At 38.9% G+C, this 539,221-nt stretch overlaps 79 protein-coding genes and 6 long non-coding RNA genes across 108 annotated transcripts; 42 read left to right on the forward strand and 43 right to left on the reverse strand.

Moving 5' to 3' along the window:
* Positions 1–4,049: 4,049 nt before the first annotated feature.
* On the reverse strand, positions 4,050–46,256 carry 5-HT2B (5-hydroxytryptamine receptor 2B). The gene is made up of 7 exons (XM_068297048.1): positions 45,999–46,256; positions 31,331–32,242; positions 11,172–11,404; positions 10,863–11,091; positions 9,530–9,668; positions 9,098–9,454; positions 4,050–6,106 (listed from the first exon to the last, which is right to left on the reverse strand). The coding sequence occupies exons 2-7, from the start codon at positions 31,788–31,790 to the stop codon at positions 4,714–4,716; spliced, it is 2,811 nt and encodes a 936-aa protein (XP_068153149.1). The 5' UTR covers positions 31,791–32,242; positions 45,999–46,256; the 3' UTR covers positions 4,050–4,713.
* A 4,706-nt stretch (positions 46,257–50,962) lies between these two features.
* Cenp-C (Centromeric protein-C) lies at positions 50,963–55,946 on the reverse strand. Its single transcript, XM_068295995.1, has 8 exons — positions 55,806–55,946; positions 55,255–55,747; positions 53,809–55,200; positions 52,495–53,752; positions 51,786–52,424; positions 51,581–51,723; positions 51,393–51,501; positions 50,963–51,326 (listed from the first exon to the last, which is right to left on the reverse strand). Coding segments are annotated over exons 1-8 (4,101 nt in total). The 5' UTR covers positions 55,808–55,946; the 3' UTR covers positions 50,963–51,261.
* A 243-nt stretch (positions 55,947–56,189) lies between these two features.
* Positions 56,190–59,516, forward strand: asl (asterless). The gene is made up of 3 exons (XM_068295996.1): positions 56,190–56,438; positions 56,494–58,362; positions 58,421–59,516. Exons 1-3 carry the CDS (start codon positions 56,316–56,318, stop codon positions 59,426–59,428), a joined length of 3,000 nt encoding a protein of 999 aa, XP_068152097.1. The 5' UTR covers positions 56,190–56,315; the 3' UTR covers positions 59,429–59,516.
* A 277-nt stretch (positions 59,517–59,793) lies between these two features.
* Positions 59,794–61,415, forward strand: LOC137581895 (CCA tRNA nucleotidyltransferase 1, mitochondrial). The gene is made up of 2 exons (XM_068296287.1): positions 59,794–60,924; positions 60,980–61,415. The coding sequence occupies exons 1-2, from the start codon at positions 59,824–59,826 to the stop codon at positions 61,310–61,312; spliced, it is 1,434 nt and encodes a 477-aa protein (XP_068152388.1). The 5' UTR covers positions 59,794–59,823; the 3' UTR covers positions 61,313–61,415.
* LOC137581896 (probable RNA methyltransferase CG1239) lies at positions 61,328–62,608 on the reverse strand. Its single transcript, XM_068296288.1, has 2 exons — positions 61,637–62,608; positions 61,328–61,576 (listed from the first exon to the last, which is right to left on the reverse strand). The coding sequence occupies exons 1-2, from the start codon at positions 62,384–62,386 to the stop codon at positions 61,394–61,396; spliced, it is 933 nt and encodes a 310-aa protein (XP_068152389.1). The 5' UTR covers positions 62,387–62,608; the 3' UTR covers positions 61,328–61,393.
* A 14,214-nt stretch (positions 62,609–76,822) lies between these two features.
* Positions 76,823–80,228, forward strand: cas (castor). 2 transcript variants are annotated; one of them, XM_068297445.1, is made up of 5 exons: positions 76,823–77,226; positions 77,590–77,915; positions 78,287–78,980; positions 79,051–79,439; positions 79,500–80,228. In XM_068297445.1, exons 1-5 carry the CDS (start codon positions 76,971–76,973, stop codon positions 79,896–79,898), a joined length of 2,064 nt encoding a protein of 687 aa, XP_068153546.1. In that variant the 5' UTR covers positions 76,823–76,970; the 3' UTR covers positions 79,899–80,228. The 2 variants fall into 2 exon arrangements, with proteins under 2 accessions (XP_068153546.1, XP_068153545.1); XM_068297444.1 differs by having other exon boundaries at positions 76,823–77,915.
* A 436-nt stretch (positions 80,229–80,664) lies between these two features.
* Positions 80,665–107,996, reverse strand: plx (PTB_TBC1D1_like and TBC domain-containing protein plx). Of its 8 annotated transcripts, none has more exons than XM_068297020.1 (10): positions 107,880–107,996; positions 106,010–106,321; positions 97,907–98,419; positions 85,827–86,602; positions 85,586–85,732; positions 84,392–85,279; positions 84,179–84,321; positions 83,514–84,106; positions 82,877–83,446; positions 80,665–82,808 (listed from the first exon to the last, which is right to left on the reverse strand). In XM_068297020.1, the coding sequence occupies exons 2-10, from the start codon at positions 106,127–106,129 to the stop codon at positions 81,735–81,737; spliced, it is 4,824 nt and encodes a 1,607-aa protein (XP_068153121.1). In that variant the 5' UTR covers positions 106,130–106,321; positions 107,880–107,996; the 3' UTR covers positions 80,665–81,734. The 8 variants fall into 8 exon arrangements, with proteins under 8 accessions (XP_068153121.1, XP_068153120.1, XP_068153122.1 ...); XM_068297019.1 differs by lacking the exon at positions 107,880–107,996 and adding an exon at positions 106,988–107,104; XM_068297021.1 differs by lacking the exons at positions 85,586–85,732; positions 107,880–107,996 and adding an exon at positions 106,988–107,104.
* LOC137582727 (serine/threonine-protein phosphatase 2A activator) lies at positions 101,341–102,957 on the forward strand. Its single transcript, XM_068297379.1, has one exon. It carries the CDS (start codon positions 101,688–101,690, stop codon positions 102,846–102,848), a length of 1,161 nt encoding a protein of 386 aa, XP_068153480.1. The 5' UTR covers positions 101,341–101,687; the 3' UTR covers positions 102,849–102,957.
* Positions 107,997–108,494: 498 nt separating the features above from the next.
* Positions 108,495–113,498, forward strand: Rab23 (RAS oncogene family member Rab23). Its single transcript, XM_068297055.1, has 4 exons — positions 108,495–108,807; positions 111,212–111,617; positions 111,824–112,246; positions 112,328–113,498. The coding sequence occupies exons 2-4, from the start codon at positions 111,504–111,506 to the stop codon at positions 112,607–112,609; spliced, it is 819 nt and encodes a 272-aa protein (XP_068153156.1). The 5' UTR covers positions 108,495–108,807; positions 111,212–111,503; the 3' UTR covers positions 112,610–113,498.
* Positions 113,499–113,897: 399 nt separating this feature from the next.
* Positions 113,898–123,079, reverse strand: Atg17 (autophagy-related 17). Of its 2 annotated transcripts, none has more exons than XM_068296050.1 (5): positions 122,280–123,079; positions 116,491–119,645; positions 116,083–116,431; positions 115,920–116,019; positions 113,898–115,676 (listed from the first exon to the last, which is right to left on the reverse strand). In XM_068296050.1, the coding sequence occupies exons 2-5, from the start codon at positions 119,424–119,426 to the stop codon at positions 114,865–114,867; spliced, it is 4,197 nt and encodes a 1,398-aa protein (XP_068152151.1). In that variant the 5' UTR covers positions 119,427–119,645; positions 122,280–123,079; the 3' UTR covers positions 113,898–114,864. The 2 variants fall into 2 exon arrangements, with proteins under 2 accessions (XP_068152151.1, XP_068152152.1); XM_068296051.1 differs by lacking the exon at positions 122,280–123,079 and adding an exon at positions 120,349–120,379.
* Positions 123,080–123,202: 123 nt separating this feature from the next.
* On the forward strand, positions 123,203–123,899 carry LOC137582203 (coiled-coil domain-containing protein 12). Its single transcript, XM_068296661.1, has 2 exons — positions 123,203–123,414; positions 123,488–123,899. The coding sequence occupies exons 1-2, from the start codon at positions 123,224–123,226 to the stop codon at positions 123,834–123,836; spliced, it is 540 nt and encodes a 179-aa protein (XP_068152762.1). The 5' UTR covers positions 123,203–123,223; the 3' UTR covers positions 123,837–123,899.
* On the reverse strand, positions 123,534–125,559 carry Sas-6 (Spindle assembly abnormal 6). The gene is made up of 4 exons (XM_068296659.1): positions 125,333–125,559; positions 124,424–125,275; positions 124,031–124,364; positions 123,534–123,971 (listed from the first exon to the last, which is right to left on the reverse strand). The coding sequence occupies exons 1-4, from the start codon at positions 125,501–125,503 to the stop codon at positions 123,919–123,921; spliced, it is 1,410 nt and encodes a 469-aa protein (XP_068152760.1). The 5' UTR covers positions 125,504–125,559; the 3' UTR covers positions 123,534–123,918.
* Positions 125,560–125,625: 66 nt separating this feature from the next.
* LOC137582126 (uncharacterized) lies at positions 125,626–127,669 on the forward strand. The gene is made up of 4 exons (XM_068296570.1): positions 125,626–125,709; positions 125,784–126,823; positions 126,881–127,123; positions 127,185–127,669. Exons 1-4 carry the CDS (start codon positions 125,704–125,706, stop codon positions 127,240–127,242), a joined length of 1,347 nt encoding a protein of 448 aa, XP_068152671.1. The 5' UTR covers positions 125,626–125,703; the 3' UTR covers positions 127,243–127,669.
* Positions 127,670–127,805: 136 nt separating this feature from the next.
* Positions 127,806–130,128, forward strand: Acph-1 (Acid phosphatase 1). Its single transcript, XM_068296353.1, has 5 exons — positions 127,806–127,949; positions 128,050–128,233; positions 128,344–129,132; positions 129,198–129,456; positions 129,526–130,128. Exons 2-5 carry the CDS (start codon positions 128,087–128,089, stop codon positions 129,633–129,635), a joined length of 1,305 nt encoding a protein of 434 aa, XP_068152454.1. The 5' UTR covers positions 127,806–127,949; positions 128,050–128,086; the 3' UTR covers positions 129,636–130,128.
* Positions 130,129–130,523: 395 nt separating this feature from the next.
* LOC137582664 (protein artichoke) lies at positions 130,524–138,559 on the reverse strand. The gene is made up of 7 exons (XM_068297284.1): positions 138,406–138,559; positions 135,088–135,229; positions 134,752–134,911; positions 134,329–134,692; positions 133,978–134,267; positions 133,768–133,914; positions 130,524–133,706 (listed from the first exon to the last, which is right to left on the reverse strand). The coding sequence occupies exons 2-7, from the start codon at positions 135,222–135,224 to the stop codon at positions 130,611–130,613; spliced, it is 4,194 nt and encodes a 1,397-aa protein (XP_068153385.1). The 5' UTR covers positions 135,225–135,229; positions 138,406–138,559; the 3' UTR covers positions 130,524–130,610.
* Positions 138,560–151,544: 12,985 nt separating this feature from the next.
* Positions 151,545–170,566, forward strand: TkR99D (Tachykinin-like receptor at 99D). 3 transcript variants are annotated; one of them, XM_068296947.1, is made up of 10 exons: positions 151,545–151,659; positions 159,437–159,818; positions 162,608–162,801; positions 165,753–165,927; positions 166,847–167,053; positions 168,093–168,243; positions 168,327–168,523; positions 169,919–170,058; positions 170,133–170,198; positions 170,255–170,564. In XM_068296947.1, the coding sequence occupies exons 2-10, from the start codon at positions 159,568–159,570 to the stop codon at positions 170,455–170,457; spliced, it is 1,584 nt and encodes a 527-aa protein (XP_068153048.1). In that variant the 5' UTR covers positions 151,545–151,659; positions 159,437–159,567; the 3' UTR covers positions 170,458–170,564. The 3 variants fall into 3 exon arrangements, with proteins under 3 accessions (XP_068153048.1, XP_068153050.1, XP_068153047.1); XM_068296949.1 differs by lacking the exon at positions 151,545–151,659 and adding an exon at positions 151,811–151,952 and having other exon boundaries at positions 170,261–170,566; XM_068296946.1 differs by lacking the exon at positions 151,545–151,659 and adding an exon at positions 151,811–151,952.
* A 3,867-nt stretch (positions 170,567–174,433) lies between these two features.
* On the reverse strand, positions 174,434–186,956 carry Vps13B (vacuolar protein sorting 13B). 2 transcript variants are annotated; one of them, XM_068298184.1, is made up of 12 exons: positions 185,450–186,949; positions 184,005–185,388; positions 183,125–183,951; positions 182,856–183,066; positions 180,144–182,791; positions 179,852–180,082; positions 178,758–179,788; positions 178,328–178,687; positions 177,505–178,269; positions 176,947–177,431; positions 174,949–176,882; positions 174,434–174,883 (listed from the first exon to the last, which is right to left on the reverse strand). In XM_068298184.1, exons 1-12 carry the CDS (start codon positions 186,740–186,742, stop codon positions 174,668–174,670), a joined length of 11,385 nt encoding a protein of 3,794 aa, XP_068154285.1. In that variant the 5' UTR covers positions 186,743–186,949; the 3' UTR covers positions 174,434–174,667. The 2 variants fall into 2 exon arrangements, with proteins under 2 accessions (XP_068154285.1, XP_068154286.1); XM_068298185.1 differs by lacking the exons at positions 174,434–174,883; positions 174,949–176,882; positions 176,947–177,431; ... (5 more) ...; positions 182,856–183,066; positions 183,125–183,951 and having other exon boundaries at positions 184,900–185,039; positions 185,098–185,388; positions 185,450–186,956.
* A 445-nt stretch (positions 186,957–187,401) lies between these two features.
* Positions 187,402–189,150, forward strand: eIF2Balpha (eukaryotic translation initiation factor 2B subunit alpha). The gene is made up of 6 exons (XM_068296404.1): positions 187,402–187,509; positions 187,566–187,667; positions 187,727–188,093; positions 188,150–188,420; positions 188,485–188,653; positions 188,849–189,150. The coding sequence occupies exons 1-5, from the start codon at positions 187,476–187,478 to the stop codon at positions 188,629–188,631; spliced, it is 921 nt and encodes a 306-aa protein (XP_068152505.1). The 5' UTR covers positions 187,402–187,475; the 3' UTR covers positions 188,632–188,653; positions 188,849–189,150.
* On the reverse strand, positions 188,663–189,298 carry LOC137581988 (uncharacterized). Its single transcript, XM_068296409.1, has 2 exons — positions 189,152–189,298; positions 188,663–189,083 (listed from the first exon to the last, which is right to left on the reverse strand). The coding sequence occupies exons 1-2, from the start codon at positions 189,296–189,298 to the stop codon at positions 188,865–188,867; spliced, it is 366 nt and encodes a 121-aa protein (XP_068152510.1). The 3' UTR covers positions 188,663–188,864.
* Positions 189,299–189,313: 15 nt separating this feature from the next.
* LOC137581987 (uncharacterized) lies at positions 189,314–190,015 on the reverse strand. Its single transcript, XM_068296406.1, has 2 exons — positions 189,639–190,015; positions 189,314–189,582 (listed from the first exon to the last, which is right to left on the reverse strand). The coding sequence occupies exons 1-2, from the start codon at positions 189,892–189,894 to the stop codon at positions 189,314–189,316; spliced, it is 525 nt and encodes a 174-aa protein (XP_068152507.1). The 5' UTR covers positions 189,895–190,015.
* A 154-nt stretch (positions 190,016–190,169) lies between these two features.
* Cog7 (conserved oligomeric Golgi complex subunit 7) lies at positions 190,170–192,886 on the forward strand. Its single transcript, XM_068296402.1, has 3 exons — positions 190,170–190,187; positions 190,374–190,853; positions 190,917–192,886. Exons 2-3 carry the CDS (start codon positions 190,398–190,400, stop codon positions 192,669–192,671), a joined length of 2,211 nt encoding a protein of 736 aa, XP_068152503.1. The 5' UTR covers positions 190,170–190,187; positions 190,374–190,397; the 3' UTR covers positions 192,672–192,886.
* Positions 192,887–193,054: 168 nt separating this feature from the next.
* Positions 193,055–195,067, forward strand: alpha-Man-Ic (alpha-Mannosidase class I c). Its single transcript, XM_068296403.1, has 2 exons — positions 193,055–193,087; positions 193,170–195,067. The coding sequence occupies exon 2, from the start codon at positions 193,208–193,210 to the stop codon at positions 194,684–194,686; it is 1,479 nt and encodes a 492-aa protein (XP_068152504.1). The 5' UTR covers positions 193,055–193,087; positions 193,170–193,207; the 3' UTR covers positions 194,687–195,067.
* On the reverse strand, positions 194,883–197,431 carry LOC137581986 (uncharacterized). Its single transcript, XM_068296405.1, has 3 exons — positions 196,999–197,431; positions 195,687–195,981; positions 194,883–195,616 (listed from the first exon to the last, which is right to left on the reverse strand). The coding sequence occupies exons 2-3, from the start codon at positions 195,811–195,813 to the stop codon at positions 195,183–195,185; spliced, it is 561 nt and encodes a 186-aa protein (XP_068152506.1). The 5' UTR covers positions 195,814–195,981; positions 196,999–197,431; the 3' UTR covers positions 194,883–195,182.
* Positions 197,432–198,320: 889 nt separating this feature from the next.
* On the forward strand, positions 198,321–199,296 carry LOC137582289 (serine protease 3-like). The gene is made up of 2 exons (XM_068296768.1): positions 198,321–198,601; positions 198,673–199,296. Exons 1-2 carry the CDS (start codon positions 198,330–198,332, stop codon positions 199,226–199,228), a joined length of 828 nt encoding a protein of 275 aa, XP_068152869.1. The 5' UTR covers positions 198,321–198,329; the 3' UTR covers positions 199,229–199,296.
* A 665-nt stretch (positions 199,297–199,961) lies between these two features.
* Positions 199,962–200,881, forward strand: LOC137582049 (serine protease 3-like). The gene is made up of 2 exons (XM_068296480.1): positions 199,962–200,226; positions 200,291–200,881. Exons 1-2 carry the CDS (start codon positions 199,967–199,969, stop codon positions 200,844–200,846), a joined length of 816 nt encoding a protein of 271 aa, XP_068152581.1. The 5' UTR covers positions 199,962–199,966; the 3' UTR covers positions 200,847–200,881.
* A 482-nt stretch (positions 200,882–201,363) lies between these two features.
* On the reverse strand, positions 201,364–202,245 carry Jon99Ciii (Jonah 99Ciii). The gene has a single exon (XM_068295962.1). It carries the CDS (start codon positions 202,222–202,224, stop codon positions 201,427–201,429), a length of 798 nt encoding a protein of 265 aa, XP_068152063.1. The 5' UTR covers positions 202,225–202,245; the 3' UTR covers positions 201,364–201,426.
* Positions 202,246–203,382: 1,137 nt separating this feature from the next.
* LOC137583202 (serine protease 1) lies at positions 203,383–204,264 on the forward strand. Its single transcript, XM_068298133.1, has one exon. It carries the CDS (start codon positions 203,396–203,398, stop codon positions 204,191–204,193), a length of 798 nt encoding a protein of 265 aa, XP_068154234.1. The 5' UTR covers positions 203,383–203,395; the 3' UTR covers positions 204,194–204,264.
* A 3,031-nt stretch (positions 204,265–207,295) lies between these two features.
* trp (transient receptor potential) lies at positions 207,296–212,572 on the forward strand. The gene is made up of 14 exons (XM_068298132.1): positions 207,296–207,631; positions 207,690–207,930; positions 207,989–208,131; positions 208,396–208,597; positions 208,686–208,862; positions 208,931–209,165; positions 209,230–209,528; positions 209,587–209,954; positions 210,015–210,372; positions 210,503–210,722; positions 210,800–210,962; positions 211,019–211,179; positions 211,237–211,406; positions 211,470–212,572. The coding sequence occupies exons 1-14, from the start codon at positions 207,483–207,485 to the stop codon at positions 212,466–212,468; spliced, it is 3,885 nt and encodes a 1,294-aa protein (XP_068154233.1). The 5' UTR covers positions 207,296–207,482; the 3' UTR covers positions 212,469–212,572.
* Positions 212,573–212,788: 216 nt separating this feature from the next.
* On the forward strand, positions 212,789–215,327 carry Capa (Capability). Of its 2 annotated transcripts, XM_068297377.1 has the most exons (4): positions 212,789–213,008; positions 213,891–213,908; positions 214,468–214,629; positions 214,714–215,327. In XM_068297377.1, exons 1-4 carry the CDS (start codon positions 212,930–212,932, stop codon positions 214,935–214,937), a joined length of 483 nt encoding a protein of 160 aa, XP_068153478.1. In that variant the 5' UTR covers positions 212,789–212,929; the 3' UTR covers positions 214,938–215,327. The 2 variants fall into 2 exon arrangements, with proteins under 2 accessions (XP_068153478.1, XP_068153479.1); XM_068297378.1 differs by lacking the exon at positions 213,891–213,908.
* Positions 215,328–215,591: 264 nt separating this feature from the next.
* Positions 215,592–220,418, reverse strand: LOC137582036 (uncharacterized). The gene is made up of 9 exons (XM_068296467.1): positions 220,280–220,418; positions 218,993–219,177; positions 218,723–218,931; positions 218,103–218,663; positions 217,878–218,035; positions 217,618–217,819; positions 216,457–217,550; positions 215,978–216,176; positions 215,592–215,913 (listed from the first exon to the last, which is right to left on the reverse strand). The coding sequence occupies exons 1-9, from the start codon at positions 220,416–220,418 to the stop codon at positions 215,592–215,594; spliced, it is 3,069 nt and encodes a 1,022-aa protein (XP_068152568.1).
* Positions 220,419–222,845: 2,427 nt separating this feature from the next.
* LOC137582037 (odorant receptor 98a-like) lies at positions 222,846–224,176 on the forward strand. Its single transcript, XM_068296468.1, has 4 exons — positions 222,846–223,371; positions 223,423–223,609; positions 223,671–224,028; positions 224,102–224,176. The coding sequence occupies exons 1-4, from the start codon at positions 222,846–222,848 to the stop codon at positions 224,174–224,176; spliced, it is 1,146 nt and encodes a 381-aa protein (XP_068152569.1).
* An 823-nt stretch (positions 224,177–224,999) lies between these two features.
* Positions 225,000–225,517, reverse strand: LOC137582039 (larval cuticle protein 65Ab1-like). Its single transcript, XM_068296470.1, has 3 exons — positions 225,503–225,517; positions 225,295–225,422; positions 225,000–225,231 (listed from the first exon to the last, which is right to left on the reverse strand). Exons 1-3 carry the CDS (start codon positions 225,515–225,517, stop codon positions 225,000–225,002), a joined length of 375 nt encoding a protein of 124 aa, XP_068152571.1.
* Positions 225,518–226,168: 651 nt separating this feature from the next.
* LOC137582952 (larval cuticle protein 65Ab1-like) lies at positions 226,169–226,866 on the reverse strand. Its single transcript, XM_068297746.1, has 3 exons — positions 226,828–226,866; positions 226,537–226,664; positions 226,169–226,476 (listed from the first exon to the last, which is right to left on the reverse strand). The coding sequence occupies exons 1-3, from the start codon at positions 226,843–226,845 to the stop codon at positions 226,251–226,253; spliced, it is 372 nt and encodes a 123-aa protein (XP_068153847.1). The 5' UTR covers positions 226,846–226,866; the 3' UTR covers positions 226,169–226,250.
* A 426-nt stretch (positions 226,867–227,292) lies between these two features.
* Positions 227,293–228,138, reverse strand: LOC137582917 (larval cuticle protein 65Ab1-like). Its single transcript, XM_068297697.1, has 3 exons — positions 228,112–228,138; positions 227,779–227,906; positions 227,293–227,715 (listed from the first exon to the last, which is right to left on the reverse strand). The coding sequence occupies exons 1-3, from the start codon at positions 228,127–228,129 to the stop codon at positions 227,490–227,492; spliced, it is 372 nt and encodes a 123-aa protein (XP_068153798.1). The 5' UTR covers positions 228,130–228,138; the 3' UTR covers positions 227,293–227,489.
* Positions 228,139–230,024: 1,886 nt separating this feature from the next.
* Positions 230,025–232,052, reverse strand: Gba1a (Glucocerebrosidase 1a). The gene is given in 5 exon segments (XM_068296681.1): positions 230,025–230,378; positions 230,444–230,614; positions 230,617–230,785; positions 230,847–231,862; positions 231,932–232,052. Coding segments are annotated over 5 exon segments (1,680 nt in total). The 5' UTR covers positions 231,990–232,052; the 3' UTR covers positions 230,025–230,112.
* Positions 232,053–232,242: 190 nt separating this feature from the next.
* On the forward strand, positions 232,243–232,807 carry LOC137582221 (uncharacterized). Its single transcript, XR_011033263.1, has 2 exons — positions 232,243–232,422; positions 232,491–232,807. It is a non-coding gene; the product is annotated as an uncharacterized lncRNA (long non-coding RNA).
* Positions 232,808–233,819: 1,012 nt separating this feature from the next.
* Positions 233,820–236,707, forward strand: prt (portabella). The gene is made up of 6 exons (XM_068296760.1): positions 233,820–234,268; positions 234,336–234,911; positions 235,194–235,804; positions 235,863–236,082; positions 236,146–236,270; positions 236,329–236,707. The coding sequence occupies exons 1-6, from the start codon at positions 234,088–234,090 to the stop codon at positions 236,419–236,421; spliced, it is 1,806 nt and encodes a 601-aa protein (XP_068152861.1). The 5' UTR covers positions 233,820–234,087; the 3' UTR covers positions 236,422–236,707.
* A 70-nt stretch (positions 236,708–236,777) lies between these two features.
* On the forward strand, positions 236,778–237,852 carry LOC137582282 (ciliary microtubule associated protein 1B). Its single transcript, XM_068296761.1, has 4 exons — positions 236,778–236,908; positions 236,965–237,183; positions 237,242–237,428; positions 237,503–237,852. The coding sequence occupies exons 1-4, from the start codon at positions 236,890–236,892 to the stop codon at positions 237,765–237,767; spliced, it is 690 nt and encodes a 229-aa protein (XP_068152862.1). The 5' UTR covers positions 236,778–236,889; the 3' UTR covers positions 237,768–237,852.
* A 150-nt stretch (positions 237,853–238,002) lies between these two features.
* On the forward strand, positions 238,003–239,041 carry LOC137582283 (ciliary microtubule associated protein 1B-like). Its single transcript, XM_068296762.1, has 4 exons — positions 238,003–238,141; positions 238,206–238,424; positions 238,484–238,670; positions 238,734–239,041. Exons 1-4 carry the CDS (start codon positions 238,126–238,128, stop codon positions 238,996–238,998), a joined length of 687 nt encoding a protein of 228 aa, XP_068152863.1. The 5' UTR covers positions 238,003–238,125; the 3' UTR covers positions 238,999–239,041.
* A 946-nt stretch (positions 239,042–239,987) lies between these two features.
* On the forward strand, positions 239,988–246,030 carry LOC137583128 ((E3-independent) E2 ubiquitin-conjugating enzyme UBE2O). Its single transcript, XM_068298025.1, is given in 10 exon segments — positions 239,988–240,835; positions 241,029–241,291; positions 241,351–241,555; positions 241,612–241,864; positions 241,922–242,442; positions 242,444–242,730; positions 242,795–243,758; positions 243,819–244,806; positions 244,874–245,092; positions 245,152–246,030. Coding segments are annotated over 10 exon segments (4,353 nt in total). The 5' UTR covers positions 239,988–240,397; the 3' UTR covers positions 245,367–246,030.
* LOC137583129 (spaetzle-processing enzyme-like) lies at positions 245,698–247,491 on the reverse strand. Its single transcript, XM_068298026.1, has 4 exons — positions 247,357–247,491; positions 246,888–247,265; positions 246,509–246,818; positions 245,698–246,445 (listed from the first exon to the last, which is right to left on the reverse strand). Exons 1-4 carry the CDS (start codon positions 247,418–247,420, stop codon positions 246,019–246,021), a joined length of 1,179 nt encoding a protein of 392 aa, XP_068154127.1. The 5' UTR covers positions 247,421–247,491; the 3' UTR covers positions 245,698–246,018.
* Positions 247,492–247,957: 466 nt separating this feature from the next.
* eIF3d1 (eukaryotic translation initiation factor 3 subunit d1) lies at positions 247,958–250,208 on the reverse strand. The gene is made up of 4 exons (XM_068297391.1): positions 249,891–250,208; positions 249,124–249,753; positions 248,774–249,066; positions 247,958–248,706 (listed from the first exon to the last, which is right to left on the reverse strand). Exons 1-4 carry the CDS (start codon positions 250,087–250,089, stop codon positions 248,143–248,145), a joined length of 1,686 nt encoding a protein of 561 aa, XP_068153492.1. The 5' UTR covers positions 250,090–250,208; the 3' UTR covers positions 247,958–248,142.
* An 85-nt stretch (positions 250,209–250,293) lies between these two features.
* Positions 250,294–251,686, reverse strand: LOC137583097 (meiosis-specific nuclear structural protein 1). Its single transcript, XM_068297999.1, is given in 2 exon segments — positions 250,294–251,040; positions 251,042–251,686. Coding segments are annotated over 2 exon segments (1,281 nt in total). The 5' UTR covers positions 251,618–251,686; the 3' UTR covers positions 250,294–250,335.
* A 128-nt stretch (positions 251,687–251,814) lies between these two features.
* On the reverse strand, positions 251,815–255,154 carry DppIII (dipeptidyl peptidase 3). Of its 2 annotated transcripts, none has more exons than XM_068297996.1 (4): positions 255,012–255,154; positions 254,043–254,349; positions 253,091–253,982; positions 251,815–253,028 (listed from the first exon to the last, which is right to left on the reverse strand). In XM_068297996.1, the coding sequence occupies exons 2-4, from the start codon at positions 254,316–254,318 to the stop codon at positions 252,025–252,027; spliced, it is 2,172 nt and encodes a 723-aa protein (XP_068154097.1). In that variant the 5' UTR covers positions 254,319–254,349; positions 255,012–255,154; the 3' UTR covers positions 251,815–252,024. The 2 variants fall into 2 exon arrangements, with proteins under 2 accessions (XP_068154097.1, XP_068154096.1); XM_068297995.1 differs by lacking the exon at positions 255,012–255,154 and adding an exon at positions 254,412–254,615.
* PNKP (Polynucleotide kinase 3'-phosphatase) lies at positions 255,150–258,350 on the forward strand. Its single transcript, XM_068297997.1, has 2 exons — positions 255,150–255,247; positions 256,374–258,350. Exon 2 carries the CDS (start codon positions 256,603–256,605, stop codon positions 258,169–258,171), a length of 1,569 nt encoding a protein of 522 aa, XP_068154098.1. The 5' UTR covers positions 255,150–255,247; positions 256,374–256,602; the 3' UTR covers positions 258,172–258,350.
* Positions 255,185–256,197, reverse strand: COX7AL (Cytochrome c oxidase subunit 7A-like; the record flags this gene model as incomplete). Its single annotated transcript, XM_068298002.1, has 1 exon — positions 255,185–256,197. A coding segment is annotated over one exon (213 nt), but the record flags the coding sequence as incomplete, so codon positions are not given.
* Arl2 (ADP ribosylation factor-like 2) lies at positions 258,137–258,999 on the reverse strand. Its single transcript, XM_068298000.1, has 3 exons — positions 258,798–258,999; positions 258,386–258,740; positions 258,137–258,310 (listed from the first exon to the last, which is right to left on the reverse strand). Exons 1-3 carry the CDS (start codon positions 258,860–258,862, stop codon positions 258,176–258,178), a joined length of 555 nt encoding a protein of 184 aa, XP_068154101.1. The 5' UTR covers positions 258,863–258,999; the 3' UTR covers positions 258,137–258,175.
* A 34-nt stretch (positions 259,000–259,033) lies between these two features.
* On the forward strand, positions 259,034–259,938 carry COX7A (Cytochrome c oxidase subunit 7A). Its single transcript, XM_068298001.1, has 3 exons — positions 259,034–259,187; positions 259,347–259,724; positions 259,784–259,938. Exons 1-2 carry the CDS (start codon positions 259,170–259,172, stop codon positions 259,599–259,601), a joined length of 273 nt encoding a protein of 90 aa, XP_068154102.1. The 5' UTR covers positions 259,034–259,169; the 3' UTR covers positions 259,602–259,724; positions 259,784–259,938.
* Positions 259,939–260,798: 860 nt separating this feature from the next.
* On the forward strand, positions 260,799–261,627 carry LOC137583086 (uncharacterized). Its single transcript, XR_011033354.1, has 3 exons — positions 260,799–260,917; positions 261,020–261,154; positions 261,216–261,627. It is a non-coding gene; the product is annotated as an uncharacterized lncRNA (long non-coding RNA).
* A 5,326-nt stretch (positions 261,628–266,953) lies between these two features.
* Poxm (Pox meso) lies at positions 266,954–282,539 on the forward strand. The gene is made up of 2 exons (XM_068297234.1): positions 266,954–267,742; positions 281,415–282,539. Exons 1-2 carry the CDS (start codon positions 267,733–267,735, stop codon positions 282,488–282,490), a joined length of 1,086 nt encoding a protein of 361 aa, XP_068153335.1. The 5' UTR covers positions 266,954–267,732; the 3' UTR covers positions 282,491–282,539.
* LOC137582792 (uncharacterized) lies at positions 276,716–277,735 on the reverse strand. Its single transcript, XR_011033316.1, has 3 exons — positions 277,614–277,735; positions 277,487–277,559; positions 276,716–277,425 (listed from the first exon to the last, which is right to left on the reverse strand). It is a non-coding gene; the product is annotated as an uncharacterized lncRNA (long non-coding RNA).
* Positions 278,421–279,940, reverse strand: Or85a (Odorant receptor 85a). Its single transcript, XM_068297273.1, has 3 exons — positions 279,121–279,940; positions 278,709–279,066; positions 278,421–278,650 (listed from the first exon to the last, which is right to left on the reverse strand). Exons 1-3 carry the CDS (start codon positions 279,891–279,893, stop codon positions 278,582–278,584), a joined length of 1,200 nt encoding a protein of 399 aa, XP_068153374.1. The 5' UTR covers positions 279,894–279,940; the 3' UTR covers positions 278,421–278,581.
* A 646-nt stretch (positions 282,540–283,185) lies between the features above and the next one.
* On the reverse strand, positions 283,186–284,641 carry Ctr1B (Copper transporter 1B). The gene is made up of 2 exons (XM_068297181.1): positions 284,453–284,641; positions 283,186–283,771 (listed from the first exon to the last, which is right to left on the reverse strand). Exons 1-2 carry the CDS (start codon positions 284,516–284,518, stop codon positions 283,310–283,312), a joined length of 528 nt encoding a protein of 175 aa, XP_068153282.1. The 5' UTR covers positions 284,519–284,641; the 3' UTR covers positions 283,186–283,309.
* A 1,193-nt stretch (positions 284,642–285,834) lies between these two features.
* On the forward strand, positions 285,835–287,568 carry Coq2 (ubiquinone biosynthesis protein COQ2, mitochondrial). The gene is made up of 2 exons (XM_068297193.1): positions 285,835–286,959; positions 287,030–287,568. Exons 1-2 carry the CDS (start codon positions 285,955–285,957, stop codon positions 287,225–287,227), a joined length of 1,203 nt encoding a protein of 400 aa, XP_068153294.1. The 5' UTR covers positions 285,835–285,954; the 3' UTR covers positions 287,228–287,568.
* A 14-nt stretch (positions 287,569–287,582) lies between these two features.
* On the reverse strand, positions 287,583–289,269 carry LOC137582596 (eukaryotic initiation factor 4A-III). Its single transcript, XM_068297194.1, has 4 exons — positions 289,000–289,269; positions 288,564–288,930; positions 288,315–288,506; positions 287,583–288,247 (listed from the first exon to the last, which is right to left on the reverse strand). Exons 1-4 carry the CDS (start codon positions 289,130–289,132, stop codon positions 287,740–287,742), a joined length of 1,200 nt encoding a protein of 399 aa, XP_068153295.1. The 5' UTR covers positions 289,133–289,269; the 3' UTR covers positions 287,583–287,739.
* Positions 289,270–290,973: 1,704 nt separating this feature from the next.
* On the forward strand, positions 290,974–292,556 carry LOC137582041 (uncharacterized protein CG45076). The gene is made up of 3 exons (XM_068296471.1): positions 290,974–291,031; positions 291,426–291,557; positions 291,646–292,556. Exons 2-3 carry the CDS (start codon positions 291,512–291,514, stop codon positions 292,554–292,556), a joined length of 957 nt encoding a protein of 318 aa, XP_068152572.1. The 5' UTR covers positions 290,974–291,031; positions 291,426–291,511.
* A 417-nt stretch (positions 292,557–292,973) lies between these two features.
* Positions 292,974–304,376, reverse strand: mtg (mind the gap). Its single transcript, XM_068297452.1, has 8 exons — positions 304,309–304,376; positions 302,994–303,205; positions 295,386–295,508; positions 294,757–294,890; positions 294,351–294,686; positions 293,840–294,280; positions 293,618–293,773; positions 292,974–293,554 (listed from the first exon to the last, which is right to left on the reverse strand). Exons 2-8 carry the CDS (start codon positions 303,034–303,036, stop codon positions 293,153–293,155), a joined length of 1,635 nt encoding a protein of 544 aa, XP_068153553.1. The 5' UTR covers positions 303,037–303,205; positions 304,309–304,376; the 3' UTR covers positions 292,974–293,152.
* Positions 304,377–304,730: 354 nt separating this feature from the next.
* On the reverse strand, positions 304,731–306,375 carry LOC137582089 (tether containing UBX domain for GLUT4). The gene has a single exon (XM_068296524.1). It carries the CDS (start codon positions 306,275–306,277, stop codon positions 304,835–304,837), a length of 1,443 nt encoding a protein of 480 aa, XP_068152625.1. The 5' UTR covers positions 306,278–306,375; the 3' UTR covers positions 304,731–304,834.
* A 73-nt stretch (positions 306,376–306,448) lies between these two features.
* Positions 306,449–309,171, forward strand: Mccc1 (Methylcrotonoyl-CoA carboxylase 1). The gene is given in 7 exon segments (XM_068296167.1): positions 306,449–306,572; positions 306,691–307,045; positions 307,047–307,466; positions 307,522–308,028; positions 308,097–308,388; positions 308,452–308,645; positions 308,713–309,171. Coding segments are annotated over 7 exon segments (2,106 nt in total). The 5' UTR covers positions 306,449–306,537; the 3' UTR covers positions 309,016–309,171.
* Positions 309,172–309,277: 106 nt separating this feature from the next.
* On the reverse strand, positions 309,278–323,890 carry faf (ubiquitin carboxyl-terminal hydrolase-like faf). Of its 7 annotated transcripts, none has more exons than XM_068296162.1 (20): positions 323,676–323,888; positions 322,433–322,620; positions 321,851–322,289; positions 320,689–320,837; positions 319,391–320,613; positions 318,714–319,313; positions 317,345–318,649; positions 315,917–317,282; positions 315,452–315,854; positions 315,063–315,378; positions 314,845–314,998; positions 314,637–314,787; positions 314,263–314,571; positions 314,082–314,193; positions 313,903–314,012; positions 313,487–313,838; positions 313,165–313,424; positions 312,506–313,097; positions 312,069–312,440; positions 309,278–310,891 (listed from the first exon to the last, which is right to left on the reverse strand). In XM_068296162.1, the coding sequence occupies exons 3-20, from the start codon at positions 322,132–322,134 to the stop codon at positions 310,661–310,663; spliced, it is 8,289 nt and encodes a 2,762-aa protein (XP_068152263.1). In that variant the 5' UTR covers positions 322,135–322,289; positions 322,433–322,620; positions 323,676–323,888; the 3' UTR covers positions 309,278–310,660. The 7 variants fall into 7 exon arrangements, with proteins under 7 accessions (XP_068152263.1, XP_068152264.1, XP_068152261.1 ...); XM_068296164.1 differs by adding an exon at positions 311,601–311,754 and having other exon boundaries at positions 310,620–310,891; positions 321,851–322,620; positions 323,676–323,889; XM_068296165.1 differs by adding an exon at positions 311,542–311,754 and having other exon boundaries at positions 310,757–310,891; positions 321,851–322,620; positions 323,676–323,890.
* LOC137581823 (uncharacterized) lies at positions 322,991–323,833 on the forward strand. Its single transcript, XR_011033241.1, has 2 exons — positions 322,991–323,322; positions 323,379–323,833. It is a non-coding gene; the product is annotated as an uncharacterized lncRNA (long non-coding RNA).
* Positions 323,891–324,192: 302 nt separating the features above from the next.
* LOC137581822 (JNK1/MAPK8-associated membrane protein) lies at positions 324,193–326,443 on the forward strand. 3 transcript variants are annotated; one of them, XM_068296170.1, is made up of 6 exons: positions 324,193–324,403; positions 324,465–324,598; positions 324,660–324,872; positions 324,938–325,110; positions 325,177–325,311; positions 325,367–326,443. In XM_068296170.1, the coding sequence occupies exons 1-6, from the start codon at positions 324,299–324,301 to the stop codon at positions 325,516–325,518; spliced, it is 912 nt and encodes a 303-aa protein (XP_068152271.1). In that variant the 5' UTR covers positions 324,193–324,298; the 3' UTR covers positions 325,519–326,443. The 3 variants fall into 3 exon arrangements, with proteins under 3 accessions (XP_068152271.1, XP_068152272.1, XP_068152273.1); XM_068296171.1 differs by having other exon boundaries at positions 324,345–324,380; XM_068296172.1 differs by lacking the exon at positions 324,193–324,403 and having other exon boundaries at positions 324,492–324,604.
* sip3 (septin interacting protein 3) lies at positions 326,120–328,967 on the reverse strand. The gene is made up of 6 exons (XM_068296169.1): positions 328,520–328,967; positions 328,406–328,462; positions 328,151–328,339; positions 327,273–328,092; positions 327,002–327,207; positions 326,120–326,937 (listed from the first exon to the last, which is right to left on the reverse strand). The coding sequence occupies exons 1-6, from the start codon at positions 328,643–328,645 to the stop codon at positions 326,440–326,442; spliced, it is 1,896 nt and encodes a 631-aa protein (XP_068152270.1). The 5' UTR covers positions 328,646–328,967; the 3' UTR covers positions 326,120–326,439.
* A 618-nt stretch (positions 328,968–329,585) lies between these two features.
* Positions 329,586–339,094, forward strand: Ets96B. The gene is made up of 7 exons (XM_068296940.1): positions 329,586–329,715; positions 334,396–334,900; positions 334,968–335,150; positions 336,129–336,258; positions 336,384–336,430; positions 337,666–338,452; positions 338,515–339,094. The coding sequence occupies exons 1-7, from the start codon at positions 329,698–329,700 to the stop codon at positions 338,900–338,902; spliced, it is 2,058 nt and encodes a 685-aa protein (XP_068153041.1). The 5' UTR covers positions 329,586–329,697; the 3' UTR covers positions 338,903–339,094.
* On the reverse strand, positions 329,837–331,905 carry LOC137582921 (uncharacterized). Its single transcript, XM_068297705.1, has 2 exons — positions 331,235–331,905; positions 329,837–331,167 (listed from the first exon to the last, which is right to left on the reverse strand). The coding sequence occupies exons 1-2, from the start codon at positions 331,278–331,280 to the stop codon at positions 329,837–329,839; spliced, it is 1,377 nt and encodes a 458-aa protein (XP_068153806.1). The 5' UTR covers positions 331,281–331,905.
* Ude (Uracil-DNA degrading factor) lies at positions 339,093–341,073 on the reverse strand. Its single transcript, XM_068296941.1, has 3 exons — positions 340,845–341,073; positions 340,611–340,791; positions 339,093–339,979 (listed from the first exon to the last, which is right to left on the reverse strand). The coding sequence occupies exons 1-3, from the start codon at positions 340,984–340,986 to the stop codon at positions 339,337–339,339; spliced, it is 966 nt and encodes a 321-aa protein (XP_068153042.1). The 5' UTR covers positions 340,987–341,073; the 3' UTR covers positions 339,093–339,336.
* A 277-nt stretch (positions 341,074–341,350) lies between these two features.
* On the reverse strand, positions 341,351–346,780 carry polybromo (protein). The gene is given in 4 exon segments (XM_068296419.1): positions 341,351–341,989; positions 341,991–343,844; positions 343,899–345,508; positions 345,573–346,780. Coding segments are annotated over 4 exon segments (5,004 nt in total). The 5' UTR covers positions 346,558–346,780; the 3' UTR covers positions 341,351–341,434.
* Positions 346,781–348,767: 1,987 nt separating this feature from the next.
* lili (LMBR1-like protein) lies at positions 348,768–357,724 on the reverse strand. Its single transcript, XM_068296555.1, has 8 exons — positions 357,235–357,724; positions 351,638–351,762; positions 351,403–351,542; positions 351,119–351,349; positions 350,939–351,007; positions 349,482–349,990; positions 349,190–349,421; positions 348,768–349,124 (listed from the first exon to the last, which is right to left on the reverse strand). Exons 1-8 carry the CDS (start codon positions 357,304–357,306, stop codon positions 348,916–348,918), a joined length of 1,587 nt encoding a protein of 528 aa, XP_068152656.1. The 5' UTR covers positions 357,307–357,724; the 3' UTR covers positions 348,768–348,915.
* Positions 350,013–350,920, forward strand: LOC137582114 (tetratricopeptide repeat protein 12). Its single transcript, XM_068296557.1, has 3 exons — positions 350,013–350,428; positions 350,492–350,614; positions 350,680–350,920. Exons 1-3 carry the CDS (start codon positions 350,100–350,102, stop codon positions 350,894–350,896), a joined length of 669 nt encoding a protein of 222 aa, XP_068152658.1. The 5' UTR covers positions 350,013–350,099; the 3' UTR covers positions 350,897–350,920.
* On the forward strand, positions 357,075–358,485 carry LOC137582115 (complex III assembly factor LYRM7). 2 transcript variants are annotated; one of them, XM_068296558.1, is made up of 5 exons: positions 357,075–357,171; positions 357,767–357,851; positions 357,915–358,058; positions 358,119–358,200; positions 358,268–358,485. In XM_068296558.1, the coding sequence occupies exons 2-5, from the start codon at positions 357,831–357,833 to the stop codon at positions 358,429–358,431; spliced, it is 411 nt and encodes a 136-aa protein (XP_068152659.1). In that variant the 5' UTR covers positions 357,075–357,171; positions 357,767–357,830; the 3' UTR covers positions 358,432–358,485. The 2 variants fall into 2 exon arrangements, with proteins under 2 accessions (XP_068152659.1, XP_068152660.1); XM_068296559.1 differs by lacking the exon at positions 357,075–357,171 and having other exon boundaries at positions 357,442–357,851.
* Positions 358,486–358,606: 121 nt separating this feature from the next.
* On the reverse strand, positions 358,607–360,381 carry LOC137582113 (peptidyl-prolyl cis-trans isomerase sig-7). The gene is made up of 2 exons (XM_068296556.1): positions 358,804–360,381; positions 358,607–358,746 (listed from the first exon to the last, which is right to left on the reverse strand). The coding sequence occupies exon 1, from the start codon at positions 360,310–360,312 to the stop codon at positions 358,879–358,881; it is 1,434 nt and encodes a 477-aa protein (XP_068152657.1). The 5' UTR covers positions 360,313–360,381; the 3' UTR covers positions 358,607–358,746; positions 358,804–358,878.
* A 557-nt stretch (positions 360,382–360,938) lies between these two features.
* Positions 360,939–369,694, forward strand: Saf-B (Scaffold attachment factor B). Its single transcript, XM_068297498.1, has 9 exons — positions 360,939–361,249; positions 361,326–361,799; positions 361,865–361,892; positions 362,431–362,548; positions 362,641–362,693; positions 363,548–364,604; positions 365,010–365,159; positions 365,219–365,686; positions 365,757–369,694. Exons 1-9 carry the CDS (start codon positions 361,133–361,135, stop codon positions 366,154–366,156), a joined length of 2,865 nt encoding a protein of 954 aa, XP_068153599.1. The 5' UTR covers positions 360,939–361,132; the 3' UTR covers positions 366,157–369,694.
* On the reverse strand, positions 365,763–369,589 carry niki (nimA-like kinase). Its single transcript, XM_068297502.1, has 9 exons — positions 368,727–369,589; positions 368,532–368,670; positions 368,195–368,478; positions 367,958–368,134; positions 367,379–367,891; positions 367,154–367,322; positions 366,917–367,102; positions 366,619–366,854; positions 365,763–366,553 (listed from the first exon to the last, which is right to left on the reverse strand). Exons 1-9 carry the CDS (start codon positions 369,410–369,412, stop codon positions 366,412–366,414), a joined length of 2,532 nt encoding a protein of 843 aa, XP_068153603.1. The 5' UTR covers positions 369,413–369,589; the 3' UTR covers positions 365,763–366,411.
* RabX4 (RAS oncogene family member RabX4) lies at positions 369,610–371,163 on the reverse strand. Its single transcript, XM_068297501.1, has 4 exons — positions 370,813–371,163; positions 370,441–370,733; positions 370,230–370,343; positions 369,610–370,163 (listed from the first exon to the last, which is right to left on the reverse strand). Exons 1-4 carry the CDS (start codon positions 370,934–370,936, stop codon positions 370,053–370,055), a joined length of 642 nt encoding a protein of 213 aa, XP_068153602.1. The 5' UTR covers positions 370,937–371,163; the 3' UTR covers positions 369,610–370,052.
* A 141-nt stretch (positions 371,164–371,304) lies between these two features.
* Positions 371,305–373,837, reverse strand: Kaz (Katazuke). Its single transcript, XM_068297499.1, has 2 exons — positions 373,315–373,837; positions 371,305–373,057 (listed from the first exon to the last, which is right to left on the reverse strand). The coding sequence occupies exons 1-2, from the start codon at positions 373,420–373,422 to the stop codon at positions 371,981–371,983; spliced, it is 1,185 nt and encodes a 394-aa protein (XP_068153600.1). The 5' UTR covers positions 373,423–373,837; the 3' UTR covers positions 371,305–371,980.
* Positions 373,838–374,058: 221 nt separating this feature from the next.
* On the forward strand, positions 374,059–375,309 carry RpS3 (ribosomal protein S3). The gene is made up of 2 exons (XM_068297500.1): positions 374,059–374,203; positions 374,462–375,309. The coding sequence occupies exons 1-2, from the start codon at positions 374,174–374,176 to the stop codon at positions 375,164–375,166; spliced, it is 735 nt and encodes a 244-aa protein (XP_068153601.1). The 5' UTR covers positions 374,059–374,173; the 3' UTR covers positions 375,167–375,309.
* Positions 375,310–377,821: 2,512 nt separating this feature from the next.
* Positions 377,822–379,607, reverse strand: LOC137581868 (zinc carboxypeptidase). The gene has a single exon (XM_068296250.1). It carries the CDS (start codon positions 379,567–379,569, stop codon positions 378,205–378,207), a length of 1,365 nt encoding a protein of 454 aa, XP_068152351.1. The 5' UTR covers positions 379,570–379,607; the 3' UTR covers positions 377,822–378,204.
* Positions 379,608–391,876: 12,269 nt separating this feature from the next.
* On the forward strand, positions 391,877–392,534 carry LOC137582997 (uncharacterized). Its single transcript, XR_011033342.1, has 2 exons — positions 391,877–391,987; positions 392,045–392,534. It is a non-coding gene; the product is annotated as an uncharacterized lncRNA (long non-coding RNA).
* A 3,578-nt stretch (positions 392,535–396,112) lies between these two features.
* On the reverse strand, positions 396,113–403,959 carry LOC137582400 (ankyrin repeat and sterile alpha motif domain-containing protein 1B). The gene is given in 11 exon segments (XM_068296927.1): positions 396,113–396,766; positions 396,824–396,955; positions 397,014–397,172; positions 397,230–397,410; positions 397,478–397,798; positions 397,833–398,083; positions 398,150–399,191; positions 399,254–399,494; positions 399,555–400,325; positions 400,388–401,318; positions 403,651–403,959. Coding segments are annotated over 10 exon segments (4,140 nt in total). The 5' UTR covers positions 401,286–401,318; positions 403,651–403,959; the 3' UTR covers positions 396,113–396,622.
* Positions 403,960–407,606: 3,647 nt separating this feature from the next.
* LOC137583087 (uncharacterized) lies at positions 407,607–408,230 on the reverse strand. The gene is made up of 3 exons (XR_011033355.1): positions 408,121–408,230; positions 407,962–408,061; positions 407,607–407,896 (listed from the first exon to the last, which is right to left on the reverse strand). It is a non-coding gene; the product is annotated as an uncharacterized lncRNA (long non-coding RNA).
* Positions 408,231–422,183: 13,953 nt separating this feature from the next.
* Positions 422,184–423,073, forward strand: LOC137582996 (tabinhibitin 1-like). The gene is made up of 3 exons (XM_068297836.1): positions 422,184–422,229; positions 422,292–422,683; positions 422,744–423,073. Exons 2-3 carry the CDS (start codon positions 422,334–422,336, stop codon positions 423,018–423,020), a joined length of 627 nt encoding a protein of 208 aa, XP_068153937.1. The 5' UTR covers positions 422,184–422,229; positions 422,292–422,333; the 3' UTR covers positions 423,021–423,073.
* Positions 423,074–423,196: 123 nt separating this feature from the next.
* Positions 423,197–425,450, forward strand: Ir94d (Ionotropic receptor 94d). The gene is made up of 3 exons (XM_068296472.1): positions 423,197–423,646; positions 424,136–425,361; positions 425,444–425,450. The coding sequence occupies exons 1-3, from the start codon at positions 423,197–423,199 to the stop codon at positions 425,448–425,450; spliced, it is 1,683 nt and encodes a 560-aa protein (XP_068152573.1).
* Positions 425,451–425,875: 425 nt separating this feature from the next.
* Positions 425,876–427,748, forward strand: Ir94e (Ionotropic receptor 94e). The gene is made up of 2 exons (XM_068296476.1): positions 425,876–426,331; positions 426,393–427,748. The coding sequence occupies exons 1-2, from the start codon at positions 425,876–425,878 to the stop codon at positions 427,746–427,748; spliced, it is 1,812 nt and encodes a 603-aa protein (XP_068152577.1).
* Positions 427,749–430,041: 2,293 nt separating this feature from the next.
* On the reverse strand, positions 430,042–432,769 carry LOC137582916 (transcriptional regulator ovo). Its single transcript, XM_068297696.1, has 2 exons — positions 432,182–432,769; positions 430,042–432,066 (listed from the first exon to the last, which is right to left on the reverse strand). Exons 1-2 carry the CDS (start codon positions 432,686–432,688, stop codon positions 430,042–430,044), a joined length of 2,532 nt encoding a protein of 843 aa, XP_068153797.1. The 5' UTR covers positions 432,689–432,769.
* Positions 432,770–510,720: 77,951 nt separating this feature from the next.
* Positions 510,721–513,003, forward strand: Ir94f (Ionotropic receptor 94f). The gene is made up of 3 exons (XM_068296383.1): positions 510,721–510,873; positions 511,486–512,238; positions 512,455–513,003. Exons 1-3 carry the CDS (start codon positions 510,721–510,723, stop codon positions 513,001–513,003), a joined length of 1,455 nt encoding a protein of 484 aa, XP_068152484.1.
* The last annotated feature ends 26,218 nt before the right edge of the window (positions 513,004–539,221 follow it).

Consider the following 539,221-nt stretch of genomic DNA (forward strand, 5'->3'; position numbering starts at 1 on the left):
TTTTTGGGGCCATTTTGTGGCCTGTTGAAAAAAGGACCTAAAAATTTGCTTTGCTGTGGGCATTAGTGTGCATTAATTTTTCAAGTACTTTAACTGATAAATAACATTACTGGGCGAATAATTTTTCATCAAGGCCATTTCATCCATTGCCATTCAGGATTCATGAGTCGCCCACAGCATTGCATTGACAGTCTGAGCCTTAAGAATTGCGCAACGTGGGCAGATGTTGTGGGTGTAATCAATTCAATTGCATTTTCATTTCTCAAGAGATATTCATTTTTATAGAGAAATCTATTTTTGGATAACATTGCTAACCTTATGTATGTATGTGATGTTGAGTTTTTGTCAAATTGTCTTGCTATTCTCTATTGATTCGTTTTCATTGATTAAGTTTGAATGTTTCCAAAACTCTTAAGAGTTTGTTTGTTTTTCGGGTAGGCTAATTGGTCCGCTTTTCCCTATAATTTTCTGTTGAGCTGCTGGTGTCAAGTCAATTCTGAAGAAGAACCGCTTTATTGTGCGGGGGCACAGAACGGGGACTAAAGTAAGCGAGTTGTCGTGTCGATTTTGGTATACCATGCACCAAGTAAAAATAACTGCAAGACCAAATGGACATATATGACATTCAAAGGCCGTCTCTGCCTCATGGCCCACTTAGTTTATATGCATAACTTGGCTATTTTTAATCCAATTGGAAATAAGTTTCTAAGGCAAATGCAAATTAAAGAGTAGAGTACAAGATTTAGTTGAAAACTATCCACCTAATTAAAACTACATCCATACACTAACCTGAGATTGAAATCCGTATCCTCGTTGTTCAGTTGCCTAAATGACTGTTCCACTTACAAAGACAACTCATTTACCAAGGACAGATTCTACCCATATCCCTCAGCCTTTCATTTGACCGGTTATAGGAAAAAGCTTTCTTCTATTACATTAATTTGTGCGACTTTGAGTTACCCTTCTCATGCTCTGATTGCAGGGTATAAAATCCCAATTCGACTGAATGTTCAATTGAGTAAAACATCAAATGGAAATAAAATGCGTTGGCTGTAACCGATGCTATCATCACATTCAGCTGTTGACCTGTTGAATAGCCATTAAAGTATATTGGTCAAAAAACAGATATGATTCAATGGATTTTTGTTCTTTGATTTAATGCACATTTAATACAAATCATAAACATTCTGAAAACATTTAAAAACAAATCAAATGTATATCAACACTTGGGATTTTGTGTTATCATTAAGCAATTATTACTAATATGTTATACATATTTCAATTAACTAGATTTAAGTGTCTTTGACTTAGGATTACGACTAGCATAGTACACACACACATATTTTTATATGTGGGCGGGGGGCGGTTAGAGAGGGGGGATATGCCGTTTTGATACCTACAAGTATACAAATATTTTGAGTTAAATGTGATTTGACAACTATTTGAAAATTTTAAGTTTAATTTTTGTTTTTATCTTTTGATTGGGCAATTTACTAAATTCATTTTGTAAAAATGTTCCATCAAATGTTGAATTGTATGGAAACCTGGTTTTAGTTTTTTTTTGTTTACCCTATTTAATTAGATTGATTGGTTGGTTTGCTTAATTGGTGGTATACATAGATACATACATACACTTACAATTCTATATATATATAGAATTTATAATTAATATAAACCAAAAATTAAACCATCTGTCAGCCATTTAACTAATCACATACTTGGTTTTGTTGTTTAATCTAATCTAATCAGAATTGGGCTAGACAATTATTCATCTCTAAATACACAATAAAATTAAATGCCCCATGGGTATTATTGTTGTTTTTGTTTTGTTTTCTACATTTCATACACGGATTCTCTATAATTGATTTCTATATACATCGAACATACTTACACATATTGATAGCACCTAAGCATACACAGATTTTAACTAGTTAGTATTATCTATTATTTATAAATATTATCTATGTATATACAATATATTCATATTATTTATTAGCTATCGATAAAAGCGTTTTGTCACCCTGCTCCCCTTCTTGACTTAGTTTTAGCACATGTGTCTAATATATGTACTTGTTTTTAAGACAATGTAGCCTAAGTCAAGTAAAATGTTAGTTGTGATTTCTTTTGCTTTGTTTTTATCTCAACTACACACAAACACATACACATACATATATTTAGCTTTACGAGTTGATTTTAAATTCGTATATTTATGAAATAGTTTATTGTGCCAGACAATATTTATGAGTATTTTCATAGTCAACAATATATTAGCAAACGTTTTTCGTTGGCCAAAAACATTATTTTTACAAATTCGAAAACCAATAACCATGAGAAGTCACACAACTTGGAGGGGGAATACATTGCAGATAGGGACAGTGCAACAGACAGTGCGGGGACAAAATGAAGACAAGTTGGTAACTTTCTAATAAGACACAATAATGCCTGCAAAAGTTCTCAATAACTGTCAAAGTTGATATAAATAAAATTCCCTGCAGACATTCGACTTGTACATACATATATAAATACGACTTATTGAGTTTTAAGACTGGCATTGAGAGGACTTCCAGTTAACTTATCCTCTTCATTTCATTTTCTCATTGTCATATTTAAATCGGCTCTTTAAGGATATATGAGAGACAGAGAGAGAGAGCAATAAAAATCATTCTATTTACTTTTACTTTTTGTGTAGTGTATACGAAATGCAAAGGTTTTGTTTAAAAAATTTACTTGTAAAGAGCATATGTCTATATAGAATACAGCGGAAGAGAAAGTGGAAGGGGAAGGGGAAGCTTGCTTTTGTTGTTTGCCCTGCAGAAGACTATTAAAGTTCAATGAAGTTTCTTGTGAGTGTGACACTTTTCGAGTCACCAAACCGAACTGCCTACTACGACCTGTTTCTGCCTCTGACCCCGGCTCTGATGTAGCCGTCTCTGTCCTCCCCAATGTTGGCGCTTCAATGAAGTGGAAAAAATATTTCCGCTGGCGATAAAATAGCTATAAATTTTCAAGTGCCAACGGCAGTGTTGGGTCCAATATGGAGACGGAGGAGACGAGCACTTTGGCTGCTTGCTGAAAATTTGTCAAAAAATGTGTGTTTTGTCTTCCTTTTGAGGCTCGGTTAGCGTTCCAAATTGCTCAACATTTTCTCTGTGTGAGGTGTCATCGAGCGAGGCTTTTGAGTGGGTGACACTAATGGCGTCATTACCTATCTATCTGTCTGTCTCTCAGTCTGTCCCATTCTGGTGCTCATCGTTGTTCAGGTCTTGCATTACTTTGTGGAAACTCTCAGCCAAATGGCTTTCATTATGGTTGTTGTTGTCAGTATTGTTCTAGTTCATTCTGTTGTTGTTGTTGTTCTTTGATGTGCTCTAAGCAGCTGCTTTTTTAGTCCCATTTCCCATTCCCCATTGCCACAAAGTATCCTCGGCCTCCGCCTTGAAGTTAAGGTTGATGGTTCAACTTCTTACGTGACCAGCTGAAATTTTTCATTTGCCCCACAAAAATAAAACCAAATGAATGAACTTTTCAAATAAAAATAGCAATCTGCCTGTCGACCACAACAACAACACCAACAACAACAGCAACAACAAAAGTCAAAAATCTCTGGGATTTGTGTACGTGGCATTCGGTTTAATGATTTTTTTTACCCACCATGAAAATGTTGTTATTTTTGCGGTTACAAAATTTGACATAAATTTAATGTATAATTGCAAATTGCTAAACGAATATTCTCACTTATTGATTGCAATTTGTTTAATCAGATTTGGTTTAGCCAATGACAAAATATTTATTATTTGTATTGAGCATAAATATTTAATCAATGCACATAACCAGAATTGAAAATAAGAGACTTTCTCTAGAACGACAAATCAAATTAATACATAATTGGAAAACGAAAATTTATATAAAATTTTGATGGGATTGAGGCCATAGATAAACGAGCTGATATTCAATTCTATATAGACTCTGGATCGAAAACCTTATAAAAGAGTTTGATTGAGAAATTTCTTTGTGGATAATGCAAAACGGAGTCGTTATTCTCTTATTTTAGCATAAAATATTTAACTAATCATCTGGCACTTAGATAATATTCTAGAATCTAGTTAATCTAATCTTATATCCTTAATTTTCCTTCCTAGTAAGTTTACTAGTTATATACTTCCATTTAAAGATTAAAACATTCTTCTACAGTTGACGCACAAACTCGTGCGTGTTGTGGCCTATGTTGTCTTGGAATGCCATGAAAAGTGCCGGGGATTTTGTGGATGAAGGGAGATTAAGCTATTCCAGCACTTGACCAGAGCCACCAGAGTGTACTCAATGGCATGCAAATTGAATTTTGAAATTAATTAGAGACACATAAGCACTTAAGCCTCTGGGCCAAACACATTTATAGAACCCCAGAAAGCTTCACAGATATGTGTGGGCATGATTGGGACGAGTATCAACAGATTGCGCATACGACACGTTGTGCGGTGGACCGCAGGTCAAGGGGTTTTCCGATTTCGATTTGTCTCATTTTATGTTGCCCACTGCTCCGCCTCTTTTGAGAACACCACGATGACCTGTTGTTGCTGGTGATGTTGTTGTTGTTGTTGCGATTCTTGTACCAGCAACCATTTCCGTTCCGGGTTGCGTTCTGGCATCCTGAAAATCTACACTGGCACATTTTTGAGGCTTTGGCTTGAGTTTGCCCGGTTTGACGGGTGTTTGCTATCTGCTTGGCCGCCAGGCGCTTGTGGTGGAGTAACGGCAGAGAAGAACCTTCTTGAATGCCTGCCTAAAGACCTTATTGAAAATGGTGTAGAATATGGGATTGACCATTGAGCTGGCATAGCCCAACCAGGTTACCACATCGAATACCCAGTGGCTAATGCGTTCCTCGCATTCACCACAGACAGTGGGCAACAGGTTGAGCACAAAAAACGGAGACCATAGTATGACGAATGTGAAGAAAACCACACCAAGGACTTTGGTGGCCTTTTGCTCAAGTCGTATGATGCGTCCATGACGTGATGAATTCCTTGAAATCACACTGGAATTTCTCGAGTGATGGGAACGTACTGTCTGCTGCCGCTGTAACATGCAAGGTGATGACGAGGCGCCTCTGTTCTTGTTCCCGTTGCCATCCCCACCAACGCCGCTTCCGCTTCCACCCTGGTAGTTCATGTTCTGATGGCTTCTTAGCGTGGCCGAGCGACGTAGTGGGGTAGACGATGTAGAAGTGGTTGCCGTCTTTGTGGGCGTAAGAAGTAACGAGGTGCGAACACCACCAAAGCTACTTCCTCGCCGTCGATGTCGGCTCGCGTCCCAGGTGACCACTGAGGCAGTCTTGGATATGCTGAGCTTACGTCTTCCAGGACAAGGTGTTCCTGGAGCAGCTAGAAAGCCACTGCTATCGCTTTGCACTGTTAGCGAACTACCACTAACGCCTTGATGATGAGCAGAATGCGGACTGAGAGTTGAACCGCCCAGAGGTGGGTTGCCACCAGCACCACCAGACCCAGTGCCTCCTGAACCACATGCACTTACACTAGACGTCAGAGCCTTTTTATTACCACTGCTGCACAGGAGCAGCTCCATTTCACTTGGTGAACTGCTGACAACCGTTGTTGTTGTTGTTGTCACCTTAAAGGCTGTCGATATTATCTTAACCTCTGCCGTCTTTACGCAATTCTGCAGCGGTCGATCTCCAAAATACGGACATGTACACACCGATGGCAATTGCAAATAGTCAGATTGCGGATGCGTTTGACCTCCACTAACCTGACACTGCTTGGACTGTTGTTGCTCCAGCTCCGTGTCCGAGTGACAACCTTTGCCAATCGATGTTGATTTCGATAGCTGCTCATTATGGGTAGTTGTGGGCTCCTCGTCATCTTCTTCATCATTGTCCAGGCTCTCTGGAAGTGTTGTGTGGCGTGTGTAGAGAGCATTTTTGGGCAAACTATTGTGACGCTTGTGCCGTCTCAGGGAGGATGTGGGTGTATCTTGTTCTTCGTCAGCCTCATCATTGCCCGCTCGTTTTTCACGTCCTGATACGGCTGACGAGGCACGTCTACGCTTCTTGTAGGCTCGCAAGCGTTGCGACAACTGCGAGAGGGTCCTAAAGGGGAAAAGAATACAAAAATGACTTTACATTTTCAAATATCAATCATTAATCCATCCAAAATGAAATGAAATGCTTTACTCGTTGCCCTATACATATGTATGCACATATATACCTACTGAATAAACCATTCAACTACAATAATCAAAAGAATATAACAATTTTAATAGCAGCTTTTTTATTATGTATAGATCTGTTTTTAATTTGCCGCTAGCTAAAATTGCTGTAGTTTATAAATAATTCATTTTATTCGTTTTTAAATCTCAATATTCTTGGCTCGCATTTATGCCTCATACCACTTTTCGAGTTGGCATGCATTTTTTAATTAAAATTGCTCAACGAATTGGTAAAACAGAATGCCAAATACAACACCCAAAAGTATGCCGACCAAACAAACTTACCCATGCACACACACACACACACATGCAGACACACACACACACAAACACAAACTCACAGCCACAAGCAGGAGCACCAGAAGCAGAAACAACAACAACAACAATAACATCCTCCTCAGGACCACACGCTTTGTGGTCACCTGTTTCTTGTTGTTTTTGCTGTTGGTTTTTTTTTTTTTTTTTGTTTTTTGCATAGAAGTAGGCAACATTTTTTTTGTTTTGGTTTTGGCTTACACTAAATGCGCTTTGTGGTTGCCCGCTGTGTGTTTTACCGTTGTGTTTCACAACAAAACGTGCCTGTCTATGTGTGTATTTTGGTTTTTTGTTCATTTTTCTTAAGGTTGTTTCTTTTTAGTTGTTGTTGTTGCTGCCCGTCAGTTCTTCAGCTCATTTCGCATTCATTTTAATAAAGCGCATAAATTTTCACATTGGCTTTGCGGTTTTTTTTTTTTGTTCTTGCCACCATTTAGCTTTGCATGCAAATTCACACCGACTTCATTTGCCCAAGACGCTGGCATTGTCGGTTGGGTTATGGATGAAAATGTCGGTTGTGGGTGTCTTAAAGTATCTGCTAATGAAGACGTTGGGCCAACCAACTGCCGAGTGTGAAAGCATTGAGCGCGGGGAGGGGAAATTGAAATGAGGAAGGTCTTAGCTCATTATGCAGTCTCCGCGTTTTTGATTTGTTTGCAAGGGACGTGCGCATAAATTGTGATGCGTTGAGACATGACTAAGAAGACGAGGCTGTCAGCCGGCTTCCTTTACTCCGTTGCCTTCCTTCGATATCATCATTGTGCAGTAAAAAGACAAAGACCCACTACTGACACTGAGTTCGTTATTGTGTTTCAGTCACAAAGGAATTAAACATCTGCCAAACTCATCTAGTCGGCATTGCCGTAAGGAAACTTGAGGGCACAGCTTTTTCTGATTGTAATGGAACCAACATACATACATACATACACACAAGCGTCTATGTGTATGTGTATATAGATTGTATTTGGAGGGTTTTATGTCAACGCCAAGAGCCAACATCATTTGTTAAATTCCTTTGGCCTGTCAAAAATGCATGAGACGACAAATTGTCAAACAATTAAAAGTCGCTCTAGCATCCGAGTCAGCTTGGCCTCGTTTCCGTCTGCGTCTCGAATCGGGCTTAAATGGAGAGCCAATTTTGGCAAGTCGCGTACAAAAAGCTAAAGCCGAAATCCATTTTATTGATTGCGCAAATTCGTTCAACTGTCGAACAAACGGCCAAATATGATGACACAATGGGCAGCCGAAAAATGGCATCAACAAAAAAAAACCCGAAAAGAGCATAGTCAGAATATGGCCATATATGTATGTACATATATAAACGAAATGGGGCCAATGGTGAAAGCTTTAAGCCAACCAAATCACATATATCTATGTATATATAGTCCTTAGAGAGAGGATTTAATAAAGCAAACTAAGTTATCGAAAAGTTATAGATTTTATTCAATTGAATATTTGCACGAGAAGTTTAAGAAAATTGAATTTTACTTTATGTAGATTTCTTGTTGTTATTTTAATTTATCAAATTTCCAACTCACTTACTCTTTTACTAATTTCTCAAACTCATTGCCTTGTTCCATTATTATATTAAAAAACAAAATCAAGGCAAAAATTCCATGCTTTTTATAATTTCAATTTTTTGCCTTTTAATTGAATTTCTCTTAGCAGCTCTTATCCCAAAACATAAGCCAGTCAACTAAAATTAGAAAATTAATGAAAAACACATTTACCCAAAAGGCCGTGGTAGTGGCAGCGGCAAAGACAGCGGCAGCAGCAGCTCAGTTTGCGTCGCAGTCGCTGTTTTGCTGCTGCTGCTGCTGGTACTACTGGCGCCAAAATCACTTGAGCAGCTCAAATGCCATTTAAAATGCGAACAAAAAGAAAAAAAAAAAAAAAAAAAATAAAGAAAATGAAGAAAAGGGAAACGTAAACGTTAAAAAAATTAATTATTACGAAAAATTTCACAACAAGTCAAAGAACGGAAGGACAATAAAAGGCAATGCCGCAAAAAAAGGAGCATTAGGAAATGTATATATATATACATATATATCTAAGAAAAGAAAAACAGAAAAATAAACGAGGCACAAAGCAAAGAATAAGAGACGATTGCAAGGTAAGTCCCTTTCCTTTTGGCTTTTGGTGTGGTCAGGACATGGCAACAAAAAGGTTTCCAAGTCTGTATGGCAGAAGAAAGGATCTCGCTGACAAAAAAAAAAACAAAAACCGTTTGCTGGTCCTCAGCTGTTTGTCCTTTTGTCAGGTGAAGAAATCGTTCATGTTGGTTAACATTTTAGCAAGCTTTATTCGGAATTGCTTTACCAGGATACCTGGTAACGGTATCTGAGCATTGTCCTGAATTTGTTGTTCAGCTTTAAGTTAACTTGGTCAAACTGGCTATATGTATGTTACCCAATCTTTCAATTAAATCTTGACCATTTATCTAATAGATGAATTTAATCAGGCAACCCTCTTAAGCATGCCCATCAGGTTGTCGACGAACTTGAACCGACTTTCGAAATTTTTAATGGGATTTTAAGATTTAGCATAGTTAACTTACCCATCGCTCTGTTCGCCGCCCAGGCGACTGCTGGCCAGTGAATTTCGTGTGCTCTCGCGCTCTATTCCCAGCGTTGTGGTCGATAGTCCCAGAGTTGTCTGCCCCTGTCTACTTTTGGGCGAGATCTGCTGATGATAGACACCTCCTGGTAAATGCTGCTGCTGCTGCTGCTGATGGCAAGCATAGCGTTGTGGACTGCAGGGGAATTGCAAATGATTCGATATGGAAAATTCGGATTTAGTGGGCGAGCCAGTGGTGGATGAGGAAGCCACCGACTCTAGACCTCGTGATAGCTTTAGCATTTCAGCACCAAATTGATGTAGGGCCGTCATAGTAGTGGGCGTGGGCTCCTTAATGCTGCAGAAGGGAAACATGAAAATTGTATTAGCAAAATATTCTGTGATCTGTGCTTTTTTGTTGTTGGCTAGTCACCTTGAGTCAGGCAGCCAGAGTTCGTGATTGTCCAAGGTGCTTAGATCCGTATCCGTTGAATTCGCCGAGTGGGCATGCAGCACTGATGAGGCGTGACTTTGGCCTGGTTTCAGTAGCCGGCGCCAGGTGCAGCGTCGCTCTGTGTGAACGGAAGAGTTAAAGGAGGCAAGTTGCCATTAAATTGCAGTCTGTGTAAGGTTTAGTTTCGGCAAAGCTCAAATGTGCTAATAAATTCGCACGAACAGACAAAAGGATACACAGCGAATCCTGCATCAATGCGACGTGCCGGAGCGTTGCCATTAAATGCCATAGTTCTACGGCAAGAGATTTAGCTTAAAATAACTGCATACAAGTATAAAACAATCACACATTGCCACACACACACACATCCATCTGCAGTCCACTAACACTAACACAGCTGCCACTACTACAAACACTCAAGCGAAAAACGGATGCCGCAATGCGCCGTGGAATGTTAGAGTGTCCTGATTCTCGTGTCGAGAGATTGGCTCTCAAATGCTCTGCAATGCGAGAGATTTGTCTGCAGTCGGAAAAAATCCATTTAAAATTCTTACTATTTTTTATCAAAACATTTGGGCCGAAACTTTAAGAAATCTAATATTCAAACTCCTAAAACATTTTAAATGAAGTACTCTACTTGGGTGTCTATCAAATAGGGTAATGCTTGGTCCTTGCTGATTCCAAGCGTATTTGCATATGGAAATCGCCAAATTTTCATTCACGAAATGCTCTAACAGTTTCACCAAAAAAAATGTTGAAAAGCTCTTTAAAGGACTTTTCGCATGGAATTACAAGCCATTTACGTTGATAGCTCTCAATGTAGGGCAACACAGAAATTAGCTATCTATACATATACACACACACATATGCACTGGGGACTAGCAGTAGTGCATCAGGATCAAGGAATCTATTCTACCCCTGTCCATGTGAGTGTTTTTTCTCCTGTTCAATGTCGATGGCAATGTCGGTTGTATGTGCATTGCTGCGGCTTAGGCAAGTTTTGAAACCAAACATTCTACTATGGAGGATTGTTTGCATAGTTCCCTGCCCTACTTCCTGCCTGCTGCCTCCTGTCTCCTGCCTCCTGGTTTTCGTGTGTTTTTTGGGTGTCATTTAAAGTTTTGATCATAAAAAGCAAAAAGTGCAGTCCCAAAAAAAAGAAGAGACAAATCTAATTTTTCGTTTTGGTTTTTTGCCTAGACAAACCGAAAATCATATTACACTCTGACAGCTGTGTTGGCCCTGGGAGTGCCAAAAAGTCCATCACCGACGCCCACTTGGGTATTATTAAAATGGGAAAAGTTGCACTTACCCAAGGCAGGACCTTGTCCGAGCCATCCGCTGGCCCATCCCGGTGTCCCGGCTGCCGTCTGTTGGCCACCGCCCAAATTTTGACGCTGCCTGGCCAGCAATCGTACGGTGAGACAATAGGTGAGCAGCATCACGCCCAGCGGAATGTAAAAGCACACAATGGAGCCGACCAGCTTGTAAACCGGATCGGGTATCTGGCATGTTCCATTCACAAGCACCGAGGCATGATTCTGGCAAGAAACAAGATAATAGAAAGTTAGTAGTTAGAGTTGTGGCAAGTGGCAAGTTTTTTGAACTGAACTGAACTTACCTTGGAATACATTAGACTCAGTGGCAGGCTCATGGCAATGCTGAGCAGCCAGACAAATACAATCTTTAGGGTAACCCTTCGTCTTGTTTTATTTCGTCCAAACCTCATTGGATAACGCAGCGACAAATATCGGTCCACAGAGATGGTACATAAATGCATTATGCTTGCCGTACAGAACAATACATCCAGACATATCCAGGTCAAACAATGCTCCGAGCCCAAAGGAAAATAGCCTGGCAAGCCGAATGAAAAACAGTGACCAGAAGGCCACAATGAATATTAGTCGAGTTAATAAATATTCAACGCCTGACTTATGTCCACATTTGGAAAATGCAATATAGGTATATGATATTGTAGTACCTGGACAACAATGCAGTCGCCCTGGGTGAGCAAAACGTTAGACACAGCGGGATACAAGAGGCGTTTGGCACAGAGGCCCGCCCCATAACCAACTGTCGCTTGGCCATTTTATTTGATTTTCCTTGTATATTTCTTATTTCGTGCGCTGCTCATATTTCGTTCACCCACCTACACCTCATCCCCAAAGATACTTATGCAACATACATACTTTTCCCAAGCAGCATTCGCATATGAGATGCTGGCTATAGTTTTGCGCAGCTGTTGGATGCCATAACTCAGCTATGTGGGTCCTAACGGCTGGCAGTCATCCTCATAAAAAGTATTGTGGATGTTGCCATGCCTGAAGCATCGGAGGAGAGGAGGAAGTTGTGTCTAGGGAAGTGACTGATACGTACTTTCTTATTGTGTCGACCAGTGAATGGGTGAGTGGGATTGTGTGCTGGCGCGTGTAAGCGGGATTTGGGACTGAAATCTCAACAAGAGCATGAATATCGTATTGCCGTTGGGTAACAGAGTTTACTTAGCACCCACCCACACATACACACACACATATGGAAACCAGGAAACGAAAATGGATTTACTTTCCTGTGATTCTTTAAATGCAAAACTTATTGTTGATTAAACATAGTTAATAATTAAATAATTTATATTGTTTATTTAGAATTATTACCCAAAAGTAATAAACTCTTATATTTCATTATATATAGATTCGTATTTATATATGTACATTGTCTGTTCACCGGTGAGAACTCTTTGTATTCATTACCAAAATATCCATTACCATATTTTATATTAAATCTGGCCTAAAAGCTTTTCAAATTTACTGTGTCAGAAAAAAAAAAAAACAAAAATGAGGCAACAAACTGTTGCACAGACACTCATAAAGCACTGTTTATGGCCCGAGAACATTTGTCAAGCATTCAGGCTCAATTCCATTTAAGTAGGTATAGAGGTCTAAGTAAAGTCTAACCTCCCATCGATCCCATAAAGCTCTCAAATTGCAATAATGTCCACCCACCCCATATCCTCCAGCCTCCATTCAGTAGCTCCTCCTGCTTTCCCCTATGCCTTATAATCAAACTTTCTTTCCTCTGTCCATCAATATTGTCCATTGGCTCACACAGAATGTTACAAATGACACGGTCATTGCGCTCAGCTAAAAGTAGGCCAGTCCCAGACGATTTGTGCCCAGGCTAAAGTGTCAATAAGATCAATTTTAGGCCCCTTTGCAAGGGGCAAATGTATGGGTAAATGGGATGGCAGTGATGGAAATTTGTTTAAGAAAAATGGCAGAAGGGAACAAGTTAAATTAAATTAAACCTGCGAAAGAATAAAGAAAGAAAATGTAAGGCAAATGTAAAGCAAGTTTTTTTGTTTAAAAGCAATGTTGGGGGAAGGAACAGGAAAGTCGCGGCGGATGCGAATGTGGAACCTAAGTTTCGTGTTTTTTTTTTTTTTCGTGTGCTGCCTCTTTCGTTGTTTTTTTGGTTTTCCTTTCTGGATTTCCCTTCATTTAATGGGAAAGTTCTTCTTCGGCCATGCACAGACACACATAAAGCGAAGGACAAGCTGAGGTTCTGAGGTCTGCCATAGGGCAATGCTTTTATTTGTAATTTTTTTTTTGTATTTTGGTTCTTTTTTTTCGCCTTGCTTTGTTTTGTTCGCTCACAAAACATTTCAACTTACAAATGCGAAACAAATTTCCAACAAAAGCAGAAAAGTTTCCTTGCCTCTTGTCTTCAGTTTTAGGGCAAATAAATTTTTAGCTGATTTCTTTTGTGAGGAGATTTTGTTTTGCATACTTCGAGGGGCACGGAAAGGAACTGATTGTGAGAGTTCAAGAGCAAGAGCTGGGGGAAAAGGCATAGGAAGTTAGCCGAGTCGAGCTGAGACTCGTCATAAAACTAAACTTAAACACAAATAAGTAGCGGGCAGGGGAAAGGGAACGAAAATGACTTGGTAAAAGCGTTGAAACTTATTTAATTTGTTGTAAGTTTTAGTGTGTCGCAAAAAAAAAAGCTTAGAAGGAAATGCCAAACTGGTGGAATTCTAAAGAAGAGTTCGGAGGCGAAACAAGTGGCGAAGGGGAGCAGCCTTTGCTTCTACTAATGATTCGCTTATTTGCCAAATGAAGTGAGAGCGCGAGATAGAGACAAACAGGAAGTGAGAGATGAGGAATCGACCAAAATTCGTTTGTACACATACATATACGTTTATATATGGTTGGGTATATATTGACACGCCCCCCTCCTTATGATAACATAAGCTTTTGTATGCCATCGGAGCAATACAAGCAACAACAATAAACAAATATTTATATATTTTTTCTCTGCGTTGGTAAACTAAAGCAAACAAACAAGCGGCCAGTCAGCAGCGTAACAACGAACAAAAAGGCAATATCGGGTAAAAGTGTATGATTTATGAATGAAAGGACTTTCCACTATACCCAACCATCGATTTTAGTGAAAGTGCAAAGCCTTTTTGTTGTGTGTTGTTGTACTATGGGGAGAGGGAGCCCTTTTGTTGCCTCTGGCCTGGCATCGATTTCAATGCTAGTTTCGTTTTTGGTATCCAGCATCCACATTCAGCAGATTCACATCAATTAAATCTAAGCTAATTTTGTTTGCTTGGACCATTGGCGAAAAGGGTTTGTGTGTTTGCCTTCCTGATCGGCTAAGTGGCTTTGCTTTACTCAATGAATATTAGTTTATGTAAGTTTGCCAAAAGATGGATAATTTTGCCTACAATTTCAAATCATAAATTGAAATCAAAATATATAAGCGAAATCATCAAAAATCTCTTTTATTGTAATACATGTTTACGATAACTTTTCCGGATTCCAAATTGATTCCTTGTCGTAACTCTTCTTCCCAAAATTTGCTAAAGTTTCTTGGAAAAACATTGCAAATAATCCTGAAAATAAAACACATCAATATAAAGCACAAACCAATCAAAAAAGTGAAATATCAAATGTCTGTCAGCAAATAAAACTCACACATAAACATCTACACAAGCACACAAAATCTAAATGATTTGTGTCAATAAAAAAAAGGGCGAGCGATAATAAAATGCAAATATAAAGGTGAAAAAAAAGGCGCAAAAGGAAAAAAAACACGAGAATTTTTACGCCAACTTGAAAATTGCTGTGATTATAAAATAAGCCAACCCAATTTGTTGCTGTTTGCCACAAACCAGCAACAATAACAATTTCAATAACAAATCAAAGAAATGTGTAAAAAGCAGATGAAGAAGAAGAGGAAAAAAATAAAAGAATTATGGCGCATTTGGTGGTGGGAACGTGGCAAATTCTATTTCCTTTTCGTATTGCGTTTGGCATGTGACAGTGACAGCCACTTACAAGAGCCGAGAACAGCAACAGCAGCCACAGCCATACCAGCAGCAACACGTAGAGGTGCTCCTGTTCTGTTACCCGCTTGCCATTCCTCCCTCATTCCCACTTCACACATTTTCATTTTCGTCCCCTTTTGTAGGGCTCTTGCCATAGCTTTTGCCTTTCAATGCCCCGTGTGGTGCATTGATGTTTAATAGACAGTTGACAGTTATACCAACGATAGAAAGACATGGCGAGGGGGGTAGAGAGAAATGGTGTGGAGCTCTATTTGTGCCTGAAGACAACAGTTGGGTGTTGTGTAAGGTGTGGTACAAAAACACAATTCCAATTATCTCTCAGATTTAGCCGCCTAATAATCAATCATTTAAAGTATTGCCTGCTTTTGAGCGCATGCTTTAAACTTCTCGCATAATTGGCTTGGCTGCTGTCTTCACGTGTGTGTGTGTGTCAGTGTCGTCTGTATGTGTGTGTGTGTGTTTGTGTGTGCTTGTGTGTGTGAGGGTGCGTATGAGCTTATAAGCCACCCGCGGCGCTTGTTGACACGTTGTCACCTCTGCTGTCATCCAAATTTATGAGGGGCGCCGAAATTGGCAGAGCTGCTCTGTTGTTAGCCATCTAACGGAATGCTTTTGACGGATCCAACTCGTAACAGTTTTTGACTTTTGGCCCGTTTGCATGCAAATATCGTTTTCATTTTCATTTTATTTCCTTTTTTTTTTTACCCGTGACACGTTGACACATTTGCATGAATTCGCATATGTTTATGCATATGTATACATTTAGTTGTATATATTTACATGTGTGTATTTTTGTTGGTACATACAAATGTAAGCGTATGTATATACAAGTTGTTCTTGTTGTACCTCTGACCCTTGTGAGATGTATGTTTTTGAGGTTGCTCAGCTTGTTTTTATACCCCATGAAAGGATGTTAATTTGAGAGTTTTTTTGTTGGGACATTTAGTGGAGCTAATATACTTTGTACCCTACCAGATGATTGTTAACTTAGCCAATTAACTGGGCAGAGCTAACATTAAGAAAACTAATGAGTTATCATTTTGTGGGAGTATTCAATTCAGAATAGGCCATATCTGGCTTCGCCTATGATATTCTTTTAGCTTTTTTTTTTTCTAAACTTACAGGATATTATTAAAGCTTACAAGTTACCAGTATACCACGCACTAATCGGGTGATTTGGTATGTTAAAGTTGTCATACAATAGAAGGTTTATCATTATCAACAGCCGAGTCGGTGTAGCCATGTCCATGTATGAACACCTAGATCTCGGAGATCACAAGAGATCTTGCCACCAAATTTGGTATTTAGACCAAGGTTCTTTGAAATTGAAACAAAAATTGTTCACTTGCTGCTTCATTTTTGCTTCACTCAATAAATGAAAGATATAGTTTACTGCCCTAGATATATGTATAAACCCTATTCCCATTGACTGTCTTTTATGGGGTATCATCTCGTCTGCAGTTTAAAATCATCAATTTTGAGTTTTGAAAAAAAAACGATGATGCAAAATGTCCATCAGAATGTTTTTGCAGCTGTTGTAAATGTTGTTGTTAGCTGTGCTTGTTGCTGGTTACTGTTGGTTGTTCGGGGCATTGGTTCTGATGTTGCTATTTGTGGGGTCAAATATTTACATTGACAGCATGCAAAAAGTGCCAACATGGGGCAATGGAGGGTGAGGCATTCGATGGAACTTAAAAATTGCATCATGGACTTTAATAATTAAATGGATCTAAAGCATCAATTGATATAAAAAATGCTTTAAATATGTGAGAAATTGATAAACACCCTAAGGTAAGTATATTAATAATAATCAATATTGAGTAATTTGATTTCATTTTCTTTTATCCACTGCATTTCTGCATTAGCAGTGAAATTCAATTTCGACTGTAGTCCTTAGAAAGGCAATGCAATTTCCGTTGCAATTTTTTTTTAACAATTCGAGTGTCATGTCATTGGCTATGGACCAGACATTTCTGTCCTAGTTTAAGTCCATCCTATAAGTCCATAGCTTTGGGCTATAAACTTTCAAGACTTCCTTTGCCAAAGCAGAAGAGAGACGGGGTGGCACTTGAAACTGGGATAAAGTCGGCAATGGAAGCTATTAACATGCATATGATAGACACTTCCGCATAACTTGATGGGGAGTAAAAAACAAGGAAGTGGAACCCAAAACGGAACATGCGGTGACTACGTGCATAAGCCAAAAGACTACAATCAACTAACGTACTAACACACCCCAACACATACACACACACACACTCTTACACCCTATACACATGCTGGTGAAGGCATAGAAAAAAGAAAAGTATACTGGGAAAACTTGGATAGCTTGTTGTTGGCCGAATTGTTGGTGTTGGTGTTAACATGGTTTATCCTTTTGACGGGTTCATCATCATCATCATTATCATCAGGAACATTATCGACATCATCAGTTAACGGACATCTGGCAGATTGAGTAAATAACCGTAGGGTAAAAATCTGCCTGCCATGCATAAAGTAAACTATTTAATGGTCTTTCGATTTGGATCGTTGTGCCATAAACGCATTTGCCTCAATTGCCCACAGCTCGGGGCTCAAGCGGAAATCGAAAACTGTTCTTGGGAGAATGGCCAGTAGTTGTGGTGGTTGACATTGTGTGGATTGAATGATGGTGATGGTGGGTTCTATCGAGGCCAAGAATTGTTAGTGGTGTTGCCTTTTTGCCTCGACAGCCTGTCTGTGTGTCTGCCTTCTTGTGTCGACTTTGAACTCATTTGCTTTGCGCAATTTGCCTTGACAGGTGGCATCTTCATTTTATTTTTGTCCTCCTTTCTTGTTGCCATCGCCTCCTTTGACTTTTGATTTCGTTTCAAGTTCTTGGCATTCATGCAGGTGAGGCAAGCTAAGCAAGCTGGCAATAATGCAAATGACTTTTGCTTTCGTGTGACCCACAAGGATGTGCTTACTAGAGCAGTCGAGGAGGTGCTTTCACGTTTGCCTTTTCCTTTGTTGGATTCCCAAATACCTTTTTTTTGTTGCTTTTCCATCATTTACCCTATACCCAATAAAAATAAAAAGGTATATTGAAATCTGCAAAATTTGTGCATGGAAGAGGCAGAAGACATGGAAGAGTCGAAATTGGTCAGATCTTCTCTATTTACTTAGTACTGAATCCCATCCAAATATCTATGTATATATAATATGAAGATAAGCCTTTGTAAACAATAGGGTATTTTAAGCTTTGGTTATTATACCCTTGCAGAGGGTATTATAAAATTGGTCAGATGTTTGTAACGCACAGAAGGAGACGTTTCCGACCCCATAAAGTATATATATTCTTGATCAGCATGAGAAGCTAAGTCGATATAGCCATGTCCGTCTGTCCGTCTGTCCGTCTGACCGTCTGTCCGTCTGTCCGTCGGTGCGTACGCGTTTTACTCAGCCATCTTAAGAGCTATCGGGATGAAATTTTTTTTGGGAACTTTTTTTTACCCGGGTGAGATAAAGTATGAAAATCTTTGGGATCTGACTACTATATCATATAACTCTGGAACAAAAATTTTTGCAAAAATTGGAGTATCCCCATGAAATTTACCAATATAATAGAATTTGATATAAAATCTCATATCCCAAAATTTGACCCTGATCGGATAAATAGAACACAAGTTACAGTCTATATAAATCGGTTCAATCGCTGCCGGCAGCTCTGCTTGCTGCCTACTACGTCATCATCAAATCAACAGAGCACATGCATACACACACAGACGCAACGCTACATAAACTGTATGTGTATGCGTGCGTTGCTTTGCTTAGGGAATGAGGGAAGAAGAAGAACAAATTGTACATAGTATGAAGAGTAAAATTGTTTTGTTTGTATATTAATGAATTGAGTTGCAGAAAACAAATTTTGAACATGTGAAATTATTATTGTCAAGGACTGCAAGGGTATATAAACTTCGGCATAGCCGAATTTAACTTCTTTGATATTTTTTTATTACGTTGGTGTCGCTGACACTTTTATTTTTAGAAGTAAGCATGGAAAAGTTTTCTTATTTTTTTCTTTTATATGTTTATTACTTTGGGACAGCTTTGTTTGATGTTTGCCAGGGCCAAGATACAAAGCGTCGTATGCTTAATATGTACATACATATATGCTAAAGGGAAGGCTTAACTGATGGTCTTGGCTTTGGACAAAGGCAGAAACAATGACAAAGAAAGGAATTTAAAGAGACAGAAAGAGAAGGTAAAACCAATGCATATTCTATTTGGAAATACTGGGCAAAAGATTTATTAGACTCATTTGCATGCGAAAAAGGTTTTCATGTGCGTGAATATGACTTCAAATTGATATCTGATTTACTTATGTATTCAGGTAAGGATTTCGTTTTGAATGGGATGAAATACACAAGAGTCTTATCAGTCAGAAATATCGTCCATTCATGGCAATGGAAAATGTTCAAATCTTAAATTCAATTAAAAAAAGTTGAGTTCACATGTGAAATGCAATCAATGGATATGGAAATTCAGCTTTCAAGTCGTCTAACATTATATATTGCTTTCAATTTCATAATCAAATATTTTTCTCTTTTGGAATTTTGTATCCCATATCAAAATTCGTCGACTGCTTATCTTTAGCCATATGCTACATAATATTTGGCATAACTTTAATTTTCGCTTACCCAGCGGAAGCTCATCTTTGTCTCAGCTTTGTTCCCTTGCCCATTGACAGCTGTCAGCTTAGAGCTACAACTTTCATACTATATATGCAGTATCCCATTTGTCTCTTCTTGGAATCTACTACACACTACACCCCAGCATATCTGTATATCCCAAGGCAAACATTAAATATTTGTTCTCGGTCATATGTATGTATGTACAAAAAATCACTCGCTACTTTTAGAGAGTCCAGACAGACAGTGGAGGCAAAATAAGAGAGAAGAACGAACATACATAAAAGCAAAATTCAATTAAATTTCGAACAAGTTTTGTATCAACACATTTCTATTTTAATGGATTCCATGGCATATTAAATATGTATGTAATTTTCACTGCCAATATCAATGCATTGGCAATCACTGGACAGATAGAATAAGGCACCTTACAGTAGAAACAGATTCTGGCTAAATTCCCAAAGGTAGGCCTACTGAAATTTTCATTTTCACACTTCAGAAATTTTGAAGTCCGCATAAAGAGAATAAGGGAAACGGATAAAAAGCCAGACATCTATTTGAATATTAATGCTCTTTAAGAACTTTGTCATAAGAAGTTTAAAGTTAAATTGAAAACATAATAAAATATTCATGTTTGTACGATGAACATGAACTAAATTTTGCAGTTGTTTGTGACTTACTCTGTTTATGTAATCTTTTCATTAACACAAATGTAATTGTTGTGGCTTTTAAGGACTGTCTCGTAAAAGCATATCATCTTTCGCCCCTAGGCAATCTATCCACTTATACACAAGTTCGCATTTCATTTCCATGTCTCTTTTAATATTTACACAGTTTCATTTTCTCTACTTTATTTCTTTTTATTGCTATTACTGTATTTGTGTACTGTTAACGCTTCGCTTAACATAAACACCTAGCTAGGCATGTCTCCCCCACTTATTCCCTATTCCCTTACATCATCATTCGTCGTCCCCATCGTTCATTCTTTTTTTTTTTTTTTGATTTAGCTAGAGGCATCTTTTTCTCCAGCAATTGACATTCCCCTTATGAGACACATAAAGCGGCGAATGCTTCGATTTTGCTTTCTATCACCGCTCGTTCACTTTCATTCACCATTCAGGAATCATCATTAACTTGAGCACTCTATTTTCATTTTCACGTATACTTCGTTTCTATTCTAGGATTCATTAAACTCCCTAACTCTGTGGAAGCTTACACAAATTGCTTTGTTTCCGTTGCTTCATTACATGATGCTTTAACGATTCATTATGCTCATTGTTTGTCTATTACGAGAGCTTTTCTTCTAGTCCTTACTTTTTCTTTTTGTTGTTCTTGGTGTTGGTGTTGGTTTTATTGTTGTTGGCTCTGTCAGACTGGCGTGTGTACGCTTTAAATGTCGGCAAAAGTTTTTTTTTTTTTTCAAATAGATTACAAAGCACTTGTAATACCTTTTTGGCTCTTGTTATCGTTGTTTGTGCATTGCAAAGTTATTGCAACTTTGTTGAACTAGCCCTTCTCAAAAACTTTATTGATGAGCATTCAGGATTTCAGTTACACTTAAAGTTGCAGTTGAAAATATTCCTTTCTCACAAAGTTTCGAGGAAAACTTCGAGGGCGAACTTAGAATTCAAACTGATTGAAAATGCAATGAAAAAAATTGTTGCATCTTTTAGGCGCAAGCGAATGATGTTGCGGAAATAGGATGGAAATTTATATTAAAAATAAAGAAACAAATTCTAGAAAAGTGTGCTTGTTGTTTAAGTTGCAGAAATTTTTAATGTTGCTGAGATAGTTACTTTGTCTAATAGCATGCTGTCAGCTTAAAATTGGCTGCGAGCAAAAATGTAAATAATAAATCAACTTAATTTAAACGTCAATTACGCAACTATTTTTTATGTGTAACTTTGACACAACAATTTAAAACTGTTTAAGTTGATTTTAGTTCTCCCCACTTGTGGTTGCCCAACTGAGTTGTTGTCCAATCAAATTATGATGAAACTTTTTAAAAACAAACCCATCCGTTCAATAAAAACAGAAATGCTCTTTTTTTTGTGTCTTTACCCCAATCCTATATCACTTTCAAGGTCATTAGCCATGCAATCAATACATATAACCCAAATCGAGTTTACTAGAAGAAGACACGACCTGTCAACAGAGAGTTCCCAACAGTTGCCAGCAGCAGTTGCGACCAGTTCATTTAGCATATTTCCTAACCAATTTGTAGAGGGGACAACAACAACAGCAACAATAACAATAGCAAAAACAACAACAATGCACAAAGATATTACAAACTTTTCTTTATGGACATAAAAGGTTTCGCTCGTTTGCCCAAAAAAACAGGATATTTTGTTCTTCATCCTAACGTCCTTTTTTTTTTGCGGGGGGTGGGGCTGTGGGTGGGTAAGGCCATAATAAAATAAAATTACAAGATGTCGACGCTGGCGAGTTGAGCATGTGAGACATGTATGTATGGTCTACCGCCGCCTATGCGCCTCCATCCCCATCTCCATCTCCGTATCCAGTTCCGCCTGGCATATTTCATCTTTATGGTTTTGTTTTTCTTTGGCCGCACACATATTTTTAAGACATTTATGTGAAGGCCACAAGACATTGATAAGTACACATACATACACATTCTATTCTCTGGAGTCATATGCAGATGCTATGGACTTGACGACCATCAGGCCAAGTGACTGTATTATAAATTTCACAAAATGCAATTTCAAATTATTATAGGACTACATACTTTAGTTACTTTATTTCATTGTGAACTTTCAGCAACTATTGACAATAATATTAAAATATTTATTAAGTTGAAAACCTTTTTCGGAAAAAGGGAATTTTATGTGCCTCTCCATAAAAACTTTTGCCAACTATTGACAACTTTTACTTTGACTTTATTGCAAGAAAACCGATGACCAAGAAAGACCCCGCTTCACATAATATAAAAATCAAATTTTCTCTATTGCTACATAGATGCTGGCAACTTTTTGAATGTTTTTTGTTTTTGGTTTTTTGTTGCATGTTATTGTCTGTTTATTTTGCATGTTTTCTGTTAGCCAAAAAGGAACTGAAATACCATTTGAAAAGCCGAAAGTCAAAACCACAAAATGCTTGTGACTTGTTGTTTTCGTTGTTTTTGTTGTTGTTGTTGTGTGAAAGCTTTTCCCTCTGAGTGCAAGTGGTAAGTGCAATGTGTGTGTAGAATTTAATATACTCTCGGTTGTCGCTTTCATGGAAACAAAAAACTTTTCGCATAATTTTCACAATCAAGGCACACACAGGACTAAATTCACATAGAAACAAACATACATACATAAGGGGAAAAAAGTCGTGCAAAAGGTGGAGCGTCGGCGAAGCGGGGGTGGGGCCAAATCTTAATATCCTTCCACTTCAACCACTTTCAGCAACTTTTACCAACTGTTTGTGTCAGGCTCTCCCAACCAGCCATTGTATTTGTGTTCTCGTTCTGCCACCAGAAAATTGCACAAGAAGGATATGTGTATTAGTCATTTAATGCCTGCCCAAATCTTTGAGCAGTCCAAAGCGTTGGCGGCGTTTGCGTCTTTTTTGGATTCACGTTAAAAATAGTCTAGCAGGAACTTTTGCACAAGGACACAAAAACTTTGCCCTTCAATGGCAATTATATTTAGATTTATGCATAATTTAAATTGCCCTGCCATTACAAGTTTCTCCCTCATACTGAGTATCTGTAGCTAGGCAAGGTACATAAGTTAAATCAGTCAGCATTTGCTTAACTCGATATTTGTTGATATAGATTTACCATCATTCTAATATAAGTTAGCATGAGGCCTTTTAACTCATTTACAGGGTATTTCCAAGCCGAAACACGACCTATCTTCTTATTTTATTGTGGGCGAAATGATTTAATTTTGTGATTATAAATTCAAAGCCAATAATCTAAAATTGCAATTCTATGTAATTGTAAGAAGAAAACACTTTTTTTTATGATTAGATCAGTTTGTTATATTCTTTTTAATGTGGGTATGACGAAGTATTCGACTAAAGTAGATACCACTTACTTGATAAAAACAAAATTGCTGACATGTGTCAATTTCGATGTTTGTATTTTCATCCAGTGCAAAATTTTTGTTTGCTTGGAAAACTTTCACCCCCCTCGACTGAATACTCAAACGCATTTTGCTGACATGGGCAGTTAGATAAACAAATGTAAATGAAAATTACAATTTATGCATAGGATGCCCTGTTTTCATAAACCAAACACAATCTTCCATTTTATTTTCCTCATGTCTATGGCAGTTTTGTATCTGTTATCGACATACTTAAACACATACATACACACATATATGAGATTTCCTTTTTAGTGTCTGTTGTAATATGAACAGTCAATAGTCAAAACAAAGCTTAAATTAATTCAAATTAAACTTGTGCTAATTGAGTTTTATGATAGTCCTTTAAAATTGTAGTTCAATTCTGATGCAATCAATAGCAAAGATTTAAAAGTTGGTCCTTCATTTAAATTAAACTTATTTTAAATATGATTTAATCTGAGATTTAAACAAAAGGCAACTTAAAAGTTTGACTTTCGTTTAAATTCAATTTTAATAATTCTAAAAATGAATTGATACATATTTAGTTGCCCTTACAGAAAAGGCAACCAACCAGACAAGTCTTACAATTTTTTTTTTTTTATAACAAATATTTTTAATGTGTAAAATTTAAGCTTTATATAAATAGAAAAGAAATAATAATTATATTTATATATGTATGTATGTATCATTGATATTTTAAGTCTCTTTGACTTATTCCATAAAATATTTAAACTAAATTCTTTAAATGATATTAGGCATTCAAACTCTGAGAGACCATCTACTTGCCCAGGGAATGTAAAGAAGGCATCGTGGCATGGCCATGGCTTTGTGTGTACTAAGTGACAGGATATTAAATGATAACGGCCAAGAAAACAGCGCTAAAGAAAATCTATGGACTGCTTTAGAGTTACCTTGACGTAGTCAGGTAAAATGTAAAGCAATTTTGTGTGGGTGAATTGGTGGAGTGGGTACTAGAGAAGGGATTGGGTGGGCTACTTTGGCAATTTAACGCCACTAATCGAGTGACTTGATAGGAATAATTCCAATTTGGCTATGTCGCGGCATCGTCGCAAAACCGTTAAATATTTATAAGCAAGTCTTTGAAATTATAGAAAACAGCTGAAGGCCTAAACGTGCTTGGCATTTTATTTGAGCATAATGTTATATAATTTTCGGTCGCTATGCTGTCTATAATTATTTATAATTCACGTGCCGTGTAGTCGAGTAGAGGCAGAAGGAGCACCAGAACCAGGACCAGCACCAGCACCAGATGCTTAGCCAAATACTGGATACTCATATCTACATAGGTACTTATATACATATATAACGCATACGCCGCGTTGTCAGTCAAGGGGCAAGCACGTGCAAGGTCGCCGCGTTTGTTGACTGAGTAAAAGGACGAAGAATTAGACCAAGTATAGGAAGAGGCAGACAAGCAGAACAAGAAGCGGAGATGGAGAAGGAGCTTGTCACGCAAATGCGTCGCTTGTTGTCGCCTGACCCTCAGCTCGTCAGTGACAAAACAAGAGATACAAATACGATATGATGTTTCATTTGAATTTGTCCTACGTGGGCGTTACCCGAAAATGAAATATGACTTGACAATTCCGCAATGCTGTCGCTCAACAGTTGCTCTTCCTTTTGCCCCAGCTGTTTTATGACCTTGTTGTTGTTTGCCGTGCCGCTTCAAATGCTAAACTAGTTGACCAACTTTTAGGATCGTTAATCAAGTTAAAACCAAAGAGTGAAACTGAATCCAAGCTTGGACTCGCTGTCAGTGCCAAAGCTTGATAAATGGAGTGTGGCAATGCGGTAGTAGAAATAGTAGTAGTAAGCCTTCTTGTATTGAATCAAGCCTAGATCTCGAAATGCAGATTTGATGGCCATTTAAATAAGAAGAAAAAACAACTATTTGAATAAAAATAAAAAGTTATTTCGGCCATTTAATATCGTCGTTTTCAATATGCATACACTAACTGACATGAGTTGATTGATTGTCTTAAATGTCCTTGACATTTAGTTAAAGCCTTTAATTTGCATTTTCTTTAATGTTTCAATTTAATTCAATGGTTTTGCATCCGACTGAATGAAGCAAATTTTGTTTAACTATACTCCAGCCAAATGCAAACCCAGTTGACAATTCAATGAGCATGCTGATAAAAGGAGATCCGCATTCGTTTTTCTTTTGCTTCTTCTTCTTTTTTCTCTGTATTTTCTTTCTTCCTTCCTATCCTTCATGCGCTTAAGGCTGCACGTGAACGTGGCGTATATAAAAAAAAAAAATGAAAAAAAACTGTAGCACGCTTTCTAGATACGCTGCAGTGGGTCTTCCTTGCTATGACTTGTGGCAATTTTCGCACACTTTGCAATGTCAACGAAGGGGTTTGTGGAATAAAGGATGGGGGAGGGGGTGGCACATAAATTACATGCCACTTACTTTGCGCTTCGCCCAATGCCGGCAAAATGAACTTGCGGCCACTTAAGCTGAAAGATTGCTGCGACATAGCTGGGTTAAGTGGGATGGTGGCTCATAAGAGATGACAAGTGGCAGCTAGCAACAATTGTAATGCAAAGTGCTTACTTAACTGAGCCAAATTAAATATTAAATTGACAACATCCCACTAATAGCGGCAACTATAAAATATGCATTCTTCAATCCATTAGCAGGCAAGTAGACAAATACTAAAAATACAAAAACAAAAGGAAAAAAACAAACGGCTTGTCCTTCAGGGACTAAGCCAGAAGGGAGGGAAAGTGGCAGGTGGTAAGAATTGCATGCAAACAATCAATGGATAAATAATTACACAGTCATTGCTTAGCCACCGATAAAAGTTCACATGCAATGTCTGAATAACATTGGCTTGGGCTCAAAGTAATTCCATGTATTCCCATTCTGAATGTGGAAAATTTTCTAGCATTGCTTGGCCAATTCCAAATGATTATTTGATAAGAACTTTAGCCATTCGTTCATTTGGCACATAATGTATTAATTTTCTTTTTAAAAGCCGTTTTGTCAGTTTGTCGAGACAAACAGTAAGTGGTACCCTTTACCTCGCAACCATATCTATCTTGCCCAGTCTCAATTGTTTTGGCATTGACTGTCAAGGTAAGTCCAAGTGAGAGTCTCGGTCTTGGACTTGGTTTTGAGTTAGCTGTGTTCTTTGTCCTCGCTCTCAGACTCGTGCATTTCTGCATACGATATCAGGTGAAGGTGCAAGTGGCGTGTTCTACTACTACTACTACTACTGTAACTACTTTGTGGTTGGCCCTCTGTTCCACTGCAGTGTTTATTTTCTGGCAAATGTCAGTTTGTTTCTATGTATATTCATATTTATATCTGTGTATACGTTACACCTCTTCTTTCCCATTACTCTTGTCTTCCAAAGCTTAGTTCCACTTAGCCTTGAAGCTATTTGCAATTTATAAAATTGATCGTTTTAAGTCAAATATTATTAGACTAATGGCTTTCTCCATTTTGTAATTTTTTTGTGTTGGTTTTTTGTTATACCAATGAAAAGCACACTTGTATGTATTGAGTACTTATCGATTAAAAGGCTTGAATTGGTTCTGACAATTGGCAAACAGATATGTTTTAATATGAGATAAATTTATATCTAACCAAATCGATTTAGTATTTTATAGCATATATTGCTTTGCTTTAGATTAGATCCCAAATAACGCCCACAACACTTAATTTAGTTCACATGAGCACATTTCATTTCTAAATACTTCATTATATGAATGTAGTAAAGGAATGGAATGCAAATTGGAATCTCTTTTCAACCCTTACAGTGAACTCTGTGAAGCACTTTCCCCTTGCCTTATATATGTATATAGCGTAACAAAACGACTTCCGCTTGATTTACAACTACATTTGTAAGTAGTAGACACAAAACACTTAACAGCTAAAAAGGACTTTGCATAAGTAATCAGGCAGACACACGCGCTAACTGGAACGTCGCGTCTTAACTCTGAACATATGCATAATACTATGTATATGTATATTTGTATGTTTGTATGTATATGTATAGATAGGCAACTTTAAGATGGCGCGAAAGGAATAATCGTAACTAGAAGAAAACCGGAAGAGAGAAGCTAAAACTAAAGCGTTGTCAGCGGTATTCAGCCAAGCGAAAGCTGGTTGGCCTGGCCCTGGCTTTTCACACATAACTGCACACACGCATTCCCAGACATCATGAAAGGATACACACATACACACACAAGTAACGCATATATATTTCTAGAGAGGGAATGCGAACGAATGAGAGACAACTTGATTGATGTGCGGGTGCAAAACAAGAGCACATGCTCCTTTTGACTGACCACAGAGGCATAGAGAAACCAACAAAAAATTCCCACACTGATTGGCAAAAAGGGTTTGGCCACAACCACGGTCACGCTCCAGTTCTACCTACGTCATATAATGGTATTTTAAAAAACAACAAGAACCATTGCCACATGGTTACAGGGCAACATGGTGGCAACTTCATTACGTTACTTCTGTGCGACTTGTGAGCTTTGTTGCCTACTGACCAAAAATTAATTGGCTGCTCTGTGTTAGCCGACAGCTGCCATTTTCTGGCTGCCATTTACTATGCGCAGACATGTCAATTTTCTCAGTCCAAACGAAAGCAGCCACCATCTGCCAGCCTCCTACTGATTGCGAGTGCCTCAGTGTGGCACAGGTAGCTTAAAGATTTATGATAAAGCCAACTAGGTCCTGAATGAGCGCAAAGCCCGCCGAAATAAGAAAGAGCAGATGAGGATGAAAACTTTATCAAACTTTTGCTTTGACTTTGACTTTGGTATTGGCTCATTGCGGCTCGTTTATCTATGAAATGAATGAATCTGATTGCCAAAGGCCCCAAAAACGCAAAAGCCGAATGTTACGAATGTTCCGAATAATGCCTTCAACTTGATTTCGCAGATTTGTACCTTAAAGAGAAATGAGTGGAAACCAAGAGACAGCAATGTAATAGAAACGAAAGAAATTCTGTTACTTAACTATCAAAATCAACTTAGATAGTATAAAAAAAAATTGGCTAATTTGTAAACACATTTCAACGACTTGGCATCGAGTATTTGAGGGCGAATTCAAAGTTCAAAGTGGGGAAAATTGGTCTGACATCGCTTTTGTTTAAAGCTGCTCCACCATCCACCAATTCCCCTAGCGGATGAATTACGTTGTCTCCCCACTCAGCTCCTAGCCCTGCCTAGGTAACTGTGTGCGTGTCGGAGCTTATGCTCTAGCTTAAGCGCTTAAAATGCTTTTTGACAACGGCAACAACAACAACAATAACAACAATAACAATAACAACAACATAAACAACAACCAAACCAGAGCTTGAGAAGCAACCAGAATGATAAATTTGTTTTGCTCCCACTTTTCATTGCTGTTTTTGTTGTTGTTGAATATTTCTTCTGTTGTTTTATTTTTTAGCTAAGCCACGAGCTGCCTAGCTGCCTAGCTGCCTAGATGCTATTTCTATCTTAAGTACAGTTATCTGTCCATTTTTGTCCCTAGTATCAGTCTCATTCCATCTTTGTATAAGTATGTGGTGGTGTCTGTGTAAAATTTCATAGTCTACTTTTTGGGGCACCAGAAAACAGTAAAAATCGCAGCCTCGCCAATTTGCGCTCAATTAATTTTGATGTATTTTTGCTTTTGCATACTTTTTCCTTTTTTTTTTGGTTGAGGTTGATGTTTTATTTTCTTTCCTTTCCTTTCTCTGTCTCTCTCTCTGTTTGCGGCTGTCTTTGTGTTTATCATCATCCGTCGTCCTCCGGTTAATTTATTAAGCCGCAAAACATTTTGCATATCGTTTTACATTAACTTAAAAAATTCAACGCACCAGAGGACCCAAAAACGTTTCAATGTAATTCAATTTGCTGCTATTTTGCCTTCATTGCTGGTGGCATTATTCCCCATTGGGGTGAAGGTCAGAGCCAGGGGGACGAGTCAGAGACGCTGGCAGTGGCAATTGTGGGGCGTGTCAGTACAGATGTCTGGCCACCGTCACGTCGCGTATTTTGATGCCTTTGAATTAATTGCGTTTACAGTTATTAATTAACTGGCATTTTATGCAGATTTTTCAATCGAATTAATTATGCAATAATTATGTAATCATAATTTACGCATTTCCATTTATGTACATTTACATACTGCACCAGCGCATTGCACGCCGGAAATATACCAGGACCCTGGAGTTTTAATTGAATTCTTCTCATGGTCAGTAAGTAACTTGTATGTATGTTAACATAATGTTAATGTCACTTGATATTAATTAGATAAATACGTACTCGTCTGATTGTAAATTGTTAAGCAAGATGAGTACCAGTATTTTTCAAGTATTTAAACAAACTTATTTCTTTTGAAAATCGATTTCAATATTTTCCAATGGAAACTATTTATCTGAAGAGATGTACAAAAGTTGAATAAGAGAGAAGTTTAATAGTTTACGTTTCTTTTCTATAACTTTTCTCCTTCACCCACATATTCTTTAGTTTATTTCGGAAAAGATCTCTTGACAGCATTCAAATCCTGCCAACGTTTTTATTTGGCTTTTGCTAGAGCCAAAACTTGAGTGGATCTGCAGACTGGAATATTTTTCACACTTGATATAGCAAGCAGCCATTTGTTTGCACTGCACCTCACCTTACCGTTGCTTCCACTGCCATTTTAAGTGCCAAGTGTATGAGTCTGTTTGTGCCTGTCTGCCTGAATGTGTGCCAGGTGTGTAGTATACATATGATGTTTGTTTGAATGTGGGTGTGCGTCTGTGCTCCTTGTTTGTGTGTGTAATGGCTCCCCAAAGCGCACAAACAAACGAAATTGTCATCATCGTTGTGCAAGTGCAACAGCTGGTGTAGAGAAAGGAAAGTCACAAAAAGCTGCTACTACTCCTGCTGCTGCTGCTGCTGCTCATCCGCAGTAGAAGATGCCTCAAAGCTATATTTTGCCTCGTTCGTTTGCAGCACCTAATGCAATTTTTATGCTGCACTGCCTCGACTGATGGCAAAGCTGCTAAAAACGCTTCCGTTTTTGCCTTGCTATTGTTTTTTGCTTCTCAAAGCCAACGACGCGCTTATTAAATTGTCTTCCCGGCTCTGTATATAACAGTCATTCTCTATCTCTAGCCCTATCTCCATCTCTCTCTCTCTCTCTCTCTCTGGCTTTCCTTTAGTTTTCCATCCCTGTCACTAACCGGGTATAAGTTTGATCAAAATATGCGGTGTGCAGAGTATCCTCTTATTTCTTTTTCTTCTCTGTATTACCAGGGCAACAACTTCATTATATTCATCGTGCCAGAACAGAGACACACATACACACACACACAAACACAGATACTAAGCTTCGGTCATGGTTCACCTTAAGCATGCCTTTGTGTGGCTTGTCCTTATTGATTGCAGGCAAACTGCACATTTGTGCATTACGATGGTCACATAGGATAAGGCTTTTGTTCGCATTATTTTATCATATTTCAGGCAGGAGTCAGTTTAATCAACATATCTACCGATAATTCTATATTGCATAGAAATAGTACTTTTTGATTAGCTTTAACTTTAATTATGTTAAATTGAATCGAAATTGTAGTTGGTGTATCAGACTTGCAACAATACTCAGGAGCAAGCTCTTTTGTGATTATCTCCATTGAATTTCTATTCATTCTTTGCCATTATAAAGCTTCTCAAATATTTTATCACTCACCTTTAACCAGCGTAAGAATGCCTAGAGGCATGACAAGAACGGCCACCATGAGATCCGTGATGGCCAGCGACATTAGAAAGTAGTTTGTTACATTTTGTAAGCGACGCTCCCAGGCAATCGCCAGGCAGACAAGAATATTACCAGCTGCCGTGCCCAAGACCAGGACAAGAGCCAATAGCGCCCAATAGTTGTTGGCGTCGAAGGGAGGCTCCTCCGTCGTTAAGGCTGGCAATGTGCTGACAATGCTGATGTTGACATCGGTTGCATTCCACTTGCTTAGCTGATAATCACTGAAATTGCCAAATGGCTGCCTCTTCTCCTCCTTCGCCTCCTGCCACACCAGTAGATTCTGCAGCTGCTCCACGCTCGTTTCCAGACTGCTCCAATCTAAATCACTGTCACTTTCGCCGCCTCCGCTGTCGTTGTAGGAACCAAACGATGTATAGACATCCTCTTCCATGTTCCCAGCTAAACGCAGACAATTATTTCTTTTGTGTTCGTTCTCTACTCGGTTTGCTCTGTTTGCACTTGTTGTAATGATTTTCGATGTGAAAGCCTCATGCTAATTAGCCTGCGCATATGCAACAAAAACTCAACAGCAGCAAAAAAAAAAAAAAAAATAAAGTAAAAAAATATTCCCAGAAAACAAGTTGCACGCGCCAATTCAAATTGCGAATGTAAAATTGCCGGAAACTTTAGCTGCGGAAATAAGCGAGGGACGGAGGGGGAAAAGAATATAGGAAAATTCCAAAAGTAGGCAAACAGACGACAAACTAGAAGTGCTAGTGATTCACGTATTGGATCGTTTATATTTCTGATGGTGTTGCTTGCTCAGGGTATTCCGGGAACGATGGCAACCAACCGGATATTGGTGGCAAACATTTTATGGCACAAAATCGCCGGAAGTTGGTGCTGCAAAAGAGAAAGAGAAACGAAATGAAATGAGAATGTGAATATGAAGGAAAACTATTTCATAATTTGGAAAATTTTCTATATAAAAAAGCCATAAATGCTGTCAACGATATAAACTAGTTGATTAGTTAGTTAGTGAGTAATCAGTGAAAACAACTGTGTAAACTACCAGCATAAACTATCTGAAACTATCTAGATTTAGCATTTTATACTTACATTTCAAAAGTGTATCAAATGTGTTGTTTAAGGTGAAATGAAAACTGCTTATGGTGCTGTCTTTTTTTTTTTTTGGGATACTTGTTGGTAAACTCGTTGGCACGTTTAGTAAGTCGAGATATAGATAACCTGCATATGGGTGTAATAAAATGATTGTTCTTGCTTGTCTTGATGACATGTGTCACGTAAAGAGTCCACTACCACATTTCAACTCTAGCGTATTAAACTAATCCAGGCATTGAGTGCAAAAATTGTCAGTAAAGTAGTCGTAAGTAGATCTGTTTATTTACTGCGGTCTGATGGCATTTATTTTAATCATGTTGCCTTGACAATCAGAACGCTTAATTCAGACAGTCTGTGTTCAGCTAAAAGTCATAATAAAGCCATATTTATAAATTATAATTAATGGGAGGCAATAAATTAGCCACATTCCTAACCATCACTCTGCGTTTACGTTCTGGTCGATTTACGTTGCGCTGGTGAAATAAATTGAGGACATAATTGTATTTGATTTTCCAGAGACTAACCGGAGAAGAATATACATATACTATAGAAAAGCTACATACATACACACATTTGTATATGAAACGGGTTTGAATAATCGAAAACCAAATCAAAATTGATATTGATAAGCAACAATAACAGAAAATCAAATCAATTTCCCTTTTGGCGTATGTCACAAACATGGATAATTAATTGAGACATATTTCACGCCGAAGCATAGACAAAAATCAATATACAAGAGAGTCGATTTCAGGTAGGGTCAGAATAAGATTGCTTGAATATTAACCAAAAACCAGCAATAGAATGAAATAAAATGAAATGAAATTTATTCGCACAAACAAAAGCAAAGTCCACTAAAACAATGTACAAACCGCAAAGGCATAGTTAAGTTTGGGTCGGGATAGCGACCCACTGTCATGGGAAGTACACACAGGCAAGTGCCCTTATTTTGTTTGCTTGGTGGGCTACTTTTGAGGCTGACCAGTTTAGGTTTGGGTCGATTGGTCAGTATATACATGGCCATGGATAAGCCGCAACAACAATACGAGGAAAACAATGTACAAAACATTGAGCAGGGAAAAGCAGAGTCAAAGCCAGAGTAAACCGAGCAGTAGCAGTTAGGAAAAGGACCTCAACTCGACAACACCTTGTTGACTTTACGAGTGGCTGGTCGACCCGATCCGTTCATGTCCCCCTACACCCGTCCATGTGGCCTACTCCTGCAGACCTCCTGCCTGAACAGCTGTCTGCACATTCTGTCAAATGTTCAAGTGTCAATGTTGTTGTTAATTAATTTTCCTGACTGACTGATGCATGCCAATAGATAAGAGGACTCTACAATACTCCAGGCTTGACCCTTGTCCAACCGGCTGCCTTGATAAACTGTTTGTTCGACATTGTTTTTGCTATTCCTATTGCTGCCGCTGCTGCTGCTGCTGCTGCAGTCGGCTAATGACAGTCAAACAGCTACTTCACTAGGACTTGGTTGTGTTTGTGTGTGTTTAAGTATTTGTAAGTGCTTAAATTTCCACAATTGCAACAGTTCTAGTTTTGTGGTCACTTTAACACAACATTCATTCATATGGGCTGGTCAACTGAAGGCTCAACGTCAAATACTTCAAACGCAAGGACTTTGAATTGCCATCCAAACATCAATGAGAGGCTCTTGCAAAAACTTACAAACTTATATTTACATACATAATAGATTTGTAATCATAAAAGCTTTAAAATACTTGTAGAAATTAATCAAACCAATTGACACATTGATTTCACAAGTAGTTTATTGAATTGATTATGTTTGTAAATATAATTAAACAATATTTCTTTGAGCTGCACTAAGCAATTATTTGTGAATGAGACTTGAAAGGTTTTTCTATTTATGCAACAGTTTTCAACAATAATTATACAAAATGGAGTAAATGGTATTAAGGTATAGAATAAAAGGTATCAATTGGTCGTATCCCATATCAAATCCATAAATAAATGGCATGTCAGCATAGCAGAATATCGAGTTCTGAGGGAACCCATAATTATTCTTTTTTTTGCGTTTCCTGACCGGACCGGACCGAACCATCACCAATGGAGGCCATTTGGACATGAATTGCACAAATGCCACAAATAACTTTGGCTTGGGGTTGTTACAACAAAAAGAAAGAGAACCTATAGAGTATATATATATATATAAATATATGTGTATATGAATATATATGTATATATATAGTCAGGCTGTATCAAATAAAAAGCAGCGCACCATTAGTCATATTAATCCCAGCAGAGTCATTAAGTCGTAAACCTGCTAAAGGTAGAAAAAGTGAAAGCCAAAGGCAGGCTTCGTGGCAAGTTGAATGAAAGTGAGGTTTTTCTTTATTTTTTTCTTTATTTTATTTTGTTTGCTGTTTGTCTGCCACTTCATTGATATACATAAAGCGAATATGTAGGTCAATTTCGGTTCTTTGCCGCCTGTCCTGAGAGTCAATACACGTTAATAAATAAAGCCTCTTTCAGATGTCTCAGGTTAAATATTTCATTTCGATAATGTGTTTTTAAGAATGGCCCAGAGAGGCAGAGCAAAAGAATGTTGGAATCATGTGTGAAGTGCTTAAGACAAATTAAAGAGTGAAATTTAAGCAAACGTAACTAATTTCAACACAACAGTTTCTATGCCATGCCATCTCAACATCACTACAGGTATCTATTTCACATTGTCTGCTGTATTTTCCATGAAAACCAAGTTTAAACCTTCAATCCGATCAGCATTTTATCTCAATTCCCAGTAGAGGATGGTTCATTCGCTTTGCCATTGCCCAGAGGATAAGTGCAACTAATCGCAAGCTCATTGCTCATCCTCTGCTTTACTCTTCGGCACATCTTTTATCTGCAGGGTAATCTGCCAGTCACACGCAAACACACGTCCACCCACCCACACACAAAACAGAAATCCCACACATCCACACCTTTTTATATACACTCACACACACTCTCACACAAACATGCATAGAACACTTAGAGTACATTACGCATACGCCACGTAAGGCCGATCTGAGCCTGGCCCTGGCCCTGGTCGTGGCTAATGTTCGGATGACTGACTGCCACTGCCTACAGGGCAAAAAACACAATGAGAGTTACAAGTACAACAAATGCTGTATAAATATTTGTTTAAAAATATCTCTCTCGCATGTCAACGGCAAGCGGCAACTGGGGAATTCTAGAGAAATTTGGAGAAAGGGAAAAACTGTGAGTAATGGAAAATCAGGTGCTTTACCTTTCTTACATTCTGCTTCCTGTCGTTTTTCTTTCTCATTCCCTCTCCACTTCTTGTTTTCTTTTCGTGTATTTGTCTCGACAGGTTTGGCATACACTTTGATTTAATTTTGCTTTCGTATTATTTATTTATTTATATTTTTATGGAGGCGATCAAAGAAAGAGTCTTAAACATTTTGAGGCCATTGAAATTTGAAAAACACGACTTTGGCTTAGGAGAGTGAACAAACAAAGACGGTGACATTGCAACCTATTTAGTTTTGAATTCAAATTCAAAAAATGCTGGTAAAAATGTATCATAAAATTATCTAGTGAATTATTAACGAAGCATAAATTCTACGCACCAGTTGGCCTAGCTTCTTGGGCCATACTCAAGCCACCAGCCTCATATCCTCAAACCATTCATATATATACTTATATCTTTTCGTTTGCATGTAGTTATATACTATAGTTAGATCTACTTTTGCGCGCTGATGTAATGCCTAATATGTATGTATGATGTCTCTAACTAGACTTTTCCGGTTTGTCAAAAGTTATTTACTAACTAACCGCGCCCAAGCCAAAAAAAAAAAAAAACAAAGTAACCAGCGATTAATCACAGTTACATTTATAGTAACATTTACCATTACTGTTGCGTTTTTACGCAGTTAAAGCATTTAGGTATAAACCACCATTGAGTAACTACCTGCCAACTGTTTAGCCAAACGGAAGAAGGAAAAAGGTGACAAGAGAAATGTTTCAGAAGGGGGAGCAACTTGCCACATTTGACAAATATTTACATGCTTTGGATGAAAGGCATTTTGGGTATTATAACTTTGTACTAAAGTTTGCACTATGCATTAGTTGCCAACGAAGGCGGAGGCCGAGAGTTGAGAAACTCTATAAGAGTTCACCTGAGACTTGCATAAGCAACGTAAAACTAACTTCAATATCGGAAGAATATGCAATGTTATTTTAACACTATACTGTCACTTACAGTTTGAGAAGTTTGCCAAACTTGTTATCTGACTAGAATATCCTTATTTAGTAAGAATTCTTTACCATTTCAAATAATTTCATGTCAGATTAGTTGTTCAACAGTCTTGTCGAGGTTAATGAAACTTCATTGTCTACCATTTTCATTCATCGAACGAATATTTTTGCAGTCCTCCATTTATCACACGTTGCTCTTTGGCCACTTGGTTGGGCCCCTGTGACTGTTGCTTTTTCCAGGTCCACCTCAAACCTAATCAGGCATCCACCATAGTTGTCACAGTAAGTTGGCACTTAAATTGTTAGCTAAATTTACACATGCACTCAGGCATTGAGTCAACAACGGGAGGAGAGACATCAAACAATGCTCTCGAAATTGCTCAAAGGATTCCCTCTTTCCCTTTTCGTTCTGCTTCTGGTTCTGGTTCTGGTGTGGGGCGTGACTGACTGGCTTGACTGATTGTGGGCGGCAACTCTAACACTTATCGTTCATTATTATCTATTGCCGACGTTTCCGTTTCCTCTCGCTCTCTTTCATGGTGGCTTCTCTTATTTGACGTTGCCTCAACAAGGCCACACACACACACACCCACACACATACACATTCATAGTTAATTGATTTCTTTTCTGTTTCTATTTTCTACTCAAGCCGTGACCAAAAAAGCGTACGACAAAACCCGTGGCCAGGACAATGTTACGTTAGTTGGGTTTTCCTCTCTCGATGCTTGTTATAATTTACACTATGCTACATTGTGAAGGCTAAAGGAGTGAAGAGCGGGTGAATGTAACCGACATCGACATTGCGAGCCGCGACCCTTGAGCTTAACTTGGCTTACAGCATGGGCTATAAATTAAATTCTTATGCGAGAGGGCAGGCAATTAAGACAAGCCAATGCAGAAGAGAATGTGCTACATAGACAAAGAATCTATGTGAATGAATGAGAAGAAATAAGAGAGAGAGAGGGGTTTGGAGTGACGGGTGGACGCCTTTGGGAGGGTCCAAGAATGTGTGTATGTGTGCTCTTGTTTGTAAGCTATAGAGTAAGAGTAATGAGTCGTGTGTTTCATTGGCAATTTCATTAGACTGTCAAGCCAGACCCGCCTCCAGGGCCTCCAATATCACAAACAGTCACTGATGCAATTAGGCAGCTAGCTAAACTAATTATCCAAAGTCATCCAGCTGATCGAAACAAGCTTTTATTCCCTACTTTCAACTACTTTCCGGTTCTCTTAATGACCCTCTAGAAATGTGCGATTTAAAGTGACATTGTTTACACAAGTTGGGCAAAAGGATAGAAATACTCGTAGGTCTTATTGTCAGTAACAGCTTCTGGGCCATCTCCTTCACTACATGACACTGTTAAATATATATGTATGTATGTATATGTGTTAGCTAAGCTCATTTAATGGCAGCCTAATTGTGGAGCAATTACACGGGAAACTGACAATGGCAAAACAATTAAACCGACTAAGGACTTGTTTGGGCAATGGGGCGTGGCCCAGACATAGACACAGACGGACATGCCGAGTTGGGCAAAAGTCAAATCAGAGGCAAGCAACATAAGCAAATCATATAAATTATGGCGAATGGCAAAAATCGTTGACTGCTTTTATCATGAAAGGCAAACAAGATGATGAAGATAAATCAGAAGGAGGCAAAGAAAAAAGATACAAACATACATGTATACTTATATATGTATACACATATGTACATATGTATGTATGTATGACATACATTTGTGCATATATGGGAGAAAACCCAAATCAAATTGAGATTTATGAGCGCAACGATGTGTGTCTAGGTCAGTCCCAGTTGTTATCTTTCCTGTTGTTGCTGTCCCTCTGCAGACAGCTGGCTTCAATGTTTCATGTTGTCTTCGCCCTGCAATCTTTTGTATTATTTCTTTGCCTACTTTTTCGGGCTTCACACCTGCTCGTTGCCCACAGCAAAGGATGGAAAAGTTTGACTGGCTGTTTTTCTTTTTTTTTCGCATCGTGAAAGCCAAAATAATTTCAGCACATATAATTTATTATATTGATTTGGTCAACAACAATAGCTTTGCGAGTTTCATTGTGTGAAACAACCAACAGATACTCTTTCTTTACAAAGAGTAAAATTTATTAACAAAATGCTAATAAAATTGTATTACTTCCTTTTTTTTTGTCTTCTGCGCAAATAACAAGGGAATAATCGCTTCAAATGTTGACCGCACTTCCTAGGAATTTTTCCATAGTTTCTGACATGAAAGGGGATACATAAATGTCGCAGTAAATTCTGGTGACACATTTAGCTATTTGCGTGCATCAATTATATACACAACTTGCTTTACGACCGCCCCCCCCCGGATCTCCCATTTTGGGACCCACTCTAGTCTGCCTGATTCTCGAATTCGATTTATGCCATAAATTGGCAGCTGCCGTTTTCAGGGGTTATGGGGGTGGGGTAGGGCAATAAAAATAAGCGGCCATAAAATTCAATTATGGCCACAACAACTGCAAACAAACACCAATGCCACACACCAGAGACCTTTCACCAGTCTCCCTTCTCCTTTCTGGCAATCATTGCAATCAATTGTGCTTGCATCCATGAGTTTTGAAGCAGCGCGATGAAGCATCGTTCCCACATTGGATGCAGTCAAATGGTTTGTCTCGTTTCCTAGCTTGCCCATGCAACCGCACATGCCCCCACATAAACCCACACACACACCCACACCACACACACACATACACATATTATACGCTTTACACAAACAACATACGGAGCGACAATTCGGTTATTTTAAACAGAGGGTGGCTCTCGTCCTCCAATTTTTGGGCCCCATCAGGATGCTTTGTAACATTTTTTGGTTACTTTCTAACTACAACAACAATGTGCACAGTTTGTCATACGTAGTCCACACACATACAACCACACGCTTTGATTATATCTATGCATGTATCTGAAGAGCACTTTTCCCGTAAACATTCAAACTTGCAGAATTCGAAATTTACGAGATTCATTGATGTGCAAAAAAAAAATATTACATAAAAAAAATGTCGGCTTAATGCCCAATAGCAAATTTATGAGTTGCATTTATTTTAAATATATGCATTAGGAAAATGCAAAGTAAGTGAAAACAAAATGCACATAAATAGTTGGTAAATTCAAAATATATTCGCCAAACCAGTCAAACAGACAGAAATTTTCACCTGTTGCTAACAACAATCAGCCAAAGTTTTTTAAACTGGACTAGAACTACATTTATTCTTACATAACTATGTATTCAATTTATTAATTCGCTACAAAAGTATATTGAGTATGAATTGATTTAATCTATAATAATTTTACCTTAAAATATGAAAATGCTAACATTTTAAAATGGCAACAATTTACAATTTAATTCAAGCAATTTGCTTCTTGGTAGTAAGAAATAATTAGGCACTAACCATTCACAGACAAACAACAATTTGAAATTGAAACAATACTTTTTGTAGCAAAATAATAAATGCCCAAGTTCATGGAGACAAAGGTTTCAATTTGCACACTTCATGTTATAATAATAAAAACGAAATCAAATATTCATTGCATAGTTTTGGGCAAATGAAATTGTACAACCACATATTTGAGTACATACATGCATACATAGATGTGTATGTGCTTAGCAGGGCTTTTAATTAACTTTGCAGCTCCTAAGCTAGCTCACACTTACATATGTATATATGTACATACAAGTACATACATACGTACATTTGATACAGATGGATAATACAACTAATAATACCTCTCATGTTCATGCAATTTTCCCACTGGGCGCTTCAGTTTACTTTGTGTGTGTGTGTTTGTGTTTATGTAGAGCAGTAGCAGAAGGGCAGAGAGAGGTGTTAGGATCAAAATGGTCATAAAAATAACGTCAGAAATCTACGCAATCGAGCTGGGTGATAAAAATACAAATGATAATAACTACGAGCCAACAATAAAACCAACGCCAATGACAAACACGAACAACAATAACCACAAACAACAGCCACAGCACAAAACAAAAAACTATATCAATAGTTAGTAAAAAACCAATATTCTACAAATCGGTGATTTTTTGACCTTTTTTTTTTAAATTTATATGTTTTATTTATCATTGGAATGTGATCTTTTAAAATGCACTAAAACCTTCTTTTGCCAAAATTGGCCAATATAATACGTTAAGGGTTTTAAATTACAGAAATATCCTTTTCTTTAGACTGTATTTTAGTTGTGTCTCAATTGAATTAAAATGTAAAATTTTGTTAAAAGGAATGTAACACATGGACATTTAAAATCAATTTCAACCAACTGCCATATATGTATGTATATGCCATATATTTTTTTATTAAGAAAATAATGGCACTTATTTTAAAAATCGATAAACAACCAAAAAGTGTAGGGGTTTTTAAGATTTTATAAGAAGTACCTATTAAATATTGATTGTTTATAAAGTGCTTTGAATCAAACTCACTCAAATAAATATTAGACAGGCATAGGAACGATTAGTAAATCTCTGCAACGATTCCAGCAAGTAACAAACAAATTATCTAGTAATATTTTAGACTTCATAGTGCTGGATTAGCCATCTAGCAGGATTGGCAAATGTTACAGGACCCGCGCTTTGAGAGGCGCTCAGAGTGTGTTTAGCATACATATGATTACTTAAAAGTTAATTAAATGTTTATTCATTTTTGAACATGTAAAAAGTTCTGGGTCAAAACATTTTTATAGCCTCTTAACTTTGCCAATCTATAAATTAGCCAAATTTGAACGATTTTCAAAAGTAATATCACATTTAAATACTTTTAAATTGAAATTTAAACCACACTAATTATTAGGTTAAGTTAGTCGAATCAAAACCTTTTGTTGAAAGTTAATAAAAAAAAAACAGAGAAAACTGCCTTTCCGAATTCATGTTCCAACTTTCACATTGGAAAGTGATTTTCTATTTGCATTATGACCCCGAATATTAATATTTTTGGTATTTTGATTGCTATAGGCACCGCGCTTTCTTAATCCGGCACTGGCATGTACTTGTTAATTTGAATTGAGGGTTTACTTTTAGTTATAACCGATTATAAACTACTTTAGCCCTTTCTCACTCTCTCTCTTTCTGTCTATTCATTTAATTTGACGGTTTGTGCAATTACTTTAATGACTTTTTTTATTGGTCCTGCGCGTGTGTGTGTGTGTGTGTGTGTGAGTGTATGAGTGTGTGTGGGAATTGGGACGATCTATTGGGATATACTTATGCATTGTCTAATGGCAGCATTTTATGGCTTTTTAATGAGCCCAAAATGTGCGGGGGCCATAAATCAAAACGGAAGATGGGGGAACAACTTAACACTTTGTCCTTATGCACACACGAGCACAGTCAGTATGCATATGTGTGTATTTGTGGTGTGGTGTGTGTGTGTGGTGTATATAGACATGTGAAGAATATCGCATTAGAGTTGAGCTTATCAGCAACTCACCATCAGCATAGTATAGCTGGCATGGCTCCCTCATCCTGAATGTCATTAAATCCTATCAATTTTCCTGGCACAGTAACAAATTTAAATATTTATGCTCTGGCTTAAGCGGCCAACAATAACAAAAAAAACACCAACAACAACAGCAACATCAACAACAATAGGCAGCTTAAGAAAAGGTTCAAAAATTGCCAATAAAAATACGAAAAAAAAATGGAAAAAAATGGAAAATGGGAATATGGCTTAGGGAGCATATTATTGAACCCATGAGCGGCCAAGCACTTAATTGAGGCTATCAATATACATACATATCGTTGTCCTGATGCCAAAAAAGTTTGAATTTGAACAGGGTATTCAAAGTCAGTAACGTTCAAACTCAACTCGTTGCTCTCTTTTTATGTAGTTAGTAAATGGTATAAGTTTATAAGCATCTGTAAGTTCTTAGTTTATGCCTTAGTTTTTGCTGCTATTCTGCCCTGTGTTTGCAGTTTCTTGCACTTAACTATTTTTGTTTCATCAGCTGACTAATTAATTTTAGTTTTCAACTGTTAACAACTTTTCAAGTCAAACTAGTAAAGTTTTTACTTCATTATGCACTTTTAGGTTTCGCATAGTTAATTATGAAGAATTTTTATGCAAAATGCTTAGAAATATGAAAGCTATTCAAGAACACAGCTATTTAACAAGTGAGAAGTATTAAAGGTATCATAATTTCACTTTAGTTATATTTTTAAATTTTAAATAATTGGCCAGAGATTCAATCTTATATTTAAAGGCAATTTGTCCTGTAGAGCTGTGATAAACTTGCTTTAATCAATTTCAAAAATGTACATCATTTTAGTTTCACTTATTTGGTATTCGTAGAGTTGGCATCATGAGTAAAGTAGAGTTCCTCTTGTAGCATTCTTCCTTTGGGTAAGGCATCTTCTTTCTTACGTTATACATTCATAAATTTTACAGTGTCTGCGGCATGTCAGTGGGAGACACTTTTCGAATGGTTGCCATCCAGCCGAAAACAAGAAAAATCTGTCAACGGCACTTTTCACTTTCCATGGCCTGTCGCCTGCACTCCTCCACCGCTGACGAACATCTCTTCAGTATGCTCTGCTGTTTTATGCCACTAAATATGCCAAAGCGCGCGTAAATTGATTTAAACACGGCGACAACGACGAGACATCAAGGATGCTTCTGTTAGGTAGTGTGTATAGCAATGGATATGGGTTTAGGTACATGACGGGAGGGCAGGAGAGCAGGGAAACGATATACATATGTATGTATATATGTGTATGTATGCTCATGCACTTATGTTGGCAGGATATGGCGGAGCTATTACTTTAAGATTTTTTTTTTTTTTTGGTATGTATGTGTGTCTTTAGTTGATGGTGAATGCCGCAAGGCTCATAGCTAATTATTCCGCTTATTTACTGGTCCCATTGCTCTTGTTGTTGTCGTCGTTGTTGTTGTTGTTGTTGTTGTTGTCGTCGTTTAGCATTAAAGTTTAAATATTTGCGCATGACATAGCAAGCAATTCCTCGAAGGAGGCAAAAGCATTTCGATTCTTGGTATTTTCTCCTAAAATATTAAATAGGAATTAACCGATTTGAACGCACTGAGACGAATGCGCCTAAAAGTATGTAAAATTAATTTTTTCTATTTACAACTGATTACAAAATTGTGAACCTACGATACATAAATTTTGTTTCATGTATGTAGCAAAAATATTATGTTTTCTGTTTAAATAAATAGCTCATAATAAATTCGTTTCACTAATATTTAACACATATTTCAAACTTAATCCTTTATAAGCTACTAAAATTATATGCAAATTTAATTCTAGTACATTGGTTTTTCCCTCACCTGCATTACTATCTTTATTAAAGGCCACGAAACAATGAACGTCAAACAAAATTATAATCAGCTTCAGCTCTGCGGATCATGCCAAGGCCATAAATCCTAGGAAAAATAATAATAATGCTATAATGGCTAAAACAAAAAAACAAAAACACATATTTTTCCCTTAACTAGTTAGATTCACTTAGCTATTATTATTATGAATTTTCACCTATATTTCAATATGGGAATGAAAGGATTGGGTCCTTTACGCCACGACCATATCGAATAAAACTTATTATGATTCGGAAGCACCGCTAAGTATGCTTCAGTTAGTCATCATCTTGGACGTTTGATTATTATTATTAACACGTGACGTGAAATGGGGCTAATTCAAGCGAAAATTTAATTAAAAATTGTTCCCTTAATAACGAGCGAAAGGTGAGAGGAAAAAAAATGGGTAAGAAAGGGGAAAGTGCGTGCCAAAGAAGTATGAGAAGTAGTTAAAGGCAAATTGTAGGCGTGGCAAATGCAAGAGCCAAGTAAACGTGACATGAACCGCTGATGGGTTTGGGCATTGCTTTAGTATGAACTCGGACATTGTCCTCCTCCGTATGACTTTGCCCGTTTTGGTTACGCCTGCAAATTGTTCGATGGTCGTTTATTTCTTTTTGCCTATTTTTCTTCCTTTCTGCTCTGTTCTGTTCTGTTCTGTGTGGTTCCTCTTGTTGCTGTAGCTACCAAGGAATTTCCACGTTTTATGACCGTTTCTGTTTTTTTGCTTCTTTTTTTCCCTTTTTTAATTGTGAGACGAGCGCGAGAAGCGTTGTGTAATGGATAAGGAACATGCCGCTTGGCCATGTTGTCTCTTGACAATGGCCATAGAATGAAGATTCATGGGAATCTGAGTTGTCGTGAGAAGGATGTTTCGATGACCGCGAGATGATGAAAAATTGAACAATGATTCTGCAATTTTATTGATGACCTTTACTGAACCATTAATTGTTTAATTTATTGAGCCACAAATGAGTTTTATGAAGTTTATGCCATATCATTTTGTTTATGGTCGGTCCTCGGCCAGAACGAACGTGATAATTGATTTTATATACATTTGTTAATGGCAAAAAGAAAGATTAACTCGCAATAAAGAGGAGTTTAAATACAAAATCGGTTTTACAAATGAAATCCTTTCGTTTCTTGACGCTTTCAAGAGTTTAATCAAGTGTAATAGTTTTTGGAGGGCTTCAATTCTGTCTTTTCATTTTAAAATAACAATAGAGATTGGTTTCCAAAAAGTACAATGAAAATTCCAAAAATATTAAAACAAACTCTTAACTCAATTACAAATACCATTGAAATACAAATTGAAAGCAAGGCCAAAGAAAAACAAAGGAAAACAAATGGAAGAGTGAGAAAAGTCGAAATGCATTTAGTAAGTTGCTAGTGCAAGGTTTTAGAGCTCCTGGCTCTACGGCTTTCTCTCCTGCTCCTCCTAGTGCTGTTTACCTTCATCCACACTCGAATCTCAAATCCTCAACGACTTCGGCACATGAAATAAATTGCTTTGGTTTGTCGCTGCTGCAGAATGAATTTCCTGCATTTTCCACCATTTTCTGTGCTTACTTTTATTATGCCATTATTATTGTTATTTGGGCATTTTACTCGAATTTAGTTTTTACTATTGTACTTATTGTTATTGTTGGGCTTGTTGTTGACATGGCACGGCATTGTGGCGCAGCTTAAGGATGCCGAGTCTAGTTATAAGACCTTGTCTGGCTTTTGCCTCGAATTTATAGCAATTACTTTGAGAAAATACCAAATTTCACACGCAATTGACGTCGGAAAAGCGTTGCAAGCGGATTACTTTATGCTCTAACGAGTTAAGAGCCATGAAGAAGGATGAATGAAATATGAAAAATAATTGCAAGCAAAAACCATTTCAAATCCTTTGGCAGTGAATCAGATTCAAACAATAGTGGAATACATATGGGTGTATGGTTGTTACCTGTTCTGTATGAGTGTTGCGTATACGCCACGTTGTCAGATTTAATTCAATTATTTTTAATGTATGATTACTTTTTGCCAAATTCATAGATTTTTATCACTTTATTTTGTACATGTTTATTGCACTCGAAACGTTCAACTCTCCGAAATTGGTTGAAAAACAATTTGTGTGTTTTTCAAAAAACGTAACCGTCACTTGTTGTTCGCGCTAAAGCCGCCGCTGCCGCTACTTTTGGGCCAGGCCAACAACGTTACCGCTGACTAGAACCGTTAACGTTTGACGCCGAACAGGAACTGAGAAAGTGAATGTGCGAAAGCGTTGGCCAAACTGTTGCGACAAAAGCGCCAACCAGACAAGACAAACACGAAACCAACAGCCAACAGCCGACAATCGACGACGACGATGGCAATAGAAATACAAATGCGGCTTCCAGTTGCAACCATTTCCAGTGCCATAGGCCAGATGGGCCACCCATCTTTTGTTGATGTTGTTGTTGTTGTTTGACTGATAACAATGTCCAGCTGTTGCAAAGGAAAACAGGCAACAGCTGATGATGCCAAACATAAAGTTGGAAAAGCTAAAAGATAAGTTATAACCAATCAACTTTGACTGTTATGAATAACTGATTGAAATGCCAATAGAATAAAACCAAAGAACATAATTATAATATAGATTACGATGTGACTATATGTAGTTTTCAACAAATAGTATATAAAATTTAGTAGAATATTTATTTAAAAGCCATAAATTTATTTGTTCTCAAACATTTAACATCACCTTCAAGGCAGTTGTTACCATTTCTACTACTATTTGTTACCAAAATCATCTACTACTCTTTGATTGATTCAGATTGCGCATGCGCCAACCCAATCTCACTGCCCCCACCTACAATCCCAACTGGAAAGGTCACCCAGCCAGCCTTCCGGCCAGAAAACGAACTGTTGCTCATATTCGATTATCCTGGCCCTCAGACTGTCCATAGGCCAGTTGCTGGGGCCATCAAGCAAACACTTTACATGCAGTTTTTACACGCTTCACGTTTAAATCTCACATATGAAAACACTTTAGGGCTTGCACCTGGACCTTCACCTGGTTAAGGTGCCGTCAATATCAAAAGCAATTTCTGCACGCCAGCGTCGACTGCTCCCCAAAAAGTGCTTTTGGTTTTTTGCTGAGTGGTTCTTGGATAACGTCCTGTTTGTTTGTTGTGTGTTTCATCTGACTTGCGGCCGATGAGTTGGGGTAAAAAGTGGATTGCATTTGCCGCCGGCACAACAACAGACGTTGTTGGCCAAATTGATGTAGCATGTTTATATATCGAATACCTCATCGAGTGGACGGCTTAACTATCTATTATTTTACATACCTCTGCCTCTATATATAGTTATTTTGACCGTAAGGAAATGAGAGAGAGAGGGTGAAAACGGAAATTCTGCCATGCATAAAGCGCTCGAAAGCATCGATGCACTTCCGTTATGAAATCAAATTACAAATATTTCTCTTTTTTTCTATCCACATAAACGACAAACTCACCACGGCACGTGCCAATTGCACAGACAGAATATCCAATACATATTATATGTACGTAGGTACTCTAATATTTGATTTCAATTTTGAATATTCAATATTTTTTATTTATCTTTTCATTTCCGTTTGGATTAGATTTACATGAATTCGCTCTGACTATTTTAGACCACTAGAAATAAATATAAATGACAAAATTTAAGTCCAAAAAAATAGAACGAGCAAGCGTTTCAATAACTAAAATAGAAATATCAAATATACATAATAGCCAAATTTCTTCGATTTGACATTGACCTAGGTAAAACCATAATGTCATAAAAAAATATGTACACCAGATTACCATATGGGATATAGTACTTTATATTATCATTAGACAGTGCCAGACGGGACATCATTCAACCTTAAGATATATTAAGCCATCGTCATCAACCCTAAACAATCTGTAGTCATGGCTTGGCAGCTTTTTAGAGGGAGAACAAGACTTTAACTTTTGAAAGCCATTCAAATTTTAGCAGTTTAATTATGCCAAAGGACCCAACTCACACACACGTACACTCACACAAACATATACATAGGTACATATATATATTGAAATTTGTCTGGATAGTTGTGCGAATGTTTGTATACGCATTTACCGCACTGACCACAAATGAGAAACCGTCCTTGGTCAACCGAAAAGCCGTTCAGTTGCCCACACGCACTCACACTCACACAGGCACACGCACACACTTACAAATCAAACCCTTTTCAATGCAAAAACGAGAACTAATTTGAATAATTTATTTTCGCCGAGAGAAAAACCAGCAACAAAAACAACACCAAGATTCATTCATTAAAACGAATGGCAAAGCAAAAATTTTGAACAGAAGGGAAAGGAGATGTTGGTAAGTAACACAGTGATACCTGAAGTTGACTCTAAAACCAGATATTTCTCTCCTCATCTTTCTCTTAGTTTGTTGTTTTAATTAACATGAGTCCTGGGACCCAAAACATTAGAGAAAAAGTTTCCTTTTGGGATGGCCTTACGGTTGCAATTTTAATGCAAAACTAATTTTCGGGATGCGGTCCAGATGTGAGTTTTAATCAACCGCAAATGCAATGAGCCTTGCGGCTGTTGTTAATTAGCAATTTTGAAGTAGACAGTAGAATGACTAAAAGGGGGAAGGATATAATTATATGCATTTGTTTTATTGCATCCGATTATGAGGTCAATGCATTTTGTTAAATGAAATATATTTTCATACTCTTGTTAAGAGTTATCCCAATTTATGTGTTTTTCTAGTTATTGCACAAGAATTGGATTTTTTCATGTTATAATTTTTAGGGCAACTTGTTGACGGATTTCCGCAACTTTAAAGGTTAAAAAACTGATTTAAACGGGTAAACGAAATTCGACACAATTGATGGCATTAGTTATTTTTATTCAATTAAAAAAAAAAGGAAGCATAAACAGAAATGTCACTGGACATTTGAACTTTCCATATCAGAGGTCAATCCACTCTAAATGCTTTTTATTTTGTATAATTCTATTAATAATTATTAATTGATTATAATCAATGTAATCGATATGTACATACATATGTACATGGGCAATGCAGTAGCTTTATTGTGATAAAGAATATGAAAAACTAATCGATTATTAGCAAAGGCAATTTAAACAAATGAAATGTTAAAGCTACCGCAATTGGAACAATAGACTTTGGTCAGCCTTAACTATATGCATAACATAAAATTATGTGTATACATTATAATAATATGCACAGATCTGCCACAACCGTGAAAAAGGGTAAAAACGCATTAAACTTTGATATGGGTCTATTTGTGTATTTGCCTGGCACATGAGACACTCTCTAAACTGAACTTGGGCCCAAAACAAATTCTGGGACTCTTGTGTCTGCGCAATGCAAATGTAAAGTGCTTGGGCAATGTCTGAGGTATTCTTAACCAGCTCCAAAATGGATTTGTCGACACCCAACACTGAGAACTTTTTAAATATGCATGAGCACCTTTTCGGTACTTTTGCTGGCATACACGGAGCATACTTGATAACAGAAATCTCATTTAAAGGCCACACACACAACAGAGAGAGTTATGGTGGGAGAAAAGAAGTAGGAGAAATGGAATATAGAGCAAAAAAGGAAGAAAGAGATATGCAGTGGGTATGCATTATTTTTAATTAAAGTTTTTTTTTTTTTTGTAATATTTAATTAGATTTATTTCAGCACTTGTACAGCTTACCAAAGTCTTGCCACATTGTTGCAGGACACCATTTTTGCACCGCATCCTGGAAGCGCTTGTGCAAATGTGTGCACAAAATTAAGATGTTTACCTTTGTAATGAGCTGGCAAGTTGGCTGTTTGATGTCTCTGCCGAGTGGAAGTATCAACATCGTTATCATCAGCAACGCCATCAATCATGTCTTAGCCAAGCAGATACGCCCATTCCAATTGGCATACTCAAAGCATAGGCAAACCAATACCTGTCTTAGCTGGTTAATAGTCTTCTTTTATATTCTGAACCAATGTTCAATTGTTTTTATTCGAACGATTGTTGTCGCCATCAAGCAAATTGAAATTCAGCTACAGGTGTAGCACTTTCTGGGCCAACGCTGCGTGGGTCCGTATAACTAACAAAACTCCGGCTCACCCTCCGTTCTTGCCACCCTTTTGTAGCTGTCCTGGTGATTGGCATGCATGAGCTGCATTTGACAGTGGGCGTAGTGTCCTGCTGCTATCAACCCGATTCTTTCACTAGCAACAACGACGCAGTTACATTACTTTCATCGTATTCCATACAGAATACCCTTTAAGAGTGTGGCAATGTGATCAAAAGGCTTGACGCATTTGTAATGAATGTCAGTTGGTGTTTTGTTAATTTTAAATGCTTTTCCTGCCACAGAGACATGGCGATGGATTCCGTTTGCCGACTGACGCACACCTGCCGCTTTCAAGTACTGAAAATGTCTGTTGATTTAATTTTCTTTTTGTATTTATTTATGTTTGGGTGCTTGTGAGTGAGTGTGTGTGTACGTTATACTTTTAAAAAATTGTTACACACAAAGCAAACGTGCAAAATGTGTTAAAAAGTTGCATGCGGAGTGAGGGCGGGTCCAGCTTTATATCATCAATGTTGCTGCTGATGTTTCGTTTGTTTGCCATTTTCTTTTTGAAGTCTCCAGTGACACACAGACACGACACACACATACAAACCCACCCACACACACACACACAATAACACATACAGCCCACACAAAGGCAAAAAACTTGTAAATGTGTAAGAAAATGGAAATTAAATGAACTTGAAATTGTAAGCAGCTCATAGGTTCGGATTAGACTTGGTGTCTTTGTTATAAAGTAATCGTTTCATCTTTTGTGATGTTTTATTTCAAAATGTAACTAAATTGTAGTTTCTTCTTTGCAAAATTTATCAAATACATAAAGTAAATTTTCGATTTCAACTGTAATTATAAGATAACAAATAATTCGGTTATTATTTTCTTACATGGATACATTTGTTACTTTAATACGACATAATAAAACAAAAATATCAATAAACATTGGAATTTCATAAGTATACTTATACCTATAGTTTTACTTTTAATTAACACTACACAAAAAAAAAAAAAAAATAAACATTACACATTTACAACAAACTCTGTTTACGACTAGAGTTATGTGTGTATGATTCGAAACTTTGGACAGACTCTGGTCTGGTACTTATCTTCAATATGAATTTGCAATTAAATTCGAATAAACATAAGTACGCCAATGGTATCTAGCATATTTGTTAAGGAATAGTATGTGCCTAAAAGTAAAAGGAATATATGTATTATTGCAGATATTTGAAAACATCACAAGGCAAATTATTTACCATTTTCAATTTCAATCATTTCACCGTGTCGTAAAACAACTGCCTCTGATTCTCTGCCATCACTAAATGTGGTCTCGACGGTGAACTGCCCATACTGCACAATAAATTTCTAAATTGATAGAAAATTAAACACATAATTTTAGTATAAGAACATACGACTGCGAAAAAAATATGTATGTATCTCATACCATTGTTGTTGTTTTAGAACGTTTCTTGTCGCGCTTCTGATGCGGTTTAAATCGCATATACCCTAAGCTAGTCTTTTCAGCGGTGTTATAAAACGCATAGTCAATACCTTCCAAATTTTTAAAGACCAAATCTTTTACTGTTGCTGCAAGAGAAAGAAAAGGATGTTGATAATGCAGCTTGTACGAATTATACGGAATTACTTACAGGCATGATTTTCGAGACTATTTAATTGACTAGTAGTGTCTAAAGCTTCTGAACCATGTAGCCATGATGTAAATGGGTTGGCCGATCGATCGACACTTGATCCATTTGGTAAATCGAGCTCTGGATCTGATTGTGTCGCAACTTCGACATTTTTGGACGTGCTTTGATGAACTTTAGGAGCTGTAGTTGGGGGAAGCAATGTAGTTGAAACGGGCGCTGTTTCAAATCCTACATCCTGTTGTTTTGGTGTAGATTTCTTCCCCTTTTTTCTTTTGTTTGGAGCACTTGACGGGACTGGTTCAGGATGGTTATCCTCCTGGTCAGAAAACGGAGCTACGCCTAAGCTGATAATGCTTGGAGAATGTGTCGGTGCATTCGATGATTGCCCACTATTCGTTTGGACTATAGCGGGAGGCTCCACACTACAAGGTGTGCTAGAGCACAATGGTGGTCTGGTTATCATGCAATCGTTTTCTGTCTGTTTACTACGATTTTTCGGTTTAGTGGTTTTTGTGGTTCTGGCTTTTGTAGCTGGCATTTTAGATGGTTGAAGAGAACACCGAACAAAAGTGAGATCTTTGATGGTATGACAAAAATTATTTCGCAACGGCACCTGACCTCGCTTTGATCTGCGAATGGCTGTAAAAGTAAGAGACAAAATTTGTAAACTTTATAAAACGGCTCCTGAAATGATCGCATTTGTACTTACATGTATCATGTTGCTCGGCTGAATTCTGCATAAAGTTTGTCATCATTGTTCCGTTCAAAGGTATATTAATCTTAAGCTTATCCAATTGTCTGTCAAGCTTTGTTTTATTTTTTTTGGCTCGTGGCGCCGGCGCCGTCGGTTTTTTGAATATCTCCGCATCGTTTTTCGATGTCGCCTTTGCCTGCTGTTCCCGTTGACTTTTAGAACGCTGTAGTGCTTCACGTGCAGCTTTGCTTGTGCTGGGCTGATCGTCATTAAGCAGCAGATCATTCTCAGAGGCTAAATTCGGTTGTGGTGGAGGAGTCTCCATTCGTAGAGGTTCCATATGTTCCATTTGCACATCCCCCGTGGCTTTGTCTGCGATAGACACATCCTGATCTTTCGACACCAGTTCCTTATGCAATGTCGAAGAATTTGACAATTTTTTTTTAGGAGCCGACCCATTTGTTTTCTCCTTATTTGTAGTTTTCTGTATTTTCGTTTTGCTCATGCGTTTTGGTCTTTGTTTTTCATTATTAGGGGATTTCGGTTCCGATAGCGATCGATTCGGAGACTGTGGCATCAGGTCATCTAGATTTTTGACACGAATAGAATTTGAACTATTGTGTGTTGTTTGCGACTCATTTTCCTTCTCGCTAATGTTAGGTAAATCTTCTATTTCGGGATCCTTGCTTCGTGATGAATTAGACAGATGGGAAGTGTGCGTCTCCTTATTTTCTCTTTGTTGGTTTAAATTATGTTTATTAGGGCTGCTCGAGTGCGGTGCAGATTTCTCTTTTGGAGAGTAAGCATCGTTTTGCTTATGTTGACTTGTCATCTGCTCTAATTCTTCATCGTCGTCATCATTATCATTGGAGTCATCTGGTGGAGGAGCAACTGCTTCACTAGTATCAGCAGGTTCATCTCTGTCAGCTTGATTGGTTCCGTTTTGAAGTATTGGTAATATTTTCTGATCTCCGACCGTCTTGTTTGTGGACATCTCTCGCCTTTTATGGGATAAGCGATTTGCGTTCTCAGCTTTTTGGAAAGATTGCGAACCTACAACAGTAGTAATAATATCCTCATCTTCGCCGCTTTCAAGCTCTGACATAGCGTTTCTACAGGTTACACTCGTTCTTATTTGCTTTTCTGGGGACGAAAGGCAGTCCTCAGTCTCTGATTCGCCTTTGGTGTAAAGGCTCCGCTTGGTGTTACTGCGTGACTTGATACGTGCTTGCATGGTTTTCTCGAGAGCTATATAGTTTTCCAGCTCTTTGGTCTGAAATGAATTATTTTAAATTAGATTGGATTATAATGCGATATAATTAAGCTTACTATAGGTGGCTTTTGACGTCGTGAGCGTGAACGGGACGAAATACGACTCGGTTTCTGCTTAAGAGCTGTTGGTGGTGGACCCATTGATGTGGAAGTATTAACCGGCATTTCCTCATCCTGCGTTTTGTTGCTGAGCAAATGTTCAGATCTACTTTCGTCCAGATCCCTACGCATCATCTCAATACGTATACCTTCTTCCAGAGCCGCTTGCTGCTCCAAACTGTGCTTTCGGTGACCATTCAAGGGATAAATAAGGCCCAATGAATTTCGTTTTCGCAGATCTAAAATCTCATAGTTACTCATCCGGACCAATTCGCCTGCAAATTTTTCTCCATTGATGGGCGTACAAGGTGCCTTATTTAGGACTGATGCAAGTGTTGCCTTTTGATGCCGTCGATCAGAATTGGTTCGATGTAGATTCAATAGCTGCATGGAATTTTCCTGATTTTCGGTCGGTTTGCGGTAATTGGCCCTAAGCATGTGCTTTTGTCTGGTCGTATTGCCACCAGGTGGGGCTAAATTAAGAGGTGCTGTCCTGTCGCTCCCTTCATCACTGTCATCATCAGTCAAAATATCGATAATGTCCTCCACTTTCCGTTCGCCGGTAGTTTGAATACTACGACTGATCACGTTAATTGGCTCTACCTCGTTAATTGTCTCCAACTGAGCCGCACAGTTGGCAATCTCCTTTTTAACATCGGGCACGTTTTGTTGACTTGATGTTTGAACGCTGCAACTGGCTGCGTCAACCGCGTCGTTCTTAGTCAAATGATTGTCAATCTCTTCCTCTGCTCTAGGGCTTTGAGTATGGATAGGAATAACTACTAGGGGTATGCTAGTATGTCGGGATAGATTCTGTATGATTTCGCCAAGTTGCTGGGACTGGCTGCCAGTCATAGACAGTTCTTGTGGTTGTGTTTCCGGCACAACTACCTCCACCTCCGGTTGTGACAATGGGGCAGGATGACGACGACGGGGTGCTGGAACTGGAGGCGTATCAGGCACCACCATATCAGAATTAACGCGTCGCAGTCGCACCATTGGCGTTTTTATTGATGTCTGCTTTGCACTTCTCAAAGTTGGCGCATTAAGGTTAGTACTTGACCGGCTGAGTCTCGCCTGATCAGGGTTGCTCTCCTTTTCAATGGTATAAGTTCGTCGCTTAGCTGCACTCTGCGGTGAACATGGACAACAAGATCCCTGTGTACGATTCGGGTTGAAGGATTTTGTAAACGTGGCTTCCACTTCCTGGCGAAATTGAGCAAGACTTGTAAACATATTATTTGGCTCACTTTCTGCCTCAGGGGCCCGCACACTATTGGGATCTGCCTCGTGATGCTGGGATGGTGACTGCTTTTTGTTTTCACATGGCGTACTGCTCAGAGTTGGAATCTAATTAGAAAAATCAATTAATTAATGCTTGAAATAGTTTAAACATTTACTTACAAAGGCCGGCGAACTGGGGATAGGCACATCTAACGCAGCATTGTCAAACTCTTTAAGGAGCTGACGACGCCCACAGCTTTGGGAGCGCCTCCTGATAGCAACCCGACGCAAACGATCCGAACCAGGCACCTTGCTGGCACTACGGCGGGATGGAGAGATGCTGACGGCTTTGGGTGGCTGTAAGGGTAGTTCAGTATCACAAGGTACAGCTGCTTGTGCACCCGAAACTGGCGCAGACTCCTGCAGCTGCGTTTTGTTTGGTTTTTGTGCACCTAGTGCTTCACTTGGCTTCGACTCCTCAGGTTTTTTTATCAGAGGCACATCGAAACTCAAATCAATTGAGAAATCTCCAAAGAGACGCACATTGTCTTGCTTTGGTACCTCATCCGCCTTGCGCATTAAATATTCGGCCAGCCTATCCGCATCCGTAATAGGTTCAGCCAATATCGCTTCCAGCTCTGGTGAAGCATTCATCTTTTTCTTATTTTTGGGCCTTGGGGTGTAAATTCCAGATAACTGAAGCTCAAATTAGATTTATTATTTATACTCACATCTTATCTACACCACAAACATGTAACCCAAACGCGATTAATATTTGTTTTTCATAGGGCTTCGCCTTTTAATTCTTCAAACAATCTTATTTAAAATGTCGGCTCCCGACGCTATTAAAAAAATGTTGCCAGATGGTCTCGAATTGGCGCCACTTAACAGAGGTTCAAGCCGATTTAACAGAGTGAATCTAGTTACGGTTCCGGTTCAATTTGAGTGACTAACTTAGCGGCACAAATGAAAATAAATTAAATACCTGGCGCTATAAGTCAGAAACTGATTTTTCAATAGTCTTTATTGATGGTTTCTTTTCTGACTAGTAGTCAAATATGCGCACGTTTTGAAGAATTGTTTGCTACGAACTAGTTCTCAGGATTAAGTGCACAGGTCTTCCTTCTTCCGTTATCGACGCTCAAATGTCGAGGAACGGCAGCGCCTGCGCTTTTAATTTTGTTTTGTTTTAATTTATAGTTTTGTTAACCTGTTCTTGGGCGCGTTGGCCGCGTCGTACTATGAATATGAATACTCCGGGCGTTAGCCTGTTTCAGGGCGGTGAGACATTAAAGATTAATTCGACATTGGACCGTTTAGAAGAAGAAGAGGCGCTTCAGGACCAGAAGCGTCGCGAAGAAGAGGTAAGTAAACTGATGGAATGTCATCCGGTCTCTTACCCCGAATTAAAAATTTTAGTTAGGAAATCTGCTGGAAAATGCCTTCGATGACTTAGACGATGATGATAGTACGGTCGACTCGACAACCAATTTTCATTCGGACTTGTTGCCGGAGCAACCCCTGCCAACATTGCCATCACATCATGTGGAACACCAAATCAAAAACTATGACAGCGCCCAGCATAATATTCGTCCGGCGAGTGAAATGGAAATACACAAGTTGAAAATGATGCTGGAGTCCAAAACTCATGAGTTAAATAACGTCAATAAAGTAGCTTCTGAAGCTCACAAAAAAATTGATGAATACCAGAAGCGTTTGACCATTGCCCAGGCAGAGCTGGACAGAGCTCTGCGGGAGAAGCAGAACACGCATGAGCTATTGGTGGAAGCCAAGGAACGCTGTTCTAACCAAGACAACAATCTTGAAAAATTGCGTGGCGATAAGAAATCGTTAGAGTTGGAAAACACACGTCTAGTGGGCCAATTGGAGACAGCCCAAAGCATGCTGGGTGATGTGCAGCGTAAGTACGACATGGTAGAGCGAGATCTGCATAAACGTGAAGAGCGTCATGCTGACATACGCATTAAGCAAATGGAGGAACAACAGCGTGCCAAACTGGAACTGCTGCAACAACAGCTTTGCAGTGTTACTGATCAGTTGGATAAAACAAAACAGGATTTAGAGCAAATGCAGACGCGCTACCAAGCACTACAGGCCAACCACGAGACAATGGTCTTGGAGAAGGCGGCGAGGATCAATGAACTGAACGGGGCACTCGATGTGGCTCAACGGCGATGTAATCAACTATCCAGCAAGCCCAACTTTGAGGCAGAGTCTATCCGTCAGAAGCAATGTATAGCAGAACTGCATTCTCAGGTGGCTACCATGGAAAAGACAATTGCTACTCTAAATGAACGTGTCAATGGCACTACGGCGGAATTAGATCTGATGGATACTCTGTTGCAGCAGCACCATACCGAAGACATTACAACTGGCCGACTAAGTCAGGGTCAGGATTCTAGGCTGGTGGGCAGTACTCCGCTCAATCCCATTGATCGCATCGGCCATATAAAACAGGAGCTCTATAGGGCACTTGGAAATCTGAAAAACAAGCGTGAGGAAGTGCGAAGACTAGAGAAACAGGTTGAAGAACGCAACCAGGAGTTGCGACAGCAACGGGAGCAGGAGAATCATTCCCTCGTTCAGCTAGCCACACTGAAAGAGGAAAAGGCGCGTCTAGAGAATCGCCTTAAGTTGATGCATGAGGAATTATCGGAGGCACATAACAAATCATTAAATAAATCACGCCTGCAAAGCGAACTAGAGACTCTGACCAACGAGCGTGATGCCCTTAAGCAACAAGCGCGACAAATAGATGAACAACTAAAGAATGTAGAAGTCGATTTGGAGGAACTAAAGCAGGAACATGATAGCCTTAAACGAAACTATGAGCAACTTAATCAAGAAAATCGACAATTGCGAACCCGAACCTCTGACAACACGCGCATGGAGTTAGAGCGTCATAAGATTCTGCTTAAAAACGCTCAAGGCGAGGTGGAACGGTTAAAAAAACTTTATGCCGAAATTTCCAATGACAAGGAATCGCTTAACTACCAACTACGTAAACTTCAGGAATCTGACAATCTTAAGGAATTGCAGGATTTGCGTCAACAGTTGGCCAGCCTTCAACGCGGTATGCAGTTAGCTGAAGTCAAATCAGAGGAACTTTCTAAGATATTGGACACCGAGAGACTCTGCCATGAGCGTGAATTGCAGACGCTGCGAGAGAAATTGGATCGGGAGAAACGTGAGGAGGCGAAAGCAGCCGCCAAAGAAAGTTCCGACAAATGTAGCCGATGCATCGAGCATTTGGCGGAGATTACAAAGGTAAGCAAACAAAATAATCCACTAAAGTACCTTGATAGCCAATTTGCTTGTTCTACAGGTTGAAATTCAAATGTTAAAACTACAAAACGTCAACACCATGCAAGCCAAGGAACTAAAAGATCTGTCATTAGAGCTGGAGCAGTCCAAGGCATTGCAAAACGAACTGGAAGAAAAGATTGAGCTGTCCATAAAACAGGAGCGTATGATTAATGAACTTAAGATCAAAGCCAGACAGTTTGAGGAGTATATTAATCAACAGGCCGCTGAAATATCAGAAAAGAAGCAATCCAGTCCCAAAACACAAACTTCGGTGTCCTCACCTGGATTGGAATTTGAACCCATTTCCCCAGACCTAACTCAGGAACGCATCAAACGCATTGAGCAGCGTGTGCGGGATGAGATGGCCAAGCTATTTGCCAACGAGCTGAAACGATTTACAACCAGACTGCATCAAACAGAGGAGAAATCTCTTTGCCTGCAGCGGGAGTACAATTTACTCTGCGGCGAGCTACAGCAGCGACAAACGGAAGTGGAGCTGCTTAAGCAAACCATTCTCGCCGAACGTGAAAATATTGAGGAATTGCTAGAGGCCAAAGAGAGCAAACAGAAGGCAATGCTGCAAAAGTGTCGAACTGAGCTGCAAGCCAAGAATCAACGGATTGCCGAGCTTTTACGGGAATTGGACGAACAGCATGCAAGCATCGGTTCGGAGCGTCAGTCCATGAAAACAGTGATGGCCCAATGGGAGGCTCAAAAGCAATCTGTTGATCAGGTGGAACAGCACTGGCGTGAGCAGTTAAAGTTATTGCAAAGTACACATGAGGAGGCGATGAGGGCCGCCCAGCAACGATATCAAAGTGCAAAACGAACGGCGCACAATTATAAGCTTTATGCCGAGGACAAAGAGGCACACATGAAGCGCGAGTATGAGCGCATTAAGCACGAATACGAATTATCTTTGGCCAAGATTGAGCTCACAATGAGTCAACGACTAGAAAGGAAGATTCGCGAGCCTCCTCAGCGGGACAAAGAGAATCAGCCTAGTAATAACAATAAGAATAGGTAGTCTATTTGTACGTTGTCATTAGTTAATTGTTTATATCCTACTGCCAAATTTATTTTTATCATAAATATATACGAAAACATTCCTCATATCAACTCAGAATATTAATTTAGTTCGATAGATAATTTTTGTATACCTTGCATTCTAAAATATTCATCTAATGGTGACCATCACTAGTTACACTGCCTCTAACTAATGACTGACTTAACTTTTCTTTAATTACGTGGGCACTGCTCAATGAATGTTGGTAGACAGAATTCAAATTTCTTACTGGCGCAAACTAAAAAACGATAAACAGCTGTTGGCAAAACTCGAGAACTAGTTCATTTGCTGGAACCTACAGTTTTAGGATTTGTTTGACAACAGCTGTTTGTGTGTCGGGATTGAAAATTATTCAAATGAATGGCATACGCAACGCCATATCCAAGCTGCTTACAACAACACGTGTTCCTGTATCTTTTGTAGTCCAACGATCCATTGCCAGACGGATGACGACTACATCATCATCTGCATCAACCAATATTGACCAGGTTGTAGCCCAACTGGGAAAGCCGCCCAAGATGAGGGAAGACCCGGCATTTAAAAAAATCGACAGTCCGGAGTTTCATAGCATTTTCACACCCGAATTGGAGCAGCTGGTGACGCTTTTTAAAAAGTATAACTTTGAGCTTAGGATTGCCGGTGGGGCTGTTCGTGACATTCTCATGAATATCAAACCGAAGGACATTGACTTGGCAACTACGGCTACGCCGGACCAAATGAAAGAAATCTTTACCAAGGAGGATGTGCGTATGATCAATGCCAAGGGAGAGAAGCATGGAACCATCACTCCTCGCATCAACAACAAAGAGAACTTTGAGGTGACAACATTGCGGATCGATGTGCGCACCGATGGACGACATGCGGATGTTGTATTCACGACAGACTGGCAGCTGGATGCCAATCGTCGGGATTTAACCATCAATTCCATGTTCCTTGGTTTCGATGGTACTGTCTATGATTACTTCTATGGCTATGAAGATCTGCAGGAACGTCGTGTACGCTTCGTAGGCGATGCAAATATCAGAATCAAAGAGGACTATTTACGGATTTTACGTTATTTTAGATTTTACGGAAGAATCGCTAATAATGCAAATAGTCATGATTCCGACACTTTGGTAGCTGTTAAAGATAATTCCGCAGGCCTAAGCAGAATTAGTGGAGAGCGAATTTGGTCAGAGCTACAAAAGATTGTTGTGGGCAACTATGGGCGTGAGCTATTACTAGAAATGAACCGGTGTCAACTTCTGGAATATTGTGGACTTCCTTCCAATCCCGAATTGCAGGAGTTTGAGCGGCTTTGCGGCGACTTGAAACACTTTGAACCTCCCAATCATCCAATTTTATACATGACAGGGTTATTACACAACGTCGAGGATGCCATGAAACTGCATGAACGCTTGAAACTGTCTGCATATGAACGAGATTTGGCTCTGTTTATCACTCAGCAACGGGAGCGAGTAAATATTTCTATTAGTTTCATAAATCTAACATAATTATTTGTTTTCTTCTCAGGTGGATAAAGAATATAGCTGTTTGCGGGATTATCAGAAGCTTTGCCTTCAGCCTTACGCTAAGCGGGACTATGTTGAACAGTTGCTCAAATACTCTAACAAATTGGAACTTTACAGACAACTGAAGTCATGGGCAACACCAAGTTTTCCGATAAATGGTAATACACTTAAGGGATCAGGCCTTGTGGGCCAGAAGCTTGGACTTGCGCTAAACCAATTACGCCTGCTATGGGCAGACAGTGATTTTAAGTTAACATCCGAGCAGTTAATGGCAAAGCTGCCAGAGATCATAGACCAACTACAGACGCCGCCAAAAAAGCAACGGATTAAATAATATTCTCACTCAACACCATGATCATTGTTGTATGCATTTCATAGGGTAAAGATTTGTTTTGTAAATACACGAATGTATATTTCAAGAATCATTATCAACCAAACGTTTTGTAAAAATCTGTATCGGTCGCTTAAAGCCGCTTTCACAGTGGTCAGGCACGCCCATTAGTTCCATAGTTGCAAATCCGACCTCAGGGCTGAGAAGATATTCCGTAAACTTGTTGGGCTTCAATTCAATGGCATTGTAATTTTCGCGAATTTTTTCCTAAACAAACAAATACTTTAGTTCAATTTTTGAAGTTGAAGTTATTCCATTTTTACTTACCGATAGCTTTTTTCGCCTTTTATAAGTGTCGAAGGACTGTGGTTCTAGTATTAGCTTGCCTCCAGTGCGCAATTGAAGAAACATGCGGCGAAAAGCCTGCTTTAAGCCTGCATCACAGAAATTGAGATGTATCCACTTGGTCACTGAGAGACAAAGAATCACATCAAATTGTGGGCGCTCTATTTCTAATAAAACATCATCCTCAAGTACATAGTTGCCCTGCAGAAATCTCAGATTGTACGGAAATCTAGATCCAGGAGGATTCTGACGTTTCAGGGATCCAATGGCCATTTGGGCATCGTTAACAAGGCTCCGATCAATGTCCAGGCCAACAAGACTCTTTACATTGAATCTCTTGGCAATCTCTATGGATAAATGACCAGAATTGCAGCCAATATCTAGCAATTGCTTGTCTTGGAAGAGTTCTGGTTGGGTAGCTAGCACATCCAAGCGGATGTCATGGAAATCCTTATCTAATATACGCTTTCCATAATAGTGTTTGTAATTGCCATACATGAAGTTTTGATCTTTGTTTTGCCTGGGCTTCTGTTTTTGAATCTGCAGTCTCTTCTTGGGGCTCTGTGGAGGCGGGTGTGTTGAGTTGGAAACGGAGGACGCGGTTGTCAAGGGGTCTAAGTTATTGGGCACATCATGTTTCAGTCTTTTTGTAACATCCCCTTCATCTTCATCGGTTGCCTTGCGTTTCTCCGTAAACTTGACCGGCAAGTTATTATTGTTTTCTACTTCCATGTTCCGACACAAGTCTAAACGTTTAGAAAATTTAATGCTTTGTCGAAGGCAAACCTCCTGATTTTTTGGTGGCTGACACAGACACTGTATTCACTACGGAATGACACAATTATTTATTAATATTTGTTAATTACTTTATATTATTTTAAAAAAAACAAACTATTAGATTTTAACTTTTTTCCGCTTTCACGTTTCGAAATGTCAGCTGTTGTTCTACTACTGAGAGTGAGTCGATTAATACTAAAAAAAAGCGGTACTTATCGACAACTTTACTCATTTACACTGCAGAGGTCGCCACTGTTTTCGCGTTTATCGATTCTTGCACTTTAAATTTCGCAGAGGGCGCCACTGTCAGGCACACATATATCGATAGTTATCGACAATATGGCATTAAATTGCGCTACAGAGGGCGCCACTGAGTTGCGCTACAGAGGGCGCCACAGAGTCACACTACACAGGGCGCCACTGAAGTGCGCTGCAGAGGGCGCCACTGAAGTGCGCTGCAGAGGGCGCCACTGAAGTGCGCTGCAGAGGGCGCCACTATTTTCAAAATTCTTGGCTGGCATTAAATATGCAAATTATCAATATATCACCATCCCTCAATGGTGCATGAAATGCAAAGCAAATCAATCGATTCAAGCATTAATTATATGTATATCAACCTCCTGGCAAAAATGCCTGCTGCAACTGTTTCTATATGCTAGTTGCTGGTTGGAAATGGTTTTATTTTGCAAAATTTGCATAACAAAGCTAGGCTAATGAAAGCAAAATATGTGTATAGGGATTGGTAAATTTAAGTCCATGCCATTGTTTGTAATATCCGTTAAATGCCCTCGTCTATTTTTCAACGAAATGTGAGACTTTAGAGGTTGGAGTAGCGCGTGCCGCCTATTGACCCCTTTCGGGTGTGTGGAAGGGCAACGGGAAAGGCAGCAAATTATACCAATTCTGCGTGCACGGACCAGTGGTCAGTTGAAGTGGATGACAAGGGTTGCAGCTTCATATTTGATAAGGTGACCGGCGCGTGTCACATTTGGAATGGAATTTCATAACTTGAAATCTGCAGGCTGCTACATTTAAATAGCTGCTATGACTAGTTAAATATTATAAATAGATATTTTTTACTGTCTTTATTTTTATAATTTATGCCTTAAATCTTGAAATTTTATTTATGATTTTTAAAATGCCTATTTTTCCCATAAACCTTTTGAGACACAATAACCCAAAGTACTCATTAACCGGCAGGAGATAAATTTCATCAAAATAATTCTAAAAAACCCCTTGAAATAGAAAAGGCCTTTCACAAGACATTTCCCAGAGAAAAACTGGCTGGAATATGCAAGAAATTTAATTTAAATAAAATTTCGGTTCCGTTGGCAGAGCGAAAGGGTTGTGTCTGTGCACCATATGACCATCATCATAATAAACCAGTTTCTACATACTTTCCCAACAAAAGGATGCAACATCTATTAAAACTTCAAATGACTTGTCGTTTTTTTTTTTGTTTTTGTTTTTGCTATGCTGCAGCTTCCGCACGTCCGCAACGTCCACATCCTTTGATGGATGGGTCACGCACACACACATGAAAAAAAAAACATCCGAAAGAAGCATCAAGCGGCATAGGAAATTCAAAACCCGTTTACCTTACCATGCATTGCATTGAGGTATTGAGGTAACCAAAGCTGCAGAGCGTCCAACATTTAATCTGCTGCACATGCGCAGTACTCGGCATAAAAATTAGATGGGATTTGTTTGGTCAAATCCAAACGTAAAATTTAAACACCCTAAGGGGCGGCAAAAGCATAGTTGACAACGGTCCACGGTCCAGCCGAACTTTGGTAATTCAATTCTGTCGGTTTCGGGGGTAGCAAAAGGGTTTAACAATTGCCCAATGCCCGCACGCACATTGTAACTTTATAATTTTGGGTCAGCATGTTGGTCCTCTTCTCCCAATTTCCATTCAACAATTTTTTACGTTTTATATATGCAAATGTAGCATCAAATTATTTTATTGTAAACTGTGGATAAGTGAAAACTCTGTCCAGATTTTTCTGAATAGAAATTTTAAATTAAGGTTTCTGATACATTGCTTTGGGGTGGAATTTACCTAGTCATAACTAAGTAGAAACAAATACTGAGTGTTTCAGTTTTTTAGGATCTGAACAATATTTGTAAGACATATGTTGGCATTTTCATTTTCAGTAAGTCATTATTTTATCAAATACCTTTTAAGCAAACGAATTTTCTTTGAGATGTTTTAAATACATATATCATCAGTGTCCTAGGTCCTGACTGTTGGACCTCATTTGGGTCATAAATTCAGCTTAATGCGACATTGACCCACAAAACCGGGCTACAGTCGAGACCTTAAACCTTCTTAAAGTAAAAGTCTTCACGGGTGAATGGATTTACCAGTTCAAGCTGATATAACAAAGAACAAGAATACCCATCGATGACGAACTCTTAACCTACCCCGCGCCATTTGGGTCAATGAAAAATCGTTTCCAATTTTGAGGCAAAAATCATTAAATTCGTCACAAAAAAATATCTAAAAAAGAAGACGAAAAAAGGGGAAATAAAAGAAAAATTTCATAGGCAAGGGTTGGCAGAAGGAGACCTTTGGCAAGGAATCTTTCTTTGTTTGCATTTCACCTCCGAGAGTAATTTACTGTGAACCCGATGCGTCTAAGGATGAGGATGAGGATGCCGATGGCTATCTCCTTCGTCTTGGGGGTTGCAGACCGTCTACATCAGCAAAAATGACATCATAAGACGTGACACATTTGAACTCAGCATCAGGACCTAAAAGGACCTCTTGCATTATATGTATGTGTTTCTTTTTTTGCACCCTTTGATACCTGGGCAAAGATTTCGGTTATTTGATCGCTCGTAAATTTCCTTTTCGCTTGATTTTGTTCTTCTTCTTCTTGATGATCAGAATCGCAATCCTTCGCCGATTTTTTTTTTTCGCACTGTGGGAATTTTTTGCTTGTAATATTTGCGGAAGGAAGCGAGGTTTTGATCGATGACTGTATAGGGTTTCAATAATAGGGTTAAAGCGGCGGGGTAATTCTTCGATTTATTGAACTAGGCAAAAAAAGGTAAAAGAAACTGAAAATGGGAAAACTTTGTGAAATTTGAGACAGTAATTTTCCAAAAGCTTAACTACTTAATTATACACCATAAGCTGTTGCTTTCCCTGCATTTTCACACAGTGTGTCATTTGGGCGATTTTCCCGAGGAAAACCAGTTTATTTTTAATCGCATCGTGGTCAACCCTTTTGACCACAGCAATTGCATATACAGTTTTCCTTTGATTCTCAAAATTTTGTTGTTGTTTGTTTTGTGACGCGTGTCCAGAAAAGTTAACCCCTTTCGGAAACAAATGACCGCTTGACCATTACCCATGGACGTGGGATGGGCCCGAATCCAGTTTCAGAATTGTTGTTTCTTTGTTTTGGCCTATACCTGTCAGCAGATCCTTAGGGGCTATATGGCACGCGTGTGTGATTAGGAGTAGTTAAGAAGTCGACTGTGGTCAGTTATGGCAAGTTGATTTAACATCTTAATGGACAATTCATACAGAGAGGACAACACACATGCATACATATAGATACACACACACACTTACTCACTGAAACCAGCAGTTGGTATATCCTGCTGGATGGACGTTTATCAACCCTTTTTTTTCTGTGTTTGTTTTTGTGCCATTCAGCTTTATGTTTTTGTTAGAAATTTTGTGATTTGAAAATTTTATAAATGCTACATTTTGGCAAAGGTTTCATCTCTCTCTCTCTCCCTCAGTCTCTGTATCTTTTTGCTGTCTCTGTCTTTGACACGGCCATTATTGGGAAAGGGGTAGACTTTTACAATACAATGGATATAAAGGATGCTGTGCGTTCAATTGTTGAGGACACTGAAAAGCGTTACGTGTTCGAAAATTCGCCACTGCCACTGACCTTCCATTTGCCCGCTTAAAATTTCATTTGGCATAGGCCAAAGAGAAAGAGTGAGCACAAAAAAAAAAATGAGAAAGAGTATCCCTAAAGAGAATTGTGTTCTCTTAAATATGGTATGGCGAAAACTATCCAAGCCAAAAATTTTGGCATTTTCAAGGACATATTTCAGTTCTGTCATAAAACGATCAATCATCGATCTATTGTCAATATGTTTCAAGACATAAAACTTCATCGCCTGACTTTAGAAATTAATGATCTTTGTCAAGAAAAAGGACACGAATGTTGAATTATTTTTCGCAGTGTTTTGTTCTTTCATAGAGTTACTACTACTTTTACATATAAATTGTTTAACCATTTAAATCTCAACATCTGGATTCTGGTTGACGCTTTTCGTTTCTGAGAAATTTTCCCAAACATTTCAACCATACTTTAATTTGATTCCCTAAATTCAAAATTCATTTCTCACACTGATTGCAATCAACTTTCTGATGCCAGAATCTAATATTATTCACAAAGCGTAAATAACAAACTGCAAATGCCGCTGCATAAATTTATTTTTACATAAATGGAAAACATTTCCACTGCCTTGCAAATTTTCCGCGGCAAATGTAACCCAAATGATGCACATCAGATACGCAGTTTTTGCTCAACCATAATTTGCATAATTTTGGCATTTTCAATTAAGCAGCAGTCCTGGCACTGCCACATACAGGATATCTGCCAATGAGTAGGGGTTGAGGATTCAGTCGGATGCACAGGACCTGGATTTTTGACTTGTGCCAATGTTATGCAAATTCTTGATGAAGATGAAGCAACAACACGACTTTGCCTTGAAATGCCTTTGATTTCGTTTTGATGTTTTGTTGTTTGGCATTAACCGTGTTAAATGTTAATTTTCCTCAAGTGGCAAACATATTCCAAGGGTCCAAGATGTTGCAAGGAAATCTTGTGTTTGGGCAACTTAATTGAATCCAATGAAATATTCATGAAGTGCACATTTATTATTGATGTTGTGTGAAGTTGATTGGAAATGTGCAAATACTCGGTCTGGGATTGGATAGGAGATGGAATTTAATCACAAAATATATTTAGCTTTATGTTAAGAAAACTTTAAATCTTAATTTTGATTTAGTGGCAGATCCTTAGAAGGTCGAATCATGATCATCTCGAACATGCCTTTGCCTTAGATAAGAACATGTTGCTAAGTCTGGATTCATAGGAGCCTCTAAACTGAACTTCTGGAGTCTATGACTAATAGTTACTAGATGGTAATAGACAAAAATTACTTACTACATTTTCTTTGTTTATAGGGACAAGGTTTCTTATTACAGAAATTTGTTTAAAATGGCAAAAGGACTACCAAAAGAAAATGGAAATACATTCTATTTAACTAGCTAAACAAACTGATTTTAGAGACAAATTTTGACAACATTTAATAACTTTAAAAAAGTATTTATATAATTTCTTGCTTATTTTAAGATTTTTCTTCCATTAGCTATTACTTTCAATCTTTTTTTTTTCATAAACTTTCTTTGAATTTTCAAGATTTTAACTCCCAATTATCGAAATACGAAATCTGGCCAAACAACAAATTTAGCTCAATGCAATCTTGGATCTGAAAATCTTTTGATGAATTTGAATGCAAAAGAAAATTGTTGAAAATTTGCAACCCTTTTTCAGTGTCCTGGTCTTTGAATTTTATTAATTTCCCATGCCTGTGTGTTGCTGTTGTTGTTTATGCAATTTGCTGTATCGAATGTCATGAAAATAGCAACAGTCCCTTCCAAAGGATTACGTCATGAATTTTTGATGCAGCTCAGGCAAATGAATGCAGTTTTCCGTTTTCGCTAGTTTTTCCTTTTTCGCAAGCTATGTACGTACTTGAATGAAAAGAACCCTTTTGCTCAGACAGGCAGAAAACCGTAAAACACTTTTTTTTCCTTTGCATGAGGAGAAGAAAATGGAAAAATTTGCAAGGGTAACTACGGGGCATAACCCTTTGCTGGTTGCCCCAAGACGGTGAGCAACTTTCACATAAATCTTGCCAACGCATTTTCTTCTGCAGCTGACATCATTAGGACGGCATTTGTCATTTCGATTTCCTTTTTCCGAAAAGGATTGCCGTGAAAATGTATACTTTTTTTGATGGTTTTTCTTGCAAAGAAATTTGAAACTTTCAATGAGGAAATCATTGCCATCCCTTTGGACTTTGGACTAAAAAATGATCGATTGTTATAGTTTGGCAAAGAAAGTGCCAAAGAAAGTTGCAGTGAAAGGTTTGCAATTAATCAGACAAAAAAAACTGAGAAAGTCCTGGATCAGATTACAAGGTGAGAACATTCATTTTTATGACAAAAATCTAGCGAATTCATTTCTCTATTTGAAAGCCACCCCTAACTGACAGGCAAATGACCAATGCAACTTGACCTATTGGCCAGCTAACTGTCAACAGAGACGCCATGTCCTTGCATATATAATCCTATTTATTGCATTATTAGCAAAACGTAAACCAAGTCGAATATAAACAGCTCAATAAGGTTTCTTTTCTTATTTCATGCGAGAAATGGTGAGAAATTTCCCAGGCAAATGGCAAATGAAATGAAATGAAACTTTAACTTGAGGGCAAAACTAACCCCCAAAGAAATGCATTCAAGGGCCAGCTGATCTGTCGCTTCGATCATCATCATCATCATCATCAATATCATTTAACCTAATGGACCCTGACCTAGCCCGACAGAGCTAAGCTGTGGCAAAAGTACCTTTATGCCTGACTAGAGCCAAAAATTTTTCAATTTTTCTTCTTTGCTATTTTTCTTTAATTTCCGCAAAAGGTAAATTGCAAACAGGGAAACCTCCGGACTTTAAGGGGTTGGTTTTTGGTTTTTTTGTCTTGGGCAATTTTTATGCTCGACTGTCTAAACAAATATAAATTAAAGTTGAAATTGCAAAGATTTAAACGGACTTTAGCCTAGGTCTAAGTATATTCCCCTTGAAACTCAATTTACATGGATATGAAAAAACTTGGTAAATACTCTTTTACAGGTCACGCCCCGTTTTGGCACTCAATTTACATAAATTTTGCAAGTCATTTGACCTAGGACATTTGCATACACCCAAGGGCTGAAGGACGAGTGCCAGTGTGCATTGATTGAGATTTAAATGAGTTGCGATGACAGCTGAAGGTCAAAACATTATGTCAGAGTGGGTAAAGCCCATCATCATCATTATTCATATACTTTTAGTCTCTAACTAACAACCTTGTTAACTAACATTTGAGAAAATGAAATCCATTTCCTCCAATTACCACTCAATTGTTTTGCCTTTCCCTTGGAGTAAGTAACCCAATCAAGCTGCAGAAGTGCTTTGATCATGATATCCTGTCCTTGGGTATCGTGTTGGCGTTGCTCGGCTCATTGCGCAACTGCCAAAACCGAAATACAAAATACTGCGTAAAACATTTTCCAAAACATAAAAAAGAAAAAAACTAAAAGAAATCACAAATTTTTGTATTGAAAATTCCTAAAAAAAAAAAAACAAGAAAAGGAAAGGAAAGGAAACCAATTCAGGATCCACCCTCAATCCAAATGTTGTACACATAACAAGATGTTCTCTCGCATTTGTCTAAGCATGCTGCGTAATCCTTTTTGTAAGGACACGTCTCAATGTGTTTGTGTTTGTGTGTATCTGTCTATGTGAGCTTGTGTATGTGTGGGTTTTGAAAGGATTGTGTTGTAGGGAAGAAAAACGTTGCCTGAAATTAAGGACAAATGCCGACATCGGCATATCTCCGGCCGGTGCGCAATTTTCAGGCAGCCAGGCAGGCAGCTGAAGATGATCGCCCATCTAAAAAAGGATGCCCAGAAGGATGCCAAATGTTTGTTGTGACGATGTAATAAGATTATAATTTCATATTTTTTTCTTTCGGTTTTCTTACAGAAGAGTTCACAGAACTTTAACAGCTGACCCTTGGCACGGAAGAAAAAAGGAAAACAGATTGACACGGGGTTGCGAATTGAAAATCAAAGTTAGAAGAAAGTCCTTGCAAATGCAACCCTTTTCCACTGACAATTACGAAAATTGCAAAACATTTTCAGTTACTTTTTCCTCTACCTACCTAAGAATTTTTACTTTTTTTCTATTAACATCAATTTCATCATAACCAAAGGATAAATATTTGCAGAATATACGAAAAAAGTATCCTGTAACATTGCAAAGAATCATTAATTTTAATATTGTCATTAGTTTTTTTCAGTTGTCTAACCCTAAAAAACGGAAACTTTATAAAATGTCTTGGAAAATCCTTAAAAAACTCGTGAGAAAATCCTTAAATTGGTAACTTGAGACAACGTTAATGATTTGTTCGTCCAATTTCTCTTTAACAACTTTAAGAAATTCATAAAGATCATCAATCAAATTGGGCAGCTGCTGAAAAGGCAAATATTTATGATAAATTATTGGCCAAGATTCTCTCTTATTGTTATGAGGAAAAGCGTGAAAATTGCCAAGATGAAATGTTCAAAAAAACTCCGACGGAGAAATAAGTGTTAAAGTTCATTAAATCGAATCGAAATTCAGCTGCCTTAAAAAATATATAACTACTGATCGCTTAGCAACCCCTAAGACCCTGATGATTCCTCTCGTCAATAAATTATGCATATTTTTGCCATTAACGAACAAGAAACTGATGCTCGAAAACGCATTTAACAAATATTTGCATAATTTTGGCACAGGCGACTTTCCAATGAGGTGTTCGACAGGCAGGCAGAGGCAGAGGCAGAGGAGTCAGTGTTATGCAAATGGACCTGCCACACCGGAGAGGGTGATCGGAACGAAGAAGGAGGAGGGTTCGACTGCGCACGCGCGCCATGTGGAAATTTATGCAAATCACGAAAGGAAATCCATCGAACAAATCGATTTGGCGAAGGGCGGAAGTTGAGGTCGATTGATTTTGAATGTGGGACCGAGAAAGGATGGAGAAGAGGGAGAAAGGGATAGAGTTGGTTTGTCACTTGGTTGGCGAATTGGGATTGAAGTGGATTTACCAATTGTTGCCATAATTGAGTGACATGGATAACACAGAACCAGGCCTAAGTCCAGAGACCTAGCACAGCACATTCAGGATGATGAACCATGTTCCATGTCCCAGGCTATTGATTACAAAAAAGGTTCCTCCACGGTAAAATGGCAACTGGTAACTGGCAAACGAAAATGAAAATCTGCATGAAAATGCAGACAAAAGCCCATCCAGATCCATAGTATAAAGACGATTCGGAGTCGAGGCTTGTTTTATTTCTGTTTCTATTTCCATTCAAATTTATATTTCCATTTATTCTTCTATGCTTTTGCATTGTGAATTTGCATATGAGAATTTTCTACATTCAGTTATAAATAAAAGTAATTCGAAATGGAAAACTTTTGTACATATATTTTGGTCATTGTTGAGAGTTGTTTTTTGATTCCCTCTCTCTCTCTCTCCCTCTCTCAAAGGATAACAACCGCTTTGCCCATAAAGCGACAATTATTATTTCAGGACTATGTATAGTAGTGGGAAATGTTGTGCAAAGGCAGTCAGGAATTAGCATTACACTAGAAAATCCTTTGGCTAGCAAATTGGATGACATCTCTCAATTAGCCTAGTGACACTGACAATGCTGGGGACGACTTTATGGGAATTTAAGTGGTCTTCAAATTAAAGTTAGTAATTGGAGAGAAAACTATAAACTATAAACTGTATACAGTGAAGCCATCAACGTGAGAAAATCTTTGAGAATGCCTCCTGAACTTATCTCCATCTTCCTAATTACGTCAATTGCCTATGGCACATCTATTCTATTCTGTCCTTCCTCACAATTTCCTCACAATTTATGCTAAAAAGTAAACAAAAAACGTTTGAATATTCAATCCGAAGGTGCGCTTCAGTGGGCATGGCACACCCTGAGCAAGAAAATGTATAGACAATTTTCCTTTTTTCTTCCTTTTTGTGAGATCTTTTTTTTTGGGATGCGTTTAGCCGCAGATTTATTGCCTCAACTAAATCCCAACTTCTACCCTCGAACCCTGAATGCAGATATTCCATTTCGTGTACAATATCGATGATATTTCAATATATTCATAGAGGATTTCTACCACTTTGTTTGTCCAACCTTACTGAACCCTGACGAATGGCCAGGATATCAATGACCACACCAAATGCTAATAGGATCTTTTTCCAATCGTAAATGTCCCTTTATAATTCAGACACGCTTAAATCTTTTGACAACAATGTAGACACAAGCGTGAAGTCGCAGATTATCTTCAAGGAGTGGCTTAGGCCCAAGGAGTGTGTCAGGTAGCAGCGCCTTGACCAATGGTCAGCGCGTGTGTTCCACACATAAACTGGTCAAGCAGTCAAACAGGTTATTCAGCCCCTTTCTCTAAATGGTGGTTATAAGTGACCCTTTGGGCGAACGCGTGGTCAAGGTAATAAGACCCAAATGAATTGGTCAGTTAACCTAAGCCAAAAGGTTTGCTTAATTGGAAGTAAGTGTTATCACTTTCCCACTGACAATTTCTAACGGTTATTTGGTTTTTTTTTTTAAGAAAATTATAAAAAAAATAAATCTTAAGAAAAATGTTTCCCATCTAAATCCTTGTACTCCAGGTCAGAGGCCGCACAATAAACCGAAAGCTGCAATTTTATTCGCTTTTGCGCATCCTTTTCGGAAGCATCCCAAAACAAAAGGGTTGAAGGGTCGCACAAGAAGAGGGTCTTGCCTAAAACCGGACCGGACTCACGGCCACGAATCAAAAATGAAAGTCACACAACGGCAAACCGGTTTGGACATCGGCATTAATTTTCAGAAAGGCCGCGAAGAAAATTTCAGCAGCCAAAAAAAAAGGATGAAACCCTTTGCAGGATATGCGCGCCATATGGCGGTCCATTGCGGGATCTGGTCAATATGAAAATACAAAAGCGGCAGCATCGTCCTTTCGGCTTCGGCCTGGGTATTGGGTGTCTCCTAACGGCTGCTGCTTATCCAGTTTGAGCTTCACCTCCTGGGGTGGCAGTCAGGCATGAAGAGAGTTGGACGAACGGGACAATGGCGACCAAGTCGGGGTTCAAAGGGTTCCCTTGCGGTCATGCATTCAAATTATCTTCCTATTTTGTCTTCAACATGTTTAACATGGGGTTTGTCCTGCCTGAGAAGCTCCTTGACAGGAGGTCAGCCATTTTGTTGAACCCAAACGTGTTTTCCCATTAACGGACATTTCTCAAGAAATTCGCAGGCAGTTATTTTGAGAAGGAAATCAAAGCAAGGGTTCATCATATGTATCTTTGACCATTAAATTCGTCGTTTATTTGCCTCCTCCTTGAACGTAAAGAAGAAAGGGTCAAGCCCATAAACGGTCGCGTGGCCAACTGACCTAATGACTGACCATTATTCAACACTTTGGCATCAATAACCCTTTTTTAATTCACCTAGAACTGGTTCTTGACCAACACAAACACATTTAATGACTTAAGCGCGTGTCCAAGCTCAATGTCCAACCGGTCAGTCGAAGAAACAAAAAGTATCCCTAAGAAGACACAAGAAATTGCCACTTCACACATTTTCATTACCATACAAAATAACTTTGCCTGCTCTCAAATTAAGCAGCATCCCTAAGATCTGTTGACAAAATATTTGAGGATGAAGATTCTATTAGCATTTGGTGTGGTCATTATTCCAATTCCTAGATTTATTCAAAAGACCAACCCAAGGCATTCGTCAGGGGTCAGTAAAGTTGGACAAACAAAGTGGCAGAAATCCTCTATGAATATATTGAAATATCATCGATATTGTACACGAAATGGAATATCTGCATTCAGGGTTCGAGGGTAGAAGTTGGGATTTAGTTGAGGCAATAAATCTGCGGCTAAACGCATCCCAAAACAAAAGATCTCACAAAAAGGAAGAAAAAATGAAAATTGTCTATACTTTTTTATGCTCAGGGTGTGCCATGCCCACTGAAGCGCCCCTTCGGATTGAATATTCAAACGTTTTTTGTTTACTTTTTAGCATAAATTGTGAGGAAATTGTGGAAATTGTGAGGAGGGACAGAATAGAAAAGATGTGCCATAGGAAATTGACGTAATTAGGAAGATGGAGATAAGTTCAGGAGGCATTCTCAAAGATTTTCTCACGTTGATGGCTTCACTGTATACAGTTTAGAGTTTAGAGTTTTCTCTCCAATTACTAACTTTAATTTGAAGACCACTTAAATTCCCATAAAGTCGTCCCCAGCATTGTCAGTGTCACTAGGCTAATTGAGAGATGTCATCCAATTTGCTAGCCAAAGGATTTCCTAGTGTAATGCTAATTCCTGACTGCCTTTGCACAACATTTCCCACTACTATACATAGTCCTGAAATAATAATTGTCGCTTTATGGGCAAAGCGGTTGTTATCCTTTGAGAGAGGGAGAGAGAGAAGGCCTCTCGGGGAGAAGAAATCTAAAAACAACTCTCAACAATGACCAAAATATATGTACAAAAGTTTTCCATTTCGAATTACTTTTATTTATAACTGAATGTGGAAAATTCTCATATGCAAATTCACAATGCAAAAGCATAGAAGAATAAATGGAAATATAAATTTGAATGGAAATAGAAACAGAAATAAAACAAGCCTCGACTCAGAATCGTCTTTATACTATGGATCTGGATGGGCTTTTGTCTGCATTTTCATGCAGATTTTCATTTTCGTTTGCCAGTTACCAGTTGCCATTTTACCGTGGAGGAACCTTTTTTGTAATCAATAGCCTGGGACATGGAACATGGTTCATCATCCTGAATGTGCTGTGCTAGGTCTCTGGACTTAGGCCTGGTTCTGTGTTATCCATGTCACTCAATTATGGCAACAATTGGTAAATCCACTTCAATCCCAATTCGCCAACCAAGTGACAAACCAACTCTATCCCTTTCTCCCTCTCCTCCATCCTTTCTCGGTCCCACATTCAAAATCAATCGACCTCAACTTCCGCCCTTCGCCAAATCGATTTGTTCGATGGATTTCCTTTCGTGATTTGCATAAATTTCCACATGGCGCGCGTGCGCAGTCGAACCCTCCTCCTTCTTCGTTCCGATCACCCTCTCCGGTGTGGCAGGTCCATTTGCATAACACTGGCTGCCTCTGATCCAGATCCTGCCTGCTCGCCCTCTCTCGCCTCGGGTCGTTGCTGCGCCTGTGCCAAAATTATGCAAATTTCTACGACTTGCCAATATTTTACAACAATAATTTATGCAAATTACATTGCAAAGGATTTTCTGAGTTTGCGTAACGGATGTTACATGACGTTCCATGGGTTTCATTTTATTGTTGGCGAAGGGTTTGCTGCTGCTGAAAATTTCTGCGAATGTTTTTTTTATATGCAAATTTTTTTCTAGCTGAGCTCAAGAAAATTTTTGCCATTTTTAATTGAGTTTTTTTGCGCGATTGTAATGTAGATTTTTTTTGTTCGATTGTGATTTTAATTTTAAAAACTTTTGCAATAGGAAGGATATATATATATGTATGTACATATATTTTTTTTGCATTTGAATGGATTTTATTCGATTATCTTAAAGACGAGCAGCTGCTCCAGATTTAGTTTTGGGCTCTTTTTCTGTTCTGGGCGCGCAAAAACTAAAGTTTTTAAAAGAAATTTGCATAAGGATTCGTTCAATGAATCAAGGATGCGGGTTCTACATTTTGTAAGGTTTGATTATATTTATGGAAATGCGAATGAATGAACAAATTCTCAAATTGTTTTCTGTCCGTTAGACATTATGAGAAAATCTTTCGAATAGTTTTGTATAAAGGACATAAAAGGACTGTAACTAAGTAAGACATTTTAAATATCATTTAATCATTTAAAGTTGTACTTTATTAGCATAGTCAATGTTTAGTCTTTTTAGATTGTCTACTCCTTTTGCAACGAAATTCCTTTACTCATCATCGTATCCTTCTCTCTCTCTCTTTCTCACTGCCTCACTTTGCTGGAGAGGGGAAATTCCAGGACAATCATTCCCTCTTCCAATGACATTTTTTACTTAAAAAACTCGAATTTCTATATAAATTTACATGAATGCTGGCATTTTATTGGTCGAGAAAAACTAGCAAAAAAAAAAAAAAAGGAAGCTGAAAATAAGTTACGCAAGGGCCATATAGAGTTTTTCCGAACACACATTTTTCCCAAATGGAAGGGTCGCTAAAAAACTAAGGGTTGGAGTTCAACTCACCACCGACCAAATGTGAGGACCTTGGGCTATTTTTTAAGAGAGAGAGTGAGAGAGTGGAAAACGAAAAAACGGAGAGCAAGAGTTCTTGGCAGATCGGTTTTTTAAGAGACGAAAGAGAGGGTTGCTGCTCGGATTGGGTTATTGGAGAAACCTTTTTGCGTAATTTTTGCTATATTAGCCAGAGGCAGCGGAAGAGTTGGAACAGTTTGAACTGCGCAGCCGAACTTTGAGGATCGCTGAGCTATTCGAAACTAAGCGATCGTGCGATCGAATAAAATTGTCGTGTTGAGACGTGAAGTGGAAATAAAGAAAATTCTATAAAGAAAACGAACTGAATTTGTGCTGTGCCCTCCTCGAAAATAATAAGAAAATATCAAAGTGCCAATATGTCGAATCAAATGGAATTTATCATGCAGCTTTATATGATGAATTTGTTGCAGCAGCAGCAGCAACAACAGCAGCAGCAATTGCAACAACAGCTACCAGGATATACAACATATACACAGACACAGAAAGAGGATATCACCAGTAGCACATGCCTGCAACAGCAGCAACAACAACTCAAAACAAGAACGCAAAAACGCATTAACTCGCAAAACACGAACTGTAGTAGTAGCCGTAGTTGTAGTCCCAATCCCAATAGTAATTTGATTTCGTTACAACATCAACAACAACACCAACAACCACACATATTTACAACACAAACAACAACACCCACAACTCCTAACACCAACAACAACAACAACAACACAAACACCATGAATTTCGCTAACCAATTGCCACAAATGTTGCTAAGCACATTGCCCTTAACACAATACATGTTGCAGCAGCAGCAACAACAGCAGCAACAGCAACAACATTTGTTGACAACCTCAAATCTCCTACTAACACCTAACACACCCAGTTCCCGCTCCATACAACAACAACAATTGGGACAATTATCCAATTTGCAAACACTAAACACAGAGCAAGTTACAACAAATAATTTTCTACAATCCTCCACAGTGACATCAACGCCAAACGAGCAAGCAGCGCAACATGTTGCCAACGACATCTTGGCAACATCAACAACAACAGTAGCCTCAGCAGTTTCGGCCGTCACACTTAAATATGAGAAGAATGAAGATCAAGTGGATGAAGAAGTAGTAAATAATGATGATGAAGAGAATGGGGAAGATGATGATGATGATGATGAAGACGATGACAAACCTTTGTCCAGTTACAATAGTTGCAGCTCATCGGGCAATGGCAGCTCTGATGCAAAGTTGATGCAGTTGTCGGGTGTACAACCCCTGGAGAGCACTATCGATAGCATTGATTCTCCAAGCATGGTAAGTTCACTTTCAACTTTGAAGTCATAAATTGTATTGAATAATTATCTTATTTAATAAGTTTAATTTCGAGCAATCCCACGCTTTTTGGGGACATCTATGTGTGTAATTTGAGCCCTTCCACTTACATAGGAGTATTTGTCATAATTCGTGATTAAAAAACAATTTTGTTTTTGTTCTTTTTTTGCAAAAGTAAACACAAGTAAAAAAGAAAGAGAACAAAATCTCAATTCCAATGAAAACAAACAGCTGTGTCGGCATTGCGTGGGTTTGTTTCCCCACCAACAGCTGCCGTTGGGCACCAAGCAGTCTGCCAACATATAGTTTAATATAGTTCTCTGATCTCTTTATTTGTCTCCCTGCTCCAGCAGTACACTCCCATCAAGCAGCCGGCCGACTCTTCATACAGCATCACGCCCGTTGAGATGGAACATACACCAAATACCCCAATTGCCCAGACCCAGTCGAACTCTATGCTGACCCCACCATCCAGTGATCAGAGCAAAGGGGTGGTCCAAAGTTTGTCCACAGCCAGCAGTTTGGATGCCTTTCTGCAGAACGAGGAGAATTTAAAGAACCTGCGCAAGGTCTCATCGTATTTGGAGTGCGAGAACGTTTTGTGTAGACAGGAGAACTTACGTGAGCATTTCCATTGCCACGATGAGCCCTGCCAGGGTAAGATCCTTAGCAAAAAAGACGATATCATTCGGCATTTGAAGTGGCACAAGAAACGTAAAGAGAGTCTTAAGCTGGGATTCGCACGATTCTCCTCGTCTGACGACTGCGCCCCATCCTATGGAGCCGGCTGTGCATACAACTGGAAGCAGACGCACTACCATTGCATCTACGAACACTGCCCCAAGGTCTATGTGAGCACCAGTGATGTCCAGATGCATGCTAATTTCCATCGTAAGGACTCGGAGATAGTCAATGAGGGTTTCCGACGCTTTCGCGCCCACGAAAACTGCCGCATTGAGGATTGTCCCTTCTATGGCAAGAAGATATCGCATTATCATTGCTGTCGCGAGGGCTGCAATCACACATTCAAAAACAAGGCCGATATGGGTAAGATATACTCTTTTTTCATTAAATTAAATTACTTATTGCTTACTCCATATGCTTCTCCATCCCGCAGACAAACACAAGACCTATCATCTTAAAGACCATCAGCTGAAAATGGATGGCTTTAAGAAAATACTAAAGACCGAAGCCTGTCCATTCGAAGACTGCAAATTCTCCACTGTGTGCAATCATATTCACTGCGTACGTGAGAACTGCAACTTTATCCTGCACTCCAGCAGCCAGATGATCAGCCATAAGCGTAAGCATGATCGTCAGGATGGGGAGCAGGCATACCAACAGTACAAATCCAAGTCGGACGTGGAAGAAACATCACTGGATGCCACCCCGACACCGCAGCTGCCTCAACCTCCTCCACCTACCAGCAACAATTCAACGCCTCTGTCCTCCCTTTCCGCCGAGCATTTCCTGGCCCGCAAGCGTGGCAGGCCACCCAAGAAAATTGTAAGTATATAAATCCATATTAATAGGTTGGAATTGTAATTATCTTTTTGTTCTCTACAGCAACTGCCTGCCGATGCTCAACAGCCAGAAGCAAAGCGTTTGAAAGTCGAAGATGATGTTAGTAATCCTGCCTTGCCAGTTGCAAATCCACTGCCACCCTCGAATGGAGTATTCCCCAATCTGCTGCCCAACTTCAATGCTGCTGCTGCCGCCGCTGCTGCAACCGGGGCAGATGCAACGGCTCCAAATTTCCAACTAACCCACCTGATGGCACTCTTTCAGCTGCAGAATCCGCTCTTCTATCAGAATCTGTATCCTGGTATGCCACAGAATGGGTCCATGTTGGGAAATCTGGCGGCCTTTAGTGCTGCGGCTGCTGCGGCGGCGGGAGCAGGAGCGATGACAGGTGGACAGCAGCCCAAACCCGAGTTTAGTATTAAGCCCGAGTTCAAGGAGTAGAAATCGGAACGTAGTCCTGCCGTTTTAACTAGATGATAAGGGTAGCTTGCATTCTTATAGTCGACCCACTGACGTTGGACGTTTTTCATGGACATTGGCCAGGCACGCGCTCTAAGCAGGTTTCCGGGTCCGGGTTTTTGATTAGGTAGTTGCGGCAGGACCAAATACGTTTCCTTCCGACTTGACTCAAAATCCATTTAAAAGCAAACTCAGTGACATTTTTTCCTTAAAACTTTTCAAGTTTTTTGTTTATAAAAATTGCCATTGAATTTGCTTTTGGCAATATTTTCTAATTATTAGTTATATATATATTTCTTTTTTTCATTTGAGTGCCCCATTGATTTCAAAAATTTCCAGCTATTCATAATAAACAAGAAAAATAATTGAATTTTAGTTAAACTAAAAACTGTGATGTTTTCCTTTAAAAAAATAAAAACCGCTTATATCGATTGCCTGTAACAAATTAGGATTCGCTTAGAATTAAATTTAAGGACTTAGGAGACTTTTGTTAAATTTTCTTGTGATATAAGCATAAATAAAACTAATTATATAAGACAACATTCCAATAAATACATTTAAATGCAATAATTATAAATTTAAAATAAATTAAGCCTTTTCCCATAATAAACCAAGTTAAGAAAGAAACAACCCAGCAATAAAAAATAAATCGCTCTCTTAGTAAATGATAATTATCTTTAAAAACTTTTTTTCTTTTCATTTAAAGTCAAAGAATGTTTTCTCTTTACTTTATGGAAACAACAATTGCGACACTGAATTTTAAATAATTATTATTGATTTTATTATGGTTTTCTTATAATTTTTCGTATGAATTTAATATTATTTTTTCTAAACACAAATCAGCTACATAAACTCTGGGCGCTCCCTAGACATACATATAAAGATAGTGAGACATATTAAAGAAGAGACAGCCCAGCTAAGCAAAAACTTACTTAACACAGAAGCATTTCTTTTGGGTTTTCTTTTCGCGTATTTTTGTTTCATATAATATATATGTAGGTATGTGTTTTAAACATAAACAATCAAATGTAATCCAAGTCCCGGTAATATAAGAAATTGAACTTTAAAATTATTATATGTATTTCAACTATTATTGGATCTACGAGAGAACAATATACATTTAAGCAAATGAATGACATTGGAATTGGTTTTATACATTTTTGTTTTGTCTCGCTCTCACAATTGTATGTAGAAATGTACAAATATGTTTAAAATTAAGCTGTAATTTAAAAACTAATCCACTAAAACTAAGAGAAACTTTAAAAATCAAAAGTCAAATAAATCCTAAATTCATTACAAATTAATTTAACATTAAACAATCGAAAACTAAGAACAAACTACTCGTACTCATTAAAGCGTCAGATTTTTCTTGTTGTATTATCATTTAAGGGGGATCTGCCTAGGGTTATAAGCATTTGATTTTGATACATATATATGGATATATATATATATATGTATGTATATATAGGGTAGCCAAATTTAAAAAACATTGCAATAGCATTTATCCATTTCACTTGGCTATATAAATATAATAGATATATCTTATTTAGGATCAGTTTATAACGATTGGGGTAACTTTTCAGAGCGATATATGGCAACATTTTGTGCGCGCATTGACACAATTTGTAAACAAAATGTTTTAAAGGTTTCTTTTGTTTTTGTTTGTTATAAGTTGTTGATGTTGTAAGTGTAAGTATCTAAGCCGCAACAGAGGAGTTGTGCATTTGAGGCGTTAAGCGTCGAGCGATAACTCTATGCATGCTCAGAGGATTGCCCGGAATAGAACCCACGCAGAAATTTGCTGATAAATCAGAACCGTTAGCTGCGACCGGTAGCTGCAGTCGCTACAGGCGGTGGCGGTGCCAATTCCACAGGAACTGGTGCAACAACCACACTTGACTCTGTGCTATTCTGGGAGACAGCTCCCAGGGAAATGGCTCGCATCTGATGCACGGGACGTATCGATAAGGACTTTAGCTGTGTTGTGCCCTTGAAACTGACATTGACATCGCCTCCCACCATACTAAGCGGGTGCATGGCTTGCTCATCCTGGCCATGGGGGATTGTTGCTGTTGTCATTGTGGGCGGCACTAGCTCGAGAGGTGCTGCGGATGGAGCCGTTGTGATGGCCATACAACTGCTGCCATAGGTTTGGCGCACAGCCAACGGTGACAGAGCTGGTGGTGTTGTCTTATAGCCCATGCGACTGAATATACTACCGCCACTGCTATTGCTAGCTGTGCTGGGCGGGCTGAGGGGTGTGCCCACACCTGAGTCCACTTCCAGCGGGCTCTTGATATTAGCCACATATTTGTCGACATGTTCGGGCAGCTTCAATTCGTCGAGTTTGGTTTGCATTACGGTGCGAGCACTGGCATTGTCTAGCAATCGATTGGGCCGCGATGGAGCTGGCGGAGTAGGTGAGAGCGATGGCCCCGTTGACTCAGGCATATGGGCTGTTGTTGTTGTTGCAGATGCATGGCCATTGAGGTTATTGATACGTTGTTGCTGCTGCTGGCGCAGCTGTTCAAAAAAAGGTGTCTTCTCCTTCTTCGTTTTTTGTGGCGAACCATGTTCGTCTCTTTCGGTCAGCTCTTCGAGCACCTTGAGTGGAAACCCCAAGTGACTGTTGACTGAAATTGATTTGCCAATCTTGCGTTCGGTAAAGATGGGTTTTCGACGTTGCCTTTCTAGGTCATCCAACTGCTGTAGCATACGTCTCACTTCACTAGGCAATTCCAGATCCGGATTATGTTCTACCAGTTGTCCAATGTAGCGGCCAAGAGTTTGAATTGTCAGCTCCAGCGATTGGACTTGCGATTGCAACGATGAGATTTGTGTTTGCTGAGATGAGCGTGTGGTCTCCAACTGAGCAATCGATGATTGAGCAAACTACAAAAATAATATACGTTTAAATGAAGCATAGAAGAAATTACAAGGAGAATAAAAAGGAAACCCACCTGCAACTGCTGTTCCAAATGTTGATTTTGGGTCTTTTCTCTATTTAGCATTTCCAGGTGATGATTGGTGGTGGTAATCTCCTCCTGTAGGACATTATATTCCACATTGTATTCAGCCAACTGCTTGCCAATGTCCATTGTAAAGACTAGCTTCATGATTTGCTCCATGTAGCCAGCCTCCATTTTGGGGACCACCGTTTTCAGGTAATCCATAATCTCCTCAAAGTTATCCTTTGCCAACAACTGTTGCTTGTGCACGGACAGCAAAGCAATTGCAAACTTAAAGATCACATCGGAGGACTCAAGGAAAAGCAAATCAAAAACACGGGCCACAAAACCCAACGGGAATTGAGAGCTGAAGACAGTAAGAATCCAAGGAGCTGCATACAAAGTGGGCGACACATCGTTTTGATCCAGCCATACATATAGATCCGGCAAATGATCCTTAACCAGACGGGAGAGCTGATACAACTGCAGTTGGAACTTTTTCATATCTGGCAGATATTTAGTCCGCATGTTGCGACGGAACATCAGATGTTTAAGCAATTGAAACGCATTGGCTTCATCACACTGAAAACAAAGAAAAAAAAAAACAACTAAGTAAGGATATGGAAAATTAGGAATGACATCAACTTACATGCAATAGCAGCACACCACAGATGAATCCCAGCCCCTGACAGTAGCCTAACTCTGGATCAAGTATGGAGTAGGCCTTCAACAGATTGAATAGCGATAACTGACCCAGGCCCAATGGATCTTTATAGAACTGATGATTGGGAAATGTCCTGCCCAGATCTATAAATATGGCATGCTGATGTTCTGTGAGATGCTTTAGCAGCGTGTGATACGGCGTATTGAAGTTGGGGAAACGTTTTGTGTCCACGGGAGCCGTGTTCATGGAATGCTGCTCAGCCAGGAACGTCCAAACATCGCCGCGCTTAGACCGTGGAACACCTGTGCGAATGGCATGACCCAAGACTTTGGGATCTTTCTTATTGCCAATTTGCATGGAGTTGCGTTCAATGATTTGCTCCCATCGTTCGATTAGCTGTTTGTCGCATGGAACAATCTCCTCGTAGTCCAGTTTAATGCGTTTCAATTCATTCTCATTCTGACGAGCCTGTAGCATGGCATTTTCCGTTTCCATGCGATTCAGCATGATCGTCTGACGAATCGCTGTTCGCCATAGTTCTCTCAACTCGGCCGCATCACGTTTCCCTCTTTTGGCGGCTGCAGTTAAGTAAAGAGAGATAAATGTTAAGTGTTGAGAATTCTCTAAAAGAGTGAGCGGAGAATAATTACGTTTACGCATTGGTGATAGAAACTCAGTGGGTGCCTCGCCGTCTAATCCTTTGGATGGTGTCACCACACTGTTAAGTATGGCCTGACGCCAGGATCCTTGATGCGTCTCGGCCTCCTTTGGACTATTGCCCACTTTTATGAAGCTGCATAAAGAGGAAGAATTGCAAATTAGAAGATGCTTGATGGAGCAGAAACTGCCAATTCATCACTTACATATCCATCATGGGACTCTTTAGCTGCTCGGCTGTGGGCTTGTTATTCGGACTGGCTCCCACCGTATTTGACCGTGAACGGAAACCCTCTGGCGGCGATGAAGTACCTAAAGGTTCCGCCGACCCCTCACGTATTTCACGCAGATTATGCGGCGGCACAGCAATGTCATCTTTGGATGGCTTTCGCTTCAGAAGATTATCAAACGAATTGGTGAGCGAACGTTTTGCCTTCATAAAAATGGTGCTACCGCCCAGATACTGGTTGAGGAACTCCGAACGATTCTCGGCCGTGTCGTGGACATGACGCTGCTGACGGGACTCACAATGGGCACGCAACAGCATCATGAGGAATTGATTCTGCTCGGCCACTGGAGAGTTGGTCTTCTCGGATCCACAAAACTTGGCCCACACAATGTCCTGCTCCTCGTCCGAGAGCGTCTCAATGCGACGCAAGATCATGGCCTGAGTTTTCTTCTCCGACAAACCCTCGACATCGTTGCAAAGCTTGTGATACCACAGCATTGGGCAATGCTCGCAGCTAAAGATCTGTGTTTCCTGCTTCTTCTTTTGCTCGGCGCACGTATCGAAAGCCTGGGCAATGGCTGCCACAATGTCGTCACACACATTCTCCGATTGGCACTTGAAAACGTAGCCAATGTAACCCTCATTGTTAAGCTCACGACAAATGATGCCAAAATGATCCAATGATTTCTGGCCATGCACACAGCTAGCCACATCCTTAAAGTCCTTGTATAGCAGCACTTGCTTGCGATCCGGCGAGATCAGGCGGAGATCGGAGCGACCCACCAAAAAGACCATAGTGCGATTCTGTTCTGCATAAGGCGGAATGCATCCCTGCGAGGCAGAACGATCCCTTTGCTTGGGTATACTGCAATTACGGAAATAGAATAAGTCTCTACTTTTCTTTTGGGTCAGCAGGGTCAGTGTAAGGGCATGCAAAATATATTCGTGGAGGTGCTTGCAAAAAAGGAAAGGCAAATAAAAAAGAAGCCAACCAAACAAAAAAGGCGAAACAAATCAATCAATCAATTAGTTCAGTGCGCTGCATATCGAATTCAAATCGAACATTAGGATGGAAACAAAATAATGGGATCTAAAGCTGTGAAAGCCAATATTGGGAAACGAAAAAAACCAACTACACATGCGTCAGGATTTGGGCTAGGACGCCACTTACTTATCGAGCGCATAATTGGGATGCAGCTGACTAGGGTTAGTCGATGATGATGCCGCAGCTACGCCCTGTTCCCTTGGGGGCGTTGGCTGTTTGTTTACAATGACATTCGGCACTTCCTGTTGGCTATCCTCAGAACCGGCGCCGCCGCTTTAAGAGGTGGCAAGATGAAGAACATTTTGAGCAAAACTCACAACATCAGTCAGGGCGGGGGAAATAGAATTGAGGGACATTTGCTACTTACAGTTCCTTGTGGCCCAACTCAATTTGGCTTTGCCCGCGTAGCAGAGTTCGTTTCTCTGGCGATTTATTCTCCTTGTTCTCCTCAAGAGGACGTGGAGAGGCTCCGTCTTCGGCGCCTGTCAGCTGCAGTTCAACCTGTGGCTTTGCTTGAGATTCTTCCAGTGGTGGTTGTTGCGTTTGCTGCTCCTGTTCCTCATCCTCCTCTTTAAGCTCGTGACTCTTAAATATGCTTCCATTCTTGGCCTCAATGCCCACACCTCCCTCGCTGCTCAGAGACATTTTGCGGTTCTGCAAAAGTCTCAGCCTTTGAGCATCATATGCTTTGAATTTGGGCAAAGCATCATCGATGAAGGTGTTGGGTACGCGTTTCTGGGACACGCGAATCTTGCCCACATACATGACCTCAAAGAAGTGCGTGTGATTTGGCGAAATATCGGCCAGCAGCGACAGATTACTCTGAGCCGAATTGGATGTGGGAATGTTTACCGTCCCCGAAGAGTTGCTCAAGCCATGTGTATAGGATTTGGATGCCTTCATCTTAGAGCTAACTGGATTTGGACTAGGATCGTGCTGGGCATTGCGCATGGCCTCGCTCATCTTTAGATTTGTGGCTGGTGTGGCATGAATTCCATTAAGTCCGCCATTGGAGGCATTATGGCCACCACCACCAGGTCCTCCAGCACCACCAGCGCCACCAATTAGGGTCTGTGGTATGCTACCCACAGAACCGCCGAGCGTGTGCGCAGGATCACGCATCTGATGCATTAGCTCGGCCATCTGCAATATTTCCAGGGGGAAAAACACATTAGTAATCAAATTTATCATCATGGGGTGAGAGAGAAAGTTTCCAGCATGCAGAGTATGAGTAAAAGTTAGTGTCATTCAACTGTTTACGGTCTGATGGACCTTAGTTACGAGATGGCCCCCCGCCCCATTTGCATTTTCTGTCCTGACCCTGAGTTTTAATACCTTTGTCTTCGGTTTATGACAATTTTTACGACTCTGTCACTTAAGGGATGGCCAGAAGGATGCTTGAAGTGAAGTCAAGTTTTTGTTACGAATTTCCGTTCATAATTCAGGCAACAATTCCATCGTGGCGACAAAAAGTCTTATTCCGTTGCCGGACATTTCACATGGAACAATTGGCAATGAAAAGTTGTCTCCTTTCTTTTTTTGTTGTTATGAGATTCATAAATAATTCCAAGAACTGTCTGAGTTCCTAGAATTTGCAGCAATAAGTTTCTAATCTAATCTATTACTTAAATAATGGCCTTTAGTGCATGATCACTGTGTCTCTTGTTCATGAGCAGACATCGTGTCTGGTTTTATCTATTAATTCTCTGAAAATTGCATAGAATGGCAATGCATCATACACATCATCAGCTGTTTGGGCACGATGATGATGAAGATGATTCTCTCTGTCTTTCTCTCTGAATAATGGAGAGGGAGAGGCTATTCGTTTTGTCGGCTGCCCTGTGTGCTCCAATTCGTAGCATTGAAATGATGCCAAAAATGATTTCAACAATTGCCAACAAGTTAAAAGTCCAATGTCATCGTTCTCCCCTTGATCTCCCCCTTATTCATAGCTCTTACAGATGCGTTGAATGTACAACAAGAACATTCTAATTACCATTTATCAGCAGTTTAAGGCGAAAATAACTAAGCAATAGATATCTGTATATATCTATATATGTATGTATATGCCGGCCATACTCAGCATGAGGGGGAAACTTTTCTTCCTAAATTGATTTAAATGTTTCGAAAATTGTATGTATTGAGATGCTGCTACATCTCGATCAGCCGTTGGCCGAGTGATCGTCGTGACGTCATCTGCAGACAACATCCCAACCAATGACAAATAAATATATAAATTATTATACATATATCTCTGTAGTATATACACTCATGATGAATATAATAGGTACACCCTTTAAAATTTAATTTAAATTAGCACAACTTTTTTTCTTTTACCTTAATCACCAAAATTTAAATGCACATTTGTTTATTGAACATTTGTGTATTCTTTACCTTAATTTGGAAATGAAAAGTTATTTTATTCAAAAGTTACAACAAAAATATGAAATTTCAGAATTTCGTGCTTGATGAAAATAATAGGTACACTTTAATTCACTAAGTCATATTTAATTTTTTTTGTTTTCAAATCACTGAAAATCTATTTTTGTTTATCTGATTAATATGGAATGTATCCACCTTAATTTTACCGTTACTTTTCCCATCCGATTGGGGATACTCTTAATCAAAGCTTGGCAGGACTCTATCGAAATCTTCTTCGACGCACTCCCACAATTGTCGGTTGTTGCCACTTTTTTCTGTTCGAGACTGATCCTATAGCTCACCCCACAAGTTATCGATGAGATTCAGATCACGAGACTAACTGGGTCAAGAGAAAACCACTCCTAACCTAGGAAATTCGGACACTTTCGAGTCCTTGAGAGCCATTGGATCCAAAATGGACAATGATATTAATGTTTTTCCAATTAGGATTTGACTACAAATGGCTAATCTATCAGTTCGTATCGCAAGAAGGGTTCCTTTGATGCGAACCAAAGATTTGATCATGTAGCAAAGATTTCTTAACGACTACTTCACATGGGCAGCATCTGAAGTTCAAAAAAACCGGCCTAATATCCTTCTTAGCAACGAAACTAAAATTTATCTTTTCGGAAATGACTGTTCCTAACATTTAAGGCGCCCTATAACCAAAAACTTTGATCACCGCTACAGTGGTGCATGGTGTTAAAAATATTATAGTGTGGGGTTGTTTGTCTTGGTCAGAACACTATCCAATATTCCTAATATCTGACATAATGGGAGCAGCTGACTATAGGGATGTCCTGGAAAATATTATGCTAGCATATTTAGAGGAAAAAAAGTCCCTGTGGTGGGTTTATCAACAGGATAACGACGTAAAACACACCTCCAAAATTTTAAAAACTTGGTTAGAGGTCAATATAGTGGCCGCTCTTACCTAGCCCACTTAGTCTCCGGATCTGAATCTCATCGATAACTTGTGGGGTGAGCTATAGGATCAGTCTCGAACAGAAAAAAGTGGCAACAACCGACAATTGTGGGAGTGCGTCGAAGAAGACTTCGATAGAGTCCTGCCAAGCTTTGATTAAGAGTATTCCCAGTCGGATGAGAAAAGTAACGGTAAAATTAAGGTGGATACATTCCATATTCATCAGATAATGAAACAAAAATAGATTTTCAGTGATTTCAAAACCAAAAAAAAAAAAAAAATAAAACTTAGTCAATTAAAGTGTACCTATTATTTTCATCAAGCACGAAATTGTGAAATTTCATATTTTTTGTTGTAACTTTTGAATAAAATAATTTTTCTTTTCCAAATTATGGTAAACAATACACAAATGTTCAATAAACAAATGTGCATTTAAATTTTGGTGATTAAGGTAAAAGAAAAAAAGTTGTGCTAATTTAAAGTCAAAAAAAATTAATTTTAAGGGGTGTACCTATTATATTCATCATGAGTGTATCTATTAATCTATGATAGGGGGCACGCTCGACAACGCGTGTTTACCATTGTGTATATCTTAGGCATTAATATTTTGGAACAGATACAGAAATAATACCGACACCAAAACAGAAACAGCAACAGAAACAGAAACAAGCAACATACATAAATAATATGGAAATGCTCACAGGAATTCAATTCGGCGTCACGTTCACGTTCGCCTCGCACATTTTTTTTTTATAACTTTTTGCCTTTTCCCTCATTTACGTGCTTGCCACTTTTTATAGCTGTTGTTTTTTGTTGCATTACTGCAATTTGGTTGTTTTTTTCTCTCTCATCGATATCGAAATGCAAAGTCAAGTGTTTTTAAAAACACCACAAACATACACACAAAACTGGGAAAAATCCCTATGACTAAAAAATATAATAAACAACAAGTTGTCAATAGTCGTGCCGATGTTTGTATACCCTTTTATATTCAGTTGACTCATTTCAGTTAACTTATTAAATCACCAAACTTTCAACTGGATATGAAACTCTATTCACGACTGATCGTCCCTAGTAAATATTGCCATTCAAAATCATCTCTTGACTATGGAATCTTCTGGTCCAAACTAATATACCTAGTCTTCTGGTTAGAGTATAGAAATGAAAAATAAAAAACAAAGTGTTTCGAGAAATTTTCACGCATTAATACCAGAAAACAAACAAAAACAAAACAAATACAAAAAAATACCCTTCATGTTGCCCTTTTTCTGCTGTCGTCAGATTGTCTGTTTCGGGTCCTTGATTTCCACAAACAGAACTGTAATATTTATTATATTGTTTATGGTGGAAAAAAACTACAGAAAATTGAATTCGAATAATGGCTACAACAACAAGTCGAATATTCTATACTCTTCGTTGTTCGGATTGGTTCTTAATTTTTTAGAAACTTCAACCCTTTCTCTTATATGATTACTTTTAATTTAGAACAATTTTGAATAGACATAAAAATTTCCGTTTCATATTTATGAGAATTTCTACTACCCAAAAGGGATGGTTTTTTCTCCATTTAATTTATGGTCATTTCAGCAATCTATGACTTCTCCATGACTGTCTCATTTCTTGCCACAGTTATTTCATAATCTCTTATCAGAGCGGGGCCAAAAAAAGTTGCCCTTGTACATATTGCAAATATCTGTCGCATTTAACTTGTTCAACATATAACATACAAACATACATATGTATGTATATATAGTATATACATAAGTGAACTACAATTTTGATGTTTTGTGTCAGCAGTTTTTCTGTTTTTATAGCATTCAGTGCTGTCATATTGCAACTCGCTGGCCGCTATATTACTTTTTATGCAACTCGAAATGTGTCTGGTGTATTCTGAATACGAAAAACAAAAAAATATCGTCACTTGCATTTTAAAAAGCAACAGTAGGAACACTCCCCAGTTTGTTGATCTCCCCCCAAACTGCTCCAAAGATTAAACTTGGCCCCCACACCGTCTTACTCCTACCTCAACAAGATTCTAAGCGCATATATGACTGTGAGAAAATGTATCCATTGGATTTGTTTACAATATTCGCTTAAGGTCAAGATTTCACTGCATGCGCAATTTAGTTAGCCAAAATTGTACGATTTCGTTTCGGTCAATTTATTATAAATTAAACAAATTTGTTTATAGTTAATAATGTGTTTATGCATAGCCAAGCAAATTGCAATGTTTATAATTATGACAATGAGATTTACTAGTACATCAATTGCATGCAAAATGATTAGGAAATAAAATTAAATGGATTTCTTTTGTATCGGAAAATGTTGTACTTTTTTATGGACAAGCAAAAGTTGTGCAATTAACTTTAATGTGATGTTTTAGCATGCAGCTTAAACTGTAATTTTGTCTGTTTTTTTTCTTTTGTTAAACTTTTATTATGGGTTCTTCCCCTGCTACTTTCTAGCAATTTCTATCCTCTTAAATAGCAGTTGTTAATAATATTTCATTAGCTGAGCAATTTGTGACCGGTTTTCCAGTTGTATTCATGGGGATTAAATATGGAATTTACTTATAGCCAAACTAACTAGTAACTAACTATAGGAGTCAATCGATGGCAAAAAGTAAGCCCAACAGAAAGAATATATGCTGGCCAGAAAATTGTGCAATAAAATGTGGTTGAAAGATTTTAAACGAATTTCCACATGCTAAATAAATGTTTCAACTTTTTTGTTTGTCTTCCTTGTTAAAGCTGCCATTGAATGTTACCACTTGAACACTTTTTGCCCCAAACGGCAGTTCCTCAACTCACTTCAGGTTCTCGAGAAAACTTTCCAGGTTCACCAACAACAAAAAATGGGAAAAGGGCAAACAAAAAAATGTTTTCCAAAAATTTTACGCTCTTTTAAACACCATGGCCATGGTCAAGTGCAGCAGCAACAATGACTGGCCAACTTTTTCTGCCGCCTTTTGCCTATTGGCCAAAAGCAAATTCCTGTCCAATAATAAAATGAAGCGTCAGCTTCTGGCACGTGCAAGAAAAATTTCATTTAAGTCAACGGGCAAAGTAGAATAAATGGAGGATGAGCAAGAGGCAAAAGGCAATTTAAAAAAAATAGAAGTCACTTTATATGTTAATACAATGTAAATAGGATTCATGTTGTTGTTTTTTTTTTTGTTTTGCTGTCTTTTTCATCTATTTGCATGGGAATTGAACTACGGGAGAGATTGCAAAACGAATCTAAATATATATTATTTATTAAAAAACAATGTGGGGCCACTTCAAGGGTAAAACAATTAACAACGAAATGGATGTGGAAATGGAAACCAAGGTTAGAGACGAAATGCAAGAGATGGAGAAAGAGCAAAATATGAACCGGAATATCTAACGTTCTAGTAAAAAGAGAGAAAAAAATTGTTAACTTGGCCTAAACGTTGGCAATTAAGTGTGCAAAACAAAAAGAAAAGAACAAAAGCAATGCATGCATAACACACAAAGTTACATAAGTTGCTATACACATTAGAGACATCACTGAGTAAATAAATAACAACAATAGACACAAATTACACAAGCTGCAGGCAGTCAGTCAGTCAGCCAGGCATCAACAAAATTGAAATCAATTTAATATTCGACTTCCGACTATGTGGGAAATCGGTAACTCTTTCTATCTATCTATATACACATGTGGTACATACGGCACGACTCTTATTGAGTACGGATGCATCGCTGACCGATGCCGTCAGTATGGTGTCCCGATGAAATGGCACAGTAAACATTCTCAAAGAGAGACTCTTACACTATTGCTTTGTTTATTGATTTGTTTCAGTTATGTTTTCTTTCTTTCTTGTTTTTGTTTCTTCGTTATACGGTTACGAAACTTACTTTTGCAAATGCCTTTAAATGCCGTTGCAAAAATTGTTAACTTGTTTATATTGTATCACACGTTTCGATTATGCAGCAGAAAGACTGAGACAGAGCACAATCTAAGTACTTTAGTTTTAAATAATAAAAACTATCACAACTTTTCCATTTTGAGTTTAGTTGTTTTTCACAAGTCATTTACAACTGGGCATAAGGGAAATTTAAGAAAAAAAAACTTTTATTTTCACATTGATTTATTTGGTAGGCACTGTTAAATATTCGTTTTTTTTTTTTTGTTGCCAGATGAATCTCATTTGAAATGACCGCTAAGACTAAGTCATTACAAACAAAAAACAAAACATTTTAGCCAGCATTGCTTGCGATCGGCAAAAGTATTTTCGAATTTCGAATCAGCTGTTGGCAAATAGTGACAAGGTTAAAGTTCTTTTGTTGTTGTTGTTGTTGTGCCACAATGAAGAGAAAACAACTTTACAGGCAATACATTTACATCTTTATATAGATATGTACATACATGCACTAGTATATATGTACATATACCTTTGTAGGTACATTTCCATCTCAATTTTGTTGCCAGTGCTAATTGATGCTTTTATTTACTTTTACGTGGCCAATTGCCGCTTAATTTGCAGTTAAAATTTCAAGCATCTGGCAAGTGTGTACTTTGCATTAAGAGTTTAAAGACTTTTCAACAATTAACTATGATGAGAAAACAGAATAGTTCAATGAAATAGAAATTCAACTCAATTGATTTGTTTGTGCTATGCTTAAGACCTTTTCATTGGTTAAAGAATTGTCAAGCAAGGCAAAAATAAACGTATATGTATTTAAAGATATATACCTATGTATATAGTATATAAGAGAAATATGTATGTATGTACAAATATACAAATACTAAGTAAATATATAAATTGCCATTTGTGAAGCTGTATTTGTTTTTTTTCTTGTGCTTTTGTCTGCGACACGTTTTAGTAACTGATTTATTTTGATTTCACATAGATATTCGTTTTTATTTTTATTTATTTATATTCACTCTGTTTTGTTTAGCACTTTTTATTATGGTTTTTTGTTATTTTGCAAATACACAATAAACAAGTTTGTTTTTGTTTTCGTTTTCTGTGCTTTCGCTAAGTTGGCTAATTTGTTGCTGCCACAGTTGTTGGCACTTACGCACCCGGCATTTCTTTTATATATTTTACATTTATTTTTTTATTGCCATATGCAATAGAGACCATATACATATATCGGTTTGTATATGTATATTTTCTTCAACTTTCTGGTTAGCTCTCACTGACTTTGAAGCGAAACGCGCACGCGATTCAATTGCCGTCAGACAACTGACGACGGATCCCAACGCCGCCAACCGTCAAGTGAGTAAATCGCTGAGCGTTGCGACAATACCAGCAACAATCACAACAACTACACCAGCAACAATAATAAACAACAACTATTAAAGCGACCTGCGCATGCGAATTTCATGAAGACATTAGAAGGAAGAACTCTTAACAAATTGCTCATTAATTTGGGGTGCAAAAATTCTCAACGAGAGAACCAGACAGAGTGAGAGAGAGAGCGAGCAAGCAATAGAGATGGCAAAACGATTGGGCAACACGGCGTATACACAACATAGATCATAAATTACAAATCGAATGGGATTGTAAACCATGGTAAAGTCAACATATGTCCCAAAAATATTCTGATAAATTGGTCATGGCTAAAGTGCAAGTTATAGGCAGGCCCTTCTATACATATAGATTCTATATCACAATGTCATTCTCTATATATAAACGTGAAATCGAAGCGCCATGCGCAACTAATTTCAGCAATTTTCTATAATTTCATTTAATTTGAAAACAAAACTAAATAAAACTCTGTTAAAAGGTTTCTATTTTTGTGGAATTTAAGAAAGAAAATTGGGAGTTAAAAAGCTTGTTAAAGGCTCACTTTCTTCGACCTATTTTTTAACGATAAACTCATTAGTAGATAATTGAATTTTTGTATAGTTTGCACTTCAATGCTTAGATCACCAAAAAGGTCCAATTTGAAAATCAACCAAATGTTGAAGGTAGCCAAGGTAAAGGCATAGACATACATAAAACGTAGAAAGTTTCGCACAAAAGCGATAGCAAGGACAAAGTTCAATCTAATCATCCTGGCATAAAATGCTTTTTCCTGCCTAAATGTGCGACAAATTCAATTTGTTGGCCCTGCAGTCAGTCGGGGCTTTTAGGTTGAAAGGATGTACGAAACGGATACGTTAGAATGTTTGTTAGATGCAGGTAGATGGCAGGCATGCTAGTGCTGGCAACAAACAAAACTGAAAGCCAATTATCAGACAGCAAACTGGGTATAGTAAGTAAAATGTCGATAAATTAAGAGCGAGTGAGAGAGAGATAGAAATACGGAAAGAGAGAGAGAATTTCTATATTCGATATCAATTTCAAAAGTAACTTTGTGCCAATGTTGCTGAATTAAAAAAAAAAAAACTAGGAGACGACATGCCCAAGCAATGGCAACAAAATCTCATGAAGGACATCGAGTGCAAAGTTGCTGGCACAACACGTTCAGAAAGTAGATGCAGGGAGGACAAAATGCTGGATACATGTTAAAATTCTTTCAGTGTATTTAGGTGTGGGTGTTGCATTTTATGGTATTTCCGTTTTGGCTAGAAAAAACGCTCTCAAACGTGTACGAGAAAATGTCCAAAGGATGCAAAATGTGCCAACATTTTGAGATGTGGCATGCACTCGATTAATTTTTGTTGTTCAACAACATTATGTCGTTTGTTGCCACACACTGAAAATGGCATTTGCTTTTCATTGACAAGGAGCAAAATAAACCTAAAGTTTAAATTGCTTTCACGACCAGGCAAATGACAGCTTAGGTCATGCGTCATTTAACTAGCAAAAGGACCTGCAGCAGATGTACCACTTGCCGGCTTGTGATGGACCAAGGCAAGGAGCATTGCTTTAAACATTTATGAGCTTATGATGTTGTTAAAGGTCCCAGGGCCCAGGCTCCTGGTCCCAGCTGCTGTCCAACCGCCACAAAGTATACCATGATTATCTCATACCTTACAATTAGCATTACATTTTGCTTTCCCTTTTTTTCGTATTTCTTTTTTTTTCATGCGGTTAAATGGTTGGATTTTCTAATGGTTTCCCTTTTTGCGCTGGCCGAGACACACCACAGCTGAGAGGAGAGTGAGGCAGTGTGTTTCGACTCCCTCTTTTTCGGAAGGACATTTATCTCCACGCCTAATGGCATCAATTAGTGTTAAAATTGGTGGACTGTGTATCCAACTGGACAGCTGTCCAGCCAGGCAATTATGTTGATTTGAATTGCCACTTTTGTCGTAATCGCTTCATTTAATTTTTAATCTACACATTCCATTTGATTGACATGAAACAGAATGAGTTTAAAGTGACCAAAAATGTTTATGATATAAACTGGCTTAAAATGAAGAGTTTGTTGTTTTGAAAATTACTCATACGACAGGCTGTCCACGAAATATTTTGGTATAAATTAGATTTTTAGCACGAATACGTTAACTTTAATGGTGGGTAACAAATTTTAAGTTAACGCTTTATATTTTTAGTCGCGAAATCCCAACAGTGACCCAGATTGGCAAAGCCAAGTCGACAAGTCAATATATAAAAAAAACTGTGTTAAAAACTTCAGAATAAAGGTAATACACACGCACACCCATACCGTCGCACACATATACATATATGTATACACTCACGCACACCCAGGCGACCCTATCACCATCAAGAGGACTCAACATCAATGCCAAAAGGCTGACTAAAGAGGGGGTATCTTATGGCGGGAGGAGAGTGAAATGGCAATTTGCCGTTGCTTAAAATGTTTTTGACATGCAATGAACATGGCAACCAGACCAACACACACACACACACACTCACATACGCAAAAGGTTTCGCAATTACGTTCAAATTAAGTGGAAAACGCTGAATGGAAAAGTGCATATAAAAGACAAAAATACAAAGAATAAACTCAAAAACTAATACAAAAATAAAGCCAAACAATTTGTCGTAAATGAAGCGCAACAAAAGCAAACACAAACCCAAAAAGATTACAACAACAAAAATGGATTTACTCTCTATTGTTTTTAACTTTTTTGGTGCTCACCCTTTTATGCATTATGCAATGTAGAAACTGAAAAATCTGCTAAAATGAACATTAATTTTTCATGTGGTTCCAACCCACACCCACTCCCTCATACACACTCACACACACACACTCACACACACAACTGTTTTCGCATAAAAAGGGGTCATGATCCGATGAGAATAGCTTGCAATATGTACATACATATGTATAAAGCTAGCTACAAAAACAAAAGTCAATTCTTGCATGCAGCCTGCCCATTCCTGGGGCGGAAGGTCAGTGGTTGGAGCAGCTCCAATTTAGTTGATTTTTGGTTCTTCTCGGTGTTTTTGCTGGTTTAATTAGAAATGCAAACGGAAGTCGTTTTATAGCATGCTGGGCAGCTCAAACAGTTCTCCTGGTGGAGCTCAGTTCGTTAGAGGCGAAACCCGACACGCCCGTTGTGCGAGTTCTGATAAGGAAACGCAAACAGAAAACAAAAACTAAATAGACCAGAGCCTTCAGAAGTTTCAATACCCTAGCAAATCGATGTTTACTCTGATCGTATGCGATAGCTTTAAGGCTGGAGTATACTTAGTTAGACACTATTAATTCCTTACTCTAGCACCATAAATTGGAGATCCTTGGAGAAACATATCCTTTGATATAGGAATCAAGAATAAGTAAAAATGCAGATGAAGGATTTTTTATTGCAAATTGGCGAAAATTTTACTTTAAAGGGTATAACGAATTGGGGCCAGGGCATGGAAAATATTTTATGTGTAGTAAACTTGATTTTAAGGGCGCTGGATTTAATGTTAATTAAGTTTGGTATGCATGCATTTTGATATTAATTTTTATTATAGACATTTGCTTATTATTCATTCAACAATGCCCAAAAATACTTTTAAGCTTTTGAAGTGTTTTAGTTTTCAATTTGAAGCCAGAACAATTGTTGAAACTTTGCTTAACATTTGCATATGAATGGAATTGAAAAAGACTGCACAATTTCCACATTGAAAAAGGGAAATTCAAGCGGACAGACAAAACCGACACAGTGTCTACTAAAGTTTTATGACAACTTTTTTCATCCATCCATCATCAGGTTTAGCTTACCTCCTCAATGGTCTCACACTCAAAGAGATAGATGTGAAGCAATGGATCCTTTGGATCTTTTAACAAATAAACCAATCCGGTGATGGGTCCTTGAAATTCCATAAAGTTCTGTGGCTGTTCCGCAGTGGTATTGCTATCAGGATTTGCGGCCGCTGCTGCTGCTGCGGCTGCCGCCGCCTGCTGCTGTTGATAAGCAGCCGCAGCACTGGACGAAAGTGAGCCGTACGATGTGGATGTGGTCAGTGTGTGACGCAGTCCGTTTGTGGTTAAAGTGCTGCTGCTGCTGCTGCCACTGCCAGTTGCCAGAGTGGAGGATGCGGATGTTGAGGCTGAATTGCCTGTTGCCTGACCAGAATTTGATTTTAACTGAAGAAAGCCATTGCCAATGCTCTTGGCTTGCGGTTTGTGGATAATGCGGCACATGCCAACGATATGCTTCAGTGGATGGCTAAATTGCAGCTCAAAGTCCGAATTATACGATTCCAATTTGCCATGCTCAATGCCAACCGATAGCTGCAATAGAAAACAAGTAGACACAAACAAAATTAGAAAATTGGAATAAATTGTAGGTTTGTTGAATTTTTCTCCTTAAACATTTTGTAAAATGAAGAAAACAAGAATCTTTATTTTTTAGTTATTAAACAATCTGAATTCTTCTCTATCTCTTTCTTTCTTTTGTTTAATCACAAACAAAAAAGAGCAATAAAAAGATAATGAATGCATCTGCATGCCATTTAATAATTTGCCTGAGTTTCCACTAAGCGAAGCAGATTAACAATATTAAATTCTTCTTAATCAGTTTACATGCATGGGAGCACAAGTACAAACGGTTCCCGCTTAGAACGGGACAGCACTAGGCACCGGAGCGACAATAGCAACATGACAGCCAGGGCAACATGGCGGCTGCTCCATTTCCGGCAATGTTCTCCTGTTCTCGTTGCTTTCTATTTCCATTCTTGCTTTTTGTTCTTGGCCCCTTTTTTCCCTGCCTATCCCCACCCCCCTTATGGATGTATGCTAACAACTGACGATAGCCAGGTCGGGCAGCCAGGGAGTGGTGTTGTCAAATAGGGGAATTCAGTTGAATGTGGCCGGAATTGAAGGAAGAAATGGGGGCAGGAGCGGTTTTTACTATTGGGTGTGCCGTTGTTGTGGCGGAAAACAGGTCGTTGGATTTTAGTTTTAGTGTATACGAGTTTGTTGGGGCTTGTTATCGCTTTAGTTCTATTTTTTGGTGCCACTGCTCGGGGAAAAAGGAAAATAAAATTTATGTTTTTCTTCCAATTTAGTTTCTGGGTGTGGTGTTTAGATCTTCATAGCCCCGGCTAACAATGTTAATAGGTAGGGTTAAGTAGACTATTGATTTATTTCTCTACTACGACTGATTAACACCGAATTATGTATATATAGAAGCAAAAACAAGTATATATAAAAACCTACAATCTCACTAATTGAAGTTCCATGCAACTCAAGAACTTCTCAAAAGTCGCCCTCTTACAGAGTAAAAAAAAGTTAAAAAGTTTTTAGCACAAATTAAATTAAAATCAAACTAAAGTGCTAGTGGGTGCTAAGCTAGTGGGCGTGTCTATTCGATGGGCGTTAGCTTGAAAACTAAATAGCAAGAAAAACAGAAAACTTTCATGAAAAGCAAAACCAAAAAATAAAAACCCATTGCTAGAAAAAGTATTGCACTTTTTCAGAGTGGTAACTGTTAAATACTCTAATTTCGGAATAATCAATAAAACAAATGGAATTGCAAGTAATTGTCTGCAACTTTTAAATTGAATCCTAATGAATCTGGTGGGAAAGTTCTCTTGACTTTCACTTGGTAAAAATGAATTCAAACTTATTGATTTCACCAAGAATCTCGACTATAAGGTTATCAAATGATGTTGAGATAAGACGCCAAAGTAAAGGGTATCAAAAATGTTGTTGAAAAAGGGACATGGCGAGTGCAAGGCTAGAAGGAGAGCAAGATGGCCTAATGAGGCTGCCAGGCAACCAACAATCATTATGGCGCCCAAGTTTCAGTTCACCTTTTGACATTTCAAAATAAATTAAATTAAAAAACAGAAAACGTTTCGGCACGTGAGCCTGGCTATCCGCATATGTCAATTTAGTTTTAATTAATTTTCCATTGACACTTGACAAAGGATCTGCTACCCATGGTGATGGTTTTTGCTCTTTTGTCCTATTGGGAAAACGTTGGCGGAGCCATTGTTGATGGGCCAGGTGAGTGACAAATGGCAAACAAAAAAGGCATCAATTGATTTAATTTTCATTCCGTCTGTCTTATTCAATGTCAACTTGGTTAACTTGTTTATTGTATCCTTCTTTTTATTCTGTTTGCATATGGTAAACCTAATGAATTCTATCCATACTAACTAACAATAAAAAAGCAAACACATTAAAAAGTGGCTTTGCTGCACTTTCCTAGCATTTTATGTACCCAACGCAAAGTTGCTAATACAAAAAGATGTGCGGCACAATGCACAATGCGTATACGTAATTTCCTTGAAAAGAATTGCCTACTTGACCTGTTTGCCCTGCAAGCAAAGCTTAGATGGGTATATTAACTTTAATCAAGCGTCTATAACAAATAGTAAATTAAATTTCCTATTTAAAATCAGCTAAAAACTAACAAAAACAAAAAAAAAAAGTCACGATTTCATGACTTTTTGCTGGATATTTATAAAAAGTTATTGGCCAATTTCCCCAGAGTTAGCGCCACTTGAGAACAGCTGGGTCCAAAAAAAAAAAGATTATTTATTATGGTTGATATAGAATCACAGTCAAGCCGTCACACAGTAAAGTCGTAATGGGCAGCCTCGCGTGTTATTACACAGTGATTTATACATTTTAACCGTTTTTTTGTTGTTGTTCCTCTTCTTATTTCATTTCAGTTTCATGTGCCAGCTGCCGTTTGTTGTAGTTGTTGTTGCTCAATAAATTGTCTACAATTGCTCATTACATTATTGTTTTTGTTGCTGTTGCCGCTGCTATTGCTGGCGCATTGTAACCATATAATTTGCATTAACTGCCTTTTGCCTTTACTGCTACTGACGTCTTAATAACAACTTGCTGCTGTTGGGTTCAAAAAATATAAGCCAAGGGGTCAAAAACTGAATCTTACTTACTGCAGGTTCTGTAAATTGCACTTACTAGTGGTAATTATCTATAGTTAGTATAGATTTCTAAAGTTGAGGCAGGTTTTTTGTTCTGTTTTATAAACCATTGACTAATCTATCATGTTTAATAGACATATAATATAAAAGACTATATAAAATATAAATCGTATGCAATTAAACTTAATTTAAACAATTTGCTGGGCTATCGATTTCTATGACCCGTAAGCAAAGCGTATTTAAGGGTTAATAGCTAATCCAATCTTAACAGATCTTATTAACAATAACAATGCTTAGTCAGAAGTCTAGTCAAACTAGCTTCGTTTCCCCTTTCGTTAGATTTAATTTCAATTCCAAACTGACAAAAATAGACTGTGGACACAATAAAACTTAAATAAATACCGAATTTTTGAATATGAAGAAAATTTCTCAAACAGATATCAAAAGGGACTTTCAGAAAAGTCCACGCTCGAGTAAGGTGGCCAATTTTTTTCGCAAAAGCTAATTTTGGAGCAGTGACTCGGGTTCGGAAGCTGCCGGATATAGAGGTATGGAAGAACTCGGTGGGCTATTACAAATTGATTGCATACATCAACAATACGAGCTCGGTGATCCAGGGAATAAGGCAGAGCGATGATTATCCAGTGAGCGAGACCATGTCACGTCTGGTTACCATATTTGATAAGCTTGAAAATCTTTTAACTGCCAATCCACCAATAAATATGGCGAGTTCAATAAAAGATCAAAGTTTAATGGATAAGGATCGACGGGGAAATCCGGCTTACCGCAATTGGTCACGTCACATGCTCCGCGATATATTTCCAATGCTTGAGCAGGCGGTGTCCATCAAGAACTGCATTCACGTCAATGAACTGGGCCAGTATCTGTGTGAATCATTTGGCAACTCAACAAGAATGACCTATGGAACTGGACATGAATTGAGCTTCCTATTTTTTCTATGTGCGCTTTTTGAAGCTGAGATTCTTGACCAGGATGACTTGGCAGCTTCTGCTCTCTTACTCTTTGATCGATACTTGAAGTTTGTGAGGCGCCTGCAAGTGCTGTATAACTTGTATGCGGCGGGTCGGCATGGAGCGTACTCCCTGGATGACTTTCAGTTTGTCCCCTTTTTGTGGGGCTGTGCCCAATTGAGCTACAATGCACCATTCGTTCCCAATCGCATGCTCGATGCTGATGTGGTCAGTGAGTACAAGAAGGACTACATGCTAATGGGATGTGTGGGCCACATATCAGACACCAAAGAGGGCACTTTTGCAATGCATTCCTCGCAGTTGTGGTGCATTGCTTCATTGTCATCATGGAATGAGCTGTATGGCGGCCTTCTGGACATGTACGACAAAGTGGTGCTCAGGCAGTTTGACCTGATGCAATCGGCTCGATTTGGGCAATTGGTTTCCTTTGATAAAGCCAAGCCAGGCGCAGTACTAATCCAAGCCCAGCTTGGTGTTATGTCGCCGCTGCAACAAAAGCTACTTGAGGGCGAAGACGAAGTGGAAGAAGAAGAGAATTGGGAGAACGCAGACCCCACCAAAAAAAATGGTATGAGGAAAAACAAGAAAAAACGCCTGGTTGAGAGCTCTTCACAAAAAAGCCACAGTGCCGTATCCAGTGGGATCAGGACCAGCTCTCTTAGTGATATTTGCGTATATCTACGCAAGATAACCGACGTGGAATCATGTCCAATTGAGACATCCCACAAAGTACCGATTGAGGCTCATTCTGATGAGCAGAGAGTACCAGAAACAATATTTAAATTTCACACTCGTTTGGTAGAACCCTCAGATGATTCTGATTAAAATATACACCACTTACAGTCGAGACAATCAAAACCCATAAGTTCAAATTGTTTGATTCACAATTTCCAAATTAGTTTTCACAATTAAAGCGCACAGAGCATTCAGTCTTGTATGTGTCTTTATCTGTCTTTCTCTCTTTAGGGATGGAAATGCAGGCCAAGTAGGAATGTCAAACATAAATCCAAAAATCACCAGACCACAAAACGGAGACCCGTCAAATGCAAAATCATCAGCCAAATGGAATTAAGTGGGTTTCCACAACCTCGTCATTCAGCATCCCAACAACCACCTACATATGTACATCAAGCAACTAAGCATTCAGCTTCGCCAAGAGAGAGAGTGAGAAAGAGAGAAGAGGCAAATGTAACGCATACGCCGGGTAAGCCAAAGCAACACTTGAGAGCAAACTCTCGCGATGATGAAGTGTGAAACCATTTATGCCACTGGGACACGACTGAAGGGAGCCGCAATTCAAGTGACTCGACCAGAAGCGGATTACCAACGGGACTTGAGTGACTTACAAACGGACGGATGGGCGGACGGAGTTGCGCAAAGAGGTGAGGAACGAGAGCGCAAACTAAAGCAAAAATGAAAATACAAAGCGTTCTATTGATTTTTTTGCTGTTTTTATTTCCTTTTCCCTTCTCGTCATTCAAAGCAACTTCCTGACTGCCACTGTGACGTCAATGGGAGCCACAGTACACGCCAACGTCATAGGCGCTGATTGTTGGGAGGCATTTAGTGGGCGTGCCTATCTCTCTGGCGTAACCTCTGAAAGGTCTAATTTGAATTTAAAATTGGATTTAGTTCATACAACTTGCGGATCCTTAATCACTCTCCCTTGTATTACTTGGGCAAAACTAATAAATTTCACCCCCACTTTCCGAAGGGGAAAGCTCATCAATCTTGTTTGACTAATTGCTAACCAATATATGGGTGGATATATGTACATATAAGTAAAATATATTTTTATCCACTTGCACTCAACTTTGTTTGCCATGTCCATTGAAGTGTCACCAATGTTGACATAAAAGTTGGATGATGCCCCAACTGTAGCGCAATTGTTGTTAATGTTTCCCCGAGCAGGGGAGCAAGGAAAGGGAAAAGGCAGCTTGTTATAATTTTCATGCGCTATTTAACATAATAAAGCAATAAGCTGCCACAGAAGAATAAAGAGCTTGGGCAAATATTTCTTTCTGTTTTTTTTTTTTTTTTTATGCCTGTCACACATACATTTTCTCTCTCTTCTTTTCTCCATTGTCATCTCTGCCGCACTCTGACTATATGTACATATGTACTTATCATTTATGTTTCCCTGTCACTTTGGGTGCGTGTTTGTTTTGCCTCAATTTACATGCAACAGCGAGTGGCAAGGGAAAGACAAAACTAACAAACCAACTACCTACTGTATAATATTAAAAAAAAAAAGTCTACAGGCTTATATAAATATTTAAATAGGCAAATATGAAGCAAACTACGATCTGGTTTGGTCTGAACAAGTGTCGGAACTGCATAATGAGCGAAGAAGCCGACAAACGGAGAGGCGGGGAGAGAGTGAACTTAACACAAAAATTGCATGCGCTTATTGCATATAGTTATGTCTGATCTGAGAAAGTAACTAACAGTATAACAACTGAAAGAATGTAAATATGCCCTATAATCTTTGGACTATTTCTCCAACTAGAGTATCAAACTAATAAATATATGCTTAGTCCTAGGTCTTAAGCTAAATTGATTGCCAAGATGGTTGGTCACAGCTTTAAAGTTTTTTTTTTTTTTTTTGCGGACTTTCAACTCTTATTTCAATGAGCATCAACAACAATTGCCAATGACAGGGCAAGCAGCGCATGTAATTCCCACAAGATGCTCGAGCTTGGCCACTGGCACGTAAAAGGATTCATTTTAATGCCAGAGAAGCCACCTGAGCAAATCTGCTGGCAAAAACACAAAATGAACAACCAAACAAATGGTTAAGGGACCAAATAACCAAACAACCAACCAAAAGGATCCCGGCGAAGACTTTAGGATAACCTTCGCAACGCTGGAAAGTTCAACAGCGGAACACAAAAAAAAAAAATCAAACCCCAGAGCATTGTTAGCTCATACAAAGTTAAAATGGACGGACCCACACATATACACCCACACGTACACCCACACACATATGCTGATGGGCGACTAATTGCGGACTTTGCTAAAATTAATTTCAAGCTTCAAATAATATTAGCCCAGGGACCGCAGACGATGGATTGCGCGGGGCTGAAAGGGAAAGGGAACTTGCCGCCGCACGTGCCCATTGGCAAAGCGTCGTATGCGTTATGTGTATATACCTTGCGTAGGTGTCTCAGTCAATGGTCGTCTGTGTGTGTGTGTGTGTGTGATGGTTTCTGTGCCAATTAGTTTTAGGGGCCACCGTTAACTGTGATTTTCTTCCGTCATCAAGAAATACTTTATTTTCGGAACACATTTATCTGACTATCACATATCCCACACCTGCTAACAGTTTGCTAATCAGTATAATTATTCTTTATGGAGCGCAAAATTATTAATAAAAATTTCATTCCCACTTGATTTGTTTTGCCATTGTGTACGTGTGTGTGTGTGTGGGGTGGGTGTACATGGGTGTGACAGAAAGAGTGTTTCTGAATGAAGTTTCACTTGCCGAAAATAATTGATTTATTGAGCCGTAATAATTGCAAATTGCTTTTAATTGTTTGTGCCAAAGGCTGTCATGATATGTATATACAATGTATATTATACATATATAGATAGACAGATAGATAGTTACATACATACATTGTATTATCTACCTCAAATTGGATTAACAAGGAATCCTCTTCTGGTTGCCAATTGATTGCAAGCCATTGACCGACATGGAGAGGTAGCACATGGATAGATAACATTTAATGGCAGCAATAGGAATGGGTAATAGAATTTTTGGATTTTCACTTAATTTAATTATTGTAATTAATTGCAGAGATAGTGAATTAAATTTATATGATCCTTTTTAATAACAGGCTTCAAACAAATGCGTCTTCTGATTACTAGCAGGTATTTAATTTCCTCTATTGATTTTATTCAATTAGTACATTTCAAATTCCATATTAGTCCTAGATTTATATTTTCAATTTAATTATAAAGCAGCTTTCTTATAGTAAATTTACCTTTGTGTAGCTCTCCGTTGATCGTATGTCATTGATGGTCCATGGTAACATAGATGCCGAGTAACGAGGATCGACAGACGCACTGCCGCGATATGTTAGCGAAACCAAACGAGTTTTCATTTTGCTTTGCTTTGTTTTTTTTTTTCTTTTGGATTTTATTTTTTTAGTTATTTTATTCAAACGATGTTTGACAATTGTTACAAATTCAGTTATTGCACATTGGAAATTGTTCCGGTTCGTTTTTTTATTTATGTATATCAGCCGCTTGTTAATTGCTTTTTAATCGGTTTTTGCAGTTATTCAATGTTTTATCTGCAGGAAAACAAAATTGAAATCAATATTTAATGAACGTGCGAGGAGGGCAATCGTCGGCGTCTGTTTTTGTTTTTGGGAGTTTGTGATATGGTGTAAGGGTCCTATCAATGAGTCACCAGCGGGTGGAAGGGATTCTCTGGGTTCTCTGTGCTCTTGGCCAATGACCACCTGACTGCGCCTCTTTTGGGGCTTGCTTGTGATATGTGCTCATAGACGGTTAGTTATTTAAAGTGCTCATCACACGAGCACCTGCAAATAAGTTTGAAGCGAAACTTACTATCAATATTGATTTTTTCGTCTTTATTTTACTTTATTCATTCGCATTCGCAAAGGCAAGAAACGAGCTTTTTTTCTTTTCTTTTTGCATGCGCGCCTGCTTGGCAATAGGAATGTTGGGAGGCAGGGCAAAAGGACGAGAGGACGAACCACCCCATCAACAACTAATACTAATACCGCCACAGCACATCACACACCACACCATAGCATGGCAGACACCACCTGAGAGGCGGAGAGAGTGTGAGAGAGACTCACCCCAAAAAAACAAAAAAGAAAAAGGCAATGCTGGAATTTACTTTTGCATAAACATTTTACTTTTCTATGGTTTCCACTGTGAGCTCTCGGAAATAGTTTATGCCTACAATGACTGACTACCAACGCACATACATTACTGCCCTCACACACACACTTAAACACACACACTCACATCTCGCGTGAGATTTGCAATGGCGACAAATGGAAAATACTTTTTCCGTAACCGAAAACAAATATGTTTAAACCTCCACAAAGCACTGAATCGAAATTCTTATGGGGGGCTCGCTCACCCGACATCCCAATACGAGTTCAAAGCGCAGTTTGGTCACACTCTGTAGCGAAGGTCCTTAAGCATAAAACTGCAAACCTTTGGAGCTGTTATGCGCATTTTCTAAAGCGCATGGTGGCCAAGTAGGCGGGAATATCGTTCTTAAATAATGACTTAAATGTATGAATAAAATATATTTTAACAAGTATAAGAATGCAACGAAATCTAAGCCAAGAGTTTCTTTAAAATATTTATGAATGTATATACGCATATCCTTTGTGTTTATTAATGTGTATTTTATGGTTCTAGTCAATCATGCCCACTGTGCTAACCAAATAAGGGGGGATGATTTTGGACAGACTTATTAGCGCCAATTTTAAAAAACATAAACGAAATCAAGTTATAAGTGCTGCAAAACTTTTTTATAATGCCAATTTAGAATAACAATTGGAAAAAGTATTTCTCATTCTAGTTTTGACCGTTACGAGGACCCAGTTCCGAGGACCGTGTTCAAGGTCAATGGTGAACAGTAGGGGATGATCTTGATAAGACAATTTTTTTTGTAGGTCTTTAAAATTGTAAGTGAAAATATACATTATATATGTATTTACATACACACATTAGGGTATGCATCTAACCAAATGAAGCTACATACATACATATGTAGTTACATTTACATACATACATATATGCATTAATTTACACAACTAGTTGTCAAGTTTAGTTTTTAAAGTAAACACTAAAACGCCGCACTACCAATATTTGAAATTGCAATTAACACACGCGATTTATGAATGATTGGATGACTTATTGCGCTGAAATTGCACATTTTAAAGATTTGTTGACCGATTCGTTTTTCAGCGTAAATAAACAAATTGAATTTCAATTAAACAAATGCGCGTCGTTTGCTCGAACAGCTGTTATTTGTGTGGGATAGTTTCCAGTGCTGCAAAGCCGGCTGCATTGGTAGTGTTGGCAAACAGTTTTCCATTTCGAACCAATGATGCCAACATCGAACCAGCGGGCCCACAGGGATAAATGCGGCCGCGCCGAAGTTTAAATTCCCTTGCTTTCACTGTATAAACTTTTTGCAAGGGTTTAAATACGCGAAATATTTCAGTTAACGCTCACTATTTAAAAAGCAAAGATTTAAAACATTAAAAACTAATAAATTACCAATAAATCTAAATAAACATAAAAAGTTAAATGGAAATGGGAGAATTTAAAAGCTATCTGAGTTAGTTTCAAACCTAATCCTATTGGCGAGCGTCTACTGTACCAGTTTCTCCAGGTGTATGCGGCTTGATTGTCTCTGGTTGACTTCAGTTTGAACAGAAACGCGGTAAGCAACAGGTGCTGCGATCGGTGTATCTTGTCGTTTGTTTTTTGTGTCTTTGGTTTTGTAGGTATTTTTTGCGCTATACGTTATTTATTTCTCCTATTCTCTCGCTCGCTCGAACGTTCGCTCACTCTTTAGCGCCCTAGCCATCAAAGAGTAGAAGAGACTTTCACTACGGGGTCAGATTTGAAGCCAAAGCTCCAAGCCCCGTCTCCGTCTCAAGATTTAATTAATGCGCTTCGCACGCGTTGTCTTTGCCTGCAAACGGAGTGTCGCAGTCGCATAGAGCCAAGCCAAGTTTGTTTTTTACAACCTGCGCGACTCTTCTCGGGGTTTTGGAACTTTGTGAGTTTTAAGTTTCGCGTTGATTTTCGCATACATACGTTTTTGTTGTTTTGTTTTAACATTTCAACTTCCATTCGTTGCTAGTTTCTCACCAAAAAAAAAAAAAAAAAGAGCCACAAAGCTATAAAAAAGCACCTATGAAAACTAAAAAAAAGACTGACTTTTGTCGTCAATGAAACCGCGCGACTCTTGATTGTACCGTTAGTGTGACTATTTAAACATAATTTTAATAATGAGGAATTTGCGCTCATAATTGATTTAAGTAGCGCAGCAACATTTGCATAATTTTCCACACACACATACACAAATCTTTATATGTGTGTAGTGGCAAGTGGAGCTGGAAAATTCGCTGCACTTCAGTTGCAACAAGTGAGTGTCTCTTTGTGTGTGTGATAGTGTGCTAGTGTGTGTATCTGTGTGTTGTTGTTCTGTACTTAAATGGACAAGTTAGAATCCACATTCCACACAACAATGGCCAAATGGCCATGGCTAAGAAGGAAATGGCCGAGAAAAACGGCAACTTATCTATTAGTTTGTGAGCAAATTTCAAAATAATTGCAGACATTCTAACAACAATTCTATCTCGCAGACATAAAGATTTTTTTGCTCAATTCAACAAACTAAACTAGTGGAAAAAGAATAGCAATTGATGGGCATTATTTGTAATTTCTTCTGACTCACACACTGACACACACATAGCCAGAGATACATACATACATTCACATAGATACAGTAGCTCTGTGTGTATGCAGGTGAAACAGATATTCGCTGCTGCGCATGCGTGCAGTTTGTTCTTTTATCTATGTATCTATAAACATCCCACACAAAAAACATTTAGATTTGTGCCAAGCTCGGTTGGCCTACACATATGCTTATTGATCTAAATCTTGGAGTATATCACCGCTGGCCTTAATTAGCATAACAATAGACCAACAGAAAAACCGAAGGCATAAATAGTAATAACCCCAAGCTGGAGCAAAAGAAGAATGTGGCACCCAAAGCGAAAGAGTCACAATATAATTAGAACGAGCGAAAGGCATCAAAGTGCCACACATTGGGTTAAAGAACAACCAAAAGAAGAAGGAGAAAAAGACAAATGCCAAAGGTGATTCCCAGGTGTGATAAAAGGTGAAATGGAAATGCAAAATACCAAATGTGGTGTGACCACTACCGATTGCCAATCGCCAATTGCCAAATGAGAAATGCAATTCAAGAAAATTCTGCATAATGTTATTAATGATTGGAAAAACTCTCTGGACAATGAATAATGTTTCATTCATTCAAAGTTGGCATTCTCTATAAACCGTTAACTGTTTTTTTTTCTTGACCTTGATACCATGCAAAATCGAAAAACTGAGATTCGTTGAGTAACTTTTAAAATATTGGAAAATAAACTTATACAATTCATCATCATTGTCAAGAGTATAAGAAACTGATTACTAATCAAATATAACCACAATTTTATGACTTTAGTCAGTTGATTTATATCTAAAAATAACACAACTCTCCATAGAATATATACAGAATACATGGAAAGAATACAATTTGTTGCATTCTATAAAATCTAGAGATTAATTTAAATTGCAAATTTCTAAAATACAGGGTAAAGAAATTATATTTTGAGCATTTCTTTTGTTAGTCTTTTCTATGTTTACGATTTTCAGTTATTAATTATAATTTTTAAGGTGAAAAAAATTCATATTTGACCACTAATTTGATTAAAAAATTTGTATAAATTTAGCCATCAAATCGAGTGTTTGTTTGAGGTAACAAGAAGTTATTTAATTTGCATATCTATTGTTTATTTCCATTTCTATTATTATGGCGATTTATTGAATAAAATTCAATTCTATTCTTAGCAAAGCAATCCCACGTATTTCTCCCCGTCTTGTCCGTCCGCCCACAAAGATGCCAAGGCAAATAGTGTATATAGTAAGTGCCACTTGAAATTTTACATTTCAAAAGAATTCATAAGCACGCGCTAATGCTAATACCATGCCACGGAATCACCTATCTATGTTCCCTTCCCTGCCGTTCTCCCACCTCTTTTAGTCTTGGCACATTTACCTGTATGGAACGTACCTGTGATGGGGCACCTGTTGTAAAAAACGTAACCGGCTGCTCATGCGTGTTCACATTGCGTCTTATTAGAAGTCGCAGTCCGTTGACCAAACAGGAAAGCCAAAGAAAAAAGACCAAAAACACAAAAAAAGAAGCAACAAAACTTACGAATGAAGACAACACACACACAACGTAAATGACGGCTTTGAAAACCGGTTAATGTGAAAATGAAAGAAAAACTCTTTTTTGTATTTTTTCCTTATGGATAATGTTGTTTTTTCGATGTGTTCGAAAGGTAGTAAAGTCGTCGTCGCCTGATGATAATGTTCGTTTTTCTTTTCAGAGAGTTCCACTCTTCGAATTTGGTGAAATCAATGCGTAGAAAGTGAATCCATCCATTGACATTACGCAAAAAGTTTTTTTTTTGGAGGAAAAGTGAAAAGCGCTGTGGAAAATACCAATTGACAAATCCAAAAAGAGAAAAAACTAAAAACTTCAGATTGATTGTGATTGCCGTTGCGTGCAGGAGCGGAGCAGAGATTGTTGGCTTTAATTGCCAGCTGGATTTTGGAGAGACCAACATCGGGCCACCTGCTGCCGGCTAAATAGCAGAGATCAGTGCGAGCGGCCAACGTATGCGGCTAATCCAAACAGCAACGGGCGGTACTGCTGCGACTGTTCTATTGGGAGAGTCGCAGTACAACTATACCAACATGCGTGAAGATGACATCGAGTTGGCCATTAAGGTGGTAAGTTAGCAGCAGCTGCCTTCATTAGAATGATGAATGTGAGTGGCATGGAGTTCAAATGGGTATTGGAATAGAAATAATGATGATAGATGTAGCACCCAGTGGTAAATAATCACGAAGCCGTTTTGATTTAGACCACACAGTTCTAGACATGAAAGAAGATTTAAATTATTAATTGTTAATATCTTTTCTTCGCTGATCATTAGGTCATCGTGGGCAATGGAGGTGTTGGCAAATCTTCAATGATTCAACGGTACTGTAAGGGCATTTTCACCAAGGATTACAAAAAGACCATTGGCGTTGATTTCCTAGAGCGGCAGATTGAAATCGATGGTGAAGATGTTCGCATTATGCTTTGGGACACAGCTGGGCAGGAGGAATTCGATTGTATAACAAAAGCATACTATAGGGGAGCACAAGCATCCGTGTTGGTCTTCTCCACCACAGATCGTGCCTCATTCGAGGCCATCAAAGACTGGAAGCGAAAGGTAGAGAACGAATGCAATGAAATACCCACAGTGATTGTGCAAAACAAGATAGATCTCATTGAGCAGGCTGTGGTCACTGCCGATGAGGTGGAGACTCTGGCTAAGATGTTAAATTGTCGTCTAATACGAACCTCTGTTAAGGTAAGTCCCCCCGCCATCACCCACCAAAGAAAGATGAAAATAGTCGATGACTTGTCTTTTTTTTGTTTTCGTCATCTACAGGAAGACATCAATGTGGCTTCCGTGTTTAGATATTTGGCCACCAAATGTCATCAGCTGATGACACAGAGCTATGACCAAGCATCTGGTGGCACGGGTAACCAACAGCAATCGTCCACGCATCCGCCCTACAGTAGCACGCCCACAATTAGTGCATTTAGTCCAACATTCACCAAGTCGAGCAGCGGCACAATTGTTTTGCGTCCGGCCAAAAAGGGGAGCGGCAGCGGTTCAAGTGCGGCGCGAAAGCGCAAAATTGTACTCAAAAAGTGCGGTATATTGTGATGAGGTGATCGACGGGAGCAGCGAACGGGATGTTGGCAATTAATAACTGGAGCATATTTAACGCTTAATTATTTTAAGAGCCTAATGAAGTCGTAGCCATGACGTAGCCAGGCAGCCAGCCAGCCAAGCGTTGGATGCAACCACAGTCACTAGTCGTGCACAGACTCTGCATGATGTGGCCCAGACAAGCTGCTGCAACTACAGAGAGCATAAGCAAACCTAAACATTTAGAAATTTCCGCAATAGCCGGACATCTAGATACTCTTGGATATTCTAAAGAAATACCATTTCTCAAATATCACAATACCCCCATTCGTCAAAGGGTATTCATCGAAATATACACAAAACAACGGAGAAGAACTATTAATATGCATTAATTAAATGCACATACTGAAAATTTTAGCCTAATTAGCAGATAGATAAAGCAACATTGTATGTATTTATGCCCACTTTTGATTAACGGAGACTGATGCAGCATTGCTTCTCATATCGTATTTGTATGTACATATATACTCGTATCGTACCCACTCATCTATCTATCTATCTATGTATATGTATACACCTAGTCTATAAGCATTGCCCTCTTGCCTAACACTCAAAAAAAAAAAAAAAAAAAAGAAAAGATAATAATAACCGACCAATTCTAAAGGCTTTTTGGCACGCTAACCACTCCCATATATCATGTGAAATCCTTTCACCAATTAGCCTTGGCAAAATGTGCAATTAATTTATTCGACTTATATAATTATTAACTAATTGCTAGGCATGTCAATGCGCTATTATGTAGACCACTTAATAAAATTTTGATCGTATCCAAAATGTTTTGGCGAAAGGCAAAATATAAAAAATTTCAGTCCTGTAAGACAATAAAAATATTGAATTAATGCTACTATATTACAGAATACATCACGAATTGTGTTATTTGCTAAACATTCAAGACGAACTACCATAAATGTAAGGTTCATTCAATCATTTGTGAGAACGGATTGAATGAAATTCTATATATGTATGTATGTACATATATGAGAACATTTCCATATTCATAGGCAGATAAGTTTTTGGCCTTATTTTAGCATAACCAAACGAAGAAAATTAATTAAAGAATACCTTTTTAAATTTTGACAGTTTTTATTTAGTTTTGTTTACCACTTCTTTTTCTTTTTTGTAAGCTTGACATTTGATTTTTGTTTTTATTTGTTTTTTTTTTTATATATTTTTTTTTTATTGTTTTTCTCATTTCCTTGTTTAAATTTAAATTTTTTAAAGTAAAATTTGTTTCTATTTACAGTTATGCGTTCATTAAATTGTTCTCTCTTCGCAGCGAACACAGTAAATCATTTTATTTGTATATATCATTAGTTTTTGTTGTTAGTGATAAAGGCAAAATTATTCGTCGTTTTTTATATTCCATTTCTTTTTTTATATACATTAAAGTAAACAAAAAAAAAAACAAAATAAACAAGAATATGAAAAGGGGGAAAGAGAATGTCTGTCTGTCTGTGTGTCGTGAGTGGTGGTTATGTTTGTAGGCGTGGCTCTACGCCCAATCAAATTAAGTGTATGCCCAATTTTTTGTTAAATTCCTATAAAAAATAGAATTTTGTATACATATGCTAATCTAAATTTACTTGCTACAAAGAAAAGTGACTTGAAAATAAGACAACTTTCTTGGCACTTAACACAATGAAAATGTTGAAAATTGGAAAAGTAAATTGACCAAAATAAGAATTAATTAAAAAATATATATGTTGTAGATACATTTTGATTATAAAGTAACCTTTTTAAAGTACATCATTTTTATTTGAAATAAAAATTTTGAAATTTTTCTGTAGTGTGTATGTGTGTTCGTGTATGCGAATTGGTGGGTGAGTGTGTGCGAGAGGGTAGTTGTGGGACATTATAAATTTTTAACTCATTTTCAGGAGTTTTTGTTAGCTTTCTGTTTCATGGATAATATTATATATTTTGTCGAGTTTAACTACATTAGAATTTGTATTGTAGTTTTTGGATTTAAATATTGTTTTCTTTTTTGTTACGGCTGCAGTTTGTAAATTTTAAATTATTTAAGTATTTAACTTGTTTGTGTTGTAGTTGTTGGTTGTCTCTTCTGTAGTTTATGCCCTATCAGATCATTGTTTGATTGGACTCTAATAAAATAAAAGATTTGTTAGCCTAGGGATACACCCTCCGCATATAAGTAGGTATATTGTATATATATATATATGTATGTATATATAACTTCCAATTGTCGTACACTATTCGGAAATGGTAAAATCAGCTTCATCTTTACCTTCCAGAGAGCGATACTCATCGGAATCCTCGCTAATGGTTGCCGTACCAATCGACATTGGTAGCATTGGTGCTGTGCTTATCATAGGTTCCGTATCCAGACTGACTATTGATATGGTGCTAGCAGTCGTTGTTATTGCAGTTGCTGATGTTGTTGCGGTTGCTGTGGGGGGCACATAAATGGTAATAGGTTCATCTCCATCATTTGCTGCACTTAATGTAGCTGCACTTGTATTTGTATTTGCAGTTAGAGTTGTGTCTAAATCAGCCACAGGCTCCACTTGAGCGGCTGCCTCCTCATGTGGTTGTTGTGGATCTTGATGTTGTAGTGTTAAGGGTTGTGTTATTATATCAGCAGAGGCCAACAGTAGATCCAATTTCAGTTTGCTCGATGCCGTTGGCTGCTCTGTTATCACAGACTGTGCTTGAGTTCCTGGTGGTGATGGTGCCACCGCTGTTGTTATTGTTGATGTGGTTGATGCCATTGTTGTTGCCATTTCTGCTGCTGCACCTGCTGTGGATGTTGTTGCAGTCACTGTTGTACCGCCAGCAGCAATCAGTTCATTCTCCTCACTGACACTTATATAACGACAGCTTTCACTTAGCAACGATGCCGATTCATCATCCTCCTCATTGACACTGGTTATGCTCACTGTGCGCTCTTTGATACTCTGATACACACTGCCCCCGACACTGGCAGGTGCATCGGTGACATCTCTAGGCCATGATGTCAAAGTTGTCAGTTGCAGAGGTTTAATGGCAACGGTTGAGCTTATAGCTAAAATGAATAAAGCACAAATTAGGTATTACATATAGAAGCAGGGATTGTAAACGAATTATATTAATCAAATGACTTAAAATATCTTTAGGTGTATATACAGGAATAAGAAAACGTTGAAGATTTTACATTTGACAGCACGAAAGCTATGTGTTTTAACAAGGTTTTACAAATCTATTCAGTTCATTTACTTATAGTAGTAAATAGGTGATGACTGGAGCGCAGAATATCGTTATTACTCACATTCTAAACGCTCGCGACGCTGAGGATTTCGAGATGGTAATGGCGCAAGTTTGATGCGATAAAATTTCGAGCCTTTGCTGACGCGATAGCGATTTTCATTCTACATCAAAAAGAAATGGATACGTGTTAGGTAAAAACAAATAATAACTTATAGAATTAATACCTTTCGAGCCTGACAATATTCCTTGTCAATCACTCGTCCAATGGCATAGTAAGGTAAAGGAATTTGATTTAGCTCTGCCACTGCCAGTGATGGGGGCGATTCTGCACCAGTTGGACCGGTTGCAATTTGCTGGGTAGGGGGAGCGACTAGCTGAAGGGCGGGCAAACTATCAGCATGGACAAAGTACAAGGTAAGTGAGTCTTGGACGACCATGAACTGGCCATGACGTATGCTCCAGACAACAAAGACATAATCACCCTTGCCACAGCCCTCCAGTGCAATATATCGATGACCGGAGCTGGACTTAGATCGGGCCATAGCTGTATTCGAAGGCGGATCATAAATCGAACTAAAACGAATAAATTTTTTATTAGTAACAACCAAAGTTAAATTTTATTCAGTGCATACTTGCGTAGAGCAGCCACACTTTGCTCCATTGCTATGCGTTTGGTTTTTTCCTGGCAGAGCTCCTCCTCCAACCGGCTCTTGTCTCGATCCAGATATTCAATTTTCTCCTTGAGCCAACTGTTGCCCCCATCCTCATTTGTGATCATCTCCAGACGGGTTTTTAGCTGATAGGTCTCCTGCATAACAACTTTATTTTGTTCTCGGAGCTGATCGAGCTGACGCTCCCTGTCTGCCAACATATCTTTCAGTATACCCACATTGAGCATCACAGATTCGGAGTTAATTGAAGGAAGACGAGACTGCCAGAGCGAACGCTCGGTCTCGATGGCCTCCGTAATGGCACGTTCACGCTGTGCAATCAGGTCCTGTCGCTGCTGTGCCAACAACTGCTCCACATCGACACCGGCACTGGTCACACTGGCACTGCTTGTAGGCCGTTCCAATTTCTCTAAGCTGCAATCAGATGGTGAACGTTCCATTGACGTCATCAATTTGAAGCGGCAACGCAACGATTCCAACTCAGTTTTGTGCTCATGAATGAGTTGTTCCCTTGCCTGGGCCACTGCAGCTAGTTTATCACGTTCGGCCAGGTCCAATTTGCGCCGCAGATCCTCCAGTTGCTCTTGAGCCGCGCGTTCTCGCTCCTCGCTCTGCATGCGTAGGAGATTCAATTTGTCGTGCAGCAGCAGCAGTTCCGACTGGAGTTCATCCTGATAACTGGCGGCATCCTGACGAAAAGTATTCAAATTGTCGCGAGCCTGAGCCACACCCGCAAGCGCCAATTTGGACATCTTTTCAAAGTCACTTCGGATTTGGGCAGCGCTATTTGCATTATCCTCTGTCAATGTGGTGGCACTGAGCATGAGCAATTGATCGGTCGCCGTGCTACGGGCCATTTGCTCCAATATTCCACTGGTGGAGGTACCCACACATTTGGATGTCGTGGTCAGTTTTTCGAATTCAGTTTCTGTGTCCGTTTCACAGTCGGAGGCAGATGCCTGTGCCATGGCTTGCAGTTCGGCCAGACGAGGAGTAGCCAAGAGAGGCTCTATCTCGTTTGCGGTTTCAATTGTGGGGTCTTCATCCGATTCCACCTGTTTAATTTCACCGGAACGATTGACAAAGAATTGTATCACAGATTTCATATCCGGCAACTGCAGCTGAGCAGCCAACTCGGGCAGTTGCACGGAGAGCAGTTCGATATCAGATCTGCTCAACGGCGGGAGACGCGTATCAAAACTTAGGGGATGCTCATTAGCAAAGGCCGGCGGCATGTCGCCCAAACCGGGAAAGAGGATATTTAGAAAGTGCCCATCAAAGCTGGCATTGAACTCCTTACGCCGATTCAGCTCCTCGCTATGGATGCGATTAAAGTCCACGGAGAGACGAGATGCCCACTGACGGAATTCATCAGAGAAGATTTTTCGACGAACCACCTCTGCCACGGCGGCTACATAGGTACTGGGTGCCCGATGAATTTGTTCAATGATGCCAATATGACGCTCTGCCCGCCTCAAACAGCGGTGATAGAAAAGTAGACGATTGTCAAACTCGCTCATTCCGTTCTCTATCCATACTATGCGTCGCAGACGCGTATGCAGATTCCGGCCCAGTTCATCCTTGGAGTTGGCTATGCAACGGCAATACTCGCGAATTTTCAAATGATTTTCCAGCATCACCTGCAACTGAGAGCGATGCGACAAACAGAGATCGGGCAATACGGAATTGTCGCGCAAATTTTGGGCACGGGCCTCGTTCTGCTGCAGGGCAATGGCTTGCTCCTTCTGGTCCTGCACCATTTTCGCAATCTTAAACTTGAACTCTTCGAGGCGGCAGAGGCGCTCACCCAAGCCCTTTATCTCCTTGACTTCGCTTTGCTTGGCCAATTTGATGATTTGCTGCACTTCCTCCTTTAACTTTTCATAGATTTCGGCACTGAATGTGTTTAGGCCTTGAATGCATTCATCGGACATGACTTGCAGTGCATTGTGATTGCCCTTCGAGTTAATCCACTGCAGCAGATTTAGACTGTGGCGACGAGCTATTGATGAGCTGGTGGTAGAGGTTTGCGATGTGCGTTCCTGTTGTTCGGCTTGCTGTTCAGACGACACTCCTGCCACTTCTGCCGCCTGGTCAACATCGTCGTCACCCATTTTAAGCTTTTTATTAGGTGAATCCGCTTGAGAAGATTCGCTTAGAGTCACAGCCTGTTCTTGCCCCTGCTGTTGCTGCTGCTGTTGTTGTTGTTGTTGTTGTTGGGCAAAGACATCATCATTATATAGCAGCTCATCAAAACCATGAAAATCCGCCTCAGCCAGATTCATTAATCCTGGCAGTATGGTAATCCTGGCCAGCTGTTTGAGATCATCTGGGAAATTTCGTAACAACTCCTGATAGCTTTCCCTCTTTTCCAAATGTCGTTCAAAGGATTGACGAAAGTTGCGGAAACGCTCACTAAATTCATTTGTCAAGTCCTCCATGTTGGCCACCACAGCTGACCATCCCTGCTGTTGCAGATGTTGCTCATGAACCAGACGCTCGCACAGAGTTTCCTCCTTACGGGCCAGCTCTCTCATATGCTGCGCTAGATGGGCCCTCTGACGCACTGTCTCCAGCACCGCTGGCAGTCTGTGGCTCTCTTCCACTTGGCGACGGAGTTCGGTGTCCGCATCATTGTTGGCTACTGTCGGCGCCAAACGTTCATCCCCAGTAAGAAACATATAAATGGGATTCGTGTCGGTGCCGGCCGAGTAGCACGAGACCTGGGTGGAGTGAGTTAGCATCTCGCCTCCGCTAACAAGCAGTACAATATTGGCCGCGGATATCCCATGATGACGCTGTATGGTCTCTTTCAAATTCTCCACCGACGAGAGGGCGACAGTCATGTCGAAGCTAAGCATTCGACCGACGTCCACATGGAATACGTACAGCATCATGGAGCCGTTTCACACCTTGATGCAGTATAACTCCCTAATGATACCCTCCAGCTGCTGCTGCACCTCCTCCGCTGGGCCTTCTCCACCACTCCTCTTCACCTCAGGGTCGTGTCCTTTCTTTTGTTTTGGCAGTGCTTCAAATAAAATATACGTATATATGTTGCTTCATCTGTGTTTATAGATGTGTGTGTGTCCGCTTCTTTGTTTGTTGCGGTTATGCTAAAAACAGAGAGAAGGAGAGAGAACAGGTCAGTTAACAGTCTCTGTTAAAAGTTTATTATAGAGAAGTGCTACAACAGCAGTATTAAATTTACTTATTTATAAATATATCAATAATATCATCTTATGCAACATAACAAATTAGTTGTAAATTTAATTGCTTTCTTATCAGATTTCGAAACCTCTGATCAATTATTGCTAGCAATGAAATGGAGTTGGCACTGTGCCATCACTGTTGCTGTTAATAATTTTTGGATTCTGTTATGTTAAATTCTTTAAACAGCTGTTAGACATTGTGGCGCTAATCTATCCCTTTCTCTCTCTTACTTTAGAAAGAGAAGCCCGGAAGGGGGGCCAGTTCAAATGTTAATGACTAACTGGGCCATTTTCAAGTCGCAATAAACAAAATAGCGGTTGCGATTTCGAAGCTTTTTTATAGAATTTGTTTACAATTTGTCTGGGGCAAAAACGAATTTGTTTTTGTGCTAGTGTAAAAGTGTTTTGATAAGCCGCCGACGCCGCCAACGCCAACGACGGCAATTAAAAATAGTAAACGCCGCTGACTTAATGTAAATCGCACTTTACACACGCTCACAAATACACATAAATACATGTTATGTACAATAACACATACACACGCACATATATAAAAAAATATACATACATACATATGTATAAATAAATGTATGTATTATCAACGCACCTCGATTTTTAAACACGTCTAGACTGGCGGGCGGAGCAAAAGCAACTGTGTAAGACAAAAAGAACTCTGCACGTGTAAGATCGAGCTCTTGTGGATGTGCGTGTATGTGTGTGCGAGAGAGAAATAGAGATTAAAAGAGAGAGAGAGAGAGAGGGAAGAAAAGAGGAGGCTAGAGCACATGTGTTTGTTTTTGCATTTACCTGACTTTATGTCCTTTTTTACCTAACAAATAATATTTTAAAAACAAAACTCGAGGAAATTTTCCAAAGATATTTCAACGAAAGCTGATGAAATACCTGGAAAGGTTTGCCTAATGACTGACCGTTTAGGGGATCTCGTTAAAACTCCGTTTTACAACTTTTGGTGAAATACTCGATGCAAAGCGCGAATGACAGCGATCAAACAATTAATCATCATAGAAATGCATGCGTTTCACCTAACGTTGAACACGTCAACAACTCAACAGATAAGAACTTCGTAATGCGATTAAATTTAATATTAAACTAAAGTCTATGTAATTAAACGCATTTCGTGGACATAAATAAAATTGACAGACAGTGATAACTGCTGACGATATTACAGTCGTTTAAATAACAATATCTACACAAAAAAAAAAAACAAAAGCCTATTCCTACCAGCTAATATCTGTAGCTGTGCCTTGATTTCATTGATAGAATGTAGCCCTGAACCTTGCTTTAGATCCCGATCCCAAACTCGAATCCCCAACACAGACCGCCAACTGATTACATCGAATGTTAACGACAGCAGCCGCCGAGCAATGTTTATCAGCATTGTGGGGTGCCCCCTACCGTGCAGCACGCAGCGCCCAGAACACCATGCAATGAAAATGTGAAAGTGGAGAGGTTTGGGGGAGAAGGATGAGGGGAGGGCGTTAATTAGAAATGTCACTTCTTGTGTGAGTTTGTCGTTTTTTTTTTCTCCTCTTGCTGTCGCTTTTTGGTTCGTTTTTATTAATGTTAGGCCATAAAGTGTGAATCAAATGAAGCAAAACGCCATAAAAACTTCAGCTGCAGTTGTTTGTTTTCGTTTTGTTCAAGTTAATGTTAATGCTTAATGGCAGTAAATAAGTTAACTAACCAAAATATAAACACAAACTTAAGGCGAGGCCAACTCAAACAGACTTCAAGGCACAAATAGTAAAATTGCAATAACAAAAGCAAAAGACAAATGAGCGATAAGGAAATTGCCCATGACGTCATTATTTTATCTTAAAAACACAAAAACAAAAGCACAACAAATGATTATACACAAGCAACAGCTGATGCAGTGACCAAAAACAATTACATATTACAACTTGAAAGCTTCAAAATTTCTAGAAACAATCAAGTGAAAGATCTTTTGCCAAAAATAGAAGACGAGAATTACCGACCCTTGTGATAAGGATTGGGGACATATTAGATACAGCAATAGAGTTACATATATACATACATACATATACTGATCGTACGATAACATCTGGTTTTTTAAACTTTATCAATAACCCTTGCATAAATATTGGTATTTAATAATTTATGTATCTCAAGCCCTTGCAATAAACTTCTTCCATACCAATAATAAGGCATAGGAATATAATTTCTTTATATATGCAAATTGTTGCAATGAATTGTAATTTAACTCGAGCAGGCGTATCAAAAAAGACAATAGCAACAACAAACATAACGACAAGACAACAGAGTAAAAAGAAAATGGCAGCAGGTGTAACTGTAAATGTAACTGCACCATGCACCACTAAGGAGCGGTGATATGGGGTAGCAAATGTGAAAGGATGGTGGTGGTATCCGCCGTATTTAAAAATTTGTGCAGCAAAAAGGGCGTCATCGTTTTTTATTTTTCACATATTTAAATCGTATTAGTGTGTGAGAATAAAACTATAACTAACGGTTAATTAAGTAGACAGCGTACACACTTACCTTGTAATCTTTAATCAATTTTCACAATGGAGCCTCCACGTATATGTGTATATGTAGAGTGTGTTGTTATGTGTGTCCGTGTGTGTTTTGGTTTTAATCAATTGAAAACGCGCACGAACACAATCGCTGCAAATTATTTACATCAGCTGGGCTTTGTGTGTGTGTGTGTGTGTCTGTAGGGCTGTGTGAGAGTGAGCCTGTGTTTGTGTGTGTGTATAGCAGCAGCGACGTCAACAACAAAAGCTGGCCCCCAAACTTTTGCCTTTTTGCTTGTTTTGAATGGGTTTTTTCTGGCTGCTCCAACTTCTTCAAAATATAATAAATATTATTTATGTTTTATTGCATGTTTTTAGGACGCAGATTCCGTTTCTGTTGGTATTTGCCTTCCTATTCCTTATGCTTCTGTTAATTTAAAGCTATTTTCGTTGCGTATCAAATAAGTGTATGTAAAACTAAAAATCATTTGCCCAGCCAGCGTTTAGTTCATTTAATATGTTATTCATGCAAAAACAATTTTTCGCCTTCTTCTTTGCGCCTCCGTCTCGCCTCTCGCTTGCCCCTTCGTAATCTATTTCTTTGTCTATCACAATTGCGTTGTTGTTGCTGCATTTGGCAGGCATTTAAATCGCGTCAATTTTTTTCGCCATTCGCACGACGGGCATTTACCCGTTTTTGTTTGTTATTATTACATTAAATTCACTCACGCATATTGTTTAACTTCTTAAATTTCTAATTAAATTATACCATATAAAAAATTAAATAACGCACTTCTGCTCTGTTTGTGTGTGTTGTTGTCAGTGGCTGAGCCAGTGTTGTGAAAATATTTGGTAGTTTAGCAACACTGAAACACAATCAGGGCTGCATGCGATTAAAACTCTGTTCTAGTAACTAGAGACTGTCAGTGTGACCGTTTTTGTAGAATTCGGCATTTTTCTCTATACCAAATGTGGGCACACTCGAGTGCACATTTTGTTTACATTTTGGAAAATTTACAATTACTAATGGAGAGTAACAATAATAATTTGGGCAAACTTACAGAAGAGTCCTTAAAGCGCAAAGAACGATTGCAAAAACTCCGCGAACAAGCCCAAAACAAAACAACCGATGGAACGACGCCGGCTGAACAACTTCCGAAGTAAGCGCGTGGACTTAACTCATCAAATAATAGTTGTTGCTTACGAGTATTCAAATATTTTCTTTTATTCCAGACCCATATTTCGCAGCTATAGGCCACAAAATGAAAGTACTGAGGGAGAAGTGTTACCGCAGGAACCTACGGGGAATATCGAAACTGCCGTTGAATCTCAGTTAAATTTATTGCAACAGCCGATGATAATTGATGAAATTGACATTACCAATTTGGCACCCCGTAAACCAGATTGGGATCTTAAACGAGATGCTAGCAAGAAATTGGAACGTCTAGAAAGGCGCACACAGAAGGCCATTGCCGAGCTAATACGCGAGAGACTGAAAATGAACCAGATTGAGGACATTAGCCAGGCAGTAAATGTGGCTACGGCTCATGCCAGTGAAAAAGTGCACGAGGATTATGACTAGCGCCGAACAATATAAATAAAGCATAATTAAATAGTACAACAATAAATAAGCCTATAAACGAAACGAACAGCTACAACGACGCCTATTTGCGATTCTCCTTCCCCGACGACAGACGGTGCTTTAAATTGAGGATTTCTGTAAATGGAATAGTATAAGGAATAATTTTTTTACTGCTTGTAAACTATTCGCCTTACGATTTGAGTATTTCTGTTCTAGGCCCTGAGCAAAATGTCTCATGGACTCCAACTGTTGGGGAATCTCTTCTCTAAGCTGTTTAATGGTAATTCTTCCCTGTCTGACCTCCTCTTCGCGTAAGGCCAGCAGTTTCTCTTTCTCCGTGATGGCCTTCTCTTGCTGTAATGCAACTTCTGTTCGCCAAGCAATGGTTTTCTTTTGATTGAGAAGCTCTTGATTCTGTTTAACAATAATTTGATTAGCTTTTGCTATCTCCATAGAAGCCATTTCCAAAGCTTGACGTTTGGTGTGCAGGATTTTTTTCTCGGCTTCCAGTTCGGCAGACATGTTGGCCTGATATTGAGAATTAATTAAGTGGTGATTGCTAGGACATTTTAAAAGTTTTTTATTACCTTTTCCTTGTTACCCTTTTGTATTTGCTCCTGGAGTTCTGCAGTGTGCTGTTTAAGATCCTCGATTTTGTACTCCAGTTTTCGCTCCAGCTTTTTTTTAGTGTTTACATCCGATTGCAATTTATCATTTTGTTCTTTAAGTGTGCAAATCCGGGATTTGCAGCAATTTAGTTCCTCAGTCAATGTTTGAGTGCGCTTCTCGGTCTCTTCTTGCAGTGATTTTAAATCAATCTTATCCTGTTGGGCTCTGTCAAGTTGGGCTTGCAGGTTTGAAATACTTCGACGATTGCGCTCCTGGTCATGACTACGTTGCTCGTTTACTTTTGCAAGCTTGTCTTGCATTTGCTGCAGCTCCAACGCATGTTTTTCGCCCAGGATGCGTGTATTCTCGCCCAGAGCTTCACGTAGTTGGCTATTATCTGCCCCCAATTGCTCCAAATGAACGCGTTGGGACGATAATTCCATCTGCATTTGCTGTGCATTTTGTTCCAGCAAAAAATATTTTTTATACGACGCATCCAGCATTAAATTTATATAGAAGAGTACCGTGTTCAGCGATGCCGAACGGCAGGGAAGGCATAAGTGAATGAGATTTTTGAATGATCTGACTTCCACGAATTGTAAATAAAAATTCTCGACCTGGCCATCATTGCAAGACGCTGCATCTCTCGGGTTGAGATGTAATTCCAATTTGCCAGCCTGACAGTCCTTCAGCATTCGCACAACATTATCCATAAAACCTCCAAAAGTCACATTCAATGACTGATCTTGTTTGAGTTGCTGAAAAGATCCTGTATCCACTGTCGTTATATACATGCGCCGCTGATCGCATTTCTCGGCCAATCTCAATTGCTAAAGGAATAAAAACTTGTCAGTGGAGCGCTTGGCTAGTACACTTACTGTACCTACCATTACTTCCTTGAAATCCATTCGTTCGGCGTACAGTAAACAAGCTTTCTTTGAGCTCATCATTTCCCCAGGGAAGTTGACCATAATCTCCGCACTTGGCATTATGTTTATCACGTTCTTCTTGTAGTCCATATTGACGAAATAGCTATCTTCATTGTTGGGCGGCCACATTTCATTCAAACAATTTAAATTAAAATTACAATTTGTCAGTGGCTTGGTCTGTTAAGTTAACATAATTGTCAGTAACAAATCTATTTTCCTGTAGATACTTATCTACATATCTAGAAGAAAATATTAGAGCTGGACAAGTTATCGATGTATTGCCAGCTCTAGAAAAAGTCGAAGAAAAATTAAAATAATAATAAAAATACATGTCTGTGAGTATACGCCCTGTAGCCAGTATAAATATCCATCAATTTATTTGTAATATCAATGAATGCTTTGCTCGCAGACCGCCAAAGTCTTTGTGGGCAGCCTGCCCCCTGGCTGCAAACCAGACGAGCTAAGACGCCTTTTTTCAAACTATGGAGCAGTCGTGGAGTGCGATGTTATGAATCGATGTGGGTTTGTTCATTTGGAGAACACAGAGATGGCTGATTCGGCCATAGCTGCTCTTAATGGAATTGAATTTAAGGGGCAAAACATTGTCGTCGAACCGGGCCGACCAAAAGAACGAGGTAGAAAAGTAGTTGGAGTGGCATCGGGGCCGGGAGCCGGCAATCGTGGAGGACGACGACCAATGCAACAGGGTCATGGTCATGCGGGGGAAACAAATAAAGGTCCTCTGGAATCAAGATCTACTCATCGTGGAGGTGGTGGTGGTGGTCAAAGCAGTTTTGGTAGAGCTTCTGGTGGCAGAGGAGGAGGATCCGGCGATTCGAGGGAATCCATTTCAAACGGCAACAATTTCGGGCCCATACGGAACGAACGAAACTATAGTCAACAGAGAAATGCACCCTACAGAAAAGGGTCAACACAGCAACAGAGTCACCACACTGAAGGTTCCTCCCAGGGATTTAAAAACAGATTTAGTGCAGGAGGCAGCGGCGGAAGTGGAGGATCAAATAGATTTGGAGGCACTAGTGGAGGTAATGGAGGTTTGAATAATAGTCCCGGTAATCGATTTGGCGGTCACAATCAACAATACCAGCAATGGGACAACAATTCGGGATCACAGAGCAATGCTCTTCAAGGGGGACGGAGGAATTTTAAGCACAGCCCATCCAGTGGATTTAGTGGCAATAATCAACACAATGACTCCCAAAGTGGGCATTCAGCTTCCGGTGGAGGCAGCAATGGCAATCAACGAGGTGGCGGTCTAGGTCCATCCAATAATGTAAGACAAGATCGTCGTGGATTTGCATTACCCGCTGATCATCATCATCATCATCAGCAACAACAACAGTCGGTTTCCTTCGGTGGGAACCAGTCAGGCCGTTTTGGCAATGGCCTAGGACCAATGCGATCAGACAATCCAGCAGTCATGAATAGGTAAGTGTTGACAAGTCCCGTATCGCTTTGCTTCTGACTGTCCATGTTGCTGTTTAGCGGCAATCACCAAGGCGGAAGGCCTGGATTTAGCCCAAATCGTGGAAATTTCAGTGGCCGTGGTGGGTTTAATGCTCGCCCCTCCAACAATGAACGTAGCATGTCGCAAAATCAAGGACCTGGCGGCGGTTTTAATAAGCGTGGTAGCCATAGTCAGAATCAGAATGCTTTGACCGCATATCAAGCGGAGTTTCCTCCTTTGGGCCCCAGCCATGGTCCGGGGGGTAGTGGACAGCGAAATCGGTTTGTTTATTTTTATAATCTCAATGTTTGCTTAATTCAATTCAAATACTTTCTTTTTCAGTTTCAGTGGACCTAGACAAGGATCAGGACCAAACATGGGTGGGAATCGTAGATTTTAAAAATGCAAAAATGGGATTACTTAAATAGCCGAAAATTGTTTTCCAATTATTTTAAGTTCGGCATTATACATAATTTGTCAAGTTTTTAGTTGAGTATAGTTAACCTGTTCTCCCAAAAATATTACATTTAACCCATAATCTTACTTATATTTTTGTCGTCATATCAATTTATTGAGTCCCATACATTTATTGTTAATTGTAGCTAAGTTTGTTTTCAATATTTAATGCAATACTTGATGAGATAATTTGATTAATGTGCAACTTTTTTTTTCTATTAGAAATAATTTAAACAATTTGGAATTCTTTTCCCTTAGAAAGGACACCCGTTGCATATCTATGCCATCCTGTTCTCACTTAATAAAATTACATTTAATAAAAATATTGCCAAGAAGCTAACGAACAAAATTAAACGAAATAGTAAAAACAACCAGTTTTAATTGTATAGATCTATATTTTTTAAGCCAATTTGAAAAAATGTTCTGTGTGGCGGGTATTGTCAAGTCGAATTAATCTACCCATGTAGATAGCTTTCTACATGTAAAATGGAGTGACCAATTCAGCAAAGTTTTTCTTATTGTTGTTGTCAATTTGGAATTGTATAAATATAAACAAAAGCTATGTTGCTGGCTCTTGTTTAAACTTAGTTTGGCACAGTTGTACATATAAAAAAACAAACTCACAATAAAACCACCAGTCTTACGCTTGAGGTAGGCTCTTTAACGCCCCAACAGCCGATAGTTTTGCCTCCAATTTTTTATATTTTAAATAACTAACTAAACTCCACATGCTCTCCATTTCCCCAATTAGTCGTTGTCGGAGTGTTGTGACGGTGGTGGCTATCAAAATGTGGAATCAACTCGCTTTAATCTTGGTTCTCTTGATTTGTGTTCTTTTGCTGGGCATAGGAAATGCCCTTCATGCCAAACCATATGGTGATACGGAAGTTTATAGAGAAGAAACTCTGCCAGGGGATTTGAAGTTTGTGCATGTGGTAGGTAGCTGTTGTTGTTGTTATTAATCAAAAACAAAAGAAAAAAGCTTTGCCACCTATACAAACAAACGAAAAATATTACAACATTGATATGGATAAATGTTTTGCAGATATTTCGCCACGGCGACAGAACGCCTGTTGATCCATATCCTACAGATCCCTACAATGATTTAAAGTTCTGGACCACTGGTTGGGGTCAATTGACCAATAAGGGTAAATTGCAACACTACGAGCTTGGCAAATGGCTACGAAATCGTTATGGATCACTGTTAAGTGACAAATATTCTGCGGATGAGATCTATGTACAGTCGACTGATGTGGATCGTACACTGATGAGTGCCCAATCTAACTTAGCAGGATTATACGAACCTAAAGGTTCGGATGTATGGAACCCAAATATACCTTGGCAACCTATTCCGGTGCACACTGTCCCGGAGAATAAAGATTTTATACTGGCGGCAAAGGCCTCTTGCCCTACCTATGACTATGAGATGGCTGCCCTGGAGGCTTCTGTTGAATTCCAGGCTCTATATAGTCGCTTCCACGATCTGTTCACGTATTTGAGTGAAAACAGCGGTCGACAAGTTAAAACCTTCACAGATGCTTCGTACTTAAACAATACTCTATTCATCGAGAGTCTGAATAACCTGAAACTTCCAGTGTGGACGGAAAAGGTGTATGGCGCGAAAGAGTTTACTTATGCCTCGAACCTCGCATTTGCCGTCATGACTTACACACGCAAATTGGCCAGATTGAAAGTTGGTCCTTTGTTAAAGGATATTTTTGAGCGATTCGAACATAAAGTCTCGGGTAATTTAACACCCGACCGTTCAGCTTGGATATACAGCGCTCATGACACAACCATTGCTAATACCTTAAATGCACTTAAGCTATTTGAGGTGATTATATAAAGAATTACTCAATGATATGATTCAATATTAATGATTTTTATTTATCGAAACAGCTGCACAGTCCTCCATATGCTGCCTGCATTATGATGGAGCTTCGATTAGACAATAACAATACACCTTTAATCTCGATCTTCTACAAGAACACGACAGCAGATCCTTTGCCTTTGGACATTCCTGGGTGTGGGGTGTCTTGTCCGTTGAACAAGCTTCGTAGCTTGTATCAAGATATCTTGCCAGGAGATTGGCATAGTGAGTGCAAGCGCACTACCATGATGATGACCTACGAGGAAGCTAATCTGAGTGCGGCCACGGGTAGGTTTCTTTCAATTAGTAATTACTAGAAAGCATTCTTAATACTAATTACTTTCAATTTAATGCCAGGTATTCTAATCTTGATTGTCGCTTGTCTTCTTTGTGCCAGTTATGGACTGATGATCTATTATCGTCGTCGCAATTACAAGTTATATACCTCATATGCCCAAATGGCTTAGCCGATTGTTGTGCTTCTTTTTTTCAAAGAATTTTCTTAAATCTCCGATTTTATAGCCCCTGCATGTATATAATATCTCATTTTGTCTGATTCAAAACTCTAGCCGTTGTGATTCCAATTTTATTGTTGTTTGGAATTGAAAATTATATACTATTCTTTATTATCCCTTTACAAAGGATGCTACCTTAATAATCGATTGATCATATATTGTTGAGAAGCATTGAAATGACATCGTTTTTTCTTTTTTAAGAATCTTTTTTCTTTGCATTTGTTAAAGAAGTTGATCTGCAAAATGCATTTGTTAAGTTTAATTTTTGAAGATTAATGGAAAACAAAGACTGTGAATGGCGATCCTGAAGTTACATACATATATATATATATATATACATGGAATACATATACAATATACACACATATACATTTTTTATGAAGTCATCTTGTTGTATAAGAATTTATTGTATTAAACGAGCTCAAACTAAGCTAACAAAAAATAATTCGTTTAACTAATGACTGGTATACACAGATGTGTACAATGAAAATGCGGGTAAGTCCAATTTGCTGACTATGACTGGACTATGTTTATGTATTTAACCTATTTCAATTCTATTTTAGTTGTATTTTGATACCCAGTAAATTAAGTTAGACAATTTAGATAATCAAGCTTTTTCTCAACGTGTTTTTTTTTTTTTTGTAATTGTATATTTAAATTTGTATATTAGACTAATATTTGTTTATTGCATTCTGCACTTAATTATGTTACGATAGACATATAGTTAGAGTTATAGTTACAGTTAGTATGTATTAAGTCTATGTACAACGAAAGCTGATAATGACGATTATGTAGAACCTGTTTGAAAACTCTTCCGCTGTTTCGCGGCTGACTGACTGACTAACTAACTGAGAGTAAGGACTGGGGTGTGGGATAGATGATAAAGATTCGACTAACCAAGATGCCTAAACATATATGTATCTTCTTCTATCTATAGGCCTTGTCGTCCGAGTAAATGATATAGGGTTGATGCTGATGCTGCTGGTGTTGTGTTATACTCTCTGCCCCATCGCCAACTCCTGTCCCTGCGCCGCTGAAGTACGACATGCGGGACATGGTCGAGTAGGCGGCCGCAGCAGCGGCTGCTGCCTGTTGCTGGTGTTGTTGTTGCTGCCGCTGCTGGGCCAGACTTTGGGTGGACTGATGTATGGAAGCTGCTTTGTGCGGCAATGTGGCATAGCTGGGCTGATAGGGAGGCACAGCATACAGAGCAGCTCCAGCACCTGGATTCTTATAGTTATATGCTGCATTATGGGCACCCAGTTGCATTCCCGAAGGAATGCCAATCATGGCTGCATTTTGCTGATACTCCACATTGCTCATCCGCAGTCTAATAATGCAAATAATAATAATGAGAATAGCTATAAAAGCAACCACTCCACCAACAATGCCAATGATGAGGGTATCATCATTGCTGATAATAGGCGACTGGGCTTTCATTAGCGGTGCCTTGGTCTTAATTTTCAATGTGGGCGGATGAGTGGGCTCTAGGCTCCAGATGATCATTGGTTCTTCGGTGGTGGTTGAACTGCTGCGTGTGACCAGCTGGCTGGAGGCCGAAGACTTGTGGAATAGCGGCGATGTGGGACGGGAAGTTGATGAGGTCATGCGCCGAGGATCACAGGTCAGTTCATCGTCACCCACCTCGATGAGTTTGCGATTGGCCAAATAAAGCGGCGTTTGACACCTCAACTCCGACATGCCGGAGCTGGGTAGCCAACGGCGCAGGGCTCTGGCATTGCAGTCGCATACAATTGGATTGCTGGCCAGACCCTGCAACTGTAGACTGGCTCGACGATCTTCCAGGGCATTAAGGAATTGGGGCACCAGCACCGTGATCTTAGAACCCTCCACGTTGAGCTTAAGCTGCGAGGATCTGGGCACCGGAAACAGAAGCGCTGGTGGCAGTGCACTGAGTGATGTATTCTGTAGTTTTATGGTCAATTCGTTGCTTTTCAGTCCAGCCAAAGTGCCTGACGATATCGATTTCAATCGATCGCCTCTTATGCCAAGGCTGCTCAATCGTGGATGCTTGAGAGGTTGAATTTGCTCACTGCCGATGCTGGAGTCCTTCACCTCAATGTCCAGCATTTCCAATCCAGGCAGCAATTCGAGTATACCTTGCAGGTCAAGATAACCCAGCAATGGCAAATCGTAGGCTTCCAGAGTGCCCAAATTCGGTAGTTGCTTAAAGGCATTCTTTTCAATCCTAGTACACTGCTTCAGGTGATTGAGGCGAAGAGATCGCAGCATCTCTAGTTGAGCGAAATTCGACTGGGAAATGATCTCAAAGCTATTGTTAGATACATCTAGATTTTGAAGTACCTGCAATTGCGGCCAAGCTCGCGACAGCTCGTCCAGAGTTTGTAAGTTATTGCTAGATAAATCCAAAGTTTCCAACAGGGTCACGCGTTGGAATATCTCTGGTTTAATGCTATTCAATTTGTTGTGTGATAGATTCAGATACTGCAGGAAAGGTGTCTCTAAAAGATCCAATTGCTCGATTCCCGTACCAGCTAGGTTTAATTCCCTAACGGTCTTTGGTTCATTAAGGACATTGTGGACAGCTTGATTGGACAGTGGATTAAAGGATAGATCTATACTTTTGATATTAACCATAATGCTGTCATCTTTGGGCAATTCCCTAATCCGATTGTGACTCAAATCCACAGAGGAGACAAAGAAATACTGACGCTGCAAGGCATTCAATGGAGCATATTCGAAGCGGTTATGAGCCAAATTAATATTTTCCAGCATTTGAAGTTTGGCACGCTCAAAGACGCCATCGGACAATTCGGTCAGACGATTATCCTCGAGATTGAGGTTCTCCAAACGCACAAGACCTTCGAAAGTGCGCTCTCCGATGCGGTCCAAACTGTTGTGGGATAAGTCCAAAACCTGCAACTGTGTGGAGTTATGGAAGGCCATCTCACTGACCATATCCAGTTGATTCTGAGCTAGGAGCAGTACCCGCAAACGTGGCAAACGGGCAAAGTCTAGCTCTTCAATTGTCTTGAGTTGATTATCGGATAGATCCACAAATTCGAGATATTGCAGCGAGGTGATCAGTTCCGCCGGGAAGAAGGAGAACTTGTTGTGGGCAGCATGAATTTCACGTAATCGTGGATGTATGCGGAACGACGAGGGGAACAAATAACTCAATTGGTTATGTGAAATATCGAGCTCCTCTATTCCTGTACCCGTATTAAAGAATTCACCCTTGAACGCCGTCAATTCATTGCCATGCAAATCCAATTTCTTCAAATGCATCACATTCACAAAGGCCCCGGAACGTATTGATCCAATGCGATTATTGGATAAATCGATGGAACTAATATTCCATAGGTTCACAAAGCTGCCATCCTGCAACTCTTGAAGCTGATTGTCATTCAAATATATATGCTTGAGGTCCTGCAGATTAGCCAGAAGATCGCCACTTAGCTGCCGAATATTACAATGACTAAGATCAATGATCTGAAGACGGGACAATGGTTTAAGAAGGGCTCCAGTCAGTGTGGTCAAGTGATTCCCACTTAGATTTAAACTCTGTAAGTTCTCTAGTTCCTCCAGAATATTACTAGGGACCTCTGTCAAGCTGTTTCCACTCAGATCGAGGCTTCGAAGCTCCGGCAGTGTCAATGGTGTTCCGCCCAAGCCCGTTAGACGATTCTGTGACAATTTCAATGCCATCAATGTGCTTTCCAAGCCCACAAAAGTATCGGCATTGACCACGGCAAGAGAGTTTCCTGATAAATCCAATGTATGCAGACTGCTAAACATTTGAAAGCTTCCCGGAGGCAATTCACGGATAACATTTCGTGACAATGACAAGGTCGTGATATCTCCTGCCTGAAGAGAGCCCAAGATTTCAGCTGACAGTGCTGCGACACGATTATAATCCATTTGAAGATTGGTTAGTTGGGTCAGGCGACCCAAGGCACTGCCTGGCACCAGCAGAATATTGTTATCCCGAATGATGAACGTTTGCAGGCTCTCCAGTCCTTCAAGGGCATCATCCTCAATCTGTAATCATAAACAAATAGTAAATCATTATCCAGAGACATTGTCTGTATTATCATCTTACCGTTCTCAGTGAGTTAAGACTTAAGTCCAAGAACTTTAGAGATCTTAGATCACGAAAAGCTCCAGAAGGTATACTGGTTATGCTATTTCGGCTCAGGTCCAAGCTTTCCAGAGTCCTCACAACTTGCAAGTGGGTGTAATCCAATTGCTTAAATAAAGGGAAAATGATTTACTTTGTAATTTTCAGGATTACGGCTTCTATCAACAATACCTGCAACATATTGGATGAAAGATTCAAGGACTTTAATCCCGAAATAGCTGCCAGGGCCACTGTGGGAAATTGATTAATGAAATTCTCGGACAGATCTAGTTTCTGTAGTGTGGGCAGATTCTCAAACACATCACTATTCAGATTCGTTATGCGATTCCCAGCCAATTTGATTTCACGAATTTTCTGCAGTCCCTTGAAGGCTTGGCTATCAATATTACGTAGGAAATTGTAACGCAAATCAATAATCTCCAATTGAGGCTGTGAGCTAAAGGACTCCTGCATAAGGGTACCTATACCAAATGGTTGGCAGTTACATTACACATTCAAAAATTGATCACGTTTCACACTTACCAATTTGATTCTGACGCAGGGATAGATGTCTCAGTGAACTTGGTCCATTCAGTGAATTGGAGGGAACAGCGGTTAGGCTATTACGATCTATATAGAATTCTTTCAAGTCAACACAACCCTTTAGCAGACCCTCCTCAATGAGTTTAATCTTATTGCCGGAGAGGTCTAAGAGACGCAAGTTCTTCAGAGAATGCAGCTCAGCGGTGGAGAATATGGGATTCAGATTATCGCCAAACAAATTGTTGGCCAAACGCAGTTCATTCAAAACATCCTTGAGACTATCGAAAGCCTTTTCGGGTATGCGTCTTATAAGATTGTTGGATAGATCAAGTTCTTCAATGGGTAGCTTAAGTTGGCCGAAGGTCTGTAATAGGATGTTAATTGCTGAATTCTTGGGCTTCATTGCGTGTGGAGTTTTCTCACCTGAGCTGGCAAAACTTGTTGGCCACTATAACGTTGCGTATACGCCACAATGGGAGCTCCATATGGTAACTGGGGGGCATCGCCATGAAAGACAACACGATCACAATCCATGGCCACTGCACCAAGTTGGCCAGTTGCAGCAAAAGGCACCACATTGCACCTGTAATTGTCGTCAGTCGCCAACAAACAAAGCCAAACGAATCAGAAATCAGCAACACAAATTGCAATGCAATTAGCGGATATTAAAATAATACATGGCCACAAGCGGAAATTCGCTGTCTCCGTTGCCGCTGTGGCCACGATGCTCAGGTCTAGAGGGGTGGGGTCTTTACTCACCTGCATGGCAGACGTAAGGCTGGACTGAGCTCCGGACATGGACGCCAGGCCAGACAGTGCTGGGTCAAGTGGGAAAGACAGCAAAATAACAACAGCAAAAGCCGCCCCTCGTTTGGCAGCTGTTTCCACGTTTTCATTTTCACTGCAATTGAAGATTGTATTTTACTTTTCATTTGTAATTTTTGCATTTTTCCTTGTTTTCCCGCCACCGAAACACTGATTGAATGAGTGACTGTCGAAATGAATGAGTGAAACTTGTTTCACCAAAAACTTGTGTCTCAATTTCGATGCGAATCAAAGTCAAAGGCAGCTGCCACGCTCATACTTGGCCCGAGTATCTGTATTGTATTTGGTCATTTCCTCTTTTATCGTATGTATATACACATGTATCTAATCTTCGGTTAGAACATTTAATTTGCATAGCATACGAGACTTTTTGGTCGAGACCACATATTTCTGTCTTCGAAGCTGTGGAGCCAACAAGTTAAAGAAACAGAATCTAGGTATTTACTTAGCCATCTGTTGGCTATTGTTGTTGTTGTAGCTTTCGATATGCTGTGAGAGAGAAGGTCTCATCGGCAAAAGAATGAATACTATAATCAACAAAGCTAACAAACTTTTGGGATACATACACATACCAACAAATATGCTAGATATTTATCTAACAAAAAGACAAAAAGTTCACAATGTTTTCATTTTGAGAATTATGACTTGTTCAATTGGAATTCCGAACTCGTATTCACACTCCACGACAATCCAAGCATTTGAAATGAAATATCGAGTTCCGATCTTACAATTTAGACTTCTCTTTTATTTCCAGTACTTACAATTAAATTGTTAATTGAAAATAACTTTACTCGTATAATAAACATTTTTATTGAATAAAACACAACTCATTAGATTAGTAGACATATCCAAGAGAAAGGCATTTTAGACGGGTTTAGTAAATATGAGAGACATGAGTGTTATTCTTCTTCAACTAAGTTGTATTTTGGTTTCTACAGCCAAGTTTCTACAGTTTCAAGTATGAGGCGCTTCCGACTCCACAGACTATATAGACCATATTCTTGATCAGCGTGAGAAAGCGAGGCTATATAGCCATGACCATAACTTTTAGCTGCCATAGCCACCAGCGATCTCAAAGTTTATTTTGTTGAGGAATATATCCCTAGAAAATCATATTTAGTTAGGCTAAATCAGAAATTTCTCATAATAATAATGTAACACCTTCAAAGAAAGGAATAATCGATTTATAAGAGGTCTCTCACATCAAGGGTATATGTTATTCGGTATAGCCAAAGTTAACTTCTTTCTTGTTAAATTTAAAGTTTCAAAATAAACCAAAGCAATTATTTTCATTTGAAAGTATTTTGATTGTGTTATATAAATTAAACAACAAATTTGTTGTACTTTCAATACGTTTTGAGATGGCGAAGCAATTAACAGAAAAACAAATTGAAAATCAAATCATTTGAAATAAAAAGTTACTTAGTTTATTATTAAAACGAAATAATGCAAACTGTTTGAAGATCAAAATTCTAATGCCAAGATTAATTTACATCAATTGCGGTTATAAAAATAATATAGATAGATAGAAAAACATGTTTCTAGGTAGTTTTTCAGATATTTTTGAAAATCCTGTTAACCTTATTGTTTCCCTTACTATGAACTTGTTTAATTCAAATACAAGTAATAGATATCTATATGTAATATTCAGAATTATCAAGCTAAAAGCAATTGAAGTGACATTTAAAGGAATGTTTTATAATTAAGTTAAGTTATAATTAATTAATCTTTGTCTTATCTCTTTAAAAACTTATTTATTCTTTTAAGGTGCAAGAAGAATTGTTGGGTCTATTTTGAAGTTCTCAAAAACATTTCAAGAAGTTTAGATGTAATTTTTATTAGTTATTCAATTTCCATCAATTGAAATTCTTAGTGGGTCAAATGGTCATTACACAAATTTGTAGATCAATTAACTTTTCTAGGTCACATGCAAACATATCTAATTTCTGAAACCAATTTGCAAATGAATGATTCATTGAAATGATTATGAGGAATTAATCCCCCACTTGTGTCCCACTTATTGTTAGAGAACATCGGCCAACTCTTTGATATTGCCAATTCACGCCTGTATTCTTGACTTCTTCCCCACCTGTGCTCCCTGCGCTCAGGTACCAGCTTGGTACCGTTGCCTCAATTGTTGTTATTCGTGCTCACCCAGACACCAAAAAGCTTTGGGGTTTCTGAATTTTTTTATGTAGGTACCTAACCAGGTAGGTCTATCTATCTTTCTTTCTTTCTGTTTTTTTTTTGCGTTAGGTGTGCTATTTGCTCTACGGTCCATAGGCGAAAGCAAATAGTAAAACGTTATTTGGTCAATTTTCGAAACTCCGACTGCGCCCCATAATGTTTGCACAGAGATCTCTTGCGCATACCTACTTACATACATATATAGGAGTAGATATGGTGGATATGTAAATTTATATTGGCCATAAAACGTCGACCAAAAAAAAAAAAAATTGCATTTCAACATCTCTTTTAACAACAGAAACAAAAACCAAAGAAAAATGGGCTTTGATTCGCCTCTTTTACTCATTAAAATGCATATGCGATATGCGATTCGATTAACGAAAACAACTTCAAGGTCTCCTGTATATATATATATATCTTGCCCCATGTGGATGAATGGGGGAGGGGGGTCCAAAGGGGTTCGGCTGGCATTGGGTGTCCACTTCTTGTTTCCCACACACACACACACACTTGTACGATCATTATTTTTGATGGGAAATATGTTAATTCAAGCTGATATTTCTTTCTTTCTTGTAACCTGTTTCTTTAGATTTTGTTTTCTTGATTTATATTTATGGTTTGTGTAACGTTTTGGCTTACAATATGATGGGTATTTTTTGAGGGTTTTATTTGTTTCTGAAATTGCACTTGGGAATTTCTTTTGTTTATACACACACACACACTAACTCACACAAATTTTCATAAACATTTTCGGTGTATTAGATTAGTTTTTGTTGGTAACTAGCATAAAGAAAGCATAGAATCTGATTTTCCCAAGAGAAATGCTTTTGAGAGGGGAATAACAGAAGAAGTTATTACACACACACACACACACAATGAGAAAAAAATGCAGACAAACAAGTAAACTTTGTTTATGGGGCGGTTGGTGCACAGAGGGGGCGGGGTGCCTATAATTAAGCAGAGCTACCACAAGACAACAACAACAGCTACTACACCAACAAAAAACAATAACAACAACAACAAGTACAAGTTGCCTGCGCATGCGCAGCGACGACGTTCACTAACGTTTTTTTCTTGCTGTTGCCTTCTTTAGGTGCTTATTTCTTCTGCTTGGTCTTTTTTGCAGTTCTGTCAGAGCCGATATGATCTCCGATCCGGTCCGGTTTCGGTTTGGACGGGATACGCGTTTTTCTGTCTTCGGTTCCGGTCTCTCTTCTAGGTCTGCTCTACTTGAGCTTCGCGGCGCAACTGAAGCTGGCTGGAGCTCGGCTGGGCATCGAGCCAACTTTTTGCAGGTGAAACTGGTTTTCTGGGTACTAAAAGTTGACGAGGTACTAAAAATTCCAAGACCAAGCCGCTAAGCCACCAAGCCGCCGCAAGATGCAGATGCTCTCTCTCTCTCCAAGACGGCAGTCAGTTCGTGAATGAGTTTACATTGTTTGGTAAAAGTTTTTCAGTCTTTTTTTTCTCTCTTTGTGCTATTCTTTGTGGATGTGCCGCAGAAAGTTGAATTGTACTGCCCCCGGTTTGGCCCTTGTCTCGTCGTCATCATCAGCTTCTACCTGTTTTTCGTTTCTTTTGATCGCTTTGAGCCGATTGTAAATGTGAGCAAGTGCGCCAATTCAAGCTAATGGGGTTAAGTCTTCAATATAAAACGCTTTAAACAAATTGACAAACAAGAGTTTACTTTCCTTCTTTGCAAATTGTTTGGCGTGGCCAACTAATTAACCAGTGAGAGAAAAAGACAAGTTAATGGTAGTAACAATTGTTAAAGCTGATGATGATGATGATGATGAAGCTGAGGCTGAGGCTGAAGTTGACTCTCTACGTAGTTGATACTGGAGGTTGTTCACACCAGACTTACCACAAGTATGTGCATAACTATGTGGTTATAATTTTTATGTTTAGGCATGCATGTTAACAGCTTGAATATACCCATACACTTGTACTAAGTACACACATTCATATTGTGGGCAGCACAAAATTTCTTTTTAGCATTCAACGCAAATATAAACAAAAAACAACAAGCGAAAAAGTAAGAAATACTTTCCATTTTCATGCGAGTTGAGCCACAAATGGTCCACAAATTGCACAAAATAAGATGAGTTGCTATTATACATACTAAAATAAATCGCACATAATATAGAAAAATATGAAAATGAAAATACAACCACAACAAACATTGACGTGCCGCATGCCATGTCTAACCATATAAATCAAATCGTTCAGCTGATAAATTATGTCTAAAGCTCAACACTTGACTGGCTTTGGATATAGACAGACATTCGCACACCCATTACAAGAAAAAAGAGAGCAACCAAAGACAAAGATTGTGTGCAATTTTTGAGAAGAAGACAACTACAGCCCACATATGAATTCCTCTGTATGTGTATCTCATCCTCAGCCACTTCAACAAAGGGGAAATGTATCTTTCTCGACAATGTTACAACAGGGTTTTACATTCATTCAGTCTCAGGCTCATTTGTTGATTCAATTTGCATAAATGCCAAAATGCTTTATGCCCAGACTAGAAATCATAAAAGACTCTTTTTGCCTTTCGCCCAAATCAAATGTGTTTGGGAGTAAAGTATGTTGATTGTTGTAGGTTGATGGGTTGGTGGGTTGTTGGAGTGATGAACCACTTACATCTTGCATACTACTTAATACATACAAATGTATGTACATCTTTCACTTGCATAAGATTTTGTCGCAATGGTGAGACTTTTCATTTCCTTCAACATACATTGCATAGATATCCAAGAAGATCTTTAACCTATTTAAACATTGTTAATAGGTTGAGCTATAAGTAATTCAGTTTTAAACAAGTTACTCAAAGTGCTGCCTTAGGTTTCCTATCACGGTAATCCACAATCCTTTCCTTTCTCAATAACTGAAGAGGCTACCTGACTGAAGATTAAGGTACAAATTATGCTTCATTTCGATTAACCATGATTGGAAATGGTATGAAACCAAATTGGTCACAGAAATGGCATCTATTAGCCACGACCCTCTCTTAAGTATCAACCTAAAAGTGAGTCTTAGAGAAGGTTACTTTAATTGTGGCTGTAATATTCTTTTTACTACCCATTGCCAGTCAAAAATAGAATGAATGTTAAACAGTCTAGAATGTTTCAAATGCTTCTTGAATTATAATAAATTCTTTGTGTACCTACTGAATGTGCAGAAGCTTAAATAATAATTATATTGGCATTAAAGACGACATGATGCATATACTTATATATATGTATGTATATTCTTTCACTTTATGGATAATAAACAATTTCGAAATTAGCATAATTTTATGGGCGACACAAAATGTAGAGAATATCACGAAACAACCTTAAAATAAATGTATGTGAATAAGATGGGAATGAGCCCTGCAAAAGGTTAAGACAATTTCTTTGCCACTCTTGCTTACCCACTCTTTGGCTTAATTCACTTTCCATTTATGTGATCTCAGCATTATAATGATTTTTTTCGGGTTTTTTTTTTGTCATGCCGTTGCGTTCTTTATTATAGGATGCGTTAAATGTAGACAAGATGATAGCTTGTCAACATTTTGCCTACACTTTTCAGTTCCAATAAAGATTAATGTCTTTGTACACAGGCCATAAATTATTGTTTAGATCTGACACAAATGCAGAGTCCACTTCCTTGGCACCTTAGTCCATTGGGGAGTAATACATACCTATACATACACACATGTAAAGTGTGTGTGTGTGAGGGAGAGTGTGTGTTTGTGTGTGGTTTATTGGCTAAGGGCAAACCTAATCAATTATACAAAACAAAACGGAACCGAATGGTATGTCAACATAATAGACTAAAGTACCGGCTCATTGTCCTTGATCCTTCTACTGCTGGCAAACGTTGAAGTAGCCTCATAGTCCTGGGCCCCTTTTTTTATGGTTATACGGCTCGTTCATCACCAAACGGCATGTTACGGTCTTTCAGTTAGTCAACCGCTAGGGATTATGTCCATTTTACTTGCGGGATTTCTATTTTGATAAATTATTTAAACATAAAACTTGTAGCGAGTCTCTTCCTTTCTATCCCCCACTTAATGCCTCTATGATGTACATATATATATAGACTGACACATATTTAACGGACAGAACTTCAGCAGAAATTCTGTGAGGATATTCAATCAAATTAGGCGGCAAGTGACAGTAAACATAAACATTAAACCATAACGATGTTGAGTTTGGTTTATTGATTGAGTTTCACATCGGCTTAAAGAGCATCAGAAGAAGAAATACAATTTGATTTGAGTATATTTACATAACTTCAATCGAATATCCTATATGTATTCATATTACATTTCTTTGTATTCATTAATACGAGTATATGCCATGCCATTGAGATACTTGTGTGTCAACATCCATAACTTGTATTCTACACAATAAAATAATAAATGAAATGTTTATTTTTATCGCACCTTTATGCATCATAAATTTATTTTGGGATAAATTCCATTCACATACGATTTTATTTAAATTTAATTTAATTTTTCACCTAAAATGAATGGAGATGGAAACTCAGAAGTGGGAGAAGACTATTTTTTGCATCACCGGAGGCAATCAAATTTACGCTTGAAAAAAATAACAGAAACAAAAATAGGAAAGTTTCTGCTTGTTCGTTTTTTTTTGTGTATCTTTGTTGCTTACCCATATCAAGTATACGCAACATGTGCAGTTGAAGGTTCGCATAGACATGCAGCACATATACGTATATACATACATAGATTACCTGGTTGTGGCAAAAAAAAGGAGTAGGAGTCGAAGATTTTATGCAATCAAGTGTGTTAATTGCACCATAATTGGGCAGATGCAGGCGAGCATGATTAATGCACTTGCAGTTGCCATATTGACATATGCACTTCTTTGACGCCTATCAGGAACACAAACATACCCTCAGAGGTGGAGGAAAAAGAGGAGGAGTATGATATAGTAGCATAGACTGTGTTGCCATTGATGATATGTTTCCATTTGATTAGTCATACATAAACCGTAGTAAAATTTTCAAATAGAAATAGGCAACATATGAAATTAGATATAGGTACATATTATAATTGGTTTTCCCTTTCCATATCAAGTTGATTTCACAGTAAAAGGGCCGAAACGAAAACCGCATTGCAATCAATTAAAAATGGCTTCATTTAAGGCTTTAATTTACTTGCCTATAGCAATCAAGAGAAGTAGCTCAAAATATGCAATTGAGAAACAAATTCGATTCAAGACAAACAAAATTAGCTCCTTTGATATTTTTTGATTAAAATCCCAACAACTTTTAACCATAATTGTCACTTTAATCCAAGAAATTATTTAACAAATCGTTTTGCTAATTCTAGGAATAGAAAATGGAAAATTTTCTCATAATTCTCAGAAAACAAATCAATAATAAAATGCATTTTCAAATGAAATTGTGGTCTCACAACGTTTTGGCACTTGAATGTTTTGTTATGAATTAATTTGGTTTTGATGTGTGATAATCTGATATACTTATTTACCATCTCCTTTTTTAACGTCATCATGCCAATGATGTGTGCACCTGCAAAAGGCAATTTGAATTGTTGAACAAAATCAAATAAATTAAAAATCCCAAAAACCAAAATACACAAAGCTAACGAAAACACACAAAAACAAAAATTGGAATGAGTTAACCAAGTCAAAAGGGTTCAGATCCAGAGAGAGACATAGAGAGGGAGAGGGAGCCAGATTCAGGTTCAGGCAACCGTTGCCAACGTTAGGTCTGGCTGATTACAGGTGAGGATAGATGGAGGCGAGGGTGAAGCGAATGCGTTGAGTAATCTGTGTTTCGTAACAGTTAATTAAAACTTTTTTTTTTTTTTTTTTGTATTTAGCGGCTAAACAACAACATCTAAGCGTACAACCGCAAACAAAGACGAAATTAGTGCCGAATAGGCGTGGTTCCTTTCTTCCTTTCAACAGTTTCGGTTTTTTGCTGCTTGAGTGGCTTTTGATTTGATTTTGTTGCGAGTACTTGAATTTAAAACTTTTCTGCACAAGACTTTTATTGAACTTAAATGCAATTAATTTTGTTAAATATCAAAGTATTGGTATTAGCATGAATGACGTCATGCTGGGGCATAAAATGTTGGCTGAAGGTCATCAAAAGGTTGTTTCGTTGTCTGTCAAACTAAAGAAAGAACATACACACACATCCATAGGCACACACACCCATGTCAAAAATGTTGTTATTAGTTCAGATTTCAGTTGAATTTGGTTTCCCTATATTGTTATTGAATATTCCAGTCGCCAGTCAACCGTCTTTTGTGGCAAATAATTGAAATATTATATCGTATAACTTAGAAAATGGTCTACCTGTAAAAGTCCTTGGTGTGCGTGTGTGTGTGCGTGTATTTAGGTCTCGATAACATCAATGCTTAAAGACACCAAAGAGCAAAAAATGTAAAACTCTGTTATATATATATTTTTTTTGTTGCTTTCTTCCCCATTTGCATATTTAATACCAAAAGAATATTTTTCATACTTATTTTTTTCAGTTCTTATGCATATTTAAAATCAGGTTAGATATACATATACATCTGTGCGTTTGTGTGTGTGTGTGTGAAGGCAAACAAAACTTTATCAAAGCTGACACATTTTTGCTTCAGAAGATTTTGGCATCAACTTCTACTGTGCCCTGTGCCCCTTCAACGAGGTGTGAAATTGAAATTTGTCACGACCTTGTTGCATATCAATAAGTATTCTAATCAATAAAAGTTTGGGAGGACTAAAAATTGCATTGACTTTTCAGCTTTTCGGTTGTTGTTTCATTGGCAACAGCTGTGACTAACATACGGCTGAACAACAGGGCGTATGTGTAATGTTTGATATCTCTTGCCGCGTGGAATAGATGCAAAATGATAAAGATGTCGACTTATGTACATTTTGTGATGCGAAACAATGGGTGTAGCACTTATTTTATTCCTTTTCAGCTTTCGCTATTATTTATAGCTTGATAGCTTTTCAATTGTTTGCTCTACAACTTGTGGCAATATTGGAATTGGAATTGATATAAATTAAAATCTATTGATTAATGGGCCAGACAAACAGCTGCCTACAATGAACGCATTCAAAAGGAAACAATACATACCTGGGCATAAGTAATTACACTGCCAAAAACGGAAAAAACGGAAAAACACAATGACTTGAAATCATTTAAAGTCTATCAAAGATTTATGTTTTGCACCTGGCAGAGAATTACAATAAATTTGTTTTTAGTGTATATTTAGTCCTATGCATATTCATAATGTTGTGACTTTATTGTCTGCGTGGGTTCTTGTGTGTGTGTGTGTGTGAAATATGCAAATGAATGTGATTTAGCATAACATAAATTATTGAACATTATGCGGCTTACAAACGCATAATTGAATTAATAATGATACAGGTTTGGAATTATCAAATTAGTTGGTCGTAATTCAAACAACGGAAGTTAGTTAGTTAATATGTATGCAGATTTTAAATAAACGGATGTTTAATACCGTAAATTACAGACAGTCTTTTATTAAATTACAACTAATTTCACTTACGAAACCGAAAAACGACAAATTGTTGACGCCTTCTTAAATTCTGTGTAATTTGAAATCCTTGAAAAATTAACATGCAAATGAACTGAAAAATGCGTAGGCAGCGCTTAGTTGAAATATGTATTCTTAGCCAATTTCATGAATATGTAACAAGAGTTTTTCAATAAAAAGCTGTTGATGTTAGTCCACCCATCGTCCCCGCTCTCCACCAACTCCACAAAAAAAACAAAAAAAAACAGTATCTTTTCAGCGATTTAAAGTGAACTGAAGAGACAAAAAAATCTTCAATGCTTTCGTTGTCTGCCTTCACTTTAAACGGCCCCCTGACTCTCACACACTCACACGCACACACACACTTATACACAGACAGAGCCGCAGCTGGGCACCTGTCGTCGGCGTGTCGCACGAATACCAGCGAAATTAACTTGTGAGTGACTTTTTACACAACTCAGGAAGCCAAACGATGCGCTGACGCTGGTAAGTAGGCAATACTTTTTGCAAAAATTTCTGCACAGGGAAAAAATCTCAGGAAAACTCTTCATTTTTTGAATTTTCAACACTATTCCAATTAGGTTGAGCTTTAGATGACTATACAGATTCTAAGATTAATCTAAGCTTGCTAAAACTTTGCCATGAAAGTAAATGAAAACTTTATGATATTTGTTTCAATTTATTGTTTGGTTTTCTTGCAGTGTTTAATCTACTTCTGTCTTTCATAAAGAAAACACTTCTTTCAAGAGTACTCTGTAAGTATACCCATATATATACGTACATATATGTATGTATGTGTATGTTTGTATGTATGTATGCCACTTATGTAACTTTTGGTTAAGGTAGTAAACTTGTCTACGCCGCTGCGTGACATGTGCAAATCTCTACTTACATGCTTACCCACATTCATTTTTTGACGTTGTAGTTGATCAAACAAACACAATTTACTCAAACGCAAGCAAGTGAGCAAAATCATTATATTTGTGTGTTTCTCCTTGTTTTTTTTTTTCTTGCTTTCTTGGGTTCCTTAACAATTTCCTGAACTCCACAGACCCCACGGAGAAACTGTGAAACAGTTAAAGTTCATAAACTTAACCCATGATAAACGAGTTTGCCTGTTGTGGTTGCTTCTGCGTCCGTTCAACTGCCGAGTCATTTGCTCGACCCACATTAATAAGCATAAATTCTGTCTGGGATGCCCGTCCTCCACGCATTTGAGTTTTAGTGTATGCTCAGTTGGCCGCGAACGAATTACATTAGCAGTGGCAGTGCCGCGGCATATTTGAAGCATATTAATTTAATATGGCGGCATCGTTGTCATTGTGCCCCAAGGGGCGCAACTGTACGCTGGGAAAGCTCATTTGCCTGTGATTGTGTGAACATTTACACAATGAGCGCCGCACCTCATTTGTCCTCCTCCATCTAAGGGATCAAGCATCTAGCTGAAGCTACTCTATACTCTGATAAGGTTTGCTTACCTCCCCCAATTATAGTATTTATAAATTCTTCAGCCTTACCTTAGACTCTGCAGAGGAATGAAAAGACAATGCAAAGGAGAAGAAGTGCTTCTATAGAGAAGGGTTTGACATGAGCTCAAAAAAAAATGGCATTAAGATGGCGGTCCCGTCTACATTATATTTCTTGACCTGAGACAGCATAAATTGCCCTCTTTTTTTGTCTTTTCTATTGTATCAAGGTCATGAGGGTAATGCAACATAAATTTCTAGCTTAAATATATAAATTTTTAATCACTTGTAAAGTTATTCTCATAATTATTATTTGCATTATTAACTAACATTTTCCACTGATGAAGCTAAAAAGTTTTTGAAAAAGTCTTCCATAAACAATTTAACTAATTATCCCTCAGAGTATTTACACTTCGGATTGACAGCTTAAAAGTAAGCTTCTCTTGCGTTTGTGTGTGCGTGTGTGTGTGTGTGTTTGTCTCTTTTTTCTTATATTTTTGACGCGGCTTTAAATGTTCCTCTTTTCTGTCTCAATTACATTACATTATTCTGCCTTGGATTGCCATATTGTCTGGATAAAGCGACTTAGTCTAGAGGTTTATGTCAAGTGTTTGCCTGGTCTTTTTTGTGTTGGTCTCGTTGGTTACCTTTACCATATACACACACTCACACACACACACACCATACCAAAAACTTCATAGGGAAAGCATGCAATGATTTTGTGTTTGCTTTTCAGTTTTTCATAACCCATTTTCGTGGATGCTTCAGACCCAGCTCAAATGGCCCAACCCCAGCTCCTTTAGATTTTCATTGTTGTGAATTGTAGCGTAATTTGTTTAATATTATCCTTTAAATTTCTAAAAAAAAAAAAAAGAAAATGCACCCTTCTAAAGAAATCTGTTTTTTTTCTCATTTCTTTTTTGCCTGCCAAGAAAATTGCTTAGCTGCTCGTTATTAGAAAAAAGAATGTAGGGGAAGAAAGAAAAAAAAAGATTCCTGGCCCATTCCCATTTGCTTGCTGCCAGATTGAAGGGGATTGAGTTGAATCCCCCAGATTCATGCTCAACTTAATTTGATGTGAAGGGAATGGGACGCGCACGATGCCGTGCGGATGGGTTGGCTTCAGTTCAGAAGGATGCTTCATCATCAAGAGTAAACAAATAAGCATAAACTCTTAATTTGTCTGGCGTTCGGCCAAAAAACTTTGCCTCAATAATTTTCTAATGTTGAAATCTAAGATTTACGATAAATATATAATTTTTTTTTAATAAATAAACCAAAAAAAGGGATCACAGCAAACGCAAAAAGGAAAAATCTTTGGCTTTGGCTTGTTTGGTTGCTTCCTGTCATTAAAGATGTCCTATTTAGATTCGCATTGAATGTAAAGTATAATAAATCTGTCAGCAAGTTAAAAAAATAAAAAACTTTAAATGACATTTTAAAATCTTAAGGAAATGTGTAACTAACGAAGGGAACTTTGCTTCTGCTATTTGCTCAACTACCCTTAAGGCTTCTTAGCCATGGCCAAGGATAAAGTTTTTATTGCCGGGCAATTGAAGTTTGCATCTTACATGCCGCAAGCTCTAGAATAATGATGATGATGGTAAAGCCCTTGTTCCCCGAAGTGTTGTCACCATTGTGGTAACAAGTCAAGCTTACCAACATACACACACACACACACATACATACATGTGTAACTATGTATGAATATTGTTGCCTGCAATGATTTTTCATTGGTGTTGCTAGGAAGAGCATAGCATCTGACTTATACCCTTAGCAAGTGAGTTGGGCCAACATGACTTATCATCCTGATATCTAAATTTTAAGTGTGGCTTGCCGAATTTAACTCAACAAGCATAAAGTTAACAACTACTTGAAAATGAAAAAATGTTCAATTAAATTAAAAAGTTTTTCGAGTCTCTAAAATCCCTTTTTTTTTTTTTTGATTTGTAATTAAACTAATTTATCAAATCACATTTTCCGAGACCCCAACGATGTTGAAAATGGGTTTCCTTTCTTGTTTCCGGCATTTGAAGTGGCACTTTTGGTATTAAATTGTGGCTTGGAGAACTTAACTTAACTCAAGTCTGTGTCTAGCTCAGCTTTTGGTTTATATTTGTAAAGCATTCTGCTTACATTCCCAAATCAAATCAAAGTTGTGGTTGTGAACAAATTCTACACATGTTTTACATGTACAAGCTCTTGGGAAAACTGCTCTTTTTCCTCTCTTGTCTTTTCTTTTATTTCAAATTCAAAAACTTTGCACTTTCAATTTGGTAAAATGCATGCAAATAACGACTGACAGACACAATCAGAATTTGTTTTACCTACGAAGAACACACACACACACAAGTAAATTTTGCCCATGGTATACACTTAGGAAAAAAATCAAATACAATGCAATGTTTCGATTAGTCAAGGCTCATAAAGGATGTTCTTGAAAGTAAGCAAATTACTTTCAGTGTAGTCTCAGATGTGTTTTTTTGGGGCAGTAGCCAATACCAATTGATACGCTGAGGCTGGCACATGAGTCTGTTAGCTTGATTAGATTGTTTAGCCGGCGGGACTGTTGATAAATGGCGGCAGTTTTAAAATATATGCGCCTCTTTTGTGTGTGTGTGTGTCTGCCGTTTAGATGATTTAAGAGTTCAAAGTTCAAACCGAATCCATCGGGGAGAGTCCTGCATTTGCAGCAACAAGTTGCTCCAATCAGCTCTGGCGACAGTAAGAAAAGTCACGTAGACACATAATTAACGTTAGTGTCGGGGATTCAGAAAGGTTTATGTTTATGCTTGTGCACACTTTTGAAAAATTAACTGCTCCATAAGGTTCTCTGTACCTTCATATTTCATCGACACATGCGGGAAAAAAGTTTCAACTCCGACTCTAGCTATTTTTGATTTGCTCCTTCTTCCACGCGTTTTTTATGGTCCTTCGTTTTTCTAGGGGGTTTTTTCTTGCTTTGTTTTGTTTTGTTTCACTCTGCTTTGGGGTTCGTTCTTTTACGAGCAGCTGTCTAATGTTTCAGCGAAAAGTAAGAGAAACTTTATGCTTTATGGAAATTTAACTTAACTTGGCCTAATGAGGCCCCAAAAAGAAAGAAAAAACACAATACGTAAACAAACACGCAGCCGTCGCATATTTTAATAAAGTTCTTTAGTCGACTTAGAGAAACTTATGTTTGCATTTTATTAGTCATAAATTGAAGCTGAACTTGGCTCTGCCAGCAAGGTGTTCGATGTGTCACCTGAGACCGATGATATTTTATGGCTTGACCTTAGCCACAGGCTTATGTAAGAGGAAATTTTTCACTCTTTTGTTTTTCGAAAACTATGAGAGAATTTTATAGAATTGAAAATACAAAAACCCAACCAAAATTCGGTTAGCTGAGATTAAAGTATGGCTGGTAGCACACACAAGCACACACACACACACGAACATATATAGACACAAAGGTAAACACACGATAGCTTTGAACAAAGCGAACGCAAATCCAATTTGCATGCCGCGTCAACCCTAAAAGTATGCAATGGATTTTAATGGCCAAGCTCCAGTAGAAACAAAATTCAAAATAAAACAAAACACTCATGCATAAAGTGCTGCGTATGTGTGTGTGTGTGTATGTATGTGGTGGTTTATATCGCATAACCCAATTAATAACTATGAAACTCTAGTCTGGTTGTTAAAAACAGTATAAATTATTAAAAATGATAATTTAAATGCTTGAAAAAGTAAGTTTTTAAGATTTCACCATGATTTCTTTGTATCTCTTGTTTTTCTTTTATCTAGGCTTTTGACATTTGACAGTGACATGTCAATCATTTTACTTGTCCATTGACTGTAATTTTAACTGTATGCACGCTAACCTAATTGGGAGTGTTTTTCCTGCCTGTTTTATGATAACAAAATATGTGGCTAGTATATAGATATATCAGGTGTTTCTATGCGACCAACCAGCTAAATGACATGTCTCTCTTAAAACGAAGGACGCGCAACAGGATATCCTGTTGGAAATGAAATTTTTTTGCAGCAGCAACAACAAGGCTGGCAGGAACGTTGGTCATCAATCAAATGTGATCAAAAATGTCCTGTCAGTCGTCTGACGAGCTGTTTAGTGTTTCATCGGTATATATGTATGTATCTGTATATTCATTATGTTCTCCCGCTGAGAATTTTCAGCATTAAGTTGACAAGCAAATTATGTTTTAAGCAATAGGAGGGAAAACACTGATAACGACAGGGATAGGTCGTGGTCGTGGTTCTGGTGGTGGGTGCTGGCGAGGATTAACGTTGATTAAATGTGGGTCATCAACAGCAATGACAATGACACTGACCCATGGCTGGCGAATAGTTAATAATGACCAGCTGGTGTCCAAGTGAATGGAATTTGCTCTGCCCTTTGTAATGATAATGAATGGATCTGCTATAGGATTTAGGCATACATATATACATAGTTAAGAAAATGATTGATTTAACACTAAATGCAGTAGAGAGATGACAAGTGCTTTGAGTTGCTTAATTCTGTATTATGAATGGACTGCAAAATGGAACAACAAATTGAATTAAATTATTTCGTTATGTTCTTTTGAAGACATTCCTTTTTGTCGTATTATAATTCTGCCATAGACAAGCCGCTGCTGGTTCTAAGTGAGTGAAGACATTTGGTTCATGCACAACCGAAATTGGCTTAAGAAAATTTTCAATTCAATTTTCACATTGCGGCAACCTGAGGCACGTGCCACCTATTATATTCATATTAGATTGTTTACGAATAACCAAATGAAAACATAGAGCAGAAAACTCAAAACACAAAAAAAGAGAGTAGACTAAAACCAAAAGCGCAGGCGTCAAATAAAAGTAGTAAACAGAATGTTAGCACGGCAACACTGGCCAAAGGAAGAACGGTTTGAATTTCATTTAACTTTTTTTGAAATTACTCGATTTTGTTTTTGAATAAGTTAAAGAATTTTCAAATGTTTAAATGTTGATGAAGTTTTTCATTTCTTATAAATTGCCAACTATTTGTATATAATTTATTAGATACCCTATAAACCATAACTTGGCTAACGTTTACCCTATAGTACCTACATTTCTCCATGACCTTCGTTTTGGCTGTTTCGGGGCCGGCGGCCAGCCTCAACAACGGTCTGTGCCAGTGCCAGAGCCAGTTCAACGGCAAACTCGCGCGCGAACAGTTCGAAAAATAAGTTAGCCTCGCATCGCTTCGGTTCGTGGCAAAGAAGTTTAAAGAATTGCTAAAATAAATATTCTGAATAATAATATGCCGGCGGCAAATAAATAAAAATTTGCAAAGTAATTGAATTTAAAAAAAAAAGGGAAAAAAAAACAAAACAAAATAGATATTGAATTGAATTTTCATTTAATATAAACACTGAAACCATAAACTACAAATTTTAAATGTGGCAATTTAAATTTAGCTTGTGTGTTTTGAGTAAAACTAATAAACAGCATAAACAAAAACACAAAAACAAACAGTGAAAAGTGTGAAAATTTATATATTGCTTATACATATATAGATAATACCAACAAAAAAAATATTAGAAAACAAATTTACATATATAAATTGTAGAAAAATTACTATTTAGGTAAGCTGTGTGTGTGTGTCTGTTCGTTTGAAAATATGATAAACTATCTGAAAAACTAATCAGTTTTTCCATGCCATTTGCTTTATTCAATTGCAAAAATTTACTTTGCTCTTCAAATAAAAAAAACAGACAGTGGAGTTTTTAAAATTAACTGCCAACGTGTATCTTTAAGTTGGTAACTAATATTAGCTTAAGCCATCTATTCCCTGCCTCCCAACACAGTTTGGAGCAAAGTTTCACTTTTTCGTTCGTCAAACTAATAGAAAATAATTCATTTAATGCTTTCCACTTGTGTCAATTGACACAACTTTCGTCCGTTTTTCATTAGACTTGAAAAGTTTGGCGCAGAATGCAAATTATTTGCAGAGTTTAATCAAGCATTTTGGGCACAAAAACTCACTTCCCCAGTCTCAACTAGTTGTTATGGTTGTGCTTTCACTCAATTTAATCGTTTCATTAGAGAGTTAAAAGGATCCTGAAGGGATAACCAACAATCAGCATGCCTAAATGCACATCATATAAATCTGATTCCTGGAATCAGCTCAGAATAAATCGAGCAGAACATGTTTAAGAATAGTCCTGAAGCTGACGTCCTTGATTTCTGCTACCAAAACAAGTCAAACGTAGAAGCAATTCAAATGTTAATGTTAAAAAACTGAAATCCTGTATAGGTAAAATTAATAATTTACGAATTTCAGAAGTTTTTTCATTTTATTTTAGTTCTGATTTTCTCGGCTCCTAAATAACTTAATGGAATAATTTTTTTCTGTAATTTGTTGGTTATTGTATTCAGATAATGGACCGTAAGAATGGTCTTTATAGTTTAGTCCGAGAGAAGTCCTATTCTCCATCTCTTTCTTTTAATTTTTGAGTTTTTTTTTTCAGAATATTAGGCTTTGTTTTTTAAAGAAATATAAAGACAATATTGAAAGGGTTCAACTAAGGTCCAATATTTATCAAATATACTTAATTATAATAAAGAAATATATTGAATTTTTAGTTTTCTAATTGAAGAGAAGAGTAAGAGAATTTTTAGGTAGACAATTTTTAAAGCCTTTTTATGATTTTGGATACAAGTTCGATCGCTTAATGAATGCTGGAAGATTTTTTAATATTGAATATGAATGCTTATCACTTTTTATAGATCTCAAAACATAATTGTAAGGTAAAAGCTTCGTTTGTTCAATAATTTATTCATTACTTTTCCCTGGCCAAGTGAACAAATATTTTGTGATATATTTTCTGCAGCTACGACATTATTTCAGTCCTCCTTTTTTTTTATGTTAATGTCAGATGACTGCCAAGATTTTTTTTTTTTTTTTGCCATCATTTACATAATGAGATTGCTTGCGATGTGGTTAAAGTTTTAATTTAGTAATTATACAACCTGTCAGGGCATTTAAACATTCTGTTTCTTCCTGAAATTGTTTGGTCTTGAATGTTTATGGGTGGGAAAATTGTAAATTACAATTTGCTTCTATTTGATTTAGCAAAAAAATTATAATGATGTGTTTATAATTTGGGTTTGCCTTTTTTTATGGTTCTCGGATCTCATAAATCAATCAAGAGCTTGTGGCAAAACGTTTTGTTAGTCGCTAAATATTTAATGTCAACTATGATTTGGAAAACCGGAGAGTAAGCAAGCCTTTTTGCGGTTTTGAGGGCATGTCAGTGGTTGGCATGAATAAATGACAGCATTTTGGTTTAATTTGTGTAACTTACCACACACACACACACACACCCAAATATTGTACAAACACACGCACACGCGGAAGATAATGGTCAGCTGGGCAAACCAAAATCCTTTCAACTCGAATTGCTTTTAGTCAGTGGGAACGATAGATGATGAATACATGTAAGAAGGCTCTCTTCCTTGTCACATTAGTAAGTATTAGGGAACCAACAAAAATGGGAGAAAAGTGTTGTCGATGGCCATTAGTTCAAGTTCAATTTGATGTCGTTGTTGTTGTTGTTGTTGTTGGGCCTCGAAAGAGATTCAAGCAGGCGTAAACTAAGTTTTCGATGGGGAATCTTTAAACGAATGCGAGTATAAGTAAATGCCGTGTCCATGTCCTGTCATCATATCCTGTTTGGTTTGGTGCCCTGTCATGCATCAAAACATTTAATTAAATTGGAAACGAACGAGCGACATTCGCTCGAACCGGAGGAGCAAAAGGAATCCGTCAAAGGAAAAGTCCCTCTTGGATACACGTTCTCTCATTGTGGTATGGATTCCGGGGGAGAGCCAACTGGACAACAAGCTGACAGTACTATCTTTGCTCCGTATGAATTTAAATGAAGGTTGTCCTAAACAACTCAGTGAATCATCATGTGCATATTTTAGGGATTTCCAAGCACTCAATTTTTGCAGCTCCATTCAACCTTGCACTGTCCTTCTCCCACATTTTTTTCCCCCTGAACTCCCTGAACGGGATGGTGCAGCATCTGATGTTAACTATAAAGATGCAGCCGGGGGTAAGGTGCCAACCTTATTGGATGCCCAGCATCTCGTTCTCTCTCTTTCGCTTTGTTACTCAATTTACACATAATTGCAATAAATTGAATGAGCCAGCGGGACAGGCCCAGCCAGGGACAGGCGTACAAATTTATTATTGTCCAACAATTTCAACGTTTCAACGCTCCCGCAAACCTTTAAGGAGGGTAAAGTGCCATAGACTAAAGTATGTATGTCTCTATGTTTGGGGGCAAATGCAAGCAAGCGATTCCTCTATCGGATTCTCGGACTCTCGGACTCTCTCTCTCTTTTGTATGGTAGTCAATTTCGATGCCCACTGAATTTTGTATGCGCAATGTGGCACAAGACATAAATATCTTCTTTGATAAACTCGAACCGATAAGATAAGACGTTCTCCCCTCGAAGTGTATGTATGTGTGTGTCTATATTTATGTCTCTCTGTATTACAATACCAGCAATTTGTGTACAACAGGTCGTATGAGTGCTGCAACTACAAGTATTTAGGTAGCTCACATAAAGTGTAAGGGCTTTTAGCAGAGTTTTTTATCGCTTTAAATGGCACATAATACTTAGCCATGGTCAATACACAAATAGACGAAAAAACTTCCTTACCATTCTCTTTATACTTGTATCAATATATATATTTCATTTCACTGTGATTTTAAATCTATAATCTTCTTTCTCACAACTAATGGGAACACGTAAAGCTTTGAACCTCACGTACTTTATAGATTATAATGTAGATGTAGCCATGATGGGGATAAAAACTGTAATGTCCAGATATGTATATACATATATATTAAGTTTATGCCATGTTGGCAATAGTAAAAAGCATATTTTAGTTAAAGTTTAACAGAGAAAAATATAACAAAAAGTGATTTTGCAAGCAAGAGCGATTCGCTTGATAGTGCTTAAACAATTAAACAATTAAATCCGTAAACATATAAACAATGAAAATATGTAGCTATATTTACCAAACACATTGCCATCCCGACCGACTTGTCATGCCTTCTTTGCAATTCTTGAGATCTATGAGGGAGAACAGAGAAAAGTAAAAGAGAATTTATGTGTGTATTGTAATGGGGCGAGTGTGTGCGTGTGTGTGTGTGTGCGTTTGCTCTTATCACCCTGTTTATATGTATATTTAGGCAAATTGTTTAAATTTTGGTTAAGTGTGAAAGAAAAGCACATACTCACTCGTTTATAATTTTAGATATTTCCCCCCATTTTTTACTCAAGCTCATTAAACAATCATTTTGATGAATTTTACACATACATACGTACATGTATATCGAATGTATACCTTTATATTTATTTATATATGTATTTGTTCGCCTCATTTCTATAAAACCAAGCAACAAAAACCAAACCAACACAACACAAAAAAAAAGAAGCATGTGGCCAATTTGCAGCCTCATTTTATTTAAATGTGTGTGCGGGCATGTGCATAAGCTTGTGTGAGTGTGTGTGGGTTGTGACTGCGTGTGTGTGTGTGAGCAAATTAAAAATTCTATATGTGTGTTCAGAGTTTAGATGCTCGGTAATTACAATACAAGTTCATTTCCATTGGTCATGTTCCTTGGCAAGAAATAAATACTTACACATACACATACATGTAAAAAAAACCCATGTATTAAAGTAAATGAAAAAAAAATAAAAGTTAAACATTTTATTCTACTTACTTTCGCTATCACAGACCAAGACTTCTTGGGTCTTCATCGCATTTTTGTATTAAATTGTTTTAGAACTTTTTTCCTCACTTTCTCCCCCCTTTTTTGTTATATTGCTCTCTGTTTGTGGCATGATGAGAGAGGGAGGAGGGGGGGGGGGCATCAGGAAGTGAAACATTGTATGCGTGTGTATATGTGGGTGTGGGTTGGCTAAAAGTAGACCAGCATGCCACTGGACCTGGGTAACACTCCTATGTGCTCCCACTTCTTATTGACATACATATGTTGTGGCACACATAGACCCAAGTTGTTTCTACAATGGGGCAACTGCCACATACACACACACAAAAAGAAATTTACTTTTACTTAGTTTTTTTTTTTTTTTTTTGCCTTTTTACCTATGCACTGTGTGCACACCCTGTACTTGACTTGTCAAATACAACAAAAGTAAGACAAAAATACATATACAATATATAACAAGGGAGAGAGCGAAAGAGAGAGATGTACCTACTCACTTAATATATAATTTATAAACTTAACATCTTAAAGGCACTGGGATATTTACATTTTATAAATTAAAAGCATTTTGATTTGACTTAACTTGACTTTGCTTAGAATATCGAAAATTATAATCGACTTTGATTTAATAAACATTTCAATGACATTTAATGCCATCATTTCACATCGACAAAGATGGATCAAAATGTAAACTGACTGACTTTATGGCAACTTGGCAACTTTTGTATGGAAACATTTTCCTAAGGGCATAACTACACACTTTTTTTTTTTTTTGGATTTTCTATTTTTTTTTTTTTATTTTGGGCTATGTTTAGCCGCGTGTGAATTGCAAGATAAAGTTTTTCTTTTGCTTTAACACGAAAATAATAAAAGAAACAAATGGAAAAAAAAGCATTGGCAACAACAAAGACAAATAGACAAAGGCAAACGCCCAGGCTAGGCCGAGGCCCAGACCCAGGCCAAGTCAGGCCAAGACAAGCCAGGCCGAGGCATGCCACGCCGAGAGGCAGACAAATTCATTTAAAGTTTACAGCTTTTCACCACGACAATGAAAATTTGTTGGCTAGTAGATACATACATACAGACAGCTGGGCGTATACGTAATCTGCCCCCCCATAGAATGCCAATAGCCAGTGACTTTATCATAGCCAAAAAGCCAACAGGACCAATGGAACGTGACAGTTTGGCGATTTTTCAAGTTCAACAGAAATGAAATCTAATTTTTTGCGATTATTGCAGAAAACGCAATTTGAACAGCCATCAGTCAAGCGAACCAAGAAAAAATGAAATGGCCAAAGTGAAAAATCAAATGGAGTGAGTAAAAACTCTACTAACTTAGGTGGGGGCAGGATGGGATGGGTTCGAAATGGCACATTTTGCTATTTTGGCAAATATTTGCGAGCACACTGTTGGTATATATATTCGTCACTTTGTCGGGGGAGGGACTGAGTCACTGACTCACTCAATGGCTGGCTGGCTGGCAGTGTGTCTGGGGCCTGGTGCCTGGTGCGGTCGAGCTGCCAATTATAGCCAACATTCCGTTTGAAGTTTGTTTACTTTTCATTAAGACTGCATCGCTGTCGTTCGTCTTTCCAATTGCAACCAACGCCCACCACCCACCGGTCCCGCCCATTGACTTTGCCTGTTAATAATTTTTGCTGTTGTTGTTGTTGTTGTTACTTTTGGCATATGTTTTGTGTGCTCAGTTATTTGTAATCGAAGCGAGAGCATAGACAACTTACCGATAATTGATTTTTGCTTGAATTTTCCCATTGTTTGTTTAAAGAATGCAACACGCCCTCTCTCTTAGTCTCTGTCTCCCCCTCCCTCCCCCTCTCTCTCTTTCTCTCTGAGTTTTTAATAAATGCAAAAAAAAAATAATTTGTTTACTTCACTTTACATACCGTAAAGAGGGGTGGGTGGGGTTGCTCTTGAAATATTTATTTGTGACATTACAAAAAGTATGACCCATAAAATTGACAATAATCATAAAGTCCTGCCGTCCATTTTGCTCAACTTTAAGTGGCTCAACTGTCAGACACAATTGTCTCAATCTGTCAATGGCAGAAGAAACTTCAAGTACGAACAGGTCAGCCATCATTTCGTTGACATCCTCCCATCCTTATCCCCACCCGGTCACCACTTGACTTGGTTCTCTCATTTCATCATCAAGCTAAAAGTTTAACAGTTATTTTCAAGAAGAACGAACGAACAAAAAAAAAATAAAACAATTTTCTATCAGTTTGGTCGTTTAACGCGAGTCACGAAACTCTTAAAGCCACAGGTAAATCTAGCTCAGGGGACAGATAAAATGTAACTGCTCAGAGAATTGGATTTTGAGAAATGAATTACTTTTTGTGTTCCCTTGCTCCATTTTGTTTTTAGCCCACGATATCTTAAGTGGTTTTTGTCCTATTCAGCCATTGACAAGCTTAATTGGAAAAGCTAAAGATTAGATTGAAGGTGCCAAAAAAGAGAAAAAAAAGGAAAGTGATTTCATATATTCAAAATATGTCATTCCTCATTCCTCATTATAGTAAATACGATTCTTGTGAAAATAAGTCGTTTAATTAGTGAAAAATAATACCTAGCTTAAAATAGATTCTCTTGTGCATTGTGTTCTCCCTTTCTATGCAAAACATGACAACTTTTACTTACTCTACTATTGAGTATTCTTTTGCTAATAGCTTTTTAGCAACTGTTTCTAATTCGTTTTGATCAGCTTTCAACTTTTAATTATGTAAAACGCCTTTGAACTTTCTTCTCTAAGAAAATTTACGTAAATAAATTTTAAAGTTTCTGTCTCTGTTTCTAATGGGCATTTTCAGGCTTCATTAACAAGCAGGCAAACAATTTCGTTTCAAAAGGATCTCTAAGTGGGTGAATGAGTATCTATGTGTCTAAAAAAAGATGCCCATTGTGGTAAATAAGAGGAGAACAAAAAAAAATAAAACAACATTTTAAAAGATTGTGATGAAACCGCAAACAAACTTTTTTTCTTTGTTCGATAAAACATGAGACAAGCCACAAATGAGCCTAGGCCCGGCCCATTTGTAGAAGAATGTCACACAAAGAAATACAAATAAATCAAAATCAATATGGGGGAGGGGGAAAATACACACACACACACACACACCCATTCACTCGCACACTCACACAATTATGTTGTTGATTTTTGTGGGATGCAAGGAATTCAAAAAGTTTTTTATTCAAAAAGAGCATCAAACGCTTAGTTTGAAAGTAAAAAAATGTTTTTCTAAACATTTGAACAAGGAAATTAAATGAAACCCCGCTTACTTTCTCCCTTGGCATTTTTCCAGTACAAAAATACATATATATAGAAGGCAAATGGAAACCAAATAGGAGAAAAAGGACACGCAACATTAGCCAAAATAAACAAAGTTTATTTTTTGGAGAGGAAGCAGGAGAAGCAATCGGATACACTTGGAGTATGCTAGATTTTGGCCTAAAACCAACGACAATAGCAACCGTCTTGGCCATGGATAACAGCAACAACAACAATAGTGGAGAATCCTCCATTGATGAGGATTTACTGAATGATGGGAATCAATGGAACAATTGGACTACATATACGCCCTCGATTCTCATGTACAACGCCATGAGCAGTGTCATCTCGATGACCAATCAGACACCCATCTTTGATCTCAACCAGTCAATGAGTGGCTACAACTCAACTAAACTGTAAGTAGATCAATCTAACTGCAATAGAATTATTCCTCGAGTCTAATTATGGGGCAAAAAATATTCAATTAACGCAACTACCAACATTTAATCCAATCAGTGGACTTGGTCTAATACACAAACATAAACACAAGTATACGCTACACTTGAAGAAAAAACTGAAGGCAAGGCATACATACATATGTCCTTTTCACTTAAGTTTCTTTAACTAAGCAAAACATTGGGATTTGTGTAAATTAATAAATGTTTTAAGAGAAAGAGTTATATCTCAGTTTGGCTAAAGCTCTCATGCATGGGATGGACATTCGTCAGAAAGCCACCAGGACTCCCTATTTGATGGGATTCTGATTTAAGTTGATTAAGTTACCATGCCTTGCCTTGGTTTCGCTGGGCTGTGCTGGGCTGGTCTTGCCATTATTTTGTGTCTTTACTTGTGGCATGGAGCTAGCCATGCATATCTAATGACGCAACATTGCCGCATTCAGTCATTCAATCATTCAGCCATAGTCATTTCATTTCATTCATTCAAACATTTCCGTTTACTCCGCCCAGTCATGGGCTATATGTTTTTCTCTTTTCTTTTCCTTTATATTTTTTTTATTTCCGTTTCAAATACATTACATTGACGAGGCATGCGGCTGAACAAATAGGAAAACACACCAATACAAAGACACCCACATACACATACATAAAAGCAAAAGCAAATTTCGCATTTGTATTTACGTGAGTGTGTGTATGCGTCCTTAATGCCGTCTGCCGTCAACTTTACTGCAGTAAAAAATTTCCCTACCAACACACACACACACACACACAGAGAAATCTATATGTAGATAGATAATTATTATGACATTGCTGCGTTTGTCGTAGCAAAAGATATTCCCCGAAGCAAGTCCTGCCCTTCCTTTTTATTTGCCAGTCCCGAAACTGCCAATGCCTCGCTTCTTCATTCATTCATTCATTCACCGAATGACAGCCTCGAGTGGCAAGTATCTTTTGCTGCTGCTGCCTCATTGTTTGTGTTTTTTTTAGAGCTGTTTATTTGTTTGTATTTACCACTGCGGCAGATTTATGCAAAGAAGTATCAAATATAGTACAAACAAGCAGGGGTTAGACTATGTCATACTCTGTAACGAATACCAAGATAAATTACGATTTTCGATCCAAAAGAAACATAATTCAAGGCTGAAAACATTTTGAAAACTTCAAAGTAGTCCTTTTGCTATTCTAAGGAGAAGCAAATATTTCTATCTGCCTGGATTTTGAGCTCCTTGAAACATTTGTATCTAACAAAACGTTAAGGCTGTCTGGAGGATAATGTCAGTTTATTATCTAGGCCTTAATGATGAACTGTTTTGGTTTATTAAGGCCTAGATGATAAACTAAAACTGTTAAACATTTTCAAATAGTCCTTGAAAATATAAAATATTTATATGCAAATATTTTGCTTTTATTTGCTTTTATGTTTTCTTTGTCAAAATGAAAGTGCAAGAGAAGCCTTTATTGAAATTATTGAATATGTAAATTGTTTACAATTTTAATTCTTTTGTTTATTTTGTTTCATAGATAAAATGCAAAGCGGCTTAGAAATAACCCATATACCCACCTATCCTGTGGGTATATGAAATTTAAACCACAAAAATAACAGCAACAACAAGTTGCGACAAAAAAACGTCTATATTCTTTTTCTTTTGCCTGTAGCTGCAAGAAATGCCATTTCTCTTCTGTCTCTCTTTCTCCCTCTTCTGTGTCGCACTCTCTCTCTCTCTCTTTCTATAATTCGTTACGCCCTCTTGACTTAGGCTTGGCATCATTTGAAACTAGCCACCCACAAGACAAATCAATAATCCTCTTTGGCACTAGGCCCCATAAACAAAAGAGCGAACTTATGCAAATCCTGTCAGCCTTAAACTTGTTGGTGGTATGAGGCCATAAAGTAAAACATTATGTGGGCATATTTTTAATTGCTCGGCAGAGAGAAGAGTGGGCAAACCTTAATGACCAACAGCTGAAGGGAGTATGTATGTATGTATGTACATATATGTCACCCAGACCCTATCCATCATCATTGTAGACCATGCATATGTCATGTCGGTGTGTACATACATATGAATGTAGTATATGGCGTACATATTAAATTACTCAGCTGCTGGGCCCAGTATCCAGTATCCGGAGACCCCTAACGAGCTGTGCATAACGTGTGACCAATAAAGTCGGCATATGCATAGACATACAACAAACTTGCAAACTAAACGCCAGAGAGATGGCGCCATACAAAAATCCTTTATGTGGGGATGCCTATTTAAACACTTCAAGCCTAAGTCAACAATTGCCGAGAGAGAGAGAGAAACGAGAATATTAAAAAAAGATGACGACGGTGACAGCAAAACCGGCAATGTGTGAATGGGTCGCCGGAGTCAGACTTCAGACTGAGACCCAAACTCAAAAGCAGGCAGCAGGCAGCAAGCAGCAAAGTTTTATGTGACAGACGGCGCAGAAAAATACACGGATTTGTCAACGCACGCACAATTACACAAGCTTAATGGCGACAACATCCTGTCGACTCTCACACACACACACCATCATTGACAAGCTCATATACTACATACCCACGCACAAGTAGGCAAAGACATAGAAGCAGACACATCATCATCATCATCCTTCGGCGGGGGCGCCAAAAACATGAAAATGAAACATAACCCATTCACACACACGCACACCAAACACACACAAAAACACTTAATACCGTTGTCACTAATTTTCTTCTTTCATTATTTGCCGCCATCTTTCAGCACAAGCTCGGATGATGTCGATGAGGATGCGGCTGCCACAGCGACATTTGCATTTGTAGTGCCATGGTGGCGTCAAGTATTATGGAGCATACTTTTCGGCGGCATGGTCATTGTGGCAACGGGCGGCAATCTAATTGTAGTTTGGATCGTCCTCACTACAAAACGTATGCGAACGGTGACCAACTATTTCATAGGTGAGCAAGTGCAAACACATCAAGCATACGCCACGTTTGCCAATTAAACTATGCACATGCAAACATTAGTATGTGGACTACACAACAATTTGCTTGAAATTTACTAAAATCACAGACAAGAATAAACCCGAATAGGAATGCATTAATAGGTACATAATTTGTACAAATTGGCTCAGTTCACACGGTGGTCTTGGTCTCGGCCTCGGCCTCGGCTTCTGTCTCATTATCCATGCCTGACACGTGTCGACACAATCAGCTTGCCATATTAATTAAAACGTTTGCTTAATTAACACAAAATGGAATTGTAATCACATTCAATAATAAACACTTTGCGGAATGACTTTTAAGTCATTTACCTCAAATTGTTCCCAAAACTTCATTTTTATAACCCTCACTCCGAATAAATAGAACATTTTTAAAGTTTGAGATTTGTTTTTAACAAAATTACCAGCATAGGAAATTTTACATGCTAATTAGAGTTTAAATTGTTAATTTATCCTTCTATTAAATTCATAATATGGTGAAAGAGTATTAAAACTTTTTCAGTTCATCATAAATACCTTGCAAAAGTGCAGCAAATATTCGCTTCAATTAATTCGAAACTGTTTGGATGATTGCAAACCGTGGCATAGTGTACTTTGTTTAATTAATTTTTATTTGCATACACATAACTTTTGGAAAGTTGCTTAATTGCACTTTTGCTTGGACACGGTTCATCCGAATTGCAGTGGAATCATAGGGAAAAAAAAGGTTGACCATGTCAAAGAAGTTGGCCAGGCAAAAAGTCATCTGTTCATTTTTTTTACACAAGCTTAATTAATTGAATTCGATTTAAATCACGTTTAAGACAAAAGAAACGCTAGTTTTATTTTCATTCTTTAGTTTAGCAAATAATTTAAATGATTTAAAATTTGACCTTGCACAACGAGACCCAACGGCAGAGTGGGTGGTGGAGGAAAAGTTCCTTTAGTATTCTGGCTACGTAATGAATATAATGATATTACCGACATTAACTTTGTTTTTATTTTGCTCTGAATGTCAGAAATCTGTTCATTTAGTTACTATCTTATGTGTCTATATGCAGGGCAAGTATATAAATGTACATATATAAGTATTACATTATATCTGTCTGGTATTCAGCGATGACATTGCCGAAGCCATTAAAAACAAAGCGCATAAAAATGCACTAAGAACAACAGAAACATAATGCCCAATTCCGCCATCCCCCATCCTTTAGCCCATATTGCCCTCCAGCTGTAAGTTAACAATGGATGGAACGAAGGCGGACAAAATTGTTGCACCACCAGCATGGATACACCATTCCCCATCTAGCAAAACCTTTTCACTGCCAAGCAGACTCGCCTTTTGTGTGGAATGTTCTCCTTCATGGAATCGGATGTTGTTTCTGAAATGATTATTATTATGCAAACTAAATGCCCGTTAAGCTTCTGAAATGCCTTGGCTTTGGTAAAGGATCAGGAATTTGCATTTCTAAATACACATTGGCAATCATTATTAGTTACAAGTTTTGACGTTTTAATAATTTCGTAGCATGAAAATTTCAAATTCAGAAAGCAGACACACAGCAAGTGGAGACGAATGACAGGGGAGGGCAGTGGGTTGGGGTTGGCGTCTTACTTGGCGATAATCCTTGTCTCGAGTTCATTACCAATGGGAGTTTGTATCTTTTGTTTGAGTTAGGTGGCCATTTATGGCCCTACCCTAACTGGTAAAATAATTGTTAACCAAAGGGTATGACTGAATACTCAAGGAGTAAGGACATTACAGAAAACAACTAAAAAAATTTAAATATTTCTATCTAAAATGTTGTCATTACTTTTTCAAAATGTTTTCAATTTAAATATTTTTAAATTTTTTTGATTAGAGCATTAATATTTCGTTTCGATTTGGTAGTCTGAAGGATTTTTCTCTTTTTGTTATTAATTAAAATGAAGCTGAATCGATTTTCGTGCTACGTGGCCTTCTGACAGGACCAGGCCTCTAGGGTAGAACAGCCAGCGGCCAGGACCTTTTGCCAGGACAGGCTTGACGACACGTCGCGACGTGTTGTAGGCGTCATCGAAAAGAAAAAATAAAGGAAAATAGAACTACATTGGGACATGGGCCTAATGTTCATAGTAGAACATTATTTTTATTGTTGTTGCTTTTGTCGCCTTATCTATATGTATGTATGTATGTGCGTGTGTGTGCACAAAGAGAAGATAATGAAAAGTAAACAAAAGACAAGAAAATGTTCGTTTTCTTGTTGTCTGCTGATTCATTGGCATGTAAATCGTTGCGTTACATGCAAAATGAAATAAAATACATACCAACAATCAGGGGCGTAGATAGGACATTCCTACAAGAAACTTCTAAATCTTCAAAAGGAGCTAATTAATCCAGACCATAATTAGATCCCATTTCAAGTTCAATAGTCAAACAATTTAAGTTTCATTAACAATTCTTTGACGATAACTGCTAAGGATTAGCCACATGCTTAAAGAGATTCTCTGTTCATATTGGCATCCTTAATCCCTGAAGCTACGCCTCAGATTACCATGTCGGCAGAAATAGTATATCAAATGATGGCGAGGACCTTCTGTGAGCACTAACTTGGAGTGTCTCAAGAGTGGCGGCTGCCAAAATGGCTGGGGCACTCAATAAGCACAGAAAGCAACTGCACTTTGTACCCAACTAATTATAAATGTATAACGCATAAATAAACAAAAGCCAAACTCGAGTCAAGGCAGTTCTTCGGCTGGCCAAAAAAAACACAAGAAAAAGAAAAGGTTTTCTTTTCTCATTTCTTTTTAGTTCACCTTTTTTTACGCAATTAGAAAAGTTTTTGTTTATTTGCCTCTTTGGCTGTTTGCCTTGTCGCATAATTTTGTTTTGAGACTAATTTTGCCACTCGAACTGATAAAGCAGCTTTGGTTCTTGTTTGTTCCCAGTGAATCTCTCCATTGCGGATGCCATGGTCTCCAGTCTGAATGTAACCTTCAATTCCTATTATATGCTGGATAACGATTGGCCATTTGGTGAATTCTACTGCAAGCTATCACAGTTCATAGCCATGCTAAGCATTTGTGCTTCGGTTTTTACATTAATGGCCATTGCCATTGACAGGTGAGTACCCTTAGCTGACTTGTGTTGAGGCATCTTATCAATCATGTGAGAGCCTCTCAAGTGACTACATTTAATATGACTCCTGGGTTGTCCATGGAAGCATATCATATCAACATTAACCCTTCCAAATATATAAAAGCCAAGTTAACCCATTTCTTATGGGGATTTGGTAATCGATTACCTGTCGCAAAACTCAACACATAAATTTATCAAATTTTGACAGGAACCTTCAAAAATTCCTGGCCTGTTGCACCCAAAGGATATGTGTTTTTTTCAAAATTAAATGCCCATATGAAGTATATAAAAATTGCCTTTATGCTGTGTTGAGTTTTCAATAGAACTAAATGTTTATACCAATTTTATTGACCAAGACAGTCCAAGGGAGGGAGAGACAAGAAATCGTTGTGCTTAAGTCCTCTCCTTGGCCAGAAGGTCTTATTATTCAGCTAGTGGTTAATAGCCTTTCTTACAATCCTATTTTTTCTCGTTAAACGCTAGACAGGTCAATTTTGGTCCGACTATTAATAATTATTATGCCTTGACCTTAATAACTAATGCAATAAGAAGATTCTGCTCAACGGAATTTGTTTAATTTACTGAAAAATTAACAATGTCACATCCAGTCAGATCTGCTAATTGGTTCCTTCTTTAAACTTTTTGAAGCCATTAACTGGCTTTTAAGATCCAACCGAAACGTTGAGCATTAAATTAATCTGTACACTTTTCTTTTTGTAAACGCAAAAAAGAGACTGCATGCCTGGCAAAAGTTCATGAGCATTTTTGGGATTTTCCATGCGAATTACTGTAATCGGCTTATGGTACTCGATGGATCGTTTTCCCCCCTTTTGCGGGCAAAGGAGGCCCAATAGACCCAACCCACAGTTTCATACGCACTTTGATAATTCCATTTTTCCTGCAGATACGTGGCCATCATGAGACCGTTGCAGCCACGGATGAGCAAGCGTTGCAATTTGGCAATTGCAGCGATTATTTGGCTTGCCTCGACGGTCATCTCGTGCCCCCTGATGTTGGTCTACAAGACGGAAACTCTAACAAATCACACACGAATCGTTTGCTATCCCGAATGGCCCGATGGACCCATGAATCACTCGATGCTAGAGTACATGTAAGTAAATTCCCTCTTGTTGCTGGAGTTAACGGACAGAACAGACTGAAAAGGATTCTTAGCTCATATCCTGGAATCACTAAAAGAAATCGACGAAGAGCAAACAAAGAAAACCCAACGCATTTTGCTGCATGTGAAATGAAGATGCAATAAATCAGGAAATCATGGAGTAAGATTCCCCCAACGCACTAGGACAATCACTGCCGGAGCTCTGGACAAGAATATCAGATTATCTCCAAGGGATGTGGACTGGGTTTGGGATGGGAGCATAAAGAATGCAAGTCATAAAAGCGGAACTCAGAGAAACCAAAACAAAAATGTTGACATAAAATACAAACGACATTAACTGAAACAAGGCGGGTGTATCAAGGAGAATCGGAGGGGCGTATAGACGCACTATGGGGCAAAAGTGTAATCAAAAAATTTACAATAGAGATAAATACATATAAAATAGAGACTAAGACACTGGAACCCATTAACAAGGGGCATCAATGACAATGGTAATCAACTCCATATTTAAACGTTTTAAATTAAATTTGGGTAAAAAGGATAATAACAAAGATTCTCCTTTGCCATCTAATCTAGGACTATTTCAACTAAAAATACATAAATTCTTTGTGTATACTTTACGTATTTTTGATTGAGTTGTGTAGCCCACAGTGGGTTGGTTGGGGTTGATGGGTTGTTGGTGGGTAGGTTTTCAGTCTTTCAATGTAACCATAAAAAAACGTGTTTCTGTTTACAGCCATTTTGTATGGCAATTTGCAAGAAGCTTTGTATCCCATGTACATTTGTATGTATGTATGTGTGTATGTCCCCTATGTTATGCATTGTGTTTCACATGCAAGGCCATTAAATTTAGATTCACTCACCAAATTGCTGCTTGGCCAATAAAAATGAATTGCTAAAAAAAACAAACGAACAATGTACGATTGAGTAACGATAAGGGCTTTAAAGACCCTTTTGTCTGTCTATTTAGCTTGTTAACACACTATCTTTGATCTCTGTTGATGTCGATTCACTATTTTCTATTTTCCAGCTATAACATACTCATCATGATACTTACCTACATATTGCCCATTGTCTCCATGACTGTGACATATTCCCGTGTGGGCTTCGAACTATGGGGCTCGAAGACCATAGGGGAGTATATGCCCCGACAAGTGGAGAATGTGCGAAGCAAGAGGCGGGTAAGTGTAAACAACTAAAATCTAAGCAGCAAAATCTATTAAAATCTTGTCTGAACTATTATTTATTATTTCTCTTTTCTTAGGTGGTCAAAATGATGATAGTCGTTGTTTCGATATTTGCCATTTGTTGGCTACCCTTTCATATGTATTTCATAGTGACTTCCTGCTATCCGGATGTAACGTCTGAGCCATTTATTCAGGAACTCTATTTGGCCATCTATTGGCTTGCCATGAGCAATTCAATGTACAATCCCATTATATACTGTTGGATGAATTCGCGGTAAGTCCAATTCATTTATTTGAAAGAAGCATGCCGCACACATACACAACACTTGTGTATATGTATATCCTGCTCTTATGCCTTTGACTTTTCAGGGTACACAACAAATTATGTAATTTGCGGTTGAATTAGCAACCAACCAAGAGAAGGAGCCTTCTGTGTTAAGTGCTCTAAGTGCAGTACAAGTTCTTGTAGTTGTGGTAGTGTTCTTTGAGATGGCACTGTGTCCCGCTGACAAATTAGTCAGTTGGTTGCTTAGTTGGTTGGTTGAGGAGCTGGCTTCACTTGTTGGCCTTTGCCCGGAAATGAAGTACTCCTCATCATCATCAACATCAACTTACAGCATTTGCCATTCACAATTAACATTAATGCTGCTGCTGACTAGATATCAGGATCGCCTATATATACACACACACACGCACATACATACTCCTTACTCCTTAGGTGTTTATAGCCCTCATACGAGTCAGTGTGCCGTGTGTGTGTGTGTGAGTAAATTGACTGTTGATGCTAGCGCGTCCGTGTGGCACATCCGTTAAACGGAAAAACGTAACTGATTGCAATTAATTTCGCTCAGTCAGCGTGCCAATGACTGCGAAATGTAGATGTGTCATGACTCTAGAAGTGTGTGACTTGTTGTGTGTGTTGTTGTTGTTGTTATTGTGATGAGCTACGTGCATACAAGTTCCACTTCCACACATCAGAAACAACAACAACAAACAGGCACTCTTAAAGCTGGCAGTCGACAACAGCTCCACATCAATTGACGATGGCAGCAACGGCGCCCCTTATGCAAATGATGACGACGACTTTGTCGACAGGTTGGAGGTGTTTTTTTTCCAACCATTTTCTTTTTTCTTGTTCCCTTTCGTTTTCCCGCATTATTATTATTGTGTTGCACAGTGAGAACTGTCGACAGTTTGTGGGTCGATCTACGAGAGAGTGAAAAATGAAAAGCAACAACAGCAAAATAGCCAAGCATAAATCAAGCAGCCAGCATTTGACATACTTTTGGGTGGAAACTTCTTCTGCTCCTTCGGGCTTACACAATTCATTCATATGTCATGGATTATTGAAGCGATGGCTCAGGTGGCTGGCTGGAGTAGGGTTGGGGATATTATGAATAAATTCAAGGAAAATTTGTTGATAAAAAATGCATAAAATAAATTAGCTTTAGCCAAAGAAAAATGACATTGCCTGTGAGGAACTATGTATATTAAATTGGACGCTCGCAGCTTGGAGCTTTTCTAGGAGTTTCAGTGAGATTTTCTACCATTCCATTTTGTGTGCATTTCTAAGTATTATTATTCTACCTTCCGCTAAAGGGATGCACTTCAGCAACTGTCGTTCAATACGATGTTTATCCTTTTATCCTGGCGATTTTATTGATTGCAGGTTTCGTTATGGTTTTAAAATGGTCTTCCGCTGGTGTCCGTTTGTACGGTTGGGGGCAGAGTCACTTAGCCGACGGGAGAATCTGACATCACGTTATTCTTGCTCGGGTTCTCCGGATCACAATCGCATCAAGCGAAATGGTAAGATATAATTATCCCCACACACAAACACTTGTCAGGAGTCTGATGCATTAATGAAGTTCCTTTGCTATTAGATACACAGAAATCAATACTCTATGCCTGTCCCAGTTCACCCAAATCGCATCGAATTTCACATTGTGGTAAGTGTTTGGTTCACTGCTTCGTTTATGCTGCACACACAGAAAACATTGTAAAGTTTCAGGAGCTCTGCGCAGTGCCACATTAAGAACGGGCCATGAGATATTGCATCGCAGAAGATCTTCGCAGTATCAACAGGAAATGCAACAACGTTGGCCGGCTCAAAATCACAGTCAAATTCAGGGAAATCAATCCACTATGGATGCGGAGACAACCACTGCGACCAGCACCACCAGCACCACAGGCCAACTATTCTCCTGACAGCAACCCTCATTGTTGTCATCATCATCGTCGTCAGGACCGCCAAATCCGCCTCCATCTCTAGTGGAGAGCGTGGAAATGCAAACACAAATTGTCTGCTCCTCGCCCTACAACAACAACTATCGACGTACCAATATCGGAGGGTTGTCCGGCTCGGCAAATGCTAATGATGTAACAACCAATGATAGGACCTGGCTATAAGCGAACTAAACGTCTCGAATTTATATATTTTTCTCACAGCCATTTTTGTGTACAACAACAATAGATAGGAAGATGATTAGCACAAAGAAGCAGCAAAATTAGTTATGTGTGACCATGTACATATATGTGTAGTTGTTAGTTCAATAACCCTATGCATCTCAGACAACGTGACGTATGAGTAACCATCACCACCATTGTGATGAAATTTGTTTTGTTTGTTAATCAATTGCTTTTCCAGCACCAAATCAGAACTGTTCTCGCGATCAAGTATTACAATATTTGTTAATGAATATGAATCCATATCATTACATAGATTTAGCAAATATCAGTTCACTCTGCAGTGTCAGTTCAATGGAGATTCATACAGTTAGATATATACTAGATATAACCATATGCTGCATTCATATTTACCCCTTACAATTATAAGCAAAAGAAGACTTTTAACTTTACTATATACAAATAAAACTAAAATGAATTGTAGATGTAAATATTTCGTGACTTGTTTCCCTGGAGAGACTTTCCACTCGCCTCACTTGGCCCCCCGCCTCATTACAATCCGTTCGCAACTACCTTTCGTCAGCTTAAGAAAAGAAATCACAAATTATATAAATGTATTAATGTTTATGAAACATAAGTGTAAATATGAAAACACATATGCTTATACACAATATAAAATATATAACTACTTAAATAAATGTCTGAATACAAGAATTTTTGCGAATAAAGCACATTACTCAAATGAAAAAAAGCAGAGAAAAACTTAATGCCAATTCGGAATGCCCAACCTTTATTCTCATAAACCGTGCCATCGCATTGACAGATTGATGAAATGACAACCCATTAAAGGGGGCCAAAACGGGGCTCCGTTTAAAATGTGGCGCCAAGACTGGCGTCATTGGCATTGACTCCCCTGGTAACTAACACGCCCAGTCAAGTATTTTGTGGTGTAGAAATTTTAACCCATATGTATGTAAATATATGTACCTATAGATGAATATATGAAAAAAAGATGATAAACAACTTTTTCAAGCCGAAGTCTTGCATACGCTTTTTTGCTGGAGGTAAGATTCGTTTTCAGTAAACTTTATTTGTAGGCAAGTAGTCAGAATTAAAGTAAGTAATTAAACAGACAGATTAAGACAATCAATATATGTATTTAAAATTTAAACTAATGACTTACCCGATGTATCCACTATGAATTGAAAATTCTCACTTCGTCACCGGAAATGAAAAGAATTCCGACAACTGAGCGGGGATGAGCCGCCCCAACAACTAATGAGCGATCCCTTAGTGACAGCTTCTTTTATAGCCTCAGCAACAGCAAGAGCGGGAGAAAGTGCACCCTCTCTCACTCTCACCCTCGCCCTTTTACTCTCCCTCTATCTTTCTATCTCTTACGCTTAGCACAAGCTAAAAAAGTGCAACAGAAAGTGCAAGAATTACTCTCGTTCTCTCACACCTCACTTCAGCTTAGAAGTTATGAAACCTCTCCCTCTCTTCATCTATCTCTCATTCTTTCACTCAAATGTATGTGGAAGTTGAAAAAAAACAGTATCGAAAGCGCCAAAAACTACTTGCTATAGAAATTTAAAAAAAAAACAGAAATTTTTATAAATTAAATTCTTAGAATTGTCGCAAAAACATTCAGATTTCAGATTGAACAATTTTCCGCCATATTTTCCGCGAATGAGTGTATACGTAAAATTGTATGTAAATATGTTTAATTCGGTTGCCTAAGGGCAACCTCCTTTCGCCTAGTCAGCGCCAAAACATGTCTACATACATATGTGAAAGATCTGCCATCTCCTCGTCGCCTTTCTCATTCATACACCTAAACGTACTGTGTTCAGTTGTGTGTATCAATTTTTTATAAGTAACCGTTTTTGAGAAAATTGCATTTGCTTTTATTTGCTTTATGTGTGAGTTTTTGTGTGTGTGTGTGTGTGTAGGTTGTTGTTGTTGATGTGTGCTAAAGAACTTGAGCGCCCTTCTAAGCGAAATCCGGAGTAGGCGTGGATTTAAATCGCCCGAGGCCTGCTTTGGTAATATGTATACACATACGAATATTTGCATAGATGTACATATACTGCCTCTCACCATGCCCATGCCCAAGCTCATTCTCATACCCAATCCCATTTGGTTTTTGCCTTTGCTTTGCTTCACTCACCGTTGGCAGTCGCATGAGTTTCTACTTTAGCCGCACATAAGTATATATGTTATGCATAAACATCCTTGGTAAATGAAAGCAAAATACGCGCACTTTTGTTCTCAGACTCTAGAAATGCCCTGCACAGAGTTGTACTCGACTAATGCATTAGCAGTTTGGCCTTGTGGTAATTGCTTTTAAGTTTACCTTTTATGTGATTTCAATTTACCAACCATTTGACCATATCGAAGTCATTTGTAATGCAGCTCATTAGAGTTGAAACAACACTTAATCAATGGATCGAACTCATTGAGTGCATACAGAGTGCATATTAAAGTAAAATTAAGTATTCATCTAATTGCAGTTGCATTAGTCTTGCTTGTAAAGGAAAATCAAGCAATAAGCAAGAGCCAATAACTTGCTTAAATAGTATGAATTTTTAAATGTAGCAAGCAAAATGACTAATAAGTCTGCTTACTCGATTTGCTTTGAACGTAATGAAATTTGAGTTCTTTTTAAATTCAATGCACACCCCACTTAAGGTAATTTAATTTTAAATCTGATATTATATTATCCAACTACACCCTCCAAAGAGCTTTATTTATATAGGTACGTATGTCCACATTCATTAAAAATTCGTATATGCTCTATCATTTACTTCTTGAAGCAGCTCAACAAATGCCATTTGTTATGAAGACTTTTAGGGAAAACATAGAAAACAGGAAAAACAGTCTGTTCCTGGTCACGAAGAATTCGTTGCCTACATTTAAGCGCTGTACAAATACATACACATTTACATCTACATTTGTAAACGCGTATACTCCTGTGTGTGCGTATTGTGACAAAAGCGGAAACGAAAGACAAAAAAAGGTAAAACTTTAGGGCTAGCAACGCAACAGTCGAGTCGTAAAATGCACATCTTTTATAAACATTAAACAATAGACAATAGGCTATATTAGCCACGAAAGTCATACATGTTGTGTGTGTATTTGGGTGTGTGTGTGTGAGTCTTTGTGGGTTGTGGTCTCCCCGAGACATGTCAAAGACATTAAGAGAAGGCCAACGTTGAGATTTAATGAGCATCATATACACATATGTATAGCTGAATATGGCGGGTGCGGCTGCGATGGGCGTATATGGGTTTTGGGGACAGCATACCAAAAACCATAATTGAATCTTTTGGTTTTTGCACTGGATATTGCATGGAAACGAAACAAATTATATTCAAACGCAGGGTTAAAAATTTGAGAAACAATTTACTGCTGCGGCTGCTAGTTAATTTCACGAGTTTTGTCCTGGTTACGTGGTTGCGGTCTCGCCACCCCATCTACTGCACTTGACCTCTTTGTCCCATTCGTTTCCAGGACGAGGGCTTGGTACTGCTTGCAGTTGGCTATCTGCTTGCTGCCTTGCGCATAGTTTTAAGTTTTATTGTTGGCTTGCGGCTGGTCTTAACTAAAATCAATTTCATTAAATTGAATTTCTGCGGCATTGGCATGCATGTGCCATGTCCGTGTCCAGGTACCTATGTATACCTGTGTCTCTTCGTCCTTGTGCTGTCTTCGCTTTTGCCATGGCTTAAAAGTAAATGCCAAGAGGGCAGCCCAATTGGATTTTGGGTTTCGTATCTTTATCTTTTAAGTTCCTTTTTTATTTTCTGTCTTTTCTTTATTGCAAAATGGGTAACAAAAATTGGCTTCCGTCTTTTGTTATTTTTGGTTTTTGGCATAAATATGTGTATATACAGGATTTACAAAAAAAAAAAAAAAAACGAAATACTTGTGATTAACAATAAGGACACGGAGACACCGTTGGAATGGATATGTTATTATCTAGCACCTAGACGGCTGCACTCCAGTTATGTCAAGACTGCATGCGGCTTATTAGCTTCAGATAATGGATCAGATGTTCTCCAATATTAGGTTTGATATAGAAGATGCACTGCGTCTGTCGTTGAATGCGTTCATCGGGAACTTCATTGTGCAATTGAAGAAGATCGCTGAGAGAATCGTGGGTCATGCTATAAACGGTTGATGAATTAAGGAACTTCATAATGCGCTCATTGGTGTAATTGAGTTGCTGCAAAGGAAAGATTTCAATAGGTTTATTATAAATGAGATTGTAATTGGTATTTAGTGGCTTACCCCTTCCAGATCATCAGTCGGCTCTGGTTTAAGACTCAGATATAATTTGGTAGGATCTTCTCGGTCTGCCACCAATTCCACTTTAAGCACCGACGAGGCAAAAGCCAGGTCATCGTTGTTTGGTTCCATAATTGCCAAAATCGACGACGTAAGGAAGATAAGAGCCGGACGCAGTTGACCATTGACCAAAAGCGTGATCTCATAGAAAAACAATATCTGATCGTGACTGAGCTCTTTGGGTAAATAACGCCAAACGCGGTAGGATCCGGCATGCAAAGCCACATTTCTGGTTATGCTGGGCTCAACCTGCTGTGGCATTGCATTGAAGCCGACCGTGTGTAGGACACCCTGACCAGTCAAAGCTAGCATTTCGGCAGCACCACTGATGGGCTTGGTGAATGCTCCAACAATGCCTTTGGTAAGACCAGCAATGACACCAACAGAGCTGCGAGCTTCCAATGTGTGATGCGCCAGTCCACCGACAGCACCAAGAAGACTAATACCAAGTCCTGTCAAGCCTTGAGTAAGGCCATCAGCAAATCCCTGTGGGCGTGCCCGTCGTCTCGCCTCTGTAAGTTCAATGTGCTCCGCATCCAGAGTGAGGCGATCAAGATTTCTAGCAACAGAACCAGCTAATTTGGTCACTGAATTGACAGTGCCAGCTGTTACATTGCGAAGCAGTGAGGCAGAGCCTTGAGTCACGCCCACCAAGAAACCCCACGGGCCACGAAAGAGCCCTTGAACGGGCATGGAAATGAAATCACGTAGTCCCGTGCTAAAAGAACGTGCCAGGCCACTGGGACTTCCAAGAATCTCGAGGGAGCCAACGACCCAGCCAGCCCCAAAGATGGCTCCACTTAAATAATGAAGGCCCAACGATTGTCCAAAACGTAAGGGCACTGTTAGAATCTGCTGGCGCTCATAGCGGGAAAAAGAGAGCGGCGAATGATCCAAGGCAATGTAAAGTCTTGACGAAGTATGGACGGATAGAAGTAAGCTAAGCGGCTCCACAGTGAAGCTGTTTAGGAGCAGCGGTTCAGCTATACATAAGCCCTGGCCAATTACCTCCTCGGGCAGTAGAGTCTGTCCCTGGTCTAGCACAATTCGTTCAACCTGTAAGCAAGGAGTGTAAACACAATTGGAGGGTTCACATTCGACCAGGGTTTCCAGAAGTTGATTTAGATAAGCATCTTCTATATAAACGCGAAACGGTTGAAACTTGCAACGCACAGCCTGAAGTTGAAATTCGTCTTGATAGAAGACAAAGGAAAGCAAAGATACGGCTTTACTCTGATCCTGTTGTTGCTGGTAAACGGAATCTAAGTAAAACACTTGCGGCAATCCAGAGAAGCGCCTATACAATTGGTCAGCACAAAGCAATACAGGGAAATCGTATTTTCCACTAGAAAATAATTGATTATCCACTTGCAAGTTGGGCAATTGTAATCTTAGAACTCGCTGATCATCGTCATCATCAAAGGCTAACATAGTATCATCGGCATAGACATTGCATACCTCTGTCTTTAGGTAATCTTTATCACGCGAGTCTGTCTGCAGGCTAAAGACAAATCGCTTGACAAACACTCGAATCTTCATCTGGCGTTTTGTCTCGCACTCTTGGCTAAAATGAGCACATATTACATCCGATGCATCCGACTCGACCACTGGAGTATCGACGGTTGCATTTCGACTCGATTCCACTAGATCGTTGACCTCATTTTGTTTCTCTGGCATCTTCAGACGTGATCGTAAATCTTTTACCGAGAACTCCAATTGCTGGGCAATGTAGTAAATGTTGACGCGTATTACGCGATGCTTATCACAGACAACTACCTTCACATCACCATGATTTGGCACATGTAGCAACTTTGTCCAAGACTTATCTGTCCTAATTGGTTTGGACCAGCCAATCTTTTTCTTATCACACGATGGAGCTAAAAGGAAGGGGACAACTAAGTCACATCTTTCATGGCTAAAGAGTGGAGTGCAAACACTTACCATAAAACACAGCCAATGATAGATTACACATGGTGAACTCCACATCCGGAAAGTTGGCATACATTTGCGGCGGGGTATAATAGCATTTACTTTGGGGCGCTACCAATTGATTCCATTCGAAATGCTTGCCCACATTCTCGGAAGTTGTACAAGTGACATTGCTATTCCCAGAGGCACTAGTCTGGGCCACAATGAACTTTATATTGGTATTATTTGTAAGTATTATGGCTGGCGCTGTGTCCCGATAAACATTCAAATAGTAAACATTGTCCTTTTCAATCAATGTGATCATCAGTGGAATTGATTCGGAACCAGACTGTAAACTGAAGCAACGACGGGTAATGGGCATAGCCAATGAAATTGGTATGGATACATCCCAACTACCGCTCACAGAGAAGCACACGAAATAGACAAATGCCGTTTCGCTGGTATGTTTCACTTTTCGGGCATTCAAATCGTAAAATACGTCCATGTTGTTGCCAATACTAGAAATAAATTTTTTGAAAAAAAGCCCATTTGAAAATGTTTTGTAATTTTCTCTTTTTTATAGCTCCTTACCAATTCTGGTTTTTGTCCACAGAAATCAGAGTTCGATTTCGCACAGCCGAATCTAAAGAATTAATCTCTTCTCTGGAAGAGCTTTCCTTGTGATCCATTGTCAGGGGTAACGCGTGCAGTTTTATGTCTGTAAAATTGGTGCACACAAATTTAGAACGCAGCTTGAAGATTCGTTGGCCATCCTCCAGCTTGTACTCAAGCAGCATACGGAAAATCTCCTCGTTGCGTACTATAACAATATCTACGTAAGCATTGGGACGTAGAACCACATAACGTCCGGAATTGCTGTTGGTGGTGCCGACTGATTGGACCAGCTCTTCTAGACAAATGGCTGTCGACTGAGTCCAACTTGTGCTGTATGGTACATCGATGGTAAAGAGTTCGCTTAATGTGGGCACCATTTCCAGACTATTGGCCCTAAGATGATGACGCGTCCTTTTCTTTGGCACATGAATACTAACATCCAAGCCAGTGGCATTGATAAACGATCCCCAAGGCCGTATATCCAATCCTAAAGTGCAAGAGAATTCTCTTGTGGCTTGTGTACGATATTGAATGTCGAATTCATTTAAGAATTCCATATGGCGGTTTATACGTAGCTCTTCATGATCATTTAATGGCCACTTTGGTTTCAATGGCTTGCCTAACTTTTGAACAGATTCCTCAATTGTCCAATTAGCAGGATCAAAAGAGAAGAATTTATGCCAGTCCATGTTCTTTAGCATGAATGTGTATTCAGCTTCGGATGTGGAACTTAATGGAGCTCTGAAATAATACAAAAATTAATTGAGGAACCAATATAGAAGACGATTATGATACTTACGAAAATTGAAAGTTAACAAGATGCTCAGTGGTATGAGTGGTGGCTGTGCTTAGAGCTTGTCGTGCACCTTTACCGTCGAGTTCGAACACTTCTTGGGTGCTACATTCAACAGCCTTTAAATGGCAGTTAAGCATATTGCAAATCTCAAAGATTGGCCATATTGTGATAAGAATTCTCTGTGGTTGAAATTCATCCGACACTGAATCGAGAGCGATATCTTCTCTTAAAACCCGCACCCACACGCTGATGAATTGCTGTGAGGATTGTGTGGGCACTTTCACCAGCCAGGGTAAATTATTGTTAGGCTTTAGAGGAATATCGCCAGTGCGTCCCTTTCCACGGCCTGGGCCAAAGCGTATTCTTAAAAACGAGAAGCAGAACATGTATTAATCAAGTGTAGGGGACAACATACGCATTAATAACAACTCACCTCATGTTGACATCCGCAGAGCGTACCACCGACTGGTAGAAAGATGCGCGCCCTTTAGCTTCAAGCAAATGCTCCAAGGGACTGTTGTCATTGTATTGTTTGCCCTCTTGCCTAAACTCGGCTAGAAGTTCATATGGCAACATGCTAAGCAGCTCAATTTGACCCTTAACCAATATATACACCTGAGTGGCTGACAATTTTCCCACTTTGATGGTAATACAACCCTCACCGACTCGCAAATGCTGTACATTGTGGTCATCATCGAGCTTTAGTGCTATATGCACTGAGTCACTTGTCTCCATCTGCTCGGTCAAGGGATTCCTTATAAAGAACGTCAACTCCTGATTAAGGTAGTCGCTACGGAAATGATACAGTTGCAGTTCTTGCGGAGCAACCGCAATGCGTTCGCTTGTCCCTGTCTGGCCAAATGTGAAATAGGTCTGCATCCTATTGACTATCACACACTTGGGCATCAATGTATGCATTTTATCACGCTGCTGTAGCAACTCCTCCCAATGCTGTTTTGAGCTGAGTAGTGTATGAATTACACATGGGCCGCAATTTATTCGGAGTTTATCAATCAAAAAGTTGGCCTGCACTATGCGTTCCCGATTATTGAATCTTGCATAGCTCTGGAACTTCATCGGTTCCACAATATCAATCATATTGAGGAAGCCGTAATCCAGACACTTTATTCGGCTGCGGAAGTTTGTTTCCATGGTAAATTCATTGCGGCTGAAGATGGTGGAATGGAATTGCAAATCTTCAAAATGCACTGTGAGAAAAGTTTGCCCAATCTCAGTCGTCTGCTTAAGATTATAATTCTTAAGAAGCGGTGGCAGCTCATTGTGCGCATCGGGCTGGTTAAGAAAATTAAGCTGAATATCTTGACAACAAAGGAGGAATTGCAGCTTGGGCACCGCTTCCTCACGAAAAGTGGTGTCAATACGCAAACAACCAACAAGAACTCTTGGATGCAAAATGAAGTCGTTGCCATTATCGCTTCCAAAGTCCATGCGACTGCTATCGATCTAGATGTTGAAAATAATTTGAGTTTCAGGAATGAAATTGGGATTATTACTATTTTTATTTACCGAAAATGGGATGTCTTCATCTTCCTCTCCCTCGAAGCAGGTGCCATCTACGGAAATCAGGGATTGCATTATGACCACTCGCCAAATATTGGCACAGATTTGATGTTCCGGCGGCGGATCTAACTGCTTCGTGGTTGTTTCCGATAACTCAAAGTCACAGTAGTGCAGAAAAGTCTCGTGCGTTTCACTGAAATATTCCATGCGACAGCTGATGTGAACGGGATTGCTGGTCTGTGTGGAGAGACTCTTGTTATACAGTGATAATGCAAAACGAAGGATTAGACAAACTCACTGGCATGGGCACTGGATAGATATGTATTTTGGTCATTTGCCTTGGTTGAGGATAACGCCAACAAATGATGCCATAATTCTTCTTTATAATCTGAACTTGGTATGGCATTGGCAGAACAGACTCGCTATTCAGATGGACAAACTGAAAAGCTCCAGCACGAAGATCATCCTGATAAAATTCGGCATTGTTTTTCCGATCATGGCGGGCTCGATGCACTGAATCCTGAGATGGTGTAAAACGCAATAAAGATTCGGGTGCCAACTCCATGGGTTCCCCAAGTACTGGACGATGTCGAAGAAATTGCTGCCATTCCGTATGAATAAACTCCATGATATGTTGAAGTCCGCCTTGAGCCTTTCGCAACTGTAGAATGTTTAGAATGCTGGCATCCATGTGCAGTAAGTTAAGCTTAAGTGTGGCGTTGATAAGAAGTTGGTCGCACCATGATTCACTCAACAGATCTGCCGACAAACGCATCAACAAGGGATGCAACATGATCTTGTCACCCGATTTGATATAAAACGCCCCCAAAGTTGATCGTATGGTGGCTTTCTGGGGACGATCGTTGAACTTGATGCGTGAACTAAAGTCCAAGCAAACAACGCTACATTTGTAAGTAAGAGCTTCGTCGTAAAACTTTACCGTAATCCCATCAAACGATAAATGCAACCGATCGGCGTTATAGCATTGCAATTTTAGTTGGCTCAGCTTTGATGTTTGGGATACAACAGGACGCTCGCTACGCACCGCAAAGCAGGGACTCTCGTGAAGAACGGTATAGATTTTGATGAGATCGCAGGCCAATTGCTTAATTTTGCTCTCACAGAAACGGAAGATGATTGGTTTACCCAGCTCAACATCTATTTCCGTCTGATGGGATCGGTCTATGTGGGTTTTTATCGTTAATAGAGGTGGTGGAATTTTCGAGCTGTTTAGCATGCCGGGTAGAGTCTCGAAAATGGCATCACTGAACTGAGCTCTTGCTGTGTCGCTCTCATTTAGGACTTCAACATTGCCGACACTAATATTAAAGTCGAAAATGGATGCCTGAGTGATGACTGATCTTAGACTTTGTGTAGATATAAAGCTTGGCTGGGATACAGTCAACAGAAGAAGCGGATTCATTACAGGATTTTCAACATCATCTAATTCCAAGATATCGTAGATCTTCAGCACAAAAGTACCAGCTACGAATGACACACTTTTGGGATAGGTAAAGCTAGAACTATGTTTGTGACGATAGAATTTGGGATCCACTTCAATCAATTTCTGATGTGAGGATGCAATGGAGACTTTTCCGGGAGCCATTTGAATACCAGAATCACTAAAACATGAACCAATTACGGTTTCTTTGCTGCCATTTCGTTTACTATTCATCGGTACTCTTGACAGTTCCTGGTGAACCTGGTGGTTCTTGGTTCCTGGCTGGTATTGTAATAAACTGAAGTCCGATAGTCGTATTGAAAGTGAGTTAGCTTCACTGTCCTTCCCTCTGGTTGTATTTGGTCCTGGACTTCTGGCCAAACAGTTTTCCCTAATGCAAATCTGTTCGAAAATACTCTGTAGCCTCTGGATACGCACAATAATGCAGGACATAAGGTTGATCTGGTGAGTGGTAAGCGTAGCTACAAAGTCCGTAACACAATTGTATTCTATATTTTGGCCGCAGACCAAAAAACGGTCGTAGCTAACAGCAGGAGCATAGATCATAATGAAATCGAAATCCTTGAATATGCTCGTATGTTGCAACTCTTTGGATTGTTGCTGATTATTCCACTCAAAGGCTGGGTTACTATGCTCACTGGCACGCTTTTCTTCCTGATAATATTTTTGTGTCTGCAGCCAATTGCCACTCGAAAGAGAAATATTTTTCACACTTAGCTCATATTGACGATCCTCGACCAAAGCCCCTGGGGTGTTCAACATGTTCAATTCGGCGGCCTTATGGTAAATATCCTGGCGTATAAGTTGACGTACTAACGGGTTTTCCAATGGACTGGGCGTTAGTTTCACGCTTTCAACACGCAACATTAGAACACTGCAACACTTTTTGCCAGTCTCCAGTGGTATATACACATAGATGCCCTTGCAATTTAAATGCACCATTGGCAAATCTTGAACTGTTGTGATGCTTCTGTCCAGATCTTGGTGGGTATTAACAGTTTGATCATTACTAGTACTCCTTATGATATCAAACACCTCACACAGCGGAATGATAAACTCGGTTATCTGATCCAAATCTAACACCATTTCAATAGGTTGAACATCGATAAGAATCTCAGATATAGTATGCTCTTTGTTATAGTGATTTCTTGCACCGATCTTGGCGTATAGATCTTGAAGGTTAACCGTTGTGATCACCGTACTGATCAATGGTAAATTGCTGTTATCACCCAACATTTTGATATGAAAGCCATCTTTCTTCTCCCATTCGCCGAGCATCTTGTCCTCGTAGTAGTCAAGTCCCAAATTCTCCACTTTCGAAGTGATTTTTGTGAAATCCGAATGCTTGTCAACGTTAAGCAGGAGATCCTCAAAAATTATGACAATCTTTCGTTTTTTGTGTACAGCAATGGATTCCATTTCCAAGCTTATTCGTGGAATTGTCCACTGGCAAAATAAGATTAGCGTCATTTGTTTTTTGGCAACTGCAAAATAAATCAGACTATCGGTAAAAAAAGTTTTTGTTATGAGATTCAATTTGAAACTTGCCATTTTGCTTGTCCGGTGGCTCATAGTTGGGATCTAAGGTCAGAAATTCCTTAATAATGGGATAATTTTGAGCGCTACCCGTATAGACTTCCAGCTTTGGTTTACGCGTCATAGGGGCTTCATTATGAGCTACTGGACTGTTGCCCTCATGGACACGCAAAGTTCTATGGATCTCATTTAAGATCTGATAATGCTCGTGCAGGAGTTTAATCTGCGACAAAAGAATTGATTAGTATTGGAATTATTCATAACCTCTAAGTGATACTTACTTTTTGGGCATTTACATTAATGGCAGACATATCGACATGAACATTGATAGAACACGACCCACGATTTTTTGATTCACTTTCCCGTGCATCCGCTGATTTTTTCTGCCAATCCACCTTCTTTTTAACTTCTTTGTCCAAAGGTGTTTGGTTGAAATTATCTGATTCTACGCTGAATTCATCATTGTTTGAAGGTGTCTGATCCTGAGTCAACGATTGTTCTGAGTCAACAGTTTTCTGATCTTCCAGCTTCTGGGATAGGGCCACTGTGATAGTAGTTTTTACTGGTGCTACAACAAATTCAGTGACATCTCCTTGACGGTAGCACACATTTAAATCGATCAGCTCAATCACCCAGTTGCTGTTCTCTTTGCCAGACATTTGAATCGTTGTCATAATGTTGCCACGCGAAATAATATCGCAATTGCTGGATTTGATCTTGACACGTGGCAATTGTATCGATGTGTATTCAACAGCACCGGTGGCTAAAGACTTGCGCAACATCACCTCACATATATCTATTTTAGCCTGGGCAATCTCGACAAGTACCACCATCGATCTAAGCTGGTTAATCAACTCAGCCACATCAAAACCTCCCGTAGTAGATACACATTCTTCATTCAATTGGCTAATCACTGGTTCCGCTTGTGTATGCTTCTCGTCCCGTTCGGAACTAAGGTGAATTGTTTCCTGTGGGACGGAAATCTTGCGACTAAGATTCCGACTAGTACGCCTTTGCTGGTAGTCGCTAAAGGGCAAAGCACTGGGCGATGCCATGGAAAATGTGGATATCCCAGATTGGCTAAGTGTTTCCTGCTCCGGTTCCAAATCTGAAGAATGCAATATGATTATTTAAGGAATTGTAAAAATATTAAGATCCTACCATTTTCTATTGATTTGTTCTGCTCACTGTGCTCGAGAAAATTCAGGAATTGTAACAGATACATGTCCATCGTGACACGAATTGGTTCTATCCATAAACAGACAACAGTGACTGGCGTATTATGATCAGACTTCTGTTCCAACAGTGGATATTGCAATTGCATTTCCAGAAACCTTTTTTGTAAGCCCTTGTTTGTGGATATAACCACATTGCGTATATTCATCATGGTGTGATAGGCATCTGTGTTAAGACTACGCAACGATGTTAACATAGCTAAATGGGAGTGGTATTTTCGATAGTTTAGACGAAACTTTGTGGCTAACGTTTGCAGCTTGATCACATCGGAGGATGCACTAGCCTGGGCCACGAGATGAGCCAACCCACAAAGATTCACAGAGTTGTATTCGAGCATAAGGGGTATCATACGTGACACCAAAATCAATTCGCGCTTGGAAAACTCTATGCTGACAATCTCAGCTTGTATCTCAGCAGTGTCCAATGCAGCATCATTGGGCCGCCAAAGGTGTGGTAAGAGAAGTCGATTTAACGAGATTTGCATGCGTGGGATGTTGAGTAACTTAGCCTTGCCCATTTCCGGCGTAGTGTTCAGCGCCATCAATTGAAGATTTTTCACATTGAATTTATAGCTACTATAGCAGCTATCGATGACTTCGCGTGGCTTGTCCTTTAATTGGGTGATGAGTTGAACTAGCCGTTTAGGATTGGCCGGTCCGCAGAATGTGCCCTCTACCAAGGGAAGTTTCAGCTGCAAATATGGAAGCAACGACTGCTTAACCGTAGTAGACAAATAATGGTGTCCAGTTGCGGACGGGGACGAGCTCTCCACGTGCTGGTGGTGATGCTGCTGACGGGGATAAAACTGAATAATCATGTTACGCAGCTCAATTTTGTAGGTACACGTGGGCACGATTCCGATCAGGTATTCGAAGTCTGCAAAGGTCAATGTGGCACTCGGGTCAGCTGACATACGATCGCGTTCCAACCTCTGCTCTTCTGGGCTAATTATTTTGGAGTCTGAGTGATATCCCGGATAATCGTAAGGACGCAATAAATCGCTAATTACATTTTTAACCTGTAGAAACGACTGCGAGAAATGGAATGTGATTCCAGCGGACAGCAGGCGGTATTGGACCCTTAAACCTATATCCTTCACTTGGTGCTCGCTGGGCTGAGTCTTGTTGGGTGCCAATGGGGCGCGATACTCCACAATGTCGAAAGCAAGAACAGGACTACGGAAGAGCATGTACTCGTCGGTGTGTCGAGCAATGTAGTCATCATAGTTATGGCTGCACCAAACACGGTCCGCCAACAGGTAATGCTTATCGAAAAGGCTCTTGTCCGTAAAGGAACGATCGCTAACGAACTACAAAATAATCCACATTACAATAAGGCATTACAAACCACCCCAACCACCATTACTTTACCTCCTGTGTGTTAATCAATTTGCGATCAACTATATCTTCGCTACGATATGCTCCCAAAGGTTCCATGGAAATGCTTGACAGTCCAGCCCTTACGTTGGTCCAATCGTTTTCCTTCAACTGAGAGCGCTCATAGTAAATGCCACCCAAACTAATCCTCAAGATGGGAGTGTAGCGTATCCTCTTCATCCCACCCATCGCCTGGTCGGTAAAGTATTCAGAGTTTTTAAGCTGAAAGTTAAGCTGTTCTGCATAGATGCCCAGGTCGAAGACATGACCCATTATCTCATCAGCCGATGGCGCTGGCGCTTGACTTTCGAAGCTGGGCAGCAGATTCCATGCCCACCAGAGCATGCTCTGACTCTCTCCCCTGGCATTTCGATCCTGCGGATCATTCGGATCATTGGCTGTTTCGTCTGGGTCATCCGAATTGAGTAAATCGTCGTGCATCTCGTTTGGTTTTAATTCCACCAGCATTTTAATTAGCTTCATGACCATGGGAAATTGTAGTGATGATACATTGATGTCTAAGGCCTTGGTAAAAACGCCAATTCTAGTGGTGCTGGATGTGCTCGCCGTGTGGGCATTATATTTTCGGAGAACCCGACATTCGAGGGTGCAGCGATAGAGAACCGGCTCCTGGCACACCTCAATCTTGCCAGCTGTATTCCGCTTGTCTAAGCAAATGGTTAGATCCGAAATCTCCAACAATTTGCGAATAAACACAGACACTGGATGGACATCTACCATGGCTGACTGCCATTTGTCATTAGCCGAACTGAAAGTTAGGCATTGCACATTCATAGACACCACAATGTCATCTTCCACATACTTTAAGATGATATTATGACATTGCAGAGTGATGTTATTAATAATCTTATTAACAACGCTGGACCCGCCAACGCCTGCACCAGTTGGGCTTGTTGCGGGCTCGGGTGTTTCTGTGGATCGCCTTGCTCTCCGGAGTTGCTCCCGTTGGAAATTCTGGCGACGTTGTCGGCTTGCGTCATCCGGCAATTTGGCAACAAATTCAATGGTATTTATCACAATCTTCACCGGCTCGGACATCAGTTTTGTCCATGGCACTTGGATGCTCAGCTCGTGGATGTGTCCGGACACCAGCTCAACCGGCAAATTCAACTCCTCCTCGAGCACATCTAGGCGCAAATCCAAGTTATGGAAAGTCACCTCGCCCTCCCACAGCGACACCTGAGCATCTTCGTCACGAAAGTTCTTTACATATTTCGCCACGTAATTAAGCAAGATCGGGGTGATATAGGATTCTAATTTAAACATGGTGTCGTGACTTTTTTGTGGCTGTTGCTTCTGGTCCTGTCAGGGTTGGGTTAAGTGCAGCTCCGCATTTACTTGGATGTCGCCGTGTCTAATTTAATGCACATGCTGATAATTTTGTTTCGTTTGTGTCAAGCCGGAAAAAAAAACAACAAAATACTATTGCCAACAAATTTGTTTGTTTATGTTTCGACAAACGGGCCAGTGTTGAATAAGATAGTTGATATTTTAGCACCGTTCACACCAGTACCTATTTTAGCACCGTTCACACCAGTATTGCTTTCTCAAATGATCTGAATGCAGTGCGTATTTTGTATTTTAGCGCTGCAACACCGCCTAAGGTGAGTGAAAGAGAGAGATGGATTAAGAAAGTGAGAGAGTTTCCGTGACAGAGCGAATGGTGTAAAGAGTGAGGGAGTTAGAGAGAGAGAGAGCATCAGTTCTTGGGGATGCATTCTGGCAGTTGGTTGTGTGTCTCCATGGTTGCTGTCGCGATATATGGATTTAGTACCTGCTCGTACAGGTAAGTATTATATTATTTCTAGTATTATTATAACATAATCGATTAAAATGCGTTTTCAACTTTAAAGATTTGTGCAAAATAAGATAGACATTTAAATGTTTTTCCTTCTTTCTATTGTTGGGTGTGAATACGCCCTTAGAATACAACCATGTCCTAGTCAACACTGGCAAACGTGTGCTGCAGCAGCAACAGTTTTACCGATTTCTATTCGAAATGCCACAAATTACAAAAAATAGCGACGAATTTGGTAAGCATGAATGACAAAAACTATGTGCTAAACATTTAACCAACTAACCATTCTAGATGTGGCCAAGTACTTCCTGCATCTGTTAGATGAAGATAAGGATTTATCGTCAGGAATTGCAGCCATCAAAACACTGCTATGGATACTAGAGAAGAAACAGTGTACGTACAAAAGTTTTAAATTCACTGCCCATGCTTTCTTTAAACGAATTCTCTTCCAGTTGGTACCATACACATTCTAGACACCACAATGCGGGAAGCGGTAGCCGCAATGCGTCAAACAGATCTATCCATTGCAGCCATTGTGTCAGCCGGTGAGCTCTTCTGTCGCTTTATAACTCTTAGTTTGGATGACAAGCACATGGAAGAGTGTCGGCAAATAATGCTTAATCGTGGAAAAATCTTTCTTACAAAACTGCTCAACTCTCGCCAAGTGATTGCTCAGCAAGCGCAGAGATTTATAAGTGATGGCTGCCGTATATTAACTCATTCACGGTCTCGTGTGGTTCTCAAGGCTCTGATAGCAGCTTCAAAGAACAAGAAATCCTTCCATGTCTATGTAACGCAAGGCGGAACAGGAAACTCTGGGTGAGGAAATGCATGAATAGAAAGACAAATAGGCACTAATTCCCATATATTTGTAGAGAGGAAATGGTTGAAGACTTGCAATCAGCTGGCATTGATTGCACATTAATTTTGGACTCGGCGACAGGCTATGTCATGGAATCGGTGGACTTTGTCATGGTGGGTGCTGAGGCGGTGGTAGAGAGCGGAGGCATAATAAATCGCATTGGTAGTTACACCATGGGCTTGTGTGCACGTGAAATGAAGAAACCATTCTATGTGCTAGCGGAGAGTTTTAAATTTTCTAGACTGTATCCACTCAATCAACGGGATTTGCCAAATGAGTACAAGGTGAGACATCTCTATAAAATAATACTATAATATATAGGAGTTAAGTGTTAAATTTTTATTTTAGTACTCTCGAAAACACTTAAATGATGTGGCTAAAGTGCATCCACTAGTCGATTATACACCGCCTGCCTATATAACACTTCTTTTTACTGATCTTGGCATACTGACTCCGTCGGCAGTTAGCGATGAATTGATCAAATTGTACATGTAAAGCAACATAATTCAATAAAACGGTAAACAGACGCTTTTAAATTGATTTCATTATTGCATTACACCAAAATATATGTATAAATTAAATAAATTGAGAGAATCCATTCAAATCTTCCCAAGCACGCACACTTACACTCATGCATACACATATTGAAATTTGAAAAAATTTAAGCTTAAAATTTATGCATATTTATACGTAATTATCTGTATCTCTATAGATATATGGATATTCAATTACTGTTGTATTTCATCATCGATTTCCCAGTCAGAGCCCCAATGGTCATAGATGTCAAGACTATAATGAGATGTCTCGCTGCCATCATCAATGGTGAACTCGCTGTTATATTCCTCCAGATCGTCAGTGTACAAGTCGCTCTCGCTATCTTCTCCCTCTCCATCATTGCCGATTTCTGCTTCAAACGCGTAATCAGCTTCATCCAATTCGCTGGCAGTCTTTTAATAAGAAAACTATTATTGAATAACCTGTTGCTTACAGAAAAAAGATATTGTACTCTACTTACTACCTGACCCGACTCTATATTAATTTCTATCTGCAGCCTTATGTCCATTACTAAAAATGCCGTTGTGACCAGTACTGGTATGGTCAAACGGCTCTTCCAAGCCAAATCCGTGAGAAATAAGAAGACATTGCCGAAAGTGGAATCCATTGTGGTTTTTCTTTCTTAGTGTGTTTCCTCCTCGCTATTCTCCTGCTGCTCCTCCAATGCGTCGTGTTTGACAATGTTAACCAACTCCCCCACTGTCAGCGCCTGGTGCGGCAGTAAGTGCCGCTGGAGTCGTCCACTTTCGATGGGCGTATCGAGTTCCAGCTGCTCTTCAATAAGTGCCGAACCGTTGGACGAGGCCAACAATAAACGCATGCAGTCCTGACGTTTCTCCTGCAGAGAATCTAACAGCTTGCTGCCTTTTTGAACTTTGGCCAACTTACGCTCTGTTGCAGTGCAAGAGAATTAATGAAGTGATCTCTGTCAGCTGTCTTTAGCTTACCGAGTAATTGCAAATAATTTGCCGAGTCTGGCAATGGCTCGTGTGGGGGGCGAGTTTTAGGACTTGTTTTACCAACCGTTTCTACGTCTTGGTCCTCCTCCTCATCCTCCTCCAACACCACCTGCTGTTTGTTGTTGTTGTCTTTGTGAGATGCGAAATTATCCTCGAAACTCTGATCCTCGCTAGTAATTTGTTGTTGTTGTAATTCAATGCTATTGTTTTTCATTTGCCAAGGATCGGCATTGCAAACTGACATGTTTTTTTTAAATAAAATAACTATATAAACTGATGAAATCTACTGAAAATTCACTGATACATTTGTTTTTGTTGCTAAATTGTTTTTTTTTTTTTTTTTATTATTTAGTTGCAAACAACAGTTTTCCTCTCTTTTGTTATCGATAAAATCTTTATCAGCTAAACAGTGTCTGCTAAAAAAAAATGCCAAAATATACAACAACATATATTTGAATTCATTTTTAAAAACCTTGACAGAATGCAAAGATTCCATTTTTAAATCATGCATTTTATTTTTGAGTACAAAAATTAATAGTTGAGTGAAAGATTTAATTAATAATATGTATTTATATAGAAATTCTCATCTTTCTTTTTAACTAAGAACGGCAGCACTGATGTGGCTTAAATGACTTCAAGGAAATTAGGCTAAACTGCCAACACTGCTGCAAAGTGTGGCAAAACTACATCAAATCACAATAAAAATATCAAAATATTCCACAGCCTTCTTAAAGTTGATTTAAAATAATGGATATATCGGCATTGTCGGAGCCGAATTTTAGTCCTGCTGAGTGGATAAACACCAACTACAAGAAGTACGTGGAGGAGAATGTCAAACAAGGTGGAGAAAAAACCGCCTCGGCTTTTATTCAAAGTTACGTGGCCAAGTTGCAGTTATATGTCCAGCAGGTGAATTATGCTGTAGAAGAGTCCAGCCAACAGGTGGTGTCCAGTATGCCACGCATTGCGAAAGAAGCAGCTACTCTTCAGAGGGATGTGCAGGAACTGCAGGAGAAAATGCTGGCCATGCGCCAGGAAGTTGCCGCCGTGCAGGACGAGACCGGTGAATGTATGGCCACGTTGGAACGTCTCAACACACTGCAGTCAAAGTTACAGGCGGCTAAAGAGTCTTTGCAAGAGTCGGATGGGTGGGGCAATCTCTTGGCCGAGTTGGAAGATGGATTCGAGAGGAATGATTTGAAGGTATGTACATGGTGGGAAATATCAATTGGTAAAATTCAATAATATGAAATTTTTTATTTTTAGGGTATTTGTGAGAAGCTAACAGCACTGCAAAAGTCCCTACAAGCACAGGAACAACTTGCCGGTCATGCTGAACGGCTCACCCAGGTGGAGGACTTTAAAAATCGCTTGGAGGCATTAGCATCTCCGAATGTGGTGCAATGCTTTGCCGAATCCAATCTAGAACAGGCCCAGCACTATGCGGACATCTTTGATAGCATTCAACGACTACCACAGCTGCAGCAATACTATCGGGCTGTGCAGAAAAATGTTCTGCAACAGCAGTGGAAACAGACACTGGAGCAGCATCAACAGCAACACTTCCTTAGCCTATACTATGATCAGCTCCTGGAGCACTGTCAGCGTCAAGTGAAATGGTGCTCCCAATTGTTTAGTGGGGATCAGACCCAGCCGTTTTTGGTTTTGGCTGAGCTATTGCCTGCCCTGCAGCCAGCCAGGGACGTCCATATTCTGCAGTTGCTAAAGACATCGAATGAACGCTTGGAATTGCTATCATCGTTTGCACAGGCTAATCACAGCTTTGTTCTTCATTTAAATTCGTCGTTGGAACAGTCGCACATTATATTGCCCGAACATTTAAAACGGCAATTGGGCGAGGCGATCTTCGAATATTTCCACAAGTTTGTCCAACAATATCCTCGATTAGAGGAAACTCAATTATCAACGCAAGTGGATCGTTTGCTGTCAAATCAAGCAACGCCTAGTGATGCAGTGCGTCATTTGGTTGATAGCACACGGAAGTTATACGAGTGGCTTTATGAGGCATGCTCCCGTTGTTCGGTTATAACCAGTGACCTGGCTTTGTGTAAACTGATTACACTATTGAACGGCATCTTTAAGAGGCAGTTGGAAAACTTTGGACGTACCCAACGGCAATTGAGCCTCAGTCTCGGTTCACCCAAAAGCGAAAATTGGTCCCTTCTACAATATACAATGTCGCAGTTGCAGTGCCTGGCGGATTTTCAGATGCAATTAAATCAATTCGAACAGAATTTGCATACTCGTTTAGATGCTTTAGCTGGCAAATTGGGAAAATCCACGGATGGGCAGATCATAACCATATATCAGACATTGGATCAATCCACAAGCAAACAGTTGATCAACAGCATTAACGACTATCAGCAAAAGAAAACAGAAGCTAGCGAAACTTTGGGCATATTTCCACAAATATATGCCACTCTAAAAACTCATTTGACAGAAACGCACGAGATTACCCTCAACGTCTTGTTGCAGCCAATTGAGGTGCATCTGTCTCAGATAAGTCCTCCTCCGGTGGACGGTAATAACATGGTTTCATCTGGTATTGATATGCCTTCTTTTAGTTTTGCCCCCCAAGAGAGTATCACACAAATTGGGCAATATCTACTCACTTTGCCACAGCATCTGGAGCCGCTTCTTCTCTCTCCATCTGCCCTGCTGAAGCAGGCTTTGGAATTGTGCAATATTAAATACACTCAAGCCATTCCTTGTGCCGATGTCCTACTCTCCCTCGTCGTAGAACAATGCTGTCTTTTGTATCAGGCTCAAATACTGCAAATCAAATCATTGCCAAGTTCGGCGGCCACACAACTTAGTGTGGACATTGAATATCTATCGAGTGTACTTGAGGAATTGGGTCTTTCCATAAATCAGCAATTATCCCAGATTCTAACTCTATTAAAAGCGGCACCAGATCAGTATTTAGCTTTGAGCTCTGGCTGTGAGCCTCGTCTGGTGACTGCAATACGGCAGATGCGTAATATAATATCCACACAATAATTATAAGTTGATCCACAATTATTTATTAGAACTTTTCAAAGCTGTAAAAAGGAGTGAACCAAATATTTAAGTTCAATTTCTAATATTTCTAGCCATTATATTTATTTTTTGTAATACTTATATATATATATGTATAAAGTTAATGTGTCTAACCATGTAATCAATTGACTTCATAAAGTGTATAAAAATCAATAATACATACATATAGCGGGAAATTCGAATAGTTTAGAATATTTGTTTAGTTAAAGTAAGTAGAGAAAATTGCAATTTGTAGCATTCGATCAATATGTAAACAGCTGTCTAGTTTTTTTTTTTTTTTAACTAAGCTGCTGTGGCCTATTGGTAGTAATCGTTGTCAAGAGCAGTCGACAGTTAACGAGATCAGAATCGAGTCAGTAACAAACAGTATGAAGATTGTACGGCGATATCACTTTAATTGGACCAACGCCAGCTTTGCCTTTAATAATGGATTAAACATATTTTTACTTGTTGTAACAGGATTTATTTGCTTTTTACTAGTTCTAAGAAGCTGGAGGATGGTAGAAAAGCAAATTGAAGAGGAAACGGAGGTGGTTACCAGCATGATTTTACCCATTGCTGACCAGAGCGATATAGATAGACCGATTGATCTTCGAAGACGCGAAAAGATCAAGGAGATGATGCTTCATGCCTGGAAGAACTATGAAAAGTTTGCTTGGGGATCAAATGAACTCCGACCCATCTCACGCCGTGTACATTCGGGTGGCGTTTTTGGAGCAAACAAACTGGGAGCCACAATTGTCGAGAGCTTGGACACACTTTACATTATGGGTTTGGAGGACCAGTATAAGCGTGGCCGTGATTGGGTTAATACTCATCTATCATTGGATAATATTAATAAGACCCTTCCAGTGAATGATCTAAGTTCATGCTTCTTGGGATCCATGCTCACTCTTTATAGCTTTACAGGCGATGTTATGTACTTGAAAAAGGCTGTGCATATAGCTGATAAATTGCTACCGGCTTTTGAAACCCCCACTGGAATACCCCAACCGAAAATTAACGTTGTGACAGGCACTCTTCATGAAGGTCCTTTTGGCAATACGTATCTCTCAGACTTTGGAGCCCTTTACTTGGAATTTTACTATTTAAGCGATCTCACAGGGAATCCGATATACAGAGAGCGAGTCGAGACAATTCGTGATGTCCTTAGGAAAATGGATAAGCCAAAGGGACTCTATCCTGTTACATTTAATCCCAAGACTGGAAAATGGGGCAGAATTTTACATAGTTCAATGGGAAAGTTTGGTGGCCGATTCTTCGATTATCTAATTAAAGCATGGATGCAATCCGATTACACTGACAAGGAGTCTAGTGAAATGTATAAGGATGCTGTCAATGCCATTATATCAAATATGTTGGCTTTTACACCCAATGGGAAATCCTATATTTCGGATTGGAAATTTGGAAACTTGACTAACCAAATGGAACAGTTTGCTTGCTTCTCGGGCGGACTCCTAGTCTTAGGTGCGTCCCAGGGACTACACGTCCATTCGGCGAAATACGCCGAAGTGGGAGAGTCCATTGTTGAATTATGCAGACAAAGTTTCAAGCAATCGCCCACTCATCTGGGACCCGAACTCATTGGATTCACCAAAGAATCACAGAACAATATAAATCTTCGACAGAAACTATACTATACTCTGCGCCCTGAAGTCGTCGAATCTTATCTTATTTTTTGGCGTCTAACACATCAGCAAAAATATCGCGATTGGGGTTGGGAAATCGTGGAAGCATTGGAGAAATACTGTCGAACTCCCAATGGCTACGCGGGACTACAAAACGTTTTCAACGATAAGCCAGAGCACGATGATGTTCAAAGAAGTATTTTCTTGAGCCAAACCCTCAAGTATTTATATCTATTGTTCTCAGATGACTTTGTTTTGGCCATAGGTGACTGGGTCTTCAACAGCGGTGGCCATCCCTTACCCATGAAAGGGGGAAGTGATTATTATCGAGCACAAGTTGAAGTGTAGTCAAAAGATAATACAATATAATCAATTAAACTTTTTCCACAACTAATTCTGGATCAAAAGATCAACAATGATCAGACCTATTCTATTTAAATATTAACTTACCCTCGTGTCTCTTAAGTTGCCAACCTCATTAGGTTTCATAAGGAATAGGTATCCACAGAATTTCAGGCCATAACGCCAAGTTAAAGTTGTTAAGTTAAATTGTTTTTGATTTTAACACATCTAAACATGTTTTGGTTTTATTTGCTCAAGAAAAATAATTTGTCTACACATATAAAATTCTTACACATCGATAAATACTATAAATATATGCATGTATATATGTTTCAAAATATAATTCACATCTATGTAAAAGTAGCAAAATAAAGAACACTAAATTAAGTAACATACAGAACACTCACACACATTGAGCACACACTGATAAGCCCAGGAAATACATATGTATGTATATCTGGCAACTTTGCTGATTTGGCCCAATTAAAAATTCATTTTCCATTTAGAGCTGATTATTGGCTAGATGATTATCGAGGACCACCTGTATAATTCTCAGGCAGTCGCGTTGTCTATCCACTGTGTTGTCAATTAGTTCTTCGATAAAACGATTGGCCGCAATGTTCGTGTTCGGAGGAATATCCTGTGTACAGGATATATACTTGTTGAAGATCTCCGTGTTGATTGAGGTGGCCAAAAATTTCTCGCCCTCATCACGTTTAAGCAGCTTGTCCAGTGTCTGAGCGAGGGTAAGTAAATGCTCCTTGGTCTTTTGATATGCCTGCAGTTCCTGCAAACTAGCGAAATCCGCTTTGTTCAGTTGCACGGTTCTGTCGCCACTACCGCTGCCATTGCCCCCAAAGTCCTTAATTGCCTTATTTGTTAGTAGCTGGCGTATTTGATATTTGCGCTCGGACACAAAGTTTCCCAACAAATAACCTAGTATACATATAAACAAATGCAACTCATTAGTGCGATAGATGTCTAAAAGTCCACCGCTTCCACCCACCTGTGATGAGCATGAAGAAGGCAATTGTCAGGACGAGAGAAGCACAAGTTCGTTTCGAAACGTATTCACGATATTCCCGTGCACTATTAGCCCTCACGGCCGTTTCATAGCTTAGAACCTGATGCATTTTCTAATGTCCTCTATGGAGCCTTAGTTAGTGTATATATAGATTTCCTTAGGTTTGATAGAGTATTCTTTTAGCATAGACTTGCTGTTGTTGTTGTTGCTGATGTTATGAATGTGGAACATTTTGTTACCTCAATTGTACTTCCTTCTCATGCCTTTGTACTTGCGACTGCAGTGAAACAGAGAGAACAGAATTAATTGGCATTTTAATGGGTTTTAATAGTAACAGAACAATAAAACAATGAGTCCATAGGTTATTCGATTGGACAATGGCAAGTTCATTAACTAACCACTCATTGAGCCACAATGGGTCGATAATTCAATTTGAATTTTTCACGCTTGATTTACACATTTAAGCAAGTTCCTGACAGCTTTCAGGACCTCCGACCTTAGTTTGCCGACTAACCTTCACTTCACTCGATAAATATTTGATGAAAATTCCAGCCAAAGTGCAAATATTTTTCATCGAAAAAAAAATTGGCAAAAATAAAAAGCAGACGAGCTGCCAACAAAACGCTTTTCCCCGAAATTCCAAAATTTCGTTTTAGCTTTGTGACCATGAAGCTGTGCATTTTTGGCTGGTCAAAGACGAAAGGGAGGGAGTGGGTAAAGGATTTGGGCAAAAGCAATTTAAATTTAAACGTAACGGCTCTTTGGTAACCTTTTGCGGTAGTAATTATGAAGAAAATACAAAAATAGATTGAGTTTGGGATATCGAGTTTTAAACCCTTCTTTGGCATTACTTCTCAGTATTGATTTAGCAGTGGAAAATTTTCATTTTTAATTAACTCTTAAAATGGTTGCAAAATTTTAAATAGAAATTTAATTCCGTAAGCCAAAATCTTTCGCCTTTTTCCCTCTGGCTCTCTCTCTCTCTTCATCCTACACATTTCTTTCATTTGTTTTCTTATTTTGAAAAACCAACAACATACTCTGGGGAGCATGACTTCATCATCTACATTTCCACACCCCCACAACCACCCATCGACCCGCACATACATAGAATCAACCAACCAAACACCCACACAAACACACTCACTTCAAATGATAGTCAATGAACCTTAGCCAGCTGCACCCTCGCTTTGTAACTTTGGGCAACAGGCTGCACACAAACACAAACAAGGATCAACACGGTTATCCTGCTTCAGTTCCCTTTGCCATTTCATACACTACAACTTTCACTCACCCAACTGTCCAGTAATAATATCCTGCTGCACTTTTTGATACTTTTATTTTGTACTTTATCGGCAATCTATATTGAACTATGGTGCATCTGTTAAAAACAAAAAACAAAAATTGATAACAACTACATGGATTTAAGCCGGGCGATGTGTTGACATATGCAAATCGTTTGATGTTTGTTTATTTATTTTTCAAATGAAATGTTAAGCCGACACTTCGGTGCGACTTCCTTGCCGCCAAGTTGTGCACTGAGCGTCAGGCACGGCTTGAGGGGTCCTTAAATACCACACAACAGAGTGTCGCTTCGGGTCGGGTTTCTCTCTGAGTGTGTGGTGAGTTTTTCTCATGGCAGAGAGTACTGAAAGCTAGCTGTGATAGGTGCTCCGAGGTAGAGGTGGAGGCAATTCGATTTGGATGTTGGTCGGAGGATGAATTGGAAAGGGTTTTGCTGATGATTGCGGTCAAGTTAACTAAATCCGACTGTGGGTGTCCAAATTCGTTGCATTTACCCCCGAAAATAACATCTTCATTACGAAGATGCATTTGAAATTGCTTTTTGAGGTTTATTTTCTTTAGAACTCGTATTGAATTGCATCCTGGTGACGGAAAGTTCAATATGCAGTTGCATTTCCTCCTCCACTTGATAGCGAACAGCAGCTAATCGTATTTTACGCCACTAGCCGGCCATTCGAAAACTTCAAGGATATCATATACTACTCGCTGGCATTGTCTGCCCCCTTTGTCTGTGGGTTGGTGGTGGCTCCGTGAGTGAGTGTTGGCTGTTGTATCAGCTTACAAATGCTTTGATGTCGTAATTGTCTTACTGGGCTTGTGCTATTAAAGAGTACTTAAATATTTCGATTGCATTATTTTTATCACAATTCCGTTTCAAACTCAACTTCCTTCGTTTACAGCCAATAATTTAGTCGTTGTCTCATCCGCATTTGGCTAAGGTAATTGAATTGAACTGCAATTTTCCTTGAACAACTTCAAGATGGAAAACCACTCGAACGGAAATTATTGCAAATCAATAACTCATTGCTGAAACTCTGTAAATATATTAAATGATTTCCATCGTTAATGAAAAAATTGGTCGAAAGATTTTCTACCCTGGAAAGCTTATCAATATTTTTTGATAATCACCGACTAAAAGCCAACCTGAAACCGGCTAATCAATATAAATGAATTATATACCTTGAAATATGTTTGACATTTTAATTGATTCGTTTATGATAATCGCGATAAGACAACTGGCTATTCATTTGCATGGAATGGGCATTAGAAAAGCTATAAAAGACCACCCAGCAAAAAGTGTCAGCCAGTCAGTCGGGCAAAATGAGAACCTCTATAACATTAATATTGGCCATAACTGCGGCATGTGCGGCCGCATCAAAAGTGACACACAAGGCAGTGCACCCAAAGGATTTAACACTTCAGCAGAACAGGAATAGCATTGAGGGTCGCATCACAAATGGTAATCATGCGAGCGAAGGTCAGATACCCTATATAGTGGGCATCAGCTTGAACAGCAATGGCAATTGGTGGTGGTGTGGTGGTTCCATTATTGGCCACACTTGGGTCTTGACTGCTGCCCATTGCACAGTGGAGTAAGTCTTACAATTAGATTACTACTGAACCGAGTTAAAGATTTGATCTAAATACTTTTCATATACTTTAGGGCTGATGAGGCTTCACTGTACTACGGTGCAATCAACTACGAACAGCCGGCTTTCAGACATGGTGTAACTAAAAATGATTTCATTGTTCATCCCGAATATCGTGGTCTAACCCATGATATTTCTCTGATCAAAACACCTCACGTGGACTTCTATAGCTTGGTCAACAAGGTCGAGCTACCAAGTCTCAATGATCGCTACAATAGCTTTGAAAACTCTTGGGCTCTGGCCGCTGGATGGGGAGAAATCTATGATGGTAGCAATGTGGTAGAGGACCTGAGTGTTGTGGAATTGCAGGTTGTTCCCCTTTCGGATTGCCAGGCGTATTTTGGAACCGAAACTGCTGATGAGAATGTTATCTGTGTAAGCACTCCCGATGGCAAGTCCACTTGCCATGGCGACTCCGGAGGTCCATTAGTTACAAACGAAGGCAGTCTATTGATTGGTATAACATCATTTGGCTCCGACTATGGATGTCAAACAGGTGCTCCAGCTGGTTTTACGCGTGTTACCAGCTACCTGAAATGGATTAAGGATGAAACCGGAATATATTATTGAGCAATCAAACAAATTTATTAAATAAATTTTGAAAAGCAATAAAGGTATTTTGAAATCATGGTCATTAACGATTTAAGCAAATGAAAAATGTTGTTTTCAGTTTCCATTTAAGCATACTCAAAAGTATAGCACACTTTTTGGCTGATTTCCATTTCCGACCTTCATTGTTATACCTCGTATTGGTGGGGTAAAAGATTACACTTGAACCTATATATATGGAATTCTCGTGTCTATTTAATTGCCTATTTACACAAATACTTTAAAGTGAACTACTACTATAAGTATTTATTAGTTCATTATTATTATTATTGATGAAATATTTGTGTACACAATATTTTATTTCTCAAGTGTACTTTAATTGATAATGGATGATGAATTACAGTCGGTTGCCACGGACAGTGACGACCTTGACCTGATCCACAAGCAATTGGACTCGATTTCAAATTGGGATTCATTAGATACTATTTCTCTGTATCGAATCAATGGAATAAATGCTTAAAGATTTTTAGGTGTGAAATGGGAATTTTTATTATCGACATGTATATTAGATAATGGGAAGTGGCATTAAGGGATTAATGTATCAATATAAAGAGTAGTATATAAATTGGTGAATGAAAGCCTTAAATCTTTTCTGAATAACATGATTGACAGTAAGTTTCGGCTTGATAAGATACTTTCCTAGTCGAAAGTACGTATATAAGACATCGGCTTCTTGGACCCCCCATCAGTTTGCAAAACATGAAAGTTCTCGTAGTGTTGACCGTATTGGCAGTAGCTTGTGCCGCCCTAGAGGTGCCACGGAAGGCCGTATATCTAAAGGACTTGAAGCAAGAGCAGCGCAGCATTGAGGGTCGCATCACAAATGGTAACCATGCAACCGAAGGTCAAGTACCTTATATAGTGGGCATCAGCTTGAATAGCAATGGCAATTGGTGGTGGTGCGGTGGGTCCATTATTGGCCACACTTGGGTCTTAACTGCTGCCCACTGCACAGTAGAGTAGGTATTAGATTTTGCTAGACGCAAGTAAGATATTTAATTATGTTATGTTCCATATTTTTAGGGCTGATGAGGCTTCACTGTACTACGGTGCAATCAACTACGAACAGCCGGCTTTCAGACATGGTGTGACTAAAAATGATTTCATAATACATCCTGAATACCGTGGCCTCACTCATGATATCGCTCTGATCAAAACACCTCACGTGGACTTCTATAGCTTGGTCAACAAGGTCGAACTGCCAAGTCTCAATGATCGTTACAACAGCTATGAGAATTCTTGGGCTCTGGCCGCTGGATGGGGTGCCATCTATGATGGTAGCAACGTGGTAGAAGATTTGAGCATTGTCGAACTGCAGGTGATATCGGTTGGTGATTGCCAGGCGTATTATGGAACCCAAACTGCTGATCAGGATGTCATCTGTGTGAGCACTCCCGATGGCAAGTCCACTTGCCAAGGTGACTCTGGCGGGCCATTGGTCTCAAACGATGGCAGTAAACTCATTGGTGTGACATCGTTCGTCTCGAGCTTTGGCTGTCAATCGGGAGGACCTGCTGGCTTCACCCGTGTTACGAGCTATCTGGAATGGATCAAGGACGAAACTGACATTTACTACTAAGATTTGTTCTTATGAAATAAATCGAATACCTGAAATCTTGTGAATTATTTAAAACTTTCCTCAATCCATCCACTTGAGAAACTCGGTAATTGCTCTTGGCATATAAAGTACCACTCTGTGGCCAATGAATGATTTAGTCTTCGATTTCTCTAACTTGCCCCCTGCCTATGATAATAAGTACTATCTATCTATATTCTCGCTGATAGTTTTCTTTGGACACTATCAATAATTTTGGAGGCATGCGCTGTCTTTTATAAGATAAGATTTGCACTTCAAGTGGATTGAACTTTTCCAGACAATAAACAAAAAGGCTCGTTGATAATTATAGGTATCTTATCTGCCAATAACCTTATCTACCACAGGTTTGTTATGTCTGAACTTCTGATATTTTGCTAATTCTGGCAAGATCCAATTCTAAATCTTTTACCTGGCATCCAATTAAATAAAATAGATATGGCAATTTCGATCGCAAAATGAGATTTCGTAAGGGTAAACCGCCAAAACAAATACCAAAATATTTTTCAAATTATGTACTTTTATTCAAAACTTCCCAATACAACTGAGACGCCATGAATCACACTTAGTAGGAGATGCCAGTGTGGTCGCGGATCCAGTCCAAGTAGCCGGTAACACGGGAGAAGACAGCTGGGTAGCCAGCCTGGCAACCAGCAGCAGCACCGAAAGAGGTAACACCAACCAAACGGCTGCCGTCGTGTGTGACCAATGGGCCGCCGGAGTCACCACCGCAGGTCGACTTGCCGCCATCGGTGTTGATGCAAATCATGTTGTCGTGGAGAGACCAGGTGCGGGAGCAATCCTCGTGGCTCATGATCTGGACATCAACGCTTTGGAGCCAATCGGGCAATGGGCTACCGTCATAGGTGCCACCCCATCCAGAGGCAACAGCCCACCATCCAGCGTAGCTCTGGTAGCGGTCGTTCATGCTGGGAAGCTCAACCCTGTTGACCAGGGACCAGAAGTCGACATGAGGAGTGCGGATCAGGGCAATGTCGTTGTGCAGGTTGCCGCTGTTGTAGTGTTCGTGTTGGATGAAGTCGTTGCGGCTGACCCAGTGGGTGAACTGGGGCTGGGTACGGTAGCTGGCGCCATAGGAGATGGTCACAGACTCGCCACTGTTGGTGCAGTGAGCAGCAGTGAGGACCCAGGTGTTGCCAATGATGGAACCACCGCACCACCAACCGCCACCGTTGCCGCTGAAGCCCAGACCAACGATGTAGGGCACTTTGCCCTCATAGGCTGGGTAGCCGTTGGTAATACGGCCCTCGATGTCCTTGACGGGCACCGGCTTCTGCTTCTGCAGGGTGGGGACAGCGGTGACTGCGGCCACAGCCAAGACCAGGAATAAGAACGATTTCATCTTGAGCAACTTGAACAACTACTCATGGTTTTTCCAAAACTTTCCCACCTTTTTATACTGATCAGCGAGAGCTTATCAACCGGATGACAAAGGGTTCCTTAAAGTACCGCAGTTGTCTTATCATATCAACGTTTAGTTATCTCTTTATATTGAATAGTTTTGCATAGAACTCTATCTATCTAGACGATGAATATCTGATACGTTTAAAGTGCCCTTTTGTCCTATCTACTTATATTTATGTAGATGTTCTTACTATATAGACTGATTGTTGAGTATCTCAAGTGTTGAGAGTAGATAAGGATACAGAGTGGCAAACTTTTCAAGAAATTGTGAATTGGATTGACTTGCAACTAATATTTTATCAAGGAACGGATTTTCAAAAGGAATATAAAATTAATTTTCTGTCAATGAGTTACTCCTTATCTATTTAGCATAAACGAAGGTGGTTAGATAAGTAAGTGAAAATTAATTTAAAATTGTCTTGGTTTAGGTGCGCATATTATTATTATTACTTAGTCTCGGAATATCTTGTAAACTATCAAAATAAGTATTTTTTACAAGCAATAGCATTTATAACCATTGGTTTAGACGATAACTAGATAAAGATTCCAGGCTAGTAAGATAAGAAACCGGATCCAGGTGCCTTTATGAACTTTCTCCTTTTGCATACAATGAGTCCTAATGAATTCGAAAATAAAAAGTGTTGGCTTTGGCTTTATTCGTCACCTAAGCCCATTTAATTTACGGGAGGGGGAAATTTTTAAGTGGAAAATTTTAGCTTTGGTAACTTTTGATCTAAAGTTTTTACTCTTAAAAGGCTATAGCCGAAAATTAATAAACAAATACAACTAAACAAACCGAGATACGCACATTACTTACTTGATAAAGGAAGGTATGTTAATAAAAACAACAACAACAATATCTATTGTTAAATATATGCACAATAATTCCTTTGATTGATAAGTAGAAAGTCTGAATGAATTTGATTGAGTGTGTGTGAGGCATATCTCAAGAAATCCTACGGGGGGGCACTTTGAGCCAGCAATTTTTTAATTTGATGAGATGATAACCCCAGAAACTCTTCAAATCTCAGAGATAAGGGTTCGCTGTTTTGTATAAAAAGGTGGGAGAGTTTTGGAAAAACCATGAGTAGTTGTTCAAGTTGCTCAAGATGAAATCGTTCCTATTCCTGGTCTTGGCTGTGGCCGCAGTCACCGCTGTCCCCACCCTGCAGAAGCAGAAGCCGGTGCCCGTCAAGGACATCGAGGGCCGTATTACCAACGGCTACCCAGCCTATGAGGGCAAAGTACCCTACATCGTTGGTCTGGGCTTCAGCGGCAACGGTGGCGGTTGGTGGTGCGGTGGTTCCATCATTGGCAACACCTGGGTCCTCACTGCTGCTCACTGCACCAACAGTGGCGAGTCTGTGACCATCTCCTATGGCGCCAGCTACCGTACCCAGCCCCAGTTCACCCACTGGGTCAGCCGCAACGACTTCATCCAACACGAACACTACAACAGCGGCAACCTGCACAACGACATTGCCCTGATCCGCACTCCTCATGTCGACTTCTGGTCCCTGGTCAACAGGGTTGAGCTTCCCAGCATGAACGACCGCTACCAGAGCTACGCTGGATGGTGGGCTGTTGCCTCTGGATGGGGTGGCACCTATGACGGTAGCCCATTGCCCGATTGGCTCCAAAGCGTTGATGTCCAGATCATGAGCCACGAGGATTGCTCCCGCACCTGGTCTCTCCACGACAACATGATTTGCATCAACACCGATGGCGGCAAGTCGACCTGCGGTGGTGACTCCGGCGGCCCATTGGTCACACACGACGGCAGCCGTTTGGTTGGTGTTACCTCTTTCGGTGCTGCTGCTGGTTGCCAGGCTGGCTACCCAGCTGTCTTCTCCCGTGTTACCGGCTACTTGGACTGGATCCGCGACCACACTGGCATCTCCTACTAAGTGTGTTGACTACCGTCCCAGTTATATTGGGAAGTTTTGAATAAAATATTGCGAGTATAACTTAATAAGAATGAGTTTCCTTTAAATATCAGATCTCTATAGTGGGTGAGAAGGGTAACCAAACGAATTTCATTCATATGCGTATACATATATAGGTAGATCAATATTTGCATACGAAAAGCAAACAAAATGGAACGTTTAAAGCTACTGCAAATGTTACTCAATAAGCCATAAGCCAATATCCATAGCAAAGCGTAAAAGTGAAATGAAAAATTATTTCCATTCCTTGGCCTAGCCTGGCCGCAACCACAGCAACTTGTCAGCTCTAGGCACTTGCTGCAAATTGTTTTCAGGCAAAGTTTCAGTCATGGCTCGTTTACGCTCATCCAACGAACAGGACCGGAACATCAGTGAGGGAGGAGCGTGGGAAACCTTCTAGTTGAGACCTGTGAATGTGTCAATTCGGGCCTGCTCGTGGGCCACTTGAAGGACAGACGCGAATGTGAGAAGCTTTTGCTTAAATGTGTAACAGAAAGTTGCATTATTCTGACAATTTTAATAGTCACATGCCAGTTTTCCATTTGTTATATGTACTAGTTTCTTTTGTTGTACATTATGTATGTGTGAGTGGGTGTAACGTTGTGTGTGTGTGTGTGTGTAATGTATTTGCCCTTGTACTTGAACGCTTTGTACGACAGGCAGAGGCCATTATTTTCCTTAAAGTACACAAGTTCATTGCTAACTCTTGTCTTGGTTTGGTATAGGAGGTACAAGACTTGGGTGAGGATGAGGTTGCATTCGCCTTGACTTTGTTAGTTTGAGTTGATGAAGTGAAACAATGAGTTTTATGCATATTATTTGCCTTTGCGGCTGGTTGGTTGGTTGGCAATGAAAACCTTGTTTGCCCACAGGCAAAGCTATTACACTGATATGATAAACTCAGTGAAAGTGCAACTTGCTGTGATAAGTAGCGAAAACATAAAAAAGGAGAATATATGTATCCTTTAACCATATGTCTTCCCCCATGTCAGGGAGCTTCAAGCACAAGTGCTACTGTGGCATGATGGATGGATGGACGGATGGATGGGTAAACGTGGGTTTGGAGGCCAATGTTTCGTTAAGTGCAGTAGCCTTCTCATACGAAGCAATGCATGCGGGCAATGCACTACGAGTGAACAACTTGGTCTTAATTCTGTAAAATACATTTCTAACTTAAGGTAGGTCAGTACAGAACTATTTTAAGCAATTAAAAATAAATAATACCATTATACTAAACTGCTAATGTGGAGCCCACTAATTAATTCGCACATTAGCGCACGCTAAGGCAGCTTTAATTTTAAAAATTCCTTGGCATTTCGCACGATTCGAAAGAAATGTCAGCGAGGTGCATTGCACTCGGTGTCGACTCGGCGCAACTTAAACACGTACGCGTACGAGGGGTTGACCCCCAACCCGCCAACTTGCGGCATATTTCATTCCGCATTGCAAACAAACATTCGAAAAGTGCGCTACGTTTTTTCTCTTCTGTTTTTCAAATCCTTTCCCACTGCCAGGACTCAAGTGCGTTGACATACAAACACGCACGCGGCCCAACGCACAGAAGTAGGCAACAAAAGAAAAATGAGAAAAAATGCAGTCAAGGGTCGTCGTTGCTGCCAAACAAGTTGCACTTTCAATTGGAGTGGGAGTGGGAGTGTGTGTGGAAGTGGGTGGGTTATATTTTTGGCATGGCTAACTTTCTGATTGATTTTCCGGAGATGGAAAACAGAAAAAGCTTCACCCATTGATATCCATCCACTGGTGAAACTAATTCAATTATTCACTTTAACTCTCTGCTCGAACTGGGATAAAAATACATTTAACTATAACAAATTTAACCATAACAATGAAACTGTGGTGAGTTCTTATGGTGGGAAATGATTTAAAGAGAAAACGCGGCTCTCTTAAACGTGAAAAGCTTTGTGTGAAAGCTGCTCACAAGAAATTCCTGCTACTTCAATTCAAAGTTAAAGTCGAAGCTTAGACTAAAAAAATTGAAAGTTTTGGACTAAAACTGGTGATATGCTTCTCAATATTTATCTGGTTTCGTTTAATCTAAACAAATAGTGGCAGAGAGCTTTAGCTTTCGTCCGACACACATTTATATTCTTAAGAAACCTTATAAATTATTTACACTCGGCATTCTTAGGAGGTTAAAAAAATTGTCTGTGGTCATGGACACGAGACTAAATTTAGTAATCTCCCAAAACATAGATTTTAAAACAAATATAGACAATTTAATTCCTGCACAACAAACCTGGCTAAGCTGTAGTGGCGGCCTATAATAACAAGTGCACACCGTGCGTATACGTTATTATTAGATAATCTATCTTTTATGACTGTTGTTGTGAAGGAAATCCTTTCTCTATCCTGAAAAGATTCAATTCAAATGTATAAATGGACTAAGACTGATTCTTTGTTGATAATTATAATGATTTACTCCTATCATCAACTTGGAGGCCTCTTTTTCTTGTCATTTAATTACCAATTAGTATTAACTACATGAGATTTTAAATCTGAATGTCTCTTTTTCTTTATTCACATATTTGTTCACGGTATGTGTCCGAAGGGCAAAAGTAACGAGTAGTGCAGGCTCTGTCCTGGCGTTGTATAAACCACTTCAGTGTCCTGTGTATTCAAAACCAAATTAGAAATCTTCACTGAGCTGACAAACTATTCGATTATTCAACATTATATCCGTTTATTTTGAATTACCTTAATTTCTATCATTCATAGAAATCAATGTGATTTGTCCAAGTCTATGGTAAGCGGGACGCCGTTTCTAGGGCTTCGTAAATCGAATATATCTATGTACATATACATATATATACCCACTGTGTGTGTAGGTTTGAGACTTTCATTTTTATCACGTGCAGAACTGGACTATGCTCACCGCCCGATGTCAATTGGCGATTAGGCTAGACGACGGGCCCATTGACTTGTTTTTTGCATACCTATGGCACACACGCACATACACACACTCACACACTTATTGACCGAATTTTCTTTATGGTCAAACGTTAATGTAATTAGTGGCATATACCAAGTGTTTGCTGGCCATGGCTGCACAGTTTACACCAGCTAATTGGAGACTTAACATCGTCTGAGCTGAAAACATTAAGGGAAAAAGGATACAGTGCGCGAAAGGATTTAATCGTGAGCCTTGTGCAAGGATATGTGTAAACGAAATGTTTGTGGGAAAAGTTAAATATTTAATTTGCTACTGAGTGATTGAATACGGCCCCTAAAAATGACTACGAACGTCGAAACAGATGCCGAGAAGGCAGCAGGATCACGCCTGGATTATGATCTGATGATGGCAGAGGAGTACATCCTGAGCGATGTGGAGAAAAATTTCATTTTATCTTGCGAGCGTGGTGATCTACAAGGTGTTAAGAAGTAAGAGCATATGCTTTAATCAAAAGCCTCGATTAATCGATTTATTGATGATTCCAAGGATTCTTGAGGAATACGGAACTGAGTCGGATAAATTCAATATCAATTGCACTGACCCCATGAATCGTTCGGCCCTCATTTCGGCCATCGAGAATGAGAATTTCGATTTAATGGTCCTACTCCTGGAGAATAATATTGAAGTTGGCGATGCCCTATTGCATGCCATATCCGAGGAGTATGTAGAGGCTGTAGAGGAATTGTTGCAATGGGAGGAGAGTCATCACAAGGAGGGACAGCCCTATGTGAGTGCCGTTATTGAGCTGTTTTCTTTTTCATTTGATTTAGTAATGATTCCAATAGAGCTGGGAGGCAGTTGACCGCTCCAAGTCAACCTTCACCATGGACATTACCCCGCTAATTCTGGCTGCACATCGCAACAATTACGAGATATTAAAAATACTGTTGGATCGTGGTGCAACGTTGCCCATGCCGCACGATGTCAAGTGAGTCCTGAACTGCTGAGCCACCAAATGTGGCAACCGGCACGTTTATGTGCCGCACCCCCCCATGCTACCCCTTTGTGTTTGTCTCTGTTGTTCTAAATTTACCAAATTGTTGGTAAACAGGGTGTCCTTTTGTTTGGACTAATTATAGTTTTAAACCAAGTGATGTAAGAGTAAGTGAGATTAACAGATGACAAATCTGTTGCAAAAATGTGGCCTGTAATAATTGTCAATTGTAAATCGTGTAATCGATTCTTTCTTTAGGTGCGGTTGCGATGAGTGTGTTACCTCCCAGACCAGCGACTCCCTGCGTCATTCCCAATCCAGAATCAATGCCTATCGAGCTCTTGCGGCCAGCTCCCTAATTGCACTTAGTTCCCGCGACCCTGTATTGACTGCCTTTCAATTGTCCTGGGAACTAAAACGACTGCAGGCCATGGAATCGGAATTTCGTGCAGAATACACGGTACAGTAGACAGTACGATAAAAACGAGTGTGTATAGCATATGTAAGCGATGTTGGTTGGGTATTTGTGTTTGTATTTGTTCTAACAGGAAATGCGTCAAATGGTGCAGGACTTTGTTACGGCGCTGCTGGACCATGCCCGCACTTCAATGGAACTGGAGGTGATGCTGAACTTCAACCACGAACCCTCGCATGAGATTTGGTGTCCAGGTCAACGACAGACACTGGAACGTTTGAAACTAGCCATCAGATACAAACAGAAGACCGTAGGTGTTTCGAAGTTAACCAATTGGATTCTTTAACTCTCCCTCCTGTCTTCGTCCTTTCTTTCCAGTTTGTGGCCCATCCGAATGTTCAGCAACTGCTGGCTGCCATTTGGTATGAGGGATTACCTGGATTTCGACGCAAACAGTCCTCACAGCAATTAATGGATGTTATCAAACTGGGTTGCAGTTTCCCCATCTACAGTTTAAAGTACATTTTAGCCCCGGACTCGGATGGGGCTAAATTTATGCGCAAGCCATTTGTTAAATTCATCACACATTCTTGCTCCTACATGTTCTTCTTGAGTGAGTTTTTAGCCAATGGACAAAAGGATTGGGTCACTATAAAATGTTCTCGTTTTCTCTGCAGTGCTTTTGGGTGCTGCCTCTTTGAGGGTGGTGCAAATTACCTTTGAACTTTTGGCATTTCCCTGGATGTTGACCATGCTGGAGGATTGGCGGAAACACGAACGAGGATCACTACCCGGACCCATTGAACTTGCCATTATAATGTACATATTCGCATTGATATTTGAGGAACTCAAATCTTTATACTCCGATGGTCTATTTGAGTATATAATGGATTTATGGAATATTGTGGATTATATATCGAATATGTTCTATGTGACTTGGATACTTTGTCGAGCTACTGCCTGGGTTATAGTTCATGTAAGTGTTGAGTGTTCTGACTTTAACTGAAGATGACTCAAAATCTTTCATATTTCAGCGAGATTTGTGGTTCCGTGGCATAGATCCGTATTTTCCGCGTGAGCATTGGCATCCATTCGATCCCATGTTACTCTCGGAAGGAGCTTTCGCCGCTGGCATGGTCTTCTCGTACCTAAAATTGGTCCACATCTTCTCAATCAATCCGCATTTGGGTCCATTGCAAGTCTCATTGGGTCGCATGATCATTGACATTATAAAGTTCTTCTTTATTTACACACTGGTGTTATTTGCATTCGGCTGTGGACTCAATCAATTGCTGTGGTACTATGCCGAGCTGGAGAAGAATAAGTGCTACCACTTGCACCCAGATGTTGCAGACTTTGATGATCAAGAGAAAGCCTGTACCATCTGGCGAAGATTCTCCAAGTAAGTTTCAGGCAAATGTCCTGGTAAATGAATCGTACAATTTGAGTTGTCTATTTGCAGCCTATTTGAGACCTCACAGTCATTGTTCTGGGCCTCTTTTGGTCTGGTGGACTTGGTATCTTTCGATTTGGCTGGCATCAAGAGTTTTACACGTTTCTGGGCCCTGCTAATGTTCGGTTCTTACTCGGTTATCAACATTATTGTGTTGCTCAACATGCTTATTGCCATGATGTCGAACTCGTATCAAATCATTTCGGAGCGTGCCGATACGGAATGGAAATTTGCCCGTTCTCAACTCTGGATGAGCTACTTCGAGGATGGTGGCACCATACCGCCACCGTTCAATCTCTGCCCCAATATGAAAATGTTGCGCAAAACTCTGGGTCGCAAACGGCCCTCACGCACCAAGAGCTTTATGGTAGGGAAATCCAGATAAATAATTGAGGAAATCAGTTTCAATCAAACTCCTGCAGTTTGATGTTTGCGTCAATGCTAATTCAAAAATATTTCTCTCTTCCTTCGTTTCGCCCTTGTGTCCCTACGCTTAGCGTAAGTCAATGGACAGAGCACAAGTGCTGCATGACAAGGTGATGAAGCTGTTGGTACGACGCTATGTCACTGCCGAACAGAGGAGGCGTGACGATTATGGCATTACTGAGGATGACATCATCGAGGTGCGACAAGATATTAGCTCCCTGCGATTCGAACTGCTGGAGATATTTACCAATAACAGTTGGGATGTCCCAGACATTGAGAAGAAGACACATGGTAAGTGCTAGCAACATGTTGCTAAGTCAGCCAACTCCATCCCCCGAGTTGCTCACCCTTTGGATTTTTGAATACAGCTGCTGCCCGTACCACCAAAGGCAAGGTAATGGAACGTCGTATACTGAAAGACTTCCAAATTGGTTTTGTGGAGAATTTGAAACAGGAAATGAATGAGGGCGATGGTCGGGATATATTCTCATCTCTGGCCAAGGTTATAGGCCGAAAGAAGACCCAAAAAGGGTAAGTCTACAAATCTATCTAAGGCAAGGCAAATAAATGAATCTTCTACCCTTTAGAGACAAGGATTGGAATGCCATTGCCAGAAAGAATACCTTCACAGCTGATCCCATCGGATCGAAACGTTCATCCATGCAGCGTCATAGCCAGCGCAGCTTGAGGCGTAAGATCATAGAACAGGCCAATGAAGGTCTATTGATGAATCAAAATCAATTGATTGGTGAGTATTAATCACATTTCGTATAGGAATACTTAAATGATTGGTATGTTTATTCAGAATTCAATCCCAATTTGGGCGATGTGACGCGAGCTACCAGAGTGGCTTATGTCAAGTTTATGCGAAAGAAGATGGCAGCCGATGAAGTATCCATGGGGGATGATGAAGAGAGGCCACCGGGTGAAGAAAATGATAAAAAGCCAGATGACAAGAGGTTGGATGCTAGTGGGGTAAGTCAACAATACAACTTTCTTTTCCCCATAAATATTCTCACTCAATGATATTCATTTTAGTCGAAGAAATCTGTGTCCAGTGCTGGAGCTGCTGGTGGTGGTGCTTCTTTTATAGCCGCTGCTGCCTTACGGGCGTCTGTTAAAAATGTAGATGAAACGAAGAAACCAGGAGATGGCGGAAAAGATAATGCAAAGCCTGGTGCAGATAAAAAGCCGGATGATAATAAAAAGCCAACTGATGCAAAGAAACCCAACGAAGACAAAGAGAAAGATAAGAAATCCACCAGTGACAGCAAGTCTGAGGTAAAACCGACAGCATCAGGTGCTGCTCCTCCGGTTGGAGGCAAGTCAAATGATCAAAAACCAGCGCCAGCTGCTGGGGCACCCAAACCAACACCACCAACAACTGCCAAAGAGCAACAAAAACCGGGCGATACCAACGGTAAACCAAATGCTCCAGCTCCACCAGTCAAACCGCCGGCAGATGCTAAACCCACAGCACCCAAGCCAGGAGAAGTAAGCAAGCCGGAAGCAGCTACCAAGAAGGAGGAGTCAGCTAAAGCGGAGTCAGCCAAACCATCCACAGCAACAGCAACCGGAGGAGCTGCCAAGAGCGCAGCACCATCGGCTCCAGCAGATGCTAAACCAGATACAAAGACAACAACAACCACAGCAGGAGCCGGAGCAACAAAAGACGCCACAAAGGCAGCCAATGAGACCAGCAGTCAGACTGCCAGTCAAGCAGCAAAGCCCGATGATAAGAAAGACCAAAAGGATCAAAAGGCTGACCAAAAGTCTGATGACAAGAAGGGAACCAATGGGAAACCAGGTGATGCCAAGACAGGGGAAACAAAGCCAGATGCCACCAAACAGCCAGACAGTGCCCAGAAACCGACCGATGACAAGGACAAGAAACCCGGTGACGACAAAGACAAGAAACCTGGTGCAGCTCCAGCACCGCTCAAACCTGCCATCAAGGTGGGTCAAAGCAGTGCTGCAGCTGGCGGCGAACGTGGAAAATCGACTGTGACAGGTCGCATGATCTCCGGTTGGCTATAGAGAAGTCCAATTCATAAAGAACTCTACTTTCATTTTCCAATCTACAATAAATGTATGCCAGTATATGTGTGAGCAACAATAAAACAAACGACTTTCAAGCGTAACAGTAAAAGCGAAATGTTGCGGCAACAATGTTGCTACGGCCACCTGTTGCCAACAACATTTTCAATTCATTTTTTTCACAGTTCCCCCATTTTTGCTTGGGCTATGTTGTTTGCCTGCTTTGAATACGTCTTCTCGCCCCCGCTTGGCCAAGTCCTTGCCTTGTCGGCATATAAAAGGACGTGAACTACGGCCAGTAGCAGGCATAATATCGTTGAATGTGGAAAAGTAATCATCTGTCGCCAGTGAACGAAAGTGAATGAAACAAAGGAACTAATTTTTGTGCCAACCAAAAAAAAAATATTAAAAATACACAAATTTGCCTTTAAGGCTGACAGAATAGAAAAAAATTCACAAAAATGAAGGCGGTTCTTAGTCTGGATAATGTTGCCTATGCAATCCTTGTGTTTGTTTTGCTGGCAAAGTTCAGTGAGGCAGGTGAGTTGGTCCAAAATAAAAGACATCTATTGTGGAAAAACTCTTTTCCAAATGAGGGAGAATCGTTTTTTTCTCCAACAAAATGAGCAAATGAATATATAGAAGCTAAATATACATACATTAGACATATGTTTTACCATAGAATTACCTAGTATAAAATATTTAAAGGGTAAATATTTGAGATCTATTTGTAGATTATTTTATAAATTTTCTCACAAAAGATTGATTATAGACCTTCTATATGATACATAAACAGTCACTAAATATTGATTTTCAGTTAACAAATTTAACAGCATTTTAAGAATTCGAAAAGATTTACAACAAAAAACTGTTTAATTTACGTTCTTAATTTAAGTATGGAGAACTTGGAGCGATTTAGATATTCTTGTTCCACTGTGCGCTTTAAGAACACTTCGAATTTGCAAGAGTCAAATGGCTAACTTCAATTTGTTTTCATCTTTGAGGATAAGCCAAAAGACAAATCAAATAAATTGTCAACATTCGCATTATATTTCAAATATTCCAACTTTGCTTCGGGGTCCTGGACAAACAATCATCCGCATTCTGGTGGGATTATGTCAATTATGTTGGAAAACTACAGGGCAAATGTTAAATTTATCCACACATTTCCATTCCATTTCGCATTCCCACTCCCACTCACTGCTCGCCCACAATCTTGTGTTTACTTGGTCCAGATGAAGGCGTTTCGGAACCAACAGGTGTACCAGAATATGCAAATTGCTGATAGCACATCAATATGCAGCTACAAGATTCCTATGATGTTTTCTTTTGCCTCCCCCAAAAAAAAAAGAAAAATGAATACAAAATATGTGATTTTATCTGAGAACAAAAATTCATTCTATTTTTATTAATATTTTGCAGGCCGTTTGAAAGTAAAAGGTGACTTTAGAATCGGCATGCGTATTTTATTTAAATTTTGAAACTGACTTTGTATATATTTTCTGTACAATCTTTGCATAATATTTAAAAAGCCTTAGGTAATGGTAGAAATATCCAATTCTCTTTTAATTTTTCACTTTTTTTTTTCACAACAATAATAAACATTATTAAAGCGTTGCGGTCGACAATTGTTTCAAGATTTTCCACATCATAATTTATTCTACTTTTCAGCATGGAACTTTTGTTCATTTTGACCCTCTACGCCCTTGCATATTTGAATATTTGGTAATATAGCCTGACTTGGCAAATGGGGGAAAGAAAAAACAATGCGTTAATTGGGTAGAACGCTCGAAGCATTTGCATGAGTTTTCCATTTCCCATTTTCATACTTAAAAAAAAGTCTCCAAGTCACTTTACAATTCATTATTTACCTCTCACCCACACACCAGACATTCCCACAAATTTTGTTTCTTTGCTAAAATTGTTGAAAGTGCTTAAACATTTTTGGATTGCATTAATCACACTTGACTAAAATTTCCATTGCCACATACAAATTTAGAATTGGACCATGACAAGAATCGTCGCGGAGCCAACATGGGACTTTATGCTTTCCCGCGCGTTGGTCGCAGTGATCCCAGTCTGGCCAGCGATGTTCATGATGCCGGCGAAGCGTCGGCATTTGAGAGCACTTATGGCGATAGCTCCCAGGAGGATTACGAGGGTAAGTGAGCGTTGACAGCAGTTGCCGTTTAACGGGAATGAGTGACTAATTTGTGTTTGCGGTTTGTGTATTTGGCCATACTAGAGTATCAAAAACGGGCGTCATTGGTGCCTTTCCCCCGTGTGGGTCGTCAGGATCCTGAATTGCGTAAATTGGCTCGTTTAGTGGCCCGGCAACAGGCGTACGATAAGCGTACAGGACCAAACGCCTCGTCAGGATTATGGTTTGGCCCACGCCTGGGCAAACGTAGCGTCGATGCCAAGGATTATCCAGTTGCTGCTGACAAGGGACAAAAGGAATTCAATTAGATACACCAAAGGATAAATGAATATGAATCCGCATGATAATGACACGAGCAACTATTTCAATTTTCGGGCCTCTTTTTTTTGGAAAATTATTTAATAGGATCAGCTTCTAATGGAACATTTTAATGGGTATATAACAAATATGTTTGTCAGTTAGTTAAATGTAATAGAATAAACAAAAAAAAGTCAACAACAAAAAAGAAATGACCTAGAACAACAATGAAACGCAAATTGGGCTGGTGAGGATTTTCATTGGACTATGATGAGATTAGAGCAAAAACTTATCTGCTTCACTGAAAGTCTTTAAATAAACAAGAAACTCTTATAGAATTCATGTAAATAAATATAAATATTATGGAAAATAAAATCAAAAATTATGTTCAAAAGCAAGAATGGAGCATTAAGATCAGTGGTGGCTCCAGGCCCTAGAGTTAAGGGTTATAAATTGGAATAATCTTAATCATAGCATACTTAAGGGAGTCTATTTCTCCCGCTTCTGATGCACCATGAGCAGTTAAATTCAAGCTTCTAAATTTAGCCAAAGTTTTATTCTAGAGAAGTTGAAAAAAGATTTTTATAAAACTAGTTTTAATGAAATTTCAAAATGTCGAAACTGCATTCATCTTGCTTGCATCCTTAAAACCATTTGCATCCCAGCTAGTCCTTATCTTGCTGATGCTTAAACTTGCGTAATTCGGTTTGTATGGCCTCGATGAGTGGAGCTGCAGAATCCTGGCGTCTGCCCGATGTATTCGCTGCTCCCCTTGAGATCTCCAAAATTGTTTCGGGCCGATGAAACGGACCTGCGCTCAGGGGCCGATTCAGTGATGGTGAATGGGACTCAGAGCGATGCGTGCTGCCACCACCCCAGGCACTGTAGGTGGGAGAAGGCGGCTGTGTTGATTGTGCGGATTTTGAAGTCTTTTCCGGCTGAGCTGTGGCCGGACGTTCAGTTGTCCCACTGATTTTTGATTGGTAACTACGATGAGAGTGGACAAAAGGTTAGTACTGCTGTTTATGTATGTTAGATCTGTAATGCGTACCTTGGTAAACCTGCAGAAGATCCGCGATGTTCACGCTTTGTGGCTCGTCTATTATTTGTGAAGTCACGTGTGGGCAGCGGCATGGGTAGATCATCTTGGCTGGCATACATTTGCATGGCACCTTCCAGCAGTCCTTCATAGTGGTTGCGTATGGCCGAGGGATCGTGCATTGGACTGGGGCTATAGCTCAGCAGGGCCTCTGCGGAAGATTAGTTGAGGAAATTGATTTGTTGTTTTGCTTTGGTTAAGAAGTTGAGTTTTCTGTTAGAGGATTGCAACTCTACGATGTTATTGTAGACTAGATATTTAAATACGGTTCAGGTATCGAGGGTAGGTATGTATACATTGTGCATGCAATAATAATAACAACAATTTACAACGACTACAGTTGCCTTAGTAACGTGTCTTTGCCCCAAATTGCACGTCATTATCGTCTTCATCATCATTATTATCATTTTTTTTATCTCCACCCGCCTCACCCTCATTGCCGGCGCTGCCCAAACGTTTCTTGTGCCGCTCCCAGACTACAGGACCCACCACACCAGGATCCGGATTGTCACTGTGCGAGGCGGAGCGTACATTTCGTATGGAAGGCGGAGCCTTGGGACTGGGAAAACTGGCTATTGTGGCTATGGTGCTATCCTTGCTGCCCAGCATTTTCTGTGACTTCAGAGATCTGGTTGAGTTGTGCAGTTGTGCAGCCGTCTTGGATGATACAGCATTCACATTATCATAGTAGGTGACAAAGACGGGATCTAGGACTCGATTCAATGGTTCAGGCAAGGCGCTCTTTGGAAACGCCCTTACCGATGACATCGAGAGGAAGGAGCCCACGCTAGCCGTATCGGATGACTTTTCAGATGGTTGTGCATTTCGAATGACCTCCTTGTTAATGGCCTGTGGTGAACCAATGTTGTCAGTGAAATTCTTGTCTCTAAACTCAGCCTGCTTCTGCTGCTGATGGATCAGTTTGTTTCGATGATAATTGTTGTGCGGATTGTAGGCCTCATTCCGCTGAAAGTTCTCGTAACTTCGACGAAGTGCAGCTGGAGAGCCAGCACTGCCTTCCTCTGCTGACGAATGATCACCGACACGCATGGATGACCCTTGAACTGGGCTGGTCTCAAGTGAACCCACTCGATTCTCATTCAAGTAACGACGCTTTGACTTATGCCTGGACTTGTCACTTTTTTTCTCAGACACCACTGATGTATAGATTGTGTCCTCATGGCCTTCGGCGCGATCATACTGATGTTGGTGATGCCGGCGCTTGTGACTATCAAATAATCGGGCTGCCTTTTCATCCAGAATACGTTGCACATCTGCACTTGGCGGATTAATGGGGCAATACACCGAAGAGTCGGAAGTGTTGTCAGTCGAAGAAATAGAATCTCGACGTGAGCGTGAATCGGGGGGTGGAGCTGGGAAACTAATGCGAGCTTCTCGTTCATATGAAAAGTTCTGAACACCAACATCACGCGAACGACCCGTACTCTGACCACCATCCAGTCCTCCGCTAGTGCTAGGACGTACAGACTGACCCTCCGACAATAAATCATTGCGTGAAGAATGCCTAGCAAAATGATCCGAATCCAAAATAATTATTCATTTCTTTCAATAAATAGTTTATATTTGCTCACCTATTGACTTCGCTTAGTTCCTTCTGGCGTGCACGTGTGCGTCCTAGTAAAAGAACCGCCACCAAGAGCAGCATTAAGAGCAGAATGGCCAACGAACTAATGACCACCAGGGCAACATTGTTTTTCACCGAGTTAAAGAATCCCGCTTGACTGCTGCGAGGAACCGGGGCCAAGGCTGTGGCTGTGGGTTCTCTAATATAAGCTGCAAGTGGAAGAATTCGTAGAATTTCACCAGGAAATTGATAGAAAAATCTACTTACGCTCCGATTTCATATAGATTGGTTTGCCTAAAGTACTGACTGCTTCTGCCTCGGTAACCAACTCCATGTCCTTGGCGGCTGTTGTGGCCATCACTGGACGTCCATTGACCAGAACCGTATAGATCAATTCTGTCTGGTTGGCCATGGGTCGCTCATTCCTGCATGACGACAACAAGGAAGACAGTAAAAACTAAAATGCTGAAAGGACTTTCAAGTAAAACCTACAATTTAAGGTTAACATATGCGTCAGTGGCCATTCCATCATCACCATTGGTGTTCCACTTTTGAATATCAGCCTCGCTGATTTGCGTGAGGTTATGTATGACAACCCTAACACGCTCGTCCCGGTAGACGGGCTGCGGTTCAGGATGGGGCTGGGGTTGTGCCTCTGCCTGACTTAACAATGCGTCGCGCATTTCCTGCAACTTTTCGGACTTGCCGTTCTGTTGTATGAGCTCCCAGGGGATTAATGTAACATATGCACTATAGTCAATAGACTCTGTGCTTGCGTTTGGTATTGATATTGAGGTGCTTCCCACACCTATCATGGTCTCGTCGGGCTCCTCATCGGAGTCGTTGCTCCATTCGGTTTTGCCACCTGCCGCCCTAGCTGTTTTTATGTAGGGCCCATCATAGCCATCAACTTCTATGTCCAATACCTCGACATCATCGGCAGGCGATGTCGTGGTACTGCTCGATGGTGGTTGACGACGTTCGCGTGGTACGGTCACCGATACTCCTTCAATTTGCTGTGCCCCATTTATGCCCAGGTGTCGAGTTTGTTGTCTTAAGAGGGAAAAATAGTTGCATTTTTTGTTACTTTCCATTTCATCAGATGGCCATACCTGGTAAAGGCCAAACGATATAAACGTGCCAGTTTCTCCTCAAGCATGGGATTATCTTTGGGTGTATAGAAGCCTGACATGACAGTCAATAGCCAATATCGTCTGTCTGTGGCTGAGTAGTTCAAAGGTGGCATTCCAGATGTTCCCAAATCCCAATTGCCACCGCCATCGTCAGGCTTGCAGTCCAAGCAAATGGGTATATCGATTTCCTAAAGCAATATCTCCCAATAAAAGCAACCGAAATCTCTAATTGCTTCAACGTCAACTTACATTATTGCCCTCCACATAGACAGTGGCCACCACAGTTTCGGTCTTAACAATTACATCCTTTCCCTTACTTATGCCCGTGTGGACTTTCTTCAGAAAATCGGGTGGGCCGTCTCCCGAGCCAGTCCAAAAGAAATCTTCCAAATGGATCTCATCCTTGATTTCCTGATAGTCATCATCAGACTCATCTGAAATTGCAATTGTTGGAATTGTTTCTTTGGGGGCGTGACTTAAAACTTATTAATAGAGTTTCTTGAACTTTTACAACGTTTCCATAGTAATTAACTTGGTCTGGGAAGGTGAAGTAAACTTTATAGACAGCAATTGGAATGGGGCCTAAAGACAAAACACTAAGAATTATATATGCACCAGTCTTGAATGGGATAATACAATCCACTTGTAATCCAATTAGCTAAATAGTGTTTAAGTTATGATTAAGTTGCCCAAGAAATCTCCCAAATTTAGCTACATTCCCATTTTTGTTTTTGTTAGCCATCTTAATGTCGTTGCCCCGAAATATAAATAACAATTTACCTTATACTACAATTTATCGACAAATCATGAAATGCGGTTGCCAACCTACCTACCTATCCACAGTCACAGTCACCTCCACGGACTCCCCTCCTCCAAAACGAGGGAGCTTTTCCCAATATATGTATAAAGTGACTTGGTATGACTTGTGTTTATTTTGCCTGCTCGTTTTATTATATGATTATGTGCTCTTATTTTGACTATTGAGATTCCCCTAAATTCAAACATTTTGTTTGATCAATTGCTGTAATGGCAACCAGATATGGTTTAATAAATGATAAAACATATATATTTGGTCCTTTAAAATTGCCAGCCATTATGGTTTTGGCCTCAATGATAATGATGATGAGTCCCAAACTCCAACATACTCAATTCATAGACAACTGTAATTCGTTTTTATCGATTAGCACATAGTGCACACACACACACACACACACACACACACACAAGTTGTAGGTAGGTAACTCCTCATCCTCCACAAAAAACAAAATATGACCCTTAGTATGAGTAAAGTTGGTCTCCATTCAGAAATTGACCATTTGTTTGCGTGTTGGCAATACAATTAACTGGTTTTTTCTGTTCGTCTATGTTTAGTTAATTTTGCCAGGCTTAAACCTCAGCTAATTTCAAATTGTTTCCTTGCAATTAATTTCTATTGATTTTCCCAAATTCCACGCACTTGCCCACTCATTATTACAGCACAGATTCTGACCATTGTGGTTTGGTTTTTTTTATATAAGAAGCGTGAAATTCGGTGACGCATAACGTCAAAGGTCAAACTCATCATCACTAGAGATTTTTTGGCCTGGGTGGCTAGTTCTGCTTTCTGGATCACAAATTGTTCATTCCCAGTACTCCGTACTCGGATGTTTATGGAGAATGTGAAATCATTTGTCATCTCACAACAATTTCATCGACTGGCTGGATGCTCAACTTACCGTGACTTAATTGTATCAACGGCTGACCTATCTGCTCTGCTGACCCCCAACACTTGTCCACTTTGTGTTGTAAAGTAGTCAAAAATAATATACAAATTGCTAGACCTTTTCCTTTCATATCGCCAATTGGATTGTTTATTTATGTGTTAACATTGAGTTCACTTGATAATGCGTTTGTGTGGATCTGTCGAGCATTATATTGTCACCCGAAAACGTTTGATTCCGAAACTTAGTTAGAAAAATGATAGCAATTGGCTTCAACTTGACACTCTGAAAGTTGCCCGGTAACTGAATTCTAATCCCAACTTGTATTTTGTCAATTGCAGGGGATGGTTGGCTTAACTCGCTCTCTCTCTCTGTTTTGGCCTGGTTAGTGGCTGGTCAGTTACCTGGGGCAACGGCAACAGGCCAAATACAAATACTAAAAGAAAAGCGCGCCAAACAAAACCCACATCTGATAAACAATGCAACGTTTCTTTCACTCCACCTTCTCCCTCCCACCCTTTCACCCTCCAACCACAATTTTTGTTTCATTGTGTTTGCCGTAAACAAAATGCCGCTAACTTTGGTTTTGTTTTAATTTTTTGTAGTTAGTTTTATTGTTTATACTAGGTTTTGCATATGTTTAGTTGGCTTTATAGACCAGAACATGGTAAATCTAGTTGCAAACCGGCAACAAGTTCTAACGTCTTTTTTCGAAACAGTGTAAAGCTTTTGACCAAGTTTAAAGCTGTTCAATCTATGCACACTCACAAAAGCTCGTGGCTATCAAACCATTTTATATTAACATAAATAATTTGTTCCGCATTTTAATCGCTTTGGAGTGAATAAACTGGCCAAAAAAAAACCCCCGAAATATTTGTGGCTGGGAAAGATCCCACTTTTAGAATGACGCAGTTTCTTATAAATTAAGTCAACTCTTTGCCAGATGGGCTAACACTCTTCAGGCACAAACTGTCTCAGGTCTTACCAACTGAATTTCCATAATTATATGCTAATATATATACCCTTCTGGCCAAGAGTAAAAAATTGTCTTTAAAGCCTATACTTATTAATGTGATTATGTAGAATCTGCCATTCATTTATGCTGACCATCATTATACATAATTTTTCAATCTCTTATTAATGACGCAAATACATCAGTTGTTGGTTTTTGAGTAATTTGAAGGAATCATTAAATAGTTATTACTTCATAATTGATGATTAATTAGTGAATCACAATTGGCTTTAATTTATGGGGAAATAAATATTGTTCATCAACACCAATAAGTCTGAAGTAAAGTCTGCCTGTGGGCCAATTTAATTATGGTATTATCTAGATACTAGTCGAGTCACCTAAAGAACTGGCTAATACTGACAATTGGCCGAAACAAAACAATCTTTTAAAAATCAAAACAAAGACATGCTATATACATATACATATATTGTATATTCATCTGAACCGGTTCGAGGTTTTTGTATCTGGATTGCAGGCGGTTTGAATTAAAAACTTTATTTGACCTGCCTCAAATTTAATATTTAATATTTTTCGCGATTTCGATATTTGTGTCAGTTATTAAAGTCTAAACTATGATAATTTTTATGAATTATTCAAATATGTATTATTGCAGAAACTTCAAACACTTTAGCATCAAAGTTATCATATTATAGACATCAGACTCATAAGCTTCAAAATGTTTGCAACTTTTAGACAATTCTCATTCTCTTGGTATGCAAATGTCATAATTAGCGTGACTAAAAATTAATCAACTGCAACAAAATTTGCATAAATTTCAACTGCATTTTCTTTGCTTTTGTAATTTGTTGTGTTCAAATGAGTGACCTTCAAAAAGTGTTCATAACTTGAGTATTAGTTTCATTTTTGCAAACGCGTTTATTCAATGAGTTTATCATAAAGAAAGATAGATATGGAAACTTGTCTATCCAGAATGGTCAAAAGATGATCAAAAATATAGTTAACTTGATCGATTTTAGACACATTTGCCTATGGCCGACAAAGATCTGCCGAAAGCAGACCCAGAGACGACTTTCCCAATATATTATCCGATATCAAAAATACTTCAGATAAAGTAAATTATTTTAATGTATGACTTCAAGTCTTCATTTTCCATCGTTTCAAATTGTGACTTCTGTTTCATTTGATATACAAATGAAATTCTCCTTTTGACAGAGCGTAAAAATCGCTTATAGAATCAAAAATTCCACTTAATTGTGGGAAAACTCCTACAGTAAGGACAAGTGTTGCTAATTGATTAGCAAGTGGCGTAAACATTAGGACCAGCAAACGCTATAAATTCTAGTGGATGCCAATAATTTTCCACAGTTGCATAAGGACATTGAAAGAAGTTTGGCATTAGAAAACTAAAGGAAAACCATTGAAAAAAAAAATGATATTCGAGTTATTGAGGAAACCTGGACCACAAGATATGAAGTCAACTGCAGATGCCTTCGCTTATTTCCAGTATGGAATGATTGGAGTGGGTTTCTTGCAGCCATCGAAAGGCCGAAGATTGTACATGATGTTCCGAGGACTTGTGATTATGTGGTCTGTTATATATTTGCCCTTGGCCATGATTATGGGCTGTGTCGACGAGATACAACATATTAGTCCTGACGAGTTTTTAAAATTGCTGGCAATTGTCATTAATATTTTTGGTTGTTCCTTAAAGATTCTGGCCTTCTATATATATCTACCGAATTACCACAAGGTCAAGAAACTGATGAACCGCATGGATGAATTTTGCGTGACGAATGAAGGAGATCGTCTCAGGATTCGCTATTGGGTTGCACGCTGCAATGTCATCTTCATAATATACTTGACTCTCTACAACAGTTATTGTGCATTGGCCTTCTTGAATTCGGCATTACATAAGATGCCACCATATCGAGAAAATAATCCATTTATCGATTGGCGTGCGAGTAGAACAGATTTTTGTATAATCTTTGTGTTTCAAATGATCTTAGTAACATTTATAACTGTGCAACATCTGCTTGTCGATGTCTTTAATGTGATTTATTGTCTGATGCTTAGGGTTCATATTGAAATTCTCCGAGAAAGAGTTGGAAAATCGGGCACAGATCCCGAAGAGACGGAACGGGAATGTTACGAAGAGTTAGTTAAATGCATAGCCCAACATGAACTAATTTTAAAGTATGTATTAAGTGAACCTCGAACTGAATTTGAAATTTCACACTTAGTCTCTTTTCTCTAGGTATTCCGACTTAATGCGATCACTATTTTCACTTACTACTTTCATACAATTTATACTGATTGGCACTCTCTTGGGTTGTACTCTAGTCAATCTCGTCTGCTTCTCTGACTTCTGGAATGGACTATCGTGCGTGATATATATAATAGGATTGATGTCTCTAACATTTCCATTCTGTTACATCTGCGACCTTATAAAAATAGACTGCGAGGGACTGGCACTGGCTATATTTCATTCCAATTGGATAGGATCAAGTCTTCTCTATAAATCGACCATCATCCAATTCATTCAGAGGGCTCAGAAACCGATTGCTTTTAAAGCTGGATCAATATTTCCCATTTGCATGCAAACCAATATTGAAGTGAGTATTATAGAAAGTATAAGAATTGATTTTTGTATCTAAAATATGACTTTCCTTTTTCTTTTACCCTAAGGTGGCTAAATTGGCTTTTTCTGTGGTGACTTTTGTTAAGAAGCTAAATATTGCAGACAAATTTTTTATGAAATAGAAAAACGCTATGAAAAAATATGCGTTGGAAATAAATGTTAAACTGCACCAAGTAATTAGAATTGGCACTTCCTTAAAATATTTGCACAAGGAATAAAAGTTATACACATACATATATTTGGACTTTATGAAAATGTTGATTTTCCGAAACAACAATTTTCTGCTGTTAGATCAGGAATGAGCTCTAGAATCTTACAATTAGAGCGAATAGAAATCCTTCTCAACTAATTTCCCTTGGTCTGTGCAGTTCTACTAAGCGGCTAATTAAAGCTAGAAGACGATAGGAGATTTAAGTAAATGGTTTCATTTACAACTTTAAATACATACTAATGAAACGAGGCATCAGGATCAGCCTCCTGGTTGAAGTAACGTAATTGAATTTTCGGAAAAACTAATCCTATTGGCGTAACAACCATGAAAGTCTCGAAGTCAGTGAAAAGAAACTGACGGCCAATGCATTTGAATGGGCCAATAAAATGTATGGATGCCTAAATTGGGAGTGTCAGTTGTCGAGTTTTGCCTTGATCTGTGCAATTCATAGATCGATTTACTCACCAACTTTAATGACACCATAGAGCGAGCCTTTATATTTATGGCCAATATACATATGTATATGCTGGAGAAAAACAGGATTAAAACTTAAAGTACTTTTACTTTTGTATATATGTATGTATATATATATCGGTCAAGCTCAAATTATTTATTCTGCCAATGAAATAATTTAGAATTCTAATTGATGATAAAATGTCATTATTATAAGGTTTATTATTAACAACTTTATGTTTTTTTGACAAAAAACAAACCATCATATGTCTGTTGCCCATTCAACCGTTGAACGTGGCAGACTTAAGAACAGCATTAGACAGTTTACGATTCTTAATCTCATAGTGGGATTTGTAACCATTCTTATCAGCAGTGTACATGGTAATAGTCTCGGTGTCAGTCTTTTCATCATAGGACGAGTAGGTACCCATGCGAACATGTTCCTCTTTGTCAGTGCCAGGGTTTAGAATGAGACCGATTTCCTCACGTTTGCTGCCATTTGGCTCCTCCAAGCTGCAATTTAATTGGTGTTATCAGTAATCAGAGGCAATTCCCTTGGGACACAATGTCACCTACTTAAAACGGTAGCCATCAGGAGTGGCCACTTGCTTGAAAAACTCCAATGCTAGTTGCGGGTAATTGTAATCCAAAAATCCCGCCGAGCTATGGGCAACCATACCAGCCACAAGGGCAGTGAAAAGTAACTAAAAAAAAAACATATGAATTACACTTAAATTCGAAAGGTTTGCAAAAAAACAGATTGCAAAATCATAGATTCACTAACCAACTTTAAAGACATCATATTAATGCACACTGAATAACCGAATGATACTGAGGAATCTAGAATACATGTGAAACTATATAAAGGCTTGATGGGAGACATAAAAAATGAAGCTGCGATTAAGGAAACTGGATTGACTTGCAAAACAAAGCCTTAAGATTATCAAATTATTGGCTATGGACAAACCGGTATGATTCACACCCTTCTGATCTTCCACTTCCTTTGTAAAAAGAAGAGTAAATAAATTATAAATTCTTATTTTTAAGTTTCACAAACCATTGAAGAAATTGATCCATTTAAATTACTCCAAAAAACATTTCAATTGAGTTTTCTTAATGTCCAAAATGAGTAAATCTTCGGAAGACATACAAAAAGAATATAATGACGTGATCATTAGATTTATTTCCCCAACGCCATGGGTTTATAAACGTGTTTAGTTTGCCATAAAAAACACGCTAATTTCTCTTCGTCTTAGTTAGGTAGACACCACACCAGATATTTTGAAAGGTCAAACAGCATTACGCAATGGAAACTAGTCTGTCCAGAATCGTCGGATGATGATAATGAAAAGTCTAAAGTTGATCTTGACCAAACTTCAATGAACTTGTTGCCAAGATGTCATAATGATAACCAGTTTAGAGATTGAGAACATAATAAATAGTTTGACGATTTCACTTTTTGTTTGTTTGTTTATTTACACAATGAAGAGTCTTCATTTGTTTAATTATAACTAATTGATTTGATTTTATTGTTAACCAGAAGCAGACTTGAGAGCACCAGGACTCAATTTACGATTCTTAATCTCGTAGCGGGATTTGTAGCCATTCTTATCAGCAGTGTACATGGTAATAGTCTCGGTATCAGTCTTCTCATCGTATGATGAATAGGTACCCATGCGAACGTGCTCCTCCTGCTCAGTGCCAGGGTTTATAATGACTCCAATTTCCTCACGTTTGCTGCCATTTGGCTCCTCCAAGCTGCAAGTTAGTTCGAGAGTTTTAGCTGATCCCCATACGGAATCTCCTCTATTCACCTACCTAAAACGGTAGCCATCTGGCGTGGCCTCCTGTTTGTAGAATTCTGTTGCCAGCTTTGGGTAAATGTAATCCAATAATCCTGCAGAGCTGTAGGTAGCCATGCAAGCCACCAGGGCAGTGAAAAGTAGCTGGAAAAAAAAAAAAAACAGAATTAATTTACACTTGTAATCAAAGTACATTGATCAAGCAGCTGCATTCTCCGTGGGCAATTAAAATATTAAGTTTCGCAAAATCAACATCAGAGACATTGCCTTGATCTGTGCAACTCATTGATCCGATAGATTCTCTCACCAGTTTGGCTGTTAACATGTTGATACGCTCTGAAGTAACGAAGTGATACTAAAGCATCTGAAGCGTTTGGCTACCTATATATAAAAGCTAAAATATCTGCATAGATTGTAAGCAATGTCTAGAAACGATCATTTGTATTGATGAGCGGGTAAGTCATAATTTTCAACATACTAAGTAGCCGCTAGAGTCAAGAAACCGGTCAGAATCGGAATCAGCTCTTCGGGCTAACTCGTGGCCAGTCTCCGGAGATTTTGTATTTTGGTAACTAACTAACCGCATAAGTTATTATATAACCATATTCTATAGCATGACTAAAAAAAAAATGTTCACTTTGAAGATATTTTTGCATATATTAAAACTATGCACAAAATATCAATGTGTTTTGTTTTTACCTTTGTAATGAGGCATCTGAAGTTAAGCGAACTTTTATTGAAGTAATAAGTAACGAAATAAAAGGCGGAAGTATGAGAGTCATTCAAGAATCCAATGACGTGATCATTAGATTTATTTTTCACAATTCAATGGGCGTGTTCAATTCTCATTGACATTTTTTGTGCTATGATGATTGCAAATGATTATGAAAAGGTTTACAGTCAAGATACAAATTTTAGACACAATTTCCTTTATTTACAAAAATAAAATAAACTATTATCAGTCTAAATTTAACCCGAAGCGGACTTGAGAGCACCAGGACTCAATTTACGGTTCTTAATCTCGTAGCGGGATTTGTAACCATCCTTATCGGCGGTGTACATGGTGATAGTCTCGGTGTCAGTCTTCTCATCATAGGACGAGTAGGTACCCATGCGAACGTGCTCCTCTTTGTCAGTGCCAGGGTTTAGAATGAGACCGATTTCCTCACGTTTGCTGCCATTTGGCTCCTCCAAGCTAGAAATTAATTGGAGTTATCAGTTATCAGAGGCAATTCCCTTGGGACACAATGGCACCTACTTAAAACGGTAGCCATCGGGAGTGGGCTCCTGTTTGTAGAACTCTGTGGCTAGCTTGGGGTAAACGTAATCCAATAATCCCGCAGAGCTGTAGGCAGCCATGCAAGCCACGAGGGCGGTGAAAAGTAACTGAAACAACGAACAATTTATTTACACATAAAATCGATGCGTTACGATCGGGCAGCTGCATTGTCGACCGGCAATTAGAATGTTAATTTGATTGCAAAACACTTAGACATGCCATTAAAATAGCTGGCTATTTGCAAAGTCAACATCATCCGAGGCACACTGCCTTGATCCTATGATGATGCATTTCACCGATCGATTCACTCACCAGTTTTGCCGACACCATATTGATGCACACCGAATTACCGAATGATACTAAAGTATCGGAGCTCTAAGCGTTCTATTTAAAGGCGCAAGAAACAATATGCATAATAGAAATATGCGTATATAGACGACTCAAAAAAAAAACTAGATTGATGCGCAAGTACTGCATATTTTCTATCTAAAAGTGGCTAAAATCAAACCGGTCGCATTGGCATTGCCTTTGTATGTTGGTAAACAGCTAAACTTGGGATGCCAATAGTTATATAACCATAAACATTTATGGAATTTCTTTATTGTATAGGTATTCACATACATTTGACTTATGCACAAATTTTTAATACAATCAAAGTCAAAAGACACGGTTAATAAGATGATTATTAGATTGATATCGACAACTCTAAGTTTGTATGATAAAGTGATCAAGCAATTCACTGACGAATGTTAAAAAGTTCTTTGTTTATTTATTATTAACATGCAAAAGTTAATAACTAGCCCACTAAACTCTTCAAAACTATGGGACTTTTTGCGAAACCTTCTTGCTGGAAAATCTCATAGTGGGCTCTGTAACCGTTTTTATCGGCAGTGTAATCGACATTGGACCGAAGACTAAATTTCGGATCATAGAGTATATAGCTGCCTTGGCGAATAAGTTCTTCATCGTCAGTGCCAGCATTTAAAATTTTAACACTTTCACCTCGTATGCTTAAGTTTGGCAAATTGTAGCTGCAATGTTATTCGAAATATAAGGGAGGGGGAATCCAATTTCAATTGCACTTTTATCTACTTTAAAAAGTATCCATCTTCCAAAGGTACTTGATAATAGTTAAGTGATTCGAGCACCGGATAGTAGTGACGGTTGATTGGACCAGCTGCGCCGTAGTCCGCCATGTAAGCCAAGAGGCTAGTGAAAAGTAACTAAAAACATTGATTTGACATATGAAATCCATTAATGGAAGGATCGGTTGTCACACTTACCAATTTTGTGGATAACATGGTGATGAAGAACCGATTGATACTAAAGTAAATATGGAATATATTTTCTCAAAGCGTTTGCCCCAGAAACCGGAATCTCCATAAACCAGTCAGATTAAGATTCTTTTTATTGATTTGGCGCCACGCCTCAAGTTGTTATCAAATAGACGTTATTGTAACTCTCTAAACTTAGTTTAGGTAGAATGCTTAAGTCGTGAGAATAGTTTAGTCAAAGTAATAAGTCAGTTTGCCCCAAATTATTCTTTTTTAATAAAGTGTTATCAAATGTTTTTACTCCAAATATAAAAAGTTTACTTAGATGCAGTAAGAGAACTGGTATTCCTTCTATCAACTTAAGTAAACTACTAGCCACAATCAGGAACGAGTAGTTATAAAACCACATATCAAAAATGAATGCTCCCAACTCTTAACTCATAACTTAGCATCTATTATTATATAAATTAGTTTCTATAATTAAATTCATATGATAGTTTCCATATTTGTGAAGCGGTTGTCCTTGAATTTTAGTTAAAATTTTGCCAAAATGTTATTTGTTTAACAATTTTCAACTAAAACTGGTTAAGTTTATTATATGTTTTTATTCAAAAAGTGTTTAGCGTTGCATTATGCCTAACTAAATAAAATCTGAGGTGTTTTTAAGCTTTATGCAAATCGTTCCATGTCGAGTAATGTAAAATGAATTAATTTCAATTTAGAATTTAATTGTTTTTAAATGTATCGAATAAGATCACTGACTTGGCCTAGGAAGTTTAAATTTATATTAAAATTTAAATTTAGTAAAAATTCTCTAAGAAAAAGATAACATCTATAAAACAATAAAAAAGTTATGATAAAGCTATTAAATATGCATTACTAACATTGCTGATGATGATTAAATTGTCAATGGCATTTTAACTACCCAGTTTATAGATCAACTAAGATCAGTTTAAAATATTTACTGCTGATCGTTTTATTTCTCTATTTCTGTAAATAAAAAAGATATATGATTTCATCAGTTTTTGATCATTATATTTTAGCTATATAACAATGTGTGAATAGACTTGGCTGGCACATTGACAACAAGACTGCCTCGCACACTATCCTCCACGGTGATATCCAAATCGGCTCGTCCACTATTGAAAAGGATGGCAGCAATTTTCTTATCGGGTCGCTCAAATGCCACAGAATCCAAATTGACATTACTTGGTGTGGCCTCAATGCGAACAGATCCTTCCGGCACAAGCTTAGAAAAGTGTCCTATGGCATAGAACATGGGTTGCTTGTAGAACTCTTCGTAGTCTGAAAGTTTTTGTAGAATTGGTATAAGAGAGTGTTGTGTAAATCAATAATTTCGTTTTACATACTCGTTGTGTTGGCTATGACAGGAGCATCTACTGTATTGTCCACATAATTCGGGCCACCCTGCTCATCCAGAATAATATTCCAGTCAATCCAGCCATGGAATCCATGCTTTAGATTCTGCAAATAGTCACGGGCATACTTTTCGGCACGTTCCCAACTACCTAGTAGGGGGCTGCCTTTTGCCAAGGCTTATCGCCTATGCATGATTCAGATACGATTAGCAACTTATCAGCAAAATAATCGTTGGTGGCATCGATAAAACTGTTGCCAAATATTTCATCCCAATACCAATGCACTGATAATCCATCAAAATAATCAAGTGAATTGGGTCGTGTATAGTTCATCTGGGGGAAAGAGCGCATTATGAAATATGAACTTTGTATTTAGATTTATGTGTTTTGTTACCATTTTAAACCAATGAGGGAATGTATAACGTTGATCGTCGTTGCTGAATATTACAAGATCCTTGAAGGCAGAATTGCGAATGGTAGGTCCTAGATAATCATTGACCCATATAGCCTGGGTCTGCGGTGTCCATCCCATGCTCATAAATTTGACAAAGAACATGAAAACTATTCCATTTAGCGGTTCATTACCTGTGGAAATGGCCCATATGGGTAGACCATTATCCACCATCAGCTGCAACCATTTAAGATGATAGTCGGCCCAAGTTTGATAATATTCCCGCTTTAGGCGTCCGAATCCAGTCCATTTGTTGTTTGTCTTCATCCATGGCGGAGCACTCCAGGCGGCGCCTTTGATCTTCAGGTTATTGGCTCCCGACACCTCAATCAAACGTTTCATTTGGGCCACCCGAATCACATCGCGTTCATCCAGCTGATCCATGCCAGTTAATTCAGTGTTGCCATCCTCCTCTGCATAGGACCAAGCACTCAAATCAAAATCACATCCTCCTATCGGAGTACGCATCAAATTGAAACCCAATCCCTCTTCTGCATAGAAAGACTTGTAGAGATGATCGTCTATATCCTGATTATTAAAGTTCTCTAATATATAGGAAACTGCTCCGGTAAAACTGCCACCAAATCCGGTAATCGTCTGATATGTTGTAGTCCGATTTAATTTTAGAGCCACATATCGAGTAATTGCACTTTCTCTTGACTCCAGTGTAAAGGCGCTGGCCAGAGTATTCTCCCATAGCTTTGTCAAAAATTCCTCATTCTTCGTCTCAGCAACAGGTTCTTCATAATCATCGACAATGTGCTTTGACTCTGTTCCAAAATTTCCGCTGGAAGTGGCAAAGCGAAGTCCTTGCTTCGAACTGGATATGAGGGCGAATTCTGTGTCACTCGTTAAGATGGGATTGTCCAAATAGTCGCAATAGTCCGACGTACACACACACACCTTGCCATATTCGGCCTCTTTTATTTTACAGGGAAATGTTTCCGCTTGTCCATTGCCTTCATGAAAAGTGAAATAAAGAACCTTTTATGAGTGGTTTTTCCAACTAAAAAGAATATCAAACTTACCAATTGCTGTAATCAGCAAAATTCCAGCAAATAGCCAAAAATATTTGCCAGTGAACATTATTAAATATTAGTCCACCTGTGCGTTTGGCTTGCTACCAACAAACTGAAACCACTTAGCCATTCGGAGGTTTAATGTCAACACTTGGCCAATTCTCAAGTGCTGACTAGGAAGTGGGTAACTGATTAAACGTACATAGATATGACTAACGTGGGTCTTAGACTGGACTACAAGTTGTGACAAAAATTGTAAATAAACTGAAATTTCTATAGATAGAATAAGCATTAGAAAAATCTCCATCATGTTGGCCATGACTTAGCTTTGATTTCCACTTGGTGTTGAGACAGAAAACTATTCTCATTCCACACGAACAGTTCATCCGGCAAACAACTCTCTCAGATGTTCCAAAATTTTTATTTTTAAAGTTTCAAAAAAGTTATTTTCTCCTCAAAAAAAAAAAAAAAACCCAAAAAAATGGCACCAAAAAAAGATGGTAAGAAATATCGAATTAAAAAACATTCTCCTTTAACTGTGTTTATGTTTTGTTTCTGTTATTGCCAGGACCTGGACCTGGAGCTTATATGCTGCCAAGTACTATTGGATACGCGAAAACAGATTACAGGAAGACCCGCAGCCCGCGTTATTCATTCGGCCTAAGGAGTCAGAGTACAAATGAGGAAGATGGACCTGGACCAGCAGCATATAAACTTGGAAGCGTTACGCGTTATGGCAAAGCAACCAACTTAAAGTTTTCCATGCTGCATCGTGGTGAACTCGAATAGTCCAAATGAATAACCAATTCATGGTTTATTCTAGTAATATAAATTGATTTATAATCTGATTCGGCTAACAAAAATAAAACACATTTCGAGCTGCAATCGATTAGCTTTTGATTCGTTAATCTAATCGCTTAACAATCCTCATTAGGTTTATCAGATTACACATAAGCTAATCTGGTGGACAGAGAATTCCCAGGGCTTATTACAGTGACCAGGTGTGCAAAACAAGTAACCTTATCATCTTATGGTCCCACACCCGTAACTGTTATCTCTAATGAATGTAAAATCAGGTTTTACGATTGTCTGATAAAACAAAGTAGCAAGCGCCTACTAAAACTCTCATTGTAATAGAAAATCAATTTTGTTCATAAATGATTAACGCAATCAGTCACAAATTTGTCGGAAACTAAATTTAAAACGTAACGAAAAAATCGAAAAAAAATACGAAAAAAAAACGTTCGTTCAATCGAATGGAAAATGTGACTAAAGGCTAAAAAATCTATAGCATGCTTATCAGGGCTCTCTCACATGTACACTCGCACCATGCCTGGTGTTCCTTGTGATGATTTTGATGTTCGTTATGTTGCTCGGTCTGAACTTTAAGCTGGCTCTTTAATCTCCCAAAAGATATTATGACCTACATGCTGCAGAAGAAAGTCAAATAAAAAAAGCTTTAAAGTCATATAACAACAACGAACCAAACACAACAAGCCCAATAAAAAAAGGATGAATGAATTTGGTAGCCTTTATGATGTCTATGAGTTGATGCCCTTACAAAGTTGCGGCCCCCCGTATGAAGATTTACTTTGAGCTTAAGCAGAGCTTCATTCACATCGTAACGTATTTTTTTAAGAAATTCTTTGAAATGTATAGAGTATTTTCATAAGAAGGAGTCAACTTGATTGCCTTTGGGCATATGCCCAGCCAGAATGTCAAAGTTTCCCCGTTGAACACAAATTGAATCTCAGATAAGTTGCTTGCTGGCTGGTTGCCTGGCTCTTTCGTTCGGCGTCCAATAGGCGTTCGTACTCGGGGGTCGAATCGGTTCGCAATAAACTGTCAATAAAATACAACGGCAACTTGTCGCAGCCTTTCAATATTGGCACATACGTCGTTGTAGCAGCACCACCACCTGTTGCTCCTCAGTCACATAGAGCTCGGTTTTTAGAGTTTTCGTCTTCCTCTGTGAGTGTGAGTGTGTGTGTGAGTGTGTTGGTGGACATATGTGTCGCTTTTGCTTTTATATTATAGCATAATTTGTGGCGCGAAAAAATAGCGAATCAAACAAAAGACTAGTCAAACAAGCCATATGGCAAACTAAACTTATCGTGCGGGAGTGTCTACACAGGCTTTTAATTAGTTTATTGTCTGCGTGTGCCATGTCAGGGAAATCAGCACTTAATCGTGGGCATACTGAAGGCCTGAAGACTGAAGCAGCTGCTCAACTGAATAGTTCTGGTTGCTCCACATCTCCCGCCCATACAACCGGAAATCGGTGTTTAATTGCACTGATTGTCTATTTGGCCCTCCTCCTGGATAATGTTCTTCTGACCGTAATCGGTAATCGGACACAATTCAAGTATTCAATTAAGCGGGAGATTAACCTCTTATTACCTATTTCGAACAGTGCCCATATTGCCCGACTATTTGGCTAATCTGGATATGGAGCAACAGCAACGGCAGGACCAGCCTCATCGTCTCTCGCCCATGTTAATCAGTTTAGACACTAATGGAGCCTCTAAGCCACCGTTAATATATCGGCATGGAGAGCACTATGTGGCCAAACATCCCATTCCTGGTAAATCGATGGTTAATTTCACTCCATTGCAACTCCCTTCAAACGAAGCGACCACAACCACGCCCACGAACACGGCTATGCCCATGCCTGTGCCTATGCCCACAGTATTGATGGGCAGCATTGAGAATCAGTCGGGCGGCAGTAATGTGTCCAAAGGCCTGGCAAAGTCTGTTGATAACCGCAATGACAACAGCAACAGCAACAACAACAACAACGGCAACGGCAATATAAACAGCAATAACACATTGGCCTTGACGCAAGAGAATGGCTCCATTGGACTGCTGCTGGCCATGAAGGCACTGGTACAATTAATTTTCAATCCCATCGTTGGCAATGCGTCCAACAAGTTTGGTTACCGCCTACCCATTGTGGTCGGTACCTTTTTCCTGTTGGTCTCATCGCTGGGTAAGTAGTAAATAAAAATGGGGCATCTATTTATGAAACGATCCAAAATATAAAAGGTTAAATTCAATGCAAAACTGCATTGAACATTCAGAATGAAAAGGACGTAAAATAAATGGTGATTCCCACAAAAGAGAGAAGTCCTCATTGAAATATGCTTAATTTTAAATTCAAAATGACATAAAACACTCGGAAATTTAAAAAGGAGATCAAGAAGGAATAATGAATGAAGTTTTTCATATTATTACTACTTGATTATTTATTTAACTATTTGTTTGTTTACAGTCTTCACAGTTGGCGAATCGTATTGGTCATTGCTATTAGCTCGAGCCGTTCAGGGCGTGGGATCTGCCTGCGTTAATATTTGTGGCATGAGTTTGGTGGCCCAACACTATCCGGAAGACGATCGACGCTCTAAGGTGATGGGGATTATTTTGGGCAGCATCGCTTTGGGTGTATTGCTCGGTTATCCTTTCGGGGGCATCCTTTACGATTTAGCTGGCAAACCTGCTCCCTTCATTATACTCTCTGCATTCATCTTTTTGAATTTGGGCCTACAATTGTTCACAATGGATTTGACCGTGCAGCCTGAAGTGGAATTGGAGTTGGAACAAAAGGCACCCAAATGGCGTCCGTTGCTAGAATGTAAAATGATTTTGGCCATTGTTGTGGCGATTTGGTTCTCCACCTCGACAATGGCCATATTGGAACCGTGTCTGCCAATTTGGTTAATTCAATATCTCAAGCCGAACAAGTGGCAGCTGGGAACAGTTTTTATTCCAGATTCTTTGGGCTATTTTGTGGGTACAAATTTCTTTGGTACCATTGCCTATCGCTTCGGCCAGGTGAAAGTATCCTGCATTAGTCTGATTCTGGTGGGCATTGCATCTATATTGGTGGGTAATCTCTTCTCTCTCGGTTAAATGAAAATAAACAGCAAATTTGTCCTTTTAGATACCCAGTGCCACAACATTGGCACAGCTGCTGTTGCCCCATTTTGCCTTGGGATTGGGCATTGGAATAATTGATGCTGCTTTAGTTCCACTCCTGGCTAGCTTTGTAGATGCCACTCTAAGCAAGGAGGAAGCCTCAAATGACTCTTCAAAAACCATATCCAGCTATGGTACTGTCTATGCCATCCAACAGACTTCCGTTAGTCTGGCTTATTGCCTAGGTAAGTTCAAGTAAAATTTTCTCCTTTGACTCATTTTAACTGCTCTGCTGTTCTTTTTGTCAGCTCCTTTGATTGGCGGTGAACTGGCTCAGAATTTTGGTTTTGCTTGGTTAATGCGTATAGTGGGCATCTTTAACTTGGCCTATGGGCCAATGTTGGTCTATCTTTATCACAAATACGACCCCAAGGTAAGTCAATTCTAATTTCTCAGATGGCTCACTTAACTAATGATGATTTGCCCAACAGACGCAACGTGACCACAACCAAGATATATTGCTTCAAACCAGTGGGCGTGGGTCACGATATAATCAATTTTATAATTCAATGGATATGGAATAAATAATTACTATGTTTTCTGTAAGAAATCCTAAAGCAATATCTTTAAAAATTATAGAGAAAGGATATTATTATCATTTACCCGAAACTTCAACGTCCTCCTGATACATATATGTATATCCCGTCCGTTTGTTAAATATTCTTTTTAAACAATTTAATCAATTGCTAGCATCTTTGGGACTTTTAGGAAATAGGTATCACTCTAATACTGTAATCTTTTCAATCTGTGTAAATTACCAAATATGCATTTAATTCCATTCTTCTTAATAAAAATTTACGATAAATTCGATCCGATGAATTTTAAGATTTGATGAAGTATGCCTTGATTTTGGTTTTGTCGTTAACCTGCTATATCTCAGTGTATGTTATATTCATTCCGATACTGGACTCCGTTCGGAAAACAACTCGAAAGAGTTTCTAAATTCTCCGTTTTCATATTTAGTCTAATATTGCAATAAATCAAAACCCATAATGGCTGTACGTCCTTTTGGTAAGAATAATAGTCTAGTTATCACAAATGTAGTTACGATGATGTGTCCTTGTTAGGGCCTGGTCCTGGCGCATATATGCTGCCACCTACCGTGGGTTATGACCATCATGATTCACGCAAAAACCGATTACCCCAATACTCGTTTGGCGTGCGAACAAATATGAATGGCCAAAATTCTGGTCCTGGACCCGGTGCATATTTGGTCGACAAATTGACTCGTCATGGCAAGGCTGGTGGCTTGGAGTTCTCCATTGCAGGAAGAACAAACACAATAGGTAAGTGGGTCAGATTACCTATTGAAAGCTTCTGCGTACAATATATGACGCCTTTCAGATAAAAGAGTCGGCCCCGGACCGGGCGCCCATGATGTACACCTTAAGCCCTTCTTCTCTGGAACAAATGCCCCAGCCTATTCAATGGGTCTAAAGACCGAATATGCCTTTAAGAAGCAAGGACCTGGCCCAAATGCGTACAAATATGAGGTCAATACTGTTAAACCTGCTGCCCCTGCTTACAGCATGTGAGTATCAGCCAATATCGGCTCCCAAAGGAACAATACATTCTTGATACTAATTTGCATCATCATTTAAATAGGGGCTTGCAAACAAAAATTAATCGCAAACATGATTCTCCTGGACCAGCAGCTTATGCTGCTGGAGATCTCAATATAAAATTGCCAAGTGCTCCACAATATAGCATGTCTCAAAGATATGGATTGCGTTCAAAGACTGTGGGACCCGGTCCCAATTACTACGACCTTATGTATTATCGACCGGGTAAAACTGGACAATCGTATTCATTTGGTATACGCCATTCACAGTACGCTCCACCTATGATTGTTAAATGTGATAATATGTAGTTTTTGTTGAGCAGATTGCAATATTAGAAAAAATATGTACCAAATTTTCAGTTAAAATAAAAATTGGCATAAATGGTTACATCTACTTGGCTTGCAAACGATTTTGCTTAAAGGAAAGGCCGGCAAAAGGATCTATGATTAGCTTTATGTACCCAACCGTTAGAATTTAGATTCTCGGCTGTTTTAAGCGAGGCCTTTTCTCGAAGCAGGTCATGATTTCAAATTTTAATTAAAATGGAAAATGGGGGTTCCATGTTTTTATTGAATCTTCCTAATTTGTTCGGCAACAACTCGAAAGAGTTTCAAAATTAGCCGTTTAAATATTTCTTCTAATATTGCAATAAAATAAAACCCACCAATGGCTGGGGCAGTGGGTAAGCAAAGCATTTGGTAGATAAAAGATGTGTTTGCTATAAATTTTCTTGGTCACTTATGTAGGTCCCGGTCCGGGTGCGTATATGCTACCCCCAGTCCTGGGTTATGATCGGCATGATAGTAGAAAGCAGAGAATGCCTCAATATTCTTTTGGGGTTCGCACGAATACCACAGGTAGATTTGTTGGTCCTGGACCCGGTGCCTATATGATCGATAGAATGACTCGCTATGGAAAGGGAGGAGGCTTGGAGTACTCAATGGCACCAAGGACACCTACCACAGGTGATTAATTATTGTCTTAGAGAGTAAGAGGGGCAAGTCTATTGTTATATGTTGTTTAGATAAAAGATTCGGACCCGGACCGGCAGCCCATGATGTTCACCTAAAACCCTTTTTAACTGGCACCAATGCTCCATCCTATTCGATGGGTCTTCGCTGTAACTACGACATAAAAAAACAAGGACCCGGACCGAATGCCTATAGATTTGAGATAAATCCTGTAAAACCAGCGTCACCCGCATACAGCATGTGGGTCCATTTATGCAATAACATCTAATTTGAAAATTTTTTAAACTAAACTGTTATTCGTAGGGGTCTGCAAACAAAGCGTAACCGCTTACATGACTCTCCTGGGCCAGCAGCCTACGTTCCTGGCGATCTGAATGTACATTTGCAGCGTGCTCCTCAATATACCATGACGCCAAGGAACGGAATAACATCCAAGACCTTGGGACCAGGACCCAACTATTATGATCTAATGTATTATAGGCCGGGCAAAAAGGGAAATTCGTATTCTTTTGGAATACGGCATTCCCCATTTGCTCCTCCTATGATTGTTAAATGTGATAATGGGTAGAAGTTTTAAAACAAATTGCAATATTAGAAAAAAATGTCTAAATAAATATAACAATAATTTTGTCAATCTAAAACACAAATATACTCATAGACTTTGACCTAAAGAAAGAAAAAAACACACTATATATTTTATTCAAAAAATCTTATTTCATATTTCTTCCATTCCAATACATATGTATGTAATCATGAAATACAAAAGACCAACTGAATAAATAGATTGTCTAAAGGTAATGTAGAATCTTAGCAACGTTAGAAGCTTTATTTATTTTGTTTTGCTAACTTACCAAATGTTTCGTACCTTTTAAAAAAAAAACAATTTACCAAAACAAGATTAGTTTCAGTTTCAGAGGTACAAGGTCGGTACGTTCTCACAGCTCCGTAAGAGTTTTTAAAGTTTTAGAAAGAACATAATGTACTTTGAATTTGAATTTTAAAAATGAAATATTTTTGAGAATTTTATTTTTTTAAAGTAAGCTAGAGCCTATAACTCACTATACCCTTTTTCTCATATATACAATTACTGTTAATCCATACATATGCGTATTTTCCAAGAGATCGATTTACGAACATTTCGAAATTCTGTTTAAATCTTGTGCTAGTCGAAGTTTGGTTGATGATTTTGTTTTTTACCAAGGCTAATAAATAAGAGGTAAGTTTTCTATATTCTAAATTTTGTGAAAAGTGAAGACCATTTCCAAAAGCGAATTCTGTTGGAAAAAAGCCATGTGTATTTTGGCAACTATAGGTTTCACAGTCATAATGATTGTATGCCTGGGACTCTTGATTTATATAGCTGTTTTACCTAATCTCTAGAAATGATTAATAATTGGACAATCTTTCATGCGCCATCACAAGCAAATGTCTTAAATTAGTTAAATAAACCGTTATTCGGATCAAAAGTACCAGTGTTAACATAAGAAGCTTCAAAAAATGCTAGTTGGGTATAATTTCGACGATTGTTGTAAATGTTGTCTGGGTGGTTGTTTTGTATTTTTCTCAGTGTTGTTTTTGTTTTCAAGAGTAGGCGTTCGTATTTTAGATTTTCCTTAGATTTGTAATTTTGGCTGTTTTATTTATATTTCTCGTTTTGTTTCAAGTAGTTGTCAAAATTAATAGAATTAAATTCAAAGAAATTCGCGTTGTATTTACAAATTATATGCGGCATTAAGTAGTCCACATCGAAGGCCCTCAATATTCCCTTCAATCTTTTGCTATCAATCTTTCCTTTTAACTCCACCAACTGGTTGTGGAATCAATTCTATAGAACTTCAGGAATTTGCCACGCCAATTTTTTTTTATTAGTTGTGCTACATACCGCTCATACTTAATAATAATTAACAAACGTTCATCGAAGTTGACACCAATTTCTTCCCCCATGTTTGAAGTTCATCATTGGTAATATGTTGAGCCGTGTTACGGGTGCTGCCAAAAATGGTGGCACCCAATTGAATGAACCTGCGGATGATGATGGCGATGTCGGCGTGGTTGGCGTGATTGGCACCCCAGATCCAGTAGCAGTAACATCTGTCAAAGATGTCCACGAAGCCCAGGTCATACCGATTCCACCCTCCACTCCCACCACTCCAGCAAATCATAGAGAAGTTGGAGGTGGCACCACACTATCAAGGCATTCCAGCAACCACGATAACCAATTATTCTTTGAGGATGAGGTATTTCGCATAGATCGGTACGGGCGTGTCCAATTTGGAGTGGTCACAGAGACTACCGAATCGTATTCATCAGATGACGATGATGACAGTGACGACGCCTTGTGCTGTGGAGAGGTGCGAGTGGCATTTTATCCAGATGGCAAGGAAATCGTCCAGTCGGAACAGTCGGTAAGTTTGCGTTAAGCTAGGTTAAGGTTGGGGGCCCGTTGAGGTTATGTAATTGGCCTCAACCCTAGCCTAGACATAACGGGTTAACTTTGTTTGAACAACTGTGGTTTTTTCTCCTCTTTTCGTTTTGGTTTTTTCTTCATGGACTAATTTGACACGTGTTGTTTCAATTTAACCTTCAATCGATTTTTAGATTGGTCTGGCCGATAGAACCTTGATGCCTGGAGATGTGGTACGTCGGCGACGTCCAGGGCAAAAGGATCTCGGTGGTCAAGCGGGATATGTACGTGATGTGAATGTAAGAGCTGATGTAAAGGTACTTGGCAGCAAATATGTTTTGAAAAATGTTCCAGCCGAGCGTTTGCGGCCCATTTCTGAATGGTCAAGAGATGCGCCCGTTTGCTTTGGAACCTGGATAGGGACTACCGTCAATGTGAGTGAGGCTGCTGTCCTAAGGTAAGTATTACAGAAAGGAAGATAATCTTCACATTGGTGATAATCAATACTTTTCTTAGATGTAACAATGGAGCTCGACTGGAGATCACTTCGAATGATTTTTATAAGTTTAAAGATGCCTATGCACAATGCGCCCTAGAAGTCTTCAATCCCAATGTATATTATCCTGGTAACATAGTTGTCGGCCGCCTGCCACCTGTAGACCGTGTTAAAAATTTGACTCCTGATATTCCCTTGCCGACGAACCGCAAGGGACGGGCAATGGTAATTCTAAATATTTTTATTAATAGTCCTTATATGCAAAAATTATCTGTATTCAGTTTACTGTGGAATCCACACGCACAACTTCGATAGACGTGGCTTGGACGTGTCGTGCCTTCTCCTCAATTGACCATGGCGCAGATGTTGATGCCTTAAATCAGCCAAAAAGCTGCATTAAAGGCGAAGATCTCAACCATGTTAAACGTCTGAATATTTATGAATCCTATATGCTGCAAATTCACGATCGTTTCTACCTCAAATATTCCATATGTGATAAACTAATTAAATACGTGGACTGGGAAGAGGAGCAAGGTAAGTGTGAAATAACAACTACCTGGCAAGATAATGCTACTAATTATTTCATTTTAGCTGCAACTTATTTGGACATTTTCCAACGTCAACTATTAGAACAAAATCAATCGAATACGCCAAATAATTCAAATCCATTGGCAAACTTAGAGACTTCACCAGGTTCTAGTTCACGCATTCGCAATCAATCTAAATTCCGCCGCTTGGCCAATAAACAAGGCAATGTTGTGCGACTGGCCCGAAAGCAACAGGATGAGAACGAATCTTCAAATATATCGCCCAAGGTCACCAGCACATCTGCAACAAAAGCACGAGCGTTAAGCAATGATGAAACATGGGATTCGGTGGATGAAGATGAATACGAAGATGATTTGCAAGAAACCACAGTTTCCGAAACGTTGAGTGTTGCAGTCGAGGACAACACAAAACAGTTTGAGGTAACTGCAGTCGCAGCCTCTACCAATGCCATTTCACCTGCACAAACAGCAAAAATGATGACACGAAGTGCCAAGCGTAGAAATGCGAAGAAAAAAATTCGCTGTGTTAAGAAGTTGTTAACAGCGCCTTTCGTAAAAAAAAGTAAAAGATCCAAAAGATGGTGATGAGTTGATAGTGGAAACTCTAGTAGTCTTTAGCTCGGTAACTGTAGTGTGGCAGGATGGCACTGTGGAGACTGGCATTCACTCAACCCAATTGTATCCTATTCATCATCTCGATAACCATGAATTCTTTCCCGGTGATTTTGTAAGCAAGGCCAATGTGAAAGGAACTGGACAGACCGACTATGGTGTGATACAGTCAGTGCATCATGATGAGCGTACGGCTAAAGTCAAGTGGTTTAATATCTATTCGAATATGGATAATCCTGTGTAAGTACAAAGCATCTGGTTTCTTTAGCTGAATGAAAGTAATATTATTATTCTTTCTTTTTAGTCCCTTCTGTAAGGATACGGAAGAGCTTAGCGTTTACGATCTAAAAGATCATTCGGATTATCAATATCGGCCAGGCACCATGGTAATTCGGGTGTCAAACTTCACTGGTGAAGACGCCGAATCCACAACAGGTCAGGTCATCGAAAACTTTCCGGATGGTCGAGTGCGTGTCTGGTGGGTAAAGGGCCACATAACCATGTGCTATCCTCAAGATCTGTTTGAGATCAATCATAACGATCAGGATCATGAAGCCTATGATTCAGATGGTTCGGAAGACTCTTGGGAGACGCAGTCGGAAAATAGTCTCAGTAATATAACCGGCGCAAACATAGGTCATGAAGAAAATATTGAAGCTGGTCTTACTCGAGCCAGCGAAGCCGTAGAAACGCAATGGGACATATTTCGTTATTTGCCCGATGAACGCAAGCCTGAAGTTCTAAACGATCTGATGACCTTATATAACAATTGTCGCGTTTTAGATTGTTTGCTCAAAACTAGTTTCTTTCACGAATATCACTTTCAGGGCATCCTGAAGTTCAAATATGACACAAAGTGTACAACTAATTTACCGAATGAGGAGTCAAAGAAAAAGGATGAGGAGGCAAAGAAAGATGAGGAGGCAAAGAAAGAAGATGAGGAGGCAAAGAAAGAGGAAAAAGAGTCATCACACAAAGACACATCAGAGCCAGAAAACAATATTGCTCAGTTCACATCAACTCCAACTAAGCGAAAATCAACAACCAATTTAAATGCAGTTCTTTGCAAAAAATGTAATCAGGTGGTTTCTCCCAAATCGAATTTAAATGAGGTGACGAAGGAAGATTTAGATAATGTTACAGAACCCGATATCACTAAATCTGTCGATAAAATTGTGAACAAATTAAGAATGGAGTATAGAATCATGTTAGGCCTGGCACGAGTTAGTATACTAAAAGCATTTGAGCCTCCCAAGCCGAATAGTAAGGTAAGAATGAATTCTGTATTTACACCTAAATATACACTTCTATTTCCTAATCCTCCGCAGAACGACTCTGGTGTTCATTCACGTGGTGAAAACAGTTCAACGAATCTTACCAGTCAAGCTGATAACTCAGAGTTTGAAAAGGATACTCCAACTTTGGAAGAAAGTTTTAAGTCTGTTTTCGATAATCCTGTCCAGTGGGTTGCAGATCGAAATGCAGATGTCGGTGAGATCTTCTTTTTCCTTTTTAAAGAACAAATTATCAATTGTCGTAAATGGGTTGTGAACAAACCTTACAAGGGCAGCGACAAAGATAAGGAAGATGATGACGACGAGGAAGTCAACGAAATGGAAGAGGCAATTGAGGGAACTGATATGGCAAAAGAGAATCCAGTTACAGTTATTGGCGAGGCAAAACTGGATATCGAAGTTGGTGGTGAGGTAGATGAACAGCCGCTAAATCTGAATGCTCTCTGCGAAACTCTGGCCCAATTGGACAGTCCCATGGCCTCTTCATCGCCATCCCACAAAATTCCTACAACATTTTTAGTGTCTAGTGAAGAATCATTGTTTGAGGTGTTACCCATCGCTCCAGCTGCCCATCATTTTATTAACGTGAAAATAACGCCCACATGTAAAGCACAATATCAAAGAGCTGTTCAGCGTGAATATCGCATACTTCAAGCTTCCCTGCCGCCAGGTATGGTCGTGCGCGCATACGAGGATCGTATGGATCTTCTGTCCGTTATGATGGTTGGTCCCAAGGGTACACCTTATCAGAATGCATTGTTCTTTTTTGACTTTCAACTGGGAAGAGACTATCCGAAAAACCCACCCACCTGCCTCTATGTAAGCTATTGTACAGAGCGACTCAATCCGAATCTCTACGAAGAGGGCAAGGTGTGCGTGTCACTGCTGGGCACTTGGTCGGGCAAAGATACTGAAATGTGGACATCGGGTAGCACAATATTGCAAGTCCTAGTCTCCATACAGGGTCTCATACTGGTCGATGAGCCCTACTATAATGAGGCGGGCTATGAAAAGCAGCGCGGTAAGTGTAGCGAAACTTTACAAGCAGCAGTCTAAATTTATATCATAAATTTGCTTTTTCTTCATAGGCACCCAGCTGGGCAAGGAAAATTCACGCGTTTACAACGAAATGGCCATTATAAAAATTGCTCATTCTACTGTTAAACAGTTGCAGAGACCGCCGCATATTTTCCAAAAAGAATTGATTGAGCACTTTAGAACATACGGAAACGAGCTGCATGGGCGCATGCAGGCATGGGCGGACTATTCAACTGAGGCACAGCGTCTGAAAGTTGTCAGCACAAAGGGTAAGAAATTGAAAGAAATATATATTTCAACGAGCCGGTAACCCTGTTGCGTTTTATAGATATGCCCAAGGAGTACCAAGAAAAATGTGAATTGCCGGAATTTCCATTGCTGCCTTGTAGTCGGGGATTTTGTATTGCAATTAAGAATGTTCTTGCCCAATTGCAAGAGGAGCTGGCCTCTATTTGCAATACGGACAAGCCGCTGATGACTGAATTGAATGCCGCTGAAGCTGTTGCTGGCACGGCGCCACGTGCTGCTCCCGAGGAGGTCTGATTGATGTCTCAATTCGTTTTTTAATCTTAGCCTTCAATATTGGTGCCTCTACAACTGGAGAAAAAAAAACATTTTACGTTTTATACATAATCTCAAATGTTTAGAAAAATTTCCACTGCGCTCTAATTCTATGGCTAAATTAGTGTTTTAGTGACAAAAAAGAAAACCCAAAATGAAGGTTTCGCAAATTAATTGCTTGAAACTTTTTGCGAAAATAATTGTACTTATACTTAGCCAGAATTATACTGAAATAATAATAGAGCCTATAATCTACATATATACATACATAGTTAGCATAAAATGGTATTTGGAAATGAATTTATAAATGTAATTGTCGGTCAAACGTTTTATTAATGTTATGTGGAGGAAAAAAATCATTTTAAGCCACATTTCGTGTGTACTATTTTGTGCGAATCCTGTTGCTTCTCTTGAGGCGCAAACTATCGAATCTCCTAAGTTTATTATCAAAATATTTATATGTACTATAAAGACGTGTCCTTAAGTGTATGCATTCCATTTGAAAGTTAGCAAAATCGGGCCATATATGCCCACAAACATCACTTCTTGCCGCATATATGTATTAAGATAGCAAAAACACTATTATATAAACATATATATTAACGTATGTGAATAAATAGCAATATTTGTTTTATTATGCCTTCAATTTCTGTTGTATCCAATCGACAAAAGCAGCTGTTCTGGTATAGACACCCGGCCAACCCTGCAAACCGCATGGTTGCGGGCCATACGATGTAATACCGGCAACATAAAATATTTCCTGTTTATTCCTATTAATAGGGACCATAAGAGGACCACCGGAATCACCGCCACAAGTATCAATTTCTAACTTGCCACCAGCACACATTTGTGTGTTATTCAAATGCATTTGATAAGAACGATATTTATCCTGACAACGTCCCAAATTCCATACGTCGACGGTAGCCTTTTGTTTTTTCGCACTTTGGTTGTTGTACTTCGTTTTACCCCAGCCGGATATATCCATGGCATAGCTCTCAAAAGCATTATCACGGAATTGATCATCAATCGGTAAGCAAATGGGCTTTACATAATCGGTGTAACTAAGCGATTAAAATGAAGATTTTGAGCAATATTCAGGGTACAGTGAAAACATTTTAACACACCTCACACTCTTCTTGAGTCGCAATAATCCAATATCATTCAATTGATCAATAGAATTGGGCATATAAGATTCATGGATGATACGTTCATCTATCTCAATGTCAATGTGATTTGGAGCGCATGTTGTTTTACCGTTCTTCTCTGCTACACAATCAGGATCCTTAGTGGTATCGTACTCGCCTAAGCGTACGCTATGCAGTTCTAGACCATTTTTTTCAAGCTTTTGGCTGGCCAAACAATGACCCGCTGTCAGCACATAGCGAGAGTTGATAAGAGCCCCACCACAATTGAAGGTTAAGTCACCGTTGATAGCTACAATCAAGAGATTGAGGAGAAATGAATCTTCGTACTTTTCAAAGTCCTGTTCTTATGTGCATGTACCTCTTTTATATTGCAATAGGACCATCCAGGGAAACTCCCAAAGTTGTGTGTCAACTCCGCCAATAATCCGATTGGCGAACATAACGCCACAAGTGCCAATACTAGGCAAAACATTACCATTTCCATCGTTGGCAGAAGCAGTATCAGTAACCAAATCCTTTTCTTTCATTTGACTCGGAAGGCAACAGACTAGAATCCGATTAACTAAGCCTGTACGTGTATTATCCCAACCACATTGGCTATCCGATAGTATTTGACTATCAGTTTCGTTGTTATTAAGAATGCCAAAAAGATAGGGACAGTTGGTAATATGTATGCAAACACCACGCTCTGAGCTACCCTTGGGAGTGCAATTTCCAAAGGTAATCGGAACTGCATCTACACAAACAAATTGAATATCATTAAACGCATTGCATAATAAAATTAGCAACCGGTTGCTATTATCTCAGTGAAGGACAAGACTACTTACCAGCTAGTCGTAGTTGTAGTACTGCACCAAGCAGCACTAGCATAAATATTGATTCTGATCGCATCTCGAGCAACTTTGGATTAAGACTAAACTTACTCTCTCATTAGCTAGCCAGTTTAAGCTTTTATTAATCACAGATTGCCCTCTGCTGCTGCTGACAACTAACACACTCCAACAAAACGAAATTTCTTGTCAATACAGAGAATTGAGTGGCGTTCGCAATCGAAATATGCATCCAGAAAAGCTATTACACTGAGGCTTGTTGGCTTGTCTGATTACCAGATTATCGCTAATCCTATAAACATACATACATAAACAAGAGGTTATCGACTGATCGTAAAATGTATAGATGCAGTTGCCTTCAATCATTTAAATATATAAATGAATAAACTGGACTACTGCCAGCTATCAAGTTAATTTAGAAAATTGAACCTTTGTGCCAAACTTTTGTTTGTCGACGTACATCTGTAAACCGATTAAACAGGCTATCTCGGAGTTTCCCCTTAACTTTAATTAAAATAGTGCAAAACCCTTTGGGCCAAACCCGAAGTAAACTTGTCCCAAAAAAACCCCTGCCCAACCAGTCCACATAAAAACTCAATTTGTTCGTGTTCTGCGACGCTTTACTATCATGCTGCATCCAATTCGAATACAATCGCTTAGAACAATTAAATTTTTAATGCGATTCAACATCGCCTCAACCGGTTATTTTGTTGATCTATTTCTCACAAAGGTAGAACGAAAGGAGGGTCAAAGAGGTATTGGGTTTTAGATTAGTTTTACTTTTTAAATCTTGTTGCTGTTGTTGGCATAGTTGTAAACTTGCTGGAAACCCTCACCATCATCACCCTCGCCATCGTCAGAGTCGTCTGAATCGAATGTATTGTCGGGAATATCGTACAAACGGATAATTGGCTTGTTGGGATCCTTCATGATTAGATATTTGCCATCCCTTTGTTTCATGACTAGATCAATAATGCAACGTAGAATACCCCAGGCATTGTCCATGCTCAAATTGATCTGGGTGGCAAACTCATGGGGCTTAAATTGTTGCGTTCCCAAAATAACGTGACGCGAATGATCACGGGGATTGATACGTGAGACGTAGCCAAGTTTCAATTGATCGGATCCAGCAAGGACTGCCTGAACAGTCCATTTGGCTAGTTTACAGGCATTGTTCCGCAACTCATTGGCCAAAACAGCACCACGCTGTGTGTCTAACTTTTGACGCCATTCCACACCATTGGCCATCTTGGAATCCCACTCGTTAAGTGCCTTAATAGACATGAACTGTGGCTCGCCGCTTGGAGTTTGCAGAACACCATCGTGTTCGCAACGGGCAACCAGCACCTATTTGTTGGAACAAAAAAAGAAAACAGTAAGAAAAAATGATTTCATATAATCAAATAATACTTACAATATCGCTTCCCAATTCCCATTTCTTGTACCGATAGCCCACGCTGGCCACTTGTATGTCCTCGTCTTCGCTAATGAAAGGATTGCTCTCCTCAAACTTAAACTTGGCTTCTTGGTCGCCAGTCTTAAGAACCTGCTGGCTAAAGTTGTGATTGATGAAGGTGGCCTCAATAGCCAGATTACGGGGAGAATTGCATGAGCTGTCATCGTCGGTAGGTGGTTCAACGCTAGTCTCGTTCACAGTCAACAAATCAAATTCCGTATGATCTCGTTTGTCCATGAAGATTTTATCACCTAGAATTAAACAAATTTATATAATTCTGCAAGAATATCTATTTAGCTGAAACTTACCAACTTTCTCAATTACAATATCCCAAGAATAATTGGAACGCGTTGAGCACATAATAGTGGCCAAAATTGCATCCGTAGCAAACACATTACCCACAGTCTTCGACAAACGACGGATGACCGGGTCATCGGTGGTGGTCACCGTATGCACAATTCGATCGATTTTCTGCAAAGGTTTCTCGTTCTTGACATTGATTCGGTCGTAGGTCTTGTCATAGTACTCCAACGTTCCACAAGTTGCAATGTCCACGCCCTCCTTTATGTTGGGGAGCGACAGCTTGATGAGACGTGGGAAATCCATTTCCTCAATGGATGCCCAGTCTGATCGCACAGCCACCGAAGATTCCCGCATTTTGGGTGGCGGTCCACGATTGCCAAACTTCTTGCCCATTCCACGGCGGGGATCGCGTGCCTTGACATTCTTACCACTCAATGTGGTCATGCCATGGGTATTGATTCCACCACGAGCATTGCGACCACGTCCAGAGCGCGAGTTTCGCATATTGCGGAAACGCCCGCGTTGATGGGGCGGCTTCTGAACACGGGCGGTATCCACCAAATGGAAAGTGGTTTCATCTTCTTCATGGTAATAGGAGTACTGGATACCAGTGCCAAAGCTGGAAGCATACTTGTCTGCAAACAGAAAGAGGCCATAATGTAGTAAATGCCACGACCACACAAACACACACATACAGCACATCAGCAAAATGCAAACATAACCTCACTTGTCCTAGCCTGCATTTTACTTTTAACTTGTTCTGGATACTTACTTTGATACTTCTTATCATTGTTGGAGGTGTTGGTCCAGTCGCAAATCTTTCCAAGACGATCATTCTTGCTGAAAGGCTGGTATGGCACGTCCTTAAACGTGTCCGGCAATTCGCATGGTCCCCAACCCTTCTCGTTGAACTGGACCGTGGGTTTCTCAAAAGTCGGAAACTGGGCCGACGTATTAATAGTCTCGCTCATTGCAGCCTGTTCAATTCTTTGCAGCTATTTAAGATTTGTTATTCAATTCAAAATACAAAAAATGTGAACAAATTCGCGGATTAGGCTGACTTGTCACGGATCGGCGTTGCCCAAAAGAAATTCAGTGTTGCAAAGTGCACCCATACGTGTTGTTCAACACAACATATACTCAGCGTTGCCAGACCAATGAAAATATGTGGGATGTTTGTTTATTATTGATTTTATTTGGAATAAGGCGGTTAAAATTTAGACATCGCCTGCATTTAGACGTTTACCTTTTATACCAAAGTGCTCGCGGTCTGCCTTAGACAACACATGATTAGGCAAATACGCTAGCGTATCAGCATGGGTGTCAAGCATTTCAAGACGCTCTCTTTGAATACGTTCTTGCAGTTCCTTATCGGCTTTGTCTTTCATGCTAAAGAACTGGACATTTTCAGCCATGTCCTCGGCACGCTTGCGTTGATTCTCCTTAATCATAGACAGGAGTGTGTTCCCATGGTCTCTACGACGTTGTTGTTCAGCCAACTGTTGCTTCTTTTCGATAGCGTTTGGATTAATCGTCAATAACAAATCCTGTTCAGCAGCCAGCTCATGGCGCTTAATGTTCATTTTCTCTTTATTGCGTTGCAAAACTTCCGCGCGGTATCGTTCCAAATCCTTTTTAACCCGTAGGCGATCCATTTCCTCCTGCTGCAACTGGTGGCGAAAGCGCTGGTCGTCCTTGGCCTTATATTCTGACTCAAGCAAATCGAGAAGCACATTCTCCCGTTGCCGTTTTTCACTGTTTAGTTTATAGAGATGATTGCCCAATTGTGTGGTAATCTCTTCGTGCTTGCGACGAACTTCAATACGCTCATGATCAAGTCGTTGCTTCCGTTCGTCCATCTGGGTTTGGGTCCTTAAAGCCTTTTTTAAGTCAACCTCTTCCTCCTTATTTTTAAATTCTTTGTATGCTTTTTTTCTCCTCGATTAACCGGTTCATGTCCATGCGTTTTCTGATCTTTTCCTGCTCTAGATGGTATTGCAGCGCCCTATCTTCCTCTTCGATTTGTAGTTGCAAGAACATGCGAAGTTCTCGATCTGCTACGGTCTCGGCACATTCATTTTTACGACGCTGTCGCGCCTGCTCCATTTGTAAGGCTAAACAGTCACGGAGTTTTTTTTGCTGCTCCTTAAGGGCCACCTCTTTTTCCTCTTCTTCAGCCAGAAACTGTAATCTTTCCGTTTCAGCCAATTGATGGCTCTTGGCCTTATCCTTTTCGGCCTCCAAGCGGGACTTTTGCAATTCACCTCTTTGCTCATAAAGGTCCTTAGTGATAGCAGCCATTCTTAAATGCTCTGCTAGCTGCCGCAATTCTTCACAATCGGTGCGCAGTTGCTGCCGACGCTTCTTTTCTATAAATTCTGCATGCTTTAAGTCCTTAAGTTCCTTCGAGATGGTCATATCAAGTTGGGCTCCTTGCCACATAGGATTTTCCAATGATAACTCCATGTTACGATTGACTACGTCGCGTTTACCCAGCATTTTAAACAAAAAAGGTCGCCAGTGTTTATCCTTTACACTGCGAACCGTCAAAACCAACAACTGAATGGCTAGGGGTTGCCATGGTATCGCGGCTATTGTACTAAATAAACAAACAAAAAAGTGAATGCTGGTAATCGACGTCTATGAATTAAGAATCAATTTGCAAGGTTTCCAGGATACCATTTTTAAAGACAGTGTTTACATTAATAGGTATTTAAAAACGTATATTAAACGAGGATCGGTTACCAGGGTTACCACACAGATGTTCCAGTTTACAAAATATGTATATACTACATACAGTATGCAATTTTTCCAAATTGAAGTCATTCAATGACTCGACTTTAATATTCAGACTTTTGTTGTTTTTTTATCTAATTTTTAGGCCAAAAGCAACAATTTAAAGCTGTTTAATTAGAAAATGCAATAGGGAAGTATTTCTTATCGCTCTCAACAATATCCTCAAGAACATTATCAATATCGGTGTTAGGAAAACGATCCACCCACGATTGAATGTAGCCCTCATGAGTGGGTTCGTACGTCTTCAATTGGACCTTGTTGTCGTTATTAACCACAGTATTGGCCTGAACGAGAATCATTCGAGGTTTCTTATGTGCAAGGCAAATGTCTCGCCATTTGGCCCAAGGATGAGACCCTGACTCATTGACTTCCGAATAGTGTTCGTACATTTTCGTGGCTGCTTCTATGTCAGCGGTAGACTTGTACACCTGGAGCTTGGTCAAAAACTCTCCCAGAGCCTTTTTGCCAACAGTTTCGATTTTAGAACGATCTACGGTGAGAAGCAAGTTTTTGCCATCTTCAGTCTCCTGAACGGTGACCAAACCTTCGCCTGCTTCAAGTAAAACTTTCATGATAACAAAACGGGCACGAGAATGAGCCTGGAGCCATAACTTTGATTTTGGATTGTACATTTCCAAAGCTACACCCATGCCATTCCAGATTAAACTGAGCCAATTGATGTAAATGATGTTGTCCTGTTCGACGGAATCCTTGAAGCCGAATATCTCTAAGATATCCCGCTGCAGTGACAAGTAAAGGCCAACAGCTTCGGCCCGACATTCCTCATATGATGAACCAAGGGCACCAAATTTCGTATCATACGTTTCTCCAGGCAAGTACCATTTGCTAATAAGTTCACCAGTGATTAAATCCTTAGTGTTCTCCTTATCAAAATTGTATGTGCCCTTCTCGTCAATGCGGAATAATTTTCCACTTCCATGACCCAAAAGCTCGTGCAGACCAACTTGCACTTCGAAGGCCTTGACTTTGTACTCTTTTAATAGAGTCTGATCTTCTTCTGACAGGAATGGAATGGGGTCTTTTCGGTTAATGTTAGCCAATACATTGCCCAAAGAAACGTTTTTGAAACCTTCATCTTGACGGATTTCATCATCTGTATCATATAGTAAGTCAAATTAAGTATTTTTTAAAATTTTATAGTTGACCTCTACTTACAATTGGGTATGTTGATGCCAGCAGGAACACCACTTCCAGCAAATGTCAGTACATCCAAAGATGTGAAATCGGGCTTTAGGTAAGAGTCCTTTTCATATGGTTCAGTCCAAGGCAGATATTCTAACAGCTTTTCTGCACGATTGACCAACTCTGTAAACTTAGCAGAACTCTCCTTATTAACCATGGCGACAAAACCCTCGAACTCGGCCCTTCCACCGGCAGGATCACGATATGTTTCAATAAAACCAATATAAGTTTCAATAACAGGTCCCTTATCCTTAATCCACCATCTGGAACCATCTTTGTGCTCATCCAAAGAACCTTCCTCAAACGATTTGATGTAATGCTCTATCATCTTGGCCTCGTTCTCATTGGCAGCATATTTCTTGGCTTCTAACAAATTATGATTGACACGCTGCAACAATTTCTGATAATCACCTCGTGTGACCCTAAAACTATTGCCCTCATACTTCTCCAACGGCAGTGTAATACCCTCCTTGGTAGATGCAGCCACGGAACCCAGTTTGATATCGTAAATAGTTTCACCATTCTCCACCACCTTGAATGTACGACACATGTACGGTTCTATACGTTTCGATGTTAACCACGCATTTACAATTTCTGAGTCTTTCTTGGTACAATTATCAGACCAGTAGGTGGTAATGCCATCTGGCGCAAAACCCAGAATCTCGTTCCGTGATTCGAGTGCATAAATCAGACTTTTGACTTTCTCGTAGATTTTCGCCACATGTGGCTCGGTTCCATAAGCTTTTGAGGAGCGGACAACTGCCTCGAATTTCTCCTCGGTTAGGTTAGGCACTATCTTACTATCACCCATGCCCTTGTAATTACCGGCATTAGCAAACACTCCACAAGCATAAACGAGAAAACTCTACAGGATAACATCAAAAGTATTAAGCATTAGTCTAAATGGAGTATACTTAATACTTGCCGTGAATTCATCGTCGGTCACTCCAGCCGCCAAAGCTTTAACCTTCAGTTCACCGGTTTTCTCTGCCACAAATATCCGATGCAACAAGGAGAAGATCAACGGTCCTTCGGGGCTGGACTGGATTAGTGCTATTAGGCCACCATCCCAACACGCCTTACTAAAATAGTGGGCATATAGCTTCTCCTTATCGGTTAGATTCTCAAACGCATTCTTACAATCAAGATCCGCAATTGGCTGCGTATTGGGAAGCACAAAATGAGAAGTTTTGCTGGCCATTGCTTTAGGCTGGGCAAGATTAGCGCTGGAACTGCAATTAGAAATGGTTAAACGATGAAAAATAATTATATCGCCGGTAGAGCTGAAGAGTACCTGTAATAAATGAATGGTTGACTGTACAGTTGAGGAGCTAGAAGGCGAAGACGACAGGTGGATGTTCTTGTGCTCTTTGAGAGCGGGTTTTGTACTTGAGAATTTTGTCTAAAATTCAATCTTAAACTGCTCCCTGCACAGATACGGAAGTGACAAAGCCTGTTTAGTTGATGGCGACCATAATTTGGAATTTTCTGTAGCAACATGACTGGGAATTTCTAATAATTAAGAAAAATGTCTTTTTTCTCTCTTTTTTGGGTTTTTAAACACGTAAGCTATGTAGAAGTACTCATTGTTGTTGTTGTACAACTGAAAATTGTTAGAACACATACATACATATTTAATTTTGAAGAATGCCAAGTGAACAATGGAACATGAATATATGATGATTATGCATAATTTTCTTAGGTGTTCCAACAGAGCTGAAGACAATATGGCAGCAATGTGGAGAAAAAGAAGAAAACTTAAACGTAAAGATTTCTCCGCAAAAGTGGGAGTAAGGGTATACATATATCAAATGGGGATGCAACTACGTATTAGTCAACAATAAACTCATATTCTATTATTAATAGATTTTTAAAGCAACCAAATTGTACGTACCGTATGAGTGATAAAAATGCAATAAAACAAATAAAAAGCCGACAAGTCTAAATCAGTGTTGCCGTCTTGTTTAAACCGAAAAACGCTAAAAAACAAAAATCGGAAAATACGAATTTTTGGCTGAAATAAAAGCATAAAAATTGGATCCTTTTTGCAAAATAAAAAAAAAGTAGTTTCTTCTGCCAACAAGTAACGATAAGTGTTTATTGAACGAAATGCCGTTTAATGTAACTACCGTAAGGATTGCGGTAAACATAGGAACATTCGATAAACTTGTATTAAATTCGGTATCAGCCAGTGTTCAAGCAGCATCTTTGAATGCCAAGGAGTATAAATTGATAAAACTTTCATTAAAAGAATAACAATTTTTGTGTTGTGTGGAGATGTGCGGCGATGTGCGGCGATTTGTGGAGATGTCTGGAGATGTCTGGACATGTGTGGAGATGTGTGGAGATGTGTTGAGATGTGTTGAGATGTGTGGAGCTGTGTGGAGCTGTGTGGAGCTGTGTGGAGCTATGTGGGGTTGTGTGGGGCCGTGTGTGGTGGGTAGAGCTGCAAGTATTCCTGATCGTTCACTTCCGTTAGGCTAGTATATAGCCAAACCAGAGCCAGACATCGCCAAGGATTGCGGTAAACATAGGAACATTCGATAAACTTGTATTAAATTCGGTATCAGCCAGTGTTCAAGCAGCATCTTTGAATGCCAAGGAGTATAAATTGATAAAACTTTCATTAAAAGAATAACAATTTTTGTGTTGTGTGGAGATGTGCGGCGATGTGCGGCGATTTGTGGAGATGTCTGGAGATGTCTGGACATGTGTGGAGATGTGTGGACATGTGTGGAGATGTGTGGAGATGTGTGGAGATGTGTGGAGATGTGTTGAGATGTGTGGAGCTGTGTGGAGCTATGTGGGGTTGTGTGGGGCCGTGTGTGGTGGGTAGAGCTGCAAGTATTCCTGATCGTTCACTTCCGTTAGGCTAGTATATAGCCAAACCAGAGCCAGACATCGCCAAGGACTCCAAGCACGCATAGGACCAGTGTAAGCCTATACAATATGTTGTCCATGGCGCCTCCTTTAAGAAAAACTGGCTTCCCATTGTTTTCCTGAAATTTCCTCTGCAAATTGGCCATTTTGGTTGTCACTTTTCCGCCCCCCAGTCTTGGCGACTCCTTCCAAAATCGGTGTTAGTTGAATCCTACGTATCGGCATTACCCGAGGATTCAACATATTGCGCAAATAGGGCAGAACCTAAAAGAACTATTATGGATTTATTCACTTTTAAATTACAATCTGTACTCACGCGCAAGGATGTTAAGTTTTTTTGCATTTTGTGTAAAATTTTAATTTTTTTTTTTTTTAGGTACATAAATAGAAGTACCTATTTCAACGAGGAATTTTTTAATAATGAGAGATCTGAGAGGTAACCCTGACTACCTTGAAAATATATAGATGACGGCAAAAGGCATGGCTTACTTTGAATTCGAAAATTTAACAACTGGTAATTTTGTAATTTATTCATGTAGTCTGGTCACACCTTTTTATGGGATTTTTATAATGGTTTTTGTAATTGTAATGGAACACGCAAAAATATGTCTTTGGCGAAATATTTAAATCGTTCGCTTACAAAGGCGCCTGGCAACCGAATCTGCACACTTAAACCGGTGGAGGCAGAGCATACGCCCATTCATCTGACTTCTGGAGAACAGTGGCTGGGCAGAAGCAAGGAAACAGGCATCCGAGATGCGCGCTGTTCAAAGCGGCAGCTTCAGCTGCAAGTCGATCTGACTAAAGCTAGTATTAAGTTTAAAGTTCTTGGTTTAAACCCGTGCGGTATGAATGGAGTTATGGCTATGCAGAACACGGAAGGTGAACTTCAACATGGGGATCTCTTAGAAATTGTCTACGGAAGACATCCATATGAGGTGGTCTTTAATCCTCCACCGTCTCGCAAAACAGAAGAACCAGAGGAAGAATTCCATCCTGATGTAGCAGTTGAAAATGGGATTGATACGGAAAAATGGGCTTCTGTGGACAATGGCAAACTGATTGTATATTCTAGCGCTGGAATTTCGGCTTCGGAAAAGATAGCTGGCTATGACATGGATGGAACTATCATCAAAACCAAATCGGGCAATGTATTCCCCAAAAACACCGATGACTGGCAGATCATCTACCCTGAAGTTCCTGAAAAACTACAACGTCTGCATAAAGATGGCTTCAAAGTGTGTTTTTTTACCAATCAAGGCGGAATAGCCCGTGGTAAAGTCAAATTGGATGATTTCAAAGTGAAAATCAAGCAAATTGTAAAAAAATTGGCTGTACCCATTCAAGTTTTTATAGCAGTTGGCTCAAACTACCGCAAGCCACTACCTGGAATGTGGGAGTTTCTCAAAAATGAATTGAATGACTCAGTGGCCATTAAATTGGAGCGCAGTTTTTTTGTGGGCGATGCTGCTGGACGCCCAGAGACAGGAAAGGGGGTAACCAAAAGGCGCAAGGATCACTCTCTGGCGGATCGACTTTTTGCCACAAATATAGGCATCTCGTTCTATACTCCTGAAGTGCACTTCCTGAATCAACGAGTTGAGCAGTGGAACAAACCAGACTTCGATCCAACAGCTGTCCATGATGCAATATCACAATTTGAGCCTGATAATGTGGAATTCGATGCGACTAAATGCGAAATGATCATAATGGTTGGTCTGCCCGGCTCGGGTAAGAGTCATTTTTGCCAAGAGATTCTAGCCGGCAAGAAATACAAGATCCTCAATGCCGATACCCTAGGTAGTGTTCAGTCTTGTCTTGCTGCTTCTGAGCGAGCCCTGAAATCGGGCACCTCCTGTGTCATCGATAATACCAATGTGGACGTCGCTTCACGTAAGAAGTTTATCAATTTGGCCAACGGGTTGAACGTACCCATTCGTTGTTTTGTAATGAATGTGACTCCAGGCCAGGTTAAGCACAATATTGCATATAGAGAACTATCCGATGCCAATCATTCGAAAATCAATGATATGGTTTTCAATATGATGAAAAAGAAATACCAAGTACCCACTCTGGAAGAGGGTTTTGCCTCCATACACAAAGTTAATTTTAAGCCACAATTTTCTAACGACCAAGAAATGAAATTGTATAAAATGTTTTTGTTGGAAAAGTGAGAATCTAATCTAATGTAAATATACGCTTAGCAATATCATCAATAAGCCAATCCATTGAGCTGAGAAGCTTTTCCCCAGTTACCGCACTCACTCCTGCCACCAGCCAGTGATGTGTGGTGATGTCGTCCAAGTGTAAAATCTTTTAAAACAAGAATAAATGGTTGATTTGTTTGATTAGATTAGATTTCTCCCTTTAATTGGAAAAGACAAATACCTCTTTGATTTCATTGGAATTCAATGCTCCAGGTAAATCCTGTTTATTGCACAAGACCAATAAGGTGGCTCCAGCCAGGCGCTCCTCCTGTAGTAGCACTTCCAGCTCACTTCTACAGGACTCTAAACGCATGCGATCCGCACTGTCCACCACCCAAACGAGACCATCTGTGCATTCAAAATAATTGCGCCAATAGGAGCGCAATGATTTTTGTCCGCCCACATCCCACATATTCAAGGTGTAGCCGTTGTGCTCCAGACTTTTGATATTAAAACCCAAAGTTGGTGAAATGGTGTCTATGGGTTCGCCATTGAAGCGCTTTAATATCGTTGTTTTTCCGGCGTTGTCCAGACCTCTAAAACAAGGTAATGGTGAATCATTTAAGATGACCAGTTCGGGCTTAAAAACTTACAACAACAGTATGCGCATTTCCTTCTCCTTTTGACGCATCTTCTTCAATACTGTTAAAAAGCCCATGGTGGACTATAGCTGTTCTAAGTGCCTGGTGGTTGACTAAAACAATTTACAAAACACAGATGTTTTTAGGAAAAACAAAATAAACAATTTAATTGCTGTCAAATTAACAGAGCTCGAAAGTTCTGTTAACACAATTATTGGTCATTAAGGGTATTATTAGAAAGTGGCAACGCCAGAAATAATTCTGGTTGATCCGGCAACGTTAATTCTCCAACAAACAGCTGTCATAATCGAGCCCTGATTTCTCTCCAAAAGATTCTTTCTGCATTTTGGCTAAAAATATAATAATATTTAAATAAACAGCAAAATGATGAACTTGTCGAGAGTAAGTATGCAGAATATTAATTATGAGTTGCACACTGGAGTTACCACAAAAATCATTTGAATATTAATGAATGCCTGAGCCTCCAGGAAAAATTACGTAAGAGCCTGGAGAGGTAAACTAACCAAACTCTCTTTTTTTTTGTTTTGCTATTTGCTGCAGGCCGTTGTCCGCAGTTTTGCCACCACCGCCACCCGCCGCTCCACAGCGGTTGGTAAGGATCAGATCGAGAAGGGCTATTTTGAGATCCGTAAGGTGCAGGAGCATTTCCAAAAGAAGGACGGCAAGCCCGTGTTCCTCAAGGGCTCCGCCTTCGACAATGTGCTATACCGCGTCACCATGGCCTTGGCCCTGGTTGGTATTGGTGGCATGACCAAGCTCTTCTACGATCTGAGTGTGCCCCAGAAGCAGGAATAAGCAGGCGGCTACCAGTATAATGTACATCTACCTTTAAGCTAAAGCCTCCAAAAATACCAATCCACTCCTGTGCAGCGTAGTTTTGCCTTATATTTCTGAGTTTTTATTATTCCCTTTAATAGTGTGAGTAACTTACCCGTAAAGTAATCTATATCTATTTATATATGTATTTTCTATTGCAGAGCTTGTGCCCCTCTAACACAATTGCCCACGACCCAGGAATTTTGTTTTTGTGTGTGTTTAGAATGTATTGCTAAGTCTAAAGTTGTAACTGAAACATTCGCAAAAGCATTTAAAGCGTGGAAATATAAGAACATTCGGCTGTAACAATTACAAATTATCATTACTCTAATGGAATGGTTTCTCTGTTTAAAAGTTGACCTCATTTCTTTAAAGGCATTATGCTGAAATTTGTATCTGTGAATACGTGGAAAAGGTTAATGGCAATATTTTTCCGTTTATACAATGATACACACATATTTAGTTCCAATCCCCAACAGAAAATTACATGTGCTAACGGTAAACTCCTGCGCCTACTGCATTTTTATGCATTTCGCGTGCACAGTTCAACAATTTAAATGGGCCGCATCGGCATTACGGATATAAATGTTCCTGTGTGTGTGTGTGTGTGTAAATTGCTAGAAATATGCATAAACTGGCGGATGTTTTTCTTAATTTTTAATGCTTTAGTTTTATTTAAGTGTTTATGGAGAAATAACTAATGAAATTGCATATTTTCTGTTAACTTCTTGGCGCTCTGCATTTCAATCTTTCTCTTTCCCCACCCCCTCCGCCTTTTCTGTTATTAATAAACACGCTGCTGGCATATGCACACTGAATCCATATACATATCCATATCCATACATGAGTTTGTGTTAAAGCGCAACATGATTTGGTCGATTTAAAATGCATTTCCATGCCAATGGCAACACGCCGAGTTTGCCGCCCTTTGATTTATAAAACGGGCAAAGACCAAAATCCTTATATATGTATGTACACATATGTGTGCTATACATATTCGTATTCACATCCCAGATCTTAGGCGGCGGCACTGATTTTTTGACGACAGTCTGTGGCATTTTTTTCGGTTTTGTTTTTGTTTATTTAAGTCGAAGCAATAAAATAAATACCCCCGAGGAGGGGCAAGATAGAAATTCAAGCTTCTGACAAAATTAAATATTGCATTTGATCGTATATATACACTTTGGTATGCATTTATATATGTATGTTCATATGTAAGAACGAAGGCCAAAGTTATGAAAGATAATCTCCAAGTGCAAGGTTCAATCAATGCCAGATAGGACTAGACTTTTAACGTAAGATTTTCCATAATTGGTATTAAGATCATTAAATTTCTTAAACCCAGTTTCTGTGTGTGTGCTCTTAACTTTGGCCATGGCTTTCTCTCCGTTTCCAAGGCATGAACTCTGAGAAATCCGTCCTTATTCTAAATTTCTTAGTCTTTAATCATGAGGGGACGATCAACCCACACAACACAAAACAAGAGCAAGATCCTTTGAATAAAACATAAGTAAAAAGTATTTTAAAACTCTGTAAGAAAAGGCAACAAATTGGATAAATTTTAAGTTATTTACTTGATCTTTCATAATTAAGGTTTCACTGATGGATGGATAGATGAATACTTGTAAGCAGTGTGTGTGTGTGTGTGTGTGTGTGGACACACACATGTCGCAAACTTATTATATTTCATAGACTGTGAAAAATTTAAATGAACACAAAAATGCCTTTGGGGACTCTGGGATTGGATCCAACTGGGAGTAACTGTTCCACATGACTGCCCACAGCTAAATTACAATAATAACTCAAAAAGCAAAAATAACGACAAAACGAGAGCCATAGAAGATGCCTTTCAATTTCAGTCCTTTGCCAAAATGAAATGAGGAAAAACTCCCATACACACACACACAGACACATACATGCATACAATGTGGGAAGAGAATGGGGAAAGCGTGTAAAATTAAGAATCGAAAAATGTGTTTCATTAAATGTTATTTATAGTCGGCAATTTTATGCATTTAAAGCGAGTCTATCAACGGTTCAGCATCTTGCAACTTGCAACTTGGGGCATCATTATAGGGTTGTTGTTGTTTTTTGGCTTTCAAATCCGAAAGGGTAAGTGAAATGGCAGAGGGGGCAAACATGTCGATCCAAATAGACCTCGCAACTTTCACCTTTGCATTTCCTTTTCCTCTCTATTCCAGGGACACAATTTTCTAGATATTTGTATATGGGTTTTCCGTTCTTTTTTCATCTTTTTGTTCATGTAAAATATATAGCCACCGTGCGGATACAGAGGCAGCCGCCGTCGCAGCCGCAACCACAAATCAGAATGCCGTTGAAGCATTCAAGTGCATCAAGCATGAAGCCAACTCGCTTGCCTCCATTTTTCCTGGTTTTTTTTTCTGTTTTGTTCGTCTTACGTCTTGGCGGCAACTTTCAGATGAACGACCGTTGTTGAGATTGAGCATCATCAACGTTTTCGTCAGATTTGTCTCGTCGGATTGGATTGAATCGGTGTGGTATGGGCACGGGCACGGGCACGGATCGAGGGGAATGGAGTGTTCCGAGTAGTCGGGAAGTAAAACCCTCTAGCGATTTTTGTCCGTATGTTTGCATACAAACTCTGTTTGTGTGGAAAGAAAAGAAAACGAAACCAGTTTGGCCTATTAACACTTCGATTACAGCTCAACTCTGGGTGGTCCCGTCCGGGCTATTAGTTAAATTTTGATTTATTTGATTACCAATTAGTCGTTGAACAAATCTGTTTATTTATTTACTTTTAATTATTGTCCAGAAGGAAAGAAAAAACCACAGGCCAAGAGTTAGACGACGATGGTACATACATACATACATACATAGCTCATGGTCGTCGAAGAAGGTTTTTAATTAACACCCATAATATAATTCACAAAACAAAAAACATTCAAGTCGATATATGCTAATGGAATTTTCAACTTTTATGTACTTTTATTTTAAGCAATGGACTTGAAATGGACAATATGTTTGCCAAAATCCAAAAAAAGCAAATATAAGATGTATTATAAAGAAATCCATTATTTTAAATTGGAAGGGTTATATTATTTAGGTCAATTAATTGCTCATTCCTGATAGATACATATTTGCAATGTTGTTCAGTTTCATGATCGAGTGAAATTATTAAATACTCATAATGTTGGAATTGTTATGGTAATGCAATTTACCTAATAAACTAGTCTAATAAAATGTCGAAAACAACATTTTTCCAAAAGGCCACCACAAAATGCTTGTTCCTTGGAAATTATTTTGGTGTAGGAATGTATTACACAGAATAATATATTTAGATATATGTATATATGTATATGGGTAGGTAGTTTTATTTGAAAAGTTCTTTCATCCATGATTGAATTTGGATATTGCTGTGGTTCCATAAACAAACAGAAACCAGATGAGGGGAAAAAATACATAGATATTGAAAATTTATAAACCATATCGCCCCTGAATCTAGACAGAAGTCCCTTCCCTTCCCTTCCCTACCCATTCCCTTCCTTTACCGTTCTCACACTCGTTAACGAAATCAAATTGAGAAAATGAGCGTGAAAGATGTGTTCCTGAAATTGAAAACCATCGAAAAGTAGAAACACACGATGAAGACGATGACGAAGCCTCTGGGTATCGTGTCTATATATGTGTATGTTTCTGGTTGACATTGCTCCTTTTGGTCAGTCCGCCGCGCAATATTACGAAAACAACTTCATCTACTTACTGTGTATATTGTGCCTAGTGGCGGGTGCAAAACCTTTTGGGATCAGGTGACAGTTGCGGTATGCTGCCTCTCAAGTGAGCCAGAGTATACGTTTACACCAATAATTCATCGTCAAATGCAGTTGCGTCGATCCGTTTTAGGACTCTTTGGCACTCAAGTGTGGAATCACGTGTTCATCGATTCCTTTAAGTGGCCGATCAGGCGGTCGTCCGTCTCTGCCTCCGCCTTCACTGCACCGGCTTCAGCGTAGACAATTTGACGCTTCCGTCCTGCTTTTGTGTAGTTGTTCACACCCTTTTCGGGTTTTGGGATTGTTATGTAAGAACAGTTTGCTACTGCTGTTGGTGGCTCCTAAGGACTCTGCTCTGAATGTGTCAATTTTATAGCACATTTTGCCACTTTACGACTAAGTCGACTTCTTCACCCAACCCATTTTTTGTTTTCTCAAGTGCTGTGCATATTTTTTCCCTCGACTGATTGTTATTTTTTGTTGTATAACACAAAAAGAAAACAACAAAAACTGAAATAAAGACGATGTATAATATTCATTTGTTATGCTTGTCATTTGTCGCCGCTGTCGCTCGGTCGTTCGGCTCGGCGGCAACTTCAAAGCCCTGTCATCCAATTTGTTAAACGCAGAAGCCAATTTTGTCATCCCTCCGATTTGCCGGGGGGCTTTGCGCTTTTGGCTTTCGCATGTGGCCAATTATTTTGTAAGATAAGTTAAGTAATGCTATGTACACACCAATTGCCAATACGGATTCATGATATATGCATAATTACTGAAATCATCATAAAAGATCTTAAATGACAAATTAACAAACACATTTCATTCACTTTGCATTTACATGAGTGTCTAAATCTTTTAAAAGGATTTCCCAAAAACCAAAATTCTTTCTCTACTCTTTTTGAATATTTTCTTGATTTGAATTGAAACGAATAATTAGACACTACAACTCAAAATTTGATTACATTTCGGATAAAAAAGTCAATTAATTAATTGATGAAAAAATCTTTTTTTCCCTTTTGTTTGGTTTGATTTATTAAGACTCCAACATTTTTACTAATAGTTAAATTTAAGTTAGTTAGAAGTTAATCTTTTTTTTATAAAAGATGACCGCAAATAATTCCAGAGACAAAATACCTCTAAAATAATTGGAATCAGTTTCTGTTTTTGGTTTTAAAACATTAAGACTTTAAAATAAGTATAAAAATTTTATATATGACCACAGAACGATTCAGATTAAACTTAAGAAAATCAGTACTTAAGTTATATGTACCATACTTTAGTATATATCCGAATTGGCAATAATTTTGTAATGAATTGCTTTTGGTATTTATATTTTAAACATTACCGTAGAAAAAGATTTTTTAATGAGTTTTTGATAATAAAAATGTATCCTTGATGTTCGATTTTAAGGAAACATTATTTTAGAATTATGTTACAAAATTTAAAAAGTTTTTTTTTAAGCCTTGGCTAATTAACAAAAAGTCGCTGATATAATTTAGTGTCGTATAATGACGTCATTCAACATTAATTGTTAGATTACAAGTGTATTGAATATTTATTGGAGGCATTTCTTAAATCTACAGTTAATACAGCTTGATTTAAAATTTAAGTACTTGTCTCAAACTCGGCTTGTATGTAATGAAACTATTTCCATCTAGTTTGTTGGAAGGATTTAACTAGTTGATTACAGGTTGGCATTGAGCAAACATTACTCTGCATTATTGATAATTATAAGTAATGCAGAGTCTAAATCAATTGTTCATTCCTAAGTTAATATTTGAAATTCTTTAACTATGGCAGTCATCAAGATGCCATTCACAAGGCACCAACAAGAAGAGATTTGTGATTGGATTCGCAATGAAAGGTACGGGCAGGTAAACGTAAGTCAGTCTAAGGAGGTGTGTCCAACCAAGATATTTGTCTGTGTGTGTGTGTGTGTAAGCATACAATGCCAAATGGGATATTCGCTTACTCACACAGGTGTGTGGGCCATACCCGCATTGGCCTATCTGTTTTGCGTGTGTGTGTCTGTAAGAGAGTCTAGGCAAACGATCAACGCCATTGAGACAAATGATCAAAACGACAACAGAAATTGGCAGCTATCGTTTAAACGATGATATTAAAAATTAGTGACAATCTGACAATATGAAGACAACATTTTTCTTATAATTAAGTCTAACCAAGCAAGACGCAACGCCTCAACGAGATTCGTCTACGTTGTTGCCGTTGTCGTCGTCATCGTCATCGTCATCAGCGTCCGCATCAAGCATACGCCGCGTTAGTTAAGACAGGAGACACCCAGGCGAAAGGAATATGGGATGGGATGAGATGGGATTACCCTACGGCAGCGGTTTATTAGCAACCAACGATCGCTCTCTAATGATACGAATTTTGTTAATGAACCAAAAATAGGTGCACACGAAGGCGAATCACCTGCCCCGCCCCCAAATGTATATGTGTGTGTGTGTGTGTGTGTGACACTAAAAAGTCATGACATCTCTCGCTCATGCCGCGTAACGCTACGGATACGCTTACTTGCTTCAGATTGGCCATTCAAGCATTCAAAAATTAACTCCGCCCGGTTGCGTATGGTTAGTCAGAGTCAGCCAGAGTCAGAGTGAACTACTCGTGCGCAGCTGAGATGTGTAACCTACCAGATACAGATACGAATCCATATACAAATGCACACTCACACACACACACACACACACACACACACTCGCATGGATCTTGGTTGTATGTGTGAGAGTTAGGGAGAGAGCACAGTAGCGGAGTTGAAATGGCCGTCGTGAAACTGGTTTTCGTGAATATCAATTGGAAACGAAAAAATGTATTTCAATTATGTAGGTATTTATGTGTCTTCCAATTCAAATACAATATAATTACTTCTGATACTGATAAATATACATATGCATTTCATAGTAAGCTGAAGTAACATTTCTCTGTTAATATTAGAGTAGCAATACCTTTGGCTTAAAAATATTTAGACCCGAACTCTAATGACATTATAAACTTAACTACAAACGTGTTACTTAGAAATAACAAACTGATGCCATTATTTGAATTGAATTAACTTTTAAAAGTCTTAGAAAGAGCAACTTTACATCAAGCTATATATCAAGTTATTTTACGAAAGATGTCTTTAGATTAGTTTTGTGTTATTGATAAATTGGATAACTATTTGATCACAGAACTAATTTAGAATTGCAAAAACTAGTTGGGCCACTTTTACCCTTAATTGCGCTCCTGAACCCCGCAAGACATTCTTCATTTTTGTTATTTTCCCCGAACGGCAACTACTGCGCACACACACTAGCACATAGTTTCGCCATTAAAACCAACAAATACAAAGCGATCGCCGCCCCTTCGAGAGTGTGTGTGTGCGCGGTCACGGAAATGGATGCGAGTGAAAGCGAGCTAGGGAGAGAGAGAGAGAGAAAGGGAGAGCGAGATTGTGGGATGCTGCGTCGCGGTCGCTGCCTTCATCGTCGTCGTTCGCCTGATCTTTGCATATGTGACTGTGAATGTGGATGTGGATTGATGAACACGATCGTTTCGGCAGCATTAGTTGCAGCAGACACGGGTGACGAACAACAAGTTGTGGAGATTTTGCGCGCGTCTACGGATCACGACCCAAAAGACCCCAGTCACAGTCACAATTAGAGTCACAGTCACTGGATACGGATGCGTTTCAATTGTAGTGGCCCTTAACGCGAGTGTTTCCATTTGTGCTTCATGGGAGGTCTTAGTTTCAGTTCGTATTTCCCCCAAACTAATGCTAATGAATAATTCAAGCAAATTCGTCAAGTAAATTCTGTGATCGGCATAGCTTATAGAGGTGTATATTTACCCCAGTGCCCGCCCCCGTCTCTAGCCGACTCCTTCGAAAAAAAATAAGGTGTGATAAGTGCGTGATAATTTTTGAACAAAGCCCTCCCGTATCCTCTATGTGCTAATCAAATTTCAGTTTTGGTTCAACAACTCATCGCGCAACTAGTCCGGAGTACTTGCCAAAACCCCTGGAGAAAAGAAAATCGATTGAAACCTAATCAAGCATCCACAACTGGCGTCGCGTCGGCCAGCAAACGAATCATCGGCGTCAATTTGTATACAAAATTTCATGCCTTAATTGAAACTAACAATATAGCCAAGTGCGAAAATTTAACGGCTGAAAAAAAAACCCTTCCCATCCAAAAGCTGCCCATCATCCGTCATATCATCATATTTGGAACTATAAAGCGCCGACGGAAGCGAGAAAGTTTTGCGAGACCAAAACAAAGCAACAACAACAACAACAACTGAAAGTGTTATAATTAACCATAATTGTGGAGTACTTTACTCAACTAACGCCGCCAGAAATGGACCCAGGTAAATGTTGAACTGATCTTCACTAAATAGTTGGATACCGACGGCACAAATCATTAGATTATCAATCGGAAATATCAAAGAAGTTAAATTCGGCTATGCCGAAGTTTATATACCCTTGCAGTCCTTGACAATAATAATTTCACATGTTCAAAATTTCTTTTCTGCAACTCAATTCATTAATATACAAACAAAACAATTTTACTCTTCATACTATGTACAATTTGTTCTTCTTCTTCCCTCATTCCCTAAGCAAAGCAACGCACGCATACACATACAGTTTATGTAGCGTTGCGTCTGTGTGTGTATGCATGTGCTCTGTTAACAGATGGTGACGTAGTAGGCAGCAAGCAGAGCTGCCGGCAGCGATTGAACCGATTTATATAGACTGTAACTTGTGTTCTATTTATCCGATCAGGGTCAAATTTTGGGATCTGAGATTTTATATCAAATTCTATTATATTGGTAAATTTCATGGGGATACTCCAATTTTTGCAAAAATTTTTGTTCCAGAGCTATATGATATAGTAGTCCGATCCCAAAGATTTTCATACTTTATCTCACCCGGGTAAAAAAAAGCTCCCAAAAAAAATTTCATCCCGATAGCTCTTAAGATGGCTGAGTAAAACGCGTACGCACCGACGGACAGACGGACAGACGGACAGACGGACAGACGGACAGACGGACAGACGGACATGGCTATATCGACTTAGCTTCTCATGCTGATCAAGAATATATATACTTTATGGGGTCGGAAACGTCTCCTTCTGTGCGTTACAAACATCTGACCAATTTTATAATACCCTCTGCAAGGGTATAAAAAGTGTGGATCTGGCAATTTTTGATTACCAAAATGTAATTGTATATAAAATCTTAGATAAAGGTAAATGGGGATAGAATCACCAGTCCTTCTTAGATAGAATCACCAGTAAATCTTAGATAAAGGTAAATGGGGATAGAATCACCAGTCCTTCTCTGGTCTAAATAGCAGCTCAAGTGGGTGACTTCTAATCTGTATATAACATAAGGGAGACCTTTTTGTGTAGGCTAAAATTTAAAAAAGATTTTGATTAAGAAATCGTTATTCCATTGTTACAGTTCTCCATTAAGGCTAATAAGCACTTTTAACTGAGCTGAAATCTCAAGAGTATTATCAATAAAGTGAAGAGGATCCTCGGAAAGTGCTTGACGCTCCAGCATACAGCCATCCTGTTGGATCCAACTCAGTTGTCGGTGGCTGTGTCGCAATACCTTTATGACAAACATTGATATCGTCACCATGGTGGCACTTTTCATCTGTCTTTTTTATCTTATATTTCTTTGGGCCATCAGAGACAAGTGTTTGTTTATGATTTTCGTTTCAAAACAACAAAAACCAAAAAATAAAAAAAAAAGGGTGAACAGAGATGCCGCGCTTGATCGACCACCTCGCGGTAGCAATAGCAATGCCTTTTGTTTGTTTCTCTCGCAGATGGATGACCGTTGCCCATGCCCATGCCCCAAACCCTTCATTGACAAACCGATGCCTCCTAATTTAACTAATGATCGTTGTAATGTTTGTATTTGTACGTTTTTTGACGTGCGGTCTTCACTTTTGTCTTCAAGTGTCCGTGTCTCTTGTTTGTCCACCAAAATGAAACGAAAATCTTACCTCATTGGCCAAAAATATAATGTCATCCACAGATTTGTCTTGGTTGTCGTGTACAAGTTGACATATCGATCTGCAATTAACCATATGCCACTTGCTTCGGTCCAATCTCGAAATTGGAATGCCATTTAAATAATTTGGCATGCTTGGGTTTTAGATTTTTGTTCCAAGTGGTCTATCAATTGGGGGGGAATTTTTTAAATAAATTAAATTTTTGTCAGTAAAAAATGAATAGAAATATGATAACTTTTGTTGATCTTGGGGTAAATGAATGAGACGTAAGAGTATTCTTTGTCTTCCTGCAAGATCCCTCTATATAAGTTTCAAGGGGTCTTTTTGGCGGAACTACCGCCGTGTCAATTGCCTAGTGTCCAGTCCACTGAGGGCCATATACCACACTTTTGGTCCATTAATGACTCGCTTTTGATGTTTTGACATATTGTTTGTACTTCCATGGGGGCATTGTTTGCTTGGCCGCATGTGCTGCTGGTGGTGCTGGTGGGGCTACTGCATCGAGACACGTCGTAGACTGGGTTCCGAAGAGATGCAGAAATGCGTGACTAACGGCTACCGGTAGCCATCTACTTCGGTAGCTAAACATAAAAGCCCCCCACAGAAAACGAAAAAGAAAAAAAATCAGAAGAGAGTAGCAAGATGCTAAAATCCCGGCAAATGGGCAGTAAAACAAAAGGCAACAGCAAACCACAAGACGCAGATGGAGACGCAGACGGCGGCTACAAAATGCAGGCAAACACTTGAAAAACGAGAAAAAACACCAGCCAGAAGAAGAAGATGTAGAAGTGAAAAAGTCGCGTCAATGTGTACACGCCTTAATGGAAGAACATACACACACATGCATCTGTGTGTGTGTGTGTGTGTGTATGTACGGAACATCGTAAAAGCCGGACCTCTGATGATTGCGACTCGGGTTTGGGCCAACGCTTGGCTGAATCTGAACCTGGTCTTGACTTTGTCTTTGATTATGTGGCGTCGTCTTCGTCTTCGTCCCGTACATGTTCCTGTTCCTTTAATTAAATCACTTACCCTTTCTTCTAGTTGAAGCGGAAATTTCATGAAAATCCCCAAGGATCGCTTGACGTTTGACAAGTGTGTGTGTGTGTGTAGCCGGAGGACAAAACCTTTGCTCATTATCATAAATTTTAATGAGTTTCTAATCGATAAAGAGGAGGAGGAGAGTGAAGGGGAGAACAAGCACGTGGTCTAGTATAATTAATGCTAACCCATCAATAACATCTGCCTCCCTGCCCCCTTGACGACTCTTGCCAAACTCCCAAAGGGGTAGGACCACGGGGTGACCCCAAAATGCAGGAACTTCTCCATCGGCTATCGATTTCGGGTCACACACATGGTGCACATTCGGTTAGGATCTTGAAATTTATGTCTTTTTCCGCCTGTCACCAAAGGGCGGGCGGACATACCATTTCGTGTTTCCATACATTGCTAGAACGCCAACGAACCCGAACCATAGGGCCAGAGTAGTGTCGGTTCTAGTACATTGCCAATGATTGGTCGGATCCGCCGAGAAACAGAGAGATAGAGAGAGAGAAAGAGAGATCTGTGTTGTTTCTATTTTGGCTAGGCATTTGCATTGTCCACATTCCTAGTACGCGTAATTGAAGACACCGCGGCATGTCTTTTGGTTGCACCCCCTTTTTCTTTCGTCATATTTCTCTCCGAGAAGAGTAACAGCAAGTACTTGCCATTGACTTGGTATGCACTGAGAACCTAGCAACCAATGCCTTCGGCAGAGGGCGCCGCGCTATCTTTGTTGGTGTCTCCCGTGATTTATGGACTCATTAATTTCTGTTGACAGACAATGCTGTTGACGCTAAAGGAATCTATTTAGTTTTATGTACTTTTGATGCGAGAGCAAGGGTCGAGGGCGTGTATTTTATGAGCTTAATTTATAATTCAAGGCACTTGCACTTGCACTTGCATTTTATCCAAAAATCTCATATATACACTGATATATTGCCATTTGAAAGCAACTAGTTGTTGCGGTCCTATTAAAGCTCCAATTAGTTTAAATATTTTAGAGTAAAAGAGTTTGAAATGAGAGCCTTAGGGTCCAATCTACATGAAAGACATCTCTCAATCATTAGAAATTGTTAAGATCATATAACTTTACTTAGTTACTTGTTCTTCGTATTTCATCAAGAATCGATGGATTATACGGTTGACAATCTTTGACTTACTCTTTTTCCCCTCTGATAACATTACAATTTGAACTTTTGCCGATTAAAAATGTAAATAATATTGTAAATGAATCGCCAAGACAGACAAGTAAATGCTTCCTTTCTGCATTGTGTGTGTGTGTCTGTGTGTGTGTTTTTTTCCTTGGCTTGGACGACTTTGTGAAATTTACTGATAAATAAATGCGATTGTGCGGCAAATTGTGCAACGCTCCGTAGGCAAAAGATTGTCGACAAGTTAAAATACAGGCCAGTCCATTTACATATTGTTAGTATATAAAATAAGAAAAGTGAAAAGAACTATTTATAAATCGTATGAAATAGTATATATAGTACTTATAATAAACAGACATGTGTGTGTGTGTGTGTGTGTGTTTGTTTGTAGACAGAAGGGGGATGTCTTGGGTCGCCACTGCGTATACGCAATGCATTTTGACGAGCCTCAACTCAACTCAACTGAGTTGTTAAATTAATTTTTTCTGCAATGCAAATGCAAATAAATTAACAAAAACAAAAAAAACTAAAGGAAAAAAATGAAAAAATGAAGAACTTTTGCAATATGAAAGCATATGCCCCATGGCGGCAGCTGCTCCCCGCGCTGCTGCTGCTGCTGCTGCTGCGGCGTTCTGTCAATCAAGGAAAAGGAACCCACTTGCCAAGAGCCAAAAAGATTTATGGGATCCCCAGACCCAGGTCCCAATCTGCTGATGCAGTTGTTGTTGCTACTGCTGCTTCTGCTTCTGCCATACATTGCCAACCATTCATATGCATTTGTGAGAAAGGAAATTCAATTTACCACGAGAGATCTTTTTTGTTATAAACAAAAACTTTGTCGTCCCCAATATGAAACACGCCATTTCATGGCAAATTTCTATTCAAATTGGCAGCCATATTCTTTAAGTATTTAATTTTGATTACATTTAATTGTTATATTTTATTTAATTTAATTAAAAAACCAAACAGATAAAATGCTCTCAAGTGGAAATGTGCGAATTGATGGCTGTCGCTTTGGCTGTTCAGTCAATCTGTCTACCTCTCCACGAGGGTCACTGAAATTCAAATCAAAAGTCATAAATAATACAAAGTATTTGGTTAATGTTCTATATTATTATTATATACATATGTATATATATTTGTTTTCATTTGCTTATCATCTGCCAAATGTTCAACTTGAATTTGTTAATTTCAATTATGCATGAAATAGGTTTATTGCCTTTTGACATTTGAATGGCTGTCAGCAAAATATAAAAAGGAACACTTATACCACTACAAAAAAAGTCAGCTTGGGTTCTAATAAAATCATCGATTGTTGCAAATTGCACATTATTTCAAATAGTTTGAGCTTATCATCAAGAGATTGACCGAGCAGGAAGAGATTGAGCATCGATGCCCTAACAGACATCATCATTTTGTATTTTTTATATTTGTTGTAGCTGATACGGAAAATCATTTCAATGATTGTCTCCGTCTGTCATATTCAGACAAACAAGTACAGTGAATGCTCCTTAAAGAGGGAGAAGCATAAAGCAGATCAGTTATGATCTGATTCGATTTCCTTTGATTTTTAGGGTTTTTCGAAACTAATTTTTCAGTTTCTTTTATTGAAAGAGGCTTTTAAAAATCTGTTTAGAGCTATTAACAATGAAAACAATGTTAATAATAAGATTTAAAACGACTATAGAAGAAAAAGAAGAGGATCTTCTATTAAGGATCATTAGATTTAAGAGATGATAATTCTCAGAGACCAAATATAAAAAATAAAACTATCAAAAGGTTATTATAATTGTTATCATATATCATATAATATATACCTATTATAAAGTAGTATATTCGATCAACCTATTACAATACCATTATCTATTATCTCTGTTCGATTTGAGTTCCCACTATATATGTATATTCAATGATAAGTATAGATGCTGCCATTTTGTTTAGCTAAATATTATTTTTAATTAGTTCTAGTTAGTTAACATTTGTTAATTGCTCCTATAATTGGATTTACTCGCATCAGTGAGTTTTTGTGAACTTTTTAATGATTTTTTAATAATTTATATGAACAAAAAAAAAAAAAAAAAAGACTGAAAGGAAACTTAAAAGGGGGGAAAAACAAAAAACATTTCGTAAGCTTTTTACTAAAAGCCGCCGACTAATATTTTTAAACGTTAAAGATTCTGAGAACAGAAAATACATGAAAAAGTGATCATGATTATGATCATAATGCTGATGATGATGATGATGATGCTGCTGAGATTAAGCATGAAACATTTTTGTAATTTTTTTGAATACAATGAGTCTTCTTTGTGTTCGGCAATTTCCCAGAATTTATGAATTATAATTTCGTCTTATAGACAGTTTTTAATTGAGCTTTTTATGGGCAACAAACAGAGAGAAGAACAAAAAAGAGAAGGAAAATCACATTAAGGGTTGACAATTCAGCCAAAATAAAGGATAAGGGAACATTTCTCTTGCTATTCAAGCGTGACAAAGTAGGAAAAAATATAGGATTTCAAGGCAAATACCGATAACCATTTGTAAATGATTTGTAACAGAGAAAATCCTGGCATAGCTACCGATTTCCTATACAGACCCGTTTTTGAATTTCCGCCAAACAGAGTCCATCCAAATCTATGGGCAAATATTGTCGCGCCCTCAGAAAAACAAAATGATTTTATGATTTTTTAAGCTGTTTACCCAGTGCGCAGCACTTCAGAATTTTTGTAGCTCTATAGTTGTTTGCATTTCATTAACAGAAGCTGCTACTATATAAGTATTGTGGATGTGAGTGTATGTATGTGTATTGGGAGAGGATAAGTAAGCCCTCCTCAACTCGAGTTGGGATCGAACTGTGATTAGCTAGCAGTTGCTTTTGTTTACTTTGATTAAGTCCGATCAGTCCAAGTGGCAAGGATTCTCATTAGAGACAATAACTAGCTCGGTCCAGACAGTAGTACAAACAAAATCAGGCAGCACTAACCCAATCTTGGGATAGCAGTTTGTGCGTAACCTAAAATTAAATAAACAATAAACAAGTAGTAGAGGTATAGACCCCTCTAGCACTCTGAAGTCTCTGAAGGTTTTTCAGTTTTCAGTGGGCAAACAAACAAGTCAAATAACAAAAACTACTCGACAACTTCCAGTCCAGGGGCAACCAAGATGCACCTGAAATGAATGTAGTATGTATGGCCAATGCGCCCTCTGATCGTGACCGATGCAATGGGACGAGACGAGACGAGTCGAGACGAGACTTTGTGCATCCCACTCCATCCTATCCTATCCCATCCCATCCCATTTTCGACTCAACGGCGGTGGCATGTTTGCACCTTAAATAAGATCAACAATCAATGCCGACGGTAAAACAGTCACTCAGCTTCACAAGGGTCACTGGCGGCAGCACTTTGGGTTAAGAATATTGTAAACGGTAGGAAAAATAGACAGAAATGTAGTCAAAATCAACTATTTACTTATTTAATTATATATTTTTAACGAAGGGCGAAATATGTGCTCAACGATGAAAGAGAAAAGTCAACTAGAAAAAGTTATTCAATAAAGTTTGTCGTCTATAATGACTACTTTTGCTCCATAAGCTTTGATGTTCTCTTCACACTTTTCAAGCTGATTAAATTTAGATAATCTACTAAGTTGTTTGTTAAATTTGAGTGAAGTAAACAGAAAAGGATCTTCGATGGACAGGAAACCTTGTATTATATTCATCCACCGCGAATCAGCTAACAATTTGATTGTAATCTACCTAGTCGCCCTTTGACGAATCCTGAAATTGGATTGAAAATTTCTTCTATTACTATTGCTTTATTACCAATTATAGTCATTCTCTTGATATATGTATATAGTTACCTCTCTGTGTAATGTTTCATCATGGTCTACAATTAATGCTTATATATATATAAATTTTATAGGCACTTGCACATTTCAATATGCCATAAGAAACTTTAGTTGATCAAATGTTTTGGACACTGGGCACGTTGCAAAATCTTTGCCTTGCTTCTGGCTTTTGACTCATCATCGGTCCAAAGGGGATTTGATGTTTGCCCTAATAGGAAATACGTGACTAATTTGCATGAAACCAGGCCGGATGTATAACACAGACATAGTATATAGAAATGTTCATACATACGTACAAGTATGGCCTATAAATCAAAAGTCGACAACAAGAAGGGGAAATCTACTTAAAAAGTACAAGTGTGATAAGTTATTTAGATCTTATCTAATAATAAGTTGAGACTTGACTCAAGCACTGTTAATATGACAATCACGATAATGTACAATTATTCGGTTAAAGCAAAGGTTCTTCTGAACTAATATATATATATAATCTTATCGGCCAACTAACTAACTAACTAAGGCACTCAAAGTTAATAACTCAAAAAAGAAGCACAATTAAACTTGAAATGGTCAAACATTGAGACCCCATTAATCTTCAATAATTGCTTAAAATTGATGTCATGCGTATTTGAAAACCGTTTTCGAAAAACAAAGAATGAAAAATCTTAGCAGCATCATTCATTAGGGACTACACTCACTCACACATACATAGAAATACTTCTGTTGAGACAAATTTATGAACGTTTAGCACAAAAGTCAAGCACTCGAAGATAATGTTCACGAGTAGAACAACAAATTGCAGCTATCATTGAACATGCTTCGAATAGTTCTTTTTTAAGGACTGAGAAAACGACAAAAAAAAAAAGAAAAATAACCAAAATAAGTGGCAGACTTTTCTGGTTTTTACTTCTGGGAGTATTTGTCGAATGTGTGTGATCTTTCCCCTGGCAGACTCAACTCATCGGAGCATCTTGTGCCTTTGGTTTCCCCTGTTTTCTCTGTGTTTGTAACTCAATTCGAAAATAATTAACGATCCCAAGATTACAAATGTCAAACATAATGTCATCTTGGGGACGGGGGCTAGCAGCCTTTGTATCACATTTTGTTTCCATTTCTTGAACAATTTTTGTTCTTCTCTCTCCTGGCTAACAAAATGCCACCGAGTTTCCGAGTGTCTTTCCATCAGACACCGCAATGTGTGTGGGTCCATGGCGAGTGCCAGCCGATTTGTTGTGACTTATGTCAAAGCGCATTGCGGACTCAAATTATGACAGATTTTAAAGACTAGTCCACACACTCATGAACGTATCTTTCTTACTTTATTGAAACTTAATTTAACCCATTACCATATAATTTATAATCGTATACGGTATCCATAAAGATAATAATGATTATAAGAGAATGAATTGAAACTTCTTTATAAGTAACGACTTTTATCAAAACTTGGATCAAAATCAGCGATTTTCAAACATTTTACTTGTATGCTTTCAAGGACCTAAAATCCAAGGCTTTCATCTTGAAAAACCAAATAATTTGAAATAATAATAGAGCTTATAAAGTAATTGGTGACAAAATGTCGTTTAGAAAAGTAAAATGTTTTTGGCAAATTCTGTAGTTCGAAGTTAGTCAGGTTTTCAAATTTAAAACTTAGCTGACTTTCAAAGAATCTATGCTAACGGTTATTAAGTTCTACACTTAGATATTAAGAAAATGTAACCAAAACCGAAACCCAAGGATAAAAAAATCTTAAGATCTATTTTAAGTTATCTATGTGAAGTTAACTTATAGATGGTGTTAATTTCCTGCTGGCGCTGGAGTTGCAGCTGTTGGAGCTCCAGCAGCAGGAGGTGTAGCTGGGGTGGCAGCTGTAGTTGCCATTGGAGCTGCCGCAGGACCAACTGTAGTAGCTGCTGGTGCAGCAGTTGTAGGTGCAATCGGAGCTGCTGTCTGGCTATTAACCACAACTGTGCAGTTGCGACAAATCACTGAAATTGTTTGTGCATTGATAAGTTTTGAAAGCTAATATCACTTGATTAGTAGTCTTACAATATTCCTCTGAACCGCTATCGTCATAGAAATCTCCGAAAAGACTGGAGAACCAATCGTAGGACATACGTTTCTGTAAAATAAATTTTAGATATTCGAATTGTTTTGTTTCAAGTGAAATATTTACCGATCTCTCTGCTTGATCCTCGACTGGCTGGGCATGAGAACCCAGTTGGCTTATAATTAGGCAAATGCCCAGAGAAACTACAATGAACTCACTTAGAAGTGACATACTGACTAGAACTGATGTTCCAGTTGCATTGGGCTTTGCCTTTTATAGGGCACCTGAGGCGCGAGTTTGGCAAATATATGTATGTATATGGAGCTTTTTTTTTTTATGATACTCTATGATGGGGGAGAGATAGCCAAACTTGAGTTTTCTCTCAATGAAACGTAAGTTTGCTTTGTGGCTGTCAATGGGAAACCTAGTAAAAGTGACTTATTTATGCAGCTGCACGTCTATATACTAGTTGCTGATGATTGTTGTTGCTGCCAGAGGGCCACGATCAAACTGCAATTGACAAGTGCACAAATCCATAACCATAAACTTTACACGAAATTCGAGGCTGTCTGGAGCCAACAAGTGTCTGAATAGGCTATTCCATAATCCATATACATCTGTATGTATGTATGTATGGATATTGGAAATGTTTGTAATACAATACCTTAAAGCCCCAGTGCCGTTTATAATGGTTTTCCCTATAGTTCTGCTTCTGCGGTTTTGATTTTGTGAATGGAGGTCGTTACACTTGCCCTGTTTGCCAGCCCTTTACGATGGTTCTTTCTATTCCTTCCTGCTTTTCCATATACCATACTCATTTTATGGCCACGGAACGTGTTGTGAAACAAGATGCCAAATCGAAATTAGATGAAGGCGCAGATGTGGAAAACTTCCTCTAATTGCTTGTAATTGTAATTGGCTGACTGAAATGCATTTGCAGGTGCAATTTGGCATTTATTAATAATCAATTGGAAACGAGTGAGAGAGGGAAATGCCTAAAAATAAAAACCATCACTATCAGAGAGTACAAATGTTATGCTATTGCCAAAACAAAAACTATGTTCTATATTCTTTTGATTCTCGCCAAAATCATTTTAAGACATTTTGTCGGCCAAATTCATTTGATCCACAATTGTGACGACTGAGAAGGCAAGTTTGGCCATCTGCAAAGAAAGGACAATCAAGGGATACGAATGGAAAACTTCTGCCCAATAGACTTACCCGAACGTTCGTATTGACATTCAATGAAAAGATGCCACCAGCATTGAATTCAATTGGTTTTTGCACATGATGCATGAAATAAATCAATGTGGATTTATAACGTGGACTAGCATCGATCCAGTTCGATTGAAAAATGGCCTGGCTCAAAGTATTGGCGTCATTTTCCAACTGATTGCATATATAGCAAAAAGGAAAAGACTCAAAGACATAGGCAATGAATAGATTAATAGTGGCAATGGCTGTCCACAAATCGGCAAAGAAGAACACATAGACAATCGATAGACCCAGTAGAAGGCCAACCATTAGCATTTGCATGAACAAAGTCTTTGTGATAACTGGACGCATAATATCGCAGTAGCTAAATAGGGATCAGGTTATTTAGAAAATAGATAACTCTAATTGTATTACTCACTTCATAATTAGTTTGTGATCCTTGATGCAGTCGACTAGCTCCTCATAGTTCTTCTCCTCACTCTTATCGACATCCGAACGCAAATCCTGGATGCGCCTTCTCAATAGCTCTATGTGCGAGCGCATAATAAGTCCAAATACAATGGGATAAACATCCGTAATTAGATTCATCGAGAGGGCAATGCCCACAATGAACAATTCCACCAAGGTGGCCATGTAAAAGCTGAATGTAAAGGTTTCGGTGCCAAAAATCGGATTATACAGACGATATGGAGTCTTGCCCAGGAGCAAAGCATTGAGGGCACATTGGAATAGGTAGCCAAAGTAAAGGAAATGGAAAAATATGTCCACATAGTTGCTGCGCACAGCAGTGCGATGTATAAGGACACGATCCTCATGCTTTTCAATACGTCGATCCATACGATCGAGTAACTCGTTTATCTTAACAAAACGGTTGTAGTTTATAAACACAATGATGGCCTTCGTCGAGGACGAAAAGGACTTGATAGGCGCTTGCAGAGAGGCAAATAGATCAGTGGCTGTTAGAGTCTTTAAGGCCCGGTGGTAGGTAATGAAAAATACAGCCGGTGCATAGATAATGGCCGTCACAGCTATTAGACCAGTCCACATATAATACAACCACCAATAACGACTACTGCCGGGCTTTGGCGGTAGAATGCCAAACGCTTTCTTACTCAAATCCAAATAGTAAAAGCAATCCCGAGAATTCATCAGATTGCCAAATGATGGTGGCCTCAAATACTGAAATATCATCTTGAAAGCGCTTCTATGTCTGTTCCTTTGCTTCAGTATCTGCCTGAGTCGAATGCCGCTTTAAACTGTCTATCCTCCCTACACAAGGAGCCTATTTATATGCATTTGTTGCAGGAAGCTAATTGCTCAATTGACAGCAGTTTGTTACATCAATTATTCACAGTTCAATTGCATAAGCTCCTCCAAGCCCCGAAAAAATTTCCCATTTAAATATAACAAGTGCGTAGAAGCCTACAATTAAAAGTGTCATAAGGCAGAGAAATAACTTATCCGACTATAAAATGCCCACCAAGCGGCCTCATAGCCGTTTTTACCCAATATGAGAGATTTAGTTTTCCTATCTTTATTGGTTTATACTTTTCTATTAAGCTAATATACCCAACGAATATGGTAGTAAACTCAATTACGCATTAGAAAGTTTTCTTACACACTTTTAGAACTTTCTTTTTAAAGTTCTACTTTCTAAAAATATAATTATACTACTACTTTTTATAAGGGGTTCCTCTAAGTTTAGATTATTATTCACTACAATTTCAATGCAGTTTCAAAAGATAATAATCCATTTGTAAGGCAGTTAGCGTTTTGTACTTAATCTAACCAATTCGAACTAAATATCCCAAAGGGTTAGCCTAATTGCTTACCCTGAAACTGAACTCCCAAGCAATTATATGGAATTTGTTATTAAATAAGTCAGGCAAGAAATTGGCACAATCAAATTTAAAGAACATTTGTTTGGGAGATGGGATTACACATCTACGACTATGAATACCTTTAAGAAGGATATACTTACCTTCACCATTTAGCCATGATTTGGAGCTTAGAAATTAATTTCTTGAACCACTTTGGTTCTTATTATTTTAGGTCCAAACATGTTGTTAAGAATTTCCACTGTTTTCTAGCCAATTCGAAATACTGGATATTAAATATAGTTAAAACAAATTGTGGTTTCTTTAAATAGTTATCAAGTTTCATAGGGGATCAATTTTGAAAGGGTATACAAAGTTCAGAGTAGCCAGAATACATGAATACATTTCTTCTTTGAGGTTGGACTGATTCTCACATCACTTATTAACAAGCTTAACTATTTATGGTGCCTTGACTTGTCAACAAAGAGCTGGAGACAAAAATCTATCATTATATGGCCTGTAGATCAATTAGTTGGTAGGACAACAAGTTCGGACAATTTGGAAGCGCCTGGTGAATCGTTTTGCCCCATCATCAAAAATGCATTTCCGCACGTTCGCCGCATTTTAATTGCGTTTTCCAAGCCAAGACCCACACCCAGAAAATACAGAGTACAGAGTACCCATATCCGCAGTTCTTAGAAGCAAATGGTAGCGATTTTCAGGCGAAGCCACAGCCACAGCCACAGTCCCTATTGCCGATCCCAAGCGAAACTAATTAGACGCAAATGTGCTTTTGTTCGACTCTTTGTGCTTTGTTGTTTTATGGCTTCTATGTGCATATGTAGCAATGGACTCGGTCTAACCCACACCATGTCTCTGTTCCATCTCTTTCCAGAGTCGCAGTGTCCGCAGTACGGCGAGGTGAATCAGCTGGGCGGCGTCTTTGTTAATGGACGACCATTGCCTAATGCGACGCGCATGCGCATTGTGGAGCTGGCCCGGCTTGGCATCCGGCCCTGCGACATCTCTCGCCAGTTGCGGGTCAGTCATGGCTGTGTATCGAAGATACTGGCCCGCTATCATGAGACGGGCTCCATTCTCCCTGGTGCGATTGGCGGCTCCAAGCCGCGGGTGACAACACCCAAAGTAGTCAACTATATCCGCGAACTGAAGCAGAGGGATCCGGGAATCTTTGCCTGGGAGATACGCGATAGGCTGTTGAGTGAAGGAATCTGCGATAAGACGAATGTGCCCAGTGTTAGCTCCATATCACGCATTCTACGCAACAAGTTGGGCAGCATTGGACACCATCATGCGCCCGGAGGATCAACTGCAACGGGAATGAACAACAACACCAGTATGGGAAGCTCCGGTGCTGGTGGCGGCAACAACGGCCTGGCTAATACGGGCAGCATGAACATGTCTAACTCACACTCGGGCTCCTCGACCGCCTCGCACCACCATCATCATCATCATCACACAGCGGCGGCGGCAGCAGCCAGTGCCCATCACGCCCATGCCCATGCGCACCTCTACAATTCCATTTACCAGCCATACAGTGCAGCTGCCGCCTACAGCATGAAGGCCGTATCCTGCGGCAGTCCATCGCCGCCGCAAGGAGGTGGCGGTCAAACGCATCCGCATCAGCTTCGAAGTGTTGCCGCCGCCGCCGCTGCCCACTGGCCGTCATCACACTCGGTGAGCGATATACTGGCCCACCACCAGGCCGTTGCTCTGAGAGCCAGCTGCCAGGTAGGGGTAGGAGTTGGTGTCGGCATGGGCAATACAGTGTCACCTTTGCCCATGACCCCGTCGCCAGTCGGTGCAGCATCGGCCGGCGGACAGCCGCTGCTCGACTGCGAGGGTGGAGCGGGCCAGCAACCACCCTATTATATGTACTTTCAAAATGGTGGCATGCATCATCATTATCATCATGGTGGCATGATGGCAGCAGGAGCTACCGGCTTATGAGTGTGATAAGTTCGTTCACATAGTCAGTTGGAATCGGTTCCAAGTAGAAGAGAGCAGAAGTTTGGATACTCGAAATGGAGTGCTACATTAAAAAAAGAATCCGAATAATTTATAAAGTTTAATCAATTAATGATTCATTTGTTATTTTCATTACTCATTTAATGAACAAATTCAGTGTAGAACTTTTTCTCCGTTTTTTTTTCGTAGCCATTTATTGCTATCGGGTAAACAAATATTTGAACAGATATTATTTTATTTTTCAAAAATATTATAAATCTGATATAGATTGATTATAATTAGCTGTGTATATATAACTTTTTTTATCAATGTCTAACGGTATTTGCTGGTCTTGGTTCAATATCTAAACGAATTTTAATGTTATTTTCGAGATTTGTTTCTATAATTTTCTTTTCTGTTGGATAATAATTATATAAAACGAAAAAGCATATAAACATATACATATATTTTTAATAATTTCTTTTTGAGTTTTGTAAAATTGAAAGTTTTGAGTCTGTCATGTAAAATACTATAAAATATCTATATACATATATATAAATCTATCCAAACATACGATATATATTTAGGATCCTTCTTCTCATAATTATTTGTACATTATGCTCACTAAGTAAACTAGTTGACTAATTTATGCTATATACATAAGTAAATATGTAATCGAGTATAACTATCAAATAAAATTTTAAGTATTTAAGTTAAAATGTATTTTTTTGTTTTTCTGCATTAATTACTATTTGGTAAAATGGCCAACATAACTGTGTAATAAAATACAACATTAAAAAACAAAATACACATTGAACTCTACTATGGACAACATTCACTCTCTTGGGCATCCTTCTTGTTCCAACCGAAGAAGAAGTAGCCCACTCCCAGACCCAAAACCACAGCCAAGCAGAGCCAATAGTTGTAGGTCATGAAGATCAACATCAGCAGATAGGAGATAATAATCTGCAGCAGATTAAGTAACGATTGGCCAATGTGTGAGTATTCCACCAATTGTTGCCAATAGGTCTTCTCCCTGGGCTCGGCCAGCGGAGTGTCCGAGCAGCCGCCGCAATCGCTGACATTGTTCTTGCGTCGCTGATCCTCGGCCAGTCGTTGGGCCAACTTGCGGGCCTCAGTCCGCATTAGGGTCTGGCGTAAGAATTTCAATGCTTCGTACAGAAAGGATACCACAAAAATGGCTATGGCGGAGAGCACAAATTCGGTTACAGTTGTAGTGCTCCAACCATTCCACAATATGATCTCGGTATAGCCGGCATGGAACTGTAAAGAGACGGACAACAAATGGAAAATCTTGTAGAGAAGTGGGAAAGTAAACAAAATAACTGAGATCCACTTGTATAAATAACTGAATCGACTAGATCTTATGACTTATTCGAATTCATTTATTTAGTTAGTTAATTCCTTAAGCTTAAAAAGTAAGTACTCTTTAGGGCCTGCTAAGACGCTGAATTCCTCTCACAGTGCAACACCCTGTATTTGTTTGACTTTTTGTTTGCTTTTCCAAATCAAATGAATTAACAAATACAACAGACTAAAGAGCGACCAGCTGAGAGAATGGAAAAACGAGCAATTTAGAGAGACTACAAGTAATTTAAATTGAATCTCTTAAATGTTATATATAGGTATGTTTGGACATATGTATGTGTACTATTGTATGAATACAAATACTCTGTATACGCAGGCAGTGGCGGCGGTAAGATCGGATAAGGGGCTTCGGGGGCCCAATCTAAGAACAAAAGAAGCAATCCAGTTGACCATGACTTTACATTGTCCTTTTTAAACAAAGAGCTATTTCACAAGAAAGTTATCACAAACCCCCCTTTACTACGCCCCTGTATGGTGTTGTATGTATGTATGTATGTAGGTTACAAACCGCAATAGTTGCAGGTACTGGGAGTTAGTGGTTAAACTGGTTCAAAATTTATATATTTCGTAACTCACCGACATAGACATGGAATGACATGATGTAGTACCAGTTGATGTATCTGATCCATGATTATGATCCATATTTTCTTAATTCGAATTTAATTAATTCAATTTAAGCCGAAAGCAGAGTTTTATATCTTTACGGTTGAACGACACTTGCTTAGCTGTTGAGAGCGAAACGACAACTGCTTTAACCCAATGTTTGTGTGGTGTTTTTTAAAGAAAAATAATGCTACCTAATCCCAGTCGGGGAGGCCAGCGGTCTGCTTATCTCTGAGAAATGTTCAAAGTGTGTTATCAGCATACCGAGCTACAATATACACGCAGAGATATATGTGTATGTGTGTAGGTATGTACATACATGTGTACAAATACAAAACGGTAGATAGCTCAGGAGAGAATACAAACAATGTTTACCTACATACATCTGTCATTATCAGATGGGAATTTTCAAAATTTAGTTCAATAATCTGTTAAAGATCTCTAGGTATCAGTCCTATATATTGGATATGCATTCATCTCAATTTACCTAAAGTTTGATTTATGATATTGTTTATAGCATTAACAACTTGAGTTTATACTAATTTATTAGTATTAAGATTATCACATAACAATTGATTGAATATTAGTTGTTAGTGTACATTAGAAAATTCCCAATTGTTCCATTTCAATTTTTTATTGAGTCCACCTGATATGACCATGCCAAGTGCATTTACTTTAGCTCATACATAAATATAAGTATTTTTGTGCTAGGCTGGCAACCGTTGCCAACGTATTTGCCGCTTGTCTGCCTTAGGCCCACTTGGCTTTGTTAGAGTTTATTTCTAACTGGGACCCCGAATGCCGTTTAATGTTGAAGGGCCGTGTGCAAAAACCATTACGGCCGTGTGCAAAATTTACGGACATTCTTGTAGACGTGTGCCAATTTCGAAAAATTGGTAATGAGCGCAAAAAGGGGAACCTACCTTACGGTAATGAAAGCGTTAAAAGCTTTTTATATTTGTTCAGTTGATTGGAGAATGAAAATATACGTTAAAGTGTGTTAGAAATTTAAAAGGAACTACGGAGAAATAATCGTTAATTAAATAAATATTATTTGCCGAATCAGAAAAGTTGAGTATTTACAACTTATACAAAAGTTTTAATTGTTTTTTTTTAAATTTCAAAATGATTTTTGTTTTATTTTAAATTTTTTTTAATTTAAAGAATATATTGTTTATTGAAGCAATAGGGTTTATTTACACGGCTATTTCCATAAAACAAGTCCATAACGATACAACTCGACTTTGTAACTGAAAAATACTAAAAGACGGAGATAAAAAATGTTGCATAGTTTTGGGGTAGAAAGGGAAAATCTGGTATTTTTGGCATTTCTGTCTAATAGTGTTTAACAACACTAAAAGATTCTCAAAAAATTCTTGCCAATTAGAAGTTCGAATTTTGTAGCTTATTTAGTTTTTTGATTGTGTAATTTAATGCGTGCGTAAGGAAACCCGGCACACAGATTCATCATAGCAATGTATACACTACGGCACCTGCGACTCCAGAGTGGGAAACATATCCTTAACTCTTATGCGGCAATCAAAGCAACAACAACAAAACACATGCTGCTTGCTAAAACAACAGCTGAGCCGGTTACATCGCGTGTTCTAATGGGATTTCCAATCCGTGACCACCGGGAGAAGCAAGACAAGCTTCCACAACTTTTACTTCAAAGCCAGCTGCGACACGGAAGTACAAATGCCTTGCCGAAATCCCTGGTGGGTCAATTAACCGACGCCACAAAACCATATGCACAACTAATGAGAATCGATCGACCTATTGGCACTTATTTGCTGTTCTGGCCCTGTGCCTGGAGCATAGGTCTGAGTGCCAATGCCGGATGTTGGCCGGATCTCACGATGCTGGGATTGTTTGCTACTGGAGCATTAATTATGCGTGGAGCCGGCTGCACTATAAACGATCTTTGGGACAAGGATATAGATGCTAAAGTAGAACGAACTCGTTCACGCCCATTGGCGTCCGGACAAATTAGTCAATTTGATGCCATAGTCTTTCTTTCGGCCCAACTCAGTTTAGGCTTGTTGGTGCTCGTTCAGCTGAATTGGGAGTCTATTTTGCTGGGGGCCAGTTCACTGGGACTCGTTATCACCTACCCACTAATGAAAAGGGTTACCTATTGGCCACAACTGGTCCTGGGCATGGCCTTCAATTGGGGCGCGTTACTCGGATGGTGTGCCACTCAAGGCAGCGTTAATTTAGCCGCTTGCCTGCCTCTCTATTTATCGGGTGTATGCTGGACAATCGTCTATGATACCATCTATGCCCATCAGGATAAACTGGATGACTTACAGATCGGAGTTAAGTCAACGGCTTTAAGATTTGGCGAGAACACTAAAGTGTGGCTATCAGGATTCACGGCGGCCATGCTCACGGGACTCTCAGCGGCAGGTATGGCATGTGATCAGACTTTGCCTTACTATGCGGCAGTTGGCATAGTCGGAGCTCATCTTGTGCAGCAAGTAAGTATTTATTTTCGTCGTTTTTAACTTTTGGGTGGCTAATTATAATCTCATTTTTCGTTTTAAATAGATCTACTCTCTCAATATTGACAACCCCAGTGACTGTGCCAAGAAATTCTTTTCCAATCACCAAGTGGGACTCATTCTTTTCCTTGGCATCGTCCTAGGCACCCTGCTAAAGTCCAAGGACAACAAAAATCAGCATCAGAATGCATCTTTGACTTCTACTTATATGCCACTATCTCAGAATACGGAGGTAATGAGCTGAAAGCGATCTGAAACAAGCTTAACCGGTTAACATTGAGCAACAGAAATAAGTGAAGTCACATTAGACCAAAGTCTGTAGTTAGAGCAATTAATTTTAATGTCTATACTATGTGTGTATATATAGAATGACTTCAATGTATTTTTAGGTATTAAGTTTGGATAGAATTAGTTTAATCGTTGGAAACGGCTATAAGAAAAGTACCTCATGGAGCAGATAAATTGCAACTTCATACCATAAAAATTCATTATTAGACGAAGGGAAGATAAATTATATTAACTTTTAATCCTTTTAATTTTCATGTTAACTCTCAAAGCTTTTAATTAAAATCTCTGGAACTCCAATTGGTTTTTTTAGTTAAATCCCTTAGTTTGTTATTTTTTTTATTATTATAATTATTATACATATTTGGGTTGTGTATAAATTTGTATTCACTTCATTTCTTTTACGGATTGTTAATCTTAATGCTAAGAAAAGTTTCAAGTAAAACTGCTCTGTTCGGGGTTTGTTCTGTTTTAAATCAAATCAGCCACATTCATGGGCATCTCGTCAATTTGCGTTGAATAATATTGCTCAATATCACGCAAGATGCGTATATCATCCGATTTGACAAAGTTAATGGCCACACCTTTGCGTCCAAAACGTCCTGAACGACCAATACGATGAATATACAACTCACGATTGTTGGGCAGATCATAGTTAATGACGAGAGAAACCTGCTGAACATCAATACCACGAGCCCACACATCGGTAGTGATTAAGACACGGGACTGTCCAGCACGGAATTCCTTCATAATCTCATCACGCTCCTTTTGGGGCATGTCTCCATGCATGGAGCTAACCGTGAAATTTGCCTCTCGCATTTTCTCTGTCAGCCAGTCGACCTTACGCTTGGTATTGCAAAATATTACTGCCTGGGTAATGGTCAGGGTGTCATAGAGATCGCAAAGCGTGTCAAATTTCCATTCTTCCCGCTCGACGGCTACGAAAAACTGTTTTATTCCCTCCAGTGTCAACTCATCACTGCAAAAAACAACATGGAATTAAAGAGAGATTTCCAGAGATTAGACTACTACAAATGTGTGCCTACCGTTTGACCAATATGCGAATGGGATCTGTCATAAATTTCGAAGTCATTTCAAGTATTTCATGCGGTAAGGTGGCGGAGATCAGCACCACCTGTGTGGCTGGGGGCAAATACCGATATACATCGTAGATTTGTTCCTTGAAACCCTTGTTTAGCATCTCATCGGCTTCGTCAAGAACCAGCATTTTAATGGCTCTGCAGGAAGTATCATTAAATCAATCATTATACAGTTTCCTTTCTGTCTAAACTCACCTTGTGCGTAGTACACGTCGTTTAATCATGTCGAACACACGACCTGGTGTTCCACTCACAATATGTTGACCATAGTCCAATTTGCGTATATCTTCACCCAAATTCGTTCCACCAATGCACACATGACATTGAACATTCATCATATCGCCCAAGGCGAGAATAACCTTTTGAATTTGTACAGCCAATTCACGGGTAGGTGATAAGCACAAGACTTGCGTCTCTCTTAAAGTAGTGTCCAGACTCTGCAATATTGAAATGGAAAATGTGGCCGTCTTTCCTGTACCCGACTGAGCCTGGGCAATGACATCGCGTCCCTTCACAATTGGCTTTATGCTACGCTGTTGGATGGCCGAGGGTTTCTCAAAACCTATAAAGGATACGGCAAGGTTATAAGTGTATGTAATTAATACTCAAAACCAAGGTGAGAGCTACTTACCGTACGCATAGATGCCGCGTAGCAGCTCCTCCTTGAGATTCATGGCATTAAACGTGGGAATCACTTCCACGTCCTCGCTGGTCTCAAACTCTACATTTGACAGGTCCTCGGCCTGGCCCATTTTGTTCGCCATATTTAATATAAATATTGGTTTATTTTCCTCTTAAAAACGATTTTTTCAGCAAAATTTATATTTTTTTCCTATTTTTTTTATTTTTTCTCTTCAACACGAGTAGTTTACAACACTATCGGCGTGCCGGAATACAAACAAAATTGTGCATTACTGGAAATAAGAATCGATACTATCGATAATGGTGGATTCTATCGATACATCGATGACTCTTCCGATAACTTATCGCCACTTAGGTAGAGAAGGCAAAAATTTACGGCGAGAGGGCAAGAATTTACGGTAAAAAGGTTTGACTTCTTAAAGCGCGTAATTTTAAATAAGTCTAATGAAAATATATATTTGGGAAATTTGTTTACTTTAACTATTAAATAGATATAAATTAATTCATGCACCTTATAAAAGTAAGACCCGTTATTTCACTGAGATTCTCCTATGGAGATAACGTGAAAATGCTTGGGGATCCGTCTTTGCCAAAGCCATTAATTTGGTTATTATTCTTCGCTTAATGTCGACCCGCCGTTTGGCTTCAGCAGCTGCATTACTCGCTTTACAAGCATTACTCTGTGTTTGTGCCAAATCCTTTTGAGCCCTTTCCAGGCATTCTTGTAACTCCTTCACCCTGCGAATAGCATTATCTTTTTGGACTTGTTTGTCTTCTGCTTCCTTTTGAGCGGTTTCGGCCATTTGACTTATGTTCTTTTGATTTACCGCGACATCGTCTAACATGCATTGTAGCTTCTCCTTTTGTTGCTTAATGGAAAGGACTAGCCGTGCGGCTGTTTTCACGGCACATTGGTTATTGGAAATGGCTCTCTTTAACACCTCAATTTGTTTGTTCGTCTCACGAAGATTATTATTCAACTGCTGAAGCTTTTGTTTTTTTCTTAATGCCTTCTCTGATATCTGTTTGCACATCTGCGAATCGTCAGCTCCTTTGGGTTGTGGCACCGCTTTTGAAGTGATGTTACTGGATTTCTCATTGACCGGGCAGAAACTGCCTCCTGGCTTACATATTGGTCTATGGCTACCATGTGGACATCGCACCTTATATGATCGTTTGAATGAACTACGAGAATCTGTTTGAGAAATAATTGTGAATAGAATGCCTACTAAAAACAACATTTTTAGCAGCTGAAACTCAAAAAGCATTTGGAAATTGGCACCTTACACAAAATTACAAGGCGAGATGATATTAAATACACAAAATTTCGTTTGATTTTTGTAATTTTTCCTGTGATGCAATTATGACTGAAGTAACTTACCCATAATTTCCATGTTCACACATTACTCAAGGAAGCCACCATTCATCAAATTGAGGCGTGGACATGAGTATTTGTAGAGACATTCATTAAGCATTGTTGCGCTTGTCATATTCAATTCAAAGTACCTAATTTTGACCGACGAAGCAATTAAGAGTTGCTTCCAGCATCACGCAAAAGTGTTGGCTAAATTATCCAATATCCAAGCAAGGAAGCATTGACCCACCACTCGATCTTCAATGCGGCTAAATGCGAACCAATTTGCGAGCCACTGCAAACTCATAAACAAAACGAACATCGGGCAACGGGTTTGCACTTTCATCGCATTGCACACGACCATGACCACGACCCACCCGACGACTACCACTTTGTTTATAAATACATGGCTCTTCCAGGCCAATGCTGGCAATTGCCGACGAGTGTCCACCACCGGATTTACACAAAAAGAAATAACAAACGCTTCGGCCTGATGTCTGCATTTCCGCTGCTGCTGTGGGCGAAAGTAAAAGCATTTTCCAGCGAACCCGTCGATCGACTTTGAATTTTTTGGATTTTGGCTATTGCCACTGTCAGTGATATTAGAAACGATTCGCCTGCCTTCCAGCCAGGACGTCCTCAGTGGATACGCTTGTGGTTTGTCGTGGTAAGTGTCTGCGTCTGTCAGTTTGAGTGATTACTGTTGTTTGATATCTGATGTTGCCATCATCCACTTGGTGAGGTTGTCCCGGCCTTTCGTGAAGTAAACTGGTTAGCCCCCCTCCAGGCTGGAACAGATTCAATGTGACATACATTAATCTTTCTGGAAAAGCAACTAAAATTAATAATAATAAACGATACAACAAATGACGGCTACAGTTATATACGTACGAATGTTGAATATCATTTATTATTGTTAACAATTGTGAACCGTTGTATCAGTCAAATGGTAATCGGTTATTTGCATTGCATAACGGTTACAATACGTGATTGAAGCAGCATTGGAAAGGTCGAATCGAAGGATTGAAGTTTTCCCCATTTCATTTTGCATTTTTCTTTAGGAAAGAGCACACACCTGCAAGTCTTGAAGCTGCTTCCTGTTTGTCTGTTGTTTACACAACATTGACTTCCTATCCTCCGGCTAGAGATGTCATCGATAAAGCAGCTGCTGATCCTCTTGGTGCTGCTTTGCGGTAAGATCGCCCACCTCCCCCTTTATTTCATTATGCAATGTTTTCAATAGGAAATTTATACCATTTTCTTTCTTTTCCTTTTGCACAGCTGCAACAACTGCATTGGGACGCAAGGTAAAGCGTAAGGATGGTCACTATCGACTCAATGTACCGCCTCCACCACCTCCAGCAACTCAAGCCGCTGCCCAGAGTGTGATTGTGGATCACGAAATTCCCCCTTACACCTTTGAGGCAATAAATCATGATGAGTTTGCAGCTCCTCAACCTTCCGGGCTTCCCATATCGCGTTTCGAAAGCACGGACTACATTATACACAGCAGTAGCGGTGGCAGTGGAACATTTCTCTCTGACAATGGATTGCGTAGCATAGCTAAGGGTTCAGCGGATCAGGCGATCTCAGCTGTGGCCAGTCAAAATGCAGCCGGAAAACAGGCTTCCTATGTGGCCAAGAACACGCTGGCCCAGGCTGCTGCCCAGGCCGCTGGCACTGCAGTGGCGGTCCTTAAGGGCAAAGAGGTGCTTTTGAAACGACTTGAGGATCAGAGTGTGGAAGCCCACAAGGCCATGGAGAACGAGTTGACGCAGTTGCAACAGGCCAAACGTTCGGCTAAAGCAGCCCAATATGCCGCACAGCAGGCCATTAATCATGTTAGCGTTCTAACTGCCGCCTTAAACAATGCCCAAGCCTCCTCAGAGTTGGCCCAAAAAGCTGCTTCCGAAGCAGCTGCTGAATTGGCATCCCAAATTGATATGGTGGCTCAGGCAAAGGCTAAATTGGAATACGCCGAAACCCATGCCTATGCGGCACGTCTGGACTACGAGGAGACACGCGATGCTGCCGAAAAGGCCACACTCTCCGCCCAGGAAGCCCAGCTGAATGCCAATGATGCCGCCCTCCATGCCAATGTCGAGCTCAGCGAATCCGTACACCTTCACGATAAAAGCGATCACAATGTGGCGGAGTCAGCTCCACTGCCACGCAATCATCGACGGCACTAGATCACTTCTAGTAGTTCTTATCTTTAAACTTTATAATTTATTGCGTGTACCTACCTTTTGTTAAATAATTAATAAACTAAGAAATCTTTGTTACTTAAAATCTCACTTAAAGCAAGGAGTAATTGAATCTGTCTATGTTTTCTCGGAAAAGTCTTATTCGTTGATATGGGAATCGAAAAATTCATGATTTTATTTTTCAACGAAATAAAATGTATATAAGTATAGTGTAATAAATAAATAATATAGATACATATATGCCATAACATTAACTTGCACAGAACTTAGAATTCCACTAGAATTAGTTTGCATTGTTTAACTAGAGAATTATCCACTTATGGGTTTAGGATAGTAGAGACTACAGCTAACGAGAGGAAACTCCAGGAAAACAAGGACAAATAATAAGAAATGACACCGGTATTGGGGATAGTACCAGAGAGAGAGCGAGATAGACACTATAGACAACCGTTAGGCTTAAGCAAATAGAATTTGACTATAAACGGCTATTCGACCAGAAGAGCTCGATCGTAAACACTTAACCTAGATCTCAGATAGCATTAGGGCTTGTAGTTGTTGGGACTATACATATATAGGCTAGTCTAGTTGGTTAGCTGTTGCTCTCCCACCTCGGGGACAACATGCTCGTGATCCGCTTTCGGTGGTTGCACCTCTTCGCTCTCAGCCTTCTTGTTCTGCTCCATGCGGCGGACTACACCCTCCATGGACTCACGTAGACTGTCTATGTCCAGGGCATTTTCATCCTTGTCACCATCTTGTTCCTTCTTCTGGTTACTGAATTTGGAGAAATAGGTGAGCGATTTCATCAGCTGATAACTCTTCGAGATGGGTATGTTCGAGTCGTAGACGCTGGTGCTGGAGCTGCAGTCGGCATAGAACCACCAGTTGCATTTGAGTATTGTCTGATCGAAGAGTGTGTTCTCCGGGCAGAGGAAGGACTTGCGTACCATGCCATCATCGGTGATGGCGCACACATGGAACACCTGAAATTCACAGTGAGAATCATAAAGGGAAAGATCATGTTTTTACTCCAGTTAGCTTCTCACCATGCAACCCAGATCGGTATCAGCATAGAGTCCTGGGAAATGCTTTTGCTTTGCACAAGAGAAAGATGTGGGCGGCAAATCGACTTTGGACTTGAAGTTGTCATCGAAATCCTTGTCATACCCGACAGGATAATACTCTTTGGGAGCATTCATTACCTATGTAGATTATATCAAAGTAGAGGTAGTCTGGCAACAGCAAATTGTTTAAACTTTCGAACTCACCTTGGACACCTTCTGCTCCGCCAGAGACTTTTGTGGCCTGGGTGTAGTTGTCGTTGTGGTCGTGGTTGTCGTTGTTGTCCTCACAGTCGATGTCCTCATGAACTCCTCCCGCAGCTTGGCAGCCAGCATGGCGCGTTGCTCTGCCTTTAATTGCTGTTCCCTCACATAAATGGCATGCTTAATGGTCTCCACACTGACATTGGCAGCCGCAGCCAGCTCCTCGACGGTGACATCTTTCAAGTCGAATTTAGGTTCTTCGAATTGCAAATAGTTCGGGTTATTCGATGTAACCATACGATGCTCTGGCTGTTCCACTGACGTTGCCGCTGTCTTACCCACATTTGCAATGCGGGAAATCGAGTTGGGCATGGCTTGAAAAACAGGTACAGCTATAGGCTGAGAGACGACTGGATTGTCCACATGGAAAGTTCGATTCGAGTGCTAAGCATTGTGGGGGAATCATTAACACCTAAACGGGCAAGAATCAATAGCTAAGGATGATCAAACTTACTGGTTTCTCTATGGAGTCAATCAATTTATTATTGACGCTAACTCTCGGCTGCGTTGAGTCGACGGCAATGCGTCTTTGGGCCACAGCTGGAGCCGGCTCATTGGCCTTTTGTTTTTGTGGTATTGGCCGAAAAGCTGGCACACCCAATGGCAATGGACGAGCTTCGGTCATTAATTGATTTTGCGCTTGGGCCTGAGCCTGGGCTTGAGCTTGAACCTTGGCGGCTGCCAAGGCCGACTGCTGAAGCTGCTGCAATTGCAGATTGTAGGGCACCGGTCCGGTGGAGCGTGAACTGATGCGTTTCTCGGGCAGGGGATGCTGGACGGCTGGACTAGGCTGTGATTGCAATGACAAAGAATGGTGAAAATCGTCATAAACAATTTGATGGGTGGGGCAAAATTTCTACCTTTTGTTCGCTGGAGGGTAAAACACCCACCTGATCGGGCGGTGCTCCATTTTTATAGCTTATGGCTCGCCGACGTCCGCCCTCCAGATTGCCCAGTGACTCGGGAAAGCCCAACTCATCGCCAAAACTGAAACCTGTAAGCAAAAGGTTAAATAACCTCATCAATCAAATCAAAACAAAGTGCTCTCCAGGGTTAAGCAATGAGCCAATAATTAATGGCCTTTGTTGTTCCCTTCACATGACCAGAGACTCTATCTGCATCTATAGATCTCTAGTTATTTTGTAAGTTTACAGAGCCTAGTCACACTCTGAACACTTGTTTGGGTCAATGGTCAATGGCACTGAAGTTGCTGAAGAGCTCAAACATTGACTTTGCTTTTGCTCTACTTTAGTCAACCTCTAAATTGAGTTACAACCAGCAACATTGGCATTAATTACTTAATCGTTTGCATCGATTACCACGTTCAATTAACTTTATGTATGTACATAGTATATACAAACTTGATCTTGATTGGATTTATCTTACAAATTTCTTAACATATGTGTGCACATGTGACAATAAAAGATAATAGTTGTTTTTTTTTAGAAAAGAAAGTAAAGATTTTTTAGAGTTTTATTTTTTATTTTACCTAGACCAAAATGCGCCTTTAGGCCACCCAAATTTCGTACACGAAATAGTCCAGACTTTTTAAAGTTACAATCGACTATGAAACCAAAATCGGACGCTAAAACGCAAGTCCCGCAAGCCAATCCTATAAATAAAATAATAATAATAAAAATAGAAAATAACAAACACAGAACAGGATCAGATAAATATGATACAAGAAAAGTAATTAAAATATTAGTAAAGATCGGGCATTAGCAGTTCAGAGATGAGAGTCTCCATGGTATTGATGGATCATTGACAGGATGGGAAGGATACAGATTCTGTGTTGTTTTCCCTATCAAAAGCAGCCGCAACCAATTAAATATAAACCACAATTACTTGGCTAAAATAAAGGTTAATACTTATTATTTAAATATCAAATTCCTTAACATAGAAAAGAAGCTTTATAATCGTTATTATCAAAACGATTCTAAATTTAAATATTTGGAAGTGGGATTCTGGAACTCTAAAGAATTAGTTCTTAATAAACCTTTTATTTTCTTTTAAGAAACCAATTCAATTATTTCTAAAGTTTCTATTTATTGTGACTTTAGTTTATATTTGAATTATATAAACTAACAAATATAATAAAATTTAACAAGTTAATAATAGTATTTTTATGTAGGTATATACTTAACTATGATGAAATTATAATTCCCTCCTCTGCAAGGGTACAAAAATGATAAATTAACCAATTTTGGATCACATCTTCTCTGGGCGTTGGTTTCTTTTTTATTTTGGGCGCAGCCGTTCATAATTCTCACCGTAACGCAGTTACCTCTCTTACCCAAAAGTAGTTTTAGCATAAATAACAAAATATTTATGTAAAATAGCGCAAAATGTTAAAACAAAAAACACAACCAAAGGCCCCTCATCGAATGAAATGACATGGATGATTTTTTGATTGATTGAGATTGGGATGATAAAGATGCCGATTGAGGATGTGGTAACTGAATAGGCTGACAAAACAAAAGGTACCCATCTCAAGGTATGACCCCAATAGATACATACATATATCGACAAACATTTTTGTTTTTATGGTGCCAACAACGAACAAAGCTAATGAGAGCATAGACATCTTGAAAAGTGATCTAAACATTTTATAGATGCCGTGACCGAAGACATTAGGAATTGTTTGTTACCCTTACATTTAAGTAACTTCCTTATGGACGGCAGGGGGGTCACATTAAATGCTTTGTATTACAAAATCTAACCACAATTGCTCTAGCACTTAAGTTAACAAAGTATAAACTTACAAATTTAATTTTTGTTAACTAGTTTTCTTGGTATTTATGCATTAGATTTGCCATTAGCCAAGTTAAACTACAATGACCTGGGGCCACATACGTATACACAGACACATCGGCAAGTGAACCAAATTTGCAACGTCTTGAGTTCAAATTAAATTGTTAGCATGTCAAGTGGGACATGAAATACGAGTATTCAAATGGATTCTTACAAAATGTGACTCTGCTCACACAATTGATGTTTATCCATACAAATGTATTTCTATATGTACTATAGCTTGTCAGACGGAGTAGGCACACTTGAAGCTTAAACCAATTTAAAGCTATTTAAGCCATTAATATCTATATGCGAGGGTTGTCCAAATAATAATTTAAACTTTCAATAGTTCTACATCATTTTAGATAATTATTTAGATACCAAACATCTTGGAAGTTGCTTTTCAGAGAGTAAACATAAGTTAACAAACAAAAACACATTGCGTCGAATAGATTATGGATCAATAATATTCTTTAGAAAAACCTATATGACGAAAAACAATCAAAATGATCTTATATAAAGAATTTACTTAGAAAATAATTTGTAACCTCAGTACTTTTAATACATCCCTCGTAATTATGTGTGTTTTGTTCATGTAGCCAATTAATTGTCAGAGACCCAAAGTTGTGGTAATTGACGCCAACAAGTCGTTCGGTTCAAGGAAAATGGAGCTGGGTACACTACTTCAATCCACATCTAATGTGGGGTTAGCTGGACAAGGTCTGAGACCATCTCCTAAGATCATAGTACACAATTATATTGCAAATCATTTCCTATCATAAAACTTTCCAATCGTCACTAATTGCACTTTTACCCACTGCTAAACGATATAAATTTACATTACGTATACGCATTTGGGGGCGAGAAGTTATTTTAATTATGCCTACAAATGGACAACGTGAAGTGGACAAATTTATGAATGAAAGCAAACAATTAAACATTAATATTGCAATAAAAACAAAATCACAAGGCACATGGCCATGGATGATGTTCAAATTACTAAGTGGGGACGGGAATTGGGATGGGATAGGAGGAGGGGCATACGATCTCAACGGTTGCCTCGACTACAGTTAGTCACAGTCCACAGACACAGATACAGGCACATGCCACTACCACAGCCGGCGGCACTTTCACCGTCATCATCTCGGTCTGCGTCTATGTCTGTATATGAAATTTTGAGTTGACTGAGTTTATGACTTGCCGAACGCCGAACACCGAACGTCAAACGCTTGAGCAAATAGAAATTGAAACTGAACAAATAATGAGCCATAAAGTATGCAGGTGCCATCCAGGGATAGTTAGACCAAGACCCCAAACTTAAAGTCAGAGTCAACCAGCCATTGACCGCAAACTAAATAAATAAATACATACTTATACTCATATGCACAAGTACATTTTGAATAAAAAAAAAAAGGCACAGAGAGAAATGATATTCGCAGAATATTCAGGCGAAATCTTCAGGAAAAAAAATTACACAAATTACAACAGAAAATGTTGCGGTTGGAAAGTTAATGCATTTTCTCGGAAAGGATTATAATGAAGGTCATGGTAAATGGTATCTTCCATTTACCTTTGTCCTAGAGACTATAATAATTTCACATTTTAGACAGGACATGAAGATTTATTTCGTTTACAATTGTACTAAAAACAAGGTTCCTCCTTTCGTTTAGTAAGGATATAAGATATAGTCACGTGGTTGTCTATTTATAAAGTTTAGTTTAGTCTGCATGATTATTTATACTTTTCGCTTTGCTAGTTAACACAATCTCCTATTCGATTTTAGCATAGCGATATTTTTTTTCGTAGTGCATTTACTTTCCATTTCAGCATCAGAGTGTTTACGCCCTTTCTCCTACTCCTTCACAAACCGCTCCAAGCCCTCTCATCACAAGCAAGCCCGGCTCAGCCCAGCCCATTTAGCACCTGTGCCGCGAAAGTGGGTCACTGTTCGGACAAAAGTAAAAACAAAAATACAAAAAAAAAAAACATTGATATTAATTGCTAAAGTTGCTCGACGGAATGTTTTGTGACTCTCGTCTTGTCGTGGCGCTAATTCAATTTGATGATCTTCTCCAAATGCAAATACCTTGTATAAATTATGAGACAGTTGAACACTTGGACGCGGCCGCTCACCATTTAGTTAGGGCCTAGGCCATTCATTCATTCGTTTGTTCACTCATACATCTTAGTTTGTCTTTTGATCTCATCAATGTGGCCGGTTAAATGAAATGTTTCGTTTCATCTAGAGACAGGCGTGGTGCAGGTCAACAATAAACCAACGAAAAAAAAAACCTTAACCCAAACGCAAAACCTTTTGTTCATGCGTTTCCCTTTTACCAAGTATATTCTGCCCTCATAATTCCATTGTTTGCAAAAAAAAAAAACACTTTTTGATGATCAATAAAACATATATTATGATTTTTTGGCTCTTTAAAAAGAAGGCCTACCTTTCACTTTTGGTTTTACATGACAACTTTCGATGGAGTAGAATTTTATCAAACCGACATTCTCTTCTAATCATTAAAAACTTGACCTTGACTGCGATCTGTGATCGTTTTTTTGGAGGTAGGCAAATCATTTGTGATTTACTAGATGCTTAGATTTTTATTAGTGGCCATTGACCTTGGCTGAGACTCTTGGTGTTGGTGTTGGTCGTAAATAAGTAATCTACTATTAAACTATTATCACCACACAGTGGGGCTATGTATGTATCATGGGAGTGTAGGTACTCTGTGTTGCCAGTTTCAGTGGTCTAAAGTGTCAGCTTCAAAAGCTGCATGTTAATTCCTCATGTCAGTTAATTATGTTAATTGAACGATGGTCTTGACAGTGAGCGATAGGGCCCTAAAGACAAAAACAAAAACAAAAAACAAGAGAAACACATCAACAAAAGACGAACCATCACAAAAATTTGACAAAGCCACTTCAAGATTTTCGTTTGTTTCGTATTAAATTGCAATTTAAGCGCATGTGTGGGCAACAACAATAAGACGAGAAGAAGATGAAGAAGAAGAGGCGTGGAATTGGAATGCAAAACTTGAACTGTCCCCATAGATGGCATGCTGCAGCATCATCACAATCATCATCTCAATCTCTATCTGGCTCTAGCAGGGCTCTTGGAGTCAACGTGTGCTCGACCTCTTGAAGGTCTTACGTGAGCAAGTTGCGTGTCTCCCTCAGCATATGTGTAAGATGGTTTACCACTTGGAATTGTGTCGTCTATCTTGGCTTTTTGTATTATGTCAAGATGCCTGAATTAACAAACAAACGAAGCGTTAATTATATTTTAATTTATTGTTAATTGTAAGCAAAATGCTGAACAACAACAACAAACTGAAGAAGCGTAAATTAAGTGATAAAATTGTTAAGAGGAAATGCCTCACAAAATGTTTTCTCAATACTTTAGCAATCCACTTCGTTGTAATTTAGCCTCGACAATATCTCCATCAATTTATTGGCTATTTCTTATTGAAAAGATCTGAAAAAGGAAAGGGCCCTCCCAAAAGGACTGCATATTGTTTAATATTCTATTTATATATATAGTAACAAACTATTCGTCTAGTATTATTAAACATGAAGGACTCTGAAGTGGTAAAACAGATTTCATTATGTTTCTATAACATAAAAAGCTAATAAATTGACTCCAACTATTAATTATTATTTTGTTAGTTGGGTGTGTACTTTTAAATTGAATTGATTTGATGGGGGTTCAGTTTAGAACTGGTTTCTTTTGGCATTCCTTGCTCGTGGGAATATCCGCGTGGTACATAACAAGGCAACCTTTTTTTTCCTTTGTATGCCTTTCACTTTACAAATTGCCCACTTGAAGAGCCCTTTACTTCTTCTGATTCAATCATATGACAATGCACTTTTTTTTTGCCCTCCCTTTCCATTGCCAATGATTACTGTTGCAGTTGCAGGTACTGTAAGTATGTGGCAAACTTAGGTTGAGGACCATAAGCATAATGACTAACTAAAGCAAAAACAAACACCTTCAACTCTGTTAATTGCTGTTTGCAAAAATGAAAAGGCCATTTGCAATATTTCAACTTCTCAGTTGACACATTACGATGTCGTCCTAGGGCTCCTAAGTGGCTCTCTTGACCAAAAGAAGTTGCATAAAGCATATGCTGAGCCCCAAAAAATGTGGGTTATATAAAAATAAACCACATGCCCATGTGAACAAAGAAGACACAAGATGATGCTAAAATGCTGCGTCATTGACCACAATAAAGTGACCAAAACCAATACCAAGACCCCATCAAAGGCAATAAACCAATAAAAGAAGACAAGAAGAAGAAAAAACAGAAAAAGAGAAAAAGCTTTGGTCAAAAGACAAGCCGGCATTCGAGCATATGCCATAGATATATCTTAATAACTGAAACCTAAAGCATGTCATCGATGAATCACGTCAATACTTTCATATAAAGCCATCAAAAGGGAAGAAACAATAATATGGAAACTTTAGGGAGAATCCTGTCTACGATTTAGTCATAGCGGAAACTAAAGTGTTTCAAGTTCCGAGTTCCAATAGACGGACAAGGTCATTATATTCAAAACTAATTCGTTTCGCTGAACTTATGCAGATTTGACGGCAATTAAAGCAAAATCAGAAAACAAAGACAGAAAAAAAACACAACTTGCTCTACTTGTCCATTCATTGAACTTGACCGATATTCTGTATATAACTATAGAATGCCCATAATAAATAATATCCGAGGTGAGATTACATCTTTTTATTTTTTTCGGCTATATATCTTAACATGGCAAATTGTTAGTCCAAGGTTAGCCCCTATTAATTTATTGAAATTGGCATGCAAATTGAATTATTGGATAAAACCATTAACAACAAACGAAATAGGCAACCCACCAGCCCCTGCTCCATAAATAAGGCCATGTATAGGCCAAACACCTGAACACTTTAATTCTTCTTCTACAGCAACAACAACAACAAGTCAAAATCTATTAGTTTCAACTCATGCCAAGTCATGACTAATCAGAGAAACAAAATAAAACCATATCTAGTTTTTTTTCCCAGTTGCATTAGCAATCCAAGAAACCACAAAAACATGGCTCGTTTGCATTGAAGACAATGAAGCAACTGAGACCATGGCTAAATGAATGAAAAAAAGCGCCAATAAAGTGCAACAAAAGCGTTTTAGAGATGAATAAATAATTATCAACAAATCCAAATACATAGAGTTAAAATGTGTATGTGTATGTAGGTATATGTATATATGTGTGTTTGTTTGTGGTGTGCGCTGAGTGACAAGTGGTTCTCTTGATCTTAATTGTGCATAAATACCAAAGAAAAAAACTCTTGGGGATGTTCTCAATTCCATTAAATTTAATACTTTTGTATTTGAAATATTATCAATATGGCAAAGACAAAGTAAATTATCGAGAGTTGAGTCCTGGAAATGGAGTCCAAAGGAAGACCTTATACATATAAAAGAGTTCACAAGTCTGTTCAAATCCATTTCAAACTTTCAAAGGATACATTGCCCTTGACTCAAGCAAGCTCACATCATTACAAAAACCAAAAAAAATTATAAAACTTGTAGTCTTAAGGACCTAGCTAATCCTTTTGATACAATAAAAACACTTTTCTAAAAACAAAAATTAGATATTTAAATAATTTAACAAATTTTACTATAATCTTTGGAATAGTTTGGTCCATCTTTTACATCACGATGAACACTTTTGAATTACAATTGCATTATTTTTGTTGCTTTTATAAAATTGGCAAAATTATGAAACTAAATTCAGAACGACCACAGACATTACTATTTGGTAACCAGTCCAACATCTTTCTAATGGCATCTCTGTGTGTGTGTGTGTTACAACATTTGTTACACAGTTTTATTCAGATTACGAACAGGCCAAATGCAAAATACAAAAAAAAAACACAACACTAACAACGACAAAAATGAGAGAAATAAAAGAATGTGTGTGTTAACGGTTATAAAAAATTTTTAATAACTAACGAAAGACTTAAGACACAAACTTGATTTCGAGTAAGAAAGAAATTAATGATTCCCGAGACATGTACTGCGCTACAACTACATGTGAGTACAGTAAGACTTGCTTAAAGTGAATAACGATAATTGTTAATATGTTTATTGACATTAATCCATGCTGTTGCCAACACGTTTTCCTAGGCTTGTCTCCCCAAATCTTAAGATTTAATTAAAATCCACCGACACCCGTTAAATGCAATTAAAAAAACAAATTTTTTTGTGTGAAAAACCCAAAATGATGAAATGAAAAATGGAAAACGAAAAACGGAAATTGCAATTTTACTCACTTGCTGCCTGCATGATCAGAAAGCCAATAACGAAAAAGTTCATTTTGACTAATTTTGATGGCGTTGAATTTTTGAAGATATATCCAATTTCGGTATTAGAGATGATTAGTTGTTTCGTATTCGTTAGGCGTGTAATTTTCTTTAGATGCACTTTTGTATATTTTCGTTTTTTATTCACATTGAGCACACACACTTAAACACTGCGTTTATAACTACATATATGTAAGAAAAAACATTAATATATATTAAATAGAGTAGTTGTAAGCTTTTACTATTATTTATCGCAAACTTGGCCCGCAGCCGATCGGATCGGAAGGAAGTGCACACATGGTTGAGTTAATTAAATTTAATTAAGATATTACTATTATTATTGTTATTATTACTACTCTAAAGTAGAGGCAAAGTGGAGGAGGAAGAGTTGGCGATGGAACGAAGAAGAAAACAAAAACCGGTAAACATTGAAAACGCAAATGAGTAAACCAAACACTCTCTCTTTCTGTTGCCGAAGTAAAAGTGGTGATGGGGATGGAGATTCCGTCTCTGATTCCAAGATCTCGATACGAATCGCCATGCGTAGGCTGAAGTGCGTCTGCGTCATAAGAGCATTGGCAGTGACAGTGGCAGCGGCAGCGGCAGCAGCAGAGTTGGAGTTAGCAACCGCAACAGCAAAACTCATTTTAATCAAATATTATGAATATATGAATATAGTGAAACATTGAATGTTTTTTGTATAAGTATATTCATTTCATAGTCTTGGCTCTCTTGAGCGTAACTGGTCACTTTCCAATCGCTTCTTTCGTTTCTTGGCCAAAGCTCCATAAAAATGATATTTGTTGTTGCGGTTGCTTGTCTGCTGCCTTATTGCCACTGTCAACAAGCCAAGCGCACATGCCAACTACAACTAACTGGAGCCACGCCCCCAAAAATATACAACACGTCCCAAATACACACACACACACACACACACACACACACACAAACACACAACAAACTGGCCAGTTCTGTCGTTTAAACCACGTAAAGCAGAAACATAGATAAAAATCATAGGTAAAAGTTGTTTTCAATATTTTGTCGATATCATGTGTATGAGTGTGTTAATTAAACGTTTTCCTAGCGCAATATTCTGTGGTTTTCCAACAACGAAAATCAAATTCCATTTTCCATCATTTGTTTTACACTTTTACACAATATTTGTTGGCCATTCTTAGCTTGCCTTTGTAAGGCTTAAATTCAAAATCCAAAATTTATGTCGACTCTTGGTATTGGTGATTCGATGTGTTGCCAAAGCGTAACGATACCGTCTGAATGTACGTACATATAGCAACTTATATGTGAAGAGCTCGGGCTAAACTCGAGGTGCAAAACTTGTTGCTTGAGCGTGCGGCGAACGACTGAAAATCCGAATTGGAATTGTGGCCAACAAACAGGCGGCCGCAATCTCTCAGCGCCAAAAGTGGAATTGAGCGTATTTTGTAGTTTTTGTTTTATTTTTCGAAAGCCATATCTCTCCAACTCTCTTCGCAGCAATAAATGCTCATTTCAAAAACTAAATGGTTTTTAAATTCTCAATGAAATTTCAAGTATGTACAAAAACGGTTTTTACAAACAGATTACTTTAAGTTTTGAACTATGCAGGACTTTTCTGATTCTGAATAAGGCACTTTAGAATATTAGTCCTTATAAAGCTAACAAATTAAATCAATCAGAGACCTAACAAACAAGGAAAACAAAGAAATATGAGATGGTCAAAGTAAAAGCATTTTGATTTAAATATATTGAAATAAAGCGGATTCATTTAATATCACGCAGACTGTTCACTTAATTCCATTCCATATTAACTATTAACTAGCTCCGACAGTGACCCCTCGGGTGAGGCGATATTTTTGCACTGCATAATGTGCTCCCTCCTCTGATGTCAGTTCCTTGATAAACTTCTCTTGTAGGAAACGATGATTTTCGGCATTTAGACTATCGGTGAGATAACCAAAGTGGACAACAGCATTCGGTACCAAATTCAGCTCTAGAAGAGTCTCATTGCTTGGCAAAATCTTCTTTGGCGGAATGGTAAATAAATGAAATTCCTCAGTGGTGTTGGCCAGAAATTCTCGCACAAACTCTTCCACTTTGGCAAGTGATTCGTGGGGTTTGAAAATGCCTTGGAGTACATAGCGATCAGGAAACTGAATACGAAGTACACAATCCTTGTATTGGTTAAGCTTGCTTAGCATGGTTTTTTGACGTTCCAGCTCCCTTAACTTTGCCGTCAGTAGGGGGGCATCTTCATCGCCCGTCGAGGTGCGTTTCAGATCTCGTAGCACCATTTTCAGATCTTGGACAGTGAGGTCGAAGAAGGAATCAGGTAATTCATTGTCTGACTTTTTGGTTTCATCCAAGGAGAAGAGGATCGCATGGCGTGGCCCAATTACGTTGACAGCTGGTGGAACTGCTTCGGGGCTCTCGTCAGGATCGTTAAGCTGCATTTGATTTGATTGATGTTGCATTAAATAGCCCGAGCCACTGCCCCAATCGTACTTGGGTGGTTCGGGTTCCGTGACCATGGCTTTGGCTTCAGGATGATTACTGGAAGATTTTTCATCCTCTTTACTATCTTCTGGATCTTTGCGCTTTAATGACTTAAGCATATTGCTTGTTAAAGCGAATCCACCGCCACCGCCGTTATTGGCCGCACCACTAGATCCAATGGCAGACCGGGACGTACCAGGTTGATCATCTTCATCCCTTGACTTTGCTTTAGTCTCTTGCGGCTTGTATACATTCGCCTGCTTTTTTAAATCTTCCGGTTTCTTGTCAATCAATCTCATCATGGCTCGACCTTCAAGTATGCCCAGCGATTTTAATGTCGTCTGCTCCATATTATTCTTGCCAATTACCTCACTACGCATGTAAATAATCACCGGACTATCGTAATTTCTTACATTCGAGGCGTGGAGCTGTTGCACCACCTCCCAAACCGTTGCGCTGGGAGCAAACTCGCCCTGCTCCCTCGCTCCATCAATCAGCTGTATACAGACAACGACATTGGTAGCTGGACGACGCCTTTCCGTGGGCTCCATCTCAAGCACACAGTTGTTGGGCAAGCCACTGAAACGGAATTGCTGTGTAAGACTGACGGGCTTGTTGTGAAACTTTAGGCAGTGCTCCTCGCTATCGAAGCCATGTTTTTTGCACGAAATCTCCAGGATCTCCAACAACGTCATATTGGCCGTCACAGTCACATTCTGACGACGCCCATTGGGCATCAGCACAGTAACACGCTTTTCCATTTGCCGCTTCTCTGTTTCGAATCAAATTTTATTAAATTGATTTTGTTGTGTCGTGACTTGACTTTTCTCCCTGTTTGTTTTTGTTTTTGCTTGACCGGCAATCTACTCAATTTGAGCTAACGTAACTCGCTTTGAGCTAACATACCAACAGCTAACAGCTGTTACTTAACAGCAACATTCTGGAAAACTGTTAGGTCGCGATCTTTTGGAATTATCAATAAAAATTCAAAACAAATAATTTTAAGTCAAATTAAGACGCCATGTACACCAGACTCTTGCGTCATCTTGGAGCCAGGTCAGTTAATAAAAGCATTTATCGATTCTGTAGATTCTTTTGGAGAATCAGCAGGATTCTGAGAGAATCATTCTAACTGCCAGTAAATGTGATTATGTAAACATTTTTGTTGCTGCAGGTGCTTCGCAACAGAGGCTGCCACCCCCAGGCCGAACATACGACCAATCAATAAAATTTTAATATCGAATCGCGGAGAGATTGCCTGTCGGGTTATTCGTACAGCCAGAAAGCTTGGAGTTCGCACTGTAGCCGTCTTCTCAGATCCGGATGAAAAAAGTCTTCATACTCAAATGGCAGATGAAGCATATCGGGTTGGGGAAGCTGCTTCCTCGGCGTCGTATCTGCGCGGTGAGCACATCCTGGAGATAGCCAAACGATCAGGGGCCCAGGCCATACATCCTGGCTATGGGTTTCTTTCTGAGTCCGTGGAATTCGCTGAACTCTGCCAAAAAGAAGGTGTCATTTTCATGGGACCCCCCCAGTTCTGCAATTCGGGACATGGGGATCAAGAGCACGAGTAAGGCAATTATGGCAGCAGCTGGTGTGCCCATAATAAATGGCTACCACGGCGAGGATCAGTCGGATGAAACACTGCAGGCGGAAGCCAAGATCATTGGCTTTCCTCTTATGATTAAGGCAGTGCGTGGAGGTGGCGGCAAAGGTATGCGAATAGCCGAAAAACCCGAGGACTTCCTTTCAGCTCTTAACTCGGCTCGCACCGAATCGCAGAAATCTTTTGGAGATAGCTCTGTACTACTCGAACGTTATGTCCGATCACCCAGGCATGTGGAAGTCCAGGTGTTCGCTGATCAATATGGAGAAGCTGTATATTTATGGGAGCGCGATTGCTCTGTGCAACGGCGGCACCAAAAGATCATAGAGGAGGCTCCAGCGGTAAGTTTACGATCTAAATTTTATTTAATTGGTTACTGATGATTAATATTTTTAGCCTGGTCTGTCAGAGGAACTACGTCGTGAATTGGGTGAAGCTGCTGTACGAGCAGCCAAAGCTGTTGGCTACGTCGGGGCCGGCACAGTTGAGTTCATTCTGGACAAGGAAGATCTGTCTTTTCACTTCATGGAGATGAATACTCGCTTACAAGTGGAGCATCCTATATCCGAAATGATTACTGGTACAGACCTGGTAGAGTGGCAGATTCGTATTGCCGCAGGAGAACCTTTGCCGTTGACACAATCTCAGATCACTCGGCGTGGACATGCCTTTGAAGCTCGTATATATGCTGAAAATCCTCGAGGAGATTTCCTACCCGGTGCAGGACCATTGCGCTATTTGGCCACACCAAAAGCCACACCAGATGTTCGCGTTGAAACTGGCGTTCGCGAAGGAGATGAAGTGTCAGTGCACTACGATCCCATGATTGCAAAGTTGGTTGTTTGGGGCGAGAATAGGATGCAAGCTCTTAACTCGCTGATTGCTCGCTTAGGCGAATATCATGTGAGTATAAATAGATAACAATATGTAAATTGTAATAATAATTTATTGACCTACGGATAATATCACAGATCTCTGGTCTGGATACCAATATAAATTTCCTCATCGACCTGGCCTCGCATCCAGAGTTCCAAAGAGCCAACGTACACACCGGATTTATTGAAGAGCATTTCGACACACTCTTCCCACCTGTCATTGTGACCGATCACCAAGTCAGCCAGGCGGCTCTGGCGGTTATCTTCAATGAACTTCAGGCGGCAACTAGCAATGCCAGCTTCAAAAATGATTCATTTGTTGCCACTCCCAATCTTCGTCTCAACTATGCGTTAATACGGAACTATAATTTAAAAGCCCAGGACAAAGGTAAGCATACGAAATATGTAAAAAAAATGTGTGCTTAAATGTTACATCCGTTTCCGTTTGTAGTCTATGCCGTTGCTGTAAAGTATGATGGAGAAGACGGCAATGTCCAAATACGTGTTGACAATGGTAACTGGCAAATCGTTAAAGCCCAAAGAGTCGAAGATGAAGGTCGACTGAAGCTACGTGCCAACATTGATAGTAACATATCAACATACAATGCAAATATTGATGGATCAAGTGTTACTCTTTTCCTGGATGTAAGTGCCATTTACCTCAGCTTACAACTATTTTCTGCTAACTAACTGACTATGTACGATTTTGTAGAGCGGTAAACTGGACTTTGAGCTATTGCAGCCAAAATTCTTGAGTGCCCAAGTTGATCAATCTTCCGGTGCTTCTAGAGTAGTGGCACCCATGCCAGGAGTGCTGGAAAAGATACTAGTCAAGCCAGGCGATCAAGTCAAAAAGGGTGATAGCTTGGCCGTTCTTATTGCTATGAAAATGGAGCATATACTGAAGGCCCCAAAAGATGCAACCATCAAGTCCATTGGCGGTGCTGAGGGCGATAATATAGCCAAAGGTGCTCCTGTTGTAACATTTGTTGATGTGGAGGCTGAGGCTAACTAACAAGTTTCCTCCGTGGTATCCAGAATTTTATTCTATTCCTAAAAGAATAACCATGTGCATTTATTAGTTTTAAGATTATTTGCTTTCCATCTAATGGATGGCACCAGAACATTTAAAATGTTTGCTTCCAAGCTAAATACAAAAAAAGAATTGCAATTGTTTCCCATTTGTGTCATACATTTCAAACTTCTCTGAATTATGCATTTGGAGACAACTAAAAAAAAAAATAAAGTTTCAAGATGGTGATTTTTTTCTTTAAATATTGGTTTAAAAAAATGGATTTATTGTTGTTTTTTTTTTCCTTTCATTTTTTAAATGGTTGTATAAGACTTTCGAGTTTTTGTTTTTATTATTTCAATGATCATTTTATATTAATCATACTAAAACAAATTGGATTTATAATTCTTTATGAGTACATATTAAAAAAAAATTAAATTGCATACATGAATTTTCTTTAGCGAGATATACTGATGATGACTTTTTCTATTGCTGTTTCACGTTTTCACTTGACACGAAACCAAGAAAACAAACAAAACAAATAATGCGATAATCCAGCAGTGTTTGCTTTACAACATTTCGCGTTTTATTTTGCAACTTAAAACATAATAATTTAATAAATGTTTAACAAATTTCACTTATTACAAAAACACTAAATAATTAAAAATATATGTATATATATATACTTATAAACATAATCATGTTTTCTCCTTCCATATTTTCTTCTGGATTTCGCTTTTTCTCTTTTTAGTTTTTCTTTAAATTTAGTCGATTTTTTATACTGTTTTGTTGTTTTCTTAAAAGCATTCAAATTTCACTTGATTCTGCAGTTAGAAAAAAAAACGAATGAATTGTTATGGAAACATTTTCAGGCGAGAGTACTGAGTACTTGAAGATGCAATTTGGTTTCTGTTTCTTGCCCTAATTCTGATTTTTGTTTTAACCGAATTTGTTGTTTCCTATTTAGCTTAGTCTGTTATTCTTTACTTTTTATATATATATATTTATATTTTTTTTTATGTTTTTGATTTGTTTCATTTCGGTTAGTAATAGTTAAGGTTGCTCGGCATCAATACGTAATACATCATTCATATACTATATAAATACAATTATATGGTACTATAAACGTGTAACTTAACGCATCTTAGTATTTAGGAGTAGGTGTCTGTGTCTGTCTGTGTGTTTGTGTGAATTTGTGAATGTTTAAATGTGGCTTGTATTCCTTATGTTTGTGTTTGTGTGTCTGTGGGAAATTTATTATAAAGTATACAATAACTATTTAAACACCTCATGTTACATGAACCTTCATTTCATTATCCTCGGCATCCTCATCATCATTATAATTATGACTGAGTTTTCATCGTCTAAGTATCGTTTGTATTATCGGTTTTGCTTCGTTTTTATATTCAATCCATTAGTTAATATCTAAGATTAACTCATTTTAAATCTGTTTGTTAATCAAACTAAGAAAACAATCTATAAAAATTTCAAATAAAAAACCCAAGCACTGATCTCAATATCATTAGGCTAATGTTTTGTTGGTTCTCTTAATGTTATGAATGCCTGTTGCTTATAAATTGTTCTTATTTGATTTTTTTTTAAAGAACTTTTGTTTATTTTCGTTATTTCTGGTATTTAGAATTCTTTTTTATATTAAGTTTTTCTCCATTCTTGAAGTAAGTTCATTGACGGCCGTTGTCGTTGCACTATTTGGCGCTGTTATTGCTATTGTTGGCGCTGTTTTTGTTGCCTCTGTTATTGTAGATGTCGTTGCTGATGTTGTTTCAGTTTCTGCTGTTGTTGTTGCCTCATCTATTATTTCCTCGGTGTCCTCTTCCTTATTTTCCTCTACCCTTCTTCGTACTTTCCTGCGATATTTCTGTGGAGGAGTAAAGAAAGAAATAAAGTTAAGAAAACTCATGTTACAGTGGTAAATAGAATGGAAACACTACATGCTCATTATTTAGTGTCTGCGTGCCAAAAAAGCAGTATGTATTTAGGTGTTAAAAACTATATCAAATAGCTTCTCGTAGTAACAATGTTATACACAAATTAGATCACAAAACATTCGAATAAGCTTTTATACAGAATAACATCATTAACAACTTTTATAATATCAACGATTTTAAGGTAATCGGTCGGTGATAACATGATCACGTTTTTTACATTATTATTCAAATTTTATTAAATTTCTTTGTATTTGCAATCGGTATAACATTTTTTGCTAATAGATTTATTTGATGATGTCTGTGTCGGCTTGTGTGCGATTGATATGTGTGTGTGCGTGTGTGTGGTGAGTTGTGGTGTTTATCCAGAAGCTTGCAACAAATATGAAAAATATAAAATAATTAAGCCAAGGAAAACGGCATTTAAAATGTTTTTTAATGATGAACATAATGCGTTTCTTTTTTTTTTTTTTTTTTGGCCGTGAGGAACTAAAAGTTAAACGCAACATGAAAACAAAGGCACTTAAAAGATAAATGAGAGTACGGTGGGTTGGATAAGGGCCAACGCAAATTGACAACTAACTCTAACTAACTTGGCGGCAAATCAAATTAAGCGGTTTGAGGAACAGTTGCTAATATCACCAATTTGTTGTTGCTGCTGTGACTGTAGTTGTGGCTGTTTCTGTTTATGTTGTTGCTGTTGTGACTGTAGTGGTAGCAGCTCCGCAGACAATTGATGTGGATGAAACAGCGCAGTCGGTGGCAATTTACCTCCCTTGGTGCGAGCTCGCAAACCCTGGACAAATTTTTTTTTATTGGTTTTTTGGATCATTTGGATCAACAACGAAACAAACAAGAATCGCGCAAAGTATTTTATGTTGTTTTGTAATAGAACAAGGATTCAATTAAAAATTCACCACATGTGACAGGTGGAGAGAGAGAAAAAGAGAAAGAGAGAGAGAGAGAAAGGAGTTCGGATAGTGTTCAGTGTGTTTATTGTATGTATTTGTTTGGCTTGAACTGCTTTGGTAAAAAAGTCTTCAATCTTTTCACTTGCTAATAATTTCCCAATCTCAAATGGAAAAAAATGTATTAACTCTCACTAGTTACCTTTTTTACTGAGTTTTCAACGTGTTCCATGCTATTTGTGATGCCGTTTATATTTGAATCGGCTGTAGTCTCCTGGGCGCTGCTCTCTGTTTCGCTATTGGCTCCACTCCCACTTGTTACTGTGGCGGTAACAGGGGCTCCACTAATAGGGGCTGTACCACCGGTACCACCCGACATGTGTGTCCCAAATAGTTGACGTGATAGGCGCGGAATGGCAGTGCTATCTGCTGCACGAGGAGAGGGCCATTTGGCTGGTTGCATTTCGTCGACGCTTACGGTTCCCTCTTGTTGACGGGTAGCCGGTTGTGACTGCTCCTGTTTGTTATCATCCAAATTGGACTCCAAATCGGACTCATTGTTCTCCTCTTGATCCTGTTAAATGGAAATGAATTAATTAAGAACAATTTCGCATCTGGCAGTATCTATATCAGTCTTACCGGTTTCTCGGTGACCTCCTCCGGACAGAGCTCATATGCCATGGTCCAGGTGTTCTTAGCTGATTGCGATCTCTCTAGCATATAGCCATTGGTGTTGTCATTACTCTGTGCAGGTGGTGACCACGAATAGGAATTATACTGACACCCAATGCCGCGCTGTCGGTCTAGCTCATCCTGAAGCCACTCCACGGCAATGGTCCATTGCCTACTTATAGTTGGACTAGTATTTAACATCTGGAGAGCTATTGGTGATTTGTGGAACAGTTGCGTCAGACATTTGATAATCTGATAAGCCCGCTTCTGATAGTGGGTTTTGGCTCTTTGTATCGTCTCCAGCAAACCCTCGCGTTCTTCGGCCACTCCGTTAAGGGCATTATGAATGCGATGATGTTGCCACGAATCATCAATAAGTAAGATATTCAGCAACAAATCTGTATGATGACGCATATCATGACAATAGGCAAAACCACACTGCCACAGCAGCTCGGTGAGTACGGCACGAGAGAAATGCGGATTCTCCCAGCTGCAGTATTGCAGTAATTTCAGACCCTCATCTCCCACATTGGTGTCCTCGATAACCTTCTTGATATAACTATGAGTGTAAGAAAGATATTTTTGTGAGTAATTGACAATTATATTTAAATATTTTATATGTTTACCCGGTACGGTTAAAAAGCAGATCCATGCAGTCAGTCGACAAGGGGGTTAGATCATCCTGTGTCACATTGGGATCCTTAAAGGGATTGGGCAGTGGTCGGGCATTCTGATTGGAACTCTGACACTTCTCGCTCACATCGCTGCAACGCACCAAGTGTGAGACAACTTGATGCAATTTACTGAACTCGGGATACTGGTATTTAATAGATGGACCAGGTCCATCATCTAAAGCCACTTGAATGAACTGCACTGGCACGTTGAGCTAACGAGAAATTAATGTTAATAAGCATAAAATCAAAATTTCGTGAAATTAAATCGACTTACCTTCAGAAGTTGTTGTTTCTCACGAAGTCCCAGCCCGACATACATACTAAATAAGCTAAAGTAATGCGGTAAATGTTTGCCATAATCTGCCGCATCTGACCTTAGCAGACGCAGAACACTGATTAGCACCTGTTCACAGAGATTACTGCCCTCATAGCCGGGTAGCGATTCGTCGTTAATGGCAAAGTGACAAAAGAACACAACCAACTTCACAAACACGGTGCGCACCTCGGGTGACGGAGCCATCAGTATGTACTCGCCAAGCCGCGATGGCGGCGAGAGTAAAGCATGATTGGCAAACCATTTACGCACCAATGCCGAGGAACGAATGTGATGTGAAAGCGTATCATACCTATTCAATTAACATAACAAATTGATTAAACTTCAATTTTGTACTAACCCAAGCATGTTCTTACCATTCAATTACAGGACCACGCAAAGATTTTTTCGTGCGGAAGCCAGTATGGAACAAAAATTGAGATGTCAATTGGACACCCAACAAGGAGAGCTCTTCAGCTGCGGGTGTCTGCAAGTTAAATAAAAGAGCGAGAGCTCATTTTAATTATAAAAATTTAAAAGTAATATAAAAACTTACAATTTTATCGCTTCGCGTAGAGGGTATGCTGCAGCTACCCAGTTTCTTAATGAAATTAAAAAATTCCACAGAGAAAATGCTGCGCGAGTGTAGGAATCGTATATTCTGGTGCCTACATAATGAGAGAAATGATAAGAGTTTTTTGCACGATTGCAATCATCATTTAATATATCAAACTTACCGTACACTCCGTTCGATGGGCTTTGGTAAAGGTAAAACCATATTTCGGCTTTCTGTTAGCGACAATTGTTCTACACTGGGCTCAAACTGGACAGGACTTTGATCGCAACGCGTATAGAACAGCATATAGGCATTCCACCAGCGTTTTTGCCGGCGATACTGCATGCGTTTTAGATTGTTATCATAAATTTCTCCCATATAATCGCCACCGAAGCACTGAGCCTTCATTTCTTCGTCTTCGTGCATTTTGCATTCGGTTACCTCGCCATCGTCAAACTTGTACCATTGGCATTTACCATTGGCTGGATTTCTGCAGAAGATTAAAGATTTTATTATCACAAAATGCTAGTCTAACCTTCCATTTGCAATATTTACTTGGAAAGTATGTAGCTGAAGTAGTGTCCACCGGAGGCCTGCCCGCTGTGGACTACAATGCCGGTCAGTTCATATTTTGTTGTTTCAACATTTGTTTGACAATTATCACCCACTTCCACCACATCGCCCTCCAGTTTAGCTAGGCCAGAAACTAAACAGAAATAGAGAAGGTTAATAAATGAACCAAGAGACGAGTAAAATTATTCACCTGTATAGGGTTCCATATCCAGAATACGCGGAAATTCAAAATAATCATTAAACTTAATCGCACAGACGCGCTCGTAGTCGTATTCAAAGCGCTTCAGTTGTATGGCTAACACGGGAGGCAGCTTCTTCACGCAGAGCCGCTTAACGGTAACTACCTAAAAAATGCGGAAAAGAATACATTTATCTACTCCCAACTATCCCATGTAGATGGCAACTTACTTTTTTATCACATTTATCACAATGGTATGCATCGGCTCCCTCGAGCAGCTCTCCCTTGACATACTGCTCCAGAGATTCGGTTAATGAGCTATGATTCCTAATATCGACACTAAATACGCTAAATGGTTCCTCTTTGGAGTAGCGATGTGGGCACTCTTGGCTGATCTTCTGATCGCTAAACGATCCTCCCAACGTTGCATTCATTAATTGGGTGTGACCCAAAGCCTTAAGTCCCTCGTCGAGGCTTTCAAAAAGTGACATAAAGAACTCTACGGCATCCTGTTGCTCGCGTAGATTTACTGGCTCGCCTTGCAGCCTGCGAATAATGAAAGAAAAGAATACAGACTTTATAAAGTGATTTTCTTCCTATAATGCTGCAGTAGACTTACTTGAAATGCGTCCAGAGGCCCCTTGGTACATAAAACTGTAGTGCACTGTGACCCAAGTGAGCGAATATCGCCTGGACGTGTTTAAGGATGACCACATGATAGTTTTTACGCACATCCGAACCATCCACTTCCCCCACTACGGATGCAGAGAAGGCACCAGAGAAAAACCCAGATCCTAGTCCTCCACCCGTCAAATCCGAATCGCCACTAAAGTCTTCGCCTTCATTAGTAGCCGCTCCGTGAGCTTTAAGAATGCCCACTCGCACGGCCGGCACCATGTAAAGCTGCTGCAGCACCGAGTTCATATAACAGGTGGCCCCGGCATTTTTTAGTCCACAGAAACCTTTAATTGGTCTAGCACCCACCGGAGGTAGGTAATCCCATTCACGCAGCGGATCTGTATCTGTATTAAAGATCGGTCAAAGGTTAGAAATAACACTTACTAACAATAATTAGGACACTTACCCGTGCAAACGAAATCGATTAGTGTATTAGTGAGTAGCTTCATATTAGGAACACAGAGCTGGCACAGAGCTATTAGAAGATCGCAGGCAGCGGCAATAGTGTGCGGGCTGCGGCAAACCGGAGGTGGCACTGTATCTTGCCGAAGGACACCATGCCTACGTAAATGCAGAAATTCTCTCGAAGCCGTAAAAAGGAAATCATCGATAAGCTCATGAATTAACTCATTCAATTGAGCCTTCGAATCGGGCAAAAGGAAAAACATCAGTTCTTTTGCCAGGCAGAGATGACCTTCGAGCAGCTCCTCATGAACCTGTGTGTCTCCGGTAGCTTTAACATTCGCTTGAATGTGTTGCAACCATTTAATTTCATCTCCGAGAAGACCCTCGCCAATCTGCAGTGGCCAGTTGTAGATACAGCCATAGGAAAGAGTGCGACACAGCACGGAGAAAAACTCGGCACAGGTGGCTTCGAATTGAGGTACCAATGTCTTGAGAGAGCTCACCAGCAAATTGACCATATAGGTAAAGGGTTTCCTATCGCCGGCACAGTAAGTGGAAGCCAAAAACAGTTGCTCCGAAGCGACTTGTCGTACATGTCTTAAAGGATTCTTTAGGACAATTGATGTGATAAACTTGGGCCAGTTGGGATCGTTACTGAGAGACTCATTTGCGCTGGGATTGAGTATGAAAGAAATGGTAAGCACTTCAAGTGCCTCTTTGCACATACTGAAGTCCTGACCATCTGGAACAATCACCTCGTCTTCGAAATCGCTGTTACTGCTACCCAGAGCCTGCAGATTGCCACAGGAAGAGGCCCAAGCCAGTTGAACAACCGCCTTAATGGTAGATATGTCCGGACACGACCATTGAAGGGTGGAACTAAATAGTGACCGGCATCGATCGCCTTCTGGGCTTGCCGACAACATTTCTGTAGCCAATATCACGGCCAACTTGGATGAAATTGCTCTTAATGTGCCCTGCGAACCATTTGGCATAGACGAAAAATTTTGCTTCAGTATATCCACCTGGGAGCGGGCTCCGTTATCCACATCACAGATTAATGGTTCATCGCCCACTCGGGACAAAACGCTGCCCACTATATAAAGGAAGAGCTTGGCCAATCGCAGAACACATTGAAAAGAGGCGCGTTTTGTGTGCATATCGGCACTGGGCAAAAAGTTGTTCTTGGTTAAAAGCTCGAGCACAAAATGAGCGCAACCGGAATGCATCCATGACGATTGTATTTGAAGAGCGGCCTCTCCCAGAGGTTCTAATGCGGGTATCAGCAGACCATGCAAAACGCTTAGATTGTACAACACCTGACCGGGCGAAGGATGCAGGAACATCTCCTCGGGCGTGCAACTCTCCTGTAAAATAACATTTTTTATCACCAATTTAGAAAGAAGAATATTGCGCGTATAAAACTTACCGTTTCATTTTCGCTAATTGGTTGCTGCTCACCGCTAGTCATAGAGTTAATCACATCATCTTCAATTTTAGTAACTTTTTCACCAGATTGAGATTTGGGCACTCGACACATTAACTGAAGCATTCGCATAGTCTGGCGATCACAGGGCAGGAGATGGAGCAGAACCTTGGCACTGTCGCGCAGACGTCCATGGTCCAGATCACTGCCAAGCTGATAAAGCTTTAGGAAGAACTCCGTGTACTGAAAGTTCTGTGAAATAATCACTCCAGGCAGAGTACTTTCCGACTCCACGCGCTGCATGTCCGGGCATGGTCGCGGAGGGGATCCAGTGCTTGAATCGCTGGAGGAATCAGGACTGCTAGCCAGACCAGTTCCAACGGGGGTTAACTTAGCCGTAAGGATCATTTTATCTCGTATAGTATACTGATAAAGGGGATTGATTTCATCGGAAACTTCTATCAGCTCGCCGTTTGTGTAGAAGAGATCCACTTTGATGTTGGCCGTCGAAGTGCCTTTGATTCGTTTAAGCAGATTTCGTTTGAAGGCCGCCATGGTCTCATTGCTGTGCGTCACAATTTCAATGTCGTCAATGGGTCGACCGGGATTCTGGAACCGGATGTAAAGACTAGTGTTTTTGCCGCGAGTTACACGGCTCAGTGGTAGGTGGATACGATCTCCGCTAAAGGAGCGATCACATTCTTTAATGTACTCCTGCAGGACCTTAATAATACGGCACATCTTCTCGGCTTCGATAAAGCACATTTTCGAGTCCTTTGAGTCATTGGCATTATCCGCCTGATTGTTGGCATCGTCCTCCCCCAACGGGGCCTTGCCCAAAATCAAAATATTACCATAGTGGGTTCGCAGTCTTGAACAGCATTCTCCAATGAACATTTCATGAAATTCAGCAATATTCTCCTGCAAACGTGGTCCCAAGGCCGTGGAAACCTCTTTGAGCAGATCTATGGCCTTGTTGGCAATCTCTTCGCCGCCTGTGGTTATCACACGCCACAGATAGTCCTTGCCGATGAGATCTTCGTTATCCAGCATATAGCCACGATGAATAGCCTTTAATTTGTCCTCCTTTGAATTGACCGCTTTGAAGAAGCGCTCGAAACACTTTATACCGCTTTCAGTCAGCAAATGGGGATCCAGCTGCAGAATGTTGTTCTCAAAGAAATCCTTATTTATGCCTGGATCCAAATCCGGTTCCTCGCCCATTAGTTTACCGAACCAGCGGAAACATTCCTCGCGATCCGACGGGAAAACAGCATTTACCGCCAGACAATGCCAGATTTGCTTAGCCTTAAAGTGACGCAAAGAAGACCATAATAAGAGAGACTTCAAAAATTATGTAATCTGTACTCACCTGATCGGCACATAGCCAGAGCTGGCCATCCTTGAGCAGAAACTTGAGAAATTCCAAACGTTCAGCAATTTGCACATGATGCGGAAACCGGCCATCAATCAAAATGCTAGCTGGATCCAGACTTGGAGTCTCGCTGACCATCTGACGGATCTTTTCCATATAGGCGGTCAAGCTATTTGTGACCAGTATGACCAAAGAGTAGTCATTTTGTAACCGCTCGATAACCTGTTGACGATTGGTACTTGTCTGGGTCCGTGGCGCATGACTAGGCGATGTATCATATAGGCAACATATATCCCGGATAAGTCGCAGTGCAGGCAGAACCCATGAATCACCTGCCTTCAGTTCGCCAACGCATTTGTCCAACCATATCGTCTTCTGAGCATCACGCTCCTGGGAACAACTGTAGTCAAGGATTTTTACATGTGCTCCGATTGCCTGGTCCAGAACTTCTGGCGGCACTTCCTGACTGTGGGCCAAAGTCCAAAATAGTTTAAGCACTTTCTGGGCCATTACACCGTTTTTATCGTCTTCGGCCAGACGGCGAATAAGCTCTAAAAGACGTTCCCTCTGACGTTTATTGGCTGTTGTCATGCTAGCCTGCACATAAGGGAAAAGGAAGGAAAGGGTAAAGTTGTCGTCACATTTTAGATATATTTGTTGATTCCAAGACTTACCTGAAACGCCTCAAAAAGGTGATCCAACTGCTCAGGAGTAAAATCCCAGGCTAATTTGGCTAACAAATCGTGTACGTTTTTTACAATCGCCTCGTGTTTACCTGCCTGAGCACGCCACACTGCGTCCAGGTCGTCTAATGTTAGGGCCTGTTCTTTTATCAGAAAGCGTATAATTTTTTCCAACTTTTCAACATATTGAGGCTGATGCAGCGAATCCTTGAGCACAATACCAAGCACATCCGATGACTTAATCCATTGGGCCATACGCTCAGCTGTCAACCAGTCCATTTCATCCTCCGGCAAACAGTGGGGTAATGGTTGGGAGCGATGCGAATAATAAGCAACCGAGGAGAGAACTTTATTGATCTCGTTCAAGGCATTCATCTTTCCATTAAAGCTGGAGACTTGCAGCAGACGCAAAATCATCTTCAGACGAAACATCTCCAGATCCCGTATCAGTTCCTCCTGACCCGTTAGACGGCTGGCTAGAGAGCGGGCTGATTTCACAATGCCATTGATATAGTCGTTGCGTCCCTCAGGCTTCACCTCCCGTTTTAGTTCTTCGTCCGTAAAACTATCCAGTAGATCAAGGACCACATTCCAAGTCGGCATAAAGTACTTGGCTATTGTGGCTGGTGTAAGAAGCTCATGGCACTGGCCAAAGGGTCGCAGCAGGCTATGTATAAGAGCCAATGTCAAACGATTATCCTGAGCATTGCCATCTCCACTGGAGCTATCCGAGGCTGCACTTTTTCCCGAAGCCTTTTTTTGGTTTTGATTGCGCTTCAAAATCTCTAGTCCGCTATTAAATCGCTCTAGTAGATTGTCAAAGCCACCCAACTGACCGAAACGATTGATGAGATCCACAAGCCAGCCACGAGCATTTTTTGGTTCTGGCGGCGGCCGAGCAAACATCTTATTACTGTCTAGCACACCCCAGATACAATCGGGGGCAGCAAAGCATTCCGGCTGTCGGGCAGCATTGAAAGTGTTAAATTTATTGTCTGGATCAAACACAATAGCTAACAGATCAAGCAGATATGGATTATCCCGCTGCATGTGGATGGCTATCAAGTGTAAAAGCTTTCCACATGATACTAGGATACAGTGATGAATATTGTATTTCCATGAGTTCACTGCCTCGTCGGTTAGGATTTTAGCAAACGAAGTGCTTAGGCCATTGCGATAGAACTCTACACAAGGCTCACAGTCATGATCCACACCTACGAAAAAATGGAAATGGAAAAGACAATTAGAAAACCATGACCATGGGAAACACACTAATAAATGCTACTTACCAGCCTGAGTTAACTCGATGGCCGCATTTAGAAGCACTTCCAACTCCTGTTCTGGCAAAACTGGTACCACCCATCGAGGATTGGATATCTTTTGTGTTAGCGAGCGTAGTTTAGTGGTGGGAAATGAAGATAACAATTTCTCCGGAGACCTGGACATAGTTAAAAAAGTAAAAAAAAACCAATAAAATAAAAATGCAAACAAAAATAAAAGCACAAATTCAAGTTCATGAGTCAGTGTGGTAAGAGATAAGATATGAATGTACATACATATATACCCTTTCTGACTGTATAGTATGTAATTGAAATCATTATACCCATAATATTTTATTTTAACCGTGTGTATTGGCTTTAACAAGTTTATTACCCTAGATAGTACTATCTTAATTTTGTAAACAAATGAAAGAAAGGTCATCCAAAAACAAGAACAGTTGAATTTTCAAAATTATGTGCTTAAATTTATTAAAAGTTCATAGAACATTTCGTCCCCTTATGTTAAAATTGTTCTTTGTTATTTGTTATTATCTTTTTTCCTTCCTTCTCTTTGCTTTTGTTCTGTTTATAATTCTTGCATAGGCTATCTCATTCTTTTGGGCTAAACAAATCAAAAGTCTTAAATTGAATTTTCATTGCTTTTTGAATATTTTGTATGTTTATTTTTTGATGACGACAGCTCTTGAATTATTTAATCTCTCCCCCCCTCTCCACAAACACTTCTTCAGATGCTAGAGAGCAGACAGACAGGTGTGAGGAAAATCAGCTGAGCAGGCAACACCATACAGACACAGACACACAACGAGAGAAACAGAGGGAGAAGAATGGTTATCATGTGAGTGTGTATGTGTGAGAGATTTATATGTTATTTTATTTGAATTTCAATTTTTAGCAAATTTTAAAATAATTTAGCTTAAATAAACACCCACAATACCCACAAAGAATTGAATAAAAAAAAGAATGGAAAGGAAACTGCGCAAAAGTAAACAGAAACATGCCTAAGGTTGGTTAATCTTTGTGGAGGAATGCGGAAAGGTGGTTGGGTGGGATACACACCCTAAACTCAAATAATTCCCTACTAACTTATCCACTCCACTAATTAAGTTTAAGGCCCCCTCCCCTATCCAATGGATGCATACAGTAAAAAATAAAATGAATTTTATCCACTTACACTGTGGTCACCATGCTATCCAATGATGAAGACGTTGTGGCCGGTGCTTCCAAGGACTCCCCTGCTTGAGTAGCCGGCGTTTGCTCTCCGCTCTGAGTCTCGATTGCTCCGCCGCCGCCACCACCTCCGCTGCCTCCGCCACTACCGCTGCCTCCTGTGTTGGTAGTTCCGTTACCCGTTCCCTGAGCTGGACTGGCCGTTGTTGTGTTTGTGCTGCTGCCGCTGCTATTATTTGTGGTGGTCAGTGGTTGTCCCGTGTTTTGTCGTCGCGTATCGAAAGTCATTTTCGGGCGGGTATGAATTTAAAATATATGTGTGTGTGTATTTTTGTTGTAATTCTATTTGCAGTCTACCACTGGGCGGCTTGTTGTTGGATTTTTGGCTTTGATTATATGGCAGTCCTGGTTCCTGATGCAGGGAGGCAAAGGGAGGAATGGCCCTGTAATGTTGTTGTTGCTGGTGTTGGTTAATGCTGCTCTGTTAGGTGGCAACCAATTTTTTATTTTTAAATTGTTTTTTTTTTTTTTTTTTTTGAGGCACTGTTGGTCGTTTCCGGTGTTAAAAAGACCTTTCTCTCTTCACCTTATTTCCCGTTCCTATATTCTAAGTAAGGTAAGTTTCTTCTTGGATTATGGGTTGCTTTTGTTTTATATTTTTGCAGTTTTTTTTCTTGTCTTTAATCGGCTGCTGCTGCTCTTCGCGGCACTCGGCGTTTCGTTTACATATTCCTCTTTCTGCTCAGCAAATCACAAATTGCAAAAATCTATAAACTGCAACGAAAACCAAGCCAAAGAAGACACAAAGAACGAACGAAGAAAAGAGGAAAATACGTAAATACAACGAATACAAAAGGAGAGAGACCGAAAAAACGCACACACACTTGCACACATTTACAGAGCCGAGGACCGCGCACGCAATAATATACAAATATATATGTACATATGTGTATGTGTGCGTGTGTTGGGGTATATGAAAAATCAATATTATTTAACAGAAGATAGAAGCAAGAGAGGGGCAAGCGGTGACCGGGGTTAGACATCAAGCGCCAAATAGTGCTCCAAAAGACTCCCCTTTTCTCTCCCGCCTACCACTTTTCTCGTTCTTCATTTTTATTACTCGTACTCTCTTCTTCACACACTTTCTACTCTCTCTCTCTCTCTCTCTCTATGTCAATCTCTCGCTTGCCTAATGTGTGAATTTAATTATATTGTGTTTTTGTTTTACTTTAGATTGTGTTTTTGTGTTTCATTTCTCTATTTATTTATTTTGTTAAACAAAGAACATATTCTTAATTTTTTTGGTTGGTTTGCCACTAAGTTGAGAGATTAAGAATTACATCATGTGGCTGTCACTATCTCGTCAACCCGGCACAAATCCTAAGTGCAAATCCTTAGGAGCACACCAAATTATTGGGGAGGATCCGGATAGTTGCGAGGGGGGTAAAACAAAGAGAGAGAGAGAGACAGAAATAGGTATGTGTGTTGCAATGAGAAAATAACTACGCACAATATTTCTACACTTTTTATAGGCTATTAAATTATTCGCCATTTCTGGGCGTGGAGCACTGAAAATTCTTGAAGTTTCCCGTTTATCGACAAAGTCCTCGCACTCCACTTCGTATGCAGAGTTCGAGATCTGGAGCGGATCACCCTCAAGGACAGCGACAACACTGTGCCTTCTTGTTATTTTTTCACTTCACTTCCAATATTCACTCACATACATATATATAGATATTTATATATATTTACATACATACATATATACATATGTGTAGGGGCACACACATACACTTTATACTTGCGAATCGAACAATCGCACAACTCACCATCTTTTTTCCATCCGCCCAAAAACACTTTGCCTCTTTTATTTGCACTTTTGCAAGCCTTTATAATCCACAACACGGCTTGCAATGTCACAATTTCATACTTGCTGGCACTTTTTTTAATTTATATACTCCTTTTTCAGGTTTTTTTTTTTTGCAAATTCTTATAAATCAGCCGGCCAATATGGCGTCAGCTTTGGTTGCTAATGATGGGACAGTTTTACCCATCTCTAAACGATATATAGTCAACAATTGTGTGACCAGAGATTCTGAACGTTGCCAGAAACAAATTCTAATAGTTTCTAGGAAAACACGTCAAAGAGCAAAAGATTGCACAGAGAAATATATGTGACGTAAATGATAATTTCAATCGCCTAATTTCTAATTTGTTTAATTAATGCTTATTCCATTGACTTAAACTGAATACCCTCTTGTTTGCTTTAATTTAAACCTCTAGAAATAACAATAAAATTAATGATTACGTTCAGTTCATTATATGTTCTGGCGAAAATTGATGACGTAGACACTCAATATGAAGCAAAGAATTGCCTATCTTCTGTCTGTTGAAATCCCACACTGACTTCTTTGGGCGCTTTAAGAGTCGGACAACTAGTGGGACTAAAATTATGACAACAACTATCCCAAGTCGTTGTCCTGGCGCCTACTGTGGACGGTCCTTGCTGGAGAATGGAAGTTGGAGTAACTGCGGTGTGTGCTCACGCGGATATCGGGTATAAACTTGGAATATATTTATTTTAATTTTTGCTTATGCTCATTCGTCGCCTCTTCCAGGTTGATGAGAACTATGCTTGTACACCTTGTCGTGATGAATTAAGCACATATTCCTGGCTGTACTTGGGATTTATGACAATGTTGCCTCTAATGATGCACTGCGTCTGTATTGATATGGACGCCAAAGATCGAAAGTGAGTGTAAGCCGAGTGTTTTTAATATCGAGGTGTAGGTTAACAAATCGTTGCTTTGTAGATTTTCTCGGAAGCAATTAATCCTTACCGCCAGCGCATTTATCGAGGTGGCTGTGTCAGCTATTTTATCCACACTCTTCATGGAGCCCCTCTGGGAGTTGCGGCTTTATGCGTGCGATGTGCGAAAACTAACCGATTGGTACACTCTGTTCTATAATCCTCAGCCCAACTACGAGGTCCGAGTGTATTGCACCCAGGAAGCAGTCTATCCCTTGTAATTAAGATAACGTCCTAAGTCCTAGGTAGCGAAATAATTCATTCATCTTTTCTCTACCGCAGACAAACTGTAGTCTTGGTATTTTATTTTCTGTGTCTGGTTAATATGTTTCTTATTCGTCCTCTAATCTGCATATTGATGGATGTCAAAGGAAAGAGCAAGGCACCAATCTACTCAGCACTTTACTTTCTGCCGCTTCTTACCTTTATTCACGCCTTGGGCGGTGGACTTATATGTGAGTGGCAGGGGAAAAAGTGAACATATCTTTATATTAATTTTATCATTTAATACGGTCTTTCAGATTATTCGTTTCCCTATCTCAGTGTGGCTATATCGATGGTCGCCAACGCCATTCACTATTCACTGAAAATAGATCAAACACTAAAGGCTCTTGTCTGCTCTTCAGTTGGGGAGCTGAAGAATGTCGTCATCATTAGTGAGTATCCTTATGGGTATCTGCAAATTCTGTAATTACAATTATTTTGTTACAGCGGTGCACTGGTTATTGCTTGCCTATGGCATTGCCTCACTTAACTATCATTATGCCTTTTTGTGCCTTGTGCCGTTTCCCACATTATTCTATATATTAACTGTGCGCTTCACAGATCCTGGCGAATTTCGTGAGATAGAATCGCGTATTTGATGCGGAGATGTACAAATGCACGTATTTCACGGACGCGGCGGGAATAGGCGATCCACTGTTGTTATCTATGTGTAGTATGTGTGTCGTTTAATTTATTTTCACTTAGTACCTAAGATACTTAACAATCTAACTAGCTATATATGTATGTATGTGTGTATATTATATTGTGTGTAGTACGTAGTGTATATTGTATCGTCCAATATCATCATTGCATCATTTTGTTTTTAATTATATATATTTCACATTAATTACATTAAGTGACAATTTTCGATTCATCAATTCTTTCCCAAATGGAACTTTTGTCAGGGACTAAAACTGACTGAAGCCTAAAAATTAAAATAAAAATTGCATGTCCTTGTCCACTTGAAACCATATCGCAATCAAACAACCAAATTTATATTTGTTTAATCAAAAGATTATCATTAATTTTTGATTTAATTTATATAATCTTAAAGTAGACTAAAAAAAGGTTTCCTCTTATCAAGGAACTGAGAAATACATCTCACGAGCTCGTATTGGCTTTTAAAAATCAATTGGGCAAATTTACTGAATAACTAACTTCGTGTTGGCGATAGTTTTATATGTAGGTAAGAATCGATGATTTGAAAATTGGTGTATAGTTTTATATTTCACATTAATTATACACATAAAATAATATTAAATACAAATCATCAGTTTTTTTTTTTTTCCATATCTAAAATAGTGTTCTATACCATTTTTTTTTTTTTTACAATTTGCACACGGCGCTAGTCAGATCCTTCGTTGCATATGCCATTCCATGACCACATATTACATATTTAATTATATGTATCTATGCGTTTATGAGCCCATACGTGTATGCAAAACATAAACCATATAAATTAACAAAAGTCAAAAGGAGTAAACAAAATAAAATATTCCGGTTACCCCTGGAATTTGAATCTAATCTGGGTATGTCGACGTGGTTGTTGAATCTGCTTGTGGCTTGTTGCGCTCATCTAAAAATTTCAATCGTCGCTTTCGCAACACATTCAGCTCCGACGATTCCTCATCGCCGTTATCTGCCTCCGAAGCGTCTAGGCAGCTGACTGTGGCTTTCGATGGAACGTCGTCCTCCTCGGCACCCAAATCTTCAATAGTAACTTGTTCTCCTTGGCCGGCATTCGCTGTGGTGATCACAGTTGAAGGTGCATTAATTTGATGGGCTGCGTATGCAGCTGCCGCAGCCGTTGATGTGCTGGGCTTATCATAGACTGGGGCTTGCACTGGTGCCGCTGATGAAGAGCTGGATGTGGCACCTTCAGAATCTGCTGTTGCTGACGAAGTTGCCGTAGTAGCAACTGTTGGCACTGGTGTTAGCTGCAAGCGAGCCGTCATATTTTGATACTCATTCATTAAAATGCCTACAGAGTCCATCATGATAGTTATGTTGGTCAGCAGCTGGAATATTAAGATCCTTAGTGCTTTCTTTTGTGGAGTGTTAGGGTTACTAAATGGTTCTTACTTTTAAGCGTTGCTCAATATGTTGCCTTTGTTGCCCCTCCAAAGCGCGTAATTCCTCATCGGTGAACTTGGTCAAGTCTTGTGGCACTGGTGGTGGGGTTACAAGCGGTGTGAAATATTGAAATTGTGGAGGCATCATAAACGTCGATAGCATAGGCATGGGTGGTGGAGGTATTGGTTGGAACGCATTCAAATTGGGCAAGCCATCTAAGAAAGTGAAATTTCATGCATATGGAGAACCAAATATTCATATTCGATAGCAACAAACTCACTAGCATCGCCAAAAAGATCAGCAAAACTGGGTGCAGCAATATTGGCTCCTGCTAATGGTCCATTGGCTCGACCGTCATCCGCTGGCACAGCTGCTGGGGCTGCTGCAGCACCCACGGGCGCTTGATTGGCTGCTACAGCAACAACAGGATCTTCCGCTGGTCGTGGCATTGCTGTGGAATTGATAGCCGGAGTCCGTAAAATATTAAGTCGACAGGTAGGACAAGTCTGCTGGCGCTGGAACCACGAGCGTAAGCAAGTCGTATGAAATATATGTCCACAGGGTAATTTTTTTGAATGGTTGACCATATCCTCGCGACAAATGATGCAAATGTTGTCCGACTGGCGAAGCTCCTCGGGCGTAGCATCCGGATATAATGTGTTCATATTGCGTATTGCGCGTCTAGACATTATCACATCGTTCAGAGCCTTGCGGAAATTGCGTATCGTGAAGAACATTGGTCGGAATACGAACATGGGTAAGGCATAGATTTTTGCCATGATCAGCACAAACAATACATAGAGCACAACCTTAATGAGGCCAATAACCAACTCGGTGTAGAGCAGGAATACGGCTTTATTTTCCCAAGGCGTATCCGTGCGCATCTCGGCGGCATGCAAGACATATTTAATGGCGGTGCTGGCGATGACTGTTAAAAGGATGGCATATTCAAAACCAAACACTAGCTGTACAGTTGGTCCTCGTACAAGTGTAGAGTTATAAGCGTGCATGAGCATACAATAGTCTAGAATGCCCAGCATGGTCAGAAGGCTTCCGACGCGTATGTGGAACAGCCAGCCTAGGACAGGAGAACGTTCCATCTGAAGTGACAAAACCGGTTAACTATACATAACATACATATCGTATGTGTTAGCTTACAAAGTCCACTCGCTCTTCGGCCAGCCAATGGAATGATTTGAGAAATAGCAGCACTGTAAACAGAGCCACAAATCGGGGATTGAAGTCATCGCGAAATACAGTGAATGCCAGACACGTCTCCGTTAAGGCATACCAGAAACGTTCTAGCAGGTGTTCGAATTCGGCGGCACGCAAAGTACCAAGGAATATCTGAAATTGTCGAATGGTTACGGCCAATTATCTCAATTATCATGCAACATTTTTTCATTCACCCACCTTGCGCAAAAGCTTTCCAAGCATAAAGACAATCACAAAGAACTGTATATAGATGACCTGAAAATATACACAATTAGATGGAAGTTTGATATTTGATGAGGATCCCCAACTCACTGCCATGGATGCATTCGATTTGGTGATGTAGACTACTGCCGGATAGAATTGTTGCTTTTGAAAATATGCATTGCCAATCACAGCGCTGGTCAGGGCCATGCAGACGCTTGAGATTAGCAACTGCATGTTGTCACTGTTGGTAGCAAAGGCAGCCAGCTGGCTGATCGACTCTAGAAAGATGTTAATTTTGGCTGCACTTCCCCTTTACTTCTGCTTGCCGTTGCCTTTCCTTTTTTGTTAGGGGCTGGGTTGTGCCTGCTGTTGTTGCTAAATTGATTCACAACTGATCAAATTTAAATGCTGTAATTTTTGCCGAGTCTAATGGTTGAACGGACTTGTTTTGCCATCGAAATTTCTTATTTTATTTCCTATTTTTCTTAATCACGTACACGTAGGAATTTAGCTGTTTAGCGTTAATACACCCTGTTTGACTAATAATAGTGGGAGAATATTAAACCCTATTTTGTTTGCGAACCCTGTTTGAACTTACTTGAGCTGTCTGGCAAGGCCTACTACTTTATGTTTCAATTTGATGGCAACTCTGATGACTGTTTTATTTAAAATTCGAATTCCTTTATATTGTATCGCATTGGAAGGATTTGATAAACAATATATTTGAAATATTTATTTATTATGATTTCTTTAATATTTATAAAACATTTAATGTTGCTTTGATGTATTATATGTGTAATTTTTCCTACATTTTTTAAACATTTATTATTATTACCTCTCTTATTTTGCTTCTTTATTTACCTAATATTCTTTATAAGACAAGCTACCGCCCATGCTGTTATCCTATTGGCTAACAGTAACATTATAGATGCAACCAATCACTTTCTTCAGGGGGCGTTACGCGCCTGCGTATTTATTGCATCAGCATCCTTTCTTATCAACCCCCGAATTGGGCAACAGATAAATCACATCCGTCTATAAGGGAATTCGGACCGGGTCTACAGTTACCACGGATACGTCAAAACGGTTGCACAATGTTAACGGCATGCTGGTCACAGCCGCAAGTGAAAGCCATTGATTGTTTAATAATTCAAAATTATTGATGCTCGACGAGAGAAACCAGGTGAAATCCTATTAGTGAAAATTGTTGAAACGTCGAGTGAATCAAGTTCAAGAGTGTGTCCGGTGGTATCCCAGTCAAGCGTGCAATCCGTCGAGTTAAATCAATGGATACGGCTAAATTGGTAAGATTATATAATCAAAATTTAAACCCAAAAATATCATGTGATTAAAGATTGGTTGTAAAGCTTTAATTAAATCGGACATAAATAAATATAATTAAATCCTAAGACATTCATATGTGAGTCAGCCATAGCTTAGGGTATATCCCATATTTTCCATCAGCGTCTCCTTAATAGCCGGCTGGAGAGCTCGCTGCATGTAAGTCGTTAACAGACCACGTACGCCCATGGAGAAAAGTTTCTCCAGCTCATTGGACAGGGCATCGCCCACCAATTCCTCGCGATCGCCGCTGGTGTTTATGGCACCACCAGCTGCTGCGCCACCACCGCTAAATATATCTGCAAAGGCTCTGGCATCCGGTTCAACCAGTTGCTGCAGTTGCTCATCCTCAAAATAGAGAACGTCCTCACTGAACCTCAACTCATCATTTCTGGGCGGTGCTGGTGCATAACGTCGCCGGCGACGTCTTCGCTTGCTGAATTGCCGTCGATAGAAATTGTCGCCATTCTTGTCAAAGAATTCACTTGAATCCTGACTATGGCTATCACTGTCCACCACGAGACTCTCATCCCTTTGCGTGGTGTGCTCCTGCCCCAAACGTATATCGTAGTCCGGCTTATATTTACCCCAGCGTTGAGCTTGAGTTCCGGCGGTGCCAAGAATCACATTCGGTTCACCCAATTCCACTTGAGGACTCGTGCCGAATCTCCGTTTGGAATTCTGTCGCAGTCGAATGCCACTGGGTCCTTGGCAGCCATGGGCAAACACGGATATGAACCCGGGCTCAGCAAAGTGTGAGTCCGTTCGCACTGAAGCAGCTCCCAGTCTTCTTGACTGTTCGTATGAAGGGGAAGATGAACCGGAACCTGATTCAAAGCCAAGTGGCACTGTTCGAAACTCAATTCCGGCATGCCGTAGTCGAAGAATCATGTGACAACGTCCGCCCATCGGCTGCATAACCACTTTGCCACTCAATGTTAGATCTGGAAAAATTAGCCGCGTATCCAGTGTCGAGTTCTCTGTACTGAATTTGCACTTGTCGATCTCTACCCAACGCGAAGCCGACTTGGCCGGCGGTACGCGTACTTTCAAATCCTCCACATCCACCCGGGATATTGATGACAATTTATGGGGTTTTCGTGGCGACGAAAGCAAATCCTCCAGTTCAAGAGCACCATCGGTGTTGGTAAATGGATAGGGGCGTCCACTTCTTTGCAGTTTCTTGCCATAATAGCCGCGTACTGGATAATACGAGCTGCCCACATTGTAGAAATCATCCTCGGGCTCACTGTTCTGACCATAGAAGCTGTTATACAATTGATACGGACTCTGCCGTGGCTGCTCCCACATCGAGCGAGCACGAGCCGACGAGCTGCGCCGTCGCATATGTTCCAAAGCATTCTCCAAGCGATTAGAACATCGATGTGGCAACTGATAGGGTTGAGAGGTGACCGCTAAATGGGACAAGAAAACTTGTTGCAGTCAATCGGAAAGCAGGGCGAAAGCGGAAAATGAACTTACCCAGAGAGCAGATAAGCACCAAACCCAAGCTTATATATCCTGGCATCGCTCCAAGTCATTAAGACCTCCGAACTCGTTCGCAGTTGAATCGAAAATGCGACATCAACGCATGCGAGACCAAGAAACTGGCTCGGTTGCGCTTCCATGGCCACAAGAAGAGCAGCAGCAGCTCCAATACAACTCAGCGCTACAGTCGTGTCACTGTCTTCCATCATGTGCAGTGAAAGTGTTTTCCACGACAACTCAGCCCAGCTCAGCGTAGAGACCCAGAGCCAACTCAACCAATTTGCCGCACCGTGGAAAAAAAAAAAACAATTCACAAAATATAAAACACAAATGAAGAAAAAGCATTGTCTTCTGACTTTGGCTAAGGCTGCTGCAAAGTAGATCAATCCCACATACAAACAAACGTTTCGTAATGTCGAGCAACCGATGCGGTGTGGTGTGGCGGGTGGGTGGTTGGGCATGCGTGGTTACTCCCCACTTCGTACTCCCAACCCCGTTGATCTCTATATGCTGGGCTCCTTCATGATTGCTGGGCCAAAGAGTTCAAAGTTGATTCATCTAACGGATGAGTCAGTCAGTCAGTCAGTCAACAGACAACTGAAATCAACTTAAGTCAGTTCACTTCACCACCAAGTTTGTTTTTTGGCCAATTGCAGTTGTAATAGGCAGCACAAATTAGGCCCCAAGTACTTATAAATAATTGTTGTATGGAAAATGTATAAACTTGAAATTTATCCATTGATATTTTAAAGACCTCGATATAATAATATAAAAAGTAGCAAAGTACTTTGAAATTTAAAGTTATAGTTTAATTTATCTAAATTAAACCATTTAAAGTTAAGTATACTTTATTTTGCTTCAAGTCTTTTTACAAATTTTGAAGATACATGTTAAAGTTTTTTATATTAGGAAACCTTTCCTAAGCTAATTCTTAAATTTTCTTTTAAAATTTTCACCAAAGACAAAAATATATGTCTAGATGTCAAAGAACCTCTTAACAAAACTCTCGGAGCTTCCTATGAGTTAACTAAAGGTTTCTTTTAATTTATGACTATAGAAAAATTTCTTTCTATCAAAAATTAACCTCTTACTTGTTTGGAGCAATATTTAAGACTTTTTCTTTAAAATACTTTTGAATGCCAGAACTAAAATTGGTATTAAGGTAGGTTAGATCTACATTGCTGATCTCTACCTATCTTTAGTCTAACATTGTAAGTCTTCTAAGCCAACTCAGCACTTAATTGGTTATATTTTCGTAATGCACTTAAAATTTACATTTCAAAAACGTGAATTTTAACATCTAGACATCACAACTGAAGGTGAATATTTATCGCATAACTCCATTAACAATATGTTTTTAATCTTCTATTATTTATATTTTAAAAATGACCAATAAATTGATTCATTTCGGGACTTTTGTTAATCCAAAGTTCTGTGACTCTCAAGACCAACTCAAGTCTGGGATTAAAGTTGACTTAAGTTTAATTAAGAGTATATACTATATATAAATTTTCCCCATTTATACATGTTTAAGAAGTATTTTAAAGTCGTCTCTCGTTAGAGATTTGTGTTGTTGTAATGGGTGTTTCTTTAGCTTTGCATCACGTTTCAATTTGGTTGCACTACCTGTTTTTGGGCTTTGGATTTTGACACACGCGTGCCTAGTGACAACGCTTGGTTGCCCTTGCCTCCTCTGGCTAAACAGAATGACAATAACCACTCTTACTGTATAGTTGGTATATACTTATAATGGTGGTAATTTGATTTTACAAATCGCTGGCTTGCACTTATTAAATGACACCCACCGTCACCGTGTGGCATATTTTGTGGCAATTTTTTATGAATTTGTAACAACAAATGGCGGAAGTTTTTTTTTTGTTTCGTTGCCTTGAGCTTGTTGCTGTTTCGTTTGTTGTTTGTTGCAAAATTAATGAGATTTATAAGTTTAATGTACCCCATTTACATAACTCATCCTAGTCGTTGGAGAAAGCTGCAAAAAAAATCAAGTTCTGCAACTTCTAAATGTGCCGCTTTCTGCTCTTCCACGTGTGGAGCCAACGGTTCCCTTCTCCGATGGGTCTCCATCTCTGCCTCTCGTCTAGGCGAGGGTCTATCTATGTAATTAAGGGTAACTATCGCACAAATGATTCTCTCAAATGCTCTAGTGAGCAACGTTTTGTTGTTCCAGTTTTCCACTTTGAAATGTTAAGAAAAGGTCTTTGAAAAAGACAGATGAGATCAGGATAGGGACAAACAATTTGTTGCATTTCTTTTTTCCTTTTTTTGAACAAATCGTATAGTGACCTATTTCTTGAAAAGCAAACAATCTAAAATCATTAAATATTTGACCGAACTGATTTTCGTTTGCTTGTGCTTGGGCCTGATTACAATCAGCCTAGGTGGAGGGAGATATAAGAGGAGTTAGGAGAGATATCTAACTCAGACACTTAAAAAGTGAAATGAGTCAAAGTGAGAGTGGTGGTGTCTAATCCAACTATAAACAAAGGTTTAACCCCCTGTGCAGCTCATTAAATGAAGAAATGTCAATAAACCGACACCGACTGGGTTCATTGTGTTGCTGGTGTTACTGGTTGCAGGTGTTGATGATTTTGCTGCCGTTGTCGCTGCTAGTTGCTGCTGGTGTCTATCATTCTTTCCTTTCTTTCTAGCCAATTTTTGCACTGTTTGTGACAATGGTTCATTACCTAATGGGCAGTTAGCCACATATATTTGTGAAAGACAACTCCACAGCAGAAATAGAAGTAGAAGCTGTTAAACTAATTGCCATTAACACCAACAACAACAACAACAAATAGTCCACACTCGAGTATGTCAATGTGACGAACGAATTGTTCATGGTCTTTTGTTTTATTTTTTTTCGCTTTCAACCTTAACCTAACCATAACCTGTTGGCATCATGGGCATGGATATCATCATACACAGACTCTCAGGCACTCAGCAGGTGGCTTTAAAGTTGTGGGGTAGACCTAGTTCTAGCTAATGGGGCTTAGTCCACCCTTAAATTCTCAAGACAACTCACGAAATTGATTAACTAAATTGACAACTAATTTGCCAAAAAAAAACCGAAAAGAGAAAGGCAACCAAAAACTGATGACAATTTCCTGCTGCGTCTGGCTTTCCATTTCCTTATTCAGACCGACTACAGTGAGGCGAAGACACATCTGGAGCAACTGCAGCAGACGCTCACCCACTTGGACCACACCCATGGACATCCTCATTCCCATTCCCATCCGCATACACATCCGCATCCTCATCATCATCACCATCACCATCATCTTGGATTGTATCATGGGGCGGCAAATACATCCACCATAACCACAGATTCGGTGGTTTCCTGTGTTAGCTCAACATTGCCATCTGTGGGTAAGGCCATTGCCTCATCCTCATCCGGTTCATCAACTTGCCTTAACCTGGAGGATCGTCGGAAATGTCACAGTCATAGCAATGACCTCGATGTTAGCCACACACTGATGGAGGCCATTTGTATAGGCCAAAAGTCGCCACCTTGTTGCTTGGCATTGGCTGGCAATTCATCGCCGCCGGTTCCTATTGCTACGGCAGCTCTTATGAATGTCGCCGCATCTACCGCATCATCCGTATCGAATGGAGTTAGTGCTTCCGCCGCCGCTTTATGCAATGGTATCCATTTTCCCTTTATCGAATCATTCCTTTGACTATCTAATCATTTGATTTGTAATTTCTTCAGATATAACAAGGGAATCATCCTGGTATGCCCACCATCATCACCACCACCATCATCATCACCAGCAATTGGCCGATGAATTGGTCATGTATGCAACGCCCACACCAACGGCAGCAGCAGCGGCGGCAATTGGCAAATTCGGCCTAGACACATCCACGGAGGGTTACTTGAACGCAAGGTACAATGGTAAGCGTCCAAGTCCATACAGTCCATATCTGCACTCTGTCTATCTATCTATCCATGTCCCCCCCAGCTCTAACTCAAGAACTCTCTGTTTGCTTTTGCTATTTACACGTTTTGTTTGTTAATTTTCCATTATGAGTTTTCAAATGGGTGGTAGTTGGTCCTTTGGCCCATTCCAATCTCCTACGGGGGGAGGAGGACGAGTGCTCGCCTCTGTTTATGTTTCGTTTTTGTTTAGCTTCTTTTTTTTTTAAACTTTACACACGAGTTTTGTTTTCTTAATAAAATATTGGTAAATGAAGTGTGCCCTAGCCCCGAGAAAGTATACGAAAAGATTTCGTAATTTGGAAACATTTATAAGCTTATAGCCAGTGGCAAGGGAGTGAGGAGGGGTCAAATTGGCAATCTATAAATTTTTAAGGGTCCATGTCAATGTTTGGACAAAAATGTTGGATGATTTTTAAAAATGTTATCAAAAAAAGAAATTAAGGGTCCTTCATATAGAACTCTGAGAAAAGAACTAAAAAGATTTTCACATGTGTTTTTTTTTAAACTTTACTTTCCATAACCATAAAGATGAGTTTCATTTTCATTTACTTCTCTTTCAATGTAATTTACTTGATTTTGATTAAATACAAATTCAATGTCATGTTTCTTGAGATAGTTTATGGAATTTCTCGTTTTATGTCGCTTGATTGAGTGAGGGGAAAAAACATTTGACTTTCAATATCTATATTTAGTCCTGGAAGTCTCACTAGACATTTTCTATATGGCATTGCATTTGACAAGCTCGATTTGTGTGCTCAAAGATATCCCGGCGTGAGCGTTAATACGAAATATTATCTAACAAAAGCCACGCCTCTCCCTCCTTGGCATCTAGAAGAAGTTTTTCTATGCCTTTTGAGAAAGAAAATCGCTTTCCAAAAGAAAAAAAAAACCCACTGATTTCTTCTTCTTTTTTCACTCAACTGAATTTTGCAGTTAATGTCAAAGGCGTGCGCCATGAAAGAACATCAGCAACATTTTTCGATATACCCGCTGTGACGCATCCGCACCCGCATCCGCATCAGCATCCAGGACATCCACATCCACCGCATCCATATTGCTATAGGTGAGCCACAAAATTGATTCTTATTACCAGACAAGACAAGGCAACTTTAAGTCAATCAACTTGTTTCATTTCTTCGCCATGGATAAATTTCAATATTTTTCATTTATGTGTGTGCTTTGGGCCAGGTTTCCATCATCGCCACCCGCGGGCATTTTAAAAAAGAGCGACGAAGGTAAGCAAAACAAATGATATGAAAAATAAGAGAATCTATTGATAAAAAACAAAAATTAAAGCCAGTATATTCATCATTTATTTAAATTTATAAAGCATGGAGAGGGGGAGGGAGTTGGGCAGGTAGGGGGTGGCTAAGGGGCCGGAGGACACTACGTGCCTGCATATCAATAGTATAAAATTGACTTCTTTTCGATTGCTGGCGTAATTTACAATAACAAAATATCACCGGTGTTAGTAACCGCTAATCCAATTGAATCTTGGAATTCAATTTTAAAAGCAAAACGCACAGATACTTGTCTGCTAGTTGGCCTCCGGTATGAGCACGGCATGAAGATGGGAATGGGAATGGGATGGGGTTTGGGATGCAGTCAACAAACAAGCGACTCAATCACAAGCCGCTAAAGTAAAGAGGCAATGGGGATTGGGAGTGAGCGAGGTAGCTGGGTAACTGGGGGTGTCTTCTTCGTTTGGGCAGAGCCAACAGGTTTTCATTGTCGATGATGTTTTTACTTGTCCTCGACACTTGCTCATGGATTATGCAAAGGTATCTACTGAATTTTTAATACCTCGAGTCATGTTTGCCCTTTGCCAGCTGATGTGATTTTGAGTGCGCCGTGGAGGTAAGAGGTAAAGCCCATCCATGGCTCGGTGTGTGGGAGTGATTCTAATGAAAAGGGCGAAACATTGGAATGGGTAAAAAGTGGAAAGAGTGGCGGGCATTGAGGCTGTTGTTGTTGTTGTTCTCGCCTCCCCCCGCTTGGTAAATTGCAGCATATTGAGCACATTTTCCAGCAACTGGGAATACCTACCTGAGGGTGAGAGTGCTTGTATGATGAGGGTGTGTGGGTGGGGAAGGAGTTTGAGCTGGTTAAATAATTCATGGCTGCTAAATACCTTGGCCATTTAGCGTAAGGCAAACAAAACAAAAACACAACCATCTAATTGTATCATTAACGATGTTGAAAATGCTCTTCATAATAGACAATAGGCCTTATTTTTAGCTAGACTATAAATAGGCAACACCAAAAAAAGAGTCCACAGAATATATATATTAGGTGTATCTACCCATCACATAGCCAATGGAATAGCTGGCATACCCCTTTATCTAGGCAGGGTAGTAGGGTAATGAGTGGCCAAACCAATCTACCCCACCACATTCTTGTCCATTGTTTAAATGTGCATGAAAGCGGCTTTTATTTTTTGTCTGTTACCTTAATGCCTGATCTCTTGCAGAGGCAACTGCCGCCGCTGCTGCCTCTGTCGCCGCCGCAGCTGCTGCTGCAGCCGCTGCCGTTTACTGCAATGAATCGTCTGCAACGGCTTCTGGCCAGGATCAGCAGCAGTTTCAACACAATACCAAAATCGAACATGCCGATTCTACAACAACAGCACAGCAGCAGCAGCAACAACAGCAGCAGCAACAAGAACAGCAACAGCAACATCAACAACAGCAACATCAACAACACCAGCAGCAACAGCAGGATCTCCTTCAGCAGCAGCAAGTCTCATCACTTCATTCCCATCATCAGCACAGTCATGAGCAATCGACACATCCGCATTTAACTCCTTTGCACGCTGCCTCCGCCTTTAAGTTTAGCCACACGGCTGTCATATCCAGTTCGGCTGTCTATGCCGGCCAACCTCCACATTACTCCTCACACCAGCAGCAACAGCAGCAGCAACATCATCATCATCATCAGCAGCAGCAAACCACATCCCAATCCAGTCATCCCGCCATCTATCGTGATCTCTCACCTAGTACGGTGGCAGCATCAGCAGATTCGGATCTTAAATACGACACTGGACCCTATAATGCCACCATCTCGTCCACTTATCCATCAGCTCTGAGACCCAGTGTGGTCGATTCGACCACCTCCAGTGATACAGAACTACGTCTGGATCATTTCTATGCCAGCAATGGCATCTCCACCAGCAGTAATGGTCAGACAATTAGCCAACGTCGTGGTTCCCTCCAACTTTGGCAGTTTCTGGTGGCCCTTCTAGATGAACCCACGACCAGGTGAGTATCCAAATTTATTCATATACGCAATGCTTAGCTAACTTAACACACTTTGCCTTCAGTGCCAGTTGCATAGCCTGGACAGGACGTGGCATGGAATTCAAGTTGATCGAACCAGAAGAAGTGGCTCGACGTTGGGGTCTCCAAAAAAATCGACCAGCCATGAACTATGACAAATTGTCGAGAAGTTTGCGTTATTACTACGAGAAGGGCATCATGCAAAAGGTCAATGGAGAGCGTTATGTCTATCGCTTTGTCTGCGATCCCGATGCCCTCTTCAACATGGCCTATGGTCATCTAACAACCACCTCAGCCAAAGGAGGAGATCAGCATCATTTGACACTGTCGTTAGCCAAGTCGCCACCAGTTTCCGCTGCCACAGAGACGCATCGCGTGCCAAAAGCCACAGCAGTTGATTATTATGATGGAGGCTTGCATAAGTATCAGTAGATGATGGGTATGTGAAATGGAAAGGTGGGTATGGGAACGGTTGGTAGCGTGTCCATGAATTTTGTAAATTGTGTAATCTATTTAATGTGGATGTGCATGTGTGTGCCAAATTGCAAGAGATCGTCCTTTTTGTGGTTAGATGAGCCAAAAAACCTACGAAAAAGGATTGGCTTACTCAAAAATTTCCAAATTTTCTTTCGGATTGTAAAATTTATATTTGTTCCCAGAATTGTGATGATCTGTAGACTCATCTAAGCCAGATCTTCTAGATTCAGCGCACATGCAGCCATATTTATATATACATATATATATATATATATATACATACAAAGTAAACATATACAGATGATAATTATGTGTCCACCATTGTAGATGTACTTAGTCTGCGTTGAGGTTGAGTTAATAAAAATAAATTATATAACGTTTTTCGTTCGTTATTCATCTTCTGTCTTCTTTTTCTTTTTGGGTACAGCTTCCTTTTCATCATCATCATCATCGTCAACGTTGTCACTGTCGGTGCCGGGGTCACTGCTACTGTCATCTTGCTTACGCTTCTCTGCCGTCTTCTTGGTCAGTTTTTCCACATAGGCCTTTACCTTATCCTGCTGTGGACTATATGCCCAATGTATCAGTTCCAAATGAAGCTCTGTAGGTGCTCCCGTCTCGGCATCAAATAGTTTAGCATTCTCATTTTTGATTTGTTCCAACAATTTGGCAATTTGACGATTACGCACTATATCCCAACTGGTGGAATCATCATCTTTGGGATACATGGTACGCAAATGTTTATAGTTGCCCTTGGCTTTGGATCCGCCATATGCGGCTAGGAACTCAGCAGCCAGTTCCTGTTTGGGCTCTGGCAATTTAGCGACTATAGAATATGCTAAATAGGCACGATTATCCTTGATGCGATTCTCTGTCTCGAATTTTTCCAAAAACTCCTCCAACACCTGAACGGCCTCCTTGATGGCATTGATCTTGTCCTCATTTTTGGTACCAGACAGCACACGCTTCGAACTGCCAATTAGTCCCTTGATGGCCAGTCTCTGATAATCTGGATCACGTTCAGCCAAAATGCTAAAATAAAATTAGAGGTAAAATCATATATAAACTAAGGAATGTTTTGTCATATAGAGAATTTGTCAGTGGCGTTTCCAAAGGGGGTAGTTCTCCGAATAAGCTATTAATTTATATTGAATGTCGATTCTTACAAATGGATATTTTGAGTTTCATTTTAAATACCATTTTGAAAGAATCTTCCACATTTTTTCGAATTTCTTTGTTAAAATGTTTTTCAAAAAAGAAAACTTAGCATCTAACATCATTTAGTATCTTGAAGACCTATTAACATCTTTGGCTAATTCGTTAAACCCCTTTTAGTAATGGAGATTCCAAGCTGAATGCCTACGCTTCTGTCACCTACATATAATTCCCAAAATGCTTTTTGCCCACTGAGAAAGAGAAGCATTCAATAAAACCCCAAATAGCAAGATAGAGAGAGAGAGATGGAGAGGACGGGGAAAGAGCTAATGTGAGGGCAGCAGCGGTCTCTCTATATCGAAATTAATGATACTTCCGAATACAACGAAAATGCGTCTCCGTTAAAAACACACACACAAGCACTATAACTGTGACATGACATCATGCCCCACGCTGTGCTGTGCGGCTGAAGGTCGCCTCTTTAGTATGAGACCCGCCTCCATTTTACCTTAGTGTTGCCTCGGCAGCCGCCTTGTCCTTAAAACCCAGACCGGGCACTGTTTCCACCTTATCCTCATTGTCAGTTTTGGCATTTTTATTTGACGCTCCGCCGCCATTCTCTTCCAGCCATTTCTCAAAGACACCAATGGCATCATTGATATTCTTTAGCTTCTCTTCGGCCTTGGTCACTGTAAATGCAAAATGTTAGCCAGGAACAGATTGCAGTTTTTAAATAACTTACAGGTCAACACTCGTTTGGCACGTCCCAGTAGACCCCGCACTGTCAGCTTACGGTATTGCATATCGTGCTCCTCCAGGAGTCTTAAGGTCTCCAATGCCTTTTCCATATCCTTGAAACCAAATTTCGATTCACCCTCCGACATGATGGACAAATGTATTAACTACTTGTTAGGTCTTGACTGTGCGAGCAACCGAGTGCGACTGTTAGTCGTCGGATTCGGCCAGTTGTTGGTTTGTCTTTTGCCTCTGAGAGCATGGGAGCAGCAATGAGCGCAAGTGAGACTAAATATATTAGATAAGCAACACAAAATAACTGGGTGACAGCTATGAGGAAGAGGCCGAACCGGTTTGTTGTCGGACTTGCTTAGCAAAACAAAGAAACCAAAACATACCCCAGACCATGGAACAGACGACCGACCCATGACGTCATGGTGTTGCCTCAAAAGCTGATAAGCCCCAAAACACATACATATGCTCTTCATAGTTTCAGGGCTGGAGATTGATTAATTATACATTTCATTTTTTTTGTTTGTTTATTTAGTTAACATTGAATTCGAAACGCTTTGGATTTGATGAGGATTTAGAGACACACTAATTGCAACTTCTGCGGATTAGCAAGACATCATCGAGCATAAAGTTTCTTAGATGGCAGAGAGCCTGCACCACATTCGCCTGATCGCGTACATTTGGACCGAGCCAATGTTCCGGTAACTGCAATTTGCCATTAACCTGGCTGGGCGTCACATGTGCCAGGGATCGCCGCCAATTGTTATTGCTGGCCTGCACGTTGAGATGGCTGCCCGTTTGTAGGCCCTCGATATATTTGATGTACGCCTCCGAGTGTATGACACGATTGTTACGCGGTGGCACGGTCACAAACATCGGCTCTGGTGGTGGACCCAACACTATTGTCTGATGCTGGAGCGGTTGATGCTGCACAACATTCGGCACATTCGGATTGGGATCCCGTGGTGAGTGGGCATTGCCTGACTGTATAGACACACTTGTGGCTAATTGCGGCATTAGCTTCTGTTTGCGCTGGATAAAGTTCTTGCCACGCTCAACACTGCCTAGTGGCTTGCCGCATCTGCTCAAATGTACCTCCCGCACATGCTTAATGAGACGAAGGCCATTGGGAAATGCCTGAGATGTTTTTTTTAGTCCGCGGACAATTGCGCCACAAGCAGACATATTCGGCTTCGACGCCGGCCTGTGGATGGCGTTGTATGTGGCCAGTGCCATCGGCCATGCAGTGTTCCGTACACTCGGACAACTCTTCAAACTGAAAATCGCATTTGTCCCACATACATTCATATACCATCGGCGGGCCAATTGGCTCCTGAGATGCAGCATTCTGGGGCAAGGGACTGCCGCTGTTGTGCATTTCATCCATCTCACTACGACGGAGAGCAGCATTCTCTTCATTTTGCTTGTTGGCTCTGTCCTCCCAACTCTGTTTGACGCTGGAGGGGAGATTCTTCCATTCGTTACCCACCATGCGGGAAATGTCACCAAATGAGGCATCAGGATTACTCTGGCAAATGCTCTTACGCACCTCGCTGGAGTAGAGTATATAGCCAGTTAGACACTTTTTGGCAGATTTTGCCGGCTTCACTTTTGAGGTAAGCGGTGTCGAGTTGACCGATGGAGCTGGGGATGATATTGCTACAGTATCGGAACTCAAGGATGGCGTGTCCCCATCCATTGAGTCTTCAAGCATGCCAAGCTCATTGATCTCACTCTTTACTTCTTTGGCTGGTTTGATCGGGCTCTTGAAGTAAAATATCTCATCTTCGGTGACGGCAGCGCTGTGTTGGAATTTGCGCATATTGCCGGCCACCAGCTTTCGGAGAGCCTTCTTCAGCTCATCGTAGACCGACTCACAGATGTAGACATCACTTTCCGGAATTTCGGTGGGCCGTGAGCTAATAAATTCGGCATACTCCAATACGGCGCAACGCCCTACAATACCCACAACGGGACTAATCTCCTCCACGGTGCTGAGCAGAAGTTCTTGGCGAAAGAATTGCTTGCCTAATGTGGGCGCCGTCTCACTGGGTGCCAATAGCCATGGACCTCTGAAGTAAGATTTGCCATTTTGTTCCCAAATTTGTTGCACTTGAGCCACCGATTGTTTGCCTGTCTGCGTGGCTACATAAACAAAGTCGCCCGTTTTTATGGCTCCGCTGCAAATCGTGTTGTACTGCTGATAGTAGACACTGTTGTCCTCGGCATTCGGTGGTGGATCGCATGGAACATTCGGCTTCTCCTTTTCCACCAAAGACTCCTGCAGTTTTAGCTCCTCTAGTTCACCCTTATGCTTCTCGATACGTTCCTTAAACACGGACATTACCCGTTTTAGCTCCAATGGCTGTTCGCGAGGAACAAATTTTATGGAAGCGCTCTCTCGGGCATGTGGCCAGTTCTTTAATTTCTTAAAGCAGCGACCCTGTAGATTGTACCGCGATTCGCAGACGAACACATCCTTTTCCGGCAGCCTCTCGGGGCGCATTTTAATGTAGTCCTTAATGTGCATTACATAACACATGCCCAGAACTTTATCCATGGAAATGGTCTGCGAGATACTGCTTTTAAACACTTCTTTTTCGAGGAATTTGCGAGTGGTCACATGATACGTTTCATGGGGACGCACAAAGATCGAGGCCTGCATCAGTTTCTCATTAGTTGGCGAAGTCCAGAGCCTTTCGATGCAGGCTATTGCTGGAATCTTATTCTCCGGCATTTGTATATAGACAAAGTCACCGGGTGAATAGACTTGCTGATTGATGGTCATACTTTCGCCCTTATTGGGCCCATTGAATTCATCCTTTTCCTTATCCTGCTCTAGATCTTGTTCCTCTCGCTGAGCCTTCTGCTGACGCATCACTTCCACATTGGCCAAGAGACGATCGACAGTAAAATTTAGCGCCGGCGAACTTAGAGTATCCTTGCACAGTTCGTCTCGTTTACGTATAAAATATGTCTGCAGTTCAATTGAATCCTAGAAACAAAGAAATTAGTTACGAGATAACTTTATTTCACGCCATCAACTCACCTGAAAGATATCAGAGTCCGTTCGGGATAATTTACGTGCACGCTCCATGCATGCAAATATATCTTCTTGATATATATCTAAGCGTTTATAAGCTCCTTTGTCAAGTCTCCGCTTCACTAAATCCAGCGAAATACCTCTCACTTTGTCACCTTCACCCAGCTCATCATACTCGGGCAATTCGGCCAGAGAATCGGAGTAACAACGTCCCTCCTCGTCCTGATGATTGTAGAGCGTGGTAAATAGCGATAGGAACAATTCCTGCACTGCTAGCGGCACGTCGGGCAATGAGTCACGTTCTGGACGCAACTGCTGCTTTAATTGCAACGTCAATTGCTGCAGCACCAACGCATCCTTGTAGATCTGAGAATCGGGCTCATTGTATTTACATGCATTCTCCAGCATCAGTAGGAAATCAGCCGCCAGCTCATCAATAGTATCGTAAAGTGATTGCTTCAATTTTTGGGCAATTCTTTCCATATCCATGGGCTCTTTGATAATGTCATAGTAATCAGGATATTCACTTTTCGATGGCAATTTGGTAAAAATAAGCGACAATTGACGCTTTCCTTTGGGCTCCTGATACTCTCGAACGGACTCATAAAACTGCCACAAACGATCAGCCACAATGGTTGTCTTCAATTTTCTACCCAGTTTTGTGTATTTCTGGACCGGCTTCTTAACTTCAGCCAGGCCAGGGAACTCTTTCAGCTTTTCGTTAAGAGCTCGCTCCAGAACATTGGCATCTTCGTAGATGTTGGAGCCCTCCTCATTGTATTGCCGACAATTGGAGAACATAAGACGATAGTCGGCCACTACATCCTCCACTGTGGCATAGCGATCGCTTTTTATATTATGCTCAATAGTATTCATGTCAATTGGATTTATTATGACATCATAATAGTCAGGATAAACTTTACGCGGCGGTTTCTCCATAAACATCTCAATCGGTCGACGATTCCCAACCGAGTAGTCGACCAAACTTTTCTGAATGGATAGAATCTTCTTCTTAATTGCAGCATTGATGGCAATACGATTCGATTTGGGGGAGTTAGAACTATTGCTGGGCGTATGAACAGTGGGAACATTCGAAATGGAGTTTACACGCGGTCTGCCTGGCTTGCGCTTCTCTGGCTGGACACTAGATGCCGCAAACGCTGTCGTGTCGCTCTCTGTCTCCTGGTCGTCTAGGTCATCTTCTTCTATATCGCTATTCTCCTCAAGCGATTCTTCAACTAGTTTAGCATTCATTAGCTTCAACATTTTAACCGCATCCTTGTGTGTGCGATGGGTGGAGGCAAATGCCTTCTTGGCATTATCCAGCATTAGATACAAGTCTCCAGTGAGATCACTTATGTTCGCATAGTCACCCTTCTTTAACTTGGTATGAATTTGACTCATGGAAATGGGACGTTTGATGAGCTCAAAGTATTCGGGATGAAAGCGGCGCACTGGCAACTTCCACAAAGAGTTTCCCAGTGGTGGACCAGTTATGCCCGGATGTTCCGCCGTACCGGGTGCATTATAAAGATGATCGAAGAGAGCCCACATAGGGCCCTCACCACGTTTGCTAGTCTCCTCATCATCGGAGCTATCGACCTCCTCTTTCAGGGCTATTGAAAATCAAACAAAGAACTTTTTAGAATGGAGAAATAGGATGGATTCCAAATCTCTTACCCGCAATCGCCGCACTGGACAAACTTTTAATGCGTTTTGTTAATTTCACCGCCTTGCCGGACTCCAGTTCAGTACGGCGCTGGACAAAGATCCGTTTTAAAGCCTTGGCATCCTTATAGATCTCGGAACCTGGCTCGTTGAAAAGGCAAGCATTCTTCGTCATTTGCAGTAGGTCACGCTCCATTTCCATCAGGGAGGAGTAGGCATTCATTTGAATTTTTGTTGCAATTAAACGCAAATCGATTGGATGCTCAATCACGTCATAATAATCTGGATAGATCTTCTTGGACGGAAGCAGTTGGAACATATGATGCATTGGCCTATCGGACGATGCATCGGTAGCCGTCATTACGGAGGCAAAGAGCTCCTCATAGGGGTTATAGTCATCTTCGAGATCACCGCCTGGCTCAGTGCTAGTGGTTAAACGCCTCACATTTCGTGACATGCGTTTGGCTCGAGGCTCTTCCTCGATTGAGGCTGCAGTTGCTGACGTTGACAAGCCATTTGCCTCCAAGATGCGCTGCCGCTGGGTCTGTATATGCTGCCACAGAGTCTGTGCATCCTGATACTCACTCGATTCGGGCTTATAGAAAGCCTTAGCGTTTCCAATTAGTAATTCCAAATCACACATAAGATCATCAACATCGTCGTACGAATCGGTCTTAAGTTTCTGCTGCACTTTCAGTAAGTCAATGGGATTGACCACCACGTCATAGTAGGAGGGCTCTTGGCGACGCTTTGGCGCCCGTATAAACGTATCGCAGAGCATGGAACCATCCTCCTTTTTAATATTTCGTATCGAATCGTACAGCTGCTGGCATAGCTCTGTTGGGTCGAGACGGCGCTTTTTTCGCGCCGATTGGGTAGACGTCGTTGTCGACGCCACTTGAACCGGTGATTGCTCTGGCGTTGAGTCGTCCAACTGCAGTGGATCCTCGTCCTGTCGACTCGATATTGAGCTGGCCCGTCGCTTGCGACTGAGCATGTTTATATATATTTATACAAGACTTTTTACAATTTTCGAAGCAAAAACAAGACGACGCGCACACACTAATTTTTCTGCCTATATTAGAGCTGGGAAATCCATCGATGGCTCCATCGATAGTATCGATGGAAATTAAAAAGTGCGATAGATCGATGGAAATTTTTCGATGGCGATCTATCGAACTAGATTCTCTTTTGAGACTGAAGATCTTAATGAATTTTGTTTTTGTTTGAATATGATGTTTTTGTTTGAAGTTGAAGTTTTTGGTTTTTTGTTTCAAATGTTAATTAAATAAATTTAAAAACATAAATAACAATTTTGTATTTTATTTGAATAATAATTCGAATAACCATTTTAAATTTTCGATGGAACCAAGGAAAAAGGGTGTTCCATGGATAACGATGCTAATGGTGACTCACTTAAAAAGCCTGACATCTGCAAAAAAGTACAAATCATGCGAGAGTCAATAAACATTAACATTTAACATTTTTTATTTTTATTATTATTATTATTCTTGCCCTCTCGCCGTAAATTTTTGCCCTCTCGCCGTAAATTTTTGCCCTCTCGCCGCAAACAAACGCCATGTTGACGTTGAACCCAGTGAACATATTTTATGAATGTATATATTTACTGGTATATGTATATGTATATTATATTATTTGAAATTTTGTATTATATATGTTATGGTTATGAATTATATTAATATATTATTATATGTATATTATATTATTTGAAATTTTGTATTATTTTAATGAAGGTTAGTATTTCAGCTTATATTTATAATAAATATTTTAATTTGATTATTTCGCTCGTTGAAATAATCGATTATTTTCATTTTTTGCGATTAATCGCGATTAATAATCGCAAGGAAAAAAATAATCATATGATAAAATAATCGATTAACTTATTTTTTTTGCCATCCCTACCTTTCGTTTCTGTTTCACGGATTCTGGCAACACTGGTCTTGCACGATGTTGCCATACAGTTTGAGTGTTGGTAAACGACCGACTGGGAGTTGATGTCAGTGTTGGGTAAATGTTTACTACTACTACACGAGATTTCAGTGTTGAAAAGTGGACAAATCGGGTAAAGCTAGATTTCAGTGTTGTCAAACGCAATTTTTTATTTGGCGCGCTGTTTGACTGCTCTGGTAGCCAAATATTTTAATCTAAACTCTAAAGTCGAGGAATATTCGGCTGCTCTGGCAGCTATAGTCCCGCTAAAAATATTAATTTTCTTTTCTTAATTACTCAAAAACTAAGAAATAAATCGCCAAGGCGCACTTAAGGTCGTGCTCGTGCAATTTTTCTCTTTCTCGTTTGATACCAAAATTATGTAGTTTTGGGCGTTTTGGGCCCAAGTTATAGTAGTAAACATTTACCAGATACAATAATAAAGAGTTAATATTTAACTTTCAAAGGGCACTGAATACAATGCTGACTCTTGTCATATAACCAAATATTACTAAAACAACGTTTGATATAAACTTTTTAACACTTATTCTGTGTTTTCTAAGTACTAAATTTTGAACTGTAAATAAAATAATTTAAAGCGTTAAAAAGTTTCATATATTTTTTATATTTTATTAGATTTATCACATACATTGTTTTGTTTTTAAATTAATTAATGTATTATTGATTTATTGTGGAATATGGAAATATAAAATGAAATGAACGATTGACGCGTAATGTGCGCGTTTTAAGGAACATTGTTTAAAACTACCAAGAAAGAAAATAAAATAAATTATTTAGTGACGATATTAGAACATATGTGAATAAAATTAGACTGTTGAATCACACCGAAACAGTTTGAAAAACACCTAGAAATTTAGCCTACATTTTAAACCTAAATAGTTGACATCAGTTCACGTTGCACAAATTTATATATCGTTGAATTTTTGGGTGGTAATTCTCCAAGTGTGTGAAATGTATGCAATTATATATATACATATAACTAGGAATATTATATGTATATTTATAATTGCATATATATATGTAGTTTAAAAAGTACAATTAGGCGCAACACTTAAATATCAGTATCAGTTCTTTAAAGGATATATACGTATGCTAACTCTACATATATATATGTATATATATCTATTTGTATATGAGTGTGTGTATAAATGTAAATCGGTAACTAGACGCCACTCCCCTAAACGAAAACTTAACAGTCCATTTCATTAGTATGGCGACTAGCGGTGGTATTGCGACTATTTTTACGACTAAATTTATGATACTTGGCATAAAAACTACTTAAGCTCTTAAGGGGCGACTCGACAAAGCGAATTATAACAATCATTTGCTGTATTAATTGTTGCTGCTGACTCCTTGACACTTTGTCGCATCGCTCATACAGATATCAGTTGATGAAACTCATGTAGTTAGTAAAGAGCAGATAGTTCTCCACCAACCGTGCACGAAGTTCACGTCTCACTGTCGCCGTGAACTTGTTGGCCAAACACAATGCAGTTGTAGTGCCAAATACCAGATTATAGAATAAGACAATCTGGAAATTGCCTAGCCATTCAATCGCACCGAAATCGCCCAGCAAATCAAAGTTTGTTATGCCTGGCGAGAAACGGAAAAAAATGGATTAGCCCAGAAGAAAAAAGCAAATGAGAAGCAGATTATACCTATAATGCAACTTAGTAATGGTAGCGCTGAAGATAAAACCAGCATGAAGCCACAGTTGAGCATAAGCTGGGGCAACGACGTCTGACGCCGCTTGGGCCGTACATTTCGCATAAAGGGCATACTGTAGAAACCCACCACCGAGGTGGCGCCCAGATAGAATATCAGACACACCTCCAGACTGGCGCCGAAGAGTCCCAGTTTCGACAGCGATGAAATGCCCAGCGTGAATTGCTAAAAATTGTAATCACAAGATTAGAGAAGACTAGTTATAGATGAAAATTAAATTCTTACCCTGGTGCTAAGTGGGAGTGCCTTTATGCCAATAAGTAATTCAACTGTATTTTGCAATACCAAGAGTATGGTAACCCCTGTGCAGAATAACAGTAAGAGCATAGCCATCAGATAAACAAAGGTTCGTAGAATAGTATTCGATTTGCGTAGCTTGTCCAATTCCTTTCGTTCACTCTGTAATTCTCTCAGTCTATCATTCAAAAATACTTGCTGATCGGATACGGCGTCCAACAGAGGTTTCCTCTGATAAAGTTGCGTCAAAGTATCCGGAAGCCAAGGTTGTTGCAGATAACTGCGACCTAGACCATTTTTACGATGCGTACTGGTGGGATTTGTACCGTCCATAATGCTTACATTATGCAATTCAATGTTGGCCAACTTTCTTTTAACGCTCACTTCTTCCATCTGGAAGGCGCTAATCTCCTCCTTGACGTCACGCAATAACATGGGTCGCACTAGCACATTGTTGACAACGCCAAACAGTCGAATGAATCCAATGGGGGTGCAAACTAAGTAAACATAGTAATATTAGTCAGTTTCCATGACAAATGAAATAAACAATAAAACATTTTACAAAATAATTCAAGGGAATTATTACTACAGACTATAGACTTAAAAATGTCCGGCAAGGATATCAGCGACTTTTCTGAATTTGAAGCTACTCTACAGAAGATTGATAACATTTTAAACAATGGCGATGAAGAAGACGAATCAATTTCTACACGCAAGAACAAATCGCCAGAGTTCTTTGAGAATCTGGATGTGGACAGGGTGCAATTGAAGGTTCGTGAGAATCGCACTTTGATCAATAAACGTGAAGAAGACTCGTCCACTGGTCAAACAAACACCATGGATCAGCAATCCTTTATGCAGCAAGTAGAGAGGGATGCTAATGAGCGTGCTCAGGCCAAGGAACAGCGTGAATATAAAGCAGAACTTCAACGCAGGTAAACCGAATCGTTAAAAATCATCCTAAGTTTCTGGAAGACCTAATTTTGTTTGGTTTTTAGCCAGGGCAATGAAGCCTTTCGTATTGCTAGTTATGAGAAAGCCATTGTCCACTATACCAAGGCTTTGGATCAGATTAAAGACAGTGCCATAACCTTTAATAATCGAGCATTATGCTATATTAAGTAAGTCCAAGCAAAACGAGAACATTTGCGACATTTTATAATACTTTGCTGTTTTCTGATTTCAGATTACGCAACTATAAGCGAGCTTTGCAAGATTGTGAATATGTTCTGGATAAAGTGGAGAAATCAAGTCTACGTGCCTGGCTCTATAAGGCCACTGCCCATAAGCGGCTTAACGAAATGGAGGAGTATGAAAAGAGTGTTACTCAGGCTCGTCAGCATAATCCCAAACAATTGGCTTACATTGACAAGTTTATAAGCCAAATGGAAACGAATATGTAAAATATATAATTATGTTTATGTTTAGTTTATTGTATTACTTACTTAGCATCAGCATAACGCCCAGAAATGAGACACACGAATAAAGGAACGGCAGGTGAACACTGCCCAAGTCTGTGAAGCGTAAACAAATAAGAGCGGAAGTCAGATTTAATGCATTTTAGATCAGATTCTGGGTGCAGTCTGTGTCCGCACCCATCCGTGATCAAATGTGATCATACTCACTTAGAAACCAAAAGAACTGAAACTTTTCAATGCCAAATACTGCACTTAAAACAGCTGTTAATACTAGAACAATAATGGCCATCAACATGAATACTGTAAAGGTCTCATACACACGTCCCAATATACCCTTCTTGTGTCCCACAAAGCCAGTCGATTCGGAGAAAAGATAAACAAATGGTAAGAATATAAACAGCGACAAATTGGAAAACAGAAACACATGATTCCATAGACCTAAAACAAAGAATCAAATGTATAAATTCTCATGAAAAACTCCTCCCACTTACCCTGTATCAATGAGCTATTTAACCATTTCACATAGTAACTGTTTGGATATAGTAATAGAACCTCATTGCTGGCTATAGAAACGGGCAACAGCATGGCAGCTCCCTCAGCAACGGCCAATGTAAAAGTGCAAAGCCAAAAGCTGAAAAAATCCCAGACATTAAAATGTTGTCAATCATTAAATGACTTTGATAATTAGTTGCAGTTTGTTTGACGACAAACACACATGGTCATTACCTTATGCGATAGACCAGCACCTCGTCTTCGTCGTTTGAGTAGAGATCATCGCGATCGCTACGTCGAAATCGGGATACAACTACATAAGAGCTAAAGTATAGTAATATGATCAATAGCAAGAATATCTGCAATGAAATAATAGAATGAAATCCAAGGTTACAACATTGTTTAGATTCAAATCCAATGCAAATTATGATTAATTAGTATATATACGCAATCATCAGTGTATACAATAGACTCAAAGGTCAGACTAGAATTTTATTTCTTATCGGTGGCTGACGACAAAACTTAAAAAAAAATGTGATAAGAACCTCTCTTTTGTCTGATTGTAGGCCATAAAAAGGCCAATTTAGTGGCAGAATTATATTAGATTATAAATGATTAGACGTGAAAATAGCTGAATTATGTAAAGATAAGAATCACATAGAATTTTCATTCATTGAGGAATGAATTTCATGTCAAAGAAAATGTATGAATTGTGACAGAAAAAAAAAAAGAAACAAAACGCCAATCATTCGGCCTACGTCATAGTTTAAAATAAAAAGCAAAACACACGCAAATGTGTGTATTTATAAGTATTCGTGTTCTAAGTAAAAAAGAAGATAGAAAAACAAAGACTAAAACAATTAATTTATACCCATTGTGCATTGTTTTTTGTTCGTTTTTCTATTCAAAGATAGTTGCTGATGCCATAAATATGTATACACTGTAAAGCTAACGAGCTTGGCTATTAAAGTTTTAGTAATGAAGAAAAGTAAGTCAAGGTGAATTCCATTGAACTTTCAACTCACAAAATTAGCAAGTGGTCAATAGTTCTAATATGGTTAAGATTTTAGCAAAAGTTTTTTGTTTTAATCAAGCAAAATGTAAAAAAATTAAAGGTTAAACCTAACATTTTGACTTACAACTTCATTTAGGAACTTCTTCAGTCTAAGGTGTACACTAAACTTTTTAAACTCCTCTCGCAAACGAGAAATCTATGTATGTATGTATATTTATCAGATACATTTGCCACAATAACAACAAAACAAAGAAGAATTCCAATTAACTTTAATGGCCCATAGGATTCAATCAATAAAATCAATTATCAAAATTGTTTAGAACATTTTCACAAAAATAAGTAACATATAATATAAATATGTAAGTACATACATATATAAATTTTTCGCCTCTGCGTTATATACTAATTGTTTTTAGTTTTATTTAAACAATTGTCGTCTGATGAATAAATTTGGTTACCTTTTTTTGTGCCTGCTTTTGCCAAATGTTGATATTTGCACAGCTTAACAAAACAAAGAATATAAATGATGGCCAAATACTAAGCAAAAAAATATCAAGTAAAAGCCGAAAAAAAGACGAAAAAGAACAAAAATAATTGTTTGTTATCAACACGCAGTGCGTAGTTTATTTATGAAACAAACCAAATGAATTAATGCATATGTATAGGTAAAAAATTATTTAAAATTTATTTATAAACAGAGGAGAGAAAATTTTGTGCCACTCAGAAATTGTTGATACCCTTGAAAAATATTCATATACGAATGAAATGGAAAGTATTTAAACTAAACAAATTGAATAAAAACATGAATCAATTCTGACGTGATGGAACCCTTGAACTTGGTACACGTAGTGAAGCCCAGCCAAAGATAATATTAATATTGATAAACATTATATATACTATTGCCTTCTTATCAAAAAAGTCGAATACATACGTGCCAAATGCACTTATTAACCAACTTAAGTTGCCTCACCCACATTTCACTGCATACATATGTTAAATTTTATTGCAAGTCAATGACTTTACATGAACTCAAGAGTGGGAGGGACGGAGACTGGCAGCGCCCAACATGGCTAAAAATAGGTAAAAGACATCCGCCGAATGCAGAGGCTGACTTTGTTGGTGGGCGCCACGCAGAGGAGCTCTAAATGCTGCCAGACCAGTTGGCACAAAACAAAATGACAACTTTTGCCGGTAAGTGGTCAGGAAAAGTTGCGAAAAAAACAAATAACAAAAAGTATTAAATTTACGGCTTCAAGTGAAAGATGATTATAGGAAAAATATAAAAACTAACACCTGTTGGCTATGCCATATACATACATACATACATATGTACATATGTATGCGCATCTTAGCAATTATTGACCACGTCACAATTCAATTATTATAATTATTTGTTTATATACGTGAATTTTTAAAATATAATTTTATTTTCTTAAGCCCTCGTTAATTCTAATCTAAAACTTATTTCATGGTAGACAGAATGCTGACTCAATATTAAAATTACTTTCTATATAATTTATAATCAATTAAAAATGTTTTAACAGAAATTTTCAAGTAAATAAACACTTATTTCCAAGGAGGAGGTGCTTAGACTCTTCGATTAACGTTGTTAGACACCTTAAATGACCTCGATTAAAGCAAAATCAATATCCAAATTGTGATAATTAACCGAATTAAGAGTTAATTGTTAATGGGTTTAATTGTTTCGCTTATTGATTTAGAAATATTAAGCGTCTAGATTAACTATGCCATTATATCCAATGAATTAACTAAATTCCAGTGTTTTGATTAAATTTGGTAATTCCTGGTATTTGGTTTTTTTTTTTTTTTTTTGTATATGAGCAACACATTTCTACTCTTCCCCGTTCACAGATCCATGCGCTCAATTTCGGCTAATTTATTCGCTTTTTTATGCATTATTTATGAGTACTTTGACTTGTTCTCCTTTTTATACCATACACCCATAGGGTGAAATGGTATATTAAAGTCGCCAAAATGTATGTAACAGGCAGAAGGAAGCTTCTCCGACCCTATAAAGTATATATATTCTTGATCAGGATGAACAGCCGAGTCGATCTAGCCATGTCCGTCTGTCCGTCCGTCCGTCCGTCCGTCCGTCCGTCCGTCCGTCCGTCCGTCCGTCCGTCCGTCCGTATGAACACGCAGATCTCGGAGACTATAAGAGCTAGAGCCACCAAATTTGGTATGTATACTCGTGTATTATGCACGCGTACAGAGTTAATTGGAATTTCGGCCACGCCCCCTTACGCCCCCAGGAATCACATAAAACTATTTTTCTTAAAAAGTATAACAGCTAGAGACATCAAATTTATTTTGTATACCCGTTTAGTTAGCGCGCAAAAACTGATTGTTCAAACTTTTTGCCACGCCCCCTTACGCCCCCAGGAATCACATAAAACTGTTTTTCTTAAAAAGTATAACAGCTAGAGACATCAAATTTGGTATGCAGATTAGCTTGATAGACGCGCAGATATTGGCTATTTAAAAATTTTGCCACGCCCACTTCCGCCCCCGCAAATTAAACAAAACTGATTTTCTCAAAAACTAACAAAGCTAAAGTCACCAAATTTAGTATGTACACTGGCTTAGTATGCGCGCAGGGTACATCTATTTTCATATTTTGCCACGCCCACTTCCGCCTCCATATTTAAGAAAAAACCGATTTTCTCCTGTAGATTTTTGACTATCGCATTCAAATTCGGCAGACTAATTATTCTTATCTATTTCTACAAAACTACCGAATTTTATTGAAATCGGACTAGAAACATGCAAAATATGCGTATGAACGTATTTTACAAAGCAGTCCACAAGGCCAGAATTGGCCGTTGGCTAGTGGCGGCGCTAGAGTGCTCGTATGTTCGTAGAGTGAGCGAGATAGCACATACTATGAAACATGTAAAAACAATTTAATAGACATACATTTGGTTTTCGAAATTTGAAATATTTGTTTCGCCTGGTGTATGGTATACCCAAGTCGACGAGTCGACTTACTTGCTTCATTTTTATTTTGGAACCTACACATTATGCAAGTTGTCGATCCCCCACACGCACACACACACACACTAACAGACCCAACCACAACTTGATCTGACCCACATTGTGGTCACATATCGTATTATTCATTATTTTTTTGTGGATCCAAAAGTTCTTTGGGGAAGTGGGAAAAGAACAAACTGGTTGGTACTTCCTGGGGGCGGTTTGGACTCTAAAACAATTCAACGACCCACGTCGCCATTGAGCAATTATAAATAAATAAAAATATATTTATTTTTAGCTACATTAACAAACCGAAAATTTGTTATTTTACTTTGCCTGTCGTGTCAGTCACGGTATCTTTGCCCTGCGAGTGTATTATTTTTATTTTTTGTATTTTTCTGTTACCCTCAAACATTTTGAAAAAATGTTTTGTATGTATTTATCGTCTACCTACCGTTTGTTTACCAATTGTTTAAACAAAAGCCAATTCGTGACCATTTGCCATGCACTTGAAAACAGTTTGCAATGCTTAAACAAAAAAAAATTGTTTAAAAATTGCCAACACAAACAGTTGAGAGGAATTGGTCGGTTGTTGTCGTCAGATTCAGTTTCGCAATCTTCATAATGATATAAACAATTGTTTATGTACATACATATGTATATACAAATCTGTCATTTTATGCCCAACAAGAAATTTTTAATAAATAGCCCTGCCCCACAGCGTGAAAGCACTTTCACTTGTTGCTGCTTTTGACCGTTAAACTTTGCAATTTGTTTCGCCATAACCCAAGACGTCAAATATACTCAATCCGTCTAGTTTTAAACTTTAAAAACAATTATGTGGTTGAAATCCAATTTGCAATGACAATAATCTCAAGTAACTTACTCACACAAGAAAGCAGAAAGTACGTCACAAATTGTTACCGTTATTTAACTGTTGCTACATATGCATTAACTTTGATTATACCCTTGCAAAAAAAAAGGGTTACGTTCTTTTTGATTGGCAGTTTACAAAGAATAGAATGAATACAAATTCTCGATTTGACATATTAGGAATAAAGATTCCGATCAGTTCGAAAAAATGGCTTATGAACTAAAGTTAAAAGGAGAGAAGGACAAGACAGATGGTAAGAGTATACAGACATCAACAGCTTCAACAGTTTCATCGAATTAAAACCGTTTACCGATTCCACGAATCGTAATTCTAAACATCTACAATATATGTATGTATGTTTGAATTTTCCCAGTTTTTGCTTATCTAACCGAACCATTTCCTGTATAGTATTCAATTAGTTAATAAATAATTATTGTTCAAGGGATATCACACAGACACACGAACACAAGATTCGGCTAACAACAGGTGTGCGTGAGTGTAGGTGTGCATGACTGGTAATTTCGATTAAGCCAAAGAAATTTGCAGCCCGAAAAGAAAGTGCCGACTTTAACATTGACACTAATTTCGATTATTTATTTTCTTATCGTCTTTCGCTCTCTCTTCACCCCTCTATCTTGCTCTCTCTCTCTCTCTTGTGTTTTTTACCTACAGCATGATAAGAGCAATAAACAAAATAACACAGTAACTGAGTTTTTAGTTTCATCAATTGTAAAATCTATGTAATTTTATCTTTACAGCTCCCCCGCTGCGTCCCTGGCAAGTACAGTTACATTCCAGCAGCTGTAATTTCCAGCCGATAAGAGCAACAAAAACAACAAACAAAAGCAGCAGCTGCATTTTTGCTGCCGAGATTTTTGTTAGGTGTTTTTCTTAATATTTGGGGGGTGGGTCTTGGGTGGAGAGTTTAGACTATTAAAAACTTACAATGTGCTCGCGAATTGTGTTGTGAAACAATTGTAGCTTCAAATCAGTGACTTCCTCCTCCTCGTCGTCCATGTTCTTGAAGAACGCGGCTAGTTTGTCGCTTTGACTTTGAGCCAGTTTTATATTTTTACTTTATGCACAGTTGGAATCAAAATTATATAGAAATTCTAGCATACATATATAAACTGATGGAAGTTGTGTTGGGTCCAGGAGACTTTTTTTTTATTCTTTTTAAATGCTAATTTCACTTTTCTCCCGTCACGACGCACTCTGTAACACACACACACACTCTCACACGCACACACACATTATTTGATTTTGTTGAATTTTTATTTATCTTATTGTCTAAATTTTGACTGTCGAAGCTAGGAAATTCTATCAATTGTTTGCCACAGACATTCCGAAATAAAGCCCGTAACCACAATTAATAAATGCGCACTCTACGCGATTGTCGAACCGAACGCAACGAGAAATCTTTACAACAGAGCGGGCATAGAAAATAATGTTGTTTACTACTTTTCTCTCGTGCTAGAGTTGGCACTATCGATAGTGGCGATAGAGTCGATAAATATCGGAATTGCTTGCCATCTCCAACTATGTCTCAACTACGGCGACAGGTAAATTAATTATTAATTTAAAGAATTATATCTGAAAATGCCTCTAAATATGCTTATTTTTAGGTGCTCAGTGCTTTCAAAAGGCTACATCGCACAAGAGAACATGTTTTCGATGGGGACATCCAAGCCCTTACGGCAGGCAGGCTAAAGATCAACGAATCGTTCCGCCAGAATCTTAATGAAACCAAAGAGGACGAAATTAAAAAAGTAATTTATAAATCAAAATCTAAAAATGTTTGCTTATTACCTATTGACTAATTCTTGCAGATGATCCAATTGGCCGATGATGTAAACCATGAACTTCGCACAACTGTAATTCAAGCTACCAAACGAGAAGATAATGTCTATGGTAAATTTTGACAAGCAATTACATAAACTTTTTAATAGTAACTAAAAATGTATTTTCCTTTTTGCAGAATTGCGAATATCAGATGAAACCACTCGACTTGATAATGTATTATTCAATCCTGATGCCGAGATTAAAGCACCCCGCAGGCGTCGTCAAAATCAGGAAGGTGGTTGCTGCGGTGGGGCAGCCATGGCTGCCCTAGAGCAAGAGATTGCAGAGCGTAAAAAATAGAGATTGCGAAAGATGTAGTTTGTATTATAGTCAAGAATGTTTGTTTAAAACTTTTATTTTCTGTTCTTTTTATGGGACTTGTGTTTGCTTTTCGTTTTGGTTCGCTTTCGTTTGTTTTTGTGCTTACTACGCTCATCTGAAGATGATGAGCTGTCTGAAGATGATGAACTCGAGGAACTTTCGCTGGAGGAAGAACTCGAAGACGATTCGGAGCTACTGCTGGAACTCACTGCTCGTTTGGATTTCTTAGATTTACTTTCTCTGTCGTCTGATCGTTTCAGACTTTGATTTCTTCGCTCGTCTTTTGGCTGCGGTCTAAAATTTAAATGCAAGATTACAAATTGACAATGGCTAGTAATTCTTAGTATTTACCTGGACATGTTATCTTTAGCTCGACTATGGGTATCTGCATGGAGTCTGCGTTCGGGCGAATGTTGTCGAGCTGGTCTACGGGGGAGAGTTTTCACGTCTACGATCGTTTCGCTGTTCATAAGATCTTGAACGTTTTCGTTGATTCTGTCTGTAGTTGTTGTTGATTCGTCTATCATTCTGTGTGTGTAATGTTCGATGTTGACCATCTCTCGATCTGAAGCGCCTCTTTTCATTTCTTTCTTTTGATCTTGAATATCTCCGTTGATTACTGTCCCTTGATCTTGAACGGTTACGTCCATTTCTTTCTCGGGATCTTGAACGTCTTCTTTCAGAGCGGGGATTTTGTTTCTCCCTTACATTCTGCTCTTGATGACGTTGTTCCCTGGCTATTCGACGCTCCGCCGAACTCATCCGATTTCTGGCATTCTCCTGATTTCTGTCCTTACCTCGTCTTCTGCTGTTTTGGCCGTTGTTCTCCCGCAAATTATCAAAATCCAGCCTGCCTTCGGGGCCTTCTATGCCGCGTCCTTTGCCACGCCATTTGATCTTCGCCACAGACTGTGAGAAGTCTACATGTATGCGCCGATCATCAATGAGGACATTATCCATTTTAAAGTAGGCTGCTTCACAAGATTTCTGTTCCTCAAACTCCACAAAGGCGTATTGAAGCGAATCTCCAGTCTTGCGATCTCTGATCACTTCACAGCCCTTGACCACACCAAAGCGACTAAAGATTATCTCAAGATCGTCATCCGTGGTGACTGGATTTAGTTTGCAAATAAAAAGGACATTCTCCGGTGGCGCCATCTCTGCATCTGGCAAATCGCCCACAATTTCCAATATTGTAGCTCGCGCTTTGGCCTCCCGATCTGCCAAAATCTCTTGCATTTCCTCTGCCGTTTTGCCCTGGGTATCGTCGATATCCTCATCGGCAGCGATACGACCATTTTTTAAACGCTCTGCACTAGGAGAAGGTGAACGGCTCGGCTCCTGAAGACCGCGGGGATTGGGAAAGGGATCTTCTAGAATAACTGTATGCGTTATTCTTATATCTTGATAGGGACGACAATCCTCATCGACTATGGCTTCGTTAAGTTTTCGCAATACCTCGTGGCCCTCAACCACTTCGCCAATGACGCAGTGCGTTCCGTCCAGCGATGTAAGATTCTCACCCAATGTAAAGAAAAACTGTGAGCCAACTAGATTCTTTCCCGCACTAACCAGTGAAAGCATTCCAGGATTCGAGTGTGGAATTTTGGGTAGATATTCTGCTTCAAAGAATCGCTTGTGTTGTCCCTCCACCACTCCCCAGATGGACGATCCCCCATCGCTGGCACCACTGGGATCTCCAGTCTGAGCTATAAATCCCTGCTGCACGGTGTGAAAGAGGTTGTAGTTGAAGTACTTGATCCGGCATAGTTTAAGAAAGTTGAGGCAAGCTATTGGCCGTTCGTCCAGAAACAAATCGACAGTCAAGTCACCAATTGTGGTCTCAATTACCACGGACATGCTGATGTGGGAGAACTATTAGTTCTAATCCTCAGAAAGATATATAATTTTCGGCAAACGTTTGTTTAAAACAAAACAATAATTAGAGATGAGCACAAATACCGCGATTTCTTCCTGGTCGCAGTAACAAAGTCACTCAAGTCGCGAATATAATATTAAGTGACAAGGAAATGATTCTATTTCTAGATAATTTCCAAAATCTACAACCAATTAAATAAAAGGTTAAGCCATCATTTTTAAAATTCGAAAATCAAATATGATGTGCTCTAATTTGTTCTTAGTTCCTCTCTCACAGTTCTTTAGGAGAAAGAGAGAGAGAGGGAGTGTTTTGTCGCTCTTTGTGCCGGGCTCTCAGTTTTCACGCTCTGAAATTTTCTATTCTCTCCCTCTCATTCTATAAGAAAAGGAGATGCCAATTAATACATACATCCCGTACGTTCAAAAGGCTTGTTTTTTTAAATTCACGCGATAGTATTATTCAATCATTTTCTTCTCTTAATTCTCTTGATGTAATTTTAAGTCACTGTTTTGATCACAGTCTTGGGGTGTGGATATTCGATAACTTATCGGTCTAGTACCATCTCTAGTTTTCAACTACTGTCGCCATCTTTGAATCTTGAATTTTACTTGTGTGTGTATACTCGTATAAGCTGTCAGATAATTTTCACATGCTGTAGAAAGAAAAAATTAAAATAGGAAAATAATTCATTGATATTAAAACGAATATTCTTGATTTTTATAAGTGCATTTTAGTGTGCGTGGTATCGTTAATTAATAGTTATTCGTTTGCATCGGCTTAATCCGGGAACCGCGAGTAACAATGCCAGAAGGCAAGAAGGTTTGCGATTTGCGTGTCTGCGACTTGAAAAGTGAGTTGGAGAGCCGGAAACTTGAGACTGTGGGTCCAAAGAGTGTGCTCATTGAACGCCTTGAGAATGTAAGTCTATTTAAATTTTAGCCAATTACACAATCTTTTTATGCGTGTGTATGTGTGTGTCTTTCGTTGGTATTAGGCTCTTAAAGACGAGGGGAAGGACCCGGCAACTTTCCTTTTAACGCCGGGTGTCAAGGCAAAGGCTATTGAGGACGAAGTTCAAGTCAAAGTGGAGCCTCTCGAAGCTGGCGAAGATGAGCAAGAGCAGCAGGCTCATGAAAATGGTAGCCAAAATTCTCATAACGAAGATGATGGCCATCAGATAGATCAAGTTGGAGACGTTGATGATGTTTGCGTCATACTCGATGATGACGATGAAGTCGAGGACGGTGACGAGCAATACTATGATGGTGGTGATCAGGAACAAAATGGTAATGGCGATGCCCAGGACAATGGTTCAACCAACGCCGATGAAGGCAATGGAGACAGCGCTGATGTATCTGCTGAACTCCAGGAAGAAGAGGACAATACTGGTGACACAGTTAACATGGACAATGATGAGTCCATCAACTTGACTATTGGTGAAGATGAACAAAAACTGCTACACGATGAGGTAAATAGGAGATAATGTCTTTAAAGTTTATATTTTTAACTGATTTATACCCTTTTTATCTTTAGGCTCCAGATGATAAGTCTGTAAAGTCGGGTAAGCACAGATAAGGAATAATGATTTTCAAATTTAAGTTTGGTTGTAGTTTTTCAAGCTTTTGAATTAAGTATTATGATTGAATTTTTCGTTTTGTAAGAAAGGCTTATTTTTAATGATAAGAACAACATTGAAAGCGCCTCTAATCTAAGGCAGACCTAAGACCATGAGCTGCTGGTTAGACAGTCGTCGAGATAACCCAGAATTTGTTAAACCAATATTTTATATGAGGTTACTCCGCTCCATTTTATGTGTGTTTTTAATGAGTGACATGTGGAATACGCTGAAGTCTCTCCGTTTTAGTATTTTACTATTTACCCATTTTAACAAAAAATTGGTCCAAGTGGCAGTCGCTCTCGTAAAAACGCGTTTTATCATCATGCATATCGTACTCGTATAGAATTTCAGGGACCACGTCATTTTATTAGCTTGACGTGAAAATAAACGCAAAGTGTTCTCCGAATTGTTGATGCACCAATGCAGAAAATTATAGAAATATGTTGATACCTAATTGATGCCTACAACCGTTCCATAACAGTTAAACCGTCAACCAAAACTGATAAATCTGGCAATAAGGAGACTAATAAAAAGGATCATGATGATAGTGCTCGCTCAAAGAAGAAAGATGACAAGTCAGCTGATAAAAAGGACACTAGGTTGGTGTGGAAATCAAGCGAACCTCCCATCCAATCAGAGTATTAATGTGCCTCGTTTTCCTTTTTTTTTTTGTTTTGTTCTGTTGTGTTAGCCACCAGAAGTCGTCGTCTGCATCAAAATCATCGAACCAAAAGGATGAAAAAGGTAAATTAAGATAACTCCTTCAGCATGGACAGAAATCAGTGAATTTTTTCAATGAACCGTTTACCTTTGGTTGGTCTCAATTGCAAGCTTGCATGAGCCAAATTAAAGTTTTGTGAACGAAAAATATAAGTATGAAAGAACAAAAGAAATTCAGTCATTAAGAGACTTGTGAATTAGATTATGCGAGAGAGTGTGAATTTGGTTGGCTCTACACACACAAACACACAGAGGCAGACGGACCCCGGACTATATATGAAGATGTAGGAGAACAAATAGAGGTCAGGATAATGGCAAACTGGCTGAAATAATAATGTACATTTAAGTAAAAACTGTCAGCATCAAGGAGGACCGTTGTACAAGATCCTTGACGAAAGACATCGCGGATAAACACATCACAGGGCTGGATTCATCTTTGGCAGAAGATTCGTTTTTGGTGGAATGTATACATATGTATTTTCTTCGCTTCGTTCATCGATTGGATTGCAGTAAAGAAGCAGCCGGCCAGTCCGCAAGCGGAACTGATGACTACCTCCGGTGGATGAGGATCTTTATTTACTTTCTCTCAGCCATTTCGACAACTCAATTCATCGCCATCCTCATCACAGCCAATCAAATTCACACTCTCTTGACCATTCTTAAGGATAATTAGGGTCTCTCTGGTTCGCTTTGTCGTTGATCAACAAACTACCAAAAAACCACCACATCCAGCCAGCTAATGTGCGCGTTTACAGTGCTTCCCTTACAAATACCAAATACAAAAAAAAAAAAAAAAACAGTTAACCAGTTAAAGCCAACTCAAAACCTCTGACCATAACTCTCTTCCAATATTGTTATTATTTACATGGAACTTGCAGAGAAATCATCGACAGCATCAGCTACTGTTGGGACTACATCGTCAACTTCAACATCGGATGCTACTGCCAGCAAATCCGGAGCCGGCACGGGTTCTGGTGGCACAGGTGGCTCTGGAACTCCAGCCTCGTCCAATAATAGCAAGCAAGGCACATTATCTCGCAATCTTTGGGTGTCAGGTCTATCCACTCTTACGCGCGCTAGCGATCTAAAGGCAATTTTCTCCAAGTTTGGTAAAGTGATTGGAGCCAAAGTGGTTACCAATACCCGTACACCGGGTACTCGCTGCTATGGCTATGTGACCATGTCCTCATCCGGGGATGCTTCACGGTGCATTGAAAATTTACATCGCACCGAGTTGCATGGTCGAATCATTTCGGTGGAGCGCACCAAGAACGAGATTGGGGGCAGTGCCAACTCCAAGGATGGCAAAGGTAATAACAACAACAAGTCTCAGCAGGACAAGCAGAAGGATGACGACAAGAAGGGTGGTGGCTCCAATGGCGAGAAGAAGGGCGGTGGCGGCGCAGATGGGGACAGCAAGGAAACCAGTGGAGGAACCGCCAATCATAACAATAAGCGTGATGGCAAGGACAACAAAGATCATCCCCAGCGCAATAAGCGCCATATCAACGACAAGGACAAATCGGCTGGCGAAAAGCAACGTCATGATCGTGATCACCGTCAAGGCAATGATCAACAGCGACCTCCGCGAAATCCCCGCGATGTTGATCGCGAGATCCAGCAGCGTCAACGGGAACGTGAGCGCCGTCAGCGTGAGATGCTCTCCTACCAGAAGATCCGGGAGGAACGCGAACGCCAGCGTCTACGTGAGCGCGAGCGTGAGTTGCGTGAAGAGGAGCGACGTCGTCGTGAGGCACGTGAGCGTCAACGTGCAGAAGAGAAGCTACTGGCCGAGGAGCGACGTAAACTAGCCCTCGAAAGGGAGCGCCTGGAGCGTGAAAAAGCCGAATTGCTGCGCATGGAGCGTGAGCGCCAGAAGCTGGAACGCGAGAAAATTGAACTGGAGCGCCTCGAATTGAAGCGTCAACAGATGAAGTATGCTAAAAAAAAAAAGAAAAATAATACCGCAACAACACAATATATATACATATATTTTCCACTTTTATATTATAATAATCTCTCGCCAAAATAAGCATTTGCGTCCCCGGTGTGTACTCTTAAATAATTAGTGTTTTAAGTTGCCGGCTACGCCACGTTGTTTCTTCAACTCTCAATCTGCTTCAAAACCTCAAAAAAGAACAGACAAAAAAAAAAAAAAAGATTAAGAAGTATTATTAGTATTAAACGGACGGCAAATGCATCCTAGTCTCTACTAGTTTACTCTTCCCCTTTTAAGCCCCTAATCCGAGTATTTTTTCTGAATTTTACTAATTTCGTTATATATTTTTTGTATTCTTTCCGTTTTTCTTTTGATTATCCAATTGGTGAAAACGCATTTAGAATTATGGAGTCTCGCGAGGATCCTGTTAAGCGTCCTGTAAGCAAACGCTCTGATGATCGTTATGCCGATGTATCTGATCGTAAGCGTTCCGTGGTCTTTGATGCTCCACCACCGCCAAGATTTGATGCCAATCTAGTCAGCTCTCGCAGGTAAATGATCAACTAGAATTACTTTAAAAATGGTTTTAATTTTTGGTCAATTTCCGCAGCACTTATGACAAGAAACATGATGATTATGGCTCTTCATCCAGCACCAAGCGAGCCCTGGATGACTATTCTAGTTCGAACAAACGTATGGATTATAAGCGCAATGACTATGGTAGCTCCGTTGGCTCTAAGCGTGGAGCTGTTGATGATTATACTGCTGTGCCCAGCAAACGCTCTGGCGGCAATGATTATAGCTCATCTAGCTCCAAGCATGACTACTCGTCGACTTCGAGTAAGCGTGATGACTATAAACGTGATTTGGAAGTGCGTCATCTGCCCATTTCGGGCACCGCAGGAGGTGGCTCCAGCAGCTCGTATGTGCATAAAAATACCGCCGGTGGTGGAGGTGGAGGCGGCTCCTATGTCCATAAAAACAATACAAGCACCGGTAGCGGCGGTCGCTATACTGACTCCGATCGGAGCAACACTTCTAGCTATAGACGTGATGATTCTCATAGCATGACCACTCAGTAAGTTTCTCTGAAAATTCTTTCGTTTACAGATTTGTTTTCTAAAAATTGTTCGTTTTGACTATTACAGTGGCAATAAACGTTATGATAATTCCACCAGCAGCAGTGGAGGTGGCTACACTAGCAACTCGAGCAATGTCAACATCTGGGCTCCCTCCTCTGGTAGTGGCGGAGGCGGTGGTGGCTCTCATTTGAGCAGCAGCGGCGGCAGCAATCCCATGAAATCGTATGGAAACAACGGCATGTCCTCAAATGTGCACGGTAACAATTCTTGGCCGAAGTCAAACACCATGGATGACAACAATTGGCGTCCCGTTCAGGCTCAAACTCGTTTTGAGCGTGGATATAATGATCGCTCTAGCGGCTATCAGGGTGGCAGCAGCGGCGGTACTGGTGGAACTGGGGGTGGCATGTATGGAGCCAGTCGCCCTATTCAGGATCGCTACGGCGGCCAAGTATCACGCTATTAGTTTAGTTTTCAAAACCCTCCAAGGACAACAATGCATGATGAGGCAGGCACTTGACAGATGATCTAAATCCACAGCTGACACTATCCATCTTCCTCCCCATCTCAGAAAAACCCCAAAGGACATTACCGCACCGCTTGAACATGGCTTAAACATGTTTGATAATTTAGACTTACATTTAGTTGTATACATGTAGCTACTAAAATTTTACATTTGGAACCAGTAAAATGTGTAATTAAACAAATCAAAATTGTATTACTAATCTCCCAGTGGCTCCTCATAGGAAGCAATTAGTGGTGTTGTCGTATCCACCAAAATCAGCACACAATGGCCCAATGGATAAACATCATGGACTTGCACATAATAGCCGCGATCACATTGCTCCTTGGACGAATAGAGACTGATAGATGGAAAGAAAATATAAAAGGTGTCGTCGAGTTACCAGTTGGACAATCTTTATCTTACGCCAATATATCAACTGGTTCCAATATCAGTTCCGATTTATATACCGAAGCTAAAAAGTTTGTAAACGCAGCGGTATTGTTGCCCAACTCGATTTCCAAAGGAGGTGGTGTGCATACTTCTAGACCCAAGCCACTATGGCTAGATCCAATCTCGGGTAGGCCATTTCGTGTACCCCACACGGTGATGATATTATCTTCCGAAGCAACTATTGTGCACTGATCACTGCAATTGGCTTTCTATGCCATCGAATGGAATAGTTGACTATGTAAATAAGATATATTCATTACGAAAAACTCACCACAATATAGCGGGAACGAATCGACTCTACCATGGTTGGTTGCTCCACTAGATTGCAGTGTCGCAAACCCCGCTGTCCCTCTGAATTTCGACCCATGGTATAGACATACCCGCCTTCAACCACAAACACTGAGTGAGTGGATGAGAAGCAAGCTCTAATAACCTTATGATTCAGTTGCAGCTTTTTCTGAAATACAACGAATGACTCTGGGGCCAACAAACTTGAGCATGGACTTACAAATGCTGTAATCTTGCCAGGACGATTAAAGCCTAATTTATTGTAATCATTGTTCCCGCAGATATGAAGTTCACCATTGGAAAACAAGACAGCGGAAGTATCTGGGCCACAATATATCTTTGCCGGCTTGCTCTTCACATGGGACAATAGAATCTTTTGAGGAAATTTTCTAAAAAATGAAAGCAATTACAAAGGAAGACAGATTACTCTTAAGATACCACTTACTGTTGCTGCTGATAGTTGCCCAATCCCAAAGCACCTTTTGAGCTTGTGCCCCACACATAGACAGCTCCCTCGCGATTGAGGGCAAGTACGTGATGTAGACCTGCTGTCACCTGTTCAATTCGAACATCCGCTAACTTGGCTATCAATTTGGGACTATAGTAGTTTTTCTGCTCCTCTTGCCCCAACGATAAATTTATATTACTACCGCAACTGAGAAGATTTCCCGACTTTGTTAGGAGGATGGTGAAGCCGTCGCCGGCACAGGCACTGACACAGTGATAATTCCGTACGCTCTCCATGCGACTTGGATAATGTTTCCAGGACAAGTCCAATGATGTGAGACCCAGTTGTCCATATGTACCCTCGCCCCAGGCATAGGCAGAGCCATCCTCATTGATAACCACAAAATGTGAATCACTCATGGCCACACAAACAATGACAGCTTTGGGAGGCAATTGTATGGGCGACATACTGAAACTATTTCCAAATGACTTTAACTGATACAGAACAGAACTGGAAAGACAAGAAACAGAAAGTGAGCAAAGGTAGTCCATGGATCCTATGACTCATTATGTTCACCGCTTTTCCAGAACTTCGTGCGGAGCAGCTGTCTCAGCGCTCATCAATTGCTTGGTCTCTGTCTGGGCAGTGGGCAGTTCCATGTCCATGGTCACATTACTGCGACTGGCCACAGTAACTGTTGCTGGTGCGGTTAAAAGGCTACCATTACCATGTATATCCTCTTCGTAGGAGTATCTAACGATTATGAATGGGATAATACAACTATACCCACATTAAACACCTGACAAATCTCACCCTTTATTCTTTCCCAGACTTCTAAATATTAAGGGTATCCAATAAACCAGAACCTCCGATGCAGTTGGCCTTCTGGAGGCATCAACCTGAAGCAAATTGGACATCAAACTCCTCAAGCCCGATGTATAACCCAAGGGCAATGAAGTATAATTGCCGGCCATTATTTTGGTGACCAACTCGGACAAATTGGAGGCTGCAAATGTTTTCTTTAAGCAACACATTTCACCCAGAATGCATCCCAAAGCCCAAATGTCACTCTTGTTGTCATACTCCTTGCCCTCGCACTGGAAAACGATCATCTAAGTGAACTAATCCAATAGATGTAGTAACTACTTACCATTTCGGGACTAAAGTAATATGGAGTTCCAAGTATTGTCTGTGCATGGATTTTCGTATTCATGATCTTTGAGATGCCAAAATCTCCAATTTTCACAATGCCACGCCTATTAAGGAACACATTGGCGGTTTTCAAATCTCTAAATATAATCGGCCGAAAGATTAGGGATTATTCAAAGAAATAGATGGGTCCTACCTATGTAATATATTCTCCGAATGCATATAGTTAATGGCACTGGAAATCTGCTCAAAAACGGCAATGATATATCTCTCTGGAAAATGTACTTGTCCTTGCCGTTCGGCTATAATGTGCGCCAAAGTTCCACCATCCGCATATTCCATTTCAATGAGCAATGTATTATCCTTAATGAAACTACCCAGATAGCTAACAATATTGGGATGATGCAGTTTCGAGAAGACATCCACCTCATTCATGGCCAGATCACGACCAGGCGGTGTTAAATCTCCCAAATTAATTTGCTTAAACACGATATGATGACCATCCGACTTGCGACGATATAAAATAGCTATGCCAAAGGAGCCCTGACCCACAATACGAATCTTTTCATAATTTGTAAGTTCCGGTCCGGCTATATTGATTGATTCCTTCGGAACAGCAAGTTGTTGCATTACTCCATGCTTGGAAGCATTGACATTAGTACTGGATGTGGACATTGCTTCGGCTAGAGAAGTGCTGGCTGCTCCTGTCGTCCCATCCGTGATGGTAAATACTGTGGGCAATACACGATTAAACGACTTGCGATTACCTGCACCCCCTCCATGCATAGGCAATTGCAACGATGTGGTGGTCAGGGTATTGGCATCAGTTATCCGGCCATTAAATATTGGCAAGGAGCAGGCCTTGGCTCGAAATTTTTCCATCTTCTGCGGACAAAGAAACAAATCGAATGAAACGAAATCGAATTTCGTTGCTTATCTATTCTCTAATTGGTCTCTGGCATGTCACAACCAATCGTTATGGTCAACATGGTTGCTAGGCGCCTAGGAGGAGAGGCGAAGGTTTGAGGACATTTATTATCAATCCTGCATACACCCGCTCGCTTATTAACCCACATATATTTGTCATTCTTATGTGTTCACATGTATTTTTAGTAAATTATCTTGTATAATTATTGGAATCAAGACATATCATATATTATAATAGACTATTATGTTTTTTGTTTTTGCATGAATATGCTAAAATATTTAGCTATCATTGTTTCTTGGTTTTGTTTTGGACTAAGTACCTTAAAATGCACAATCTGTACGTTATTTTACATAGAATGTAATATGCTTAGGCATGATTTTTCGAAATCATATACATATTTAATTGTAATATCATTGAATTTTTATGTATTATGTTTTTTTTTTTTTTGGTATGTAAGTACATGGCCTATGCCTACACAAACAGGTGTTCTATGTGGTTCTATAACGCATTTTTTTGGGTTTTGTTTCGACAACTTAATCTCTGGCTCTCTATCTCGATGCAGGTTCAATGCAGCTCAATGCAAAATTGGGCCATTTAGCATGTGCAACGATTTTCGCCAGATAGGCTGCCTAGACTAAAGGTTCCCAGGCCATTGGAGCCCGGTGATTTCTTGTCTTGTTTCTCATCGTTGTCAAAATTATCGCCCTGTGAATATTAGTTTTCAAATGTTAATGAAATTTCTTCACTTGTGAGACTATTTTCTTGACTCACCCGTCGTTCTCGCTGTTCCCTAATTTTGCGGGCTAAAGATAGAAACGCATCTTCTATGTTTATGTTCGATTTGCAAGAGACTTCAAAGAAGGGCATCTCAAAGTTTTCGGCAATCTGCAAACAAGTTTTAAAAACATTTTCATGAATTTTTAAAGTTTTCATTTCAAAAATTAAAGCTACGATCGTATTTTATTCAATATATGTAGCTCACCTTTTCCCCTCTCTCTTTGTCAACCATCCGTTGTGTGGCCGAGCATTCGCATTTGTTGCCCGCCAGCACTTTAACCACATCTGGCGAGGCATTCTCCTGTATATTACGCAACCAATATGACAAATTATTATAGCTTTCCAGATTGGTAACATCGTACATTAATAATATCCCCATTGCACCTCTATAATAGGCTGTGGTTAATGTACGAAAACGTTCCTGTCCGGCTGTATCCCAAATTTGCAATTTTATGGGCACTCCATCCAGATTGATTAATTTCTGTTTGAAATCAATGCCTATTTAAGGGTCAAGAAAAAGGAAGATTAGGCAAACAATTTGATGCTGTGTGTGTGTGTGTGTGAGTGTTTCACTTACCTATGGTGGATATATATGTGTCGTAGTATTTCTCATCGCAATATCTGTGAACAATGCAGGTTTTACCCACATTGGAATCGCCCAGAACCAACACCTTGTAGGTCGCCACAAAATCTAAAGCCATATCTAAGCAGGTTTTTGGTTACAGATGGGTTTTTATGTTTTGGTTGGGTTGCTTTGCTTTGCTTTGCTTTGGATTACTTTGGTGGTAGATAGTTAATAGTTGAGGTGGTTGCTTTTGGCCGAATAAAATTGAGGGGGGAGTAGAGAGAGAGACAGGGTGGTTAAAGTCAAAGGGGGGTTGATTGCAGTTTTTGTTGTTGTTTTTGTCTTTTTTGTTTCGCCAAACGCAGCTGTTTTTCTTAGAGCTGCAGCTGCTTGTTTCTTTTTCCTATTAAAACTTGTAAATTAAAATGCAACAAATATTCCAAACTTTTTTTTGCTAATTGACAAATGTAAAAAGAATTAAAGGCTTTTGTTTTTAGCTTGATATTTGTCTTATATTTCTATATATATATAGTTTTTATTTATCGTTTTGGGAAGAAATCAAATAACATTGCTCGCTCGAATCAACAACCACGTACTGACTGACTGACTAAGAGCTGTTGTTATATGAGAACTAAAATCAATATTCTGGCGACGGCGCACAAATACGAGTAATAAAATCAAAATCGAATCGAAATTCAAAATGCGCAGTTAACCGAATTGATTCTTAAGACAATCTGATTTGTTTTTCTCAAATATGTATGTATATAAAAAAATCTATGGCATAGTTCAGTTAAATTTAAACAATTTCTTTATGCTTAGTGTCATATTAAAGATGAAAAACATTTGTTTATGTTTGCTCTCGAGATCGTATAAAAAAACAATATATATGTATAAATTATTTAACTGAATTTTATGATGATTTAAGCCGATCGCTTGAATTTACGAAAACGAAAAGAACGTTTAAAAATTTCGAAAAATGTTGAAAACAACAAAACCATTCTTGGAAAATACTCTCAACTTGTACTTAGATGATAATACGATAGGTTCGATAGATGATTATATAGATATGGAGTTTATAATATAATTATTCAAAAATAGAGATATTCTTAAACTTAAGTTTAATGATAATCAGGATTGTAATTCGTGGGAAGTCTTCCATTATTATCAGCATTGTCTCGGCTCACATCACAAATACCTTTTCGATTTTGGGATTTGTAAATTTCGTATTGGTCACTGGACATGTCACAGTGCCATCGTCTTTGGTTATATCCTGGATAGCCATCTGTCCAAATATTTGTCCATTTGGCAACATCATGGGATGATTGTTCTCATTTAGGGGTAATCCGGTTACACGGCAAATCAAACGGCTTTGGACACAGTGCGAATATGGCAATTTAAGAGCAATCCGGTTGAGATCCTCCTGACAGACGGGACAATTGAGGTTGCGGCAGGTCTGAGTGTAGCAATGCGGCGTCTTCAGAGCCGAAAGACCAGCCTGCACAGCAGCCGAGAAGACCGAGGTGCTGGACAATTGGAAGAGGCGATAATTCTCCTGACGGAAATCCAAAACCAATTGATCCCAACGCCTGGGATCCATGTACTTCTTGCAGTGCTCCATTTGGGTATCGACAGGATAGGCTAGCAAAGACATAACATGACAGATCTCATTCAATTGGGTCTTCTCGTAGGCCGGAAAATAGCGACGCGAATGCTTCACAGCCTCAAAACGTTGGTTCTGACGCACTAACTCAATAAACTCCTGTACACGCAAGCTAAACTCTATGGTTGAATTGATTTTGCGTAGCTTGGATTTGTTGTCAATGCACCAGAGGACACATTTGGTGGTGCTGTGATTGGCCAGATCAACCTCCACCTCGCGTGATGTCTGAAATATGTCCATATTTGTCAAGTGGCGAACATCAGAGCGTCCGGCCAGTTCCTCGGCTGTCTCATAGTAGCCCATCCGTAGCAAATGCTCAATTACTAGACGATCCAAACGTATGCGTTTCCACTGATCCACTGAACCCTGCCAGAGATCACCAGTACCATTGTTCGGCGGCATAATGCCCTTGAGATGTTCAATCTTTCGTTTGCAGATCTGTGTCACACTCAATTCATCGTTGATGCTCTCCTCGGCCTTGCGCTTCAGGACCTGTAACTTTTGGGCCACATTGCCCATCAGTTTGGTCACATCTGACATAATGGGTGCCTCCTCGCCGTCCAATGCCTTTTCCACTTGTCGGGAAACATTCATTACCTTTATTCCAAAAATAAAATCAAATGGTTATTAAAGGAAACGCCTACACATATTCTATGCACTTGCAAAATGCGATAATTGATATATGTGTATATATTATTTAGAAGGAACGTGTGAGCACTATAATATTGTAAAATTAGGTTGACTATATGCAAGCGATGTGGCCTTGAAATGAGAGTGATCTTTTGAAACGCAAATATTTTGCAAGGGCATAGAAGAAACTACATACGTCACTAGATGAAGGTTGCTTATCTCACCTGGTCAACTTCTCTGTCAATAATCTTCTGGGCAGAACGGAATCGTTTGTTTAAAATCTCATATGGCACCTTTAGGGTGGCGTGCTCCAACGCCTTTATCTCCGACATTCTCAGCAATTGATTTTATTTTCCTTCTATATGTAATACGCAATTCTTTTCTCTACTCAGTTTTTTCTTATCAAAATAAAGTTTGTTTGCAAATTTAAAAAGCGATCCCTACTCGTATAATCGCGTTCAATATACGATATTATGGTTATCCTTCTTCAGGTTCTGTTTGGTCCTGGCGTATACTCAATTTTTCAATGTCCGAATAAAAAACAAAAACAAACCAAAACAATCTCTGGATTAAATTCGCTTCTCCATGAAGACTTTAAAAAAATATTATTTGTAATAAACTATTTGATCATTGATGCTTCTTTGACTATTAATAGTAGTCAATAGTCCTGTCTGAATACCGTTTAATTGTTAATTCATTATTATTTATTATTTTATTAAGCGAAGTGTGTGTGCAAGCGGGATGCAAGTATGCTCAAGTTTAATTCGCCTAAAATGTTTCGAATTCGCCCAGCCCATATGATTTTACCTGCGTCGAAGTGCTAAGGCGATTCGCCTGCTATTTTGAATTCGCCGAAATTATTTAAGTGTGACCATTTCTTTTAAAGATATCGGTAAAGCAGTGATCGAATTGGCGCATAAATATGAGCGCGCTCTCTCAAAACTGTGCTCACTCTCAAATAGGGGTTGTCAAAGCAACCCTGCCATGGTAAAGCAGAGCTCTGACAGTCAGCCATGCTATCGGTAAAGCAGGCGGCCTTTCTTTCTTTTTGACCACGTTCCTCGAGAGGCGTATAAAGTGAACATGAACCTCACAATTTCAAAGAAACGTAAGGTAAATAAACGAAACTTGCATTGAAATATATAGAGCCATACTCCCTGCATTCGTGTGAGATGGAAATAAATAAATAGGAGTGATACATCCGACGAAAATAACATCCAAGTGTGCACTGTGTTCAAGATAACCTCAAACCGTGAGCGTCCCAACATGACAGCAGAAGCAGCGCATGGGAAGTGCCAGCGCCCGGATCTCGTGAAATGTTGTCCCATTCATTGAATATTCGCTAATGTGGAATCGTTTTTCATTTTGCAGTTCGTCTCCGACGGTATCTTCAAGGCCGAATTGAACGAGTTCTTGACTCGTGAGCTCGCCGAGGATGGTTACTCCGGCGTCGAGGTGCGTGTGACACCCTCCCGCACTGAGATCATCATCATGGCCACCAAGACTCAACAGGTGTTGGGCGAGAAGGGTCGTCGCATTCGCGAATTGACCGCCATGGTCCAGAAGCGTTTCAACTTTGAAACCGGCCGCATTGAGCTGTACGCCGAGAAGGTGGCCACCCGTGGCCTGTGCGCCATTGCCCAGGCTGAGTCGCTGCGCTACAAGCTGACCGGAGGTCTGGCCGTGCGTCGTGCCTGCTATGGTGTGCTCCGTTTCATCATGGAGTCTGGCGCCAAGGGCTGTGAGGTCGTTGTCTCTGGAAAGCTGCGTGGTCAGCGTGCCAAGTCCATGAAGTTCGTCGATGGCTTGATGATTCACTCTGGTGATCCATGCAACGACTACGTTGAGACTGCCACTCGTCACGTGCTGCTGCGTCAAGGTGTGTTGGGTATCAAGGTCAAGATTATGTTGCCCTACGACCCCAAGAACAAGATTGGTCCCAAGAAGCCATTGCCCGACAATGTGTCGGTTGTGGAGCCCAAGGAGGAGAAGATCTATGAGACCCCAGAGACGGAGTACAAGATCCCGCCACCCAGCAAGCCCCTGGATGATCTGTCCGACAGCAAAGTTTTGTAAACTTAGTTTTACCGTGTAAACAAATTTAAAACGACAAAAAACAAAGTGAAGAGTAACAACAGCATGTTGTTTATTAAATACATCCACAAACAAAAACCATAACCAAACGAAACCTTTAAATTCAACAATAAAACTAAAATCAAGTTGTTAGTTGTGTTCAGTGCTGCCGAGAATTGTATTTTGTGTTTAGCAGAGAGAAAAATGTCCAAATTTCGTTTATGCCTGGATTGTAGAATAAAAGTTTTAGAATTTTCCATACATTTTTGGATCATAAGTTCTATAATCCTGGCTTTTCCATGTGAGCAGTTGTTTATTTAGGATATTTTAATGTTTACCCTAGAACTAAATACTTGCAGAAACTAATCCCAAGGATTACAAATATTATTTTACCTAAAATGTGAATGATAAATGGTCTTGTGATAATTTTTTTTGTTTGTGTTGGCAGAGAACTGCAAATTGGCGATTTGTTCAATGTATAGAAGGCCCTAACTTATCAAATAACCATAGAGAATATTTTCTTTTGCCATCTTGACAAAAGACAATATATAATATTGGAATATTTGGTTTCTGTTTTATAAGGGAATTAAATAGAAAGTGAAACTCTAATCTTTATTTAACAGAAAACTATGAAGTTGCAGACGAACTTGTAAAATTTGCTTAGTTCGTGTTGCTATTATTTTTCAATAGTGCTTGAATGGGACTAAAACTTTTCATAAAAGCAATATTATAGATTGTTGATGATAGGTACTATATAATATGTTAATCAACCAATATCATGACCATAGATCAATGGTATCTTCTGGTAGCAAATTTTAGATATTACAATTGACAATTTTTCTATCATTCACTTTTCGATACTACATTATTTCTACATCTCCTTGTCAGAGATTAGATTATCTTTGAATCCATTGAACCATATTGACAGATCTTTTGAACAACTTCTGTAAGATTTCCAAATCAAAATTGACCAAGAGGCATAGACAAATACAGAATATATAAATTTAGATTCATATTGTGAATATCCTAAGAAATGACAACACCAAATTCAATATTAGTATTGAAATATAATATTATGAAATGATTTTAAAGGTAACTTGTAGAACCAAATATTATTTTATCATTCAAAATATTTTATACTTTTTGTAGGGTTTTCATATAGTCGTTATTTAATGCACTTGAATGGAATTTTCTCAGGTTTTATTTATTTGGTTTCCATTGAAATTGAAGCAATGTAAATTTTGGGTAAAGTGAAACCGGATTTTCATTTCTCATGAAGCGGAAATCAGCGATTAAAAATGCTTAAATTTATTTTTATGTATGTATTGCTGTGGTTGTTGTTATTGTTGCTGGTTGATTTATGAGGTTGTCCTTCGGTTTGCGTGTCCAGAGTGTCCGCTGATAAGTTTGACTTGCTTATGGGTTGATATGTTTATTTGGGACTCGGACAATCGTATGAAATTAATCAACATTTTCAAGATTATACCCTCTCTCTCACTCTCTGTGTCCGTTTTCTCTGGATGATGCGGCAGGAGTAACCATGTGCGAGACGACTTTTGGCTTTTACTCCATCGTGAGCCTTAAATCGCAGCTGTAGTACACGATCCCATACCGATGACAAATTGCCACATCTAACACCTCAAGCCAGGTGCTGTAGATAGGCACGAAGGAAAAGAGATGAAGGCGGAGGCTGACAGAAGGAGGAGGAGTAGGATGCAGCAGGAGAAGGTGATACCAACTTGGCGGCATCACGCATCAAGTTGCGATTTGTCCAATAAATCTAAATTAGCTTGGGCTCAAAGCCTGACTCTGTTCCTGGTTTAACTTCCCTGCGCCTCCTCCAACTCCGCCTCCCTCTCATGACCCAGTCAATTAGAGTTATATAAAAAAGGAAAAGAAGATAAACTTTAGCTATTTGTGAACACTGTGAGAAATTTGTTTCTCCACTCTTGTTTTGGCATTTCAACACTAGCATAAATCATAGCAAAGAATCTTTTGAAAAAGAAAACACGATTTCGAATGTGTGGTATGTGTATGAGATTTCAACACAAATTTGTAAATAAATTAGATCGTGAATATGCACCTCCAACAACATCCATCCATATCATCATCGTCATCATCATCATCAGCAACATTTGTGTGTGCGGCAGCAACATTACATGATTAGCCAAAGTAACGTGTGTGTGTGAGTGTGTGTGTTAGCAATTCTCCTTGCTATAATATGTACTAACTATATATTATAATGGCAATAACAGAAAGAAGCAAAAAAAAAAACAAAGAAAATACATGTTGCCATTGCCGTCAACAAGTCTGCAACGTCTGCAGGTTCATAACTTGAAGTTCTGGCCAAAAAAGGTAAATCGAATCTGTCCATGAGATCGCAGAGTTTAATACTCTAAATTTAAAAAAATCCAAAGAATTTCCATTTATTAACTTAACGTTAAGAATATTATCAGATTGATTCTTCACACTTTTGATCTGAGCCTCCAGCTTCTAAAGCTTCTATGTAACATTAAGATCTTAGTCTTAATGTTACTTACTCCCGATTAGTTTGAAGCCCTATTTTAAGGATATTTAGATTCAAAATCAAATCGTTTCCAACCATTCAAATTATTTTTAGTCTGTGGCTGCAACTTTGTAAGAGAGATTGAGCAAACCTTTTGGGGGGAATTCTATGAATGTCAAGTCGGTGTTGATTCTTTTTATTTAGAGGCATGCCCCATCACCCTCCCACACACATACACACAAAGAAGTACAATGACAATCTGGCATATTTCTATGACGACTTTAAGGTCTTTTTAACTATATTTGTGCTGTTATTTTTTTTGTTTTCTTTGCTTCATCTTTTGATTTACCAACATTATATGTGTATTATGAGGTTTTGTGTCATGATTTTGCCATCATTATTTAACATTAGGAAAACGCTGGCGCGCGTAATGTGTTTTTCATGTGAACTGCCAGGCCAGACGACATTTATCATCATCATTATAGTTATTCGAGGAGTCGGAGTTGGAGTTGGAGCTGGAGCTAGAGATGGTGGTTTAGCTGCTGCTGCCGGTGCTCTCTATATCAATTGGGTAATAACCACGTTTGCCAGCCTCCTCCACGATCGTTTGTAGCGATGCGAATGCCTCACTGGCAGCGGGCTCAATCTCTTTGGCCGACAGAATGAACAACTGTTCGCTATCGGGTGGACCACGCAGCTCATATGAGAATGTGATCGGTATTTGTAGATGTCCATGAGCCCAATCCTTTGAGCCACCACTAGACGGATAGATGGTCTCGTAGATGCTGCCGCTTTTGTATACACGTCCGCTAAGATCTTTGATTCTCTGAGCAGCCAATTGGCCAATTGCTTTGAGATCTGCATAGTTCTCGACACGTTTCGGGCTATGGCCATAGGGAAACATAATGAGTTGCGAGTAGCTATGGAGGGCTATGAATGTGCGTATGCGATGGGTTTGAGTGTTATCCTCTAGAAATTTGATAATACGTTGGGTTTCCACTTCACTGCCGGCCGATGGACCTGAATAATCATAGCGACAAGGATCTCCGCTGGCTCCGGTGACATTCCAGTGGAAGGGAAAATTGCGATTGAGATCCACACCACGGCAGATGCCGAAGAGAGCACGATTCTTACGCCACATGCGATCCCCCTTGAAGGTGTAGCGATAGCCATCGGGATTTACACTGGGAAAGATTAGCCAATTGTGCGAACGGGCCATTTCTTGCACTCGAGGATCAGGGGAATTCAGCAATTGATCGATTATGTATGTGGCTGTGGCCGGGGCAATCCATTCTCTAGCATGTATGCCACTTTCCACAAACACACTGGTTACGTTCTCACGGCCAAAGGCGATGCGTACTCCTCGAATGGGCAGACCTTGTGTACTTGTGCCCATATCCAGCATGGTGACCACCTCAGATCTCTGTTGGGCCAGCATTTCCATCCATTTGTAGATATTTTCCAAAGGAAAATACTGCTTCCAATTGAGCTGCTCTGGTCCTGTGCTCTCTGGCGCCACATCGCGATAGTTTTCATCGATCAGCTCTTGGAAATTGTAATTCAATATGCGATGGCTTACATTATAGCTATGCAGCAGATCATCAAAGTCGGCCACCTTGTGTGAGGTCACCATAATGGTCAGTTTCTGACCAACAGCTCGAGCATGACCCATGAAGGAGCAGGAATCCGAGGCCTCCTCAAGTTTCTGGAATAGCTCGACATGAGTTTGATTCGACAGTTCCACCTGATAGATACGTGTGTTATCATAGCGAGCCTCGGCCAAGGCAGGCGGAGGCCCAAGGTTATCACCAATGGGACACTGATCGGATTTGGTGCAGAAGCTCGCTGCCCTGGAGGGTATAATCCAGATAAGCAGCAACGGTGTACACCACAGCAACATCTTCTTTACTTTGCGGCAGTTCAAACAATTGTATTCTCTTCGCTTTGTTTCGCTTTTGCTTTTCATTCCAGTGAAATGGGAAAGAAAGAATCGAATGATAAGCAAATCAAACGAATTGTAGTCGGTTTGTTTGATACCCTGTAAAAAGGGTGGTGACATGCACTTAACCATTCTTTCTCTTAAGGGTTGATTGCCATAAAGTGTATATCAGGACAAAGAGCAAGTCTCTAAACACCGAACTAATATGCTTTTCCCTTGGCCAACTAGAGGGTAAAGAGAGAACACATTGAACTTTTGATTTGAGCTTTTTAGCATATATGGAAAATCAAGCAAGAGACAGAAAGAGATAGAGAAGGAGAAAAAGATTGCGAGAGTGTCTTTTTGCTGTCCCTGATCCGCTTTCGAGATGTTTTGTCAACATGTTGCCAACTTGCCAGGCCAACAACAAAACAATAAATGCATATATGCCATTCAATTTGAAACGATTTATGAGCGATCTTTCATAACACTTCATTAGTTACATTTTTGGTCGAGTTTATCGTGCACAATTGCACAATATAAAAACGTTTAACGAGCTGATTCTAGGCATTTAGTGGCAGCTAACTAACCAAATTTGGACAATAAATGGATGGGAAACAAGTGCTCATGCTCATGGCCATGGAGTTGCACACACACACACACACACACACACACACACATAGATATGCGATGCGTCTTCAATGTTGCAAGAACCCAATTACAGGTTGCACATTACTAAAAGATGCCTAGTTACTAGAAATGGTAGATAGAGTTGGTGAATCAGTCTAAAAGGTGGCAGAGTTTGTGCTAGAATTAATCAAATATATCATTCATTCAATGTTACTTGAAATCCTTTTAATGAATTTTCATTAAGAGCTTCTATTTCCGTAAAATGAACTAACATTTCTTCCTTTCTCTCTTTCTTTCATAGATTTAAACACTAAATGTCTAAGAAATGAAAACTATTGTAAGGGAAATCTTCGAGTAAAACGATGGGAAAGTCACATAATTAGCATCTATAGGAAATTATTTAAACTGTCAAAGTTCTTAAGTCTTTAAAATGTTTTAGAAGACTTTTGGAATGGGATACCCATCCATTCGAATCATTTTTTCTATTTAAAATATTCATTAGTGAGCTCATTTTTTGATCACGTATGACTTTTATGTTGGTAAACATTGATATCCTTAGCATGACTTCTGAGGACGTCGTCTTTAAAACAGTTTTGACTGACTTTACCCTCACAATCATCTTCAGAAAAGTCGCTTTTGGCTATCGTCTCTCATACACTTCTCACATGTAGTTATTACGCTTAATATAAATCCGAATTTGATAATGATAATGAATAATGAATCCTGCTAAAATAATCTTTCCAGACTAAAATAATCCTTATTTAAAATATCACATCATAATTTATTACCAAAGGCGGATCTGGGGTTGTAATATGGGAGAAGTGTGCCCCTTAAAGTGTGCAATATGCAATTGATTGTTTTCAACAGATTTATAACTTTTCCTATGCTTTGCTTCGAAGATTGTTATTTAAGCACAAAACATTTCAGGTTTTTTGAATGCTTCAAAAGATGCATTCCCGGGTTGCTTATTGCATACTTAAAGGGACGAAATTCCCCATTTTACAGATCTGCCCTAGATCTATTCTAATCTTGTGCAATGTGATAAAGGGAAAGAATAGTTTATATTCTTAAAGACGGAACTGAAATTCACTCAAATATGTGAAATTGAATTAAAAAATTTGAGAATTACTTATACTTCGACCTTTTAACAAGTTCTTATTACTTAAAGTTTTGTGTTTGGAACACTTGACCCTGATCGTAGCTAAATAAATTGTGAATACATTAATTTGTCAATTAACTAGTTTTAGCTAGATAGACTAGACGAAAAGTTATGTATTTATCACACGTTTGGCTTGTTGAAATCAGAATACAAATTATATTCCAACTGCTAACAGCAATATTTTGTTGCTGCTGCTGTTGTGGGTGGTTATGCAACAACAAACTGCTCCTCCATCCACCCACTCACATATTTATAGTAACACAAAACCAAAACAAAAAAAAACAACAAAAATCATTTCTCTTAATTGACTTAACGTGACTTGGACTTGAGAAAAACCAATTACAAAGCCACATTAATATCTGGCAAACAATTTTTTGTTGCTGCAACTAAAAATTGCTGGCATGCAACAAATTTTTAATTAAGTAAACTTAGTCAAGCGATATGAGGGTAAAGAGCATAGAGAGAGACAGGGAGAGGGTATTTACTTACTTACCAATATATTGGATTGGATGAACAAAATAATCTTATCAACAACATTTTGGCAATTTATTTGTGCTTCCCCTTCCTCATTTGGACATATGTCTATTGATCGAACCGTCTGTCTTGCTGGACCATAAAAACATTTTAATTTCTTAATTTACAACAAATATAAATCATGGCCTTAGGTAGAGGTGTCTTTACCATAATTTAGGCCTACCTATTGCAGGCATTTGTATTCGCACCATTTTCCACGACAAAATGGAAATGTGAAAATGGCAATGGAAATGCCGTCTTGATGGGAATGGCTGTTTCTGTTTCTGTTGCTGATGCTGGGGGACTTCAGGGTGTTGTTGTAAATACCAAAAATACCAAAGAGACCCCAGTGTGTCTATGTGTGTGTTGATCACGTCGTCTTTGGCGCTTACTACACGCCTCATTAGGTGACGCTTGTACATATTAATTAAAATGTGTGTCTTTCTATATGGCCAGGGCATAGGAAGCCTGTGGCGGCACGGCCACTAAATCATCTCCGATTCGTAAAAGGATCGCTACTACTACTTCTTTTTTGTGAACTGATTGTCCCATATGGAAAACGGTTGATGCAACATTTTTGGCCTACGGTTAATTGGCAACACTTTGTGCAGGGAAATATCTTTTGGAGAATTTACAATTATTAAATCCACTTGACACATTCTAAAGATCGATTACAACAGATTCTTAAGATATTTATTAAATTTTTTTTTCTTTGTCTAGCGGCTTGTTTAATCAATTTGAAGTCGAATACCAAAATTGATACATAAATCAAGGAAATGTCAGAAATTTGCCATGACTTGTCTCACTTTTTTTCTGTCTGTCTGTTTGTTTGTCTATTTGTTTGTTTGCTTGTGTGTGTGTGTGTCTGTTGTCTGTTTATCTGTCGCTTTGCGCTTTGGGCGCGCAAATTAATGCAATTTTGTGTAAATTACTCATTAAAAATGAAATAAATTTTGTAACTTGCTGGCATAAATCACGCCTTATAAAGTGTAACAAGACACAGCCACACACACACACACACACACTGCTACACACACACATCAAGAGCAAGACCACGAGCCACAAATTATAGAGACCATGTAGAGGGAGAAAGAGCAACAGAGACCCCCAAGACAATTGCCAAAGGCAAAAATCAAATCTCCTACAAATGAAACAAAAGTCTCGATTACCAACCAAAAGCCAAAGCGACCAAAGCAAACGAATCAGCCAAGTTGTAAATGAAAATTTTCATTTCTTGTCTGGCTAAGAGAGAGAGACGCCAATTAGATATTTTATTGCTAATGTTAGCTTGTTTGAGATCGAGTGTCCAGTTGGGCTGTCCAATGTGTATGGGGCCTGTCTACATCAATTAAAAGCACATTTGACAATGATATTTTTACCTGGCCCCCTGATCACCTGTCTCTCTCTCTCTCTCTGTGTGTGTGCTGCCAGAAAATGATTTTCTCAAATGGCTCACAGTATGTAATTAGAGTTAAAGGCTGTGCCAAAAATTAGTTACTTTTTGGCTCTGGCCTAAAAAAACCGAAAAAAAACAAAAAAGATGAAAAATATTATTACAAACATACAGGTTCAGGAACTCTTGACCATAAAGCTTAGTTCGGTCTTTATGTATGTTGCTGCAACATTTGATTGAGACAGCAACAAAGTTGCTGCCTACAAATTATCAACAAACCAAACATGTTCAAAATTTTTCAAAAAAAAAAAAAAAAAAAAATCGTAACAAACAACTTTAAAGAATGCTGGCCATTATGTTTATGTTCGACTTTAAAATACTCTTTCGATAAGCCAACTGTATGGAGGATGGAATGGCATATTGATTGATCTTAAAACTCCAAATCTGCTATGACTTATCAAGGATAGTCAAATCGATAAACTATTTTTCCTAATTAGGCATTACTTCTCTTGACTATTCTTTTGTTATTTACTTAATTTGTTGTTAATATTCTTTTTATAAACATTAAGAAGTCAAATGTCTTTAAATTTCTACTCAAAAATGATCTAAAATCAAAACTGACCATGCCAAAACAACTTAAAAGTTGACACTTGTCTATACAATTGTCCTAACTTGTTATACTCTATAAAAATATACACTATTATTTGCCAGGTATGAGCCAACAAACACACAAAACACACACACACACACACACACATACATACAATGGCCATATAAGTGTGTGCGATTTTCTTTTAGAGCCCAAAAACTAATGATGTGGCTGGTTTTTTTTTTGTTTTTGGTTTTTGTTTTTTGTTTTAATTGTGAAATTTTGTATTGGCAATAAATTGCAAGATGGCCAAAAAACGTTCCACATCCTGAGTGCAATTTCAATTACAGCTCAATTTCATGGCAAGAGAGAAGAAGAAGAAAAAAATAGATGGCCATTTAGAGCAACACGGCGACAATTTGTTTATGGAACCGCCACGAACTTTAAATGGTTCGATGCATAAATCATGTGGTCTGCCCTCTACCCCCCGTCTCTCTCTTTATCTACGATCAAAGTCTTTATAATTGGTATGCTAGAGGGTTGGGAGGGAGGGGACGGGGAGATCACCTCACCCACCTAAGGTTTCTTATTTTTTTTAATCGTTATCCAATTGGTATGATGATGTTGCTACTGATCCACTTGCAAGTAGATTACATACTGGCCGCAGGGCGGAGTTGGCAACATGTTGCAAAACCTTCGAGTTGTTAACTGCTGCCACTTAATTTCTTAATACCATATTGCGTGTCGAGTTGGCCGCAACGTTTCTTGCCAGTATGGCAAACACTAATGACATCATTTGGCCCGGCCTGACCGAGACAGCAAACGAGTGGCACATAATTAAACAATTGGCTAGATATTTTTGTTATCGTATGTGGCAACAGAAGGTCCTGCTTAGCCAGATCAATTCTTACTAACAATTATCTAATATAACTTGTTTGACAGATCACTTTTGCTAAAGGCGAGCACATTGATTACCCAATGATGGTATCCTGTTTTGTTTGGTTTTTTTTTTTTTTTTTGTTTCTGCGGCAACAAGTGTCTCATGGCATGCCACATGCGGCTGAAGCGTAACTCATAAATGTGGCAAAGGCAAAATGTACAACGACTTCCTGCTCCTCGAAAAACATGCAACAACAACAGCAGCAACAGCAGCAACTACAAACATGTTGCTAGCACCATATTTCATGGCACGCAGGCGCCTTTTCAAAAGACTTTTGCTGTCTCATCTTTAGCGGCCTCTTCAGTTTGTCGAAGTTAGAGGAAAACTAAACGACGACGAAGAAATAACAACCTAACCAGCATACCGACATGATTTTTCTTGCTTTTTCATTATTGTATTGCGACATTTTTGTGTCTGTGTTGCTGATGTTGCTGCTGCTGCGGCTGAGTCTGTTGCTGCTGTGAAATTAAAGCACACCAGCAACATGAAATCGACGTAAATTACGCGACTCCTGGTTAGGTTAGTCTCTTCCAGCATATCGGCGGCGCTTTGGCTGTTAAATTCTTGGACTCAACGGCAATGGCACCAGCAACAGCAACAGCAACAACAACACCAACACCAAGAGATGTAGTGACTCTGGCAACACATTAATTCGCGCGTACTTAATATAAGCAAGCAAAGCGAGGCATCCAAGTGGTTTGGTGGTTCAGTCTGCCCCCCACACCCCCACCCATCATCCTCCCAGCCATGTGTAATACAAACGCATGCCTTGATTAGAGAGAGAGATGGAGATGGAGAAGGAGAAGAGCCAAAGTGATAGACGGTGGATAAGTTTTTGCTCCGGCAAATTGCTGTTTGTAATTGATTTAAATATGTTGACGTTTGCGTTCGAGCAGTTGATTATTTTGATGCTTCGAGTACGAGAAAATGCAATTAATTGGTTGAACAAATCCATCCAAGAATCTCTCTCTCTCTCTCTCTCTCTCTCTCTGTCTCTCTGAGAGATTACTATGTGAAAGTAAATACTAAATTTAAACAATCGCCAATTATCAGATTTGATTAATGAACTCTGACAAAATGTATTTTCTCATAGGCACATTTCACCCAAAACATTATCATGGATTTTTATTTCACCCATCAATTATCATAAAGTTTTTTTTTCCTCTTTTTTTCGCAATAAACTGCACAGCACGCAGTGGAAAAGGCAATTTTCCAGGCAGGGTTATAGGCATCAACAGCAACTTCAATTACAATCACGTCAACATCATTTTCCCAAAAACCCAACGAGATATATTTCTATTAGCCGATTTAATGTCAGCATAATTAATCACCTGTTGCACAGTTGGTTAGCAGCAGCAACAGCAACAACAGCAACCAGGAGAGACAGCAAACAGCAATATCAGGGTTAAAAGTTCAATTCACCAAAGACCTTCACACTTTTTCTTAACTGCTCAACAAATTTATTGGCCACAATGCGTAGGTTGCAGCCATAGGCAAATTTATACAGCTTGAGACTCCTTAGAGACTATGTCTATGACTAACTAACTAACTAACTTGGCTAATGCAATTTGATTGTTAGCATTTTGTTTAAAGTTTTAACACCTAAAGCTGTCACTATGATAACTACCATTACCAACATTGCCAAAAGAAAAGTTAACTGAAAAGAGACTTTAAGCCAATTTAGTGGGAGATTTCTTAACCAAAATTTCTTATTTAATCTATAACAATTCTCAATATTAATCCCAGTCATATTTTAGTAAATTTTTTTCAATTCGTTTTCATTGATTTATGTTTATTTGGGTTTTCGCTTCAATCAATTTGCACAAATTACAATTTAATTGACAAATTTATGGCTTTTAATTTACTTATCGTTGATTTATGTCCAATAAAACAAAAAAGAAAACTAAATGTTTGACTTAAATAATGAACCAAGACGAAGTCTCTATACTCTAGACCAACACTTGAGACTTTTCTTAATGTTTTCTTTCCAACTTCTTGTCAAAGTTTGTAAACTCTTTTAATATAAAAAACTTATGATTTAGAGCTTGTTGATTTTGTTTTTTTTTGCCTGCACTTAAAATATTTAAAAGCTGCTCATTTTAAATTGATATTAATTGCAGTTTTTTTCCACTTTTATTTCACGTTTCTTTACTGATAACAAAAAACTAGTTCAATTTGAGCTGGTCTTAGCCCAAAAGCGGAAGTTGGCTGTCAAAGTCATCAGAATGTAAATCAAATGTCAAAAATAAATAAAAATAAACTATTTTGCTTTTATTAATTTTGGTTTTTTCTGCTAATGGCATACCAATGGCAATGTTTGTGCTAAAAATTATTCAAATATTTCTGGACAATTGTCGTTTTTTTTCGGTTTCGGAATTGTTACATTGCCACCAGCAACAGTTTTGCAATTGGATTCAATGTTGCAATTCCCCCCCCCTTGGTTGACCAGAAAAAATGCAACAATAAATCTCATTTTATGCAGCACACAACGAATTCAGGCCCTTTTATAGGTAACGCTAATGTGGACCAAAATTGAACTTGACATTTGAATGCCCAATTAACCATGACGTGCACAGGAGGAGAGGAGAGGAGAGGAGAGCAGAGTTGCATATGCTGGATAAATGCAGGCCCAGTTTTTAAGGTCAAGTTTTTGGGCAATTACCCATCCTATGCATTATGCATATTTATGCAGTTTCCAGAAACAATTGCAATGCTCAGGAGAGACCAACTGCCCTGCCATGGAAGCTGGCTAATTAACCCACTTTCTAAGACCGCTTCGACCTTTTTATCAGCTGTATTCGAATCACTGGAGCTTTAGTCTGGCATGTGAAGATGAAATATTTAACATCAAACGGGAGAAAAAAGCTCAAACAAAACCCATGCACAGTGGCAAAAAATGTTGAATCGTTAATCAAATTTATTTAAATTAAGTCTTTGTCTGTTAATTGTTTAAAACTTAAGAAGAATTTGTTTTGAATATAAAATCTACATTTTCTTTTTATAATTGGATAATAAAAATAGCTCCAAGAGACTATTATAATTGTTATTATGAGGATTCTTTTTGGATATTTTTATATAGATAGATAGATTATATGAAAATATCTAAAAAGAATCCTTATAATAACCATTTTTATAGTCTCCTGGAGTTATTTTTATTGTCTAATTGTAAACTATAGATATATAATTATTATAATCTATAGATATATAATTTTGTTCTTATATATATCATATAGATTCTTAGATTCTTAGATGAACTGAACTTTGACTTAGTTTTAAAGATTCTATCAAAAATCAGTGGTATCAAGGATCTAGGGCTATACAGAGGTTAAGCTTTGCCCCCTAAAGTATGCAATAGGCTGGAAATTACAACTTTTCGTTTGCCTTGTGAGAAAGAAGTTAACTTTGGTTATGCCCAAAAGTCCCCCTGTGGATTTGGATAGATGTTTTCGAAATATTTTTGTATTTTTTAACATTTGTCTATCAAATAAGGATTTTAGTGGGGACTAAACCTACTTTAAATGATTCTTGTACAGGTTTTGACTTGTTAATCGCTTGCTTTTATGGTAGATATATGCTAAAGGGTGTTCGATCCGATAAATTGCCATTGACATGATTTCATATAGGTAATAAAAATCAAGTTTAGCTGACGTATATGGACATGGACTCGCTGATCATATATAAGTATAGATTGTGGGATCGGTTACTTGACTTTCTCTGCGTTATAAACAACTATTTGTTTCAAAATTTTTAGTACTTTCGAAAAATAATCTTAAATTTCCTCAAATTTACACAACTTGTTTAAGGTTTTAATGGATTAATGTTAATCCCCTCTTTACAATTCACAATGGATACAGAGTATTATTTCTAAGCCATGTTCAATTGAGTCCATTCCACTGTACACCAAAAAAGAAATAAGGATCGTATCTACTTTACGTTGCGTTCAATTCTCACGCATGCGAAGCTTGTTGCGGTCAGTTCCTTCCCGTTTCTCTTGGCCACCTTCTTGGGCTCCGTCTTTGGTCCTCGTCTCAATCTGTGACTTTTTGACTGCTCATGATTATAAAGTTGCGATAAATATTTATACCGCTTTCAGATTTATGGTGATTCATATCGCTTCAATGGCAGAAGTCATCGGGGTAACGTTCATAAACATTTTTATTAGCAATAATTGCACAATTTTCCATGCGTTTGAGGTTTCAAATTTGCGTGCAATTTAAGTGTGATATTCATTTTGGTTTTTGGTTTTCCTTTAATATCAGATCAAGATCTACGATCCCTGTCTTAGCCTTGACATGGTTGGCTAGTCCTCCCCCCTGAGGGCGAACAAAACAGAACCCATAATGATAATTGTAATGAGTTTGCTACATTTAAATAAATAAAATTATGTGCAATCAATAATTTAATAGTAGTTGGCAGCAACAAAAACACTTCGATTGGGGGCAATTGTAAAGTGAATTCAAGTTTTGCCGCTGGCCTGAAAATTAAAGTTGATATAATACTTTAACTGTATTTATCTATAATTCATTTAATATACACATTGATACATATATATATAGATATATATAAATATATTTTTTTGATTGAAGGTTGAAATAACAACTTTAAAGATATTGTAAATCATATTATTTTGTCACTACATTTATTTATTTAATCATTTTTTTTTGTTCGCTTCAGTTTTCAGCACTTTCAGCTTTTTTTTAGTTTAACGAACTTTGAGTTACCCTCTAAAAATTCAAGAATAGCCATTAATTTGAGATCTTAAAGGGGGCTTAAAATCTTCTATAAGATGGTTTTGTCCTCTAGAAAATTCTATCCATTGATTATACAAAGTTGAATTAAATTTAATCAATTTATGTACCTAAAAGATGTTTGAATAAGCGAAAACTGTATAATCGTCTTCGATTATATATTCCAGGGGTGGATCTAGAGGGAAACTATTTACTTCTGATATAAAAGATTATAGAATTTCTGCTGTAAGGAAAGATCTTTTTTAAGTTTTCAGTTTCCTTTGGTGTGTTTCTTAAACTGATTTTGGGTATATCGATCGCTGGAATAGTTGGGTAACTTTCGTCTTTATTATCTGATGGTATCTAAAACATAGTTAGATGTACTTAAAGTCAGAAATTAAGTGAATATATGTGAAAAATCGATACAGTATTTCAATTGCTAAGTTACAAGAAGTTTACTGAAAATTGAATAGATAGAAGAGGTAGATTGAATAGTTTTAAAAAAGCCTTCAAACTTAAAGAATGTAATTCGAAAACTCATGAACAGGAAGCAAGAGCCAAACGACTTTACTACAAAATCTTTTTATTGTGCCTAAACTAAAATTTGTACTCGAAAAGGGCTGAAAATCTTCCATTAGAAAACTCTCCACAAAATTGTATCCATTGATGATAGAAATTTAAATTCGATACGTCTCTTGATTTATTGTCCTTTAGAACAAACTTTATATACCCTTTTCTTTTATGGGGTATATGGAAAAATATCTTAATCAATGGACTGTGACCTTCAACACTAAAAGGCAAAACTTTATAAACTTTATTATCGAACGGCAAAATTACAAAAAACATTAGAATATATGCACATTTACTCGCTTATTCCTATATATATACAATCGTATTTTCATAGATAATTGGGGTGCCGCCCCGAAAATTTTGAATTCGTCACTCTGTTAAGTGTTTTGTCTTGTTATTTGCAAATGCATTTTTTATTTATTTGTGACAAAATGTGCATATTGCATGACAATTTATTGCAGCCATTGGAAGCAAATGCTTCCTTTTGGCCCAGATTATTATTATGAGTCGACATCCTCCTTTTGGGAGTCGAAACAAGTTTGCCTTCGATTTCTTGTTGTTGTCTACGCATGTTGCGTGATATCAATATACAGCAATATATTGTGGCTAGTAAGACTGACTTGGCCTTGATCTAGAATTTCATTCGGCTTGTTGCTGTTTTCATTTTCATTGAAAGCTATACATACATATATATATGTATATATCCAGAATGCAATAGAAGCAATGAAATTGCCTGTAGTTGTGTATCGTTTTAAATATTTGTTTTATCGTTTGGGCTTGTTTTTACATAATCATGTATTTGGGGTGCTACTAAGTACCGGTTTATATCAGAAAACTCCAGGCCACAGACGACAGACCAGTTCGCAGTTTTTAATATTTCTTCTATGCATCTATCTATCTAACTATGTAGTTGGATATACTAACTAAGTGAAGCGCGTGCGTTTTGCGTTTTGCGCACTTGTAATTTATTGAGAAATTTAATTGAATTCGCTTGCTAACTGGCCAACAACTACCTCCATCAGGCAGGCAACCAGTTCACATAACTCTTGGCCATTGATTACAGATTGAGCAATTCAATAGCCAGGCTAACAACACAGATTCTACCACAAAAACCATTAGCCATTAAATAATAAGCTTATCAAACTTTTCCCCTAAAACATTTGTCACTTTCATTTGTGTTTCATTGGCATGGCTACTATATATATTGGAGTGGTTTGATCCAAATTCTTCAGTTAGCTTTCTGAATTAAACATGCGTTTCCTAGTGGCTTCCATTGTTATCCTTTTCTTCATTATGCTATTGACTTTAATACAAGGTCAATTGGATCTGGAAGAAGAAATTTACAAAAAGAAGGAATATCAAATTCGTAAAAGTAAGTAAACTAAAAGAAAATGTGAATTTTAATTTGAGATAATTTTGTTTTGTTGTTTTTTAGATATTTGCTTTAAAAAACCCGTATATGGCAAATGCAGTGGACAACGCAAAATGTGGTATTTCAATGCCTATAGTAATCGTTGCGAAACCTTCATCTATTCCAATTGTGCTGGCAATCGGAATCGTTTCTTTACCAAACCTCAGTGTGCCGAGTACTGCATGGTCTTTAACTTAACGAAACCTCTGCCTGCATTGTCGGGCTAGTGGAAATCAGGCTGTATAAATGCCATAACTGCGATTAGTCATTCAGGGAAAAACATATGTCCATCTAATTTAATATCTATTCCCAGTAATAAAAATGAGTCTGACCAGCTGAAATTTATATTAGTCTACTTTTTGCATTTGCCCCAAACACATTCAGCTTTCAGAATGAGGTTTATTCTCTCGATTATTACACTTTTGTCCTTAATTTTGTATGCAACCCAGTCGCGTGATTTGACAACAAGTAGGTGAGATTTAATCCTGGATCTACTAATCTTCTTCACAGAGCATTTTTTTCCAGAGATATGCTCATCTCGTCCAGCTTATGGCAATTGTCAGGGGAAACGTCAAATGTGGTTTTTCAATATTTATCGCAAGCGTTGTGAGAAATTCACTTACTCCAATTGCGGGGGCAATCGGAATCGTTTCTTTAAGGAGCAAGACTGTATGAAGTTCTGCACCAAGAAGGCAGGTCCTGTGGCAGAGAAATCCAAATTAATTCGTCCTTATATATAAAGTGATAAGCGAATAAACAATGAGTGAAAGTGAATTGTGATGGTTGATTGATTATCAAACTGATATTGAAATAAAAAAAAAAATAGAAAAACACATTTACTAAGACTTAATGCTGCGTAATTTATTATATAAAATATTAAAAATTTGAATAATTTTTGGTTTTTTAAAAACTATAACCTTTTTAGATTACACATACTACAGTGCTTGGCAAAAAGTTTGATACATGAAACATTTTCCACAGTGCTAATAAACAGTTTTAATGTATTAATTACTTATTTGAGTTGGCTATTCTTTGGGTTTGTAAACATAACGTTAACTAATTTGAGATACAAAGCCCCGAATATGGAAATATACCTTCTTGAACTCTCAGAAAAAGTTGTAAGACTATGAAAACTACCACAAATTGTTTATTTATCCTCAGAATTCAATTTGGAAACAATTGAAAATAAGAATTTAGTATTCATGTCTTTTGGTCCTCTAACTTGGCACAATTTTTCATTATAAATTAATTCTAAAGCATTATTTTTCTTAAACTACAAAAGAATCTAAATTGTATTCTCCGTCGAATAAGGTATTTTTGATCAAAATCGTATTACTATAAGGCATTTTATGACCTCTCTGATTTTTGTTGATGCAAAATCGTGCAGAGTGGATAAAAGGGACAATGACCAGGTACTCCGTACCTACCAACAGGAAAGGTAAGCAAAGGCAGATCCTGCAAAATTCTTTTATAATATTTTGCTTTTAATTCATTCATTTATATTCATTTTTTCAAGCCCAAATCTTTAGAGGATAAATTCATCCAACCATTTTAACTGTAAAAAATGAAAGCTAGAATAAAAGTCACAGCTAAACTGTCTAGCTAGTATTTAATGCCATAAAGTTTAAATTCAAATTTGCTATGGAGAAAATTATAAATATCTGTCAGAGGCATCACACAAATGTCTCTGATGACTGCGTTTTAAATTGATTGTGTTTGCCCCACCCTACCTCTCCAAAGGGAGGGGCAATGGTCTAGATTGGTTGTTGGTGTACTAAAGTGTGCTCTGCACCTGTTTCATGCAATTTGTTGGCATGTGACGGTTTTTTGGTACAAATTGAACAGGCTCTCAGCATTGGCTGTAGTAGCTGGTTAGTTGCAGAGCTTTTAGTGTCTGCGGTCATTGAACAAATGATTGTGCACAATTTCATTGTTAAGCTTACAACTACACACACACACATACACCCACTCATACAGACATAATATATACTGTATGTGTAGTAGGCAAACATTTAGCTGCTTGCTCACATTTGGAACAGGTTAACAGCATTAAGAAATGCGCTTGGTCTCTTTTGTTCAAATGAAAGCTCGCCAAAATACGTAGAAAAGAGCGTTCGTTTTTGTTGTTTTCTCTGTTTTTATTGCCCCGTTAGAGCATAAATCAGCTGGAAAATGTGCAAAGTTTACAGGTTGTGTTCGCTTGCAATGGCAAATGGCGAAATCAAAGAATAAAGTCACGCAATTTCAATTACAAATAAACGCATCAGAGACATGGCAATGCAATGCCAGACAAAGATGAGAATGGCGACTATTCATATGTACACAGATATCTGAGCAGCAGCAGGAGCAGGAGCAGCAACAGCCATAATAATAATAATAGTAATAATAATAATAATGAAATTGTGATAAGCTGCGCGCCACAAATTGCACGCGAGTCAGAGACATAGAGACAATAATTTAAACCGTTAACCACAACTGGCTGGCATCATCAGACAAAGCAGTCCGCCTAGAGATGGGTCCAAATCAACCGGAAATGATATGCCATTCGAGTGCGAAATAATTCACTAACATTAGATTACATATAAAGATTTTCACTAGAGATATTAAGGGGGGAAAAAACAGATTAGGATAGCCCCTCAGATCCTTGAGGGGCAAATTGTGAGCAAAAACCTTCCCCAAAAAGAAAATATTTCCTATGAAACTAGTCAAATTTCAATATCAATGAACGATTTTCAATCTAAGTGCTCCATTTCTCACGCCATGTGTAGAATTCATCCAAATAGAAGTAAATTTAACTAAATCTAAGGAGCAACATGTCGTATGAGTAATATAAATAAGGAAAATGAGAGTAAGGCTCTATTTTTTTTCGCAATATTAGAGACTAGTTGCCTTTCGTGTCACGTATCCATCACTTTCTAAAGACTTTGACTATGACTATGACGATGATGATGATGATAGCCAATGGTCAGCGGGTTGACTACGGCATATCGTCGCTCAAAACGATGCGTCGTCATTCTGGCTGGCTTGACTCATGGCTAAAGCGGCAAATATTGAGATGGTATTGAACGAGTGTGCCTGTGTGTGTAGATTTGACGCATGGTCAACTTGCTGCCGGCAACATTAGTGAGTTTGGTGTTTTGGCCACATTGCCAATTAATATTCGCATGATCAAATGTTTAACGCATTTAGCCTTATAAAAAAGGAGAAAGAAATAAGTTGAGAGTGGTGGAAAAAAAATATAAACCAACAAGAAATCTCTGTCTTGGCTAAAACCGGCTCACATAAAACGCTTGCTGGCTTTTGGTCTTCTCTGGCTTAGTGTGTGTGTGTGTCTGTGTGTAACTGATCTCTCCCAAGTTGGCCGCCTAGTCTTAGGCTTGTTGTGGGAAAGTCCAACTTAATTGACATCCCAGAGGCGTTTAAATGGTGGCCTGACCCCAAGCAAATAAGGTAACTTATAACTTCATTTAATTATGTATTTATTTAGTATTTTTGTATTATTTATTTTTTGTATTATTCATTTATTTTTTTCTTGTTGTTTTCTCATGCTTCCAATTTTTCACAATTATTTGGGTTTAACTTTTATCTAGGTTTATAGATTTTTTTTGCTTGGTTTATGTATATAGATTGTATTTGAAATTTCATCGGCTATGGTATCTATGTATGTGTATATATATATATCTATATAGTTTTATTCAAAATCGATTTAGTAATTTATAAACTTTGGAATTGTCTAGAGAAAAATGTTGGGATGATTTTAATTGATTTTTTATTTTTGTTGTATTTTATGTAGATCCATAGTTAAATAGGGGAATTTGGGGGGGATCGAGGGGGTATGGATAGGTACTTATGAAAATGATTTTGTTGTACCATAAGCAGGCTAACATTTAAAGCATTTTGCATACATCGATAGATTGAAATTTTCTTATAAATATTATACATTTGAATTAAAAAATAAGCTAGAAAAAAATGGAAATAATAAACAATTTTTAACTAAAAACAAATGATAATTGTATAACAACTTTAAGGCCTGGCCTTAAACTAAAACATTTTTCAATCAATAGACTAGTTAAAAATTAATTGTACAAATTTTCGTTTTCTTTTGTAAACACATTTGAAGAAACATAAAGAATTCTCATCGTTCTCATTCGTATATTATTATTATTATTTTGTAAGCACAAATTGCTTATAACTCGATGCTTTTGTTTTATTATTTGATTTGATTTCGTTTGCTTTGTAATATTTAAAATTAAAATTATATAACAACACGCATTAGATATCATAATATAAATTATGTATATATTTTAGAGTTAGTTTTGTATATATATATATATATATATTTAGCCAATTCAGTTATAAATTGTTGTGGGATATGATTTTAGCATTTCTTTTGTATATACTCTATATATTTTTTATTATATAGCTTTCAACATCAATAAAATTATTTATGGGCCAATATTGGTATCTTTAAATTTGATTTGTTTTTCCATCGTCTGCTAAAATTTGCTAAAACATTTTGTGTTTTTAATATTCTCATTAAATATGTAAATGCAATTCTATTTTTTTTATTATTGATAAAAAATTCAAATGCCTTTTAAATGATATAGCATATACATATGGCTGTATATATGTATGTATGTATAATTATGTATAATCAATGAAACTTATTTATGGCAAAATGAAAATTGTGCTTTTTCCCAACTCTTGGAAGTATATTTTAGCTTTAGACCAAAAAAAAAAAAGGAATTCATTTTCTATATAAATATAATTATATTTATTTAGTTTTAAGTGCGTTTCATTTCAAAAATTGTGCCTTCTGTGAAAAGTCTTTTTGTTCTATTTTGTTTGTTTGTTTCTTTTGTTTCTGTCTATTTGTTTTTTGGCCATACAAAAAAACCGTCTGTATAAAAAAGTCAAATGCTCAAAGACTAGATTCTTGAGTTTTGTTTAAACTACTTACAACTTGAACAATGCCCCGTAATTGGTTAGGCAAAATAGTTTAGCGCATAGGCTGCGACTGCGATTATGATTCGATCTGGATGTGGTCAAAGTCTGGGTTCTTGTTAACGATGTTTGGGCCGCGACTGTGGCCCCATCTTGGCTCTATTTGCCACCACAAAATTCACCCTGAAGCATGCCATTGTCGAGGATAAGCGCTGGCGTTGTGGCAATTCCATCGCGCAGCGCCAATTGATAGGCAACCTCGAAAGCCTGTCCCAGAGTTAGGATTATCTCGCTGGCCAGATCCTAAAATGAAATTGCAATGAATTTTCGGTTTTAAAGAGCTCTGTGGAATCCACTTACCGTGCTCTCCACTTTGAAAACATGACAATAATGCAAATCTTGCTCCTTGGTGATGTAGGCAAAGTGACGTAGATCCTCTGAATCCTGGCAGGCGCAATTTATATTTTGAATCTCATGTTCACATATAATTTTCTACAAAGAAAATTTCAGGTATTTTAAAGGCCATTTAAGCCAGGGAATGATAACTCACTTTGCTGATCACATCGATGAATTCAACGCCACGATGGCATATGGCCAGCGAGAGGGGAGCCCCAGGTTTTTGACTTTCCTCCGAGGTTTTGAGTTTTTGTATTGATTTCTTTGTGGACTCTGTGCCACGCAATTCTTTCACAACCGTTGAGCCGAGATACTTCAAAATAGATGTAACACGTTAGAATCAGCTAATATGAATGGGATGAAAACTTACCTGGACCTCGTATTTAATGTGCTCATTGAGCAGTGTTTGGGCCGAATGGCGCCATTCGGTGGTGCGTAAGTTGGCAGGCAAACCCAATAGGAGATCAGAGGGTGCCCGTATATGAAGTGGTTGAGTTGAGTTGACGGGTTTTTGTAGTGAGGATGGTGCAGTTGGTGGCTGTGGTGCAGGACTGCAATAACCGAAATAATTATTTATATAAAGAACATTTTAGCACTTGCTTTCTGCCGATTTCTTACCGATTTTTGCGATAACCCGTAATGGAATTTCGATGATGCACCGCATTGCCAGAGGTTTTTGCACTTGGTTTATCGTTATCCCTGTTATTGCCATTGGCATTATTGGTGTTGCCATTGCCGTTCGTTGTCATTTGATTGGTTTCGTTGTTCTCGCCCAGGGGCGTCTTCAGGGACTTTGATTCACAGTCACGCATTTGTCTCATAAAGGCCAGAGATTGTAGTATACGTCTTCGGTGGCCCAACTTATTGATCTCCAGCACCGTTTGCAGTTCCACATCCCAGACATCGGAAACACTTTCAATGCTATTGTACAGATGTTTGCTAAAGATCGAAGAGAATTTTAGATATTTTAAGCTTTAGTTAGTTTCGGGAGAAACTTACTTGAAAAAATTCCAAATATTCAGGCAAAGCAATGCTATTGAGCCATTGCTGTAGGGTGGCCACACCAACTTGATGTTTATTCTCCTGCTGTGTCCTGCTGTGTGGTGCCTGAACTTGTGGCTGAAATTCGGCTGGAGGTAAGGTCTGGACGAACCGTTGCAGTTTGGGAGCATCACGCTCTGGAATGTGTAGCAGGGGAATGTCTGGTTCCTCAAACACATTGTTCTGAAATAATTTCAATTATTCTCCTGATCGTTTATCATGTTTTTTCGTTTGGTTTTCTTAACTTACCATAAATTTATAGTTATCATAGCCATTCTCGAAGAGCATACGCTCGAGATGCAGCAATCCAGCCTGACGCAGACGAATTGCCAATTCCTTGCGCTCTGGCGGCACTTCCATATCCTCGAAATCCAATTCAATATCATGTGTGGGTGTTATGTTGGTATTGAGAATGCCACTGCCAAAGTTCTCAATAATTTCGGATATCTTTTTACGTGCCTCTTCCGCATTGAAGGGACTAAGCAGATTCAAATTGGAATTGCGGCCACCCGAATGGGCACTGCCAGCAGGTGATTTGGCCGGCGACTTGGCTGGAGAACGGCCAGCCGATTTGGCAGGCGATGATGATTTCGAAGTGGAAGACTTGCGAGGAGTTGCATCTTGTATCTGTGGATTACCATTGGCCTCGGCAGTGATCTCAACAGGTGGTTGTGTTGGCTGCAGCTGCTGCTGCAGTTGTTGGGTGGGTGTTGTTGGTGATAGTTTGCTGAATTTTCTTTCTGGTATCATTGGCTTAATAGGAATTGGAGGACGCGCACGTCCAGGTTGTGGTTGTTTCACTAGCTCCGCAATTTCCCTGTCATTCTTTGGCTGCACTGAGGCGCCTTTGAGTAAGCCAGCAAATGGAACATCGCTGACAAACTCCTCAACATAATCCGTTGAATGAGACAAACTGTGGTCGGAGCACAGGGATATGCTTGAGCTAAGCGAACCAGATGATGGAGCCGGACAACGGGGCACAACGGTCACTGTGTCATCGTAATCATACCCAGGCGTACTTAGTGTGGGCAATAGTTTCGATGGCGATGATCCCGTCTCGATCATCAGCTGTTGGGCCGCCTGTAGCTGCAGGAGGGCTGAATGTCTTTTGTACTCCTGACTTAGAGGACGAATTGTCTCATGGATCGTTCGCTCTGCCTGACTAGAACTGGGCGGCGGATGATCTGGTGTGGGCGGCTGCTTATAATGTGTGGGACTGCTAGGAATTTGCTGTTTGGCATCGCAGTTCTCATCGCCATCGCCATTGGATTTCTCCACCACACTAGACGAGCTATAACAAAAAGGAAAATTGAATAAAATTCATTCCAAAATTTGTATTTATTTTCTACTAACCCACTGTTACGATTGCGTTTCAGTTTTCGATTTGGATTATACGATTTGAGTGCGGCATTCTCACAGGATTTGAGTAGCTCCTTGGAGAGTTTTGTGGTTGTGGTGTTGCGTGGTGCTGGAATAGGTCTTTTCATTGAATTTGTGGCATTTGAAGTGGGGGCTGGCGATTCGCCACTGGAATTTGGCACACTTGTCTCACTATTCAAGTCCGAGCTGCTGCACTGACGATCCAGCATATCATCTAATGGATTGGCAGAGATTGTAAGGAACACGTGATTGAGAATTTTGAGTGGCTACTTACTGCTAGAACTAAGGCTTATGCCACCCACTGTGGCGGATCGAGTACTCTGTCTGGCACTGGCATAGAGACGATCACTACGTTGCCTCTCCCTCAGTTGAGTCTCATCGAAGCTCATGCCACCCACACTGCCGTGACTCTGATGCGAATAGGGACTGTCCGTGGATGATGGTGGACGACGTAAGATCGCTTGACCACCGTGTCCATGACTCTGACTCTGACTAGAGGGTGAACTGTAGCTAAATTGCTGCCCAGAACCGGCATGAGTGGGCGACACAGCTAGATTGCGACGCGGAGGTTTCTTTGGTGGACCAGCCGGAGCAAAAGTGCTCATGTGCAGGTGTTGTCCTCCCGGGGCGCCAGTAGAACAACGAGATCTGGGCGACACAGAAGCTGGCTCGAAACTGCTCAATGAAGATGAAGGACTGACACCGCCACCCATGGGATCACTCTGACCATGTAGCGGCGAATGGGCATTGAGATCGTGGTAGATTCTATCATCAGTGGGCTGAAGGGCACTATCCAGGGATTTGCCACCATTGAAGTGTCCACCATTGCCCGCCGATAGACGCTGTTTGCTATAGCCAGATTGCTGCATTGAGTGCGAGTGATTGAGCAAATGATTGTTGGAATTGAAGTGATAATGATTGGTATGATGCTGCTGCTGAGATTGATTGTATTTGCTGCTTTGGCTACGCCCCGAGGCAGGGCCTGGCATGTGTTGCCTATAGATGACCTCATCGCCCTCATCGGTATCCATTTGATTGCGAAAGTCTGGAAAACAAAAAATTCTCTTAACTCTTGCTAATATTGGCTGAAATATTACTCATACGCACTATTGATCACAGCCACAATATGTTTGGTCACATGCGGTGGAAACTCTCTCAATATGTCCAATGCAGTGCGTCCCTCATTGTCCGTTGCGGATAAATCAATGCCGGCCCTTAAAAGAGTACGCACCACATTCTCCTTGCCACACAGAGCTGCCTCATGGAGGGCTGTTCCCGAGGGTGTTAATAGATTGACACTGACTCCAGCCGATAAGAGAACTTCGACCACACTCTGATGGCCATTCCGGCTGGCCAAATGCAGACAAGTATGCGGAAAAATGTTGCGTACGGGCGACGATGACAATGGCGATGAAGACGATGGTGTACCAGGTCCCGATCCACTCTCCACTGCAGCTGGACTGAGATGGGCAATCAGCTTGGGCTGTGACCGTATTAGCATTTGTACTGCCTGCAGGCGACCATACTGGGCAGCCAAGTCCAAGGGGGTCTCTCCCCGAGAGTTGCGCATACCAGGATTGGCATCGTGGGCCAGCAGCAGGGCCAATGCTCCTGTGTGTCCATGCTGGGCGGCACAATGCAGAGGTGTTTCCTGCTCAATGGTCTGTAAATTAGCATTCGCCGGACGATACGGATGCGTTAGCAGTAACCTAACAATCTCTGTCTCGCCGGCCCATGCGGCCAGATGCAGTGGAGAAGAACCTCTTGAGTCGGGTAGATTGGGAGATGCCTCGTGAGCCAAAAGCAAACGCACTATATCCTCGTGCCCATTCAGACAGGCATGATGCAGGGCCGAATAGCCGCCACTATCCTGAACATTCACACCAGTTCCACGACGCAAACTGGCCAAAGGACCTGCCCGTTTGGCCTTCTGTGTCAAGACCTTTTCAATGTGACTGATATTACCATTTCGTGCTGCCTCCAGGAACTCCTGATCCTTGCCCATGACGTCGTACTGTGTTGTATAATGTCTGAATACCTAAGTGGAAAGAAGGGCGATAAAGGGAAAAGGTCGGAATTTAATGGAGTTTGTATTTTTTTTCTCTTGTCATAATTTTAATCGCTTTTGCCTTGAGTTGATTCGCTGCAAATGAATTATGAGTGTCAAGTGGGCTTCATTAAAACGCCTTTGGCTTTCACTGACAAAGGGGGGTGGGCCTTTTTTCGCTCTTCTTCTTTCAGCTCTAATGACTTTTCGCCAGCTTTTCATTTCAGTAAGAACACCCATCAACATCCCTTTACCCAACCATCCTATGCCACTCTGCCACAGACATCAGAATCGACTTGTAGGCAGCTGACATTAAAAAAAAAATTGCACAATGAGACACCCTGGATGAAGAGGCCAGACCATAAAAGGTTGGGAAATGGGTGGCTGGGTGGTTGGTGGGTTGCTTTACTCCTGATGAAGTGCTTTTCACGCGTTAAAGTATCTTTGATATGTACGTGACGTTTTCGACTGAGTAAGTTATATATATATACGTAAGTACAATGGCAAGGATAACCGCAGATTGCAATAATTTCTTTATCCACTTATATTTTTAGAATTAGAATTTAGAATTGGACTTAATTTTGTTATACATACTCGAGGTCAGTTTGAAATTGAAAGTTTTTAGAATTTTTTGCAGTGAGCAATGTTAATAAACTAAGCTTACGATTTGGTTTCTAATATAAAGTTTTCAAATGGGTTGTAAAATAATATAATAAAAACAAAATTAACATTAAAATCAAGCTACTTTTATGTTCAGTATTTATTATTTTTATATGTTAAGTGAGCTCGAGACTTAAACAAGTGCATTGAGGTCTTGAAGCGGATATGATTTATGGAATATTTTTATCGTACTTCACACCGACATGTAAGAAAATAGACTTATGAATCATCTTGTCTATGACTTAATAAATAAAAACTTTGTCTTTTTAACTTTAAGAATATCTATAAACAGTCTTTAAAACTCATTTTACTGTAATATTTCTTCAAGTTTTTTAAACCTTTTCGAAATTCTATTTATATCTCAAGCTTGTTTTGCAGGTTTATATTAGAATTTATATATTTTCTTCTTAATAATAATTATACCAAAATTGCTTTGAGTTTTTGGAACTTTACAATATAATTTTTGACTATTTTCATGAAAAACATTTTAAAGTTTCTTTTAATTTGTTAAAAACTGTCTGTAAATTGGTTTTTGTCTATTATTTTGAATGAAAATTTCAGAAATTATCCCATGGTCCTGTCGTTTAGGGATATCACATGTTATGTGGCGCCTAAAAGCTTGCTATCCTGTCACTTTTGTCTTCAATGAGATAAATACAACACAACTGCAACAGATAATCACCTGCTTAAATACACGCGCTCTCTCACAAATACACTGATAAACACACACAGACACATACACACTGCTTTATTTATCAGACTACTATAAAATTCAGCCAAAGGTAGGTTAGGCATGTCCTTTTTAACGTAAAGGAGAGTCCACAACTAGACCTTATTGTAAGAGCAAATCACTGAGGGAGAGAAACGAGAGCGAGAGCGAGAGAGTGCGCTTGCTCTGCTAAATGCCGCGCCCACCACCAAACTGGGCTCACTGCCTCTGCATATATACTCTATACTGGCATGCTCCAAAGTATCCTTTACTGCCTGCAGTAAACTCTACTACTCCCCTGCCCAAACCCTTACATTTACTACAACATTTTTTTTCTTCTTTTTGCCAACACACAAGTCTGAGGCGTGTCGTGGATGTATGTAGATATATGCATGAGAAGAGGAAGGTAGGGCTTAACTTGGCTATCCATTTGGACTTCAATACAAAAGGACATAACGGGAAATTGAGGGACATTATAAACAGAGTTGAGTTGTCAGTTGTTGGACAACGACAACAACAGCAGCAACAATAATGTCAATTGGCTACTTGTGGTATTTATATTATTTTTGCATTTATAAGTATATAGTTGCCACATAATTGGGTCAAAGGATATTGACCCGAGGCCACTGGCATAGAGCCAGACTTCCTACTTTACAAAGCAAGAGGGACGAAGGGACGGTGTGGTGTGTGGGGGCTAGAGGAGTGAGGCTTAATGCGTAGGAAAATTGTCATTTAATTTTCCAGACAGCTTGACGTTTTCATATTTCCGGATACAGAACAAATTTCAACACACACACACAGACACACACAATTTCTTATTGGCATTTTCATATAGTAAATTTAAAAGGCGTGTACTGCCATATACACACATCGTACACACACACACACACACACATACGCCACTCAATCAGATACATTTTCAGCTTCAAGACAAAAACAATTTGGTTTTCGTACCTTTTTGTGTGCGTTTAGATTTATTTGGGAATGTTTATATATACATATGTATGTATATATAAGTAGATATATGTATGATGACTATATAGATAGATAGATAGACATAAACTTTTCACTTCCGTTCGTTTTCTACAGTTTTCACGTCTTGTTTAATTTAATAAATTTCATTTCATTCATTCACTTTGAGCTGCCTCGGTCACACAACATTTCCATTTGAATTATTATTATTTTTTTCTTGTTGTATTTTGTGGTTGATGGCAAAACTGCGACGACGACGACGACAACTGCGTTACAACCGTTGGCGACGACTCCAAATCCGACTCTGGGTATATGGTCTCTGGGATTTGTGGATGCCGTAAGAATTTCTGTTCCGTCCGCTCTCCCGCTCTTCCGTTCATCCGCCTATTCGGCTCTCTATGCGCCGTGCACTTTGGGCTCTGTGTTATTGCAGTGTATAGTATCTGGTGGGAACCCAATGAAAGTTTCTTTTTCGATACAATGCTCGACGCTTTCACTTGATGATTTTGTGCGGGCGAAAGAGCAAAGGGACAGAAAGAGAGAGAGAGACAGACAAAGAGAGAGACAAGAGAGTCAAGTGTTGGGAATGAAACGTTGTTGTTTGTGTTTATATAGACGATAATAATGCTTTTGTTTACATATTTTGATGTGCGAAACTGACAGATTCAGAGCGACTTCAATTCGAGACAGAGAGAGAGAAAGAGAGAAAGAAAGATTGAGAGAATTTGAAAATAGAAAGAGAATCATTTCTGTTAAAAATAGTTGCACCTAGTTTATGTTATGTATTTAGCTGCTGTCACTGACCAAGAATGCATCAGGCAAAGGGAACGCCTTGTTTACGTTTTTGTTGTTTTAATATAGAAATGTATCTTACAGATAAAAGTTTTTCACAACATTTGCATGGAATTCAATAAGAACTAACAATTGCATATAAGTCAACAAAAAGGTCTGAGAGTTCATTGAAGCTAGCATGTCGAAATCATATAACATTTTTATGATTCTAACCATTTATTGATATATTTCGTGATATAAAGACATACAAACCGTTTAGCTTGATATACATACATATGTCGAGCTATATATGTATATATTGACTAATGTTCAACAAAATAAATCTTAAAAATAAATTTGAAATATTACTTACTATTATTTATCACAAATAATCGCTTGTGTTCAGAAAATGAACATAAATTTTAAAATAAATATAGTAAATTTCCCTTAGTTTTATCTCAGTTCTCATTCAATTCTTGTTTGAATATTCTGAAAAATTCTTAAAAAGAAAAGCTTTCTATATTTACGCACAGACAAATTCTTTTAAGACATCAAAATATTAAACGAAAATAAATGTCTTAGTCCACAAATACTTTAATTTGAAAAATGCTTTTCCTATATGTATATACATATATAGAAGACATAAATATACCTGTTGAAGCTACATATTATTTAAAACTGTCAAATCAAATTAAAAAACTTAGCTGACACTAAAGAAATTTACATTAAAGATCCATGTTAAGCCGATAAGTGCAATGATATAGTCTAATCAGCTGGCTTTATTCAGTGTAAATCAATCTCAATGAGTAATGCAAATAATTGTCTTTTGTTTTTTTTTGCTTTATATAGTATTTCGATATTATCAGAGAGAAAGAGAAGTCTCAAGTCTCTTAACATTTTACACATGCGTAAAGAAGAGAAAAGAGAAATTTCGAAAGCTTTCTTATCAGAAGCTTTTCTCGCTGTGCTTTAGAGCGCAAACAGCTGTTCACTGATAACAGCTAGTGTGGTATTTAACCCTTAGTTTGACCCTCTAAATGCCTCTCGAGCCGTGTGAGCAGATGTTGTTGTTCAGTGACATGGACATGAATTATGACTCTACATGACTGGCAACGTGACTCACTTGTAAGACTGTTTTGGTTTGACCACCGCTTGCATTGTGGGCGGACACATGCGGCGTTGTTGTGGCATGCCACAGAGTACACACAGACACACAGACACACACACACATGGAGCACTACAAATAAATAAACATAGCGAAACAGACAGACGACCAACACCTACGACCCACCACATGAGTTTTCATACTCAATTGCCGCAAATGCCACAAAAATGTGTAATTGACTTGAAAATGCGCCAAAGCAAATCAATCTGAATCTGTATCCGTTGTTCGCTGTCCATACGTACGACCTCAAGTGCAGCGCGTGAACTCATTCTCATTCCTCTCTGGGGTTCGTTGGCTGTGGTGTGATTGATGAATGTTGCATATTTTGGACTACGTTTGTCTTATTGTACTTTGCTGTTGTTGCTGTTGCTGCTTTTTGGCCAACTCCATTGTGTGGCATTAATGAGACACTGGCCATTTGTTTGCCATTTTGGCCGACAATGAAAATGAAACTGCGGTTAGCGTTCCCCCAACAAATTGCCCTGCAACACTCCAAACAAAACCCATTGTTAGTGATGTACACGTGAGTGAGCCAGTTTTTGGCTTATTTCTTTTGGGATTTTCCTCTTTTACAACTCTTGACCATCAAAAGTGATGAATCTCCATCTTAGGCCTAGATATCTATAACAACATCTTTGACTCTCGTATAGTTGGCTCGTGACTTTTCAACTCTCTTAATAATCATCTCTAATTTCTGACTGCAATTTGCATGCTCAACTTTTAGTTGAAACCATAAAATTTTATAGAAATTGTAACACATTGCTTGTGTCGGCAATTAGAGGCACATTATGTGGGTTCATTTATTTATTTTTGTTTCGATTTCGATATTTACTAACTACACAGATACAAATACATGTATCGATCTATGTATGTACATACAAGGTACATACATACATATGTATCAATGATATGATATGACTTGGGGATCTAAAGACAAGCCAACAAGTCAAGACACTAGCGGAACTGTTTATTACCATAAATAATTGTCAACGCTGGAGTAAAAAGTCAACTGATATACAGTCATAGCCCAGGCCCATTCCCAGGTATAGATTTCAGCTTGAAAGCCATTTGAGGCAAAGCCGCCGCCGCCGCCGTCGACGACGGCGCACCCTGACGTCATTTTTTTTGGTGGGTGCAGCCAGGCAGCAGCCACAAGTTATGGTATTGCCCTGCATTGCTTATAATAAAGTCATTAGAATGTACATACAACAATATTGCCACCCCTTCCTCCCTCACCGACCCTCCCCATCATCGTTATGGTTGTTACTATTATATTTTTCTTAAAATATTTTTGTTTCTTACGGGCGTTAATAGTTTAGTTCCGCTGAATCGTATGAGCGAGGCGTTGGGTTAATACACAGACCATTTCCGCATAGAACACACGAGTTCCTAATGTAAATTTGTGTGTGTAAACATTTACAGGTGAGTGATTTAAGTGCAGAAGATATAAATTTCTTTATTACTTACTTGCAAACTAAACAGAACAAATTTTTAACTTCCCTTTGATGGTTGGAAGTTATAAGGCTTTTAATTAGCAAAATTAGTTAGTTCCAAATTGTCATTAAGTATTATAAGTGTTAAATTCTAGATCAATAATAATCATTGAATGAAAATAAGAATCACAAAATGCCTGAACCGAGACTTACTTGGACACCTCACATCCCAGATAAGAGGAAAATACTGGACTGAAGATTGAAGAAGTATCGCTTGCTGGTGGGACGCATATCAACCCCAAGGCTTAGCCTTAAAACTCTGATATATAAGAACATATTTAGGCCAATTTCGACCCATCTGTGGCACTGCTAGTATGTCCTGCAGATTAATAATGAGAGATGATAACCTGTTAACAACCTGAGACACCCATGGGTAGAGGATAAGATTGCTTGGCTGACAAGAGCGCACCTGGACTGAGTAAATAAGCACCATGGCCAGGATCTACCACATAGCCAGGACTAACCTACATACCCGAACTCCGCCAATTTCCCCAATTCTGTATTCGTCATAAAATGTTATATGTCTCTTTATATACATATATCAAGTTTTGAATATGATATTCTACTGATTGTCAACCCTTGGACCCTAATGGTCAACTCAATTATAAGTGGATATTAAGTATGTTCTGGATAAGTTTCAATTTCCATTGTGGGATTCACATCATAATAATCTTCGGTTGTACTTGTACTAGAATAATCATAATTGGGTACAGTGCCTTCATCTTCCTGGTCATCATATCGACAACGTCTACGACATTCGTTTTCAGTTTGAAATCGATTCGCATTACCGCCACAGCCGCTAATTAAAAGTTGGTAAAGTTAAAGATAAAAGGATAAAACTGACTTATGTATGTTTATACCTACCTATAGAAAAATAATATGCAACGATTTGATCTATAATCATAGCCAAATGCTTGAAATCTGCCCCTGCAAATGCCATAAGAAGGAACAAATAAGCAAAGCTCTGTAATGGCAAAACTAATTTAGTTATTATGTTTAGTTAGATTTTTCCATTAGGTTTACCATTTTTGATAATATAATCTCCCACGTAGTCAATATGAACGGTTTCGTTTACACTCCAAAGAGAGGAGATTAACAAAATAGTCCAAAGTGGCCGCATCCCAATCGATTTCAGTGACTGACTCTATTGACCAAGTTTACTTGTTTATATACTCAAGGTTTAGGGAAAACCCAAAGTAATTTGAGAGCAAATGAAAATCACAAGTTTTGATTTGCCTATCAACAGATTTACAGAAGCATGGCATGACAACGAAACTAATTGAAAATCTTCAATTAATTATGAACATCTAATGAGTGATTGACAAGTATATACTTTTTTCTTCAAGTGTAGCGGTATTTGACTTTATTTTGATTATGAGAAGCTAATTTCGTTCTCACAGAACGTCAAAGGAAAATGATGATGCGCATTTGACATTGACGTTAGCGCTGTGGATGTTTTGCCGTCGCCCTGATTGAAGGCATTGAAAGATTGAGTGCCCAGTCAGTGTCAGGTCTCTGGGTCTGGGTATCCAGTTGGAGTTTTAAGTCACTTGTTACAGACAAAATGTTGCTAACGATGTGCCAGAGCCAACAAACAAAAAAAAATAAAACAAAGTCGGGATCTGGGTCTTGGTTTTGCTTTTAGTCTTTGTACTTCGACTGGGTCGACTGGGTCTCGTGTCATTGTCGCACGACTCACGACGACGCGACGTCGGTGATAAATAATCATCAGTCCAGGTTCGAATGGTTGGTTGGTTGGTTGGCTACTCTCGCAGAGCAAGTGCCTTGCCAGCCCCCTGGTTATGTGTTTCTAATTAAGCTTTGGCAATTGCACGTACTTGGTAATTGCATAAAGGGTAACGGCATTTATCTATCTTTTCTATTCCTCTTTGCTATCCCTGTGACTGCTGTCTCCGTTTGTCCGGCCAAGCCTCATTGGCCATCGATGGGCATGGATATGGGTGCATCGGTGCATTATCGCCAATCGTTTTTAGTTGTTTTGTTTGGCCAGCTTCCTTTTTCTGGACGGGCGGCAGCAGCAGTGATATCAGAAGTTCGGCAATGACATTTCAATGCATTTATGATGTTTATCTTTTGGGAGACCAGTTAGTAGCCAAAAGACCATGCCATGCCAATTGTCAAGTATTTTCTTTCCCTGCACTGATTTAGATAAATTGCGCACGTTTTCGAAAAGGCAGGGCTAACTTTTATCAAAACAACTTCATCAACAACAACTCATTGATCTTTTTTTGGTCAGACTAGAACTCCAGCTTAAGTCTTGCTGCTTAATTGGCCTAAAATGTGATGGCCAAATGATATGCCTCATAAGCATAGTTTTTTTTTCTCTCTACATTCATTTTTCCATAACATATTTAATTAGAATCCCTACAAAAGAATACCGAACCAGCTGCAATTGTCGTACAAATTTAACCAAAACCCATAACTCATTGTTGGCCTTTGATTTATTTTTGTTTATTAGCATACAATTAGAGCAAATGCTTGCCTCGCAATTTATGAAATATTTATAAATAATTTTTGCATAATGCAAATATCAGTTACAACAATAACCATGTAAACACAGGGCTGGACTTCACATAAAAAAGTTTAGTAGATTGATCGTGCCTTGAAAGGAACTTTTAAAATGTACATCAATTATACAGGAAGGAGGTAAGATATTTGAAAGGACAGCATATGTTTAGATTACTAGTTAGAACTCCAGAATTTCTTCAACAAAGTCTGATGTTATTATTATTATTATATGTATAGGATATAGTTGTAAACTATCAACCTAACTAAATTTTACAAGCATTCGCCTTTGGCTTAGGCGAAAACTACATCCATACACTAGCCTGGGATTTGAAACAAAGTGACCTTCGTTGTTCAGTTTCCCAAATGACTGAGTCACTTAGACGACTCCTCTCTGACGATAAAACGACCGATTTGTTTGGAATTAGAGTATATTTAAGGAACTGCCTAAACCTTTAGCTCTTAAGTGCAATTTTCTCAAAACCATTTTTTTGAAATCTATTCTCATAGTTTGGCGATAAATACTGAATATATTTCCTTGATTTGTTTTACTATACTACATAACTTTTGGTTGTTTTTGGCAACCTTTTTTATTGATATCAAAACTTTTTCTTATCCGGCTTAAGAATTGATATTCTAACAACAAAAAGCAGTTTTTGTTTCATTGTTTTTTGTTGCTTAGTTTTTCTTTTTCAAATAAACAATAATCTTGTTTCATTTAGTCAGAAATCAATATATATTTAGAATTGGCCACGACAAATACAGGCTATTGGCTATCTAGTTTCATAAGGTTCATTTATCTAAACGGTTTTAAAATTTCCTGTAAAATTCTTCTTATAAAAGGCAAGATTTGGGGTGAAAGCGAGTCCTTAAAGTTATCTGATAATTAGAGAATAAAAGATCTGTTTTTCAAGACATGGGGAATATGTTTCTCTTGAGGCTTAAAAACTTTCAATTGCTAGTTAGCTCTTACTCCATTTTATATAATAGACAAAGGATGGAAAGGATTCAATGGAAATTAAGGTAAAACATTGCCTTTCCCACCTTTAAAGTAGAAAAAACTGATCAAGCGCCAAATTAGTTGAGAAAATTTTGAATTTTCGCCTACATATAAAATTTTGTTAAGCAAAAAAGATCTTGGCCTAGTAAAAATATGAAATTCCATATTCTAAATTTCTAAAAAATATAAATTGATGCGATGGAATGCAATCTCAGATAACTATTATGAGGAGAATCTACTAGAGGAATAAATGGTCATACTTTTTGAGTGAAACTACAAAAACTATTTAAAACTAATTCATAAACAATAATTTTCTAGAATATCTTTGTCCACTCCTGTTCGTTTTGGCTGTAGGAAAACTATAAACAACTTTGTATGAAGCCTTTAAAAAAAAGTTTTTTTTGGTGTTTTGTTTTGTGTGTGTCTGTGTGTGTTTTGTGTTGTTGTTTTGTTTTGGGAAAGTTTTGCTTTAAGCACAAAGTTTACTGCTACAAAGCGGACATTTGGTGACCGTTAAATGCCATTAACCAGACGATGGCCATGGCAGTGGCATTCATTGTTGCCGCTGCTGTTGCCGCTGCCTCTTTGCCAAAGCTAAGGAGCAGCAATAAGTAGAAAATGAAGCAGGTGCGCAATTGTCAATTTTCCTAGCTAAGTGAGTGAGATAGATATACATAGATAGAAAGAGAGAAGAAACAACAGAAGAAAAACAATCAAAGTGTAGAAGAAAAAACACCGATCCTGAAATGCTCTACTAACCAAACTTGTGACAATAATTTCAAATGGGAAAACTTGGCAAACTAGATCATGGCTTTAAGTTTCCCAATACTTTCTCTTTTCATAGAGTAGTAAAGATTCTTGATTAGATGTAACCAAATAATCAATAAGATTTTGTTTGTTCATATCCAGCGGCATCAATTCTTTTAGTGTATTTCTTACAATCTTTAGTTTATTATTTTTTGTATAGTTTTTTCTTTGCTTATTTCTTTGCCTCTTTTATCAGTTGCATATCGGTTTGACATAGACATAGTAAGTAGCTTTTGTTGCCTGGTTTACTTGCTGTTTGCTGTGTGTCGGCCTGGCTGTGATTATTATGATTGTCCAGTCAAGCATGGAGGATGCCGATGTCGATGTGGATATCGAATGCCGATGCTGCTGGCCAACAGAAACTCCAATACTATTGTCATGATTTATGGCCTTTTTTCTTAGAGAAAGAGATGGAAAGAGAGCTATTTGGCGGCGGCGCTTGTTCTTAAGTATATATGTACCTGGATATCTTTATATATTTCTATATATTTGAGTTTGTATGTATTTATATCTCTTTTATTTCGTATGCAATAATAACTATAATTTGCTTGATTTATGATTTGGTTTCTGTGACATCAATTTGGCATGCACATGCACCCCATTGACATTGTTGTTATGGCCAAAAAGTATTTGAATGCCAAAAGTGTGCCCCGCAGGTGATGGAGATTGTATGAGAATGGTCAACTGGCTACAACTAATTGAATATATCTACTTGTCAATTGGTCTATAGCAGTAATTAATAGAGAGTTGAAAAAGACCTCTCAATATTTGCCATGAACTTGCTTCAACTTCTGTGAAACACTTTTCAGTCTCGACTCTTAAGATCCTTAGTTTTAAGTTTCCTTATTTCTTTAACCTAATTAAACCGTTTGCCCATAAAATAGAAACTTTAATGATTTCCCATGAGAGCTCTCAGCTTAATGAAAACTTCTTAACACACTTATTGAAGTTAACGATTTGATCATATTATTTATGGCTTAATTAGTTTTAGCTTCCTGAATAATGTCAGAGTGCCTAAGCTGACATAAGGCCTAACAATCTTCCTAATTATGGGCAAAATTCTTTTAATTTCTACACATTAAAAGAAAATACAAACTTTCGCATACACACACACACACACACACACGCTCAGATCTCTACGTCAACATGGCAAAAAGATAAATACAGTATACGCCATAAACATATCAAATATAATTGCGTATGTCGGCTTGACTTGAGAAGCTGTCTCTCTGGCCCCCGCCCCCGTTTACTCTTTGCCCCTCTTGTCCAAATAGTCGAGCTTAGACAATGCTCGTTATCGCAATGTCACCGATAAATTCCAATTGCAAAAGGCTTATAATTTATAATGACGCAGGCTTATGACGCGAACAATTGCCGTGACATTTGATGGGAGTGCTTAAATGGTTTTTCGATATTTAGCCAAGAAAAAGAGTTTAACTTTTTCTCTGATTTTTTTCAGTTATGGTAATTAAAAGTGCCTTGGGCAAGTCGTGGGGCCATTTGGTCAATTTGCACTGCGCTATCGACCCCGAAAGACAAGTGTTCTAGGAAGAACAAGCGGCGCTATATGCTATAGTCTAGGCCAGACTTGGACTTAGTAGACCAGCAAAGCGTTTCGTTATGGTTTAAATGAGCAATTTAACAAGCAGACAGCAACAGCAGCAGCAACAGCAACCAGCAGCCAACTTCATGTGGAGTAAGAGATCAAAGATAGAAATCTCGGTAAAGAAGCGGCAGACAATGGCAAACACTGAAAGAGAGAAGTCGAGAAGTCGAAAGCCTGGCGGCTCTGTCGGTTAGGGTTATTGCTTGTTGTTGTCGTCGACTTAATAGCGGCGCTTGGCGGCCTGTTGCTGATGACGCTGCTGCTGCTGCTGCTGCTGCACTTGAAATTGAATCTGAAGGAAAATCGTGCACATTCTGTAGCGACACCGAGCAGCAGCGAGATGCGGAAACGGCAGCACAACAAGCACAGAAGCCGTTAGTTAAACTGCTGCTGTGGCTGCTGCTGACGTTGCCGTTGCCATAGCCGTTGCTGCCGTTCCTGCTGCTGCTGTTGCTGTTGCCGGCGGCCAATGTCCATGGATGCAGCTGCATCCCAAAGTCTTTTATACCCCACTTCTCCTCCTTCTACTCTTGTTTCCGCCGCCTGCTGTCATACAAAGTGGCCGGGATATTTTTGAGGCATATTAATTATTTCTTTTTTTTTGTTGACCCCCTTCCCTCTCCCCGTAATTTTTTTCTTTTTGGGCTTTTGTTGTCGTTGTCGTCGTCGTCGTAGTAGTTGTTGCTCGTGAGGATGTGCTTGGGCTGGGCCCGCCAGCTGCCCGCTAGCGATATTTTGGCAGAGATTTTTGTTGTTTGTTGCTGTTGTTGCCAAGTCGTGGCCAGGGCATAGAGCAGCAAATACAGCAACAACAACAACAACAACAACATAAGCACAAAAACCACACCAGCAATGAAATTTTTTTTTCTTACATGTTATTGTCCAATGTTCCATGGTCTGTCAGTCGATCGGTCCATTGGTCGCCTGTTGCTGGCCTAGCAAAGCCAAAAAAAGTAAAGCCACCCATGGCGGGTTCAATCGGGTTTCGTTACAGTTTTACTATAAACTCCATATTGAAGGAGATTTAAGAAAAACCAAGAGGGGGTTATAGCAGGAGGAGACGTTTAGGTGGCTTAGATGGGGGCGGGTAGGCGGATGGTTAGTTTGTTGTCTTTTAGCGTTTTGGCATTTTCAATTTCATGTTTTGTTGCTGTCTTTGGCTGTTTGCTGGATTTCTATGAAGCACGATAAGCATTTCTTTGAATTTGCTTCGTTGAGGGCGTGTGCAGGCAGCAGCAACAGCAACAACAACAACAGCAACAACAGCAACAACAACATAACTAAAAGTCAGTAACAAAATCACAGTTACATCAAATTGTTAATTCGTTTCATTTTCTGCACTGGCTTTAAATCGAATGTTATATCTGTTTTCTTTTTTTTTTTTTGGGCTACCGTTGTGAGGTCAATTGAAATAGTGCATAAAATCAATTGACAACGTTTTTTGTTTGTTTTTTGTTGTTGTTGTTATCGTCATTATTATTGTAGTTGTTGTAGTTGTAGTAGTTATTGTTGTTTCCACTGTTATTGATTTGATTTTGTTGTTCTTTTTGTCGCTTTCAAGTAACTTGTTGAGACTTTACCACTTCCCCTCACTTGCTTCCCTTTCCACGCTCTTGTCTTTTTACCACTTTGTGGAGGCTTTTGCCACTGAATTCGTTTCGCTTACGATCAAAAACTGAAATCAAATTGAAAGCATGCCAATTGTCACATTAACGATGGTCAATCTATTAGACTGTATATAAAGGGTATATGTATGTACATATTATAAATTATTGTCTCTTGGTACATAAATCAATTTATAATGTTAACTGTATGTATATAAACATGGCTTAAAGCAGCAATTAACAGTAGAACGATTTCAAATGTAATATGCTATTTGATTTCTAATAATTCCACTCTTTTATATATGTATTTGTGTCTCATTATAGCACAAATGTCAAATATGATATATTGCCCCTGTAAGTATGCAATACGCCGCATAAGTATTCATTGTATGCAACAAATCAATTAGTTTGTCGTTTAACTTGTAACTTTAATATTATCTAGGGGATTATTTTTATATTTATCTTATGAACAATCTAACATTTCATCATATGCTTTAAAATATGAATTTAAGGGGGGGTCTAAGGACCTCTTATAGTATTCGTTTAGAGTGTTTGGGACAGGTCTACTAAAGATTTAATGCCATTACTTCCTCTTAAGACTCCACTCAACTCAGTTCTAGTACCTTTTCGAATGCAAATATGTACATATGTCCTTATTGTACCAATACTAAATAAAAGTTAGAGTAAGCAATGACAATTGAAAAATGCATAAGAAATCAAGACCAAAATATACCATTTATAGTCTACCCCTGGATCACCTGCCTGGATAGATTCCTGAGAGTAAGTAATAAACTAAGAATAGACTAATTTTGTTTTAGTCTTTTGAGTACATAAATCTCTAGTTGATATTGCCTTATAATGATAATCAAAAAACCTTTTTCTAGGGCTTTAAATTACAGAAATCGAAATAAATATCTATAAATTTGCATTAAAGTGTTTCGCAAATACAAAAACAAAAACTAAGCGAATCAACCTACGCGAAACATTCGATTTAGTTTAATCCTCTAAATTATTCACTTATCGGCTATGGAATTAATTCATTATAAGACACATATAACGAAGAGAAAAATCAAGAAAAAGGAGAAATTAATGAAAATAATTTGTGAACAACACGAAATTATAGACCTGATGTGGCATGGGATGAGGAGATGAAGAGATGAGATGATGCTGCTGCTGCATACTGAGAGATCCGGAGGAGAGCTCCATACAAAACATGTCAAGCAATCATTCAAAGCTTCATGTTTGCTCCATGTTGCGTTTGTTGGTTGGAGTGTTTAGTGTGGGCGGGCTAGCCAATGGATAAGCAACATTTATATATGTATATACTTATATGTAAAGGCAACATGCAATGCCTAGATCTTAGAGGCTAGCAGGCCTTTGGCAAACTCTAGTATATTGTACGTGTTTAAACAAATACAATTTGCAATTATATGGCAAGCAAATCAAGTAGAAATCAGCATGCGATTTCCACCTGTGGCCGGCGTCATAATTCGTGCTTGTGTTTTTGGTCATAAATCTAGCGATTTACAATTATTTTTGGTTTTTTTTCTGTTTTTTTGGTTTTGGTGGTTGACCAGAAACACAAAAAACAAAAAAAGAGAAATAGGAGTTGAAATGCATTTCGTGGCACAGCGGGCCCAAAATGCTTACCTGGAACATGGGGACATGATTCGTGTGCTGCAACAACAAAAGGCAAACCAGCAATAGCAACAAACAACAACTGCTCCTAATGGCCATTATGGTCATTTCGTTATCAACAAGGAAACGATGCCGTATACCAATATGCCGTATGCCGTATGCTCTATGCCGTATGCCTTATGCCGTGATCGGGTGTCCAGCTCTGCTGACAGTCATAAATTTGCATAGATTTCGCAACTGCTAAAATTATTTACGATGACGCTAACGAGCGACGACAAGTGCCGCTGCGTGCACTCCATCTCCATCTCTTTTACACACAACCATCGCCCCACAAAGTCACTCAATCGCCATACACACTCTTACTCCATCTCCATCTCCATCTCTCTGTGATAACGCACTTGACTTGGAAAGATGCGTGGCTGAAAATTGATTTTGTGGCGCCGCCCGTGCCAACAACAAAGTTTCCCCTCAAGGCAGTCGTTTCATCTCATCCAGGTTGTGTAAATTATGCAAAAGACAAGTGAAAATTGTGCGTTAAGCGGTTATGCTTCTCCCATCTCCCTAGATCTATGTACGTCATAGTGGTATATACGAAATGAGTTGGCAACTTGATTACATGATAAGCCATGGGAAACATTCCCAGCATTTGTTGGGCGTTACTTGTTCGACATGGCAACAGAATTTCACTTTCTCAAAAATGTATTCGGGCCCCCACGTTGGGCGCCATTTGTACTGTAACAAATTTCTTTTTTCCATTTTGGACCAACTCCTGCTGTTTACACCACAAGCCAATGAAAATAATTCTTCATCACGATTTAGTCTCAACGTGTAAACTAGTCAATAGGGTGGAGGGGTGGTAGGCTATGGTATTATATAAATCGGCTCGAGGGATTAACGCGTGCCATATAATTAAAAGTGAAATTGTTTTGCGGCCATTGGGGTCCTAACGAGTTTTTCCAACTGCAGCCCATAAACTGGGGAGACATTGGTCTATGATTGATGGATGAGTTTGAGTTTGTCATGCAAATTTCAACAGTCGCAAATGTTGATGATGTTGTCTCTTGTGTTGGGTTGTCTTGGCCAAAACGGAGGCCTAACGAGCGACGCGTGGTTGGTTCGATGGCTGTTTTCCTTCAGTTTATTTTGCCTCTTCTGAGATGTCGTTGTGTGTCTGTGTGTGTGTGAGTGTGAGTGTATAATAAATATGAATCTGTTTTTATTAAAAATTGCACGATGCCTAGACGAAGTCCATTGGCATGTGTGTGGCATATAAATTGCAGTGCACTGGAATTTTAATGACAGCCTTTGGAAATTAATCTAACACACTAGGAGATAGACAGACTTTAACTGCAACTGCGACGCTGACGTTGACGGCAACGTTGGCTGAGTACTGGGTACTGGGACTGGGTCTCTGTGCCCGTCATCGATCGCTGTCAAACGGGTTTTCGTGTTTTTTTTTGCCTATCTGTGTTGTTGTTGTTTTTTTTTTTTTTAGTGCAAAAGTGTCGCAGCTGCAAGTTGATTGTTAAGTGATTTGGCTTTTTCGCTGGGCCATGGCTGTTTGCCCTGCCTTCAATCGATCGCGATGCAGTAGTTGTCGTCTCTCTCTCTCTCTGTCTCTCTCGGCCATCTGGATCTTTATCTTGCCATTGATGCCATAAAAATAAAGAAGCCACCGGGCCTGATTCCTCTTTGGCTTTCACTTGTCCCGCATTTTGTATGGAAATTCCGTGAGCCAATTTTTTGCATTGCAATTAATCGGCATAGCAAAAGGCCAATCTTGAAAACGCCTAACGCCCTCTCGCTCTCGCTCTCTCTCTCTACCCGCTTACCAACTCTTCCCACTCTTGGCAAAGTCATTTGCATGGCGGCTTAATTAAAACAGTTGGTGGGTGGGTGGGTTGTTTGGCTTTCTTTCCCCCACGAAATTTATGTGGAATTTTTCTCCGACACATCTGCCGGCATTTGTTTGCCATTTGGGATGTACTTATTTGTGGTAAGAAATTTCATTTGTTGGGAACAACTGGGGAAAGAAAATTGAGTGATCAATGTTTCCATTTATAGTAAATTTTAATTTAAAACTAAGCCATTGCAACTCCTTTTGCTTCTTCACAAACAAAGCTATGACTTTTGGAGTTTAAGAGTTGTTATTCAGATTATGATTGCTTAAGTAGCTTCCGCATAGTTGCAGCTGCGTTCCCTATAGAGAAGCCCCCTACCCAGTAGTAGTCATAGCCATCAGTAGTTAAAGCAGCATCCAATTTCGTTCCGAGAGGATCGAGCTTGCCACGTGCGTGCTCCATTTCTCCTTTTCGGGTATATGAAGGTGTACCTATAACCGAAAAGGTGGCAATGTGGCAAATGTTTTGTGCTTAACATTTTTATGGCTGCCATAAGTTGCAACTAGAATGTGGTACATACACGTCCACTGACCGGGAGCTGCGATCAGCCGACCACAGGCCAGCTTGGACCAGCTCTGACACTTGAGGTATCGGTTTCATTAGCGAAATGTTTCCATAAGAATGCCAAAAGGTCGCAATTGATGCCATTTACAAGACGATAGCAGAAGCAGGAGCCTGTCCGAGTCGAACTACTGTGGCAATGATCATGAAGGAGCAGCCCCAAATCGGAGAACTTTTCGTAGTCATTATATTTTCGTATTAAATTACCTGAACTCTTGCTTATCGTTGGCTCTGCCATCTCGCTGGCGATTTGTTTCGTATTTCTCACTGGAGAAACTCAATAAATTTATCAAATTGAAAAATGCGCAATCGAAATCAAATCAAAGCGAAGCGATGCGGTACCGGGACCAAGTGTTGATTTTCATGGTATTGTGAAAAAACAATTCGGGCGCGGAATAAAAGTGCTTTGCAATCAACGGCAGCAGTTGCTCCCCGCCTTCCTCTCCATCGCTCTTAGGGTATATGGGACTTGGAGATGAAATCGTGACAATGAAAAGATGTAACAACTTCGATTTGAGAGCTTCTCTGGTTAATAATTCTATGATTTTTCTACTTTTATAAAATAAACTCAAGCAATTCGTGAGTTAACCTTATTTGATCACGTGACCATCACTAAAAATACCTAACGACTTGTGACAAAATGACGAAATTTATGTTTCATTTTTATTTTTCCGCAAAGTGCAAACCATTGCAGAGGGTAGGTGGTATCAGGTGTGGGTCGGGGGGGCACTGGAGACATTAGGTTGGGGGAATAGATCCGGGCGAGTCTGTCAGCAACAAATGCAAAGCGCCAAAAACTGCGACACTTTGTATAAATTGTTTTGAAAACGGCAGCGGCCAGAGACAGCTCAGAGCCAACTGTCTGCCAAGACAATTTGCTGGCAAGCTGGCTGGCTGGCCAGTCGGCCACACCCCCTCGGGGCCAAATGCAACAAATTATTGTCATCAATTTTTAGATGCAAAGCTTGAGGAGTGACATTTATTGAAGCGTGGCTGGAACGGTGGGCCAGCGGCCAGCTAACGCAAACGAATGCACCCCGTTCGAGTCGTGGCCAGGACGTGATTGCCGATTGCTCCACATTGCCATACCTGCTGACCAGGCCAGGTAATGTTGATGATGATTATAGTCTCTGGTCCTCCTGGTCTTTGTCTCTCTAAAGGGGAGTATGATACGTTTAGTTCGCTGATTGCTAGGAAACAAACGATAATGGCAACAAGTTGAGCCCCCGTTTCATTAGCAGCCCCCGAACTTCGAACAAAAACAAAAAAAACAAAAGTAAAAGCCAAAAAATGATGACCATATTTGTGGTAAATTATGAGAAACCCTTTCATAAATCAATGCCTCGATCCTATGGCGACCTAGCTAAAAATGCCAGAAGATCAGTATGGCCTGGCTTTCGATTATGACTACGGCCCCTATTAGTGGCCATAACCGACACCAACAAAGCGAGAAACCCCCAAAAAAAAAAAAATTTCGATCAAAACAAAAGCAACAAACAAAATGAAAAACCACACTCCCAAATGGTCAGTGGTTTTTTTTTTGGGGGAAAATTTACATTGTGCTTGGACAATTGCAAGTGCTCGACTTACTTTAAACTGTGCCATTTATCATATATACAAAAATATTTTGTCAGTCGACTCCGCTTTTGGCCTTTTGCCCATTTTCACCATTTTCTATATCTTTCGCTTTTCAACCCAAACTATTCCATTGTTGTGGAGAACCCCAAAAATGGGCTACTGTATATACCAAACCATATGCATATAATCTTTTCTCATTTTTTGTTTCATACTCTTACAGAAAGGGTATATTAAGTTATGATAGAGTTTTGTCATTCATAGTACAACTATCTTAAGATGTTCGATGACGGGAATTTGCTCCTTCAAGTGGGCTATGAGCAATGAAACATTGAAACTTTTAGCTACAATAAGTCTTTAAAAGCATATTGCATATTTTAGGGCGCTGTTTGATGGGGTAACTCAGAATTTAACTTACATAGCCTCTTTCTGGAGAGAAGGGTATTTACACTTTTACTCTTGCGAAAGTGACTCTACCTCATAGTTTGGTTGTGTAGTACTCTTTTCGTTTGTTTTTGGTGGATATGCAAGTTTGGCTCGTGCATGTCTCGTGGCCTGCAACAATAACTGGCCATCGAATGAGCCACCAAAACACTTGCATTGCAACTCCAATTGTGGATTTTCTAAGTTAGTTGCCGGGAGCTGTGTACGAAACGGGGGCATGATCTTTGGCAACATGTTGCCCAGTCTTGAATAACAAAAAGCAAAATCGATATGATCCCATACTTTACCACGTAAGAATCCTTTAAATCATTACACACATCAATTTAAATAAGCTTGAGGAGTCAGGCTGTTGATTTGCTAGAAAGGTAATGCTAATGCTAAGTACAAATGGAAGCTTAATAATCTTTAATGTTTGTCTTTAAAACATACATATCAATCGGTTATGAGTCATAAGGACCACATGATTTATATGTGTTTGGCAATTAAATACTTTAAGTTCGTTTAAAAATATATATTACTTAGTAGCTCTTTATGAGGGTGTTGCGCCAGCTAATCAGACATAAAGGCAGCCATAAAGTATTTAAAGCTTTCAACTCTGTCATTGCCAATCATTGACTGTACAGCTAATTGACCGACCGACTCAAACTACATAGAAACAGCGAGAGAGAGAGAGAGGGAGAGAGAGATATGGCACTTCATCAGCCATAATCAAATATATATAGATATATATGTATATGTATATATACAGTGTGTGATAGCAACTCAAGTGGCAGCAGTATTACGTCAACGTCAACTCAATTTGGCGGTTAACAAGCCTGGGACACTGGGGAACTTGGGCATTGGCATCGCAAATGGTCATGGCGATGGATGGATGGATGGATGGACGGATGGATGTATGAATGGAGTCTGTGTGGTGCGGGTCAAGTGCTGATGCATCTGCCAAATCGAGTGAAGTGCACCAAAAGTTGTAAGAAATAATAAAAATGAAAAAGAGAAAAACATAAAAATAATCAAAAAATAATGAGAGTCATCATTAAAAACTGTCTTGTCTGTCATTGGGCGAGATCTTTTGACTTGACTTTTGGTTGTTCATTATGATATCGAAATAAACCAAACTTATATATATCGATATATGTATGTATTTCTTCTACACGAATTGATATTGATTTATTAATAAAAGCTTTTCCAAGACAGCTAAGTAAACTTGTTTTAATCGTCAGCTGTTTTATTCTTAAAACACCTTTGCCAATTTGATTTTCATATAAAAGGCAGTCACATTATTAGTTTGGACTAAGTATTAAGTCACAGTCTAGGCCGTTAATGTCCCCATTAAGTAGCAAAATGTTTTTGCAATTACTTCTATTGATTAGCTGTTCCTTGACCAGTCTATGGGGATTTTCGTTTCCAGCTGCTGGCTACTGTAATCTACCATATTGTCATTTAACCAATTTGGTCTGCCAGAATCCAGGCGTAAGTTTTAATGGCTTAGTTTATTTCTCTTTTATTAAAAACCGTATATTCTTTGTGATTAGACTTTAAGCTCAACTTGCGATCAAAATGCTAGAGTAGTGCCAATGGTAAGTTATCAAGAAGATTTGGTATTCATGATCAATGACTTTCGGAATAAAGTGGCTGCTGGATTACCAAACTTTTTGCCAGCCGGTCGCATGGCACGCATATCCTGGTCCAATGAGTTGGCTCAGTTTGCTAAGTTAGATGTAATGCGCTGCACGGAATTACCCCGACCTTGCATGACATCACCGAATTTTCCCAATATTGGTAGCATCGCAATGCATCATTCATATCCGGGTGACAGGCGCGATGAGTTGACTGTGATGCAGGACATCATTGGATCATGGATACTTGATAGTCGCTATGTGACCAGAAAGCAAGCCTATTTCCTAAACGAACGGGCCGATGGCAGGTAAGGAATGAGACATTCAAATCTCAATTAAAACTCATAACTCATTGTCATCTTTTATAGATCCGTCTTTCGACCAGCTCTCCTGATGAATGAACACAATACTCACATGGGTTGTGCTGCTGTCAAATATAAAGCAGATCGTTTTAATAATTTTCTATTGAGTTGTACCTTCTCAACAGTCAATGTGATGAAGAAACCCATATATAAACCAGCCCGGCAACCAGGAGTCAATTGCAAAAATCGAGATGCGGATTACTCCAACCTTTGTGCCGTGGGCGAGTTCTACTCTGAGAATCGCCAATATGCTGATTCTAGGCTCCTAATGGAGCTAAATTAGGGTTTGGCAAAGAAAATAAATAAAAATAAATATAGCATGCATTATGCCATAAATCAGAACTGGTCAGCATTCCCTCGAGTAGCGAGCTAGGGCCAATTACAATTGCTGAAGAGTTTCGCATAAATAGAACTGTGAAGGGGCCTCTTGCGGCCAGAAGTGCATTCTAAGTGGTCAATATGAGATTGTGGTTACTGCAATTTATCTTGCAAATACTCTTAATTCCCATTTCAAGTTGGGATGGAGCAGTTAAGAGTTTGCTACAACAATTGAACCAACAACAGGCATTCGATTATGCTCTAATCATACAAAACTCTGACATCAGATTGATTGAACTATTGTGGGATTTGCCAATACCCGTAATACAAATCAATAAGGAAACACCAACTATAGTCAATTATGAGTTACAAGTCAATCACAAAAGGAATTTATTAAGCATTGCTTGTGTCCAAGATGAAGAGGATAAAATCTCACTCGAGTTGATACGTTTAAATCTTAAAATGCTAAATACTCAACCCTTGTTAATCATAGTGGATAGAGTCTACGATAATTTAATGATGGAAACCTTGTTTGAGTGGTCCTGGCAACATCGACTACTCAATGTGCTAATTATATTCAAGAACTTCGAGGTAACTATATATTGGGATTTGTAATGGCACAGGTGTGACCTGGATCAACGTCTCGTGGTTCTGGCTTTATGAATTCAATAACGAATCTTCTTTTGCCTGGCGGCAAGGAAACTATCTCTTCTTCAATAAAGACGTCTGCATTGCAAACCGTTTGACATTCATTTTCGGTTTCGAAACGATTGGGATTGCCGCCACAACCGCTATAAATAAAAGCCATGCAGCTATCAATAGATGAGTCATAGGCATACATTTTGATTTGAGAATCACAAGGGCCAGGATTGGCCATAAAATAGCAAAATCCTAGAAGAAACAACTTATTAGCGTTGAGCAGAGCGAGAAATATTTACTTATTTACTTGGTCTGGGTGGCTGGTCAGCGTAAGCTGCTACAATTAATAGCCAAAGGCAACTAATGGAATATAATGATAACATGTTTCTAATTGTTAAATATTTTATTGTTTACTTTGTGTATGTTTTTTCTATTTGACAGGAAACTGGTCTCATTTATAGTTATTCACCATTCCCTGTGCTACAATTTGTGGAACGACGCCTGGACAATGAGGTTACAACTCGCATAGTTAGTCCTCGATTGGAGGACCTCAACGGCTATCAATTGCCCATTGTAGTGGGTGGTTCCACCCCACGCCTAATTGTTCGCCGTCAGCCGGATGGTAATTTGGTCTATGCCGGCCTTGTGGGTCATCTAATGAAGTGTTTCGAGCAAAAGTACAATTGCCATTTGGTTCAGCCAATGCCGTTAAATGAATCCTCTATTCCGCCAGCTCGAGAAGTCATTGGAGCAGTACGTAATGGTAGCGTGGAGTTTGCTTTAGCAGCTTCTCTACCATCCTTGCCCATAACAGGTTTTATGTATCCCTTTGAGCTATTGAGCTGGTGCCTGATGATGCCAGTTCCGGCTCAGGTGCCCCAAAGTGAGCTCTATGCCAAAGTATTCAATCTATCAGCTTTTCTATTGACACTCGTCGCCATGATAGTCATTTCAATCACCCTTTCTATTGCTCTGCGTCTTCATGGCTATCGCGTTCATTTGGCACAGTTTCTGTTGCACGATGCCTGTTTCAGAGGAGTACTTGGACAGACCTTCAGTGAGCCATTTAGACCTCCGATCTTGGTACGCGCCATTTATCTGCAAATCTGTGTACTGGGCATACTAATCACATCTTGGTATAACTCATATTACTCCACCTATGTGACTAGTCCACCACGACTTCCGCCATTTACCAGCTATGAGAGCATTCTTAACTCCAAGACAAAAGTTGTCGTCTGGACACCGGAATATCAAGTGCTCCTTCAATACACTGAGACAATTGTTAAGTATTCTTCAATTTTCAAATTCATATCGAACTACGAAGTATTCCTACAACTGCGCGACTCTTTCAATACCGAATACGGCTATATGATGCCTCTGGAAAAATGGAATCTCATTATGGAACAACAAAAGGTGTTCAGTTCACCGCTTTTCACCTTACAAGAGAATCTGTGCTTCTATCACACCATTCCCATTGCATTTCCCATTGTCCATAATAGTGTTTTCCGTGAGCCATTCGAACGTTTGATATCAGAGATTACGGCCACGGGACTATTGGAGCATTGGAAGCGCATGGCCTTCACAGAGATGATTGAGGCAGGCAAATTGACTCTATTGGATTTGGGCAAACCAAAAGAATTTCGGCCCATGCAACTACAGGATTTGGAGTATGTTTGGTTTGTTGGTGGATCAATGTTTACTTTGGCTTTTGTAGTGCTCTTATTGGAGTTATTTTGGCAATCTATTCAGAACATAATTCAACGAAAATCAAATAAGAAAGTTTAAATAATAAAGTTTGAAAAAAAGTGAAGCTAGTTTATGTCTTAAGAATAAATAATCCTTAAAATAGAAAAGTTCTTGACTGGTAACGATTATCCTTGGGATTCGTAAAAAGTAATATTATAGTAATTATCGAAGCGCCAAGTAATTAACTAAAGGGCTATGTTTTTGTATTTTTATTATTATTATTTTTGGTTTGTCCCCAAAAGTCTCTTGGGATAAATAAAGCTACATGTTTTTGCTCTTGTCTTTATTTTTGTATGTTGATGATGTTCGAGTCTTGTTAACATGGACTGGCTAATTGGCAGTACCCATTAGCCACTTGGTTGGACTCTCATTAGCAACCCTTTAAATGTTCAGCAACATTAATCAGTGTCGTGCAGTTGTCCCTCGTCAATGGTGATGGCTTGTCCTTGGCTAATCCTTTGCCTTTGTCCGATCTGGATGACAAATGGTGGCACAATTCAAAATTTATTATTGGACATAAAACAACAGTCGGACTTTCAGTATATGCTCTTGATGGAGAACACAAATTCAAATAGCAGTTGGTCAACGGATTTAGTACGAGGCGAACTGCAGCTACCGGTGATCCAGCTCGATGCCAATGTATCATACTTTTTGCATGATAAAATGAGCAGAAATTTGTTATCTCTGGTCTACCTGAGTGGGTGGAAGTTTGAGGAGTCTTTGAAGCTCCTTAATGCTTTGGTGGCAAATCTAAGGCATATGACCACATCAAGAGTGTTATTTCTGATTTCCATGGAATTGGCAAAAGATGAAACATTTTTGTATCAATTATTTACCTATTGCTGGAAAATGAAATTACTTAATGCATTGGCCTTGCTGGAGGATTTCGAGGTGAGTAAGCCATCGAGTTGTGAATTATAATCCTAATTTTTTTTCTTGTTTTTCAATGAAGACCACTAATACTCTTTTTGGTTACACTAACTTTCCGTCTCTTCAACTGGAGCAGAGGCAATATGTACCGGGCTCATCTATGGTTATATTTCCGGAGAGATTAAAAAATTTACATGGCTATAGATTACCAATTATAGTTGGTGGTAGTACGCCCAGAGTTATAGCCTACTACAATAAAGTGGGACAATTCGTATACGAGGGTGCAGTTGGTCACTTTATGGATGCCTTTCAGCGTAAATACAACTGCCAATTTTATCAACCGCTGCCAGCTAAGGGCAATGCCTTTGCCCCATCCCAGGAAACGGTGGCCGCTGTACGCAATCTCACTGTGGAAATGTCCATGGCTTTGACGTTTCCCACGATACCGCCATTCGGCTTTTCGTATCCCTATGAGCAGATGAACTGGTGCATGATGCTACCCGTTGAGGCAGATGTCCCAACTCCAGAATATTACACAAGGGTATTCGAATTGCAGGCATTTCTTCTCGCCTTGGTCACCATGATTGGCATCTCGTGCCTATTGGCCAGCTCTTTGCGCCTCCATGGCTATCCAGTGTATAAATATGAGTTCTTGCTACACGATTCCTGTCTCCGTGGCGTTTTGGGGCAATCGTTTTGTGAGGTATTTAGAGCTCCCATTTTGGTGCGTGGCATTTATCTGCAAATCTGTGTATTGGGCATCCTGATCACTGCCTGGTACAATTCCTATTTCTCCACCTATGTGACCACTGCTCCCAAACAGTTGCCCTATCTAAGCTATGATGATGTAATGGCTGCCCACATCAAAGTTCTTGCCTGGATGCCCGAGTATGGCGAATTGATTGGACGCCTGCAGCAATTTCGTAAATATGAACGCATGTTTCTGGTCGAGCCCATTTTTAGTCGATATCTCAAATTTCGCGATTCCTTCGATACGAATTTCGGTTATATGATGACCAGCACCAAATGGGTGATTGTCAATGAGCAGCAGAAGGTCTTTACCAAGCCCCTCTTTCGTATGCGTAATGATTTCTGTTTCTTCAATAATATACCATTTGGTTTTCCAGTCCATGAGAACTCGATTTATATGGAACCGATAATGAATTTAATAATGGAATTAGATGCCAATGGTTTGCCATCGCATTGGCGTAAAATGGGTTTTACCGAACTGATTAAGTCGGGTGAATTGGCTTTTGTTGATCTAAGTCCGCATCGAGAATTTCGAGCCATGCAGTTAATGGATTTACAATATATTTGGTATGGTTTTGCATTCATGGCAATACTTTCCACTTCCGTGTGGCTTATGGAGATTGTGTGGCATCGTCTGAAACGCAGATGGCAATTAAAAATGCTCACAAAACCAGAAGAAACCAACTAATGCTAAATAAATGCCATAAATCTGATTCGAATATAAATTTTTATATATCCACTTATGACTAAACATTTGTCTTGTCATTGCGCAAATCATAATCATCTGAAATGAAGATCAGGAAAAGGATTGTTTGATGATATTTATGATGGCTGTTGACTTTTCTTTTCATTTTTTTTTTTTGGGGGTTTTTCTTCGATTTTTATTGTGCAAATATTTGCTCTGTGGCTTTGTGGCTCAAAGTTCAACATCAAATGCAATTAAGACGCGTGCTTGTTTGGTTGGCTTCAGTTTTTTTTGTTTTGCTGAACAGTAGGAGCATAACAGGCTCCCCCAAGGTGCCACGACACGATGAACAGACGCAACAGCCACCTGTGCAACGGCAACTGGCGCCTCTTGAAATTCCCTAATCGACATGTTTCGATCTCAAATGACTTGCCGACTCCGACTCCAACTCCAACTCCAGATCCAACTTGAGTTGCTTGCCGCGATTCGTTTCGAGTGAAAAATTTTCTCTAATCTCCACTGATGGTTGGCCAGTTTAACTGGCGTTTGGCACATGCGTGCCGCATTTGTTGATCCTCTCACCGACCTAAGCTACGGCAAATGATGTTGCTGCTGTTCACTTTGATTTTGACTGACAAGTGCCGCCTTGTTGCATCTTCTGTTGCTGCTGCTGCTGCTGTTGTTGACATGAGCAGCTGCATGGGCTTTCATGCACTTCCTTTATGGGAGAAAATTATTTCTATGCATCCGACGAAGACGAGGTGGAGATCATCGTTCATCCTCATCCTCATCCAGTAACGAGCAAACTAATTAACCCAAAAGGCCGTCACTTTGTCAATAATAATAAAGAAAAAGAGGGGAAAAAAACAGATGCTTGCCTCAGCTTCTTTATATTGTTTGTATTTTTCTTTATTTTTCTTTTGAATGCGTTGCAATATTAAAAATAAAATTATTAAAAAACTTAACTTCAAATGGATATGTGTGTTTGAGTGTGTGTGTGTGTGTGTGTGTGTGTGTGCATAAATAATAACTAACAAACAGTTAACTAAAAATCTGATTTTTGAATGTGCCTTAAATGTAAAATTGTTTTTTTTGTATATTTACATATTACTTAAATTAAAATCAAAAATTCAATAAATTAGAAAATACTCGTATTGCAAAAATTCTACAGTTTATATAACAAATCAACTTACTATATAGTATGTATATATAGTTCTATAACCCAAACACCATATAGAAGATACATATGTATATATTCAATTCAATTAAAAACTATCACAAAAAGTAATTGGCAGTTTAACTATAAATTACATTTACCAGCTAATTAATTAGAGTTATTTAATTACGATCCTTTTTTTTTTTTTTTTTTTTTGTTAATGGCAAGTTGCATACAAAAAAGATATTTTCAACTTCAGATGATATGGATTTTAATGCTAATTTGTTGTTAAAGACGGAAAACACTTTGTTTATGAGATGATGAGAATTGAGAATTTACTTTCACTTTCGAAACTCTTGATAAGAGATTGGCTAGTGTTTGGATAACTTTGTCGAAGTTTTTGTTAATTGCTTGAACTAATACTATAGTTAAGTATATACACTAAATAAACAGATTTACACTAATTTTTGTAGAGTGCCCTTATGGGTGGAGGGGGGAGGCAAGGGCGTTAGGGTAATATTAACAAAATACTTTTTAAGGATTACAAAATGTAGCAAAAAATTCATTTTTACATTCATACATTTTACTTAATATTTTAATATTTTTTATATATTTAATATCTAGATGTCTTATATTAAAAATTGATATTGTCATTTGTTTTAGAGAGGAAGCGTTTGGCCTCATTTTGATATCACCACGCGTAGAGTTTGCTTCATTAGCTTCGTTTTTTGATAGAAAATGTTTAATAAAATTTGGCACATTTAAAATTAATTTGAGTATGTGTCTGTGTCTGTGTGTGTGTGTGTAGGTGTGTGCTATTAAATGTACAATTAGTTGAGTATTTGTTTATATATAAAAAAAAAGAGTTTCGTTGTGATATTATGGTATGTTTGTATGTATGTATATAGGAATTGCACAGAAAGCTGTAGAAATAGGAATTCATCAATGACATAAATTCGAGGGGGCGTGGTCCAGGGGGATGGCCACCCAAAGAGTATTTCGAGTAGTAAACATAAGGTTGTAAATGGTTTTTTTTCTTTTCTTTTGTTTTGTGAGTAAGGAACAAGAAATAGTTTATTGGTTGTTGGTTTTGTTATCATTTGTGTTAGGATTAGGATGTTTTGTTAATGTGAACCTGCATTACCGATTGGCTAGGAGACCGTTGGCCGGTGGTAGGACAACACCACCGATGCCGGGAGGTGTATTCGGATTGCTTATCATCACAGGTAGGCTGGGGGGTCCAATGTTCAGCTGTCGTTGTTGTGCCAATGTGGCTCCCACTGTTGTTGCTGACGATGGCACAGACGTGGTTGATCCTCCACCAGCTCCAGCTGCACCGCCACCACCTCCGCCGTTGCTGCCACTGCCACTGCCGCGTTGCTGCTTCGAGGAACTGCCTTTGATCATGCTGCCACTGTTCTTTTGGGTCATGTGCGTTTGATAGTGTTTGGCCAGGTGGGCCTTTTGCCGGAAACTCTTACCACATAGGGAGCAGGCAAAAGGCTTCTCACCTGTGTGAGTGCGTATGTGCACATTGACCGAATATTTGTCCTTGAAACCTTTCGAGCAGATGGAACAATAGTGCAGGGAACGTTCTTTACGCTGACCACCAGTGGAACTGCTGCCCCCACCGCCGCCGCCGCTGCTGCTGCTGCTGCTCGAATTGGCAGGTGGACTATTGCTGGTACTGCTGGCACTGCCGCTGGATGATGAACTGCCTCCACTGCTGGCGCTGGGCAAGACAACGCCAAGGACATTACTCCCGCTGTTACCACTGTTGTTGTTGTTGTTATTGACAGTATTCGAGTTATTGTTGTTGTTGTTGCTTGACGTATTGCTGCTGCTGTTGCGTTTGTACTGCTTTTTGGGTTTGGTTACACCACCAAGACGTGAATTATTATTGATGCAAGGACCTGTCGGTGATGTCGATGTGGAGACCTCTGGCTTAAGTGGCTGCGGTGGTGGTGGCTGCAATTGATTTGTACTTCCTACTGCTAGACCTGGACTCGTTGATATTTGCATCATTATTGCATTGGCATCATTGGCACTGGCATAGTCAGCTCCGCCGCCGCCGCCTCCTCCTCCACTGACGGGCACTGTCGGTGACGCTGTGCAGAACTGTTGCACCTCGTTGGCTATGCGTTTGATCTTCTCGAAATCATCACTGAAAGCATTCTCCAGGCTTAGGAACATATCGTCAACTATAATGCTGGCATTGCCATTATGTTGTTGTTGCTGCTGTTGTTGCTGTTGCTGCTGCTGCTGTTGGTTGTGATTGGTGTTTACATTTAAATGACTACTCCCACCACTCATCACCTGAGCATCGTCAAACATTTGTGCAGCATTTAGCGTAGAATCGGCAAATCCCAAGGCATCAGCCGCATCATCGGGTGTGAAGGATAATAGACGTCTCATATCATCATCCTTGACCACTGGCAAGACCAGACCATTGCCCATATTCACACCCTTGCCATAGCCCTTGCCTTGTAAAGCACTGCGAAGCAGGGATTCCGCCGTACTCTGTTCCGCATCCGCATTGTGATCGGCCATATGCCAGTCGTTGTTGTTGTTTTGGAATTGAGCCAATTGCTGACCCAAATCATTGCCACCCGCTATCGAAATGGCAGTGACCAGTGAGGGCAGTGTTTGTCCCTGGACCTGGGAAATACTGCTAAGACCACCAACACCATTGGTGCCATCTTGGCCAGTTGATGATCCACCACCTCCTGTTGCTACGCCATTGACATCTTTGCCATCGGTGCTGAAGCCACTGTCATCATAGGGATACTCAGACTTAATGTAGCCCGGAAAACTGCCCAATAAACTGTCCAAGTCGAGGGAGCTGGGCAACTGTTCCGCCTCAGTGCGTTTTAGCCAGGGCTCGCCTCCATTTAATACTGTCAGGGTATAGATCTGGCCATCGGTGGTATCCAGGCTGCTAATGGTATCGCTGCTACTGCCCGCTGCACTTGAAGCAGCCGATGAATTGCTGGGATTGGTATTAGCCTGATGTTGTTGTTGTTGTTGTTGATGCTGCGGTGATGTACGACTTGGCTGAGTGCTGGCATTCGTTCCGATTGGCTGTTGCTGCCAACAATAGCGATCCAGATCCTCGAAAATGGAACTAGAATCAAGACGGCTGTTATCCTTGTCTTGATGCCAGAACTGCAATTAAAAAGCAAAACAGAAACAGAATCCAAAATGGATTAATAAAGATTACATATCTCTATCTCTCTCTCTCTCTTTCTCTCTCTATGTCTCTTTCTTTCTCTGAACTTACCTCATAGCCTTGTAGTGTGGGATCATTGCCATTGCTGGCACTGTTGCCATTTCGATTTGCCATTGGTATATTTCCGTTTCCGTTAACTACACCACCAGCACCTCCACTAACACCACCACCTGAGGAACCTCCACCACCTCCGCCATCATGTATCATACTGCTGGTGGTTCTTGCTCCACCCACTCCGCATAGAGCCTGTTGCGGGTTTTGTGCTGTGACTTGACCATGATTGTGACTAAGTTGTGTCTGTGGGTGCTGTGCCTGTTGCTGATGATGTTGCTGCTGTTGCTGTTGCTGTTGCTGCTGGTGATGATGATGATGATGATGCAGACTGACGCCCACATCCACACCCACACCGACGCCAACACCAACACCCACACCAATGCCAATGCCCATATCGGGCGCTGTGACAAAATCAAAGAAATCTGTCTTTGAGAGATCCTCGGCACGAAAGGATTCACTTATATCCATGCCAGCCGATGCGGACATATCGTCAGTGCCAATCATTTGTTGTTGTTGTATATGCAGCGCCAGAGCAGCGCCTTAAAGCCTTCCACGTAAATTCTAAAATCTCTTACGGTTCGATTCCTGAACAAAAATCTGAAAGAAAAGAGAACTTTATAAGTAAAGCGAAACTCAAAGTTAACCAACTAATCTTTATAGGTTTCATTTGATATGATGACTTTCTCTCTTGTTTCTCAATAAATTGAGTTTATATTGCCAAAGGTTTATTGGTTTTTCATATCGCGTTTCTTTGCTGATTAATAAGTAGTTTTGCTTCGTTTGCAACAAACGCTGCGATTTATTTCAATCAAGTTGTCTGCTGATCACATAAGTCAATCACACGATCACTTAGTCATTCATATCATTTCATCCATCCAGCCATCCAACCATACATCCACCTGCATTCCAGTCATACTTGCATTTTAATTTGGTCAGCTTTTTAGCTTTTGGCCTGGCTCTATCTCAAAATGAATAAATCAAACTGACAGAAGGGTGACAAAGTGTAAACACATTTGGCGTGCTCGGCTCGTAAATCTCTTGAAGGCGCACACACACACACTAACTGCTCGGACTCGGACAAGAACCTGTCATGGCAATGCCATGGATTGTGTTTTTTTGTTTTCTTCTCTTTTTTTTTTATTGTCTATATCAAATACTATGTATCATTTGCATAGATTTGGCAATACCGAAAAACAAGCCGGGCATTTAGAATAGCTAAACAACAACAACAAACAGAAATCTCTCAGCTACCGTATAGCCTAACCCTAGAGAGGTTCATTGCATATGAATTCAGTGTGGCAATCGTGAGAACCACAAATAGGAATGACTTAACAAATTTAAGCTGCTAAGAAATTTTCCTTCTTTTCGGTTTGCATACTTTAGATAAGGGCAAATGAGAAAAGAGACAGCGACAGAGAGAGAGAGAGCTAGAAAATATTTTAGATCCAGAGACTAGAAAACTTTTAAGAGATGCTGCTGCAATCTAAAAAACAAATCAAACTTGAAATGCAAAGAAGTCATGGGCTGCTGCAAAGAAGGAGGCAACACCTGATCACCTAAAATACATTAAAGTGCGGCAGCCAAAGAAAGAAGACAACGGCAACAGCAGGCCATTAGAGTCCGCAAGTTGGTCTGTGGCAGCAATTCAAGGCTTTTAAAGTGAGCTCGTTTGGCTAGTGTACGCTATCGACTCTCCAATCATCTGGCACAACCAAAAACCAAGGCAATGAAATTTCACCAAAAATAAAAAAAAAAGAAGAAACTTCAGAAGAAGTAAATAAAACTCTGCGTAATCGCTGGCAAACTACGGACTAGTAGTTTACTTTAATCATTATGTTTAAAATGCAAAAACAACCGCAAATAAAAAAAAGTAAAGACTTGTAACAGACAAAAATTACTTTATACCTGCTCTGTGTGTGCTACATCAAAAATAAATATATGAAATAAAATAATAAGCTTTTGTTTTGCAGCATTTTGGCGCTCAAATATTGACTAATTTGGCCACGATTATTGTGATTTGGAAAGAAAGTTGCCAGGCGGGCAGGTAGAGAGTCAGCCAGCCAGCCAGCCAGTCAGCCAGTTGGAGTTGGAGCCAGAGACGTGCTCATATAACTGGAGGCCAATCATGGACGTGTGTGCATGTGCCCAGTACATGCATCTTCTTCTCAAGCGAAAGAGAAACCAACAGAGAGAGAGAGAAAGAGAGAGACACACAAAGGTTTAGATGAAGATGCATGGGACAAGCGGCTGCATTTTATTTCTTTATGGTAATCGCAATCGTAATCGTAGAAATTGTTAGCGCTTTTTGACCAATGCAAACAGCTTGAGGCGGCATCATCTTAGCCAAGCAAACGAAGCCAAAAGAAACACATAACTTTTTTTGTTGTTAAGGATTATTGGTTATTTAAAGAGATATGCTTGGTGAAGCCTCTTTAAAGGCTATAAATCTAAATTTTGCAATCGTGTTCTTTTAATTACCACAAAAGTTTGTTGTTGTTGTTTTTTATTTTTCTTTCCTTGCAGCCAAATGGAAATTATTTATTCATTATCTGCGGTCTAAGCATGCAAAATTTCTATGCAAATTTCTCTCTACCAAAATCAAGGAAATTATGAAATTTTCAGTATAGTTTCAAAGCTAAAGTCTCTCTCATGTGGTGGGTGTTAAACAACAGATGGTGGGGGAGAGGGTTTTGCAAAGAAAATGCAACTCGGTAGTCAAAAGGTGCCGCTAGCATTGCCATCGTCATCATCACTGAAGATTAGTTTATGTGCAGGAATTTTTATATTGTGGTTACACAATTTTCCTTAACCAAACTCGAACTCAACTCTCCTGGCTTGTTTTTTTTTTTGAGAAAATCACACGCTTTAACGCTTGAGTGGTTGTTGCTTCTTTTTCTCTCTCTCTTCTACTTTTTAGTTTTCCTGGCTTGAATTGACTTTTGTTGTTTGTTGTTGCACGATTTTCCACGCATTTTTAACCCAAATACCGTGCTAAACGATTTTTTAATGTCTTTACTAACAAGTTTCAATTACCAATAGGCTATAGATGAAAACCAGTCAGTAGTAGTGGGCTGGATCCCCTCCCACAACTCACACCCTCCCACTTGCTCAATGGTTTTCTTACTCAATCAATTAAAATAATTCAACAATTGTAGCGAAATTTTTTGTTAAAAGAGAGAGATAGAGAGAGATAGAGAGACAGAAGAAAGAAAGAAGCTAAAAGACAACAATGCGGTAAAACCTGAAGTAGAGCCAGACTGAGATTCATTTTATTCACGTAGGCATGGCCCCGATTGGCCAAAATGGAGCCATCAATGAGATGAGAAAGTGCCGGCAGTTTGTCACGATAAAAATGAAAATAAAGTAATAATCATAATAATAGGTACTTATTAAGATAAACGATGGGGCGTTCTTGCATATTGCGTATACGCACTGATCACACAGCGAACAATGTGATAATTATGTAAGGAAATTGTTTAATTTCATTTTCAAAACGTAATCATTTCACTTTGCCATAAAATCTTTCGATTTCTTGTCAGATAAATCAATTTTTGGAAAGACATTTGAAAACAGCTCGTAAAACGCATCAGAAACGCACGGAAGCTAATAGTCCAACATGCAGCTGCAAGGAGATAAATGCAGCGAAAAAAAAAAAAAATAGTGTATATATTTCTCTTTTATTGCAAATTGTCATCGTTAGCGAAGTGAGACCGTGTCTGCTCTATAGGCAGACAGGTTAACAAACCATAAGCCAGTCGATCATTTTTCAACCAGATAATTATCGCCCACCAAGTGACCAACCGGATGGCCAAAACGGCTGCTGACCAATTGACCAATAGCTCAACTCAAAAGTTGAGTTGTTGAAGCGGCTGATAAGCAATTGCAGCAGCTGCCGTTGCAGCTTGCCAGCTTATGCAGTTGGCTTATGTTTCAATTGCATGCAAATGCATAATTGAATCAAATGGCTTGTGGTCTTTGCAGTTCTGCAACTTTCTCAAAAGAAAATGTATAGAAATAAAATCTAAAGGAAAATAAAAACCCCGCCTAATGAAGTAATCAACGTGCGGGCATCTGAGACTCTGTTTTCCTCTTCTCCGTGCTGTTGCTGTTGTTGTTGTTGTTGGCATTGTCAATCAAAGGAGGCACGTTTTTTTTTCTTCTGTGTTTTTTTATTGCGTCCGTGTTACAAACCAAATCGCATCAAGATGTATTAATCATTTTGGCCATAGCCAGAGTCAGAGTTAGAGTTTGAGCAGAGTTTTATCAACTCGAGACGATCTTTTGGCAAACTCCAAATGGGCGCTGCTTCTACAACGGCAACAACAACAGCAACAACAACGGTAGGAACAACATCATTGTGTGATGTACACGCCAAGCATTTCAATTCCATTTTGATTAATGACAAAAAGCCATAAAAGCAAACTCGGCAAACGAAGATGTTGCTGATTGGCCTGTTGTCTTCTGTTGTCAACTGTCTAACTGCAATTGTTGCTGGGTGTTATTGCTTTTGCTGCTGCTGCTGCTGGTGTAGGTGCAACGACTTACTTGCATTTTTATGCTTTGGATCGTAAAAAACTATTATTACATTAAGCCAGGCGACAGATCATAAAGCAATTAAAGCTAAACTAAACGTAAAACTGAAATTCAATTAAATATTTAGACAATTTCGAATTGGCATAGTAAAAAAACGCTAAAGAGTCTTGCAATTTGCAACTAAATAAAAATGTGTGTCTGGTAGAAAGTGTTGCCACCCACACGGCTGGCAAAAATCTGCATAAATACTTGTGCACCAAATAAGGCCAAGAAAGTGCCATGTTGTCCTGGCTAACGGCCTTGCTTGTGGGTGCTGCTGCCAGTTACTGATGATGCTGCTGCAACTGTTGCAACTGTCCCGTGGTTTGTGCGGCAACAAACATGCCACAATAAATTTCAAATTTGCTATGAAACTTGTATCAGAACATGTCCATCTGGGGCAGCCCACGCTCAGGACAGGAGCAAAGAGAAAATATGTTTCTGTGAGTGTGTGTGTGTGTGTGTGTACAACAAATGCGGATGACTTTCACGGCAGCAGCAACATAAAATTGATTAATGTGTTAATTAACATGAGACAGAACTCAAACATCAATTGCCAGAACCCAACCCAACCCAATAACAAAAACAAAAATATGGCATTATTAACAATCGTTGGTCATTTATCAAAATCAATTCAGGGAATTGTCTAATAACAAGGCCAAAATAAACCACCCCAAGCCAAAATTTGCATTTTAACAAGTTAATTTTGCTGTTTTTTTTTTTTGGTTTTTTTACTTCTTGCAACAAATAAAAAAACAGTAGCTCACGAATTTTTGGCAATCTATATTGTTGTTGTACTTTCAATTATAACTGATATATATATATATATACGACAAATAGAACTGCATTCGCTGTCTAAGCGTGACATGTTAATTGAGTTTTTGAGATTTTTTTTGTTTTTGATTTTAGTTTTGTCGGTGGGCGTTCACCTCAGTCAAATAAATTTTGACAGCAAAGTTATTTGGTAGAGAGTGATATAGAAATTAAAGCATTCAGTGAGTGACGCCTCTGCCATAGAAATCATGATAACTTTATTGATTTTGCAGCTGACTGAAGACATTGAAACCAAGGAAATCGTGATCTCTGTTGCTGTTGTTCTTGCCGTTTTTCCGTTACTGTTGCTGTTGTCTGTGACGTGATCGCTGCAGGCGCCACTTGGCAGCCAAACAAAAGATCAAGAATTTTGGCTAATAAGACACAAGACAAAAGCAGTTTGGACGCTCCCTTAAACATACAAACACACAGACACACAGACATAGATTTTGGCCATTTGGTTTTGTTTGGTTTGAAGGCTGAGTCTGCCATTCATTAGAGGCATTTAAACGGTCATGTTTTTACCAATTTGTTTTGCTGTCATGTCAAAGTGCAATGAAAATATTTTCACTCTTTACATAGACAATACACACACACACATCCACACAGATAGAAACCTATGCACATACAGTGCTTGACATGAGACCCGGAGACAGGCAACGTCAAACATTCCGCAATGCCACCCAATAGGCATCTTCATAAATTGTTGCTGCCGTTGCTGCACATCAGCAACACTCCCACATCCCAACAGCAATATTACCGTGGGCTTCTTGAAGTGGTTTCTGTTTTGGCTTGATCAAAATGCTTTCCCTACCTACCTACCTACCTACCCAGCTCCCTGCCTATCCTCCTGCCCAACCATTTGTTTTCTTCGCTTTTTCATCATCATCATTAAATTCGTCAAGATGCAAATTTTGTTGGTTGTGTGTCGTGAGCAACAGCATCTTCCTGGTAGAAGAAAAGACTTTTTGCGGGGCTCTGGGGAAAGATGATGTCAGGCTGCTGCCTGGTGTCTGCTTTTTTCATTTTTCATCTTCTCTTTTATTTTTTTGTTTTGATTCTACATTAAGTAAGTACAATTTATGATTATAGCCCAACATCTGAGGGCGTTGGATCATATATACATACATATATGGATATTTGATCTTTAAATAATTCATTCTTTAGCTTGAGCTACATAAATTGCTCGTGACTGCAATTAGACAACGAAACGCAGTCAATATCAGAGGCTAATGAATTTTTATTTGTATATGTCTTACAAGAGCAATCTCAGCAGCAGCAACAGCAGCAGCAGCAGCAACAGAAAAATCTTCATTGTGTTGGTGTTGCTTGTATAAATTACCATAATAACAAATTACGGATCATTAAGATTGTCAGCTACTTCGTTTCAATTAATTAACCATTAATTACAAACCGCTTGAGATGCAGAATGTGGCAACAACAACGACAAATGCTGCACAACATTAACGACAACAACAACAACAGCAACAATATAAGAAAAGAGCATGTTGCTGCCGTGCAGAAGCAGTAGCACCAAGCAATGACGACGACAACAACCAGAAGCCAAAATTAATGCCATAGAAGACAACAACAGCAACAACAACAACAACAGCAACAAACAAACAAGTAGGCAAGTGAAGGAAAGCCTGGAAAAAAACGTAGAGAAAAAAAAAACAGCTGCGCTTAAATATGCAAATTTCACAGAGTAAAACAACAAACCAGCAACAAATATGCCAAGAGACTTCACTTCACTTTCAATATATGAAGCAAAGGATGCTGTTGCTGTTGCTGTTACCATATAAAATTTCAAGTGCCTAGATGAAAGAAAGAAACAAAGAAAACAGGACAAGTCAATAATTTTCATCTACCAACAATTTTAAGAAATTTCCACTTTAAAACAAAGCGTTTTAATCCTATAAAAGTATTCTTAGGGAATTTTCATGTTTTAAAAGCCTTTTCCCAATATCCTTAACTGCAACGAAGTTCATATACCCTTTATGCGAGAGTAATTTAAAAATGGTTTATGTTATTTGTCATATTCCATATCAATTGGGCAATAAAATGCTTAAATAACAAGTTTGAATCCATTAGCTATCAATTAGACAGATGTATGGGCATATCAACAAGTCTTCTTAACCCGCACAAGAATATATAAAGATTTTAAATGCTCAGAGATGTTTGTTGCACACTTCTAATCAAAATTAATATACCCTTTTTGTATGGGTATGAAAAACAAATAGAAAACAGCTGCGCTCAAATATGCAAATTTCACAGAGTCCAACAACAAATATTGTAAGAGACTTCACTTCACTTTCAATATATAGCAAAGGATGCTGTTGCTGTTGCTGTTGTTGTTGTTGTTGTTGCCATTGCTGTTTGTCGCTTTTGCACAAGTTGCACAAATTGCATTTTACCATATAAAACAATTTCAGCTGCCTAGACAAAAGAAACTCCTCTAAAGCAAATACATACCTATCTAACCATGTATATGTATAAGTATATACAGTCAGACAATAGACCAAACAAACGCGACAAAAGCACCCCAAAACAAATTGAAAGTGAAACTCAAGAAGAGAAAAACACAAAAACAAGAAAAAAAATACAGAAATGGATACAAGAAATTTGCATAGAAATGAATTTTCAAGAGTTTGTCGCGACAGTCAGATATATATATATATAAGTATATGCAGATATATATTATATGTAATGTTGATCCAAAGCTAATTATTATGAACTGAGCAGATTAATCGTAATCGTAATCCTCATGGGTGTGGGAATATGTTTGTAAATTGAAGATTATAACAGAGGAGTGCAAATTTTTTTTTTTTAAAAACTTTTCCATGTAATATTTGCCATATCTTGAGCTGTCTGTAATTAGACACAAGTCTATAAAAAATAGTCAACGTCATGGAAAGCGGGAAATGTTAGGCCAAGTAAACACTTTAAAGAGGCTTTTAAAACGGGAAGTAGTTTCCTTATGGACATATTTTAAGTGTGTGAAAGATTTTAAGACCTTACTTTAGGTCGGCCTACAAGTTCTTAAAGCATTTTAAATTACACAAAACCTTTCCTATAATGGAAAACATGATAGTAAATATTTAACTGTTATGCAGTTTACAGTAAGCAGGTAACTAAAATTAATATGTTTCCAAAAAGAAAACAATCGTTTGGACTTTCCAAAATTAGAAACAAAACTATAAAAATTGAGAAAATGTTACACTTTTTTTTTATAGATTCATTGCTTAAAAATAAATCGAATTAAGTATAAAAATGTTGCTCTGTGTTTTAGTTTAAAGACTTGAAAGTTTACTTGTAATAAATATTTTATTAATATCTTTAAACACAATTTGCCTGACTTGCTTATAGATTGCAAATGAAATGCAAAACATTTTTTAATTAAATAAATCAGTTTTAGTTAGTGGCTTACCCTTTTTTAGTTAAACATACGACTAAGACACTGTATTCTGGCTAGCATAACGTTATGACAGTTCAGCGATTATTATTATTATTATTATATTTTTTGTTGTTTTTGTCTTTTCTTGTTGTAGTTTTTTCTGTTTCCAACCCCATTTAAGAGGCTGATCAGAGCCAGTTCGTTGCCTAAGTCTTTCGTTGGGCATGCAAATATTTGCATATAGATTTACACACCCACGGCGATATGAGGCGCAGTTAGAGACCGATCGGGCATAGCAACAACAATGCAGTATAGTCAATATAAATACGTGCCAAACGAGACTTGGAGTAAGTAGGAATATGTTTAGATACGATGCCAAACTCAAAATATATTACACTCTAATGCCTTTTAAACCGAAACTATAAATTTCTTATCTATCGCCCATCGCCCATCGAAAATCAAGCGTGCTCAAGCTAAAAAACCAAACCAAAAGCAAAAACCGCAAATAACCAAAGCTGGACACTGGCCAACACACCCTAGACCTGGTCTGTTGCCTGGCCAAGCGGAGCATACTCGTGCGTCATATTCAAATGTGTTGACTCCACCAAATCGTTGTTGGACTCACCATATGAGTGTGTGTGTGTGTGTGTAGAGGGAGATCGCGTTCGCTAGATAAGCTGCAACGCCAGCGCCACTGTATACATATAACTTCTGGTCTCTCTCTCTCTTTCTCTCTCTGACTATGGCATTCTTTCAAAGGCCGTTTGTTAGCTTTTGCTTTAGCCAAAACGACCAGGAAAGGAACGAACGAACCCATTGCCATAAATGGGTGAAATGCATGCACTGCCTTAAAAAGTCAAATGTGTGGATAATAATTTTGATTTATTGCCAAAGCTAGCCAGACAGCAAAGACCACTAGACAGTTAGTCTGACTACCAGTAATCTAGCTTAAAAGATAACTCAATCGCTTGTTGTTGTTTCTCTTGTAACTTTATGTTTGTTGTTTTCAAAAACTGAGACTTGCCTATGCCTAACGTTTGTGCCCATTATCATAATCATCATAGTCATCATCATCATCATCTCACTCTCTCAACCTGTTGGGGTTGGAGCTGGGGCGTGTGCTGCTGCCGTTGCTACGGTGGGGCGTGTGCCAAACATGCTAATGAGCCAACATTCAGTAGACGTAGACCAATGGCTGAGCGGCATAAAGATACGAGACAAGAAACAAAATAAAACCCAATATGAGTTTTAGGTTTTGCTATTAGTTTTGACTCTTTTTTTGGTTTTTTTTTTTTTTAAATATAGTTTTTTGCATAATTTGTTAATTTTTAAGCTACCGCAGCCGAAAAGGCAGGACTGTACACACATTTTATGGCAAACCATTTGATACTCTTTGTTAACGTTTGCCAATTTCTAAGAAATGCAGATTTGTAAGCTAGCTAAAAGTAACTCGACTACTGGGTATAAGCCAGTCTACTAGTTGCATGAATCGCGTGTATATATGTATATGTAATTATTACTTACTACCAAAATTTGATCAATACAATGACAATGATTAATTAGGCAAAACTATCTAACTGAGAATGAAAACTGAAATCTATATAAATGAAATGGATCTAGAGAAAAATTTACATTCGATGAATGTTGTTTTTGGCTTTTATGATATTTAGAAAGTCGCCTACTTTACTTTCCTTCAACTCTATGGCTTTTATCACTATTCGTTTCTTGGCTCTTATCGCCTCGAAGCAGCTGCTAAAGTCATTCATCTTCCAAGTCTTGCAAATTAAGCTGTAAATAAAGTTGTTCCCTCTCTCCGATTTCTGTTAGCCCATAAATGTCCTGGGACCAGCTGAACGTCTGATCGTCTGCCCAAGCTTCAGCTCGTCGTTTTATTTGGATTCTCTTTTTTTTTTTAATTGCATGCCAAATTCAAGCTGACATTTATGCTTGCGCTCCATTTCGCGAAAATTGTAAGTCTTTTCGATGGAATTGAACGCTGCCAGGCTAATTGCCTAGAATGCCAAAATGCTCTAACGGTGTGTGTCCCTCTCTGCCCGCATCGATGGCATCTTCCTAACCAACCACTACCACCACCAACACCAACTCCAACTCCTCCTCATCATCATCCGCCGCATGCAAATTGAGATATTCATAGTTGTAGTTGCCACTTGTACGCACAATTAGTGTTCCTCTCTTGATCGGGACACACTCAACACACACTCAAAGGCAATTAGGGTCGAAACGGTCGGACGGTTTGTACAAATTCATTTCAAAATGCCAACAACATCGAGTAACTGCAGCAGCCACAGCAACATCAACAAGCGACACGTTGTTGGACAGGCAACAGGGGCACACGCAAATTGTAATTTATGTGACAAATTTTTATGTACTACTGGTGAAAATTTATTGAGCCATTGGCTAACTGGCCAACGCACCAAGACGAATCTCGTTAATGTTTCAGGTGAAGGCCTCAAAAAAAAAAAAAAGCATTAAAAGGTATACAAAAATACTTTGTCAAAATTTTTATAGATTTACCAGTCATAACAATTCATCATAGCGACATACATACCTAGACGGATCTAGGGCTGTAAAAAGTGGGACTTTGCTCCTTAAAGTATGCAACATTTCGTATGCCTTGTAATTTAAAAGGACTCCATTAACAATGTTTAATACAAGGATTGTTATTTATGCACAGAACATCCTAAGAGTTCTTTGCATGTATCAAAATAAGCATAAATGGGCAGCTTACTGCATACTTTAAGGGGCAAATTTCCTTTATCTTACAGCCCTACATATGTATATATGTTCTTGAAACTTTAGTTAGTAGTATAAATCTTCATAATCTTCTTTGTATTTGATTTGCTCTTAATTTGATTCTTTTATTTAATTGATTTTTAAATATATATTTTTTATACATCGTTAGCCAACAGTTTCTATTGTTTTTGTTCCGATAATCATTCAGAATCCATTCATTCCGGAAGTCAAGCGTGTGTTGACTCTAAACAGATGTACGTGTAGCATAATCGAACTGCCATTCAAAAATCATTTATCACACAAAGCCGAAACTCATCCACAAACCATTCAAAAGATACAAATACTTTTTTTTTTTTTTTTTTTTTTGTTTTTGTCAAACAATTTGTCAATGATGCAAGCAACTTGTAGGTTTAAGTATTTATATTATACTCTAGTATGTATGTATGTATGTATGTATATACCTACTATATATAATGTGATCGGTGGGCAACTCATTCATTAATTTCTGTCGAATACTCTTAAGTTTTTGTGAAGCGCATCACATCTATCTAACTAAGTGTGTGTGTGTGTGTGTTGCTATAGAAGAACGGGTTATCTGCACATTGGACACAACAACAAGTACATAAGTCTCATCGAATAGAAATCAATAGTTAAAAACAAAAGGCAAGAGGCAGACGACGTATTAGTCTAATTTAAATATACGAGTTTTGTGGCGCGACCAAAAATTCGATTTGCATTTCAAATTAAATACAAAAAAACTTAAGAAAAGACAACAAAAATTTTCTACCTATAATGCTACTAAGACGCCCCCACATACGATCCCCGCCCTACCTCCCGTCCCTTGGTATCTGTTCATCATTCATGGCTTATCTCTGAAGCCGAGTCGAACTAGTTTATGGAGCAAGCTCATCAGTCATTTTGATTAGACACCAAAACCGGAGCTAACTAGGCTTTTGCTTTATTTATTATTTTGATTGGTCTTACATATTTATTTGTTGTTATTTTTTAGACATAAATAAATATTTGCCCGTTCATATTGTATGGCAACGATTTGCAGTTACCCTGTATTAAAAAAACTGATCAATTTTTATTATAAATTATAAATTTCTTCAAAATGAATTGAATTTCTCTCATCTATTGGCAATAATATACCCCAAGTATGTGCAGGGTATACAAATTCAATAACGAAAAGGAAAACATTTTTAGAATCAAACATAAAAGACAAAGAAAAGGTCAAGAGAGATAAAAACCAGTTTTTGACTTGCCAAAAAGATCGAATACCAAATAAATTGCTTCGATATCGTATTAATAAAAATTCAATTAATAAACCTAAAATTAGCATTGTTTTTTTTCTTTTCATTTAGTTATTTCCTGATCAAGATCGAAAAAGAAAAATTAATAATATGTGACCCAAATTTTATTTTTTTTTTTTGGTATAATTCATTTTTTTGGTCTGGCATTAAAATTTATTACATGTTTTGCTCATTAAATTGATTTTTCTCTTTTCCTTTTTTATATGTATGTATGTATGTATAATCTTTTCCTTTTGTTCCCCTTGATTTTGAGTGCCAGTGTCATTGTCGACCACAAAAATTAAAAGACAGAGACAGAGTGTCAATGGAAGAGGGCCAAGAGAGAGGTGAAGAGTTAAGATAGATGGCCAGTGAGGAGTCCAAAAGTGCATGAATGTATGTATCTTATGTTGGACTTTTCAGCACGCTCTCGAGTTTCATAAAAAATGCCAATTAAGCGTGAATATAAGTGCCAGATAATTTTTCAGACAGCAGCCAATGTAACCCAAATTGCCAAAAACCAAAAACATCGCAGAAGAGTTACAACAGAAACAAGAGCCAAAACAAAAAACAGAGACCCCAAAAAGTCAGACCAGTTAAAAGTAAAACCAAAGAAATACATAACATTTTCTATATGGTAGGATGGAATGCTCTTTAAACAAGCCGGGATCCATGGTCAGGCTAAAACGTGACCAAGGATAACTTTTGAAGAAGAAGATTAAACCTGATTAAGGATACAAAGATGTGAGACAATCAGAATTAGCCAAAAGTAAGAGTGACTCAGAGATAAAAGCAAAGTCAGAGTATCTCTAATGTCAAGAGTTGAATTTATGTTTTTATTTTATATTGGAATTCTTGGGGTTTTACCCCTGATCTTGTGTATCTGTCTCTCATTGCTTCAATGTAAGTAAATTTCCCTTTTCATCATAATTATATATCTTGTATATTGTACATTGATATGCTTATGACGACCACCCCAAACACCCTCTTGAACAACATCAAAACAACTATACCGACGCTGTCTTTATAATAAGCCTTGCTTATCAATCCCATAAGGCGACAAGCGGCAAAGATTTGCCTCATCTGCCTTGGCCAGGGCATTCGAGATTCGTTTCCAATTTGAGTGGAAGGCAGGCAGCTTTAAAAAATATTTACAACACTCAAGTGCAATTTCAAGTGCTGGGCCAAGACTTAAGACCAGCCATAGCCATCGCATCGCATCCCAAGGCGGGCAAAAAACGAGGCCTCCCCTCAACTCACACAGCAAGCAACCAAAAAAAACCAAAAGTGATGCCAACGGAGGTTGGGGGAGAGTTGAAGATTCAAGTAAAAAAGAACGTCACAAAGTGTTTCTCTACCTCTCTGTCTCTTTCTCTACAGCCCTCTCCACCCCTCCCCATCATCCTTTTGAACATTTTTCATTTCAAAAAGACAGTTAACTGATGTCCGAATCTTGGTATGTGGCATCATTTTCGGTACAGAGTCAGTTGTGCTTTTGTTTTTTTGTTTTAGTTTACTTTTTGTATATATATACGTACATATATATATATTTTGTTTTGTTTTGTGGTTTTTGTTATTTTTTCGGCACACTTTGACTAAACCAAGTTAATAAGGCAATAAGTGCAATGACAATGACAGAAATAAAAATAAAGCTAAAATAACTAAAAAAGTAAGAAAAAAATCTCAGACTCGATTGAACTTCAACAGAGTCGCCATATTTATACACTTTCCTTTAGGAAACTTTAACAAACTATAGGAACATTTGTATATAGACAAACGATTTGTTAGATATTTAATAGAATGATTGGTCTTAGGAAGTGAAATTGAAGAAACTGAAAAGTAAACCATAGATAAGATAGATAAGATGGAGTTTGAGATTCTCAAGATAGAAATGATTAGAGAAAAAATGTATGACATTCTCGAGAGAAATGAATATTAGGAAGATCTTGAGAGCAACAAGACATTTAATAGTCTAACGAGAAGGACTAAAAGTATAAGTTGATAACGATAGCCAATAAGAACAAGATATCGTAGTAGTCGGAAGTGATGACTGTTTATAGCTCTTAAAAATCTCTATATACCCTTTCATTTGGCAAGTGTATAACAATGGAAATCATAAAAATGCTTAAATGTCATCACAGAGATCCAAGTTTCAAGTTTGTAGTATAGATGCGGCGTTGATTTTGATAAATGTTTAATTAATTTTTGTGCCTTCACACACACACACACTCACAATGAAACACTCAGGCATTAAACTTGCCCATTTACCAACTTAATGAACAAAAATTAACAACACACAGAGAGAAGAAGAAGCCAAGCGGAAGATCTTCAAAGTGTGAATGTTTTTTTCTTCTTTTTTTTGCTTTTCAGTTTTTTTTTTTTTTTTTCTATTTTCCTTCTCATTTACAATATGCTGGGTCCGAGCTGTATGTTTTTGTTTTTTTTTTTTTAAATATTGTGTTTTTTTTTAATGTATATTTACATATGTGAAAAATGTTGTAATTAGTTTTTTTTTTTTTCGTCTTCCTCAACTAATGCCATCTCAGTCGCTCATTTGTTGAGTCGACTGCAAATTACAAGTTATTATTAATGTTAACAAGCGAAATCTTCATTTGAACATTTTCAGTGGAAACCAAGAGAAACAAAATTCCATTTGGCAGGGGGTCTCTAACTTCTCATTCTCTCCATCTCCATCATCGATGTAGTCTTTGATTTGTTTATATTGCCACATTAATGGTCGTTCTTCATCTTCTAATAACAAGTGGGTCAGGTGTCCCTTGGGTACATACATACATTTCTGGTAAAATATTTACAGATGGGTAACACAACAAAATCAATGCACAATATCATAAACAGAGCTCTAAGTCAACAGTAGCTGCTGGCTCTTGGCCTGTACTACTAATAGGTAAGTAGGTACATAGAATTTGGAAACAACAAAATCCACAAACACAAAAATCGTAGCACAAATAATTATGCAAAGAGCTAAGAAAAGCTCATTGCACAAAACGACATCGACACGAACTCATAAAATATGCAAAATGTGTGCCAGGCCATGCCAAACAACTAAACAACCAACCAGGCAGTCAGACAGTCAGGCAGTCAGACAGTCAACCAACCAGCCAACGACGACTTGTGTCAATAAAAATCAAGCCAAAGCACCGCAAAATGCACACAAGTCCCTCTACGATCCATCCGATCGGTGGTGCAGTGGAATCGGCATCCTCTCTCCTCCACTCTTATCCATTTGGCTAGTACCTGATGCCTGCTGTTCGCTGCACTTGTTCTGCTCATCATCAACATCATGGATGTTGCAGCTGTCGGTTGCTGTTTTTGTTGTTGGTTTGTGTGTGCGTTTTACGATTGCAAGCCAAAATCTAAGAGTGTCTAGAGTCTAGACAGCAGACAGCCAAAGTCACTTCAGATTGCGCATTTGCTTCCTGACTGCCAAAGGAAAACAACAGCAGCAGCAACAACAACAACCATTACATCAAATGGCAAATGGAAAACGGATGAAAAGCGACCTGTGGAGCTTACAAATATGCCGAGAGCCAAAACCAAACGATATAAAACTAAAGTTGAAGAACAAGTTAAAATGTTTATATCGACTGAAATAAATTTGTTTATGAGTTTGTTTTTGTTTTTAAGTTGGCACAGTTGGATATATCCTAGCAGATAATGCAATTGCGACACAAGTAATTAAAAAAGATTTACACGTATTTGTTTAATTAATTGAAATTGGAACAAAGTATTTAAAATAACATAAGGAATAGGTTTTAAAATTAATGTCCATGACTTAAATTTATTTATTCACACAAAAATTGTTTAAAAACTTACACAAATCCATGAAATGCAATCCTGTCATGTGAATTAAACAAAGAAATTTATTTTGTAAATTGCATTTTTGATAACTCAATTGATGGGTTATAACTTATAGAAACGACTTATTTAGTTAAAAACAATTCCAATTTTGGTTTGAAGAGGTTTAAAAACTTATAAGTTTATATAATTCAAATATTATTGATTGAAATTGGTCATTAGATATTAAATGAAGATTTTTTAAACGATATTGATTATGAAACCAACAGCTTCTACGAGATTTTATGACCTCAAATTTCAATATCATGATTGCAAGAGGAAGTTTAACCTGATATTTGTCTGAATCAACTAAGCTAAACAATGTTTAGCATTTCTCATCCGGAAACTGAAGAAAAAATACACAAAAAAAAAAAAAAAAAACTAGTGCATTTCAATCACGTTTTGCATTCCATTCTAGCAAAGACAACAAACAAGAAGAAAAATGCTGATGGAAAATTTAAGGTAAATAAATAAATAAACATAAAAATGAAAATCAAATGGAGCTCTGTGAAAAATTCTCAACATGCTCGGCTACATATAAAGGTAACAAATAATTTATGACACATGATGATGATGTGGAGTACAGCAACAACAACAACAACAACAACGACAACCACCACGATCAACGACTTGAGTGTAACTTCCCACTGACCCAATTTACAAGCACTTAATGCCAAAAAAGAGGAGAAGTTGTTGTAGAAGAAGCAAAAGAAATAACACAAAGACGAAAGCCAACCTGGTAATGCATATCAAATAAAATTAAAACAACAACAGCAACAACAACAACAACAGCAGCAGTAATGCGTGCCAACAACGACAACGACAAAAATTATGACCAAAAATAGACACACACACACACACACAAAAAAGGGAGAAAAAAATTTAAATTAAAAGCCAAAAACTCCCACACATAAAAGTCAAGAAAGAGACTTGAAGAAAAAAGGTCTGTCAAAATTAAATCATTTCGGTGGCAAACAACATAAACCGATGGTTAAAAGTTGATAATGATGATGCTTGGATAACGTTCGTTATTACTATGGTTGTTGTTGTTGTTGTTGTTGCTGTTGTTGTTATTGTTGTTGTCCAGTGCGTTGGTGGCTGGCACTGACAGCGTAACAAATGCTATTTTGACAAAGTGTCTGACATGAGGAGCGTGGAATAGGTACAACAACAAAAACAAAAAGACCCAAAGACGAATACCAACAAAAAAAAAAAAAATCAACAAAATCTCATGCGAAAGTGAGAAAAAAATGTTGTGTGCAAAATGTGTGCGTGTTTTTTTTTGCTATATACAATAAATACATACATATATATACATATGTACATGTAGATGAAGGTATATTAAAATTTCTACTTGATAAACGCCCGCGAAAAAAAAAAAAAAAACTTAAACGAAATGAACCCCTTACAGAAGGCAAAGGCCAAGTCTTTTTGGTCTATTCCATGCTTCCGGTTTCATTTGAGTGAAATTTTCTTTGCCCCTTTGGGCAAATTTATGTGAGAAAACAACAACAACAACAAAACTAACACCAATACCAAGCAACTGCCAACTGCCAAGTGGTAACATTTTTCATAGAAAAATATGAACATAACTAAAAAAAAAAAAAAAAATACAACACAAAAGATCAAATTTGCATATCTGTGCAGCTCTTCACGTGATGCCTTTGGCACTTTAACACGGGCATCAAGTTTTAATTATTAATATTAAACATTAGAAAATGAAATTTTTTTGTGGAAAAAAACATAAACAACCACACACACACACACACACACACACACCAGACTCATAGTAAAACTCACTAACTCTTAAAACGAAATAAATCAGTCAATGAATTTGGATTTCACATTGAAGCCAATGGCAACAAATTAACAGCTTCGTTTTTTATTTCATTCTTTTAGGCAAATATTTGCCGTTAATTGAGGAAAATCTTTTAACTAAACTTAATGAGACAAATGAGGTGCTAATTTCTATGAGAGAACCGGCAATTTTCTAATAAAATGCTACAGAAAATTGAAAATAATTTTGTGTCAAAGATTCAGAATAGATACAAAATATTGAAATAGAAATTTTTAAATTTCACTTTCATTGGTAAAAAAAAAATAAAAATGTCTGGCTAGTTTTATACTCTTATCGAAATTTCTTTCTAATTAACCAATATTTCAAATAGTTTTTGGTCCATAACTTCATAATATTTAAAAATATAAAAATACAATGTGCATTTAATATAATTGCAAATAAAAAGTTGTCAAATAATTCAAAGTTCCTGTTCCTTAACTTCCTAGAAAAGATAAAAATGATTTGAAATCTGTTGTGTCCGTTATTTTGTCTGAGTGCTGCCAGTTCTAGCTATAAAGCCGAAATCTAGCTAGTTTCAGCGTATTCCCACTAAATTGGTCAGTTCTACTTGAAGAAATTTGCAACACTGTCCCTTTGTTTACTTTTGGCGATTGCCGCGTTTCTCTGCAAGTTATTTTAATTTTCATAGTTTTGGTGTGTTTTAATGTAAATAAAGTGCAAATAAATTAAATAGACATAAAATTAAAGCAATCGTTAAACAAATGGTCCTATTCGGCTCAGTGTTTGTTCGTGTATTTAAGAAAGTTCATTTTTCACGAAGAAGAAGAGTTGAGAAAATATGAAGGCGCTCCGCTGGCCGCTGTGGCTGGCGCCAAAGAAGTCTCAAAAGGATAAAAATCACCGTTTATACATACATATGTACATATGTATGTGTACCTATATTTGTAACGTCATTGTGTGTATTTTTCTTTTGTTTTTTACGTGCATTAAGTGAGTTCTAAGAAATTTCAAAGTTTAAGTAAAAGAAATGAGTTTTTGGTTTAAATTGACCTATGAGTGTGCGTGTGTAAGTGTGTTAAAATGTGCAAGTTTCATTGATTGTCGCTTTGATAATAAAGAGAACGATATAATGTAACCGAAAATCAAACGGTAAGGTGAGTAAAGTATTGATTCTTAGATTATTAGATTGACATTGCTTTTTGAATTTATGGAAATGTTCAAAAAGAATGGACCAAATTTTCTACCCATACAAAAAGTTTATATAATTTTTCCAGGAGTATGCACTGCACGGGAAAAACATCTCCGACCTTAAAAAACAGGTCCGGACTTAGCCCTCTGGGCCTCTAGTTTTAAAGTTAAAAAAAAATTTCAATGATTTTTAAATATCATTTTCTTTTTTACAACTTTTTGGCAAACTCGAAACTAAATCCCGAATGGTCCCTAAAAAGAAATTATGGTACTCTAAACAACTTATTGGCGGACTTAACATTAAGCTATTAGATAAAGACAAAATTTTATTGGTCCTTAAAAAGAAATAACTTATTGGCAAGCTCAAAACTTGGACAATTTGTTTGCAGTTGGTTACCCAAGTCTTTTGTTTGTTTTCACTCGCTTGTCGGGGAGTTCCTGTTTTTAACCACTTCCCCTCTTCTTTGAAGCGCTTTTGATTAAGAGTTAATTCAAAATAATAATGTAGTTATCCAAAAATTTTATCTCCCTTCAGCTACAGATGGGGCGAGCGCGTTTGTTGCCTAAGTCTTTTGTTTGCATTTGGCACATTGTTTGGCATCACTGAATGCGCTGTTGATTTTCAGTTGTGAACTTCGTCACCAGGTTTCACTATAATAATTTTTAATGGCTTGGGTTTTTTTTTTCTCCCGTTGGTGTTGTTGTTTTTTGGTTTTGTTTTATTAGCTTCTTTTAATTTAAATGCCATTAAAGAGTTTTTTTTCTTGCTTTTTCGCTTTAAATGTTTTCGCATTTATTTTTATATATATATCTTTTTAGTTTAGTTGTAGATTTTAGCGCCAGAGTCTTTAACCGTTTAGGCCGTTTAGAGAAACATTATGTTGCTCAGATTATTTTTTTTTGGGATCTTATCTAAATTGATTTTTAGTTTTTTTCTAGTCTGCTCTGAGTTTGGACATTATTCAATTTGTGTTGCTTGTGCTGCTGTTGCTCATGTCAAGCCGATGTTGCTGATGTTGGTCTATCTTCAAGTTCTATATACACTTTTTTTTGTGTTTTTAGTTCATTATTCATTATTTATTTATTCAATTTAAAATAAATAAGGCTGCTTAATATTCATTGATTGCTAATTTATTATGCAGCAGCTGGTTTTCTTCTTGTTCTTTACAAGTTTATTGGCCAGTTTTTATGTTTATCGACAATATGTATGTATGTATGTGTGTGTAAGTATGTGTATTAAGTATTTATGGCTAGTGGTAGCCAAAAAACTTTCTTCATCATCATTTTTATATATATTATATTTAATACATTTTTGGCAAGTCGCAAAATTTCAATTATGAAGTCATTATTATTTACAGCAAACCAAATATATATAAGAAAAAACTTTGATTAATAGCTTTTTTTTGCTGCGGCTTGTCAAGGGTCTATATATTTTTTTTTTTTTTTTCTGGTACCTCAAGTTTCTATTTTCGCAACAGTTTTTTTTGCACAGAAGGTGTTGCCGGAAGATTTTTTTGTTTTTTCTTTTTGTATTATAGTTTTTGGTACGTTTTGAGTTTTTGGTTTTTTTTTTTGCGGCTTTTGCTGCGCAGTTCTAATTAGCTAATTATACGCTAAATTAGTGTATAATTATTGCTAGCCGGGCGCATGCCCATGGAGAGTGACTAATTTTGCGAAGCGGCGCCTCAACCTACAAATTGGCAATGTTTGAGCAGAAAATTAGCAAACCCAAAAACCAAACGAAGTCCACAGGATTTAAAGACAGCCATATTAGTTGGGTTTTTTGTTTTTTGGCTATACGTTAATATACATATTTATAAGTAAACTGTTTTGCAATACTTTGAAGAAATTTTCGTTCGTTTGTTGGTTCGTTTGTTCGTTCGTTCGTTCTTTTGTGCGTCACAAAACGGCAACTATAAAATTAAAATTTATTTTTGCGATAAGACTATATGATTTTATCATCATCATTGTGAACAACAAAGAAAAGAAAAAATACAAATCTATATATATATATATGTATAAATAAATAAATATTTTTGGGTTTTATGTTATTATTGCAAAACGATAGAAATGTTTGCCTGTTTAGCATGCATGAGATGCTGCCGAACAAAGGCAAAGGCGGCTAGGCCAACCGCCTTGCACTTACCAGTTTGAATTTCTAAAGTTGTCGGAAAGTTTATCCAATTTTAATAGGCTAATAAATCCGTATATGGAGTTGACGTTGGCTTAAATATATGTATATGTATATATATTGTATAATGTGTATGTATTTTCTACTAGTTTTCCATGCCTTTTGTATGTTTCGGAGGCTCAGCCCATTATGGGCCTTATTTATTACTTTCAATTGTTAACAAAACACCAAACACTCCCACTCGCACTCTCTCACACACATTTCATTTTCATCTTATCATATGAGACATAATTCTTGAGATTTATTAATACACAATTTTTTTCTTTATATTTTTGTTGTTTACGAAATTTTCTCACTGCCAAAATATTCTTCTTCTGTAGGAAACTAATTTCAAAAGCATCGAGGCTTGTTAATTAAAAAAATATGCCATGACAGCTTCCGTTCCGTTGGCGGGGTTTCCGTTTTGGCATTTGGTTGATTGTGGGCGACAGCTAAAGCATGAGCGCCAGGAATCGCGACACAAAGATCGTGAATTTTGTCCGACGGCAACGAAAAGGTTGAAAATCAACGAACAAAAACACTTTACGGAAGTCAACGGCAAACGGCAACCGAATACGATACGAAACGTTGGATAAAAACGCTATAGGAATATCTCCGCTCTCCGCTTGTTGTGGCGCGCACGCAACGCTCAAACACTTGAAACTGAACTAAATCTTGCTCTTGGCCAGGCCAGCTCTTGTCCAAGAAGTTGCTGGCCAAACAGGCAACGCTGCTGCTGCTGCTGGTGCTGGTGCTGCCGTAGCTGAGAGCGTGACCACGAAGCTGGCTGGCCAACAACAGAGACTGAGATTGAGACTGAGACAGAGACAGAGACCCAGCATAGCGGTAATGATAATAAAAGTTGCTTAGGTTTTTTTTTTTATATTTTGTTGTATGTATGTATATACATATATATTTTTTTCGTGAACGCTGACTTCTCTGCCAGCGAAAAATCAATGAAAACGCTTTTGAATTTTGGTGTGCGTATAGATCTGTGTGTTGTCTCTTCGCGCTCTATTAGTTATTCTGATTTATGCTCTTTAATATATTTGTCAATTATTTTTATGTCCGTTTGTTGCTCAAGTCTTTTGTCTAGCAGATTATTTTTAGCTTTTTTGGCTTTTGTAAAATCATTTTTGTAAGGGCCTCTGTTTCTGTCTGCTCTGCTCCCTTGATATAAATAAAACTGTCAGCATTTTGTTTCGTTGCGCCTCATAAACTAATCAGTTTTATGAGTGGTTTTTCTGAATAGAATAGTGCGAAAATAAAACAAAATTTTGTTAATTCGCTCGTGCAGAATTGAAGCCTGCTGACCTTTGCTATGGCAAAAGAATTGTTAGCCAGATTCTCTTTGTTAGTTGGATGGCTGGGGAAAGGCTTTACAGACACGCCCTGAATGTGGCAAACTTTCCAATGGTCAAGTCGCAACGCATGTTTTCTCACACACAATTACAATGTGGCTGAGACCATTGATAGATTTGTTTTCATACAATTTAACGCTCGAAATCTTTGGATTTTATAATTTATCAAAAGCTTTTAGTCAATGATTTCAAATTTACGATTCCCATTCAGTGTCCCCCCCACCCTCAAATGGAGGGAGCTGAGCTGAGCTGAGAGCGCTTTTGCTTAAAAGGCTTTATTCGGCTCTAGTAAACAGTTCATTGAGAGACTCTGACCACGTTCACGACGATGATGCCCTGACCCCCATAAGCGTTCACTAATTCATGCCACTTATTAGCCGGTAACAACAACAGCAACAACAAGTTGCACCTGCCTCTGCTCCATTTAAAGCATTTCAACGTCAATCAATATGCATTTTGAACTCCATCATTTCGTTTCGTTTCGTTTTTTTCCTCTTGGCCATTTCTTTTCTTTTCTTTTCATTTAATGGCTTAATGCCGTTTGGGGGCCATTGAGCACTTAACGCTAGATTTTGGTTGAAGTTCGAATGTTCGTTCGTTCGTTCGTTCATTCGTTTGAAGGGGTTATTAGTTGTCATATCTGTGGGTATCTCTTCTGTTAAATCAAATTTGCATTTTACAACTTGCTACACCGCTTGCTGCGTTTTTCTCACATTTCTTTTCGATGAATTTTCAATTTATGATTTTTGTATGGATAATTTTTGTTGTATTTTTTTATGTTTGATTTGACACCAGAGACTTGATATATTAACGGTTTTTTAATTACCCATGGCTGGAGCCAAGTTTGTTGCTTAAGTCTTTTGTTTTCGGAGCATGACAAAGCTATGCGACTTCTTCTACATGTAGAAAAAGTGAAATTTAAATTGAAAGAAATACACACACACACGCACACACACACACACACACACACAGATGAAAAGTAAGTGAGAGAGGGAGAGAAAATATGTAGTAATAATAAGAATAACAAAGAGGGCAGCTCATTAACTTGCCGCTTTCGTCAACTGTGGGACTGCCGAAATGCCAAATAAAGCCACGTCATGGTCGAATCCAGCTACCTGGAAAAATACCCCTCTTACCCGTCCAGAAAGACATTTTACCCACCCCTCTTGCAGTTTTGGCTACCGTCTAGAGTGATCCAGTCTGTCGATTTCTGATCTCTCTGGTATGCAGCGCCCACTCGAGTTACTATTTTTGTCTCCCTATACATAGTGTGTGTTTTTTTCCTCTCTTGAGCCTGTCTGACATTGTCGCTCCCCCAATCCCCCCCTCTACCCCTGTTAGCGTCTGGCCTGGACCAATGCGGCCCGCTTGACCCATTTTGAGTGTTCCATTTGCGCCCATTGTTGAGTGTAACTATTAGTTTGCTACGTTTTCAGGTCAACGGGGCAATCAATCATATTACTACAGTGGAGTAAGAAATTTGTATAAGGCTGTGCCTGCCTGCTGCATGACGCACATGAAATAAAAAATAGCCGCATAAATGTGTAACAATAAATAAAGACAAGATATGGATACATTGCGGTGGGATGGGGGGTGAAGTCGTTAGGATAAGTTTCGCACTTGGCTCATGTCTATATACTCGTATATGCAAATGACTAAAAAATTTTATTTGGCTTAGCAGATAATTTAATAATCACACTAGATTTTGAAAATTTATAACTATTTGGATTTTAAATCATAAATTGCGGTTTAATATAGTTAAGGAAAATATTATTTTTTGGGACATCAGAAAAAATATACTTAAAGCAATGAAGGCAATGAAAAGTAGATGCGAATTTGCTTTTAGTTTAGGTTTTAACTCAATTTCAATTATAAACCCTTCCATATAACTGTTTTGACCCTGTTCTTTTTGTGGCTCCGTCTTTAATTCGTTTGATAATTTCTTTAACATCCAACTATTTAGTTTTAGTTGGATATTTTCTCATCAAATTTTCTACATAGAAATCAGCGCAGCGCAGGAAGCGCATACCAGAGCAAGTACAGAAATTCAAAACAAGAAACTTGAAGAAAAAGAGGAAGAAGAAGAAAAAAAATAACCAAAACCTGCACATTCATTATGCCGGACGGAGAGACAGACGCGTCGTCGGTTATGAAAATGAGTTTATTTTTTGTTTGTTTATTTACGAAATGAACTTTTCACCATTTAGACCAACTACATTTCTCGTCCTCTCCTCTTTCTCTCGCTCTCTGTCGTTTTACCCGGATCCCGCATCTATGGGCTAGTGTCTGCCATTTCGACGGATGTCGAGTGTTTAGCGGAAAGTGAAAAGTGCTGCTTAAAATGGCTTAGTTTGCAAGTTTCTTTGCCTTGCGGAAGTGGCAAGCGGCAGCAGCAGCAGCAGCAGAAACAGCAACAAGTTGTTTATCATGGAAAAGCAATTTCCATGCCAATGATTTATGAGTCGCCTAAATCGTCCCATTACAATCTTATCTTTAGGCTATTATGTACACCATTTGAGCTGACAAAATATATACATATATATATGTATATTTGTGTGTTGCTCCAATCTAAAGTTGACGCTGACGCTGACATGTCGCGCTTATCGCTGCCAAACTATCAAAGAGACATAAGTAGGTACACACACACACACACACACTCTTATATACAGCGTGACAAATAAAAGGCAAGCTAGAGGGCCAGGCCAACTGTGACTTTGTCGGTAGTTTCTATACTCTAGCCAATTCTCAACTACAAGCGGTTTACAGCCAAATTGAAGTTTTTTGTTAAGGTGAGTTAACGTTGTCTTATCTCATTTATCGATTTAAGAGGATTTACCATTTAATTGTCTCTATTAAAAGAGATTCTGATATGAGAAGGTCAAAAGAACAAGACAGCAAAGACTTACAAATTAAATGTACTCCTTTTTGGCAAAAGGGTATTAAAATATGCAAAGCTCTGTGTATATACAGTGTATGTCAATTGTTTGCCACCACGCACGCGCGCAATTACTTAAACATGTCCAAGTACCGACCACCAAGTGCCCAATGTGTACCCACATGGCATGTATGTGTGTGTGTGTGTTTCTGTGTGCGCTCGTTTAGCTGTGTGGGTATCCTATGCAAATGCAACTCCAACTTTAAAGCCAAAAGCATTGAATGACCCTCGTTAGGGGCCTATCTCCCTTCTCCACCCTTCTGTCCATCCATCCATTCATCCATCCATTCAACCATTCATCCATCTATCCATTCGTCCATTCGTCTGTCACGCTTTGTTTGGCCTGTCAAGATGACAAGTGTTTACTTTACTTTACTTTGCAGCCGGCGCTCCAGTGTCTAAACTTGACATTTGATAGCATTTTAATTAAAAAAAAAAAGAGAAAAAAAAAAGAAGTCGAAAAAGAAAATTTATGACGTTGCACTATATTTTGTGTCAGTGCGTGGTCTCAAAAATCTACATACGAATACATACATGCATACTCTCAAGTCATAGCTATAGAAACACATATGTAGAGTTGATCTAAAGGTATCTTAAAAAATTATATCACGCAGTGTTATTATTATTACTATTTGCCAAGGCGTTGATTGCGTTGTTCAGGCTGTGGTTCATGTTAGGATGAGGCGTGGCATATGAACACTGACTGTCTCTCTGTCTGCCCATGACCGTGTAGAAGACTGGCCGAGCCTAGTCTTGAAATGAGGTCGAAATTATTTGCAATTTATTGAAGGCAATCTCATAATGCTTTTGAACTATATTTTCATGTTGCTGTTCTTGTGGTTGGTGTGCCTGGTTTCGGGTTTTGGTTTTGGTTTCGGTTTGTGTGCGGCTATTGTTGGTGTCGATGCTGCCGATGGCGCTGAGGTTTATTAGTTCCTCAGCTGGCATTTTCATTGAGCCATGAAATGCCGTTTTCTAAAGTTAATTTTTATGTTTACTTGCTGCCTGTCTCATCTACACTCACTCACTGAAAAGGCATATTGCATTTGTTTATGCACCTTGTCCATCGAATTATTTTCAACTAAATTTCTTACAACCTCGAATATCTTAGCAAATATCAAAGAATAAGTTCTTGAAAACACTTTGAAATCATTTTTCTAAATTATTAGTTAGTGTATTACAATGTGGCACATTATTATTTTTTTAGATATTTGTATCTCACGACTACCATTCAATCTTTCTTCTCTCAAATTTAGTTAATATTTTTTTGGTTTTTTCTGTCTGTTGCCATTTTGGCGCTTTTGTAAATTGAGTTAATTTGGTTGGTAGCGGGTGGTTGATTAAAACGGAAATGTCGTGCTTTTAGCTTTAATCATCTACAACGCCTTGATCATTTCTTTGGCTAGTTTTTGCATTTAGGCCAAAAAAAGAGAGAAGAAACAAAAAAAAAACACTTTACACTTTACCATTCGCATATTTATTGCATCATACAAACATTGATGTACTCTTTTGACGGGGCTTTAAACCATTTCAGCTTGACGACTGTCAGTCCCCAGCTGCAAGTTGTAAATATCAATGCAATTTCTGCCTGAAATTGATGAGAAGACTTTGCCTGCAACTGGCTGGCTGGATATTTGAATATGATGGCGGGGAAGTTTATTTGCGGTTCGGTCTCGGCATAAAATCCATTTTCCATTGCAATAGACTCAGACTAGTAGTAGTAGACTTGTCTCATCTCCCATTCAGTTTGTGCAGGTGTTGGATAGATATCGAGAAGCAGTGCAAAATCGTGCATACGAAATTTGTACGTGATGCCATTTTGTTGTAGGTGTCGATTTCACATACATAATAAAAAAACCAAAAATTGTGTGTGTTTGACTGTGTGTGAGTGTTGATCTTAGGATACCCTTTAACAAGTCAAGTTATAACTTCTATTATTTGAATTAGGGATGGCAACCTTGAGAACTGTTTGGATTTCACTGGCTCATAAGTTTGTCAAAAGAGACTTGCAATTGTCATGTTGCTGATGCTGATCAAGAATGTTGTACAATTGTTTCCACATTTTTATATAAACTTCTTATCCTATACGGAGATAGAGGGTATCGAAAGCCGACAAAAAAGAACTGTCGAAACAAAGGGTTTTTGGGTATATAAAGTCAACTCAAACTTGGCTGTCATTGTGATCGTTTGGTGGTGGTGTTGGTGGTGGTACATGAAATGCGTGGCTAGCTAAACTCAAATTGCTCAAGCTTGTTTTTTTTTCTGCTGGGGCCCTATGATCTCCACGTCATTAAAAAACATTTAAAATACATTTTTTTGGCGCCTTTATTAACTCTGACATTTTGAACAAAGGCTCTTGTCAGCTATTGTCTATTATTATGATTAAAATATCTCAAAGAAGGAGTTTATTTTTGTTAACTTGATGCCCGCTAGATTTCATTTTTGTGTGTGTGTGTGTGTTTATTTAAGTAGCCACCTTAGATGAGAAAAAAAAAAATGTAGATATTATTATTATTATTGTTGTTGTTGTTGCTGGTTTTTCAGATCGCATTTGTTATTTCATTGTTATTTTCTTTACACGGAGCCGTTTTTTTTTCTCTCTGTCTCTATTTTCTTCCCCTCTCCTCATTTTATTGTATTTTCAAATCAAACTGCTCCACATACAATATTTAACGCATTCAAATTTTGTTCAAATGGAGATTGAGTCTGGTGTGTGTGTGTGTATTATTTTTTTTGTGGTTATTTATTTTCATAAGATTTTGGGGCCGTGGGGACACACCCAAAAGCAAAACAACAACAGCATCTGGGGAAGCCAAGAAAACGAGCCACCGAATGCCACCGATAGCCACCGTTGTTAAAAAGACTTTTGAAAACTATGCGGCATTTAAACATTTACGATTTGTTTTAAATAAAAGCAATGACATGCCGCAAAAGTACGAGTATTAACCATAATAATAAACACCCTAAAAAGGCGCAGCACCAGCAGCAGCAATCGTTGTCTCTCACTTTTGACTTGACTCTGTCTCTGACTCTGACTGAGAGACTAAAATGTTGAGATGTTGAATTTTTTGAGATGCTGACATTATTTGGCATTAAAATCGGTAAATAATTCAGGCCATTAAGCGAACAACGATCTGTGTGTGTTGAGGTTCCATTAGCCCATTAGACATCAGAGCGGACACAACTTACATACAGGTTGATCTTGCTCATAATATTCACATTTCGTTTGGGTTATTTATGATGCAATTTCATTTGATAATTTGCTGCTTAAAATGTCCACACACCGTCGACGTCATTTAAATAAATAAATATAAATTATACACAATTAAATAAAAATAAATAAAACTAAACCAAAGTTCATTTACATACACATTGTGTTGTGTACCAAGATTTTGCCCCCAAAAGCCACTACTACCTTAATACTTATGATACTACTTTGTTATCTGGGAGTAGGTGTCATAAAAACAACAAACAAACAAATTAATGAACACAACCTTAACAAATGTGAGAATTTTTCGGAAAATTTTTACTTGTTTACATGTGAGCGAGGTGTGAAAAGAAAGCCCAGAGAGGGAAATCTTAAAGATGTTTATTATGATGGAATGCAGAGATATGTGTGCACGAGAGATATACTTTAATAATCGGATCAAAAAGGAAAATCTCGCCTCTAAATGTGGTCTTTAATACCAGAAGATAGAAGAGTGTTTCGATAGATGTTTAAAAGTTAACAGGATAAATACATGAAAAGATGAAAGATCTTGATAGACCGTAGGATGAAGAAATGGAGATAAATGGGAAGATAGATTTATAATCATGTACAAATATATATATATATAGATAGCTATATCAAAAGATAGTTAGATTATAGACAGATTGATGGACAGGTGGATAAATATATAGATAAATTAAAAGATATCTAGTTGAAAATATATCTGGTAGATACTTTGATATACAGATAGACTAAGGGATAGATACAGACAGATGTGGTACGGTTAGGTAAATAGATATTTAACTGAATAGGCAGATGGATATATGGATAGATAAATGGATAGCTGGGTAAATAAATAGATAAATATATAATATATTTAAAATACTTGGCTGACTATTTGGATAGATTAATAAATAGTAAGATAATTTACAAGGATTAATTAACAAGTTTATAAGCATTTTCATTTCTTTTTCATTGCTTCCGGTATCTATGATTTTGTTGCTCTTAAAAAATGTAAACCAATTAAAGTCTTTCATTAATTCCTTTTTTAAAATTCTTTGAATCGTTTCCAAAGATCCATTAGTAAATGGATTTATTTACTAATATATGTAGCTAGTTTAAGCTCGGTGAGATTATCTAATTCTTACACCAACGTAAGTCGCGGCACTTAAGTGCAAAGACATTTGTCAAAAATTTTCAAAACAAAACATATAAACAAATAAACTATTGCTTTAGGAATGTTTTTATTTTCTGTTTATGTTCGAGATAGAAAACGGAATATTTGAATATTTTTGAAATTAATTACACAAACAACGATATTTGGACTCGTTAATTCAATTAACAATTTGAGCATGCATATTCATGGTCCATCAAAATCGACAACTGAGCAGCCTTTTCAAACCGATTTAGCGTCTCGTCGTAAGTCAATTGGCTCATTAGCTATGCGATACCATAAAAGCGGAAAAATATATATATATACATATACATATACTATTTCCCCCGATGTTGGTATGTATAAATAATTTCTTGTTTTAGTATTAAATGCTTCTGACCATGTTATTGGGCTAATTTCAAGAAAAGAGAGATACAGATACGAAATTTAAAATCAATTAAGACAAATTTATGCTGACGTGAGACAAATCTAAGCCAAAGACAAAAAAAAAAAAAAAAAAAAACGAAGAAAAATATATAAAAAACCATTTTGCGTAGGCGAGCCATAAAAAACGTAACGAACTATAAAGCCGCTGGCCAGAGATATATGTAGACACACACACAGAAGCTATTTCAGGGCCCCCAAAACAAATCATTAGTTTTTGCTATATTTGTTTTTGCTTTTTCCAACCGAGGGCTGCGGCTGATTTATGTTTCGCCATCAGAGCACGCGATTTAGAACAAGTCAAAGTGTCTTTTGTCAAATGTCTGTGTACCGCTTTGAAAGAACTCGGCAGGTGAAGAGGTTGTCTATGGCAATAGAAGAGGGGCCATCGGGGGTTTGAAGTTGACCACCAACGGTGCTATGAATAACAATTAGTGGCGTAAATCAATGACAATCGAAGAACATACCGACCAATTCGACAGGAGTGTGTCTCATTAATATAACACACTCACAATCAGTAGCAACATGGTTCACATACACTATGAAAATTTATTGCCACAAAAGAGTTACAAGTTGTACAATCAGTTATTAGTTTCGAGTCTTTTTTTTGTGTTTTTGCCAAGTGTACATATCATAGCTTGGCTCTAATTGCTCACTGTTTATCCAACTGTGTGGGTGTTCCAAACACGCATTCTTCACTTGATTGTTGGCTTATTCTAATGAAGCACACACTAACAGTCCCCAAGTGGTTCTGGCGGGGTGAGAGGAAGTAAAGAAGATGCGGAAATCTTTTGAAAATGATGTCATCATTTCCATTCAAAATAATTTGTGCCTGTTTTGCTGGCTGCTCCTTGGGAAGTTTAATTTCAAATGCAACTGTGAGAAAAATGATTAAATTAAAAGATACAATTTGTGTGTGTGTGTGTGTGTATCGCGTATATGTCGAGTTAGTATATCTAACTAAGTATCTAAGTGAGGTGAAATTTTTGTATTGCTTTTACAGGCGTTCGATTTTAATCGCTTCATTTAAAATGCCGCTCGATACGCATCAGGTAGCCATTGCGTGCCACTTGCTGAGATCTCGTTTTGACCAAAATGAAACTACAAAAAAAACCCATTGCTGCTGGCCAAAAAAATTGGACACAAAACACAAATGGCAACTGCAGCAGCAGCAACCGCAGCAGTCGCAACATGAGGCTTGAGGCGACCGATTGGTTTGCTACCATTTTAGCAATGGAAAAAAATATTTAATTAAATTGTTTCAGCTTGGTTTTTTTCGGTATTATGTGAATTACTTTTGAAAATTTTAATTGAATTTGCCTTTTAGTTGATAACATTTGATTTTTGGATTTGCATTTTAAACTAAACTCTCTAGTGTTTTTTTTCTATCTAACGATTTGTTGCTATTTCTCTGGCTGTAAATCAATGTGCCTAATGATGCATTTAGCACATGAAATATGCCAATGTAACCACCCTGGGTCACAACTAACTGCGGCTAATTTACGATCATGGCCAATAATCGAGCCAGCGAGCCAATCGACCGACTATAGCACATTCATACGTACATACATAGTATATGTATGTATATACGATGCGGCATTATGGCCTATCAAAGTCAAGGTGGATATTAAATGTTGAAAAATATGTGAGCCAAGCAGGCAAAAACTTCTCTGGCGACCCGGCTCTATACGTTTATTTACATGAGCATTTGTAATTCTCACACACAGAGCCGGCAAAATGGCAATGCAAGTGGATGAGCTAGAAGAATGAGAGAGCCAAAACACAAATCTGAAATCAACACCCATACAATCGCACATATCATACTAATGATGCAAAATGACTTTAACGGCTCTTTTTTTGTTTTGTTTCTGTTGTCTGTGCAACCAGACGATTACCCAGTAATCTTTTTGTCTCTATATAGCCATTAGAAGAGGTATATCAGACCACATGGCCGATTATAAATAGTGCTAAAGTTGTGCCTAAACTAGGTAATTAGTTTTTATTTGATTTGTTTATGAAATTTGAATGTGATATTCAAAATTTATCAAGTTACTTGTTTTGGCCAACTTAAAACGTTAACAGTAGGTATATAAGTTGGTAATCCATTCATGGCTTTGATTTTTTCGTCTTTAGACTTGTTTCTGCTGTGGCAATAGCAACAAGGCCGACAATGCAGCTACATAGGAGGCTGTCTAGGTGTCGATAGAGCTGGTGGAGAGTGGTGGGGGGGCATTAACAACGAAGGGGCTAAGATCAATGGCCAACTGGTTCTTTTTGCTCTCTCCCGCAATTGCAGACGGCAAATGCAGACATTGTAGTTGTGGCTTGTTAACTATGTGTGTTTGTGTGTGTCTGTCTGTAGTTTTTTTTCTCTTCTGTTGTCTTCTTCTTTGAAATAAAGGTCAAATGAGACAACAAGACAAGCCGACAACAGCAACAACAACATCAGCCACATCAACAAGTGTTTTTCCACATATATCTGTCTGTATATATACTGTCAGTGGATCTAGTGCAATTGGATAAAAACGGAAGATTTATTGTCTGACATTTGTTAAGCCTATTTTGGAATTTTACGATTTTCACATTGTCTAATTATGTGTTAAAATCAAAGTGTTTTAATTGTACTGAAAACTCGGCTGGATCTTATTTAGAATGAAATTGGATATTTATTTGCCATTTTATAGTTTCAATTGCTGTTCAGCGAAAATATCTATCCATCCATTGTAAGTCAATGTCAATCGTAAACGCCCCTAAAAAGAAAGTTTTGAACTCATGCAAATGCTTTTTATATTCATTTCCGTTGGTCAAGGTTCCAATTTGATCCAATTTGTTTTGGGCCACGATTTTTTTTTTCTTTTTCATTCATTCAGATTCTTAATTCAAAACGTTTAACAACGGAAGCTTTTGACTTACCACAGACGTTAAGCAAGCGTAACAAAAAAGGCAAAAAAAAAAAAAACCGATTTAGATACACAATAAAAAAACAAAAAATAAAAAATTAATCACAACAAACAATAAAGAAATTTAAAAATGAAAAAGCAAATAAAAAGTGCTTGGACTCTGGAAATTGGGTCTAGACCAACTGGAGAGCCTCAAGAAGAAATATTTGCCTTTTGGCGAAAAAAATATAAAGAGCACAAAAATTTGAATGATTGAAAGAAGAGCAGCAACTTGCCTTGGCTTACGAAAGTAGAACAATCCATTGAACCCGCACAAAAGCCATACAGAAGACGACCAGAGGGCTGACTTCGTCGATGCCTTGGATTCTATACTCTTACGATATAGTCAAGAGCTACTGCCGTGTCTTATTCCAACAATCGAAAGATTAGTCTTAGACTGAAGTATTAAAACATTGTGTTTTCATGATTCGACTGATCGAGAGTTTTTTCGCCATCATACTAATAATTTATGTGGAAACGGAAATGATGTTTGCATGGCAAAACTTTTGGCCAAATGGAGTATACTTTATTTTTGCAAGGGTATTAAAATAGAAACCGAAACAAATATTCAGCTATGAAAAGGCCAATTAATACGAAACTCGTTTCCAATGGAATGCCGGGGCCTTATTACACTTATTTTTTTTTAGTATTTTTTTTTTTTTGCAGCACTTTGAACATTACTCATACGCATGGTGAGCCAGGTTAAACATTTTTACACGCCCCAAACCAATAGACAATATTTATGTGGTTTTTTTTTGCTTCTTTGTGGCTTAGGGGCACCTCTCTGATGCCACACGTTACGCATGCGCCAGGTAGGCCCGACTCTTGTGTGTGTGTGTGTGTGTGTTTACATTTTGTCGTGGTCGTGATTGATATGCGAGCATATGGTATGATCGATCTCTTTCTTCATCATCAATTACACTTTGAATAGCTTTTGGCCCGAACCCGAGCTGAGCTGAGCTGATCTTGGCTTCGGCCTAGGCGGCTCATTGTCCGTTATGTGTGGTGCGTCGTGGTTGTTGGTTTTCTTTTTCATTATTTAATCATTTTTTTTTTTTTTTTCATTTTTAATAATAGCTCGTGCTTATTGTTTTTGCTTGGGCACTTTGTGGGTTAACTGCATATTAGTTGCTCTTAGCCGTTAGACCCGGCCACACTCATTGTAATTGGCCATGTTATTAGCCAAGATTGTGGCGATTCATTAGCAGGTTTTTTGTTTTTTTTTCCTGAGAGCCTTCCAATCGATCAACACATATATGCAAATCAATAATTTAAAGTATTTTTAATCAGTAAAATGGAAACCGAAACTAAATCGATTTCCAATGGTTAAGTTTTTCAAAGTTTTTGGTGTTTTGTATTTTGTTTTCGGTGTTTTTTTTTGAAAAGCTGTCAAAAAAATTTGCATAAATGATAACTTTATCGAACTAGTCCAATAGCATGGACAAGGGGCGTTCCCATTGCACGATGACGGGCACTAGAGATTGGCGAATGTGCGTGTCGCTTGTCGCTTTTGTTGTTGTCCCACTCTAGCTTTGGGCTTGTAAAAATTAACATGTCACTCAACAGGTGGAGACTAGAAAAATGTGAATATCAACAAAAACTTTATTATAATATTCGTTGTTGTTTCGTTATGGGGCGTGGCATAAATGTCATGAGTAGAAGCAGAGAAATCATTTGTTGCTCATAAGTTAGTCAAGACTTAAACTAGGCAAATGGCATAATTTCACAATAAATTGGCAGAGAATTTTCGAAAGTCTCGGAGACTTTTCTATGGGGGGGAATCATAAAGAAATAAACTATTTCTGAAAAAAGGAATATTCATTATACAAAATATGTTGTAGTAAGAGCGTTAGGTGATCCTTTTCATCTGTTCGATGATAAGTTATGGCCAAAGTGTTGCTATTGTATGTGCTTAATATGATTTTAAATTGAATTTCAACCTCCATGGAGACCTGCTTGTGGCAATCTTCAATACATGATCTACATGTCCGAGCCCAGCCTTTTCCTGTTTCTCCTTATTCACTACAATATTGTTTTTTTTTTATTTTTGAATCAAGGCAATGTTTGTGCGAATTGCAACAACAACGACAACAGAGGAAACTAACTAGCAACAGAAAAAAAAAAACTAACTACAGCCAGGGGACTACATGAAGTGCCAAATTTATATAACCATTAGATACGATGGTGGTTTCTACACCCTGACCACCGACACCACCCCCAACCAGTCTCTGCTCTCCTTTTTACTAGTCGTAGCCCATTTGCATGAGTCGTTGCCGCCTTCGTCGAGTTGCCTGCCTGCTGCTGCTGACATCGCAACATTTTGTTGCTTGGCTACCAATTCCGCTGCGGCAGACTAGTAGAGAGTTTAAGACTCCAAGTCGATGTCTATGTCGATGGGTGCCTCCCCCCTCTCCCTACTTCGTGTGGAGTTTGCCACCACAACTGACTAAAACTAAGTCGCAGCTCGTTTTGGTTTTAGTCTAAGGCCTGGCTGCAGGTTGCTATGTTCTTGTTGCATTCGCTTGTTCGGTTGTCATGTACGAAAATTGTAGCGCGCATTGCTGCAGGAAATAGTTCAAACATATCAATTTTATTTTTATTTATGCTAATAAACCGTTAGGCCGCCTGAGTGAATTATTGGCCATACATAAAGTCAGAGGCTTGGGCACGACCCCACTGGCACATGTCTAAGCCACAAACTAAGGCCAAAACCATAAGACGACGTCGCAACGTTTCAGTCAGTTGTTGTTTGTTGTCCCCATAAAAAATCTGCATCTGCTCTAAGCTGAAGTGAAACCTCAGCATGCACTTTGATTAATCAAATCAAATTAACGCCGCATTCCCACACAAATCAATGCAATTTGGTGCAATTGACAAACCGTAACCAACAGCGAAAGTGTTGAATCCGACACCCACCCAAAATGCTGCACAACAAAAGAAATACCACAATCACAGAGGGCGTTTTGGGCCCGGCCAAAAAGCATGTGACATGCTAAACAAAAAAAAGAAAAACTAAAAACAAGTGCGCCGAAACACGAACACGAACAATTCAGGGAAACTTAATTGAATATTTTTGCATAGTCTCCAAACTGAGATATATAATTTTCCCTAATATTGAATAAGTGGCGCCAAAATAATAAGTAACTATCTGCATTGTAGTGTGGGACTAACTTTGATATAGAAATATGCCAAAAATAAATTCAACATCAAATAAACAATTTCAAAATATATTTGAATTGAAGTTGAGCCTTGGCTTCAGGAGCTCCTCTACACTCACTTCCCCTTTGTTCAAGTCAATTGACAAACGACAGGCAAAAACAACTGCAAACAGTAAAGTGGTATTTGGCCAATGGGTCCGGCTTCAGTTTCAATTGCGGACCAAAAAAAAAAAAAAAAAGAGTTTCTGTCGATCTTGTCTGTGCCGTTTTTGGGCAAGCGGCAACCCCAATAATACACATAATTAAAATTGACTTTGAGTGTCGAGTGCTGCCTGGATTTCACATTGTCACACCCAAACGAACTTGCAGCTCGTCTTTTGGGCCTACAATTCCACACAAATAAGTGGTAAGTGGGGTAGGGGGAGAGGGTACAAAAAATATGTTCTCAACTGCATAAATTTCGAAATGGCCAATTGACAGGATTGGCATGTTGTTATAGTTGTTGTTGCAACAAATCTCTGTCATGGTTGGTTGGTTGGTTGGTATGGTATGGTAAAACGAATGTTTATTGTTTTGTAAGTGCTACAGGAGTAAAAATGTCACATCTAATGGCATTGGCCAGCAATTTATGTTAACCATTTTGGGGCATTTGATTGAAAGACCAGCAATGGGCGTTTCCCCATCTCCTTCCTCTCTTTCTCTCAATCTCTCTCTCTCTCTCTCTATCTTTCTACTTGGTTTCTCTGTTGTCTGTTTGTCAATTTCACGTATTTTCGCCTATTAATTTACAACTTTTGAAGCCATAGCTAACTAGGCAAACAATTTGCCATAGCCAAAAATGGCATTTAGCTAACAAATAAGAAAAAAAACCCAAAAATGAAAAAAAAAATAATTTCGCGTTTTGTCATTTTGTTTGTCTTCTTTTTGCATAGGCACACGCCACATACCCATTGGAAAAGTGAAACTTTCATAATTACTTGAGAATTTCTAACAACCAAACAGCAGCAGCAAAAAAAACAAAAATCAATGGGGCACAATCTCCATGCTACATACATGGCTAAGTTTGTTTCTGCCCAATTAGCAAAAGCCACTGGCAATGAATAAAGTAAGTAGCTAACGGTGTGCTGTTGACCAGCTCCCGCCTCTGCCTCTCCATCTTCATCTCTCGCAGGGTGAGTGTGTGTGTGGTCGAAACTTGTATTTGCTGTACGCATTAACGCTTAGGCCAAACAAACAACAGACAAAAACCGGGATAGGGGACAGCTGTCCCATAGCTGGAGACACTTCCAGCTCTTTGGGCTACTGCTTGTGGGGGTCACATGGGTAAACAAACGCATCCGGAAGCATACCCTACAATTGAAACAACCAGTTGCTGATGCTCTTTCTTATCTTTTAGAACTTTTGTTGATTTGTAAAGAGTGTTTTATTGATTATCATTTATAGTTGCTGTGATCAACAGAAGGGTATTTATTTATTAAAGTTGTCACCTTCATATTGCATAAATAACTCAAAAGTGTGTGAAAAAATACTATAACTTGTTGATTGAGTAGATATTATTGAGTAGTTTATTATAGATGATGAATATGTAATAAAATTTGCTTAATGTACCCTACTCAATGATCAATTGTGGCTCAAGTCTGAGATGGACAATAATTTATTATAACTAATAATGTTGTATTTGATATATTCTCATACAAAATTGACATATAATTTCTAGGGTATACATGATTCGCCTTGATAGATAATGACTCACTTCCTTATGTATGCTCGTTTTGTGTGCTTTTAGCGTTTGGACTTGGCTTCAGTTCAAAGTGTTTGCTCAATGACAATGTGGCATTTAAGCCTAATACGAGCGAGCCAACAGCAGCCACCGCAGCAACATTGACGTTTACTTTTTGCTTTTGCTGGTTGCCACCAATTTGGTATTGAAAATAGTAGTAAGCAGTCAACAGACTGCTTGGCGGCAATCACAGCCCGAGTCCGAGCTGTGTCCGACTGGGTTACTTTGTTTGCACTAGGCCAACAATGAAGCGGCCAAGAAGATCAACAAATTGTGAGAGGAAAAAAAGCCATAAAATAATTCTGCAGAGAGTGAAAGAGAGAAAAAAAAGGCTTCAGAGGATGAGATGATGGGATTACTTGATGACTGGCAGTTCAACAGTTAGCTAACTGCATTGCATGTTCATATTTATGTATACCCATACATATGCATATCTCTACGAACAGTCTTCGACTGTTTCTCCTACACCTATACCTCCTCCATCCTCACATTTACCAGCAACTGAATCCCCTTTGCTCGCCCACTACAAATGAATTGCAGCTCATCTCGCCAAGTCCAATTCCATTTGCATCTCCTAGTTCGGCCCACATGTGGTCCAAGCATTCGCACTCCTATGGCTTTTCTAACTGTTTATCTGCTTGAGAGCGTTACCATTTTCCGTGATGGCTTTTCCATTAAACTAGGTGCCTGGCCAATGCACCTGTTGGCCAATGTTTGCTTATTTATTTTAATTTTCTGCTTGGCCATAATTTTCATTTTTACGATTTAATTTCCATAGACTTCATTAGGCCAACAGGAGCCAGGTGAAAATACAAGAAGAAAAAAACTACAAGTGGAAATCGCCATGAGAAATCTCTTGGGAATCTATTGGGCTGTGGCGGCCTTCTCTGACTATTTCCATCAGACAGAAGTATAACGATCATGTCATATGGGTTTTTCGCCATGGCTTTCAGTTGCATCGCCTAGGCCATGGCTTTGCTGATGATGATGATGACGATGATGGCTAATGAAGCCTGAATCGAACCGGTTATCCTGCCGGCTGTGTGACAAGAAATAAAAATCTGGTAGTCATATAGTGATAAAGCGATGATATGCCAACCAGCTAGTCAACGGATATAAATGTGAGATAACTACCCAGATCTGATGACAGTAAATGGCAACGAATGCAGGAAAGAAGGGGCGGCAACAGCAAAAAACAAATAAATACCAGTAGCTGCTGAGAATATGAATGAGATGGCTCTAATGACAGCAGAATGCAACAAGTTCTCATTTGAGAAACTACAAAAAAAACAACACCTCATAGTAATATTCTCTCTATTTTATTGTGTGTGCGATGTAGTAAAAGTGAAATTGAAGTGAAATTTATGGAAAACTAGAAAATATGAGGATAAAAAGAATGACTTAAAGAGGCTTTTTCTCTTCAATGTGTAGAGATTAATTGTTTTAGTTTTTATGGAATTTAATTTTCTGCTTAATTTGCATAACGAAGAAACTTGGCTAAGAATCGTCTTTAGATCATCTTTAGATCGTCTTTAGTCTTTTAATTCACATATACAAGCAATTATATATACACACACACACATAATGACTAGATCCTAACGATTTCCTCTATTAAAATGAAAGCTTCAAGACTAAGTGAAATGGGGAATGGGAAATTGAGGAATATACTTGAAGCATTTAGCTTTTAACTTGGCTTAATTTACAGCATGCAAAAGTGAACAAAAGCGAACAAATGGAAATAAGTACTAAGTAAGAACCACTGCAAGCACACAGCACCACCAACCACCTTATAGCACCGCCAAATCAAATGGAAATGGATGGAAGGCGACATGCTGTGCGCAGGCAATTTATTGTGTGTTTGTTTTAAGCTCACATATGAGCGGACATGTGTGCGCCCAATGTATCTCACGGATAGACACCAGATACAGTCCAGCTCCAGCTCTAGCTCCAGCTTCAACTTCTCAAAACTCAACTGCAAATGTGAGAAAAACACAATTAGCTTTTGGCGGCGGTGCACCATAGGACCACCTGCTGCTCACGACGAGAAAACAACAACAACAACATAACAAAAACAAAAACTTTCAACACAAAAAACAAAAAATACATACATACATAGGAAAAACTAATTGCACATGGCTAGAAGTTGACCGCTGGATAGTTTATTTAAATTTGTTTTTTTTTTTTTGTTTTGTTCCTTTTTCTCTGCTAACAAAAGCCGCCCGACAAGTTTAAGGTCAGTCGATATCGATTCTCGAGTTTAAAAAATTTCACGTAATTGCGGCGAGGTTGCGGTTCAATAAAACAGCATGCAAATATCAAATAAATATGTAGATATAAGTATATATATAGTATCTCTATATTTATATGGACAGGTAGTGGAGTAGTATGAATATCTAACATCAACTCATAACAATAACAACAAATTGAAACTAATCGAGTTTTGGCCAAAGGCAGCCATAAACATAAAACCAACCAACCAACCAACTGAGTTTTGAGTCTCTCTCTCTCTCTTTCTATCTCTCTCTTTATTGAGTTCTGTAATAAAAATCACTTTGAATATCGATATCAGCATACATAGGTGTGGTCCTAATTACCGATATTAAAGCGGATCTATTTCATTTCGAATACGTCGTTGCGATTCGTTTCGATTTGAATTTGAAGTTGATTTGCCACGCGCACCTCTCTACCTCTGGTGTCCCACCGTCCCGCCACATGAAAATCAATATCATCATTGTCAGATCAAAGGAAAATATAGGTAGGTAGGTTATACTAATTTTTCTTTTGTTTCTCTTCCGTTTCGTTTGCAATTGCAGTTTTAGCATCAAATATCAGAGATTTCACCGCCAGAGGAGCCAACCATATTGTTGTGTCCATTATATTCTTATCAAGGCCAAGCCCTTGTTTTTCCTCCGGTTTATTTCCTTTATAGTTAGTTTTGGTTTTTTTTTTTTGTTTCTGTTATTCATTTTAATTAGATAAAACACAATACACTTAAGCTGCAACTTAAAGTTATTGAGCAGGAAATACCAACGGCCAGCCATCTAATGGAGTGAAGTGAAGTGGAATAGGAGAATGGAAGTGGGTTTTGCCTACTTTCGTCATATCAATTTCACTGGGCCATCAGTGTCAGGCTGTCAGTCAGCCATCTAGTCAGCCAGCCTGTCAAAATGCACGCCCATTCATAAGTTTCAATTTTGTTTTACATTTAAAGCTCAATTATGGTTACACTTAATGAACTCATCACTGGGACAGCGCATCAAGCAAAACTTGTATACAAAAATATAACTGCAAACTGTCAAAACAGTTTTTGGTCAAAACCACAACTCAAATCAAATCAAACTGGAGCAGAATGAGTACACACGAGCAACCGTAATGCGTGGGATGAGAAGCTCTACATCATCATCAACATCGTCAGCATCATCATCATCATTATGAAAAGAAAGCAATTAAGCATTACAACTCACAATCAGTTGGCTTAAGGCTTTGTCTTGGAATGTGCCATTAGCTAAGGCGACATTAATCCAAACGATTCAAACTGGACATTTATAAAATGGAGCATTTAATAATTCCATCATTCAGTCAATCAGTTGAGTTTTTGCCTTTTTAGGCTAATAGTTTATATGGTCAAGGATTTATTTAAAAGCATTTCAGTATTTATAGATGTCCCATGCCTTTACTTCGGTTTCCTTATCTTCGTATTCCTTATCTCGTTCTATTTTTAAAGCTTTTCTCAATTGGCTTCTGTTCTTATTGTGTTTTAGAATATGTACTATGAACTATAGAAGTAACTTATAGACGAAAAGTCTTGACCTAAGACTAAGAGACTTAGAAATCAGTCTTTCGCAACGTTCCTAATAGAATTTCCAACGAATTGTAGTTGAATCTTTGGTTTACAATGTAAGCTTTAAGCCTTTTGTTAGTTTTACCCTTGATCTTGGTGTTTGGACTGGAAATAGATGTGATTAAGTCAACATCGTGGAACACACCTTTTCTTGACTGAACAAACTATGCATTACATTACATTACACATATGGTTTTTACCGTTTTAGGCATTCAGACTAATTGATTGTTGCGGTTGTTGCCGCTGCCGGCCGCCACCTACTGACCTTCACATTGAGATTGAGCAGCAACCTCAGTAGCAGCAGCAGCAGCAGCAGTAGTATCCGGCAAGTCAGTTTAAAGTTGAGTCTAAAATTCTGAATCTGTTTCTGAATTTGATTCTGGTAGACAATCGTCTCGTCGTCGTCGTCGCCGACGTCGTCTGACTTGTTCAAGTCCGGACTGATCTATTTGATACGACCACACAATGGGCGCGTTAGATTGCTAATCGATTTAGTGCTCATTCGCGATAGCTAAGCATATTGTTGCTATTATAGTTGTAGTTATTTTATTTTTATTACGTATTCAAATTGGAGCAATTACCACTTGGAAACCCGTATGGCATAAAAGTGGGTGTGCCACCACCACCTCGGAACTCGAACTCGAACTCGAACCTACAACATTTTTGCAAATTGTCTTGTGATAATTATAAATGTTGGACACGATCGCTGATCGTTCGTTCGTTGAGGTTTCAAACAGAGTCTGTCTTTGGGTTTTAAAGGGGTTAGCAGCAGCTGCCTAGTTGTTGCCTGTTGCATTAAAAAAACTAAATAAAGAAAAAAATTTCTCCACTGCTTAAATTACCAGCCCGGATTTGGAGTGCGACTGCAATCGAAGGTAACTCGAGACCTTCTTTCACAAGAGGATAGTGGCATAAAAAAATAAAGGAAAAAACAAAAAATGAAAAAAAAAAATGATTTTCATTCAGTGGTATGCAGATATTTGTAACCACCACCGACGGATCGACCAACAGAGAGACAGACAGACAGACAGACAGTTAGACAACCGCAGTGGGCAAACACTTGCTGCCTGGTTGGCTACCGGGTCCTCCCTCCATACCCCTGCAACCCATCCCATACAACTCCCCTGGCAACTCCATGCCCGTCTCCGTCACCAACTTCAACTTGTTGCCAATCACTCAATCAAAACGTCACTTGGCGTGGCAGTTTTGCGTGGCGTTTGTTTGTTGGAAAATTGAAATAGAAACGTCAGAATTTCTGCTCTAATTATAAGGCGGTATGCTTTACGTACTAGTCCAAAGTTTCTTGACTCCGTCTCCGACTCCGACTCTAAGTCTATGACTGCGACTGCGACTGCGACTCCGGCTGCTCGTCTGTGAATGAAATTTGTAGCTTTTTGTTGTTGCTTCTAGTTTCTTGGTGTTTTTTTTTTGTTTTTTGTTTTTGTAGTCTATGCTTTGGCTTGTCCATCTGATGGCGACTGATTGTGAGACTTAGACGTCGACGATGTCTGTTGTCTGTTGCAAGAAAATTATGCTTTGATGCACTCACGTTAAGCTCACTTTACAGTTACAATTATTGTTTAATATCTCTCGTCTCTTGTTATTGTTGTTGTTGTCGGTTTTGTTGGTGGTGGACTCTTAACCAACCCAAAGCACTTGGGTTTTTGGTTTTTGTGTGTGTTCGGTTTGGTTTGCATTTGCAACACTTGCCGCATTTGTTGCAATTTGAGTCGCTGGCGAGTTTTGTTATTAATTTTTTTTGTGTTTTCTGTTGGGTTTTAATTTGCAATTATTATACATTAATTGCGGGTGCGGGATGTCTCGTATATCAAGCCAATTGTCATGGCAGTCAGTTTCAATTGCAATTGCTCAATCCTTGCAGCACGCATAAAACTGAGAAATTGAAAATGGTTGTCCAACCTTTTGTTGTCATTCTGGGTTGTTGTTGTTGTTTCCGAAAATACAAATTGTTTTATTGTTGTAGTTGGCCTAAGGCAGGAAATTACTGGCGTATATGTTGGCACGTTTTGTGTCGCTGCTGATTATATAAATCGGTGTAAAATTGCCAGTTAAATCTATTTAGCTCTCTCTCTCTCTCTGTCTCAGCCTCTGGCAGATTGTTTTGGTTTGCATAGAAAAAAGTAAATGCAATGGCAATTGCATTTTAGCAAGCGGCACGTGATTGTCGTCAGCTGGAAGCTACCTACAAGCACCTCCAATCGGCTTTAACATGTGAGTGCGCGTTACAGCCACAGGTTGTCATTGTGCAAAATACAGTAACTTGTTGTTGTTGTTGTGGTTGTTGCTGCTGCATATATTCAATTCGCTAACAACTTACTTTTTGTCCAATTGATTTTACTTGTAAAATTTATATCTATACCCATTAAAAAATAAAAACATCAATAGATTTGCCAATACTCGTTTATGATTTGAACATAAAATATGATCGTACTCTGGAGTTATTATTATTATTAGCAAAAGTCAAATGGCTATAACTTACCTATATATAAGCTGCTTTTATCTTATTCTCCGAATATTACCTGACTTATATATATTTTTGGCAATAAACCAAACTATCTGGCTGGTTTTGTAAGGACTTAAGTGAATGTATCGTTTTACATTTCCCTAGACATGTTTTTATTCAGTTTTATAAAACTCTTTCGGATCTAAATTGAGCTCAGATCGATTTGATTTTTGATAAATAACATCTTATTCGAATGTTCCAGAGTTATATCCAATAATTGTCATTATATTAGGATATTTTTTGGCTGTTTTGAACGTTAATTCTGATAGTCCGGGTCCCAAGCAAATTATTTATATTAATTTTTATAAAAAATTTAATTTCATTTTAGTAAAAAAATACTTTTCGATAATACGTCGCCAGGCGAAAGGTCCGCAAGAATTACATACAAAACAAATAAAATATGCTAAGGCTATATTAAAAATTGGAGGTATGGTAGGCTTATCTTAGATTTTCTAGACCTATAACTTCTTTAAAATGAACACATGTGTGTCTATAATAATATAGATTTAAGAAAGAGTGTGCTAAACAATTGAATAGCCGAAATTGAAGTTTTTTCTTTAATTGCATTGGTAGTAAAAATGGCAAAAGCTGGCATGACAACATTTATAAGTCATCTTTCATATAAAATAACCAACAAGAAAAATCAGAAACAAAGTTCAAAAACCAAAAACGTGCTAACCTGATGACCACTTTTGTACAAGGTTTACAGTGAAATCTTAAGAGAGGAAGCATATTTCATATATGTACTTATATACATTTTAGAAACTTAATATCTTTACAACATTTAAAAATTGACTAGTATTTCGATTCCGTCAAATTTCCTATAACTCTTGTAAAGAGAATTCCAAAATAAGCAAATATTTGGACGTCTTTCTTCATTAAGTTATTATCCTTTCTTGATTTAATGTTGGTGTGTATAATTGTCTATAAGCCTTTTTCAGGACATTCAAAAATGGACTAATATATTGATCCTTTCTTTATTTCACTAATAATTATATTGCGATTGGGTATTTTCCTTTAGCCAGTTGTTTGTTTGGGCTAAGTATTGGTTCCCCCTCAATAGGCTCTCCACCGATTAAGCATTAGCGACGTCGGCGTCAAAGCCAGCAGCATTTGCCGCTGGTTAACAGAAAGAGAAAAAAAAAAAAAAACAAATTTTTTGCGCGCTTTGCGAGCGTGTCAAAAAATTGGTCATTGTTTGTAATTATGAAAATTGCTTAATTGTTGCTTAACATCGGTGGCAGCAGCAAACGACAGCAACAAAAGCCAAAGCAATTTTTAGACAGATTTTTTGGTGATTTGTTGTTGCTGTTGGTCGGTTGGTATTTTGGCATCTGCTTAAGTGCTAAAGCTTAATTGTTAATAATTTTTGTTATAATTCTTGTGGGGAGTGCAAGAGTTTTATTGCTAAATTATTAATTGCAATAATATTTAGGTGCATTTATTCTTAAATTTTTTTTGCTTATTTTTAATGGCTTTTGGGGGTTGAATTTGCTGCGCCCATTTCTGGATGTGTGCGAGTGTGTGTGTGTGTGTGTTTTATTTTTTGGGCGTTACTCTTTTGCCGCTTGACTAAGCAAATTTATACAATATACTAACTAACTGTATGTGTGTTTATAGCCCAGTTTCTTGTTGTTTTATGGCTTAGATACTTGAGCTCGAAAAATTGGTTTTTAATTATTATTATTGTTATTATGGCCAAATGCTTGTTGTTGCTGTTGCTGTTGCTGCTGCTGGTGCCAAGTGTAGCCTGTTGTTGGTGTTGCTGTTGCTATTTTCCAAGGAATGGTTGGTGGTAATGAGCAATTTTGTGTTTGAAATTCTTTCAAGTGTTGGCTTTTGTTTTGCTTTTGCTGCTTTTGGCATGCAATTAAATGTTACTCATACGACCCTGTGTCTGCCCGCAAATTAAGCCAAATTAAGGCGGCTTATTATGACAACAACAACAGCAACAACAACAACAACAGCAATAATAACATTTAAACAACAACAGCAATAACAAGAAAAGCAGTAAATGGTTCAGTGTGGCAAAGTTGTAATTAAAAACGCTTTACTCACTGGTTGTCATATGATTTATAATCAGTTTTGCATAGATTTATTGACTTACTTAGTTCAGTCTCCGAGCAGGAAGGAATTTGTTGTATGCACAGGAAATGCCGGATCCAAATGGGCAATAAGTAAAAACAGAAAAACAGCTGCAAAATAAGTAAACAAATAGTTGAAAATGTCTCATTAAAACTCTCATTAATAAATTAAAGCCAACGCTTATTATAAGTTAATAAAACTAAGTTATAGCCTGCCTGAAATAGTGCTTATCTCACACATAAATCCTTGAAAAAGTAAACATTCTTAATTTAAGTGAATGAAATACATATTAAAATAGATTTAGTTTAGTTGTAGCGCATTTAATAATATAGTTCTATCACGAATCGATTTATTATTTGTTTTATAATGATTAAGTATGAACAATTAAAAACACTTTGCATCAAAAAAAGAATAGCCATTGTCTTCCTTCGCCACTCACGGTCACATCTCTACCAACAATCAAGCAAACTAGACCAACTTCTCTTGGCCGTTGGCACGCTCGGCATTCAGCGAAAATTTTAATTAGACATAAATGAACGATGATGGCAACGTCGACGACGACGACGACGACGACGATCGTAACAGAAAGTGTTTAGTTTGCAATTACATAAAATAAGGAGCAACAGCAACTCCAACGGACTGCCATGTAACGGGCTGCTGCCACCATTTTTCTCTAGTTTTATGCAACGCACGAATTAACATGTTTAACATCGAAAAGCCAACGCACAAGTCGCCTGCCCAAGATGCTGTCATCGGACTACACTTGCCACTGCCCCAGTCTTGGTCTCGGTCTCAGTCTCTGCCTTGCTCTGATTTCAGTCGGCGACAAGTGCAACTGTTGCTAGTGCATTGCAATGCAACAGGTGCCTGGCAACGCCCATTGCGTGCGGCCACAAGTAAAAAAAAAAAAAAAAAAAGTAAATGAAAAATAAAAATATTGTCCAAGATAAGGCAAAGACAAACTCAGGCTCGAGCTGGCCAACAACAAATGCGTGAGATGCTGAACCAAAGGCGGAGAAATAAAAATGTGCCAACAATGTCCATGGGGACCAACTTTATTGAAATGAAACTAATTCTTTTATTCTTTGTTCTTTAATCCATTTGGATAAACTTAAATTTTGATGACTTTTAGTGATTTCGTTTTAGAAAGGTGTGATTGGTAAAAGATTGCAAACAATTATGCAGCTGCTTATAGCCAATTAGGCAAAGTTAAGCTAAATAAGCTAAGCTCAACTATAAATTATCAAATTAATTAAGGAAACTTCTAAAGGCGATTTATTATCTTTAGCTTGGTTGTTGCCCCCTTTACTAATAGCTCCGCTGCCACTGATTGAACCTGCCATTCGATCGTCTTTCTCTTGCATAGTTTTTCCCGTCTAACTATAACTTTAACTGGCAGCCAAACCTGACAAAGATGCGATGGCGCCACAGAAACGGCAGCAGCAGCAGCAGAAGAAGAGGAAGAAGCTAAAGCTAAAGATGCCGGGTGCTAAACGGCTTTTGCCATATAAATGTCTTCATTGCGTATGAGTGATGGTCACGACGACTCAGTCCCGCTTCATCCGCTCAAACCGATCGCCCTCCTTGGTGTGCCAACGAGCCATGAGCTTGACCATTGGGGCCAGCACACGCAGGCTGCGTTGACGCATTTGGGTGTTGATTTTTAATTTATGCGCTTTTAATGTGCTAGGAAACATGCATTTAAAGTGAATTTATTATTAATAAAACTGCAATATTAATTACACTAACGAAAAAAGTTTAACCAAGACGGATGGGAGGGACAACAATCCACTCACGTTTTGATGGGAATTGACTGTCTAATCAGCTCTTTGCGGGGCCAAATGGGAGAGTCTCGACCCATGATTGTATGTGAGTGTGTTTGTGTGTGTGGAAAAATGTTTTGTCGCTTTTGGAGGAATTGCTCAATATTGGCGTTCCCTCTAATCGCCTTCGCGATCCTCCACCACGTCCCACATCCTGCTTGCAACACTTTGGCACGCATGTGCGGCATTTTAATGTGTAAAGTGCAGTGACAAAAACAACAACATCGACACACGCAGCACGCCCACTTTAGTTTATATATACATACATAAGTATGTATATGTGTGTGTGTGTGCTTTATTTTTTGGGAGACTTGAACACTCTTTGAGATTTATTATTGTATAAGACGCGGTACGCAGTTTTATTTATTGCTCTGCAAAACCAACCACCAAAAATAAAAATATATAAAAAAAAACCTCTAAAATCAATCGAAAAACTATAAAAAAAAGCAGTCGTTTAGTTATTGTTGTTGTTGCTGTTGGTGTTATTGCTTTTTGTAAAGTATTTCAACATTTATTCGCAATGCTCCGAATTGCCGAATTGCCAAAATGGCAAAATGATTTTGTGTTTTTGCACTCTTTATGTGAATTGTCAATGGGTTTGGTTGCTCTCAATCTAAGTTTGTAAAAAACGGGGATTTATGTGGTTTCCGAAATTGTAATGAAACTTTAAGTGGGCGTGTCTCGACAGTTTATGAACTGAATGTCTTGATTAATATACCACAATGTTATTTGAGGAGTCTTTAATCAATGATTTCCAAGAAAATATTAGTAAATTAATAGGTAACAATTGAATGTTTGTAGTAATTTAGTTAGTATTGCCAGGTTCAAACCTGGCAGGTTAGTTAGTAAGCTAATTAGACTCTATGTCAGTCCCTTGTAAGTTAGTCCCTGCTACATAAATTTCTGTCTTTGGTAAGTTTAGTCTCTGGTGAGCTAGTCTCTAAAATGGTTCCCTTTTATTAAATTTTTAAGGCTTAAAGGACTGATGAAGAAGTAATTTAGACTTTTCAAAGTTTAAACAGTTTTCTTTAGCTAACATAGAAGATTACGATAATTAGTAATGCTCATTATACATATATTACAAAAGAGTTTTTCAGATTTCTATCTTTTTGGTCTCTTGTTGATGTAGTATTCGTTTTACTTTCTTAGTAGAAAGTCGTGAAATCCTAATTGTGCAAATTTCTTGGTAGTAAAAGTAGCTAAAACGTGTCAAAATTTGATTTTGTGAATGAAGTTTCGGTTGTTCGATTTCTCATATTTATGCAGATCTTTGCACAAAATGACCAAAAGTTCAATAACCAGCATTGATAACTATAAGCTTTAAAGCCTACAACAATATGCCCCAAAGTTCCTTTTGTATCCGGCTTAAGTGACTGAATTAATGGCTTTTCACACCTCAACAGGTTGTTCCTTTACGAACGGAAATGCCACACCCAAAAAAAACGAACCATGTATCTTTATATTTTATTTTTATTTTTTGGCAAATGTTCTTTGGTCACTGTATTTTTAGGTTTTACGATCGTTTATTGATATTTTTATCGGTTATTAGAAGAAAAGTGTCAACACTTTTTAAATAGATGGCCATGTCAGACTGGGACCAGGGCAGCGTGTGTGGCTCATAAAAAGTGAATCGTAAACCACCCAAAAGAAATAAACAATAATGCTTGTTGGGGGCCAAAGGTGTAAAGATTCATAATTGTGGACAGTTTACTCGACCATATGCATGTTGATGTGATCCGTTGTGATGGGATTTGATCTACGACATAAAACCCATTCACTTTTTTGTCATGATAATAACGACGATGATGATGATGATGATGATTGTAATGTTGATGATGGAGATGGGAGATGATTTCATAAAGCCAAACACCACTCAATAGCTATAAATAAATATAAAAACAAATGTGTTTAACGCATCTTTACAATTTCCATTGGGCAACACGACGACGACGACGACGACGACTTCAACAACGGCATTAAAGATTTTCGAAGATTTCTCGTAAATGTTTAGTTTTGATACTTGTTATTGTTGCCGTTAAGTGGCCCATAAATTGTGGCCAACTGTCCGTTTTGTGTATGACGAATAACGAACTTGTTCAAGTCGATTGTCTGATTGATTTGCATGTTCGCCATGATTGACAAATGGACATGACACTCACAATCGGACACAAGTGGCTTAATTTATGCTAATGCTCCGCACTGTGGGTGCATTTAAGAGTTTGTTGTTTTTTTTTTTTGCATTTTGACCGGCTAAACAACGATTTTTGCATATGAATGATTCCCACAAGAATCTCATAGAGCGTTTAGACTCAAGTTGGAACGCCCTCTGAATAGTGTGTGTGTGTGTGTGAATGTGTGTGGGGCGTGCTCAACTCTTGTGCTTGACGTTGCACATTTGCATAAATGATCTGAACAGCGACACCTCTGAATGAATCTACCATAGACCACGCATGAATGGAAACGCCACCGCCCAATTCCCATTGCGGGGGTTCCCCTTAATGTTTGCCTACCTGACTCTATGCCTGGATGTCTCTAAATGTCTCTTTGTGTGTGCGTGAGTGTGTTTGTGTGTGGCTTGGTAAGATTTATGCCTGGGAGTTGGCACTGCCCTTTCCATGGCATATTAGAAAATTTATTTAAGTGGGAAACGATTTTTTTTTTTTTTTTTTTTTGGGGCAGTTTATTTTCCATAGCAAACTCATAATTTAATTACATACAACAGGGAAAACTGTAAATATATAGTCAGGCGGCAGCTATGGGAACCGGAATCAAAATGTCATAGTCAATTTAGACCGAAAAGCTATTCAAGAAAATGTATACAAAGGCAATTGAAAGGTAATTTTCGTAGTAAGTTATGTGTCTATAATTATGTATCTCAACATTTTTATAAAGAAATTCTATCGTTTTGTTATTTAATCACTTAACAATTAATGCCAATTTAAAGATCGATGCTCCATAAATCAGTTGCAATTGAAATTTAAAAAAAAAAAACAAGCAACAATTAAAATGAAATCTAAGTTAATTATATACTAAATGATTTAGCAATTGCTATTGGCCATTTTATGGTATTCATTCAACAGTTTAAACTAATTCGAAAATATGGTCTAAATGTTAAAATCGTAAATCTTAATTGATTGGCTTATTGGGCGAGTGATTGATATATGTATGTACATGGTTTTGTATCCTTTTCATTCCATTTACAATTTGTAGATCTTTTGCTTTCCTTTGTGAAGAAAACCTCTTAGTGGGCAATTGCCCACGTGCCTGTTGTTAATGTTGCTGCTGTCTTGGCCCCAAGGACGTAGCCAAAATTAACGGTTAATAAAGCAATCAGCGACAGAGTTGCAAATCAAATTGGCAGCAACTTGAAGTTAAAATTAAACAAAATGCGCTAAATTAACTAATTTTTGTATTGTATGTATGCTGCAATGGCAGCCAAAACAGAAAACAGAAGGAAACAACAACTAAAAACAAAAACCAACAGCAACTACCTAGCACTCAGGTGAAGCTGAGAGTGGGAAAATAAATTTGCAGCGTTAACAATGGTAAAACAGAATGAAAAAAAAAAGAGGGGTAAGCAACAAAACGCAAAACTATGGAGAAAAAAGAAACAGAAACAAACAAAAAACTGCCGGGTTTTGGCTGCGGACTGCACAATGAGTGCGGCAAACTTTAAGAGATTTTGTGGGCGCAGCCAGAGTTGGACCCGTGTATGCCATAACTATTTATGAACAGTTAGTTAACTTAAATGCTAGGTGGCAATTAAAGGGGCGTGGCTGTTGCTGTTGCTGCCATGAAGGCAACAAAAGAAATACAGACTAAGACACACGAATTTAAAGAGATAGATGGAGAGAAACAGAGTTAGAGAGACCGAACAGGGAGAGACCTTGCCAATTTGGCCAAGTGGGCAAAAAAAAAGGTTCTTGTTCCTGCCTGTCCCACAATCCCTGGCTAGAGAGAATCAATAAGACTCTTTGGACGTACTCAGTAGCCATATAATTAGCATTTGTTTCCAAAGACTCGCCCTGGTCCACACCTCAAAAAACATAAAAAGAAAAAAAAAACCAAAACAGAAACCAGGCAGAAAATTCGCAAAAATAGCCAAAGATATTTAAAGGCAAGACAATTTGTGGTTTCTTTGTTTGTGGGCAACAACTTGAATTTGGTCAGCATTAAAAGCATTTAATTAAAAAGTCAAAACTCTCTAATTGATAAATTAAACAAGAAATTCAATTAATATAAGACTTTGTCTTTGCGGCTCATTCGCCTTTCAATCGCTTGCTCTCAAATGGGGCTCATAGGTGCAAACTTGTTAACATAAACATTGAACTTCGTTTGTGGTTTTTTTTTTGGGGGAGATTTTATTTTTTTTGTTGCAGCCAGCTGCCAAAATGTTGAATGAATCCATTAATTTGCAGCCAGCGCCCCCAAAATGCAATAACAACAACAAGAACAACAACAAACACTGCAATTGAAGTGCAAAGTTGAGCATGAGATTTGGAAGTTACGACGACTTGGACTTGGAGTCACCTCTCGGTCCTTCAGACTTGGCAATCTTGATCGCATTTTTTACGGCACATAAATATATGCCAAAACACTACAATGAAAATATTGTGGCAACAGCAACAACAACCAGAAAAAACTGTGGCAGAAAATATGAAAACGTTTTCAATGAAAATTAATGGGCAAACGTTGAAAATTTTGGGGTGCGCGCGCGCGTTCTCTGCCTATGCGCAAAAATGTTAAAATCGTGACCAGCAAACACAACAACAACAACAAAAAAAAAAACAACAACAGCCACTCAGAAAAGTCTCTGGACAACAACGCGGCATTGTCTGCGGTTGCTGGCGTGTGATTTGGCAAATATTTAGACCTTATATGGAGCAAACACACACACACATACAGAGACATCTAGGTATAAGTATTTCCTGTGGAGGAATAGAGAGAGAAAGAGATGGAGAGCCTATAGCTATTCACGTTCATTTTGATGTCACTAAGGGGCGGCGTCGGCGGCCTCAAATACCAATTGCAACTTAAAAACTGCAGAAAAACTCTTTATTGATAATTCATAAAGCAAAACGCCTGACAAATCCCAAAAATGGTGAACCATTTTGAAATTAACGCTGCGACAAGCTGTTCAAAAATGTCAATTTTAATTTGCCAGGCCGCAAGCAACAACAACGACAACGACAACAGCAACAACAACACAATTATGTTGTGAAGAGAAAAAAATGTTGCCAATCTTTGTGCTGCAACATGTTGCGAGCAATTAAAAATGCGCATACGTCGCGTTGTACGCAAGTCAAAGTCGCTTCAGCGTTGGCGTTTTGGCGCTTGTGTCGGCATACTTGAAAGAAAGTCAACCAAAAAAGATTGTCATGGCGGAAATCCAAATCCGTCATCATCCACAGTAAGTAAGATATTATTGCATGGAGAATATTTGTATGCCAAAAGTTTTCAACTTTGCATCTGCTCGTAAGTTGTGTAAGAGGACACTTTAAATTGTTATGAAATCGAAAGATTAACTAGGATCGATTAAGTATTGGTATGGTTCTTAATTTTTGTAAAATATCTATAATTAACTGATGTGTAAACACCCAATCCATACAGATATAGTAAATTGGCAATCACCTTTGATAGATGCAATGCAAAAAAAAAATTCAACTGAAACCAAATCAGACAGACAAAAACATTGGCAAGTCACGCAAATCTTTTTCACTTTGCTCATTAGATGATATGTATGTGTAGTGGGGCAAATGTAATCGTAATCGTATATCTATATAGACCACCGCCACAAATTCCATTATTCATTTCACGTTTCGCTTGAGTTAGAGCAGAGCACGCACTTTATTAACTCATTAAAGAAGACAAAAAATTTACGAGTATTTCGAATACTTTGTATTTGATTAGCTCATAAAGTAAACTTCATGACAAAATCGTCACAGTTTGCGTGCCAAATGTGTATTCACCTATACACACACACACATACACACACCGACATTCATTTAGAGGTGTGTATATTCAGTTTGGTTAATTAGAGTGCATTTAATTCGTGTGTTTATTAATGCTTTTCGCCAGGTGTGAACAGGCCACTATAGCGAAAATCGTTCGTGTGCAGACCTCAATCAATCAGCATCATTTGTGTTTATGCCAAAAAAAAAAAAAAATGTATACATTTTTGTTGTTGTGACTTTTTCCTGCACATTCCCACACACACACTTAAACACAGACACAAATGCGAGAAGAAATATACTAAAACGACTCAAGCCTATGGCGTTAATAATGCCAATTGCTAAGTTTTATGTGCAGCAATAACAATAATAGACTAGACTCTGCATATTATTAAGTGCTTTAAAGTATTTGTAACAAGCATTGGCTTCGGTCCGCAATACCCCAATATACCCAAGACCCCCAGCTCTAGTTCCAGTTGTGGTCATAACTTAAAAGTCCCCTCAGTTCACCGCGAAAATGTTTGACGACCACAAAGCCGGATCTGTGGCTCGACGACCTCTCTCGTGGGGCATAAACCGATAGCTGACGCTGCCAGTACAGACTCGACGACGCACAGTGTTTTTACTGTATTTCCATATTGGCCAACAAAACAGAGAAATTCGTTTTCAGAACACCATTCTCTTAAAACTTCACTTTATTTAGTTACAGTTGGTACTGTGTTATTTCAATACATTCAAATCACTGTGCAACTTTGTCTCTTATCTTGTTGGCCATTGCTCTCCTTATTTATGGCATTTCCGTTCGGCTGGCCTCTTGCCAAATTCATTACGATTGCATTAATGGTGGTAATGGTATTGCAGAAATACTTTTATATCTGGATGATTGATTAATGTGCCTGTTGGCACCTTGGCTTAATCACAATTCATAGATCTGTGGCGTTTGTTGGACTGCTAGATTGAACGAATGTCTGGAACAAATCAATTAGTCGCTTAATTATGACACTAAGTCCATGTGGCCAAGAGACCAAATGAACAAATTACTTTGCCCAGAATTAGCATAATAAAGCGATGCAAGCCGAGCGATACTCATAAATTATGCATAGTTTGGGGACAAACCGTTCAGGTCCCAAACCAAATGAGACGACTTCAGATGAGTTGTGATGAGATGGTGATGCCAAATTAAAATAATAATAGAATGCCTGATGAAAACAAATCCGATAACGGACAACGGCAAATGTTTCTATTTTCTAGCTGTGACTGTGATTATTTTTGCATATATTGCATTAGTTGGCGAAAACTGCAGACCACACTAAACGTTGGCTCCACATCCATAGACTGTATCCCAAGTGTCTGTCTGTCTGCCTGTGTGGAAGAAAAAAACTGGTTCGCATTCCACTTTCAATGCCTGAATCCAATTCAGATGAGACAGGATGAGGAATATGATGAAAATCGTTATTGACAACGGAAGACGATGACGACAACAACGACGACGACGACGATGGCGTTGGCGATGGCGATTTCCATGCAAATGACCATGAAATGGAATTTGCTGGAAACGTACTTGAACCACAAAATGAAAAAAAAAAAAAAACAACTTGGCAAAAGCCAGACAACAGGCAACAGGCGACACTTTAATGCGGCCTGACATTGAAGTCTTGACCGAACAATGCACGAAGGAGACAAGAGTTAAATTAATTGAAATGTTATAAAACCAAAAGCAAATATATTTAAGCTAAAGTTCTTTGTTTAATGTTTAATTTAAAGTGCAACTAATTGCATTTGACGGTAAAACCAAACCAAATAAATTAAGTTTGTTGCTGAAGTCTCCTTCTTTGTTTTTATGCCAGAAAGTGTAAATGTTTGATTGCAGAAATCTTGAAAAAAAAATAATAATCATAAAATAAAAACCAGACAACAAACTTGCACGATAAAAAAGAAATCTTTTTCTGTTATTTACTTATTTATTTTTTTCTTTTTTTTTGGTTTTTCGTTTCGCAAGCGAAAAATGGTTGGGAGAAAAATCAAAGCAAAAATTCAGCAAACAAAACTCCCCAGAGATTTTTATGACATTTTCACAGGCAAGCGCAAGATGGGAATGGTATGGGGATGGGGAGTCTCGAAGAGTTGGTTAGAGAGGGGGGGTGCCTGACTACATGGCAGCCGTCTGACAGACGCGTCACTACGTGAACGACGTGTTTAAAAGTTTAATGAGCCGCAAAATAATTGCAAATGCGACTCATGTCGCCCAAAAACCAAGTGGCATACACTGAAACACTGCACACAGCAAACACACAGCGACGAAGGAAAGACAGAGAGATCGAGAGGTTCAAACAAACACCCCCTTTTCGGAGGCCACTGCAGAGCAAGGCAGAGCAGAGCAGAGCTGGAGAGCAGCTTAGTTGTGGCAGTAGTCACCTGTCGAGGGCGGCCACAGGCCACACAGTAGTAGTCACAGCTTGGCCAAGTTGCTTGGTGTTGGGGGCACTTAATTGCCAAAAGCGTGACTTAAATTTCAAAGCAAAAAAAATCATAAAAGCCACAAGACCAGCTCACAATGATCCAGCCAACCAACTAACCAATGCAGTTAGCAGACTAAAGCATCAAATAAAAACAGAATTCAAGATAAGGATACACTTAAAGAAGCCTGCAGATACTCACTCTTCGATCGAGAGGCAGAGATCTTTGTAAATAAATGGAGATGCTTAAATTACAGTAACATTTTCTGTCAGTGTAGATGCGATAGCCAGCGTTTAGCAATTTTCACAAATTAACGAAAATAAAAAAAAATACAGCTAAATGTTTAGGGACGAGCAGCGGCAATGAGCTAAAACGCCCGGCATGTGGCCAATTAGGAACTGTTAATGCTGGATGACTCTGACTCAACTGGTTGGCGGCTTGCTAATGTTTTATCTCCTTTTTTCTCTCATCGTTGTAATGGACTTTTAATTAGCAGAGTATTAACATGAGAAAAAAGAAAGATATATGTATGTAGATATATTGAACACATGACAAATTTGAGTCAAGCCAACACACATGCATGAAGCCAATATGTATAGATGTGGGAAATTCCAATATAAATCACCACAAATATTGAACGAAATCGAAATCGGTATCCAAATAGTGGGCGTAATTGCCTCAACACACAGAGCAGATCACGTTAAATGCCTGACAACGACATCAACAGGCAACGGCAATGGGTAACGACGACAACAACAACAACAAAAAAAGTGGTATAAATACGCATAAATCATGAGGCCAAAGTGTCGCGTCGATTGCCAGATTCCAGATCTGGAGCAGCAGATAAATAAAAGTAAAATATGAAAAAGTAAAAAGTATGACTCCAAATGTAAGACAGAAAGAGAGAGAGAAAGAGAGATGACTGAACTTGCGCCCTCCTCTCTGTGTTGCCTCTGTTGCCCCTATTGGTCTTTCTTGCTCATTCCCTGGATCTCTTACGATTTATCAATTTCTAAACGTCTTTTAGCGCGTGCCTCTGGGCCGTCAGCTTAAAGCTCTCTCCATCTATCTTTTTACCATATTACTAATCCCTTGCCAAACATTTTCATTTTGCTGCTTTAGGGATTACCGCTCCATTGACAATAAATAGGTATATCGATATATATATATTTCTTCTTTTTATTTTGTTTCTCCTTTGCTTTTGATGCTGCTCAGCAGGTTGTTACTTATGTTATTGTTGTTGTTACTGATGTTGTTCCTGTTGTTGCTCGCTAACGAAGCGGGCGGATTTGTAAGCCTGATCAGTGATCGGTAATCAAGTATATCTCTGGCTACAGATAGATATCGGGTTTGATTTATTTGCTGGGCATTTTAATGGCCTAACCTCCCATTTCCCCTGTTCCCCCCAACACACACTCACACACACACATTCATCACTATTTGTAGCCAAGTTGGTCTAGCGTTTGTTTCATTAAAAAATCGTTGACTTTTATCCAAGAGATTGAGTTTTTTTTATATGACCGTCATATAAACCAATATATGTACAACAACAACAACAAAACATGCATAAAAATTCATCAGCAGTTGTTTCGTTTTTGGTTTCCTTCTGTTTTTTTAAGTTCCAGTTCATTTTTATAGTCTTACATTTCTGGTCTCCCTTATGCTGTGTCTTTCTCTCCTTCTCTTTCTCTCTCTCTCGCCCTCTCTGTCTCTGTCTGTTAGTGGTGTTCATTTTATTGGCCCAATTTGTAAATATAGCGCAAAAGTGTCGAGCATAACAATGAGTAGTCAGTATGATAGTCTGAATACTTCGATTCCTCAGACTGAATCTGAGTTTGGTTTTTTTTTTTTTTTTTTGGAGTCTATATACATAACTTCTTGATCATGCCAGCAAGTTCGTTGTCTAAGTCATTCGTTTCGTGCCGCATGATTTGTTGTTTATTTGTTGTTTTCTAATCCAAAGCTAAATCAAACACGCACCTAAGAGTCAAAGTGTGTAGAAATGCTTATAAATTACAAATCTAAAAACTAACAAACATTTACCCAACTACATGCCAACATATACATATATACAGATATATATATAGTAAGTATGTATATAAACAAAATTAACCACCAGCAAAGCAATCAAAATTTATGCATCAATTCTCTGCTCTTCAGAGTGCAACAAACACAACAACAAAAACAAAATCTTACGCATTATTTATGATTGCAAGGCATGTAATTCGTATGCTAATTGATAAGTATCTTGAAATTTATTAACCACCACCAATAACAACAACAACAACAACAACGGCAGCAGCAGAAACTTCAAGTGAAACAAATGCGTGCTTGCCGTGCGGCGTCAATTTTTTTTTTGTTTTTTATTTCTTTTTTTTTTCAAGTACACAGGCTAATGCAAAAATTGAAAATCTTGATAGATATAAGGCAACAATGTTCGAGTTGATGTTGTTGTTGTTGTTGTTGCTCTGCCCCAGCTAGTTCTCACGCACAAGTTGCAGCTGCATTTGGTCAAGCTATCGTTGTTTGTACTTGACCCTCCCCCGCCTCGTGACTTTTGTCATGCCGCGCGCCAAAATCAAGTTCAAATATAAAGTTTGTTATTTGTTTTTTTCTTCTGTTTGTTGATTTCGTTTTTTAGTTGTACAAAGTTGTTTGATTTGCAAGGCAAATTTTTTGTTTTCATTGCGTATGGCAGTTGTTACTCTTGCTGAATAGTGCAAAATTTTTATTTTTTGTTTTTTTTTTTTTTTGTGTAACATAAAACCACTCAGCCCACAAGCGAGCAACTTTGTAACTAACATGAAACTCAAAGCAACTGCAACAACAACAACACCAACACCACCAACAGCAGCAGCAGCAGCAACAACAACAATAATAATAACAACATTTTCTATATCAACAACATTAATTATAACAGCCAAACAGGCAACAACAACAACAACAACTAGGCGGCGAAAAATGCGTTTTTTAAATTGAAAACTAAATTTATTATGCACTGTCAGAAATAACCCATTAAATTTCAAAGTAAAATAATTGAAATAAGTAATATATAAAATCTGGAAAAAAATTAATAACATTAATTAACCACAAACAAAAACTGAACTAATATAAAAATTAAGCAAAAATTTCATTTAATTTTCCATTTTAGTAAGTTTAAAAGTGATCTTATGCTGATATCAATTTTGACACTTTTCCAGTCTCTTTTTGGGGGCAACAACTCTAACAAATTGTCAGACAAATTATTGATCTAATCTTTGACTTTTAGTTAATCTGTTTAGTAGAGTGCGTGAAGCAGCGTTTTCAATCATATAGACTTCAAAATTGTTCCAGTTAACTTTTCGTTAGTTCTTTATTGAGGATTTGAAGAAATTTTTACTGTGTGCAGCATTTTGGTTGAGTTGAAATTGAGTTTTGAATTCTCAAAATGATTGATTTGCTTTGATGTTCAGGCCAGAGACCGAGAGCTTTGGCCATTTATAGGTGATGTAATTTATTTTTAGTCATGTTCACATCGTGCAGCCTGACAGTCTGGCAATTAAAGGCAGAAACCCAAATAGAAATATCGAAGCCTATATATCAACTGAGTGTTGATTGGACTCGGCTTGTCCGCTCGTGTCCGTGTTCTGCGTGCGTGTGTATCTGTGTGTGTGCGACATTTTTGTAAATTTTCACCTTGATCTAGAATTTTTTTTCCTATTAATTGATCTCATAATGACAGACACTTCAAAAGCGACATCACGACATTTATTAATTAATGCATATGCGAGTCTGAATCCAGCTGGTCAGCCTCCATGCACACACACACACACACACACATACAACTCCTGCATCTCACTCTTGTGCGTAAAGTGCGTTTTGCATGCGGCAACAACAACAAGAACGAAAATGGTATGCTAAATAATGCCGGCAGCTTAATTAGCATTTTAGATTACAATATACATATGTATGTATATGTGAGATATATCTGTCTGCCTGTCTGTCTGTCTCTCTATGTATTGAAGTAGCAAGTGCGTAGCAAGAATCGAATTGAACTGAAACCTATAAATTTATAACTGAAGGTTGTTGCTGCTGTTAAATCTCCATAATAGTTAGTTAGTTAATAATAGGTTTGGTCTTACCTAAACCATTTACTGAACAATGCTAATCACAAGTTAATTGCTGTCAATATATTTCCCGTTTTTTTTCCCCCTCATATGCCAATAGCCAATAATAAAACCATCAAGACTATCAACACATGGTTTCTTCCTCCCCTGTCAGCCCCTTGAGTCTAACAATAAGAGTTTTGTGTAGAAAATATAAATTAAGAAATTGTTATCAATTGCTGTTGTTGTTATTACCTTTGCAATTGGAATGGCAATTGCAAATTTTGGGTTTATCTGCCAAATCATTGCGCACTTCATAGCAATTAAATGAAAAAAAAAAAAAAAATCAGAAACAACGAAGAGGAAAATTAAAATTGTCTACAATTGGCTAGCTCGTTAGCATATGGAAAATGCTTTAATAGAAAATGTTTGCAATTGTTGTTGTTGTTGTTGGCATGACATTATCGATTTGTTAAGACTATACGTTAATTTATTTCATTTTCAGACAACAACAAAGAGATAGAGAGAGAGAGAGAGACACAGAGAGATGTTTATGACCGATGAGGAAAAACTTGTAAATTGAAATGTTTTTAAAGCTTGATAGTTAAAAAAAAAACAAAATATAATTGTTCAATATAAAGACTGACTGATTGCCAGTTAAACATTTTCAAACCAAAAAAATGCTATTGTATGCAAAAACCTGATTCAGGTAAATATCTATTAAAAATACTAAGCCGACTTTTAGGACTACCAACCAAAGATAATTTGAATGGATCAGAGTGATAAATTTGCCTTTAGGAAATTTGCGCGCAACGAATTGATTTTTATAATGGATTTATGTAATTGTAAATCAAAGAAAGACTCCCTTAAGGATCTTCGACACGTGCCTTCGCTTTTAGTTAATATCTTTTGGTGTGTGTGTGTGTGTGTGTATAGTTTTGTGTTGGTGTCCACAACTGGTTGAGATCTAATCCATCTTATAGACACTTGATTAAATATTTTTGTTTGCTTTGTTTTTGTATCTCTTTTTTGTTGTGTTTGTCTTTGTTTTTCATTTGGTTTCATGCAAATGTTTGCAAATTTCTCAAATTAACGCGTAGGCGAAACGCCGAATCAAGCTGAGAGAAGTGTCGCCTCATCAAATGTTGCGACGCCCCCCGCCAGACATGCTCTCCCCACCGCATTGCTCCACGTTTGGCAGCAATCTCTAGCTCTAAGCAAGTTCATTGAACCACCTACGAGAAATATGCAAATCGAGCAATGCAAAAATAAAAATAAAATAAAACTACAACGACAACAAAAAGAAAACTAAAATATTTCTGTGATTCGGAATTTTATGGCTTTTGTTTTTTTGTTGAATAGTAAAAATCGAATCAAACAAATTTTCTATGCTTTTATTTTCGTTTATTATGCATCTTTTGTTGTTGCAATTGCCCCCAAAGATTAAATTAATAGATGTCGCCTGAATCAAATAAAAAAAAAAAAAAACCAAAAAGACAAAAAAGATTTATGCTTCAAGCGCTTCCTTCCCCTCACACACACACAAACACACACATAGACACACATGAGGCACGAGGCTGCGTTTTATTAATTAATTGCTCAAAGATTTTTATTGCCGCCAAGCCAAGACAGAGACAAAGACAGAGACAGAGGCAGTCAGCATATCTTTGTCAAATCAATATTTATAAATTATTTATAAATTAAAGGCCTGGCTAATTAAAATGATGAATGCGAAGTGTTTTAGTTTTAAAATTAATTAAGCAAATTATCCATTTAAATAACACAGAATGCCGAATGCCATATACCAAACATAAAACCAGTCGATATATCCACCACCGCCACCACCAACCACCACCTCATCCTCATCATCTCCACAAGCTCCATTGCTCGATGAGTTTGGATTGATAAAAAAAAACTACAACAACAACAACAATAAAAAGTAGTATTGTTTTGTTTTTTTCTCTCTCAAATCGATGGGTGAGTATTATTCACGGCTGCCAATTAACAGACAGTCGCAGCGATTAATTAGCATTTGGCATTTGTCTCTACTTATTGTATTTATTAGTTTCTCAATCTTATCACAATACACAGACTATGTATGCTCGGCTTGTCTTAGTCATATATCGATAATTATGCAAAACATTTGCCAAAACCAAAAATAATCTAAATCAATTTTCGTCGATTGGTGACCTCCTCCTGAACTGTTAGCCTTTCAAAACGATGCCAACCGAAGGGAGACATCATTATGCCATTTCAGCTACTTATTAAAATTTTCATTTCCATTTTAATTTTTCGTTTTATTCTTTTTTTTTCGATTTAGTTTTAACACACAAAACTAGTAAGTAGCACGCCCAAATTGCCTATTAAAAAAAATAAAAATCATTGAAAACTTGTAAAAGGGCGCAAACAAAACAAAATTCATTAGGCTCGACGCAGAAAAACGCAGAAAATTTCTCACTTGATTACATGGACCAAGGTTCCGATAAAACACCGTGTAGACGAAGATGATGGAAAGACCAAAAAAAAAAAAAAAAAAACTATTTTCAAGGGTCGGCAATGGATGTTATACACCACATGCGGTGTAATTAAATTCTCTTTGTTACTTTGGGAATTCGCTACGATTTTAATTGAGGCAGCCTACGGCAGTTTTTGGGGGCTGTGGGGGACCCTTCATTGGGTTGGGCTGGGCAGGGCTAAACTGTGCTCGGTACGAGACCCTTCCTTCCCATTCGCACAATTAGCGATTTCATGCGTCGTTTCTTTGATTTCGATTTTGTATTGTAATGTGTGAAATTGATTTTCAGCAGGCATCAAGACTAAGTTTCTGTGGGAATAGATGCGTCTAATATTTAGCTCAAGTCGTCTCTTTGTCTCTCTTTCTCTCTCTCTCTCTCTCTGGGAAATAGTTTTAAGGATATACTCTTAGCCAAAGTTGCCTAGACAACTTCTGGCGGTTGTTAACGGCTTTGGATAGACTTGGTATACCTCTCTTTGTGGACATGCGCTGTGGCATGACATCGTCGTCACATCACATCACTTCACATCACATTAGACACTTGGCAACAATCGCATTCAAATGACACTAACGGCTTTGTCATGTGCCGTGTTATATGTAACTGTAAGTATGTTTGTCTCCTTGTCTCTGAGCGCCAGTAATCATGTTTTAACGACAAACACACACACACAGACACTATGATAGCATTGCACATACACATGCAAAATGCTGAATTCGTCTGCGAGTTCATATAGAAATCTTGTAATCTGATAGGCATGACAAGAAATATTTTGCTTGTCATTAAATTTACTTTTATTTATGCAGCAACATCGATGATTGTTGTTGTTGTTGTTGTTGTTGTTTGCTGCTGCGGTTTGCTGTTGTTTCATTCGCGTGTTTTGTTTCGCTGCTGTTTCTTCTACTGCCGCTGCTGCTGCTGCTTGAAATTAGTGAAAACTCTTCACATTTGTGGCACATACAAAGAGACATGCAGACAAGCAACTAAAATAAAAGAAAACTCAAACTCACAAAATGTATGCATACAGAAAAACAAAAAACTAAACAAAAAAACAAACTATATACAGAAAAAGACTAACGTCTTATGCTCATCGATTTTGGCCATTGTTGGTATTGTTGGTGTTGTTGCGTTTTCAGCTTGGTTGGGTAATAGACGAAATATTTGCGCATGGCTCATTACAGTTGTTGTTGGGGGTTTTGTGGGGGGAGGGTTGGTTTTTTTTGTTGCGGTAATCATTGGCCAAATGTAAGCAAAATATGCAGAGAATGCTGACGCCCAAGCCCAGTGGCGAAACAAAAGACTTAAGTAACAAACTTGACCAGGCTTAGTGCTCCCTGCGATAAATGATTCATTTCCAATTGTCGATGTAAAGTGACATTTGCTGTCCCCCAGTTGACAATTGATGACAGATGAACGAAACGATGACATCATATCGGTAGCACATGGCTTAAATGTCATAAAGTGCGTCATTGATTCCGTCTCAAAACAAAGGCTAAAATATGTAAGTTGGAAAGAAAAAAAAAACGGCAGCTAAACGGCAGGCATTTGACTGGACTAGACAACATATTTAATGACGCCAATCATAATGGCAGCAGCAACAACAACAACAATAGACTCATTACAAATCAAATTCAACGCGTTACCAACTGAATCAGTCAAGTTTAATTGTTGGCGAGACATAAAACAAAGTTCTCTGATAAATTATGGCAACAACAGAACAAAAAAAAAAAATGGGAGGGAAAAAAATATTAATTAGATGGATATAGAGGAGGAGAAAAAAAAACAGCAAAAGTCTTGCAACGGTAACAGCGGCTATTAAGACAATTTCTTGTTGACTCATCCAAAATGCCTCGACACCGCAACGCACTGCCTGGCCGCGCACCATGCCTCTCCCCCCGTTCAGCATGAAGCAATTAACAAGACAAGTCAGTCTGTAGCTACCAAGAATCGCTTTGGCAAAGGCAAAAAATAAAAAAAAAACACACATTTCTTGCACTCATTTGTCGCTTGGCAATTTCTTTTGTCAGTTAGCGGCAATTAAACAATTGCTGTTATTGTTGTTGTTAGTGTTATTGTTAATGTTGTTGTTGGTCATACATTTTTTATCCAAGTTTACGCCCAATTGGCAAACGTATCTCGTGACTTAGCGCTTTGTGCAATTGTGTGAGAATTAAATAATTCTTTGCATATTTATTTGTAAATATACAATTTTTTTTTTTCTTTCCTCTGTGTTAATTTCCTTAAAGTTAATTAAAGTTTTTTTTTTCTCCTTTTCTCAATTGAATTTGTTATATTTTCAGCATATAAAAGTGACTTCTGAGTACTCTAACTGAGCTAGAAACAATTTGTTTATCATATAAAAGGGAAAGCTCCTTAGAAGAAATGTTTAGTTTTTTCTTGTATTAACGATTCAAAAGTTTAAGAAAATCTCAGAATTTTTATTTATGGACAAATAAAAAGTGGACAAAGTGGACAAAAGAGACATAAGTATTCCCCATGAGTTTGTCAATATTTTTCTTTCCAACTCAAATTTCTATATAACTTGTTTTGCCCTTAAAAAAATGTCTAATTAACCAATTTGGCCAAAGTTCTGTACATTTCTCTATGCAATTATAGTTTGTAATAAATAAAATTACTCGAGAAACTTTTTTTTTTCTTACAATTTCTCTCGACTTGCAAAAAAATAATTAATTATGAACATTTTTCCAATAGATTGCATTATAAAACCTTTTTTGTTTTTGTTGTTGTTGTTGTTTTGTTTTGTTTTGTTTTATGCAATCAATTGTTTGAGTGTTGAAGTGTTTTCATTTACATTGCTCAACTGAACTGATAATCATTGTTGGGGGTCTGATTTAATTTTAATTTTCTTTTTGTTTTTTGTTTTGTTTACTTGGAAAATAAACTAAGGAAATGACAGCAGCCGCCAAAGTGGTTAATGCTGCTTCGCTTTGCTTTTATTTCCGTCTCTGTCTCATCAATCTGTCTGCCACTGTTAAATCATTGCAATTAATTGTTGATGAACAAAAAAAAAAAAAAAAAAAACTTTTAACTAACGGTTTTATGGTCGCTCCTTAATTGTAATTGAAATTGCTGTGTGTGCTAATTGATAAATCTTTTGTTGTTTAAACCAGGTCTGCACATGCGGCAAAGTCAACTAAACACATAAAATGCAATTAGAAAAGCATTAAGAAATAGGAAAGAAAAAAAAAACTAAAGCACGGTCATCTTAAATGGTTACAAAATGGTTAGAAGTAGACTTACCACAGGCTGGAACAGAAACACACAAAAAGAGGAAGAAGCCACAGCCACAGAAGTAGTAGAAGAAGAAGAAGAAATGGCAGCAACGGCGGCAACAGCAGCAGCAGCGGCAGCGGCAGCACTTGTAGTGGAAATATACACACACACATACACGAAGAGAAATAGAAATTTAACTATCCCAAGTCTCAATCTCTGCAACGCGGATATGGATGTCGTTGCAAGGCAAAAGAAAAAAATCACTAGCAAGTGAAATATTTATGTAAATTTATTTCGGTTTTTTTGTTGCTGTTGTTGTTGTGTCTATTGCGGCTGTTGTAAAATGCATTTGAAATATACATTTGGAGGCACACTTTGCAATTGTCGTTTTGGCTGGGGTTGGCGCTGCTGCTGCGATTTGATTGAAACTGATGCTGAAGTCTCCCCAAGTTGTTCAGCAATTGTGTTGCCGTTGTTGTCGTTGCCTGTTGCTCTTGCTGTTTCTGTTGCTGCTGTTAGGCAGGATTTGAGTTGTCAATTAGTTTGTTGTTGTTGCTGTTGTTGTTATTGTTGTTGCTGTTACTGCTATCACTTGGTAATTTGAAGGCGCTCGAAGCGCCGTTATCTGGCAGCTATAGCTGCTGCTGCTGCTGCTGCGGTAGCTGCTGTTTCATATATAGCAAATGCATTTGCTCGAATCACTCTACACAAAATATATACCACAAATAACAGCAGCAAGTTCGTTGCCTAAGTCTTTTGTTTAGCGCGCGCGGTTTTTTTTTTTTTTTCTTTTTTGTTTAAACGTGTATCTTTATTTCTGTATCGTTAAACTTTTATTGCAACATGTTTTTTATATATATATTTTTTTTATTTTTTATATATATTTATTCCACTGATACATTTTACTGTACGCTTTTGATGTGATTTTTTTTCGTTTTTTTGTTGGTGAGTAATTAAAATTAATTTAATTTAATTTGTTTGGTTTTGAATGAAAACTTGTTTGTTTTTTTCTTTCCTTCTGTCTTTTATTTAAATTACATTTTGTTTCGAATGCGTGTATGTGCGTGAGTGTGTGAGTGTGTGTGTGTATGTGTATATTAATTTGGTTTTATGGCAGCCCAAAATCGCTTTTTACTGTTGGCTTAGCTGACTTTATTACTATTTTTAAGGTAGCTAAACCAAATAAACCAAAGATTGTTTTAATTTTCCAAAATCGAAAAAAAGGGTAGAAAAAAAAACAATCAAGAAATCTTATAATGCAGTTCGTTGGCCAATCGAATTTTGAATTAAAATTGAACACAAAAAACGCACTCAAAACGCACTAAAAACGCGCACGCGACTAAAACAAAACACGCGCCAGCCAAATCGTTTCGAGTTATTTATTTCTCTTTTTTTCTCGTTTACTTGTTTTGTTTGCTTTTTTGTTTTTATTTTTTTTTTGTGTTTTAGCAACGCGCGTCAAGGCAAAGCTTAAACAGTCCCGCAAGAAAGTCGCACAGAAACTGCAAGAGGTTGGAAAATTGCAGTTCAGCTTCAGCCTCAAAAAGTTGCAACAACTGAGCAGCGGTAGCAGCAGCAACAGCAGCTGAGTGCAATTGCCGGTGCAGCAGCAGCAGCAGCAGCAACAACAACAAATTCACCAACGAAGTGCAAAAAATCTCTGAGCAAGCGAAACAACTGGAAAAAAGCAAAACAAAACCTGGCAAAATAGCAACAACCTCTCAAAGACCGACTGACCGAGTAATACAGTCCAGCTAAAAACAAGCAACAGGCAACAGGCTAAGCGGTCGCTCTCCATACACGAACACCGCCAACCTGGAGCAACGGCTGAAAAAAAGCCGCTAAAATCGCCAAAACCTGTTGTGATCGCTGCCAGCGTCGTTCGTTGCTTCGTTTATCAACGATCTCTCTTGTTCTCTCTCTCTCTCTCTCTGTGTCTGTTGGGTCTCTCTGTTGCCTCTCTGGATCGGTTCTCTCTCTCTTGGCCATATTGTTGAACTTTTCGGTTTGTTGTTGACTTTCCAGTTTGAGTTAGTGCTGCTGCCTGTTTGGCTGCCTGCTAGCGGTTCATTTCCAGTTGGCTATACTATCAGTTGCCGATCAGCATTTGACCAATAAAAACTGGCGACTGGAATGGCAACTACTTGGCTAAGAGCACGTCGCTGTCTTAAGAGAGAGTGCATACATTAAAGCTCCCTTAGTTTTGAACGTACCACAGCATTAGCTTAGGGCCAAATACATTGCTGATAAGAAATTGAATAAAATTATATGAATTTTCATTTTGTACGAAGGAAAAAAAACCTTTAAAAAAAGACATAAAAACCATATCAAGGCTCATTTATCAGCAAAAGAGGCCAACTACAAAAATTTGTAATTTTCTTGTGAGAAAATATTGAGCAGAGAGATGTAAAGGCTGGGGCAAGTTACTCGATTAAAATCATAATTGAAAACCCAAAATAAAAACGGCCAAAAGACTTCCTAAGGAAAGGTGTTAACTCAAAGGAAGTCAAGATTTAAAGCAACAAATTTCAAGCTTTGGAAACTAATTATTAAACAATTTGTGATTATTGACATATTACTTTAGTATAAAAAGGTTAATATATTGGATAAGGCTTCATATAAATATTTCTTGAAGAACTTTAATTGACATTTAAGAAAATTTAAAGTACAATAAGGGCTCTTAAAGCAAACGTCAAAAAATTGGCAATATAGTAGGTTGGGTATTATCATTAACCTAATCGCATCTCCCTAATTTGTTTTATAAATTCTACATATTTATAGACCTAAAGTTTTTCTCGATAAGTCACTAGCAGATGTATTAGTTAGTTCACAGTGTTTCTTTTAGTTTTACCATTATCTGTTAGTCTATGGAAACGGGGGAAAAAAAACACTTGCCACACGTCAGAGGCTACGTCAGTTGACAATTTAATTGTCACACGCCCGCCACTTTTGGTCAGTGTGAAGCTTCCAGCTTGAATCTTGGCCTGGCTAAGTCTTCCTTTGGCACGATCGGGACTGCCAACGCCGCCACCGCCGCCGCCATGGAACTCTATTAACGATGCCAATTGACAGACACTTGAATGCGGCATCGCTGTCAGGGTCTGCATTAACATAAACAAGTGTTGAGCACAAGGAGCGGCTAAAATGGGATGAGATCTGAGCTCTGAGCTTCTGGTGGTAGGTAATCCCCAAACTGAAGGGTAACAGAAACATCTTTCGGAACATTGTCATAAATAACGCGCCATTGACAACTTGTTTGGTTTGGGTTTTGGGTTTGTGGCCCGAATCGGTATCGGTATCGCCACCGCCTAATGCAGCAATTGACGTGCGGCGTTTGCACCTATCCAAGTATTTGATGCGTCCGCTGTAAGGTCTCCAAGTTATATGTACACAGTGGATACTCTGTGTCCCCGGGTCCCCAGGCGGTGGCCACCACATAAAAGTGGCGCGGCAATTGCCAACTTTGGTCAATGTCGGCGACAAGTGTAAAACGACTGTCGATGTCGGCTACAACAGCAACTGGAACTGCACTAGCAACTGCATCCCATCCCATCCCATACCATCCGCTCCTACTCCTGACTATCATCCACTCTGTGGACAGTATGTTTGTGTGTTTATGGCAGCTGCCGTTTGATACTCATTCAAGTGCCGCCTAACATGATTTCGGTGTCATCTGCTTTTCAGCTTTAATATTGCCTGTTTAATGTGACATTTTCGTTGCCAGTTCTCTGGCTCAGCTCTTGCATTATTTATGAGACAACTATCCTGCAGCACATATCTTTTCTTTACTCCCCGCCTCCTATTTGGCCCACCGTTGCCATCTCACAACTTAAATGATATTTTATTTCTGTTGGGTTTTTTAATTTTAGTGATGATTGATGTCTTGTCCACATTGGCTTGACAACGACACACTTGACTCCATTTCCAACAAGTCCCAGGTCTTGCTAAAACCGATTCCCGTTCCCCGTGGCTAGTTGAAATATTCGCCGTTTGCTGTTTGCTTTTTTGCCTGTGGGGATACGCAGCTGTGGCACAAAAGTCAATTAAGCTGCGATTTAAATGCTGCTAGCCAGGGTCAAATTCGAGAAAGGAGTGCCCAAGCTCCTCTGCCCAAAAATGGCCCAACTGTACGTGCTGCTTCTGCTGCCTCCTTACCATTGTGAATGCCATTTGACCTGATTTTATTTGCACTATTTTACTTTTATTGCTTACTGTTCGAAAGCACCGTAAGAAATGACAGTGAGAGAAAATGTATCCCAAGGGTAGAATATTATGAAGAACCATAAACTAAAAATATGTATATAAATTAACAACCCATGAATATTATGTCTTTTTTGTTTCTATTGCTTTAAGGATTTTAAGCATATTCTTTCACTTGTAGAGTATATTTATGTAGGTATTTTTCTTTAAGTGTAACTCAATGATGCGGAACTGACTACAAAATGAAATTGCATCCACAAATTACATCCACAAGGCGGAGACCATGGACAATTTCATTTCTTCTTTGCTTCCATTTTAAAGTTGAGTTCAAAAGGTTTGCGAAAATTATAAATTAAAAGTAAATCGAATCGAATGCCTTGCCATTTGTCTTTGAACTTGAAAGTGCTCGATTAGATGTGAAAGCCCACAGTTTGGGGTCACAGTCAGAGTCAGAGCCAAACTAAATATCCATATGGCAGGTGCATGGCAAATCCGTTTGTCAGCGATGTCAGCCTCGTGTGTTTTTCCAACCTGTTCTAATTTCCATGAGTAAACGGAACTGCAGCCGGACTGAGAGAGAGAGACTGAGACTGGACCTGCCACATGCCATGACGAATTACTTGACACTAGAATAGACAACATTGATGTTGTGTAGGCGTCGTCGTCGTCGTTGTTGCTGTTGTCGTCAACAACAACGTTGTCTTTGGCATACCAAAAGTGTATACCACCATCGTCATCTCCATCTCGATCTTCATCGCCATCTCAATTCATCATGATTACCGCTTTGGTCATTAGCAAGTGAACCGAACCGGCTTCTATTGCTAATTACAATTGCCAACAAAACTTGACAGTGTCTTTTAGGAGGACATCTTTCCAGATTCTCTGATTTATGTCCACGCATTGACCATCCGATGAGTGGGCCACTTTGTTTCCCGACGATTACTACTACTACTACTACTACCACTAAGATCGTCCGCCCACCCGCACGTTCTCCTGTCCATCCCAATGGCCCAATGGCCATTCTGGCTGTCAGCTTTTAGTGCGTGCATCACTCATTGTTACAGTTAGAGAGTTGGCGGCTCTAATTTAATTTAAATGAAAACTCTCCAACTCTCCAGTTGAGCTTCAGCTTCACCTGGTCGTCTCTCTCTCTCTTCATTCATGCAGCAAAGTAAGAAAAAACAAACGACACCCGCGCGATATCTATGGAGCCTGGACTCAAGCTGCTCATTTATCTGCCAGCGGCAGCAACTTCAAGCGGATCTTGCTCCACATCCACTTGGTCCAGTGCAACTGCAACTTTTCAAGTGTGTTTGCGTTTCTTGGGTGAAATTTTTCGCCATTTGCCATTTGATGTGGGCGTTTAACAATGTTTTCATTTTGGTTTCTTTATGGTCGCCGTTTCAATGCGCTTTAATTTGATTTTAGAAATCATAAACAATATTATTGTAGATCTTTATAAAATGAAAAACTACACTAAAACTATAAAAAAATACAAAATATTACGGCAAGCCTTATTGTCTTTGGAACTGCATTTTTTTTTAATGGTAATTAAACAAGGATATATCAATAAATATCTATACAAAATTAAAGCAACATTAAGCTAGTTTAAGCATTTCATTTTAGAATACTTTCTAAAGTATAAAAAGATTTTAAGAGTTCATCAAACCTGTCTAATCAATCTAAATTTTCAACAGTTTTATTCCAACACTTTCTTCTAATGTAAAATTTATCAATTTCAAACAGTTTGTTGATTACTGCTCAAAACCTTTATTGTTTATGATGTATATTCTATTTATTGTTGATTTATATGGCATATTATTCAAAAGTTTAATCGGCTAAATGTTTTGCTGTCACACAATAATCATCATCGCTTCTCATCATCATAACTAACCGACTAACTAACTAGATTATCAATTGTCATTGTCATTGCAGTTGTCATCATCAGCGGCAGCATCATGCTTAGCTCTCAGTTAATTCATTTTTACCTGGCTCTCTTATCAACATCGCCATCAGCGCAAAAGCGAACATTTGTTAAACACTAAATGCACTTATTTGTTTTGCGGCGGTGGCGGTGGCGGTGGCAACAGCACCCCCCCACCTGTCCCCTGTGTTGGCCAAAAGAATGCAATCAAGCAATGTTGGCCACACAGCAACAGCGAAACTGACTAACTGACTGACAGTAGTTTAAGTCTTTGGCTGGGCTCACAGTGGGGAAGCTACTAAAATGAGGCAGAGGCTCAGGCTTAGGCTCGGGCACAGACACAGACACAGGCAGATCAGGCAGTCAACCGGACAAGCTTCTCGCACTGGCAAACTCCACAACTTTTTGACTCCCACGTTTTGAGATGGCGCATTGCACAAATTGCATTATTTGCACGCCGCGCAGTTGCAGTTGCAGTTGCTGTTGACGGTTGTTGTTGTTGCTGTTACTATTATCATCAGCATTGTTCCTCTTTGGGCTTTGGCCGCGTAAAATTTCTAACGTTTTTTTTTTTTTACATAGATATATACTTTTCTTTTTTTTCTCTCTTAGTTTTTTATTTAGGTTTTGCTTTTTGGTTTTGTTTTTGCAGCACTTGACGCCACGAGAACATAAAAATGCTTTTCAGCACTCGAAATGATGATGACGGCGACGGCGACTGCGACGGCAACGGCAACGGCGACTTTACTTCGTTGTTGTTCAACTAAACTACTCCAGTCAAAATAGCATTTTAATAGACGCAGAGGCAGAGCGACGATAATAGCAACAACAACAACAACATCGAGTCGACACGACGACCTGCAGCCGAGGCAAACATGTGAAAATACCATTTGGGGATGCTAGATGCAACAAAAGGAGGATTAGGGTAAGGAGGAGTAGGAAGAGCAGATGAGGACACCAGGAAGGTGGAGAGAAATTGCAACCACACGCTTTTCTAATTTCCAGAACCTTTCGCTGCATGTCCAAACAAAATTTTGAGTGCAAATCTTTATTTTAGTGTGTATGCAAGAAACGAGGCAAATTTCATCAACAGCTGCCTTCATCATCATTTGAAACGCCCTGTTTTAGCATGGACAAAGTGTTTGGGATGATCATTTAAAGCTGAGCGCTTGACTTGCCCCCCATTTTACGGCCCTAACACTTTGACTTGGACTCTAGAGGTGGGTGTTGGTGTTGATGTTGCTGCCGGCCGTTTGCCATTGCAGTTAGTATAATGAGCAACTTGCTGAGCCGCTGCTGCTGCGGCCGCTTGAAACTGGCAAGTGAAGTGCTCATCATGACAGCTGTAAATTTGCCAAGACGAAGATGATTTATAATTGTCATAGACTTCCTGGTTTTGTTATTTAAACTGGCGAGAAGAGTGAAAAGCAATGCAAACTTCGTATACATTTCAGCAGCAACAGCAACAGCAGCAGCAACATCAACAGCAACAGCTGCCAGCCCATAAGCTCTGCTCCAAAACAAATAAAAACACACCGAGAGTGAGTGAGTGAGTATGAATGAATGAAGAAAGCAGTAGAGGGAGGTGAAAAGTGTTAAAGTGTTGATGCTGATTTGATTTCAACATTTTTATAATGATTTTGCTAAAATATTTAAATTAAAACTGAGAATATCATTTGCCAATACTTGTATTTACGATTACATCACATGATTTCATGACATCATTTGGCAGTTTCCTGCATAAGATAAGATAAGAATTCATTCGAATCGAAATCCATTCGTTACTGATGATCATTTATCGAAAGGATCGTCATTAGCCAGCTTTATGCAATGTGGTGGCAAAGTCAGTCAATGGTATATTGTAATTAATTTAATTACCCACCGCAAACTAAGCACACCACGCCCCAATTTTATTTTAATTAGTTTTCCATTACTTCCCCTCAATTATATGTAGCTCATTCGAGTTAGCGAAGCGTTACCAAACAAATATGCAAATGGAATGAGGCAATGAATGAATCTAGTCTAATCAGCTCCATTTATATATATCTGTTGTTATGAGTTCTGTGGTTTTCGCAATGTGGCACAGCAGAAGCGCCTTTGGGTCTCAAAAACCCAAATTGTGATCATATGCGAATTTGTGACTGGACCAAGCCAAGGTAAGCCAAAGTCGATGCTGCATTTTCGACATTAGTTTGCAAAATTTTTATTTGGCCCAAAGCTGTCACGCCGACAAAAGAGTTAGAGCAATACATGATGACAATGCCACCGACTCTGCTATACTCTCTCTCTCTCTCTTGTAATAAAAGCTGAATGGGAATGGGAAAACATACTGGAAATGCTGCAGTCTTCTAGTGGTTACTTCCAACACATTGTAAGAGTATGAAATACAACAAAGTCTTCAATTTATTTGCAACATTTTGACTTCTCGTCAAAGGCGCTTTCCGCCGCCGACGACGAGGTCCATGTTTGCTAAACAGGCACACGTCGAGCCACCGAGATTGGAGCAACCTCAGCCTCTGACATATTCCTTGTTGACGGCGCACGACTTTGTTTAAGGACGGTCGGACTCTGACTGGCGCTCCCTCCGCATCCCTATGCCCTCCATGTTGCCAACTCTGACACGGATTGAGGGCATCATTATGATGTGACTGTGACGGCAACCTTTCGGGAGGGGCTGGATCTACATTTTCATTTTCGTTTGGATTTGAATAAGTTGCCCCGTTGCCCATGGTGCCCCCGGTTGGTCTATTGCCATTGCCAGTTGTCTGTTGTCTCTTGTTGTTGTTGTTGTTGTTGCCGTTTCGTTGCCATGTGGCACATTTATCAAAAAATGCCTCACTGACATTTGCAAATCCACTTGAACTGGGTTACCAGTGCAACAGTTTTCTTGTCTATTGCCAGCCTCATGCTCATTAATTTTATTTGTTGCCAAAAAAAAGAAATATAAACGGAGAGACATACAAAAACTAAGTATAAACAGGAGGGGGAAACAACTCCAAAAAAAATGGGAAGCAATAGATTGTTGTAAGCACATAATGCCGCCTTTAGGCCTTTGTTATGAACGATTTCTCAATACGCAATGAATCGAATTGGGAAATGAAGCAGAATTTATAATTAAAGAGCCAGAAAAAATCAAAGGGCGGCCCTTTTTTTTATGAATAACGAATGAATCAATGTATGTGTATCAGATGATGATAGTTAATTAAGTTTTTAATTACATATTACATATTTCTTTTTTTTCTCTTCTTGGGCTAAATCAATTAGTGATTTTATAGGGCTAATCACAGAAAAGAAAAAAGGTGTTGGCCCCACAGACCATTGGTTTTTTTTCCCAATAGCCATTACAAGATCATTCACATGGAAGTGGTTACTTGTACAATTGCAACCGAAATACGCCCGGCTATCGTTCGGCCAGCGTTCGAATCGCCTGAATCGCCTCTGAATCCCACTCTGATGTAATCTAACCAATTGGCGTCATGGCGACCACAAAATGTCGGCTTTGAAATATGTTTTATCGTATTTATTATCAGCTAGACAAAATCGCCTATAATTGAAAAACTGTTAACTAGATTAGCTGCCATTAGAGAGACGAACGGTCTCCTATGTCCCAGTCGTAGTTGGCAGTTAAACTAAATGGCGGGCGTTGCATTTTGTGGCCAGTTTTGCTATGCTCTGGCCAGATCATTGGGCCTGGCCTGGTTCAAACAGAGAGAGAGAAAGAGAGAGAGAGCGAGAGATAAGTCATTCATTCAGTCACTTGGTCGATTAGTATGAACTCAAAATGGTTCATAAATAATTCACGGATAGCCTGAAGGGACACGTATTTTTTGTTGTTTTTTTTTTCTATCCATTTACTTTTGATTTTTTGATTCAGATTTTGTTTATTTAAGTGCCTTTAAATAAGCCTCTTTACTTTATTTTCTTTTTTGGTTAAATCTAATTAAGTTGTTTAAGTGGAATTTGTGGCCATTAAATTATGCAAATGTTTCCCTGGCACTCTCCCCCACTCGATTGACTCGATAGACTCTCCATGTGTCTGTGTCTGGCCAATGCATATTTGCATTGGTAATTTGCGCGTCAAAAGCCCGAGGAGAAGTTTGAATCGCAAATCATAAGTGGGTGAGTTTGTTGTTTTTTTTCCTTCTTATATATATACATCGATATTTTTATATATGTACGTATATTTTGGTTTTGCTTTTTACTTGCCAAGAAAACTATTTGGTGAAATTCATAAAAAAACAAAGTGCATTAAAAGTCCATTTAAAGCAGAAATTCTCCAAATTCTAATTTAATATAGATCAATTAAATTTAGATGAAGTTTTAATTGAAATTCAAGCTCTTAAATCAACTCGATACATGTGTTATATATAAAGACTGTAGGAGGCTTTCATGTCCTTGGGTGTGGTGACATTTCCCTTATCGTTTTCTAGAAAGAAGAGAGATGACTTTAAAATTTTGTATATTTCTTATTTACTTATCATAGAAATAGTCAAAACTGACCTCGTTTTTCCAATAGGTTCTGCAAGGCCATGTTTATTACCTATTACTGTTACACTGAAAAAGTTCTCATACATATAACGAAAAAGAAAACTCATCATGAATTTGTAATTCCCATCAACACGGAGCCTCCAATTGGGCTTTATGTGCTTTTTACGAGATGCTTGGCTCCTTCTTGGTCAGTCAATCGGTCGGTTGGTCTGGCGGTTGGCATAAGTATGGGCATGGGTATGGGTATTGGTTTTGTTTGCTTCTTGTTTAATGCCCACACACGCACATAAAGATGTCAACGCTTAACTTATCAAGAGCCAGACGCCAACGATGACCACGAAGAAGACAACGACAACGCGACACAACGCTGCTGATGACGATGACAATGATGTTAATACAATAAAAACTACAATAATTTCTTGTTTGAATTTTATTTGCGTGTCGTTTGCTGGTATGTCTTTTGGGTATGGGGATGCTCAGACAAAATACAAGTAGCGCCCACCGCTGACCGTTTATCAAACAACAATAAACTGTAATTTATGAAAAATGCTTGTAAAATGACGATAAAACAAGTGCCAGCCAGCCAGTTGGGCAGAGATGAAGCTGCAGATGAAGCTGGAAATGGAAATGGAGGCGGAGGAACAGCACAACGACAACGACAATAACAACAACAATGATGATGATGATGATGATAATGATGCTGCTGCCTCTGATGATGATTATGATGACATGGTCATAGCTGCTAGTCTTGTGCATCTTCAGCTGTATCTACATGCTGCATTTGGTGGTGGGTGTCTATGGGATGTGCACAGCATAGGAAAACAAACAATTCATTTTGATAGCATGCAAGTGTCTCTTGGTCTTCGTCGTGGTCTTTAAACCCCCAGCTGCATTTTATACACTTTTGGCCTGCAACTTTTGACCATTGTCAACACGTTTGATTGTCTGATGGTGGTGGGTTTGTTGGCCACTCTTGTGGGTCAGTTTGCCGGCAGGTCAGACCAAACAAGCAATTATTGTGTTTGGAGGAAACAACGACTTTTGCTTTCAAACGCTTTCCTTCCTTATTTGCATACTAAATGAGTAGTAGATAGGAGTTCTGCAAGTCAGTAATTAAAAAAGCTGACACTATAAAAACTAAAACTCAAATCTGAAACTATATAAGGGACACACACCTCCTGACTGAATGGTTAGTCACTAATTTGAACTATGTGGAACTGGAGTGAATACTTGGACCCCCGCCAAAATCAGGCCCCCAAATTGCAAGAGATTTGGAGGAGTCTGAAGGAAGAATTGAATTTCCGGACATTAATTTACGTAAAGGAGTATTCATGTAACTGCTTGGGTGATGAATTCTTAAAGGATTACACCACAACCTCTATGGTTTGGGATCAGACGAAAAATATACCCAACTTAAAGATGAGTCAAGACATCGATATATTAGTCCTATCTTGTGTAAAGCCAACAGAGTATGAGGTCAACCTTCGAACCCTCAGTTCTATGCTAAACTATATGAGGCACGTTCCCATCTGGTTGGACATCTGCGATGATGGGCTGGCTATTAAGAAACCATTCATAAATTTGGCTGAAAATATCTTAATTCTATGTTGGGAGCTGCGCATGCCAAATGTTATACTAACACCGAGTGAATTTTTAATATCCGGAGAGATCTACGCTTATCAGCCATTTCCCATTTTTGATTTGCTGTCGCTGATTTATCACAATGCCCTTCAACTTTTTCCGTATAAACTAAGCAACCTTTACGGCTATAATATCCGAACTATAGCCGATCTAAATGAACCATTTACAATTGCACGCCGCGATGCCAACGGGGAACTTGTGATGAGTGGAATGCTTTGGCAAATGCTGATGGAATTTGCCCGACATTTGAACGGAACTCTTCAGCTAATCATAGAACCACGTGAGTATGTTGGTTACGGTCGGCTGCAGCAGTATGTGCGAAACGGATCGATGGACATAGCTGCTAGTGTTAACGTCATAGTTCATTACCCGAACAGGGCATTTTTTGAATACGCCTACCCAATGGATATCGGAAGCTGGTGCACCATGTTGCCCATAGAGCGGATTATTAGCAGCCATGAAGCTATAGGCAAAGTAATGCAATCGGCCTGGACATATTTTTATCTTCTTATTATTTATGCTGTTCATCGTTGTCTGGCTGGAAAAAGATTTTTTAAATCGCGGCTCTTTCGAATAGTTTTGCCGCTAACACATCTTAGTTTACTTTCTTTATTCCTGGCGCATCTTTCGGCCTTTTTTATTAGCCCAGTGCAACACAATATCATTGATACTTATGATCAACTAAATGAGGCTGGTTTACGCATTATGGGGATGAAAGCGGAGTTTCGTTGGTACCCCAATGAAATGAAAATTAAATATGCCTCATCGATTCTGCTCACAGACGATTTCAATACACTTATGCAGCTTCGAAGCTCATTTAATACTTCATATGGATACACTCTTACCTCAATGAAATGGCTCCTGTTTCAGGGACAACAGAATTACTTCAAAAAACCGCTGTTCCGTTACTCAAATGATCTTTGTATGCAGAAACTGACATTTTTTGCGCTTTTAATGAACGAAAACTGTCTGTACCGAGATGAATTGGACAAGTTCACACTTTACCTTAGTGAGCACGGATTTCTGCAATTCTGGAATCAAAAGATTTTCTCTGATATGCTGGAAGCTAATCTTCTGCGACTTGCTGATTTGAGTATGCCATTGGAGGCTCAACCTATAAGCTGGGACGAATGGCTTCATGTCTCTGCGTTATATGGAATTGGACTGTTAATTGGGATAGTGATATTTTCAGTAGAACTTTCCATTTATTATTTTAATGTTTTCCTAGATAATTTGTAAAGAAAAGTGAACGATTTAGTGTCACTTAATAATATTCAATAAAAGTGATAGATTCTTTATCAGGGCAAATGATCTAAAGCAGAGTGCAATATATACATTTTGTATTTTAATCGACGACAAAGGTCGAGGTCTTTGAACCCCTTTATAACCTTTGTCACCAATCTAATAATAATTGTTTGTTTATGATGAAGTATGTCAGGTTAATGAAGCAATTATTGTGTTTAGAGGAAACAATTCACATAATAGAATGCTCTGTATCGGCATAGCCCTTAAAAATGCTGACACTGTAATATTTTGGTAAATATTACAAACAAGATATAAGAACGCACAAATTCTGCTTTGCTAGACAGTCACTTCTATGAGCTATGTGGAACACTAATCAATCCTTGGGCTGCTTGCCACATCAAGTCACGAAACTTCTGCAAATTTGGAGGCATTTGAAGGGAGAATTAAATTTCCGTACATTGATTTACTATAAAAAGGATTCATGGAACATCTTGAACGACGAACTGCTGAAGGACAATTCAACAACCTTTATAGTCTGGGATCACATGACATATCCACCCTACCTGAAGGCGATTTTGGATGTGGATATATTAGTTCTTTCTTGCGTAATGGAAGAAAGTTATGATCTCATTCTTGGAACTCTCAGTAGCATGATAAATCATATGAGGCACGTTCCCATTTGGCTAGACATCTGTGATGACACGACGCATATTAACGGATCATTGAAGAATTTGGCTGAAAATATCCTAAAACGATGTTGGGAGTTGCACATGGCTAATGTTATACTAACGGCCAGTGACTTTTCAACATCTGGCCAGATATATGCCTTTCAACCGTTTCCAATATTTCAGTTGCTGTCGTTCACCTATCACAATGCCATTCAACTTTTCCCGTATAAATTAAACAACCTTCACGGGTATAACATACGTACGTTACCCGATCGATCGGAACCATTCACAATCGTATATCCCAAGGCAAACGGTAGACTTGTGGTGACTGGAATGGTTTGGCGAGTACTGACGGAATTCGCCCGACATTTAAATGCCACTCTGAAGTTAATCGTGGAACCAGCTAACTTCATTTCCGTTGATACAATGCTTCAGCACGTGCAAAGTGAATCCTTGGATATAGCTGCTAGTCTTCACGCAATAGTTGAAACCCGTAACAGGGCGTATGACGAATTCAGCTACCCACTTTTTGTAGGAAGCTGGTGCACCATGTTGCCAATAGAGCGAGTAATTAGCACTCACGAAGCCATGTCTAAAGTAGTGCAGTCCCCGTGGACTTATCTTCACCTTCTTATCATTTATGCTGTTCATCGCTGTCTAGCTGGAAGAAGATTCTTTAGATCACCTCTCTTTCGACTACTTTTGCCGCTAACTCATTTAATTTTAATTTCTGTATTTCTGGCGCATCTTTCGGCCTTATTTATAAGCCCGTTGCAGCACAATCGTATTGAAAACTTTGACCAACTAAATGAGGCTGGTATCCGCATAATGGGCATGCGTAAGGAGTCCTTACGTTATCCCATGGAAATGAGAATAACATATTCCTCATCGTTCGTGCTTCAGACCTTGTTTCCCATACTAATGCAACATCGAAATTCCTTCAACACAACGTATGGATATACGATGACATCCCTTAAATGGCCCTTATATCAGGAGCAACAGAAATACTTTCAAAAACCTCTGTTTCGTTACTCAACTGATCTTTGTGTGCAGAAACTGGCGTTATTTGCCCTTATTATGCAAGAGAACTGTCTGTACCGAGAAGAACTGCATAAGTTTACCATTTACCTTAGTGAGTACGGCTTACTCCAATTCTGGGATCATCTGTCTCTCTATGACATGGTGGAGGCCAATCGTCTGCGTCTTGTTGATCTTAGTACACCACTAAAAGCTCAGTCTATAAGTTGGGACGAATGGCTCTATGTGTCTGCCTTATATGGAATCGGACTATCATTTGCAGGAGCGGTCCTTGTAATAGAACTTATTGTTTACTATATAAATGTATTTCTAGATAATTTATAAGAAAAGTTGGGTTTTTTATTCAATACAATAAAGCAAACAACTGCTTTAAACTCATTAGCCCAAAGCACATAAATAAAAGTTAGCAAGGAGATGAATATTAACACCAAGTATTAGTTGCAAAATTTAATTGGAATACTTTAAATCGTGTGTTGGTACTTACTTCATTTTTTATAGAACTTACTATTCATTATATTAATACTTTGCTAAATAATTTGGAAAATCAAAGTCTCAAGATTTCAAGAGGACGAATTTCATTACTTTTTCTATGGTTATGGCGTAATTCTTAATTGCAGCCAACCCAAATACTAGCAATAGTTGCTGATGTTGTTTCAATTAAAAAGAATTCTAAACCGTAATCTTTTATTGTTATCTCCAGCTGTCCAAATGCACATTTTGTCATTTAATTGCCGTTGTTGTCTTTGTGTTTCTTCTTGTCTTAGAACCCCTGTTCTGTCTGTTTACCCTTTGGCGCCCAACTTTTGACCAAAGCGTCAACATGTTTATTGTTTGCACACTTAATGAATAATATATTGGGGTTCTGCAAGCCCGACCTTAAAAATGCTATCACTCTAAAATTAAACTAAAATCTAAATGCATATAAGAGTTACACAACTCCTGGCCGAGTCGTTAGTCGTTTCTTTGAGCTATGTGGAACTGGAATCAATCCGTAGGCTGCTGGCCACTTAAGGCAACAAAACTTCAACAGATTTGGAAGCATCTGAAGGAAGAATTGAGTTTCCGAACATTGATTTACCATAGGGAGGATTTTTGGAACTGTTATGATGACGATTTCATGAAAGACAATACAACCGCCTTTATAGTCTGGGATCAGATGAAATATCCACCCTACTTGAAGGCGAGTCAGGATATGGATATATTAGTCCTTTCTTGCGTAAGGAGAGCAAATTATGAGCTCATTCTTGGAACCCTCAGTGTTATGCTAAATCATATGAGGCACGTTGCCATCTGGTTGGATATTTGCGATGACACGACGCAGATTAAGGAATCATTAAAGAGCTTGGCTGAAAATATACTAAAAAGATGTTGGAAACTGCACATGGCTAATGTTATACTGACGGCCAGTGACTTATCAGGATCTGTCCAGATTTATGCTTTTCAACCATTTCCAATATTTCAGTTGCTGTCGTTGACTTACCACAATGCCATTCAACTTTTCCCGTATAAATTAAACAACCTTCACGGGTATAACATACGCACTTTACCCGATCTGTCGGAACCACTTACTATCGCATACCCCAATGCCAACGGAGAACTTGTGGTAAGTGGAATGATTTGGCGAATGATGATGGAATTCGCGCGACATTTGAATGGTACTCTTCAGTCGGTTATGGAGCCTAATAACATCGTCACTTATGCTCGAATGCTGCAGTATGTGCAAAATGACACATTGGATATAGCTGCCAGCCTTCGCCCTTTAATTCGAACCCACGGCAGGACATATCATGAATACAGTTACCCGATATTCATTGGCAGCTGGTGTACCATGTTGCCAGTAGAGCGATTACTTAGCACTCATGAAGCTATGGCAAAAGTCATGCAGTCGCCGTGGACTTATCTTTATATTCCTATCCTATATTCTTTTTATCGCTGTCTTGCTGAACAAGGACTACGTGAATCACGGCTTTATCGCATACTTTTGCCGCTATCACATCTACTTTTACTTTCCGCGATGCTCTCACAACTTTCGGCTTTATTCATTAGCCCGTTGCAGCATAATCGGATTGATAACTTTGAGCAACTGAATGAGGCTGGAATACGCATCATGGGTCTACGTTCAGAGTCCTTTCTGTATCCCGATGAAATGAAAATAAAATACGCCTCATCGTTCTGCCTTCAGGACCGTTTCAAAACATTTATGCAGCATCGCAGCTCCTTTAATGCTTCGTATGGCTACACGGTTAGCTCTGTCAAGTGGGCCTTGTATAGAGAGCAGCAGAATTACTTCAAGAAACCGCTGTTTCGTTACTCAACGAATCTTTGTGTCCAGAAACTGTCACTGTTTGCCCTTCTGATGAACGAGAACTGTCTGTATCGCGACCATCTGCATGAGTTCATTATGCGTCTCAGTGAGTATGGGTTAATACGTTTCTGGAATCGCCAGTCACTGTACGATATGATGGAAGCCAATCGTCTGCGTCTTGCCGACTTAAGTACACCTCTAAAGGCTCAGGCTTTGCATTGGGAAGAATGGCTATATGTTGTTGTGTTGTACGGATTTGGTCTCTCAGTTGGGTTGGTGGTGTTTTTCTTAGAACTTATTGTTTACTATATTAATGTTTACCTAGACAATTTGTAAAAGCTAAATTCAATATTAAATACCCGAAAGTTTGGACATGATAAGTCCTTCGTAGTGGCAAGTGGCTAATCATCTGTATCAGATATCAGCAATCAACACGTCAAACATTGAGAACTTCATTTGTTAATTAGCCTGGCCTTGTTTACCGACAATCTGATTACCAGTTAGCTGTGGCGTTGTAAGCATTTAATTATCCTGGTAGAAAATTACTTAGGTGGAAGGTGCAGGGCCCTCACCATAGATACAACTCGAACCCTTTGCGCAAATGTTGAAACGCCAACAATAAACAACGTTGTTTTTTTTCTTCGTGACGCTGACAAATGTTTTTTTTTTGTGCTTTTTCTTCTTTTTTTTTTTGTGGTTTGTTCAGAGTCCTGTTAACAATATTGTTGGCCATTGGGGAATACTGTCTAAGCTGCCCACGACTACTACTGTCTTACACCTCACCGTCTATGGCAAATAAAAATAAATGCAAATTGCCTACTAGGAAGACACCGCAGCGACACGACACTGACAACGAAGAGGAGCACCACGAAGACTCATTTCAGGCTGGCAGACAAATAAAAACCACAAGAAATTCGCCAAATTATGTAAAACCAAGACAGCAAATAGTGAAAAGAACATGCTTAAGCTAAACAAATTGTGGCCTAGTACCAAAGTGAGTAAGATAGTTAGTTAGTTAGTTAGTTGGCTCTGTTTGATTAACATAAAACCAAAAGAGTGTTACTACCTACACTCGAAGAAAATTAGATTTTCATTGTGGAATTGTCTAAATTTTCTATTATGTGCCAACTTGGCTTATGGCTTTTTGTGTTAGTGTAGTAGGAGTGCTAAGCAATCCCCACAAATTTGATAATGCACCTGCCACAAATGCAATGAGATGCCAATTGTTGGCTGCTCCTTTGCCACAATGAACAATTGCAAATTGAACTAACAATAGCTCCCCAAATATTCACATAGATGGCACGATCGATGCAATTTTTGTTTTGCTATATTTTCATTAAAACGAAAATAGAGTAAGGAAAACCTTTTAATCATCATGCGATACAGATGAGTCCCATAATATGGCAACAAATGCCATGGTAAAAGCAATTTATTGCACCTAAGAAGCACCACGATTTGTTGACAAATCGTTCTCACAACACGATCCATGAATTATGTGACCGTGACCGAGTGGAGAAAAGTATATACATAAGTAAGTATATTGTCTATATCTACCATGCATACATACATATATCCATATGGATGTAGGTATCTACATATATATCAAGCGAACAGTCCAGGGAAGCGGCTGGAGAAAGATCGACCGCACGATATGTGAGACAATTTCGGAATCGTGCCTTTGGTGTCGCAGAAAAGTGCTGACATTATGCCAGCCGCCTTTCCCCCTCCCCGACCCGAACAAATCACGTTCCATCATGAGTTTTTAGTGATGTTTATAATTTGCAACAAATTATTAAAAAAGATCTGTCTGGAGAAGGTCAATGAAAAAGAAAATACGCAACTGACCCCGAAATGTAATGGGCAGAAATACAGGAGTGGTCGTCGGTCGTCGACATAACTTTCTCCTTCAACGTCAGTTTGGTTTTCCTTTGTGCAAAGGGGGGATAAGACAGTTGAGCGCCAGAATTGCTCAGATGCCATGAAGGATCAGCAGAGGCAGCCACAGAGTTAAGTCGGCTATAAAACTTTATGTCTCATATAAAACACTCTGTTTTAACTCTGCGAAACCAAAGACAAAAAAACGCAAAAACCGCAGAGTATCAGTATAGACTTAATAGACAAATTTTGTATACCCTTCAGAAAGTTGATAATTTATAAAATGGTTTCTGAATTGTGCATAAAAGCTTCTACTTAGATACAATAAAAATCTTTATTAATTTTATTTTTCACATAAATGTCCCTTGCAATATATTAGCAGTTGAAAATGTTTAAACCTTTTCCGCAAGGGTATATAAAAATAAAACCTACAACTGCTTAAAATATTTTCGCTTCAAAAAATTCTACAGCTGCAGTTGGATATGAGTCTGAAAAGGATTGGGTAACCTCGTGTTCGAGTTAAAAGGTCAGGAATTTATGTTCGTCATACTTTGCATTGGCCGGCTTGGGTTTGGGTCTCTCAGGAATCGGTATTTTTGTTTGTGTTTTGTGTCTGTGTGTTTTTTTTTAAAGTGATTTAAGGTAAGTCAATGTGTACATACCCATGCATGCATTAGCTCATGAATTAGCCATAACCCCATAGCAATTAGTCGGCGATAAACGATTTGATTGCTTATACAAATAGCAGACGAGGCAAAACTTTATGTTTTTTTCCCCAACTCAGTCAGTTCCTTCGCAATAGTCGTCATGTTGGCCAACTTCAGTGTGAGTTTACCCCTTGGGTTGTTCGAATTAGTCTTGCAAGTTATTTTGCCTGGCCATACAACCATATTCTATTACAATCCCTCCCGATTGAATTGCAATTGGCACTGGCTACAGCAACGGAATTTATCATCCAATCCACAGTTTGTTTCGCAAAGCTCATCGGTATATACGGATTTGAAACAGAAGCAAAATAGTGATTTATTTGTGCTAGCATGTTTATCAGAAGAATATTTTCATGCGGATTTAGTAAGACTTGCAAATGCCCTAACATTTCAAAGACATGTGAAAGTGTTTATTGAGTTAGTAGCTGCCACCCAATCCAGTGAAGACCTCTTGGCCTCCAGAGTATTGAGATTGTCTCTTCAGCAGAGCATGTTAAATGTCGTTGTTTACTTTCCAGGATGTTCGAGTAACCCACTTAACATTTACAGCTTTGTGGCGTTTCCAAAGTTTATTCTGCTCAAACAAAATCTTTCGACTAGGCATACATCTGGATTTCAACTTTATCGCAAAGAATTGGAAGCCATTCGTGGCTATCAGTTGCGAGTAATGCCCGACTTTTCTGAACCAAATACATTTGAATATGCGGATGAGCAAGGTCAACTAAAGATGGCTGGATTTCTTTGGGATTTCGCTCAGAATTTCGCTGATAAATTGGGGGCCAATATCATTGTGAAACGACCAGCTCCAGCATCTAGGCGCTCTCTGGATCATTTACGCGATAATATGTTGGTCTTATCACGCAATAATAGCATAGATTTAGGACTGCTTACAGTGTTTTTCCATCGGTATAGTTTACGGGAATTATACCAATATACGTATCCAGTGTTTTATGCCAACTGGTGCACCATGTTGCCTGTGGAACGTTATATTACCCTACCAGAAGTGATCCAACGAGTACTGAGCTGTGAAGCAATCTCCTTTATATTTGTCGTCGGTCTGGCATTTACTTTAGCCGAATCCTATTGCCAGCGACTGAAATGGCTGTGGTGTCTGATGATCAGCATAGTCATTTTGTTTGTAATGAGTGCCTATATCGCTCAGTTCTTTTCCATGTTGATTGGACGACCTCAGAGACCGACAATTAATAGTTTCAATGAGTTACTGGCTTCGGGTCTTCGAATTTTCGGAATGCAGGCGGAGTTTGATGGAATGGCTGGAGATTTTCGTGCTAAATATGCGTCTGCCTTTCAGTTAACCAACAATCCCAAAGAACTGTACATTAGGCGTAATTTTTTCAATACCACTTGGGCCTACACCATAACGAAAATTAAGTGGCATATTATGGAAACCCATCAAAGATATTTTACCCATCCTGTATTTCGTTACTCGGAGAATCTCTGCTTCAATGAATTCACCCCGTACAGCTTAATCATTCCTGAGAATTGTGTTTTCAGAGATACCATAAGACTGTACATCATGGAAATTTACCAGTCAGGATTATTGGACTATTGGTTGACGCACAGTTTCTATGACATGGTCAAGGCCGGCCATATGCAGATTAAGGACTACAGCACTATTTATCATTTGCGACCATTGCGCTTGGAGGACTATCGATTTGCTCGTTGGTTTTGCAGTATCGGCCTACTGATGGCCTTCGCAGTATTCGTTGTGGAACTAATGCAACACTGGGTCAACATATTTCTGGATAGTTTGTAAGTCGAGAGCAAAACGATGGCATAGAATTCACACTTACCTTGATACTTTCTGTTACAATAAATGCAAATTACTCACCAGGAAGAGAAGTAACACGACGAATACTTATTCCGCAGTCACAGACACAACAAACAAAAACACAACACACTAAATTATGTAAAGAAAAACTTGGCATAAAAACACACAGCAGCCAAAAGAACTGGCTTACTTCAACTCCATTTTTGTGGCCCAGTCCCCCAGAAAGGGAGTGTTGAGGGGTCTCTCTGGCAAATGCAAATGTCTGTCTTTTACACTCTGATGATAGGACAATGCTGCAAGATCTGTCTGACTTGTTTTGGCCCGTTTTGATTAACATAAAAACGAAGAGATCTCTAATAGACAACGCGACTGCCAAACAACGTGAACAAATTTGATTTCACGATTTTGCACTGTTTTTTTTTTTTTCCTATTTTTGGTTGTTTGATTGTGCTTTTGTTTGGTTAAGAAGGCAGCAAAAAAAAAAAACTAACCCAACACCTGCATCAAAGTGTACAAAATAAATTTTGTAATTGACAACTGAAGATGTACATACTATGGCAAAAAGCTGTCAATTGGGGGAATGGAAATGTTGCAATACTTATTAGACATCTCAATTTATGCTCAAGCAATCGAATGAACTCTGATCTAGGTAGACATGAGACATAAACCATAATACATATTATGAAGAAATACAAAAATGTATTACTATCGTTTTAGTTTACATTTATTATACTCTACGCCAAAATAAAAGTATATTCATTTGTGGCAGTCGTTTGCTGAGTATGAAGATTATTAGGCACAGTGAAAGTGACAGTGTTATAAATGTTTATTGAAATAGGCCATCTCAAATGGCTGTGTTGGAAAACACTTAACGATTATCGATATATTCTTATCGTCTAGAAATTCACTGTCAACTTGAAATCATTTGATCACAAATTTTCCACTAGTGAAGACTTTTGGATTTATATTTTCCTTATTCATTAGTTTGCCCAATGTAAGTCGTAGAGAGCCTCCTTATTGATGTGTTTGCTAACGTTTTTCCTTATCAAGGTAAGTGTGGTATTTAATTTGTGGTCTATGGTTAAAGTTTTCTATATTTTGTTTTCCAAAGTTCCGCCACATTTCGTCTTATGAGTCATTTACTTACTTTTTGGACCGCCCAGTTGGCCTAGTGGCTGCCACATCTACATTCATGCAGACATAAACCTCCTCCACCATCACCAGCCGAGCCGTTGTCATTGCCGCTTGTCCAGGTGTTCAATTAAACACTGACGTTGACCTTAATACGCAAGCAACAAAAGCCACAAAGCAAAAATAAAAACTGAAAAAGTGCCAGAATTATTTGACAAATTGTTGCTGAATGCTGAGAGCCGAAATCAAGTTTATGGTCAATTTGCATGAACAACTTTTCAACGAAAATACAAAAAAAGAAAAAAAAGAACTGAAGCGTACGTTAAGCAAATAAACCTCCAGATGTCAACCGTTTATTTGTTGCCTGTCTTTTTCTATATATTTTTATATTTTTCCAATAGTTTTTATTTATTTTCTTCTCCTTTTTTTGTGTTTGTGTGTGGTGTGTGTGTGTGTGCTCGTTTAGAAAGTGGCAAGCTTGGCATTAAAATACCAAAGAAGAAAATTCATCAATCGGCTTTACATTGTACATGCAACAGCTAAATTCCAATTCTCCGTCAATACTCGAGGTGTTAAAATATGCATTAAAATTGCTGATGAAGCGGCTTGTTCGCCTGCCAGGATTACCAAATATTTGCGGCTGCTGCCAAAAAGTCAAAAGAAATCAATCAAAATGCCACAATCAACAACAACAGCAGCCGGGTGAGCAGCACCGACAACAACAAGCAACACTAACACCAACACCAACACTAACACTAGCAAAAGGCGCCAAAAGGCAACAAAAGGCAGTCAGAGAGGCAAAGCAAATGCAACACACGATGCCGCCGACAGAAGCGACAGTCTGACGTGTGCCTAAGATGCTTAGTGGCTACCAGCCCCAACCCCATCACCTTCTGCCCCCCTTTTTTTGGCTTCTACTTATTTACCTCTTCTCTCTTTCTCTCCTTCTATTTCTTCTGGCAGCAAACAGCAACCATTCAGACAGACGGCCCCCATGTCTCTAAGTGGACAACAAAACGCCTCCAACACTTTTTGGGGCGCGAAAAATGTGTTTGCCATTGCCGACGACTTCACGTTCATTGTGAGTTTCTTGGGCCAAGTACTACGAGTCTCTGCATGAATCGGAATGCACTTGGAAAAATATATAGTTAGATACTTACTTTAGTATGTATCCTTCATATCCTTTTAGCAGTTATTGGCCTGCTAGATAACGTTTAGTGTTTCTCATTGCATTTCTTTATTTGCAAATTACAAGTAAATTTTTTTTTAATGGTTTTTTGATTTTTTTTTTGAGTGTTGCTTAGCCAAAACTTTGGCAATTTCTGTTAGGGTAGGACGACGACGGGAATGTGTTTTACAATGCGGCATTTGAATGTATAAAATAAATAAGCCAGCGTTGTTGATCTTCATTTGTTGTTGTCGAGAACTTGACATGACGACTTTGCCATCAACGTCATCATCATCATCGTGTGGTCGTCATTGCCGTCATCGCCATCGGGTCCTGACATATATTTGCATAGTTTTTTTTTTCTTCCTTTTCGCCAAGAACAAAATGGCAGCATCGAAAACTTAAAAAACGTTGACAAGTGTCTGTCATGGCATTGCCGTCGTGCCTAAAATTTGCATTTGGTCGCATCTCACGCTTTCAACTAGCAAATGGAGGATTAGTCGGAATATATTTTCTGTTGTTGGTCGCGTGGTGGTGAAATTTGTGTTAGGCTTCAAGTTCTTCCCCTGCCTCCTCCACACACACACACACACAAACACAAACACACACATCGATATTGAGCGCACCTTTATGGTCTATTATACTAACGGGAATGCCCCAAGAGCAAAAAAGACAGCAATAAGCAAATTGATTGAAATATGCGATATCATGGCAATGTCTAGCTGCAACGCAAACGGAAACAGACAGGCCGCCCCACCAATAACAAAAAGGCCTCCCCCTCTTTCGCTCTCTTTCGTTTTGCATCCCGGCCCCCCTCTTTACCCCTTAAACAATTGTGTGGTAGCGCATTAAATGTCGATTTCGTTTTGCACCCGCGGCGCAGATACGCAGCCAATGATATACGGAGTACGCAACCAACTTAGCCTGGCTCCGTCTCCGTTCACCGATTCCGAATCCGGCTGGGTCACTGCCAATGCTACGCAGAGGGGTGCGGCTCTAGTCACTCTGATGACGCCCACCCAGCTAGCCCAGTGGGCAATCTCAGAGTGGTTTTTGTGTTTTGTGGGATTTTTTGATTCTTTTTTTTTCTATATGTGAATATATATTTATGGGTCGGGCCGCTATAATATGCTGAATGTGCTTTAAATAAATCATTAGCGTATTGTTTCGGGCAAAGACTGGAATGGACCATGGCCCAGACTCTGCTCCATATGTTGGAGCACACACTCGAGTATTGACCCTCGAAAAGGCGATGATTTAAAGTAGTTGCTAGAAAATGCAAAAGGTTCAGGAATATAAGAAAGCATTTTCTTCAGTTCTATTTCTTCAAACATTCTGGTTGGCATATTTAAGAATCTCTTTCTTGTTTTTGCTGCTTAATGCTAAGAAAATGTCGACTGACTTGTATTTAGCATAAACATAAACTTTGTGGAACTTGAAATTTATGCAAGCTAAAGGCCAAAAAGTTAACTACTCCAAATTGGTGCCGCCACTTGGTGACATGTTGTAATTAGCATGCTCTACTCGCAATTGCAACTCGGAATACGAATTCAGGCTAAAGCTGGGTGTTGAGCTGGTGTCAGCATTTGGGTGCACCTGCAGCGTCATCTCAAATGATCTCATAAAATGTTACTTAACACGTTCGTTGGTATATGTATTTCTTATATGCATGTGCGTGAATGTTTGACTGGCGATTTTTATTGACTTTTCATTGATTGCCGACACAAGAAGTTCTTTTTGACTTTGCCGTCTTTTCTTGTGGGCACGGGGTGGGGGAGGTGGATTTTTTGAAGGCTTGTAATTAAAATACTGTAAAAAGTGGCAAAATATGTTAACCAGTTTGAAGTTTTTCACTCTGCTTGAATAAAATTCATTCAATTTTTTTCGTATTTCTGTTTGTTTTTGGTGATTTTTTTTTTTTTTTTGCCTGGTTTTTGAGTTGATGCAATGCATTTTAATGTCGTTTTATTCGTCGGCAGTCTAATAGATACTTTCTATGCTTCACATGCAAATAAATGGTTTCCTGCCTGCCACATAACAACTGCAAGCAAACGGAGAAAAAACTAAAAACGAAACAAAACTAAACTGCAATGGTTCATAAATAGGCAATTTTGGCGCTTAGCCGTTTAACGCCAACACCAGGCCAAGAAAAAATAACAAAACTACGAAAAAAAAACACAGAAACGAAATATGGAGTCGAGAAACACCGACTCTAATCGATTATCATGCACTTAACACCAACAGCTCTTTAACCCGAACGCTGGATATTTCTTGTTTCCAATGTTACCCTTAAAGGTTTTTTTCTACTCATTTTTTTTGGTTTCTATGCTTTTTTTTTTGGTTCGTTGTGTGTAACAATTTCGGAAAATGTTTTTCAATCAAAATCTAGGCGGCGGTTAGCAGGCATTTAAGTAGTACTCCAACATGATTGAAGGATGAAAAAAGTAAAGAGCAGCAGCAGCAGCAGCCGCAGCAGTAACGGCAGCAATCAAGGCCAGAGCTCTGGCATCATTATCAGCTTCGTGCTGATTATCAACATGTGCACTGGCTGCTCGACAACGTCGTCGCCGCATGTGCTTTTGCCCTCGATCCATAGATCAAGATCATAAATAGCAATAAGCCAAGCCAGACAATGTCTGCTAACTGTTTCAGGCAATCAATCAATCCATCTAGCCAAGCTGAGGCCGTTGAGCGATGCTGCGGCTGGAACTGAAGCTAGCTTCAAGCTGCTGCTAACGCTGCCCGTTTGGAAAGTTCATTCAGTTGTGAGTTTCAATCTTTCCTTTTGATTCTTTTGCGGCCAAGGGTATATAAGGCCAGAGCAAGTCAAACCTAGCATTTGTGAAACCTTCTGATGGGTATACAAAGTGTCTAAGCAACCTTTTGCATTGGCATTTCTTTGTTTTTCCTTCTTTTTTTTTTTTCATTTCCAGGCAAGTCTGCAGCGGCATTATAAAACGTGATCGATTGATTTGTGCGATCACAGCGACTGCAAGTTCAACGAGCCGATTGACTGACTGACTGCTGACTAGATAATTGTGGCGTTCTGCCGCTGATGCTACTTTTTTTTTTTGTGTTTTTTGCGCGCGCTCACACTAAACAGCTGGAGCAGCGGCAGCAACCGCATGCCTTGGCATTCCACTGTTTGGCCTGGCCAACATTGAGTTTCCTCTTTTCGCTTTTCCTCTTTTTTTCTCTCTCTCTCTCTGTCTGTCTCGTTTTCTAAGTCTTCCTCGTCTCTCTGCTGTGGCAATCTGTCAGACTGACAGTTGGCCCAGTCGTCGCAGAAATTCTGCTCGGGCGCTGTCGGCAATTGCATTTGATGATTGATGATTGTTGAAACGCGAACAAAATTATGATTAAATAAGTAATTGTAGTTTAAACAAAATGTCGACGACAACGACAGTAGAAAAAGATGAACACGACTCGAGTCAAATGCAGCAATTGAGACTTCGATTGAATGATTAAAATGAAGGATGAAAATGGAGGCCACCAACCATCAATGGTCTTGATCATGGTAGGGGGATTCGTAGAAGCCAAGGTCTGGTTCAAATAAACATAGTTTCGGGTGGTCTCTTCTTAAGGTCAGAAATTGGACCAAAACCACACCAACACACACATTCACACACTCACACACACACATTGGGGCTCTCATAATTTTTTGATCTTATTCAAAGCGTAACAAACATGGATACAAATACAACTTAGCACTCTCATAATAAATTCAGACGCTTAGCAATTAAATCGTAAATTTTTACAACTACAAATTTACAGTTATTAAAAAACATAATTTGTTGTTGTTGTCTGCTATTATTAATTACTACAACAATTTGGTGTCACGCTGTAAAACACAAGTCGATAAGGGGCTGCAAGTCGCCGCGGAGTCAGGAGGCAGCGCGACTCATTTTTATGGAAAAGTCAAACGAAAGACTTAAGCAACGAACTTGAGTTCAATCAACATTTTCAATTAAAAGGCATTTGCTGTTACTGTTGTTGTTGTGCACGGCTAGTCATGGGTGCACTGGCACGTTTTTTTTCTTCTCCTCCTATATGTGTATGAGAGCCAGAGATGCGAGGGTTAATTGACAAGTTATCGATATACCAATAATAACATAAATTTCTTATTGGCTCAATTGATATTTTTGCCTATATTTAAGTATAGATTAAACCACCCACTGGCAATTCTCTGCACCATATTCTTGTTGCAAACTGTTTGGGAGCACGTGTTTAGCGAAACAAAAAGGCTTACAAATGAAATGCTTTGGCTGCTAATCGTCCATATTTGCCAATGTCGTTCAATTGTTCAATTTTTTTGTTATTTCTCATTTTGTGTATAAAAACCTATTTATTGTGGTTTTTTTGCTTCGCCTCGATCGATGCTTATCGCCAAATGTGTTGAAGTTTTGAACGTTTCTGTCGAACAGCAGACAAAAAAATTAATCAGAACAAAATACAAAACGCAAAGATATTTACAACAATAGGCGTGTCGTTGCATTTCGTATTTGTTTAATTCACGAAAAAACAAAATAAATGTACATAAACAATTGGCCACTATTGACGGCCAATTTGGAGCCCAGAGAAGGCGCTTACAATGCCCAGGATGTGGGCACAGGCGAGAGAGAGAGGGGGGCTGGCAAAGGCAGGTACAGGCAGGCATATCGCGATTTATGTTTCTATGAATTATTTCGTTTGTTAAATTGGCCATGCCACAGAGACCACAAAACATATTGACGAAAAGGTTTTCCGTTTTTTTTTTTTCTTTCCTTTTGCACTCGAAAACTTCCAAGACCGGTTCCAATTTCCAACTAATTAGGCTTGCTGGCTTTTAATCAAAACGATTAAAGTGCTTTCGGACAATATTTTTCCACGCCTAATCAAAGAGTTTCGGTTTTTTTGTTGTTGTTGCTGTTATATTTTTGCCATGACAGCTGCAATAGCTGCAGGCAGCCAAGGAGGCCTGCAGTCAGCTCTGGGTGCCGGGATGGGGCGTGCCCCAGAGGGACTGGGGGGAGAGATTGCCATATCAAATTGTGGTACAATTTATTAAAAACGAAATATGTGCGAGCCCGAGTCGGCCCAGGCGGACGATAACAAGTTGTCGAACCAGATGTCAAAGCGATTTGCAAATATTTGACAAGCGCAAAACACCAAACATTGAAATACATATACATAAATACAACAGCAACAACAAAGAGCGGGAACAAGTTAGAGGATAAAAACCAAAGCAACAGTCAAAGAAAAAGAGATGAAGCAGAAGCAGAAGGAGGAGGAGCAGAAACAGTTCAAGAGGAAGAAATTAAAAGACATGGGAAACTTTTTGGCATGGTAAGCATTTTAGAGGCTATATAATGGCTTATGGAATAACTTGGCCAACATAAATGACTTTTTATTGCAGGCTTGGAATGTTGTCTTTAGCGTTGTAAGGATGACATTTTTTTTTTTTATTTTATTAATCCTTAAAAGTAAAATTATTACCCAAGAAATTTTCGAAAAGGAAATCGCTTCTTCAGTCCGTGTAAGTTGGTTTCAGAAAGTCATCTAAGCTAAGGAATAAGATGATTTGATTTTCAACAAACACATTTAAGATATTACAGGATATTTTTTAAGTAAATTGCTTTCATTGAGACATACAGTTTACATACATATATATATACATATATATTGATGTGGGTCTCCCACCTTTGGTTGAAAACATTTTTCACTCTGTTATCTCAATTTTAATAATCTTTCTTTGGGGCATCATCGACATCATGGACATGCCATGTTCGCTGTAGCGTCAAAATAATAATAACATAAAAATTTATTTTATTTTTATTTTCAATTTAATTTTATTGAAAATCATCAAAATAAAAAATCATTTTGTATATTAAAGAACCCAGACGCGTGGTGTGTATAAAAATGTTTATGGCCCATAAAGGGAAAAGCAAATTTAATACTGACCAGCAACAATAACAACAACAACAACATTATATGCATTAAAAACCGAAGCTCCCAGGCGGTACATGTGTGTGTGTGTGTGTGTAAGGAACCCCCCATTCCTTGAAGTATCTGTTGTGCAACCTTCGCGGACGTTGCCATGAGGCACTTTTCGGCCATTGTCAGCTACGAAAAAAAATCTGATAAGTCGCATTATAAGAACATAAAAACACCCAAAAACCAAAAATAAAACAAAAGCGAAAACCGAAAACCAAAAACCAAAAACCGAAAAACGAAATCTACACGAAACGATGAGGGAGAAAAAATAATTTTAGTGAGGGCAGGGCAGGATCTGCATCTCCATCTCCAACTCTGTCTCCGTCTCTGTCTCTGTCTCCTTTACAAAGAGCAACAACAAGGCCAAAATATGCAACATGCATGTTGTTGTTGCGGTCGCAAAAGCGCAAAAATATTTTGGGGCCATGCCACGAAATGAAGTTGCAACAAGATACTTTACTTTACTTAAGGGCAAGTAGATGCACAAACTGATACACGGACATGTGCGACTTGCGACTTGATTTCAAGTTTAATTTCTTGTGCAAACTTCGGCTTCGGTATCGGCTTCACTTGTTTTGGGGATGTGGATGTGGATGTGGATGGTAATGGGAATGAGAATGGGCATGGGTAGGAGGCGTGTTAAGGCGTTGTGTCTGTTGCATGCTGCAGCTGCAGCAACAGCAACAGCAGCAACAGCAGCGTCTGCCCTCATTAGGTTTCGAAGAAGGAGGATTATATGGCAAACATGTTCATGGCATTTTCGTATTGTTCGAGTCGTTAAGTTGCCTTACGTGCGCATCATTTTGAGGTGTTCAATTAAAGAATCGCCACAACCAATACCAATATCAATACCTGACTTCGATCAGGCGGGGCACACTTTAAAACCTGTGTGATTTTTAATTACTCCCTCCCCCCTGCCCCACGCCTCCTTCACACAGCTTGAATGTACATATCTTCCGGACAGAAAAGCTTTGTCGAAGACAGCCATCCCAGACTCAGTGCCATAAAAATCGTCTAAGCTCAATTGTGAATAAAGACGAATCAACTGCCGGGAGGGGGGTCCAAGAGCATCAATTGTACCTACATACATATGCCGAAGAAAATGAAAAGATATTGTGATGGATGTCGGTAAGAGAAATCATTCAGGTAACTACTATCCACCATACATCGATACTCTTTCTGAATAAACTTCCCTCAGAAGTAGATGAGAAATAACTATTCCATTCTATTAGAATGAACATTTAATTCTGAGCGATTCTCTTTGAATTGTTTCCATTAGTGGGATCAAGAAAGTAATCTCCATTAAATAGATCGATCATGAAGTGTAAGGCTAGAGTATTTAGAATTCGCTAACTCGTTCAGTCATTATATAAAGCGCCTCTGTGTTTTTAGTGCGGCTTATTCACTTGACTTTTTTTCTCTTATTTTGTCTATTTATAGTTAGCTGAACTCACAGATGAAACTGTAAAACGCCTTTGGCCTTGCCAAGTTTCATTTTGTTGCTCTATCTCCTAGCCGTGGCTCAGCTTTTTGGATCTTCTGCCCGGCTCTTGCCCCTGATTGATGGCGATGGCGTCGACAGCATTTGGCGGCACAACGCACAAAAAATTTGTTGGCTAGATTTATTTTTAGAGCTTATTTATTATTATTTTGATTCGCTTTGATGATGAAGCGACTTGGGTCAGCGTGATGATGTAGCAGTTTGAAGTGCATTTGAAAATTGTCTGGCATTTATTTCTTGTTGCTTGGTGATTCTTTTTTCTTCCTCTCTTCTATGGCTTGAATGTATTCTGAATGTTAATCAATTAAGTTAAGCGAATGCGGAGTGCAGAGTCGAGTTGAGTCTATCATAGGCCTAATAAGCTGACAATGCGGAACCGCAAGCCTGCCCAAATTATTTGCCATCAGACTAATTACTTTGGCACTCAGTTGCTGTTTGGCCCGAACATGAGCCACACGGTATGCTTTCATCTTGCATGGGGCATGCAACGAGACAACGGCAAAATGCAGTCACCAGTCGACTTTGACTGTGACTCCTCGTCCTCCTAGTAGCTGTGGTGCGGTTGTGGGTCAGCATCAGCAGCCGCGGCTGGTCAACCTACTTTGGCCGCACGCCATAGACGTAAAGCCACAAAAGGTGATGATGAGGTTGATTACTTTTGCCTGGCTTTGGCGACTTTCCTTCTAATTTGAGTTGTACAAATAATCAAAATTTTTTGTGTGCGCTTTTTTTATTTTTTTGTGTGTTGCGGCTGCTGCTGTTGCTCTTGTGGCATTTAATTTGATTTCCAGCACGTTTGACTTTAATTGAAAACGATTTTCGGGGCGCCATTTGAAGGGAGATCGAGCAGGGTGAGTGTAGAGTCCACTTGGCTGGGTGTCAAAATGGTCTCACGTTTTGGTACCGACTTTCTCCCATTTTGTGGGCGTTGGCAAGGGCAACAGATTTGACTGAGTGGCTCATTTAAACTAGGATTGAATTACTTTTGCCAATCAATTGGACGGCAAGGTAAGGCAAGGCAAGGCGAGGCCAGGCAAAGATGGACCGAATCACTGGACTTCTATTTTCACCATTTCGCTGAATAATGAAAACTAAAGTCCGCCTTAAATCTGATTAAATTGAGCACGCGTCGAACTTCATCTCTTACGAAGTTCGATTTGGTATTGCGTTGCGTCGCCGTCGCCATCGTCGCTGTCAGCACTTGACCCAAAGCTCCAGACAATGGCTTTAATTTCGGTCTACGATGCGGGTGTGGCGCATCTTTTTTTGTTTTGTTGGACGGTTTTTTGTTTTTTGATCTGTGCGCATCGATTAGAGCAACTCAACGCCGCCGTCCACAAAACAGAAACAGAAACAACAATAACAACAACAACAATATCAAATATAAAACAATAAAAACTCTGGCAAACAAATTGACTGCCAGACCCAGCACGATCAACTTGCTGGGTGAGGAGGAGGTGGAGTGGAAGGGGAATCTATAGATGCCCGATGCCCTGGTCCATAATGCTTGATGCCCTCCAAATGGCGCTTTTTCATTTCATTTTCGTTTTCATTTCAAGTCGTCGTCGGGGTCAAGAAAAAAAAAAAATGTTTTTGGGGCGTCTTGACCTGACTTAAATGAAAAGTCATATTTCTTTTGATGCCTGGCCCCAGTTTTTGACGTGCGATCGATTGCGCCTGTCCATTGGCTTAGTTGAGCGCAGATTTGTCTGATCTCTGAGGCCTGGCCTGATTTCGTTTCGCTCTCGGAACTGGGAGTTCAGCAAAAGTCATGCACTTGCTGTGACTTGTTGCGGATTGTCTGAGGATAGCCAATGGCAGAGGGTTCGTTCCTCTTGCCATTTTTTTTTGTCTTTTTTGTTCAGGGGGAAATTGTCTTGGTCTTCTAATTAAGTGCATTTTCGTTTAATTAATTTAAACTAACTGTAAATTGAGAGTTTTTGGGCGCGGTGCAGACCCAATTGGCCATTCGCTTGTTAAGACAACAGCAACCGCTGCTGCTGCCGCCGCCATCGCTGCCGTCGACGACGATGACGACGACGACCCAATCGAGTAGCTACAAATGCCTGGAACGACCAAGTTTATTAGTTCGTGCCTTCATTTCGTAATTACTTCAATTGATTTTGCTCTGCTGATGGCAACGGGAATGCTAGGACTACGAATTGAACGGAACTGGAAAAAAAAACTACAAAGGAGACGAAGAAGAAAACAGAAAAATGAGCTCGAAACTTGCAACTCTTTGCGCGCTTCATTGCCTTTGATTGTAAATCAGTTTACTTTGCCATTTAGAAGACTTTGTTCAGTTGTTGGCTGATTTTTTTTTTTTTTTTTTTTTTTTTTTTTTTTTTGCTATTTCTATTGCTATTGCAGTTTCAGTTGCAGTTGCAGTTGCAGTCGCCTTGCCTTGGCTTGCTACACAAAGGTGAAATCACGATTTTCAAGTGCATCGCCATCGATACAAACAACGACTGGGCCGTTGCAAATTGTAACTCTAACTGTACAACAGGTTCAAAGTATCTTTTAACAGGTACGCCTCGACTCAACTCCGCCACTTCACTCCACTTCAGTTCACTTCACTTTACTTCACTTCATTCGACTCGACTTGGCCCCGGACTTTTTAGTTGAGCCCAAGTCGCAAAAGGAAATCAAGCCTTAAGTCTGTCTTAGAATTGCAATCGTCGTCGTCGTCTTAGTTGTCTTTTGTCGTAGCTTGGGCTCTTTAATTATCGCCTAGGCATTTCAACAATTTACCAAAACCAAATCGGAAAACAAAAACCCAAAATCCAAATAAACAAAGCTTAAAAGTTAATTAGGAAATTTCTTTTTTCCTATTTTCAGCTATATTAAGGAAGAAAAAAAAAACCTTTGGGCATTCCAGAAATCACTCAATTAGATCGAAAGGCGAAAGGCTGGCAAATTGTGGCCATAACTTAAAGTCCATTATATATATGGCAAGCGAACAAAACGAGCAAACGAGCCGACTTGCATATCAAAATCAATGGCCATCAACTGGTCATAAATATGAACAGCGTGTGGGGTCATCGAGGCATCAACTCACGTGATAATCATGTGAAAAGCCAGTTAAATCGCCAGCCAATCCGAAAGCTTATCGACTTACCAAATTCCCAGTATTGGCCATAAGAAGTATATTGACTGAGAGACAAGTGAGCATTATGACAGGGGACCCGTCCGCATACTTAATATTTAAACTTGATTTTCTACCCTTTCAGTTAAAAGCAATTATTGTCCAGCAAAGAAATTTCTATAGCCATATTCCACTCACAATTCGAAAGTAATCAATATAAAAATATAATAATAATAATTATAATCAATATCGGTAAATTCATAAATTAATTTTTATGACTTTTGCACATTAGGTTAAAGTATTCTTTTTTTTCTAATTTCACATTAAATGCCTTTAATATTTGTTTGTCGGTCTTCTTAGTAGGTTCTTAAATGAAATGTCGTGTTTATGAACTTGAGCTTATATACAACGTAGGAACATACCTCCCTGAATTCGATTCGGATACCGTGTAGCATAGCTTTGATTTAATAAAGTAGCCAACTTTGGCAGCCCTGGCAGGCAACTATAACAATAATTTTTGCAGCCTTAATCGCAGCTAAACGATGATGACGATGGCGACCAACGATGGCGATTGCAATGGCGATGACGATGGCTTTTTGTGGATGTGGATGAGGATAAGGATGAGGATGAGAATGAGGCATACAGCCAGCTGCGGTTGCAATGCTCCGTCTTGGGTCAGCGGGCAGCCAACAAAGTTCGCCGGCATCAACACCTCGCTGGGAGTTGCAGGCTTAGCCAGCTGCCGATGCTGACCCATGGCTAGCTAATTGACAGTATCGTGACTAAAATCAATTTGTTGTGTGCTAGCAAAGGCAACAAATTTCACGATGTTGTTGCTTGTGTTACTGTGGCTATATGGCTATGGCTATGGCTGTCGCTGGTTCACTTTGGTGTACTTGCTGCCACCCACCCTTTACACCTCTATGAATGATTTACGATGCGTCGTTGTCTGGCTCTGACCCCAGAGTTCGACGTTGTTGAAACATCAAAATAAGCCAACATCTCAGCGATTATGTGCTTGCCAGCGACGCCGCCCGCTCATAATCAGCAGCACATAAACAAAACCACTAACAACAACAACAACACCAACAACACCACTAACAACAACAACAATATTTCTGACCACCGCATAGATTTTCATCGTTGGACGAAAATAATCAACAGTGGGTGTCCAGCGGTGTTCCGTCTATTCGCGCCCCTTAACCGCCTCCAACACAGTTCGATCATTAACATGATCATTACGTTTCTTTATTGGCGAAAATTTACAAAAATTTATTGCTCGTTTGCTAGGGATAAACGGAAATATGATTTTCAAATTGTTCTCACAGTTTTTGCCTGCTAAATAGTTAACAAAAATGTTTTGCCATTAGTCCTTTTGTATAAGTTCAATGTTCATTTTAACAGACAATCCAATCAAATCTTAATAAAACTTTTCTTACATTGCATTTAATAGCCATAAATATTTAAAAAGTTTTTAATGAAACGCTGGCAAATCTTAACAAAGGAAGGACAGATTCAAATATCTTGTTGTTCCTTTGCAGATCTGCTCTATATCTTATAGTTAGCCTAATGCTTATTCCCCTTCAAGATGAGGTAAATTAATCCAATTTTGTTTCCTAAACTGGTTCTTTCCAACGACGACAACCATAGCAAAATGACGTGATAAAGTCGCGTAATTAAAATATGAACAACGATCATATATTTCGCTCTTCCTTAAGAAATTTTCTCTTGGTGGTCGCCTGTGGTAAAAATTAAGAAAAGAGGGCAAAAATAAAGAAAATGTTGCTCTATTTTAAATAAATGTTTTATGGCAACAAAAAGGCAATTCGCATTAGCTCAAACTAAACTTTAAGACTTCAAGGGGGTGGGGGGGGCGGAGGATGTTTGGGGAAACCTGAACTGAACTCTCACGCGGATGCAACTGCAATATTTGACTGCTGGCAGCAACAACAAACATTGTGAGTTTTGTTGCCATAAGGCCAACCAGCAACACATGAATTGAAGCCTGAATCTGAGCCCCAGCCTGACTGGGCCTGCCAAAAAGCTGCGGGAGCTAATAAATTTTTAACCGTCTTGCCGTTTGACGCTATTGATCGTTAAGTAAATTGTCTGCAATTATGCCAAAAGGGAAAATAATAGAAATTATAACGAAAATGTTGCTCTGTTGCTTTTGTTGCTGCTGCTGATGTTGTTGACTTTGGCAATTGTGGGAACGTTAAGGAATCACATTTGCTTCTCTTATCGTATGGCAGGCAGCCAGGCAGAGAAATGCTGGTGCTCATAATTTTCCATTTAGGTGGCAAATTGCTGGCAGTTGCATGTGGGTCAAAGCGCTCACGACATCCCTGGCTGGCTGGCTGTCTGACTGTCTGACTGGCTGACTGTCTGGCTGGCATCTTGACATTCATATTTATAACTCGTGCGCAAAAAAGTATTTAATTGTTTGCTCTGCCTAAGCTAGCGAGTGCGATAAGTGAAATTTTACAATGGCCCCCAACAACATGAACGATCGGCCCACATACTGGTAAGCCTACAAATCCTAGTCCAAACTGTGGTCGATGCAGTCAATCGATGGTTTGACAACTGACCAACTGACAACTCTGACTGACTGTTTGAGTTTAAAGCTAACTGCAACATTTTTTCGGTTTGTTGTTTCTTGGCTTGTGTCAGAGTCGCTATCGCAATGTTACATCCGTGCGTGCTGTCAATTAACATGGCCAACAACCAAATCAATTAAGCAATGACCAAAGCGATGCTAATAATCTCGAAAACTCCCCACGCCCAAAATCGCGAAAAATTCGACAAAAACCAAAAAGGAGTCGGCCCCTTGTCATAAAAGTACACTGACTGTTGCTGCTACTATTCGAGACATTTGAATATCTTAGCCAAAACGAGGGTTTGTCTTACTTATTGAATGTTAAAGAAATAAAGAATGGAGATTGGAGTATGGAGTACAGGTTCTTGCTTCTTGCCTTGCTAGTTTTCTCGTTTAAGCATCTTTAGAATCAACCCTCGCTGGCACCGACTTGCCTAGATTGCATTGCAGTCTGCGACAAATGTTTGTCCTCTGGGCCATTGGCATTTGATTGATGCATGTTCACTGCATGCAGACAAAATGTTTAATTGGTGCATATTCATGACACAAGCCAACTCATACCCTAGCCCCCCTCCTTCTCTCTCCTTACCATCACCTTGTTTTCCTCTGTTGATTATATAAATGGCAAACAGTTGACAAATGTTTAGGCAGGACTTTGATCCTGTTTTCACACATTGTGCAAACACGCCTTGGTTTTTGGTTTGCTTGGACAATTGCTGCTGCTGCCCCGCCCCCACAATTGTCAATTCCAATTGGAAATCGCAACTACGTGTAAAAATATTTGTGTAACTGACTGCATTTTGATTTTGAGTTTTTCTACCAAAAAAAAAAATAAAAAGAAAACTTATTTTTGTTTGTTGCAGTTTATTTCTGTTTCTGATTGCTGCCTTTGATGCATTTCAAATGAGTTGATTTATGGCAACTTTTTGGCCAAATGACTGACTAACTGACTGCCTGGCTGACTGACTGCCTGACTGACTTTGCTAACTGGATGCCTAGTGGCTGTCTCTGTGCATGAATGAAGGCTTGTTGATGTTGTGACAGCTCCAAAAACTGGCCAAAACTGAGACATGTTAAACTGCTTTAATTACTCCCAGCCAGCATATGTTTTATATACATGTTTGTATGTACATACAACTTTGGCCATTCATAGATACATACATATGTATATATCTATGAGAATAGCTAGGTACCGCACCCAATTGTGTTGGTTGTTACAGTCACAGATGTAATGCGCCTGCCCTTTAGCCAAAAGGAAAGTTTCTCTGTCTGCAAAATGTATCCTAACTGACCTGCAAAATTTGGTTACACTTTTGCCATCCGTTTAGACTACTAGATACCCAGTAATAAAGTGTAGCTAGCTAAATCAAGGTGATATTAAACAGATTGTGTCTATTTAGACCAATTTAGCTTGGTTATCTAAGACCGTTTAATGTCTATCAGCAATTAAACTAACTAGATCAAGATTTGGCTGATATATATTTAAACGGTTAACGTTCACCTAACATTCTATTCATAGGCCAAAGTTGTGGTGTGCAAAGTAACCCTAGGATCTAACATTTAGTAGGGAATTTGAAACAAACACACAAAACGAACATTTGACGCCCACGTAAGAAAAGCAACAAGTCTACGAATATACTATTCCAACTCCTGATTCCTATTTCTGTCCCCTCCATACGCTTCTCATTTCTTCAATTGGCATATACAGGCAAAGACTTTGATAAATTCCGCGCAAACACACACACACACAGAGATAGACACAGACAACAACAAAGTAAGGCACACACATACACACAGAGACACACTGTAATATACTTGGGCAATTTGAATAATGAAGCGGGGGCCCCGACTTGGACTTGGTCTGTTTGGGGGCATCAATCTGTCAACGCCGTCGCATTTGTTGCATGCGCATGCGCAGCACAGTTTGAGTTCGATGGGTTTTCTGCCACTGGTCGGTTAGCAAAAAGAGAGCGAGAGGGAGAGATAGATAAAGAGAGACACCAACGAGGCCAAAGCATCGCGTGCCGCATGGTTTGGGCCTGCCCGGAACGTGGGTCGTCGCCGTCGTCGTTGTCGTCGTCTATCAATTAAACAAAGCGGCGGCTGCAACATCAACATCAAATACAAGGCCGGCAAGGCTCGGGTTGGCCACCCAAAAGTCTAAGGCTGAGGCTTAGACTGCAACTGCTCCAGTTGCTTCCGCGCTCTTAGAAACAAGTTTCCGTCTCGTGCAGGATTTCGTCTGCTTCTCTCCGTTTACCAAAGGGGAGACATTATTTAACGACACAATTCGTGCAACTCCCACGCATGCAAAAAGGCAAAGAGACAAAACTACAAAATTGAAAGCGAAAAATGCGAACTGAGCGAAAGAGT

This window comes from Drosophila tropicalis, unplaced genomic scaffold, assembly GCF_018151085.1.
Source record: "Drosophila tropicalis isolate 14030-0801.00 unplaced genomic scaffold, ASM1815108v1 contig_859, whole genome shotgun sequence".
Taxonomy (NCBI): Eukaryota; Metazoa; Arthropoda; class Insecta; order Diptera; family Drosophilidae; genus Drosophila; species Drosophila tropicalis.

What these genes read in the sequence shown, in the direction of transcription:
- 5-HT2B (XM_068297048.1), bottom strand. Translation starts at nt 31,790, where the DNA reads ATGGAAGAGGATGTCTATACATCGTTTGGTTCCTACAACGACAGCGGA. An exon ending in CGGACAAGGTCCTGCCTTGG is followed by an intron (nt 9,669 to 10,862) that starts GTAAGTGCAACT and finishes CCGTTCACACAG; the next exon opens with AGCGACGCTGCACCTGGCGC. An exon ending in CTCTGGCTGCCTGACTCAAG is followed by an intron (nt 9,455 to 9,529) that starts GTGACTAGCCAA and finishes TCCCTTCTGCAG; the next exon opens with CATTAAGGAGCCCACGCCCA.
- Cenp-C (XM_068295995.1), bottom strand. An exon ending in TAGTCTCGAAAATCATGCCT is followed by an intron (nt 51,724 to 51,785) that starts GTAAGTAATTCC and finishes TTTCTCTTGCAG; the next exon opens with CAACAGTAAAAGATTTGGTC. An exon ending in AATGATTGAAATTGAAAATG is followed by an intron (nt 51,327 to 51,392) that starts GTAAATAATTTG and finishes TTTTACTTTTAG; the next exon opens with GCACATACTATTCCTTAACA.
- asl (XM_068295996.1), top strand. Translation starts at nt 56,316, where the DNA reads ATGAATATGAATACTCCGGGCGTTAGCCTGTTTCAGGGCGGTGAGACA. An exon ending in AGAAGCGTCGCGAAGAAGAG is followed by an intron (nt 56,439 to 56,493) that starts GTAAGTAAACTG and finishes TAAAAATTTTAG; the next exon opens with TTAGGAAATCTGCTGGAAAA. An exon ending in ATTTGGCGGAGATTACAAAG is followed by an intron (nt 58,363 to 58,420) that starts GTAAGCAAACAA and finishes CTTGTTCTACAG; the next exon opens with GTTGAAATTCAAATGTTAAA.
- LOC137581895 (XM_068296287.1), top strand. Translation starts at nt 59,824, where the DNA reads ATGAATGGCATACGCAACGCCATATCCAAGCTGCTTACAACAACACGT. An exon ending in TCACTCAGCAACGGGAGCGA is followed by an intron (nt 60,925 to 60,979) that starts GTAAATATTTCT and finishes TTTTCTTCTCAG; the next exon opens with GTGGATAAAGAATATAGCTG.
- LOC137581896 (XM_068296288.1), bottom strand. Translation starts at nt 62,386, where the DNA reads ATGGAAGTAGAAAACAATAATAACTTGCCGGTCAAGTTTACGGAGAAA. An exon ending in AAAGGCGAAAAAAGCTATCG is followed by an intron (nt 61,577 to 61,636) that starts GTAAGTAAAAAT and finishes TTGTTTGTTTAG; the next exon opens with GAAAAAATTCGCGAAAATTA.
- cas (XM_068297444.1), top strand. Translation starts at nt 76,971, where the DNA reads ATGTCGAATCAAATGGAATTTATCATGCAGCTTTATATGATGAATTTG. An exon ending in GCATTGATTCTCCAAGCATG is followed by an intron (nt 77,916 to 78,286) that starts GTAAGTTCACTT and finishes CTGCTCCAGCAG; the next exon opens with TACACTCCCATCAAGCAGCC. An exon ending in GCAGGCCACCCAAGAAAATT is followed by an intron (nt 79,440 to 79,499) that starts GTAAGTATATAA and finishes TGTTCTCTACAG; the next exon opens with CAACTGCCTGCCGATGCTCA.
- LOC137582727 (XM_068297379.1), top strand. Translation starts at nt 101,688, where the DNA reads ATGTCACGTCTGGTTACCATATTTGATAAGCTTGAAAATCTTTTAACT.
- plx (XM_068297020.1), bottom strand. Translation starts at nt 106,129, where the DNA reads ATGAAAACTCGTTTGGTTTCGCTAACATATCGCGGCAGTGCGTCTGTC. An exon ending in AGTGTGAGACCATTGAGGAG is followed by an intron (nt 86,603 to 97,906) that starts GTAAGCTAAACC and finishes GAAATATTGCAG; the next exon opens with ATGGCCGAGCTAATGCATCA. An exon ending in AAGAGTCCCATGATGGATAT is followed by an intron (nt 84,322 to 84,391) that starts GTAAGTGATGAA and finishes CTCTTTATGCAG; the next exon opens with CTTCATAAAAGTGGGCAATA.
- Rab23 (XM_068297055.1), top strand. Translation starts at nt 111,504, where the DNA reads ATGCGGCTAATCCAAACAGCAACGGGCGGTACTGCTGCGACTGTTCTA. An exon ending in TCGAGTTGGCCATTAAGGTG is followed by an intron (nt 111,618 to 111,823) that starts GTAAGTTAGCAG and finishes GCTGATCATTAG; the next exon opens with GTCATCGTGGGCAATGGAGG. An exon ending in TAATACGAACCTCTGTTAAG is followed by an intron (nt 112,247 to 112,327) that starts GTAAGTCCCCCC and finishes CGTCATCTACAG; the next exon opens with GAAGACATCAATGTGGCTTC.
- Atg17 (XM_068296050.1), bottom strand. Translation starts at nt 119,426, where the DNA reads ATGATGCTGTACGTATTCCATGTGGACGTCGGTCGAATGCTTAGCTTC. An exon ending in AGTGTGGCTGCTCTACGCAA is followed by an intron (nt 116,432 to 116,490) that starts GTATGCACTGAA and finishes TATTCGTTTTAG; the next exon opens with TTCGATTTATGATCCGCCTT. An exon ending in GCGTCGCGAGCGTTTAGAAT is followed by an intron (nt 115,677 to 115,919) that starts GTGAGTAATAAC and finishes TATTCATTTTAG; the next exon opens with CTATAAGCTCAACCGTTGCC.
- LOC137582203 (XM_068296661.1), top strand. Translation starts at nt 123,224, where the DNA reads ATGTGGGCACACTCGAGTGCACATTTTGTTTACATTTTGGAAAATTTA. An exon ending in CCGGCTGAACAACTTCCGAA is followed by an intron (nt 123,415 to 123,487) that starts GTAAGCGCGTGG and finishes CTTTTATTCCAG; the next exon opens with ACCCATATTTCGCAGCTATA.
- Sas-6 (XM_068296659.1), bottom strand. Translation starts at nt 125,503, where the DNA reads ATGTGGCCGCCCAACAATGAAGATAGCTATTTCGTCAATATGGACTAC. An exon ending in AAAAGGGTAACAAGGAAAAG is followed by an intron (nt 124,365 to 124,423) that starts GTAATAAAAAAC and finishes TCTCAATATCAG; the next exon opens with GCCAACATGTCTGCCGAACT. An exon ending in AGAACAGAAATACTCAAATC is followed by an intron (nt 123,972 to 124,030) that starts GTAAGGCGAATA and finishes TTCCATTTACAG; the next exon opens with AAATCCTCAATTTAAAGCAC.
- LOC137582126 (XM_068296570.1), top strand. An exon ending in AATCCAGCAGTCATGAATAG is followed by an intron (nt 126,824 to 126,880) that starts GTAAGTGTTGAC and finishes GTTGCTGTTTAG; the next exon opens with CGGCAATCACCAAGGCGGAA. An exon ending in GGTAGTGGACAGCGAAATCG is followed by an intron (nt 127,124 to 127,184) that starts GTTTGTTTATTT and finishes TTTCTTTTTCAG; the next exon opens with TTTCAGTGGACCTAGACAAG.
- Acph-1 (XM_068296353.1), top strand. Translation starts at nt 128,087, where the DNA reads ATGTGGAATCAACTCGCTTTAATCTTGGTTCTCTTGATTTGTGTTCTT. An exon ending in ATTTGAAGTTTGTGCATGTG is followed by an intron (nt 128,234 to 128,343) that starts GTAGGTAGCTGT and finishes AATGTTTTGCAG; the next exon opens with ATATTTCGCCACGGCGACAG. An exon ending in ATGCACTTAAGCTATTTGAG is followed by an intron (nt 129,133 to 129,197) that starts GTGATTATATAA and finishes TTATCGAAACAG; the next exon opens with CTGCACAGTCCTCCATATGC.
- LOC137582664 (XM_068297284.1), bottom strand. Translation starts at nt 135,224, where the DNA reads ATGAAAACGTGGAAACAGCTGCCAAACGAGGGGCGGCTTTTGCTGTTG. An exon ending in AACAAGTTTTGCCAGCTCAG is followed by an intron (nt 134,693 to 134,751) that starts GTGAGAAAACTC and finishes ATCCTATTACAG; the next exon opens with ACCTTCGGCCAACTTAAGCT. An exon ending in CCTGCGTCAGAATCAAATTG is followed by an intron (nt 134,268 to 134,328) that starts GTAAGTGTGAAA and finishes CATTTGGTATAG; the next exon opens with GTACCCTTATGCAGGAGTCC.
- TkR99D (XM_068296947.1), top strand. Translation starts at nt 159,568, where the DNA reads ATGCTAGATTTTGGCCTAAAACCAACGACAATAGCAACCGTCTTGGCC. An exon ending in GGTGACCAACTATTTCATAG is followed by an intron (nt 162,802 to 165,752) that starts GTGAGCAAGTGC and finishes GTTTGTTCCCAG; the next exon opens with TGAATCTCTCCATTGCGGAT. An exon ending in ATGGCCATTGCCATTGACAG is followed by an intron (nt 165,928 to 166,846) that starts GTGAGTACCCTT and finishes TTTTTCCTGCAG; the next exon opens with ATACGTGGCCATCATGAGAC.
- Vps13B (XM_068298184.1), bottom strand. Translation starts at nt 186,742, where the DNA reads ATGTTTAAATTAGAATCCTATATCACCCCGATCTTGCTTAATTACGTG. An exon ending in AATTGATTAACACACAGGAG is followed by an intron (nt 185,389 to 185,449) that starts GTAAAGTAATGG and finishes ATTATTTTGTAG; the next exon opens with TTCGTTAGCGATCGTTCCTT. An exon ending in ATCATTGGCTGTGTTTTATG is followed by an intron (nt 176,883 to 176,946) that starts GTAAGTGTTTGC and finishes CCTTCCTTTTAG; the next exon opens with CTCCATCGTGTGATAAGAAA.
- eIF2Balpha (XM_068296404.1), top strand. Translation starts at nt 187,476, where the DNA reads ATGCCACAAATTACAAAAAATAGCGACGAATTTG. An exon ending in AAAAAATAGCGACGAATTTG is followed by an intron (nt 187,510 to 187,565) that starts GTAAGCATGAAT and finishes TAACCATTCTAG; the next exon opens with ATGTGGCCAAGTACTTCCTG. An exon ending in ATTTGCCAAATGAGTACAAG is followed by an intron (nt 188,421 to 188,484) that starts GTGAGACATCTC and finishes TTTTTATTTTAG; the next exon opens with TACTCTCGAAAACACTTAAA.
- LOC137581988 (XM_068296409.1), bottom strand. Translation starts at nt 189,298, where the DNA reads ATGGATTCCACTTTCGGCAATGTCTTCTTATTTCTCACGGATTTGGCT. An exon ending in ATATAGAGTCGGGTCAGGTA is followed by an intron (nt 189,084 to 189,151) that starts GTAAGTAGAGTA and finishes TCTTATTAAAAG; the next exon opens with ACTGCCAGCGAATTGGATGA.
- LOC137581987 (XM_068296406.1), bottom strand. Translation starts at nt 189,894, where the DNA reads ATGTCAGTTTGCAATGCCGATCCTTGGCAAATGAAAAACAATAGCATT. An exon ending in AAATTATTTGCAATTACTCG is followed by an intron (nt 189,583 to 189,638) that starts GTAAGCTAAAGA and finishes GCACTGCAACAG; the next exon opens with AGCGTAAGTTGGCCAAAGTT.
- Cog7 (XM_068296402.1), top strand. Translation starts at nt 190,398, where the DNA reads ATGGATATATCGGCATTGTCGGAGCCGAATTTTAGTCCTGCTGAGTGG. An exon ending in TCGAGAGGAATGATTTGAAG is followed by an intron (nt 190,854 to 190,916) that starts GTATGTACATGG and finishes TTTTATTTTTAG; the next exon opens with GGTATTTGTGAGAAGCTAAC.
- alpha-Man-Ic (XM_068296403.1), top strand. Translation starts at nt 193,208, where the DNA reads ATGGTAGAAAAGCAAATTGAAGAGGAAACGGAGGTGGTTACCAGCATG.
- LOC137581986 (XM_068296405.1), bottom strand. Translation starts at nt 195,813, where the DNA reads ATGCATCAGGTTCTAAGCTATGAAACGGCCGTGAGGGCTAATAGTGCA. An exon ending in CTTCTTCATGCTCATCACAG is followed by an intron (nt 195,617 to 195,686) that starts GTGGGTGGAAGC and finishes TATGTATACTAG; the next exon opens with GTTATTTGTTGGGAAACTTT.
- LOC137582289 (XM_068296768.1), top strand. Translation starts at nt 198,330, where the DNA reads ATGAGAACCTCTATAACATTAATATTGGCCATAACTGCGGCATGTGCG. An exon ending in GCTGCCCATTGCACAGTGGA is followed by an intron (nt 198,602 to 198,672) that starts GTAAGTCTTACA and finishes CATATACTTTAG; the next exon opens with GGCTGATGAGGCTTCACTGT.
- LOC137582049 (XM_068296480.1), top strand. Translation starts at nt 199,967, where the DNA reads ATGAAAGTTCTCGTAGTGTTGACCGTATTGGCAGTAGCTTGTGCCGCC. An exon ending in GCTGCCCACTGCACAGTAGA is followed by an intron (nt 200,227 to 200,290) that starts GTAGGTATTAGA and finishes CCATATTTTTAG; the next exon opens with GGCTGATGAGGCTTCACTGT.
- Jon99Ciii (XM_068295962.1), bottom strand. Translation starts at nt 202,224, where the DNA reads ATGAAATCGTTCTTATTCCTGGTCTTGGCTGTGGCCGCAGTCACCGCT.
- LOC137583202 (XM_068298133.1), top strand. Translation starts at nt 203,396, where the DNA reads ATGAAATCGTTCCTATTCCTGGTCTTGGCTGTGGCCGCAGTCACCGCT.
- trp (XM_068298132.1), top strand. Translation starts at nt 207,483, where the DNA reads ATGACTACGAACGTCGAAACAGATGCCGAGAAGGCAGCAGGATCACGC. An exon ending in CCCATGCCGCACGATGTCAA is followed by an intron (nt 208,132 to 208,395) that starts GTGAGTCCTGAA and finishes TTCTTTCTTTAG; the next exon opens with GTGCGGTTGCGATGAGTGTG. An exon ending in AATTTCGTGCAGAATACACG is followed by an intron (nt 208,598 to 208,685) that starts GTACAGTAGACA and finishes TTGTTCTAACAG; the next exon opens with GAAATGCGTCAAATGGTGCA.
- Capa (XM_068297377.1), top strand. Translation starts at nt 212,930, where the DNA reads ATGAAGGCGGTTCTTAGTCTGGATAATGTTGCCTATGCAATCCTTGTG. An exon ending in CTCCCAGGAGGATTACGAGG is followed by an intron (nt 214,630 to 214,713) that starts GTAAGTGAGCGT and finishes TGGCCATACTAG; the next exon opens with AGTATCAAAAACGGGCGTCA.
- LOC137582036 (XM_068296467.1), bottom strand. Translation starts at nt 220,418, where the DNA reads ATGACAAATGATTTCACATTCTCCATAAACATCCGAGTACGGAGTACT. An exon ending in GAACTAAGCGAAGTCAATAG is followed by an intron (nt 217,551 to 217,617) that starts GTGAGCAAATAT and finishes TCATTTTGCTAG; the next exon opens with GCATTCTTCACGCAATGATT. An exon ending in GGGCAGCGCCGGCAATGAGG is followed by an intron (nt 216,177 to 216,456) that starts GTGAGGCGGGTG and finishes AATCTTCCGCAG; the next exon opens with AGGCCCTGCTGAGCTATAGC.
- LOC137582037 (XM_068296468.1), top strand. Translation starts at nt 222,846, where the DNA reads ATGATATTCGAGTTATTGAGGAAACCTGGACCACAAGATATGAAGTCA. An exon ending in TAATCCATTTATCGATTGGC is followed by an intron (nt 223,372 to 223,422) that starts GTGCGAGTAGAA and finishes AAATGATCTTAG; the next exon opens with TAACATTTATAACTGTGCAA. An exon ending in CAACATGAACTAATTTTAAA is followed by an intron (nt 223,610 to 223,670) that starts GTATGTATTAAG and finishes TCTTTTCTCTAG; the next exon opens with GTATTCCGACTTAATGCGAT.
- LOC137582039 (XM_068296470.1), bottom strand. An exon ending in CCTGATGGCTACCGTTTTAA is followed by an intron (nt 225,232 to 225,294) that starts GTAGGTGACATT and finishes ATTAAATTGCAG; the next exon opens with CTTGGAGGAGCCAAATGGCA.
- LOC137582952 (XM_068297746.1), bottom strand. An exon ending in CCAGATGGCTACCGTTTTAG is followed by an intron (nt 226,477 to 226,536) that starts GTAGGTGAATAG and finishes ACTAACTTGCAG; the next exon opens with CTTGGAGGAGCCAAATGGCA.
- LOC137582917 (XM_068297697.1), bottom strand. An exon ending in CCCGATGGCTACCGTTTTAA is followed by an intron (nt 227,716 to 227,778) that starts GTAGGTGCCATT and finishes ATTAATTTCTAG; the next exon opens with CTTGGAGGAGCCAAATGGCA.
- prt (XM_068296760.1), top strand. Translation starts at nt 234,088, where the DNA reads ATGTCAGGGAAATCAGCACTTAATCGTGGGCATACTGAAGGCCTGAAG. An exon ending in TGTTCTTCTGACCGTAATCG is followed by an intron (nt 234,269 to 234,335) that starts GTAATCGGACAC and finishes TATTTCGAACAG; the next exon opens with TGCCCATATTGCCCGACTAT. An exon ending in TAGTCTGGCTTATTGCCTAG is followed by an intron (nt 236,083 to 236,145) that starts GTAAGTTCAAGT and finishes TCTTTTTGTCAG; the next exon opens with CTCCTTTGATTGGCGGTGAA.
- LOC137582282 (XM_068296761.1), top strand. An exon ending in AGGAAGAACAAACACAATAG is followed by an intron (nt 237,184 to 237,241) that starts GTAAGTGGGTCA and finishes GACGCCTTTCAG; the next exon opens with ATAAAAGAGTCGGCCCCGGA. An exon ending in GCTGCCCCTGCTTACAGCAT is followed by an intron (nt 237,429 to 237,502) that starts GTGAGTATCAGC and finishes TCATTTAAATAG; the next exon opens with GGGCTTGCAAACAAAAATTA.
- LOC137582283 (XM_068296762.1), top strand. An exon ending in ACCAAGGACACCTACCACAG is followed by an intron (nt 238,425 to 238,483) that starts GTGATTAATTAT and finishes TATGTTGTTTAG; the next exon opens with ATAAAAGATTCGGACCCGGA. An exon ending in GCGTCACCCGCATACAGCAT is followed by an intron (nt 238,671 to 238,733) that starts GTGGGTCCATTT and finishes TGTTATTCGTAG; the next exon opens with GGGTCTGCAAACAAAGCGTA.
- LOC137583129 (XM_068298026.1), bottom strand. Translation starts at nt 247,420, where the DNA reads ATGCGATCAGAATCAATATTTATGCTAGTGCTGCTTGGTGCAGTACTA. An exon ending in ACTACAACTACGACTAGCTG is followed by an intron (nt 247,266 to 247,356) that starts GTAAGTAGTCTT and finishes TTGTTTGTGTAG; the next exon opens with ATGCAGTTCCGATTACCTTT. An exon ending in CGACTCAAGAAGAGTGTGAG is followed by an intron (nt 246,446 to 246,508) that starts GTGTGTTAAAAT and finishes TTAATCGCTTAG; the next exon opens with TTACACCGATTATGTAAAGC.
- eIF3d1 (XM_068297391.1), bottom strand. Translation starts at nt 250,089, where the DNA reads ATGAGCGAGACTATTAATACGTCGGCCCAGTTTCCGACTTTTGAGAAA. An exon ending in CAATGATAAGAAGTATCAAA is followed by an intron (nt 249,754 to 249,890) that starts GTAAGTATCCAG and finishes TTCTGTTTGCAG; the next exon opens with ACAAGTATGCTTCCAGCTTT. An exon ending in GGGAATTGGGAAGCGATATT is followed by an intron (nt 248,707 to 248,773) that starts GTAAGTATTATT and finishes TCCAACAAATAG; the next exon opens with GTGCTGGTTGCCCGTTGCGA.
- DppIII (XM_068297996.1), bottom strand. Translation starts at nt 254,318, where the DNA reads ATGGCCAGCAAAACTTCTCATTTTGTGCTTCCCAATACGCAGCCAATT. An exon ending in TGACCGACGATGAATTCACG is followed by an intron (nt 253,983 to 254,042) that starts GCAAGTATTAAG and finishes GTTATCCTGTAG; the next exon opens with AGTTTTCTCGTTTATGCTTG. An exon ending in TGGCATCAACATACCCAATT is followed by an intron (nt 253,029 to 253,090) that starts GTAAGTAGAGGT and finishes TATATGATACAG; the next exon opens with ATGATGAAATCCGTCAAGAT.
- PNKP (XM_068297997.1), top strand. Translation starts at nt 256,603, where the DNA reads ATGTCTTTGGCGAAATATTTAAATCGTTCGCTTACAAAGGCGCCTGGC.
- Arl2 (XM_068298000.1), bottom strand. Translation starts at nt 258,862, where the DNA reads ATGGGCTTTTTAACAGTATTGAAGAAGATGCGTCAAAAGGAGAAGGAA. An exon ending in GAAATGCGCATACTGTTGTT is followed by an intron (nt 258,741 to 258,797) that starts GTAAGTTTTTAA and finishes ACCTTGTTTTAG; the next exon opens with AGGTCTGGACAACGCCGGAA. An exon ending in ATTCCAATGAAATCAAAGAG is followed by an intron (nt 258,311 to 258,385) that starts GTATTTGTCTTT and finishes TTGTTTTAAAAG; the next exon opens with ATTTTACACTTGGACGACAT.
- Or85a (XM_068297273.1), bottom strand. Translation starts at nt 279,893, where the DNA reads ATGATATTTCAGTATTTGAGGCCACCATCATTTGGCAATCTGATGAAT. An exon ending in GATCACAAACTAATTATGAA is followed by an intron (nt 279,067 to 279,120) that starts GTGAGTAATACA and finishes ATCCCTATTTAG; the next exon opens with CTACTGCGATATTATGCGTC. An exon ending in ATGTCAATACGAACGTTCGG is followed by an intron (nt 278,651 to 278,708) that starts GTAAGTCTATTG and finishes CTTTCTTTGCAG; the next exon opens with ATGGCCAAACTTGCCTTCTC.
- Ctr1B (XM_068297181.1), bottom strand. Translation starts at nt 284,518, where the DNA reads ATGGATCATAATCATGGATCAGATACATCAACTGGTACTACATCATGT. An exon ending in GTCATTCCATGTCTATGTCG is followed by an intron (nt 283,772 to 284,452) that starts GTGAGTTACGAA and finishes GTCTCTTTACAG; the next exon opens with TTCCATGCCGGCTATACCGA.
- Coq2 (XM_068297193.1), top strand. Translation starts at nt 285,955, where the DNA reads ATGTATACACTACGGCACCTGCGACTCCAGAGTGGGAAACATATCCTT. An exon ending in GAGCTCATCTTGTGCAGCAA is followed by an intron (nt 286,960 to 287,029) that starts GTAAGTATTTAT and finishes CGTTTTAAATAG; the next exon opens with ATCTACTCTCTCAATATTGA.
- LOC137582596 (XM_068297194.1), bottom strand. Translation starts at nt 289,132, where the DNA reads ATGGCGAACAAAATGGGCCAGGCCGAGGACCTGTCAAATGTAGAGTTT. An exon ending in ACGCGGCATCTATGCGTACG is followed by an intron (nt 288,931 to 288,999) that starts GTAAGTAGCTCT and finishes TATCCTTTATAG; the next exon opens with GTTTTGAGAAACCCTCGGCC. An exon ending in CGACGTGTACTACGCACAAG is followed by an intron (nt 288,507 to 288,563) that starts GTGAGTTTAGAC and finishes TACTTCCTGCAG; the next exon opens with AGCCATTAAAATGCTGGTTC.
- LOC137582041 (XM_068296471.1), top strand. Translation starts at nt 291,512, where the DNA reads ATGTCATCGATAAAGCAGCTGCTGATCCTCTTGGTGCTGCTTTGCG. An exon ending in CCTCTTGGTGCTGCTTTGCG is followed by an intron (nt 291,558 to 291,645) that starts GTAAGATCGCCC and finishes CCTTTTGCACAG; the next exon opens with CTGCAACAACTGCATTGGGA.
- mtg (XM_068297452.1), bottom strand. Translation starts at nt 303,036, where the DNA reads ATGAACTTTTTCGTTATTGGCTTTCTGATCATGCAGGCAGCAA. An exon ending in TCTGATCATGCAGGCAGCAA is followed by an intron (nt 295,509 to 302,993) that starts GTGAGTAAAATT and finishes TTTTATTTATAG; the next exon opens with GATTGGCTTGCGGGACTTGC. An exon ending in TACCCTCCAGCGAACAAAAG is followed by an intron (nt 294,687 to 294,756) that starts GTAGAAATTTTG and finishes TTGCAATCACAG; the next exon opens with CCTAGTCCAGCCGTCCAGCA.
- LOC137582089 (XM_068296524.1), bottom strand. Translation starts at nt 306,277, where the DNA reads ATGGAAAAGCGTGTTACTGTGCTGATGCCCAATGGGCGTCGTCAGAAT.
- faf (XM_068296163.1), bottom strand. Translation starts at nt 322,134, where the DNA reads ATGACTTTCGATACGCGACGACAAAACACGGGACAACCACTGACCACC. An exon ending in GGCCTCTGGACGCATTTCAA is followed by an intron (nt 315,379 to 315,451) that starts GTAAGTCTACTG and finishes CATTATTCGCAG; the next exon opens with GCTGCAAGGCGAGCCAGTAA. An exon ending in TTGAAAACTCAGTAAAAAAG is followed by an intron (nt 310,892 to 312,068) that starts GTAACTAGTGAG and finishes ACTCCTCCACAG; the next exon opens with AAATATCGCAGGAAAGTACG.
- LOC137581822 (XM_068296170.1), top strand. Translation starts at nt 324,299, where the DNA reads ATGACAACAACTATCCCAAGTCGTTGTCCTGGCGCCTACTGTGGACGG. An exon ending in TGTGCTCACGCGGATATCGG is followed by an intron (nt 324,404 to 324,464) that starts GTATAAACTTGG and finishes CGCCTCTTCCAG; the next exon opens with GTTGATGAGAACTATGCTTG. An exon ending in ATGGACGCCAAAGATCGAAA is followed by an intron (nt 324,599 to 324,659) that starts GTGAGTGTAAGC and finishes GTTGCTTTGTAG; the next exon opens with ATTTTCTCGGAAGCAATTAA.
- sip3 (XM_068296169.1), bottom strand. Translation starts at nt 328,645, where the DNA reads ATGCAGTTGCTAATCTCAAGCGTCTGCATGGCCCTGACCAGCGCTGTG. An exon ending in TTGGAAAGCTTTTGCGCAAG is followed by an intron (nt 328,340 to 328,405) that starts GTGGGTGAATGA and finishes CGACAATTTCAG; the next exon opens with ATATTCCTTGGTACTTTGCG. An exon ending in TGATCTTTTTGGCGATGCTA is followed by an intron (nt 327,208 to 327,272) that starts GTGAGTTTGTTG and finishes TCACTTTCTTAG; the next exon opens with ATGGCTTGCCCAATTTGAAT.
- Ets96B (XM_068296940.1), top strand. An exon ending in CTTGAACGCAAGGTACAATG is followed by an intron (nt 335,151 to 336,128) that starts GTAAGCGTCCAA and finishes TGAATTTTGCAG; the next exon opens with TTAATGTCAAAGGCGTGCGC. An exon ending in TTTAAAAAAGAGCGACGAAG is followed by an intron (nt 336,431 to 337,665) that starts GTAAGCAAAACA and finishes GATCTCTTGCAG; the next exon opens with AGGCAACTGCCGCCGCTGCT.
- LOC137582921 (XM_068297705.1), bottom strand. Translation starts at nt 331,280, where the DNA reads ATGCCAGGATATATAAGCTTGGGTTTGGTGCTTATCTGCTCTCTGG. An exon ending in GGTGCTTATCTGCTCTCTGG is followed by an intron (nt 331,168 to 331,234) that starts GTAAGTTCATTT and finishes TGTCCCATTTAG; the next exon opens with CGGTCACCTCTCAACCCTAT.
- Ude (XM_068296941.1), bottom strand. Translation starts at nt 340,986, where the DNA reads ATGTCGGAGGGTGAATCGAAATTTGGTTTCAAGGATATGGAAAAGGCA. An exon ending in TGCCAAACGAGTGTTGACCT is followed by an intron (nt 340,792 to 340,844) that starts GTAAGTTATTTA and finishes TTGCATTTACAG; the next exon opens with TGACCAAGGCCGAAGAGAAG. An exon ending in GCTGCCGAGGCAACACTAAG is followed by an intron (nt 339,980 to 340,610) that starts GTAAAATGGAGG and finishes ATTTTATTTTAG; the next exon opens with CATTTTGGCTGAACGTGATC.
- LOC137582114 (XM_068296557.1), top strand. Translation starts at nt 350,100, where the DNA reads ATGTCCGGCAAGGATATCAGCGACTTTTCTGAATTTGAAGCTACTCTA. An exon ending in AAAGCAGAACTTCAACGCAG is followed by an intron (nt 350,429 to 350,491) that starts GTAAACCGAATC and finishes TTTGGTTTTTAG; the next exon opens with CCAGGGCAATGAAGCCTTTC. An exon ending in CGAGCATTATGCTATATTAA is followed by an intron (nt 350,615 to 350,679) that starts GTAAGTCCAAGC and finishes TTCTGATTTCAG; the next exon opens with ATTACGCAACTATAAGCGAG.
- lili (XM_068296555.1), bottom strand. Translation starts at nt 357,306, where the DNA reads ATGGACGACGAGGAGGAGGAAGTCACTGATTTGAAGCTACAATTGTTT. An exon ending in TCAGTTCTTTTGGTTTCTAA is followed by an intron (nt 351,008 to 351,118) that starts GTGAGTATGATC and finishes TACGCTTCACAG; the next exon opens with ACTTGGGCAGTGTTCACCTG. An exon ending in CACTCCCACTTAGCACCAGG is followed by an intron (nt 349,422 to 349,481) that starts GTAAGAATTTAA and finishes TACAATTTTTAG; the next exon opens with CAATTCACGCTGGGCATTTC.
- LOC137582115 (XM_068296558.1), top strand. Translation starts at nt 357,831, where the DNA reads ATGTCTCAACTACGGCGACAG. An exon ending in TGTCTCAACTACGGCGACAG is followed by an intron (nt 357,852 to 357,914) that starts GTAAATTAATTA and finishes GCTTATTTTTAG; the next exon opens with GTGCTCAGTGCTTTCAAAAG. An exon ending in ACGAGAAGATAATGTCTATG is followed by an intron (nt 358,201 to 358,267) that starts GTAAATTTTGAC and finishes TCCTTTTTGCAG; the next exon opens with AATTGCGAATATCAGATGAA.
- LOC137582113 (XM_068296556.1), bottom strand. Translation starts at nt 360,312, where the DNA reads ATGTCCGTGGTAATTGAGACCACAATTGGTGACTTGACTGTCGATTTG.
- Saf-B (XM_068297498.1), top strand. Translation starts at nt 361,133, where the DNA reads ATGCCAGAAGGCAAGAAGGTTTGCGATTTGCGTGTCTGCGACTTGAAA. An exon ending in TCATTGAACGCCTTGAGAAT is followed by an intron (nt 361,250 to 361,325) that starts GTAAGTCTATTT and finishes CGTTGGTATTAG; the next exon opens with GCTCTTAAAGACGAGGGGAA. An exon ending in GCTGATAAAAAGGACACTAG is followed by an intron (nt 362,549 to 362,640) that starts GTTGGTGTGGAA and finishes CTGTTGTGTTAG; the next exon opens with CCACCAGAAGTCGTCGTCTG.
- niki (XM_068297502.1), bottom strand. Translation starts at nt 369,412, where the DNA reads ATGGAAAAATTTCGAGCCAAGGCCTGCTCCTTGCCAATATTTAATGGC. An exon ending in TCGGAGAATATATTACATAG is followed by an intron (nt 368,671 to 368,726) that starts GTAGGACCCATC and finishes GATTATATTTAG; the next exon opens with AGATTTGAAAACCGCCAATG. An exon ending in GGCAACTATCAGCAGCAACA is followed by an intron (nt 367,323 to 367,378) that starts GTAAGTGGTATC and finishes TTCATTTTTTAG; the next exon opens with AAAATTTCCTCAAAAGATTC.
- RabX4 (XM_068297501.1), bottom strand. Translation starts at nt 370,936, where the DNA reads ATGGCTTTAGATTTTGTGGCGACCTACAAGGTGTTGGTTCTGGGCGAT. An exon ending in CACATATATATCCACCATAG is followed by an intron (nt 370,734 to 370,812) that starts GTAAGTGAAACA and finishes ACCCTTAAATAG; the next exon opens with GCATTGATTTCAAACAGAAA. An exon ending in GGGAACAGCGAGAACGACGG is followed by an intron (nt 370,164 to 370,229) that starts GTGAGTCAAGAA and finishes TAATATTCACAG; the next exon opens with GGCGATAATTTTGACAACGA.
- Kaz (XM_068297499.1), bottom strand. Translation starts at nt 373,422, where the DNA reads ATGTCGGAGATAAAGGCGTTGGAGCACGCCACCCTAAAGGTGCCATAT. An exon ending in TTGACAGAGAAGTTGACCAG is followed by an intron (nt 373,058 to 373,314) that starts GTGAGATAAGCA and finishes TTTGGAATAAAG; the next exon opens with GTAATGAATGTTTCCCGACA.
- RpS3 (XM_068297500.1), top strand. Translation starts at nt 374,174, where the DNA reads ATGAACCTCACAATTTCAAAGAAACGTAAG. An exon ending in CAATTTCAAAGAAACGTAAG is followed by an intron (nt 374,204 to 374,461) that starts GTAAATAAACGA and finishes TTCATTTTGCAG; the next exon opens with TTCGTCTCCGACGGTATCTT.
- LOC137581868 (XM_068296250.1), bottom strand. Translation starts at nt 379,569, where the DNA reads ATGTTGCTGTGGTGTACACCGTTGCTGCTTATCTGGATTATACCCTCC.
- LOC137582996 (XM_068297836.1), top strand. Translation starts at nt 422,334, where the DNA reads ATGGTAAGTTATCAAGAAGATTTGGTATTCATGATCAATGACTTTCGG. An exon ending in AACGAACGGGCCGATGGCAG is followed by an intron (nt 422,684 to 422,743) that starts GTAAGGAATGAG and finishes CATCTTTTATAG; the next exon opens with ATCCGTCTTTCGACCAGCTC.
- Ir94d (XM_068296472.1), top strand. Translation starts at nt 423,197, where the DNA reads ATGAGATTGTGGTTACTGCAATTTATCTTGCAAATACTCTTAATTCCC. An exon ending in TTATATTCAAGAACTTCGAG is followed by an intron (nt 423,647 to 424,135) that starts GTAACTATATAT and finishes TCTATTTGACAG; the next exon opens with GAAACTGGTCTCATTTATAG.
- Ir94e (XM_068296476.1), top strand. Translation starts at nt 425,876, where the DNA reads ATGGCTTGTCCTTGGCTAATCCTTTGCCTTTGTCCGATCTGGATGACA. An exon ending in CCTTGCTGGAGGATTTCGAG is followed by an intron (nt 426,332 to 426,392) that starts GTGAGTAAGCCA and finishes TTTTCAATGAAG; the next exon opens with ACCACTAATACTCTTTTTGG.
- LOC137582916 (XM_068297696.1), bottom strand. Translation starts at nt 432,688, where the DNA reads ATGATTGGCACTGACGATATGTCCGCATCGGCTGGCATGGATATAAGT. An exon ending in CCACACTACAAGGCTATGAG is followed by an intron (nt 432,067 to 432,181) that starts GTAAGTTCAGAG and finishes TTTTAATTGCAG; the next exon opens with TTCTGGCATCAAGACAAGGA.
- Ir94f (XM_068296383.1), top strand. Translation starts at nt 510,721, where the DNA reads ATGAAGCTGCAGATGAAGCTGGAAATGGAAATGGAGGCGGAGGAACAG. An exon ending in TGGTCATAGCTGCTAGTCTT is followed by an intron (nt 510,874 to 511,485) that starts GTGCATCTTCAG and finishes GAATTCTTAAAG; the next exon opens with GATTACACCACAACCTCTAT. An exon ending in GCCATGAAGCTATAGGCAAA is followed by an intron (nt 512,239 to 512,454) that starts GTAATGCAATCG and finishes CAACTAAATGAG; the next exon opens with GCTGGTTTACGCATTATGGG.